The sequence below is a fragment of the Bufo bufo genome, chromosome 9, assembly GCF_905171765.1.
Source record: "Bufo bufo chromosome 9, aBufBuf1.1, whole genome shotgun sequence".
Lineage (NCBI taxonomy): Eukaryota > Metazoa > Chordata > Amphibia > Anura > Bufonidae > Bufo > Bufo bufo.
This window is the reverse complement of record NC_053397.1, coordinates 75,184,441-75,761,156: the sequence shown is the minus strand read 5'-3', so window position 1 is coordinate 75,761,156 and position 576,716 is coordinate 75,184,441. Positions and strand designations below refer to the sequence as shown.

At 43.2% G+C, this 576,716-nt stretch overlaps 2 protein-coding genes across 2 annotated transcripts; both read left to right on the top strand.

The window, feature by feature from the left end:
- Window positions 1-56,714: 56,714 nt before the first annotated feature.
- PRMT6 (protein arginine methyltransferase 6) lies at window positions 56,715-57,826 on the top strand. The gene has a single exon (XM_040407147.1). The coding sequence runs from the start codon at window positions 56,745-56,747 to the stop codon at window positions 57,765-57,767; it is 1,023 nt and encodes a 340-aa protein (XP_040263081.1). The 5' UTR covers window positions 56,715-56,744; the 3' UTR covers window positions 57,768-57,826.
- Window positions 57,827-180,327: 122,501 nt separating this feature from the next.
- Window positions 180,328-522,574, top strand: NTNG1 (netrin G1). The gene is made up of 9 exons (XM_040408751.1): window positions 180,328-180,558; window positions 312,349-312,989; window positions 385,423-385,595; window positions 403,525-403,545; window positions 405,734-405,772; window positions 406,686-406,751; window positions 432,705-432,764; window positions 453,784-453,951; window positions 522,354-522,574. The coding sequence occupies exons 1-9, from the start codon at window positions 180,328-180,330 to the stop codon at window positions 522,572-522,574; spliced, it is 1,620 nt and encodes a 539-aa protein (XP_040264685.1).
- The last annotated feature ends 54,142 nt before the right edge of the window (window positions 522,575-576,716 follow it).

Genomic DNA, 576,716 nt, shown 5'->3' with positions numbered 1-576,716 from the left:
GTATACTGTGGGGGGGCTGTATACTGTGGGGGGCTGTATACTGTGTGGGGGCCTGTATACTGTGGGGGGGCTGTATACTGTGTGGGGGTTGTATACTGTGTGGGGGATGTATACTGTATGGGGGATGTATACTGTGTGGGGGGGTGTATACTGTGTGGGGGGCTGTATACTGTGGGGGGGCCTGTATACTGTGGGGGGGCCTGTATAGTGTGGGGGGCTGTATACTGTGTGGGGGCCTGTATACTGTGTGGGGGCCTGTATACTGTGGGGGCCTGTATAGTGTGTGTGGGGGGGCCTGTATAGTGGGGGGGAGCTATACTGCTGTACTGTATACTGTGGGGGTCTGTATACTGTATACTGTGGGTGCGGTATAGTGTAGAGTGCTATACTGTATAGTGTGGGGGGCTGTATCGTGTATAGTTTGGGGTGCTGTATACAGTGAGGTGTTGTATACTGTGTGGTGCTGTATACTGTGGGCTGCTATACTGCTCTACTATATACTGTGGGGTACTGTATCGTGTGGGGTGCTATACTGCTCTACTATATACTGTGGGGTACTGTATAGTGTGGGGTGCTAAACTGCATACTGTGTGGTGCTGTATACTATAGGGTGCTATACTGCATACTGTGGGGTGCTGGGGTGCACTGTAACACTAGGGTGAGCCGAGCCCTGGTCTCCTTCCTGCAGAGCGGTGCCCACTTCCAGCCTGAGCCCAGCTGCCCAGAGCACTGATCCTGAGCCGCTGGAGTCTTCAGAACTGGAAGTATTTACAGTCATTCACTGGACTCTACCAGATGTGTGGATTTTTGTGTGTGTGTTGTGGTGGAGGGCGTGATTGCCTAAGGTGTGGGAAGGCAGGATCCAGGGGGCCCACGTAAATTTTTGCCCAGGGTCCAATCAATATTAAAGACGGCCCTGTGTGGGGGTTGTAAGGTCATGCTTGATTTATTTGGTTAGTTTTGACTGCCAAAATAAGTGAAGTGTAGTGTGCTGGGATTCTAAGTCAGACGCCTGTCATCTGCTAGTGTTGGGCGCGAATATTCGAATAGCGAATATTAATCGTGAATATCGGCACTTCAAGAATTCGCGAATATTTTAAATGTAGTGATATATATTCGTAATTTCGAATATTCTAGATTTTTTTTTCATCAGTAACCTCCCTTCTTGCTTGTGGGCCAATGAGAAGGCTGCAATGTCTTTGTCTGAGCTTAGCAACATCCCTAGCAACCAATAGGAAAGTTGCCTACCTCTTACTATATAAGAACCTCCCCAGCAGCCCTTGTATGCAGTATTTTGCAGATCTGAGAGAGACAGCAGTCTTATTGCTGTGCTCTCTGCTTTCCTGTGTCATTGCATTAGATAGTTAACTAGTTAGTTAGTTAGATAGTTAGTGGGATTTAGTCAGTGTAGGTTTGATAGTGATATAGTGTGGCTGATAGGTTCTGCTGTCCATGCATACACGCTACATACGTAAAAAAGGAAGAAGGGGTCCAGCTCGATTAAAATGTTACCTTTATTTTTCAGTGCGGGTAAAAGCCAGTTACACTCCAGTTACATGTTTCGGATCAGGAACAATAGCGATCCTTCCTCGTGACATGAGGAAGGATCGCTATTGTTCCTGATCCGAAACATGTAACTGGAGTGTAACTGGTTTTTACCCGCACTGAAAAATAAAGGTAACATTTAAATCGAGCTGGACCCCTTCTTCCTTTTTTGCTTTGCTAATGCCATGGTTCCTGGCTTGGTCCGTGCTCGGTGTGGCGGGGTTTGAGCACGCCTACATTTTTTCTTTCTGCCTACCTACGCTACATACGTAGTTATGTATGTATGTATGTTACATACATACATACATAGTGCTGTGATGTCACAAGTTTACAACAATACTTAGTGCACCAATCACTAATAAGTAGTCAGACCTGTTAAAATGGGAAGTTGCACGTATTGCGCCAAAATATTCGCATCATTAGTGCCGATTTCGCAATCGCGAATATATTGGAGCACTCTATCTGCATTTAAAGCTATTGTAATGTTCTGCCATGCAAACCATTTTCTCCAGTCTCAGGAATCTTCTAGCAGCTTGAAAAATGTAGCTATATTGACACATGCCTGTATGTCGCGCGCATTACGCGAATATTACATTGCCGATTTTTCACAATCAAGAAAATAATCTTGAATTCGCGAATATATGAAGACTATTATATCCTTGAGTAGTCATCGGGTTTTGTGGGGTGTCTTGTCTGGCTTTCACTCATCACTGCTGCAAGATCCCCCAAGGTACACACTTGCTGTGGAGTTCTAGAGTCAGTAGTTATGATAGAGGCAAAGATGGAGCGTGGCAGTGTTCGGCCACTTACTGCACATAAAGTGGTGTACAGCAGTAGAGCCTGGTCAGCATCTGATGTGGCTCCAACTATCCCCTGTGGTCTGCACTTGCTGTGGAGAAACTTTTAGGCCCAGTGCAGAAGCGGACTATGTGAGTTTGGGGAGGGGGATTTTGGGGAGACTAAAGAATGTGAGGCGACTAAAGGCCCTCTCCAGCCCTACATTTGCTGGTTAGATCAGGGGACAATTCTTCCTCATACATTCAGCACTAGTGTTGAGCGCGAATATTCGTATTACAAATTTTTATTGCGAATATCAGCACTTCGAGAATTTGCGAATATTTAGAATATAGTGCTATATATTCGTAATGACGAATATTATTATTTTTTTTATTTTTTTTTAACACAGTACACATCAGGTGATCATCCCTCCCTTCTTCTAGCTTGTGGGCCAATGAGAAGGCTTTGTCACTGCTTAGCAACATCCCTAGCAACCAATAGAAAAGTTGCCTACCCCTTTACTATATAAATTAAGACACTCCCCAGCAGCCATTTTGTGGAGTTTCATGTGAGAGAGAGAGGAGCTTGAATACTGTGCTGTGCTTTTTCAAATTACATTCCAAATCGCATATAAATATTTCAGATAGTTAGTGTTAGATAGTAATAGGGAATTGTGTAGCTGAATAGCTGATAGGGTCCAGTGCAGGGTGTAGTGTAGGTTATAGAGATATTAAAATCCATATAGTTAGTGTTAGATAGTAGTGTTGAATGCGAATATTCGAATCAGTACAGTGATCCCTCAAGATACAATGGCCTCAGGATACAATATTTTTAACATACAATGGTCTTTTCTGACCCATCGTAAGTTGAAACTAGACTCAACATACAATGTCTCAGACTCATATCCAACCAATCAAAGACACTTCTCTGGTAAGATAGATGTATCAGTTGCTAGTTAGCAGCTATTCCTGAGCTATCTAAGGACTTGTTTTATCTCTATTAGTTATCTGCTTGTTTTTCTTAAATCTTCATTTCCTCTTATCTTGGATGACATTTTGGGGCTTTGGAACCGATTACTCAAGTCACAATGGTGTCAACATACAATGGCATACAATGGTTGTCCTGGAACCAATTAATATTGTATCTTGAGGGACCACTGTATTATGTTGTCAGACCTGATTAAAGGTGAAGTTGTATGTATTGCGCTAAATTATTCTATTCAATAGTGGTGTTTTGCGCAATCTCGAATACTTTAAAAAAAACTCTATCTGCATATAAAGCTATTGTTATGATATGCATGGAATTTTAATCTAAAATAGTGCTGTAATGTACAATTACTTACCGTGATCAGGAGTTCTTCCTCCCTATCTCGAAAGTTGCTGCCAACCATTTTCATCACTTATGTAGCTAATAGTGCGTGAGGACATACGTGCTCTCGCACATAATAATGCAATCGAAAAGAATATCACGAATATCCCAAAATCATGAATATTTGGCGAATATTCGCCTAAATATTCGGGATATATCGCGAATTCGAATATTGCCCCTGCCGCTCATCACTATTCAGCACTCCAATACTTTTGTTCTCAATAAGATATCTGGCAGCAGCTTTCACTACCCACTGTAAGCACATACACATGTATGTCTATGGTGACGTTAGGAGAGATAGCTTTAAGGTGAAAGAGTGTTTCGGCAACAGCTATTGAAGGTGTATGAGGATTTCAAAGTGACAATCTTGCTGTGTGTACAGAAAACTGGTATGCTAATGTGGTATTATCCACACCATATAGAAATCATATTTACATTATTTAAGATCATACTGGATGTATTAAAATGTTTGGTCTTCATTACCTTTATTGCTCAATAAATTTCTAGATTGCTTACATTTTTTTGTTTTCTTTTCTTAACCACTTCCAGACCGGGCCATTTTCCCCCTTCCTGACCAGGCCTAATTTTGCAAATCTGACATGTGCCACTTTATGTGGTAATAGCTTTGGAACACTTTTATTTATCCAAGCCATTCTGAGAATGTTTTCTCGTGACACATTGTACTTCGTGATAGTCTTAAATTTGAGTCAATATATTTCACCTTTATTTATGAAAAAATCCCAAATTTACCAAACATTTTGAAAAATTTGCAATTTTCAAAATTTTAATTTCTCACCCTTTAATACAGAAAGTGATACTTCATAAAATATTCATTACTTAACATTCCCCATATGCCTACTGGCATCATTTTGTAAATGTAATTTAATTTTTTTAAGACGTTGGAAGGTTTAGAATTTTAGAAGCAATTCTTAAAATTTTTAGGAAAATTTCCAAAACCCACTTTTTAAGGACTAGTTCAGGTCTGAAGTCACTTTGTGGGGCTTACACAGTCGAAACCCCCCATAAATGACCCCATTGTAGAAACTACACACCTCAAGTTACTCAAAACTGATTTTACAAACTTTGTTAACCCTTTAGGTGTTCCACAAGAATTAAAGGAAATGGAGATGGAATTTCTAAATTTCACTTTTTTGGCAGATTTTCCATTTTAATCCATTTTTTTCTTTAACACATCGAGGGTTAACAGCCAAACAAAACATAATATTTATTACCCTGATTCTGCGGTTTAGGCTACTTTCATACTAGCGTTCGGGGCTCCGCTTGTGAGTTCCGTTTGAAGGGGCTCACAAGCGGCCCCGAACAGATTCGTCCAGCCCTAATGCATTCTGAATGGATGCGGATCCGCTCAGAATGCATCACTCTGGCTCCGTTTGTCCTCCGCTCCGCTCAGCAGGCGGACACCTGAACGCAGCTTGCAGTGTTCAGGTGTCCGCCTGGCTGTGCGGAGGCAAACGGATCCGTCCAGACTTACAATGTAAGTCAATGGGGACGGATCCGTTTGAAGTTGACACAGTATGGCTCAATTTTCAAACGGATCCGTCTACCATTGACTTTCAATGTAAAGTCAAAACGGATCCGTTTGCATTATCATGAACAAAAAAAAAAATATATATATATATATTTTTTTGTTTTTGTTCATGGTAATGCAAACGGATCCGTTCTGAACGGATCTAAGCGTTTGCATTATAGGTGCGGATCCGTCTGGGCACATACCAGACGGATCCGACCTAAACGCAGGTGTGAAAGTAGCCTTACATAAACACCCCACATGCAGGGCACAGAAGAAAAGGATGGTTTTTGGAATTAGTTTTATATGCCATGTCCCATTTAAAGCCCCCCTGATGCACCCTTACAGTAGAAACTCCCAAAAGTTGACCCCATTTTGGAAACTAGAGGATAAGGGGCCAGTTTTATTGGTACTATTTTGGGGTACATATAATTTAAAATTGCTCTATATTAAATTTTTTGTGAGGCAAGGTAAGCAAAAAATGGCTGTTTTGGCACTGTTTTTATTTTTTACAACATTTATCTGACAGGGTAGATCATGTTCTATTTTTATAGAGCAGGTTGTTACGGATGAAATGATATAAAATATGTCTACTTTCTTTTTTTGTTTCAGTTTTACATAATAAAGAATTATTTTTAAAAAAAATATGTTTTTGTGTCTCCATTTTCTGAACACCATATTTTTTTTATTTTTCTGCCAATCGTCTTGTGCAGGGGCTTATTTTTTGAAGTAAGAGTTGATTTTTTTATTGGTACCATTTTTGGGTACATATGATTTTTTGATCATTCATTATTACACTTTATGGGGCAAGGTGACAAAAAAATTGGTTGTTTTAGCACAGTTTTTACTTATTTGTTTTTACAGAGTTCACCTGAGGGTTTAAGTCATGTTATATTTTTATAGAGCAGGTTGTTACGGATGCGGCAATACATAATATGTATAACTTTTCTTATTTATTTCAGTTTTACACAATAATAGCATTTTTGAAACCAAAAACATTTATGTTTTAGTGTCTCCATAGTTTGAGAGCCATAGTTTTTTTACTTTTTGACCGATTGTCTTAGTTAGGGTCTAATTTTTTGTGGGATGAGATGATGGTTTGATTGGTACTATCTTGGGGGGCATACGCCTTTTTGATCACCTGGTGTTGCACTTTATGTAATGTTAGGTGACAAAAAATTGCTTTTTTGGCAATGTGTTTATTTTATTTTTATTACGGTGTTCACGTGAGTGGTTAGGTCATGTGATATTTTTATAGAGCTGGTTGTTACGGACGCGTCGATACCTAATATGTATACTTTTTAAAATTTATTTCAATAGCATTTTTTAAACAAAAAATTATGTTTTAATGTCTCCATGTTCTGAACTATATATTTTTTTTATTTTTTGAGCGATTTTCTTATGCAGGGGCTTATTTTTTTGTGGGATGAGGTGATGGTTTTATTAGTACGATTTTGTGGAACATACAACTTTTTGATCACTTGTTGCACTTTTTGTGATGTAAGGTGACAAAAATGGCTTTTTTTACACAGTTTTTTTTTTAATGGTTTTTATCAGACGCGAGGATCATGTGATATATTTATAGAGCCGACCGTCACGGACGCGGCATAACCAAATATGTCTATTTAATTTTTTCTAGTTTTAACATTTTTTTTTATTACTTAATTGGGGGAGAATTTTTTTTTTAACATGTGAAATTTTTATTTTATTTTTTTATTTTACACTTTGCATCCCCCATAAGGTCATACGAGACCTCTGGGGGACATTTAACGTAACATTTTTTTTCCTCACTATTGATTTCTCCTGTAACTGGGGCTGATATAGTTGCCCCAGTTACAGGGTAATTACACTCCCCAGAGAGGCTGTACAGCACTAAACAACGATGTACAGCCTCAGTGCAGGGCTGATCGAGGTCTGTGAAAGACCTGACAGCTCCTGCACTCTCCCAGTCCTGGCGGTCACATGACCACAGGCCGGAACAGGAAGCGCATAGCGCTTCCTGATCTGAATACACAGCGCTTGTTAAGCACTGTGTATGCAGCTATCTAGAAGGCAGGGACACCTGGGAACTGTCCCTGCCTTCTCTCTGGGTTGCCTTGCTGTCACTGACAGCAGGCCCCTTGCTCGGCAGCTGCACGATTAGGCATTTTTGGTATTGCAACTCGGCCCCATTCGCTTGAATGGAACTGAGATGGTCCTTGGCCATGTGACTGATTAACGTGATGTCACTGGCCTAGGAAAAGGCTGCAGTGCTTACAAGAGTGCTGCAGCCTCTTTAAACAGCTGATTGGTGGGGATCCCTTGTGTGGAACCCCCCAGTGATCTGATATTGATGACCTCTACTGAGGATAGGTCAGCAATATCAGAATCTTGGAAAACTATTTTAATATTAGTCATATGTAGGACATGTATCAATATAATGTATGATCTGCAGTGTTTGAACCTCATGTCTCTTTCTAATTTCCAGTTTAGGAAAGTGGAGGCCATTTTACTTTCCTCATTAGTTGAAAGATTAGAATATAATCTGATGCTACAAACACGATAGGAAAAAATATGTTTTTCCAAGGGCAATGTAAATGATATTACGTACAATCCAGTAACAAACATCTTAAAATTTACATGGAAAAATGAAGCAGAAATTCCCCCTGAACTCTAAAATACATAAGTAAATGTGAGGCTTCTAATATATTATATAAAGCAAAAAGAAAATATATATTTTATGACCTCTTGATAAATGCAAGTTTTACATTATATAGGGTAGAACATAGAAAAATAAGCTCATGGTAGGTAACATATTATTAAATATTAAGTTAAGATAGGATCCTAACCTCTTTAATCATCAGTACTGCAGTGTCACACTGAACAAAAACCAGTTTTCATTGCCGTACATTGTCACTGCCTAAGATCGGGTTAATAGGAATCGATTGATTGTCATCACGTGGTTCAGCACTCTCATCTAGAATCCATCAATTAATAAAGTACTATTTGTCACTGTCACAGCAGTGGCCCAGAGAAGGGTTTGTTCCACTACCTTCCTTGACTTATTTTGATGGAATGGAGAACAGAACAAATTGTAAATGCTTTGTTTTCTCATTACTTGCCTGTGTTTAATGAATCCTCTTGTTCAGAGATGAATCTCCTTTAAACTTTGCTTATATTCATTTCTATTCTCTCCGGGAACAGGAAAATGTCAAAAAGTCACAGTGTAGACCATATGACTATCAAAGGTTACAAATAAAAGGTTAATTGATGTGGAGAAATAAAGGTAACTTACATAAGTGAGGTCTGAAGTTGCTTTGCATAACTGGAAAATGGTGAGGCTGAATTAAGGGAATAATGCCAATTTACTAATTAAAGTCGATCTGTACTTGTTCTGTTTATCTTCCTTCATCTTCACTTACCCTCCAGCAGTTGGTTACAGTACAGCTTAGATTTTTCACAGAAAAAATTGAATTATTAGTTTTTGTTTTTTATTAATTTATATTTGCTATTTTTCCTTTTCCAATCCTCTTTAGTCTCCATATATTGTACTGTCTGTTGGCTAAGAAAAGCCTTTCATATGGTATGGTAAAGAATACCAGGTGTTTATGGTCGCATAGTACAACCATTGGGAATGCTAGAAGCGACACTATCAGTAGGTTGGAACGAATCGAGCTTCTGATCATAGCTCCATCGCATGCCATGGTACAGAGCTACTCTCTCCTTGCTTCTAGGGGAAAATACAGTGCCACAGAGGCACCATATTTTAGTACACAAAGTGTCTAGAGGTCCGTGCACACAGAATTATTAAAGGGGTTCTGAAGCTTTTTCTTACTGATGATCTATCTTCTGGATAGATAATCAGCATCTGATCGGCAGGGGTCCGACACCTGGGAATCCCCGACCAGCTGTTTGAGAAGGCAGGGGTGTTGGCAGTAGCGCTGCGGCTTTCTTGTTGTTTCCTGCAGGCCCAGTGATGTCACAACTAGTATCACTGGCCTGGGTGCGGCTAAGTGTTCACTTCAAGGGGGATTAGCCGCACCCAGTTATACTAGTAGTGACATCACTGAGCCTGTGGAAAACAACTAGAAGGCTGTATTGCTACTGCCAGCACAGCTACCTTCTCAAACAGCTTATCGGCGGGGGTTATATAGCCGATATAGCTTAGAAGGGTTGTCCATTATTAATTTTTTTTTTTATTCCAGCCCCTACCCACTAGACCTGTGAAGGGAAGCATACTTACCTGTTCCTGGTTCTGGCTGCTCATCTGTCTTCACTGCACTTGGTCCAACATGGTTGGACTATTTGCACTGATGCAGCCAAAACTGGCCTCAGCAGCGATGTACCCCCAAGCACCAGGTCTCTGCTGGGTCACATAGAAACATAGAAACATAGAATGTGTCGGCAGATAAGAACCATTTGGCCCATCTAGTCTGCCCAATATACTGAATACTATGGATAGCCCCCGGCCCTATCTTATATGAAGGATGGCCTTATGCCTATCCCATGCATGCTTAAACCCCTTCACTGTATTTGCAGCTACCACTTCTGCAGGAAGGCTATTCCATGCATCCACTACTCTCTCAGTAAAGTAATACTTCCTTATATTACTTTTAAACCTTTGCCCCTCTAATTTAAAACTGTGTCCTCTTGTGGTAGTTTTTCTTCTTTTAAATATGCTCTCTTCCTTTACCGAGTTGATTCCCTTTATGTATTTAAAAGTTTCTATCATATCCCCTCTGTCTCTTCTTTCTTCCAAGCTATACATATTAAGGTCCTTTAACCTTTCCTGGTAAGTTTTATCCTGCAATCCATGTACTAGTTTAGTAGCTCTTCTCTGAACTCTCTCTAGAGTATCTATATCCTTCTGGAGATATGGCCTCCAGTACTGCGCACAATACTCCAAGTGAGGTCTCACCAGTGTTCTGTACAGCGGCATAAGCACTTCACTCTTTCTACTGCTTATACCTCTCCCTATACATCCAAGCATTCTGCTGGCATTTCGTGCTGCTCTATTACATTGTCTTCCCACCTTTAAGTCTTCTGAAATAATTACTCCTAAATCCCTTTCCTCAGATACTGAGGTCAGGACTGTGTCAAATATTCTATATTCTGCCCTTGGGTTTTTACGCCCCAGGTGCATTATCTTGCACTTATCCACATTAAATTTCAGTTGCCAGAGTTCTGACCATTCTTCTAATTTTCCTAAATTCTTTTCCATTTGGCGTTTCCCTCCAGGAACATCAACCCTGTTACCTATCTTTGTGTCATCAGCAAAAAGACAAACCTTACCAGCGAGGCCTTTTGCAATATCACTTATGAAGATATTAAACAAAATCGGTCCCAGTACAGATCCCTGTGGAACCCCACTGGTAACATGACCTTGTTTTGAATGTTCTCCATTGACTACAACCCTCTGTTGTCTGTCACTCAGCCACTGCCTAATCCACTCAACAATATGGGAGTCCATGCTCAATGACTGCAGTTTATTGATAAGTCTTCTATGAGGGACAGTGTCAAAAGCCTTACTAAAATCTAGATATGCGATGTCTACTGCACCTCCACCGTCTATTATTTTCTTCACCCAGTCAAAAAAATCTATAAGATTTGTTTGACATGATCTCCCTGAAGTAAACCCATGTTGTTTTTCATCTTGCAATCCATGGGATTTTAGATGTTCCACAATCCTATCCTTTAATAGGGTTTCCATTAATTTGCCTACTATTGATGTCAGACTCACTGGTCTATAGTTGCTCGATTCCTCCCTACTACCTTTCTTGTGAATGGGCACGACATTAGCCAATTTCCAATCTTCCGGGACGACTCCTGTTACTAATGATTGGTTAAATAAATCTGTTAACGGTTTTGCCAGCTCACCACTAAGCTCTTTTAATAATTTTGGGTGTATCTCATCAGGCCCCTGTGACTTATTTGTCTTCACCTTAGACAGCAAACTTAGAACATCTTCCTCTGTAAAGATACATGCATCAAACGATTTATTAGTCATTCTTTCTTGTGGAGGTCCTTCTCCTTTTTCTTTTGTAAAAACTGAACAGAAGTATTCATTAAGGCAGTCGGCTAGCCCTTTATTCTCTTCTACATACCTTCCGTCCTTTGTTTTTAATTTAGTTATTCCTTGTTTTAATTTCCTTTTTTCATTTATATATCTGAAGAATGTCTTATCCCCTTTTTTCATAGACTGAGCTAGTTTTTCTTCTGCCTGCGCTTTAGAAATTCTTATAACTTGCTTGGCCTCTCTCTGCCTAATCTTGTAGATTTCCTTATCTTCATTGCTCTGGGTTTTTTTATAATTACAAAATGCTAGCTTTTTATTTTTAATGATTTGGGCCACTTCTGCTGAGTACCACAGTGGTCTCCTCCTTTTTTTGTTTTTACTGACAAGTCTAATGCAATTTTCAGTTGCCTTCAATAATGCACCTTTTAAGTAGTCCCATTTCTCCTGGACTCCATGTAATCTGTTCCAGTCTGATAAGGACTCATTTATGACTAATTTCATTTTTGAAAAGTCTGTTTTTCTAAAATCTAAAACTTTTGTTTTTGTGTGGTGGGACTCTTTCACAGTTCTTATATTAAACCACACTGACTGGTGATCACTAGATCCCAAGGTTTCGCCTACAATGACATCATATACCGAATCCCCGTTTGTGAATACCAAATCCAAAATGGCCTCCCTCCGGGTTGGCTCCTTAACCACTTGTTGTAGAGATAACCCCAGTAGGGAATTTAGAATATCTGTACTCCTGGTAGAACTTGCTATTTTGGTTTTCCAGTTTATATCTGGAAGATTGAAATCTCCCATAATGATAACTTCTCCTTTCATTGTCATTTTAGCTATTTCTTCAACTAGTAGATCATCTAGTTCTTTAACTTGACCAGGTGGTCTATATATCACACCTACACGAGTTACTGCATGGTTAGCAAACTGCAACGTAACCCAAACTGACTCTATGTTGGCCTCACCAACTTGTATTAGGTTAGATTTAATGCTATCTTTCACATACAGGGCCACTCCTCCTCCTTTCTTGCCTTCTCTGTCTCTTCTGTATAAAGAGTACCCTGGTATGGTTATGTCCCAGTCATTTCTTTCTTTAAACCATGTCTCCGTAACAGCCACTAAATCTACATTCTCAGATGCCATTATTGACCCAAGTTCATTGATTTTTTTACCTAAACTGCGAGCATTTGTAGACAGGACTCTGAGCTTATCATTTCTTAACCTCTGTGCTTCTGACCTGTTCTGGCATTGTTTCGGGGGGCAATTGGACTCTTTTATTTTCACTCTTTTGCCCCCCCTTCCTAGTTTAAATACTCTTCCGCAAATTCTTGGAGTTGTTCACTAAGTACATTTGTTCCTTTGAGAGAAAGATGCAAACCATCTTTTTTGTACAGTTCCTTTCTATTCCAAGTAGAGCTATCATGAGAAACAAAGCCAAATCCTTGCTCTTGACACCATTTACCAAGCCATATGTTGAACTCCTTTATGCGCCTCTGCCTATCATTCTGAACATTATGCACAGGCAGAACTTCAGAAAATGAAATGCTGGATGCAAAATCCTGTACGTCATTACCAAGTGTGATAAAAGTTTTTTTCACCTCTGACACTTCATTGCAAGCCAGGTCATTTGTCCCTAGATGGAAAAGAACATCCACATCCCCTTCCTGCTTTGCTTGCTTAACAATATTAATAATACGTCTTCTATCTCTTCTAGCAGTAGGCCCAGGGAGACATCTCACAAAACAATTTTCTTTAAGCTCCACACTTCTTTTGATTGAATCACCCAGCAACAGCTGCTTCCTTTGAGACTTCACTTTATCTTTTTTGTTGCATACATTAGACATAGGAGTCGATGGTTTCACACCCTCTGTGCTTGAGTCCATATCCATGTTGTCCTTACATTCTGAGAGTGCTGCAAATGAATTATGGAGAACCACCGACTGTGGGACATGTCTTCTATCCACCACTCTAAGACTTCCAGAACCTACAGTAACCCATCTGCCATTTCTGGGGGTCCTCTGTGGCAGCTGCATTGCAGCAGTCCTAGCTGGAGTTTGTTTAACAGATAATTTAAATATTTCAGCTTTCAAAAATGCAATTTCCTGCTGCAGTAAGGAGAACTGTCTACAGATCTGACAGCATCCGAATCTCCAAAGAGTGGAACATGAAATAAATGCACAACAATTCCTGCACTGAACCAAGTCTGCCATTTTAAAGTTACAAAAAAAAATTTGTAACTTTAAATCAAACAAATCTTACCTTTTTTTTTTGTATTGTTTCCACCTTCCAGCCTACCTCCTGACTATCTCCTGCAATATCTCTTTACTAGTACTTAATGTAGTACTTGCAGCTAATGAATTAGGCCAGCTAATGAGTCTGTCTCTATATATACACACACTGCTTCCAAAACTCCTCCCCCAGCAACAAATGTAACACCTTAGTGAGCTAGGCTCATTAGCAAACGCACAATAGCAAACAGCTGACCGAATTCCTTACCTCTTCTCAAGCAATGATCAGCAAAAACAACACAGATGAGCCAGTTGGAGACTCTAAGCCAATCTCTTGCAGTATCTCTTGAATCTCTTCAGCCTCCTGCAATATCTCTTTACTAGTACTTAATGTAGTACTTGAAGCTAGTACTTGCAGCTAATGAATTAGGCCAGCTAATGAGTCTGTCTCTATATATACACACACTGCTTCCAAAACTCCTCCCCCAGCAACAAATGTAACACCTTAGTGAGCTAGGCTCATTAGCAAACGCACAATAGCAAACAGCTGACCGAATTCCTTACCTCTTCTCAAGCAATGATCAGCAAAAACAACACAGATGAGCCAGTTGGAGACTAAGCCAATCTCTTTCAGTATCTCTTGAATCTCTTCAGCCTCCTGCAATATCTCTTTACTAGTACCTAATGTAGTACTTGAAGCTAGTACTTGCAGCTAATGAATTAGGCCAGCTAATGAGTCTGTCTCTATATATACACACACTGCTTCCAAAACTCCTCCCCCAGCAACAAATGTAACACCTTAGTGAGCTAGGCTCATTAGCAAACGCGCAATAGCAAACAGCTGACCGAATTCCTTACCTCTTCTCAAGCAATGATCAGCAAAAACAACACAGATGAGCCAGTTGGAGACTCTAAGCCAATCTCTTGCAGTATCTCTTGAATCTCTTCAGCCTCCTGCAATATCTCTTTACTAGTACTTAATGTAGTACTTGAAGCTAGTACTTGCAGCTAATCACGTGCCACTTTGGTCACTTCAGCACTGAAGCCATTAATTGGCTCTAATGGAATACATGACCCTTTCTGTGTCGGAAGCTTGTGGAGATCAAAGCGCAGTAAAGACCGTCTGGGGCCAACACAGCCAGAACTAAGTGGTGGGAAGCAGGTAAGTATGCTTTAATTCACAGCTTCAGTGGAAAGTGGGTGGCATTTATAGAAAAAAGTCAATCCTGGAAAACTCCTCTAATGTCAAAAGACCCTGAAATGAAGAAGACAACTTGAATATTCACTGGTGTATTTGCTCAATTATCAAATGGTTAAAGATGAGATTATCAAAGCGCATCATCTGCATCCTTTTGGGATGGCAGCGCTAAACAAAGAAATCCACTGTCTGCTGTTACAGCACAACGTGTAATTATTCCAAGGGAAGTAGGAAAGTGTTGTCATTAGGGATGTCTCTTCAGATGGTAATTATGGATGTATAAGCACAGTAATGAACTGTTGCACTTCATTGCCTTCCAGGTAATGTTTCTATTACCTGATGGTGTTCAAGATAGGAAAACAATTAGAACTTGTTAAGTTGACAAATGTTCAAAATATTCATCTGAGAGCTAGAGAGCTGTGCTTGAAGTGGAAAAGAAAGCAGCATGAACTTTAACACATAGCGGGACACAGAATAGCCTAAAAAGACAAAGGCAAATGAATAGTGACTAATAGAAGAATTATGTTTTATAGGGTACGGCCACTTCCAGTTGGATTGTAGAAAATAGTTTTATAGAGTTTAACATTAACAGGGCTTTCCACAAATAATACTTGTCATCTACCAACAAGATAATTGATTAATATATGATCATTGGGGGTACCACTGCTTTAAACCTCCCCAAATAATTAGAATGGGGGTTCCAAGCCCCCCATTCCGCCTTATGACATAACTGTACTGAAGAGGCATGAGCACTGCTGCTCCATTCACTGTCAATGGGACTGAAAGACGTTGCATGTTATAGACTCAGTAAGTACACGTAGAAGATAATGTTCCCAGGTGCCAGATGTTTGTCAAGAGTCGAAGGTAAGCTGCAGACACAATATGATGCCAGTTGCCTCGAGTTTTGAAGTATTTATTGAGGGTAAGTCAGTGAATCTGATGAAAAGAAATGCGCTTCTTCAAAAACACTATGACAACTACAGTAGTTTGTATTCTGTTGAACATTAGTGACCATGTTTTTGGCAGCCAAAAACATTTTGGTACAGATTTTGGTATACATATAAACAATTCTGGTGAATTAGCCAAAGATTTACTTTATCTGTGTGCTCTGCCGGTGTGAGGTGTTACAATCCAGCGCCTTTGGCATGAGATCAATGTGAGAGCCGCCCATCCATCTTCTATGTAGCCTGTGGCTGAGGTCCTAAATCCTAGTGACCTGCAGGAGAGACTGGAGAGCATGTGCAGCACGCCAGACCTGCAGAGTATTGCGATAGTGAGGTCACGGTTATGGGCAATCGAGGGTTACTCACATTTTGGAGGACCCTGGGCAGGCATGCGGCAGTCAAGGAGAGGTAGACACAAGTTCCTCTGGGGCACACTCTGTATGTAGGGACCAGGCCTGATGGTGGATGAGGTGCCCTGGATGTTACAGGTATTTTGAGTGCCTGGGGCAAGGTCCCTTTAAGGATCGTGACGCCAGTGCCTGTAACAGTGGCACACCGGTTTGTAGGAGCAATAAGTGAGGTACACAGATGAACCAAACATTGCTTTACTTTGAACAGTCCAACTTTATACACTGCTCAAAAAAATAAAGGGAACACTTAAACAACACAATGTAACTCCAAGTCAATCACACTTCTGTGAAATCAAACTGTCCACTTAGGAAGCAACACTGAGTGACAATCAATTTCACATGCTGTTGTGCAAATGGGATAGACAACAGGTGGAAATTATAGGCAATTAACAAGACACCCCCAATAAAGGAGTGGTTCTGCAGGTGGTGACCACAGAACACTTCTCAGTTCCTATGCTTCCTGGCTGATGTTTTGGTCACTTTTGAATGCTGGCGGTGCTTTCACTCTAGTGGTAGCATGAGACGGAGTCTACAACCCACACAAGTGGCTCAGGTAGTGCAGCTTATCCAGGATGGCACATCAATGCGACCTGTGGCAAGAAGGTTTGCTGTGTCTGTCAGCGTAGTGTCCAGAGCATGGAGGCGCTACCAGGAGACAGGCCAGTACATCAGAAGACGTGGAGGAGGCCGTAGGAGGGCAACAACCCAGCAGCAGGACCGCTACCTCCGCCTTTGTGCAAGGAGGAACAGGAGGAGCACTGCCAGAGCCCTGCAAAATGACCTCCAGCAGGCCACAAATGTGCATGTTCTGCTCAAACGGTCAGAAACAGACTCCATGAGGGTGATATGAGGGCCCGACGTCCACAGGTGGGGGTTGTGCTTACAGCCCAACACCGTGCAGGACGTTTGGCATTTGCCAGAGAACACCAAGATTGGCAAATTCGCCACTGGCGCCCTGTGCTCTTCACAGTTGAAAGCAGGTTCACACTGAGCACATGTGACAGACGTGACAGAGTCTGGAGACGCCGTGGAGAAGGTTCTGCTGCCTGCTACATCCTCCAGCATGACCGGTTTGGCATTGGGTCAGTAATGGTGTGTGGTGGCATTTCTTTGGAGGGCCGCACAGCCCTCCATGTGCTCGCCAGAGGTAGCCTGACTGCCATTAGGTACCGAGATGAGATCCTCAGACCCCTTGTGAGACCATATGCTGGTGCGGTTGGCCCTGGGTTCCTCCTAATGCAAGACAATGCTAGACCTCATGTGGCTGGAGTGTGTCAGCAGTTCCTGCAAGACGAAGGCATTGCTGCTATGGACTGGCCCGCCCGTTCCCCAGACCTGAATCCAATTGAGCACATCTGGGACATCATGTCTCGCTCTATCCACCAATATCACGTTGCACCACAGACTGTCCAGGAGTTGGCAGATGCTTTAGTCCAGGTCTGGGAGAAGATCCCTCAGGAGACCGTCCGCCACCTCATCAGGAGCATGCACAGGCGTTGTAGGGAGTTCATACAGGCACGTGGAGGCCACACACACTACTGAGCCTCATTTTGACTTGTTTTAAGGACCTTACATCAAAGTTGGATCAGCCTGTAGTGTGTTTTTCCACTTTAATTTTGAGTGTGACTCCAAATCCAGACCTCCATGGGTTGAAAAATTTGATTTCCATTTTTTAATTTTTGTGTGATTTTGTTGTCAGCACATTCAACTATGTAAAGAACAAAGTATTTCAGAAGAATATTTAATTAACTCAGATCTAGGATGTGTTATTTTTGTGTTCCCTTTATTTTTTTGAGCAGTGTACATACAGTAGATAATGATGCAGTCCCTTGTAACAATATTCCAAAAGCAGGTTTACTTCACAGTATGGCAGGTATAATCTTGCAAGATACTTGGAGGGTATAAAGTTAATGTTTAGCAGACCTATGCTGCACTATCCCCTTCAGCTATTCTAGCTGGCTGGATCCCAAGGCCCGGATGCCTAAATGCTGGCTTTAATCCTTGGTAAATAAATCCTTCCTCCAGTATTGACCCTTGCTTTTATCTTATAGTACCTCTGCCCATCAGGTTACTTATCTGAACTGGTTGTATTATTCCTGTTGTGACGGGAGCTGCAGGTTTCTCCCAGGAGGTACATCTCTTCTCTTGGGGTAATCTTCTGAGCTAACTGAGGCTCACTTTATCTACAGACAGGCTAGGGTCCTTTACTAGCCTCCTGGTAGCAACTAGCAGCCTGGACTATCCAGCTGCATGTCAGGAGGAGGCCCTCAGTATATCTCTGGCTGGTGCCATCTCACTTCTGTGTCCACAGACTCCTGACTACAGACTAACTCCTCCCTGTCTGGGCCTGAACATTTATACTAGGGGCTCCCTATCTCCCTCTAGTGTCTAGGATGCCTAACTACACCCTAATAGGCCTGCTATGCATGACACAGGGGAAACATTGCATGTAAAAGCACATAGAAAATACATTAAAGTACATAGTTAAATATAATATTACTGTCCCTTGTGAGCAGAAGTAACACGTGAACCAATTGACCCTTGTGTAGTGCCCACGCCTACCTAGTGGGACACTACACATGGACAGATTCAACCAGCAGACGAAAGTGCATCAGTCTTCCCTCATAGACCCAGCACCCCATAGAAATACAACCCACCCCACCCATGTATGCTTCAAGTTCTGAGGGACGATCCATTCCCTGCCTCTCATTGCCCTATTAGAAATACCCTATTTTAAAAATGGGCTGGATCCCCCCTGAGAACTTGAAGCATACTGCATCTCTCTCTCTCTCTCTTACATATATATATATATATATATATATATATAGAAAACACAGATGGTGCAGCAGCACAGTCAGATGCGATGTACCGGGTGCAAAGTCCCCACAGAGGTCGGCTCTTCCTCCACGAAATATATCAAACGAATAATGAGGCAGCACTTCCAGTATAGAGTGAACGGGTGAGGACCCCAAACTTAATTCAAGCGACGTTTCGGCCTGCTCAATGAGGCCTTTCTTAAGCAGATGCAGATTTGGGTGCAAACTGGCCACGACCAGCTTTATTGTCACTTTTACAGCAGACCAAACATAAATCCTCGGCCGTCTGGCCACTGACTGCACAGTATTTCTCTCTCTCTATCGGGATCTGGGTCTACCACCCAACTCCCCAAAACACAGCACGGTGCTTACCCCACATAGGGTCAGAGGGTCCTGGCTCCCACAGGCCTCGACGCAGCCTGCTCCTTCCCCAAACTGGGAGCCCTGATTGAGGCGCTCAGCCCACCTCTACCTGAGCTCCTCAGCTGGCTGCTAATTATCTTAATTACCAGCCTAGCTGCTGCAGACAGTGGGAAAAACCAAATTTCCCAGCCTTTCTTGTTCTCACCCAGCTTCCTCTGGGTGAGATACACCATTTTAATGGCCCTCTGGCAGCTCCACTGCCAATATATATATATATATATATATATTTATATATACCGTATTCTTAGACTCATAAGACGCATTTTTCCCCCCTAAAAGTGGACCCTACGAAGTACTTGAAAAAGTTGGTAAGGTGACCTACAAGGTACATCAGCCACGGCGGCGAAAGCCGGAGCAGGTGTACCATGTGAATTTACTTAAACCTTGGAAACGACAGCCTGTGGCCGAGTATTCTAGGGGAAGAGTTTCAAGCCCCACGATCTGATACAAGGGAAGCAGTTGCCACAGTGAAGATTGCTGACAGCCTTTCCTCTAAACAGACTCAGGAGGCCAGGGAGTTTGTCAGCAGGAACACGGATGTGTTCTCGGACCTCCCTGGACGCACTTCTACAATCCAACATGACATTGTCACTGAGCCTCAGGCCAGAGTCCGGTAGAAACCATACCGGGTACCCGAGTCTCGGCGACAAGCCATCTCGGAAGAAGTGCAGCTAATGCTACAACTAGACGTCATTGAGGAGTTGAAAGGTGAATGGGCCAGTCCAAAAGTCTTAATACCCAAGCTGGACGGGACGTTACGGTTCTGTAACGATTTCTGCAAACTAAATGAGATTTCTAAATTTGATGCGTATTCCATGACTCGGGTGGATGAGCTGATTGAGAGGTTAGGCCAAGCCTGGTATTTTTCTGTTTTGGACCTCACCAAAAGGTACTGGCAGGTACCAATATAAGGTGTTACCCTTTGGTTTGCATGGCACCCCTGCCACTTTTCAACGGCTAATGGACATTGTGCTGCGTCCACATCGTCTGTACGCTTCGGCTTACCTGGATGATATTGTCATTCACAGTACCGACTGGGAAAGTCACCTACCAAAAGTACAGGCTGTAGTGGACTCCCTTCGAATGGCTGGACTAACAGCTAAGCCCAAAAAATGTGCAATAGGGTTAGAGGAGAAGAAATACTTGGGGTATGTCATTGGGCACAGAGTCATCAAACCCCAAGTGAACAAAATAGAGGCGATACGTAATTGGCCCCCGACCTGTCACTACTAGGCAAGTAAAGTCGTTCCTGGGAATGGTGGGATATTATATGAGGTTTTTCCCCCACTTTGCTACAGTGGCCGCACCATTGACAGGCCTCTTGAAGGGACGCAAGTCAGTGATGGTCCACTGGGATGATCAGGCGGAAGAGCCTTTCTCCGCTTTGAAGTCAGCCCTGTGTTTTGGTGACGCTCGACTTCAAAAGGGAGTTTAGAGTACAGACAGATGCCTCAGAAGTAGGCCTCGGTGCTGTACTGTCTCAGGAAGTCAATGGGGAGGATCATCTCATTGTCTTCCTCAGCCGTAAGCTTACCCCAGCCGAGACCAGGTACAGTATAGTGGAGAGAGAGTGCTTGGCTATCAAGTGCTTGAGTCTCTCCGCTATTATTTGTTGGGGAGAAAATTCCATCTGGTGCCCGACCACTCCCCTCTCAAAAAGATGAGCCAGGCCAAGGACGTAAATGCTCGGGTCACCCGATGGTTTCTCTCTTTACAGAACTTTAACCACTTCACATCTGGGCCATTTACCCCCTTCCTGATCAGGCTTAATTTTGCAAATCTGACATGTGTCATTTTATGTGGTAATAACTTTGGAACGCAAATTTACCAAAAATTTTGAAAAATTCGCAATTTTCAAAATTTCTATTTCTCTACTTTTAAAACAGAAAGTGATACATCCTAAAATATTTATATCGCTTGTGCGCTGCGTGAAAATTGCAGCATGTTCTATATTCTGCATTTTTCACGCAACGCAGGCCCCATAGAAATGAATGCAAGCAAGTGCGGATGCGGTGCGATTTTCACGCATGGTTGCTAGGAGATGATGTAAGTAAATTGATAAAAGTAAATTTACTGTATTATTTTCACTTATAATATGGTTATAAGGGAAAATAATAGCATTCTTAATACAGAATGCTTACTAAAATGTGGCTTTAGGGGTTAAAAAATAAATTTAAAATTAACTCACCTCATCCTGTTGTTTGCACAGCCGGCATCTTCTTCTTTCTTCTTATTTCAGGACCTGCCAAAGGACCTTTGATGACGTAATCGCTCTCACCACGTGGTGAGCGTGGTGACGTCAGCGCAGGTCCTGCTGAATGAAGTTAGAAGATTTCTATAAAAACTGATCATCGGAACGGAATCGCAGTCAAAACTGACTCTCACGATTTTCCCCGATCACCGGACCTAATCCGGACATGCTCGTCTGCAAGCGGCCTTAAAGGAAAATGGAGATGACATTTCTAAATTTCACTTTTTTGGCAGATTTTCCATTTTCATCCATTTTTTTCTTTAACACATCAAGGGTTACATAAACACCCCACATGTGGTCGTAAACTGATGTAAGGGCACACGGCAGGGCGCAGAAGAAAAGGAGCGCCGTATGGTTTTTGGAAGGCAGATTTTGCTGAACTGGTTTTTAAATGCCATGTCTCATTTGAAGCCAGCCCCCCTTACAGTAGAAACTCCCAAAAAAGTGACCCCATTTTGAAAACTAGAGGATAAGGGGACAGTTTTATTCGTACTATTTTGGGGTACATATGATTTTTAATTGCTCTATATTACGTTTTTTGTGAGGCTAGGTGCACTGTTTTTATTTTTTACAACATTCATCTGACAGGGTAGATCATGTGCTATTTTTGTAGAGCAGGTTGTTACGGGCGCAATGATATCAAATATGTCTGCTTTCTTTGTTTGTTTGTTTCAGTGTTACATAATAAAGCTTTATGTTTTTGTGTCTCTATTTTCTGAACTCCATATTTATTTATTTTTTCTGCCAATCGTCTTGTGCAGTGGCTCGTTTTTTGCAGGAAGAGTTGATGGTTTTTTTTGTACCTTTTTTGGGTACATACGATTTTTTGATCATTCATTATTACACTTTATGGGGCAAGGTGACCAAAAATTTGTTGTTTTAGCAGTTTTTATTTATTTATTTTTATAGCGTTCACCGGAGGGGTTAGGTCATGTGACACTATTATAGAGCAGATCGTTGCAGACATGGAAATACCTAATATGTATACTTTTTCTTATTTATTTAAGGTTTACAGAATAATAGCATTTTCTAAACCAAAAAATGATGTTTTAGTGTCTCCATAGTCTGAGAGTTATAGCTTTTTTATTTTTTGAGCGATTGTCTTAGTTAAGGTCTCATTTTTTGTGGGATGAGGTGACGGTTTGAATGATACTACTTTGGGGGGCATATGCCTTTTTGATCGCTTGGTGTTGCACTTTGTGTGAAGTTAGGAGAAAAAAAACTTTTTTTTTTTTTTTTTTTACAGTGTTCTCCTGAGGGGTTAGGTCATGTGATGGTATTATAGAGCTGGTTGTTATGGATGCGGCGATACCTAATAAGTATACTTTTTTTTATTTATTTCACTTGAACACAATAATAGCAGTTTTGAAGCAAAAATAAAAACATATTTTAGTGTCTCCATTGTCTGAGAGTCATAGTTTTTTATTTTTTGACCTATTGTCTTAGGTATGCTCTAATTTTTGTGGGATGAGGTGACAGTTTGATTAGTACTATTTTGGGGGGCATACGCCTTTTTGATCGCTTGGTTTTGCAATTTTTGTGAAGTAAGGTGAAAAAAATTTTTTTTTTTGGCAGTTTTTATTTTGAATTTTTTTACGGCGTTCACCTGAGTAGAGTTGAGCGAACCCGAACTGTAAAGTTCGGGTTCGTATCGAACTTTAGGTTTTTCGGCACCCGGACCCGAACAATTACGTAAAAGTTAGGGTTCGGTGTTTGGCGCTTTCTTGGCGTTTTTTGAAAGGCTGCACAGCAGCCAATCAACAAACGTCATACTACTTGCCCCAAAAGGCCATCACAGCCATGCCTACTATTGGCATGGCTGTGATTGGCCAACTGCAGCAAGTGACCCAGCCTCTATTTAAGCTGGAGTCACGTAGCGCCGCCCGTCACTCTGCTCGGATTAGTGTAGGGATAGGCTGCAGCTGCTGTGAGGGAGAGATCAGGGAGAAATCTTATGAAGAACTGCTTCTTTACTCAGCGATCTACAGCAAATGTGTTTTGTGGGTGCAGTGCACAATTGTTTTAAGCCTGCCCTGAGCCAACTACTACTGAAAACGAACTTTTTTTCCTTCAGTTAGTCAATATCAATACATAATCGGCAGCCATTTTATGCAACGATAGTGCACCAGCACAGGATATCTGCATGTCTGCAAGTCCAGAAATACTGCTTTGAGACACTGGCGTTAAAAAAAAACTTTTTTTCATATAGTGCATATCTAGGATTAGACGTGCATAAGTGAGTGTCACATTTAGGCCACAAATACGGCTTTTTGGTTACTGGGGTTATAAAAACCCTCTGATATACTGCACATCTGGGATTAGACGCGCATAAGTGAGTGTCACATTTAGGCCACAAATACGGCTTTTTGCTTACTGGGGTTATAAAAACCCTCTGATATACTGCACATCTGGGATTAGACGTGCATAAGTGAATGTCACAATTAGGCCACAAATACGGCTTTTTGGTTACTGGAGTTATATAAACCCTCTGATATACTGCACATCTGGGATTAGACGTGCATAAGTGAGTGTCACATTTAGGCCAGAAATACAGCTTTTTGCTTACTGGGGTGAAAAAAAAACATCTGTTTCATATAGTGCACATCTAGGATTAGACGTGCATAAGTGAGTGTCACATTTAGGCCAGAAATGCAGCTTTTTGCTTACTGGGGTGAGAAAAAAAACCATCTGTTTCATATAGTGCACATCTAGGATTAGACGTGCATAAGTGAGTGTCACATTTAGGCCAGAAATGCAGCTTTTTGCTTATTGCGGTGAGAAAAAAAAACATCTGTTTCATATAGTGCACATCTAGGATTAGACGTGCATAAGTGAGTGTCACATTTAGGCCACAAATACGGCTTTCTCGTTACTGGGGTTATAAAAACCCTCTGATATACTGCACATCTGGGATTAGACGTGCATAAGTGAGTGTCACATTTAGGCCACAAATACAGCTTTTTGCTTACTGGGGTTATAAAAACCCTCTGATATACTGCACATCTGGGATTAGACGCGCATAAGTGAGTGTCTCATTTAGGCCACAAATACGGCTTTTTGCTTACTGGGGTTATAAAAACCCTCTGATATACTGCACATCTGGGATTAGACGTGCATAAGTGAATGTCACATTTAGGCCACAAATACGGCTTTTTGGTTACTGGAGTTATATAAACCCTCTGATATACTGCACATCTGGGATTAGACGTGCATAAGTGAGTGTCACATTTAGGCCAGAAATACAGCTTTTTGCTTACTGGGGTGAAAAAAAAACATCTGTTTCATATAGTGCACATCTAGGATTAGACGTGCATAAGTGAGTGTCACATTTAGGCCAGAAATGCAGCTTTTTGCTTACTGGGGTGAAAAAAAACCATCTGTTTCATATAGTGCACATCTAGGATTAGACGTGCATAAGTGAGTGTCACATTTAGGCCACAAATACGGCTTTTTCGTTACTGGGGTTATAAAAACCCTCTGATATACTGCACATCTGGGATTAGACGTGCATAAGTGAGTGTCACATTTAGGCCACAAATACGGCTTTTTGGTTACTGGGGTTATAAAAACCCTCTGATATACTGCACATCTGGGATTAGACGTGCATAAGTGAGTGTCACATTTAGGCCACAAATACGGCTTTTTGCTTACTGGGGTTATAAAAATCCTCTGATATACTGCACATCTGGGATTAGACGTGCATAAGTGAATGTCACATTTAGGCCACAAATACGGCTTTTTGGTTACTGGAGTTATATAAACCCTCTGATATACTGCACATCTGGGATTAGACGTGCATAAGTGAGTGTCACATTTGGGCCACAAATACAGCTTTTTGCTTACTGGGGTGAAAAAAAACCATCTGTTTCATATAGTGCACATCTAGGATTAGACGTGCATAAGTGAGTGTCACATTTAGGCCAGAAATGCAGCTTTTTGCTTACTGGGGTGAGAAAAAAAAACATCTGTTTCATATAGTGCACATCTAGGATTAGACGTGCATAAGTGAGTGTCACATTTAGGCCAGAAATCCAGCTTTTTGCTTACTGGGGTGAGAAAAAAAAACATCTGTTTCATATAGTGCACATCTAGGATTAGACGTGCATAAGTGAGTGTCACATTTAGGCCACAAATACGGCTTTTTCGTTACTGGGGTTATAAAAACCCTCTGATATACTGCACATCTGGGATTAGACGTGCATAAGTGAGTGTCACATTTAGGCCACAAATACGGCTTTTTCGTTACTGGGGTTATAAAAACCCTCTGATATACTGCACATCTGGGATTAGACGTGCATAAGTGAGTGTCACATTTAGGCCACAAATACGGCTTTTTGGTTACTGGGGTTATAAAAACCCTCTGATATACTGCACATCTGGGATTAGACGTGCATAAGTGAGTGTCACATTTAGGCCACAAATACGGCTTTTTGCTTACTGGGGTTATAAAAACCCTCTGATATACTGCACATCTGGGATTAGACGTGCATAAGTGAGTGTCACATTTAGGCCACAAATACAGCTTTTTGGTTACTGGGGTTAAAAAACCCTCTGATATACTGCACATCTGGGATTAGACGTGCATAAGTTACTGTGAAATTTAGGCCACAAATACTGCTGTCATATAGAGTTAAAAAAATAATAATTTAGTGCAATACCCTACATCAGGGTTTTTATTGGCGGTTAATTATTTTTAACAGACTTAACCACTTTTACTTTGCTGGGTGAATGCTAACTATGAGGCAAACATCTAATAAGGGACGCAGTCATGGTCGTGGTGGTGGTGTTGGTGGAGCCTCTGGTGCAGGGAGAGGACGTGGCCGTTCTGCCACAGCTACACGTCCTACTGAACCTACTACCTCAGGTCCCAGTAGCCGCCAGAATCTACAGCGATATTTGGTCGGGCCTAATGCCGTTCTAAGGATGGTAAGGCCTGAGCAAGTACAGGCGCTAGTCAATTGGGTGGCCAACAGTGGATCCAACACGTTCACATTATCTCCCACCCAGTCTTCTGCAGAAAGTGCACAGGTGGCGCCTGAAACCCATGCCCATCAGTCTGTCACATCACCCCTGTGCATATCGGGGAACCTGTCTGAGCCTCAAGTCATGCAGCAGTCTCTTATGCTGTTTGAAGACTCTGCTGGCAGGGTTTCCCAAGGGCATCCACCTAGCCCTTCCCCAGGGGTGGAAGACATAGAATGCACTGACGCACAACCACTTATGTTTCCTGAAGAGGACATGGGAATACCATTTCAGCACGTCTCTGATGATGACGAAACACAGGTGCCAACTGCTGCGTCTTTCTGCAGTGTGCAGACCAAAAAGGAGGTCAGGGAGGAAGACTGGGTGGAAGACGATGCAGGGGACGATGAGGTCCTAGACCCCACATGGAATGAAGGTCATGCCACTGACTTTCAGAGTTCGGAGGAAGAGGCAGTGGTAACCAAGCCAACAGCGTAGCAAAAGAGGGAGCAGGGTGCAAAAGCAGAGCAGCCGTCGCCAAAACTGTTCGCCTGCTACTGGTCACCGTCACCAGGGACTGAGCACACCAAAGACAGCTTCAAGGAGTTCCCTGGCATGGCACTTCTTCACACAATGTGCTGACAACAAGACCCGAGTGGTTTGCACGCTGTGCCATCAGACCCTGAAGCGAGGCATTAATGTTCTGAACCTTAGCACAACCTGCATGACCAGGCATCTACATGCGAGACACGGGCTGCAGTGGAGTATGCACCTTCAAAACCAAGAAAGGGCCCCTCCTGCTTCCTCTTCTGCTGCTGCCTCGGCCTCTTCCTCCGCCTCTGGAGGAACGTTGGCACCTGCCGCCCAGCAAACAGAGGATGTGCCACCAACAACACCACCTCCGTCACCAAGCATCTCCACCATGAAGCAACGGAAGCGTTCAGCTCTCCATCTCACAAACCTTTGAGAGAAAGCGTAAATTCCCACCTAGTCATCCTCGATCCCTGGACCTGAATGCCAGCATTTCTAAACTACTGGCCTTTGAAATGCTGTCATTCAGGCTGGTGGAGACGGACAGCTTCAAACAGCTCATGTCGCTTGCTGTCCCACAGTACGTCGTTCCCAGCCGCCACTACTTCTCCAGGAGATTCGTGCCCTCCCTGCACAACCAAGTATTGGTAAAATCAAGTGTGCACTGCGCAACGCCATCTGTGGCAAGGTCCACCTAACCACAGATACGTGGACCAGTAAGCACGGCCACGGACGCTATATCTCCCTAACTGCACACTGTGTAAATGTAGTGGCGGCTGGGCCCCGGGCGGAGAGCTGTTTGGCGCACGTTCTTCCGCCACCAAGGATCGCAGGGCATCATTCTTTGCCTCCTGTTGCCTCCTCTTCCTACTCGGCTTCCTCCTCCTCTTCTACCATCTCCTCATCCGGTCAGCGACAGACCTTCACCACCAACTTCAGCACAGCCAGGGGTAAACGTCAGCAGGCCGTTCTGAAACTGATGTTTTTGGGGGACAGGCCCCACACCGCACAGGAGTTGTGGCGGGGTATAGAACAACAGACCGACGAGTGGTTGCTGCCAGTGAGCCTCAAGCCCGGCCTGGTGGTGTGCGATAATGGGCGAAATCTCGTTGCAGCTCGGGGACTAGCCGGTTTGACGCACATCCCTTGCCTGGCGCATGTGCTGAATTTGGTGGTGCAGAAATTCATTCACAACTACCCCGACATGTCAGAGCTGCTGCATAAAGTGCGGGCCGTCTGTGCGCGCTTTCGGCGTTCTCATCCTTCCACCGCTCGGCTGTCTGCTCTAGAGCGTAACTTCAGCCTTCCCGCTCACCGCCTCATATGCGGCGTGCCCACCAGGTGGAACTCTACCTTGCACATGCTAGACAGACTGTGCGAGAAGCAGCAGGCCATAGTGGAGTTTCAGCTGCAGCATGCACGGGTGAGTTGCACTGCGAAACAGCACCACTTCACCACCAATGACTGGGCCTCCATGCGAGACCTGTGTGCCCTGTTGCGCTGTTTCGAGTACTCCACCAACATGGCCAGTGGCGATGATGCCGTTATCAGCGTTACAATACCACTTCTATGTCTCATTGAGAAAACACTTAGGGTGATGATGGAAGAGGATGTGGCCCAGGACGAGGAGGAGGAAGAGGGGTAATCTCTAACACTTTCAGGCCAGTCTTTTAGAAGTGGCTCAGGCGCACGCTGGTCTACGCGCTCCTGAGAGCATTCCAGACTGACGCCGGGGGACAAGTGAAAGCACAAGGCGAAGGCAGGGGAGGAGGAAGAGGTCGCCAACGCAGCTGTGTAAGCGCCAGCACCTCAGAAGGCAGGGTTAGCATGGCCGACATGTGGAAAAGCTTTGTCACCTCGCCGCAACAACCGGCCCCAACTGCTTATATGGAGCGTGTTAGCAGGAGGCAGCATTTGAACAACATGATGGAACAGTACCTGTGCACACGACTACACGTACTGACTGATGGTTCTGCCCCATTCAACTTCTGGGTCTCCAAATTGTCCACATGGCCAGAGCTTGCCCTGTATGCCTTGGAGGTGCTGGCCTGCCCTGCAGCCAGTGTACTCTTTGAATGTGTATTTAGCATGGCAGGAGGCGTCATTACAGACAGACGCAGCCGCCTCTCCACAGCCAACGTGGACAAGCTCACGTTCATTAAAATGAACCAGGCCTGGATCCCACAAGACTTGTCTGTACCTTGTGCAGAATAGACAGTTCTAACAGCCTCAACCATCCATCCTTGTACTCAAGTGCACTTATTCCTTTTTTTTTTTTTATATGTCCCATATTTTGGGGGATACCCCTATGTAAAAAAAAATGCTAAATATCACACATCTGTGTTGGCTACTTATTCCTCATTCACTGCCGCTTCCACCTAGACTGCCACGTGAGCCTACACGGCCACATCCACCCATTCACCGCCTCCTCAACCTTTTCCTCCTACATCATTCCTATTTTTTTTTTTTAAGGTCTTTTATGTTTTTTTAATTCATTTCCCTATCCACATTTATTTGTCATGCTCTTAAGCACATTTTGCTGCCTTTTGCAGCCCTCTAGCTCTTTCCAGGGCTATTTTAGAGCCATTTTAATGGCCAAAAGTTTGAGTCCCCATTGACTTCAATGGGGTTCGGGGTCAAGTTTGGGTCAAGTTCGGGTCCCGAACCCGAACTTTTTTTTCAAGTTCGGCTGAACCTGCCGAACCCGAACATCCAGGTGTCCGCTCAACTCTACACCTGAAGTGTTAGGTCATGTAATATTTTTATAGATCTGGTTGTTACGGTCGTGGAAATACCTAATATGTATACTTTTTTTATTTATTTCACTTTAAAACAATAATAGCATTTGATGTTTTAATGTCTCCATGTTCTGAGAGCAATAGTTATTTTTATTTTTTAAGCGATTTTCTTATGTAGGGGCTCATTTTTTGCGGGATGAGGTGATGGTTTTATTGGTACCATTTTGTGGGACATACGCCTTTTTATCAATTGGAGTTGCACTTTTCGTGATGTAAGGTGACAAAAATGGCTTTTTTTTACACAGTTTTTTTTTATGGTGTTTATCAGACGGGGTGGATAATGTGATATGTTTTTAGAGCCAGTCGTTATGGACGTGGTAATACTAACTATGTCTATTTTATTTATTTTCCTCTATTTTTTGAATTTTTCTTAATTACTTAATTGTGATTTTATTTTTTACATGTGAAACTTTTTATTTTTTTTTAAACACTTTATTTATTTTTTTATTTTACACTTTGCGTCCCCCATAAGTTCATACAAGACTTCTGGGAGACATTTAACTTCATTTTGTTTTTGGTTTTTTTCACTCTTGATTTCTCCTGTAACTGGGGCTGACATAGTAACCCCAGTGGAAATTCAGCCCCTAGAGAGGCTGTACAGCAGAACACAACGCTGTACAGCCTCAGTGCAGGGCTGATCGTGGTCTGTGAAAGACCTGACAGCTCCTGCACTCTCCCTGCCCTGACGGTCACATGACCACCTGGCCGGGACAGGAAGCGCTGTTTATGCAGCGATCTAGAAGGCAGGGACACCTGGGAACTGTCCCTGCCTTCTCTCTGGGGTGGCCTCCTGTCACTGACAGCGGGCCCCCCGCTCGGCAGCTGCACGATTAGCATGCAGCTCCCATCTCTGAATGGACGTTCCAAAACGTCCATTGAGAGATAAACATCCACCCATAGGATGTTTATATCGTATGGGCGGATGTGAAGTGGTTACGTTTTCGGTGGAACAAAGGGCAGGCCGGTTACAGGGAAACGCAGATGCCCTATCCCGGGTACACTGTTTGACATGTGTTCACCCCCTCAGGGTTGAAAAATGGGGGAGGTATGTAGGAAGGTACAAGGGGTCGTCATTGATGGTAGGTATGTGTCACTGAGGTTCCTGGCCTCGGTGAAGTAAGAGCCGGTATTTTCATGTGTCAGTGGCAGCTAATGCTGATTGACACTTTTCTATTTAGTATGGCTATAAATAGCTGATCCAAGACGGCTCTTTCTGGGAGTACTCAAAGTGCTGGGTGGGTGACTACTCCCCACATTCCAGGCCGGGTCTTGACAGGCTAATGAAAACAGCCAGCACTGTCAGGTGGTGTGGATTAGCTCCCTCTGACAGTGGAGCTCTGGAGATCTCTGTGCTGAGGTCTGAATGCCGTGTGTCAGGCAAGCAGGCCGCCTTAAAGCCTGCAAGTGGACTTTCTGAGGCCGAGCATTCAGCCGGGTGTGAACTGACACCCAGGATACCAAATGAACTTTATTTCGTTTTTCTGTGTGTGAACAAGCACCAAGCCTGAAAAGTGACTGTTGTGTTATAAGTGTGAATAAACACTGAAGAGTGATTTACAACCTGGTCCTTTGCCTCTATACTGCGTCCACTAACCTGCCTACCATAGCGAATCCCCACACTATGAACAGGGCAACTCTAGCAGATATGGAAAGGCTTGTGGTCTAGTAATGCAGTTATTCTTGGGTTCATTACTGTATCTTGTAAAACAACAATCTGCGATCATACCAGGCCTTTATCATTTCTATAAATGTATGTACAGCATTTCCACTCTGTTCATAGGTTAATTTACCTCTTTCTGCTGAAATAAAAACAGTCTACAACAAATAAATGCTCATCTGTATAATTAATGTGCATGATGATGATAAAACGAGGCCAGTGTTAATGTGGTAAGAAACAACTAAATCCATTATTCCTCGTATTAATCACTTACATTCACCTCTGTTTCCACCTCACCTCTTAATGAAAAGACTCTTCTGAATAGAACCTCATTTACAAATAAAAAAATAATATGTTTTTGTCCTATCATAAAATTACAGTCAGTAAATTATTATTAGTGAGATATCACAGTTCAGAGCTTAGCAACCTCGAAAGGTCATTGTATTGTTCAAAATGCCACTGGTTATTACAGGGCTTTTAATAAGAAGAAAAAAAAAACTGTTCCCTCTCTCTTTTTCTACATACTTCACAGCAGGGAGAGTTGTAAAAGCTTCTCAGTGGGTCGTACGGCCACCATTTAAATTTGGCTTAGACTTAAAAGGATTGGAGTAGGTTGCCAAGAGAATGGCCCTATATATCCAATTGCCTGTAACAATGGGATGTCTATTCTGCCCCCGTCACAGCCAGCATGTTTAATGCAGCTCTATGGATTTACTCAGTGGGCTTTCCAAAGGACGTAGACTCAAACAGGGCTGTGAAAAAACAAAAACCTATTTGTATGTTTCAATTTCAGGAACTTAGACCAGAGGATTGCGGGAAAGAATGTGTGTAAAATTCACCGAGCATCGATCCCTGTTATTATGATTCGAGAAAAAACTCAGCACTTTAAATGAAATCATGGAATGTGCCGTAATATGCAGAGAGCTTAATACAGACTAATCTGTAACTTTGTATGATGCCTAAACTGGAAAATGATGTGCATCTGTAATACCGATAGTAGATATTCTACAGGCTTACTAAAGCTGAATACGTCGTGTAACTTTTTTGAGTTTGTCATTTGTGGATCATGATTACAAGTTGTGCAAATTAAAGGGGTTATCCCATGACTAATGTACAAAATGAAAATCAGACATGATATACTACATGACAATCTCTTTCTAATAAAGCTAGAACCAGCCCTGTACAGTACATGGATCAAGAGATCTCCCCAATCATTGCTCTGCAATATCAAGCTGGCAGCTCAAGGAGAGCATCTTTTCTGCTGCAGCTCAGTGGCGTGTTTTTAACTCTCCCTATCACAACTCAGGAAGCAGTTGAAGGATAAAACTGAGCATGTGCGGCCATCTCAGTGAGCAGGTCAAAGAAAAAAAAAGAAAAACTGCAGGTGGCGCTATACAGATACATTTTATTGAATAACTCAGTGGCTATGATAACTTTTTAACCACCTCCCGTCCGTTCATAGACTAAAAATGTCCAGGAGGTGGTTCTCTATCTCTGAATGGACGTTCCTGAACGTATATTCAGAGACTGCAGCTGCACGCTAATCGTGCAACTGCAGATCGGGTTGCCCGCTGTCAGTGACAGCAGGGCAACCCTTAGAGAAGGCAGGGACAGTTCCCAGGTGTCCCTGCCTTCTAGATCGCTGTATACACAGCGCCGGGGCCGGAGAGTGCAGGAGCTGTCGGGTCTCTCACAGGCTATACAGCGCTATACAGCGCTGTATTGCGTGATACAGCCTCTCTGGGGGGTGTATTTTTCCTATGACTGGGGCTACTATGTCAGACCCAGTTACAGGAGAAATCAATAGTGAAAAAAAAAGAGTGAAGTTAAATGTCCCCCAGAGGTCTTGTATGACCTTATAGGGGACGAAAAGTGTAAAATAAAAAATTAAAAAATAAAGTGTTAAAATAAAAAAAAGGTTTCACTTGTAAAAAAAAAAAATTGCCCAAAAAATGTTAAAAAGATAAAGAATTAAATAAGATAGACATATTTGGTATTGCCGCATCCGTGACGGTCGGCTCTATAAATATATCACATTATCCACCCAGTCCGATAAACACCATAAAAAATAAAAATAAAAATGTGTCAAAAAAAGCCATTTTTGTCACCTTACATCACAAAAAGTGCAGCACCAAGTTATCAAAAAGGCATATGTCCCACAAAATGGTACCAATAAAACCGTCACCTCATTCCGCAAAAAATGAGCCCCTACATAAGAAAATCGCTCAAAAAATAAAAAAACTATAGCTCTCAGAACATGGACACATTAAAACTTCATTTGTTTGTTTCAAAAGTGCTATTATTGTGTAAAACTTAAATAAATAAGAAGAAGTAGACATATTAGGTATCGCCACGTCCATAACGATCTGCTCTATAAAAATGTCACATGACCTAACCCCTCAGGTGAACACTGTAAAAATAAATAAATAAAAACTGTGCTAAAACAACCAATTTTTTTGTCACCTTGCCCCATAAAGTGATATAATGAATGATCAAAAAATCATATGTACCAAAAAATAGTACCAATAAAACTGGCACCTTATCCCCTAGTTTCCAAAATGGGGTCATTTTTTAGGAGTTTCTACTGTAAGGGTGCATCAGGGGGGCTTCAAATGGACATGGCATCTAAAAACCAGTTCAGCAAAATCTGCCTTCCAAAATACATGTGGCGCTCTTTTTCTTCTGCGCCCTGCTGTGTGCCCATACAGCAGTTTATGACCACATGTGGGGTGTTTCTGTAAACCGCTGAATCAGGGTAATAAATATTGAGTTTTGTTTGGCTGTTAACCCTCGATGTGTTAAAGAAAAAAATGGATTAAAATGGAAAATCTGCCAAAAAAGTGACATTTTAAAATGTAATCTCCATTTTTCTTTAATTCTTTTGGAACGCCTAAAGGGTTAACAAAGTTTGTAAAATCTGTTTTAAGTAACTTGAGGGGTGTAGTTTCTACAATGGGGTCATTTATGGGGGTATCCACAATGCAAGCCCCACAAAGTGACTTCAGACCTGAACTGGTCCTTAAAAAGTGGGTTTTGGAAATTTTCTTAAGAATTGCTTCTAAAATTCATCTAACAAACATAGAATAGGATTCTTTACAGTAAGAACAGTGAGACTATGGAACTCTCCGAGGTGGTGAATTCACTAAAAGTGTTCAAGAGGGGCCTGGATGTATTTCTGGAGTGTAATAATATTACAGGCTATAGGTATTAGATTTCTGTAGAAGGGTTGTTGATCCAGGTTTTTTTTTCTGATTGCCTGATTGGAGTCTGGAAGAAAATGTTTTCCCCTAAAATAAGGAAAATTGGCTTCTACCTCACAGTTTTTTTTTTTTTGCCTTTCTCTGGATCAAGGATGCCAGGCTGAACTGGATGGATGGATATCAAAACATGTTACATCAGTACATATTACATCACCATGTTACATCAGTACATATTTCAGAAGCTATCTTTACTTTTGATGACTTTCTTCTCAAAACAGCATATTAATAAATTAGAATAATATTTGTGGGACCTGAAGCATGAAATAACCCTGGATACCTGAACTGTATGTGGTTGGCCAAGTTTCAGGAATCATCCTTCTATGTCTATTTAGTTCAGATTGTCTTGCTCTCAAGTTATCCCTCAGTTAAGATGGTGGATTGTGTCTCAGCTGGGTGCCATCTTACTTCCTGTTTCACATTTAAACCTCTCAAGCCTGTTACTAATTGCTTGAGTATTGTGTTTTAGCGTTGTGCAGTCCTCTTGCTTGGAACTAGCTCTCTGGTTTTCTCCTTCTCCTTGTGGTTTACCCTGCTGCTCTGTGACATTCTGCTACCTCCTGTTGTCGACCGGATTGCTTGACTACGTTCCTGTGCCACCTGCCCCGACCCATTGCTCGTCTGACTTCGGCTTTAATGCATCCTTCGGTCCTGCACCATTGCTACCGGTAACGGCTCCGCCTGCCTGGCTCTGCTGCATCCTTCGGTTCTGCACCATTGCTACCGGTAACGGCTCCGCCTGCTTGGCTCTGCTTCATCCTTCAGTCCTGCCACCTCCTATTCAAGACTCCGGTGCTTCCTGTGTACAGGCCATGTCCCTGCCATTGGATTCCAGCAGTATTTCACTAGTATTGTGACACCAAGGGTGCTGCTGAGTGAGATGAAAAGGTTGGATTCTGTAAAACATGAGTTCACTATAAAAGTTGGAGGGGTTGGATGGCCCTTGACCCTGATACAGTATTCCACTTAAGGATGACTCAGCACAGTTCAAAGTAACAGAACTTTCCTGCAGTTGGGCTAAGAAATCGAATGGTTACAAACAGTAGCATTAAACTTGGTGGTTACTGTCGAAATGGACACACAGTTGTGTATGCAATTATTGGTCCATAGTTTTGCAGTTACAGTCTCTAATGGGCACAGGGCTTAGCGGGTTCAGTAGAATGGCACACAGCTTAGGCTACTTTCACACTGGCGTTTTGGCTTTCCGTTTGTGAGATCCGTTCAGGGCTCTCACAAGCGGTCCAAAACGGATCAGTTTTGCCCTAATGATGATGTATAGTCTTGTGTACACACAGTCTTACCCTTCGGGCCTCGATGCGCATTACCCACTAATGCATTCTGAATGGAAAAGGATCAGCCCAGAATGCATCAGTTTGCCTCCGTTCCGTCTCCATTCCGCTTTGGAGGTGGACACCAAAACGCTGCTTGCAGCATTTTGGTGTCCGTCTGACGAAACTGAGCCAAACGGATCCGTTCTGACACATAATGCAAGTCAATGGGGACAGATGCGTTTTTTATGACACAATCTGGCACAATATAAAATGGATCCGTTCTGAATGGATGCAGACGTTTGTATTATCTGAACGGATCCGTCTGTGCAGATCCATTATGGATCTGCACCAAACGCGAGTGTGAAAGTAGCCTTAATGGTTAGAGTTCTCTGACAGGCACACAGCTTAGTTGTTGCAGTAATGTGGCAGGCACACAACTTAGAGTTTACAGTCCTCTGGATAGGTCATCAGCATGTGATCCGTGGAGGTCCAACACCCAGGATCTCGGAGATCAGCTGTTTGAGAAGGCACTGGCAATCCTGTGAGGTCCTCAGTATAAAACTCCTGGAAAACCCTTTTAACTTAAAGAGACTGTCTGAGTGATTGGCTGAGCAGGTATTTCTTGCCATTTCCGTCTGTTGAGATGGGACCAAGAAGTAGAGAGGACCTGGTAAATGGCAGAAAAGCAGCATTGGGAATCGGTGTGCAATGCTTCTTTTATTCTTATTAAAATTTAAAGAAAGAAAATAAATACAATAGTAATCTGTGATTTTTTGGTATAGATTTCCTTATTATTTGTTTCTGTTTACTAATACACATTGTGGGGATTCGCTCTGGTAGTTAGGACTAGTGGATGCAGTATAGAGGCAAAGTGCACAGTTCTTAAATCAAACAGCGGTGTTTATTCACACATTGGTGTATAACACAATGCAGATAAGGCTACTTTCACACCTGCGTTCAGGTGTCCGCTCGTGAGCTCCGTTTGAAGGGGCTCACGAGCGGTCCTGAACGCAGCCGTCCAGCCCTGATGCATTCTCAATGGAGGCGGATCCGCTGAGAATGCATCCGCCTGCCAGCGTTCAGCCTCCGCTCTGCTCAGTGAGCGGACACCTGAACGCTGCTTGCAGCGTTCGGGTGTCCGCCTGGCCGTGCGGAGGCGAGCGGATCCGTCCAGACTTACAATGTAAGTCAATGGGGACGGATCCGCTTGAAGATGACACCATATGGCTCAATCTTCAAGCGGATCCGTTCCCCATTGACTTTCAGTGTAAAGTCTGAACGGATCCGCTCAGGCTACTTTCAGACTTAGAAGATTTTTTAAGTTATAATGCAGACGGATCCGTTCTGAACGGATGCGAACGTCTGCATTATAGGAGCGGATCCGCTCCGAACGCTAGTGTGAAAGTAGCCTAAGCTGTATCACAAAACGCTGATGGTTTGGTGTTTGTTCACATACAAGGAAAGTCCATAAACAATAAAAGTCACCTTTTCTCCTGGGTGTTAATTCACACCCTGTTAGCAGTTCAGCCTCATGATGTCCATAGGCAGCCTGTTCGCCTTTAGAGGGGCCTGAGTCCTATAGCCAAACCTCAAATCCCAGCACAGCCCTCAGTTCACAGCACACAGAGCTCCACTGTCAGAGAGAGGTAAATCCACCACACCTGGCAGTGCTGGCTGGTTTTTATGCCTGGCAAAACCCGGCCTGGAACATGGGGAGTAGTCACCCACCCAGCACTTTGACTACTCCCAGTAAGAGCCGTCCCGGATCAGCTATGACAGCCATGCCAAATATCAAGGTGTCAATTAGCAATAGCTGCTGCTGACACATAAAATACTAGCTCTTACTTCACCAAGGCCAGGAACCTCAGTGACACACACCTTCCATCCATGATGATTCCAGGTACCTTCTTACATACCACCCCCTTTGTTCAACCCTAAAGGGGGTGAGCACCTGCCATACAGTATACCCGACACAGGGCATCCGCGTTTCCCTGCAACCAGCCTGCCCTGTGTTCCACAGAGAACTTAAAGTTCTGTAAGGACAGGAACCACCTGGTGACTCGGGCATTTCTCTCTTTGGCCTGGCTCATCCACTTGAGAGGGGAGTGGTCGGTCACCAGGTGGAACTTTCTCCCCAACAAATAGTAGCGGAGCGACTCGAGTGCCCACTTGATAGCCAGGCACTCTCTCTCTCCACTATACTATACCTGGTTTCGGCTGGGGTGAGCTTGCAGCTTAAAAAAACAAAGGGATGCTCCTCCCCGTTGACTTCCTGAGAGAGTACAGCAACGATGCCTACTTCGGAGGCATCTGTCTGTACAATGAACTCCCTGTTGTAGTCGAGCGTCACCAAAACCGGTGATCCGCACAGGGCTGACTTCAAAGTGGAAAAAGCCTCTTCCACCGGCTCATCCCAGCAAACCATCTCTGATTTTCGTCCCTTCAAGAGCTCTGTCAAGGGTGCGGCTATAGTGGCAAAGTGGGGAACAAATCTCATGTAATAGCCTATCATTCCTAGGAACAAAGTTTAGTGGTGACAGGTCGGGGCCAATTTCTTATCTCCTCTATTTTGTTTACTTGGGGTTTGATCACTCCACGCCCAATGACATACCCCAGATATTTTGTCTCCTTTAACCAGAACGCGCATTTTTGGGGGTTAGCGGTTAGTCCAGCTTTTCGAAGGAAGTCTACTACAGCCTTCACTTTGTAGGTGACTTTCCCCGGTACTGTGGATGACAATATCGTCCAGGTAAGCCGAACCGTACCGACGATGTGGTGGCAGCACAATGTTCATTAGCCTTTGGAAAGTGGCGGGGGCGCCATGCAGACCAAAGGGTAACACCTTATACTGGTACCACCCCTCCAGTGTGATGAAGGCCGTATTCTCTTTGGCAGCCACCATTAAGGGTACCTGCCAGTACCCATTGGTGAGGTCCCAAATAGAAAAATACTGGGCTTGTCCTAACCTCTCAATCAGCTCATCTACCCGGGACATGGAATATGCGTCGAACTTAGATACCTCGTTTAATTTTCGAAAATCGTTACTCAAACCGGACGGGACGTTACGGTTTTGTATCAGTATTATAGGGCTGGCCCACTCACTTCTAGACTCCTCAATAAAGTCTAGTTGCAGCATTAGTTGTATTTCCTCAGAGATGGCCTGTCGCAGAACCTCGGGTACACAGTATGTTTTCAACCGGATTTTGGCCAGAGGCTCAGTGACAATGTCATGCTGGATTATGGAAGTGCGTCCAGGGAGGTCTGAGAACACATCCGTTTTCCTGCTGACGAACTCCCTGGCCTCCTGAGTCTGTTTAGAGGAGAGGCTGTCAGCAATCTTTACTGTGGCAACCGCTTCCTTTACATCAGACTTAAGGTCCAGAACCTCTCCCCCTAGAAAACTCAGCCGCGGGCTATCGTCAGTACTGGTCTCCCTATCCTTCCACGGTTTAAGTAAATTCACATGGTACACCTGCTCCAGCTTCCACCGCCCTGGCTGGTGTACCTTGTAGTTTACTTCTTCAACCTTTTCGAGTACCTTGTAGGGTCCCTGCCACCTAGCCAGTAACTTATGCCTCGTTTCCACTGAGAGGATCGGTTCGGGTCGGCACAGTTTGGAAGATTTTTAATGGTCCGGTCTATTTAGGTGAGCGTTTCCACTGCAACTCGGGCCGCCGGGTCCATACGTGGTTTAGAAAAAAATGCGTAGCGTGACGTCACACTAGTGCGACAACAAACGCGACGCTACAAACAACAAAGATGGAGGTCATCCAGCAGCTCGTGTTTTATGTTGCGCTTACGTTTGACGTTATTCAGGCCGCCAATCAGGAGAATGTATTGTGTGACGCAAGTAGATCCGCCCTAACCGAACCGTTCCATTTTTCTATGGCCCTACATCTGTAGCAGGACCCTGAATGGTGCGGTACGGTTCGCTTGTATGGATCGCTTTCATAGTGGAAACACCCAAAATAGCGAACCGTACCGTACCGACCCGAACCGATCCGCTCAGTGGAAACGAGGCAAAACTGTCCACTGTCGGTACCAGAACCAAAACCCGATCTCCCAAGTTAAAGATCCAGACCTGAGCCTGCCGATTACACACCCGACTTTGAGCTCGCTGAGCTGCCTCCATATGTTCCTTTGCCAGCGGCAATACAGTTTCCATACGTTCCTGCATCTGGGTGACATATTCAACAACGCTTTTATATGGTGTGGGTTGTTGCTCCCATGCCTCTTTGGCTATGTCCAACAGACCACGTGGATGTCTGCCATATAGTAGTTCAAAGGTCGAGAACCCAGTAGAGGCCTGGGGCACTTCTCGCACTGCTAATGTAAGATAGGGCAGAAGGAGGTCCCAGTCCTTTCCATCCTTAGCCACTACTCATTTTAACATAGTTGGCCGTCAGTTTGCGGGTGATAGACGGATGTCCGTATCTGTTTGATATTCAGCAACTTACAGAGCTCCCGCATGACCTTGGACATAAAAGGAGTCCCCTGGTCAGTCAAAACCTCTTTGGGTATCCCCACTCGGGAAAACATCTCTATTAACTCTTTTCCTATGAGTTTGGCCGATGTATGTCACAGTATTGAGTGGCGTAGTCCAGGACGACCAAGATGTGTTGGTGCCCCCTAGCGGACTTACTGGGCCTACGGGATCCATAGCGATTCTCTCAAATGGTACCTCGATAATCGGAGGGGCACTAAGGGACTGCGGAACAGGTGCTGGTGGCTAGTGGTTTGGCAGCTCGGGCAAGACTTACAAAAGTCATCCACCTTTCTAAAGACACTGGGCCAGTAAAACCATTGTAGTATCCGGTCCTGTGTCTTCTGCAGTTCCAGATGACCCCCAAGAACATGTTGGTGGGCTAACTCTAACACGAGTTTTCGATAGGCCCCAGGCACCACCAACTGTTCAACAGATTCATCCCGCAGCTGGTTTACCCGATATAGCATATTCTGGTGGACCACAAAATAAGGAAACATCAAATCGGCCCCAGGTTGTTGGGGTACACCATCAAGTATTACCACATTCTCCCAGGCCCAAGATAGGGTTGGGTCTCAGCTTATTCCTGTCTCAGGGGTATCCTTAACTCTCACAACCGGCCATGGGGCAGGTAAACCTGGAAAGTCTCTCCCTATTATGAGTTCATAGTGCAGATTTGTGGCGACTGCCACTTTGTGGGTCCACCTGCCGGCCACCATGGTTAGAGACACTAGCGCAGTGGGGTAGTCTTTCAAGTCTCCATGAATGCACATCACCCCAACTTTCCGGCCAGTATACTCAGTGGACCGCACCAGGGTAGCCCTTACCAGGGTCACCAAACTCCCTGAGTCCAGCAGCGCCTCCGCTTGAGTGTCTCCCACTTCCACCTGGCACAAGTGGTCTAGAGCCTCCGGGGCACCTGTGGCACACAGTTTCCTAGCATATAGTGATTGTCGGTAACCACAATTAGTGTCCATGGGCTCATACCGATGAGGACATTCAGCCCTGGTGTGGCCGGGTTCCTGACACCGCAAGCAGATTAACTGGGGGAACCTCCCGGGGATATTTCATTGGCTCATACCGATTGGCTTGAGGTGGGGAGATCTGGAGTTTGCCTGCCCTCCTCCCAAAAGAACCCCCTTTGAGATTTTTGGTGGACTCAAAGCGATCCACCAGGTCCACCATTTCCAGGGCATTTCCAGGAGATACCTGGCTGATCCAGTGCTGGAGAGGGAGTGGCAGTGCCCTCCAGAATATGTCAGCCAATAGTCTATCCAGCATAGCCGTGGGACTCAGCACATCAGGCTGTAGCCACTTTTGCAAAAAGGTGGAGTAAGTCATAATACTGGGGTCTTGCAGGCTCAGCCTGCTTAAACCCCCACTGATGTACCCGCTGGGCCCAGACCAACACATTCACCCCCAGTCTTGCCAAAATCTCACCCTTTACCTTCAGGTAGTCGGCTGCTTGATTGTCCGGCAAGTCGAAATACACCGTCTGGGACTCTGATGCCAGGAAAGGAGCGACGACCTCAGCCCACTGGTCTCAAGGCAGCTTTTCCCTGGTGGCCACTTTCTCATACATCACCAGGTAGGTTTCGATGACGTCTGCGGGTGTCATCTTAGGGATCGCTGCATGGACTGCTTTCTGGGCATCATGGATGCTTGGGGTTGCTCCTGCTGTCTGCAAAGCCATCACGTGTTGTAGCATCAACTGGTTGGTCTCTTGCTACTGCTTATTAGCCTCCCGTTGGTGCAGGTTGGTCTCTCGCTGCTGCAAATTAGCCTACATGAGGGCCTATATAGAGGCAATATAGAGGCAAATTACACAGTTCTTGAATCAAACAGCTGTGTTTATTCACACATTGGTGTATAACAAAATACAGATAAGGTGTATCACAAAACGCAGGTGGCTTGGTGTCTGTTCACACACAAGGAAAGTCCATAAACAATAAAAGTCACCTTTTCTCCTGGGTGTTAATTCACACCCTGTTAGCAGTTCAGCCTCATTGTCTAGGCGGCCTGTTCCCCTTTAGAGAGGCCTGAGTCCTCCAGCCCGGCTCAAACCTCAAATCCCAGCACAGTCCTCAGTTCACAGCACACAGACTCCTGAGCTCCACTGTCAGAGAGAGGTAAATCCACCACACCTGGCAGTGCTGGCTGGTTTTTATGCCTGGCAAAACCCAGCCTGGAACATGGGCAGTAGTCATCCACCCAGAACTTTGACTACTCCTAGTAAGAGACGTCCCGGATCAGCTATAACAGCCATGCTAAATCTCAAGGTGTCAATTAGCAATAGCTGCTGCTGACACATAAAATACTGGCTCTTACTTCACCGAGGCCAGGAACCTCGGTGACACATACCTTCCATCCACGATGATTCCAGGTACCTTCTTACAACATACATAGTAACATAGCTTGTAAGACTGAAAAGAGATATATATCCTACAATTCAGACTATTATCCTGTAAGGTTGATCCAGAAGTAGGAAAAAAAAATTTAGGTTGAAATCAATTTTTTTTATCTTTCCAAAAAACTGAAAAAAATCCTTCCAAACTAGTGTGATAATCAGAATAACTTTCTGGATCAAAGACCCTTCTCCATAAATGTAGTAACTAGAGATGTCGAAAACATAAAATTTTCCGTTCGCGAACGGCGAACGCGAATTTCTGGAAATGTTCGTGAATGGGCGAACCGGGCGAACCGCCATAGACTTCAATAGGCAGGCGAATTTTAAAACCCACAGGGACTCTTTCTAGCCACAGTAGTGATGGAAAAGTTGTTTCAAGGGGACTAACACCTGGACTGTGGCATGCCGGAGGGGGGTCCATGGCAAAACTCCTATGGAAGATTACATAGTTGACGCAGAGTTGGATTTTAATCCATAAAGGGCATAAATCACCTAACAATCCAATTTTTTTTTGAACAACGTGGTTTAAAACATCCAGTGTGTGTATACGATCAGGTATGATGTTGTATCGATCAAGTAGTGTAAGGGTTACGCCCGCTTCACAGACATTGACAGACCAAACTCCCCTTTTAATGCACCGCAAACAACCGCAAACAGTCCATTTGCCCAACCGCAAACTTCCCATTTGCACAAGGTTGGATACCAAGCTAGCCATGTCCCGTTGATGTCATTAAAGGTTTCTTCCTCCACACAGCCACGTACAACACCAAGGGTCCTCGAAAGGTGAATTGAATTGATTTTTCGAACGGGGAGATGGTTAAAAAAATGCTGGCTCCCTCCCCTTTGTTTGAATCCACGCCACAGTCACTGCGTCTGCACCATGCAATTTACTGTCACACCCGTGAGTGGTATTTTCTGTAGTACTATTATCATCAGTTTAATCCCTGCATGGTCCCCAATCTGGGATCCATTTATTAAATTGATTTTTCGAACGGGGAGATGGTTAAAAAAATGCTGGCTCCCTCCCCTTTGTTTGAATCCACGCCACGGTCACTGCGTCTGCGCCGTGCAATTTACTGTCACACCCGTGAGTGGTATTTTCTGTAGTACTATTCTAATCAGTTTAATCCCTGTATGGTCCCCAATCTGGGATCCATTTATTAAATTGATTTTTCGAACGGGGAGATGGTTAAAAAAACACTGGCTCCCTCCCCTTTGTTTGAATCCACTCCACGGTCACTGCGTCTGCGCCGTGCAATTTACTGTCACACCCGTGAGTGGTATTTTCTGTAGTACTATTCTCATCAGTTTAATCCCTGTATGGTCCCCAATCTGGGATCCATTTATTAAATTGATTTTTCGAACGGGGAGATGGTTAAAAAAACGCTGACTCCCTCCCCTTTGTTTGAATCCACACCACGGTCACTGCGTCTGCGCCGTGCAATTTACTCTCACACCCGATATGAGTGGTATTTTCTGTAGTTCTCTCTTCTCATCAGTTTAATCCCTGTTATGTCCCCAATCTGGGGTCCATTTATTAAATAGATTTTTCGAACGGGGAGATAGTTAAAAAAACGCTGGCTCCCTCCCCTTTGTTTGAATCCATGCCACGGTCACTGCGTCTGCGCCGTGCAATTTACTGTCACACCCGATGTGAGTGGTATTTTCTGTAGTACTATTCTCATCAGTTTAATCCCTGTTACGTCCCATATCAGGGATTGCCTTTTGTGAAAAAAAATTTAGGCCGGGTACCTTCGACTGCCTTCACAGTGACAGGCCAAACTCTGATACACCAAACTGAATTGATTTTAGGAACCGGGAGATGGAAAAAGCAGCTTGGTCGGTCCTTTTACTCCCAAGTTGGGGCACTGCGCGTGCATGGAGCAATGTGCTGTGACACCCTATATGAGTGGTGTCTTAACTAGTACTATTCCTATCAGTTTAATCCCTGTCACGTCCCCTATCCGGGGACGTGTGTCGAATTGATTAACCATTGTCGAATTAACGAACCATTACGACATCCTGGAATAATTTAGTTCTGAGCTTTGTACTTGCTTTGTATTGGAATTGATCGGGATTTTTTTAATTGTTTGCATTATTTCTAATAAACTATTAAGAGACTTTATTATGATTTTTTTTATTTTATGTATTAAAAACCCACCCATACAACTTAAAAAATAAATGTATGTTTTTTCTATTGTGATACGCAAGCCCCTTCACCACAACAAGGTAACGATCACGAAGGGGAATTGACACTTGTATGTGCCTTTTTTTGTTTGTTTTGTTTTTGCAGCCACAGTGCAGCACCAGAGGCCAGAAAAATTAGGCATGTACACATGCCTGAAAAATAATGTTATTGTTGCAGCCGCTGTTGTAATTTATGTTTTCAAGGCAGAAAGGTGACTAAAACATTGCGGCTTGAACCCTAGTTGGTGGCGGAGAATTCACGAAAGTCATCCGGTATGCAGACATTAAATACAGCAGCGTGGGGACCATTTTGAGGCCAAGGCATGTCATCAGGCCTTTTGTTAGTCAAACGTATCCCCCACTGTCAGTCCCTTCGGGATCCATGCCTCATTCATCTTAATGAAGGTGAGGTAATCAACACTTTTTTGACCGAGGCGACTTCTTTTGTCAGTGACAATGCCTCCTGCTGCACTGAAGGTCCTTTCTGACAGGACACTTGAAGCGGGGCAGGCCAGAAGTTCTGGGATAGCTCAGGCCACAGGTCAGGCCTGCACACCCAGTAGTCAAGGGGTTCATCGCTCCTCAGAGTGTCGATATCTGCAGTTAAGGCGAGGTAGTCTGCTACCTGTCGGTCGAGTCGTTCTCTAAGGCTGGATCCCGAGGGGCTGTGGCGATGTGTGGGACTGAAAAAGCACTGCATGTCCTCCATCAACAACACATCTGTAAAGCGTCCTGTCCTTGCCGCCGTGGTCGTGGTAGGAGGATTACTTTCACCTCTTCCCCTGTTAGATTCCCGTTGTGCTGTGACATCCCCCTTATAAGCTGTGTAAAGCATATTTTTTAGTTTTGTTTTGAACTAAAATCCTTTCTGACTTTCGGTAATTTGGTAACATTTCCGCCACTGTCTGCTTATACCGGGGGTCTAGTAGCGTGGCCACCCAGTACAGGTCGTTCTCCTTCATCCTTTTTATACGAGGGTCCCTCAACAGACATGACAGCATGAAAGACCCCATTTGCACAAGGTTGGATGCCGAGCTACTAATTTCCCGTTCCTCGTCCTCACTGATGTCATTGACGGTCTGTTCTTCACCCCAGCCACGTACAACACCACGGGTCCCAGATAGGTGACAACAACGAGCACTCTGGGATGCCTGCTGTGGTTGGTCTTCCTCCTCCTCAAAGCCACATTTCTCCTCTGACTCCTCTTCCTCATACTCCTCTTGCAGCGTTGCCGCAGGTCCGGCAAGGGATGATGACAAGGCTGTTTCTGGTGGTGATGGTGACCACAACTCTTCCTCTTCCTCTTCACGCTCATCTACAGCCTGATCCAGCACTCTTCGCAGGGCACGCTCCAGGAAGAAAACAAATGGGATGAGGTCGCTGATGGTGCCTTCGGTGCGACTAACTAGGTTTGTCACCTCCTCAAAAGGACGCATGAGCCGACAGGCATTGCGCATGAGCGTCCAGTAACGTGGCAAAAAAATTCCCAGCTCCGCAGAGGCTGTCCTAGCACCCCGGTCATACAAATACTCGTTGACGGCTTTTTCTTGTTGGAGCAGGAGGTCGAATATTAGGAGTGTTGAATTCCAACGTGTCTGGCTGTCGCAAATCAAGCGCCTCACTGGCATGTTGTTTCAGCGCTGAATGTCTGAAAAGTGCGCCATGGCCATGTAGGAACGCCTGAAATGGCCACACACCTTCCTGGTCTGCTTGAGGACGTCCTGTAAGCCTGGGTACTTAGACACAAAGCATTGTACGATGAGATTCAACACATGTGCCATGCACGGCACATGTGACAACTTGCCCAAATTCAATGCTGCCAACAAATTGCTTCCATTGTCACACACCACTTTGCCGATCTCCAGTTGGTGCGGGGTCAGCCACTGATCCACCTGTGCATTCAGGGCGGACAGGAGTGCTAGTCCGGTGTGGCTCTCTGCTTTCAGGCAAGTCAACCCCAAGACAGCGTGACACTGTCGTATCCGGGATGTGGAATAGCCCCTGGGGAGCTGGGGGGATTCAGTTTATGTGCAGCCAGATGCTGCAGCAGAAGAGGACTCAGCCAAGGAGGTTATCGAAGAGGATGGAGTAGGAGGAGTAGAGGAGGTGGCAGTAGGCCTGCCTGCAAGTCGTGGCGGTGTCACCAACTCCGCTGCAGAGCCACGCATTCCATGCTTGGCAGCCGTCAGCAGGTTGACCCAATGCGCAGTGTAGGTGATATACCTGCCCTGACCGTGCTTTGCAGACCAGGTATCAGTGGTCAGATGGACCCTTGCCCCAACACTGTATGCCAGAGATGCCATGACTTCCTTTTCAATCACTGAGTAGAGGTTTGGGATTGTCTTTTTTGAAAAACAAATTTGTCCGGGTACCTTCCACTGTGGTGTCCCAATAGCAAAAATTTTTTTGAAGGCCTCAGACTCCACCAGCTTGTATGGTAAAAGCTGGCGGGCTAAGAGTTCCGTCAAGCCAGCTGTCAGACGCCGGGCAAGGGGGTGACTCTGTGACATTGGCTTCCTACGCTCAAACATTTCCTTTACAGACACCTGACTGTGGGCAGATGAGATGGAACTGCTGAAGGTGAGAGGCGAAGTGGCGGGTGGTTGAGAGGGGGCAAGGAGGACAGCAGTGGTTGACGTGGCTGAAGATGCTGGACCAGGAGGAGGATGGTGGCTTTGAGCTTGTGTGCTGCTTCTACTCGTCATCATGTGTTGATCCCATAGGCGTTTGTGATGTGCGATCATGTGCCTTCGCAAAGCAGTTGTACCTAGGTGGGTGTTGGATTTCCCACGACTAAGTTTCTTTTGGCACAGGTTGCAAATAGCATCGCTGTTGTCAGAGGCAGACACACAAAAAAAATGCCGCACTGCTGAGCTTTGCAATGACGGCATTCTAGTGGTGGCAACAACATGCGTTGATTGGCGTGCTGTCTGGCTGACCCCGGGTGCCGATACATGCTGTCTGACTGTGCCACTAGCTCCTTGCGATGACCTCCCCCTGCTTCCAACTCGTCTCCTCCTTCTCTCTGTCTCCCCTTCTGAACTTTCCCCCACCTCTTCTTCTTCTCTTCGAGCAGGCACCCACGTGGCATCCTCGGACACATCGTCATCATCAACCACTTCACTTGTATCTGACACCTCAGCAAAGGAAGCAGCAGCGGGTACAACATCATCATCATCATCCCACTGTACGTCCATGTGTGTAATGCTGCCTGACTGAGACATATCCCTGTTATCTCCATCCTCTGGCAATAATGGTTGCACATCACTAATTTCATCCAACTGATGTGTAAAAAACTCCTCTGAGGGATCAAGTGAAGCGGCTGTGGTGGCTGTGGTGGTAGTGGTGGTGGTGGCGGCGGGCGGGAGAGTGGTAACTTGAGAGCAGGTGACCAAAGTTGAGCTGGAGGAGGATGGTGCGTCAAGGTTCTTAGCGGAAGCTGTTGAAGATTGGGTCCTGTGTAGGCCAGTCAACTATTTTCTCCGAATTTTTTGGGTTCAGGGTACGTGGCCTCTGAACACTGGGCATTATTCCAGGGCCAGTGGAAATCACAGCACCACGACCACGACAGCCCCTGCTGGGTGGCCTGCCTCTGCCTGTCATTTTTTATTAGATAAGTGTTACTATGCGTGCAAGGTACTGTGCCACCCTATATAAATGGTGGACAGTGGGCACAGTACAGTCTGTGTGGGCCTGACACACACTGGCTTGCAACTGTGATTATATCACAGAAAGAGATTAAATATAATTTTTTTTTTATCTGCGAGGTATTTGTGAGTGACACCCTGTAACGGTATGAGTGGAGGCCTAGCCAGTAGCCAGTGGCCACAATACAATCTGTGTGGGCCTGACACACACGGGCTTGCAAATGTGATTATATCACAGAAAAAGATTAAATAGAATTTTTTTTTATCTGCGAGGTATTTGTGAGTGAGTGACACCCTGTAACGGTATGAGTGGAGGCCTAGCCCTAGCCACTAGCCAGTGGCCACAATACAGTCTGTGTGGGCCTGACAAACACGGGCTTGCAAATGTGATTATATCACAGAAAAATATTAAATATAATTTTTTCTATCTGAAAGGTATTTGAGTGAGTGACACCCTGTAACGGTAGGAGTGGAGGCCTAGCCACTAGCCAGTGGCCACAATACAGTCTGTGTGGGCCTGACACACACTGGCTTGCAACTGTGATTATATCACAGAAAAATATGAAATATAATTTTTTTTATCTGAAAGGTATTTGAGTGAGTGACACCCTGTAACGGTATGAGTGGAGGCCTAGCCAGTGGCCGCAATACAGTCTGTGTGGGCCTGACACACACTGGCTTGCAACTGTGATTATATCACAGAAAAAGATTAAATATAATTTTTTTTTTATCTGCAAGGTATTTTCTGTCACACCCTGTATGAATGGTGTGCACACAGTACTGTCTGTGACTGAGCCTGCAGCCTCTCACACACGGGCAGGAAACTGCAATATATATATATATATATATATATATATATATATATATTTTTTTTTTTTTTTTTTTTTAAAGCAGACTGATGTACCAGCCCTGAAAAGGGCTTTTTGGGGTGCTGTCAGGACGCTGTCCTTACAGCAGATGAGTCTGTGGACACAGAACACTGCCCTAGCTAACGCTTTCCCTATTGAATCAGCAGCAGCACTGTCCCTCCTCCCACTGAGAATGCAGCTTCCGAATGAATCTAAAATGGATGCTGTCCAGGAGGTGGGAGGGTCTGGGAGGGAGGGTCTGCTGCTGATTGGCTGGAATGTGTCTGCTGACTGTGAGGTACAGGGTCAAAGTTTACTAATTGATGATGTATAGGGGGCGTACCGAACATCGCATATGTTCGCCCGCCGCGGCGAACGCGAACAAGCTATGTTCGACGGGAACTATTCGCCGGCGAACTATTCGGGACATCTCTACTGTGCACACCCCCAAATTATGGAACCTGTCCTATTCTTGTCTGTTTTACAGTGGGTAAAACAAAAATTGTGGGATGCACACAGACCACATCCGTATTTTGTGGATCTGCGATTTTCAGACCTCAATACGGATACGGTCGTGTGCAGGAGGCCTAGGGATGATGTCACACACAGCTTTATTTGTCCGTTTTATTATTCACTGTTTTGAATCAAAGCCAAACATTGATCTAGCAGGAAGGAGAAGTATAAGTCTAGGCCACATGGCAAAATCCACAGCAGAAAAATCTGTGGCAAATCAAATGGCTGATCTGTCTCTGACAACTGAATGTTTTAGGTTGCAGAAAGTCTGACAAAGGCATGCAAGAAACTATTAGCTATTTTAGTCCTTTCAAAGTGACTTCAACAGGGAATGAATATACAACCCATTTCAAAGAAGTAACATACTCCCTTTATCAAGCGGATTTGAAATCAGCTACAAGTTTACTTTGAAGTTAATTAAGTGGTGTAACTAGAAATGACTGGAAATTTCTGAACAGAACCCCCTCCCTTAGCAACTTCTTCGCAACACCCTCTTCCCGTGAAACCACCACTCCTGTGGCTAGTCAAGATTGCTCTCTCCAACCAGGCCCAACAGCTCCCCATTGTACAGTATAAGGCCTCATGCACACGACCATTGTGTGCATCTGTGTTAGAATCTACTGTCGGATATGAGTTTCACGATCTAACTCATATCCGACAGTATATTCTAACATAGAGGCGTTCCCATGGTGATGGGGACGCTTCAAGTTAAAATATACCATCGGATTGGAGAAAACTCCGATCCGATGGTATAATAGGGACTCCTGACTTTACATTGAAAGTCAATGGGGGACGGATCCGTTTGAAATTGCACCATATTGTGTCAACGTCAAACGGATCCGTCCCCATTGACTTGCATTGTAATTCAGGAAGGATCCGTTTGGCTCCGCACGTCCAGGCGGACACCAAAACTACTTTTTTTTCATGTCCGTGGATCCTCCAAAAATCAAGGAAGACCCACGGACGAAAAAACGGTCACGGATCACGGACCAACGGAACCCCGTTTTGCGGACCGTGAAAAAATACGGTCGTGTGCATGAGGCCTAAGGCTGAGGTTTCCTCAGTTCTGTGTCAGCTCTCCTGGTGTGTGTTGTCTTGTCCTGCTCCTTGTTTGTACTCACTCTCCCATGCTGCTGACCCATGGGATCCATGTCTGTCTGTGCTCTGTGGGTTTCCTACTTGTTCATTCCCGTCCTCTTTCCTGTGTTTTGTTATCTGTTCTGTCAGTTATGTTTGAATCACTTTGTGTATATTCATATGTCTCTGTTCAGCAAGCCCTTGCTGCAGCGTGCCTTGCTGCAGAGTGCTATGGGCAAGGCCACGCAGTATACCACTGGTGGAGCTAGTCCTTCTCTGCTCATTGCCACTCCTGTTCCCTTGCGTGAACTCCTGCTTGTGTTTTAAGTTGCCTGCTTGTATTTGCCTGTCTGTTATGTTTGCCTATGTACCGTCGGTACCTTCTGGTACCTGTTGTTCGTTTGCTCCTTTTGTCACTGTCTAGTTCACGTTCCAGAGTGGACCCTGGCAACTCCCTGCGGCAAAGCCTAACCCTACCATCTGGGGCCCTAGTGAATACCAGGAGTTGCTTAGTCACGCCCCTCTGGAGTATTACTAGACAGTGGCGCAGTGGGGGTTTTCCTCCCACTGTGCGGACGGTACATAGAGCTCTCAATTTCCCTGTGTTTCCCTCCTTGGATTCTGTTTGTGCAATAAACTCTGTTGTGACTGTACCGTATTGCTGTATGTTTTGTTTGACGACGCAGAGGTCTCTCCTGGGACCTCCCAACTCGTGACACAAAATCCCTGTGACAGGTTCCCTTTAAATAAGTGCTCGCCCCTTAGTGCCCCTCTTACAGTAGTGAATAAAATAATAAAAATGTAATACTCATCCAGCTCAGTTCCCTTAATGAACAGAGCAGAACATGCTCTCCACAGCATGATCCACGTCCTGTGCGTTCTCCTACTCAGCCCAGCATCAGTGCATCATGTCTGCTGCAGGGAAAAAGAACCCCGGACTGTAACGGATGATGTACACAACAGCCAGACTCAGAAAGGAATTAAGGGTTTAACATGCAGCATTTTCTGGCAGTTTTTGTAGCCAAAGCCAGAAGTAGGTTGAAATGGAATGAGAAATATAAAGTAACTACTTATACTTCTCCTTCCTGCTAGATCCAATTCCTGGCTCTGGATGAAACACTGCCACAAAAACTGCCACATACAAGCTGCATTGGGCGCCACCCTAAGGCCTCTTTCACACGGGCGTCATGGGTGAGGGCCGGATGCGTTCAGGGTGCATTGCGGGAAATCAGTGCGAGTAGGCAAGCAATTGCAGTCAGTATGTGCCTAAGGCCCCTTTCACACGGGCGAGAATTCTGTGCAGGTGCAATGCGTGAGGTGAACCCATTGCACCCGCACTGAATCTGGACCCATTCACTTCAATGGGGATGTGCAGATGAGAAGTGATTTTCAAGCATCACTTGTGCGTTGCGTGAAAATCGCACCATGTTCTATATTCAGCATTTTTCATGCAATGCAGACCCCATAGAAATGAATGGGGCTGCGTGAAAATCAAAAGCATCCGCAAGCAAGTGCAGATGCGGTGCGATTTTCACACATGATTGCTAGGAGATGATAGGTATGAGCAACCCCGGACCCCATTAAAGTAAATGCACTGTATTATTTTCCCTTATAACATGGCTATAGGGGAAATAATAGCATTCTTAATACAGAATGCTTACTAAAATGTCAATTGAGAGTTAAAATTATAAAACCATAACTCACCTCATCCACTTGATCGCGCAGCCGGCATCGTCTTTTTTCTTCCTCTTTCAGGACCTGCAAAAGGACCTTTGATGATGTAATCGCGCTTACCACGTGGTGAGCATGGTGACGTCAGCGCAGGTCCTGCTGAATGAAGATAGAAGGATCTTTTATCTTCATTCAGAAGGACCTGCGCTGATGTCACAGCGCTCACTACGTGGTTACATCATTAAAGGTCCTTTTGCAGGTCCTGAAAGAAGACGATGCCGGCTGCGCGAACAAGTGGATGAGGTGAGTTATGTTTTTATTATTTTTTAACCCTCAATTGACATTATACTTAGCATTCTGTATTAAAGAATGCTATTGTTTTCCTTTATAACCATGTTCAGTGAAGAAGTCCCGGTTCGTGGCTGGGTACCACATTCAGTGTTTTCTCAAGTGCGTGCAAAACGCATTGCACTCGCGTAGAAAAAAACTGAACATCGGACCACAATCGCAGACAAAACTGACTGCAATTGTGTGCCTACTCGCGTGGGTTTCCCGCAATGCATCCTGAACGCATCCGGCCCTCACCCGCGACGCCCGTGTGAAAGAGGCCTAAAGGTAGTATCACACAGCTTTTTTGGGAAATAAAGACAGCTTTTGATGCACTGTTTGAGCCAAAGCCAGAAAGGAATCCAGCTGGAAGGAGAAGAATACCGTAAGTCTTCACTTTATATTTCTCATTCCTTTTTAATCAACTTCTGACCCAAAAAAAAAATACATAAAAAAACTGCCACAAAAACAGTTTTTCCCCAAAAAAGCTGTGTGAAATCACCCTTAAAGAGGACCTTTCACTAGAATAAAGCATCTAAACTAACTATACAGCCATGTAGAGCGGCGCCCAGGGATCCCCCTGCACTTACTGTTATCCCCGGGCGCCGCTCCGTTCTCCGGTTATAGCCTCCGGTATCTTCATAGTTAGGCTCCACCCAGGGGAACCTGCCGGGGTCTCCTTCTCCCATGTTGTAGCGCTGGCCAATCGCAGCGCTCAGCTCATAGCCTGAGAGAAAATAAAAGCCTCTTAGGCTATGAGCTGAGCGCTGCGATTGGCCAGCGCTACAGCATGGGAGAATGAGACGCTGGCAGGTTCCCCTGGGTGGAGCCTAACTATGAAGATACCGGAGGCTATAACGGGAGAACGGAGCGGCGCCCGGGGATAACAGTAAGTGCAGGGGGATCCCTGGGCGCCGCTCTCCATGTCTGTATAGTTAGTTTAGATGTTTTATTCTAGTGAAAGGTCCTCTTTAAGTTTCCTTCACACATCTGTGTCTGTAAAAAAAAACTGTCAGTATTTCATCCATGTAGATATGTGAACAATGTCTGGAACGACCCATTTTCCTCAGAATGTCAGAGTGAAATGCACTGTTACCAGCATGTACAACATTTGCTGCCTTCCTTCCTTAAAATAAGGGCAATAATTGCCACCTGTTTTTCAAAGAATGAATGACCTCACTCATTGAACTCCACACTGCTATTATTTTGAACATGCCCCTTTCAATAAGTGATTGAATTACAGAGAACCAGCAGCATGCATGTCATGACTGTTGGGTCTCTATTACTCTACTACACCTGCTAGTAAATTATTTGCCATGTAGAAATATTTCTACCAAAAACAGTGATTGATCAGGTTAGTGATGTCTGACTGCTATTATTTTGAACACAACTGTATCTTTTATGCTTAAAAGGGTTTTCCGACACCTGGGACCCCCACCGATCAGCTGATTAAGAAGGCACCGGTGTTTCTGTGAGCATCGCAGCCTTCTTTGTGCTCAACCAAGCACAGGGCCATACATTGTATAGCGGCTGTGCTTGGTATCACTGCTCAGTTCCATTGACTTTAATGGAGCTGAGCTGTGCCAGTGACTGATGAATATGACATCACTTGGCCTAGAGAAAGCTAAGAGAAGGTCAAAGTGCTACTGTGAACACTGATGCCTTCTCAAACAGGGGTGCACCTAGGCTTTCTGCTGCCAGAGGCGAAAACTGAAACGGCGCCCCTCCCTCCCCAATGTCCATTTATTAACCTAATCCCTTCCCTTCAGCCCATGGCCCTTCCGCTGCCCCTCTCTAGCTCCTACCTGGTGCTGCCTGAGGCAATCGCTTCACCTAGCCTCATTGGTGGTGCACCCCTGTTCTCAAACAGCTGATAAGTGGGGGTCCCGAGTGTCGGACCCCCACTAATCAGGTACTGATTACCTATCCAAAGGATAGATCATCAGTATATAAGTCTAGGAAAACCCGCAGGCCCAGGATCTCAACCGGACCGAAGGATGGCGCACAGGAATAGGAAGGCGGGCATAGGCAGATGCTGAGTAACAATGAAATGAGGCAGAGCAGCCTGGGCTCCTACACAGTCAACGCCGCCCCTGGCAGCATTAAACAACGTTTTTCCAGCTTCTGCAGGTGTAAAGTAAAAGACAAAGGTACCATTACATTCATGTATAGGTGTGCTATAGGAAATGTAAGCACTGTATATGGCCATATGGAGGTGACAGACTCCCTTTAAGGCCCCTTTCACACAGGCGAGTTTTCCGCGCGGGTGCAATGCGTGAGTTGAACGCATTGCACCCGCACTGAATCCGGACCCATTCATTTCTATGGGGCTGTGCACATCACTTGTGCGTTGCGTGAAAATCGCAGCAAGCTCTATTTTGTGCGTTTTTCACACAACGCAAAAGGGGTATTTTGGTTGTTTGAAGTTATCCCCTATCCACAGGATAGGGGATAACTATTAGATCAGTGGGGGTCCTACCACGAGAAGGGGGACCCGTAGCCCCTGCAGCCACCTTGAAATGAACAGAGCAGCCGGTTGGACATTCGTGCGGCCATTCCATTCATTCTATGGGAATTCTGGAGATAGCTGAGTAAAATGCTCCACTATCTCTGGAATTCCCATAGAAATGAATGGAGCAGCCACGCACATGTGCGATCGGCTGCTCCGTTCATTTTAGGGGTGCTGCAGGGGGTACAAGGTCCCCGTTCTCATGATTGGTGGAGGTCACAGCAGTATGACCCCTACCAATCTAATAGTTATTCCATATCCTTTAGATATTTCAGGGCTCTCACAAGCGGCCCAAAACGGATCAGTTCAGCCCCAATGCATTCTGAGTGGATAAGGATCCGTTCAGAAGGCATCCATTTGGCAGCGTTTGGTCTCCGCTGCGTTTTTTAGACGGTCACTGAAACGCAGCTTGCAGCGTTTTGGTGACCGTCTGACTATGCGAAGCCAAGCGGATCCGTCCTGATTTACAATGTAAGTCAATGGGGACGGATCCATTTTTCACTGACACAATATGGTGCAATTGAAAACGGATCCGTCAATGTAAGTCAAGACGGATCCGTTTTGCCAGACTTTTTTTTAAATGAATAATGCAAACGGATCCGTTGTTAACGGATACAAGCGTTTGGATTATTCCTGCGGATCCGTCAGTGCAGATAAAAGACGGATCCGCACAAAAATCCAGTGTGAAAGTAGCCTTAATGTTAAAGTTCAGTATTTTTTTTTTTTTTGCATTATACAAAGAACTGCATGTAAACAGCTCCAGAATGAAAAAGTATGACAAACTCAGCTCTGCTACATCAACATATATTTGCATTATCTACTACTCAGTCTTCTGCACAAATAGCACTAGAGCAGTGCAGGCAACTACAAGTGACGTCACTGCATATCGTCGGTGGAGGGGAACCGAATGACACTTGATTCTGAAGAAGAGGAGTGAGGAAAGAGTTAAAACAGGAGCTGGGAGAAGAGGAGAATCAAATGACAAAGGAAGGGGCTGCACCGAGAACCTGTGGAGAGCTTCAAAGTGAAAGTAAACCAGGAGGGGGGCGGGCACGGAGCGTCCAATGAGACCGGAAGTGACTGGCACACAGACTGCTCACACACCGGGCAGCAAGCATGGCACTGCCTAAGAAGAGAAGGCACGACAGGACTGAGCAGGACAGTGAGTACTTCCAGTGTTACTCAGACATCACTGTCCATGAGGAGATGCTCTCGGACACCGTGCGCACACATGCCTATAGGCTGGCGATTTCCCGCAATCATAATGCCTTACTTGGCAAAACTGTGCTGGATGTGGGTGCTGGTACTGGCATCCTGAGTATTTTCTGTGCCCAGGCTGGAGCCAGTAAAGTGTATGCAGTGGAAGCCAGCGCCGTGTCCCAGCTGGCATCCCAGGTGGTAAAGGAGAACAAGCTGGATGGGCAAGTGGAAGTGATCCAGAGTGCAGTGGAGGAGGCGGAGGTACCTGGGCAGGTGGATGCCATCGTCAGCGAATGGATGGGCTACGGTCTCATGTACGAGTCCATGCTGAGCTCCGTTCTGTATGCCCGGGATAGGTGGCTGAAGCCTGGGGGGCTCATTTTTCCTTCCTGCGCTAATATGTTCATAGCCCCGGTCAATGACGCCACCGTGGAGAGCCGCTTGGACTTCTGGAGCGAAGTGAAAGACATGTATGGCGTTGGCATGACTTGCGTACAGTCTTTTGCCAGGAAATGTATCATGGGTAAAGATATGGCTGTCTGCTCGGTGTACCCTGAGCATGTGCTCTCTCACCCTGTCAAGTTTGCCACCTTAGATCTCAGCAGTGCCACCTTGGAGGACATTGGAAACATTACTGGTTCCTTCCAGTTCTGCTGTTTCGGCTCCTCTTTAATGCATGGATTTGCCATCTGGTTTTCAGTCTTATTTCCAGGAGAAAATGGTATCGTTCTGTCTACGTCGCCATATGGCGAAGAAACGCATTGGAAGCAAACGATCCTATACCTTGACGAAGAGCTTCAAGTAGAACAGGACACAAATGTCAGGGGGGACATCAAGATGTCACCTTCACAGAGCAACTCCAGGCACCTAAGTGTTACCCTCAGCTACTCCATTGGAGACGGAATCTGCAGGACTAAGATTTTCCAGATGGGGAACTGATGCAGGAGATATTTACATTTCGTTTTATCATTCTTGTAAAGTAAAGCATATTAAATATGTTGTGTTTCATAATCCCTACTGTATATATGGCCTAAAAGTGGGTGTCCTTCAGTTTTTTCTATATTGATATCATCACTAGAGATGGCCTTGTGGTCGTTTCGCGGCGAACTTTGCTTGTGCAGGGTAAAGGCATTTTTTGGAGATCCGGTGACGTACCGGGGCTCTCCATGGGGCTGCCAGGAAGCCCGGTGACGTCACCGGCACTGATGGGAGGGATGTAGCACTGCCCTAGCCAGTAAAGTTTCCGCCCGGCAGGGTGTTATTGAAAAAAAGACCTTGCCCTGTGCGATTTAGCGCAGGGCAAGGGAGCTCATCAGAGCATGAGATGCTCCGATGCCAACGTTAGGGGGGCTGCCTGGGTGAAAATAAGGGTATGTCCGGATTCAGCTCGGAACCCGGACAACCCCTTTAAGGACTGGTATAGGTGTGCTATTGATAGGTGGGACATACTTATAATAAACTTTCTAACATAGAAAGTATATTATAGTGTATTTGTATTGTGCGGCAGTTGTGTGCGGATCTGCTGCGATACCGCAGGTATATAGAGCGACAAGCGTTATTGGAAAAACTATTTGCAATGAGTGTGATATACCTGTTGCCCCTAAAAAAAATAAAAATGATTTAGGCTACTTTCACACTGCCGTTTCTGGGTCCGCCTGTGAGATCCGTTTCAAGGCTCTCACTAGCGGCCCAAAACGGATCAGTTCAGCCCCAATGCATTCTGAATGGATAAGGGTCCGTTCAGAATGCATCAGTTTGGCTCCATTCCGCTCTGGAGGCGGACACCAAAACGCTGATTGCAGGGCGGAGCCAAACGGATCCGTCCTGACTTACAATGTAAGTTAATGGGGACGGATCTGTTTACATTGACACAATATGGTGCAATTGTAAATGGATCCGTCCCCCATTGACTTTCAATGTAAGTCAGGACGGATCCGTTTGACTTACACTTAGACTTTTTTTTTGACAGAATAATGCAGACGGATCCGCATCTAAACGCAGGTGTCAAAGTAGCCTTAGTGGTGCGATATACCTGCTTCCACAAAATACTGATTGAGGGGTGCGATATACCTGCTTCCACAAAATACTGATTGAGGGGTGCAATATACCTGCTTCCACAAAATACTGATTGAGGGGTGCGATATACTTGCTTCAAAAAAATACTGATTAAGGGGTTCTATATACCGGCTTCCACAAAATACTGATTGAGGCCTACGATATACCTGCTTCCACAAATACTGCTCTTCTCTAGGGACTTTGGCACAGGGTCATTTTGAAAATGACAGGCAGAGGAAGAGGCAGGCCATTCCGCAGGGGTGACAGGGGTCGGGCAGGTGCACCAGGCCAAAGCCTAAGTGGGAAGTTGGAGAAGGTGCGTGCGATTACTTCAAAGGACGCACCAGAGATGGTTGAGTGGCTCACTCAGCCTTCCGCTTCTGCACCCTCCTCATCCTCTTTATCTGCACCCTCCTCACTCTCTGATGTGTTCACCCCCAAAGACACCACCACCACCATAGCCCCTCCACTCGAGTAAGAGGAATTATTTTCACATCGATTCCCAAACCTCACTGATACGCAGCCATTTTTGCCATCGGAAGAGGAGGTAGCAATGGCTGTCACCCCGTGGTCTGACAACAGTACCCAGATCAGCCCAAGGAGGGTGGTCTCCGCTGTTGCTGCCTACTCTGAGATCTCTAAGTCAGTGCTGGTGAAGGTGACGATGATGACGTGTCGATGGACGTCACGTGGGTGCCCACAAGAGAGGAAGAGGAGGGGAGTTCAGAGGGAGAGAAGGAACAGCAGATAGGGAGGAGAAGCAGGCAGAGCTCGCAATGCACAGGAGGCAAAAAGCAGACTGCAAATGTATTTGGAGCAAGCCATCCACCATGCACAGTCACATCTGGTGCTCCCAGGACACCGGCACATGGCTACTGAGTGTTGGCTTTTTTTAACGTGTCAGCTGCTGACAATAGTGTTGCGATCTGCAGTCTGTGCTATCAACGCATAAGTCGCGGTAACCCCAACACTCACCTAGGGACGACCGCCTTAAGAAGGCACCTGGCCTCCCATCACCGAGCCCAGTGGGAGCAACACAGTCAGAACCCAGAAAGCCACACTCCCAGCGCTCCACGTCCTGCCTCTTCTCCTCTCTCCTCCCATTTGTCCTCCACTCCACCGTACCGTCATCGCGTTCATCTGGCCCAAATGTTCGAGCGTAAAAAGTTGATGACGCGGGATAACCCTCTTGCCCAATGGCTGACCGCTGGCTTGTCGGAACTGCTAGCCCGCCAACTACTGCCATATAAACTGGTGGACTCGGAGGCCTTTAAAAAATTTGTTCCCATTGGAACACCGCAATGGAAGGTCCCCGGAAGGAAATATTTCTCCCAGAAGGGCATCCCAGAGCTATATGGCCACGTTCAGCGGCAATTGAATATATCTCTGGCACACAGTGTCGGTGCCAAGATACATCTGACCACAGACACGTGGTCTAGCAAACACGGGAAGGTACATCACTTTTACAGCCCACTGGGTGAACCTTCTGACGGCTGTCAAGCATGTAATCCGTGGCACTCATGTTGATTTAGTGTTACTGCCACGTATTGCATGCAGGCCTGCCTCTTCTTCTCCTCCTCCTACTCCATCCTCGACTCCTCCTTTTCCACTGCTACCGTCTCTTCCGCTGCACGCCACAAGCTCCCCAGAACCTATTTGACGTGCCAGGTGAGACGTTGCCATGCTGTGCTGCGGCTGTTTTGCCTGGAAGCCAAGAGCCACTCCGTTCCTGCACTGCTTTCAGCTCTGCGGTCACAGGCCGATCAGTGGCTAACCCCGCTCAATTTGACAGTTGGTAAAGTGGTGTGCTACAACGGTGCCAATCTGCTGAGCGCGCTGAAACAGGGCAAAATGACACATGTGCTGTGCATGGCACACGTCCTGAACTTAGTCGTGCAGCGATTCGTTGCCAAATTCAGGACAGGACGTCTTGCGGCAGGCCAGGAAAATCTCTGGCCATTTTAGAAGATCTAACACGGCCATGGCTCGCCTTGCTAACCTTCAGCAGCGACACCACCTGCTCGTCAGACGTCTGATTTGTGACTGCCCGACGCGATGGAACTCCACCTTGTATATGCTTGATAGGCTGCTCCACTACCTGTACGAACTCTGCAGCAGGACAGGATGTGAGGAGTTTGGTTTCTTTTCACCGCGCCAGTGGCTGCTCATGCGCGACGCATGCAGACTAATGTGGCCATTTGATGAGATTACCAAACTGGTAAGTCACAGCCAGGGCACCATCAGTGACATCGTACTTTACGCCTTCTTTCTGGAGCATGCATTGTGTTGTGTCATTGATCAAGCCGTCGAGGAGCAGGAGCTGAAAGATGAGAAAGTCGCAATGCTGAATGAATTCCCACGGGGCGCTACTCCATGTGAGACAAGTCAGCAGGAGTCTGACGAGAAGTCAGAGTAGAATAGTGGCTGGAGGGAGGAGGAGAAGGAGCAAGAAGAGCAAACTTTGAGGGGGACTTTAAACTTTTCAGGGATCCCTGGTGTTGTCCGTGGCTGGGGGGAGGAGACCCCCTGTACAAACACATAATGGTGGACATGTTACCAGCATCACAGAGGGCTGTAAGAATGCAGCATTTCCAGGCCTTGCTGCGAGAGATGCTGCATTCTGCTGTTGCGGGCGCTGGCAGAGGAATTTCCACCCACATCGAAACAGGTGCGGGTACCAATCCTACCACGCATGCAAGAAGAGGGCGGTTTGAAGATATGTTGGTCACTTCGGATATGAGATTATTCTTGCAGCCAACCCATCGAGAGTTGACCTCCGGATCCAGCCTCAGGGAATGCCTAGACCGACAGGCGCACGATTACATCGGGCTACTGGCTGACGTGGACGCTCTGAGAAGCAAGGAACCCCTGGACTACTGGGTGTGCAGGCTTGATCTGTGGCCAGAGCTGACACAATTTGCCATGGAACTCTTGGCTTGCCCCTCATTGAGTGTCCTGTCCGAAAGGACGTTCAGCGCAGCAGGGGGGATCATGACCGATAAGCGCACTGGCCTAGCTCACGTTTCTAAAAATGAATGAGGCATGGATCTCTGAGGAATTCAACTTCTGTGATGACCACGTGTAATTGAATTTCCTCATACCAGCCCACACATATCCGGTACCACCCAGAACAAAGAATGGTCCTTGTCTTATGTATATTCAGTGGCATAAAGGGCCTTTTCTGTCAGGTGAATGCCTAGTATTTGAAGCCTCTACTCCAGTGGCCTACAGTAAAAATGTTATCCAGTGACTGCCTAATGTACCTCAAGACACATAATCACTTGTTCTTTTCTGTCAGGTGAATGCCTAATTTTTGGGGCCTGTACTGGCCTACAGTAAAACTGTTATCCACTGACCGCCTAATATACCTCCAGCCACATAATCAGTGATGGCTGGTTCGCAGTGTTCGCCAACGAACACATGCGGGCGGCCATCTTAACTCACAAGTTCGGCGATGCACAGGTAAGCCCTTACCTTTGCCTGTGTCGGGAGCCGGTCTGAAACAAATGCGGTCACCGGGAGCAGGCAGTTCCGAGAACAGCCCGATGAAGGCCCCCGGCTGCTGTTCTTGGAACTGCCTGCTCCCGGTGACCGCATTTGATTTCAGACCGGCTCCCGATACAGGCACAGGTAAGGGCTTACCTGTGCATCGCCGGACTTGTGAGTTAAGATGGCCGCCCGCATGTGTTCGTTGGCGAACACTGCAAACTGGCCATCACTGCACATAATCACTTGTTCTTTCTGTCAGGTGAATGCATTTTTTGTGGGAATTTTTGCCATTTATTCCACTCTGGTATGTCACTGTCCATTTTGTGTCACAGTGGGGAGTGGGGGGAAACTCCTCACCGTACAATGAGGAGGCAACAAGGCCAGGAGGAGGAATACAGCGTCCCAAATTCTGTCCCTGACTCCTAACCGTATGAACCAACCCAGATGGTAGGAGGGCTCATACTCCGGAAACTCTGGGCCCTACTAACCCTCAGGAAATCCCTGAACTAGGAGCAGGGTAAAGACAACCTGTTCCTCCAAAACACGGACAAACAGGAGTCTCCACTGGCCAAGCTACAAAGAAAGGAGACCATATACAGCATATGGAATTGGCAGGTAAGTGACGAATGCAACACACTTACCTGCCACAGCCACACCGTCTGGAACCCGTGCACCAGTGCTGATGTCCACACACATTAAGGACACAGCACATACAACAACCACACAAAGACCCCCTTCCGGAGGATACAACCAACGTAAGACAAAGGAATGTCTAGCAAACATGCTGGACACCAACCACCACCAGACATGTAACACCAAACTAGACATACAAACACCCTGAAAATAACCCACTCCAAACAAATAAGGAAGGGAAAGAGACACCGGGATGACATTGCTGACAACTAGGATGGCCCTCAGATGACAAAGAGCTAGGAGCAAGGTCCTAGTCCAACAAAGGCAGTAGAACTACAGCCCCCAGCCAGCAAGCCACAGGTTTATATCAAGCTTTCAGCCACACCCAGGAAATTCCTTAATCCTAACTAGCCAGAAGATTAACCCCTTGCTGACCAAACAGCAGAGAGGCACACCTTGAAGGGGAAGTGCACGTGCAAACCACAAACTACACGTTGCCCCTAGCAACCAATCTGCACGAGAACAGCGTCACGGTCAAACACCAATATGACCGTGATATTTTGTGGGACTATTTGTGCACTTATAGTAAGTATTTGATGGCTGCAAATATGACCTGAAGGTTTTTCAGGTTCGCCTGCCATTAAAGTGAATGGGGCCCGCCGCGAACGTGTGGTTCGCAAACATTTGATCGCGAATGCGCTTTCGCGAAACGTCCCGGCCGATGTTCGTCCATCACTAATCATCACCTTTTTTGACTAAGGGTACAGCCCCATCCAATGGTGGCATGATTTTGTGGCAAATCTGTGCAACTATTGGCTGGCCCTGTTGAGTGCGCTGCCTGGCCATATGTGGTCAGCCTCACTATAGGGTTATACCCTAGTAGGTTCTCGTCACACTACATTTATGATAGGGATTCTGTGTATTTTTCAGGAAATTGTCCTAACATGCATAACCTGAATATAAAGCTGAAATAAGCAGGTGTTTGGCTGGTTACGTCCGTGGCAAATAGACTATAGGGGTAATTTTTCAAAGACTGGCTTTTTACACCGGTCTTTGTTTTCTCCCTGTGCTGGTAGAGAAAGCGCCTAAATTATGATGAGACACAGGCCTTGTAATAAATTAGGCGCACCTCCAGCAGTTCATGCGCCTGGACAAAAACTACTCCAGCCCCTGACTGGAGTAGTTTTTAATCCTCTTTTACGCCTTATTTTCATTTAAAGGTGCCTACGAACACCCCCGAGTGCCCAGGCGCTCCCCCTACAGATCCCCAAAACGCCTCTCATCAGCTCATACACCACATACCTAGCAGCGCCGTTGACACCCCCATCCCCCGCTACATCACTAGCAGCCAATAACACCGCCTACCCTTTCCATTCAGCATTGCCAACAGCTCTTCCAGTTCAACTGACATCATCAGGCTCAACTGTTTCACTGGGCATGCGCCGAAAACATCTCTGGGCTCAGCACATGCTCGGTGAAACAGTTGAGGGCAGGTGCAGGAAATGTTAGGCACTGACCCTGTTGGTGATGCTGAAAGGAAAGGGTGGGCAGGGTTATCGGCTGCTAGTGAAGTAGTAGTGGTGCTGCTGGGGGCGTAGTGTATGAGCGGAGAAAAGGGCGTGCTTGTGCTCTGCAGGGGGCGTTCCTGGGCATTCGATAGGGATGTTCCTGGGCACCATTGAATGAAAATAACTCCCCTCTGGGCACCTTAATGCCTCATTAGCATATGGATAAAAGTGGGTTTTATGAAAATCTAATGCGAGCTCCAAGAAAAAAGAAAAACATATGGAAAGAAGGTATGAAGTGCTGTAAGGACATACTTATGGTTTAATATGGATTGTCTAGGTGACAGATTCTCTTTAAAGAGGTAGTGCCATGATTTCACTGTATTCCCTGTCCTCAGGATTGTGAATACGTTTCTGATTGGTGGATGTCTGATTACTAGAGACCTCACAATCGCAAGAATGGGTTCTGTGTGCTCCAAACGAATGGAAAGCCAGTTCAGCATGTGTGGCACTGTCCATTTGTTCTCTATGACACTACGGAGTACAGCTCATGGCTATCCTCATCAGTCCCATAGAGATGACTGGGGTGGCATTGTTGATTACCACTTCATTCATACAGGGGGCATAGAACTCACATTCACGTGGTTGGTGGATTTTCCCAGCAGTCGGACTCCCATCTATTAGACACTTATCTCATATCCCGTAGATAACTTAAACTTCAGCACAACCTTTTTAACTTTAGTTTGAACATTATCATGCAACTCTTAAAAAGGACTTATCAGTTAAAGTTAGTTTCACACTAGCATTGAAATCTGGCAGTCTGTACAGGCAAAGGAACAGCCTGCTAGAGTTCATCATAGCTCGATGGGGCTTTTCCCCACCAGGCATAGCCAGAAAGCACCGTCAGACCCCATTGACTATTTTATTTGGCATTAGTGTCGGGATTTGGACGGAAAATGCCTCTGCAAGCACCAATTTAATGTCATGATTTGTCCGTCCAAATCCCGACATTAAAGTCAAAAACAGGCTGGATCCTCACCAGGTCCCATTATAGTCAACGAGGTCTGGCGGCGCCCCGACCTTTTCTGGCTATGCTGGATACTAGTGTTGAGCGAGTGGACTTCAATCCGAATTCCAGGAAAAATTTGATTTGTCACGAAGCCGAATTTCCTCATGCTTCGTGGTAACAAATCAAATTTTCCTAAAATGGTGGCAAAAAAAAATAAAATACATCATTCACTTGCTCGGGGAGAGGCTGTCCGCTCCCGTCATGATTGAAGAAAACCCACTAAAGGACCTTCGGCGAGCATAACCTTCAATCAGGATATGAGTGGATGGCCTCTCTGCAAGCAAATGGATGAGGTGAGGATATATATACATATATATATATATTTATTTATTTTTTTAACCCCTGTAAGGCTGAATGTGAGTCACAGATGCTGCGATCAGTGCTGAACCCAGCATCTCAGGGGTTAAATGACGTGATGCAGTGTGATCGCCGTCCCCAATCATTGCGTGGTACCTTGCAACCGAACCCGAGTTCGGGAAATGTTTTTTTACAGTAAAAATTAATCTATGAAGTTATCTATGAAGTCACGCGAGACTTCGCAAAGTAATAACTTCGGGTCATCTGAGCCAATACATTCTAATACTGTACAAAGCTTTATGCGAATCAACTTCATCCGAATGTTTCATCCGAAGTCAATTCGCTTATCCCTACTTATCTCTACTGGATACGATGAACTCTGGCAGACTGTTCTTCTGCTGGAACACCCTGGCAAAAGATTTTAACACTTGTGTGAAACCAGCTTTAGAATAAAAAAATAAATAAAAAAAATTATTTCAAGTAAATATCATTAACAATGCAGTGGATTACCCCCAGGATTACAGGGACCCCTTTTTTTTTTTTTTAAAAATGGTGATTTTGACTGTAGTGTGAGTGTTTCTTCTTTAGGAGGGTGGGGGCGAGCTAATAGTAAATAGCATCTGGTAAAGCTTTGTACTTCGATCTGACCTGGATTTGGAAGAACAAATCAATTTAGCCTATTTTTCCATTTAGTCTAGCCTCTAGGTCCATAGAATACAATGGGTGAATCGATTTGCCTATTTTTCTCATAAACCTCAATGTCCTCACCTCCCATTATGAGTTTACGTCATTCTGAACATTGATACTGATGAGCTATGTAATAAGGTTACCTTGTGTATTCCTGCTAGAGGAGGAGGACAGTAATATGCTAGAGGAGGATGCTTCTTCTAAAGGGTTAATATGCCAGAAGAGGAGGACACAGCTGCTTGAATGGGGTAAATCGAATGCCTTATTCACACAGTCAGTGTTCGGTCAGTGATTTCCATCAGTGATTTTAAGCCAAAACCTAAACATAGAACAGGAGCAGATCTTTCCCTTATACATACCTATGTCTGTGTGGCCTCCGCTTCTGGCTTTGGCTCCCAGTCACTGAGGAAATCACTGACTGAACACTGACATATTAATGAGGCATAACTCTTTCACTACAGACAGAGCAAGCTGTGGTAGGGTTACCCTGAGTTTTTGTTTCTTCCAGCGTCCACAAGCTGCCCCATAATACACAGGAACCTACTGTATGTTCTATAATATAACATGTAGCATGAAGTAAGAAAGCAACAGAGATTTCTCTCAGCTCAGAAGCAAGTAGCAGGTCACAGAGAAGTCAAAATCTTATGAGACCTTGCCTGCTCACTGTTGCGGGTGTTGTCAGCTTCAGCTAAGGTCTACTCAGGTCTTAAAGGGTCAGAGCTTGTGTCACTAAATCTAAGAGGATTTTTTTTTTATATTAAGCTTTTATATACTGGTCTCTTACCGCATAAGGTTTCCCAAGAAGTGATAAGACCTCTTTAAATATGAAGAGTGTGACCTCCAAGGCCACCTTTTACATAACTGTAGTTTCCATTGTTCTGTACCATTAGAGGAGCAGAACAAGGAAAGCCACGTAAGTGTCGGATTTGGCAGATAACTGGACGAAACAGAGCTGAACAGACTATAACAGGTCTATTCAGTTTCCATTCTGGTGTCAGTTTTTTTTAGCAAACAAAATAAAATCATGCATGCATTTAAATCTCTGCCAATTTTAATTTTTTGGTTGCTGGGAAAGATGTTATCAGTGACTAGACCATCATATTTGTATGAGAAAGGTCTCATGTTTGATGTAAGCCAACTTTAGTGTGAAAAATCATAGAAACAGATTAAAAAGTGAAGGTCCTACCATGGATGTATTCATTGTAGGCCTTTGAAATAATGCCAAAATCCCTACTTCAGGCGGTTTGCTGTAAAGGAAGAGTTACCCGGGCTGCACGTGACGTCATGTTTGGAGATCGGACGCAGCGTTTATTGTTTAGGCCTCTTGCTGTAGCTGTTCCTTGCCATGTGTCTCCCCCCGCTACCACCATTTTTAGACTTCACGTATTTCACTGCTCCATGTACTTAAAAACCCTGCCGCACTTTTATGCTCTGCTGTTATCCTGAGCGGCATTTACACTTTTGCCTTTTATTTCATGTCTTTATGCTGCATCCGCACGTCTTTACTGTCCAGCACTTTCCTACTCTTGGTTCATATTCACTCAGATTGGTCTCACATTCAAGCTGCGGTCACCTGTTGGCTGTTACATCTCATTCCGTACCCAGCCGACAGCAGGATCCGTATTACACGCCTGTTATTACATGTTGTGTACTCGGCTTACAGCTGCTACTGTTACTCCATCCGCTGTCACAACATAGCTTTATTTGCTTTTCCAGCTGCCACCTACCCAAGTGGTTGTTAAATATACCAGTCAGCCAATTTAGGCAACTGAAGCGCAATTGTACGGACCAGAGGCAATTTGAAGAAGAAGCTACTACCCTTGGTCAACAGTTTCTGGATAGAGAATACCCAGACCAGACAGTTAAGAAAGCTTTAGACAAAGTCAGGAATATGAACAGGCAGGACTTCTTTGTCCCGAAATGTACATCTACAACAGATGAGATATTGAGAATGATTCTACCTTATCATTCACAGTATCGACAGGTGGAAAAAATCATCAGGAAACATTGGCATCTTCTCCTGGATGATAAGACTATAGGCTCATCTCTTACTAGAGATCCAAGAATTACATATACGAGAGCCACTACATTGGCAGCAAAGGTAGCACCCACACTGAAAAAGAGTAAGAAAGGTCCAAGTGAAGGCCATAATTGGCTTATAACTGGTGGCTTACATAGATGTGGGCGGTGTGGGAACTGTAAGGTGACAAACTTTGCGAGGAAAACTACAAGTGTCACCTCTACTCAGAATTCCTTCAGGTTTGACATTGATGAATTTCTAACCTGTGATTCGACGGATGTCATTTACCTGCTACAGTGTAGTTGTCGTAAACAATATATAGGAAGGACAAAGAGGACATTAAAGAAGAGAGTGGTAGAACATCTGGCCAATATTAAAAAGGGGTATTTATTACACTCCCTCTCTAAACATTTTAAAGACATACACAACTGCGATCCTTCGTCCCTGCAATTCTTTGCATTAGAGAGAGTCAAGAATCCATGGAGAGGTGGTAACGATGTGGCTGCTATGTCCAGGCAGGAATCCCGCCGTATTTTTGAATTTGAATCCCTGATCTCCAGGGGCTTGAATGCCGAATGGGAACTGTTTGGATTCCTCTGAGGAAAGGGTGGTGAGCCGGGTGGTGATGTTGATTCAGAGTTTGGCTGTTTTTCAGCACTCTGTTCCTTCCTCCCTGCCCTGCTCCCCTCCCCTTTCCGACACATATAGGTCTCTATAAGAATTTGATGGAATATATATTTGAATATATATTTTCTTCAGAGTTTTATTTGATGTAATTTACTATCTAGTATGCTTTTTTAACCTTACAAAAGGTAGATTTTACTGTTTCTATTGTTTTTGGAAAAAACGCATCAAAAACGCATCGAAAACGCACCTGACCGCATGTGCGTTTTTCATGCGTTTTTACTCTAATTGGTATTATGATTGCATCGGTATTGTCATTTTTATGTTTTATTAACTTTTAAGACATTTCATGTGTAATTAAATATTCTATGGTTATTAAATGTGGGGTATTATTCCATATAATTATTGGATCCCTAAACAGATGTTTGTGTATGTGATTGGACGCATGAAGGTGCATTTAAGACGCAGGGGCTGATATATGCGTCTCCTCATGCGGTTATATCACCCATATTGTTTTGTAATTGTATTTTAATACGTTTATTTTATTAATGTTGTGAATGCTGTAGGATCTGATGTTTTACATGGACTATAACTGATTCCCACATCGGGTTTTCCTGAGGTCCCAATTAGTGCAGTCTCACCTGTGGCTGGCTTTCTGGGAGGATATAAAAAGCTGTCCAGAGCTCACTGTCTCCACCACTGAGGAAGGGGTGTATACCCTGAAACGCGTTTGGGCAAGTCGGGACAGTGAGCCTTTTCCCCCAAGTACCACAAGTGACCGAGCAGTGACTACGTCGGTCGGGGTGATCTGCAGAGCCAGTCTCGCATTGAAGTGGTGTTTGTAAGCTTAACAAGATACGCTACCACAGCTCCAGCTGATGAGTCACGTGAGACGTCACGCTCTGACTCCATACCACGTGGGACGCCGCGTTAGCTGTGTTCGGCTGTTACTTCGAATCACCACAGCGAGCTTATTGAAGGCATATGGTAAGAAGCATCTGCTGCTATTATTTCGCTATTACATCTGAAAAGCGATTATTTCCAGGACTTGATACAATTATCTATCCTCCTGCTCTGGAGGTTTGAAGCTGGACATTGTGTGGCAATTATACCTTCATTTGATACAATCTAACCACACGCTCTTGGAATCGTATCCAGGTGCATGTAGACTTGCTGGGACTGATTCTCATTGTGGGCAGTGTCCCATGAACCCTTGAACTTTTATTTTCAACAGGTTTCTTCAGGACCCTACCTTTGTTTTTTTATTTTTATTGTTATTGATTTAATGTTTTTATATATGACAATTGGATGTGATGTGTGCTACTTACATTAAATTTTAACTTGGACAAATATTTTATCTTTACTACCGTTTCCTGTTCCCTTATAAGGAGTGCCCCTCATTTTTCTATTACCAATTTTTGTCTACCGTGCGGTCTGGGTGGACCGAGAGGTGAGCACCCATCTCCATTCGGTCTATAGGTTGAGCCGCTGGTTTCCATTACTCGCTGTCACAACATGTTCATACTAGGCTTGTTTCAGAGCTGCATTCACTTTCACTGTTACATCATGTTTATGCTCCACTCACATTTAGAGCTTCTGTTCTACCAATTTCATTCTCGGCCACACCCAGAGGTGCATTCACACTACGCTGTCAAATCATTTTTGCACTCCACCCTCGACCAGAGTTGCATTCATCCGTCTATCGATATATCAGGTTTACTCTACTCGTACCCAGAGCTGCGTTCACACATCCTATGCTACTACAGGTTCTTTCCATGTCTGCTGTCACATCAAGTTAATATTCCGTTCACATCCAAAGCTGCGTCCGCATGTCTGCTTTTACATCTTGTCCTATACTCCATTCCCATACTCAGAGCTGCGCCCATACCATGTTTTTTAGGTACCACTCACATCCAAAGCCCCATTTGTTGTTACATCATGTGTCGTACTCTGCTTCCACTCAAAGCTGCATTCTCCTGTTCATTGCTACGTCATGGTTTTGCTCAATAATCTTACGGGGCAGTCTGCACCCACCGCTCTGGTACCTCTCTCCCGACAAACATAACTGCGTTCTTTTCAGGCTTACGTTCCTTTCCTCGGCGGTCTGTTACATTCCATAGGCCTACTTTTCTGTTCACCTCAGGGAGAATAATTATTTTATTTATTTTTGGTCTTCTTTAATCCTGGTTCATATTCACTCAGACTGGTCTCCTTTAAAAAAAAAAACACACCTCGCTTTCACTACTGCAGTCCGAGTCGTCCGCCGCTTGTACACTGCCTGTACGCGTCTCCAGGATGGGTAAGCTCCTTCCCTCAGTCCATCCCCTCCACAGGGCTCCTCCGATCAGCGCTCATGTGTTTCCCTGCTTGTCCTGGTTAGTACTGTGTCATTGCTGCCCAAACCTACCGGTGCTCGCTCCTCCCGGTTCCTCTATGCTTCCTACAGCGGCAATTTGCAGATCAGGTTCACACACACTGACATCGCTCTTGATAGTGGCTTGCAGCTAAACCAGCTCCTCTATTCCTTGTTGTGGTTGCTAGGAGCTGGTCATACAGTGCAAAATCCTCACGTTGGAGCGCATGCTGGGCTGTGTTTTACATGAATACGACTCACCTCGGTTGGAAATACACAGCTTCAGCCTAGACACTATGCACAGTCACTGCACGCTGACCATTTGCCTGCCGTCATCTGTACTGATATGTAGTGGTAGCAGGGCCGTTCTGTATGTGTATGTTCATTTATTCATATGCTATGTTTTTTCCTGTTTCTCACTGGATCGCCCAGGCTCATGCCTACCTCTGTCTCCTGGATCGCCCAGGCTCATGCCTACCTCTGTCTCCTGGATCGCCCAGGCTCATGCCTACCTCTGTCTCCTGGATCGCCCAGGCTGTCATCTCCTCAGTTATTCCTCCTTCTGACTCGTTCGGTTTATTTTTTATGTATCATTACCCCGGGTCCGTCCAGGCCCTGTTCTTCCTTCTCTGCATGGTACGTTCTGGTCTGGTCTCCCTGCATGTCTACTATTCCGGGTTTTTTCCAGGGTCTCCTGCTGTCGGCGGATCCGTCCAGGCTTAGCCTCCTATCTAGAGTTGAGCAAACACCTGGATGTTCGGGTTCGAGAAGTTCGGCTGAACTTCCCGGAAATGTTCGGGTTCGGGATCCAAACCCGACCCGAACTTCGTCCCGAACCCGAACCCCATTGAAGTCAATGGAGACCCGAACTTTTCGGCACTAAAAAGGCTGTAAAACAGCCCAGGAAAGGGCTAGAGGGCTGCAAAAGGCAGCAAAATGTAGTTAAATCCCCTGCAAACAAATGTGGATAGGGAAATGAATAAAAAAAAAAAATAATTAACCAATATCAATTGGAGAGAGGTCCCATAGCAGAGAATCAGGCTTCATGTCATAACAGAGAATCATGCTTCATGTAACAGGCCACTGTCAGATATTTTTAGGCCCCGGCACCCAGACAGAGGAGAGGTTCATTCAACTTTGGGTTGCCCCGCAATATAATGGTAAAATGAAAATAAAAATAGGATTGAATGAGGAAGTGCCCTGGAGTACAATAATATATGGTTAAGGGGAGGTAGTAATCTGCACAAGGGATGGACAGGTCCTGTGGGATCCATGCCTGGTTCATTTTTATGAACGTCAGCTTGTCCACATTGGCTGTAGACAGGCGGCTGCGTTTGTCTGTAATGACGCCCCCTGCCGTGCTGAATACACGTTCAGACAAAACGCTGGCCGCCGGGCAGGCCAGCACCTCCAAGGCATAAAAGGCTAGCTCTGGCCACGTGGACAATTTGGAGACCCAGAAGTTGAATGGGGCCGAACCATTAGTCAGTACGTGGAGGGGTGTGCACAGGTACTGTTCCACCATGTTATTGAAATGTTGCCTCCTGCTAACACGTTCCGTATCAGGTGGTGGTGCAGTTAGCTGTGGCGTGGTGACAAAACTTTTCCACATCTCTGCCATGCTAACCCTGCCCTCAGAGGAGCTGGCCGTGACACAGCTGCGTTGGCGACCTCTTGCTCCTCCTCTCCCTTCGCCTTGGGCTTCCACTTGTTCCCCTGTGACATTTGGGAATGCTCTCAGTAGCGCGTCTACCAACGTGCGCATGTACTCGCGCATCTTCCTATCACGCTCCAGTGCAGGAAGTAAGGTGGGCACATTGTCTTTGCACCATGGATCCAGCAGGGTGGCAACCCAGTAGTCCGCACACGTTAAAATGTGGGCAACTCTGCTGTCGTTGCGCAGGCACTGCAGCATGTAGTCGCTCATGTGTGCCAGGCTGCCCAGAGGTAAGGACAAGCTGTCCTCTGTGGGAGGCGTATCGTCATTGTCCTGCGTTTCCCCCCCAGCCACGCACCAGTGATGGGCCCGAGCTGCGTTGGGAGCCACCCCGCTGTGAACATGCTTCATCCTCATCCTCCTCCACCTCCTCCTCATCCTCGTCCTCCAGTAATGGGCCCTGTCTGGCCACATTTGTACCTGGCCTCTGCTGTTGCAAAAAACCTCCCTCTGAGTCACTTCGAAGAGACTGGCCTGAAAGTGCTAAAAATGACCCCTCTTCCTCCTCCTGGGCCACCTCCTCTTAAATCATCGCCCTAGGTGTTTTCTCAAGGAGACATAGAAGTGGTATTGTAACGCTGATAACGGCGTCATCACCACTGGCCATGTTGGTGGAGTACTCAAAACAGTGCAACAGGGCACACAGGTTTCGCATGGAGGCCCAGTCATTGGTGGTGAAGTGGTGCTGTTCCGCAGTGCGACTGACCCGTGCGTGCTGCAGCTGAAACTCCACTATGGCCTGCTGCTGCTCGCACAGTCTGTCCAGCATGTGCAAGGTGGAGTTCCACCTGGTGGGCACGTCGCATATGAGGTGGTGAGCGGGAAGGCCGAAGTTACGCTGTAGCGCAGACAGGAGAGCAGCGGCAGGATGTGAACGCCGGAAGCGCGAACAGACGGCCCGCACTTTATGCAGCAGCTCTGACTTGTCGGGGTAGTTGCGAATGAACTTCTGCACCACCAAATTCAGCACATGCGCCAGGCAAGGGATGTGCGTCAAATCGGCTAGTCCCAGAGCTGCAACGAGATTTTGCCTATTATCGCACACCACCAGGCCGGGCTTGAGACTCACCGGCAGCAACCACTCGTCGGTCTGTTGTTCTATACCCCGCCACAACTCCTGTGCGGTGTGAGGCCTGTCCCCCAAACATATGAGTTTCAGAATGGCCTGCTGACATTTACCCCGGGCTGTGCTGAAGTTGGTGGTGAAGGTGTGTGGCTAACTGGATGAGCAGGTGGAAGAAGAGGAAGAGGAAGCTGAGTAGGAGGAGGAGGAGACAGGAGGCAAAGAATGTTGCCCTGCGATCCTTGGCGGCGGAAGGACGTGCGCCAAACAGCTCTCCGCCTGGGGCCCAGCCGCCACTACATTTACCCAGTGTGCAGTTAGGGAGATATAGCGTCCCTGGCCGTGCTTACTGGTCCACGTATCTGTGGTTAGGTGGACCTTGCCACAGATGGCGTTGCGCAGTGCACACTTGATTTTATCAAATACTTGGTTGTGCAGGGAAGGCACGGCTCTCTTGGAGAAGTAGTGCCGGCTGGGAACAACATACTGTAGGACAGCAAGCGACATGAGCTGTTTGAAGCTGTCTGTGTCCACCAGCCTAAATGACAGCATTTCATAGGCCGGTAGTTTAGAAATGCTGGCATTCAGGGCCAGGGATCGAGGGTGGCTAGGTGGGAATTTACGCTTTCTCTCAAATGTTTGTGAGATGGAGAGCTGAACGCTGCCGTGTGACATGTGGCACGACCTTCATTCCATGTGGGGTCTAGGACCTCATCGTCCCCTGTATCGTCTTCATCCCTGAGCTCCTGTTCAGTCTGCACACTGCAGAAAGACGCAGCAGTTGGAACCTGAGGTGGTATTCCCATGTCCTCATCATCAGGAAACATAAGTGGTTGTGCGTTAGTGCATTCTCTTTCTTCCACCGCTGGGGAAGGTCTAGGTGGATGCCCTTGGGAAACCCTGGCAGCAGAGTCTTCAAACAGCATAAGAGACTGCTGCATAACTTGAGGCTCAGACAGTTTCCCTGATATGCATGGGGGTGATGTGACAGACTGATGGGCTTGGTTTTCATGCGCCATCTGTGCGCTTTCTGCAGAAGACTGGGTGGGAGATAATGTGAACGTGCTGGATCCACTGTCGGCCACCCAATTGACTAATGCCTGTACCTGCTCAGGCCTTACCATCCTTAGAACGGCATTGGGCCCCACCAAATATGGCTGTAAATTCTGGCGGCTACTGGAACCAGAGGTAGTTGGTACACTAGGACGTGTGGCTGTGGCAGAACGGCCACGTCCTCTCCCAGCACCAGAGGGTCCACTAACACCACCACGACCATGTCCGCGTCCCTTACTAGATGTTTTCCTCATTGTTACCATTCACCACAATAAGAAAAATATTATTTGGCCCAATGTATTGAATTTAAATTCAGGCCTTTTTTTTACAGACACCTAACACTATCTGGCTATCTATTTAGGTACCGTATTACACTAATACAGGCACACCAGTAATGACAGATTTAGCTGAATATAAATTTGAGGCCTATAATTTAGGCGCTGGGTGACAGGTATACGTTTACGGACAGAATTAGACTTGGATCTGCACAGTAGCGAGTGTGTGAAGTTATTGAGAATTACCCTATCAGCACCTTGAATCTAATATACCCTTTTAGGGATAGAATTAAAGTAGGCCTGATACAGCAGAAACCACTAATTTAGAGAATTGCAAAATTGGGAATTGTATTTCAACCCAGAACAAAAACTGTGCTTTGACGGACACTAAATAACTTGACCAGCTAAAGCAATAATGACAGATTTGGATGAAAATAAATTTGAGGCCTATTTTTTAGGCGCTGGGTGACAGGTATACGTTTACACACAGAATTAGACTTGTAATTGCACAGTAGCGTGTGTGTAAAGTTATTGAGAATAACCCTATCTGCACCTTGAATCTTATATACCCTTTTGGGGATAGATTTAAAGTAGGCCTGATACAGCAGAAACCACTAATTTAGAGAATTGCAAAATTGGGAATTGTATTTCAACCCAGAACAAAAACTGTGCTTTGACGGACACTAATTAACTTGACCAGCTAAAGCAATAATGACAGATTTGGATGAAAATAAATTTGAGGCCTATTTTCTAGGCGCTAGGTGACAGGTATACGTTTACACACAGAATTAGACTTGGAATTGCACAGTAGCGTGTGTGTGAAGTTATTGAGAATAACTTTGTGACAGGCTCAGCTTGACCCTGATGTAGGATATAGCCAAAAAATAACCACACTATTGATGGTTTAATGCACTTTGTGACAGGCTCAGCTTGACCCTGATGTCGGATATAGACAAAAAATAACCACACTATTGATGGTTAAATGTACTTGGTGGCAGCTTGTGCTGGCGCACCACAAGACACAAAATGGCCGCCGATCAACCCAGAAAAAAGTAAATGAAAAACGCTCTGGGCAGCCTACATCAGGGGCAAGGGCTCAGCTTGCCCCTGATGTAGTATATGGCCAAAAAACAATCACACTATTGATGGTTAAATGCACTTGGTGACAGGCTCAGCTTGCCCCTGATGTAGTATATGGCCAAAAAATAACCACACTATTGATGGTTAAATGCACTTCGTGACAGGCTCAGCTTGACCCTGATGTAGGATATAGCCAAAAAATAACCACACTATTGATGGTTAAATGTACTTGGTGGCAGCTTGTGCTGGCGCACCACAAGACACAAAATGGCCGTCGATCAACCCAGAATGAAGAACGTGAAAGTGAATGAAAAACGCTCTGGGCAGCCTAAAAACAGTGAGCAATTGAATAGCAGCAGTTCAATGATCCACAGCTGTAGATCGATCACTGAATGAAGTCTTTTGGAGGAGTTAATCACTGCCTAATCTCGCCCTAACGTCGCAGCTGCAACCTCTCCCTACACTAAGCACAGCAGAGTGACGTGCAGCGCTACGTGACCCAAGCTTATATAGAGGCTGGGTCACATGCTGCACTGGCCAATCACAGCCATGCCAATAGTAGGCATGGCTGTGACGGCCTCTTGGGGCAAGTAGTATAACGCTTGTTGATTGGCTGCTTTGCAGCCTTTCAAAAAGCGCCAAGAAAGCGCCGAACACCGAACCCGGACTTTTACGAAAATGATAACTATACAGTTCAGGTTCGCTCATCCCTACTCCTATCCATTACGATACTTCCCCATGATCCACACAGGCCCACCTACTCTTTCACACTCGTCTCACCCATGCCTGTCCCTTCCTGGTTTACTTTTTCCTGGCACTGCCAGGTCGGTCCTTCACCGGGCTACGTAATGCGGTATTTCTGGGTCACCCCATTTTTTTTCCAGGTGATGCCAGAAGCAGATCCCGCGGGGTCCCCTCTCCCAGCCTTCAATTCCCGGGTGATGGATTAGAGTACCTCCTTTCTCACGCCAGGAACCTGGTACAACATTCCCTCTCATCCAACACGGCCAGAAATTATCAAGCCGGCTATAAAATATATAAAGAATTCTCGGCCCCTATGGCTTCGGGGGCCCGATGACGGCTTCGGCCCCATGGCTTCAGGGGCCCGATGACGGCTTCGGCCCCATGGCTTTGGGGGCCCGATGACTGTTTTCAGTCCTGCTGGGCTGATTGCCTAGTTGGTTGTCCATCTGGGCTGATTTGGCCCGTATGTATCACATACATACCTGCTTCCCTAATTTTCTAATAATCCATGTTGATCGCTCACTTTATGTTTTGACCGCAAACTGGTACGGTTCGCCCTACAGCATCATTGTCATGTCTTACGCAGATATTTCGTCTTGCTTTGATTGTTCATGCTTTCGTTCAGGTCCTGCCAGAGGAGGAACAAGTAGGGTAATTCCCTCTAGCATTTCAGTCTCTGATCGTAGTCGATCATATCTTGCCAACCAGGTCCCCGCACAAAGTCTTTGCCTTTTTACCACGACCAGGAATTCATTTTCGCCGGTAGCTTCATTGCAATTGCATTCCCTCACTCATGGGAGGGCATAGACAGAATCTTGTATATTATGGCTTCGTAGCTTCTTTCCGCACTAACCTCAAACTCCCTACAACCACGTTGAATCGGGTTTTGGACAAAGTTCAGCATTTCCTCATGGTAGAATATTCAGATAGTATGTCGGTCTTCTCGTCTCAAGCGTTAAAACAATTCTCAGGGGCACACAGTAGAACAACGCACGGACCACGGCTAGCAGATAGCGTTGTCTGGGGAACTATTCGAGGATTCTCTTCCTATCTACATAGTTCTTTTTGGCTCTCATTCCTGCATAGTCTAGGCAGTTAGGTTTCGGTCCCACGATCTCCTGAGACTAGGGCATTGCCAGTACTCTGTAGAACCAAAACTTTACAAGGTTCATTTGGTTTTCATGATCCATTTCACAACGTATTCCCGGTCCTCCATTCCGCTTTGGGGCAGTATCCGCAATATTGAGCATCATGTCTCTGGCCTTGTCATCCACAAGATGGGTTGTAGTTCTCCTTCTGGCCTTGCCTCATACACCCTGAATTTTTCGCTCTAGATCCCTGATGCCTTGCAGTTGGCTTGGGGATTAGTTTGCACATGCCATTCGAGTTCCTTTTCTACCCTACTTGGCTTGGTTTTTGCTCACTTATAGGCCTACCCACGATCACACAACAAGCCATTTAGTCAGGTTAGCTAAGACACGCCTAGCTGGGTTAGGTTGTTCCCGTTGTTTCTCTCCCTAGGGTTCTTCGGATATCTATTGGCCGTAGCCATGAGCACAAGTTGGTAAGGCTGATTAGTCAGCCTGCATTTGTGGGAGGGGTGGAGGCTCTTCATATACGAGCCACAGCCTCACTCACAGGCGTGGGTTCTCAGGTGCCCCACCCTCCCTCCCTTATCTTCTCATTTCCACAGGGTATGCCCACTTATAGGCCTACCCACGATCATGGCTTAGGGCACACAACAAGCCATTTAGTCAGGTTAGCTAAGACACGCCTAGCTGGGTTAGGTTGTTCCCGTTGTTTCTCTCCCTAGGGTTCTTCGGATATCTCTTGGCCGTAGCCATGACCACAAATAAGTTTTTTCCTAAAATGGCAGCTGCACATGTTGCAAGGTGAGAGTAAAAAGCCCAGGAACACGAGATCACTCATAATGCCATGCAGTCAGCCAATAACAGATAGCTATCCACTGTGATGTCACAGCCCTATAAAACCCTCACCCCTGTGGTGTCCGCCATTATCCAGTGAGCCGAGCATAGGGAGAGACGTGGCAAACGCTCATGTATTGTTAAAAATTATTAATAGAAGAATATTGGAGAGGGAGAATGCATGGAGACTTATGCTGCATCAGTTTTACTTATTTATTCCTACATCAGCCGTGAATATAATTCCATATCAATAAGATAGAATCCTTTATTATTCTGGTGCCAACCAACACTATCCAGTCTGCACCCCTTATTGGGGGTAGGTTTTAATTTTGACCATCCTCATCTTTTGCTGGCTTCATCTTCTTGGTTTCCATGTCCTAGAAAAGTCAGCAAGATGCAGAGAGAGGAGGAGCTGGACATATTCTCATCGATATTAGATGATGTGAAAAGGGAGGAAAAGCAGATGGCAGAAGAAGGGCTACTACGTGTAGGGCAGGAGAGCGCTGGAGTTGGAGAAGTGGGTATGCCAGAGCTGATTAATATTCTGTGTTTACTGTCTAATATTGTCCCCCCAACTAACCAGCCAAATCCCATACCAGCAACAGCCCCTGTTTAAAAGTGCCATGTGGCCATTAACAATGAAGGAGGACTATACAGTGCAGTCTTCATTATTAAATGAAAGGCAGCTGCGGGCTAATTGCTAATAGCTGTGTGACCGTACCCTAAAGCAGAGTGGCCTGGGTATACCTGATTTATAGCTTTTTTCAAATTAATTCATAACAAATCAAATTTCTTGGCTAACTTCGGCAAAGTTGCTGAATCAAATTTTTCAAAACATCGCTAATCTCTAACCAAAACACTTTTACGAAACACCATTAATATCCTACACAACCACTAATGTGACCAGCTGAAACCTCAATAGCATATGCAGTAACATAAGCACATCTAACTAAAAGTTCTCCCTTTGTCCTTCGTCAGGCTCTAGGGTTCTCAATTGATTACGTGGGTCCTTCTTTTTGCTATAGTCTGATGAAATAAAGGACATTTGACATATGCCTCATGCACACAACCGTTTTTCGGGTCCGCATCCGAGCCGCAGTTTTTACGGCTCGGGTGCGGACCCGTTCACTTCAATGGGGCCGCAAAAGATGCGGACAGCACTCTGTGTGCTGTCCGCATCCGTTGCTCCGTTCCAAAGCCCCGCCAAAAAAATATAGCATGTCCTATTCTTGTCCGTTTTGCGTACAAGAATAGGCATGTCTACAATGGGCCGCCCGTTCAGTTCCGCAAATTGCGGAAAGCACACGGGTGGCTTCCGTTTTTTGCGGATCCGCGGTTTGCGGACCGCAAAAAACAGCACGGTAGTGTGCATATAGCCTTAGGCCACATGCACACGACCGTAAATTGCGGATCCGCAAAAAAAACTGGGTGATGTTCCATATGGCATCCTTTTTTTTGCGGATCCATTGTAATAATGCCTATTCTTGTCCGCAAACTAGAAAAAAAAATAGGACATGCACTATTATTTTTGCGGGGCAACGGAACGGACATACTGATGCAGACAACACACAGTGTGCTGTCTGCGTTTTTTGCAGACCCATTAAAATGAATGGGTCCGCATCCTATCCGCAAAAAAAACGGATCGGACACGGAAACAAACAACGTTCGTGTGCATGTAGCCTAATAGTAATCTGAAATGTTCAGTATGAGAAACATTTCACTTCATATTCATTATCAGCAATAGAGATGGACGAATCCCTTAAAAAATTCTAATCAATTCTACCCAAACGGACAGTGCTCCAAATGGCCTGAACATTTCTGTATGACACTCTGACGTCTTCAAGGGCTTTTTTTTCCTCTCTCTCTTTAGCATTAATTATAACAAGTTTTATTTCTATAGTGTCAGTGCAGTAATATACACAGTCCTTTAATATGCAGGGATACAAAGTACACATAACTGGTAAACACCGCCAGCAATTTTTGTGCACAATCAATGGAGAGAGGGCCGGGAGATTGCAAACTACCAAGATTCTGCTATTTTGTTTCTATCAGGGGCGTAGCTATAGGGGGTGCAGAGGTAGCAGTCGCTACCGGGCCCAGGAGCCTGAGGTGGCCAAAGACCCTTGTGAAGACACTGGTATTATGGAAAGTGCATGCTGGTCAAGTTACAAGGGGTTAGGACAAGGATTTGGCATAAGGGAGGTTGGGGGGAAGGGGTTAGGTCAAGAATTTGGGGGGTGCCATTTCAATTTTTCAATGTTTCCCTTTCCTGGTCACAAAGCACTGAGGGAAGGGGGGCCCAAGCTGAAATCTTGCACCAGGGCCCATGAGCCTTTAGCTACGCCCCTGGTTTCTATCCATATGGACCTATACTGTACAGTGAATGCACTGCACTAGACCAAGCGTTCATGAAGCACAGTCAAATACTGGTTTAAAATGAGCCTTATTGTCGCCTTCCTCATCCATCCTCACCTGACAGGTAACACAACCCTGCTTAGAATGAGATTATTTCCTTGTCTGTTTTCTATCTCGGTTTCAATAAAATTGTGTTAGCAACGTGTCTGCTTTCTGTCTTGCCGAGCATGGATTTTGTGTTTAACTAATTTTCTGTGACAGGATCAATGCTTGTACAATGAATGGATAATTACATATTTGCATATAGAATAACTGCACAAATTGCCTATTTTTAATTTCTGGTTATACATAATTGGTCATCTCAGCTCAAGATATCAACCGATTTCACCAAGAATATTTAAACATTATAGGGCACAGGAAAAGAGTCGACAAGAAAGTCACGTGACATTTGATATAATGTATTTCAATAGTGTAAAAATGCAACATGGTACAAGTTGCGACGGCAATGCAAGAGTCGCAGAAAAATCTGACTTGGATGGATTTTTTGTGACTGTCGCCTCTCAGTCGCAGCACGTAGAGTGTCTCATTGCAACACCACTGAAATCCATTACATGAAATGTTGCAGGACTTTCTTACCGCGCAACACGTTGTTATGTAGCCAGAACCCTTAGGCCTCATGCACACGACCGTTGTGTGTTTTGCTGTCCGCAAATTGCGGATCTGCAAAACAAGGATGGCGTCCGTGTGCGTTCTGCAATTTGCGTAACGGCGCGGAGAGCCATTCATATAACTGCCTATTCTTGTCCTCAAAACGGGCAAGAATAGGACAGGTTATATTTTTTTTGCGGACCACGGGACGGAGCAACGGATGCGGACAGCACACGGAGTGCTTTCTGCATCTTTTGCGTCCCCATTGAAGTAAATGGGTCCGCATCCAAGCCGCAAATACTGCGGCTCGGATGCGGACCAGAACAACGGTCGTGTGCATGAGGCCTTAAACAAAGGGAAGTGATTTTGGAAGCAGGGACCTTGCATGATGAGACTACTAAAATGCAAGGATAGCTGAAAACATCCAGATTTCATTTATGTAATTATTATTTCTGAAGTCACTTTCACTCCCCCGCAGTAACCACACTGTCGGCACCAACACCATGGACCCCCACAGATGAACTGCTTGAGGAGGCCACGGTGTGACCATGAGCACTGTGGCCTCCTTGTAGCTTACTAAGCTCAGCGCAATCCATTGGATATCAGCTGTGCTTGGTATTGCAGCTCAGCCCCATTCATTCGAATGGGACTAAGCTGCATCTAGGTCATGTGACCGATGAATGTAACGTCACTGGCCTAGGAAGAGGCCGCAGCGCTTACTGGATGCTACAGTTTGGCCGAGGTGCCTAAAGTCGGATCCCTGCTCATCAGATATTGATTATCTATCCTGAGGATAAACCATCAATATCAAAATCTCAGACAACCCCTTTTATAAATTTGGCACATCTTACTCCAATGGGTTTTTGTTTAAGACTGGAATATGGAACCTCATAAATATCCACAACCTAAGGGGGGAATTGTTAGCATTGAAATCTTTTTTAAACTCCTTCACGTGGGTCCTCTTTAAGATATTGTGCCAGGAGAAGAGCTTGCTGAAGATTTCTTGCTACTTTAAAAGGCTACCTGGGGTATTTGGCAAGGGGCGTAACTAGAAAAGGCTGACTTAGTCATACAAAAAATAAAATGTTTCTTAGTGCTGGACGGGAGGAGGAGTTAACAGTTTACCTTACAGGATGCCACCCATGATTTGTATGTCCCCTTAGTGCCCCACACAGTAGTTATTCCCCCTTAGAGCCCCCTTCAAGGTGAGGTGCCCCCTTGGTGTCCTTTCACAGTAGTCATGCTCCCTTAGTGCCCCCACACAGTAGTTATGCCTCCTTACAGTAGTGCTGGCCCCTTAGAGCCCCTCTTACAGCAGTACTACACCTGTAGTGTTAGTAAAAAAAAAAAAAAATTACCTAGCCCCATTCCCCCGATGAACAATGCTCCGTATGCTCTCTCCAGAAGTAGGTGCAATGCAGTGACATCATCGCGCCTGCTGAGTTGAGCAGTAGAGAACACAGGCTGAAGGAAGATCCCTGTGAAACATTTTGCACCAACCTTTGCGACTTTCTGCTGCCAGTTTTCTCCGTACACGGGATGATAAATGTCCCCCTACATGGCTGAACAATGGGTTTTAACAGCACTCCAATAAGTATTGGGATTAATCATTTTGGGAGCTTTATGTTTTAGCCCAATGATATTATATATGTGTTACCCCAATGTTCCTAGGACTGTGCTGACACAGTTAATATACATTAGCATTCTGTGATGGATAATGCAGATGTCTTAAATGTCACTTAACCTTTGACACGGATAAGCTGGCCAGGAATCAATGCCATTATTTCTGTGCCTATACTGGAGGAAGAGAATGTTTTCCTGTCTTTGTACTATCGATTTGTCTGCTTATGTTAACTGTATTAACATACTGTATGCAGACGTCTCTCTCTCAGAGGACTCGGCCATTTCCCTGCTGTATCTCTTTATCATTTCTATTGTATACAGCTCTAGCGATCTGCAGAGATAATGATTTGCATCGTCTTCGATATAATATCCTGTTATGAAAAATCAGCTAGGGAGTGAGCTAGAACAGGGGTCATTGAAGCTGCTTGGGGATATGTTACCTTGGGGTTGATAGAGGAAGAGATTCCGGCTCAATTACAGACAAACCTATGGGATGTTTAGTAATATCATTTGGATTTGGAATAATTATGAGAATCACTTAAAATGTTGTTAATTAAATGGGTTGTCTGGGCTTTTACTGTTGATGACCTACTGTATCCTCAGGATGGGTCATCAATATCAGATCGGAGGGGGTTCGACAACCGGCACCCCGCTGATCAGCTGTATGGGAAAACGGCACATGCAGTGCGCACGTGCCATCTCCCTTCTCTCTTCCTGTCCGCTACTGTGGTCTATGGTCTTTGCTGTAGACAGCAGCAGTGAACAGGAAGAGAGATGGGATACGGCTTGTGCGCAATCTCCTCATACAGCTAGTTGGCGGGGGTGGCGGTTGTTGCCCCCCCTCCCCCGCCTATCTCATATTGATGACCTATCCTGAGGATAGGTCATCAATAGTAAAAGCCTGGACAACCCCTTTAAATACAATACATGTACAAGCAGAATTTCTAGAGATAAGTCTGTACAGTTTTCCATTTTATGGATTTGAGCCCAGTTTGGGAACAATTTGATTTGCCACAGAGCTGAATTTCCTCGTGCTTCGTGATAACGAATCATTTTCTTAAAATGGTGGCTAGAGTTGTCTTAGAAAGAACAGAATAAAATAATGAAGCAGCGATGTCATCACGGTCAGCGTAGGTCCTTGGGTAGGTCTTTTCAACTTGAAAGAGGAGTGGACTGCCTCTGCGAGAGAAGTGGATGAGGTCAGTGATTTTATTTAATTTTTTTAAACCCAAAAGGCCATATTGCACTAGCGTATTACCGTTTTTAACAGCCATTAGATGTGGGTACTTCTGTCTAAGCGGCCGTTAAAAACAGTCCCATTGATTCATAGGCTGAATAGGGTTTTAACATAGCGATTGATGACAAATTAATTAGTAACAAATCGAATTTCTTGTCATAATTCAGCGAAGCTGCTGAATCAAATTTTTACATCTCTACCAGTGAGCTGCCAGCAGGTAAGATCAAGGTTGAACCGGATAGGTCGCAGACCGGATAGGTTAAACAGGAAAAAAAAAAAATTCACATGTCAATAAAAAAATCTTGATGGTTACAATTAGGGATGAGCGAATCGACTTCGGATGAAACATCCAAAGTCGATTCGCATAACACTTCGTTCTAATACTGTACAGAGCAAGAGCAAGAGTATTAGAATGTATTGGCTTCGAAGAGCCGAAGTTATAATTTGTACTGTAAAAAAACATTTCCTGAACTCGGGTTTGGCTCCAACCCGAAGTCGATTCGCTCATCCCTAGTTACAATCTTGTACAAGGCACAGAAGCTTAGTGGTTGCAAAACACACTAGGTGGCACTATTACACTTAGTGGTTGCTATTCATTCCTGGTGATGCAGATTATTTTAATGTTCCAGAATACAACTTGAACAGTGCTAAAACCATTTCAGGAAATATTCGATTTGCACTAAATCCGAATTTCGTCACGTTTCGTGGTAGCGAATCAGATTTTTTCCTAAAATGGCTGCTGCACATGTTAGGACATGGAGCAAGGAACTTTGGGAATGAGGGATCACCCACAATGCCATGCATGCAGCCAATCAGCAGCTAGCCAGCCCTGTGATGTCACCACCCTATAAATAGCCTCAGCCATCTTGGATTCAGTCGTTTTCCAGTGTACTTAGTGCAGGGAGAGACGTCAGCAGGCACTAGGGACAGTGCTAGGAAAGACTTTAAACTTTTATTTTGCTGATAATAAGTTCAGGGAAAGGATAGGGAGGAATCATTCCACAGTATTGAAGCAGAACAGGATTCAGTAGGGGAGTTTACAGCCTGGGTAATAGGAACAATCCTATTACACCTTGCTGCACTGACTGGGGATCCAAATTGCCATTATACAGTTCTGTCATTCCAGCAAACCGTTCTTGTTATTGGGGTGCAAGTGCTGTTTGATAGAGCCATTAACAGGGTTTATTACAAGGAAATATTTCTATGTCTTATTTGCCCTTGTGCGGTGCAGTTATGTTCTAAAGCATTATTTGGCGTGTATTATTGGGGGGAAAAAGAGCTTATTAGCCGTTGTGTGGTGAAGTGAGAAAATTACAGCCCTTTTTGGCGTTTATTATTAGTGGCCAAAAAATATATATTTGCTGTTCAGCGGTGCAGTTATATGTTCTAAAGACCTTTTTGGCATGTATTAGTGGCAAGAATATATATTATTTGTTGTTCAGTGGTGCAGTTATATGTTCTAAAGCCTCTTGTTGCACTTATAAGTGGAAAAAAATAAGGACCTATTTAAAGTTCAGCGGTGCAGTTATATGTTCTAAAGCCCTTTTGGCGTGTATTAGTGCAAAAATATATATTATTTGGCGTTCAGTGGTGCAGTTATATGTTCTAAAGCCTTTTGTGGCACTTATAAGTGGAAAATAATAAGGGCCTATTTGCCGTTCAGCAGTGCAGTTATATGTTCCAAAGCCCTTTTTGGCATGTATTAGTGGCACAAAAAAAAGTATTTGCCATTGTGTGGTGAAGTGAGAAAATTACAGACCTTTTTGGCATGTATTAGTGGCAAAAAGATATATATTTGCCGTTGAGCAGTGCAGTTATATGTTCTAAAGCCCTTTTTGGTGTGTATTCATGGCACAAAAAAAAGTATTTGCTGTTGTGTGGTGAAGTGAGAAAATTACAGCCCTTTTTGGCGTGTATTAGTGGCAAAAAAAAAATCATATTATTTGCCGTCTAGCGGTGCAGTTATATGTTCTAAAGCCCTTTTTGGCATGTATTAGTGGCAAAAATATACATTATTTGGCGTTCAGTGGTGCAGTTATATGTTCTAAAGGCTTTTGTGGCACTTATAAGTGAAAAATAATAAGGGCCTATTTGCCGTTTAGCGGTGAAGTTATATGTTCTAAAGCCCTTTTTGGAGTGTATGAGTGGCACAAAAAAAAGTATTTGATATTGTGTGGTGAAGTGACAAAATTACAGCCCTTTTAGGCGTGTATTAGTGTCCAAAAAATATATATTTGCCGTTCAGCAGTGCAGTTATATGTTCTAAAGCCCTTTTTGGTGTGTATTAGTGGCAAAAAAATGTGTTATTTGCCGTTCAGCAGTGCAGTTATATGTTCTAAAGCCCTTTCTGGCGTGTATTAGTGGCACAAAAATATATATTATTTGCCGTTTAGCGGTGCAGTTATATGTTCTAAAGCCTTTTGTGGAGTGTGTAAGTGGAAAAAAGTAAAGGCCTATTTGCTGTTCAGCTGTGCAGTTATATGTTCTAAAGTCTTTTTTGGCATGTATTAGTGGCACAAAAAAAGTATTTGCTGTTGTGTGGTGAAGTGACAAAATTACAGCCTTTTAGGCGTGTATTAGTGTCCAAAAAATATATATTTGCCGTTCAGCAGTGCAGTTATATGTTCTAAAGCCCTTTTTGGCGTGTATTAGTGGCAAAAAAATATATATTTGACGTTCAGCGATTCAGTTATATGTTCTAAAGCCCTTTTTGGTGTGTATTAGTGGCAAAAAAATATATATTATTTGTCTTTCAGCGGTGCAGTTATATGTTCTAAAGCCTTTGTGGCGTGTATAAGTGGAAAAAAATAAGGGCTATCTGCCGTTCAGCGGTGCAGTTATATGTTCTAAAGCCCTTTTTGGCGTTTATTAGGTGGAAAAAAGTAAGGGCCTATTTGCCCATTCACCGTGCATTTATATGTTCTAAAGCTCTTTGGCGTGTATTAGTGGGGGGGGGGGGAGGGTCTTTATTAGCCGTTGTGTGGTGAAGTGAAAAATTGCGGATTTATTTGGGGTGTTTTAATTTCCTTTTTATTTATTTATTTGATCTAACAGTATGTCAGACAGAGAAGTGCCAAGCCCTGCACAGGGAGTGGCAGAGGCCGAAATGTTTCTGCGCAGGTACAGGTCCGCAGCAGAGTAAAGGGGCTTGGCAGCAGGAGTCGCAGCGTGAGCCTGAGCTCCAGGGGTGGCATCCTAGCTAGTCGTGTCTTGACCAGCAAACCTAGCAGTTCTTGAATGGTTGACTCAGTCCTCCACTTCGTCACAACTGACATCAGACACCCCCAGGCCAAGAGTCTGTGGGTTTTGTCAGAACACAACCCTTAGTTGGCATGGCCCGGGAGCAGCCCTGTGCACTCACCTGTCCTCATCTTGCCTCTGTCCTTTTCTGTTCCCTCAGCCAGGCAAGTATTATATGCTGTGGGCTCAGCTACACTATACAGCGAGGATTATCCACTAGAGGACAGTCAGCAGCTACTGGCCAGCCAATAGGTGGAGGAGACTTAGCTTCCTCCACTAGGCGGGTCAGTAGTGAAGAGGAGAGTGGCATGGGAGCTGGTGTTGCGAGCAGTCAGAGACCGTTGAGGAGGACATCAGTGACGTGCAGACAGTAGCGGATGATGATGATGATGTAGCTGATCATACTTGGGAGCCGGGTGAATTAGGGGCTTCATCATCATCAGGAGAAGAGGGTGGCAGCTTGCCCATGAGGCAGCAGCAGAGCCAACAAGTCGCTAGCGTGGCCAGGAGTCAGCAGGGTGGCAGCAGTGGGAGGTCAGGAGCCAAACGTGCCCGGGGTAGACCATCCGCTTCGCAGGAGCCTACCTGCCCGGAAAGTAGTGGTGCAGGGGTTCACTTAAGCAGCGGCGGTAGCAGTCAGTCAGTGCGGAGTGTTGGGGGTAAAATCACCTACTCGGTGAAGGAGCTGTCTATCCTTCCCATCATCTGCTGGTCCTGATGCTCCAGCTCCTCCCTCTACCCCTCGTCAGTCATTCTATCAGCAATCGACCACAGAAACAATTGCCAAGACACAACAGTATTTGTGCACTCATCCAACGGTGCAGAAGCTGAATGTGCTCCTGGCCAAGTTGCTGGTGCTGCAGTCCAAGTGGTGGACTCTGCAACTTTCAGAGAACATATGGCATGTGCCGAGCCGAGGTGAAGAGTCATAAGCCGTCATTTCTTTGCCAAAAAGGCAGTACCAGCCCTGTCGGTATCTGCCAAAGTGCAAGGCAGCGCCGACGTGTGGAGCTATAACTACGGTAAGGGACAATATATGTCCGTTAAGGCCCACTGGGTGAATGTGGTTCCTGCGCAGCCACACCAGCAACTTGGCCAGGTGACGCAGCTTCAGCCTCCATGTTGCCACGCCATTGGTCCATCCTCCACCGTGTCCTCAGACCTCCACTGCAGGGATAATCACAGTGCCCCTCCAGCATACCACATGTGCAGCGCACAGCGGTGTCACGCTGTTCTGCACCTCATTTGCCTGGGCAAACTGAGTCACACAGGGGAGGAACTGCTCCGTGTTCTTCATCACGAAATCGAATCCTGATTTTCTCAGCGACAACTCAAAATCGGAACCATGGTGACCGACAACAGGAAGAACATGATGTCGGCGCTGCATAAAGGAGGGCTGAGCCATACACCCTGCATCGTGCACATGTTCAATCTGGTTGTCAAGTGGTTCCTGAAGTCTTCCACCCATCTGCAAGACGTCATAAAAATGGCCAGGAAACTTTGCATGCACTTTAGCCACTCGTACACCGCACAGCACACCCTCCTTGAGCTTCAGCGGCAGAACGGCATCCCCCAACATAGGCTGATAAGTTTTCACCCGTTGGAATTCCACCCTCCATATGTTGGACCGACTATATGAACATAGAAAGACCATAAACAATTTCTTGATGATCCAAGCGGACATAAGTACTCCCCTGTGTAACTTCGAATTCAGCCAGTGGCAGCTAATGCATGACACCTGCCGTATGCTCAGGCCCCATGAGGAGGCCACGTTATTTGTCAGTCACCAGGGCTACGGGATGAACAACGTCATTCCACTGCTTCATGTCCTGAAACAGATGCTGGTAAATCTAGCTGGTCAGGGGACTGGAGACGTGGCGCCTAGATCTCACAACCACATGAGCCCTGTGGGGGCTGAACTGGAGGAGGAGGACGACATTGGAGCACAAGCAATGTGTAGCGAAATGGGTGGTTTTTCTACACAGGTGACAGGAGAGGGGGAGCAGTAACAGCCAGAGGAGCTACAGGGTGATGAGGAAGATGAGGCAGAACACCCAGACACACCGTGGCATTATGCTGTGGAGATGGAGGCAGGGAGTCCCTCCGAGTCACTTTCACAAATGGCCCAATGCATGCTCACTTGCTTGCGTAGTATCAGCCGAATTGTCACCACTCAGCAGAGGGATGACTTCTGGCTCTCCACCTTGTTGGACCCTCGCTACCGGTCCAAAATGGGGGCCTTTTTTTTTACACCCGCTGATAGGGAGGACAAACTTAACTACTATAGAGACATCCTATGTAATCAGTTAGCCGCTGCCTATCTGCGCCATCGTCTATCCTCTCTCAGGTCTGATGGGAGGGAGCGCTCACATTCCACTGCCATGGCTGCTGGTGGCAGGGGGGGGGGGGGTAGGAGCAGTTCCAGCTCCATTAGCAGCAACTTGAGTCTATAGTCGATGATGAGCAGCTTTCTTCATCCGCCTAGTGAAGAGACTACTCCCCAGCATCAGCAGCAGCTAGACCTGGAGCAGGTGGTGGCATACTTAGACAGCACCCTGCCAGCCGACCTTGAATATATGCTGGACTACTGGGCAGCCAAACTGGAGTTGTGGCCGCTACTGACAGTTTGCCCTGGAAAAGCTGTCCTGCCCGGCCTGTAGTGTGGCATCAGAGCTGGCGGGGGCCATAGTTACCCCAAGAAGAACTCGCTTGTCCACCTAAAATGTGGAGAGACTGACCTTTTCAAGATGAATCAGGCATGGATCAGCTAGGATTTCCACCCACCAATGCCTGATGCATCAGACTAGATCATCCATGGTGCCACACCAACATTTTGACAAAAGAGACTGGTTTCTTCTGGCTACCTGCCTCAGCTACTATTCTGATGCTGTCACCCGCCTGAACCCACACATCTGATGCCAAGTGCTCCTTCTTTCACCCACCATCTTCAGCTGGTACTGGTATTGCCACCCACCTCCCCACTCTGTCAACGGGTCACTCTGTGGTCTCCTGATGCTGCTGCCACCTCACCACTTAGGTCTCCTGATGCTGCTGCTGCCGCCACCTCCACACTCTGTCATTGTGCCACTGTGGTCTCCTGATGCTGCTGCCACCTCCACACTGTCATTGTGGCACTCTGTGGCCTCCTCCTGATGCTGCTGCCACCTCCAGACTCTGTAATTGGGCCACTCTGTGGTCTCCTCATGCTTCTTTAACCTCACCACTATGTCATAGGGTCACTCTGTGGACTGCTCATGCTGTTCCCACCCTCCCCACTTCATGACTGGGCCACTATTATGCCCTTCGGCCTGGCTGACATCATGATTTATTTGACCCTTCTTCTGATCTGTCAGAAGGAAGGAAAAAAAGACAACGGATCCTGGCTATGTAACAGCTGTAAGTACTGCATGACATAGTCCCTATTTTTCATCAGAATTGGCTTATGATTTGATAGCCAAAAGCAGGAGTGGGTCCAAAACACAGAAGACAAGCAAATATTCTATTCATGTGTCATCTCTGTTTTGTTTCCACTCATGTGTTTTTTGGCTTTAGCAATACTGATGGATTACTGACCAAATGCTGACCGAGTGAAGGTGGATGCTCCACAGACAGGATCAGTTTTTTGGGGGGGTTATTGTTCTGACGGATCAAAGTAAGGTCAAAATAATCTGTGACGTCAACACAAAGTTACTGCTGACACCCACTCCACTCTGTCAGGGGGACTCTACTTGTATAAGCGTTTAATAGAACAGGTTCTGTAGAAAACTATGTGGAATCAGTGAATTGGTGTAAAAGTAATGCGCTCTTTCACGCTATAGTAGGATCTTGGTCCTCTGCACGGTTCTTTATACCTGGTGCTAACATTGACCTATAAGGCTGAGTTCACACGAGTTATTTGGTCAGTTTTGGCCCCTTAACTGCCCAAATAAGTGAAGTGGGCAGTGATTCTAAAAGCGACGCCTGTTATCTTCATGTCATACTGACTCACAGTATTGTTTCACTACCACAGCAGACTTCTATGCGTGTTACTGCAAGTCAGTGTTCTACACCACTATAAAGGCTCTCTGCAGCCAGGAAATAGCTGTCTTTTAACGCGATTTGCCGCAAATAAGTTCAGATCGAACCAAATTTTTTCGGGAAATTCGGCAAACTGGCTGAATCTAATTTTTGGGAAATTCACTCATCTCTAGACACATCCATTCAGGCCATACAGAAGGCCTCAGGGCAGCATCATCAGAATCCACACTGGCTACCAGTCCTTCCCAAGCTTTCGTCCCATATAGCTCCTCCTACTCTCAGTTATAGCCTTCCACTAGGATTTTAACACCATCCAACCCATCTTGGCTCCTCACAGGGCTGACGTCTCTCACAGTCTCCACTGACTCCCCAGACGTGGGTCCACCCAAGGCTGACAATATGCTCAACCTACATCACTTTAGAGACAGCAAGCCAAACAAACTGGTTGTTTCTGCACATCTAGAACAAACTTTTCCCAGTGACTCCACCCAATGACCTAAACAGAACACTTTCCTGCCACTGATCTCACTTGATAGAGACCAGAATGTCATGGAGAAGTGCCGTGAACAACCTCTTGTTGACTACTCATACATATTCTTCCAGACAGAGTTTAATGTTGGAGCAAGGAATTAGTATACCTTGTAATAAGTAACAAAGTTATCTTCTTTTAATTGAAAGTATATAGTCTGATGTTTTGTTTTTTTTTGTTTGTTTTTTGGGGGGGATGCTCTGTTACTGACAGTCTGTGATAGTAAGCAGCACTTGCAAGGATTCACAAAAGAATGCAGACTTGTTAGATTGCTTTAGACCAACTGTGTTCCACATGAGCACAGTTGCACCGCGAGGGTCCTATTAAAGGTCATTCCACACCTCATTAAATACTTATGCAATTAACTGCCTGTTGATTAAAGTTCTGAAATTGCTTCTACACCCGCATCTGCAATGCTCAATGGCTTGTAAGCATTTTTTTGGGAAATTTGAGTTACCGGCTAAACTGAAAACAGAATTAAATAGAAACTTTCACCACTCCTGACATACCTGTTTTAATAGCTACATGCATTCTTCGTGTAATAACAATTCTGGAGCATCTACAGTCAAGTCCATAAATATTGGGACATCGACACAATTCTAACATTTTTGGCTCTATACACCACTGGATTTGAAATGAAACGAACAAGATGTGCTTTAACTGCAGACTGTCAGCCTTAATTTGATGGTATTTACATCCAAATCAGGTGAACGGTGTTTGCATATGTGCCTCCCACTTGTTAAGGGACCAAAAGTAATGGGACATTTGGCTTCTCAGCTGTTCTATGGCCAGGTGTGTGCTATTCCCTCATTATCCCAATTACAATAAGCAGATTAAAGGTCCAGAGTTCATTTCAAGTGTGCTATTTGCATTTGGAATCTGTTGCTGTCAACTCTCAAGATGAGATCCAAAGAGCTGTCACTATCAGTGAAGCAACCCATCATTAGGCTGAAAAAAATTAAAAAAACATCAGAAAGCAAAAACATTAGGCATGGCCAAAACAACTGCTTGGAACATTCTTAAAAAAAAGGCACGCACCGGTGAACTCAGCAACACCAAAAGACCCGGAAGACCACAGAAAACAACTGTGGTGGATGACCGAAGAATTATTTCCCTGGCCAGATCAAGAACACTCTCCAGGAGGTAGGTGTATGTGTGTCAAAGTCAACAATTAAGAGAAGACTTCACCAGAGTGAATACAGAGGGTTCACCACAGGATGTAAACCATTGGCACAAAAGTGCCTTCTTAAATCTTTGTTAACTTTAACATTAAATGAATAAAGAAAAGTGAAGCTTTATTACATATACATTGAGAACATATCTTTAATTACATGTATCACTAATCTTTTTTGTCAATACTAAATTGGTTTTATGCATTACAATCTTTATTATATTTATGCTTTCTCTTATGTTGTCTGACTTTTCGGTTGACCGCCTCCTTTCACACATCCGACTCCCTCCTTACTTAGGGAAGTACTTTAGCCATGCTTCCCATTTTTGTTGCATAATGGTATACCTGTCCATACATATTGCATACGATTTTTCATTGATACAGCTTTTTACATAGCAGAATGCTACAACTAGCTACATAAGAGATATTTTTCATATATTTTTTGTTGATGTTAATTTACAATTTAACAACATCATAGATTTTGTCTATGGCAAAGTCCTCCGCTTATTTGTTTCTGCTGTGTTATAGCATTTTGCATGAGATGGATTTGCTTGTGACTTTAGCCCCATTCAGTGTAGCAAATCTGCGTGCAAACCACATGGAAACCATGCCAAGAGAACTTAGGCTTTGTTCACATCAGCGTTCAACCTTTCCGTTCTCCTGCTCTGTTTAGGAGCAGGAGAACAGAAAGAACGGATTCTGCACATAACTGAGCCGAATGGAGCCTAAGGACCCCATAGACTATAATGGGGTCCGTTAGGTTTCCGCTCAGAAGATGATTTTAGAGCGGAGACAAAAGTTGTGCATGCAGGACTTTCGTCTCCGCTTCAAAAATCTTCCTCTGAGCGGAAACCTAACGGACCCCATTATAGTCTAATGGGCCCCCCTTGCCAGTGGTACTGTACTTTGCCCTTTATAAGATGTAGTGCATCTTATAAAGGGAATACTAGCGAGCGCTTCCATAAAGGAAGCACTCACTAGTCTGCATGAGGAGGGGGAGAGAAGCGCTGTGAGCGCTTTCCAGTACTTACCCCTCCTTCTGCTCGCTCTTCTCAGGGCCAGCGCTGCTGTGTCCTGGCTGCCTGCAGCACCAGGACCTACAGAGCGCACTCTGACCTGACGCTGCAGGAGGTCAGGTGACTGCAGTGCGGGCCCTGAGTAGAGAAGACAGCCAGGACAAGGAGAGTGGCAGCAGGAGAGGGAAGTTACTTTATTTTACAGTCTGATCTGAGGTCTAATATGGAGGTCTAATGGGGGGTCTGGAGAGGTCTCACTGGGGGTCTGGAGAGGTCTAATGGGGGTCTGGAGATGTTCTATCGGGAGTCTGGAGGTCTCACTGGCAGGTCTGGAGGTCTGAATGAAGGTCTGGAGTGGTCTAAAGGGGGTTTCTGGAGAGGTCTGACTAGGGGGTCTGGAGAGGTCTGACTGGTGGTTTGGAGAGGTCTGATTGGGGGTCTGGAGGTCTAATGGGGTGTGATTGGGGGTGTAGAGGTCTAATGGGGGTCTGATTGGGGTCTGGAGGTCTAATGGGGGTCTGATTGGGGTCTAGAAGTCTAATGGGGGTCTGATTGGGGGTCTGGAGGTCTGATTGAGGGTTTGGAGGTGTAATGGGGGTCAGAAATGGGGGTCTGGAGGTCTAATGGGGGTCAGATATGGGGGTCTGGAGGTCTTGTGGGAGTCTGGAGGTCTAATGGGGTTCTAAAGGTCTGATATGGGGGTCTGGATGTCTGATATGGGGGTCTTGAGGTCTAATGGGGGTCTTGAGGTCTAATAGGATTCTTATATGGGGGTCTGGAGGTCTAATAAGGGTCTTATCTGAGGTCTGATATTGGGTCGGTGTCTTAAATGGAGGTCTAATGGGGGCCTGATCTGAGGTCTAAAATTGGGGTCTTATATGGGGTTAGGGTTCTTTCGATACCAAAATTTTGATTCGGTTTCGATACCATAAAAATGTATTGCGATACTCGATACCATTTGATACCACGCAAAAAAAAATTATGCCAAAAAAGCCGCGTGCATTCTGCATTTTATGAAACGTCGGCCCATAATCGAACAGTCCTATCCTATTTTTTGGGAGGACAAGGTGACTAAAAAAAATGACGAATTGCGCGGTTTTTCTTTTTTCTTTTACGGCGTTCACCCCATAGGAGATTTTTAAAATATTTTAATAGTTTGGACTTTTCGGATGTGGCGATATATAATATATTTATTTATTTATTGTTTATATATTTTGTATGTAAAATTGGGAAAGGGGGTGAGTTGTACTTAATATTTTGTTGTGTTTTTTTTACTTTTTTTTTAAATAACTATTTCCCCCTTAGGGGCTAGAACCTGGGATCTTTTAATCCCTTGTCCTATTCACCCTAATAGAGATCTATCAGGGTGAATAGGACTTCACACTCTCCCTGCTGCCCTGTGCATAGTACACACAGCAGCAGGGAGCTGACTATGGCAGCCAGGGCTTCAGTAGTGTCCTGGCTGCCATGGTAACCAATTGGAGCCCCGGGATTACACAGCTGGGGCTCCGATCAGAAGCTGCTACTGCCACAAATGAGAGGAGGCGAGGGGACCCTGTGGCCACTGCCACCAATGATTTTAATACTGGGGGGTGGGGGGGAGGGGGTGCACTGCGCCACCAATGATTTTAATACTGGGGGGTGGAGGGGAGAGGGTGCACTGTGCCACCAATGATTTTAATACTGGGGAAGGGGGAGGGCACACTGCAACACCAATGTTTTTAATACTGGGGGGGGCGCACTGCGCCACCAATGATAATTAACGTTTAATACAAATACAGCCGGCGGCAGAAACACATTGCCGACACCCGACCTCTGATAGGGCGCTGCGATCAGCGGCAGTTAACCCCTCAGGTGTGGCACCTGAAGGGTTAATTGCCACGGATCGCAGCGCCCTGTCAGAGGCAGGGTGCCAGCAATGTGTTTCTGCCGCCGGCTGTATTTGTAAAGTATTAAACATTAGTTTATCATTGGTGGCGCAGTGCGCCCTCCCCTACTTTTCATTACCATTGGTGGCAGCGGCAGCAGCAGCAGAGCAGGGAGGGAGAGAGTGACTCCTTCTCCCCGTGCTGCTGAGGGAACATGGCCGTGCTGAGAGCAGCACGATGCATGTTCTCTGATACTGGGCTGAGCAGTAAAAGGCAAATCGATAAAAGGCAAATCCCGGTATTGTATCGATACCGGGACAAAAGTATTGATTGGGTATAGAAAATTCGATACCCGAAACAACCCTATATGGGGTCTGACATAGAGGTCTAAAGGGGGTTTGGTCTGAGATTGGGGGATCTCATTTAGGGTTTTATATGGGGGTCTGATCTGAAAGGAAGGATGGATTTTTTTGTACAATATTATCACGGTCGGCGTGACTATCACATACGTGACACAGAGGGAGGGAACAAGGAAGGCCCTGCCCAAGTGAGAGGGAAGGTGGTGACCCCTGACTCACCTAGCGGCTGGCACCTGGCTGCCCTGACGTCCCTAGACGGGTTCCATCACGCCGTACGCCGATCACGTGCCTAAAGCCCTGGCTTTCCCTAAGCTGAGCCCTAGATAGTGAACAAGGCGGTGGGAACACTAGTCCGCACCACTAGCTCTAAAGGAAAACACCAAGGGAAGGACAGACAATACAAACTCAACATATAATCCCAGGTGGGCGACAACAGGATACAACAAGAAGCCCCAACAGGGATCCGGAGGGTAGCACTCTGGAACGACAACCAGGATTCACAACTCCAGTGGGTCAGTATAGATGTCCAGGCAGGAAGCTCTATAACTGGCACTAGAGAAGTGTGAGGGAGAATATAAGGAGGTTGGGAGTGGCAGACAAGAAACAGCTGAGGGAGGAGAAGCTACGGATCCCTGATTGAGACAAAAAGATAGCAAGGCAAACACAGAAAACAATCACTAAGAACAACGTGATCTTTAGATATAGAGCGCGCAGCCACCCGCTGCGAGCCTCCAGACCCCCGGGTATAACGGAGTCAGACGTGGCTCTTGATACCTCGTGACAGTACCCCCCCTTTCACGAGGGGCCTCCGGACACTTCAGGACCAGGTCTCTCAGGATGAGAGGCATGGAAAGCCTGAATTAACCTGTTGGCGTTTACCTCTGACGCTGGAACCCACATTCTTCCTCGGGACCGTAACCCCTCCAATGCACCAGATACTGAAGAGAGCGTGCGGCGACCCGACGAGAATCAACAATTCTGGCTATTGAAACTCCAGATTACCAACCACAATAACAGGAGGAGTGGCAGCGGTGATGTTCTAGAGGGTGGAACATACTTCTTGAGTAACGATTTATGGAAGACGTTATGGATCTTAAAAGTCTGAGGTAGCTCAGGGCGAAAAGCCACAGGGTTAATGACGGCTACTATTTATAAGGGACCAATGAAACCTAGGTCCCAGATTCCAAGAGGGAACCTTCAACTTAATATTTCTAGTAGACAACCACACATAGTCATTCACCCCTAGGTCCGGACCTGGCGACCGTTTCTTATCGGCCATGCATTTATATTTACCACTCATCTTTTTCAAGTTAACTTGCACCTTCTGCCATACCGATGAAAGAGATGAAGAAAACCTTTCCTCTTCGGGAACCCCAGAAGACCCCCCCTCTTTGAAAGTACAAAATTGGGGATGAAAACCGTATGCACCAAGGAATGGTGACTTGCCAGTGGACTCCTGATAATGATTATTTATGGCAAACTCAGCTAACGGTAAATATGATGACCACAACTCTTGGTTTTCAGACACAAAACACCTTAAATATGTTTCTAGGTTTTGGTTGGTACGCTCAGTCTGTCCATTCGACTGAGGATGGAAAGCTGAGGAAAAGGACAAGTGTACCCCCAAACGGGAACAAAAAGCTTTCCAAAACTTAGAAATAAACTGGGTTCCCCGATCCGAAACCACATCGGAAGGGACCCCGTGAAGCTTCACGATTTCACTGATAAACACCTGAGCAAGAGTTTTAGCATTAGGAAGTGCGGGTAGCGCAATAAAGTGTACCATTTTGCTAAACCTGTCTACTACTACCAAAATAACTGTTTTACCCGCAGACAACGGTAAGTCAGTGATGAAATCCATTGACAGATGTGTCCATGGCCTATTGGGGATAAAAAGTGGCAATAAAGACCCTGCTGGACGTGTATGAGAGACTTTCGCGCGTGCACAAGTAGAGCAAGTAGACACGAAATCCATTACATCCTGACGCAACCTTGGCCACCAAAAACTACGAGATAATAGCTCCAAGGTTGCTTTACTACCCGGGTGCCCAGCAAGTGCCGAATTATGATGTTCTTTTAATAATTCAAGACGCAGGTTTAACGGTACAAATAATTTCTCTGAGGGGCAAGAGGCCGGGGCGTCCCCCTGGGCCTCTAACACCTTTCCCTCTAGAACAGAGTGTACAGCAGAGACAACCACTCCTCTTTGTAAAATAGGTACCGGATCACTAACATTACCCCCTCCAGGGAAACTACGAGATAATGCGTCTGCCTTGGTATTTTTTGCCCCAGGACGATAGGTGATTACAAAGTTAAATCTGGTAAAGAATAGCGACCACCTAGCTTGTCTAGGGGTGAGACGCTTAGCCGATTCTAGGTACAGAAGGTTTTTGTGATCCGTAATCACCGTGACGGGGTGGATTGCTCCCTCTAAGAAGTGACGCCACTCTCAAGCGCCAGTTTAATCGCCAACAGTTCCCTATTTCCAACATCATAGTTCTTCTCTGCAGAATATAATTTTTTGGAAAAGAAAGCGCAAGGGCGCCATTTGCCAGAGACGGACCCTGAGACAATACAGCCCCCACTCCCACCTCTGACTCATCTACCTCAACAATAAAAGGCTGGGTAGACATCAGGTGAATTAGAACAGGTGCCGAGGTAAACCTCTCTTTTAGAGGAGGAAAATGCATTTTTAGCGGCGTCTGACCATTTGGAAAAATCAGTCCCCTTCCAAGTCATGTCGGTAAGGGGTTTAAACGATCACTGAATAATTTTTAATGAACTTTCTATAGAAATTTGCGAAACCCAAAAACCGTTGTAGGGCTTTAAGGTTCTCAGAAGATCCCAATCTAAAATTGCCTGGACCTTCCCAGGATCCATACGGAAACCTGAAGCAGAAAATAGATATCCCAGGAACTGTATTCCTGAACGGCGAAGACACATTTTTCAATTTTCGCATATAATTTATTCGTCCGTAGGACCTGCAGTACTTTGCCTGACATGCACCTCATGTGTTTTCAGATCAGCCTAATAATTAAGATATCATCTAGGTATATAACTACAAACCTGCCGATGAGATGACTAAAAAATATCATTAACGAAATGTTGGAAGACAGCGGGGGCATTTGTCCAACCGAAAGGCATAACTAGATTTTCATAATGGCCCCTCAGGGTGTGTTAAAAGCTGTCTTCCACTCATCCCCTTCCCTGATACGAATCAGATTGTAGGCCCCCTAAGATCAAGTTTGGAGAACCACCTAGCACCCGCAATCTGATTAAAAGGTCAGGAATGAGAGGATGAGGGTATGGGTCTCGGATGGTTATCTGGTTTAGCTCACGGAAATCTAGGCAAGGGACGCAGGCCCCCCCATCTTTCTTTTTAACAAAGAAAAACCCTGCAGCCACGGGTGAAGAAGAGGGTCTGATGTTGTCCCTTAGTCCAGACTCTCGGAGATATAATCTTTCATGGCTTGTCTCTCGGGACCCGAAAGATAATACAACCTGACTTGGGTAATTTTGCACCGGGAATCAGGTTAACCGGGCAATCATAAGGACGATGAGGTGGTAGCTTCTGACAACCCTTTTCAGAAAAAACGTCCTCAAAGTCCGAAATAAATGTAGGTAGGGAAGCTATGGAGGCGATTAAGCAATTGTTATTTAAGCAATTCTCTCTGCATATGCACACTCCACTCCAAAATCTCCCTGCCTGCCAATCCACCACTGGATTGGTGCCGCTACCAACCAGGGGAAGGACACCAATACGCCACAGGTGAGGGAAGGCCTCCAGAACGTAACATGAAAAGACACTCATTATGGTGGTCCCCTACCGAAGGTGTAAATTAATGAACAATGTGGGGTGAGGTTTCTCTGAGACAGAGGAGCCGAATCTATAGCGAATACGGAATAGGTCTCTGCAGCGTACAGAGAGACAAAACCCATAGTGCGGGCACAAATGGGCATCTATCAAATTTACCCCTGCTCCCACTGTCTAGAAAAAAAGAAAATAGAATCCGCTTAACACCAAAAACAAATAACGCGCAGTGGTAACACAAATTGAGATGTTCGTATGGAGGAAACGTATACCCCCCGGCTGACATCCTCCGCACAGCCTGGGGTTAGTAGTTTTCCGACGGTCTTTTGTTTTGAGAAAGGAGGGACAGACATTAATGAAATGACCCTTCACCCCCACAGAAAAAACAAGCCCCCCCCCCATACGGCGAACCTCAGGAGGACGGACCTGACGAGAAGTTCCGCTAGCTGCATAGGCTCATCTAAGTCAGTACAGACTAATTGTTGCTTGGGAGAGGTAACCAATTGCTCAGGAATTTTCGATCTCTCCCTAAGACGCCTATCTATTCTGATAGAGAGGGACATAACAGCATCAAGGGAAAGGGGGGTCTCATACAGCGCCAGTGCATCCTTAACCCTTTCAGATAACCCAGAGCAGAACTGACTCCTGAGAGCCGGGTCGTTCCACTGAGTATCCGTAGCCCACCTACGGAACTCTGAGCAATATTCCTCTGCTGACCGATCTCCCTGTAGGAGTCTCCGTAACTTCGACTCAGCCAGGGCGACTCAGTCCGGGTCATCATATATGAGACCCAAAGCCCCAAAAAATCCCTCCACTGACCGGAGAGCCTGGGAACCAGGGGGTAACGAGAACGCCCAGGATTGTGGGTCCCCCTGAGCAGGGAAATGACAATCCCTACCCGCTGTTCTTCATTACCTGAGGAGTAAGGGCGCAACTTAAAGTATAATTTGCAGGCCTCACGGAACGTCGCAAATTTGTCCCTTCCCCCAGAAAATCTGTCAGGAAGAACAACCTTGGGTTCTGTAACAACCTGGTTACCCATAGCAACCGCTGGGGGTGCGGTCTGCTGCATTTGCTGCTGTTGTTGGAGGACAGACGACTTCAATCCTGCCACCTCCAAAGACAGGCCTTGAAGCTGTTTTGCCAAGGCAGCAATAGGATCCATATTGGATTCTAAGTAGAGAAAAAAAAAAACAACAAAAGAAAAAAATTTTATTTATTTTTTTTTCTCAAAAAGTAAAAGGCCAGTTATAATATCACGGTCGGCGTGACTATCACATACGTGGACACAGAGGGAGGGAACAAGGAAGGCCCTGCCCAAGTGAGAGGGAAGGTGGTGACCCCTGACTCACCTAGCGGCTGGCACCTGGCTGCCCTGACGTCCCTAGACGGGTTCCTCACCCGTACGCCGATCACGTGCCTAAAGCCCTGGCTTTCCCTAAGCTGAGCCCTAGATAGTGAACAGGGCGGTGGGAACACTAGTCCGCACCACTAGCTCTAAAGGAAAACACCAAGGGAAGGACAGACAATACAAACTCAACATATAATCCCAGGTGGGCGACAACAGGATACAACAAGAAGCCCCAACAGGGATCCGGAGGGTAGCACTCTGGAACGACAACCAGAATTCACAACTCCAGTCTCCAGTGGGTCAGTATAGATGTCCAGGCAGGAAGCTCTATAACTGGCAACTAGAGAAGTGTGAGGGGAGAATATAAGGAGGTTGGGAGTGGCAGACAAGAAACAGCTGAGGAGGAGAAGCTACGGATCCCTGATTGAGACAAAAAGGATAGCAAGGCAAACACAGAAAACAATCACTAAGAAACAACGTCATCTTTAGATATAGAGCGCGCAGCCACCCGCTGCGACCTCCTGACCCCGGGTATAACGGAGTCAGACGTGGCTCTTGATACCCTCGTGACAAATATAAAGGGGTGTTTTCTGTGTGGTACCAGTATTTTCAGGGGAACTGTTTCTGCAGGAAAGTATTGGGGAGCACAGTGGGCACAGTATTGGGGGTGGCAGGATGGGGTGTTGAGAAGGTGGGAGGATGATGGAAAAGTAAGAAAATAAGATGCCTGTTTGTTAAACTCTGCAGAGACGAGGCGCGGCTGAAAGAAGTCACCATGGCGGTCTGGTCTGACAGCAGAAGAAGAGGAAAGAGAATGTCTACATCAGAGAAGAGAAGTCACTGGATGTAAGAGGTACATATATGGGGTTGTATGACCCTGTATGTTCTGTAGCTCTGTATGTAATGTTTTCCATGTATGTCTTTAAAGGGATTGTCTGCTTTTTTTTTTGTGTATGAGCGCTGCCTTCTCTGCTCCGTTTACCTGCTCATAACTGCAAATGCTATGGCGAGCAGGTGAACAGAACAGAGAAAGCAGCTCTCATATGAGTGCTACCCTCTCTTCAAACAGCTGAACGTCGGGGGTGCCGGCTGATCTGATCTACCATCAGTAGTAAAAAGAGGACAACCCCTTTAACAGTAGGACTGGAGGGAAGGGGGGGAGGGCACTTCAATATTTGCCTTGGTCAGCTGAAAAGCTAGGTGCACCAGCGCTGAGTGAAGGAGGGGGGGGGGGCCCAAGCTGAACTCTTGCACCAGGGCCCATGAGCCTTTAGCTACGCCCCTGGTTAGGAGGATCTACAAGATTCATATTGGCCTGTTACGAGGATAGCATAGTGATATGAATAAACATGAGGTGAGAGGCCCATTTTACTTTTTATATGAAGTTCATTCTCTTCTGTGTCTCTGCCTGATGCCGGAGGTGGAACTATATGGGGATATTTTATCTCAGGATCATGAAAAGAGTGTCCTGAGTTAAAGGCGATCTGTCACCAGGAAAATGACTGTTAGACCAGTGAGAGGTGACTATTAGTGTTAGGTGAGTATGCGCGGCCAAACACCATTTTGACTCGAGCAGCGCGATGGCTACGCAGCCAATAAACGTGCGGGGAAGTACTCGCACTCACTGTAATGCCGTAGCCATGTTGGCTACTGGCATTACAGTGTTTGGCTGGCCGGAAACGCGTAATCGGGTGCTATATAGCACCCGATGACACGTGGTTTAGCTCAGTCTAAGTCAGGGAGAGCTGCAGCAGAAGGGACAGATAGTGTAAGGACAGGAATAGTATTTTTTTCAGGCAGGGATTAATGTTGAAAGGTGTTAGAAACCCAAAAGTCCTTTTAAGGGCTATTGCTTTATCTGGTTGCAATATATATTATTAGCGCAACCTAAGCTAAATTGCGTGCAATTGTTTGGCCGCTGCTGACAGTGACACAACCTCTGCTGTATCTGTGACATTCAGCGCAATTGTTTGGCCGCTGCTGACAGCGACATTACCTGCACTACATCTCCTGTATTACGCTTATGCATCCTAAATATCTGTGACATTCAGTGTAATTTTTTCTTAGCCGCTGGTGACAGCGACATTACCTGTGCTACATCTCCTGTATAACGTTTGCGCATCCTAAATATCTGTCACATTCAGTGTAATTTTTTTGCCGCTGGTGACAGCGAGATTACCTGCTCTACATCTCCTGTATAACATTTGCGCATCCTAAATATCTGTGACATCCAGTGTAATTTTTTTTTAGCCACTAGTGACAGCGACATTACCTGCGCTACATCTCCTGTATAACGTTAGCGCATCTTAAATACAGTCCTGATCAAAAGTTTAAGACCACTTGAAAAATGGCAAAAAATCATATTTAGCATGGCTGGATCTTCACAAGGTTCCAAGTAGAGCTTCAACGTGAAGAAATGGGAGTGAGACAAAACATTTTTTGAGCATTCAATTTAATGAAAACAACGAATAAACTGAAACAGGCTGTTTTTCAGCTGATCAAAAGTTTAGGACCACACCTCCCACCTCCAAAAAAAAAACACTAAACCCCCCCAAAACAGAAATCCAACTTCCAAACATGAATTCCGTAATGAGTACCCCCGCCGTTATTGTTTATCACTTCAAAAATTTGTTTCGGCATGCTTGATGCAAGCGTTTCCATGAGGTGAGTTCGAACATTTCTCCAAGTGGTGAAGACGGCCGCACGAAGGCCATCTACTGTCTGGAACTGTTGTCCATTTTTGTAAACTTCCCTTGCCATCCATCCCCAAAGGTTCTCAATTGGATTTAGATCAGGGGAACACGCAGGATGGGCCAAAAGAGTGATGTTATTCTCCTGGAAGAAGTCCCTTGTCCTGCGGGCATTGTGTACTGTAGAGTTGTCCTGTTGAAAAACCCAGTCGTTACCAAACAGACGAGGGCCCTCAGTCATGAGGAATGCTCTCTGCAACATCTGGACATAGCCAGCGGCCATTTGATGCCCCTGCACTTCCTGAAGCTCCATTGTTCCACTTAAGGAAAAAGCACCCCAGAGCATTATGGCGCCCCCTCCACTGTGGCGCATAGAAAACATCTCAGGTGGGATCTGCTTGTCATGCCAGTAACGCTGGAAACCATCAGGACCATCAAGGTTAAATTTTTTCTCATCAGAGAATAAAACTTTCTTCCACCTTTGAATGTCCCATGTTTGTGCTCTCTTGCAAAGTCCAAACGAGCAGTTCTGTGGTGTTCAAGGAGATGAGGTCTTTGAAGATGTTTTTTGTTTTTGAAGCCCTTCAGTCTCAGATGCCGTCTGATGGTTATGGGGCTGCAGTCAGCACCAGTAAGGGCCTTAATTTGGGTCGAGGATCGTCCAGTGTCTTGACGGACAGCGAATTGGATCCTCCGGCTCAGTACTGATGAATTTGTTTTGGGTCTTCCACTTGACTTTTTTGTTCCATAACCCTCAGGATCATTTAAAAAATTCCAAATGACTGTCTTACTGCGTCCCACCTCAGCAGCGATGGCGCGCTTGTGAGAGACCCTGCTTATGCAGTTCAACAACCCAACCATGTTCAAAAAGGGAGAGTTTTATTGCCTTTGCCATCACAACGTGTGACTACCTGACAGAAAATGACAATTAATCCACATCTTTGCACAGATTTGGCCTTTAAAAGGCATGTGGTCCTAAAATTTGGATCAGCTGAAAAACTACCCTGTTTCAGTTTAATATTCTCAAGGCGAGCAGTAAGGGATGGGGAAGTGGTCCTGCTGCTGATGGTGCAGGCAGAGGCCGTGGCCCTGGGCCCGGTGAAACTGTGCCTGCTGCCAGAGCACAAGAAACACACTCATCCACGATACCTAGATTCATGTCCCAGTTTGCAGGGCGGCACAGGACATCACTCTCGAAGTCACACCGGTGCGACCAGGTGGTCGGTTGGATTGCAGCAGATAATGCTTCCAGTCGTTAAGCACCGCCCTGTCTTCCTCAAAGTCCAGCCTCAGTAGCCAAGAGTCTGGTCAACAGAATCCTCACCCTGATCCTCCTTCCTCCCATCATGGAGAGTCTTGGCAAACAAGTGATCCCACACTCGGATATTCAGAGGAGCTCTTTTCAGCACCATTCCTTGATTTGGGCCTCTCGCCAAGCCCACTTGAAGAGGGACATGAGTAGATCTTGTGAACTGATTTCCAAACCCTTGAGCATCCACAGTCAAAATAAGATGATGGTGGGGAACGGCAATTTGTGTTTCACAAGGTGGATGATGATGATGAGACACAGTTGCCAATAAGTCAACGGCAATTAGTGTCTCAAGAGGTTGATGATAAGGATTAGACACAGTTGTCAATAAGGGAGGTTCTTGTTAGGTCAACAAGTCAGGAGGATGACCAGAGTGAGGAAGTGGAAGAGGAGGTGGTGGACGATGAAATCACTGACCCAACCTGGGAAGGTGGCAAGCCGAGCGAGGACAGCAGTACAGAGGGTTAGGGATCCACAGCACCGCAACAGGCTGGAAGAGGCAGTGGGGTGGCAAAAGGGAGAAGGCGGGCCACACTAAACAGGCCCGCAACTGTTCCCCAGAGTACCCCCTTGCGGCAATCTCCCTTGCCAAGGGGTAGGTGTTCCTCAGTCTGGCGCTTTTTTGAGGAAAGTGCGGAAGATAAAATAATTGTCATTTGCAACCTGTGCCATACCAAAATGAGCAGGGGCGTGAACACTAGCAACCTCACCACCACCATCATGATCCGCCACATGGAATAAAGCACCCTAATAGGTGGTCTAAATGCCTGGGTCCGCAATCAGTGTCTGTGGGTCACACCACTGCCTCCTCTTCCCCTGTGTTACGTGCTGGCCAATCCCCTGTACAAGACGCAGGCCCGTATGCCTCCCGCCCTGCACCTGGACCTTCGCAAGCACCATCAGCTAACACATCCACTTCTGTGTCCCAGTGCAGTGTACAGATGTCCATACCCCAGGCCTTTGAACAAAAGCGCAAAAACCCAGCCACCCACCCACACGCCATAGCACTAAATGCACACCTTTCCAAATTGCTGGCCCTGGAAATGTTGCCATTTAGGCTTGTGGACACTGAGGCTTTCTGCAGCCTGATGGCGGTGTCTGTCCCTCGTTACTCAGTACCCAGTCGCCACTATTTTTCCTGGTGTACCGTCCCCACCTTACACCAGCATGTGTCCCATAACATCACCCGTGCCCTGACCAATGCCGTTATTGCGAAGGTCCACTTAACGACTGACGCTACATTCTCCTGACGGCATCCTGGGTGAACGTTGTGGAGGCCGGGAGTGAGTCGTACCCTGGGATGGCACAGGTGCTACTGACGCCAAGGATTGCGGGCCCAACTTCCATCAGGATTTACGCCACCACCTACATTAGTGGCTGCAACCCCCCCCCCCCCCTTCTCCTCCTCCACCTCCTCCTCCACTTCCACCTCTGAATTCTCATCTTGCAGCACCAGCCATCCATCAGTCAGTAGCTGGAAGCAGTGCAGCACTGCAGTGGGGAAGCGGCAACAGGCCGTACTGAAACTAATTTGCTTAGGTGACAAACAGCACACCGCCGCAGAGCTGTGGCAGGGTATAAGGGACCAGACTGAGCTGTGGCTCTCACCACTCAACCTACAACCAGGCATGGTTGTGTCTGATAATGGCCATAACTTGGTGGCGGCTTTGGAGCTCGGCAAGCTCACACACATACCATGCCTAGCCCACGTGTTCAACTTAATTGTTCAGCGGTTTCTAAAAACCTACCCCAATTTGCCTGAGCTACTGGTGAAGGTGCGCCGTGTGTGTGCCCATTTCCGAAAGTCATCTACAGCCAGTGGAGTAGCATGGGGGGGCCGTGGGGGCCATTGCCCCGGGCGCAAAATTGCAGGGGGTGCGAGGCCCTCTGTATAATTATAATATATACCGTCCCCTCCGTTCTTCCTCATAGGCTTCAGGCTAGCGGCCTGAAGCCTATGAGGCAGTAGAGCGACCGTAGTGATAATACTAATAATAATAATACAGAGGGGGAAATAATAATAATAATAATACAGAGGGGCCAGTATATATTATAATTATACAGAGGGCATTATAGTTATGGGCACTACGGGGGGAGGGGAGGTCTGTTATCTGAGGATGATAGTAAAGTGAGAAATCTAAAAATAAATTCTGTGAAACTCTGCAGAGACGAGACACGGCTGAAAGAAGTTATTATGACGGTCCTGTCTCCGAATGAATACGCTGAGGAAAGTCTACATCACAGGAGATGTCACTGGATGTAACCGTTATGGTGCTGTATTCTCCTGTATATTTCATAGCAATGTATGTTATGTCCATCCAAATATCTGTTTTGGGGGGGGTGGATATAGAATTTAGGCCACACTGCCGAAGCCTGGCCCCAGACTTTAGGTCACACTGTTCGTGTTCTGCATTCTGGGTCCTCACCCCCATCTACTACATTATCTGTACTCAGAGAGTTACTGCAGGTGACATCTACTACATTATATGTACTCAGAGAGTTATCACTGTGTTATCTGTGGTGTTACGTAGGACTGCAGGTGACATCTACTGAATTATTTGTAAAAAAGGGCATGGTCACAGGTTGGGGGGGAGGGCGCAATACTTGGCTTGCCCCGGGTGCTGGTAACCAACGCTACGCCACTGTCTACAGCTACCGCCGGTATGGCAACACTGCAGCAGCGCTTGCAATTGCCAGCTCACCGACTGTTGTGCCAGGCTTTGTGAGCAGCAGAGGGCAGTAGTGGAATACCAGCTGCAACATGGTTGTTGCCTTTCCAGTCAGCTTCCGCTCTTCACAAGTGATAAGTAGGCATGGATGTCTGACCTATGTGAGGTTTTAAGCAACTTTGAGGAATCAACACAGATGGTGAGGGCGATGCCGCTATTATCAGCGTAACCATCCCACTTCTGTGACTACTGAAACGCTCGCTGCTCACAATGAAGGCGGCCGCTTTGCATGTGCATAGCCAGACTACCCTCAGTTCGTCTTCTCCGCGCTAATTGGATAATGATGAGGAGTAGGAGCAGGAGATGGTTGCCTCCGCTACAGAGGGTAGTACCCACAGCAGGTTTATTCCATCTGTTCAGTGTGAATGGGCCAAAGAGGAGGAAGAGGATTAGAGATTGAGAGTCATCCTCCTGATGAGGACAGCAAAGTCTTGTCTGTTGGGACTCTGTTATGCTGCCTTTCCCGTGACCTTCGCGTTAGATGCATTTTAGCCAACACGGATTACTGGTTGTTCACTTTTCTCGACCCCCGCTACAAAGAGAACTTCTCATCTCTCATTCCTATGGTGGAGAGGACTAGCAAAATGGTGCAATACCAGATGGTTCTTGTGGAAAAGTGTCTCAAAAAATTTCCATCTGACAACGCTGGCGGCAGAGTACGTATATCACACCTGTGACAGGTGTTAGAAGGTCTGAAAGACTGACTGCACATGAGTGATCTGACACACTTTGTCTGTGTGTTGCTGGTATGTCCACACCTCCTGTTCTGGTGTGGATCATGTGACATTTACCTCTCCCTATTTAGCCTGACTTTACCCATCACTCCTTGCTCTGGATAGCTTCATTTGGTTTTGGAAGAGCTGGAGTGTGGTTCTTGTTGAAGTCCTGTTCATCCATCATCCTCAGAAGTTAAGTGTTCCGCTTGTTGTGTTTTTTATTCCCCCCCCCCCCCGGTTGTTTACTAGGACTCAGTGAGATGCTGATTCCTTCACCAGGGAAGGAACGGGTTGTCTCTGCCCTGTCATTACCTTTAGGTGCCCATACAGATAGGAGTTAGGACCAGGAGCAGGGTTTTATAGGTGATGACCCTTTTCCTTCCCTAGCGGTTAGGCCTAGTGTCTTTCCTCTTCCTTCTTGTTGTCTTTTGGTGTTCTCCCCTACTACATCCGTGACAACATAGTTCCTTGGGGAGACGAGGGGAACACACAGCAGTTCCAACAGAGGCAGGGCAACACTCTCCAAGGCCTTGGACAGTTTCATGACACCCCACCAGCTCCCTCACCCTGATGCCCGGCCTAGTGTCACAAGAAGGGAAACGTTTTCGAAGATGGTGAAGGAGTATGCAGCACACCGTGTCAGCATCCTTAGTGATCCCTCTGTGCCTTACAACTAGTGGGTGTCCAAGCTGGACACGTGGCACGAACTGGCCTTGGAGGTGCTGGCCTGCCCTGCTGCCAGCGTTTTGTCAGAGCGGGTATTTAGTTCGGCTGGGGGCATAATAACTGATAAGCGCATCCGCCTGTCAACTGAAAATGCTGACAGGTTGACTCTAATCAAAATGAAGAAGGCCTGGATTGCCCCTGACTTCTCTACTCCACCAGAGGAAAGCAACTGAACATAAAGGCACTTTAAATGTGGCTTTTTATGGTGTATTGAATACACTGTATTCCCATGCACCCCTTCGACCACAAAAAAGGGTATATGGTTTAATCTTTCTTTTCTCTTCCTCCTCCTCTATCATATCAACATACTTATTAGGCTGCCCTCGCTCCTAATGTTTTAAAGGGTCAGCTCAGCAGCAGACCCTCACCCCTAATGTTTTAGAGGGTCACCAGCAGACCCTCGCCCATAATGTTTTAGATGGTCAGATCAGCAGCAGGCCCTCGCCCCTAATGTTTTAGAGGGTCAACTCAGCAGCAGACCCTCACCCCTAATGTTTTATATGGTCCGATCAGCAGCAGGCCCACGCCCCTAATGTTTTAGAGGGTCAGCTCAGCAGCAGACCCTCACCCCTAATGTTTTATATGGTCAGATCAGCAGCAGGCCCACGCCCCTAATGTTTTAGAGGGTCAGCTCACCAGCAGACCCTCACCCCTAATGTTTATATGGTCAGATCAGCAGCAGGCCCTCGCCCCTAATGTTTTAGAGGGTCAACTCAGCAGCAGACCCTCACCCCCTAATGTTTATATGGTTAGATCAGCAACAGGCCCTCGCCCCTAATGTTTTTGAGGGTCACCAGCAGGCCTTCAATCATAATTTTTCAAGGGTGTGTATGATGCCCTCCTTTATGTGTAATAAAGGGTGTATTGGAGTGCCGATTCTTTGTAATTTTTGGCAGCCCTTTCACTTAGTGCATAGGCTTTATGAGTGTAGGAATCCCACTACCTGAGCAATTGTACCACAATGTGAATGAGGCACTCCTTTATGTGATATACAGGATGTATTTAAGTGCCTCTTCCTTGTAATTTTTGGCAGCACTTGCACTTTATATACAAGTAAATATACAGGAAAGAATGTTTCCTAACAATTTTTCCGCTAAAATCGATTTTATCTTTGGTTTCGTGCGTATTAGTGTCAGTCTGTAAAAGTGGCGTACTACTCGGACAACATTGTTCCCAACAGCGACCTGGGAGTCCAAGATGCATCCAGAAATCCTCCCCAAGCTGTTCCCGAACCATTTCGGTGGTGTTTCCATAAATTTCTGACCTTTTCCTCTGAACCAGACACCCTCCCCTCTCCAGACCAGTGGGTGTCATCCCAAAGTGTTCTACTCGAACACCAGAGCACCCGAGCACTTTGGTGCTCGATCAACACTAGTGACTATGGATGAATCTGGCCCTGTCAATAAAGAAAGAGACAGGGCCAGGGTGATTTAGACTCAACAGCTCATTTCCATTTGGATTAATACTTTTCTCTGGAATGAAGCAACAGATGACTAAGTGAAAGGTGTCATTACAATCAGCTGCCTGGATTATCAGAGAATTTCATGGTGACAGACTTCCTTTAATATTTAATATTTTTATACTAGACCCCCACCATCACATTACAATTTTTGCTCTATCGTTCATTCTTTAAGTTATAGCAACTCAATCTATTGAATGGGTAAGGTTTAGCCTCTGGTTTCTCAGCTAATGATAATGGAAGTTATGAGGGAATTAAAATGTTGATGTGAACGTATCTTATGCCGTATAATCCATCCCTAAAATTTCCTTTCACTAATTATTTAATGCCTAGTATGTATGATACTTATATTCAGCAGATGATACCTTCATGTCGTTAAGCTCCATCTTAACACTTCTCCTTAATGTTGCTGGTAAATCTACTCTTCATTAAACACTCACACATAACATTCATTTTAATAGCAATGCTATCATTCTCCTACATATTCCACACTGATTTGTCTGTTCCCAGTTACACATGAAAATCCAATCAGGGATGGAACTCTGTTTCATTTTTAATGAGCATCCTGACCTGCTTGTCCCTGAACAACACAAAACACTCACAAATATATGTCGCCATATATATGTAAATGAAGGATTTTACTTTAAACTTTTTAGATTGAGCTGAGAGACTGAAACAATAGAATTTTTATGGGTTTCTTCATTTTTTAGATAGTAATGAAAATATCCCTTTCTGTATTGGATTCTGTTTTTTTTTTTGGTGTATTTCTTATTTTGGGATTATTAACTGCTTGACAACCAGGTCCATATATATATATATATATATATATATATATATATATATATATATATATAGCAGGTTTAAGGCTGCTAGGGTAAGTTTCTGCCAATTCAGTCTTCTTTGTTCTCACTTACATGACTTACATTGTGCTCAATGAGCACTGTGTATGGTACAGGGACAGCCTCACTGCCTCTATTGGTCCCGGTGGTTCTGTGATGGGCGGCATACTAAAAGCAGATGGCTGCTGACTCAGCACAGCCCTAACAGTGACAATAATTACTATAACAAGGCTGATTCCTCCAATGTTACCGTAAAAAAGTATCATGTTAAAACATTTCCCCAATGGTCTTTTTGAGGAACAAACCTAAAAAATAAAAAAACATAAATGACATAAAAATTATATGAAAAAAGGCCCACCCCAAAATACCTACAATCAGTCATTGTTATAATGCTTGCCCAAACCCAATTACCCTAAAATAGGTGTGTAATATATCAATATTAGTAGTATATGATGACTAACACAAATTAAAAGTCTTTTTTCTAACAACATAGGGGGTGCGTATTATGAGTGGAAGTCAGTTTTTGAGTGGCCGTTGGTGAATTTTTTAAATGGCACACATTGTTTAATATACAGTCAGGTCCATAAATATTGGGACATCAACACGATTCTAACATTTTTGGCTCTATACACCACCACTATGGTTATGAAATTAACCCCTTAAGGACACAGCCTTATTTCACCTTCACTTTAAGTGGTGATAACTTTAAAACGCTTTGACTTATCCAGGCCATTCTGAGATTGTTTTTTTGTCACATATTGTACTTCATGACACTGCAAAGAATAGACAAAAAAGGGGGTCAGTCAGCAAACACCAAACCGCAGAAGCACATTGCTATGGCAGGGAACAACATTAAAAGACAAAAACATGCAATGCGACAACTCACTGCAATATAGATTACAAAATTGCATAATAATTACAAGTGCTACACTATAAGTGAGAGATACTTGGCAAATCGTTTTGTACAAAGATATTTGAGCCCGTCTGCCGCACGTCAAGGCGATCTCTGTTAGACGGGTTCCTGCGCTAAATTCTACCTGTTAGGTGCCATAACGGCTACCATACACTTCAGGGAGTGTAGGTTCCACAGCAGGCCCACTCCACGACACCACCGGCGCCAAAAAACAACCAAGGACTGCAGTGAGAGTCCACAAACTATCTCACTCCTGGTGCCATGGCTTCAGTGAGTGAAGGGGAGCAGGCCTGACTATGTACTAACACTAATTAAAATCAGGCTATAGGGCAGACAGGGTGGTCAGGAGTGCATGACTGAGGAGGCAGCCACACCTCCAGTACAAACTGCTGGACACTGGTACAATGAAGTCAAAAAATTATTATTTTTTGCATAAAAAAATACCAAATTTACCCAAAATTTAGAAAAATTAGCAAATTTCAAAGTTTCAGTTTCTCTATATCTGTAATACATAGTAATACCCCCCAAAATTGTGATGACTTTACATTCCCCATATGTCTACTTCATGTTTGAATTATTTTGGGAATGATATTTTATTTTTTGGAGAAGTTACAAGGCTTAGAAGTTTAGAAGCAAATCCTGAAATTTTTCAGAAATTTTCCATTTTAACCCATTTTTTCCACTAACAAAGCAAGGGTTAACAGCCAAACAAGACTGTATCTTTATTGCCCCGACTCTTTACAGAAACACCCCATATGTGGTTGTAAACTGCTGTATGGGCAGACGGCATTGCGCAGAAGGAAAGGAATGCCATATGGTTTTTAGGGCCAGATGTCGCTGGACTGTTTTTTTGACCCCATGTCCCATTTGAAGCACCCCTAGAGTAGAAACTCCAAAAAAGCGACCCCATTTTAGAAACTACGGGATAAGGTGGCAGTTTTGTTGGTACTAGTTTAGGGTACATCTGATTTTTGGTTGCTCTATATTACACTTTTTGTGTGGCAAGGTAACAAGAAATACCTTTTTTGGCACAGTTTTTTTTTTTGTTATTTACAACATTCATCTGACAGGTTAGATCATGTGATATTTTTATAGACCCGGTCGATACGGACGCGGCGATACCTAATATGTATACCTTTTTTTTATTTATGTAAGTTTTACACAATGATTTCATTTTTGAAACCAAAAAAATCATGTTTTAGTGTTTCCATAGTCTAAGAGCCATAGTTTTATAGTTTTTGGGCGATTATCTTTGGTAGGGTATGATTTTTGCGGGATGAGATGACGGTTTGATTGTTACAATTTGGGCATACATGCGACTTTTTTGATCACTTTTGTTACCTTTTTTGGTAAGTAAGGTGGGCAAAATTTCAATTTCATCATAGTTTTTTATTTTTATGGAGTTCACCATTTGGGTAAAGTAACATGACTGTTTTATAGATCAGGACGTTACGGACGCGGCGATACCAAACATGTGTAGGGAATTTTATTTTTTTCATTTTTTATCAGTGATAAAAAAAAATTGGGGGATTTTTACTTTTTTTTCACTTTTTTTTTTGACCCAGACCCACTTGGTTCTTGAAGATCCAGTGGGTCTGATGTCTGTATAATACAGTACAGTACACCATATAGTGTTTTGTACTGTATTTTACTTACACTTTGTCTGAACAGATCTATGACTTTAGCACAGATCTGTTCAGCACCATGGACAGCAGGATGCCTGAGAAGGCGTCCTGTTGCCATGGGAACCTTCCCCATCTGCTCAGTAGTGGCCAGAACTGCGCAGACGGGGGAAGAGTAAGGAGGGGGGCTGTCTGCGGGCCGTCTGGGGGCTGTCTGGGGGCTCTCTCCATCGGGGGGATGAGGGAGGGAGCTCCCTGAGCTGTTAACCTTTTCCATACAGTGGCCCGTACGGACCGCAGTATGGAAAGGGTTAAATGGCTGTCATCGCATCACAGATGTCAGCCGTTTATATCAGGGTGTCAGCAATGTGCTGACATCCTGGTATACCCACTAGCCACCAACGATTATTCAAGGGGAGGCGGGCGGGTGATCACGATCCCGCCTGCCGCACTGCCCGCCTCCCGCACCGCCCGCAACTCCCCCCCCTGCACCTCCCACTGGGATAAAATCATTCAGGGGTGCAGGGGGGGTTAAACATTTATATTTTAGGAATATATTTTAGGAATACTAAAGTTTCTGATCCACGCGGTCAGGGACCGCGAGGATCAGAAACTGCAGAAAAGCACAGCAAACCGCAGGTCTGAATTGACCTGCGGTTTGTTGCGAACACCAACATGGGGGGGTCACAGGATCCCCCCGCGCATTAAGCTGAGGTGCCTGCTCAATGATTTGAGCAGGCACCTTGTTCCGATCACAGCCGGCCGGGCGGCAGTGATCGGAACAACACATGACGTACCGGTACGTCATGTGTCCTTAAGGACTCGGGAAACATGCCGTACCGATACGTCATGTATCCTTAAGGGGTTAAACAAACAAGATGTGCTTTAACTGCAGACTGTCAGCTTTAATTTGAGGGTATTTACATCCAAATCAGGTGAACGGTGTAGGAATTACAACAGTTTGCATATGTGCCTCCTATTGTTAAGGGACCAAAAGTAATGGGGCAGAATTATAATCATAAATCAAACTTTCACTTTTTAATACTTGGTTGCAAATCCTTTGCAGTCAAATACAGCCTGAAGTCTGGAACGCATAGACATCACCAGACGCTGGGTTGCATCAATGGTGATGCTCTGCCAGGCCTCTACTGCAACTGTCTTCAGTTCCTGCTTGTTCTTGGGGCATTTTCCCTTCAGTTTTGTCTTCAGCAAGTGAAATGCATGCTCAATCGGATTCAGGTCAGGTGATTGACTTGGCCATTGCATAACATTCCACTTCTTTCCCTTAAAAAATTTTTGGGTTGCTTTTGCAGTATGCTTTGGGTCATTGTCCATCTGCACTGTGAAGCGCCGTCCAATAAGTTCTGAAGCGTTTGGCTGAATATGAGCAGATAATATTGCCCGAAACACTTCAGAATTCATCCTACTGCTTTTGTCAGCAGTCACATCATCAATAAATACAAGAGAACCAGTTCCATTGACAGCCATACATGCCCACGCCATGACACTACCACCACGATGCTTCACTGATGAGGTGGTATGCTTAGGATCATGAGCAGTTCCTTTCCTTCTCCATACTCTTCTTATCCCATCACTCTGGTACAAGTTGATCTTGGTCTGATCTGTCCATAGGATGTTGTTCCAGAACTGTGAAGGCTTTTTTAGATGTCGTTTGGCAAACTCTAATCTGGCCTTCCTGTTTTTGAGGCTCACTAATGGTTTACATCTTGTGGTGAACCCTCTCTATTCACTCTGGTGAAGTCTTCTCTTGATTGTTGACTTTGACACACATACACCTACCTCCTGGAGAGTGTTCTTGATCTGGCCAACTGTTGTGAAGGGTGTTTTCTTCACCAGGGAAATAATTTTTCGGTCATCCACCACAGTTGTTTTCTGTGGTCTTCCGGGTCTTTTGGTGTTGCTGAGCTCATCGGTGCGTTCCTTCTTTTTAAGCATGTTCCAAACAGTTGTTTTGGCCACGCCTAATGTTATTGCTATCTCCCTGATGGGTTTGTTGTGTTTTTTCAGCCTAATGATGGCTTGCTTCACTGATAGTGACAGCTCTTTGGATCTCATCTTGAGAGTTGACAGCAACAGATTCCAAATGCAAATAGCACATTTGAAATGAACTCTGGACCTTTTATCTGCTCGTTGTAATTGTGATAATGAGGGAATAACACACACCTGGTCATGGAACAGCTGAGAAGCCAATTGTCCCATTACTTTCGGTCCCTTAACAAGTGGGAGGCAAATATGCAAACTGTTGTAATTTCTACACCGTTCACCTGATTTGGATGTAAATAACCTCAAATTAAAGATGACAGTCTGCAGTTAAAGCACATCTTGTTTGTTTCATTTCAAATCCATTGTGGTGGTGTATAGAGCCAAAAATGTTAAAATTGTGTCTATGTCCCAAAATTTATGGACCTGACTGTATTTGGCAAATCTTTAAGTGAACCTCAGTTTTCAAAAAAAGTTTGCATAATGGCAGTACTTCTTTTTACACTCATAACGTTGAAGGGATAGTTATGTTTGGGCTTCCTTAAAGTCTCTATCAGCCATATTGTTCCCTGTTTCAGCTACACAGCTAGATGCATTTCTCTCACAAGCAGTGGTGGTCTGCCTTCTCTTGAGTGTGCCAGGACTGTTTGCAGTGACTTCACTTCCCTTAGTTCCCTCAAATTTTTTTTTCTTCTAGGGAGCTTAGAAAGCTGATAAGAAGGCATAAATCACAGTTACAGAAAGACAGGAGGCTCCTTGTTTTTTTTTTTTTTTTTTAAACAGTGTAGTTATTTTATCAGGCTCAGGATCTCAGCTAGGTCTGACCTATCCCCATTTCCTGTGATCTGTCTTTTGAGTTTTGTCACTAGGGACGGCAGTGGACTGCAAGTAGAATCTTTAAAGCTAACACTTTTGTCTAGAACTGCTACTCCATTTTTTATACCACCTGCCTACTGGAGTGAGTTTCCTACTGGAGTAAGTTTATGACTTATTAAAAAGTTGCAGTGGTACTTGTGAATTGAAGCTTACTAACATAGCTAACCTTGCCCACTTTCTCATACAATTTTCAAAATTGGCAAGAGTGACATAAAATTACAAAAACCTGACATTTGTTTGTACAAAAATAATGTGCGCCAAAATTTTTGACACTTTTTTAGCCCAATATACTGGCACAGATGGAATTATCAATTACTACCATATGATTACCAGAAGAATTAACGTGAATATAGAAAGAGCATATTTTTTAAATATGATTTTCAAATTATAAACCCGAATGTTGTAAACCAGACTGAAAATGATGTTCATTAAATAAACAAAAAAAGAAGCTTGTATTGGTCACAAAAAAGGTTGCAAAAATCTAAGTGATACTCCAACAAATAAAAAGTTATAACCATTAAACTGTCTAACTGCATCTGGTTCTAAAGACCTAAACATCCTGCAATCTTAAAGTGCCATGATGGCATTAGGTGTATCGGAAGTATAGAAGTAAATGTTGCAGTCTGTACAACTGTATGGGCTCCTACTTTGAAACGTAATGCATACTAATTGATAGTTCAGTCCTTAAGAAATTTTTGGGGAAATTTCAGCTTCCAGGACTGTGAAGTTAGTTGACATATCCCTACGTAAGTTAAATGTAGTGATTTGTTGTCAAAGCATTTATTTCCTCATGTACTATGTACACCTAATGGTTGTGTATGGTCAACAAGAGGTTAATACTAGCAGTCTTAGCATAGTTTCCAGGGGGATGGGCTTGTCACGGCCCTAGTTAGAAGGGAGTATGAGCTGAGCAGAGCTGGAAGCAACACGTTCATGTGTGAAGTGTGAAGTAGGCTTGAAAAGAAGCCTGATGCAGGAAAACACCATTCCTGGGATTAAAAGCTGCGAGAAAGAAACTGAACTAAAGAACTACTCCTCAGAGTAAGAGAATCAACATTTATAGAGGGTTTAGAACCAGGATTTAGACAGTAAGGTACCACACATTTATGGTAATAAAACTTCTTGGCCATTTTGCGGATACGCATTTTGTCTCTGCTCCATGTCTCTGCTGTCCAGTGTGGGGCTTGGCTGTCATTCACGCTGCGGATGACACGCACAGCATCCGCTCGTGTGAAACAGCCCTTATAGGCAGCCAGGAAACTAGTATGTGTAATGAAACAACAAAGAATCAACATTATAGAGGTAATGTGGAATTCATCTTCTACATACTTTTAGGGTGAATTCACACGACCGTAAGTATTTTGCGGCTCACAAAATGCGTATCCGCAAAACGGCCAAGAATAAGACATGTTTTGTTTATTTTGCGGGGCTGCGGAATGGACACACATTTTTTTGTTGCTCCATTGAAATGAATGTGTCTACATCCGATCCGCAAAAAATGCAGATCAGATCCAGACCAAAAATACCTTTCTGTGAATGGGGCCTTATTGAAAGCTTATGCCTTTGGTTCTATGTTAGCAGAGACAAAGAGCAACCCCTACCCTGCTCATAGTCCATTCTATGTCAGTTCTATCGAAACAGGCAACATTGCTTACAACGAACCATCATATATACAACCATAGCATCTCCTCTACAGTACCTTGTTTAATCCTGGATGGAGTGTCCACAGAGTGACTAGATGTGCGGACTGTATGGAAAATCATGAAATACAATATTTCCACAACGGAATTCCCTGACTAACTGGACCTCAGCTGGTAAAGTGGTAGAAATCCTTGTTTATACAGCATCGGTTTTTCCCAGCTTTGCCCTGATGCACAGAAACACCTTTTTACTGAGCAGCTAATAAACGGCAGTCTCTATTTTTAGTTTTCTTTTCATCACCTTTACATGGGATTGAGAATTGATCTCCCGAGATAAAGAATGAATCAACTTATGTGAACATCAAAAAGTGCTGTGTAAATTATAGGTAGCTGAAAGCTAATACATTGTATTTCTCTTCTAATATTTGCCTAGTATTATTTAGTCTTCCTAAACAGCTGCACTAGAAATGATAGACTTTCCAAACCAGAATATTCCTGAATGTTGTAGGTTCACCTTTGACGAGCTGAAGTTAAAGCAACTTTTGAAATACAATGCTTCAATGAGCAGGACCAGTTTCTGAACCAGAGTAGGGCAGTAGATTGTAAGTATTCAACTTCAAGTAATAGCTAGAAGTTGCACACCCGATGGCTAAATATGAATGGGGTTGCATGTCCCCTGAGTGTCCACTGTCATGGATCACCATTAGGACAGATATATTCGGAATGAGGAACCACACTCAAAGCATAAAGATGCAATCAAAGTACAGCCGCATGCTCAGGTTTCATGATGCTGTTTTGGAAGCCAGAACTACGAGTGAAGTCAAAAAGCGGAGAAAACATATCTGTGCTTTATACTTTTTCTCCATTTATGATCCAATCTTGATTTTGGCTTCTAAAACTGCTGCAGGAAACCTGACCTTGTGGCCGTACCCTTAGGTTTATTCAGGATCCACTTATAGTTAGGGTCCATTCACACGTCCGTTTTGGTGTTCTGCATCCGTTCCGATTAAAAACGGAACCTATGCGGATCCATTCATTTTCAATGGAATCCGCAAATAATCGGAGAGCACTCATGGGTGCTCTCCGATTCCGTGATTCCGTTCCGTTCCGTGGGTTCCGTTATTCGGATCCTGGGAAAAAAAATATACCCTGTCCTACTATTTGTCCGATTTTGCGTTCCGTCATCCTATTCTAGTCAATGGATCCGTCAAAAAATTGGATGACATGCTAAAAGCATCCTCATGTCATCCCGATTTTCGGATCCGCAAAAAACAGGAACGTTTATCTGGAAAGGTAAAAATACTGACGTGTGAATGCACCCTTATACTGAATAAAAATAACTGTATTGTTCTGGTTATCGGCAGACGTCACAGGGACACCTCTTTTAAGAGTTTTTTGTTTCCAAAGCAGGACCAGACATACTGTACGTTCATGGCTCACAATTACTGGAGGATTGCAGAGAAGTGAAGAAAAAATCTGACCATTCTCGGTGGCGCTGGTGCAGTAAGGACTCGATGCTCAGAAGGTACCAATAAAGGTAATCTTTTTATTAAAGTATGTCTACGCGTTTCGGGGGCAAAACATCCCCCTTCCTCAGGACAATAAAACTTATTATATATAAGTTTTATTGTCCTGAGGAAGGGGGATGTTTTGCCCCCGAAACTCGTAGACCTACTTTAATAAAAAGATTACCTTTATTGGTACCTTCTGAGCATCGAGTCCTTACTGCACCAGCGCCACCGAGAATGGTCTGATTTTTTCTTCACTTCTCTGCATACAATTTATCCTGACAACTGCAACCACGGCAAGGGATACAGACCAGGGCAGCAGACGCAGTCTTCTCTTCTCCGCAAACTGGACGGATAAACATCCAGACAAGCGATTCGGAGGCGCTGTGACCTGTCACAACCCCTTCTGGTAAGCATAATCAGTAGCTTCTGTGCCTATATACTGTGCTGTAAGGTTCTACACATGAGGCGCTGCCTCCTCTCTTTCTTTTTTTCCTTCTAATTACTGGAGGATTGAGTCGGATGGTTATACTGTGATCAGTTAGAGCTGTTATAGGCATAGGGTAAGCCCACGCATCGCACACTTTTTCTGCTGTGGATTCTGTTGATTTTGGTGCAAATCGGCTACCCAATTTCCCCCAATCTGTTCCACAGGGGGAAATCCACTGTTAAAATCCACAGCAACAGAATTAACATGGTGCAAATCCCATTTATGTGTATAGGAGAATTTTTACTCAGCTTTGTGGAAATACAGCGGTGATCATACTTAACTGGTTCCTGCTGCAAGGGTCGGATGGGGAACTTAAAGTGGCCCTGCAAAAAAACTAAAAGTGGTCCTATGTTTTAGGCAGGTCCAAATTGACAGAAGTCAGGGCCAACACATGTAGGCAAGGACAACAGAAGTAGCTGGGGCCAGCAATACTGTAGTGCAAAACAAAATACTACACCAAATAGCTCAATGAAGCACAAAATACTGCTGACCCCCTGTAATATTCAACTGTATCACCGTCTTAAGAATGGCAATACAGTTGAATTTAGGAGAGCACCTATGGCTGCTGTGCAGGTGCATAAGTACCTGATACTCAAACATTAATTAATGCTGAGAGCATCAGATCTTTATGTACTAGGCTGGTGACCATGAGGAGGGCTTGGGTGGCCCCATGGGCGCTGGCCCACCAGGAAATTTCCCTGTAGGGTCTATGGACAGTCCACCCCTGCCTGCTTCTGGGTTCGGTCTCTGTCACTCCTGGCCCGGCTCTTCCTCTCCCTGCAGTTCCAAAATTAACATCCATTGATGTAGGGACACGTGACCGCTGCAGCCAAACACAGGATGCACCGGGAACCTGTGATTGACTACTGCAGTCATATGTCCCCCATCAATGGATGTTGATTTCAGCACTGCGCTCCCTGGAGCAACCAAGACCAAACCCAACAATGGTGACCAGGTGATCCCCACCGTGGACTGGCCACTCAGGGAGGTCTTTATTAGTCTTGGATAACCCCTTTAAAATATGATGTGTATTTTCAGTTTGACTGCATGAAGGTTGAATTGCTGTTCAATGGGGATAGTTTCTAATTTTTCACCTAAAATAAATCACATACATTTCTGTGACGGAAAAAAAATTCGGAAAGCCGAGTGAAAATTTTCCTATGCATGTGAATCGGTTTGCGTGATGTGTGAAATGTGCATTGCATGATAATTTTGGTGGGGAATATGCCACAATTTACTTGTGAGCGGATTCTACAGGGGCTGTATGTTTTCTGTTTCTACACTGGACAAGCTGGGCTCGGTGTCCAAAAATGTACAGCAAAACCTACGCATGGTTTAACACAAATTGCATAATTCTGCAATGTGGCTCCGGTCTGTGCAGATTTTATTAGGGAGACATTTATTCACCTATAAAAAAAAACACACAGTAATAACTATGCAAAACCACATCATCTTGCAGTAAAAAGTGTGCGCACAACCTATCTGTGGTGTGTTAAAACTACTGATCATGATTGCCTGCCTTAAAATCATGCAGCCATAGTCATTGGATGAATCAATGTTTGGCACAAAGTTATGTTACAGCGCATCATACGGTATATGATTTTACACTGCTACATTATATATTATTTTACCTGCTATCTTTTATTTTATTTTATGCAGTTTATATGGCGCTACTATATTATGCACTTTACAGACATTAGCATCAAGCTGTCCCCATTGGGGCTCACAGTCTAAGTTGCATCATATATGATTTTACACTGCTATGTCGGTACTGTTGGATATATTGATAGGTGTGTCTATATTCAAAATCCCAAACAGTGACATAAGCGTTGCTCATAAATGCTCATTTCATAGATTTCTTAGAAATCCGAATGAAAGGAAGCAATTAGTAATGTTTATGTTATTAAAAAGCAGATTCTAGGTCAGCACTGCCCTCCCTGGCTCCTTATGGTAAATAACAAGCTGTAAATTCTCACACGTCTAGAAAGCACATGCAGAAACCATCTCCGTGCACAGGAATTGGTAAAATGGGCAGCAGATGTTGCAAACACAGGGTGGCAATGGCATCTGTTCTGACTGATGACACCAGGCATCATAGGTGAGAAACACTAAAATGCACAATTATATAATATTTCCGTTACAGCTCTGAATATGAAGTAACGGATACAAATTTCAGAAATGATCCTTTATGAGCAGGAGTAAAAGGTTAATGCTACATGGCACATAGGGAACACATATTCTGAGCCACTTCGCTATAGAAGTCAGGGGTGGAATGGGCATAGACTCGGCAGGGAGAAATATCAGCGAGGCCCTCAGAATATGGAATCATGAGCCTGTCCACCTCCAAAAATGATTCAGTAGCTCTTCATTCTGGGCTTCCCTGTCACCGATTCGCTGTAATCCAGCCTAAAGTAAGCACAAGGTGTCACATACTCAGGGGCGGACTGGGAACTTAAAGTGGCCCTGGCAAAAAAAAAAAAAAAAAGTGGCTCCGTTTTGTAGTCAGGTCAAAACTGATGGAAGGCAGGTCCAGCATTACCATATTGCGGCACATGAAGGCAAATGACCCCTTTCAGACTTAATAACTGAACCATAGTAATTAGTAAAATAATGACATGACACCTTGTGTTGGAATAAAAATGGCCGCAATGCTTTATTAAGGGTAAATAAATTAATAAATAATTCAAACTTCAAATTCATTAAATAAATAACCATTAAAAACTCCAATAATTACCGAAATCCACTCAGCAGTAGCCGAGTGATACAGCCCCTCTAATAAAGCAAAGCGACATAAAGCATAAGAATAGGGCGGGAGGGCGGGGCGGCGATCCGGTCTTGATAAAACTGGCCCAGAAGCGCCGCCGAAACCCTCTTTTTAAAGGACCATACTTTCCCGCCGCTGGCATCCACACCAATCAGCTGTCCGGAAATCTCCCTCAGCAACCGGCTGCACCAATCAGAGAAGATCCCTGCTTGTCATCCAAGGCTCAGGTGAGACCGGATAAAACCAGCTGATTCTGACAGAACTTAACCCTTTCATGAAAACCTGAAATAAAAGAGGCGGAAAGCAAGAAAAAGGGGGAGGGGGAGGAGAGAAAAACGAGTAAAACCATACTAAAATACACATATTAATGGTGTCATTGCCCCCATGTGTCCCCCAAGCGAAACGCTCTGGGGGGCCTGAACATTATTCCACCCTAACAGATCCAAATACCACAGTCCATCACAAAATACTGCCGCCAGCAGCACAAAATACATCCCTTAAAAACTTCCACTGGCCAACTGTGAGGAGGGCCCAAGTGGGCCCCAGGACATCTGCCCTCCGGGAAATATCCCTGTAAGGGCTATGGCCAGTCCACCCCTGCATGTACTACTATATGGCTGTAAGTGTAAAAATAGTGCTCCACATCGCACTATAGGGCTCTATGTACAGCTATGGTGCTCTTTGTCTCAGTATAGGACTAAATATGTGATAACTAGGCCCCACATATCACTATTGGGATATTAGTACTATTATTACTATTAGGGCTGTATATAAAATTATAGTGCTCCAACTATATAGCTGGATATAAGGGGTCGTGGAGCTCTGTCCCATTGTTTTAGAGGGCTTAGAGGGGTATTCCTTAGTATTTTTGCATTGTCCCAAATGTGTCTGTGGCTGACTGTTTGCAGACCCCTCCTACTTGTGGTGGCCCTAGCTGCTGCCAATTTAGACCATGAGAAGAGGTCACTTTTACATTTATTTATTTCTTTTCACAGAGACTTAAATTAATTTCCCATTCCACCCCTGATACCAGTGCCATTTACAGCAGTCTTTATTTTCCAATTGCACCAAGTAGAGAGGCAGTTATAAGGTGCTCAAATGCCTCTCTGTTCACACTTTTCTAAGATAGTGCAGTGACCCAGTGGATCACTACTAAAAGGGTTAAAAACTGTGATTAATACTCAGCTTCACCACTTTAAAATGTTCACTGCTATGCTAACTATGATCTACGCATTCTGTAGTCCCAGAAGGTTATATATGGGAAGGAACTAGTTAAACTCGCTCTTAGTATAGCTGCCAGGAGAAAGGCTGGTCCGGCACCCATGACTAGAGTCAGTTGAGAGTGTGTTGCTGATCAAATAGAATAAGGACTTGCTTGGTGTGCTCCACCAAGTAGGCCCTGGAAGAGAAATCTTTCCAGGAAAAACACCTTTCCTGAGTGGAAAATTGCCAGAAAGCACCTTTACGAAGGATTATCATCTGTGAGAAGGAAGCACTGAATATTTACAGAAGGTTGAGAACTATTTTTAAGGTGGTACTGTAGTCAGTAAATGCATGTTTATCAGGGCTCCAGGTTCATGTGGGCCCTTGGGCAATAAATCCCAGTGGGCCCCTTGAGGCATTTTTTTATATTTATATGTCCCCCTGTGGCTCCCACACAGTATAATGACCCCCACTGGCCCCTATACAGTATAATGACCACTAGTGGCCCTTCACACAGTATAATGACCCCCACAATGCCCCCCCACACAGTATTATGACCCCCAGTGGCCCCACACACAGTATAATGACCCCACAGTGGCCCTCTTTTCAGAATAATGACCCCCCAGGGGTTATACTGTATAGAGGGGGCACTGGGGGTCATTATACTGTATGGTGATCACTGGGGGTCATTATATTAAATGGGGTCTCTGGGGGTCATTATACTGAATGGAGGGTCATTGGGGATCATTATACTAAATGGGGGGCATTGGGGGTCATTATACTGTGTAAGGGGCCCTCACAGTGTAATGACCCCCCTTCCCGTGGCCCCCTCACATACAGCATTGGGATGTGCTGAGCCCCTTTTTCTGTGCACTTTGTACTGGAGTTGTGGCTGACTCCATTTGGTCTTGCACCCCTGACCGGCCTGTCTACCCCATGGGCTGATTTTGATTAGTCTAAGTATAAGGCCTCATGCACACGACCGTATTTTTTCACGGTCCGCAAAACGGGGTTCTGTTGGTCCATGATCCGTGACCGTTTTTTCATCCGTGGGTCTTCCTTGATTTTTGGAGGATCCACGGACATGAAAAAAAAGTCATTTTGGTGTCCGCCTGGCTGTGCGGAGCCAAACGGATCCGTCCTGAATTACAATTCAAGTCAATGGGGACGGATCCGTTTGACGTTGACACAATATGGTGCAATTTCAAACGGATCCGTCCCCCATTGACTTTCAATGTAAAGTCAGGAGTTAATATATCATAGGATCGGAGTTTTCTCCAATCCGATGGTATATTTTAACTTGAAGCGTCCCCATCACCATGGGAACGCCTCTATGTTAGAATATACCATCGGATTTGAGTTACATCGTGAAACTCATATCCGACAGTATATTCTAACACAGAGGCGTTCCCATAGTGATGGGGACGCTTCTAGTTAGAATATACTACAAACTGTGTACATGACTGCCCCCTGCTGCCTGGCAGCACCCGATCTTTTACAGGGGGCTGTGATCAGCACAATTAACCCTTCAGTGCCGCGCCTGAAGGGGTTAATTGTGCGTATCATAGCCCCCTGTAAGAGATCAGGGGCTGCCAGGCAGCAGGGGGCAGACCCCCCTCCCTCCCCAGTTTGAATATCATTGGTGGCCAGTGTGCGGCCCCCCCACCCCCCTCTATTGTAATATCATTGGTGGTCAGTGTGCGGCCTCCGTCGGCCCCCCTCCCCCCTCTATTGTAATTTCATTGGTGGCCAGTGTGCGGCCCCCCCTCTATTGTATTAATATCATTGGTGGCCAGTGTGCGCCCCCCCCTCTATTGTATTAATATCATTGGTGGCCAGTGTGCGGCCTCCCCTCTCCCCCCCCCCCGATCATTGGTGGCAGCGGAGATTCCGATCGGAGTCCCAGTTTAATCGCTCTGGGGCTCTGATCAGTAACCATGGCAACCAGGACGCTACTGCAGGACTGGTTGCCATGATTACTTAGCAATATTACAATATTAGAAGCATCATACTTACCTGCTGCAATGTCTGTGACCGGCTGGGAGCTCCTCCTACTGGTAAGTGACAGATCATTAAGCAATGCGCCGCACACTGTCACTTACCAGTAGGAGGAGCTCCCAGCCGGTCACAGACATCGCAGCAGGTAAGTATGATGCTTCTAATATTGTAATATTGCTAAGTAACCATGGCAACCAAGCCTGCAGTAGCGTCCTGGTTGCCATGGTTACCGATCGGAGCCCCAGAGTGATTAAACTGGGACTCTGATCGGAATCTCCACTGCCACCAATGATCGGGGGGGAAGGGGGAGAGGGGAGGTCGCACACTGGCCACCAATGATATTAATACAATAGAGGGGGGGCCGGGGGGGGCGCACACTGGCCACCAATGATAATACAATAGAGGGAGGGAGGGGGGGGCCGGGGGAGGCTTCACACTGGCCACCAATGATATTACAATAGAGGGAGGGGGGGGCGGGGGGGCGCACTGGCCACCAATGAAATTAAAACTGGGAGGGGGGTCTGCCCCCTGCTGCCTGGCAGCCCCTGATCTCTTATAGGGGGCTATGATATGCACAATTAACCCTTTAGGTGCAGCACCTGAGGGGTTAATTGTGCGGATCACAGCCCCCTGTAAGAGATCGGGTGCTGCCAGGCAGCAGGGGGCAGTCATGTACACAGTTCGTAGTATATTCTAACTAGAAGCGTCCCCATCACTATGGGAACGCCTCTGTGTTAGAATATACTGTCGGTGAAAACTCAGCTCAGAAAAAGCTTTTATGCAGACGGATTTTCGGATCCGTCCGTATGAAAGTAACCTACGGCCACGGATCACTGACGCGGATGCCAATCTTGTGTGCATCCGTGTTCTTTCACGGACCCATTGACTTGAATGGGTCCGTGAACCGTTGTCCGTCCAAAAAATAGGACAGGTCATATTTTTTTGACGGACAGGAAACACGGATCACGGATGCGGCTGCAAAACGGTGCATTTTCCGATTTTTCCACGGACCCATTGAAAGTCAATGGGTCCGCGAAAAAAAAACGGAAAACGGCACAACGGCCACAGATGCACACAACGGTCGTGTGCATGAGGCCTAAAGCTGTAGGCTGCTCTCCCTGCACTCACTGGAAGCCTTTTGGCACCAGGAGAGGTATAAAGTGTACTCTCATTGCATTCATTGGAAGCCGTCCGGCACCAGAAGAGGTGTAGAGTGGGCTCGGCATGCATGTTGGTACCTGCATCCCCTAAATTTAATGGAGGACATTTTGGCACCAAAAATGACAAAAAGCAGAGTGGACCCAGCATGCATGTGGAACCTGCACTCCCTGAATTTTATGGTGGCCGTTATGGCACATAACAGGTAGCATTTAGTGTTGGGTTCCCGTCTTGCAGAGATCGCCTTGACGTGTGGCAGACGGGCACAAATGGTTTTGTACAAAATGTATTTGCCAGGGGGCTCGAGTTTGCAGGGTGGGCGTAGCATTGGCACCAGAACGTTTTCTGTTGCTGTGGCATTGTTGTGCTTTGTTTGGTTTGCAGAGTGCTGTTGCATTGTGTCTTTTTTTGTTTTGTTTTTTCCCCTCACATACCTATCATTGCTGGAGCGCAGGGGAACCGGCGGTCCTGTCATTCACTAACCGCAGCTCATCTCCCTGCTCTCCTTCTCTTTTAGCACGTCCCCTGCAGCAGTGAGACACACGTCATGACATCACTGCTGGGCCAGGCCTGGAGGAGAGAAGGAGCTGTGCAGTGATGTAGCTAGAACTGACTGGGCCCCACAGCAAATTTTAGCACGTCCCCTGCCTCGTCCCCCCCTTCCCCATGTGTTCACAACACGTTTTTCCTATCGGCTTGATATATACAAATGTGCATCACTCAAGGCTTTTGTATCCTATAGAGTCTAGTAAAAAATGCATACGTTAACGTATATGTTTTTTTACAATGGAACTCTATGGTGAATGGACGCCACTGTACGGCATCAGTCTGAGGCATCTGTTATTAATGTATACATTTTTGCTATACATTAAATGGATGGCAAAAATGAGATGTGAACCCAGCCTTAGTGTCAGAATAAGCAATAGTACACAGCGAAGCAGCGGGGCGGAGAGGGGAGGCCGCCATTTACTGACAGAGTGCTGCCTGGTCCTGCTGGTTAGGGGTGAGGACTGTGTCTCCCAAGGATCATTTATCTATTGGGAAATACAGGGCACAGTATAATACACTACAATCTATTTACTATAAAGATATTAGCCCTACCCCCGAATAATATTACAATTAGGGGGTCATTTATAATATAGAAATACGTCATTTATAATATAGAAATACGTCTATATTAGGCGTATTTCTGACACAGATTGTGGTGCAAAGGTCCTAAGCACCGCAATCTGCAACTTTTCCCCACTCATGCCAGGTCTTAAAAAGGTGGCGTGGGCAGGGAAAGGGATACAGTTATGGCCATACAGTTATTGGATAACACCGCCATACAATCACCAGATAACACCTCTGTGGGGGCACTAGGGGCACTGTACAGGGTGTGGTAAGAGGGCACAATGCAGGGTATAAGGGGGCACAGTACAGGGTGGGGGGCACAGTACGGGGTGTGGGGCACAGTCACATGACCCTGTGACATTAGAAGGTCCTTATGGTGAATGCGGTTCAGACGCCACCATAATTAGAGACAGAGGAGTGAGACAGAGACCCAGGGCCCTGGATGGACAGGAGGGGTAGACACAGCAAGTAGGCGGAAGGGGCTCTAAGGGGGATTCATACAAGAAGTAGGGGTAGGAGGTCTGTGCAGGAAAGCAATAGGAGATAGGAGGGTGGAACAGGAGCTCTGAATACATGAGGGAGGAAAGGAGACAGCAGGGGCTCCATGAGGACGAGATAGGACAGGATATGAAAGGGGGGGCAGGTGTCATGGAGGCAAACTGCTTAATGAGGCAGTAGAACAACCAAATAGAATGAAGCTGCTGGTATACAACATCCAGCAGCAACTCGATGAGTTCAGTGTGCCTACCCTCCTGTCCCACAGAGAAGAGACAGTCACAGTGCAGACTCACAGACTGTGTTCACACTTCTGCTCAAGCCCTGAGGTCTCTCTCCTCAGGCAGCACATCTTGTGTAGAGGGGGCGTGTCTGAAACTCTGCAGCAGCCGGCCTCATGTGACTATCAGAGGGCCCACCAGAGGGGTACTGCGTAAGTGAAATGACAGCAGTGTCATTGATGGAAGTACTCATAGTAGTTCAGTGGCCCCCTGCCAGGAGAAATGGGCCCCGGCACTTGCCTGGGTATGCCGGGTGCTGACGCAGGCCCTGATGTTTATGGCAATGGACTTCACTGCATGTGGAAAAGGCTAGTTGCTTCTGGCACCTGCCACACTTCTGTGAGGGACTGGCCATCTGATCTAGGACTGCACCCTGCAATTGGGAACTGCAGAAAGTATATTGAGAGGTTACATCTAGAGATGAGCGAATCGAATCCCACAAAGTGAAATTCGATCCGAATTTTGGGATAAATTTGATTCGCCTAGAAGCCGAATTTCCTTGTGCTTCGTGTCAGCGAATCGATTTAACCTGAAATACACTGCCCGTCCAAAAAAAAGGTCTCCAGCAAAAATATTTCGTTGGACCGCCTTTAGCTTTGACTACGGCACGCATTCGCTGTGTCATTGTTTCGATAAGCTTCTGCAATGTCACAAGATTTATTTCCATCCAGTGTTGCATTAATTTTTCACCAAGATCTTGATTGATGATGGTAGAGTCTGACTGCTGTGCAAAGCCTTCTCCAGCACATCCCAAAGATTCTCAATAGGGTTAGGGTCTGGACACTGTGGTGGCCAATCCATGTGTGAAAATGATGTCTCATGCTCCCTGAACCACTCTTTCACAATTTGAGCCCGATGAATCCTGGCATTGTCATCTTGGAATATGCCCGTGCCATCAGGGAAGAAAAAATCCATTGATATGTTCAGGTAGTCAGCTGACCTCATTCTTTGAGCACATACTGTTGCTGAACCTAGACCTGACCAACTGCAGCAACCCCAGATCATAGCACTGCCCCACAGGCTTGTACAGTAGGCACTAGGCATGATGGATGCATCACTTCATCTGCCTCTCTTCTTACCCTGATGTGCCCATCACTCTGGAAGAGGGTAAATCTGGACTCATCAGACCACATGACCTTCTTCCATTGCTCCAGAGTCCAATGTTTATGCTCCCTAGCAAATTGAAGCCTTTTTTTCTGGTTTGCCTCACTGATTAGTGGTTTTCTTACGGCTACACAGCTGTTCAGTCCCAATCCCTTGAGTTTCTTTCGCATTGTGCATGTGGAAATGCTCTTACTTTCACTATTAAACATAGCCTTGAGTTCTACTGTTGTTTTTCTTTGATTTAATTTCACCAAACGTTTAAGTGATCGCCGATCATGATCATTCAGGATTTTTTTCCTGCCACATTCTTCCTCGAATACGATGGGTCCCCACTATCCTTCCATTTTTTTATAATGTGTTGGACAGTTCTTAACCCAATTTTAGTAGTTTCTGCAATCTCCTTATATGTTTTCTCTGCTTGATGCATGCCAATGATTTGACCCTTCTCAAACAGACTAACATCTTTTCCACGACCACGAGATGTGTCTTTCGACATGGTTGTTTAAGAAATGATAAGCAACTCATTACACCAGTTGGGGTTAAATAACTTGTTGCAAGCTGAAAGATAATCGCCCATGCAGTAATTATCCAATAGGAGGCTCATAACTATTTGCTTAGTTAAATCCAGGTGGAGACATTTTTTGAGGACAGGCAGAGTAGTATAAAAAACAAAAAAATTCTAACTTACCTTCTCCATTTGTTTGCAACGGGCCGCCAGCCTCCATCTTGCTTGAAGATCTTGGCCGAAATCCCGTGCTCCGCGAGAATGGAGGCAGTAAGTTTCATAAAAAAAAAAAATATTCTTAATTTTATACTCAGATCATGGATGAACGCGGCATCTGAGGGGTACAATGACGGGAGCGGTGCTTTCGCAGCTCCCTGTCATTGCACCTGCTACTTACAAAAAAAAATAGCTTTTTGTAAAATTCGGCGAATCCAGCCGAATCAAATTTTCAATAAATTCGCTCATCTCTAATTACATCTATGGTTATTTATAATGTTAAGTGAATCGAAGCATACAAAGCGAAATTCGATCAGAAGTTTAAAAATTGTATTTGCCGCAAAGCCAAATTTCCTAATGCTTCGTGGTTACGAATCAATTTTTCCTAAAATGGCTGAAAGTAAAAAAATTCACCTCATCCACTTGATCACTGAGTGGCTGTCTGCTCCATCTTGATTGAAGAAAACCGTCCGAAGGACCTGCGGTGAGCATGATGAGATCACCGCGCTTGGCCAGTGTGATCACGTGGTGACGTGATCACACTAGCCGCAGGTCCTTTGGCGGATTTTCTTCAATCAAGATGGAGCAGAGCAAGTGGATGAGGTGAGTACATAATATATATTTTTTTACCCTGGATTAACCCCCTGAGCACCTGAATGTGAGTCTCAGATGTTGAATGCGGCATCTGAAGGGTTTAATGACGGGGAAGACGTGATCGCCCTTCCACGTTATTACGCTCGCTCCATACAATGAAAAGAATAATTCATAACAAATCAAATATCTTGATGAAGTTTGTTGAAGCTGCCGAATCTAATCTTTCAAAACTTCGCTAATCACTGGTTATTTGGGAAGATTGCATAGTGTATTCAGAGCGAGACTCAGGGAGGATTACTACCATCATTGTCACCTCCTATATACAGCCTTTGGGAAAAGCCTACTGTGCGAAATACCATATAATTGTGCCTTCCACTTTTGTTTGTACTACAACCATCATCATCCATTCAGTCATGCGTTATAACCAAAACAGGGCTGCCCAATGCTCTCCTGTCTTGCACCCCGCTGCCTATCCACTTTACATCAGGGGCATCCCAGCCACCACCAGGTAGGAGCCCCCAAAAGTCAGGTGTGCCCTGAAAGGAAGAAGAGTTGGGCTCCTCCAATCACTGCAAGGCTCAAGCAGCACGAGGGTGAGGACTAACACCGTGAGAGCTACCTCCCCATCATTGCCAATACCATCACCACTCAGATTCCTCTCTTGCTCTCTCCTCCTGGGCTCGCTGCAATAGCCCGTTAAGGTATACCTCGCCTGTATAGTTCCAGACAAGGAAGCACTACTGAAGCTGATTTCATCAAAAATGTTTTGCACTGTTATGGGGACCGATGCAGCGCCAGAAGGGCAGGAGTAAGAGATCGATGCTTTGAGTACTGATTATTTTTTATTTTTAACCCACCCTTTCTTAAAATAAAATATTCCCATCAAAAAAGGATTTTATTACTTATCCTCAACATCATAAAATCAAAATTAGTTTAGTGACTGCCACCCAACCCCCACATGGAATACACTGTGACAGATTCCTTCCCATAAGTAAAGTGTAACATATGATGAAAGAACACTTCCATATTAATAATCTTTGTTATTAAGATGATTATAGTAGCACAGCCCTGTCTGTAATGTGGATAATAATAGGAAATGTTCTATTTTTTTGCGAAATGGAAATACGGACATACGGAATGCACACTGAGTACCAATGAAAGGAATGGTTCCACATATGGTCTGCAAAATATACGGAACTGACACAGAAAGAAAATACGTTCATGTGCATGAGCACGGGAGCCCAACAGAATAAGGCCTCTTGCACACAAACGTTTTTTTTTTTTCGTTTATGTTTATGACCGTATATGGAACCATTCATTTCCATGGATCCGCCAATAAAAACGGAAGGTACTCCGTATGACTTCCGTTTCAGTATTTCCGTTTTTCCGTTCCGTTCAAAGATAGAACATGTCCTATTATTGTCCACATAACGGACAAGATAGTACTGTTCTATCAGGGGCCAGCTGTTCCGTTCCGCAAAAAACTGAATGCACACGGACGTCATCTGTTTTTTTTTTGCGGATCCGTTTTTTTTTTGCGGACCGTAAAATACTGAAAAAGCCATACGGTTGTGTGCAAGAGGCCTAACAGATATCAAGAAAATGGTCCTTAAACAGTGGTATTCCGAGTTGACTCGGTCTCAGAACCATAAATCATTCCATAACCAGGAATTAGCACACATGGCTTCTGAACTTAAGCACTGAAAGGATCCTCAGATGAGTAACTTACAGTCTAACTTCTGGACCATAAAGTGCAGTTGTTACACAAGATGCCCTCTTTGTTCTGGTCTTTCTTTTTACAGTTTGTTTAGGCCACTGGACCGTTAGTTTCTACTCTTAGGCTGAGTTCACACGGGCGTTGTGGGAAAAGGTGCGGGTGCGTTTCGGGGAAATGCGCGATTTTTCAGCGCGAGTGCAAAACATTGTAATGCGTTTTGCACTCGCGTGAGAAAAATCGCGCATGTTTGGTACCCAAACCCGAACTTCTTCACAGAAGTTCGGGCTTGGGATCGGTGTTCTGTAGATTGTATTATTTTCCCTTATAACATGGTTATAAGGGAAAATAATAGCATTCTGAATACAGAATGCATAGTACAATAGGGGGGGAGGGGTTAAAAAAATAAATAACATTATTTAACTCACCTTTATCCACTTGTTCGCGCAGCCCGGCATCTCCGTCTGTCTTCATCTGTGAGCAATAGGACCTTTGATGACGTCACTGCGTTCATCACATGGTCCATCACATGATCCATTACCATGGTGATGGATCATGTGATGAGCGTAGTGACGTCATCAAAGGTCCTATTGCTCACAGCACAGATGAAGACAGAAGAGAAGCTGGGCTGCGCGAACAAGTGGATTAAGGTGAGTTAAATAAAAAAAAATTAACCCTCTAGCCCTATTGTACTATGCATTCTGTATTCAGAATTCAGGGAAAATAATAAAGATCGGGTCTCCATCCCGATCGTCTCCTAGCAACCGTGCGTGAAAATCGCACCGCATCCGCACTTGCTTGTGGATGCTTGCGATTTTCACGCATCGCCATTCACTTCTATGGGGCCTGCGTTGCGTGGAAAACACAGAATATAGAGCATTCTGTGATTTTCACACAACGCACAAGTGATGCGTGAAAATCACAGCTCATGTGCACAGCCCCATAGAAATGAATGGGTCCGGATTCAGTGCGGGTGCAATGCGTTCACCTCCCGCATCGCACCCGCGCGGAATACTCGCCCGTGTGAACTCAGCCTTATAGCACAATAACTTCTGTCTTCCATTTAAATGGCCCACAGGCCCCATAAAACTTCAGCTACAAATAAACTGCAAGTTGCCACTGCCTTCCCGCTGGTCACACCTGGTTACCATCTTTCTCTACTGTCCTCCTGCAGATATGCCCTGCTCTCTCTTACCTCTAAATCATAGACCACCTTCAGCCTCATCATACCTACTAGTGATGAGCATTTTGACTCTTTTTAGTGATCCTGATCATTTGGTTCAACTCGCCAAAAAGAACTGGCTCTTTTGGCTCTCAAATGACTCTTCTTTTAGTAGAACTTGCGGCTTTTATTATTCTGAGAAATTTAGCAGTATTTTTTATTGGTATGCTGTATATGGTGCCATACAACAAATATAAAGGAAATAACAATGTGGAAACAGAACCATTAAACCATTTCAACCGTGAAACATGTATTTAGGGCATATTGACATTAAGAAACACTAAGGGGGTCATTTATCAAATGTAAAGAATAAATGACTTAGTTGCCCTTAGCAACCAATCAGATTCCACCTTCCATTCTCCAAAGGAGCTGTCCAAAATAAAATGTGGAATCTGATTGGTTGCTATGGACAGGTCTACTTTACACCACTTTGATAAATGACCCCCTAAGTGGCTCAGTTTAGAGGAGCTGATCCGATTTCCTCTGTCTGTTATTATTTGCCCTGTTTTTCTGAAGATTCTATCTGAAGGGCCAAGGAGGAAGAGAAGGGCTCAATAATGACATCATAGTCCACACCTCCAGCACTCTCCCCAACAGTCCCTGATCTGGCCAAGACAGCTGATTGTAATGGTGAAGTGCAACGTGCCGCGGCCCGTATGTCTCTTTATGTGTCACGGTGTCACGGTGCTCCTACCTGGATACAGCGAGACCCCAGGCTTTGGCTCCGTAGCATTAAAAAGTGGAATAATTGAGGGATGAATTAAAAATATCTTGAGTCCAGACCTTGTTGTGAAGTTCAACGGAAGCTTTATTTGAATAAACTTTAATCCAAATGATTTGCAGACTTTGTCTTGGTTCCAGCAGGCTTTGGCATAAACTGGCAGGCAAACTTAATAACTCTGCTCTCTCTCTTTCTCTGCTGTACTGACAGGCTTGCTCAAATACTCTGTTTGTTTCTCTGTGCTGCACTTAACTCTGCTTAAGTCTGATTTTTGTACTTTAGGTCTGTTCTGGTTCCGTTGGATGGGGTGCCTTTGGCTGTTATTCCCCTCCTGACACTGAGCATATAACTTATTTTCAGCTAAAGAACAATTTCCTTTTACTGCTACTTTTTCAGGTCTTCTCGGCTCCAACATGGAGTCTAAACTGGAATACACTAGAACTACAATCCCTCTTTCTGGTGGGAAGCAGGACTGGCCCACTTTTGCCCAAAGGGGGGCAGAATGGAATGGTGGGTTCCATTCTGTCTAAGGATAGATCTGCCATTTACGCTGCCACCTGATGGTGAACCAGGCACATTACATGTAATAAACAGTTGCATAACAAGATTAGGAATGCACAGTGTAGAGGACCTGGACATAAATACATAAGATGGCATTTAGGTTAGACCATTAAAAATATTAACAGGGTGTAGGAGTGGTAACACCACTCTGGGGTGTTACAGAAGCAGAGAGCTATCCACTCCCCACTTCACCATTCAGCTGTCGGCACTCCAAAGCAGCATCAGCAGCACGATGTACTGTCACACATCGCACTGCTGGAGTGTATGTAGTCAGAGCCGGGAATCAGCCTCTACTCCCCCTACACAAAAGCATGATTACAGTATCCTGCTGCTGCTGGGAAGCACAGGGTGAACTGGGATGATCATTGGAGGAACCAGGTGAGTATTTACAGTTTTTTCTTTTTTAACTTCCTCTGAAGGTGGCACCTATCTGGCTATAACTACTGTGAGATGGCACACTTCTGGCATAATTACTGTTGTGGGGGCACATATCTAGTGATAACTACTTTGAGGGGAAACATATCTGGCAGAATTACTATGAGAGGACACATATCTAGACATAACTACTGTGAGGGGACACATATCTGGCTATAACAACTGTGAAGGGAACAATGTGGGCATAACTACTGTGAGGAGGCACAGTGTGGGCATTACTACTGTGAAATGAGTACAATGTGAGCCTTACTGCTGTGAAGGAGGCACAGTGAGGGCATTACTTCTATGTGCTTGCACAAAGTTGGAATAATTACTATGTGGGGGCATTATGGGGACTGGGTGTGTATAGTTATGGTTTGGGTGGAGTTAGAGGCGTGGCCTAGTATTAAAAAAATTGCAGTGGCGCGCCGCACATATTGTCCCTCTTTCTGTTTTTCAAAAGTTGGGAGGTGTGATGCAGTTCTTGTATAATGTAATCTAATGCTTGTTGCTTAATCATCATGAGACTAGTATGGCTGGGCCCCTGATGCCTCCCCAAAGCCCAGCCTTTCCCGCTCATTTATTCTTCTGTAGACTACCACTGTGGCTGCCCTCTGCCCTGTCTGTGTTTTGGGCTCTCTATCTCTTGGGAGCCGACTCCCATGATTCAGGTGAAGGAGCTGCTCTTTGTACCGAATCAGTCGCAAACGACCCATCACTAATACATAGCTCCTTTTTTTTTATTCCACTCCTCAGGGTTGCCAACCATCCTGAAATTCCTGGAAAGCCCAAAAAAATAGGGGTCCATGAATAAAAATTATTGTGTCCATGATTTTTTGAGGCTTGTGGTAATTAAACAGATCACTGTGTTTATAATTATCATCATTTAACAGTTCAGAGCTAAATCTGGTAATGAGTTCATATCAGTATTTTGACCTATAGACATCTACAGTATTATTGCTCATCTTTATAGTTCATTATGATTTTCTAATGTGTCTGTATAAAATGTTGGTTGCCTGTGATTTTTGGGTAAGGCTTCTTTCACATATGCGGTACAGCCTTTGGCGGGCTGTTTCGGCATATAATGCTGGAAATTGGCCAGAGAAAAACCGATGCGTGCAGTGTTTCACTGTTTCACAGACCATTGGTATGAGATGCTCTGAAAATTAATGTTCAGATGAGCAGTGTCCATGGAATATGGATGACACAAGGAAGTCAAGAAATGGACACACAGGGGAGAATTTATCATGAGGGTAATATTCAAAGTCAGTTTTGCTTGAGTCTGTGTTGGTCTGTGTTATCAAATGTCAAATGTTTGATAAATTTGTCTTTTCCTTAAACCTAGGGCTTTTGTCTAGAAAAGCTACTCGTTTTTCTACTCCACTATCCTTCTGGAGTGAGATTTCCACTGGAAGGAAACTCATTAACTTAGCTAACCACAGAAACTTTTCCACCCAGATTACAAAACTGGAGTGAGTGGTGCAAAAATGCAAAACGTTGCAACATTTTTGCGCAAGCAAGTGCAAGATGTCACAAAAGCCCTATCCATCTATCTATATCTCTATCTATCTATCTATCTATCTATCTATCTATCTATCTATCTATCTATCTATCTATCTATCTATCCAGTGGCATACACAGAGAAGTAAGGGCCCTATAGCAAGGATCAAACCAGGTCCCCCACACAGGACCAAAGGGTTTCTGCCTAAACCCTTTTCAATGACCCTTGGGCCATTTTTCCACTGCTTCATTTGCTAAAAGTTGTTCCTTTAGTGGGTAGAGTTTTCACCTCCAGTAGAAGAGGAGATAATCCCAGCTAAGCCCTGGGCCCTATAGCAGTTGCATTGACTGCCGCTATGGTAGGTACACCCCTGTATCTATCTATCTACAATATATTTTATCTATCCAGGGGTGGACACAGACAGCAGAGAGCCCACCCAACTCCAAACTCACAACCTATCCTATTCCCTCCTAACATTACATACAGCGATATAAAACATACAGAGCAAGGCTACTTTCACACCAGCAGCACTACGATCCGGCTGCGAATCCAAGGAATCAGCCAGACACAAACCGCAGCAATGCAGCAGTTTGTGTCTCGACGATTCTCTGCATTTTTGCCAGGTTGTGGCCGGATCTCTGCTAGACCCCATTATAATTAATGGGGCAGGCGGGCATTCCGTCTGCTTCCAGTAATTCCGGATACGGTGAATTCCAGCAGGCTGTTCTCTGCCGGAATCACTAACGCAGATGTAAAAGTAGCCTAATACAGCGCCACATACCTCTTACATCCAGTGACGTCTCCTTTGATGTAGACTTTGTCTTTCCTCATCTGTAGTATTATACTGTCTTCTTCCATGTCAATTACTTTACACAGTTTAGTGTCATCTGCAAAAATTTATATTTTACTGTGCAAGCCTTCTACAAGATCATTAATAAATATATTGAAAAGAATAGGGACCCATACTGACCCCGTAGGTACTCCACTAGTGACAGTGACCCAATCTGAGTGTGTACGGTTAATAACCACCCTCTGTTTTCTATCACTGCGCCAGTTACTTACTCACATACAGACATTTTCTCCGAGTCCAAGCATTCTCATTTTATATACTAACCTTTTATGCTGTACAATGTCAAATGCTTTGGAGAAGTCCAGATATACGACATCCATTGATTCGCCGCTGTCAAGTCTAGAACTTACCTCCTCATAGAAACTGATTAAATTAGTTTGACATGACCGATCCCTCATAAAACCATGCTGATATGGCGTTTTTTGCTTATTTTCCTTGAGGTACCCCAAGATAGCATCTCTTAGAAAACCTTCAAACAGTTTACCCACGACAGATGTTAAACTTACCGGCCTATAGTTTCCGGGCACTGTTTTTGGATCCTTTTTGAATATTGGCACTACATTTGCTATGCGACAATCCTGTGGAACACTCCCTGTCAGTATAGAGTCCTTAAATGTCAGAAATAAGGGTCTGGCTATGACATTACTTAATTCTCTTAGGATACAGGAGTGTACGCCATCTGGTCCTGGCAATTTGTCTATTTTAATCTTTTTAAGACGCCGCTGTACTTCTTCCTGGGTCAGACAGGGCACTTTTAATGGGGAATTAACTTTTACATTCTGCATTTCCTCTGATAGCTTATTTTCTTCAGTGAATACAGTGCAGAAAAAAATATTTAATAGCTTTACTTTCTTCTCATCGCTCTCTGCAACTCCCCCCTCATTACTCTGTAGAGGGCCGACACCTTCAGATTTATACTTTTTACCATTTATATAATTAAAGAAGATTTTAGGGTGAGGGTACTTTCACACTAGCGTTTTTCTTTTCCGGCATATAGTTCCGTCACAGGGGCTCTATACCAGAAAAGAACTGATCAGGCATATCCCCATGCATTCTGAATAAAGAGTAATCCGTTCAGGATGCATCAGGATGTTTTCAGTTAGTCATTTTGACTGATTTTGACTGATCAGGCAAAAGATAAAACCGTAGCATGCTACGGTTTTATCTCAGGCGAAAAAAACGGAAGACTTGCCTGAATGCCGGATCCGGCATTTTTTCCCATAGGAATGTATTAGTGCCGGATCAAAATACTGAAACGCACGTGCAGACCTGTACAAATGTGAAAAAAGATGCAAGACGGATCCGTTCTTGCAATGCGGAGAGACGGATCCGCAATCCATTTGTGAGACGGATCCGCATCCGGTTCCGTTTCACAAATGCTTTCAGTCACATCCAGATCGGCGGATCCGGCAGGCAGTACCGACGACAGAACTGCTTGCCAGATCACACTGCCGCAAGTGTGAAAGTAGCCTTAGTTTTGATCTCTTTGGCAATTAATCTCTCGGTTTCTAGTTTGGCTGCTTTTATTTGTTTTTTACATGTTCTATTTTTTCCTTATAGTTTTTAGTGCTTCCTCGCTACCCTCCTGTTTTAGTGATTGCAATGCCTTTTTTTTGTCATTTATTGCTTTCTTTACAGTTCTATTTATCCACATCGTTTTTTTTTCTTGTTCCTTAACCTTTTATTCCCATAAGGTATGTACTTCTCACAATTAGATTTTAAGATGCTTTTAAAAATATCCCATTTTGTTGCTGTATTTTTATTTTTGAGGACTTTGTCCAGTTGGTCCTCTCTTAGTTGGCTAAATTTAGCTTTTTGACGTTTGGTATTTTTGTTCCTCCCTGAAGAAACACTCTTTTGAATGATAATTGGAAGGTTATTACTTTATGGTCACTATTTCCCAGGTGTCCCCCAACCTGCACGTCTGTTGTTCTGTCAGGTTTATTGGTTAATACTAAGTCCAGTATGGCTGTCCCTCTAGTCGGGTCCTGAACCAGTTGGGAAAGGTAATTGTCTTTGGTTATTGCCAAGAACCTGTTTCCTTTATAAGATATACAAGTTTCAGTTTCCCAGTCTATATCTGGGTAGTTGAAGTCCCCCATAATAACCACCTCATTATGATTTGCCGCCTCGTCCATCTCGTTTATTAGCAGATTTTCTGTGGACTCTGGTATAATAGGTGGTTTATAGTAAACTCCTATTAGTATTTTACTATTGTTTTTGCCTCCATGTATTTCTACCCACAGTGACTCCACATGTTCATGTCCCTCACTTATATCTTCACAGAGTGTGGGCTTTATACAGGACATTACATAAAGGCAAACCCCTCCCCCTCTCTGTTTTTTTTTATCCTTTCTAAACAGACTGTAACGCTGTACATTAACTGCCCAGTCATAGCTATCATCCAGCCATATCTCAGTTATTCCCACTATGTCATAGTCCTCCTCACACATCACTGATGCCAGTTCCCCAGTTTTATTAGACAGGCTATTGGTCTTTAGTATACATACATTTAAGAGGTTTTTGTACATTTTGTACCCTACACTTTTTCTTCTGAGCTGTTCTAGTCCTTCCTTCCATTTCTCCCCCAGTCTTATTACCTTGCACCCGGTCTCTATCTGCACTATCTTCCCATCCTATAACGTAATTACCCTCCCCCCCAGTCCTTAGGTTAAACACTCCTCCAATCTTCTAGCCATCTTCTCCCCAACACATCTGCCCCTTACCCATTGAGGTGCAGCCCATCCCTACGATAGAGCCTGTAGCCGACAGAGAAGTCGGCCCAGTTATCCAGGAACCCAAACCCCTCCTTCCTACACCAGTTATTGAGCCACTTGTTAATCTCCCACTGCCTTTCTTGTGTGGCTCGTGGTACCGGTAGTATTTTTGAAAATACTACTTTCGAGGTCCTTGCCCTAAGCTATTGACCTAAATCCCTAAAATCATTTTTAAGGACGCTCCACCTACCTCTAACTTTGTCATTGGTTCCAATACGGACCATGACTGCTGGACTGCCCATCCCAGTTATCTGTCAACCTGATCCGCAATGTGTCAAACTCAAGCGCCAGGAAGACAACACATCATTCGATGATCCCAGTCTTTGTGACAGATTGCCTTATCTGTACACCTAATAATGGTGTCTCCCACTACCAGCACCTGTCTGGCCTGCCCTGCTCTCCTGGTTCCCTGCTTACTGCAGCGGACATTCCCCTGACTGGCAGAGGAAGTGTCCGGCTGGAGCAGTGCTGTCCCTGAACCGACATCCCCCTCATCTGCCAACCATGCAAACTTGTTGGGGTGTGTCAGATCAGGGCTAGCCTCCCTGGTAGTCTTCCCTCTACCCAGCTTTATAACTGTTACCCAGCTAGCTAGCTCACTTTCCTGAGCCTCCTCGCTACCACCCTCCCCCACATCTACCCCATAGAGTGCTTGCTCAGTGAGCAGCAAACTCTTTTCCAAATTGTTAACGCTTCTCAGTGTTGAAATTCGCCCATTTATATACTCGATGTGTGATTCCAAACTGGCAATTTGCTCACATTTTGAACAAAGATATGCACCCTCCAACGGCTGTTCCAGGACTGCATACATTAGACAAGATGTGCACTGGACTGCGTTGTCAATAATGGAACACATACTAAATGGGGATTACGCAAGAAAAGAGAAAAATACAATATAGTGCAGTGATAAGAATCTAACGTAGAAATGTTCCTGGGTGTTGTAGTGCAATTGTGACACTAACCTGAGACAGCTGACTCTCTGCAAGGGCAGGTGATGAGAAGTAATGTTCGTGACGCCAGTGCCAATTAAACGGTGGCACGCCGTTTGCTGATAGCAGGAATAACTGAGGAACCACGTGATGTTAAAACAGAACTCAAACTTTAGTAGTCATCATACATGGACATAGATGGAAGCGCAGTTCCTTTGCAGACAGTTGGTTGCAGTACATTTGATGCAGGCAATATATATAGCAAGGTGACTTCAGAGTGTTAAACACAGGACTTGCAGTACAGGCGGCTTGCACTCTATTCCTGACTGATCCTGGAACATATAAACTCTTCTCCAAGGCCCGATGCCCTAGCTCTGGCGTATATCCTTGGTTTTATAATTATCAAGTACCTCCTCTGTTGTCTTTAGTCCCTCTTGCTTTTCTGGACTTGCCTCTGTCTCTCCCAGCACTGACTCTAGAAACTTCTGAACTCCCCTTCCTAGGCTAGGCCCTGCCTATTTATACTGAACTGGGAGCTCCCTCTGCTGACTGGAACAGGAATTGCCTGCAACAGGCCTAACTGGCTTAAAGGGAAATACACATACAACCTAGCAGTGTCGGGTAACCTACCCGTATGCTGCACACCCCCAGACTTTAACGTGAGTAAGGCCTCGTACTCACACACACCTTCCTGAACCGGCATAACATGGTACATAACTTAAGCATTACATCATGAATATAATAGATAATTATTTCACACAGAAAAACATAACATTAATAACTTCATGACCAAATGACGCAAGGGAAAGGGGCGTCTTCTTACTTCTTAGACACGGCCGCTGACCTGGCACAGCGGACTTAGGGTGAACCAGGTTAGTCCATCCTTCTTTGGTGGCAGTATAATAACGGAACTACCCAGGAGTATCCTGTGGGTGTATCACAGGCAAGGGCTCACGTGGAGGAGTCCATTCTTGCGCACAAATGTCAAGTAAAGTATTACCAGTAGCAACTGCTCGAGAGGAGACACCACCAGCATAGTCAAAGTCTCCTAAACGGACTGGCGGACGTCCCCTGGTCATCCGGGTGGACCTTCTCAATACAGGGGTCTCCTCTTCCCTTAGCAACGAGGTAGAAGAGAGAGGAGCAACAGGAGGGTCTCCATCAGTGAGACCTTGGACAGGAACAACAGGAACAACTAGATCCACTAGAGGGGAAACTGGATCCGGGGCATCTTGAACCGGCTCTTCTGGAGGTGAAGATACAGTAGGTGCCGGAGCAGGCACCAGCAAGTTCAACCATGGTGTCAGAAGCCAATGCATGGGATCAGCGTCATACCTCAGATTACTGACAGCCTGCATAGGATCCTCGGGCGGTATTGATGACTCTGACACAGGGGATTCGGATCCAGAACTCTCGGCACTAGGTTCTGGTGTCAGGCAGAGCTTTAACCGGTTTCGGTGTACAATTTGGGATCCCTTGCCTTCCCGGGTGATCTCATAAGTGTGAGTTCCAACATTTGGGATTGCAGTGACAACATAGGGACTTCGCTCCCATTTACTGTCCAGTTTACTGGTACGGTGGTTATTTTTTAACCATACCACAGCCCCTATTGTCAAGGGTTCTGCATGGGCTGCTTGATCATAGTCTCTCTGCTGTCGGTCCTTAGCATAGTCCATGCGTTCCTGAACAATGGCTTTGGCTGTATTCAATCGCCTTTGATGTTCAGCAACCCAGTCGGTGTTAGGTAATGGGTTAATGCAATGAGGTACGTGTATATCCAATGAATGATCAGCAGGCAATGTCCCTTGGCGCCCAAACATCAAATAAAAGGGGGTATACCCGGTGGAACAATGTATGGTATGATTGTATGTGAACATGAGCTGTGGCAACAGATTAGGCCAATCTCCTCTGGTTTCAGGAGGCACGGCCCTCAGCATCTCTATCAAGGTCTGATTCATTTTTTCACATAATCCATTACCTTGAGGATGGTAGGCCGTTGTCCGGATCTTCTTACAGTTGTGTAAGCGGCACAGTTCATGGAACAGATGGGACTCAAAAGCAGGTCCTTGATCGGTGAGGATCTTTTCTGGACATCCGTAGGGCAGGAGGAAGTGCTTCCAGAACAGTTCGGCTGTAGTCTTGGCTGTCTGGTCTCTCACAGGCACCGCTACAACAAACTTAGTGAAATGGTCAATAATAGTCATGGCATAAGCATACCCTGAGCGACTAGGCTCCAGTTTCACATGGTCGATGGCGACAAGTTCAAGAGGACGAGTACTTACAATGGGTCTCAGTGGTGCCCTCTGATCATGGTGCTCACTTCGTTTTAAGGCACAGGCTACACACTCCCGACACCACTTCTCCATGTCTTCTCTCATGCCCACCCAGTAAAACCGCTGGCGGATAGTAGCCTCAGTCTTTTGGACCCCAAAGTGACCGGATTGATTGTGGTACATCTCCAACACCATACCTGCATCTCGTCGGGGTATGAGAATCTGGTGCACTCTCTCGTTGGACACTGGGTCTAGGCTTCTCCGTAGCAATAGGCCCTTTTGTATGAAGAGTTGATGGCTCTGTCTCCACAGTTTGATGAGCTCAGGATCTGCACTCTTACGCCGAATCCTCTCAGGGGCTCTGCCACTAGTAATGAAGTCCAACAACTCACCCAGCACTCTACTTTCAGACTGTAGTTTCACCCACCTTTCTTCTTTAGGATCAGGCCTACTGGAGGGTGAAGGAACTGCAGCTCTGTCATTGGTAGCTCGAGCCTGATCCTGTTGAGCAAATTTGTTATAGAAAGCCGGCATCTCTACATCTTCCCAAGCATCTCGCACATCATCAGGAGCTGTCTCTGTGGGAAGCCTGGATAAAGCATCAGCATTATCATTAGTACGTCCAGCACGATATTTTACAGAGAAATCATAGTTGGCGAGGCGAGAGGCCCATCTCTGCTCCAAGGCCCCTAATTTAGCTGTATTTAGATGTGCCAGAGGGTTATTGTCAGTGAATGCAATGAACGGGGTGGCGGCTAGATAATCTTTGAATTTTTCCGTCACTGCCCACACTAAGGCCAGGAACTCTAGTTTGAAGGAACTATAATTCTGGTCATTTTTCTCAGCTCCTTTCAGGGAGCGGCTTGCATAAGCTATCACTCTTTCTTTTCCCTCTTGGATCTGGGCTAACACAGCTCCCAGGCCTCGCTTGCTAGCATCAGTATACAGATGGAAGGGCTTGCTGTAGTCTGGATAACCTAACACAGGAGGCTCGGTCAGTTTCTTTTTTAACAATTGGAACGCTATCTCTCTTTCCTCATTCCACTCAATGGGCACAGGAGTTCTAGGACTTTTCTTGGGTTGCCCCCTCAAGAGCTCCTGGATAGGATCAGCTATTTGAGCAAAATGGGGGATAAAACGTCTATAGTAGCCGGCAAAACCAAGGAAACCCCTCACCTCTTTGACGGTAGTGGGGACCGGCCAATTACGGACAGCCGCTAACTTATCAGGGTCAGGTTGCACGCCCTCTCCGCTTACCACATGCCCCAGGTATTTTACTGCAGGTTTGAGCAAGTGACACTTGGATGGCTTCACCTTCAGGCCATATTTGATAAGGATTTCAAATACTTCTGCTAAATGTTTCAGATGGTCTTCATATGATTTTGAGTACACAATGACGTCATCTAGATACAGCAGCACTGTTTCGAAGTTTTTGTGACCCAAACACCGCTCCATTAGTCTCTGGAAAGTTCCTGGGGCATTACATAGCCCGAACGGCATACAATTGAATTCGAACAGGCCCATGGGAGTAGTGAAAGCAGTCTTTTCCCTATCTGCAGGGGCCATGGGTACTTGCCAGTAGCCACTAGTCAAGTCCAATGTGGAGAAATAGGCAGAGGAGCCCAGAGCAGTTAGTGACTCCTCAATGCGGGGCAGTGGGTATGCATCTTTGTGGGTTATTTGATTAATTTTCCTATAATCCACACAGAAACGGATACCACCATCCTTTTTCTTTACAAGGACCAGGGGTGCAGCCCACGGACTACGGCTGTCCCGGGTTACATTAGAGTCTTTCATCTCTTGGATCATTTCTTTTACAGTCTGATATGAAGTAGGCGGTAAGGGTCTGTATCTCTCCTTGATAGGAGGATGAGAGCCAGTAGGTATGGTGTGTTGTATGGCACTCACCTCTCCATAATCAGTAGCATGCTTACTGAAGGCCTGGTGGTACTCTTTGACCAGCTGTAGGATCCCTTCGTGTTGATGTTGGGGGGTAGTCTCGTCCCCTACATGGAGCTCTTCCCACCAGGGCACTTGTGGCTGGGTCACTGACGGGCGTCCACTGCCTGCAGCTGGCGGCTTTTCTGTCACTGGAAGACGAATGATGTCTTGGAAGGACACCTGAGAAAGCTGGGCAACACGGCAATGCTTAGTAAGCGCCACAGGATGATTACTCAGGTTAATCAGATGGACAGGTACTTTACCTTGGGAGACGTTCACCAGGCACTTGGCAGCTCTCACATAAGGGTAATCCTCCATCTGGATTGGTTCCACCAGGGCTGGATAATCTCGGCCTTGGACTCCCAGGACAGCACGACACCATAAAAGAGTTTGAGAATTAGGAGGCAAAGTCACAGGCTTAATATCACTAATCCTGGCAGTACAAATTTCTCCTTTCCCATTAGCAAACCTCTGCTGGGCACTTAACACAGTAATAGTCTTTTGAATCACCCTCTTGGATGCAGAGGAAGCAGTGGGCAAAGTCTGGTGTAATACGGCAAGTATTTCTGAATAACAGTTTTTGAAGACATTGGTGCCTAGAATGACAGGATGTCCTCCTCTGTCGCCGGCCTGTACTACTATCACCCCCTGTTGCGGTAAGGTTACTTCTCCCACCTGCAGGGTGGGTTCCCAGTATCCATGAATCTTTACTGGTTTGCCATTGCTGGCGATAATCTCCACCCAGGATTCAGGCGGCTGGGTCAATTGGTTGGTGTCCCAGAATCTTTCAAAGGCGGGCAGCTGAATAGTAGTGACCTGAGACCCAGTGTCTAATAGGGCTTCAAAGGAGATCCCGTTGATCTCTATGTTGATTTTAGGATGGGATCCTACATACCGTGGCATCCAATTTGGATCCTTTGGACCTAGTGTTCTACCTCCCGAGGGGTGGTCCTCAGCCTCAGGGGTTGCCCGTTTAACTGCCAGCACGTGGATTCTGTGTGTCCCAGCTTTTTGCAGTATGTACACACGGGCCTCTTGCAACCTCTATTACGCCTCCCAGGATCCCTGGGGTGAGTCTCTTGGTATGGAGGTGGGAACGGCCTAGGAGGTGACAGGAACTCTTCTTCTGACATTATGGGTTTTTCCCATTCCTCTATTTTTCTGCACACTTTTAGTGAGGTGATTTACTTGCTCTGTCAGCATGGCGATAGTATCGGTAGCTGAAGCATGAACAGCTTGACCGGCCTGAGCTTGGTTAGTGATAAGCGGTTTTGGCCTGCAGGCTGGTGATTCAGGTAGGGTGCTCAACTCCTGAGATACTGCTGACCCCAGAATTTTTATAGCCAGTTCTTTAAAGTCCAGAAAGGTACTGTTAGGGTGCTGGGCGGACAGCATCTTTAGTTGGGTCCTTATTTGCTCACTAGACACCCCGTTGATAAATTGTTCCCTCAAGGTCTGGTCCTGATTATCAGCCTCTTTGGGATCTATCTGAATTACAGCCCCTAAAGCCTCCTGAAGTGATAGGGCATAGTCACGGAGGGACTCACCGGACTTCTGTTTCTTGCCAAAGAAGTGCATCTTTATCTCTGAGGCAGTCCTGGTTTCAAAAGTGGCCCTGAGGCGGGTGAATATCTGCTCTAGAGTACTCCGCTCAGCAGCAGGCCAGGATAATACTTCTCTACGGGCAGCTCCCTCCAGTTGTGCTAGCAGGATTTCCATTTGCTGGTCGGCATTTATGGGGTACAGTTTGAATAATGCCAGCAGCTTTTCTTTAAAGTCTCTTAGGGTATGGGTCTCTCCTTTATAGCGGGGAAACCATGGGGCCCCAAAATAGTAAGGCATGGTAAAGGGCATCATGCTGGGGGCTATAGGATGATTAGGAGCCGCAAGCTCTCCCGGGGCCGGCTGCTCGGGAACTCCCGGTTCTGACATGTTAGCTTATTGCGATGTGGCCGCTGGTGACTAAAGGGGCCGGAACAATCCCCTTCCCTCCGGTTACAAGTTCTTACCGGTATCGCCGGGCTTGCGCAGGCCAAGTCTCGAGAGATTCCGGACGTCCTGAGTACGCGATGACGTAGAAGAAACCGGGCCGCGGCGGTGCGATGATGATGAGGGGCGGGATTTTCTGTGTCTTTGAAGGGATCCGCCCACGAAGGTCCTCAGCAGCGCGGGAAAATTTACTCCAGGCGGCCGGTGGCCATCTTTTAGCAAGAAACGCTGTCTATTCACTGACAGCAAGCAGGATGGTAAAAAGTCCATAAAACCACACTCCGATGTGGCGATTTCTTTCCTCTTGATAGCGCAACACTGCACAGCGCTTTTTGGAGGTTTTAGGGACACTTTTAGTATGGTTTTCAGTCCACAAAGTCCACTTTAATAAAACAGGCAATTTGTCACTTTGGTCACAGGGCAACTGTATAAGGCACAAAGTTCACGCTTCTTGCACTAGAAAGCGTGCGTATCCTGTTCGTGACGCCAAAAGAGAGGTGCAACGTACTCAAGTTAGGTGTAGAAATGTTCCTGGGTGTTGTAGTGCAATTGTGACACTAACCTGAGACAGCTGACTCTCTGCAAGGGCAGGTGATGAGAAGTAATGTTCGTGACGCCAGTGCCAATTAAACGGTGGCACGCCGTTTGCTGATAGCAGGAATAACTGAGGAACCACGTGATGTTAAAACAGAACTCAAACTTTAGTAGTCATCATACATGGACATAGATGGAAGCGCAGTTCCTTTGCAGACAGTTGGTTGCAGTACATTTGATGCAGGCAATATATAGCAAGGTGACTTCAGAGTGTTAAACACAGGACTTGCAGTACAGGCGGCTTGCACTCTATTCCTGACTGATCCTGGAACATATAAACTCTTCTCCAAGGCCCGATGCCCTAGCTCTGGCGTATATCCTTGGTTTTATAATTATCAAGTACCTCCTCTGTTGTCTTTAGTCCCTCTTGCTTTTCTGGACTTGCCTCTGTCTCTCCCAGCACTGACTCTAGAAACTTCTGAACTCCCCTTCCTAGGCTAGGCCCTGCCTATTTATACTGAACTGGGAGCTCCCTCTGCTGACTGGAACAGGAATTGCCTGCAACAGGCCTAACTGGCTTAAAGGGAAATACACATACAACCTAGCAGTGTCGGGTAACCTACCCGTATGCTGCATAGTCCCCTCCTAAAGTCCCTGAATCTCAAGTCACGTCATCTAAAGTCACACACTTAATACAAAGACATACTTAAACTCAAACACGCGAATGTTCACAAACTTGCGTTATTTGCCTGAAGTGCAGCCCTCAAACCAGCCCGCTTTTTAACCCCTGGATTCTTATTATGTGTGCCAGTGCAAAAAAAAATAAAAAATGGCCTGTTGTGTGGCAGTAAAAAAAAACCTCCTCTTAGTGCTCCCAGTAGAGCCAGTGTCACCATGGTGGATCCATAATGTGTGCCAATGCCCCTTACTGTGTACCAGTACAAAAAACCCTTTCATAGTGCCCTCCGTTCAGCTAAGGTCCCCATAGGGCCCCCATAATTTATGTCAGTGTAAAATAATCCTATATAGTTCCCCCAGTAGATGCCCTCATAGTGCTCCTCCCCCTGTACCCATAGTACCCCCCCATAATGTGCCATTATAAAGTGCCCCTATAGAATGCCCCCAGTAGATGCCCCCATAATGCCCCTCTTCCCAACTTCTCCATAGTGCCCCCTGGAATGTGTGTCGGTATATAATATCAACATATACGGCCCCCAGCAGATGCCCTTATAGTGCTATTCTCCCCCTTCCCTATACTGGGCAACAGCATAGTCATAATGAAAAAAATGAACACTTATACTTTCCTCCATGCTGCTTTCAGCGATGCAGTGCAGGCCTCTTCTAGTCTATGTCCAGCGGCGCGATGACGTCATTGTGCCACCTGTATTGGCCTCTGATAACCTACAGACACTAGGCCAAAAGCCTATTAGAGGAACAGGGAAGGAAGACGCCTCTCCACTGCCCCCCACACACACACCATTCCTTACCTTGGCCCTGCCGCCACTGCTTAGAATGGGCCCCCCTCCCACACTGGGCCCCTGCACAGGTATGTCCGCCCCTGTATCTACCTATCTATCATCAATCTATCTATCGCTATCTATCTATTCCTATCATTCTGATGTTCTTTCTGGTAATGGCGTGTCCTGCGTGCACACGAAGCAGTTCTGTGTAAGCATAAGCCACCCTGATTGAGCACTCTGCGTGTCTTCTATTACCTGCCTCAGAACATCTGCTTACATGCCTTTCTGCTTATTGACATCCACCTTCCCCAGGGGAAAGTCTCATCAATGTTGTTTTATCCCAGAGCTGTTGACTGGGGACAGACTCTCACTCTGGCTCGGAGCTTTCTGGTCATTTTACACATGTAAATTATTGCATCACATACAGAAGCACAATACATGAGCCCACCCTGAGTGGGCGAATACCACCTTTAAAATAATAGAATCGAAAAGGTACGAGACAGATCATTGAATCCAATGCATCTTTAATTTGTTACCTATTTGAGAGGACATTCTGCTGACTGAGATATTCCAGCCATACCATTGCCTCCTTGTAGAATTGAATGTCTTCTCTAATGCACAATTCTAAAATATCAATACTCTAAACTGGATTTCAGCGAAATGTCTCTCTCCTCTTGAAGTTTGCTGGTTCTGCAACTGAATAAAACTCAGGACAGAAAAGCGAGCAAGTGATTCCTCTGTAAATCCAAATCTTACTATGATAGTAAAAGAATGATCACCAACCTGTACCTGATTATTATATGGAAGCTGAGAACATGCATAAAGATCAGTCGGATGATAAAATACTAAATCAAGGCTTTAAAAGTATGTAAATGAACATGGCCACAATGATCTTTGAGCTGTGAGGATGGCCTAAAACTTTTCAAGTTCTAATAAAAAATATTCATTGAGTAACATGTCCCCGCTCCACCATTTAGCCTGCAGGCACAGATCGCGCTGCCAGCCTGTGTTGGCTGAGCCTGCAGCCCGTAATCTGCATAAGCTCCGCCCACACGGTGCTGCAGAGCGATCTGTGCCTGCAGGGAAGAGAGGACTGTGAGCTTCAGGAACAGGACAAGGTGAGTAGTTACTGTGTTTTTTTTTGTTTTTTTTTTAATACAGAGGGGGCACAGAGGGCTTTATTACTATGGAGGGCATAGAGGACTTTATTACTATGGAAGGGGCACAGAGCGAGGACTTTATTACTATGGAGGGCATTACTACTATGAAGGGGGCACAGAGGGCATTACTAATGTGAAGGGGGCACAATGGGCATTTCTACTATGGAGGGGGCACAGAGCTAGATGGCATTACTACAATGAAAGGGGCACAGAGGGCATTATTACTGTGATGGGGCACAATGGGAATTTCTACTATGGAGGGGGTACAGAGGGCATTACTGCTATTAAGGGGGACAATGGGCATTATTACTGTGAAGGGGGCACAATCTGCATTATTACAATGAAGGGGGCACAGTGGGCATTATTACTATAAAGGGGGCACAATGGGGGTTATTACTATGAAGGGGACACAATGGGAATTATTACTATGAAGGGGGTACAATGGGGATTATTACTGTGAGGGTGGCACAAAGAGGGAATTAGAACTGTGAAAGAGGCACAGAGAGGGCATAACTACTCTGAAGGGGGCACAAAGTAGGCATAACTACTGTGAGAGGCTACAATGTGGGCATAACTACTGTGAGGGGGCACACATCTGTACAAAACTACTGTGAAGGTTGTACAATAAGGGCAATACTGCTGTGAGGGGGTACAATTTTTTTTAAGTATTGGGGGGGTTCCAGAGAAAGGACCTGCCCCAGGTGCCAAACACCCTAGGCACGCCACTGTTAGGGACTCTAGCAAATTCTCTCTTGGGACCATCATCCAGAAAGATAGGACACTGATTTCAGTAAGCATCAGTGTGCCAAGACAGCGGAGTGATCAGTGAAATTACAGCTTTACAGACAATGCTGCAGGTGAGGGACTATGGCTCAGACACCCATTACCCAGAATTATCAGCAGGCCAGATGAACATCAAGTCTATATCACAGTGGACACCTATATCCACAAGTGTCTTCTAGTGCCATTTAATTGCCACACAACCAACCACCATACCTCCTCATCAGGTGCCCGAAACAGCACTTTGTGCTTTATATTACTGGAAGTAAAGAGAGACTGTTATACTTTTAATTCTGCCTGATTCTTCAAACAATCATTCCACTGCACCAATCCCCAAGGAGCAACGGCCTGAGGGAGTACACCGTGACACAACACCTCATCAGGGTTGTTGGATTTAAACACAGAGACCAGGATCATTTACAGCGGCACCCCCTTTGGGCTGCATTATTGAGCTGTAAACCATCCACCTGATATTGTATGGTGCCTTTGTACTGTATTATCCACTAAAAAGAATGCTTCTAGGGGTAATTACCCCTACAATGCTGAATGCAATTTGACGTATGAATTCAGACATACATGGAGAATGTGCAGATTATAAAAGCTATGTTATAGATCTGCCCAATTGATGCTTGAAAATGCAAATGCTCTGTGCATGAGCCCTTAGGTTCCAAAAGACCAGTAAAGGGAGCCAGGGAGTTGAAACTGAGTGGCTGGGGCAGCGGAGTATGATTGTTTAACAGGTACAGAAAGCTGAGGTGCAAATTTCCAAAATAAAGCTGGACAACCACAGAAATAATGCATTTTTAGCAAGTGCCCACACAGCCTGCCTCTCTAAACAGAAGATTCATAATTACCTGCTCCGCACCCCTACAAGCTGCCTCCGCTGTATACATGTTCCTTTCCCCACAGTGTTAATATAAGTAGGAATATTCGGTTTAGAGAGGCAGAATGTGGGCACTTGCTAAAAACGTATTATTCCTGTGGTTGTCCAGCTTTATTTTGGAAATTTGTACCTCAGCTTGCTGTACCTATTGAACAATCATACCCAGCTGCCCCAGCCATTCAGTTTCAACTCCCTGGCTCCATTTACTGGTCCTTTGGACCCTGTCTGTAAACTTCCAGATGGATGGGGTCATGTGTGCTGCTGCAGCCAATGACTGGCCTCAGTGATGTGTCCCTAAGTGGCATGTGACGTCCTCCTTGGAGACACATCACCACATAGGTCAGTCATTGGCTGCAGTGGTGCATGTGACTCTGTCCATCTGGAAGTGTTCAGATAGGGAATGAAAGACCAGTGAAGGGAGCTGGGGAGCTAGAACATTGCAGCTAGGAGCAGGTGAGATGTTTTTTCCACACGTTCGGCAGGCTAGGGTTGAAATTTAAGACAAAAAAAAAGCCAAACCAATCCTGTAAGAGACTTAACACTTACAAAAAACTAAGGAGATAATATTTTCTGCTGCCATTTTGCTTTTGCAATAATTTTTGATGTAGCCAGATGTGGTGACCTCCATCAAAAAACCTTTGAAAGCCATAACCCACTTTCTAGACCATTGGTCTTTAAAGGGAACCTGTCACCAGGATTTTGTGCATAGAGCTGGGGACATGGGCTGCTAGATGACCACTAGCTCATCTGCAATACCCAGTCCCCACAGCTCTCTGCGCTTTTATTGTGTTAAAAAACAGTTTTGATCCATATGCAAATGACCTGATATGAGTCCTGTATCCGGAGATGAGTCAAGCGGAAAGGAGCCCAGCACCGCCCCGCGTCCTCCGAATCTCCTCCTTGCTGGCTGACGTCACAGAGCTGGAGCGCCGAAATCTCGCGAGCTAGCGCATGCGCAGTGTCGGCATCATGTTCATTCCCTGTGCTGTCATCAGGAACAAACTACGCATGCGCTAGCTCGCGCATCGCGAGATTTCAGCACTCCAGCTCTGTGACGTCAGCCAGCAAGGAGGAGATTCGGAGGACGCGGGGCGGTGCTGGGCTCCTTTCCGCTGGACTCATCTCCGGACACAGGACACATATCAGGTTCATTTGCATATGGATCAAAACAGGTTTTTAACACAATAAAAGCACACAGAGCTATGGGGACTGGGTATTGCAGATGTGCTAGCAGCCATCTAGCAGCCCATGTCCCCAGCTCTATGCACAAAATACAGGTGACAGGTTCCCTTTAACATGTCTCCAGTTGTTGCAGACCTACAACTCTCTGAATGCTGACAGCTAGAGCTAGATAGCCAAAAGCTGAAGGCCACTGATGTACTCAGAAAGTATTCAGGTTCACATTAGTCATTTCATTATACTGTAGGTCGATGGTTCCTTGGAACCTGGTTATGGTTTCCCCAGAACACAGCAGGAGCAAGGAGAGCAAGCAGATTTCAACCTGCTCAGCAAACCAGTGACCATATCTAAGCCAAGAATATAGCATTAGGCAAGAGATATAGAATGTCTTACACAAGCCTAGCCTAAGCCTATTTAGGTAAGAGGAGGAGTTGTGATTCTTTAAGAGGAGAACAATATTTGGGGTTTCTCTATGATGTTTGGAAGAACAGTTCTAGGCAGATATAGTAGCGGTAAATTTCAATACAGATTTCAGTTTACAAAAGCGACAAGATTGGTATGGGAACAATATGGAGGAAAACAATTAAATGCTTGCATTTTAATGTACTGTAAACTATGACTTTTATTCTTACATGCCGTAAGAATAAAAGTCATAGTTTACAGTACATTAAAATGCAAGCATTTAATTGTTTTCCTCGATATTGTTCCCGTACTAATCTTGTCACTTTTGTAAACTGAAATCTGTATTGAAATGTACCGGGTTGTATTACATATATCTATATGTTATCTCACCGTTTACCCTACAGAGTTCTCTCACAAAATAATCCAGCTGTGGATTCCCTCGCTTTCCCTGCAGCATCCACTTTAAAATTCAGTAATTCTTCTAGAGAAACTGACTTGACCTCCATTCCTGGTTCTCTTGCTCGTTCTGCCTGTGTAGCCATGCACCTATACATTTATACAAATGATATGCAAACTCTCCTTGTGTTGCTCTGCTTCAGGGCATCCATGTGCTAGTCACAGGTTAAACGATAAAGGTTTGTCCTCCTCCAGGATGAACAGTCCCCCACATAATCTCTGAATAATCCATCTGCTTGTTGGTACCGGTAAAGAAGGAAGGCCGGGTCTATTTGATGTATTATAAGACGGCTCACTCCAGCCTAATTAATTTCTTATCTGTCTCTCCAGAATTGACTTCAGTCTTCAGTTTGCTGTGGAAAGTGACTGGCAGCAGACAGGCATCCTGCACTGGATGATACTGTGCGCAATTAATAGATCAGCATAATAAAAATGCTCAAAATCTGCACTAGACAGTGGCATGCTCCCCGATGTCTGTGTTAGTGTGACACAAGAAATGTTCTTCATATCATTGCACAATCATAGGTCTGAACGGTCATCTAGCTCTCTGAAGGTAAACATGCCCATACCATGGGCATTTCTGAAGAATCTTGGCTATATCTAACACAAAGCTGTACTACAAAAATGCAGTAAAAACCATCACAAGTTGATACGTATGAATTTGCAGTAGTAATAAGCATATATTTAGAAAATACATTTTGCAGAACTGCTTCTATGGAAAACCATATTCTTGGTAACACAAGTGTGGTTTTATGCCTTTTTTATGATAAATTATACTCACCATTGGAAGGAATGGTCAAAATCCCCAAACAGAATGTACCCCTTAGGCTCTGTTCACACTAGCATCATGGCTTCTGTTCATTACAGAGCCATGCCAGCTGTAATGGATCACTTCATTTGCATTAAGGGGTTGTATGAAGTGGGCTTACACGATGAGCTCCATACATGGCAGGTGCTAGGTGTATAATACAGCTAACACCCACCAGCAGTGACCAGGAATCCAGATGACTCCAATCCCGGTCAATTAAATCCTCAAATGCCTCTATCAATAACAACCGCAGCATCTGTGGTTTTAGTAGGAAGGAGGCTCCCTCTGTCAATCAATTAGAACCCCCATGCTGAAATCATAGGGCTCCAACTGGTTGTGATGACAGCCTTGGGCCTTGCAAAGGCTCCCTGGCCTGTCATGTTTAGCTGGCTATGAAGCTGAACCTGAGGCACAGCCTGACAGACAGCCTGTCTAATTCCCATATACTGCAATAGTATTTTGTTGCAGTCTATGGGACAAGTAATCAGAAGATTACATGTTCAAGTCCTCTAAGGGGACTAAAAATTACAGTAAAACAATGGGGGGATTTATTAAACTGGTGTAAAGCAGAACCAAATTAGTTGGATTAGTATAAAAAATAATAAATTCTAATCACCCCCTTCACAGTTACAAAAATAAAACTAAATACACATTAAAAAAGAAATATAAAAGGCACAAACTATTAAAATATCAAAATAGTTATCATGTGAGGTAAACACTGGGGAAAAATAAAAATAGCCAATTTCAGTTTTTTTTTTATTATGTTACCCCATATCCCCCATCCCAAAAAAAAAAAGGAAAAGTGATAGAAAATCATATGATAATTTAAAATCTAAATGATACCAATGAAAATTACAACACGCCTCTCACAGAACTCTGTAGATGGAAAAGGTTTTATTTTTTTAAGTAGTAAAATAGAATAGAAATTATGCAATTGTGGTGTTGTCATAATCATACTGACCCACAGAATAAGGCTTTTCTATCATTTCCAAGGCACAGTAAACACCTTAAACACTAAACAAAACAAAAACCGGCGGGATTTTTTCCTATTTTCCAATGCAAGCTGTGGTTAGTCAAATGATCCCGTTAACTTATCCTGAAAAAAACCCTCATAGGACTTATTGAACGGAAAATTTAAAAAGTTATGGCTCTTGGAAGGTGAGGAGGAAAAAAATATGTAAAAATTAAAATTGGTCTGGTTCTGTTTAAATAGGTGCTCCCCAAATCCTATTGACTTATAAACAAGAATAGTGCAGCAGACTACGCTCCGCTTGTTTTAAAAAATCAACAGGATCCCAATGGAGAGAAGAAAATTACAATGTGAACAAAGCCCTTGTGCTGCATTTATTTCTCCATAAAAGCTTCTATTATGAGCAGTTGTTGTGGAACTGGACTTCGTCAAAGGGCCGCTCCAGGACACTAGCCACAGGAATAGTTCCAGTGTGGCTGTGGGTTAGGCAATACTCAGAGTCAGGAACAGGCAGAGGTCAGGGTAGGCAGAGTTTGTGTGAATCCGTGAAACTAGTCTGAGGTCAGGGCAGGCTGTTAAGGGTCAATACAGTAAACAGGTTAAGATCAGGCAGCGGAGGGCCAGAATCGGTAAACAGGCAGAGGTTGGTACATGGGCTGACAAACAGAACAGCACACCTTCACTAGGAACTAGCAAGCTAGATAACCTAAAGCTCAGGCACCTTCCTCTAGGGGGAGGTGCCTTAAGTACACAGTAGTGCCTAGCCATTGGCTGGGGCAAACTAAGATGCATGCGCTGGACCTTCAAGCATGCTCGCCCTAGAGACAGACCCATGGGACCTGGAAGAGAAGCACAAGCAGGTGCGTGTGGAAAGCCAGTGGCCTGCTGCAGAGAGCCAGAGGAGGAAAATCATGTCCGGGCTGCGGGAAGCCTCTACGTGTGAACATGTCTCATTCTTAGCTTGTCCATAATGCTTGTTCTACGTGCATTTCTTCCATGTCTACCCAATAATCAACAAAACCTGCATACAAAATACCTTGACACTTATCACCTCTGTAGTCACTACGCAGGTGCAGACATATCTCAGGGACACCCGCACCTTTATTGCAATTAACTATTATGAATTTTCAATGAAAAGACAGAAGATATTTCTTAAGAACTCTTTCTACTCGTCTACTATTGGGGTAGATCTAGAAATAGGCCATAGAGCTGCCAGAAGTTGTTCCTCCCATACATTAAGTGATGTTACAGCCTTCAGAAGAAGAAACAACTGAATTTCAGTACACACATCAATAAGCCTTCTAGATGTTAAATGCCCTGGAGATAAACACGTGAAAGAGGTTTTACCGGCTGTGAGATAACAGGTTGGATAATATTTCCGCCGACCATGCCCTAGTGATGTGCTATGATGTAATAATATAGCGTAATACCCGCGTTCTTCTGCTCTATCGCTAAATACGCTGCATGAATTCCATTATACGTCGCTGTACACACATACTGTAAGGACATTTAACCCTTCTTATGTACTCCAGCACTGTACCCAGCAAGATGGTGCTTTGATAGCCGGTGAACCACCTAGTTGAGTCCAATTAGGGTCCAATTTTGTAAATCATACTGATTTGGGTAGATAACGGTAATTTCTCATCACTTATTAACCATTTCTCTATTAATTCCGATCAGTGGTTAATCCAGATGACTATTCCTTTAATCCCGCCTGGACTCAAAGAACATTTATTAACTTTATCCCTAAAATAGGTTTCTGTAGAAGAAGGATTGGGAGCCGCTCAGCACCACTGGCTGGATGACTAGAGCGTAACCACTATCCGTGTACCATTCATGAGGCGGAGCAGGTGAATACAGTAGGTGGAAACATCTTTATTTTATAGCTTTTTGCCTATTAATATAACGTATAACGTACAGAATTTACCCTTTTGAAATTGAACACTGTGTTTGCATTTTCTATCCCGTTATACGAGTTATATTATCTTTCAGGTAACCTAAAGCCAAGGACGTGATGACAAAAATCAGCTCTGCTACATTTGATAAACGCACCCTCTTAATAATGATTACTTAATTCAATGAACCCTGATACAAATGAATGAATCATTCCTACCAACTCACTGCCCAGGATGCCCCCTGTCCTGCCAGTTTCACTTATTTTACCCCAATACCATTTCCGTGCAGAAAAACATATGAATTGAAACAGACGAGTAATAATATTGGATGTATTTTTATGTTACAAACATGTAATATATGATATTGCTGTATCCTAGCATCTTCAGGTATATAACATATCTGTCTAGTAGGTGAGAGCTCTTCAGCCTGAACCAATGAGTCTGCACACTCGCTCCACTCGCACGTATATATGTGACGGTTTGCAGGTTTATGTCGGGTTAAATGAAGATTGCGGTTATATCTAATTGTAAGCGTCCAGTACGATTTAGCATTTCTATAAAATATCCCATTTATAATTGAAACGACATAAATGTTTAGCCTAATAATGCATCCTTGGTATGAATATTGTATTAAGTTATTAATATATTCATCCGGGGAACAGTACGCATCGTATATAGGGATTGTGGGTGCGGAAGCTAAGCATGCAGGGGGTTAACGTGACTTTGGTTTGGGTGAGCCTCACCTGTATATCTGAGCTTTGCAACAGATTCTGTCGTAATGAACTGAGAGCGATTAAAGCAGAATGCCCAACGGAACATCTGGGGATTCTGCCCAAGGGAGAACCACAGAGCTTGCAATCAATAATGCAGAGCTTGTCAAGGATAATCAGCTGAGGTCTTTAGGACCGCTCAGGAATCCTGGAGTGGAGCTAGTATAAGGTTTGCAATCTCTTGTTTGCTGGCATTTGGAAATCTTCTCTCCAAACAGCAAGACAACTCTCTCCTCCTCCTTCTGCGTGTGCCAGCAGCACCCCCAACTCTGCCCTGCTGCCCGCCTGCTGCTGCTGCGTACGCTTAGGGTAAGCCTCTCCCACCCCACCCTGAGAAGAGAGGTCCCTGGCTCATCTGATTGAAACATGTGTCCCCTTTCCTACACCTCACAGCTATGTGTTTTGCAGTAAGTTGGAGGGACAGACTGGTCACCACAAGGACAGCAAGGTCCCCACCCATCTTGCCAATGCTAATTGGGAGTGATTGATGCTGCCTCTCAACAAATCTCTATTCTAAATACAATGAGAGCAGTGGCTGCTGTGCATTTCAGCACCGCGGACCAGCAACGTCGCCACACACTGCACATCTGGAGGACGGCAGTGGAGGAACCTCAAGGAACATCTGGGAAGCACCTCCAGGAAAGCAACTCTTGATTTTAGCTCTGGTCTTTTTGTTTTGTTCCTTTTTTTTTTTACAGGATCTAAGAGGATAACATGCACTTTATTTCTCAGAAAGTCCTTCCTGACAGCAAGAGCCCAGGGGGTCCCAGCTCCTTCTGAAGAGATACTGGTCTTGTCATGGATGATAGGAGGTGATGATCTCCTGAACTCTTTGGATACCCATTCCAGATCGGAAAGGGGGCTCATTCTCCTTAAAGAGAATCTGGATAAAATACTCCTGTTCACTAATGAGCACCAATAAAAGGATTATAACTCCTCACACAGGGACTTCTCTCTAATTAGGACACCGAGAGCCTTCCTTCAGTAAGTACATACTTTCCCGAATGTCTTTTTCCCCTCATTTGCATTTCTTTTATTGCGGAAATCTTCTGCAAGCTGAGATTCAGGTGAACCCCTCGGGGGTTGCGGAGAGATGTGGTAGAGGGTTCTCTCTTAATTGTTCCTTATTTTTTGTCAAGATGAGCTTTGAGGATGTCACTCTTTGAACCTGTTCCTGTATCTTTGCTCTGTGTCTTGCTGTTATGTGCAAGATACAGCCTTTGAAAGCACTTCTTTCTGATGTCTGCTGTCAGCATGTGTGGAGGCGACTGGTGAGCACCCACCGTTCCATAGACCAGCACACATAGGTTAATAGGCTTCCAACTCAATGGACTCTTGTGCGTCTGAGATAGGGAAATTTAGATTGTGAGCCCCAATGTGCAACACTATGAGATGTCTGTAGGAAAGCCACTATCTATAGCTATTACAGGGCAATGCATAGACCCTATTACCATATATCAAAAGCCCCCTGCTAATAGATATACATGCTGACAGCTAGAAGAACAAGCGGTCTGCATGACTTACTGCACTTGGCTTATCAGTACTTACTGCTTCAATCAATGACTCCTTTACTGACCTCCTTCAGAGTCAATTGATGATTCCTCCTGGGTTAAAACAAAAAAAAAAAGCACAGAAGAACAGAAGGAATCCAGGACAAGGATGCGGCTTTAATTCCAAATTTCAGTGTGTTGCTGTCCTTTTACCCGTCTCACAATGCTGATGCTCCAGTTTTGCGAGTGGCTGTGAGCGGAGCGACTGTCTGTAAAGAGCACTCCATCCATTAACATCTCAGCATAGGGAACATTAGCAGTCAAATTGGTCCCTGAAGGAAAGCGGAGGAGTCACGGAGCTCCCCCTAGTGGAAACAGATGGCATAGCATCTACTGGAACAACTGGTTGCTTAAGGAAAGGTTATAGGGTGGCAAGGAAAGGGTCTGTGTGACTTTACTGACAGTGCAATGCAAATCCCAACGTCCCTGGTCTTTAAAACAGGTATAGGATCTCCGATGCTTGAAGCGTTCTTCACTTCTAACTTCTGTGGGACAGACATAATTATAGAGCGTATTTGACCCATGGGATTGATCTGAGAGCAATTTCGCTTATGAAAGATTTTTCTAACCCCCCCCCCATGAGCAGAAATTGTCCATCTCTGCCCGTAGGGTTTTTGAAAAAAATTCAAACAGTAATTCAGCTGTATCTGAGAGGTTGAACATGATGGACAGGTGTCAATATCATAGGTAAGCACCAGCTGCGCGCTCCTCCGCAGTCAGTAATACTGGATCCAGTTCATTCTAGACAGAAATAGGAATCCGTTTACTCAAACAAAGTCTATACCGAAATAGAAGCTTCAAATATTCTTCAATTCAAATTGAGTGGTACTAAAACAGTATGTTCAACTGCTTGTATACCATTGGTATGAGAATGGAGCCGGGTTCTTAAAGGGGACTTCTACCACAACGCTCCAGCGGTCTGGAATCACTGTATACTATGGGAAACACCATAATAAGGTTCCACTAGTGACACTGCACACCAAACCCATGGTAAATGCAGTCAATGTCGCTCTGCATTCACATCTCGCTTTTTAACGGAGAACACGGAAATTAAAGTGAAGCTGTAAACTTATGGGCGACACTTCCTGTGAATATTTAGCAGTAGTGATCTCATTCCCGCACCACGAAAAACATCCCAATTATCAGAATGTGCATCAGGATCAAGCTCCCATCGACAGCAGATAAACCCACTCGAGTGTGAGGACATTTTTACTGATACGACAATAGCTACTCAACTCCAGCTCGCGTCCAGCATCTGCGTCGTGTGTCACTCCTTTCGGTCCTTAGGAAGCCTAACGCTGGGATGACATGGGGATTGTGGTTAACCATTCAGCCGTGTTTTCTTAAGCAAAGAGACCTAGTTGCAGGAGTCAAAACTGAATGCTTGATAGAAATCTACCGATAACGTGTGTATAATGTATTCTTGCAAATGTAGCAGAGCTGGGTTTGTCACAAGCTGAATTTTTCATTTGGCATAACTCATTTTTTGGTATCACAGTGTGTTTTCTGTGCTTTCCATGGGGCTGCAGGTAAAGCCACGATGTTATGTGAGCTGAGTGAGCTACCAGGGGAAAAGGCACTTTCTATATCTTACAGGGATAAGCCTAGGAGAGGCAATAGACACAAAATTATTGGAAGAAATTTTGTTAAACTATTTTACATATACTTTAAAGGAAAATCATCAAGCTATATTAGTTATTAAGTCCCTACATGTACAAATGCTAGGTAGATAGGTAGATAGATAGACAGAAAGATAGAAAGAAAAATTGCTTGATAGACAGATTACAAATATATTGATGATATCTTTCCAGGCATATCATCCATGTATGATAACCATAACTTCAGAGATAGTTCTTAGGTGTGCAGCCATGTAAGGAATATATATTGATATATGCAGTTTTCGCCCTTGTGGTGCTTGTCTATGGGATGTCAAAGAGAATCCAGAAGACCGTGGTCAGGAACCATTGAGAGGTCCTTTCCTGGGATGTAGAATAGTCGGCAGGCTGCTTCTACTGTCCTTATTACTCATCAGTGAGGAAAGAAGATGGAAAGATCTAAACAAAAGCAGGAATCGTTGGGTAGAGATGACATCTATAACCAGTCTCAAAAATCTTTATGGTGGATCCTTTCTGAAGTGAACATGAATGGCAGGAATACATCTAACATCACCTATTATAGAACCTGAGAAATGTCAAGGGTCTCCTTATTTCCTTGCCGGAAAGAAAATGAGGTCAAGAATCTCTTAATTCTGTGTTACTTGTCTTATGACTCATTTCAGCTTTTTTTTTTTTTTTTTGCTGTAAAGAAGAGAAAATTGGCCAAGAAATCCCACTCATGCCTCCAATCTCTTCATTACCCTGGAAATTGGTGTAATATGTATCTTCTCTAATTGTAGGCTAAAAATGCCGTCCTCGTAATTCTACAACGTATATCGCGGGCAGCCAGCTGTTCCGGTTATGATAGCGCCATCGTTTTATGGGAGATTTTATGGCCAGCGACCTTAAATTCCCCAATCAGAGGAATCTTTAAAAAAAAGACTAATAAGTCTCTTTCACGAAATAGCTATTTGTGAGGAATGTACAGGATCATATTAGGTACAGATATCTGGTCTTTTATTGCTGTGTCTAAAAGGAAAGGAACTACATGGCGTATCACTGATTTCATTACTTGAGATATGGATTCCTATTAATAACCATTAAAGCTAATAACCTATTGTAATGTATGAGGGCCTATCTATCTATCTGTCTATCTATCTATCTATCTATCTATCTATCTATCTATCTATGTATTATCTATCCATCCATATCTATCTATCTATCTATCCATCCATATCGAATTATCTATCTATCTATCTATCTATCTATCTATCTATCTGTCTATATATCTATCTGTCTAATTCTATCTATTGTCTATCTATCTATCCATATCTAATTCTATCTACGTATTGTCTATCTAACCCATTGTAATGTATGAGGGCCCATCTATGTATCTATCTATCTATCTATCTATCTATCTATCTATCTATCTATCTATCTACAGTATTACCAATTCTATCTATAATTTATTTATCTGCTATCTATCTATCTATCTATCTATCTATCTATCTATCTATCTATCTATCTATCCATATATAATTATCTATCTAATCATCTATACCTTATATATGTCATGAAAATGTTGCTATAATTCTTACAACATGCTAGATGTCCATTTAAAGTCGCAGTATTTTTAGGATTATCTGTAGTCATCAGTACTGTAAAGACCTGTATGTATAATCAGACATAAGACTATCATATCAATTTTCTTTCAGTAAAGTAATGCGCTCATGAAATGGTAAAATAAATAGGCTTACAATTATACTGCTCAATCCAATACTCATTTATTTTAGATTGTGTTATTGAGCATTGATGCAAATTTACAGTTATACCGCAAGTACGTGCAGCTGTAGAAGGGGTGAGCTTAAGCCCCTGGGGCTGCTTTGTTTGTGAGCTCAGATACCTAACTACATATCTTTGCAGTCCCATGTAAAATGAATGAATGTTGATAATTGTGAACATCTCTAGTGTATAATTTTTTTGCCATTTTAACAATGTGATACAAATTGAATTCGGTGGTGATGACCAGGCCGGAGGGGACACCTATACTACACTCCCACTACTTTGCAAAACTGAGGGAGGTTAGATGCAAACAAGATTGTATGTATCATGTGAATATAGTAAAATAAGTAACTGGTATATAAAATAGCTAGTTCTGAAGTTATAGTGTCTGTAGGTTAACAGGTAGAGGATACAGGAATTCTATTCAGGCTGTAGTAGCAGAGGTAGTGATGCCTAGGTTGGACTGAAGCCTGTAAGTGAATCTGACAACTTGCTTATCTGTGAAATTCACTTCCAGTCTTGATATCGGGTACAATACAGAAGACATGATAACAGTACATATCATCTCGGGTACAATAGAGAAGACATGATAACAGTACATATCATATCGGGTATAATACATAAGACATGATAACAGTACATATCATATCGGGTATAATACATAAGACATGATAACAGTACATATCATATCAGGTTTTATACATAAGACATGATAACAGTACATATCATATCAGGTACAATACATTAGACATAACAATACATGATATCAGGTATAATACATAGGACATAATAACAGTACATATCATATCGGGTACAATACATTACACATAATAACAGTACATGATATCGGGTACAATACAGAAGACATGTAACACTACATATCATGTTGGGTACAATACATAGCACATGATAACAGTACTTATCATATCATGAACAATACTTTAAGTTACAGAAAAAAAATAAAGACAATGACTTGATCTTTGAGACATTAAATAAGCAGAACGACAACTTTGTAAGGGTAATAATATAACCACATAACAGAAAAGAATCCGTACATCAATCCAATGTACAGTACAGTATGTTCCTGTGCTGTGAATATCTGTATGAAGGGATGTGAGCCCTTCCCTGAGCAAAACCCTTTGATTTCTTCTAGGGTAGGTAGAGGGAGCCCCTAGTGGTGAATGATGAGCGTTCATTAGACTGTGTCTATACCGGAGTCACCACGCTCGGTATTATGTCACAGTCATTGATCATATCATACCTGAATGCTTTAATACGTGCAGATATAGCAGAGCTGAACTGGTCATTTAACTCTTTGGGGCTGCTTTGTTTGTGCCTAAAACCTATGATAATGCAGTAAATTTACAATAAATGTGATCTCAAGGCGAGTTATGCCGTATAAGGAACATAGTATTCACTTTATTGGAAGGAATTTCATTCTTGAATTTGGAATGTATTTATTTTGCCTTGAATTTTCTTTTTTCTTTTCTTTTCACAAGGACATGTTAATAAGATGGTCGTCTAAATGAGCCCTGATGTAACATTGACACTGAAGGACCCCCAGAATAAAGCTGCTTTACACCAACCTTTCTGTAGGAGATGAATGTCTAATAACGGGCACAAAACACGTCATATTCACATGTTCACAGCCATGTAAGGACACGTGTACACTGCAGTAAGGACACACGCCTGTACAATGGACAATCCGCTGCATTATTACATTGAGGAATTCAGCTCTGCTACATACTGAAATAACAGAGTTTAGTTTGTTTCCTGTGCAGATATCTTATCAGGGAATCAACCAGTAGCCCCTACAGACAAACCCCATCCTTTTCTCTAGGCCAGTATATTAAAACATTGTTTTCCCTGGGCTTCATAGCCGTGGATGTACATATGTGACACATCTGTCTATAATGTCTGACGTGGGGCAGATTCAAGAAACTGTCTAAAAGAAGAAAACTGCAAACCAATCACGGCACAGCTTTCATTTTTCTGGAGCGCTATTGAAAATGACAGCTGCGCTGTGATTGGTTGCTATAGGCAGCAAATACAGTTTCTGTTTTCTTTTTGTTTCATAAACCTCTTTGAATGATTTTTCCCAACATATACAGGGTCCGGCTTTGTCATAGACCACAGAGGTCATTGTACAGACCCCCCGGCTTGTATGGCTTTAGCATCTTTGGCTGCCTATGTCGTACTACCACCGTCTAGTTTCCCCTCTGAAATTTCCACAGAATCCATAATATTCCTCAATGCAGAGTTCATAAATGTACATGTGGATTCACCCGGCTCCTGTCCGTCCTCTGATTTCACAGTATCGCTGTTTGTCGTAGACAATCGCCTCCGTGTAGTCATTATCTAATGGCGTGTTATATACTGGGGTCAGACCAGTTTCTGAAATCAAATACATCCAGCGGCGAATGAATTTTATATATTTTCTCCTTATACATGACTTTTAATGTGGATGGCGCTTCCTCGCAATCATCTATAATGTTTCCCATGCATGTCTATGGGATAGCAGCTGAGTGTATGGAAATAAGATGCATCGGAAATGAGGAGATTTCATCTTGTGCGCTCGCTGTTATTAACTCTTTAGGGGTTAGGCCATTTCTGCAGTCATCAATCAGTCCTTCAAGCGTTCCCATGCTCGTGCTGCATGAACCCCTCCCTTTTATAGCTCTCCACTTACATGCCTGACATTATTACAGATAATGGATTCCGGGGGCTCTACGGCTTTCACCGCGATGTCTGTCTAGCCTCCATTGTCATAGACTATAGGACAAGACATTACACGTGTACCTTCCACCAATCAGAAAATCCATTATCATTATCATTAACGCTTTGCTAAGACCATGGCGTTCTGTGTTATTGTCACGGAAGGTGTTGCAGAAAGCTGGAACTTATAAAAAAACATCGGACTGGCTTGATCCCAAACTAAGGAGCATATGGGTGAGCCCGATAAAACCCCTAGAGCTCTACCTGACTGCTATGCCCATGCAAAGGTCTTTATGGTAGACGATTGCATGTCCACGTACCTTATACTATCTGACACCTGAAAAGCCTATAATAGTGAGGGGACACGACCACCGGCTCCCTGCACTTAATACGGACGGAGTCAGGGTCACCTACAATCAAGCCAGCAAGTAAACACAAATAAAGGAAACAGAACTCATCCAGGAAGAAGTATAAACCGCAAAGTGAGGCAGTATGGGAGGGAATATAAAGGGAGACAATCCGTGCAAATAGGTGACAGCTGGGAGAAGGAAAGGAGATGACAAAGTGAAACCAAAACAAAGAACTTCATGCAAGAGGTAGCAAATAACGTCTAACAGACCTTCTCACAGAGCTGGCGGTGACAGTTATACTGTCCCGGGACATTTTTGTTTGTTTTAAAGAATTTAACTGATCGTAACATCAGAGTGTAATTCCAGGAGGCCTGCGCAGGTTGAAGCTATACATTCAGCATATATGGGGTCATTTATCAAACTGGTGTAAAGTAGAACTGGCTTAGTTGCCCATAGCGACCAATCAGATTCCTCCTTTCATTTTCCAAAGGAGCTGTGAAAAATGAAGGTGGAATCTGATTGGTTGCTATGGGCAACTAAGTTAGTTCTACTTTACATCAGTTTGATAAATGCGGTTTTATCTAGACCTATGAACTCCCATAATAGAAGTAGACTGCCAGGACTGCAGTGAAGAATGACAAACGTAGAGCGAAAGCGGGGGAAAATCTGACGCTGCTTACCCGGACAGGATTACATGCTTAATTTTATTAAAAACTTTCAACAATTGAAGGTGTTCATAGCCATTAAGCCAGTGTTGGGGGGAGGTCTTCATCAAGAATCCCAGCTTTTCATTGCCTGGTGTCATGTGAATGAATTACAGTAATAATGAGAGATAGGGATGCAATGCTACTATTACATCAGTTTCAAAGGGGTCATCCAGGAATTGATAATGATGACCTATCCTCAGGATAAGTTATCATTATCACATCGGCGAGGGTCCAGATTCTAGCACCCCTACCGATCAGCTGTTTCAGGGAGCCACTGAGCTCACCAGAAGTCTGATGAGAGCTGTAGGGCAGCTTTCCAAGAACAGCGCCATACGTTGTATAGTGATTGTGCTTAGTATTGCAGCTCAGCCCCATTGACTAGAATCCGAGCCTTAACTAGGCCATGTGACCAATGTACGGTGACATCCAATTTCCTAAAAGAGGCCAAAATGCTTACAGAGTGCTAGCCTCTTCAAACAGCTGATTGGTGGGGGTCCCGGGTGTTGGTCCCCCACCGATCTGATATTGGTGACCTATCCAGATGATCAGTCATCAATATAAATTCCAAATTAACCCCTTTAAGGAAAAAGGATGCACTGCTGCCCTTAGTGAGGCAACCACAACATTACACTGACACCTAGGCACAGAGACTTTGCTTGCATGGGATATTGGGCTGCATGAAAAAATGAAATATAAAATCTAATTCTCAAATGACCCATGATAGTCCTGTCAGAAGCGTAGGGGGAACTGTAATAAGCCCTTTATTTTAGTGGGGATCCTAGCAGTTGGACCGCCATTGATCCTACTCTTATGGCATACTGTGTCAAGAGATAAAGCAATGTAAGTGTTGGGATAAACCCTTTTATTTTTGGAAAACAATCTTTTAAAAAAAAAAAATTGGTGTTCCAGTTGATATTTATAATTTTTACTTAAATAAAGGACCCAGGTTCCATCCTCTCGCTGTTTCCTAATGCTTTCGAATAATTCTACGAGTAATATCAGTAACTTGCTGTGTGTGGGCACGGTGAAGTGTTGACATTGGCTCTAACAGCTCCAGATATAACAGATTGATGTACTTTGCTTGTAAAAATGACTAAAAACAGTTATTCTAAGCAAATTTTCTAGTGATTTTGCTAGGGACAATCAGTGCAAATTGCCAATTTCCTTTGGACCGACGCCTGATTGAATTAATTTCTCTGTCTCGCAGAAAATGAGCCTTTTAGCTAATTTAAGTTTCATTATTCTGCACAGAGAATCTGTTTAGACTCTGAAGTGGGTGCTGTGAATGAGACCAATTTTCGTTTATTAATTGCAAGGCAGCTCAGATCTAATTTAGCATTTAATACTTTTCACTGCACATCTTGAATGACTCACAATGGTGGCCATATTTAATTATTGCATAAGAAGGACTCCTCATTAAGTGTTTCCCCAGTAAGTAAGCATTTGGGCCACAAGCATTTTGTATAATGAGAACACCTTAAAGGGGCTCTCCAGGAGGAAAATATTGATGACCTATTTTATTGATGACAGATTACCACCGATCAGATTATGATGACCTATTCTAAGGATAGGCCATCAATATTAAACTCCTGGAAAACCCTTTTAAAAGGTTTTTCTGGGAATATTACCTATCAAGGGAAGGTCCCTAGCCTGCATCACCTACTATTATTCCCTTCCTTACTCAAATCCATACATTGCTATCTGGAGAGATTTGCCCTATGAATTGCTTGAACTGTGTTTTTATACTGTTGGATGTACTACAACACCTAATCTGCACTTTAGTCAAGAGAGCTGTTTGTTTTCTACAGCTGGCCTGGTTACTAACTCCTGCACCATACGCCATCCACCCTATACCTCCTGCTTTGCATCCACACCAAATCTCCTACATCAAAGGCACCCCAACTACCATCAGACAGGAGCCCCAACATCAGGGTGTACCCTGAGGGAAGAAAGGGCGCACCCTCCTTTCAGTGCCCTAGTCCTAGGGAGCATGGGTGTGAGTATTGCCGCAGTGATTGCTGCAACCAGAGTCACTAACACTCCCATCCACCGCTCCGCTCCTCCCTGACTGCGGCACCTCCACCGCATCGGTGCTCCAGAACAGTATTTGTATTCTGTTCAGCAGAAATGACATGTAGAACTACCCACAGGGATGTTGTAGGGTACCTCAATGTACTTCAGCACTTCAGCAAAGTATCCTGCTTTAGATACATGCCCCCAAAGAGTGCTCTAGATAATTGACATCCAGTAATCTGACAGAGTACTGAAAAGGTCTTGACCCATAAATGTCTTATCTATAGTCTACTCCTGGTCAACACTAGTCTGTCAACCACACATCATTAACCATTGACCAGATCCACACCATTCTGACTTTCTAAAATTTCTAAAACATTAATGATATCAGTTGGAGGCTAAAGGCAGATGTATGCATGGTTTTGTTTCGACATACTGCAAAAGCCTATTTCTCATTCTATGCAGTCACAGGCCTTTGTGTGATGTAGATATCTGTATGTAGCTTTCTATTTAGGAAGATGCCAATGCCCTAATAGTATTTGCTCACTTAGATGTGTAAACCAAGAAAAATTGACCTAAGAAATTTGTGAAGAACTTTTGAAAGGTAGACTTTTTATGTTCAAATTTGAAAAAAATTACTAGCCGCCTTGTTTCCCAATATATATTGAGTAGTCTCAGGCTACATGGTGTAGAATAGATTCTACAGAAGAAATCTGGAATAACAAGAACTTCAGAAAGCACATTTACAAACCTGAGTCTTAAAATGGAGATGCCGTGAAAGTTCACACTGACCTCTATAAAAACAGACAAGAATTAGACTAGAAGAAGTGAATACGAGGGTAGGATATATATCAATATATTCATATAAAACATATTTTGAGGGGTTTATTTTTCAGTTAGGCAGTACTATACATTTGAAAATGAAATACTAAATATTATCCTTAAGTAGCAAATTATAAAACCTCCTATATAGATGGATACTCCACTGTTATTTTACTGTTGCTGTGAGAGGAAGGTGTTATCTCAAAGGTAATCATCATGATAATTATATGTGTAGAATTATGATATAGATAGGGCTGCTCTATTGTTTACTTGATGGGCCAAAATAAAGATGCCCACAGAAGAACATTGCTTTTGATTAGTGTAATGTGTGATGCTCTAATTGAGTCACTCATCCACCTTCCTTCTCTGGTAACAGTGAATGGTCTGACTGAGAAAGTCAAGCTAGGTTGTTTACTGTGCTAAAAGTCCAAACAAAGGAGAAAGTTAAAGAGCCAATACAGGAAAATGCATGGAGTGACTTTAAAAAAATATATCCAGAAAACCATCTGTCTGTTTTTAGTAAAAAATAAATTAAAAAAAGTATATCCACATATAGGCTGTTAATATGTGATAATAAAAGTGCTGTTGAAGGCGTCCCTTTAAGTTACACTATGAATTTGTTCCAAGACTAGAAAATATTGCAACTTAAAACCATAACTACATAATAATATTAGTCATTCTATATAGATGATGATAGCTTCTTCAAGGTCAAATAAGCAATCATGTACAGTAGAAAAGTGTGCAACAATATTAACCTGATGTCCCCCTCAGCTGGTGCTCAATGGAGGAGCTTATCCTGGCATGGGTAGAAACTACATGTGGCCCATATAGAGTGTACTATACATGTGGCACAGAGAGCAGAACAGCACCGTTGAGAGCAGTGCAGTACATGTAGCAAAGGTAGAGGGCACCATATAAGGGGTACCCAGATCAGGACTTTTAGCGAGCTATTACATCCCCTTTCAGTATACTGTATCTTTGAAATTTAACTGCCCATAAAGTAACTGGGGATTACCATTATGTTAAAGACATTATCCAGAATTTTTATATTGATGTCCAATCCTCAGCATAGGATATCAATATGAGTTCAGTGTGAGTCCACCTCCCGGGACAACCATCAGCTATTTGAGAAAGCCGTGGCGTGCAATGGAGGTTCGGTGAGCACTGCAACCTCCTCACAGCTCACCATTGTATAGCAGCTGTGCTTGGTTACATTCATTTGAAGGTCACATGACCGATCTACAGTGACATCACTGGCCAAGGAAGAGACCTAATTGTCCAACCCCTGCAGATCTGAGGATAGGTCATCAATATGAAATTCCCGGATATTCCCTTTAAGTTAATCCTTGCCCTGTCTGCATGAGTCACTGTCTTTTCCATGAATTGGGTATTGTAGAATGGTAATAAGCCACATCCATACGTTTTCTGACTCTCTTACAAGTAACTGTACTACAGATACGCAGCAGTATACTACATGTACCACCGGTAGGGGTCAAAACAACAGATGTTGTCCAAGTCAAGGGCAATACAGTACATGCAATAGAGATAGTAGTACAGTACATGTAGCATAATTAGACAGTCATACATTACATGTAGCACATGTAAAGAGCAGTGCAATACAAGCAGCACACGTATGTGGCCCAGGTAGAGAATAGTTCAGTACATGTACAGGTAGACAGAAGTGTACTGCATACTATATACTGCTATTAGAGATCAATACACTACATGTGATACAGGTATAGGGCAGTACGGTACATGTAATACCGGGATAGGACAGGGCAGTACATGTAGTACAGGTAGAGAGCAGAATTTATACTATATGTAGGACAGGTAGAAAGCAGTACAGTTTAAAAAGCAGTACGTGACACACTTACACAGCGGTACAGTACATGTGGAACAGTTAGAGAGCATGCACTCTACCGCAGACATGCACTCTACCGCAGACGTGCACTCTACCGCAGACGTGCACTCTACCGCAGACGTGCACTCTACCGCAGACGTGCACTCTACCGCAGACGTGCACTCTACCGCAGACGTGCACTCTACCGCAGACGTGCACTCTACCGCAGACGTGCACTCTACCGCAGACGTGCACTCTACCGCAGACATGCACTCTACCGCAGACATGCACTCTACCGCAGACATTCACTACTAGTCAGCCGATTGGCTCTAATTGTCGCCAATGTGAAGAGGTGTTTTACCAATAATTGACTGGATCTTTCAGCCCATCACAAGCTTCACATATGGATTTCTGCCATGGATTATCTGAAAAAAATCTACAACAGATTTGCTTATGTCAAATATACCCACATGGCCTAAGGGCATGAATCATTCCAGTCAGAGGAAGGAGTTGGCTTATTTTGTTAAAAGCTGAGTGAATCTCCAGGAGAATTCTCTTAGGCTACTTTCACACTTGCGGCAGAGGACTCCAGCAGGCAGTTCTGTCGCCGGAACTGACTGCCGGATCCGTCAAAACATATGCCAACTGATGGGCGTTTGTCCGACGGATCAGGATTCTGATCCGTATGACAAATGCATTGAAATGCCGGATCCGTCTCTCCGGTGTCATCAGAAAAGACGGATCCGGCATTTATTTTTTTCAGACCGCAATGCCGGATCTGTTTTTGGGGCCAGATTCGGCATTAATGCATGTCAATGGCATTCCGGAATGGCAAGTGTTCCGGAATTTTGGACGGAGATAATACCGCAGCATGCTGCGGTATTATCTCCATCCTCAAAAGTCAGAAAGACTGAACTGAAGACTTGCAGAATGCATTAGGATAAAACTGATCAGTTCTTTTCCGGTATTAAGCCCCTAGGGCGGAACTCAATGCCGGAAAAGAATAACACTAGTGTGAAAGTAGCCTTTATCTGTACAGCAGTGGGATATTTGGGGAATTTACTAATCGCTCAGTAATTGTTTTAGCTTCTGTCTTCATGGTGCACCTAGCTCAGCCTTGTAATAAATCTAGATAAACTGTAACCTTTCTACTTACAGTAACTTACAGAAAATCTTGATACAGATGTTTAATGTTATAGTAGGTCCTAAGACTTATTGAGTCTGGAAAAATGCACTTTGTTCAGAATATTAAGCTTTCATAGAGCAGAAGATTGATTAATATCCCATTAAATCACTGCATGCCTACAGCTACGTTCCTGCCCCCTCCAATTCCCTGCACTGTGCAGGGTCTTTTTGACTGAATCAATGCCTGAAGAGTGAAAACATGATCTTTATGTTCTAAAGTATACTAACACATATAATGATAAAGTATAGTATTTATAGTATTAGTATACATTACCAGTAAAGATAAGCTAATTTCTTGAATTTGTTTTTTGATTCTTGCAAATTGATCATCAAATAAATTTGACCAGAATTGAAAGTTCTCCCATAGCCCTGAAAAGTTGTGTATAACACTCTAGTACTATATCCAACCCCTTTCAATCTCTTTAATGCCAAGACACAGGGCTGGGACAAGGCCATTTGGTGCCCAGGGCGAAGATGGCAAACTGCGCCCCCCCCCCCCGTTTTTAAGAAAGAATCAATGTTGTTTCAAAACAAGAATATACTTAAAGCAATAGAACAAAGGACTGTGGGACTTTGAAAGTCACAGACACTATAAAGTTCCCCCCCATCATCATGTGCCAGTATAAAGTCCCCCCCATCATCATGTGCCGGTTTTGGAATAAGCCCCCCCAATGTGCCAGTAACACTATTGTAAAAAAAAACAAAAAAAAAACACTTATACTTACCTAAGTGTCAGCGATGCGATGCAGCCTCTTCCTGTGTCCCACGCTGTAATGTAAGGCTCAGGCGGCACGATGACGTCATTGCGCCGGCCTCTGATAGGCTGCCGGCCTAGTGCCTGCAGCCAGGGGCGTACATAAAAATCACTGGGCCCCATAGCAGGAATCTAAATTGGGCCCCCATTCCCCTTTTATAGCCCCTCCCTTTGTTCCATGAACTATTCTAGCTGCTGCGTTTTATAATTTATGCCATCAGGGCCGGAATGGGATTACAAAACAGCCCTGGCACACAAAAGAGGTATAATAGATGCAGATGTATATTATATACAGCAGTGTACAGTTATGTGAGGTACGCGGTATAATAGATGCAGTGTGTACAGGTATATAGTATATTCCCTAGTGTTCTGATATGTGAGGTACAGGGTATAATAGATGCAGTGTGTACAGGTATATAGTATATACAGCAGTGTACTGATATGTGAGGTACGGGGTATAATATATGCAGTGTATACAGTATATACAGTAGTGTAATATGTGAGGTACGAGGTATAATAGATGCAGTGTGTACAGGTATATAGTAAATACAGCAGTGTATTGACACCTCGTACCTCACATATCAGTACACTGCTGTATATACTATATATCTGTACACACTGCATCTATTATACCTCGTACCTCACATATATAGTATATACAGAAGTGTACTGATATCTGTACACACAGCATCTATTATACCTCATACCTCACATATCAGTGCACTGCGGTATATACTATATATCTGTACATATTGCATGTATAATACTGTGTAATATATGCAGTGTGTGTGCATGTATGTGTGTGTATATATATATATATATATATATATACAGAGCAGTGTATTGATGTGACACATAGAAGGTATAATACTGTAGATGCAGTGTTTATAGAAATATGTGGTCAGTTATGCATTATAGTCACTGTGAGGTACATGAGGTAGTGGTAACTGTCTGAAGTAGTATACATGAGTGAGCAATGAGTAAAAACAGGGCATGGAGGGGGGGGGGGGGTAAATGATGAAAAGTGGAGGACCTCCTCTTACCTCTCCATTCCAGTCTGTATGGATCAATACAGAGCTGCTTGTGAACTTTTAATACTTGCTGTTAGGGGTTGAAGGACCTGTGATGATGTCATCACAGGTCCTGGCAGATGTACCTTTGAAACCTAGGAACTACACCATTTTTGGTGCAGTTCCTTTGCTAGATTCTGCAGGACCTGTGATGTTGAAGATGATGTCATCACAGGTCCTGGCAGATGCACTGTTCTAACCTGGGAACTACACTTTACACTGTGCAGTTCCCTTACAGGACCTGTGATGACATCATCAAAGGTCCTTTAGCTTTAGAAAGGTAAACAGGAGTAATTAGGGGGCGGGGCCTCTCCTCCACTTCGGTGCCTGCCTGCAGCCTATCAGAGGAAAGGGAAGGGACACGCCTCTCCCTCCCCTGCACCTCCGCTGGCACAGACAGTTTACAATGGAGATGAGCGCAATGGAAGCGCTCATCTCCCTGTGCCCGGCGGCGGCTGCTCACTTGGGGGGGGGGGGGGTCATTTTAGTTGGGGGGGCACAGCATGATGTAGGGGGGGCCGTGGCCCCCTCTGGCCCCCCCCTGGCGACGCCACTGCTGCTGGCACTTCACCTGCGCCCCCCTCCTGTCCGCAAATGGTAGCGCCCAGGGCACCCGCTCCTTCGGCCCCTGCCTTGTACCGGCCCTGCCAAGACAGTATTAGTAATGTCAAAATGGCAGCAACATATATGGCTATGGGTAGTAACCAGCCATTGGTGGTGCCATCTTCTCTGTCCTTTGGCCTCCATTTTTAGCAATTAATCCGAATTGATAGAATGTGAATTTTTGAAGAAACGAGTTACAAATTTGATTAATTTAGAATCTTTTTGCTCATCTCTAATCATCGGTAAAGCAGGAAGTCCTGTACGCTGTTTCTCCAACTTTTGAGTTAATCAATATCAATATAAACAGAAGACATTTTACACTCTGAGGAAAATACCGTGAAAGTTTTTTTTTTTTAAATCTCTGGAAATTTATATACATTTAGTATTGGTTTAGAATTTGTATCATATTTTTTGAGTGTCAGGCCATCTAGCTAGTGCCCCATACTAATCTACAATCACCTATAGTCATGAGTTACAAGGTGCTTGTCCCATTTCCTAATTCATTTTGCACATGTTTTATCCTGACAAGTTATCCTATGTAATACATTTTTGGAGAAGAATTGATTCCATCAGACTTTAGATCTCAGTACTGAAGAAAATAAAGAGACAACAGTATTAGCTTGAGATGTTCTAGTGTCATATTGAGACCTTCGAGACCAGCTGTGTGCCAATAAAAAAAAAAAAAAAACTCTCCACAAAACTATCCTGACAATGCAAACATTTTTATCCTATCACATCGTAAAAAGGACTAGGAGTTCTTGGTCATGAAAATTGTAAAGCAGTTGGATTATTTTGATATTGACCTACAGTATTTGTATTTCCCTAAAACTTCCATTACTGACATGAGATTTCGAACAGGACCAGGTATTTGAGATCATCATACTTTTTAATCCACAAAATATTTCTAAAACGTAGTAAAAACCACAAGAATCTCTCATTGAATCTGGAACCCTTTTTGATAAGATTCATCAAATGCCAAGCTATGTGCTTTTACAGAAAATTATTGATTTTTCAGACAATAAACTCAAACCTCATATTTTTGTTTCCCTCTTCTAGGTTGGAAAAGCCAAAAGGTAGAAGATTGATTCATATCAAGCACTAAGATTATCTTGTCTCAACACAGTCCTAACCTCAGATAAAGGATGCACTTTGCTTTATCTTCTCTGCAGCATAAAACGTCCCTGTTTTGTCAGTTTTATTTTGTTTGAGAACTGATTTCCAGACATCAAAAACTAGAAGGACATTTGTTATGAAAAATTATACCAGAGGAACCTACTGTAAATCTTCATGATCATTAGCCTAAATTTTTGTGTTTCATAAATGTTTAATCTCCCTCAACCACGGTGAAGACCTTTGAAGCATCTTCCATTTTTATAAGCTGGTCTGATCAAATAAGGCCAAGGAAATATATTCAATAGAAATTGCTTGTTGAGCAAAGGATGTTGGATTTCTATCCATACCCTGGACTTTATTTCACACCTATAATCATCAGTTTTGAACTGTAACAACTAAATATCTTGGAGTTGCTACAATTGTCAAGCTTAGACAAAAATTATCCGGTATGTACCTGTTCCTGGTGCTCAATCTCAACACCCTATGGGTGGCGTTCTCCATAGCAATGCAGCATGGACACTACGATATGTGCAAGACGCAGACAAAATCGGACGAAGGCATAGTGTGGGAATATATGGCTTGTCAACCAGAACCTAAGGACATGACACAATATCTGAAAGTTAGACTTGATCCTCCAAACAGTACCTGTGGAGACCCTCCAGAGCCCTTCTGTGCAACGGTAAGAGACATAAAGTATACAATGCATTTATCAGCACCTGTATGGTGGTCTGAGGGTCCATTAAAGATGATCTATGTGTATAAGGGTCAGCAGAGACAATGGGTATTTGACATTATATTTCATCACTTGGATAAAGGAGACTTTGTTATAGAAAATGAATATATATAGAGAAGTTTAAAGGGAAAACTGTATTCAATTGCTGAGGGAAAATGTGTCCTTGGAATATTTAACAAGCAACATATAAAATATGCACCAATGGATTAGGAAGTATTATGTCTAGAAACTGATACATTAGACTATGAATAAATTATAGAGAGAGTTTACTTTATATGGGTTAATCATCATGAGCAGCAGTCAGAGAAACCATTATATAAGCAAAATCTCAAGCTGTAGGAGATACTGTGTCTTTATGAAGAGGCATACAATTTTAATTAAGTGAGCAGTTATGGGGAAGTGAACTAAATATTATCAGGCGACTGTAATGCTGTACATCCTGATATAACTTGTGCCGTAACTTCTAACCTACTTTTCTTCTATAGGAAACCACACTGTTATTATAGTGGAATAACAAATTATCTGGATCCATATAGGATGCCCTATATTTAGTGAAGACTGTTACTATTCCTAGCAACTAATGTACATAGAATATTTGCTGCTCTCAGCAATATATTGTTTCTATAGAAGAGATAGAGAAAGTGTGGTTTATTATCAGGATTCCTTGACTATTGCCCGGTCGGGTCACCCCTGAGTGCTCTTTTGCCGTTTGGTTTATATGGACCATCTGGCCAACAACCCTATTTAAAGTGAATCAATCACCATGAAACTGCAGGCGGCATGTTATAGAGCAAGAAATGCTGAGAAGATCGATATATAGTGTTATCGGAGAGGATTTAGTATTACCTGTCACCTATTGGTTTAAATATATGCTCTGTCAGTACTAACCACTTGACTCCTGAGCCCAGAATCAATCAATCTGCTCAGCTCCTTCTGCTCTATAGGATGATGCCTGCAGATTTGGACTTCATGATAAGGGGTATATTTTAAAGGTCATCTGTCAGCAGATTTTGTACCTATGACACTGGCTGACCTGTTGCATGTGCACATGGCAGCTGAAGACATCTGTGTTGGTCCCATGTTCATATCTGTCTGCATTGCCTACAATCTTGTTTTAATATATGCAAATGAGCCTCTAGGAGCAACGAGGACGTTGCCGTTACACCTAGAGGCTCCGCTCTCTCCGTGACTGCAGTGTCCTCTCCACTTTGATTGACAGGTACAGGTGTAATGATGTTTTCACTGTTTAGCCCTGTAAATCAAAGTGGAGAGGGAGCGGCAGTTGCAGAGAGAGCAGAGCCTCTAGGTGTAATGGCAACGCCCCCATTGCTCCTGGAGGCTCTGTTGCATATATTAAAACATTATTTTTCTCAGTAATGCGGGCACATATGAACATGGGACCAACACAGATGTCTTCACCTGCCAAGTGCACATGAAACAGGTCAGCCAGTGTCACAGGTACAAAACTGCTGACAGATGCCCTTTATGGATCCATTGCAACCATTCTCTTTTAAAATACTAAACTGTTCACCTTATAATTGGATTAGTGCTGTCTTGGCAGAAGACCATTTTTAGCATTTCCCTTTTAAGACTGTATTTTTCGGAAAACAAAGAAGAAGAAGAATGAAACACCAAATGAGTGTGTTACAAAATGTATACAATAAGTATGTTGTGCCATTCCTTTAGTATTTCAACTAGAAGTTATGAATGAATTGTCATCAGTCTGCAGTAAGGGTACAGAGGGGAGGTAACCAGTTGGGGCGTGTCCCTGCACAGTCTTAGAATAGGAGCACTGTTTGGATAGAGTGAGTCTATACAGGTACACCCCCCTTCCCCCCCCCCCACCTGTTACCTCCCCTCTGTACCCTTACTACAGACTGCTAGCAATTCATTCATAACTTCTAGTAGAAATAATAAAGGAATGGCACAACATAGAGACATACGACTAGATGTTCCATAATTGTTGTTACATGGGGGATGCAGGTAGCTATTAAAACAGACGTGTCTGGAGGGGTGACAGGTCCTCGTAATCACAAATGCTGGAAATTAGTGTATGAAGAGCTGATAATAAAGTTCATATTATTAACCTTTCAGTGAGAAAAAGAAAATGATCAGGTCGTTGCCGCACATATACTTGTAGCAATCTTTATTATTACCTAACACGTTTATGGCATGGCAAAGGGAGAGCTTAAGGCCCCTGGATTTGAAGAGAGTGTTTCCATTCACTGACAGCAAACAGCTGTTGTACTATAGAAGTCTAATTTATATAAAAGTGGAAACCTTCTTTAATGCATTCATTTTGATAATTGCCATGCTAGAGCCGTACTTTTGTACATGGGCCACCGAACAGAGGGAACTACTCCATATACTGAAATCTAAAGTATCTCGGATCTGCATGACTAATCAGCATGTTCAATGTAGCTCTCAGCATGAATATATATCAGCAGCATGTTTAGTATGGATCTATAAAGCAGATAATAATCACTAGTCATGTAATGATTCATTGTTATGTGATAGAAAAAGATCCTCCATCAGATTGGGACAACGAGTATGAAGACGGAGTCTACGCCTTATCAGTTCCCTGACACCTTCATCAGGATCGTGTGTCTTCAGGGCCGATTCTACCGAACAGATAAAGGGTGCGCGTTGTCCTCTGCTAATCCATACTTTATGACCCTTTAGCAGAGAACAGGACAGCTGTGTTCTATAAAACCTGATAAATTCTGGGGGCACCACATGGAGCCCCCCACACTATCCAAAGAGTCCCTACAGTATTTGCATGGTAGTCACATTAGATGATTAAAAACCAATACCACAGCAGAGCAGAAAGCAATTATATTTCAAGATTCTTATCAAATCAGTGGAACTAAATGTGTTTGGAAAAAAACGGACAAAGTGATTCTACAGCCAGATCAACATAGGTCCTATTATTAAACAACACTAAACAAATTCAAGAAAAAGACCCTAAAATTTCGATATTTATTATAATCCTCTAAAAAGACCTATAGATCAGGACATATACATAGAAATACAAATCCCAGTCAGTGACGAAGAACATAGATACGATAAACACCATAGGGGAAGGTAGTTAGGCAGAGTTGGGAGAGTATTCAACGGGTGGGGGTATCTTTCCTTAGATACACCCTAGCCCGGAGGAATCTCCTAATGGTGGAAAACCCTCCGTCCTCGTGCCTACCCTAAATACCCTGAACTCTGAACTAAATGTGTTTGTACAAAAGCTGAAACCAGTTCTCGCTTTCCTGAGCTGAGGGTTTATCACATTTTATATATCCAGCCAATAATCTGTACACTAAAAACACAATGGCAGCTCCAGTCTCTCCTGTCCCAGACTCCAGGCTGATAGCTTTAACCTAGACTGATACATTGTAACAAACAGTCAGCTAAATAATTAGGATGGGTTTTCAGCCTCTAAATAAGAGCAATACTTTAATATTTCCACTCAACGACTGCAAGCATAGGTGTTAAAATGGTAAGAAAGGTGAAAATCAAATATCTAGGAAGGTCGCACAGAGTTTCCAAACATAGGAAAATTTGACCCCAACCACTAAACTCCCCAAATCCCCCCCCCCCCCCCCCCGATGAGGTCTGTATGGCGTTTCATTTTCAGTGAGTTTCCTCTCCTTGTGCCACCAACAGAGAATATGTCTCTGTATATTGGGCCTCGAGAAAACCAGTGGAAAAAAGAAGAACTGGAGATGCTGCTCATGATGACCATTCTGACTGGCAGCCAGTTTTCATTTGCAGACCTTTACTGACTTTAGGCTAAAAATCTTTTTTTTTTTTTCAATTGGTCTTTATTAACAATGTTCTGCAGTTTTTGTGATACATGTGCAGTAAGCCGGATTGGGACAGATGCACACTGGCGCAATATTAATAGTTTTTATTTCGTGACGCCAATTGCAGCTTGCGCAGGTACTGTAACAGGGCCCTTTAAGATGTTATAGCTCACGTACCAGGTGAGGAATGCCAGAGGGGGATAATGTCTCTGTGTAATAGGTATTGTGTCAACGGTGTCTCCTACCTTGGTACGGCTGGACTCCTGGATCCTGGCTCACATGCAATAAATTGAGTGTGGTCAGTAGGAGTAATTGAGGAATGAATTCAATCCAGACAGGAAATATAATCCAACTCGTCTTTACTTAATGCAGCTTTGAATCCATACAAGATACAGCAATAGTCTTGGGTCCCAGCAGGTATTGGCAATATGTGGCAGGAATCTATATGTATTCTGCTTCTTATCATATGCCTAGTAGAACTGGCAGGTATCTGTCTTCTGCTCTGTCTGTGGTCTGCTTGATATGGGCCTGACTAGCTGAAGGAGGAATTTGGCTTCTCCTGGTCTTTGATAAAGTACTCACAGGACTGCTCGCAGGGTATGATGGCTTCTTCCTGGAGATCTTTAGTCCTGGAGATGGCTGCTTGCTTGTCAACCAGCTGAGGAAGATGACTCAGGCTGGGAAGGGTGATCCTGGGCCTCAACCGAGGCTTGGATCCTAGGTTGGGATCCCTGTTTCTGGGAGCTCCTGCTAACACAGCCTTCCCCAAGGAGGGGGCTGGTACACACTAACTAGAACTTTCCTTCCTCCCATGAGGCAGGATGTGGGAACATTCCACACCTCCTCAAAGAGGGGGGAGCTAGATTGGAATGAACTATTCCAATCTAGCAATACTAAACTGGCTAAGATCCTGTTACATACTGCTGCCACCTGCTGGTGTACATCGAAATCACAGCATGATATATCAAACAGGCCTGGAAAATACATATAATAATGAATGCATTGTTAAATTACACAAGATGACAATACATATACACCTAACATGTTGCAGCGGGGAGACAGAGTTTAGTAACATAACTCTGGGATGTTACACATGCAGTTAAAAATCAGTATACTGCTGACTATCCTTCCTGAGTTCCATCAGCTGATGGCTCCTGTATAGCACTTATCTCTGATCTTCTGACCTTAAAAACACTCATTGTAGCTAAACTCTTTATCAAACTGAATATAAGATAGCTTAAATGTGCATTTATAAGGTCAGGAGATCATAGATAAGAGCTACACAGGAACCATCAGCTGATGGAACTCAGGACAGATAGTCTGCAAACAGACAGATTTTTAACTGCATGTATCATACATTTTTTTAAATAAAGTCCAATTGAAAAAAATATTTGTAGCACAAAATGAGTAAAAATCAATCATAAAGATTGACCCGAAGGTGCTCATAGCCTTTAAAGAAAAAAAGGCAGAATTTTGATGAGTTGCTATGCGCCACACCTTCTGTTGTTTTACATGAGGCCCTGTGTATGGCAGGTTTAACACGCATCCCTTAGTCCACACTGGGTGTTAGGCCTCATGCACAGGGCCTTTGCTCGGCCGTTCCATGCATTGGGGACCGGATTGCGGAACCATTGAAGTGAATAGGCCAGCATCCGTGATGCGGGGAGCACACGGCCGGTGCCCGCATATTGCGGACCACAATACGGCCACGGCCGGGCAACGGCTGTGTGAATGAGGCCTTAGAGAAAAGTAAATGTATGTTCACACATGGTGGATACACTACATATTGTCCGCCAAAGAATTGCTTGTGGAAAATCCCTGGCGTATTACAGCACCAGCGAAGTGAATGAAATTATCGTCCCCATTATTCCATGGAAATCCCAAAGAGAAATCCCTTTGGCTAATTTCACATGAGCGAATTTTCACCCAGATATGACGCATATAGTGAGCACATACATAATAGCATCTGGACTGAATCCTGACCCATTTGTTTCAATAGGTCTGTGCACATGAGCAGCGTTTTTCACACATCATCTTTATGTTCAGGAAAAATCGCAGCGTGTCCTTTTATTGTGCGTTTTTCACGTAGCCCTGGCTCCATAAAAGTAAATGGAGCTTGTGTAAAAAACGGAAGGCAAAGCATTTTTACTGATGGTTGCTAGGGGATGGAGGTTGCTATTCTTCAGTTTTTCTTCATGCTCGTGAAAAATGCCTGCAATCCGGATGGAAAAAATGGAAATACTGAAGGAAATCACATACAAAACTGATTGAACTTGTGAGCAAAACCATTACTTTTTCCCTGAACAGATCCTGACACGATCCATATGGCTCGAGTGAAAGAGGCCTAAGGGTACGACCACATGGTCAGATTTCCTGATACGGTTTTGGAAGCCAAAATCAGGAGTGGATCATAAAGGGAGAGAACTCCTAAGGACCGCAATTCTGTTCCGCATTTTGCGGAACGGAATTGCGGACCCATTCATTTCTATGGGGCCGCACGATGTTCTGCCCGGATCTGGAAATGCGGACCCGCACTTGCAGACAAGATTAGGCATTTTCTATTAAGTGCCGGTGTCCTTGTTTTGCGGATCCGTGGATCCGCAAAACACACACGGACGTGTGAATGGACCCTAAAGGACAGATACAGTATGGCTTCTCCTCTTTTTTGAATTCACTCTTGGTTTTTGCTTCTAAAACCGAACCAGAAAATCGGACCTGGTGGCCGTACCGTTAGGGTAGGTCCATAAACTGCTGTTTTTTTTCTGATGCAAATCTGCAGCAAAATCTGCATGTGAATTTTGCCATGGATTGACTTTATTGAAAATCTTCAATAAAATTCTCATCCTGCTCATTTTAAAACTGATTTGTAAAATCTTGCCCACTCTCCTGCTACTGTATTCTGCGTGGAAGCCTGCAGGTAAAATCTGCAGCAGTTCTGTTCCGTGTGGACGCTAATGCCGGCAAAGCGGCCGGCAACTGTCCATCACCCACAACAAGTTCTGCCACCATGAACAAAGAGTTAACCTCAACTGTAGCCAAGCCTGCATTCATTTACACATCCCAATGTGCAGCTAAGATGCAGGTGCCAATTTTCTCTCCTGACATAGTGTGGATACGCTTGGTTGGCGAGCGCTCCTGTATTACAGCTGCTAACTCGGCACAATTCATCACTCTAACATCTGTACATTGTGTGCAGAGGAGTAACGAGGCGTCCACACTGAGATAACTGGAAGCTAAAGTGCCACTTCCCGGGTACTTTGTCTTGTGTTCAGTAGCTGTTAGTACTTAGGTGCCTACAGGCTTCCATTACATGTTTATGGACATCCTAGAAAGCTGGAGATCTTCTGTTCAGGAATTCTTTTTTTATTGCCAATATGTGCCACACAACACATGGTCTTTGTGATTCCATTTTCTCCGGGAGCTGACGATTTAAGAGCAGGTGTAAGTTTAATGAAGTCTAAGAAGAACATAAGGAAGGCTCCATAGGATTATTGCATATAGCATTCTTTTTAAATTCCAGCACGCAATACTGAGAATTACAGTCTGCTGTTACTAAGATACTGAGCTAAAACGCAACCAGTATGAAGAATTTAGAATAGTCCTCGTTTTCTTCACAGGGTTGTAGTTTGTCATTTATTGTAAGAACTAGTGATGAGCAAAGTATTGAAAAATTCAATTCAGCTGCTTTGCCCAATTTTACAAAAAAAATTGCTTCGTGACGAAACGCATTTCTTTGTAAGTAGTGGGTGCAATGACAAGGAGCGGCCATTGCGCCGCCCCCTGTCATTCTACCCCTCAGATGCTGTGTTCATAGCTGATTGCGATATCTGACAGCAATAATACAGTGTAAAAGAAAAAAAAAATATTAAAGAACGGGTGTCGCCATCTTGATTGAGGATCTAGCATGAAATCTCTTTGATGACATCATCACCTCTCCCTTCATACGTCACCATGCACGGGATTTCTTGCAAGATCTTCAATCAAGATGTAGGCGGCCGGCTCTTTGCGCTCAAACGGATGAAGTAAGTATGATGAGGAAATTCATAGCTTCATAGAAAATCGCTCAACACTAGTAAGAACCCTACACTTAACAATTTAAGGGTCATCCTTTGTTGAATGCCTTCATTGATGGAATTGCTATTTATGTATTTTGCTTATATTTGAATGTGCATTCACCAAAAGATGAACTTGCACTTTGAAGTAGTTCCACCTCACTATTGAAGGAGTTTTCCGCTTTTCCCATGTTGATGACATATCTGTAGGAAAGGTCATCAAAGTTACATTGGTGGGGGTCCAAAATTCCTGATTAGCCATTTGAAGAAAACGCTGCGCTTGTGCAAGCACTGCCTTTTCCTCACTGTTTACCAGCTGACATTGCAGTGGCAAGCAGATGTAATTACAGCTCCTCCATCCCATTCGCTTCAGTGAAACAGAGTGTAACTTCAACTGCTCCTTCCCATTCATGTTAATAGGATGATGGAGTTGTATTATTGGAAAAATTGGGTGATCTGTTTAAAATTAGTGTTTTCATTAAAAAAAATGTAACTGCACTTTTTAGTCCCCTCGGGGGACTTGAATGAGCAATCTTCTGATCGCTTGTCCCATAAACTTCAATAGAATACCATTGCAGCCTATAGCATTCTCACTGGCTGCCTGTCAGGCCATGCCTCGGGCACGGCTTTTCAGGCAGCATACTATGGCATCACTGGGAGACTTCACAAGGCTGTCGTAGAAACTGATTGGAGCCCCAGAAATTTTGTTGTGAGGGCTGAGATCAGAGAACAGAGGGAGCCACCTCCTTCTGTCTAAGCCCATAGATGCAGCGGTCGCTATTGACAGCAACATCTGAGGGGTTAAATGGCAAGAATCTGAGTCATCCAGCACCAAGCTCAGCACATGAGCAGGCTCCATAAAATCCCCTAACGCCAATCATCTATATGTACCTGATTATACATTAATGGGTTAAAGGGAATCTGTCACCATGAAATGCATTCCAATCTGCAGGCAGCATGTTATAGAGCTGAGCAGAGTGATATATAATTTTGTGGGAAAAGATTCAATAAAACTTGTAATTTTATACATTAGCCCAAATGGCATAAAAATAAATATATGAGCCCACTTTAATCATGACTGAGTTACCCGCCTTCCCCTGGCCCTCTCAGCAATGATGGATGGGCTGCATGTGTACAGGCAGATCTATGACAGCCATCAATCACTGGTGAGACAAGTGAGGGAGACAGGGGGAGCCGATGGTGCTCCTCTCATGAATACAGAGGACTGTATTCTTTATTAAATCTCATACATAAGACATTTCGAGGTGGAAACCTCTTCATCCAATGGATAATATGTATGAGATTAAAAAACATCATTTATTTGATGTGAACTCTCAGATCTAAGAAGGTTGTGGCTGGTCCAGTTTTTCCCGTTTACTGCTACTGCACCGTTGATGACACTGATGATCCAGATGATCAGTGAAGACCTTGAGAAGGCAGAACCTTTCCTTGACACTACAAGTTTTTATGAGTAGCTGCTTCTTTTCAGATTCCCTTTTATTTTATCTTGCATTACCTGGTAGAATATTCTGCCCTATAAACCTCTATGCCCTTGTTTTTTATATATCGCTCGTTGGCTGTTAGCCAAATGGTACCATATTTTTTGTGCTGCTCGGGATAATTGGAATGTGGATATGTCCCCAAACCGCGCTGTTCTTAAAGAGCTTGTGCAGTGGCATAATATTGATGACCTATCCTCAGGAAAGGTCTTCAATATCGGATTGGAGGGGGTCCAACTCCCAGCCCCTCCCCCCCAATCAGTTACTTGATCGTCCTTTTCAGTGTATAACGGCAGGCTGTCTCCTATGTAGCAACAATGCAGTTAAAGGGGTTGTGCACTGGTACAATATTGTCAAACTATCCTCAATATTAGTGTTGATCACGAGTATTCGAATTGCGAATTTTAATCGCGAATATCGGCACTTCGAGAATTCGCGAATATTTAGAATGTCCCAAAATATATTCGTAATCGCAAATATTTGTTGTTTTTTTTAAATACCAGTTCATGCAAATTTTTATGCGAAAATGTTTATGCGAATCAAGAAAATAATGCCTGGAGATCAGGAATTCGCGAATTCTCGAATATATGGCAAATATTCGCCCAAATATTCGCGAAATATCGCGAATTCGAATATTGCCCCTGCCGCTCATCACTACTCAATATCAGATCGATGAGGGTTTGACTCTGGCACCCCCGCCAATTAGCTGTTTGAAGAGGTAGCGGCACTAATCCCTCTTCAAAATTATCTGTGCGCATCTTTGCAGTGGTGATACAAAGTAATCGCAACTGCCCCGTCCCATTCACTTGAAGGGGACGTACAGTTGTAATTCCACTTCGCCGCCTCTATAGAGGAGATGACGTGCAGGTCACTTTGAGGAGGAAGAAGCACTCACATGAGCAACACTACCTCTTCAAAAATCTAATGGGCAGGGGTGCCAGGAGTCAGACCCCCGCCTGTCTGATATTTATGAACCATCCTGAAGATAGATCAGCAATATCGTAGCACTGCACAACCCCTTTTTATATTATGCCACCACACAACCCCTTTAAAAAGGGAATAGTACACTTTAATCCCTTCCCGACCAGCGCTATACATGTACATGTTTCATTTTTGAGGGACAGCGCGTTCCCTATCCAGAAGGTTACACCTCTTCAATCTCGGAACATCACAAGCAAATTATCAGGTCCCACTGTCACCAAACCAGGGCTCAAGTGCAGCTTGGTATATAGGCACATCATGTAAACGCCACGGCTTTCTTCCTTTTCATCCTCCTTTATCACCACTCCGGAGCAGTTCGGGGGGTGCTCTGTGCAGGAGGCTGTAGAATAGTGATCGGCGGTCACTGAGCCGAAGAGAACCGGATACTGAACTGCGACCTGTACCCACTTCACATTTGGGAATCGCTGCGACATACCATTGCCATACGTATTGGAACTATTTTTGTTCTTATATTTACATGTTTCATACACCTGAGCCTAATATCTGCTACCGGCAGTAATGCTGGTCGCTGACATGTAACCCTTCAGATGCCATGGTCAAATGTGAATTCCTTTTCCATAAAAATATAAAAAATAAAAAAATACACATCATGGGCATCACCGTGTGCAAAACACCCTTACTATTAAAATATAAAAATATTTATTCCATACGGAAAATGGATAAAACAGGACATAAAAACACACATATGTGGTATCACTATAATCATACAGACCTGGAGAATGAAAGTAACTTGTCAGTTTTACTGTAAAGGGAACGCCGTAAAAACAAAACCCATAAAACTATTGTGGAGTTGCTTTTTTCCAATTTCACCCCATTTAGAATTTTATTTTTTCTAGCTCCCCACTATATGGTCAGCAATATTAAACGGAGGAATTAGAAAGTGCAAAAAACAAGCCCACATATGGCTATGTGAACGGAAAAATAAAAATGTTATGGCCCCCAGAACGGCAGGGAGTGAAAAACGCAAACCCAAACCTCTGGGGCCGAAAGGGTTAACTGACGCTGCACCTGCCTGGAAATGTTGCTTATTTTTACCTAACTCTGTTGTCGCGCGGTTAATATTTAGGATATGTAGATATGCTGTAAAACCCATCAGTTTCTAAACGTGGAAACCGTTTGCTGATTGTATCGTTAAATAGCGAGGGATTTGCAACCTGTAGATTTCCTGAAATTCGGTAATATTCTAGCAGAGGTGCCATGCTGTTTGTTTAGTATTTTTGCAAACTGAGAAGCCCCTAATGCGTTTGTCCGACCCCTGGAGAATGGTTGTAATGTAACTAATCTGCAATATATCTCGCTCAGATATAAACTAATCTGAGGCTGACAGCCGAGACAGCTGGATATTCAATTACCCGTAATGACACTGTTCGGTGAGAGCCGGAGATACATTCTCTCCCTGTTCTGACACGTTGTCACGTTGCATTATATTAGCCATCCTGATATTGGTTGAAAAATGAAATCCAACTGCGTTATATATAATATATATGGATTTGGGATGGGGAGGATGATATGTACTTTTCGTTCTCATTACAGGAAGCAATTCCTGTAAACATTTTCGGTACTTCAATGAACGAATACCTAATGGTATCATTACCACTTCTGCTTGCCTATACCCTCCCACAATGCTCATTAGACACGTCAACTAGTTTTAGCGTTTTTGTTCTGTGCAGCAATACAGTAAATTGTACTTAAAGGGATAGGCTTTGCCAACCAAGACCTGTCCAGTGAAGACCAATAGCCGCACACAGGCCATGCCCATACCAACTTGTGGTCATATCATCGTCAGTTGCTTATTTAGTCCAAAGTGTTCTGTATGAGCCTGCATGATACATCCCTATAATAACTTCTATCATTTCTGAAAGTTCTTATTAAAGTGGGATCTTAATGTAAAATATTATTAATGGAATCCTAAAGTCAATGAAGGAATCAGACTTCGTGAAGGAATGGGATGGGAACAAGCAGATTACAAATGTGTTTAAAGGAGGCGTTATACAACATTAACAATAATAATCAGAATAATCTATATGTCTATAACGCCAACATATTCCGCAGCGCTTTACAATCAGAGGGTTAATGTACAACAAAATCCTAAATTACATAGTAACAAACAAATCAACAATTAAAAAAAGAGGGATAAGGGCCCTGCTTGCAAGAGTCTATGAGGACATAGAGGTGACACAAAAGGTAAAAAAAATGCTTATATTGTACAATGGTCCGGCCATCTTAACAAAATAGGGAGTAGATATAAATCTGCATGAGCCAGTCACCAGCCGATATCTTAGGGTATGGTGGATAGTGTTTGATAATGGATCAGGTTTAGTAGATGATGAAGGAGGTGAATAGAGATGAGTTAGATCAGGGGATGTGTTAGGCCACTCTAAAAAGATGTGTTTTTTAGGGAGCATCTAAAACTGTGGATGTTGGGAGTTAACCTAATTTCTTGGGGTAGGGTATTCCAGAGAACTGGTGCAGCTCCTGAGATGGTTTGGGGATGGGAGTGAAGAGGTTCAGATTATAGAGAATCTCAGTCGTAAACCATTGGCAGAGCATAGAGCACGGGTAGGGTGGTGGATGGAGAGGAGGGAGGAGATGTAGGGAGTGCAGCACTGTGGAGAACTTTGTGGATGGGAGTGGGAAGTTTAAATGGAATCTTGTGCTGTATGGGCAACCAGTGCAACAACTGGCACATGGTGGAGGCATAAGAGTAGTGGATAGGCAGATGGATTAGCCTGGCTGCTGCATGCAGGATGGATTGGAGAGGGGCAAACAAATTAATAATGGGTTACAGCAGGGGTGTGGCTGCTTTGGAGCCCGAACTCAGAAGGGGCCCATCCAGGATGAGGACTAAAAGATTTTATTGTCAGTGCCCCCTCAACAGTATATACAGTGACACTGTAGGAAACAGACGGAGCGTCTGCCAGGCCTAGTCTGAGAGAGCGATCTTGACTAGCCTCAGGAGTATGGTTGCATGGTAGGAGGGTCTTGCAATGAAGTTTCTGGGGTGGCATTTAAAAATCTGCTGTGGGGCCCAGTCATTTCTAGTTACACCACTGGGTTACAGTAATTAAGACAGGACTGGGTCAGGGCAACAATGACAGTTTTTGTTTCCACAGTAAGACTATAAAAGTTTGTGCCTGTATTGTACCACTGCACACCCCCAACTTAAAAAAAGCCAAACATTGCTTTTTCTGACGTGTTCCATATGGCATGTTCCATCACACTTCAGAAATAATTATTTTGGGTCAGAATATCTTCATACCGCACCCAGCGAATCTTGTACATTCAGCTCTGTCCTGAGAAGCCATACAATCTCTAGAAATTGCTAGGCATGCTGATTGCGTACAGCTCTGCCATATGCATGAGCCCTAATGCTGGTTTTGACATGGATTGGTACAGTTTGGCTCTGTAGACCTGTCTTCACTTCCCTGTGAGCTGCTCAGTCAAACCATTTAATTGAAGCTAATAAATTCCTGTTGCTTCTTCCAATAAGTAATAGATAAAAAAAAATGAGATAATAGCGGGCAGTATTTTCAGCACATCCTCCATATCCTTGCAAATTGAGCAGAGGCATAATTTTCTAGGTGCAAAATATTAATGCTGTGGGAAATATCTCAAGAAATGTCATATTGGAAAATAATAGGCATGGTGTAGCATACCATTACTCGCCTTCGAGGAAGGAAAGGTACAGTAGTGAAGCTATTTTAAGTACATGTGGTGGTGACCAGAATCTAATATTTAACAAACAGCTACATCATTCAAATTGCTGATGAAGGAAACCTAATGATTCTGTTAATGGGCGGCTAACGCATTTCACAATTTGAGGAGTATTTCCTAGTTAATTACCCCCTGTGGCATTGATAGATGGTACCAGGATGTTGACTTGTTCGGTTTTCCTTTCTATTGCAGAGATGGAGGACATCAATATTCAGTGCATTCACTAGTTGTCCCAGAAGAAGTTTAATGTAATTGTTGCAGAGTGAAGTTATAGGAATATGACAGTGGCACACAATGCTGTGTATCAGCAGCAGCGTCTATTGCCTTTCCACTATTTTATTTTATAAATGAATTCTGCAATTTTCCAGAAAACTCTGGTGTCATTGGTGTATTTGTATCAATGGGGGTCATATACAACAGACTACAAAAATGCACCTAAATATTTCTTACTTTAATATGGTTATGTCACTTATTTAAAAAAAAATTATTCCCAGACAGAAATTTTTATAAAATAATAAAAAAATGTAGACAGTACTTACCCACGTTGTCTTCTTGACTGCAGTGATGACATGCTCACATACCCCAGACTACTCTGCACCCAGTCACTGGCCACGCAGTATATGGCAATTGCTGCTGAGGCCAGTGATTGGCTGCAGTTGTCACACATAATATATAGGCAAGTCATCAATGCTTCCAAATATATATTAAAAAAAGCCCCTTGAGGAAGATTGGAGGGGCAACACTGAAAGCAGCAGGAGATAAAATCACTAAATATGCAATTTTTTATTATTTTATTACAATTACTGGCTGCGGGGAATAAAAAAAAAAAAAAGGTTGAACAACACCTTTAAGAGGAATGTTTTATTGAAAATGGCATTCTGTTTAAATAAAGTTTCATATTAACTATTAATTTTAAGCATTTTTGGACTGGATCATTTTTTAAATGTTAAATCTTCACTATCTATATTTTAAATATTCCTTAAATCTTGTATTTTTCTGACTAGTACTGCACCTCATTATAGGCTGATAATTTCTGTTCTGTAGAGATCAATTTTCAGCAGTCACCTCATTAACATCACAGGCAGGATTACCATGAAAGTTAACACACATATAGATAACACAAGATCATCTATTCACAATTGGTGAGGGCTGTAGCTTAACTGTTCCCCCTTCCTGCACACTGACCTCTGCATAGGTCGCATAGCATTGCCACACCTCCTCCAAATGAGTTGTCTTCACTCTACAGAGATCTATAGTCCATGTGGCTGCTGTAAATGCCATCTCAAAATTTTTCTTTTATGCCATTTTTTAAAATATTATTCTGTTGCTACGAGGACGTATGGCATATGGTATCCTAAACAGAGATGCACTCAAGAGAATGTGACACATCAATGCATTACATGGCATGCCATTCATTTGAATGGCTACCACTTTAAGGGTTATGCCACCATTTAATTTTATTTTAGAATAATTCAGTATGCAAAACTACTGTAGTTACCTTTATAATTTACTTTCTGTTACAAAATGCTCCAGTTGTGAGATATTCTCTTTACTTCATTATAATGGTGCCCTCGGGTGTTTAATCTGTGTAGTAATGTGCACATCCACCTACTGAGAGGTCGCACATGCTCAATTCCATCCTTAAACTGCCTCCAACCCTATCTACTGTTAGAAGCTGTGACAGCTGAATGGCGCAGAAGCAGAAAGGAGCTGCCAGCCTGAGGGAAAGCAATTGGAACAATTAATGGGAAGAGCTCTGGATCCATGTGAGGTACAGGGCTGGTTCTTGCTTTGTTAGACAGGTATTGTCATGTACTGTATGACGTCTGATTTTCATTTTTTACATCAGTCCTGGGATAAACCCTTTAATGCTATATTTCCCCCTGCAGTAGCCACTTTTTAAAAGGAAGGAATGAGAGTATCATGATATCTATTCTAGAAATTGGTGGGGGTCTCAGCAGGGGCGTATTGGTCATAGACCTTACAGAAAAATTTCCTGGTGACATTTATCACCTATCCTGTGGAGCATTGTGGGAAACCCATTTTAAGGGAATCTATCACCATGTTAACGTTGCCCTATCTGATAGCAGCATAAAGTAGTGACTAGTGTTGATCGAGCACCATAGTGCTCGGGAGCTCGGGCCGAAGACACCAGGATGCTCAGGTGCTTTACCGAGCAACCGAACACAATGGAGGTCAATTGGAGAACCCGAGCATTAAACCTGGCACCCCCTGCTCTGAAGAGGGGAGGATGTCTGGTTCATAGGAAAAGGTCAGAAATTGATGATAACACCACCGAAATGGTTCGGGAACAGCTTGGGGAGGATGTCTGGACTCCCAGGTCGCTGTTGGGAACGATGTTGTCCGAGTAGTACACCACTTTAACAGACTGACACTAATACGCACGAAACCAAAGATAAAATCGATTTTAGCGGAAAATTTGTTTGGAAACATTCTTTCCTATATATTTACTTGTATATAAAGTGCAAGTGCTGCCAAAAATTACAAGGTAGAGGCACTCCGATACAACCTGTATATCACATAAAGCAGGGCCTCATTCACATTGTGGTACAATTGTTCAGGTAGTGGGACTCCTACACTCATAAAGCCTATGCACTAAGTGAAAGGGCTGCCAAAAATTACAAGGAACCGGCACTCCAATATACCCTTTGTTACACATAAAGGAGGGCATCATACACCCTTGAAAAATGATGATTGATGACCTCTGGTGACCCTCAAAAACATTTGGAGCAAGGGCCTGCTGATCTGACCATCTAAAACATTATGGGCGAGGGCCTGCTGCCACTTTGGTGACTCTAGATAACCTGGGCCCAATCGCAAGTCCCTGTGACGGCGACGATCCATTCGGATGTCTGCCCTATTAGCTTTCGATGTTATTTTCAGAGCCAACCACGTTGACCATGGGTAACGGGGAATCCGGGTTTGATTCCGGAGAGGGAGCCTGAGAAACAGCTACGGCTACCACACCCAAGCAAGGCAGCATGTGCGCAAATTACCTATTAGGTATAATTAGGTGAGGGCCTGCAGGTGATCTGACCCTCTAAAAGATTGTAGGTGAGGGCCTGCAGGTGAGCTGACCCTCTAAAACATTATATGCGAGGGCCTGCAGGTGATCTGACCCTCTAAAAAATTATATGCAAGGGCATGCTGCTGAGCTGACCATCTAAAACATTATGGTAGAGTGCCTGCTGCTTAGCTGACCATTTAAAAAATGTACAGTGTTCAAAGCAGGCCGGGCTGCCTTAATACTTCAGCTAGGAATAATCAAATAGGACTCCGGTTCTATTTTGTTGGTTTTCGGAACTGGGGTCATGATTAAGAGGGACGACCGGGGGCATCCGTATTGCGCTGCTAGAGGTGAAATTCTTGGACCGGCGCAAGATGAACCAAAGCAAAAGCATTTGCCAAGAATGTTTTCATTAATCAAAAACGAAAGTCGGAGATTCGAAGACGATCAGATACCGTCGTAGTTCTGACCATAAACGATGACAACCCGCATTCTGGCGGCGTTCTTCCCATGGCCTGCCGAGCAGCTTCCGGGAAACCAAAGTCTTTGGGTTCCGGGGGATGTATGGTTACAAAGCTGAATGAAACTTAAAGGAATTGACAGAAAGGCACCACCAGGAGTGGAACCTGTGGCTTAATTTGACTCAACACAGGAAACCTCACCTGGCCCGTACACGGAAAGGATTGACAGATTGATAGCTCTTTCTCGATTCTGTGGGTGGTGCTGCATGGACGTTCTTAGTTGGTGGAGCAATTTGTCTGGTTAATTCCAATAACGTACGAGACTCCTCTGTGATAACTAGTTACGCGACCCCGGCGGTGAGGATTGTGTTGACCAGACTCTTGGATAGTGAGACTGAACTTATAGGTGAGGGCCTGCTAGTGAGCTGACCCTCTAAAAAATTATATGCGAGGGCCTGCAGGTGAGCTGAAACTGTAAAAGATTGTAGGTGAGGGCCTGCTGGTGAGCTGACCCTGTAAAAGATTTTAGGTGCGGGCCTGCTGGTGAGCTGACCCTATAAAACATTATATACGAGGGCCTGCTGGTGAGCTGACCCTGTAAAATATTTTAAGTGCGGGCCTGCTGGTGAGCTGACCCTGTAAAACATTATATTTTGGATGTGCACACTTTGCACTGGAGATGTGGTGCAGCTAATGTCACTATCCTCAGCAGACACTGTCTATTGAAAAAGTACACTGGATGTCACAGATATTTTTTGGATGCACACACTTTACATAGGAGATGTGGCATGGATAATTTAACTGTCCGCAAAAAAAAAAGTGCACTGGTTGTCACTAATATTTTAGGGATGCGCACACTTCACACCAGAGATGTGGCGCGGATAATTTAACTGTACGCAGCGGACACCGTCTAAGTAAAAAGTACACTGGATGTCACTGATATTTTAGGGATGTGCACACTTTACACAGGAGATGTGGCGCGGATAATTTAACTGTCCGCCGCGGCCTATTAGACGCTATTTAGCCCAGGATGCGCTAAAAATATATATTGCTGCTGTCACACACAATAGTCCTTAAAAGGACTTTTGGGTCTCTGAAAAGTTTTTCTAATAAAAATCTTCCAATAACACTCCCTACACTCTGTCCCTTCCTATGCACAGCTCTCCCTAAGACTGAGCAATTTAGCGCAGGTTGCGCTACAAACATATATTGCTGATGTCACACACAATAGTCCTTAAAAGGACTTTTGGGTCTCTGAAAATTTTTTGTAATACAAATCTTCCAATAACACTCCCTACACTGTCTTTCCCTTCCTATGCTCAGCTCACCCTGACTAAGACTGAGCCAAACACGTCATCGGGTGCTTTATAGGAGGAGGCTCGATTATTGCGCTCGAGCACATGCGGTACTTGGCCGAGTACCGCCATGTGCCGAGCATCGAGATGCTCGAGCCGAACAGGTATTTGACTGAGCATGCTCGATCATCACTAGTAGTGACATGATCATCTCACCTGGCCCTGTCAATCATGAAGTATAATAGTCAGAACATCATTATCAGTTCTATTTCCCAATTCTTGTTGGGGGAGCCACGTGTATTTGTATGTCCAAAAATAATTTTCTTCTAGAAAAAAAGAAAATTGAGCTGTTGGTGCCAGGGAGACAATGAGTCGTCTCTACAAAGCCTCACATCAGTACAACTTTCTCATTCCAGCCAGGAGAAGAAGGTCTCTGTAACTTTGCCTAGTGGCATTGCCAGATCAACTGCGAATAAACTGCTCTGCTGATCTGCAGCTTTCAGTAGAGTGACTCTGACAGAGGCTGGATGAGCGGAAGGCAGCATGCGGTTATAGGGCTAGGGATGCTGAGCAAGGAGAAATTGAAAACCTTGAGTGCAGCTATATTTTTCTCAGCCAATCTAAATTAAATTAAGAAATCTTTTGTCTGGCACGTCCATCGGCAGAGACAGGGTTACATCAGAACTGTGCATTAATTACAGTTAATCTATTCTTTGGATGGTCTTTGCATATTGTACTGCACTGCGGATATTGTTGGCACATTATAAATAAATGCTAATTACCCACGCAGCAGACTGGTGATATCTGGCATTAGGAAGAGATAGGAAGTGGAAGTTTATGAGCAATGATGCAGTGATGAGAGGGTTGCTTTCTCTGTGGAATCTGCCTGGTTATGTTGTTTTAAAACCTCTAAGGCAGTAAGGAAAATACATTTACAAACAACTGACATGCCACATTCATTACAGTTATAAAATACCCGTCATATCGTGTACAAATGCAGCATAGGATTCTCGTTAACTGCTTTGTTTACTAATTTCATTTTTTACCTCATTTTTTTTACAGTCTTCTTTTACCCCTCTATAAGAGAAAGTTAAGGGTTCTGCATCTGTTCCTCCATGGTGATCCTCACTGCAGTTAACCCATAGTAAATAGTTTCCTCATGCACCTTGTTACACTCTCTGTCCTCCAACCCACCGACTCTCCCACAATGGATGATATTATTCGGACCTCCAGCCAACTATAGGCATGCCAAGGCCTAATAGCTACATAGTTACATATGCCAAAGGCAGGTTCCCAGGGGCACCTTATGTAGTCACACCAGACTCTCCACAATGGTATCAAAACACTGGGAGAGATTTATCAAGATTGGCGTCTCTAGTTCCAGTCTTGATCTCCAGTGTGGTGCACCCAAGTTATTAATGGGTGAATGTGCGGCATTTCGCCCCCCCAGGGCCAATCGAGTCCCAGTGTTTAGGAATGCCGAGTGGTATGTTGTGGCCCTAATAGTTTGTGTCACAGTGCTCTTGCTTGGATAATGTCCCTCCTCGGAGTTAGGCTTCGCAGCAACATGGGAGTTGTAGTTAGTGGAGTAAGTAGAGTCCAGACTTGGTAAAGTTCAACAGTTTTACGTGAATAAACTTGTGTCATCCAAGCAATGCTTTTGGGTCCAGCAGGCTAAGGGTTGTACACCTGCCATCAACTACTATGGGCAATATTGTTGCGCGAATCAAAGTGAAACAAACTAACGATCCGAATTTCAGGAAAAATTTGATTCACCGCGAATCCGAATTTCCTTGCACTTCATGGTAACAAATTGTTTTTTCCCTAAAGGAGAGGCTATATGTATTACAAAGCAAAAGTATGAAACCTGGGAATGGGATATGACCCATAATGATGTGCAAGCCAGCCAATCAGCAAATAGCCATCCCCTGTGATGTAGCATCCCTATAAAAGCCGCACCCCGTGCGGTCACCGCCATTTCACTGTGAACTGAGCATAGGGAGAGAGGTTGTAGGTGCTAGAGACAGTGTTTTAGAAAGCTTTAAATTGTAGAATTTTGGATAGGGAGAGTGCAGGGACAGTTCAGGGACAGTGCAAGGAGATCGTAGAGAGAGTTTTTAGACACTGTAGGGAGAGCATAGGGAGACTACAGGGACCCTGCAGGAACAGTGCAGGCTCAATATAATTGTCCTGTGCATCTTGTTCAACTGCTGCTCCATTCTTTCTTAATCTGTTCTGTTATACAAAGACTTACTATGCATCACACTCATTGTCAACAGGTGGTCTAATATATGGGTGCCTGTATCTAGTTCACCTTCTGCACCATTAATACTTAATCAGTTTTGCTATACATATACTTACTGTGCATCAGACTAATTGTCAACAAGTGGTCTAATATATAGGCGCTTTTATATAATTGCTCATTCTAAAGCACAGTAACAGTTTTGCTGCCAGAAATGACTAGCTAGGTCTAATATATAGGACTAGATAGGTCTAATATATAGGTACGTTGAAATAGTTCATCTGCTGCGCCATTTATACTTAATCTGTTCTGTTATACATAGACTGACTGTGCATCAGAGTTAGTCTCAACAGCCGGTCTAATACATAGGCCTGTGTACCTAGTTCATCTGCTGTTCCATTAATAATTAATCTGTTCTGTTATACATAGTTACTGCGTGTCAGACACATTGTCAACAGGCGGTCTAAGATATAGGTGTGTTTATCTACTTAACTTGCTGCATCATTAATACTTAATCTGTTCTGTTATACATAGACTTACTGTGCATCAGACTCAGGGTCAACAGGCGGTCTAATATATAGGCACGTTTATATAATTGCTCATTCTGATGCACAGTAACTGTTTTGCTACCAGAAAGGACTAGCTATACGTGTTGCTGCAATGCACAGTGATGTACACCAAGATTCATTCACCCTAAAGTTTAACTTGCATTTACACCGTAGTTTAATAAATAACAGCAATTCATTGTGAATGAACATATTTCAAAAGTGATAAACTCACATTTCAGGAATAGTCTGTTCGTAAATAAGACCTTCATCAAACTTCTAAGTCCACCCATGTATCATAGACATGGCTGTGGAGGCACATGCGCTCTTAGTCTTAGGCAGTGCAGGAACTCTTAGCACTAGCTATATTCTCTGTAGTTGTCCATATCCTGTTGTAGTTTACAACAGACAAACCCAAAAGGAAGTGAAATGTCCACTTTTAGTTGCCGTCACCTATGAATTTCCTAGCAATATACAAAGAAGCCATGTCATATTACAAAAACACATCTAATCAGCAGAGCAAAGAGCTAAAAAGAGTGAGTTCTATGTTCAGTGTCTGGGGTGCTTAAAGCCCACAAGTGGAATTCATTCTGGGGGCCCAATGTACAGCTACAGTACATGCAAATACTACCTGCTCACACAATGGCAATGGTAGCAAGACACTTAAGATGATTGATTATGGGGGTCCTTCGAGAAGGCAGATCCCTGGATAGTGGCTGGCATGCTTCTTTATCTAAAGGTCTTCTCTGCCACTCATTGACTCTATAATAATTAATTGGCTAGTCTCTTAAGTAATCTACCCAGTTTTTATATGCACACATAGGTGGATTCATATTCTGTAAACTGTCTATTCATATGTAGTTCCTTGTGCAACTTGTGTGGGGACTGGGTGCCCATCCTTGCTCAGCTATCTCTTCCAGCTCCCAAATGTATATATGTTTGGTTTGGCTCAGCGTGCATGTATTGTCAATGGAGAGAGAGGAGAAGCGACTTCCACACACATCTAATTGCAACCTATCTCCGACCTAGGAGAACATTCAGAGTGTCAAACTCCCTACACATAGTAGCTTGTGCCATTCTCATCAGGTTTGGCCATCAATACACTAATCTGTATGAGGGCCTTTACTCTGAAAGACCAAGCATGTCTATACTTTTTACTACCAGCCAGTTGGATCAATGTAAAGGAGCATTCACACAACATTTTAAAACGGCTCTGTGATTAACTTTTTTTTTTTCAATGGCCATCACATCAGCCACCAAAAAATAGAATGTGTCGGACCCTATTGAAATTAATGGGCCTGTTTTTAACGGATGTTTAGACAGAAGTGCCCTCATCTAATGGCCATTAAAAACAGGTACGATATGTAAAAAAAAAAAATATGCTCATCTCACCACAAGCACTCGGAACACTCAATCTGCACTGGAGAAAGCAGGACTTGATGCTCCCAGTACCGTGATATCACATCACCATGCTGGGAGAATGAGGTCCTGCTGCTTCCAGTGAGGAGTAAGTGTTCTTGAATGCTTGTGGTGAGGTGAGCATTTTTTTTTTTTTTTTCGGCATTACATGTATGAGGGCATAAAGTAGGCCAATATATACTGGGGGCATTACAGAGGGGCATTAAAACAAATGGCCAAAGGCCAAAGCTTCTCTGTTAACCATATTAGTCTACCAACGACAAGATAAATGGCTCAGCTACTTTAAGAGCAACATTTAAAGAGTACCTGTAATGTCCTCATAGTTGTCAGGAGGGTGGTCCCTAGTGCTCAGTGTCATTAGCTGAGTTGATACTCTATTAAAACTGAATGCAGGGGTTTGCCCACCTGACAATTTACCGCTATTGGGTGCCAAAACTAACAGCACCAGAGTCCAAGTGGAGAAAGCTACAAGAAAAACAACTCTACTGCCAGAACCACAGTGTTATAGCGGTGCCCCATGTCCTCCACATCTCTACTATCCAGGTTGGGTATGGGTGCCGCATTACTTGCCTTGCTGCTGTTGTTTTCCCAGTGGCCAGTACTCAGTGACTCCCCACAGCTTCTTTACGTTGGGCCCAGCCACCAGGGTTTGTTGGCTTGTTTTCCTGGACTAGTCATGGTCTATCCTTTCCAGCTAGGCCTCTCTACTCAGCCTTTAGGATGCGTGCTCCCTCTGGCTCTTAATGGGAAAGCACGCACGTTCCAATATGCAGAAGCTAATGGCTTTCAATTATGGGGTATTTCAGGCACTTTCCTCAGTGGGAGGGTGCCTGAGCATTAGGTTTCTCTAGCTTGCTTGTCCTGATAAGGTAGGCTGTTCTGTCTGTCTGCCCGTGTACCAACCTCTGCCTGTTTCCTGATTCTGACCTGACCTGTGCCTGGCCACCATATATCCTTTGCTGCCTGCCCCGACCTCGAACTGTTTAACTGATTGCTTGTACTCTGCCTGCCCTGACCTCTGCCTGTCCATGACAAAGGTTTTGCCACACGCAGAGCTCTCCAGGGGGTAGTGGCCTGGTGGCTCCTATTCAGTGAAGTCCAGATCCCTGTATAAGGGTTAAATGGTGAAAGCCAGGGGACTGCTAGCATAAGGGCCTTAGGATTAGCCCAAAGTCAAACCCGTTGGTTGACACAGCAGTTCTACACCCACTGCCATCATACACAGAAGGTGTGGCTGCAAAATGATGTAGTCCACTTTAAGAACTTTGTTCTTCCAAAGATTTCAATCTTTGTATGTTACTTATGAGCTGACATTCTCATTTAATTCATGATGTGATAGGTCTAAAAGCTAGTGACACATTAACACAATTTCAATATTAATACTATATGAGAAATCTGATATCAGTGTGTTTTTCAAAATTCACCTACATCAACTGTCATGTTGTTGTATTAACTTATCTTAGATCCTAGACCAGAAAGACATAAGCTTCTAACATAATCATTTATGAAAGCACCCAAATCCACTGCTAATTATGATGGCAACATCCTATTGCATATACCATCTAGTGAGCCAAACAATCTGGATTCCAGGCACTGATTCCAGGAATGGATGACTGATGCATAGTAGCAACTAGCACAGGAGATTGTACAATTTCCAATTGTAGTTATTGGTCTGTAAATAAAAATATTTGTATTCATTGAAATCAATCAGTTATCTTTTCATTACACCATAATTAAATTCAGTTGACATAAGACTGTGAATCTCATTTCACATATTATGCTCCAAAGAACAGTGGTACTGGGACTTAATTAGTCTTTAAGGCTACAATATCAGACATAGTCAATATGGGATATTACTGATGGGATATTACTGGGTAATCCAATGCATGAACTACATACTGCTCATCTGATTATTTGAGTCGTCTGTGCATTTTGATCAATGATGTTAATACTTAAAGGGACACTACCTTTTTTTTCTAACATATCAACAGCCTATATGTCAATATTCAGTGTAACTGTTTTCAAAAAAATGGGTGGACGATTTCCTGGATATAGTTTATAGTCATTCCATGTATTCTACCTTCTGTCCTGGCTCTCTAACTTCCTCTTTTGCTTGGATATTTAGCATGGCAGACAGTCTTGCTTAAAGAGGACCTTTCATGGGTCCAGACATTATGAAATAAGTAGCAGGTTATGTAGGGCAGACAGCAAGGATCTAAGAGTGCTTACTATTTTTTCTGGGCGTCGCTCCGTTCGCCGCTGTTGAATTCTCCCGGCTGGTATGTTTAATAATGAATAGCATCGGTACAGGGAGGAGACTGCCCTGTTCCTCAATGGGCGTAACCTTCTCCCTGGCTATAGCGCAGACCAATCACAAAGTAGGGCGTCACAGCCAGGGAGAAAAAAACCTCACCTTCTCCCTGGCTGTGACGCTTTCCTTTGTGTTTGCACCACGCTACAGCCAGGGAGAAGAAGACGCCCATTGAGGAACAGGGCAGTCTCCTCCTCCCTGTACCGATGCTATTCATTAGCATACCAACCAGGCGAATTCAACAGTTGCCACAGCAGGCGAACGGAGCAGCGCCCAGAAAAAAATTGTAAGTGCTATTAGATCCCTGCTCTATGCCCTACATAACCTGCTACTTATTTCATAATGTCTGGACCCATGAAAGGTCCTCTTTAACTTTGTTAGGCTATTGACTCCAACCTGAGAGGGAGATGAGTGACTCGATTTGTGCATCACATATTACACCAGGGGTGGACTGGCCGTAGACACTAAAAGGAAATTTCCCAGTAGGCCGATACCCGGGAGCCTGCCCGAGCCCTTCTCATGGCCATGGACCTGGTACATAATGATCTGATGTTCTCAGGAGCTTCAAGTACTTACACACCTGGTCGTTGGCTACAGGAGCCCTCCTGTATTTAACTGTGTAGTTGTCCTCAGGACAGTGATGTAGTTAAATACTGCAGCATGAATGGCAGTATTTTGTGCTGCACTGTGGTATTTTGTGATGCTCTATTTTTGTTGGCCCTGCCTACTTGTGTTGGCCCTGCCTACTTGTGATGGCCCTGCCTACTTTATTATATGCAAATGAGCCTCTAGGAGCAACAAGGGCGTTGCCATTACCCCTAAAGGCTCTGCTTTGTCTGCAACTGCTATGCCCTCTGCACTTTGATTGCCAGTGCCAGCCAGTGAAAACGTCATCACACCTGGCCTTGTCAACCAAAGTGGAGAGGGCAGGGCAGTTGCAGAGAGACCAGAGCATGTAGGAGTAACAGCAACACCCCCGTTGCTCCTAAAGGCTAATTTGCATATATTAAAACAAGATTTTTCTCAGCAACACGGGCACATATGAACATGGGACCAACACAGATGCCTTCAGCTGCCAAGTGCACATGTAGCAGGTCTGCCAGTGTCATAGGTGCAAATCTACTGACAGAAGCCCTTTAAAGGGGTTTGCAAGATTACATAAAACATGGCTGCTTTCTTCCAAAAACATTGCCATACCTGTCCATGAGTGGGATCTGCTATTGTAGCTTCACTACGTTGAAGTAATTGGGACTGGGCTGTAATACCAAAAATGACCTGTGGACAGATGCAGGGCTTTTTTTGGAAGAAAGCTGCCATGTTTTTCTAATCAGGAGAAGTCCTTAAGGTATCACATTTAGTGACTAGCTACAGATTTGATGACAGCAGCTATCCTACATGATTGTGTGTATTAGTCATTTGCAGCTTTTTGGATCATTCCTTCACCCAGGCTCGGAACGAGCGACATGAATTCATAATTGCTCCAGTGCATGTTTGTATTGCTCAGCTTGTTACTTCCATACACAGCTCATCAGATTACGTTAAGGGCTATATCGGGATGTCTCATGATGATTTGTTAGTATGAGACCTGGGGGGATCGGAGTGAGGATATGGGCTTATAACAACCACCAAAGACTAACATTACAGCGGTAAGGACTCGTCCCTGTCCACTCTATAGTAATGAGATATTTTCAGAGATTTAACCATACTGCAGGGCCCTATTTGATCTTCATGTACGTGCATGCTCTGTTGCTTTGTAGTACGGTGTGTGTTTTGCGTTCTAGCCTCAGGATGTTGTTAAATATTCTATTTCCTCGTTAGGTAACAGTCCCTGCTTTATCACCAATACTCTGCCTCTCATTAGTGCAAAGTGATTAACCTATTGATTATCAATAGTGCCTTATTAAGCCGAAATTACAGCTCTCTGGATGCAGCGTCTCTTCTCTCGTTAAACATTTATACCTGCTATTTTTAGGCCACATGCAGAGACTTGGTGCAGTATATATTAACCATTTCATGTTCATCTCAAATCATTTCAAAGAAATAACTATTGGAGAAACATTGATTTACAAACCGGCAGTATGATAATGCATAGTGACAATATTTCCAGGGCGACCATTGTATGTTGAAACCATTGTGACTTGAGTAATCAGTTCCAAAGCCCCAAAATGTCATCCAAGATAAGAGGAAATGAAGATGAATGAAAAATAAACAAATAACTAAGACAGAAACTTGCAACTTAAGGTGGGTTCCGTTATGATTCCCATAGACTTCTATTAAGACGGATCAAAACAGAATTCCCTCTTAAAGGCTTTCGTTTTGATTTCCGTCTTGTGGATTACATTATTTTCCGTTATAACCATGATTTTTTTTAACGCATGGTTGCTAGGAGATGATCGGGATGGGGACCCGATCGTTATTATTTTTCCTTATAACATGGTTACAAGGGAAAATAATAGGATTCTTAATACAGAATGCTTAGTAAAATAGGGATGAAGGGGTTAAAATAAATAAATAAAATTAAACTCACCTTAATCCACTTGTTCGCGCAGCCCGGCTTCTCTTCTTTCTTCTTCTTTGATGACCTGGAAGGGAAAAGGACCTTTGGTGACGTCACTGCGCTGATCACATGGTCCATCACATGATCCATCACCATGGTGATGGACCATGTGATGGATTATGTGATGAGCACAGGACGGATCAAATGTCCTTTTGCCAGGTCCTGAAGAAAGAAGAAAGAAGAGGAGATCCGCTACCCGACCAAGTGTATGGAGTGAGTTAAATTTGTTTACTATTTTTAACCCCTCAATGGACATTTTATGCTATTATTTTACTTTATAACCATGTTATAAGAGAAAATAACAAAATCTACAGAACACCTAACCAAAAGCCGAACTTCTGTGAAGAAGTCCGGGTTCGGGTCTGGGTACCAAACATGCCGATTTTTCTCACGCGCATGCAAAACATATTAAAACGCTTTGCACTTGCGGGGAAAAATCGCGCATTTTCCTGCAACGCACCCGCATCTTTTCCCGCATGTCACCCGCAACGCCCGTGTGAATCCAGCCTTACTGGCTTACGTCACCGCCACAGGCAGTAATTGACTGCAGCAATATCAAACCAGATGTTTACAGTGGGGGAGCCCAGCGGGGCATCGCATGCCAGGAGGATCGAGGAGCGGGGAGCTTGTACCGGGAATCAGGTGAGTAAGCTTTCCTTTACAGGTCCCCCCCCTCATTCTTGCACTACCCCTTTAAGACCTTATTTACACTGGCTGATGTTCAGGCCGATGGATGAACACAGCACATCCTCATCACATCCCTGATTACACAGGGAGACGTGCTACCGATAATCGGGCATCTTTCATCCTGATGAAAGATATCCATCAGCTGATGAAGTGTTTGCTCGTTCATCGCCTGATCAATTATAAAAGCCAATTATCGGGAACAAATGTTCCTTTGCACCCGTCATTGTCCTGGAATCGTGCAGTGTTATGGGGCCTATGAGACAAATGAGGTGCAGAAAAAATGTTGGTTTCCTTTCCTGCATGGTTCTTTAGTCTAATCTCTAGCTCTGCGATTGTAAGCTTAGCGTTTTAATTTGCAGCTTAAGTGCTGAAATCATATAGCAGAATGAGTATTCTATTTGCTGTGTCTCCAAACACTTTATAAGGCAAGGTGATGAGACAATAAATTCACGGCTGAATGAGTAAAAAGTATTGAATTCTCATTATGACTGTAGTCCACATCACTATATAGAGTCATTGTCTATAACAGTATTACACCCTGGGACCCTTCATGTTTTATTATGGATATTGAATCACACTTGATTGATTTTAATGATCAAGTGAAAACAATTTTCTACTGATTTGTGATTATTGTCAAATAGAAAACATTCCCCCTTCAAGTCATTATGTACTATTATTACTTGACAGCAACTCCCTCATCTCTCTGGATAGGTCTCATAGTGGACAGTACAGTTTTCTCCTCATTCTTCCTGGAATGGGACTGAGAGATGTTAACCTGACAGTAGATGGCGCTGTGTTAAGCATCACTGTTTATTCAAGCACAGGTTTTCCAGTGTATGTACTGTCTGGTGATGATGTAGATGTTATCTCTGGTAGTCTCCATCCTGATGATGATGTTGCTGTTTTGTCCCAAGTAGGGCTACTTTCACATTAGCGTCAGGCTTCTCCCGCAGGCTGTTCTGGCACGTGAACTACCTGCCGGATCCGTGCTGCCGCATTCACTATATCGACATGTCGTAGTTTTATTCCGGTCGCCTCTCGTCATGTTTGCCGTGCTGCAGCCGGACCTCCGTCCCGCCCCCATTATAGTGAATAGGGCCAGAGCAGACTTCCGGCAGAACACGTGCACTAGCGCCAGCACGGATCCAGCAGGCTGTTCACCCGCCGGAACAACCTGCCGGAGAAGGCTGTGTCACGGCTGTCATGGTCTGGTGGTAGCGGACCATGACACTTTTGCCGTGCATACTTATTGCTGGTGGCAACGTGTTGTTAGCATGATTTTACACTTCCCCTTTAAGGCTGGTGTTCCTTCCCATTTTGGTTGTTTAGGGTTAAAGGAGTGTTCAAGGTGGAGCTGGGTGTGGCCTCATGTGGCTCTTCTTATACTGGAGTTGTGAGCTTGAGGTTAGTTGTATGTCTGCGTTTGTATGAGTAGGAGCTTTGCTCTTCTCTGGATGTGTCACCTGTCCGTGAGGGCCTCCTTGTGGAACAACAAGGTCTTTGGCAATGTCATTCCGATGACCACGACAGCCGTGACAGGCTGCTGCTTATGTGAAAGTAAACCTGCAAGGGCTACTGCAAATGGGTTAATTTGCTACTTGATGGGTTAAAATCGACTGTTAATGTTAACCACCTCCCGACCGCCTAACGCACGGATGCGTCCGGAAGGTGGTTGATTCATTCCTCCTGGACGCATCCGTGCGTCATCTCGCGAGACGCGAGATTTCGGTCAGAGCCGGCCCGCGCATGTGCATCGCGGGCCGGCAAAAGTTAAAGAACAATTTCGTCACCAGCCTGCCAGCAACGATCATTGGCTGGCAGGCTGGCGATTTTCAAAAAATCCAATCACAAGTCATATAACAGATCATATTAGTAAATATGATCTGTTATATGGCTTTTCTGCTCCTCTGCTGGTCCTTTTCGTCGGTTGGATCCAGCAGAGGAGCAGACTAAACTGTGAGTAGCACCAACACTACACCTTAGCCCCAGATCAGATCTATAATAGTATTAGTGTCACCTTAGCTCGCCCTCCACCCAAAACGCAGTGTTTGCCCGATCAGGCCTGATCGGTCGCCCACACGTGCGTTCACCCACGCCCGCCCCGCCGCAGTGACAAAAAATATATATTTTTTGATCACTGCACATTCACTTTACACGCGCTGCGGCGATAAAAAAATCTGTTTTGATATTTTTTATCAACCGCAGCGGCCTCCGGTACTTCGCTAGCCTCCCCTTTGTAAGACAGGCTTGCTTTTTTTCTTGGGTAGTCTCAGGGAATACCCCTAAATTTAGTAGTCCAAAATGTCAAACAGGGGGTATTCTTCTGAAGAGGCCTACAGGATTCTGACCCAGTCGGATGAGGAATGGGAACCCTCATCTGACGAATCTAGCGGGTCAGAATATGAACCTGTAGAAAGCAGTGGCTCTCTGATCCAAAGTTCGGACGAGGAGGTGGAGGTCCCTGATAGCACCAGGCGTACCAGGCCCCGTGTCGCTAGACCACAGGTTGTGCAGGATCCGCTTCAAGAGCAGCAGAGTGGGGCTGTCGCTGCCGGATCACGTGGTGAGGCATACACCAGCAGCGCAGCCCTTCCTGGACCTAGTACCAGCACTGCCGTACAACATGGTGAAGTAGCGAGCACCAGAAGGGCAGTTGAAGCTGGTACAGTGGCACGTGCAGTAGTTACCCCGTCGCAGCCACCGCACAGACAGGCCCGTAGAGCCCCTAGAATCCCTGAAGTGCTGGCAAACCCTGATTGGCAGTCACCAACTTCAGCCGCACCATTAGTTCCCCCTTTCACCGCCCAGTCTGGAGTTCGGGTTGAGACGGCTCATATCGGTTCGGCCCTGGGATTTTTTTAGCTGTTCTTGACTGCGGAGCTCTTAGACTTAGTTGTGGCAGAAACAAACCGGTATGCCACACAATTTATAACCGCAAACCCGGTAAGCTTTTATGCCCAGCCTTTCCGGTGGAAACCAGTCCAAGTTTCCGAAATTAAAATTTTTCTGGGTCTTCTCCTCAACATGGGTCTAACTAAAAAGCATGAATTGCGGTCATATTGGTCCACGAACCCAATTCATCACATGCCCATGTTCTCTGCTGCTATGTCCAGGACACGATTTGAGACCATCCTGCGTTTCCTGCATTTTAGCGACAACACCACCTCCCGTCCCAGAGGCCACCCAGCTTTTGACCGGCTCCACAAAATTCGGCCCCTCATAGACCATTTCAACCTGAAATTTGCAGATTTGTATACCCCCGAGCAAAACATCTGCATAGACGAGTCCCTTATACATTTTACCGGGCGCCTTGGCTTCAAACAATACATCCCAAGCAAGCGTGCCCGGTATGGGGTCAAATTGTATAAGCTCTGTGAAAGGGCCACAGGCTATACCCACAAATTTCGGATCTATGAGGGAAAAGATCAGACCCTGGAGCCGGTCGGTTGCCCTGACTACCTGGGGAGCAGTGGGAAGACAGTCTGGGACTTGGTGTCACCCTTATTCGGCAAGGGGTACCATCTTTATGTGGACAATTTCGACACAAGTGTGGCCCTCTTTAGGCATTTGTTTCTAGAACGGATTTGCGCCTGTGGCACCGTGCGACCTAGTCGCCGGGGCTTTCCCCCAACGGCTTGTAACCACCCGTCTTGCAAGGGGGGAGAGGGCTGCCTTGTGTAACGAAGAACTGCTCGCGGTGAAATGGAGAGACAAGCGTGATGTTTACATGCTCTCCTTTATTCACGCAGACACGACAATCCAAATTGAGCGAGCAACCCGTGTCATTGAAAAGCCCCTCTCAGTCCACGACTATAATTTGCTCATGGGAGGGGTGGACTTCAATGACCAGATGTTTTCTCCGTATTTAGTTTCCCGCAGAACCAGACGCTGGTATAAGAAGGTGTCTGTATATTTAATTCAATTGGCGCTGTATAATAGTTTTGTTCTCTACAGTAAGGCTGGGAGAACACTATCCTTCCTCAAATTCCAGGAAGAGATCATCGAGAACCTCCTTTATCCAGAAGGTTCCGTGGCCCCATCCACCAGTGTAGTTAGCCGTCTACACGAGCGACATTTCCCCAATGTCGTTGCTGGTACCTCAACCCAACCATCACCCCGAAAAAGATGTTGTGTCTGTAGCAGGAGTGGAATAAGGCGTGACACCCGCTATTTCTGTCCTGACTGTCCTGACCACCCTGCCCTATGCTTAGGAGAGTGTTTCCGGAAGTACCACACACAGGTACACCTAGCATAGGGATCACATCTCACCAGGACAGGCACACAGGGCTATTAGGGCCCATTCACTTACAGCTGCTGCAAACGTCTCCTTTCACATGGGACAAAGTGCATAACGTACTTCGCCACATCTTTGGGCGATTTGCGCTTTGCACATTGACCCATGGGGAAGGAGAGGTTTGTTCTATAAAGGTAAAAAAAAAACAAAAAAAAACACCAGTAAGCAAAAAGGTTAATGTTCAGTTCAAAAAGTTAAAGTTTATATGTTCTCTTCCAAAGTTAATAAAATTATTGTGTTGCGGCCTGGTTTTTTCTTTTTCTTTTTTTTTTACCTTCCAGGTGGACCAACCGATCGACTAGCTGCAGCACTTGTGGCAATTTTTTTTTTTTTCTATGAACTCGCCATGCCCCTCATTGAATACCTTGGGGTGTCTTCTTTCCAAAATGGGGTCACATGTGGAGTATTTATACTGCCCTGGCATTTTAGGGGCCCCAAAGCGTGAGAAGAAGTCTGGTATCCAAATGTCTAAAAATGCCCTCCTAAAAGGAATTTGGGCCCCTTTGCCCACCTAGGCTACAAAAAAGTGTCACACATGTGGTATCTCCGTATTCAGGAGAAGTTGGGGAATGTGTTTTGGGGTGTCATTTTACATATACCCATGCTGGGTGAGATAAATATCTTGGTCAAATGCCAACTTTGTATAAAAAAAATGGGAAAAGTTGTCTTTTGCCAAGATATTTCTCTCACCCAGCATGGGTATATGTAAAATGACACCCCAAAACACATTCCCCAACTTCTCCTGAATACGGAGATACCACATGTGTGACACTTTTTTGCAGCCTAGGTGGGCAAAGGGGCCCACATTCCAAAGAGCACCTTTCGGATTTCACAGGCCATTTTTTACAGAATTTGATTTCAAACTCCTTACCACACATTTGGGCCCCTAGAATGCCAGGGCAGTATAACTACCCCACAAGTGACCCCATTTTGGAAAGAAGACACCCCAAGGTATTCGCTGATGGGCATAGCGAGTTCATGGAATTTTTTATTTTTTGTCACAAGTTAGTGGAAAATGATGATTTTTATTTTTTTTTTCTTACAAAGTCTCATATTCCACTAACTTGTGACAAAAAATAAAAACTTCCATGAACTCACTATGCCCATCAGCGAATACCTTGGGGTGTCTTCTTTCCAAAATGGGGTCACTTGTGGGGTAGTTATACTGCCCTGGCATTCTAGGGGCCCAAATGTGTGGTAAGGAGTTTGAAATCAAATTCTGTAAAAAATGGCCTGTGAAATCCGAAAGGTGCTCTTTGGAATGTGGGCCCCTTTGCCCACCTAGGCTGCAAAAAAGTGTCACACATGTGGTATCTCCGTATTCAGGAGAAGTTGGGGAATGTGTTTTGCGGTGACAATTTACATATACCCATGCTCGGTGAGATAAATATCTTGGTCAAATGCCAACTTTGTATAAAAAAATGGGAAAAGTTGTCTTTTGCCAAGATATATCTCTCACCCAGCATGGGTATATGTAAAATGACACCCCAAAACACATTCCCCAATTTCTCCTGAATACGGAGATACCACATGTGTGACACTTTTTTGCAGCCTAGGTGGGCAAAGGGGCCCACATTCCAAAGAGCACCTTTCGGATTTCACTGGCCATTTTTTACAGAATTTGATTTCAAACTCCTTACCACACATTTGGGCTCCTAGAATGCCAGGGCAGTATAACTACCCCGCAAGTGACCTCATTTTGGAAAGAAGACACCCCAAGGTATTTCGTGAGGGGCATGGCGAGTTCCTAGAATTTTTATTTTTTGTCACAAGTTAGTGGAAAATGATGATTTTTTTTTTCTTACAAAGTCTCATATTCCACTAACTTGTGACAAAAAATAAAAACTTCCATGAACTCACTATGCCCATCAGCGAATACCTTGGGGTCTCTTCTTTCCAAAATGGGGTCACTTGTGGGGTAGTTATACTGCCCTGGCATTCTAGGGGCCCAAATGTGTGGTAAGGAGTTTGAAATCAAATTCTGTAAAAAATGACTGGTGAAATCCGAAAGGTGCTCTTTGGAATATGGGCCCCTTTGCCCACCTAGGCTGCAAAAAAGTGTCACACATGTGGTATCTCCGTATTCAGGAGAAGTTGGGGAATGTGTTTTGGGGTGTCATTTTACATATACCCATGCTGGGTGAGATAAATATCTTGGCAAAAGACAACTTTTCCCATTTTTTTATACAAAGTTGGCATTTGACCAAGATATTTATCTCACCCAGCATGGGTATATGTAAAATGACACCCCAAAACACATTCCCCAACTTCTCCTGAATACGGAGATACCACATGTGTGACACTTTTTTGCAGCCTAGGTGGGCAAAGGGGCCCACATTCCAAAGAGCACCTTTCGGATTTCACCAGCCAGTTTTTACACATTTTGATTTCAAACTCCTTACCACACATTTGGGCCCCTAGAATGCCAGGGCAGTATAACTACCCCACAAGTGACCCCATTTTGGAAAGAAGACACCCCAAGGTATTCGCTGATGGGCATAGTGAGTTCATGGAAGTTTTTATTTTTTGTCACAAGTTAGTGGAATATGAGACTTTGTAAAAAAAAAAAAAAAAAAAAAATCAGCATTTTCCACTAACTTGTGACAAAAAATAAAAAGTTCTATGAACTCACTATGCCCATCAGTGAATACCTTAGGGTGTCTACTTTCCGAAATGGGGTTATTTGTGGTGTGTTTGTACTGTCTGAGCATTGTAGAACCTCAGGAAACATGACAGGTGCTCAGAAAGTCAGAGCTGCTTCAAAAAGCGGAAATTCCCATTTTTGTACCATAGTTTGTAAACGCTATAACTTTTACCCAAACCATTTTTTTTTTACCCAAACATTTTTTTTTTATCAAAGACATGTAGAACAATAAATTTAGAGCAAAATTTATATATGGATCTCTTTTTTTTTGCCAAATTTTACAACTGAAAGTGAAAAATGTCATTTTTTTGCAAAAAAAATCATTAAATTTCGATTAATAACAAAAAAAGTAAAAATGTCAGCAGCAATGAAATACCACCAAATGAAAGCTCTATTAGTGAGAAGAAAAGGAGGTAAAATTCATTTGGGTGGTAAGTTGCATGACCGAGCAATAAACGGTGAAATTAGTGTAGGTCAGAAGTGTAAAAAGTGGCCTGGTCTTTCAGGGTGTTTAAGCCATAGGGGCTGAGGTGGTTAATGAACTTTTTCATCATGTGATGTTTGTAATTCAAGAGCTAAAATGGGAACACTGTCTAGTTATTTTTCCCCTACGGCGGACCTTTCTCCTCTCATTCAGGAGTTTGGTAGTATCAAGCATTCTAAGGCCCCATTCACACGTCCGCAATTTTGTTCCGTATTTAGCGGAACGGAATTGCGGAGCCATTCATTTCTATGTGGCCGCATGATGTGTGGCCCGGCTCCAGAAATGCGGACCCGGAAATTCCGTTCCCGAAAAAAATAGAACAAGTCCTATTCTTGTCCGCAATTGCGGACAAGAATAGGCGTATTCTATTAGTGCCGGCGATGTGAGGTCCACAAAATGCGGAACGCAAATTGCCGGTGTCCGTGTTTTGCGGATCCGCCGTTTCACAAAACACTTTACGGACGTGTGAATGGGGCCTTAGAGAGAAGAGGTATCTCTATGTGCCTGTGCAAAAAAAAGAGACCTGCTGCAAGAAGACAGTAAGAGCAATCAGTCTTGTATAGCTACAGGTCTTACTGCCAGTGGAAAAGGGTATATTGCTTCAGCACCCACTACGCTTTTGCAATGAATTAGCTACCCGTTGGAGGATCTACATCTTGCTGAGGGAAATGTAGTACCATACATATAGAGAGGCATTGTCCACCCCCTTGGCTGAGTTGGAAAGTAGTTTGGATCTGATAGAGAGAGACTCATAGCCAGCCAGCTTACTGTCGTTATCCCATGTTCAGCCTTGTAAAGATTGTGTATATGCTCTGGAGAGACTGAATGCTACCAGTGTCTTTCTTTATGAACTGTCTAAACGTGTCAGTAAAGAAGACTGGATTTGTTACCCCTACATTGGCTTGATTATTGCCCCATTGTACAGCTGCCATTGTCCGGCCCTGCACCTGCCACCCTGCCAACCATTCACCATCAAGGACACCAGGTGAGATTCCCTAAGAGGCCTAGTGTGTTCCTCAGGGGAAGAAAGTTTGCATCCTGCATTCTCTTCTGCACATTATTATAACCACCAGCTAATATTGAGAGTAACCGCCGTGTGCAGCATGGACAGCAGCGAGACGGCCTGGGAGTGAGTCAATAAACTCTTGGTAGGTTTTCACAGGTACCTGGAGCCATGCAGACTGCAGTGCATCCCACAGCTGCTGGAGGGTACGTGGGGCAGAGGGATCCATAGAGCGAACACAACAATTAAGGTGGTCCCACAGAAGCTCAATTGGGTTCAAGTCTGGGGAATTGGGGAGCCAGGGTAGTACTTGGAAGTCCGAGTCACATTCTTACAACCAATTGCGGACATTTCTAGCCATGTGACATGTCACATTGTCTTGCTGGAAGATCCCATCTGCCTCAGTAAAGACATCAGCATGTATGGGTATATGGGATCTGCAAGGATGGACTCATACCAAAATCAGCTGAGAGTGCCTTCCACATGGATAAGTGGGCCCAGAGAAGGCCACAAAGACATTCTCCAGACCAAAACGCTGCCACCACCAGCTTGTGTTCTTCCAGCAATGGTGGCAGGGTGTTTGTTCTTCGTTGTTTCTCTTCTGACACACCAACATCCATCTGTTCAATGAAGGAGAAAACGTGACTCATTGGAGTAGGAAATCCTTTGCCAGTCACTGGAGGTCTAATTCCAATACTGCCGCGAAGATTGAAGCTTTTTTGCTGACGTAAGTTTATCAGCAGAGGCTCTGCTTCGGAGCCACATAGACAGTAGGGTTCGGTGAACTGTTGTTTTACACATGTCTGGTAGCCTCCTGGTTCATTTTGGTCATGAGTTGCTTCACTGTAGCATGTCAGTCTGCCCTCACACAGCTTTGCACATGGTGCTCCGCAGTTTCTATGTCACATATTTGCAGTGGTGCCATTTGTCCACTCATGATACACTTTCACCACAGCAGCACATGAACAGTTCAGAAACTGCGCAGTTTAAAAAATACTGCCAGCCTTGGCCTGAAAGCCAATAATCAGCCCTTTTTGCTACTCTGATCTCCCCTTTTACACATAACAGTAACAAGGGATATGTATGCAGACAGCCTATCACACACCTTATATACCCACCAAGCCATCTCATCACACATGACATCATGAGCTACGTGCTGCCAACATTGAAAGTAGTAAGTGGTCATAATAATGTGACTCAACTGTACAAACATGTCAGACTTTTCCCATTTTTGCATGACACACTTTAGTGTATGATGAGATTATGAGAGATATTTTGTCACTTCTCTTTCTCTCCTGCCATAACTGGCTCATATCAGTAATCGTGTCGCCAGGAAACTGATTCATTAGAAGTTGTGATCTCAGAAGTTGATGGTCTGAATGTATCCTAGAGACTGGAATGGATAGGCAGTTATTGTGTTTTAAAATACTAGTGAATGTAAATGTAATGAACAAACTTAAAAAGTTATTCTGGCTTGTTAGTCATCATTACCACAGCGCTTACCAAAGCAGCAGCCAAGAATTTTTGTCATAAACAATTTTCATAAAAAGATTTGAGTTCAATTTTCAGCTGTTTCAGTTTTTTTAAAAGGGTTGTCCCACGAAAAATATTCTATAGTTTTCAAACTAGCACCTGGGTTTAAATACTTTTGTTATTGCATGTAATTAAAATTTAACATAGACACTGATTTATTCAATAAAATGTATCTGTATAGCGCCACCTGCATTTTTTTTTTCTTATTTCTTTGACCTGCTCACTGAGATGGTCGCACATGCTCAGTTTCATCCTTCAACTGCCTCCTGAGTTGTAATAGGGAAAGTATGGACATGCCCCCTGAGCTATGATAGGGAGAGTTGAGACACGCCCTCTAAGCTGCAGCAGAAAAGACACTCCCCTTGAGCTGTCAGCTTGATATAAATCTAGCAGAGCAATGAATGGGGAGATCTCTGGGTCCATGTGAGGTACAGGGCTGGTTCTAGCTTTGTTAGAAAGAGGTTGTCTTGTACTGTATGTCTGATTTTCATTTTTTACATAACCCCTTTAAGTGATTAAAACCATTTCCAACATTGAGTTCTTCCCCTTTTTTGATACCAGTGAAAAACTTTGACATTTAGGGGGTCATTTATTAAGACCGGCTTTTTAGATGTCAGTCCTAATAAAGCCCCAGCGCTGACAAAGTTATGAAGAGGTGCCGTCCTCACCATAATCCAGCGCTGCTCCTAAATGTAAGACAGCTTCCTAGCTGGCTTACGTTAAGATAATTTTCCACACCTAAAACAGGCATAAAAAATGATGAATGAGACGGGCTGGGACTGTTTTAGACCTGGCATGAGCAGCCAAAAGTCGCAGATTGTGCCTGAAATACGCCTAATATAGGCGTATTTTAGGTTGATAAATGACCCCCTTACTCCCTAGTGTTCTAGATAGAGTCTCATTGGAATCAATTATATCATGCTGAAAATCACTGAATAGCTCTAAAGTGGTTTGGAAGTTTTACCTAGTGCCTTGCAGAGAATACTAAGCATAGCAGAGCTAGCAGGACGTTCCCATTTTATCTACATGTAGCAGTGCCTATGGGTCTATACTATAAAAGCAGGGAGAAAAATACTGTATGTGGAAACCTAATATGCTAAAAAAGGGTTGAGATTCCTCAGTTTTTGTACCTTTTAATGGCTAACTGAAAAGATGATGACAAAATTGCAAGTTTTCGAGGCTATTTGGGTCTCTTTGTCATGCATCTCTTAAGACAGTATCTGCAGATTCGCATATTTTAAATACTGTATGTAAATCTTCAGATACTGTCTCAAGAGATGCCAGACGAAGAAGCCCAACTTGCCTTGAAAGTTTGGAATTTTGTCATCTTTTCAGTTAGCCATTAAAAGATATAAAAAACTGAGGAATTCCAATCTTTTTTTCATCTTATATTTACGTTTAACATGGTACAAATATATATTTTGTGGAAACTTAATAAATCTACTTAAAGGGGTATCCAGTAGGTTAGGCTATAGATAAGTGATAGATGTGGGTCTCAGCCAAACAGGAGATATCACTGTTAGAAATTGAGTCGGGAATAATCACAGGTAAAACCTGCTTTTACTTTCACTTTCAGCAGTATTCACTGCATCCCAATTTCTAACAGTGATATCTTCCCATTTACTGAACATATTGCTGTCAAGCTTGAAATGTCAGCTTTCAAATAATACAAAGCTCATATCTCGAGCTGGTACCAAACCAGAAATATGGGCAGTTAAAGCACCCTGCCCCCCTCCCCTTCAGTCTGGAAGAGAATGAGAGAGCAGTTACAAAGCTGACAGGCTGCAGGAGGAAAGGAAAAATAGTAAAAATATATAGAAATAGTGTCCCCAAGATTTGCTGCAGACACACATTAAAAATATACAATAAAAAAGTGACATTTTTGGGAGGGTTTTTCCAATTTTACTTATTATTATTATTATTATTATTATTATTTTTAATAGCAAGATAGATATGTATAACTCACCAGTATGCTTGTAGGACTTTTATTAGTTTACAACCTCAACCACAGGAGATTTTGAAAGTTTCTTGGAAGCTACTTAATGAACAGTCTGACTATATCATGTTTCCAGCTCCAAGAGGAAGCTCTATCCCATCAGAGGCCCCTACATACAGTACTGCAATAACTTTGTCATAAAGTACTATCAAAGATGAGAAAGAGAAATGGCATTTTAATTTTAACGACATGTCAGCTCCTGAGCATCCAGCTCCTTGAATATTAACTGTACCTAAGTAAAGAGTGGATGCTGCCGACCTCCTTCACCACGTGACGGGAGAGTCTAGTTTTAATGACAAATGCTAGAGAAATCCAGAGAACAACCAGGTGAAGCAGAGGATTCCTGCAGTCCCCTCGCTGCTTCTTATTTGCATTATTCATTGGTCCCGGAACCTCATCTGCATGCACCCCTGGCCGTGGAGACGAGCAGAATATTCTGCTTTGCTAAATATTTATGGAAGGAGGATAGAAGTTGAAATAGGCCAACCCTGATGCTTATCGCCTTTGGTTTAAAAGTTATCGCTATGCACTTGAAATAAATAAAATATTCTAAATACTATGTAATCATATCATTTTAATGAATGTTTAAGTCTGAAAATCTCAATAAACGCAAATTATAGACTCAATATAAAGATATCTGTAAATGTTGGAGACGACGAAATTATACTCATCGTTCTTGGTTGGTTCATTCTAATAGAATTCAAATTCCGATAAAACATTTATTTCCGTTTAAATGAATGTAATTCGACTAATAAGAGAACATTGCATTAGCATTATAATATAATGAGCTCATATAAGCAAACTAAACTGTGTGCTTTTCTGGATGCTCTCTGTATCATGGATTGAAAAATGTTACACTGAGCCACTTGATCTAGGGAAGACGGGGGCATATCTTGCTATGCTCTATACAACCTCTGGGACCCAGCAGAACAAAAGGGCCACAGTGCACTATCAAGCTCTGTGCTTCTTCAGTGTTTCTATAGACATAGCAGGACATGTGTACGTGTGACTGTGCCTAGAACTGCAGATTAACCTCATTGTTCTGCTGATCAGTGTGGTCCTGGTGGTGGGACCCATTGCCAATGAAATATTGATATCCTCCTAGAAACCCCCTTTAAAAGACTGTCTACCTATGGGAAGAAAAACAGATATGCATAGTGCCCTGGATCGAGGGTACTTTGGACTATGGACATTTGTCCCTATTGCTACTATCCAAAGCAATCAACTCACTATTTATTGCACTTTAAAGGGTTAACTTGCATTATGATTTATGCCATTGTTTACACTTATACCGTTTTATATTGTTGAACTGCATTTTATATGTTTATTGTAATATATGCTGTTCATGTGCACTGTTAGTGCACTATATCAGAACTGCACTGAGGAGGTTAGTGCACAGTCAGCTAATATTGGGAGACTTTGGGACTTTCTATCTATGAGGAGACACACTGAGTTTTTGACTGCCTGTTGTTTAGTTCCTAAGGCTTGTTTATGTCTGGAAAACCTACTTGGTCATTCCCATAGACTTGTATACAAGTTTATGACAGACTGAAATTGAAACATTGTTACTGTTCTTTTCCACTCCACCCCTCCCACTAGAAACTTCTAGTTAAAGGGGTTGTCCGGGTTCAGAGCTGAAACCGGACATACCCTTATTTTCACCCAGGCAGCCCCCCTGAGGCTAGCATCGGAGCATCTCATGCTTCGATGTGCTCCCTTTGCCCTGCGCTAAATCGCAGCCGTTTTACTGGCTAGGGCAGAGCCAAATCCCGGCCATCAGTGCCGGTGACGTCACCGGGCTTCCTGGCAGCCCCATGGAGAGCCCGGTACGTCACCGGATCTCCAAAAAATGCCTTTGCCCTGCGCAATCTAGCGCAGGGCAAAGGAGAGCATCGGAGCATGAACTCATGTCAGGGGGCTGCCGGGGTGAAAATGGAGGGATGTCCGGATTCAGCTCTGAACCCGGACAACCCCTTTAAGTTAGAAACTGTATATAAGGGGAGTAATTAGAGCCCCTAGGTGTCTAGATAGGAACCAGTGTTTAGTAGAAGAGACTCTGCTAGATTGCACAAGTGACCAGAACCAGAAACTGAGATGGTGATTCTCTGCCACAGACCCTGGATCACCAGCCCTTTGAACAGAGGGCCAGCTGGACTATTGGAGGAAGGACAGCTAGGTTAGACCTTTTCTAAGCACAGAGACTAGAGAAGCAAACTCAGTACACCGCCTGTATTGTTTTGCACATTCTTCCAGTAAAGAGGTACACTGGTTTACTCCAAACCCCAACTCTCGGATTTCTCATTGGGTTGCACCACACCTTACCATCCTCTCCAGAGAGCAGCAACATATGGTGACATCTTGAAGATATCCAGGGGACCCAGTGTAGCGTTGGGACCACCCCAAACCCGGACACTGCATATCTATTACTATTCAGCATAGAGGCAATAGAGAAATAGACATATTGACCCACATACCGTATACTGATATGTCTGTGCCAAAAGCCTGTCTAAAAAGTGGTGCATATTAGCCCAGTCTGCACTCCTTTTCCAACATGTTCAGGAAGGGGGTGGGGCTTCGTGGAAAGGACTGGAGATAAGTGGGGAAGTGTGGCCTAATATGTACCATTTTGCACCCAAATTGCGCTACAATTCTTGCTTGTCTTAAAGTCAACTAATAGTTGGTATAGAGTCAGTGAAAAGTGTCTATCCCTGCATCACATTTAACATTCCGTTCCGTTTATGCGGATCCACAAAAAAAATATACCTTGTCCTACTATTTGACCGCATATCCGTTCGGTGGTCCCATTGTAGTCAATGAATCCGCGAAAAATGTGGAAGACACGCGGAAAGCAGCAATGTGTTCCACATGTCATCCGCATTTGCAAATCCGTTTACTGGAAATTGAAAAGAAATAAGGCCTGCCCCTTGTGACATGTGCCAAGGAAAGCTGTGTCCTGTGTGCTGTGTAGTCTGCAAATAGACAAACAAAATGTCCTATGAAGTGGAGAATCTGATCATCTTGATCCAGGAGCGCCCTTCCTTGTGGGATACTAGATAGGACGACTACCACGACCAAGTGCTGAAGGACCGTAATTGGGAAGAAATTGCGCAAGAATTGCTGCCATCTTCCTGGGAATCAGCAAACATTGCCAAAAGGGACAAAATTTGTGAGTATATAAATTTTAATATGTAATGTGTCATTTTTGAGTATAGATTCAGAACAGCATAGATAGTGTACATTTGGATGACAGTGAATTTTGGGTGCTCATTTGAACATTTTCTATGCTGCTTCAGGACATGGACACTCACTGCGATTTCTAGATCAGGGATGCTCAACCTGCGGACCTCCAGTTGTTGTAAAACTACTACTGCCACCATGCCCTTCTGTAGACTGATAGCTGTAGGCTGTCCGGGAATGATGGGAGTTGTAGTTTTGCAACAGCTGGAGGAACGCAGGTTGAGCATGCCTGATTTAGATTTTTTTTGTGCAAGGCCTAGTCTTTATTGCTTTGCATACATTGATTATTCCTTTTCTGCAATGCATTAATCAACATGGAAAGTCCAGCAAGGGTACCCTGTTATAACATAAGATGGCTAAATTTAATAAGAAATATAGAAGTATGCATAAACACAATAAATCTAAATAATAAATCCGAGGTAAGAGGCCAGTGTACAGCGGGATGCACTGGGTAAGTGGTGGGGAAGGAAATCCCTAGCACTGATACCCTAAACTGGTCCTCTGCCCAGGGACGTCTCCTGATGGTGGGGACGCCCTGTCCACGTGCCTATTCTCAACCTCCTGGCTGTCCCTAGTAAGGTGAAAAGTGGAGGGAGATAGGTAAAGAGTGGTATCCTACCGGATAACTCGGATCTAGCACACAATAGGAGATTTAGATAGGTGTCCACTGTATTCAGCCCTCGTGACAGTCTGCCAGGAGGTACAGGGTCCACCAAGAGGATAAAAAATATACATACAGACACACGCACAAGTAAACACAAATGTAATGACAATAGATGACCTTACAACCCCCCTTTTTTTTTTTTTTTTTTTTTTCATTAATCAACATGTTGCATAGCAACCGTGGTCAAATTTTTATTTTTTATTTTCAAAACTATATTAACTCCATCATATAGCATACATTTACATTTTTAGTATAAAAATTTTGTTTTATATAGGCCTCTTTCAGAATTTCTGGTTAGACAGAAGGATGTGTGTGATAGTTTTGGTCAGGGCTGGCCAACATGCGGCTCTCCAGCTGTTGTAAAACTACTACTCCCACCATGCCCTGCTGTAGGCTGATAGCTGTAGGCAGACTGGGCATGCTGGAGAGCTGCAGGTTGGACATATGTGGTTTAGGTGCTGATAGGGTCATAGGCATATTCTGACGGCTCATGGATGCATTCTAGCAGAATGGTTTTGGATTAATTGTGGCAGCTGCATGGATTCTGCCCAACTCATAAATTTTTACATTTTATTTGAAAATATTTTATTTTAACAATTTTATTCTCTCTTTTTTTACAGTAAAAGATTTAAAAAAAAAGATGGTACTCATGTAGAGATCAATTCCGGCAGGAAATTAATCTGAAACAAGAGTGCCAATGGTTCTTTGAAGAAAAAAACATATTTATATACTAGACAACTAGAATTTTTGAAACCCATAATGGAACTAAGGAGGTAAAATGTTATAATTTAAAAAAAATTATATATCCAATGTAAATAAAGCGCTGTGTGAGTGCGCTGTGTCCGTGTGTGTGTACCCAGTTTTGAACAAGGCATGCGCGGCGGGGCGACCAATGCGGACACAGCACTCCACACAAGTTCCACAGCAGGGTGTCAGCAGCCTGACTGACAGTAGATACCACCAAGCCCCTATAGAAAGGCCACAGCTGCCCGCTCCTCTCTTGGCTCCTGTTCTGTGCAGTACAGGACAGGTATCAGGATGGTGATGATGGCACCGTGTCGTAGATGATAGGAGGAGGGCAGGAGACGGCAGCAATGTGTTTTCTATCACTGACAGCAAGAAGATAGGATGAAAATTGTGAAGAATTGAGGTTCACAGTTATTTACATAATTCTCGGCAATTCCTTATTATAATTAGGATCTGTTCCTTCACCACCAACCAAGGTAATAATTAGAGTTTAGCATCATTTTTTTCTGGTTTTGTGTGTTTGTGCCGATTATTGTATTGCGCATGCACGGCGCACTGGCCAATCAAGAATTTTTTTTCCTATAGCACTGTGGACAATCTATCTTCGGATTCCACTCCAAATGCAGAATCTGCAGGGAATATTTCCCAAGAGGCCTCTCAAGCTCCGCTGGAAGAAAGAAGAGAGGAAATTCCAGATAGTATGGAACCCATGACTCAGCTGTCTCCATAAAATGAGGCCAACGTGGAGACTATTCCGGTTCCTGAAGAACGTGTTTGGCAGACAACGGCGCAGGCCCGGGGCTGATTCTGATTTAGATGTTAGGAGCCTGATAGATTCTCGGGTTCTCCAATTTCTAAATCAGAATCGGTCACATAGTAAAGAAGAAAAGACTATAAGAAGTCTTGCATCGTGTCTTTACTCGTGTGCCTGATGAACGGCAAACACGTTATGTCTCTGCGCTGCCCTTGTTTATTGATCTGTTCGCCAGCAATCAGGAACCAATCGAAATCGTCCATAGAATGGAAAATCTGGGCGATCAAAATCTTAATATTGAGATACCTACATATCAATTGCATAGACAAGAACACGCTATAATCCAGACCCCAGGCCCTTTTACAAGGGAATTATATGATTTTCTAATTATAATAATTATTTTTTATTTAAAAAATTTCATATTACAAGAGATTAATATTATCTTTTAATTTTTATAATTTGTTTGATGTAAAATAAAAATTCTGATTATATATAATGTTTTTTTTTGTATACTTTCACAATAGCGGCAGCAGGGTCCGTCTTCCTGCGGGGGATCAGACTTCTGGATCCATTCTAAAGCTAGCCCACCATGACGTTTGATTTCTGCACTAGCCCCATTCACTCCAGACCGTTTCCATTATAGTGAATGGGGCTGGAGCAGAAATCTAGCAGCGCAGTAGTATAGCTTCAGCACGGATTCGGCTGGTTGTTTCACCCCCGGAACATGCTGCCGACAGTATGAAATTAACATCACTGTTAGACAATGTCTCCCACCCCATGCAAGAAGCTGTTGTGGAGCTGGAGAGCTCCTTCAGTGACAGTCTGCTGCATCCTAGGTGCACAAAAGAATTATATCGGAAGTCCTTCCTCCCAGCAGCGGTTAGGATTTATAACCACCACTGTTCCCAGAAACCCAGTAGTGAATTTTTTAAATAAATTCTGTGTTATGTTTTTCTTGTATTTTACTCTTTAATTTCTAATTACTCTTATTTTTGCTCCTGTTGTGAATGTGATTGCTGCAGTTATGCCAAAATTTCCCCACTGAGGGACAATAAAGGGATTTTCTTCTTATTCTTCAAATTAGCTTTAAAAAAATGTGGGACTTCATTTTATATTCATAAACTACTAGCTGTGTAGGTCACCAATATAAAATAATCATACAAAAAAAAAATATATATATATATATATATATATATATTATATATAGTCAAAAAATCTGCTTATAATGATACGGAACATGATGGCTTGTATTGTTTCAATCACGACAAAGCATGAACAGCCTTTAGCTGTATACAAACAATAAAAATCATCATGTGCTGTCCCCTTAAAATGCTGATGTTCTATACTTACCTTGTCTGCATAGAAGTTTATTCTTTGTGGATTGCGTGTCTGATTACGTCATGTGTTTTTCGAGTTCAAAGATGAACCCCGACATATATTCCCTTAAAAATTATTAGATAAATGGGACATGTTCGCGTTCAGCTCTGAACCTGGACAACAAGTTATTTTACATTAAAAATAAAAATATTTTTTTACTTTTTAAGACGTAATTAGAAATGAGGTATTAGAAGGTATTTACACCAAAAATGTTGATTTTACAAAATATCTCAGCCTGCAAGCCCACGTCAAGGGTCCTTATTCTCTTGTCGAGTCCCTAATCTAAATGAACAACAGGGGATCTAAACTAAACTAACAAAAATGTATTTTTAGTAAAATTTAAAACCAGATTCCAGCTGAAATCAATGTCTTCCACGGATGGCATCCAACTGCCACGACAATGCCCCCCCAGGGTTGCAGAAGTAGTCAGCATAGAGTTCCCGAACAGCTAGTCCAGCAGTTCCAGGGTGTCCAGGCTGGCTAAGGTCTAAAATGACAGAAAATGTCATATTTAGGCCCAATTCTGCATCTGTGGAGGAATCGTGTATCCTGGTGAAGTTGTGTAGGAGTACACAAGCCTGTATCACCAGGGTGGCATTGTCCGGATTCATCTGTATGGATGACATGAATACTCTCCACTTTGTGGACAGTATTCCGAAAGCACACTCCACATACCGATGGGCGCGAGTCAATCGATAGTTGAAGATGTGCTTCCGGTCATCCAGATTGCGTCTAGGGAAGGGCCGCATCAGGTGGGGTGACAATACGAATCCTTCATCTGCCACGATCACAAATGGAGCCGGCGGACCTGCAGATCGGGGAAGTCTACTGGGCTCTGGCAGGGCAAGCTGATTTGTCTGAAGCTGTTCACCCATTCTGGAAGCACTAAAGATGCTTCCATAGGCCCCGATATCCACAATTACAAACCTGTAATTACTGTCCGCCAAGGCCATCAGCACTACAGAAAAACATTGTTTGTAATTAAAGTACCGGGACCCTGAGTGAGGCAGCTTCTTTACACGGATGTGCTTACCGTCCAGTGCTCCAATGCAGTAAGGAAACTGCGCAGATTGGTAAAATCCCTCTGCGATATGAAGCCAATCTTCCGTCTTGGGGATGGACATCATGCTTCTCTGAGTCGCTGCCAGATCACTTTGCAGGTATGACCTGGTGTCCATGAAACTAAGGTCAGGATGAAGACAGACCAGCAGGTGATCAAAGTCTTCCATGGACATCCAGCAATAACTTTTGAACTTATTGGGGTCCTGTCACAGATCATTAAACAAAGTATGGAACTTTCCTTTCTGAAGGCGCTGAGCGACAATCGAATGGACCCACTGCCGTCTCCTTTCCCTCCCCGGTTCTTCATCCAGCATCGCTGACTGCTGTCCAAATCGCTGAGAAAGAAGCCAGTGAAGTAGTATGTTATCCCTTAGCTCTTCTGCCATGATGATCGTTGAGAAATCAGAAGAAATCAATGCCAGCCAAGCAGATAAAAAGCACAATAAAATGTTGCCTGTTCTATCACATGTCCTCTGTTTTATTATACATCTTTCAAAAAAAAAATTGGTACCCTATCAACATCTATTTCTCCTTTTTTTTGCGGAAAAACTGAAACACGGAACGGGTGCACTTTTGTAAAAAAAACTGAAGGTTTTTGCGGAAAAACAGATCCGCAAAAAAACTTAAATTTAAATCTGGAAGAGAAAAATACTGACGTATGAATTGACCCTAAGTGTGTCACAGCAGATCCCCCATAACATTTTCAGCAGCAGTTCCCCCCATAATATTATGTCAGCAGCAGATCCCCCCATAACATTGTCTCAGCAGCAGATCCCCCAAAAATTTTAAAACACCTTTTTTCTTATTTTCCTCCTCTAAAACATAGGTGCGTCTTATGGGCAGGTGCGTCTTATAGGGTGAAAAATACTGTACATGAAATGTAAGCATTCCATATAAGATAGTTTAGCAACTTTCCAGTAATCTTGATTTTTTTAACTTCTCACCAAAATCTCTGCATGCTGTCAGTAAATGGAAACATCCTGTTTTACATACTGTACAAACCTCCTACATTTTAAAGCTTTGTGTTTGATACATTTTATTGAGTATAGGCATTACTCCAAAACTAAACATTTGAAGAGCATTATCTGCCTCCTATCCTTATAGCTTGCAACATTGTATCAGTCTATGTAAGATCGGGCTGTTTATATAACAGAGAATTTCATAGAATGGGTACAATTGCATTAACCCTCTGCTGTGAGACTTATTAGGTCTGCACAGGTTCTCAGCCTCTTGAGAGAAGCGGGAAAGGTACAAATATGGGTAGTAGAGTGAGTATAAGCAAATTTGTGAACTAACATTACTTAAACAGTATTTATAGGAAGTTAACATTTCAATGAAAATGTTCAGAGAAACCTTGAATATCCTTTTACTATAATGCTTATGTCATTGAAAAATCTGTGTGAATGTTATAAGCCATCCTGCAGGTTTTATGTAGACAAGTGGCATAATTGCCTATGGAAAGCCCATTTGTTTCCTATAATTTGGTGTAACCAAAACACGAGTACTTTCAAGAGGAGAACGTAGCAATTAAATGAATTAAGAGCTTGATTTCTAAATAAATATGTAGCTCGGGAATTCATTAGGAAGCAATTAGCAACACTTACTTAACACACTGAACAGAAAGGAAACTTGCTAGACGTAAAATAACTGAGGGTAACTGACCCAGAAATTGAGAAGAAGCAGTGCACACACTGTGAGCTATGTGTGCTATGGGATAGGAAAGATATCAGCACAGAGGGTAGACAGCTCCTGGGACCCTATAAAAAATCTCTATCAGACCAAAATTCCCCCACATTCACATGCTGTCTCTTGTTGTCCTCACAACCGTAGAGGGAAGATTTTGAGCTTCCTACCAGAACACAACTGGTAGTAATACTGGGAGAGCTACTTATAGAGAAGGATTTGGGTGTCCTTGTAGATGGTATAGATGGTAGATTTAATAACAGCATACAATGTCAATCAGGCTACCAGGATATTCTCGTGCATTAAACGAAGCATGGACTTGCGGGATAGGGATGTAATGCTACAAAGCATTGTTGTGGCCTCATCTGGAATATGCAGTTCAGTTCTGGGCACCAGTCCATAGAAAGGATGCTTAGCAACTGGGAAAAGTACAAAGAAGAGCAACTAAACTGATAAGGAGCATGGAGGGTCTTGAAAAGAGACGTCTAAGGGGAGACATGATTAACCTACCGTATTTTTTCGCCCTATAAGACGCACCTAGGTTTTTGAGGAGGAAAATAAGAAAAAAATTATTTTTAACCAAAAGGTGTACTTTTGGTGGGTTTTGAACTAATGGTGGTCTGTGCATGACACTATTATGGGGGATCTGTGGATGGCACTGTCATGTGGGGGATCTGTGAATTGCACTGTTATGGGGGATCTGTGGATGGCACTGTTATGGGGATCTGTGGATAGCACTGTTTATGGGGGATCTGTGGATGAAACTGTTATGGGGAGGGGCATCTATGGATGGCACTGTTATGGGGAGGGGCATCTGTGGATGGCACTGCTATGGGGTGGGGGATCTGTGGATGGCACTGTTATGGGGGGGATCTGTGGATGACACTGCTATATATGTGTCATCCACAGATCCCCCTCATAACAGTGTCCTCCAATACACCGGCCCTCTGCTCACCGCAGTATTTATAAATATTAATGCTTAACCTGTTAATAAGTTTAACTAAAGCTGCGCTCTCCCCTGTATCAGTACTGCAATTACTAACAATCTTCCATAGCAGGCAGAGCGGACGGCAGCAGTAACATCACTCACTGATGTTGCGCGCCTGCTCCTCCCACTTTGCAGGCGGAGCAGGCGCGCGACGTCAATGAGTGACGTTACTGCTGCCATCCGCTCTGCCTGCTATGGAAGCTTGCTAGTAATTGCAGTACTGATACAGGGGAGAGCGCAGCTTTAGTTAAACTAATTAACAGGTTAAGGATTAATGTCTATAAATACTGTGGTGAGCGGCGGGGCCCGGTGTAAGAGTACAGTGACTGGGCCCCGCCCCAAGTTCCGGACTCCAACCCCTCCTCTCTCCCCGCTCATACATCGTAGGCTGCCGATCACAGCAGCAGATAGAGTGGATGGTTTTAAAAAGGGTTTAGATGAATTTTTTTAAGTAAATGACATTAATGCTTATGAAAATGTGTAGAAATCTGAGTCTCACTTCCTTCTGGGATTCACATCCCCACCTATCCCTTGGTTGAACTTAATGGACTTTAATGTCTTTTTTCAACTGTATTAACTATGTAACTGCATCAGCTACACCCCTATAGCCATGACACTGCTTAAGCATTGCTTCTGACACTGAAATGTCTAGCCCATAGCATAGTATTATGGAAGCCATGCAAAAAATGTACCCACCACACACCTCCCAATGTTTTCAACAGGAATTCACAGGCAGATACTGATTTTTTTGACACAAATTTAAAATCCGAATGACAAAAAAAGAAAAGTTACAGTTCTTTACAAAGTTTTCTGCAATCTGCATAGATTCCACATGGATACTGCAGCAGATAGCCACACACAAAATCTGCGAGCGAATCCAAGCCACAGGAAACTGCAAATCCACATTGGATTTCTACAAGGTATTTTCTCGCAAATCAGCATCAAAATTTTCAGCTTGAAAAGTTTATTTTCTGAACAATTCATATAAATCTGTAGATTGGTAGAGTATGGCCCATATAGTTCTATTGGTGAAATTGACTCCAAGCAAGATGGATCCATAATACAGTCATGTGTATGAAAATCTGAACCTGTTCTGATCATTGTTGGAATTATCTTTTATTTGGCTTCTTTTTCTTAGTTGAGTGACAAGATCCAAGTAGCTATGATCTGTTGAGTCTACACCTACCAGAGCCAGAGAGTAAGCCAATCAATAGCAATGCTATCAACGCTTGAGATCAAATGCAGTGTTCCCTGGCTCTCGGTTCTTAATGACATTTGCTTCTTTGATGAATTGATAATGTTGTTCTACAGAAGGTATCTCCTGGTGAACATGGCTGCTCTACTATTTAGAAACATGGATTTTGATGGCTATAATAATTCATGCGCAGTCTCTCACTCTACCTGCTAAAAAAGCCAATTTGGTATTGAGGATCCTTTGATGTTAAAGGGAAAATAATATTTCTTCAAAATATAATTGCCAACTCATATCAATATTTCTGTAGCCTGATGCACTTGAAGAAGGACCACCAAACGTTCAACAGTTCTTCAAAATGGTACATACAACATTATGGATTTTTGTAACAATTGTTTAGAAGACTAACACACATCAGGCTACAGCATGGAAGAGTGGCTCACATTCCTATATACTGTATCTGATGCAGCCGTCCTCTCCCATGCCAGAAAGAAAATAGTGTATCCAGTTGGAGAAATATAGCAACTTGTTTTACTCCAATGAACCTGAAAAACCATAAAAAGTGCTGCACATTCACCAAAATAGCTGTTATGTATCGTACTGAAATACGGGCTAAAGAGACACAATGTGATTGTGTAACAGTGCGTCCCTGCAGCACTAAATAGAAGACAGCAAGCCGTGAGAGCTGATTATTTTCAGGGGAAGTGCCTTGTGTATTATGCACTAATTCCCTACAGTCCCCCATGCTGGTAGACACTGTCCTCTATTGTATTTTAATCCCTGCCTGCTATCGCGTTTGGCTCAACACGTTTCTATGTCACCACGACAGGGTGACATGTCATCAGGAGCATAAGATAATTCTCATAGGTGGGGAATGCCATATACAGTTGCAAGAAAAAGTATGTGAACCCTTTGGAATGATATGGATTTCTGCACAAATTGGTCATAAAATGTGATCTGATCTTCATCTAAGTCACAACAATAGACAATCACAGTCTGCTTAAACTAATAACACACAAAGAATTAAATGTTACCATGTTTTTATTGAACACACCATGTAAACATTCACAGTGCAGGTGGAAAAAGTATGTGAACCCCTAGACTAATGACATCTCCAAGAGCTAATTGGAGTGAGGTGTCAGCCAACTGGAGTCCAATCAATGAGATGAGATTGGAAGTGTTGGTTACAGCTGCCCTATAAAAAACACACACCAGTTCTGGGTTTGCTTTTCACAAGAAGCATTGCCTGATGTGAATGATGCCTCGCACAAAAGAGCTCTCAGAAGACCTACAATTAAGAATTGCTGACTTGCATAAAGCTGGAAAGGGTTATAAAAGTATCTCCAAAAACCTTGCTGTTCATCAGTCCATGGAAAGACAAATTGTCTATAAATGGAGAAAGTTCAGCACTGCTGCTACTCTCCCTAGGAGTGGCCGTCCTGTAAAGATGACTGCAAGAGCACAGCGCAGACTGCTGAACAGGGTGAAGAAGAATCCTAGAGTGTCAGCTAAAGACTTACAAAAGTCTCTGGCATATGCTAACATCCCTGTTAGCAAATCTACGATATGTAAAACACTAAACAAGAATGGATTTCATGGGAGGATACCACAGAGGAAGCCACTGCTATCCAAAAAACATTGCTGCACATTTACAGTTTGCACAAGAGCACCTGAATGTTCCACAGCAGTACTGGCAAAATATTCTGTGGACAGATGAAACCAAAGTTGAGTTGTTTGGAAGAAACACACAACACTATGTGTGGAGAAAAAGAGGCACAGCACACCAACATCAAAACCTCATCCCAACTGTGAAATATGGTGGTGGGGGGATCATGGTTCTTGGCTGCTTTGCTGTCTCAGTGCCTGGACGGATTGCTATCATCGAAGGAAAAATGAATTCCCAAGTTTATCAAGACATTTTGCAGGAGAACTTAAGGCCATCTGTCCACCAGCTGAAGCTCAACAGAAGATGGGTGTTGCAACAGGACAACGACCCAAAGCATAGAAGTAAATCAACAACAGAATGGCTTAAACAGAAGAAAATATGCCTTCTGGAGTTGACCCAGTCAGAGTCCTGACATCAACCCGATTGAGATGCTGTGGCATGACCTCAAGAAAGCGATTCACACCAGACATCTCAAGAATATTGCTGAACTGAAACAGTTCTGTAAATAGGAATGGTCAAGAATTACTCCTGACCGTTGTGCACGTCTGATCTGCAACTACAGGAAACGGGTTGAAGTTATTGATGCCAAAGGAGGTTCAACCAGTTATTAAATCCAAGGGTTCACATACTTTTTCCACCTGCACTGTGAATGTTTACATGGTGTGTTCAATAAAAACATGGTAACATTTAATTCTTTGTGTGTTATTAGCTTAAGCAGACTGTGATTGTCTATTGTTGTGACATAGATGAAGATCAGATCACATTTTAGGACCAATTTGTGCAGAAATCCATATCACTCCAAAGTTTTCACATACTTTTTCTTGCAACTGTACACTCGGCTCATATACTGTTTTTCCACAGGGCCCTCTACTTTCTGTGTCCACACCACATACCATCCTGGTGTATACCAGACAGATATTCTTTTACTTAAGTTAATGGTGTGCCACAGTTACGATAGGATCCTTATTGGTACATAGGCAGAGCATAGTTCTAAAACTAAGTGTGAACACAGTCTAAGCACTTTCCATTTTTTTGAATGGAAGATCCCAAAAGAATGAGCTCAGAAAAACAGTTCTAAACCCTACCTTGGAGATTTTAAGCTTGGAGAACTCCTAACATATTTTTATTAATTATGTGCATTCTGCATGCAATAAAAATTTTGGAAAATCTTTTCATATTCCTCTATGCTATGATGATCCAATATTATTCCTACTAGAAGATTATGAATGAAATGTGTGTTACCTGTTGGGGGTGTGTACCAGCACAGTCTGCCACTGGCATCACTGATGGGACAGTGTGAATGAAAGAACCCCTGTTAACACCAACTTTGCAATTCATTCATAAATGTCTAGTAGCAATAAATGAGGAAGGTAGCAATTAGAGATAAGCGAAGTTTAGAAAAATTCAATTCGGCAACTTCGCCAAAGTTAGCCAAGAAATTAGATTTGTCCTGAATTAATTTGTCACAAATCGCTATAAATCAGGTATACCCAGGCCTTAGGGTATGGCCACACGGAGTAACTCTGCTACAGGAAGGTTGTGGCCATGTTGCAATGAAGAACCACGCAGCTGCCTTTAATTAAATAATGAAGACTGCACTGTGTAGTCCTTTTTCATTGTTCATGGCCACACGTCACCTTCTGTTGCTGGTATGAGGTTTGGCTGGTTAGGTTGGGGGGACAATATGCATATTATCGCTGCTCTAGCCTGTAATGCAGGTTATTTGACAGTAAATACAGAATATTAATCAGCTCTGGCATACCCACTTCTCCATCCCCAGCGCTCTCCTACCCTACAGGTAGGAACCCTTCTTCTGTCATCCACTTTTCCTCCTTTTCCACATCATCTAATATCGATGAGAATATGTCATCAGGAACATCCAGCTCCTCCTCTCTCTGCATCATGTGGACTTTTCTAAGACACTGAGACTTTGAAGGATGATTTGGAAGAAGTAAAGCCAGCAAAAGAGGAGGATGGTCATCATTAACACCTGGCCCCCCCAAGGCGTGCAGACTGGATGGTATTAGTTTAACTTTTATAATGGATGCAAAGTGGCCGTTAAAAATAACCAGATTGTCAGAAAATGTCTGCAAAAATGCTTGAAAATGGCCATGAATAGCTGACATTGTATACGTTTTTCATGGCCATTTTTTTCCACCATTGTGTAAATGTAGCCTAAAAGTCATGTATTTCTTTTTGTATTGGTATTACTGCATGGTGCAAAAATCCTCATGGCCCAAAGTGTATAGGAAATCTTGCTTTATTAATCCAGTTTGAAAGAAGCAATCAGGTACAACGCGTTTCAGTGATATAACTTCCCCTTCATCAGGTAGAGAATTGCTTATATCATTATTCCAGTAATACAGAGTCTTTTATACCTAAAATGGTGCCAGAAAGGGCACACACACACCTACTAGGGGCTGTTTCCTGTTTCAAGAGAACGCCCCCCAAATTTGCATACATTAATAGCATAACATAAACATTTGTTTCCAGTGAAGTATTTTAGTATCTAAACAACTTATACAGTATATCGCTCATCTAACATAAAAAAACATACAGCTGTAGCTGAATTTCATAAATTGTGTCAGCTTGGGTTAATCTAATGAAAAATATATATCAGCAAGTTTTCAGTTGATTCCACTCGAGAGCCGTCTGTTTCCTTGGAAACAAACAACAAAACTTCCTCAGCCACTGATCGTGCTGGAGCAGATCACATGACTGCAGTTGCGGTCACGTGACTGCTAGAAGACACTAGAGGCCTTGCTAAAGCATATCACATGACTGCAGTTGTGGTCACGTGACTACTAGAACACATTAGAGGCATCAGTCCTGCTGATCTTGTTGAAGCAGATCACATGACCACATTTGCGGTCACGTGACTGCTAAAAAACATTAGAAAAATTGGTCCTACAGCGAGGAGCATTGTCGGTGTAGAAGTCACGTGATCGGACCTAAATCACATGGCTTGAGCTGAAAACATCAGGAAACAGAGGTGTGTACCATGGGAGGGGAACCACATAAAAGTAACCCCAATAAAGCAATGGAAAGAACCGCACACATAGACGACATGTTTAGATTCAATTGATAGTAATTACTACAGGGACAATACCCTATACCCTGGTACTGACCAACCGTTTCATAAATAATTAATTAATAAGAAATTTAAATGACTTTAAAATGTTTGCATTTAAAAATAAATATATTAAAAAATAAAATATTCTGTGAGATCTGTGTCTACATACATTACGCAAAATAACTGATTGTGTGTGAATATATATAACCACGAGATTTTGCCTACATATCCCATATCAAAATGAATATGAGTATAAAGAAGAAAAAAAGGAAGCTGCCCATACCAACGGCAGAATACCTGAGAAGAGTCATGGTTATTCATGAATTCCTGCTTTCCTGCCCACCTGCTGATGGCTGACAGTCTCCCTTTCTCTCTAGGAGAGAACTGCCAATCATCAGCAGGTGGGCGGGAGAGCAGGAGATTTGGAATAACCAGGACTCTTCTCAGGTAGCTTTGACTCTTTTCAAGGCCTGGGCTGCAATGATTATGATGCTGGTTATCGACAACCACTGACTTTTAGCTCATGAGTGACACATCGCTGACATCAGCATTTCTGTCACTATTTTATGCTGCCCTCAGTGAGGTCAGCATAAAGTTGATGACAGGTTCCCTTTAAGTATTAATGAAATTCAAATTGAATGTAATGGGTTCTTTTTTTGATCTCAAGCTGTTTTGGATTGAGACATTCTACCTGTGTCAATTTTGATGCACTTTCACATGCTGAACTGAACCACACTGCGAGGATCCCTTGCTCAAGAGTCTTGTGCTTAGGACCTCGCTTTATTCACGGAAGTCGCTATCTCGAGTGCAATTTCTTCTTAATCTTTTGAATTGGCTATAGGGAATGTTAACCTTCCATTTCTTGAAGTGTGCACTCCCAAAATCTAGATAGCTGTTGCTATCCACCTTCTTAAAAAAAAAGTGCGGGTTATAATAGAAGGGCCCTCATTGGACAATTCTAAATCTAAATATTCTATTCTGGATTGGTTGTGAGTACTGGTAAAGGAGAGTCCCCAAATGTTGTCATTCAGATACCCAGTGAATTGTTTCACCGTTCCTATATCTCCATCCCAAATAAAAATTAGATCATCTATATACCGTCAGTAAAACACTATATTGTCTTTCCAATACTTAGATTTGTAAATGTATTGGTCCTCAAATTTCCCCATGAACAGATTTGCAAAGCTGGGCGCGAATCTTGAACCCATAATGGTCCCCCGGGATAGTTGATAGATTTGTGTATTTCTTTTTGACTAGGCAAGCAATAGTGGACAAGCTCGCTGATCTAGTAGACGACTGATCAGTGTTAGATTAAAGGGTTTCTATCACTTCGTTTCACCTATTTAGCTTTCAGACACTAGCGATCCGCTAGTGTCTGCTTTATCTAACCATCCTAATATAAGAGCTTATTGTCCTGCCGTTTAGCTAAAAAAATAACTTATATAGATATGCAAATGAGCCTCTAGGTGCTATGGGGGCGTGATTAGCACCTAGAGGCTCCGTCTACCTTAACAAACTGCCGCCGCCCAGCGCGTCCCTCCAGCCCGCCCATCTCCTCCGGAATGCGATGCTCCTCGTATTCGGCGCATGCGCAGTGAATGTCTGATCGCTTCCCTGCTCAGACATCTCCACTGCGCCTGCGCCGATGACGTCATAGTGCTCCGAGGAACAGGCGCAGTGGAGATGTCTGAGCAGGGAAGCGATCAGACATTCACTGCGCATGCGCAGAACAGAGACGCGCACGGAGAGGATCGCTTCAGCTGGAGATGGGCGGGCTGGAGGGACGCGCTGGGCGGCGGCAGTTTGTTAAGGTAGACGGAGCCTCTAGGTGCTAATGACGCCCCCATAGCACCTAGAGGCTCATTTGCATATCTATATAAGTTATTTTTTTAGCTAAACGGCAGGACAATAAGCTCTTATATTAGGATGGTTAGATAAAGCAGACACTAGCGGATCGCTAGTGTCTGAAAGCTAAATAGGTGAAACAAAGTGATAGAAACCCTTTAAGGATTCCTGCACACAACCGTATCAATTTTTACGGTCCGCAAATTGCATCCGTAAATCACGGACACCAGCCGATAGTCTGCCGCATTTTTTATTTTCTCCTGCAGAAATATGCTACCCTTGTCTGCAAACGCTCAAGAATAGGACATGTTCTATGTTTTGTTGTGGGGCTGCAGAACGGACTTACAGATGTGAACATGCTGTAGCTGTCCACATCTTTTACAGTCCCATTGAGATGAATGGTTCTGCATCTGATCCGCAAAAAATGAGGATCGTATGCGGTCCAAAACTATGGCCGTGTGCATAAGCATTACCAGAAAGACATTTTTATGTTTGTTATAATATTGTTTGCCTTTCTCTGAATCAAGCAGAAGACCATTACTCCAAAAATGTGCTGTGGGCATTATCTTAGAAGCAGCAATGTTACATGTTACAACTATTAGGTGACCTTTAATTTTGCTCAGCTCAACCCCTCTATGGATAGAATAGTAATGGTACTACTATAGCACTCCTAGAAAGCGAGGTCTGTGAGGAAAAGTGAGATGGCTTCAGAGAAAATAGTGTTGTGTAGATTTTTTATTTTAAAAAATTAATGTTTAATGCTTCCATGGTTTCATTTAGTCAATTAAATGACACTCGTTAACTTCGGTATAAAATTTCTCTAGATCAGTAAATGTGTTGATTATGTAGCTGAAATGATTCTCAGTTTCTTATCACAATAAAACCTCACAATAAGGGTACATTCACACAACCGTATGTGTTTTGCGGTCCGCAAATTGCGGATCCGCAAAACACGGATACCGGCCGCGTGAATGTAGCTTGCCCCATGATAGAAATGCCTATTCTTGTCCGCGATTGAGGACAAGAATAGGACATGCTCTATCAAGGTGAGACAGTGAGAGTCCTGATGACCCCACCCACGCAGGATAATTGACAGCTCTCTCTATATCAGTGAATGTACACAGAAGGCTGTCAATCACTGTGTGTGGGTGGGGCTATCAGGACTCTCACTGTTCCTTCTAGGAGTCCTGTCAGAATTTACTCTGCTTTTTACTGAGAAATCCTGGTCCAAACCTTATAACCCGCTATATCACAGAGCAGAAATCCTGCTCCAAATGATATAAATGCTGTTATGTCACAGAGCACAGCTTGTCTCCCTCTATCATGTCCTGGTCTCAGAAATCAGTGAAAGTTTCCCTTCAAGGCAAACCTTATTTCATTAACTCTTGCTGTACCTTCTAGTACACATTCTAGTTTAACTCGTAGAAACTCTGCAGAGGGGTTCGTCTATGCGCCTATTGACACTTAGTATAAGTTAAGGGGTAGCGCCATCCCTGACCACACTTATTTAGAATTGTTGTCACATGTCTTTTGCTACAGACTGGGCACAGTTACTTTAGCAATGGTTTGGGTCTAGTTATATTATATACAGGCCGTTTATTCAGTGGATGCGGTCCAGCCATTATATGTTTTTTTGTATTGCTGTATTATCCTAATTATAATGTGTGGTTCATGAATGGCGTTTATTCTGTCACCTATCCTTGTCATTTTAAGCATTATTTTTAATCATGTATTACAATTAAGATTCATTATACTTTATGGGTACGTCGTGGGCTCATTCTTCTATGTAGGTTATTTATGTTTTTTTTTAGCTTGTACCGTGGTCATTAAAGTATATTAGGGCAGTGTTTTTCAACCACTGTGCCGCGGCACACTAGTGTGCCGTGAGATATTGTCTGGTGTGCCGTGGGGAAAAATTCCAATTTGGTCTATTTGTGAGCTGAAGCCGCATGTTACGGATTATATAGCTCCGGTGTCACTGTCCTGTTACAGTCTGACAGGAGGAGACATCGCAGTAGATCACCGATGCGCAGAAGAGCGCCGATGGATCTGATTATCGCGTCGCAGCGCAGAGGAGCGCTGAGTGATGGATCTGGAGGAGACATGAGCAGAAGAGCGCTGATTGATGGATCTGATGTGCAGAAGAGCGCCGATGGATCTGATTATCGCAGCGCAGAGGAGCGCTGAGTGATGGATCTGGAGGAGACATGAGCAGAAGAGCGCTGATTGATGGATCTGGATGGAGAAGAGCGCCTTAGGTGTGACGGATAGCGGCTATCTGGAGGAGACAAGCACAGTAAGTACTGAGTGACAGTGAGACAGGAGCAGATACAGTGATGGACAAGTTTTTGAAAAGGAAAGAACTGGACCCTGAACAAAATTCGGAGCCAGATGAGAGCCCAAGTATGAGTGGGGATCAAAAGAAAGCAAAGATGGTTAGCTCAAGCAAATTCTCTGGCACAAGGCAATATAGCGAAAGCTATATTTCATTTGGATTTACTTTCACCGGAGATGCAAAGAAACCAACTCCACTGTGCTTGGTGTGTGGTGAAAAGCTATCTAACAGTGCTATGGTCCCAAGTAAACTTAAACGCCATCTCCAAACGAAACACCCTTCTCTTCAAAACAAGAATGCGGACTATTTTGTTCGCCTGCGTGAAAACACGAAGAAACAGGCAACTTTCATGAGAAAAACCACAAAGGTAAATGAAAGAGCTCTTAAAGCTAGCTATCACGTTGCTGAACTTATAGCTAAGTCAAAAAAGTGGTGGTGTGCCTCGTGATTTTTTTCATGAAAAAAGTGTGCCTTTGCACAAAAAAGGTTGGGAAACACTGTATTAGGGTATAGTTAAGCAGAACAACAGTGTACTATACGCTGCTGAATAAGTTGGTTTGCCTGTTTGTTTGGCACTTAGTACAGTTCCTTATCTTATCTTGTTTTGTTTCAGTGTCAGATTCCAACTGTGGCTTCCACTAGAAACTGGACACTTCATCAGTTTCTGGTTCAGCACTTGTTTTTCACTGGTACCCTGGCTGCCTTTCTGCTGCTACAGATGCACAGCAACAATAGGTTGCCAAGGCAATCATCAAAAAACATGAGGCCTGGTGGTCAGTTCAAAGGGACAGTGTCCTGCTATTCTTTGCATGTTATGGTTCATCATGTTCTGTCTCCTTTTCCTGTACTTCTGAATTTCACCTTGATTCTAACATCATCCTTGTTCCTGATTATGCTCCTACCTTGTCCCTAAGATTGTCTGTCTAGTTCCTGCTGCTCCACCTCTGGCTCTGATGCTTGGCTTGAATCCTGACTATGTTCCTCTCGCTTTCTCTGCTTGCCACAATCTGACTGATCTCCCAGTGATGACCCTTGACTTGGTTTTTGACAACTCGACCACTGTATCTTTGCTCTTGCAACTAACCCATCTACATTCTGGGGACCACGACCTGAGGATCTTTCCTTATTGTGGAGGTCAACGGTGAACAGCAGTGGACCCCTTAGACTCCATACTGTACCTAAATCTAGTTAGTGCCAAATGAGTTACAGTTTAGAGAATCTACAACTTGGGTACGTGACCGTAATATACAGTGGATAATGATTATTTTTACTATAATTTTTATGAATAGTTTAAACATAATTATGTTTAAAAAAAAAATCATCAGACTATGTTTCTAATTAATAAAGTAAGATTGCACAGGGCAGTTTCTCCAAATCAATATCTCAGAAGCTTTCCAATCTTACATTCTACCCAAGGAAAGTCTTGTCTTGGCAGCAGCAATGATATCATGACTCTGGGAAAATCGACCAGCAGCCAATTTTACAATCTTCTCAATACTATTACACCAAAATGTTGTAGGAGGTATCATGTAGCATCTTCTGCGTCCTGCTCTTCCATAGGTACCATCCTTTCCTCCATGTTTTTTGTGCCTATTTACATACACATAATTTACTGAACATATAATGGAATAATATTATGATGTGTTTTCAGATGTCAAGTTTCCATCTACTGGGAGCCCTGCTTTCAAAGCTTTATGCTTATTTCTCAGGGTAGCTACAAAGAATTTCTAGGGTTAGCTACCTGTTAATATGTGCTAGAATGTATGCTTGATCTTGGCCAACTACACCTGCCTGTTCCATATCTTTTAGATAAAATTAAGGTGTATTAATACATGACTATGATAAAGCTGTGAGGTGTCACCCCCAACATTGGCTTCAGATCTTCCATTGGTCTCAATAGAAATATGGTTGCCTGCCTTCTTTTACTATGAGATTAATTACTTCAACCTTTATTAAGTCCCATGTGTCCATATTTACTGACATTATACATCATTTTCCAGAGGCACACAGTTAATGAACATACTTTGTCTACTAGAATAATGCCTTCTTCTAAATTTGATTAGAACTTACTTTATTACAATGTTTGAACCCTGGTGTTGTTAAATGAAAAAAGCAAAAAACTAATAAAGTACACAAATGTTGTAATAATAGTAAATTTTCTAATGTTAATGCTACGCTTATTTAATTAATTTTAGATTCTCAGCAAATATATTTTGTACAAAATTATTTGGGCCCGTCAGCCAAACGTCAAGGCGATCTCTATAAGACCGGAACCTAACACTAAACGTTACCTGTTATGAGCACTGACGGCCACTATAAAATTCAAGGAGTGTAGGTTCCACATGCATGCTGGGTCCACTCTGCTTCAGGGAATGCAGGTACCAACATGCATGCTAAGCTCATTCTGTACCTTTCCTGGTGCCAGACGGCTTCAAATAAACGCAATGAGAGTCCACTCTATACCTCTCCTGGTGCCAAAAGATTCCAGTGAGTGCAAGGAGAGCAGGCTACAGCTTTATACTTACATTAATTAAAAACAGCCTATGTGGCAGACAGGCTGGTCAGGGGTGCAAGACTGAGTGGAGTCAGCCACAACTCCTATATACACTACAAGGAAATGGGGATCAGTCAGCACATCCCAATGCACAGGTGCACTAAGCATTAACATTAGAATATTTACTATTATTACGACATTTGTGTACTTTATTTGGTTTGCAGAATGCTGTTTCCTTTATGTATTTAGCCATGGCAGTGTGCACCTGCGCATTGGGATGTGCTGACTGACCCCCTTTTCCTTGTAGTATATATATATATATATATATATATATATATATATAATTCTGAGATTCACCTCCATGACGTCTCCCTAAAAACACATATTTCAGACTTTTGTTAGCCTGTGAAGTGCTTTCTCCTGCACTCATTTTCTTCATTGGCTGAGTAATGCACTTTGTATTACCTGCCAAGAAGAGGTTAGAAGTGAATTGCTCTGAGCCTATTCCTGGCTCTGCACAGTGGTTGTCACTTTTCAAGACTGTTTATTCAACTACTGACACTGTGCGCTGAATGTCTCTACTACACCTGCATTAACTGTTACTTTACCTTATGGGAAAGAACATGGGTGTGAACAGGCATGGGATTCTATTATCTGTGCCCAGAGTTACACTTAAAAAAAAGGTAAAATTAAAGGGTTGTCCCATGAAAAATGTTCTAAATTTTTCAACTTAGTGCCTGAATCTGAATACTTTTGTAATTGCATGCAATTAAAAGCCACCTTAATGGGCAGTGGGTGGGGACTAACTGATTTGACTTCAGGTTAGTCCTAAAGGCATTGTCCTGTCGATACCTTGGTATTCACCCTATAATCCCTATACAGGGATCTGGACTTCACAACAGTGAATTTACAATTCCTCTACCTTAGAATAATCCTGATGTAGTTGGTAGCTGACTCGCGGAGGTCAGATACACCAGTGTGAAGCACAAAGGGGTCAGGCAATACACATAGTAGGTAAACAGAGAGAGGTCAGGCAAGCAGAGTTTGTGCAATTCCTTGAAGCTAATCTGAGGTCAGGGAAGGCAGCAAAGTGTCAGTATGGTAGACAGCCTAAGGTCAGCACAGGCAGTGGATGATCAAATTTGTTAACAGGCAAAAGTTCAGTACATGGCTAGACAATGAGGATAGCAGACCTTCACTAGCAAACTAGGAACCTAAGCACAGGCAAGCAGTGAGAGAGTATTCCAGCAGTATAGCTCCCTTGCAGTGTCCCACTAGCTTATGTGGGAACTGCAAAAGCTTTTTGTCGTCTTCTGTAATATCATGCTGCATTGTATTACCATGTGAAATCTCTTTTTACCAGCCTGTCAGGTGCACTACATACATCCACCACTAGATGGGGTAGCACCACAGTGTATATAGAGCAGTTCAGGCCTAGTTAGGGGGTGGAGAGTTGGGAGTTGTGAAGGAGAAGGAGATGGAGTGAGGAGCTAAGGGGGAAGGAGAGGTCCCCTCTTCTCTCAGCTCTCTCTGGGGCTCAATGGCCCTGAGAAGCCATTGCACGCCTCAGTATCAAAGTCAGGAAGACAGGCAGAGGAAAGTCTACATTCTACTATTCACTCTTCAGGAGTAACAAGTGAATTTGTAGTCAAGTTTATTATTGGGTTAAGACAAAGGAAGGACAAAGCCATCATTCTAGGCTCTAGGTATCTAGGTGAAGGACTTATTAGCTTCTAGCAGCCTCACCGTTTTTCTAAGGACAGATAAGGGTTCTGTTGTATCACTTGTGTAGAAGATCAAGACTGAAACTACCTCAACTTGTACATGCACCGTCGGACTCAAGCGCGATCCTGTAACTGAATCGCGCATGCGCCGTCCCCAATGCCTGCCTGTCTTCTCTTCCTCACGCGTGATTCAGTTACAGGATCGCGCTTGAGTCCGACGGCGCATGCGCCGCCTGTACATGCGCGGTCACGGCGTCTGAGCCGGGTGTCAATTACACTGCATAGAGGCGGGGTTAGGGCAGGGGAGTTACAGCCTGGAGTGAGGGAAGGGCTACCCCCTTGACTTCTACCGTGACTTGTGGAGCTGGAGAAGAGTACTTTATAAAGCAATTTTTCCATGCATATACATGATAGAAAAGCGGGACAAGACTGTATGCTAACACAATGAGGATGATCTATAAGGTACTTTTGATAGTTTATTAAGTGAAATCCAGGTGAAAGGTTTGCTTTAAATGACAAGGATTGGTTAAAAATAAGATTACTCATCTGATCCTCCATAACTGCATTCCAACTCTGATCTGGTCCCTGTTGCTCGGCACCGCCTGGTCCTGGTCGAACACACAACAAAATCGCTGAAAATATCCTCTCAACCAATCACTGGTAACCTATATTAGCCACTGATTGGCTGAGCAAGCATTTCAGACATTTTCTCTGTATCAAAACGGGACAAGAAGTGGAGAGCAGTGGGAACTGTAGTTAAAATGGCAGTGGCAGGGAAATTGTAGGCTGAGTAATGTTTTTTTTGTTTTTTTTTAACCCATCCTGGCTTCAGGCAACTCCTTTAAATGTAACCTAGTTTGGAAATAGACACATTGGGGTGGGGGGGGGGGGCAGCCACCTTTTTGCTAAAAACTATATTTTTTGTTATCTCTAGACATTAAGCATTGCTCAGATCAGTTATGTGTTTGGCAATAGACAAGTCTTCATTTGCAGGATAAGAAGGGTTGATTTAAGGGGCTTGTGTTAATTAGAGTGCACTCTAATTATCCAAAACAAGACACTTCGCAATGTCCACTATTCCACCGTCTCTTATTTGTTTTTCATGATGGCATTTAACCAGTAAACCCTTTTCTCATCTCACACACAATGACACCGTTCATCATTTTTCATCTGGGTCAAAACGACAAGTTGTATTGCTCAAATGCCCATTAGATCCAACGTAATTCATCTTGGTGCTTGGAATAATTATTGTGTTTTTGCTGGAGGTTTCTTAAGTGGTTGCCTGATTGCTCTTGTAAAGATTCATTACTTGTACCACTTACCTTGTGGTTCAGGGAGAAGTGAAAAGAACAGAAATTCTTTCAGATCCATTATTCCCGCAGGTTCTAGAGATTTATTGTGTCTTGGACAATTAAAAGAGGAAATTAAAGCCCACTGGGGAGCTATTTAATATTATCACTGTAATGTGAGTTTCTAAAGAAGGTAAAACTGATGGTTGGGGTTGTCCCGTCTGGCAAGTAGTCATGTCTACCATGCAACTCTTCCTTTATAAGGGATGTGGAAGAACTACTGTACACAACTGAGAAATTATCAGAATTCATGTATTTTTAACAGAATTTTCACATTAGTTATTCACCTATTCTGATGATTTTTAAGGTCCCAACTCTCAGAACCTCAGCTACCATACATTTATTATCTATGTAAAATTCCTAAGATAAGCAAAAAGACTTGGTCAGCACCACTTCTATTGAACTACAATAGTTCAGCGATGCAGTAGGCCAGTATCACACAGGCGGTGCTCAGTAGCGAAAATAAGAGCACATAAGTATCCAGATTTAGAGATGAAGCATGGCATTCACCCTTATGTGAAAGTCCATTTATTGAAGATTAGTGCACAATGCATGAGACATGGAGATTCGCACCACAAGCGAAAAATGTGTTTAAATATATATTTAATAAAAAATTTATATAACCGAAAAATCAATAAAAACATGCAATTCACCATAAAATACAGAGAGGAGGGGAGAGAAGGATAAGACTGCAGTATATATATATGCTGTGAGAGGGGAAGACTGGTAAAGTTGAGGAGACATCACTTTTTTTACCTTTTAGAGGAAACCTGCTCTATGGGGGCCTCCAGAGTCCACACTTCCTCCAACGCGTTTCGGAATACTCGGATTCCTTCATCAGTATCCTGCACGTATCCCTGATGAAGGAATCAGAGTATTCCGAAACTCATTGGAGGAAGTGTGGACTCAGGAGGCACCCGTAGAGAGTGTGACGTCACACTGAATACCTGTCTTCTTGGTTACAGAGCGCAGGTTCACGTTTTTGAACTATTTATATAGGTATGTATATTATAGGAGGTACTGACAGTCTACCCAGTTATTTGTGTACCCAGCAGCGACAAAATTTAATATTGTGGTTCCCGAGGACGGCAGCGCTGGGATCATCGAACTCTTTGTAGTTTGAATACGTATTATTATTATTATTGCTTTTCTCCTGTTCTTGTGTTCCTGTAAATATTTTATCTCCCCCTCCTACTCCACCTTCGGAGCTTACATTAAGAAAACTATTGATTTGGAAAAGAAGTGATGTTTAGACTGCTTTGTTTTCAGGTGACAGGTAGTAGAGAAACCCACTACTGCACTAACCCCAATAACACCAAACATAATTAAGCCCTACTATCTTAGAAAAGCCCCACCGAAGCTATAAAAAGATACCTGCCTCTTTGTCAGAATTGCTCATGGCCTTTCCAGAAGCTTGCAGGAGCCCCTGCAGTCTGACATATAGGTAAGCGCTTTCTTTATGTTTTACTTTATTTTCCTTCCTGTTAATTGTTCCTTTTAAAGACTTTTCTATACGGTGTGAAATACAGTGTCATTCAGAGTCAATCTTTCTGTATAGGCACTTTTCCACCCATTCAAGCATGGCCTAGTTCTATAAACCAGCCCTGAAATAAACCTTTGTAATAAAACTATATTTGAATATAATAGCCCCAACCACTGAGATCACAGGATCCAGTATATACATCCTTACACATGGAGAGGTCAAGGAGAGGGACTGTCCAACTGGCCCACCAGAAAGAACATCAGGCATATCCCCCTCTGAGTGGACATCTGCTTACACCGTACCTTCTCACCTTTTTATTCTATATAAGTGTAGTAGAACATATTATTTTTAATTGTCATATACCAGTGCTATGATGAATTATCTCTGTTGACCAAAACCATCGAAGCTAAATTCATAATCTATTTCCCTCACAATTATAACCCCATGCTTGACCATGAAGAACGAATAAGGCAAACACAGTTGCCTACACCATCACAATCCTTTTTATGCATCCCTGTGCAATTTACAATCTGACATCCAACAGATAACCTGTAATTTTTGTTTCTTAACCAACATTTCTGAACCAGTGGAAATAAAGACTGATTAGACTCCACTGTGTGGCTTCTACCTGGCTATCTGTGAATTTGTCCCGATTGCCTCTCGGCTGGAGAATCAGATGTAGAAACGAGGTGTGTATTTTGGGAGTCTCAGCTTGATAGGTTCCAGGAATAGCAGCAGATACGTCTGTATCGTATAATTTGCAGTCATTGCCTCAAGGACTTTGGTTCTGCCACTAAAATTACTCTGCTTAGACCCTGTTGAGAAGTATAGATACAGCAAGCTTTTAATATATTTCTATTTTGACCATAGAATTCATTTTTTCTGTTTCACCTTGTAAAGGGCAAATATATTTTGATAGAGGGGCTACGAAATGGTGAACATTTTGCTGTAGTCACTGGAATAATCCAATGCACCAAAACCATGTGCATTTTTGTCCCATGTAAGAAGCCACAAACTATGCGAATGTGACATATTAGCACAAAGGAAAAGCATTGCAGGCTTCCAGTCTCCGCACTGGAAAAACATCTTGGTGAAACCAAATGCACAAAGTATTTAATATAAAAGCTATTTGCTTAGTATATCTCATATTCCCATAGCAGATTATGAGACGCTCACAGTGTCACTACCAGAGCTTTGAGACGTTCTCACAGCTCTGTTTCTCCACCCCTGTGATGATGTCCCTACTAGAGTTTGGAGGAGTTCTCACTGCTCTGTTTCTCCGCCCCTGTGATGAAGTCCTTACTTTCTGTTTCCTTCCTACCAGCTGTTCCTCCTGCGGTTGATTTCCCTGCCTTTAAATAACCCCCTCCTCCTTTTGTAGGGCGTGGATTATATTTCTCATTTCAGTTGTAGCTCTTGCTTGAGTATCTTCACTTGTAGCTATCAGTTCACTGGACCTGTGTTCTGCTGCAGCAAGCACTCCGGATATTGCCAGCTGTCCTTGGATCCGTCTTCTCTGTGGCTGCAGCACCTTCAGCTAAGTGTGCAGACATTGTTGTGTACCTGGTTATTTTCTGACTGGATCTGAGGTGGCCACGGTTCCCTCCCTATACTGAGCTGGGCACCGGTGGCCGTGCCCCTTCCACTATTGTAGGGGTTACAGTGGTCATTAGTCTTAGGTACGTGGGCATGCCTCGTTCCGCCATTTTGATCCGGGCATGTGCTTTAGCAGCATAGGGAGAGCTTTGAGGGTCTGACAGGGGTCACCCTTTATCCTCCCTAGTTTGGGTCCGGTCAGTAACTCTTTTTAATGTGTATACTCTTGTTGCTCACATACAGCCGTGACACACAGTCCCATTCCCAGAGATATGCCAAAACTGGCTCCTTCTTCCATCTATAAGTGGTCTTCTATAGCAAATTGACCAGTACTTCAGCTTATTTTTCAAGCGGTCAATGTCAAGATTTCACAACTTCACAATAGCTTGCACCCGAACCAACACTGATCTGTTGGATCTCCTGAAATTGGCCAAACAAGAGATGGCAAACCACAAGGACAAATTTGGGTTTGCTGTCATCAACATTAGAGAAAAACAAATGGTTCGCCGAATTTCACAAAGAAATTTGCTTTGTGATGAATTACTTCGTCATGAAAAGCATATCTTTGTAAGGGCGCAATGACGGAGAAAGGTAATTGCACCGCCCCCCGTCTTTGAACCCCTCAGATGCTGAATTCATCACAAAGCAAATTTCTTTGTGAAATTCGGTGAACCATTTGTTTTTCTCTAATGTTGATGATAGCAAACCCAAACTTGTCCTTGTCATTTGCCATCTCTTGTTTGGCCAATTTCAGGAGATCCAACAGATCAGTATTGGTTCGGGTGCAAGCTATTGTGAGTATGTTTTTTTTTAACGCCATTTCAGGAAAAATTGATTTGTTACCATGAAGCATGAGAAAATTCGGCTTTGCAGCAAATTTTGATTTTTCCTGAAATTTGAATCGCAGTCCGCTTCGGATACTTTGATTCACTTAACCTTAAGCTCAATACACTAAGACTATAAATGGTAAGACAGAAAAACTTAACACAGGACAACGGCTAGCAAGAGTTGAGATCAATCACCTACTTTAATGAAAAAAATCTCATAATAGCCGCCAACTTTTTTCTACATTTACCTGCTGGTTCCCATGATGATTAGTGTGTGCTAAAATTAAGAGCAATAGGAGATGCAGTGATTAAAGTCAAATCTGGTCCATACATTGGGTCCAAGGGCCACTTTTCTGTAAGAAAGCAGACAGTGCAGGGCTACACTGATAATCATAATGAAACAATTATGTCAATATGCTAGAAGGAGCTCTTACTATACAAATGTCATTATTATAGTACATACTGTATACATGTGTGTACATAGAAATCACTGGGCCCCATTGCAAGAATCTAAATTGGGCCCCTGTGCCCCATTCACTACCAATTCCTGGCCAGAATATACAGCAGTGTACTGATATGTGAGGTAAAAGGTATAATAGATGTAGTGGATATATATATATATATATATATATATATATACATACAAACCGGATTCCAAAAAAGTTGGGACACTATACAAATCGTGAATAAAAACTGAATGCAATGATGTGGAGGTGCCAACTTCTAATATTTTATTCAGAATAGAACATAAATCACAGAACAAAAGTTTAAACTCAGAAAATGTACCATTTTAAGGGAAAAATATGTTGAATCAGAATTTCATGGTGTCAACAAATCCCCAAAAAGTTGGGACAAGGCCATTTTCACCACTGTGTGGCATCTCCCCTTCTTCTTACAACACTGGGGACCGAGGAGACCAGTTTCTCAAGTTTAGAAATAGGAATGCTCTCCCATTCTTGTCTAATACAGGCCTCTAACTGTTCAATCGTCTTGGGTCTTCTTTGTTGCACCTTCCTCTTTATGATGCGCCAAATGTTCTCTATAGGTGAAAGATCTGGACTGCACACTGGCCATTTCAGTACCCGGATCCTTCTCCTACGCAGCCATGATGTTGTGATTGATGCAGAATGTGGTCTGGCATTATCTTGTTGAAAAATGCAGGGTCTTCCCTGAAAGAGATGACGTCTGGATGGGAGCATATGTTGTTCTAGAACCTGAATATATTTTTCTGCATTGATGGTGCCTTTCCAGACATGCAAGCTGCCCATGCCACACGCACTCATGCAACCCCATACCATCAGAGATGCAGGCTTCTGAACTGAGCGTTGATAACAACTTGGGTTGTCCTTGTCCTCTTTGGTCCGGATTACATGGCGTCCCAGATTTCCAAAAAGAACTTCGAATCGTGACTCGCCTGACCACAGAACAGTCTTCCATTTTGCCACACTCCATTTTAAATGATCCCTGGCCCAGTGAAAACGCCTGAGCTTGTGGATCTTGCTTAGAAATGGCTTCTTCTTTGCACTGTAGAGTTTCAGCTGGCAACGGCGGATGGCACGGTGGATTGTGTTCACTGACAATGGTTTCTGGAAGTATTCCTGAGCCCATTCTGTGATTTCCTTTACAGTAGAATTCCTGTTTGTGGTGCAGTGTCGTTTAAGGGCCCGGAGATCTCGGGCATCCAGTATGGTTTTACGGCCTTGACCCTTACGCACACAGAGATTGTTCCAGATTCTCTGAATCTTCGGATGATGTTATGCACAGTTGATGATGATAGATGCAAAGTCTTTGCAATTTTTCGCTGGGTAACACCTTTCTGATATTGCTCCACTATCTTTCTGCGCAACATTGTGGGAATTGGTGATCCTCTACCCATCTTGGCTTCTGAGAGACACTGCCACTCTGAGAAGCTCTTTTTATACCCAATCATGTTGCCAATTGACCTAATTAGTGTTAATTGGTCTTCCAGCTCTTCGTTATGCTCAAATTTACTTTTTCCAGCCTCTTATTGCTACTTATCCCAACTTTTTTGGGATTTGTTGACACCGTGAAAATTGGAATCAACGTATTTTTCCTTTAAAATTATACATTTACTCGGATTAAACGTTTGATCTGTCATCTACGTTCTATTACAAATAAAATATTGACATTTGCCATCTCCACATCATTGCATTCAGTTTTTATTCACAATTTGTTTAGTGTCCCAACTTTTTTGGAATCCATTTTGTATATATAGTATTTACAGCAGTGTACTGATATACGAGGTATAACTTATAGCTCATACCTCACATATCAGTACACTGCTGTATATACTATATATATATATATATATATATATATATATATATATATATATATTATATATACAGGGAGTGCAGAATTATTAGGCAAGTTGTATTTTTGAGGATTAATTTTATTATTGAACAACAACCATGTTCTCAATGAACCCAAAAAACTCATTAATATCAAAGCTGAATATTTTTGGAAGTAGTTTTCAGTTTGTTTTTAGTTTTAGCTATTTTAGGGGGATATCTGTGTGTGCAGGTGACTATTACTGTGCATAATTATTAGGCAACTTAACAAAAAACAAATATATACCCATTTCAATTATTTATTTTTACCAGTGAAACCAATATAACATCTCAACATTCACAAATATACATTTCTGACATTCAAAAACAAAACAAAAACAAATCAGTGACCAATATAGCCACCTTTCTTTGCAAGGACACTCAAAAGCCTGCCATCCATGGATTCTGTCAGTGTTTTGATCTGTTCACCATCAACATTGCGTGCAGCAGCAACCACAGCCTCCCAGACACTGTTCAGAGAGGTGTACTGTTTTCCCTCCTTGTAAATCTCACATTTGATGATGGACCACAGGTTCTCAATGGGGTTCAGATCAGGTGAACAAGGAGGCCATGTCATTAGATTTTTTTCTTTTATACCCTTTCTTGCCAGCCACGCTGTGGAGTACTTGGACGCGTGTGATGGAGCATTGTCCTGCATGAAAATCATGTTTTTCTTGAAGGATGCAGACTTCTTCCTGTACCACTGCTTGAAGAAGGTGTCTTCCAGAAACTGGCAGTAGGACTGGGAGTTGAGCTTGACTCCATCCTCAACCTGAAAAGGCCCCACAAGCTCATCTTTGATGATACCAGCCCAAACCAGTACGCCACCTCCACCTTGCTGGCGTCTGAGTCGGACTGGAGCTCTCTGCCCTTTACCAATCCAGCCACGGGCCCATCCATCTGGCCCATCAAGACTCACTCTCATTTCATCAGTCCATAAAACCTTAGAAAAATCAGTCTTGAGATATTTCTTGGCCCAGTCTTGACGTTTCAGCTTGTGTGTCTTGTTCAGTGGTGGTCGTCTTTCAGCCTTTCTTACCTTGGCCATGTCTCTGAGTATTGCACACCTTGTGCTTTTGGGCACTCCAGTGATGTTGCAGCTCTGAAATATGGCCAAACTGGTGGCAAGTGGCATCTTGGCAGCTGCACGCTTGACTTTTCTCAGTTCATGGGCAGTTATTTTGCGCTTTGGTTTTTCCACACGCTTCTTGCGACCCTGTTGACTATTTTGAATGAAACGCTTGATTGTTCGATGATCACGCTTCAGAAGCTTTGCAATTTTAAGAGTGCTGCATCCCTCTGCAAGATATCTCACTATTTTTGACTTTTCTGAGCCTGTCAAGTCCTTCTTTTGACCCATTTTGCCAAAGGAAAGGAAGTTGCCTAACAATTATGCACACCTAATATAGGGTGTTGATGTCATTAGACCACACCCCTTCTCTTTACAGAGATGCACATCACCTAATATGCTTAATTGGTAGTAGGCTTTCGAGCCTATACAGCTTGGAGTAAGACAACATGCATAAAGAGGATGATGTGGTCAAAATACTCATTTGCCTAATAATTCTGCACGCAGTGTATATATATATACACTTCATCTATTATGTCTCGTACCTCACAAATCAGTGCACTGCTGTATATAATATATATCTGTACCCACTGCATTTATTATACCTCATACCTCACATATCAGTACACTACTGTATATACTATATATCTTAACATACTGCATCTACTATACCTCGTAAGATAGATAGATACAGTATATATATATATATATATATATATATACAGTACAGACCAAAAGTTTGGACACACCTTCTCATTCAAAGAGTTTTCTTTATTTTCATGACTATGAAAATTGTAGATTCACACTGAAGGCATCAAAACTATGAATTAACACATGTGGAATTATATACATAACAAACAAGTGTGAAACAACTGAAAATATGTCATATTCTAGGTTCTTCAAAGTAGCCACCTTTTGCTTTGATTACTGCTTTGCACACTCTTGGCATTCTCTCGATGAGCTTCAAGAGGTAGTCCCCTGAAATGGTTTTCCCTTCACAGGTGTGCCCTGTCAGGTTTAATAAGTGGGATTTCTTGCCTTATAAATGGGGTTGGGACCATCAGTTGCGTTGAGGAGAAGTCAGGTGGATACACAGCTGATAGTCCTACTGAATAGACTGTTAGAATTTGTATTATGGCAAGAAAAAGCAGCTAACAGTCTATTCAGTAGGACTATCAGCTGTGTATCCACCTGACTTCTCCTCAACGCAACTGATGATCCCAACCCCATTTATAAGGCAAGATATCCAACTTATTAAACCTGACAGGGCACACCTGTGAAGTGAAAACCATTTCAGGGGACTACCTCTTGATACTTCCTGATATACCCTACAAAGCTGCGTGTTATATACCGAGATCAAGTCAGCTTTTTTGGCTCTCCAGAGGAAACAGCGGAGTGGCTGGATGCCAAGGGAATAGGATCATGATTTATGTGGTTATGCACGATAAGGGGAGGTGAGGGGGGAGGGAAAGAGCGGAGTGTAAGAGGTGGGGGAAATGTCTGACTTTCGCCGACCAGTTGGGGGATGTGGGAGGGGGAGGGGAATGGGGGGGACGGTTGTCTTGGAGGGTCTAGCAGGGATGAAAAGTATGAAATTGCAGGTGGGACGCACACATGAGTAGGATTATGACATGGAATGTACGTGGACTGGGAGACAAGGTTAAGAGGGTTATGGTTTTTGATACTGTCACTAGACATCTCCCGGCCATAGTGGGATTATTGGAGACACATAACACAAAGGACAAGACAAACTTACTTATGCAGAAATGGGCTAAGCACCAGTATCATTCATGTTTTTCTACCTACTCATGTGGTGTCAATGTATATATACATCATAAAGTAGATTACCTCCCACTAGATCAGAAGATTGATGACAGGGGCAGATATGTATTCCTTCATTATCAGTGGAATGGTATAGTCTGCATTTTAGCTTTTGTGTATATACCCCCGCCATTCTCTCTAAATGTTATACATCGTTTGGTGGAGTTTGCAGACGCCCGAGGTAAATGCCCCATACTAATAATGGGAGATCTCAACAGCGTTATGAATAGTAAGCTAGATAGATACTCAGCGATATCAAATGATAAATATGATACAAGTCAACCAACACTCCTCAAAAGAATATCTCAGGAATTGTTATTAATAGATGTATGGAGGTATCTTTATGAAGATAAGCGAGTGTACTCATGCTTTAGCTGTGGAAACAAAATAATGTCAAGAATAGATATGGCACTAGTTAGCCCAGAACTGATAGATCGGATATTAAGAATGAGGTACGAGGTAAATAGTATATCAGATCACTCTCCGATTAGCTTAACACTTAAAACAAGCTCTAGGTTAAAAAGTAGAGAGTTTCGCTTGAATCCGCACTGGCTGAACTTGATAAATAAGGATGAAGAAATTATTGCAGATATAGAGGAGTATTGGCAAAATAATCTAGGATCCACACAAATAGGGTACGTTTGGGATGCATTTAAAGCATACCTACGGGGTATTATGGCCGGCAGAATCAAGGGTCTAAAAAATAAATTCGCTAAAAAAGAGAGAGAGTTGGTGGAAAAAATAAAGAAAATAGAGGAGGATCTCCCGGTAAATAATTCTCCTGAAACGGTGGCTCAGTTAGAAGAGGCCAAAACCCTATTGAAAAATTACCTGGCTGATAAGGCACAACAAAAAGTGTTTTTTGAGGGGGCCCGATATTTCAGGGAATCTGGGAAGCCAGGGAGACTGTTGTCCACACTCATACAGAATCAAAAGGGGGGCAGTGGAATTAAGTGTGTTGAGAGGAGAGATGGGGGGATGACATCCAGCCAGGGCGAAATTGAGCAGGAATTTGTCAAATACTATAGGGACCTGTACTCCTCGGAGGGAGTGGGGGGGTATGGGGACTTGAGACTCTTCCTGGAGGATGTACCGCTCCCCAGACTCTCCGAGGAAGATAGGGAATTGTTGAATGGCCCTATCAAACTGGAAGAACTACGGGATACTTTGAAATCTATTAAGGGCAACTTTAGGCCCGGGTTGGATGGTCTCCCCTTTGAGATATATAGAAGATATGGAGAGATTATTCTACCAGTCTTCTTGCAGGTCATCAATGAATCTATGGATAGGGGCGAACTCCCTGCCTCTCTCTCCGAGGCGGTAATAACTCTAATAGTCAAAAAGGGGAAGGAGGAGAGTAAGGTGGACTCGTATCGCCCCATCTCTCTTCTCAACACCGATTTTAAAATATGTGCCAAACTATTAGCAAACCGTCTAAAAAGAGTTATAGAAAAAATAATACATCCAGACCAATCAGGGTTTGTGCCAAAACGTCAGGTTCAAATGAATATTCGACGGGCCCTGCTGAATATTCAGATGAGCGGGGGGGGGGGGGGGCCCACTCCATCCTGTCATTGGACGCGGAAAAAGCGTTTGACAGGGTGGAGTGGGCATACCTTTGGAAAATAATGAATGAGATAACCCTGGGGGAAAAATTCATTAGATGGGTACAATTGCTTTATCATCACTCGAAAGTGAGGATAAAGATTAATGGGGAGATATCTGAGTCGGTAACATTGCAAAGGGGAACCAGGCAGGGGTGCCCACTCTCCCCATTACTGTTTGCGATATTCGTTGAACCGTTGGCGTATAAGGTGCGAACAGATGATAAAATTAGGGGGTTCGGGGAAGGGGTGCATCAGACAAAATATGTTTATATGCGGATGACATCCTGTTCTTCTTAGAGGGTGGGTGTCAACGGTGCCATACCTGATGGGGATAGTAAACCAGTTTGGTCAAATCTCCGGTCTCAGGGTGAATTGGACAAAATCGGTGTTGCTCCCAGTTGGATATGAAATCACGCGAACGGATTTAAATTTCAAAATACTGAAACCCACGGAATCATTTGAATATCTCGGAATAAAAATTAGCTCAAGGATCCAGGAATATATAGAACTTAATATTTCCCCTCTGCTTATAAGGGTTAAAAATAAAATAAGTACCTGGCAAAAATTACTGATTCGGCAGGCTGATCGAATTGCCATTATTAAGATGGTCCTGTTACCGCAGATTCTTTATGTCATCTCCTCCTGCCCCGTATGGATAGGGGATCACTTTTTTAATGTATTGGAAGGATTGACAAATGATCTTATATGGGGAGAAAAAGGGTTAGGTTGAAACAAAAATACTTATGGTTAGATGAAGAAGATGGTGGTTTGTCCGTTCCCTGTTTTCGAGGCTACTACTATGCCTCCCAGCTTCAGTGGCTAATGACAGAGGACGACAGACTGCGTCGATTTCTGGTGGGCGAGTTTGAAGGTCTCCAATATAACATTGTTAGTGTCCTAGAAGCTGGGATCATAAAAATAAAAGGCAGGAAGTGCCCAATTAGTAATATGATGCACTTGGTTTGGGTTAATGTCAAAAAATTATTGGGCATAAATTATTTACTAAAGATTACCCCTATTTGGTGAAACATAAATTTAGGTGAGTTTCAGAGACTAGATGATTATGTATTTTGGGAAAAAAAATGGTATTAAGTATATCTCACAGATTGAGGCGAAAGGAAAGCTTAGGACATTAGAGGAAATGGGGCTTAGTATAGACTTAGACACTCTTACACGGTTTAGATACTTCCGATTAAAACATGCATTTGAGTCAACTAAGAATAAAGAATATTTAGTCACTAAACACTCAGAATTTGCAGAATTCTGTTATCACAGCAACGGGACTAAAATATCAATTTCACAGATATACAAAAAAATTGAGTAGGATGTATAAAACAAAGGACTCTAGATGTTGGAAGTGCAGAATGAACAATGCGGATTTTATCCATTTGATCTGGTATTGTCCCCCAATGCAGGTCTATTGGACCCAGGTATTTCAGGAACTTACCAGAATAACTGGGTATACCGCGCCACTGGAGATCTCTATAGCGGTGCTTGGATATATTAGGAAAATTGGCCTTGATAGAAAAAGCAAAATGAAATGGGAAAAAGGACTAATGCTGGCACTGGTTGCAGTGGCTAGAAGGTGGGGGGCGGACGGACCACCAAATATTAAAGAATGGAAGAACCTATGCGACAGGGTGCAGAGATATGAATATGCCTGCAGGATAAAATGAATAGGGAATGCAAATGGCTAGGTAGAAAGAGGAGGGAAAAGGAGCTAGGAAGGAAAAGTATTAAATGTAGAATTAATAAACAAACAAATGAAGGACGCCTGAAATCCCCGATATGAGATCATGAAATCAATTTCTTCTACAGAAACTCCCAAGACAACTCCCAAGAATTTCTCTTTATATATTTTCGTTATTAGATATGAAACAAGATAAGGATAGAATTTTGATGTTATTTAATGATAATTATGTAACACATGTTTGAGTATATTTCTGTATTTTTATTGTCTATCCTTTTTCTTGTTATGCATTTTTTATATGCTGAAAGTGAAAATAAAAATATGGATTATAAAAAAAAAAAGAAATAGATGCTAAATTACATTTAATTACACTGACTTGAGCATCGCTCTCGAGCATAGCGATGCTGGAGCTGAACTTCTGTTCGGCAGAACACTAGAAATTAGATTTTCCTTTTTAATAAATTTGCAAAAATGTCTAAAATTCTGTTTTCTGTTTCACTTTCTCATTATGGGGTATTGAGTGCAGATTGAGGGGGAGGGGAACGTGATTTTTTTAAATTTTATTTTAGCACAAGGCTGTGAAAATGTGAAAAAGTGAAAGGTTCTAAAGACTTTCCCCCCCAAAAAATGTGTGTGTATGTATATATATATATATATATATATATATATATATATATATATACACATATTCCAAAACAGAAACGTAAGATCCAGCTCAATCTTGTAGCAAAGAAGCGATAAAAACTTCCAATAAAGGACACTCCTGTCACGAGACGAGACTGTCCTGTATTGGAAGTTTTTATAGCTTCAATAAAGTATTCCTCTTTGCTACAAGATTGAGCTGGATCTTACTTTCTGTTTTGGAGTTTACAAAGTCATCCGTGTCCAAGAGCTGATTCCGTGCTCACGTCAAAGAGGAGCAGGTGAGAGCTGCCTTTTCCTTTCTATGTAATATATATATATATATATATATATATATATACACTGCTCAAAAAAATAAAGGGAACACAAAAATAACACATCCTAGATCTGAGTTAATTAAATATTCTTCTGAAATACTTTGTTCTTTACATAGTTGAATGTGCTGACAACAAAATCACACAAAAATAAAAAAGATAGAGCGAGACATGATGTCCCAGATGTGCTCAATTGGATTCAGGTCTGGGGAATGGGCGGACCAGTCCATAGCATCAATGCCTTCGTCTTGCAGGAACTGCTGACACACTCCAGCCACATGAGGTCTAGCATTGTCTTGCATTAGGAGGACACCAGGGCCAACCACACCAGCATATGGTCTCACAAGGGGTCTGAGGATCTCTTCTCGGTACCTAATGGCAGCCAGGCTACCTCTGGCGAGCACATGGAGGGCTGTGTGGCCCTCCAAAGAAATGCCACCCATACCATTACTGACCCAATGCCAAACCGGTCATGCTGGAGGATGTTGCAGGCAGCAGAACGTTCTCCACGGCGTCTCCAGAATCTGTCACGTCTGTCACATGTGCTCAGTGTGAACCTGCTTTCATCTGTGAAAAGCACAGGGCACCAGTGGCGAATTTGCCAATCTTGGTGTTCTCTGTCAAATGCCAAACGTCCTGCACGGTGTTGGGCTGTAAGCACAACCCCCACCTGTGGACGTCAGGCCCTCATATCACCCTCATGGAGTCTGTTTCTGACCGTTTGAGCAGACACATGCACATTTGTGGCCTGCTGGAGGTCATTTTGCAGGGCTCTGGCAGTGCTCCTCCTGTTCCTCCTTGCACAAAGGCGGAGGTAGCGGTCCTGCTGCTGGGTTGTTGCCCTCCTACGGCCTCCTCCACGTCTCCTGATGTACTGGCCTGTCTCCTGGTAGCGCCTCCATGCTCTGGACACTACACTGACAGACACAGCAAACCTTCTTGCCACAGCTCGCATTGATGTGCCATCCTGGATAAGCTGCACTACCTGAGCCACTTGTGTGGGTTGTAGACTCCGTCTCATGCTACCACTAGAGTGAAAGCACCGCCAGCATTCAAAAGTGACCAAAACATCAGCCAGGAAGCATAGGAACTGAGAATTGGTCTGTGGTCACCACCTGCAGAACCACTCCTTTATTGGGGATGTCTTGCTAATTGCCTATAATTTCCACCTATTGTCTATCCCATTTCCATAACAGCATGTGAAATTGATTGTCACTCAGTGTTGCTTCCTAAGTGAACAGTTTGATTTCACAGAAGTGTGATTGATTTGGAGTTACATTGTGTTGTTTAAGTGTTCCCTTTATTTTTTTGAGCAGTGTATATACACTCACCTAAAGAATTATTAGGAACACCATACTAATACGGTGTTGGACCCCCTTTTGCCTTCAGAACTGCCTTAATTCTATGTGGCATTGATTCAACAAGGTGCTGATAGCATTCTTTAGAAATGTTGGCCCACATTGATAGGATAGCATCTTTCAGTTGATGGAGATTTGAGGGATGCACATCCAGGGCACGATGCTCCCGTTCCACCACATCCCAAAGCTGCTCTATTGGGTTGAGATCTGGTGACTGGGGGGGCCATTTTAGTACAATGAACTCATTGTCATGTTCAAGAAACCAATTTGAAATGATTCGAGCTTTGTGACATGGTGCATTATCCTGCTGGAAGTAGCCATCAGAGGATGGGTACATGGTGGTCATGAAGGAATGGACATGGTCAGAAACAATGCTCAGGTAGCCCATGGCATTTAAACGATGCCCAATTGGCACTAAGGGGGTAACCAGCCTGCACAGTGGTAACAAGGCATGATGGATACATGTTCTCATTCTGTTTACGCCAAATTCAGACTCTACCATTTGAATGTCTCAACAGAAATTGAGACTCATCAGACCAGGCAACATTTTTCCAGTCTTCAACAGTCCAATTTTGGTGAGCTCGTGCAAATTGTAGCCTCTTTTTCCTATTTGTTGTGGAGATGAGTAGTACCCGGTGGGGTCTTCTGCTGTTGTAGCCCATCCGCCTCAAGGTTATGCGTGTTGTGGCTTCACAAATGCTTTGCTGCATACCTCGGTTGTATCGAGTGGTTATTTCAGTCAACGTTGCTCTTCTATCAGCTTGAATCAGTCGGCCCATTCTCCTCTGACCTCTAGCATCCACAAGGCATTTTTGCCCACAGGACTGCCGCATACTGGATGTTTTTCCCTTTTCACACCATTCTTTGTAAACCCTCGAAATGGTTGTGCGTGAAAATCCCAGTAACTGAGCAGAATGTGAAATACTCAGATCGGCCCGTCTGGCACCAACAATCATGCCACGCTCAAAATTGCTTAAATCACCTTTCTTTTCCATTCTGACATTCAGTTTGGAGTTCAGGAGATTGTCTTGACCAGGACAACACCCCTAAATGCATTGAAGCAACTGCCATGTGATTGGTTGACTAGATAATTGCATTATTGAGAAATAGAACAGGTGTTCCTAATAATTCTTTAGGTGAGTGTATATATAATGAAAAATATTCACGGCACTTCCTTCAGTAAAAAAGTGTAGATTTATTCACCAGTAGCCACGTTTCGGTTCACATTACTGGAACCTTTCTCAAGCAGTGATACCTGGACTCCCCTGCATAATGGAAACGGGACGGATCCGTTTTGCAGCCCATAGACTTCTATTATGATGGAATGTATAACGGAATACCTCTAAAGGCATTCCGTTATGCATTCCGTCATAGAATTGCGTTATGGTCCGTGGTAAAGGAATCCATAACGCAATTCGCCTTTTACCACCAAATGAAGTGTGAACGAATTTCAAAATATGAAATTCGCTCATCTCTAGTTGCCATGGTTAATAACATTTCAACATTCATTGGTTTACATATCATGTGTTAATAAAACTCAAGCAAAATTTGACAAGAAAAAAAATCCAGTTAACAAAAAAAGTGCAGTTCGGGCCAAAAAAAAAAAACACTCTAAGGCACTCATGACTTTACTACTATGCTGATCCACTCTAAACATTTTCTGCATTTACACTCATATTGTACCCGCCTTGCTGTCTCATGCTTAATTTTATAGATTTTCTGTCATCTGAGGGGTTAAATAATGGATATTGATTTTGATATAGTCCATTTTCACTCTCTTTATGCTGAATTTCTCCCAGCTAAAGTCCATACTCATAAAATATTTTTCGGGCTGTCAGCTCAGAGCTGATTTTACCATTTGATTTTCTCACCTTATGAATATTTAACGTCACCTGCGCAGAGTGGTCACATTTAAAACAAAAACTACAGCTCAGGAGCGACAGGGCAAACGCATGTTATCTTCAATAAACCAGAACATGCATCCGATCTGCCTGCGGCAAAACATAATTAAAATAAGAAAAAGATAATTGTAATATTTGTTGTGACAGCAAACCCATAATGAATTGTCTTATTAATGGGAAAATATTAGGTGGATACAAGCAATTACCAGTACAGCACAAAGATTTACTCTGATACTTTCTCCTCTGTGATAGAGAAGAATAATAAAGAGATGTCAAACACGGTACTTGGCTGAGATGCAACTAAGCGGAGGATTTCTGTTTGATTTCTATACTCAACCAATTATGTATTATTTTACAGGGACCCAATATCTAAATTTAATACAATACATGTTCTTCTCAATGTTCCCCAAAAATAAAAATAATTTTTTTTTTAAATCACTAAAGAATGTAGATCCATCATTACTAACTTGTTGCCTAGTACTCCAGAGTAGCAAATATGCCTAGAAATGCAGTAATTAAAGAGTTTTTTCCAAGACTTTTCTACTGATGACCTATCGTCTGGAGAGTTCATCAGTAACTGATTGGTGGGGGTCCGACACCCAGGACCCCCTTCTATCTGCTGTTTGAGAAGGCGCTGATGCTCGGCCTTCTCTCAGCTCAACCAGCGCAGTGCTGTCCTTTTGATAGTAGCTGTGCTTGGTATCGCAGCTCAGCCCTATTTACTTCAATGGGGCTGGGCTGCATCTAGGACATGGGGCCAATAAAAGTGATGTCACATGGCCTAGGCTAAGCTGCGAAAAGGCCGCAACGCTACTGCGTGTGCTGGAGCCTTCTCGAACAAGTAATCCGCGCTGGTTCTGCGTGTCAGATCCCCAGCGGTCAGATACTGACGACCTATCTAGAGCATAGGACATCAGTAGAAAAGTCTCAGAAAACCCGTTCAATCCTTGCGTCCCTGCACACGAACCCCACCACATATGATATTGTGTAAAATTAATGGTGGCAATACACGATGTCGCAAATTTTGCATTAGTTGATCATGCCTCTAGGTAAACCATCAATACAAGAAAGTAAATTAAAATGGATCACAGAAATACCTAGTCACATGGTCAGGGCCATATATTCCCACCTTACAGTACTGCATGATAAAGCTGAAAATATCTCTCCAGCAGCATCATGCAGTGCCACCATGCAGTACAACATATCTCCTCAGGAGTGCCAAATAAATACCCTTCATCATTGTCCCCTAACCACCCCCCTCCCACTGGCAACAGTATTGTCCCTGACTACCCCTCCCCCACTGCCAGTAGCGTTGTCCTCTGGCCTCTTAATGCCAGCTCCCTTGCTGGCGCAGTTTAAAGTATAACTGTCGTATTTTATTTTTTTGGAGTATTGGATTGTGGGGATTAATATCACCTTGGTGGCCCTCTTTCAACTTTTCACTGTGTATTCAATTACCCCTTAATTCCACAGTTTTGTCCCCTGTACTGCCTACTTTTACCTGTGCTTAAAATAGAGTTGCTAGGCATGGTCCGTCCTCTGTTGAAGGACGGAGGACGCAGAAGCAGGCTGCGTGCAAGGTCAGATTACTGACAGCCAGGGACTGTAAGTAAATGATTAAAGCCAGGTCCTCCCCAGCAGCTGATAACAGTGCCTGGGCTGTGTGCACTCCTCCCTGTCCCTGCGCTTGGCAGACGCTCCCTCACTCAGCAGAGCTGGAGAATGCAGTGTTGAAGCAGCGCAGAGCAGGGAAGGGAGATCTGCCGTCTGCTCAGTGTATAAATGAAAGCAACATGTGGTAAGAGGACCCCTTTGTGCTGCAGGAGATTAACCCTTTAGGGGGGGAGGGCTCTGGTTACTGACACTTTTGGGGGGCTATTGTTACTGGCTAGTGAGGGCAGGCGAGATTAGCCTCAGGGTGAGGGCAGTGGTGGCCATCTTAACTGAATAGTGAAATTGCAGTTTTATGCAGACTAGTTTCTAAGGGCTGAATCCAGTGGCGTAGGGATCGCCATAGCAACTATAGCAGTGGCTATGGGGCCCTACGCCACTGGGGGGGCCCGTCCGACCGCATTCATTTTTATTTTTTTATTAACACACACAGACACTACACACAGGCAGCCAGGAGGTGGCGTAACTACCGGGGAAGCAGCTGCTTCGGGGCCCGACAGTTTATTTTCAAGTTAGTTAATTTAAATATCGATGTCTTAATGTTCAGGGCCCCTTCACAGCAGTGGTCTTAATGTTCAGGCCCCCTCGCTAATGTGATCTAATCTTACTGTATTCTAAAGTCTCCTGATGTGTCTGGGATTCGAACCCACAACCTCCAATGTATCAGTGGCAAAGCATTTACCCTCATAACCATAAAGGAGGCATTGCAACTGATTGAAAAAATTTGACACTTCTACTGTTATAGCTGGCTAAGTGTACATCTATACATATGACAGCTGCCCCAACACACCCAGCACTGCTATATCTCTATGTGACAGCTATCCCAGCACACTCAGCACTGCTATATCTCAATATATGAGCAGCTGTCATGTGTATAGATGTACACTTAGCCAGCTATAACAGTAGAAGTCTCATAATTTTTCAGACAGCAGCAAGGCTTCTCTTATGGTCTTGTGGTTAGGTCCCCTGCCTCTGATACAGAAAGGTCGTAGGTTCAAATCTCAGCAGAAACCTTTTCTGAAATACAAGCAGTGACTCCATATATGGACATACAGGGCGGGACACAGGAAGAGGCTGCATCGCATCGCTGACATGTAAGTAGAAGTGTTTATTTTTTAATACCCGACTGTTACTGCCATGGGGGGAGCGGGGGGCACTTGATACTGGCACATGGGGGGGGGTTGGCACCTGATACTGACTGGCACATGGGGCTGAGGCACCTGATACTGTGGATGACACTGTTTAGGGGAGGGGGATCTGTGTATGGCACTATTTAGGGGAGGGGGGGATCTGTTGATGGCACTATTTAGGGGAGGGGGATCTGTGGATGGCACTGTTTAGGGGAGAGGGATCTGTGGATGGCACTATTTAGGGGAGGGGGATCTGTGGATGGCACTATTTAGGGGAGGGGGGATCTGTTGATGGCACTATTTAGGGGAGGGGGATCTGTGGATGGCACTATTTAGGGGAGAGGGATCTGTTGATGGCACTATTTAGGGAAGGGGGATCTGTGGATGGCACTATTTAGGGGAGGGGGATCTGTGGATGGCACTATTTAGGGGAGGGGGATCTGTTGATGGCACTATTTAGGGGAGGGGGATCTGTGGTTGGCACTATTTAGGGGAGGGGGATCTGTGGATGGCACAGGGGGGGGCATAAAATTTTTTTGCTATGGGGCCCATGCATTTCTAGCTACGCCCCTGGCTGAATCTTATTAAATATGGGGTAAGTCAGTCTAATAGTAACTGATTCTGGAATATCATGTTATTAGTAACTACATATATGAAAATTGAAATTAGGGTCTAAGTGTGACAGTTATCCTTTAAGGCCATTTTCCATGCCATGAACTAAAGTGGAAAATGATAAATGAGACGGGCTAGCCCACCTGCCCTCTTCCCAGTCCACGCCACATTTCCTTTTTACGGCACTTCACTAAGGTGGCATAAGCGGGGTAAAGGCACAGATTTTGTCACAAACCATCTTTGAGGCAAAATCTGCAACCTAAATACACCGAAAAATGACTACCAAAGTGCAGTACATGAGTGTATGTCATTCTGCTAAGTTCGAAATATCAAAGTCACAAGTTTCAGCCTTTCTAGGAGTTGATTTAGGACCAAATTGCCGCTACGTTGTCCATGTACACTAGAAAAGTATTAAAAGGCCTTTGCTTCATATACTGGACTGATATAAGTCTCACGGATAGAAGCAAGACATTACTTTTATATTTAATTTCAGAACCTTTCTGATTCTTATCTAAGTGGTAACATAACAAGAGCCTTAAGACAACTTAAAAGTCAGTCAGGGGATCAGCACTGGAGCATAGCAATATTGGTTGAGGTCTCAGAAGATACAGACATAATTCCATAAGGTTCTTTTTGCGTAGACGGATTTCTATCAAGTGTATTAAAATATCTGATGGGGGAATTTCAGAAGACAGAAACAATAAAAATAGCCCCATCTTAATTTTCAGCAGTTTCTGAGCACCAAGTTAGAGTTCCCGTTAGGAGCGCTCATACCTTAGTGGATTCCATTTGGGCACTTGGAATTATCATATGATTTCACATTACATATTTATACTGTAGCCTTGTGAACTGAGCATATTGTAACAAACCTTCCAAACAAAACTAAGCCGATATGTTCATAAAAGCTCTGATATAAGAACTTCTAATTGACTAAAATGTGCTAAATCATTCAAATTAAAATTTCAGTTTTGTTCCCCCCCCCCCCAAAAAAGAAAACCAGTCACATATAACCATATTGCAGATGGCTTCCATTGAGTTGTGTGATAGGGCATAAATATCTGCTTGGTGAAGTCCGACTCCCAACACCCCCACATTGTATTGCTGTGCTTGCTATTCCAGCCTAGTCCTAGTCACTTGAATGGGACTGATCTGCACATAAGCCACGCAACCAATCAATGTGATGTCACTGACCTAGGAATAGGCAGCAGAGCTCATGAAGTACCCACCTACTCAAGCTGATTGGCGGAGATGCCAGGAGTTGGACTTCCACCCTTCAAATATTGATGACCTATCGGTTAACTGTATTTCACTCTCGGAAAAACCTCCTTAAAGGTCTTATCCCACAAAAAAATATTTTTGATTTATGTATCAATTAGTGATGATCGAGCATGCTCAGCCGAACACCTGTTCGGCTCGGGCATCTCAATGCTCGGCACATGGCTGTACTTGGCTGAGTACCGCATGTGCTCGAGCGCCATGCTCAAGTCTCCTCCACGCACGTTTCTTGGCTGCTACGCAGCCAATAAACGTACTGGTAAGTTCTGCCCTTACTGTAATGCCAGTAGCCATGTTGGCTACTGGCATTACAGTGATTGGCTGGCCAGAACGTGTCATAGGGTGCTATATAGCACCCGATGACGCATGTTCGGCTCATTCGTAGTCAGGGAGAGCTGAGCATAGGGAAATACAGAGAGTGTAGGGAGTGTAATTGAATATTTTTTTTGTACAAAAACATTTCAGAGACCCAAAAGTACTTGTAAGGACTATGGTGGACAGCAGCAATCTATGTTTGTAGCACAACCTGCGCTAAATTGCTCAGTGTTAGGCAGAGCGGTGCATAGGAAGGGACAGACAGTGTAGGGAGTGTTATTGGAAGATTTTTATTAGAAAAACTTTTCAGAGACCCAAAAGTCCTTTTAAGGACTATTGTGTGTGACAGCAGCAATATATTTTTTAGTGCATCCTGCGCTAAATACCGTGTAATAGGACGCTGCGGACAGTTAAATTATTTGCGCCACATCTGTTCAAAGTGTGCGCATCCCTAAATTATCAGTGATATCCAGTGCACTTTTTCCGTAGACGGTGTCTGCTGCGGACAGTTAAATTATCCGCGCCACATGTCATGTTTAAAGAGTGAACATCCCTAAATTATCAGTGACATCCAGTGCACTTTTTCCGTAGACGGTGTCCGCTGCGGACAGTTAAATTATCTGCGCCACATCTCATGTTTAAAGTGTGCGCATCCCTAAAATATCAGTGACATCCAGTGCACTTTTTCCGTAGACTGTGTCCGCTGCGGACAGTTAAATTATCTGGACCACATCTCATGTTTAAAGGGTGCGCATCTCTAAATTATCAGTGACATCCAGTGCACTCTTTCTGTAGACGGTGTCCGCTGCGGACAGTTAAATTATCCGTGCCACATCTCATGTTTAAAGTGTGCGCATCCCTAAGATATCAGTGACATCCAGTACACCTTTTTCCGTAGACACTGCAAACAGTGACATTACCTGTGGTATCTGTACTGCATAACATTTCCTAATCACTACATTATGTAATGTGACTCAGCTTTCCTGATGTCCTGCATGGCACAAGTGCAGAGGCATGAGAAGATATGAGGGTAGGTGGGAGTTGTGTTACTCAGCTTTCTCAGATTATTCTCATGCCTCTCCACATGTGCCATGCAGGACAGCAGAAAAGCTGAGTGCTATTACAGAATGTAATGTCACTCAGAATTCCTGCTATCCTGCAAGGCCTAAATGCAGATAATAAGAACATGGAAAGGCAGGGGTGGAGGGGTTCACTCAGATTTCCCAGAGACTCATGTCTCTGCACATGTGTCATGCAGGATAGCAAGTAATGTCAGTGTCTCGCAGCTGTCCTGCATGACGCAGAGGATGGGGCGAAGGGGGGCACTCACTTCCTCAAACTTTTCTTATGTCTCTGCGCATGTGCCATGCTGGACAGCAGGAAAGTTGGGTGATATTACATCATGAAATGCCCCAGATTCTTGTCAAAATATGCTGAACACTGCCAGAACCTACCAGATCCCACTCACTATAATGGGTCTGCTGGGGGTTCTGGCATGAGTACTGCCATTTTGTCAAACAAAATACTGCTGCATGAGGTTGGGCAGGGGAGAAGTTAGGGAGGGTAGTGAGAGGAGCCAGGGCGCATAGTGGGAGGGGCTAGGAATGGGCATGGGGGCCCAATTTAAATTCTTGCTATGGGCTCCAATGATTTCTATGTATGCCCCTGCTCTTCCTTGTAATTTTTGGCAGCACTTGCACTTTATATACAAGTAAATATACAGGAAAGAATGTTTCCTAACAATTTTTCCTCTAAAATAGATTTCATTTTCGGTTTTGTGCGTATTATTGTCAGTCTGTGAAACTGGCGTACTAATCTGACAACATCGTTCCCAGAAGCGACCTGGGAGTCCAAGATGCATCCAGACATCCTCCCCATGCTGTTCCCGAACCATTTCGGTGGTGTTTTCATCAATTTCTGACCTTTTCCTATGAACCAGGCACCCTCCCCTCTTCAGAGCAGGGGGTGCCTGGTTTAATGGTCGGGTTCTCCCATTGACTTCCATAATACTCAGGTGTTCGTTAGAGCACCCCAGCATCCCGATGTGTTCGGCCTGAGCACTATGGTGCTTGATCAACACTAGTATCAATGTAAAAGCAAATGCATTAAAGTGTAATTATTCATATTTTACAGAACATACATAAAACATTGTGCATTTCTTGGTTTAAGTGCTTGGGGCTCTCAGTTATCAGTGTTATATAGGACAGAACTGTGCAGTATTATGATGTCTATAAATCTGCGTTATAGATGAGCGAATTTCTCAAAAATTCTATTCAGCCGTTTTGAAAAATCAAGTTAAAATCGGCTATTTCCTGGCGGCAGAGAGCCTTTATAGTGGTGTAGAACACTGTGGCTTGCAGTAACACGCATAGGGAGTCTACTGTGGTAGTGAAACAATACTGTGAGTCAGTATGACATGCAGATGACAAGCGTCGCTCTTAGAATCACTGCACATTTCACTTATTTGGGCAGTCACGGGGCCAAAACTGACCAAATAACTCACGTGTGAATTCAGCTTTACAGGTCGATGTTAGCATCAAGAAGAAGCGCACTCCTTTTACACCATCGGCAGCTGATTCCACATAGATGTCTACAGAACCTGTTCTATTAAATGTTTATACAAGTAGAGACCCCCCCCCCCAACAGAGTGGAGTGGAGAGTGTGTCAGCAGTAAGTTTGTGTTGACGTCACTGATTATTTTTCCCTTCTTCTGATCTGTCAGAACAATAACCCCTAAAAAATTGATCCTGTCTGTGGAGCATCGGCCATCGGTCAGCATTTGGTTAGTAATCCATCAGTATTGCTAAAGCAAAAAAAAACAGGAGTGGATCCAAAACAGAGATGTCGCGTGAATGGAATATTTGCATGTCTTCTGTGTTCTATACCCACTCCTGCTTTTGCCTCTTTTGGCTACCAAATCATAAGCCAATTCTGATGCGAAATAAGGACCATGACATGCAGGCCTTACAGCTGTTACATAGAAAGGATCCGTTGTGCGCCTCATTTTTCCTTCCTTCTGACAGATCAGAAGAAGGGTCAAATAAATGATTATGTCAGCCAGGCCCAAGGCAAAATAGTGGCCCAGTCATGAAGTGGGGAGGGTGGGAACAGCATGAGAAGTCCACAGAGTGGCCCTTTGACATAGTGGTGAGGTGAAAGCAGCATGAGGAGACCACAGAGTGACCCAACGACAGAGTCTGGAGGTGGCAGCAACATCAGGAGGAGGCCTCAGAGTGGCACAATGACAGTGTTGAGGTGGCAGCAGCATCAGGAGGCCACAGAGTGGCACAATGACAGAGTGTGGAGAAGGCAGCAGCGGCACCATCAAGAGGAGGAGGCTACAGGGTGGCACAATGACAGTGTGGAGGTGGCGGAAGCATCAGGAGGCCACAGAGTGCAACAATGACAGAGCGTGGAGGTGGCGGTAGCAGCAGCATCAGGAGGAGGCCTCAGGGTATCACAATGACAGTGTGGAGGTGGCAGCAGCATCAGGAGGCCACAGAGTGGCACAATGACAATGTGGAGCTGGCGGCAGCAGCAGCATCAGGAGGAGGCCACAGGGTGGCACAATGACAGTGTGGAGGTGGCAGCAGCAGCAACAGGAAGAGACCACAGAGTGGCACAATGACAGAGCATGGAGGTGGCAGCAGCATCATCAGAAGGCTACAGAGTGGCACAATGACACTGTGGAGGTGGCAGCAGCAGCATCAGGAGGAGGCCACAGGGTGGCACAATGACACTGTGGAGGTGGCAGCAGCAGCATCAGGAGGCCACAAGTGGCAAGGTGACATAGTGTTGAGGTAGCAGCAGCATCAGGAGACCATAGAGTGGCAAGGTGACATAGTGTGGAGGTGGCAACAGCATCAGAAGACCACGGAGTGGCAAGGTGACATAGTGTGGAGGTGGCAGCAGCATCAGGAGGCCACAGATCACAAGAATAGCATTGTTAGGTGCAGCTGATATTGCTAATGTCAGCCAGTTTAATAGTGAAAATTCTGATTACAGAAACCCTTTAAGTAGCTTTTTCACCAGTATTTGAATTACACCTACAAAAACCTACAAAGTACATTTCTATGCACAAGACCATGGATGCGTCAGACCCTATGCATAATTTTCTTATGCCATGCTACAAATATGTAAACCCACAACAAAGCCCCAACCATCTGGGTTTTGAGGGATTCATATAATATTTTTACTCTATTGACTTCCAAGGAGGAAATATGCAAAAAAGTGCATAAAACGGTGACGTACCAGGCCCATAATTCTATGAATTGTTCCTACAACCACTTGCTCCGTATATGATCTATACTGTAAGACTAGTTTCACCATGTGGCACAGTAATCCAGCCTGCTGGAGTTCTCTTAGCCGGATGGTCCCACATGCCCACCGGACCCCATTAATATAAACGTCGGGAGTCTGCACGCAACGAGGTTATTGTCCGGCCGAATTTCAGCATTTATCCCGGGAAGAGGACGTTTTCTGCCAGTTCCCATTATAGTCAATGGGGTCAGATGAGAAAGCATTACTATTCTCTGCCGGGACAGCCTGCTGCATTGCTGTGTGAAAGTAGACTTACATAGTATCCATAGGGATCTGCAGAGGCCTACTACACCTCTGTATGCCTCTGATTTCATATTGATGGACACTGAGGCTTTTCCTGTTGGATTCATACAGCAGAATCATGCTATGCTCCAACAGATGCAATGTCATACAGAATTGCCCTAAGGGAAAGTATCAGTTAGGCAGTAGTGACCACAACTCAAAAATACAAAGCTTTAGGGACTTCATGGACCGCCATATGGCATGAAGCCTCCTTCTCCTAGCCATATATCCATGAAAACACTAGCATATCTATCCGTTATGCCAAAAATTAAGGTTCTAGTGCTACGTACTTAATATTAATTTGCGCAACGTTGACTGTGACACTCCTAGATGTGCACTTAGCTCATAATGAATGCACATACAGTGGTACACATTTGCTGTCTACATTTTTTTCCTATAGAAGAAAACACCACGCCACGGGCGACAATGTGTGACCATGGTCTGGATGTTACAATGTTTCTCCGTAGCACGGATGGGTTAAATTTGCTCCTAATGACATGAAACAGGCTGAGTTCTCAGAAAGAATATTATATCTCTCAGAAGTATCTTGAGATTCTGCATCAATCGCAGTCCACATCTGAAGTTTCTCTTCATTGGGGCAGATCTGGGAAATTAAACCCCAAATCAGACGGATGGGATTCATTTCACAGTCTGGATCCTTATTAATGTCCCAGAGGGCAGCAAGAAAGAGAATTATTATTGTATCCTTTATTACGGTGTATGCTCCCTGCACATTCCACCCCACACTGTCTTAACTATTTCATTGCCACGCAGCTATGGTGAATTATAGCTGGAAAATAATTTATTTCCTATTATGAACTCAGGATAGGCCATTGATATCAGATAGGCGGGGGTCCATCACCTGAAATCCTTGCCATTCACTTGTTTCGGGGTAGCTCTTGCAGTGGACGTCCAACTACACAGTTTGGTCCATTATGTAGTGGACAGAGCTGATAACTACAGAGCTGCTTCCATTGAAGGTATCACACCCATCAACTACACAATGGATGGAGCTGTGTAATTCCAGCACTGACTTCCACTGCCAAAGTTGAAGCTGATCGGTGGCTGTGTGGCATATGAGAACAGGACATTTATATCAAAATCATGGAATACCCCTTTAAGTATAAGACATAACCATGGACAAGGAAGACTGTATCTTTTATGGGAACCCATGTGAATACGGAGCCCATTAGAATTATAGCACTTTTAGCTCTAATAGCCTCCGGGACTGGATTACTGTGCCACCCACTTTACGATTTAATTGGCATTTAGGCAAGGATTTCTGGTTGGATGTGTCTGTGCAGAATTTTGCTAATGTCTAGATGTAGACTTTGCTACTGTGTTATGTGTTATGGAGTTTGTATGTTCTCCCCGTGTTTGCGTGGGTTTCCTCCGGGTACTCCGGTTTCCTCCCACACTCCAAAGACATACTGACAGGGACCTTAGATTGTGAGCCCCATTGGGGCAGTTGGATGCTAATGCTGTAAAGTGATGCGGAATGTAGTAGCGCTATATAAGTGCGTAAAATAAAAAAATAAAGGTTTTTACCTCCAGAGGACAAATTTCTGTAAGTGGTAATTATCAATAGTGTTGAGCAAATCAAAGTTACCAAAGTGAAATTCGATCCAAAGTTCAAGAAAAATTTGATTTGCCACAAATCTGTATTTCTTGGCGCTTGGTAGTAATTAATCCATTTTTCCTGAAATGGTAGTAAAAAAAACAAAAACAAAAAAAAAAACATGCCCACCTCATCCAATCCATTTGATTGCAGAGGCCGAAGCAGCCATCTTAATTGAAGAAAACACGCTAAATCTTGCACGCAGTGGTGATGTCATCACGTCAGCGCGCAAGATTTGGCGCGTTTTCTTCAATCAAGATGACCATGATGCTCTTTCGCAATCAAATAAATGAGATATGTTTTTTTTAACCCCTGATTTACCCCCAAAAGACCTCAATGTGACTGTCAGATGCCTTGATCAGTGTTGAACGCAGCCTCTGAGGGGTTCAATGATGGGGGGGGAGCGGCATGATCGCCATTCCCTTTTATTGTGCCCGCTACATACAATGAAATGCAAAATGAAATATTTCGTAACTAATCCAAATTTCTAGTCGAAATTTGTCGAAGCAACCAAATCAAATTTTTTAAATCTTTGCTCATCATCACTAATTATCACCTTTTCTATAAAATATTGGTACAACAGTAGATAATACTCCTGTGGTCTAAGTAATACTATCCTATAGCCAGCACCAATTCATTCAGGTACATGAGGTCTTACTGTATCCCTACATGCTACTTATTTCATATGGAGACATAGAGGGGTTTCTCTGTTGGTTTCCATACAAATCTGTCCGTATTGGGAAGCACTCGGGACGCCCGGCGACCAATCAAGAATCAGCTCCCGGTCACGTGAGACGCCACGTGGGACGCTGCAAGGTCACGTGGGACCTTGTATTGGCGCACAGTTTGTATCCAGCCGCCGGGAGGCAGAGACTGCTGCAACCTAGCGAAACTTCAAGGAGTGGTAACGTACTACAACTATATACAAGTGTTGCTATATGTGTTCCGAACTGCCACAATTAAGAACACCCCATTTTTGTACTCCGCCATACTTAGGGCATTGGAGTAACTCTGTACTTAGAGCAGCAACCATAATTTTTGTATTCAGTCATACCGAGTTCACTGCAGTGACTCCATACTCAGCTGTACCAAACTTGCTATATAAACTTTGTACTGATTTTTATATTATCTTTGTACTCAGCTATACGGAATTGGCCACAACGATCTTATATTCAGCTAAACTGAATCTGCTACATCTTGTATCCAGCCACATTGTGCCCACCATATTCAACTGTGTATTCAGCTATACTGAATCTGCTACATGGTGTATTCAACCACATCTTGCCCACCATAATCAACTGTGTAATCAACTATACTGGGCCTGTTGAAAAAGACTATTAGTCTATTACAGCTTTGCCGTTGGACCATATGATTAACTATTTGCAAAAAGGATTACAGTGCTGCTGCTGATAGGTTCAAAAGGCTGGTCTTATGAGCATCAACTTATATGTTTATATTTGTATTGTTTTTTTAAATAAATTTTAGTGTTAGTATTTTTTTCTGATGTGGATTTGGGGGCCAACAGGCAGTAACCTTTTTTTGGCATATTAGCAGGGCTGTCTTTAACGCAGGGCAAAAGGGGCAGCTGCCCTGGGCCCAGTTGCTCCTGGGGGGCCCAAGGCAGCTGCCTCTTGAGCCCCGCTGGCCACTGCAATGTGTCTCCATACATTCTATATTAGCACTCTACTCTCTCTTAGCGCTATACCATCCCCCTACACCAGCACTACACTGTCCAGCGCTGGTGGGTTCCATCACACATAGCCCCGCTCAGAGGCTTGACACGCACCCTCCTGCGCATGTGCACAGAGGGAAGCACGCTCTTTAAATGCACGCCACTCAGTACAGCAGTAGTGCGGACTCACGCTTTCAATTTAGGAGCACTTTGTCGCCCACAACCTACCATCTTACCTGCAACAAGCGGCACCAGGTATCTCCCTACACCACACCACCGGATTTCTGCATATTCTTTTCTTTTTCTTCCTTCCTGCCTCATTATGTTGTCACATGTACGCGGAACTTGGCATCCAATTGAATCAATAGACACTTATGATACGTATGATTTTTATAATGTCACCTCACTACTACCAACAGTTCATAATATATATATTTTTATATATATATATAAAAATATATATTGTTTGTATACCCTGTTTCCCCGAAAATAAGACATCCCCTGAAAATAAGACCTACCTCTAGTTTTGCCTATCGCTGTAATATAAGGCATCCCCCCGAAAATAAGGCCTCCCCGATAATAAAGCATCCCCCGAAAATAAGGCCTCCCCGATTATAAAGCATCGGCCGAACATACCGTAATGCCTCCCCGATTATAAAGCATCCGCCGAACATAATGACTCCCCGATTATAAAGCATCGGCCGGACATAATGCCTCCCCGATTATAAAGCAAGCCACCCCAGAATGTAAGGAGCTCACTGATTGGCCGCAGCCGCCGCCAGGACAAGCTGCCGCCTTCTTCCGCCCGCTGCTCGCTCTGCCCTGATGAAGTCTCACAACTTGGCTGGCACGGACACACAGGGGACGGGGTGACAGGTAGGGGGGGAATATCTGATGGAAGGTGGGGGATGTCTGGTGAAGATGGGGGGGGGGAGACTAAAAACGGTAATTAAAATGACACAGGGTGATCAGAGGGGGGGATCAAAATGACACAGGGGTATCAGGGTGGGGAGGGGGATCATTTAAAATGACACAGGGGGATCAGAAGGGGGAATCAAAATGACACAGGAGGATTATAAGGGGGTACTAAAATGCTATAGTAATCCCCCCCCCCTCTGATTCTCCTGTACCATTTTGATTCCCCCTTCTGATCCCCCTGTGTCATTTTAAGTGATCCCCCTCCCCACCCTGATACCCCTGTGTCATTTTGATTCCCTTCTCTGATCACCCTGTGCCATTTTAAGTGATCCCCCTCCCCACCCTGATTTCCTTTTTTTTTGTTCAACAATAAATGTGTACCGTATTTTTCTTCATGGAAAAATAAGACATCCCCTGAAAATAAGACCTAGCGCATCTTTTGGAGCAAAAATTAATATAAGACACTGTGTTATTTTCGGGGAAACAGGGTATATTGTTTGTATAATGTCACCTGCCTACCACTTACGGTTCAGTTCACACATACCAGGTATTCCCCTATACTATACCCAGTCATCTAACCACTATTACCCTTCTTCCCTACTTTTCCTGGAGTCTTCAGAACTGTAAGGCCCCTTTCACACGGGTGAGTATTCCGCACGGATGCAATGCGTGACGTGAACGCATTGCACCAGTTCTGAAACAGGACACATTGACTTCAATAGGTCTCCGTACATGAGCGATGTTTTTCACGCATCACTTGTGCGTTGTGTGAAAATCGCAGCATGTTCTAGATTCCGCGTTTTTCACGCAGGCCCTGTAGAAGTGAATGGGGTGTGGGAAGGCGGGATCCAGGGGGCCTAAGTAAATTCTTGCCCAGGGTCCAATCAATATTAAAGACGGCCCTGCATATTAGCCAACATTAGTGAACATATAGGAAGCTGGTTGGTTGCTCTCGAATTCAGGATACTGCAATGATATAATGTACTGTATATACAGTACAGACCAAAAGTTTGGACACACCTTCTCATTCAAAGAGTTTTCTTTATTTTCATGACTATGAAAATTGTAGATTCACACTGAAGGCATCAAAACTATGAATTAACACATGTGGAATTATATACATAACAAACAAGTATGAAACAACTGAAAATATGTCATATTCTAGGTTCTTCAAAGTAGCCACCTTTTGCTTTGATTACTGCTTTGCACACTCTTGGCATTCTCTTGATGAGCTTCAAGAGGTAGTCCCCTGAAATGGTTTTCACTTCACAGGTGTGCCCTGTCAGGTTTAATAAGTTGGATTTCTTGCCTTATAAATGGGGTTGGGACCATCAGTTGCGTTGAGGAGAAGTCAGGTGGATACACAGCTGATAGTCCTACTGAATAGACTGTTAGAATTTGTATTATGGCAAGAAAAAAGCAGCTAAGTAAAGAAAAGCGAGTGGCCATCATTACTTTAAGAAATGAAGGTCAGTCAGTCAGCCGAAAAATTGGGAAAACTTTGAAAGTAAGGCCTATTTGACCATGAAGGAGAGTGATGGGGTGCTGCGCCAGATGACCTGGCCTCCACAGTCACCGGACCTGAACCCAATCGAGATGGTTTGGGGTGAGCTGGACCGCAGAGTGAAGGCAAAAGGGCCAACAAGTGCTAAGCATCTCTGGGAACTCCTTCAAGACTGTTGGAACACCATTTCAGGGGACTACCTCTTGAAGCTCATCAAGAGAATGCCAAGAGTGTGCAAAGCAGTAATCCAAGCAAAAGGTAGCTACTTTGAAGAACCTAGAGTATGCGATATTTTCAGTTCTTTCACACTTGTTTGTTATGTATATAATTCCACATGTGTTAATTCATAGTTTTGATTCCTTCATAGTCATGAAAATAAAGAAAACTCTTTGAATGAGAAGGTGTGTCCAAACTTTTGGTCTGTACTGTATATTAGGAAGGAAATCCAGAACTGCGTTAGTGAAGAATCTACAACCGTGTATCGCTGTGTTTTGAGATGAATCAATTTAGCAATTTGGAATAAAAACCGTCATTTTAGACTAAATTTATTTTTGCTAAATAATAAATATATTTTAATAGGAATATAATGTACTATATCTCCTTATAAACTCTAGAGATCTGAGTGCCCTCCAACCTTTCATTTAGAATTTTGTAGCATCTCTTTAAAGGGGTTGCCCAAGATATTCTAAATATATGGCACTTGAACACTAAGGCCAGTGATTGGCTGCAGTGGTCATGTAAAAAGGAATGAGAGGTCATCACTTCCAGACCAGACCAGTGGTGCTGGAGCGGTGGGTCATTTAAGCAACGAGTATTGCTTATTTTATCAGTTTGTACTATTTCCTGCTCATAGACAAGTCCTTTAATGACGCTACTAGACACATCACAGAAACAAATTGTCTATGGATTTATTTATATCATAAAATGAATCCGCTTTGAGATGACCACTCAAATTTATATAAAAAATGGTCTTTGAGAGGGTCAATCCTATAAAAGAGATGTCTAATATGCCTGATCTATGATGGAACAGAAAATCTGTCAGAGGATATCTATAAACTGGTGGTCTTCTCAAAGAGGTGTTTTGGAGAGGTTTTTGCTATATTTACATTTCATCACAACCTGAACAGGCTTTCTGCTATGGTTTTCTGCTGTGGAGTGCTGTATTTTACGCCCACTAGTAATGCAGGGGTTAAGACAAAATCCAGGGACAGAAACTGCCAGTTCAAGATGTATGTGCTCATCTTCCAGCCTCAGCAGGAAGCCTCTAATAGTGCCTACCCGGCCTCTAAGTGCAGCTGTGGATTAATAATGAATGGCCATACTACAGTAACACAGCGAGACTCCTCTAGCATTGAAAATCAGAGTATTCCAGGGCAAGACACATTGCCTTGCTATGGAAGTGTGTGAGATCAGATAGTTAGTTCCACACATTACATAGAAATTAGCGTTGTCTAGCTCCACCTATTACTGTCATATACTGCCAGACCCTCTGATATGACCCCTTTTAATCAATGGTGAAATACTCTGCTCCTGAAAGTCATCCTCCATTCATTATCTCTGTTAGCTGTGCTCAAGTAATTAACAACATACTGTTAAACTTCAGAGAAATTATTTATAACCCGTGTTGGTTCATTCTCAGAGAATGAAGAGGATAGAGAGGTTTGCACTTGGCAAAGAAGGTCACATATTTTTTTTTTTTTTAAGGTTTCGTTCTTATAATGATGTAAGGGAATGAGGTAGACTATATTTAGCCGATAATACAAGAAATTCATCTAAATAAACGTCTCTTTGACATTATTACACAATATGCTATAGGTTCTTCATGTGCAGAAGCTTAAAGGGCATCTGTCAGCAGATTTGTACCCATGATTAATGTTGAGGGTGAATATTCGAAAAGCAAATTTTTTTCGCGAATATCGACACTTCGAGAGTTCGCGAATATTTAGAATATAGTGCTATATATTCGTAATGATAAATATTCGTTATTTTATATATATTTTTTAAACACAGTACATTTCAGGTGATCATTAGAGTTGAGCGGACACCTAGATGTTAGGGGAGTTCGGCTGAACTTTAAAAAAAAGTTCGGGTTCGGGACCCGAACTTGATCCGAACTTGGACCCGAACCCCATTAAAGTCAATGGACACCCAAACTTCACTTTATTATTTTCCGTTATAACATGGTTATCGATCGTAAAAAATCAGATCCGACAGTATATTCTAACACAGAGGCGTTCCCATGGTGATGGGGACGCTTCAAGTTAGAATATACTAAGAACTGTGTACATAGCTGCCCCCTGCTGCCTGGCAACACCCGATCTCTTACAGGGGGCTGTGATCCGCATAATTAACCCTTCAGGTGCCGCACCTGAGGGGTTAATTGTGCGGATCTCAGCGCCCTGTAAGAGATCAGGTGCTTCCAGGCAGCAGGGGCCAGACCCCCCTCCCTCCCCAGTATTAAAATCATTGGTGGCCAGTGTGACCCCCCTCCCTCCCCCCCAGTATTAAAATCATTGGTGGCCAGTGCGGCCCTCCCCTCCCTCCCTCCCCAGTATTAAAATCATTGGTGGCCAGTGCGGCCCCCCCACCCCCTACCCCCGATTAAAATCATTGGTGGTTAGTGCAGCCCCCCCCTATTAAAATCATTGGTGTCCAGTGTGGCAACTACCAGGCCCTTTCCACTTTGATTGACAGGGCCAGGCAGTGTAAACGTGATCACACAGGTCCCTGTCAATCAAAGTGGAGAGGGCATTGCCTCTAGGTGTAACAGCAGTGTCCCCATTGGCATTGAGCAATGCATTGTGGGAACTCAGGAGTTTTCTCTTAAAGGAACTCAGGACAGCTCATCAATATCTGATCGTGAAGGTCCGACACCACCATTGATCAGCTGTTTGAAGAGGCTACAGAACTCCAGTCTTCACAGCATACCAAGCATAGTGCCTTTCATTGTATTGAAACTGTAATTGGTATTAAAGCCCAGGCTCATTCACTTAAATGGTACTAGGTCATGTGCAGCATGCCGCTAGCCCATCCCCAGAGGCTCTACTAGTTTCAGTGTTAGGATGCCAAGTGATAGTATGGCTATGAGGGGTGTCACGGTGGTCCTACATGGATCTGGCTCTCCAAGGTCAGGCCGCATAGTGGCGACTCAGAAAGTTCATAATTGGTAGGAGCTGAAATGAGTAAGGTCAAGACTCTGATGCAAGTTGAGTTGATTTACTCAATATTGGCATAAATGGATAGCAGCTCATACAGAATCACAGTAGCTCTTGGCTCCAGCAGGTTTTAGGGGGCACTGGCAGATGAACTGGGTTCTTTCCTCTATTACTGCTGTGCTGAACTCTCCCTCTTGTCTGGTATCTTCTAAATTGCCTCTTTCACCTGGGTTACATGACACTGATAGCAGGCTCAATGCCCGGTGGGCTTCTGACCACACTTTGATAGACTGTCTTACAACTCTTGGGTTAGGGCTGACTTGACTCTGGTTGCAGATTGCTTGCTGTGGTGTCAGTCAGGCTTCTAGGCCAGGGCTGCACGACACTACTTCTTTAGCCTTTGGCTAGGACCAGAACTCAGACTCAACTCACTCTGAACAGGCAAGACACGCCTCTGCTTGCGAGCCCACTCAAAGGGTAGAGAATGGAATGGTTAGTTCCTTTTTACCTATATGTCACTTTCAGACACATCACCACCTGCTGGTAAACCAGACACAGGGCATGAAATACAATAAATAACAGTTACATAGCACCTTCTGAACAGACCTGGAAACAAAATGCATAGTGGTGTCACACATTGGTTAGGTATTAGTAGCAGTATGTAGGAATAGTGCCTGCTCTGGAGTACTACACATGTGATAGAGGAACATGATGTTACTGCCCTAGGAAGAGGCTTCAGTGCTCACCAGAGTGCCAGTTAATTGGCAGGGGTTCCAGAAGTTGGACCCTCACGTATCAAATGTTGATGACCTATGCCTCTAAACCCCGTTAAATACAAAATATTGTCCTTCCGTAGCAGTCAGCGCAGAGAACTAAAGCTACTATATACGGTACATAGGGGACCCTTTGTTATGTTACTGACGCTGTAAGGAGAAAATGTGTCCGTTAGGATGTTGCTTATCAGGAAAGGGGCAGGGTCTATTATGATACTTTATAAAATGAATCCATCAGATTAGTAAATCTGCCCCTGTCTATTGACAAATTGTTCCTAATAACAACGTCAGTTCTACTATGTATCTATAGCAGCACACCGTGTGCTTTCCACATCCATACTTCCACTCCGTGGCCCCACAAAAATCATAGGGCACATCCTATTCTGGTCTGAAACTGCAGACATAAATAGGCATTTCTATCATAGGGTTTGCAATTCCATTCTGCATTTTCATGGCCGGTATCTAGTTTTGCATCTATCTGCAATTTGCGGACCACAAAACACATACGGTTGTCTGAATGAGCCCTAAGGGGTATATTTCTCTCACTGTGAGTGACTGCCAGGAAGAAGGAGGAAGGTCAGGGAGAGAAAGAGGGAAGCCGCACCCTCTGTGTGATAGGGTGACAGAAAAGCTAACCTGTGAAAGCTAATACTGCTGACAGTCTTAGGCTACTTTCACACCAGCGTTTTCCCTTTCCGCTATTGAGATCCGTCATAGGGTCTCAATAGCTGAGAAAAATGCTTCTTTTGTCCCCATTCATTGTTAATGGGGACAAAACTGAACTGAAGAGAAACGGAATGCTCCAAAATGCATTGCGTTCCGTTTCATTGCGTTCCATGCAAGCAGCGTTTTTTTAATACATCCTGGGATGCGGAGCAAGACAGATCTTATGACTCACAATGTAAGTCAATGGAGATGGATCCGTTTTCTTTGACACAAATGTTGTTTCATAAGGAATTCAAGTGATTACTAAAACAGACATGTCAGGAGAGGTGGCAGCTCCTCTTCAATGCACTTCTGTGCACCCCTTCTTTTAAAAACATCTGCATGTGGGGGGAACAGACAACACGAGAGCCTCTTGATTCTTCTGACTAGCCCAGTATGCTGAAATTTCACTTTCTCATCTGCACTTGGGATGGTTGGTCATTGCTTTAAAAGGATTCACATGGTGTTAACCTTTACTGCAAATTCAGAGTGTCATACAATGCCCCATTTTTTATGTTGAGTTGCATTAAACAGAATTACAGTAGGAGAGACATTTCTAGAAGCATGAGCTAGCCAGTTAAGCTTTTTAACTTGAGGAAAAATCCTATTGATTGGTGTCCCTATTAAAGCAGTAAGGAAATCTCCAGCTGGCTAAGCGGGATGTCTTTGCAAAGTCAGAATTAGGAAATTAAGAATGATGCACACATTGCATAATGAAGCCCTGGGAGGATTAGAACCCACTCCACAGCCTTCTTGGATCCAGTAAATACACGGTAAACCTGGTATGAATTAGGAGGTGCAGGTGCAATCCTTCTCCATAGTTCAGTCTCTGAATTTGCGCCAAATTAGTTCATTTTCCCCACAGGCTGTGCATCAAAACATGGTTGTGACATGCTATGCTTTATAAAATAGTAAGTTCTGAATTACATCATTCAAACTGCAAATACTAGACATACATTCAGAGCTGAGTATGTCAGATTTAGAAAATCAGAGTTTGTCAGATACAGAAGAGCCGACTTTTAGCCAATCTAATTTCTGAACACATATATATATATATATATATATATATATACATATATATATATATATATATATATACACAGTTGCAAGAAAAAGTATGTGAACCCTTTGGAATGATATGGATTTCTGCACAAATTGGTCATAAAATGTGATCTGATCTTCATCTAAGTCACAACAATAGACAATCACAGTCTGCTTAAACTAATAACACACAAAGAATTAAATGTTACCATGTTTTTATTGAACACACCATGTAAACATTCACAGTGCAGCTGGAAAAAGTATGTGAACCCCTAGACTAATGACATCTCCAAGAGCTAATTGGAGTGAGGTGTCAGCCAACTGGAGGTCAATCAATGAGATGAGATTGGAGGTGCTGCCCTGCCCTATAAAAAACACACACCAGTTCTGGGTTTGCTTTTCACAAGAAGCATTGCCTGATGTGAATGATGCATCGCACAAAAGAGCTCTCAGAAGACCTATGATTAAGAATTGTTGACTTGCATAAAGCTGGAAAGGGTTATAAAAGGATCTCCAAAAGCCTTGCTGTTTATCAGGTAAGACAAATTTTCATTTGTTCAGCACTGCTGCTACTTTCCCTAGGAGTGGCCGTCCTGTAAAGATGACTGCAAGAGCACAGCGCAGACTGCTCAATGAGGTGAAGAAGAATCCTAGAGTGTCAGCTAAAGACTTACAAAAGTCTCTGGCATATGCTAACATCCCTTTTAGCGAATCTACGATACGTAAAACACTAAACAAGAATGGATTTCATGGGAGGATACCACAGAGGAAGCCACTGTTGTCCAAAAAAAACATTGCTGCACGTTTATAGTTTGCACAAGAGCACCTGGATGTTCCACAGCAGTATTGGCAAAATATTCTGTGGACAGATGAAACCAAAGTTGAGTTGTTTGGAAGAAACACACAACACTATGTGTGGAGAAAAAGAGGCACAGCACACCAACATCAAAACCTCATCCCAACTGTGAAGTATGGTGGTGGTGGTGTCATGGTTTAGGGCTGCTTTGCTGCGTCAGGGCCTGGACGGATTGCTATCAAAGGAAAAATGAATTCCTAAGTTTATCAAGACATTTTGCGGGAGAACTTAGGGCCATCTGTCCATCAGCTGAAGCTCAACAGAGGACAACGACCCAAAGCATAGAAGTAAATCAACAACAGAATGGCTTAAACAGAAGAAAATACGCCTTGTGGAGTGGCCCAGTCAGAGTCCTGACCTCAACCCGATTGAGATGCTGTGGCATGACCTCAAGAAAGCGATTCACACCAGACATCCCAAGAATATTGCTGAACTGAAACAGTTCTGTAAAGAGGAATGGTCAATAATTACTCCTGACCGTTGTGCATGTCTGATCTGCAACTACAGGAAACGTTTGGTTGAAGTTATTGCTGCCAAAAGAGGTTCAACCAGTTAACAAATCCAAGGGTTCACATACTTTTTCCACCTGCACTGTGAATGTATAAATAATGTGTTCAATAAAAACATGGCAACATTTAACATTTTGTGTGTTATTAGTTTAAGCAGACTGTGATTGTCTATTGTTGTGACTTAGATGAAGATCAGATCACATTTTATGACCAATTTGTGCAGAAATCCATATCATTCCAAAGGGTTCACATACTTTTTCTTGCAACTGTATATATATATAAATAAAAAATAACAGCAGCACTCTTTAGGTATGCCAAGTGCAAATCCCACAATGGTTCCTGGAAATGGAATGATGAATTAAAGCGAAAAAATGAAGGCAGCACTCCGGTCTTCAAGTGAAAAGGTGGATTTTTTGTTGCACCCAACAGCAATGCAGCATTTCAGCTCTCTCAATGGAGCCTTTGTCAAGCTTGACAAAGGCTCCATTGAGAGAGCTGAAATGCTGCTTTGCTGTTGGGTGTAATAAAAAATCCACCTTTTCACTTGAAGACTGGAGTGCTGCCTTCATTTTTTTCGCTTTATATATATATAAATATATATATATGTATACTAGCTGATGACCCGGCGTTGCTCGGGTATTTATTTATTATAATTTTAAATTAAATAACTTGCACAATAACACTGACCGCCCCTTTACCGTGACTTTCACGGTGGCCGCGCCTTTAACGGTGACCGCCCCTTGAACAGTGACTTTCATAGTGGCCGCCCTTTTAACATTGACCGCCCCTTTAACAGTGACTTTCGCAGTGTAGTTGTGGCGTCATACGACTGAATATTTGCGAACTGCTAAAACCTGTGATCAGTTGTTATGGCAACCTAGAGTAGGACCTGCAAGCTTCCATTGGCTGATAAGGGACATGTGACCGTGTGTATGGCAGTTAGGATTTAAGTGAAAGGCTTACAGGCTTGTATTGGATAATGCAGGTCATTTTTTGAGAATATCTCAGGAACGGTACGTCCTAGAGAGCTTAGACCCCCACAAGATTTCTTTCCAGGTAGCAAGGGATGTGTATACCAAGTTTCATTGAAATGGATGGTTGCGTTTTTGAGTTTTCGCGGAACATACATACATACGTTCTTTTATATATATTTTTTTTTTTGCATGAACACTTTGATTATTCATAGTGAGAGTGAAAAATACTAATTTCACACTGTACCTCTGTATATCCTGCAAACATATTAATGTTAAGAAATTTAGAAGAGCTAGGAGTGAATTTACGTTATCACTGTGAATACAAGACACAATGGACTAAGAATAACGCAGAAAACTTTACATGCCCTACTACGCTCTACTTTCTGTGTTGCACTATGCATGTGTTCAGTTTGCCTGTGTGATGGCCAATGGTAGGGAAGCAAATCAATAGTTTTTTATATAACAGATGAGGCTCTACATACATTAAAAGTACATAGGATATATATGATGGTAAATAATGGTAAAGGGGGGGGGGGGGTAGTCACTGAAAATAAGGAAAAGGCAGAGTTACTAAATGTTTTTTTTAGCTCTATATATACAAAAGAAGAGAAAAGAGCTGATATCCCGGGTGCCGGGGCTGTTAGTACATCCAGTGATATACTCAATTGGCTAACTGTAGATATGGTCCAAGACAAGCTAAATAGAGTAAATGTGAACAAAACTCCGGGTCCAGATGGATTACACCCAAGAGTGCTTAAAGAGCTCAGTTCAGTCATTGCTGTGCCCCTGTTTATTCTCTAGGTACTGGTACAGTGCCAAGTGATTGGCGCAAGGAAAACTTGGTGCCCATATTCATAAAAGGATCTAGGTCCTCCACAGGTAATTATAAACCAGTTAGTTTAACTTCTGTTGTGGGAAAAATGTTTGAAGGACTCTTAAGGGACTATACTAAATGATATTGAGGAGGGGATTAATATCACCATTTCTATTTTTGCAGATGCCACTAAGCTGTGTAGAACTGTACAGTCTATGGAAGATGTCCACAAACTACAAGCTGACTTGAACACTCTGAGTGATTGGGCATCAACTTGGCACATGAGGTTCAATGTGGACAAATATAAAGTTATGCATCTTGGTAGTAATAATCTCTGTGCTTCACATGTCCTAGGTCAGGGATGGGCAAACTGCGGCTCTCCAGCTGTCGTAAAACTACAAATGCCATCATGCCCTGCTGTAAGCTGATAGCTGTAGGCAGACTGCGCATGATGGGATTTGTAGTTTTACAACAACTGGAGAGCTGCAGTTTTCCCATTCCTGTCCTAGGTGATGTAACACTGGGAGAGTCACTTATAGAGAAAGATTTGGGTGCCCTTGTGGATGGTAGATTAAATTACAGCACACAATGTCAGCTGCTTTTAAGGCCACCAGGATATTGTCATGCATTAAATGAGGCATGGACTCATGGGGCAGGGATGTGATATTACCACTTTACAAAGCGCTGGTGCGGCCTCATCTGGAATATGCAGTTCAGTTCTGGGCACCAGTCCATAGAAAGGATGCACTACAGCTGGAAAAAGTACAGAGGAGAGCGACTAAAATGATAGGGGGCATGGAGGGTCTTGGTTATGAAGAAATATTAAAATAATAGAATTTATTTAGTCTTGAGAAGAGACGTCTAAGGGGGACATGATTAACCTATGCAAATATATAAATGGGCCACACAAAAAATACAGTGAAAAACTGTTCCATGTAAAATCTGCTCAAAAGGGGGCACTGCCTCCGACTGGAGAGGAAAAAGTTCAGTCTTCGGAAGCGTCAAAGTTTCTTTACTGTAAGAACTGTGAATCTGTGGAATAGACTTCCACAGGACGTGGTCACAGCAGGAACAGTGGACGGTTTTAAAAAGGGTTTAGATGAATTCTTAAAAGTAAACAACATTAATGCTTATGAAAACGTGTAGAAATTTGAGTCTCAATTCCTTCTGGGATTCGCATCCCCACTTATCCCTTGGTTGAACTTGATGGACTTATGTCTTTTTTCAACCGTATTAACTATGTAACTATATGATAAATACACAGATCAGCCACAATGTTGCCTGGAATGTCTGCCTAATATTTTGTAGGTTCCTCTCATCAGGGGCGTAACTACGATAGCGGCAGACCATGCGACTGCTATGGGACCCAGGGCAAGAGGGGGCCCAGTCTTAGTTGGGATTATCTCCTCTTCTACTGGAGGTGAAAACTTGGTCAGGACTCTACTCTCTAGAGGAACAACTTTTAGCAAATGAGTCAGTGGAAAAATGGCCCAAGCGTCATTGAAAAGGGCTTAGGCAGAAACCCTTCTGTCCTGTGGGGGAGGGGGGGCTGGTTTTGATCCTTGCTATGGGGCTCTTACTTCTCTATGTACGCCACTGCCTCTCATGCCATCAAAACAGCTCTGATCCATTAAGCCATGGACCAAATGAGACCTTTAAAGGTGTCCTGTGATATTTGCAGCGGATCCCTTGAATATAAAAAGTTATGAGTTGGAGCCTCCATGGACCAGTACATCCTGGAGGCCATGTAATCACCTTGAACTGTTTGTCATGTTCCTCAAACCATTTCTGAATTATTTAAGTGTGGCTGAAAGAGGTGGCTGTGATTAGGAAATACCTCTGCCATGAAGGGGTGCACCTTTTCTGCATTAATGTTTAGGTAGGTGCAAGGTAACATCAATACGAATACCAGGACAAAAGTTTTTACAGCAAAACATTGCCCAGAGTATTGAACTGGCTCTGCCAGATTACATTCTTCTCACAGTGTCATCTCTTCCCAAGTTGGAGCGTGAGTTAGTAACATACACTCATTTGGCCTTTGACATGATGTAAAACAAAACATGATTCATCAGGTCACCATTTTTCACTCTGCATGGTTCAGTTTGGATTCTTACATGCTCTCTGTAGGGATTTTGGTAGCAGACAAGTGTCAGCATGGGCACTCTGACCGGTCTGTGGCTAGGCAGCCCCATACGGTGCAAGTTCTTCTGATACCTTTCTGTCATAGCCAGCATTTCTTTACAAGCAATTTGTTCTTTTAATAAGTTTTTTGTGGGATCAGTCCAGATGGTCTAGACTCCCCAAACGTTTCACAGAGGCTTAGCTACCCATTACTCCTGGTTCACCGGCTATCCTTTTTTAGACCAGTTTTGGTAGGTAATAACCACTGCATATCTGGAACACCGCACAAGAATTACTTTTCTCTAGCCCAGATGTCTTGTTGCTCAAATCCTTATTATTGTCCAGTTTTCTTGCTTCCAACACGTCATCATCAAGAGAAGACTTTGTGCTTCCTAATATGTCCCATCACTTGACAGGATCCATATTAACAAGATCATTACTGTTATTCACTTCATTTGAATAATAGGTTGATTAGTGTATATAGTAAGTAGACATTTTTGAGATCCTTTGTTAGTATTTATAACCTGACTTGAGTAGAATCTAACTAGTTAAATGCATTTGAATGGAATTGCTGAGTCCTTTCTGAATCCCTTTAGCTGGAGAAAGCCGCATTAGGCAGTGACAGATGAGTGCACTTTGGGGAAAACAAGAATGTGATTAATTTTTTATTTTTAATTTCTTTTAAACCACTGGGACTTTGCCCTACAGAACAGACATAATCTTCTAGATGGAATAGAACATCTGGGAAACACGGTATGGACACAAGGGGCAAAGTGGCATAATCATCTTTAAGAAAACCTTTGTGTGACTTTGAGTGTATTACATTTCTATGGTCTTAAAAGGGTTCTCAGGATAGGTCATCAGTATCTGATCAATGGAGGTCCGGCACCCGGGACCCCCACTGATCAGCTGCTTGAGAAGGCGCCTATGAGCTCCATGGCCTTCTCTGTGCTCACCAAGCACAGTGCCGTAAATAGTATAGCGGCTGTGATCGATATCGCAGCTCAGTCCCAATCACTTCTGTGCAGCTGAGCTGTGCCTAGGCCATATGACCAATGAATGTGTCGTCACTGGCCTAGAGAAATCTGGAAGAAGGCCACGGCGCTACAGCTGATCAACAGGGGTTCCAGGTGTCATACCCCCATGGATCATATACTGATGACCTATCCAGAGGATAGGTCATCATTATTTAAGTCTCAGAAAACCCCTTTCAGTCTTTATTGACAAACCAAATGTTTCTGTACTTTATGGACCTTTATCAACAATAAATCTGTTAGATATGATGTGTTTAGCACCTGTCTGGATTGCCTGTCTGTAATGACCTAGACAGGCACCACACACTCATCACATGTAACAGATTTACTGGTGATAAAGGTCCATAAAAGACCGAAACATACAGTTATTTTGTGCAGTTATTGTTGCCTTATATTGCACAAGCCAACCTGGATCAGCTTGGGAAGTTACAAGGTTTGTGAGTAAAGACTGATTCCTTAAGAGCATACAAGTGTGAAGTGCTGTTGATCACATTTTGTGATGACTTCAAAGTCCTCAACAGGCACCACACTCCTTGGAGTGCAGACTACATTTGTTTTTTAACCTCACGGACCCCCACTGATGAAAACCTCTGAGGTCCCAGTGAGATGTCAATAGTTTTATAAAACTGGATGTTACAATTGAACAAAATCTAATTGAAGTTTTCAAGTACAGTGGTTCCTCAAGATACAATGGCCTCAGGATACAATATTTTCAACATACAATGGTCTTTCCTGACCCATCGTAAGTTAAAACTAGACTCAACATACAATGTCTCAGACTCACATCCAACCAATCAAGGCCTCTTCTTTGGTTAAATAGCTGTATTAGTTACTAGCAGCTATTCCGGACTGTTATATGTAAGGACTTGTTTTGTTATCTGCTTATTTTTCTTAGATCTTCATTTCCCCTCGTCTTGGATGACATTTTGGGTCTTTGGAACCGATTACTTACAATGGTTTCAACATACAAAGGTCGTCCTGGAACTAATTACTATTGTAACTTGAGGGACTGCTGTATTTAGGGTAGTGGTGGCAAACCTATGGCACGGGTGCCAGAGGCGGCACTCTGAACCCTTTCTGTGTGCACCCTGGAAAAAGTCTATGGTGTAGACTTGCCTTAGACTTTTCCTGCCATTCATCAGCGAGGGTGCACTATGAACAGCATGAGCAGCACATTGAATGCAGGCAGGCTATTATAGCTAAATGATAAAGTACATAGAATATATACTATATTAAACTGTAGTATTCAGGTTAACTTGTCGTGTTGGCAGTTTGCGATAAATAATTGGGTTTTGGCTTGTAGTTTTGGCACTTAGACTCTAAAAGGTTCGCCATCATTGAATTAGGGGATCATTTATGATGCTGAAATACGCCAATATTAGGCGCATTTCAGGCGACTTCTCCCTATTCACACCAAGTCTAAAATTCTGGGAGTGGTGTGGGTGGGGAAGTGGTAGGGCCGTCTCATTTACCGCTTTCTACGCCAGCTTCAGGCGTAGAAAAAGGTCTAAATGTAAGATAGCTCGGAAGCTGTCTTACATTTAGAACTGGTGGAGGATCCTCCGAAGTTATGAAGAGGCTGGTGCTTCTACATAACCGCCAGCTTAGGGGTTTATTAAGACCGGCGTCTAAAACGCCGGTCTTAAGAAATGTGCCTCTTAGATTTTACTAAATGATGTTAGCTGAGTGGATGATGCACCAAAGAATTTCAAAACCCCTTTCTTCTTCTAGGAACTGGTCCCATTTTTTATTTAAAAAAAAAATATGTATATGGAAAGTATCCTAGTAATTGAAAAGTCCTTTGTGTGAAGTTTTTAGGGTGTACAAGACAGTTCTAAAAAGCTAATTTTACGTATCAGGCCATGGCAATGAAAAGAATGATCATCATGTTTTTCTCCAATGAGCCATGGCATTATCAGTGTGCAATATGAAGACTTCCATGACTACAGAAATATGTTTATACATTTTATTGCACATTTAACTGAAATATAGTAATACAGATTTGCTCATAATCGGAGAAACAATTTTCTTCAAGTAAAAAAGAAAACTATTATGGATGAGAGAATATGCCATTCCTTTCTTTAATGAAAATACATATTCCTGTTTAAATGATCCTTATTACCTTTTAAATGCACTTAAAGTTCTAATTTCCCCTTAATGGGTGGTAAATTCCAGAACTGTAAAAAGAACACAACACCAATATCAATTTACCACTAATTGAAAGAAAAGTATTTTGGACCAGTGTCTGTTTAATTATTCAACAGCATTTCATTTGGGTTAATGCGGTTTTAGATATAATAATATGCGCTTAATTGTGGAGGAAAACAATGTATCAAGTCTTGTTGCACATGAGCTGAGGTTTAGAGTAAAAGCTTGCTGTTAACCCTTTAAGTTGCCTCAAGGGCACAACAATAATGCCTTAACAAACGTTGATAATGAATGCAGCAAACATACCGTACAGATACATTTTCCCATTTAAGACAATGAAAAAATGTATATTACTTCTGTAATATAAAGGAAATAAAATCCTACAGTGGCCAACAACACCCTTCATAGTCAATAAACGTAAAAGAAAATTCTTGTACCACAATGTATTATCCTACATTGTGGATCCAGAGGAAGGCAAAGCAACTCCTATGAGATAACTGATAAATGTCATTAAGTTAGGACCATGCTGAAGAGTTTTCAAAATGGGGGCAAGGACTTTATTGTAGATGTGCTGATCCGCGATATGTCACAGCAGCATTCACTCTCCATGAAATATGTTCATCTTGTGAACCCACAGAGTCTCCTTGTAGGAATTCTAAGGACTTAGCCTCAAGCACACGATCGTTGTTCTGGTCCGCATCCGAGCCGCAGTTTTTGCGGCTCGGGTGTGGACCCATTCACTTCAATGGGGTCGCAAAAGATGCGGACAGCACTCCGTGTTCTGTCTGCATCCATTGCTCCGTTATGTAGCCCCGCAAAAAAAATATAACATGTCCTATTCTTGTCCGTTTTGTGGACAAGAATAAGCATTTCTGCAATGGGCCGCCTGTTCCATTTAGCAAATTGCGGAAGGCACACCGGCAGCTTCCGTGTTTTGCGGATTTGCAATTTGCGGACCGCAAAAAACGGAACGGTCGTGTGCATGAGGCCTTAATAATGAATGTTCCACAGAGTCTTCCTTTCTTACCTTTCCACTAGCCTCAACATATCCCAAAATGTGTGGTGGAAGATTACCAGCTCTTTTAAAAAATGTGATTTTGCAATACTGTTTCACTAGATATCTATCTCTCATAAGTCCATGTGTGGTCACCTAGTGGTTGTGTTGTGAGTTGCAGTTTTTCAAGGGTTTTGCAAGCATGTTGTGATATTGTATTAAATTTATTTTGAGAGAAATTGGAGTTTTGAATCAAATTCAATAAAAAGTAAGGGTGGACAGTACACATCTTTATGAAGAACAAGCAATATATGACATACAATTCGGGATAGTATACCACGTGGGACTTTAGTGTGTACAGTATCGTTGGGTTGGTGTACAGTTTATACCACATGGTTACCATTTTGAGCATAATTGCTAGTTGGATTACTGTGATCAAGATTATATAGAGGAACGCTGAATACATGGTGTGTGGGGCACAGCACTGAAAGGTACATATTAGATATTAACATTTTTACTGTGTTACATACCATTTAATTTGATTGTAGCTATTTAAAATGACACTCTCTAGATGAGAACCAAGAGGCATTGACTTCACTATAATTTCCTCAGCTCTAAATTCCCAAATTGTGAGGTAACCGTATCATATAGAATGATGAGATCTGAGTCCTCTGGGGTCAATATCCTGATGTCATGCTGCGCTAAGTCTCTGTCTTCCATAGAAATTTGTAGACAATTGTGAGTAGTCAAGAGTCAAAATTAAAATTCAATCATCCCCTCTATAATGAATCATAATGTCGCACTATACGCTTTGCTAGCCTAACAGGAAGTCTACATGACCACAAAGCAACCTGATAGGACTGCATTTTCATCTACTCCTCACATTGAAGATGATAGTTAGCGGTAATTTGTTCCCTGGAACAGCAATAGCTCAAGCCTTGCCCAATAACCAAGGACTTTTACAAGATATCTAACAGCATTTTTGATTTTAGAGAAAAATAATCCTAAGAAAACAGGCAACTATTAGATATCACTTTAGTCTTGTATGTATTTTCGAAGATTAGAAGCCCAATCTTCATAAATCGCCTTACAGTAGATCTCTTTACACGGCCTACAAGGGAATGTCTTAAATACTTTATTAAGATTTACGTGGTGGTTCCATATTGAGAGCAATATGACTGAGAAATGCTGGAAAGCACATTTTTACAATCACCGCAAAGGATTTCTGAAAAAATACTTCCCCTGGTAATGTTACTTCAATGAAAACCTTGCCTCCACAGCCCTTTACAGGGTTAACCCAAACTGTTGATGAAGGTTGATGAAAAAACCCTGGAAATGAAAGAAAGAGGAAAAGTTCACAAGGGTGGCATTAAGGCTGAATTCTTTCATTTTATCTGTTTGCTTTAAAATTCAGCGACATAAAATATGTGTATGAAATATTTAACAGGGAGAGCAGACTTCATTAAAATCTCTAGCCAGGAATTTGTGTGTATGCGAAAAGAGGGATTTTATGTGTGTATTAATATATAACCCTTTCACCCCAGCAGCAGGGGAGAGTTAAACAGACTTTAATTAGACAGATAAGGATGAAGAAAACAGGGATCATTTTTGTAGGAATAAAGTGTATAAGCAGCAATGACCTGTCCGAGGGGTTAGTACCTTCCAAGCAGCCGGACTGGGAACTGAAAGTAGCCCTGAAAAAAAAACTTAAAGTGGCCCCATGTTGTAGGTGAGTCCAACTTAACAGAAGGCGGGGCAGCATAAGTAGGAGGGGCCAATAATACCATCCCAGAGAACCAAATAATAAGTGCAGCACAATATACTGTCCCAAAAGCTGTCCCTCTGCTGCAAAGTTTTGAAAAATAAATTTGATTTGTTACGAATTAATTCATCATGAATTGTAATCTTAAAACCACATTTAACCTATCATTCAATGGGACCATTTTTAACAGCCGCTTAGTCAGAAGAGCTCCCATCTAACAGCCGTTAAAAACAGTAATACGCTAGTCTAATATGGCTTTTTGGGTTTAAAAAATAATAATTCACTCCCCTCATCTACTTGCTCGCACAGAGGCAGTCCTCTGCTCTCCTGAGTGGAAAAGACCTGTGGAAGGACCTGCACTGAGTGTGATGACATCACCGCGTGCCCCCAATGGTCTTTTCCACTCAAGAGTGTAGAGGACTGACTCTGAGCGAGCAAGTGGATAAGGTGAGTATTTTTTTCTGTTGTTTTTAACCCATAGGCTACCGGAGGTTTTTTCGTTTTTGCGTTTTCATTTTTCTTCCGTATATTCCTTGAGCCATAACTTTTTTATATTTCCGGTCACATAGCTGTATGAGGGCTTATTTTTTGCAGGACAGGTTGTACTTTCTAATACCACCATTAATTATGGCATAAAATGTAGTGGGAAACAGTAAAAAAAAATCCAAATGGGGTGGAATTGGAAAAAAATGCAATTCCTCCACCGTTATACGGGTTTTGTTCCCGCAGCGTTTCGTTTATGGCAAAACTGACCCATGAGCTTCATTCTCTGGGTCAGTATGATTACAACAATATCACATATGTGTAGGTTTTTTTTTATGTCTAAATAGTGTAAAAATTAATTTAAACTGATAGAAAATAATTTTTTTACATCACCATATTCTGACCCCCAAAACTTTTTTATACTTATGTCTACTGAGCTGTTTAGGGTCTCATTTGTGAAACAATCTGTAGTTTTTATTGATACCATTTTGGAGTGTGTGTGACTTTTTGATCATGTGACAATGGCAGTTGGCAGCCGCCAGCATGCAGCGCATCCTGCTATGTACCTCAGTCGAACTGCACACAAGGCTCCTCCAAACTTCTGCAGGCTCCGGACCCGCTTTCCTGCACTGTCGCAGGTGGCGACAGCTTCAGTTGCACCTTGTAGCAGTCCTGTTTCTTTAAGGGTTCGTGCACGCCCCTGATTCCGCCTTCTCTCCAATCCCGGCCAGGCACCACCTTTATAAGGGTGCTTCCCCCTTCCTGTGATGCCTGAGCAATATTGTAGTTTTCTACAGCGAAGGTTCCAGCTCGTTGTTCCTGTGTTGCTATCCTGCTTCCGACCTTAGCCTGTATCCTGACCTCATTTCTGCCTGATCCTACTGTACCTCGCTCTAAAGTGTATGATTCAGATTGTCGACCACGCCTCTGTCTGCTGTTCAGCTTGTTACTCATCTGACTCTGCTGCTGCCCTTTTTCCATCCAGTGACAGCTCGCTCCACCTGCCTGTATCCCCAGTGCTTGCACTGGGGCGTTCTGGCCTGCTTGGCCAGCTGCCACTTAAGGCTACTTTCACACGAGCGTTCGGGTGTCCGCTCGTGCGCTCCGTTTGAAGGGGCTCACGAGCGGCCCCGAACGCATCCGTCTGGCCCCAATGCATTCTCAGTGGAGGCGGATCCACTGAGAATGCATCCGCCTGCCAGCGCTCAGCCTCCGCTCCGCTCAGTGAGCGGACACCTGAACGCTGCTTGCAGCGTTCGGGTGTCCGCCTGGCCGTGCGGAGGCGAGCGGATCCGTCCAGACTTACAATGTAAGTCAATGGGGACGGATCCGCTTGAAGATGACACCATATGGCTCAATCTTCAAGCGGATCCGTTCCCCATTGACTTACAATGTAAAGTCTGGACGGATCCGCTCAGGCTACTTTCATACTTAGAAAATTTTCTAAGTTTTAATGCAGACGGATCCGTTCTGAACGGATGCGAACGTCTGCATTATCGGAGCGGATCCGTCTGATGAAACATCAGACGGATCCGCTCCAAACGCTAGTGTGAAAGTAGCCTAACCGGGACCACTCTTGCGGCAGCGACCAGGTGTCTCCCCTGCAGCTAAGACCAGTTTCCGCATCTTGGAGCGGGATAAAGGGTGAAGACCAGGGGAACACTTAGATTCCACTCCCAAGTTTGGCCCAAAGCCAAACTGGTAAGTGGCACAGCGCGTCCACACCCGTTGGAGCTTTACAGATCACATTTTATTACATTTTTGGTGGTAAGAGGAGCAATGAAAAAAATGGCAAATTGGGCATTTTGACCCTTTTTTCCGTAGCGCCATTCGCCGTATTGGATTTTTTAAAAAATATTTTAATAGTATGGGCGTTTTCAGTCGCGAGCATACCCATGATGTTTAGATTTATTGTTATTTAGGTATATATTTTTAAATTATACGGAAAGGGGGGCAGTTTAAACTTAAATATTTTTTTTTTATATTTTTTTTTAACATTTTCTTTGTGATGATTTTGAAGCTCATATATGAGCCTATAAATAATGTTGTTTTTTATTTTTTATTTTGTTCTATTAGGGATTTTTTTAATGACATTTAAACTAGAAGTTGATCATTTCTTATCCTGGTCTGCCATCTGGTGGCCGCACGGGGCATCGGTAGGAAGCCCAGAAGCACGAGCTTCTGGGTTTTTGTGCATTTAGATGCCATGATCTTGCTTGATCATGGCATCTAAAGCCTTTAATTATCACGATCGGCATTATTGCCAATCACGGTAATTTGCCGCAGGCACAAGTGGTAGATAGAAGCAGCGCTATACGGTCTCTCAATGATGTACGTGTTCAATGCAACAGCCTCACCGTAGGCCCTTGATCCATTAGGCCATGTAATAAGTATAAAAAAGAAGAGATGGCTCCGGCAGCATTTCGTAACATCCAATTTTCTTTTATTTCGACCTCAAGACACAATACAGCAACGTTTCGACTGAGAATCAGTCTTTGTCAAGCCTAATGACATCAATAACCATAGGCATGTATATACCCCCACACATAAAATACACGCCCCTTTGAATCATCAAGATAAATCAACATATAATAGAATGCCTGTGTCCACAGATTACCTTGCACCTGGTTAACAGCCCGCCAAAGCCGCGTTGTACATGTCGGCGTTGTCACATGTGGAATGCGCAGTCCCACTTCAATACATTTGCATAACCGGATGTGTCGATCGTCTCCATGGTGACTGACGGCGGTCGTACCTTAGACCAATCAGCCATCTCCGACTGATGCTGACGTCAATAGTTGTGTGTCCATTCAGCAAACGTCATCCGAATGCGCACATATGTGCGTCGGTCAAGCGTATCACGTGATTATCCACGTCAAGTGTCAATACAGCGCAAACGTCAGTGGCATGGTAACGAAGATACATCCCTGGGAAAAGCTTCCTCTAGTAATAAGTAATCAGATTTATATCCAGATAAACAAAATGTACATTAGACAATTTCAATCCAACATGATCCAATATGTACATATCCAGTATAGTCATGTGATCTGCAAAAAAATTAATATATATGCGGCAGTACATAACACTCATGGTAATGGTGGGAAAGGTGCATATTACATCATATCTGGGAAGCATCGATCACCAGCATCATAGATGCAGATAATGAAACACATATACATTACATATTACCATATTGATAAATATAATATATGATTTCCCTGCACATAGGGAGTAGATCCCAAAGGGGTGTTTTACATATATCTTAAAAACATAATGTCCCTATACATAGAGGACATACTTGCTCCTCATGTTAGTCAATGGACGTGACATTGAATTCTATATTTAGGCCAAACGGTTGTAGGGACCTAAGGGTATGGATCCATTTAAGCTCCTTCCTCCTCAGGATTCCCTTTCTGTCACCCCCCCCCCCCCCCGTCTCAAATATCCTACGCTATCAATAGCACGGAATCTCAATTGATTAATGGAGTGCTTGCATTCAATAAAATGTTTTGCAACGGGTTTATCAAGTGCACCCTTTCTTATTGTACTTTTATGCTTGTTGATTCTTTCCCTCAATTCCATCGTGGTCTCGCCCACGTATATCAAGCTGCACGGGCACTGTATCATGTATACCACATCAGTGGATCTACATGTATAGTGTCCTTTAATTTTGAACCGTTTTCCACTGTAAGGGTGTGTAAAACCATCGCCTTTCATGATGCAACTGCAGTTGCAGCAGGAAAGGCAAGGGAAATTACCACTCCTCAGTGGTGCCAACCTCTTCTGTCTTTCACTATCCTTGCCCCCGATGTCGGCTTTCACCATTCTATCACGCAAATTAGGACTTCGTTTATATGCCATCATTGGGGGAACCATGAATTCAGTGACTGTGGGCAATCCTTTCTGCAGGATCTGCCATTCCTGTCTAAGGATGGTCACGATACTTCCACTGTCACTCCCAAAGACGGACACAAAAGGAATCCGAGGGGTATCCTGTTTCTGTGGCTTTCTTGTGAAGGTGGAACTGCGTTCAATGGATACAATTTTTTGTTTGGTACGGTTGATCAATTTTTTGGGGTATCCCCTCTTGCTGAACTTATTGCACATTTCATCAACTCTATAACCAAATTGGGTATCATCCGATACAATGCGCCGTACCCTGAGTAATTGACTCCATGGAAGGGAGTTTACCATATTCTGAGGATGACTGCTGTCATACATCAACAAAGTATTCCTATCTGTAGGTTTTTGGAAGAGGTCAGTAAAGATCTCCCCATCTTGCACAAGAATTTGGACGTCCAGGAACTGCAGCTCACGGACAGAGTGTGTCACAGTGAACCGCAGGTCCTGGACCCCCGAATTCAGGTGCACGTGAAATTCAATTAATTCTGATGTAGTACCCGTCCAGACCAAGAAAATGTCGTCGATGTAGCGCCACCAGCACAGAACCCTCTCAGAAAATTTGGAGCGATACACCAGCCGATCCTCGACCTCTGCCATGAAGATATTTGCTCAGGTGGGGGCCACATTGGACCCCATCGCCACACCACGCTTCTGTTGGTAGAAGGCGCCCCCGAAGAGGAAATAATTCCTCCTCAGGACCACCTCCAAGAGGGCGAGGATCAGCCGGCGCGCCCCAAGAGAGAGGTCTGTGCCGGCCAGGGCCACATCGACGACATTAGGACCATATGAGTGATCGATGGATGTATAGAGGGATACAACATCAAAACTCACCAATAGGAAATCCGCCTGTAGATCAAGTAATCCCAGCTTGGTCAGGAAATGGCCAGTGTCCCTGATATAGGAGGGGGCCGTGGTCGCATGGATCCGCAAAACTTTATCTAAAAAGATGGACACAGTATTAAAGATGGAACCCCTGCCCGACACAATAGGTCGGCCAGGGGGATCCACCAAACTCTTGTGGATCTTTGGTAATACGTATATCACAGGGGTGATAGGATGGCTCACACGCAAATAGCTATTTAGCTCATCATCAATGATTCCTTGGCTGAGAGCCTCATCCAATATCACCCCTATGACATCCGCTATGTCCCATTTGGGATCCTTAGCTAGCTGTTAACCAGGTGCAAGGTAATCTGTGGACACAGGCATTCTATTATATGTTGATTTATCTTGATGATTCAAAGGGGCGTGTATTTTATGTGTGGGGGGTATATATATGCCTATGGTTATTGATGTCATTAGGCTTGACAAAGACTGATTCTCAGTCGAAACGTTGCTGTATTGTGTCTTGAGGTCGAAATAAAAGAAAATTGGATGTTACGAAAGGCTGCCGGAGCCATCTCTTCTTTTTTATGGTAATTTGCCACAGGTCTCTGCTGTATGAAACAGCAGAGACCTGCCAGCCATTGCGCCCACTGCACGTGCGAGCGGGCGCCATGCTTACACATCGCTCCAGGGCCATACATGTACGGCGCTGGTAGCGAAGAGGTTAAAACAACTCTAGCCACTATTTTTTGAAAAATAATTCATAACCATAAAGCACAAGGAAATTTGACTTTGCGGTAAATCAAATTTTTCTAAAACTTCAGATAGAGTTCCACGTTGGATTCTTTGATTCACTCAACACTAGTGATAGTATAACAATTTAGAAAGTTAAAAAAATTGTTGGTACAAGGCCAACAATCTCAGGATGCCCATGACTAGCTTGAGTAGCAGCAATCCGGAATTTTCTCCATTTGTAGATAACTTGTCTAACAGTAGATTGATAGATGTCCATATATTTAGCAATGTGTTTGCAACCTTTCACAGTTTCATGTGTTTTTATACCGTATCTTCTGATAGTTATTTATATCAAGACATGGTTCCTAATATCCAATCTATCTTGAGAAAAACAGATTTGTTAGTAACCAGGCTTTCTGTGCCTTTATTCAATTGGCAAAGCACCTGTGAAGCCTATATTTCCTATCTCATCTGATTTTTTATGCAGTTTTTGAAGCCAAAGTGTGTATCATAAAGGTGTGTATCATAAAAGGAGAGAAAGTATTAAGGAAACCTGAATGTATAGTATGGTCATACCCTTAACTGAAGCTAAGAGGTTCACTTACTTTTCCTCACTTCTGCATAGATATTTAGTTAAATCGGTTGTGTCACTTCACTTGTCTGTTTTTTGGTCCGCAAATTGCGGATCCACAAAATACAGATACCAGCCGTGTGTGTTGCACATTTTGCAGAAGAGGACGTCCAGGCCATAACAGAATAGGCCTATCCTTGTCCGTAACATGGACAACAATAGGACAAGTTCTATATTTTTGGGGATGCCACAGAATGGATATGCAAATGCAGACAGGAGATCGTGTTTGGTCCGCATCTTTTGCGGCCCAATTGAAGAGAATGGGTCCACATCCGTACTGCAAAAAATGCGGACCAAAAATACATTTGTGTGCATGAGCCTTTCATTTCATTCAGATGTATGGAACAAATTTTCTACCACAGAGATTTCTCTAACAAAAATCTGTCCCTTGTGAATATATCCTGACAATAACAACCTCAATAATATATTACAATTTGTAAAAGAGCGGTATTTTTCAGTAGATATGACTTCAGCAAGAATACTGCAGAACAGATATAATTAAGTAGATATATAAATGAATGTAGAATAGAATGAAACAATGGATAGCTTAACAACTTGCTGTTAGTGAATTTTATATATTGGCTTATTACTTTAAACGGAATTCATCCTATGTCATAGCCTACTATCTAGTACAACAAAGCCTTCTCCATCTGTATTCAGTCCTTCTACCGATGGATGTGCATAAATAATATTGAACACAACGGTTCTAATAGTTGTAATGCAATGATTCAAACAGTGTGCTGTGTGACCTACCACGCCTATGGTGCGCATTTATTTGATTCGGTCTTTAATGTCTGTCAGAACATCAATCCACCCACAGTCCTCGCCCTCCTCACTATAACACCTACTTCTCATTGATTTTCTTCACATTTGCTCCGAGATTCTAATTTGCTTGGTATTGATTTCAATAAAAGCATTTTGCTGATGAAATTAGGAGCAAGAGGCCTTCTTTTTTTTTTTCTTTGTTCCTGAAGGACGATCTCGTCTTTCTTGTCACCTCTCTGGTGTCTTCATGCTGACAGTTTTTTAATCTCTTTCCAAGACATGTCAAAACTCATCTCTAGCTTCTTGTAAGAAAACCTCACAGAACCACTGTATCTGTTACTGAGCTTCCCTGATGTCCTGTGATGGATAGGGCGACATTTGGTTGAAATCAACACTAGGAAATAGGTTTTCACAAATGCAGTTTTATCATATCCACAAACTGTTCGCACACCTGAGAACTTTTAGTCAAGAAAAGTTGCCAAAAAACTGTTGAAGGATGTAATGCTGGCCAAGCATGTTAGATAGGTGTCAGCCAAACCTTCAATCAGATGATGGCTATCCCTCCTAACCTCCAAATACATCTGTCCTCAGCCACTAAGCCACTGCCAGACACCTTTGGCAGCAGTTTTCCCTGAGAACAAAAGGATCAGGCATGCTGAAATCCAACTACTCCCTTATTGCGGTGGAGGAGAGTTGGGAAGCCCCAATACACGTTAGATGGTCCTGCTAAAATTGGCAGGTTCAGCCAATCTATGTTTCAGCAGTTGCAACTTTATCCATGAAGGAAACAAAATGGTCATAGTTTATCAAAAGTATCTAATTGAAAAGCAGATTTTCCCATAGCAGCCTATTAAAACAACTTCTGTTACTTACTGTACACTGCTCTGCAAAAATAAAATCTGCATTTTGATTGGTTTGAAGAAGAACGAGGTTAGTAGTTCTGTTAGTTTTGACCAAAAAGTGCCAGTCTGTCTATGCTGTAACATAAAAAGTGTTGTCTGATTTAAAAACGTAATTCAAAAATAATTAAGGAATTTTGAGTCTTAGGTGGATCATTCAGGATCTTCATCTATGTACAGTAGAGCAATAAGCAGCTACAGAGATCATCTTACTGTCTATAGTACATTATGTTTCACAAGACTGCAGTGGTTGTTTTGGAACAAAAAAAGCACCAAAATGCTACCTTAAAGTTTTAAAACCTTGTGTTTGGAACTGGCCTATATGAGGTTCTCAAACATTTGAGACATTTGAGTTCCAAATGAATTCCAGAGGCTCTTAATTTGATCAGTATGGGCAAATTGGACTTTTATCTCATCTTTAAAGCCTGAAATGCATGTATTGTTGCTTAAAAACATTCTTGTAAGCAGGTTTTAATAAAGATTTTCTCTAAATACATCCCAAAGCAAGCCCTCCCTAGACCTCTAACCTGGTTCGAAAGCTTGATAGTTAGGCCTACTCCACTAACAAAACCAATCTCGAACCTTTATAAGGTACTTAACACCCCCATCTCTGCACCAAAACTGGCGTTTGTGGATCTAAGGGAACGGGATTTGGGTTGCTCTTTTACGCCTGAAGAATGTTCTAGATTACTAGTGACACCCCACGTTACCTCAAGATGTGTTAGAATTCAGGAAAATGGGTACAAGATCCTCACTAGGTGGTAAAAAAAAAACTGACATCACTAGCAGATCCGACCAAGCAAATACAGATATTTGCTGGCGCTGCAGGGGAGAAAGAGGCTCATTTTATCATGTGTGGTGGCTGTGCCCACTGATTCAAAAATGGTGGAGTGAGATTTTTAACAAAAGTAACGAGGTGTGCAAAACGAAAATCTCTTTGTCTCCCCAATTGGCCTTGTTGGGCTTTTATGCCCAATGTCCTGGGAAGGTGGTACCTCCTCTTTTTAAAATACTTCTATCTAGCGCCCATCTTCTAATACCCAGATTCTGGCTCAAGCCGGAGATCCCTTCCCTGGAGCAATGGATAGGGAAAGTTGACAATATCTATAGGTTTGAAGAAATAGAAGCTTGGGAAAATCACAATTACTCTAAATTCAGAGTTACCTGGGAAAATTGGGAACATTTTAGGAATTTTAAGTGTTTGAAACACTGACCCATTATGATCATATCCTTTCACACTGCTGTAACCATATCTCAATATAATGTGAGACATTCACTACATACATTTGTTAACTTTTATGTTGATTATAAATGCTGTTATTAAAAATAATAATAATAATAATAATTTGATGTATGATACAAAGCTTTCTAATAAAGCAATTTTGAAAAAAATTTAAAAATTTAAAAAATAAAGATTTTCAACCATTTGATTTCTGCAGCTTCAGTGTTTCACAGTACATAGCAAAGTGCAAAATCCCATTCACAGTCAAACCTTCACTCATTGTCTGATGGCACTATCTCCAGCCACTTCTATGTTCCCCTGAAAGATCATGTAAGCTCAATTAAGTTCAAAGTTGATCAGCTTTATTCAATCACAATTGAGCTTGACTGATTGCTCAGAAGGAGATAGGAACGGCTGGAGATTAAACCAACAGACAAGCTCTCTGATTTGACTGTTTTGTAAGCATTCTGCAGCAAAAAATCAAATGATTGATTTTTTTTTTTATAAAACCCAATTACAAAAATGATTTGTAGCAGAAAAGGCATACGATTCAGTAAAAAAAAAAAAAAAAAAAAACACCTCTAAAGGTGCCCAATGCGTTTAGTGAGGTCAAGTGCAATTCCCACAGGGCAGATTGCACTTTGTGGTAGTATGTAATTTCAGGTTGTTGTGGAGATAAAGTAGATGAATACCTGAGACCCTTTCTGATTACAGGTAGGGCCTCAGAAGTGAACTGCTGATAAAACAGAAATCTGCAGTAATTTGGATTTTCAACCATTTCTGACAAACTGTGTGAGGCTCCTCTGATTTTTGTAAAAACTGTATAAACAGGAAACAATAGGTGACTTCTTGTAACATCATATGATCAGAAGGAGAAAGATGATGTATTCCTTTTGAGGGCATTATGCATTATTTATCTGTGCCCTGCTCACAATATTACTTAAGTGGATGAACACACAGCTGGATGTCACCACAACTACAATGGAACATCCTCACCTTTCGTGAAGGAAGGAACCTAGACATACAGTGTAACCCTTTCATCAGCGATTTGCCTTCAGCACACCACAGAAAAAGAACATTTTTCAGGATGTTGTATGGTAACATTCAGCTCTGCATTTTATTATGAAAAGTACAGTATGTACTTTCACTAGGTTGACCAACATGCTTGGAAGTCTAGATAGAGCTGGATTAGCAGCAAGTAAGTAAACTCAAGTCAACTCAAAACTTCCAGTTACAAAAAGTATCACTGTAAAGAAAATCTAAACATTATGATATATTTCCATATATTAGGAAAGATCTTGGAGTAGATTACTCTGAAGGTGGGCCGATCTACGGGATAATATACAGGGCAATGATTGGGAATGAACACACCAAGAAGGACTTGTTAGAATTGAATGAAACTTTATATCTGTAAACATAATGATGGTATATGTACTGTAAGTGATTACAATATTAGAACCAAAGAATAAGTTTATTCGGGAAAACATGACAATTGAAAGGAGGTTGAGAGGCAGTTGGGAGGTATATAGGTTCTGTATGGTATCCTGTGGCACGTCAAGAGATGCTGTAGCTGGGCCTGTAGATCCCACACACTCATAGGTTGCCGAAGCTGGCATCCCAGCCATGCCCATAAATGCTCAATTGGAGATAAATCTTGCAGGCCAAGAAAGTGCTGCAATTTAGCGGAGACATTCCTGGAAACCCTTCCTGTGTATTTGGGTGACAATTATCATGCTGAAAATGCTAGTTGGAAGCCCTGCCATGTGCAGAATGTCCTGCACATATTGCTTAGCAGTTTGTTTTCCTTGTATCACTACCAGAGGAGATGGCTCCACAGATCATCCCAGCAGCAGTTGGGGCAGTGTGTCGCTCCACAGTAAAGGCAGGATTAAAAAAGCCTCCATACTCAAAACTGACCATTGTCGCTTCCCAAATAGAACCTGGATTACTCACTAGAGATTATACAGTATGTTTCCAATACATATCACTTAAGGTTTCTCATTTACAAGACCACTGCAAATGAAGGCGATAGTGGCTGGCTGTCAATGGCAGGACACATATTGAGTGCCATGAGACCGTGTCTGAATGGTGAGCCATGAAACTCTAGGAGTTGCTCATGCTTGTTGGTAAATCAAATGATCCTCTCTACTGGTGGCATGTATGGGCTGTCCAAAGCCTTTTCCCCATGTGTGTTTGCTCTCTCGTAACCATTGCTCCTAAAAAATCCTAACAGCTAGTTCAGAATGGCCTAGATGGCAGGCAATTCGTTGAAATGACCATCCTTCTTCTCTCAGTCCAATGATGCACCCTTCTCAAAGTTTGTTTACTAGGCAACAATTCTTTCAGTGCATTGTAGAGGCTTGTCTATCAGTCAACAAGTTCTCACCAAAAGGTAGACTCCCGAAAAGTAGCCTCTGAGAGCCTTTTTATAGGGCAGAGGGGGTAGCACTTTTATGCCCTCTTGTGGTATAAGACCCAGTGTCTAATCAGACCACACACTACACCTGTAATCATTTAAATTCATGCTGAGTTTTGCAGCAATCCAGCATTTCTATCTGGGTGCGTCTTTGTTTGTCAATGAGTGTACATGCAGCAATCATCCCCTCTGTATGAGGATGAATGATCTCTGCTATGAGCATTCATCCCCATATGGATTCATTGTTTGCTGGCAGCACATCTCTGCTTACACAGGGCAATGAGCTGCCGATAAATTATTATTTTATGTGTCACATAAACGATTGGGTCACCAGACAAACGAGAGCTTTATTGTATTTTCAGATGATCAGCGGCACATTTACATGGGCTAATTATCCGGAATGAGTGTTTGCAGGAAAATGTGTTCGCTTTAATTGGCCCGATCCTCGGCCGTTGTAAAAAAGCCTTTAGTTCTGAAATAATTGGTGAGAGAATGAGAACTAATAGCCGCTGAATATAGAGGCTGAAAAGCTACATCATGACCGATAAATCAATCCAACCACAAAGTAGTTGAGATAATTTAGTACGTATGACCATTTGCCATACTACAGTTTCTAAGAAGTTTTTATTTGGCACTTAGATGCATAAAGGATCAAGAAGTCATTAATGCTAAAAAAAAGGTGGAAGCTTCGAATTCAAAGCATGAAAAGGCAATCGTGTAGGCCTTCAAGACAAGAAATCATAAGAGCTTTACTTTCAGTGAAATGTGTCTGGCATAGGTAGACCATTGATATTGCTTTTTTGCTATGATTTGTATTGCAACACTAGTCAAGTAATGCAATACCCCCTCCTGTTGTTGTGTGTATATACGGGAAAAGTAAAATGTCATAGTTTAATAAAAATATAATGGAGGATGCACGTCAGGATCAATATGCTGTCTCTGTTCTTTTTTAACACAATTTATTTATAAAGGCGTCTTGTAAATAAAGCATCAGGATCAGAATCTGCTTGTTCGGCCTCCTCTGGAGAGAGCTAATTGCCACTGATCTTTTTAAAGGCAGCTTTGCATTGCTGAAACTTCAGTTTGGTTTAAGAAGTAGAAGGCTTTGGCTGATGTTCCTAATACTGATGATACACCGAGGAAAGAAAAGTGTCTCCTAGTGTCCTCTATGTCAAGAAGAAATGATGTGGTGCTTATTGCTTGTAAGAAACTGGTCTAATTAAATTGGTTTTCCAGGATCAAACTTTTATCTCCCCAAAGTGCCCCCATATCGAGCTATTCCCTGTGGTCAAATAACTAATCCTGCAGCGCTCATCTCCCCCTGTGATGCAGTTCTGCGTACTGGTGGCATGTCCTAGAGGCTAATAATCGCTGCTCAATACATGAGATGTCACGAATGACATGCTGTTTTGGGGGTGGTATAAGGCTACTTTTACATCTGCGTTTTTGCTGGATGTGTCATGGTTCAGGAAAAGCGATTCTATCCTGATAATACAACCGGCTGCATCCGTTATGAACAGATCCGGTTGCATTATCTCTAAAAGGGCCACGACGGATCCGTCACTAAAACCATTGTAAGTCAATGGGGGACGGATTTGTTTTCTTTTTTGTCTCAGAAAATGCATCCGTCATCATTGACTTACATTGCGAGTCACGACGGATCCACCTTGCGCCGCATTCCACGCTGGACAGAAAAACACTGCTCGCAGCGTTTTTCTGTCTGCGATGGGTACGCAACAAAATGCAACAGGAATGTATTCTGGTGCACTCCATTCTGTTCAGTCAGTTTTGTTCTCATTGACAATGAATGGGGACAGAACGGAAGCGTTTTCCTCCAGTATTGATACCCTATGACGGATCTCAGTAGCAGAAAGGGAAAGCGCAGATGTGAAAGTAGCCTTATGCAGTGCAGAGAACATGCATGCGTAGACCCAGTACACAGTAACTGGTTGCAGACGTATGCAGCTGAAACAAAAGCGACAATAGAGAGAATGAGGAGTAGAAATAAAGCTTTGTTTTACCATCTGTTAGTTTATTTATTTTATGCACCTATATAGCGCTACTATATTCCGCAGCGCTTTACAGACATTAGTATTGGGCTATCCCCAATGGGGCTCACAATCTAAGTTCTCTATCAGTATGTCTTAGGAGTGTGGGAGGAAACCGGAGAACCCGGAGGAAACACACACAAACATGGGGAGAACATACAAACTCTATGAGCCGCCGTGCTTAGTCAGACTGCACAGAGACAAATGGGAGTGAGAGACTGAAATAATAAAAATATAAGAGAGTGGACCGGGCTACTCAACATATGCAGACAGCAAAGCATGATAGGAAATGTAGTTTTAATGTGAAAGTTAAAGGACCTGTTCTCCCCCAAGGCCTTTTGGAAAGACACCCCCTACCCCAGTGTAGCCAGACCTGAGGAAGGAATCATACTTACCTGAGCCCTGCCACTGGATCCTGGCATGTTCGCTCCCCCACCAACATCTGCCGCCAATGACTGTCCATCGTGATGATGCGGCCATGTGATACGTCAAACAGATGCAGGGAGACTGTAGATCTGTGGGGATGTGAAGGAGACGCAGCACCAGGGATCAGGTAAGTATAATTCCCTCCGCAGTTCCGGCCCTGCTGGGGGGACTGCCCAAAAGGCCCCTGGGGTAAACTACCCTTTAAAGAGGATCTGTAGCCTTTCCTAATCTGTGTATTAGTAACTACTTGCATTCTCCATGAAATAACAATTCTGGAGCATCTATCGTTATGACGCTGTGCGATCCTTTATTATTCCTGCTAGAAGCTATAAATTAAGAAATGCATTAAAGAATATCAATGGTAGTGTTGAGCGAATCAAAGTTCAGAAAGTGGACTTCAATCCGAATTTTTGGAAAAATTCCATTCGCTGTGAAGCCGAATTTCCCCTTGATTCGTGTTAACGAATCGATTTTCCCTGAAATGGCAGTAAAAAAAATTTAAATCATAATTACCTCATCCATTTGAGGCCATCTTGCTTGAAGATCCCACGGAAAATCTCATGCACAGTGACGTATGACATCACTACTCCGGCAGATGTGATGGCGTCATCACGTGCTGCCTGAGATTTCACGCTGGATCTTCAAGCAAGATGGCAAGATAGGGTGTTTCAGCTTCGTCCAGTCACTTCAAAAAGCTGATCAACAGACAGGGGCATAGCTATAGGGGTGCAGAGGTAGCAGTCGCTATCAGGCCCAAGAGCCTGAGGGGGCCCAAAGAGCCTTGGGCCACATAAGAAGTCACAGGTATTTACAGAAAGTGCATGCAGGTCAAATCATATCTCTGGCTAAAGGGAAGGGGTTAGGTCAAGAATTTGGCATGAGGGGGGGGTTCGTTTCAATTTTTGCCTCAGGCAGCATGAAGGCTATGTGTACCCCTGCCCCTGGCTACAAAGCACCGAGCGATGGGGGCCCAAGCGGAACTCTTGCACCATGAGCCTTTAGCTACGCTCATGTCAGCCAAGATGACCTAGCTGATCAGCAGAGTTGATCAGAGATGAGAACCCAAAACAATTTGATATGGATGGCCTATCCTGAGGATGGACCACCCGTTTTCTGAAACTGGAAAGCGATTTAGGCAGAAGTCAGGAGGCAGTGGCTGCTTCCTGTGTAGTTATATTAAAGAAAAAATGGACACTGTCAACTACCAGCAGTAATAATTCAGAGCAACTTTATGTGTATTTTTGTTTTCCTTGAAGACGTTTCGCTAGGCGTCTGATAGGCTTTCTCAATCAGAAAGCCATGCTAATGATATACCATGACCTGGATGGATGAGAACCTCCTCAGGCGACTCTGTCAACTCTCTCACCGCAAATACTGATTTATCTCTTTAGTGCATGCTAGTAATGATTTAGAGTGTCTCCAAATGTAGTCAGAGTGAGAATTATATTATGATTGGATTGGGATCAGATTATAAAACCTCTGATACAGTACCTGTGTTCTTGCCTCAAAATGCGCCATTTTGATGCATTTAATACAAGTCCTGCTATTTACTGAAAGGATAATCTGCTATATGTGGTGATAATTATCCATTTTATCTTCTAAAGCTAATCCTAATACATTCAGAACTAGATTAGTTTGAAAAATGAAGCCTCCTGGTCATTTCCTGTTGGATATAATTTGTCAATCTGTTTTCATATTGTGGCTTATTCCCCATGATCACCAATGATTACTGTTTCTGTGGGATTTAATCAAGTTTCTGTCATTTCAGGGCAATCCTTACATGTGCAACAATGAATGTGATGTCAGCACAAAAGAGCTCGCCCATCCTACTGAACTCATGTTTGATGCTGAAGGCAGAAATCCCAGCACTTTTTGGCAGTCTGTGACATGGAAGAACTATCCCACCCCCCTACAGATCAATATAACATTGTCTTGGAACAAGACCATTGAGCTCACCCAAAACATAGCAATTATCTTTGAGTCTGGAAGACCTGAGAAGATGATCTTAGAAAAATCTCTGGATTATGGTGTAACATGGCAACCCTACCAGTTTTATGCTGCTGATTGCCTGGATGCTTTTAGAATGGAACCTAAATCAGTGAAAGACTTGACTGCAAATACCGTCTTAGACATTATATGCACAGAAGAATATTCCACAAGTTATGCAGCACATGCTAAAGCAATGTATTTTGAAATAAAAGATCGGTTTGCAATATTTGCTGGACCACGCCTTCATAATATGGCTTCACTCTACAGTCAACTGGACACCACCAAAAACTTGCGGGATTTCTTCACGGTGACTGATTTAAGGATAAGACTTCTTAAGCCGGCTACAGGAGCCACTTTTGTTGATGAAAGAAATTTAGGAAGATACTTCTATGCTATATCAGATATCAAGATATATGGCAGGTAAGAATATAGTATGTGACATTCAATGGGGGCGGCATGCAGGTTTGTTCTGCACATTAAGCAGTGTTACCATGAAAAAAAAAAGATATGCATTGGTCCCATTGGGTGATTGACCCTGCACCTTTCTATAAGAGCTCTGAGAACAGCCGAGCAAGTGTGCAGGCACCGAGTCGTAATTTCACCACAGATGGAGCCACGGAGGTTGCTGATCCTGTCAAGGAACATCTTCCTTGGCTATTCCAAGTCACCTTTATATTATGTCATACACACACTTTACATTACATTAAGGCTACATTCACACGACCGTATGTGTTTTGCGGTCCGCAAATTGCGAATCTGCAAAAAAAAGGATGACGTCCATACATTATTTTGGCGGATCCATTGTAACAATGCCTATGTTTGTCCTCAAAACGGACAAGAATAGGACATGTTCTATTTTTTTTGCGGGGCTGCGGAACGGACATACGGATGCGGATAGCACACAGTGTGCTGTCCGCATTTTTTGCGGACTCATTAAAATGGATGGGTCTGCATCCTATCCGCAAAAAAAACTGAATGGGCACAGAAACAAAATACGTTCTTGTAAATGTAGCCTAAGAGTGGGTTCACATGAGGAATAAAAACTTAAGTCTCCAATTGCTATTCCTACTATGAGCGCAGCTGGTCTCCGGCGTAGTGAGTCCAATTCACACCAAGGTCCAATTAATAGTCATAAAGACCGCACAGCTCCGGATAGATACAGATCCCACCAAATTGTAGTAGATAGACAATTGTAGTAGATAGACAGAATGGCCAAGAATAGTGAAGTACTGCTAGCACTTTATGTCAAACCAGTATTTATTATACTGTACTTACAAGATACCATAAAACATAGACATATAAAATTTAAAATCGGTCTCCTGTCACTCGCCCGACTCGGGTTTCGCCTCCACTTCGTCAGGGGCATATGCAATTCTGTCCTTTCCAATATAGGAGGTGCAGACAAGAGTTATTTTGAAGTCCACGCTTGACATAACAGTGATTGACTATACCGAGACAGTTGTCTATCTTCTACAATTTGGTCGCATCTGTATCTATCTGGAGCTGCGCGGTCTTTATGACTATTAATTGGGTTCACATCAGGTTTTATGCCTCCATTTGACATATACGTTAGAAAAAAAACTGTACCAAAAAGCAGCACACCACGTTCATGTATCCTGCAGTGTCTGTTAAAAAAAATATAGCTTTATAGTGAACGGATGCCATTATTTGGAATCAGTCTGAGGCATCTGATTAACATATACATTTTTTCTATGTGTTAAACGGATGGGAAAAACATGATGTGAACCCAGCCTAAGGGCTCATGTACACGACCATATGTATTTTGCGGTCAGCAAAACACAGATCCGTAAAAAAAAAACAGATGACATCCGTGTGACGTCCGTGTTACATTGTTTTTCGTTTTTTTTTGCGGATCCATTGTAACAATGCCTGTCCTTGTCCGCAAAACGGACAAGAATAGGACATGTTCTATATTTTTTTCAGAACGGACATGTGGACATACGGGCTTGGAATGCACACTGAGTCATTTCTGGTTGTTTCCAAGCCCCATTGAAGTGAATGGTTAAGCATACGGACCTGTAAAAAAAAAAAAAGAATAGAAATGGGGAAAAAATGTGTTTGTGTGCATGAGCCCTAACTGTAGTAATTCAAAGTTTGCATATTAGACATTTGTAACACGGTCCCCCAAAGTAATCCGGCAGGAAAGTATTTATGTGGCATGAAATGATTCCGTTTTATTATAGCCATCATGAGTTCCTTCCCCTTCGGTAGCTCTTTACCCTTCCTATGGCTCTTCACGCCATTACAAGAATTTCGGCTAATCTGAAAACTGGCTATGATTTTGGATGAAGAAATCCAATGTACAACATGCTGCTACAGTATGTGTATCTGAGATAGTGTTATTCATTGCTTAAGCCTAAAACACTCTGCTTGGTGGATATAACTTCTCTCTGTTCAGTATCCCGGACAGGTAAGAGAATAAACACAAGCAATGTATCCTCATGTCTCCTGAGTGCATGATCCTGCCATGCAAGGATTAACAGCTTATCTAGGTATGCTCTGTGGATGGATTCAGGACCTGAACAAAATGTTTCATGCCGAACACTAAAAATGCTGTCTTTCCCATCAGGGTGGGATTAAATTCTGGAGAGCCTTTTTTTTTTTGCATTGGGGGACTGGACAGATAACAAGGATTAGCTGCTATGATACCAGAGGCTGGAAACAGCCCATTAAATATATGAGCTATCAAAATTAGCCCTTTCGCTGCCAGATGAGCAACACATTGCAGAATTATGAAATCGTACTTTAGTCAGCAAACGGCTTAGGTAGGATAATGAAATTAGCGAGTTAATTGCATGGAAAATGAAAATAATGTTCAGTTAAACGGGAATTGAGTTAAATGTGTGAAATTTCTAAAATGAATATATCAGTATAAATGATGGAAGAGTGCCCCAATAGGCACAATAAATACCAATTATTGAAATATGATAGCATCAAGAGCCAGACATGATAAATAATACAGAAAAGGCTGCTGAAAATCATTTCTGGAGAGGAAGCAAAAATGAAGAAGTACATACTGTAATGTCCTTTCTGCCCCCTTCCCTAAAAGGAGATTAGGGTGTTATAAGCTTTGTGTTGGTGGTAGTTAAACGGGTTGTCTGGGTTCAGAGCTGAACCCAGACATATCCCCATTTTCTCCATAGAGTAAGCTTCTGCCTATAATTGTTGCCAGTGACATCACCGGCACTGATGGGTGGGCTTTAGCGCTGCCCTAGACGTCACCGGGCTCACTGCTAGGCGGAAGCCTTCGCCTAGCTTACCCTATGGAGAGCCCGAAACGTCATCAGATCTTCATAAAAACTCAGAGCTGGGCAAAGAAGAGCATCGCCTGGGTGAAAATGGGGATATGTCTAGGTTCAGCTATAAACCCGGACGACCCCTTTAAAATTAACAATATATATATTGTGAACTGTTACACCTTCCTGCGGGGTTGTTTTGGGCAGAAACAGGAACAATCGACACCTTTGTAGCTTGTGCGTCACACTGTTGCTAATTTATTTAGCAAGTTGCTCAAAATAACAAACATAAACCAAAACAACCATAGCCGTCTGGCTCCTGCCTATCTCACTCGGCAGCCCTAGCTAAACTCATAACACAAAACACAAAGAGCGTTTTCAAGGGGAAAACAGAGCAACTTATAGTTGTCACGGAACCATGAACCAGACGTACCACAAGAGATAAGAGAAAATAAGAAGGCTTTATTGAAAATAAAGCTGTAAAGCAAAAGTCCAAACGGATGGTGAAACCGAGCAGAGTCTTTGCGAAGCCAGAGGTCAGGAACCAGAGGGGTAGTCAGACGAAGCCAGGATCAGGAACCAGCAGGGTAGTCAGACGAAGCCAGGATCAGGAACCAGCAGGGTAGTCAGACGAAGCCAGGATCAGGAACCAGAAGGGTAGTCAGACGAAGCCAGGATCAGGAACCAGAAGCAGCAGCAGTCTTAGAAGCATGTGAACACAAGCGGACCAAGCAAGGAACTGAAGCCACAGACCTCCTATATATATGAGCTAGGCATCCAGATCCTCCCAGTGGGAAGGAGGAGCCGCAGGGTGGAAGGCTACAAGAAACCCAGAAACCAAGATGGCCGCCAGCACATGTCAAACGAAGGAGAACAGCAAGAAGGTAAGACCATGACAGTACCTCCCCCTCAAGGGCCCCTCCTCCGCGGAGCACAAAACGGTTTCTGAGGGAAGCGTGCGTGGAAGGCTCGGAGCAAGGCAGGAGCATGGACATCTGCGGAGGGAACCCAGGAACGCTCCTCTGGACCATAACCACGCCAATGGACCAAAAACTGCAACCGACCGCGGACCAGGCGTGAGTCCAGGATATTGCTCACCTCATATTCCTCACGATTGCCCACTTGGACCGGACGAGGCCGAGGAACCGAGGAAGTGAAACGCTTACACACCAGTGGCTTCAACAGGGAGACATGAAACACGTTGGAGATCCGCATGCCAGGAGGAAGCGCAAGGGCATAGGCTACCGGGTTTACCCTGCGAAGCACTCGGAAGGGACCAACAAATCGAGGCGCCAGCTTGGGAGTGGGCACTCGAAGGTTGAGGTTGCGGGTGGACAACCATACACGGTCTCCGACCTGGTAGGAAGGAGCAGGCGCTCGTCTGCGATCAGCCTGGAGTCTCTGGCGCTGCGCAGAGACCTCAAGGGACTTCTGGATCTGTACCCAAGAAGCACGTAGGACGGAAAGGTGATCCTCCACAGCCGGAATATCCTGGGGAGAGAATACCTCCGGTAACACGGCAGGTTGGAACCCATAATTGGCCATGAAGGGAGACGTCCCAGAGGAAGAGTTCACCGCCGTGTTCCTGGCAAACTCAGCCCAAGGCAGGAGGTCAACCCAATTGTCTTGGTGATCGGAGACATAGCAACGAAGGAATTGCTCCAAGGCCTGATTGGATCGTTCTGCGGCCCCATTGGACTGAGGGTGGTAGGCCGAGGAGAAGGAGAGATGAATCCCCAACTGGGAGCAAAAGGCGCGCCAGAACCTGGACACAAACTGACTCCCCCGATCCGACACAATTTCCTTGGGCAAACCGTGCAACCGGAAGACCTCCCTGGCAAAAATCGTGGCCAACTCTTGTGCAGAGGGTAACTTCTTGAGAGGAACACAGTGGCACATTTTGGAAAACCGATCCACAATCATGAGAATGACCGTATGGCCTCGGGATGCAGGGAGGTCCACAATGAAATCCATCCCCAGGTGTGACCATGGGCGCTCCCCGGTGGCTATGGGTTGCAGAAGGCCCAACGGAAGGTGAAACCGAGCAGAGTCTTTGCGAAGCCAGAGGTCAGGAACCAGAGGGGTAGTCAGACGAAGCCAGGATCAGGAACCAGCAGGGTAGTCAGACGAAGCCAGGATCAGGAACCAGCAGGGTAGTCAGACGAAGCCAGGATCAGGAACCAGAAGGGTAGTCAGACGAAGCCAGGATCAGGAACCAGAAGCAGCAGCAGTCTTAGAAGCATGTGAACACAAGCGGACCAAGCAAGGAACTGAAGCCACAGACCTCCTATATATATGAGCTAGGCATCCAGCTCCTCCCAGTGGGAAGGAGGAGCCGCAGGGTGGAAGGCTACAAGAAACCCAGAAACCAAGATGGCCGCCAGCACATGTCAAACGAAGGAGAACAGCAAGAAGGTAAGACCATGACAATAGTTCAGTAGTTAGGTGGAGAAGCCAACCGCTCTCAGAGCTCCTAGTCTTGCAGCTTCTCAAACAGACTGCCCAGACTCCCAGAGAGAGAGAGCTCCTGGGTCAGGGCTGCTGACTTAATCAGTACATCTGTGTGAGCAGTCCCCCAGGCAGGTAAAACCCGGACTGGCTCCGGGTGGTAAGGGAACCCACCCAACTCTTCCCTGACCAGCTCCAGGACCCTAAACTGGCTTTCTTTTTCCCAGGAAGCTTCTGGATACAAAGAAAACCAAACCTTCCTGGAGCCTTTTAACACATGAAGTGCCGGAAGCTTGGTGCAATGTACACACCATCCAGCACTTTCTCTGCAAAACATTGTGACACCCTGTCACAATATATATAAAGAAGGATGTTTCAAGATCACTCAAAAACGCCACCATCGATTTCAAAGAAACTTGGTATACACATCCCTTGCTACATGGAAATAAATCCTGTGGGGTTCACCGCTGTCTAGGACGTACCGTTCCTTAGATATTCCCAAAAAATGACCTGCATTAGCAAGTCTTTCTCTTCATATCCCAACTGCCATACACACGGTCACATGTCCCTAATCAGCCAATAGAAGCTTGCATGCTCTTAATCTCCACATACACACAGTTTTGCTCCAGGTTTCCATAACAACCCAGCCATTTTTCTTCACTGCTGTAGGTCAGCTTTATTCTAGGGCTACACGACGACATGTGTCGTGTGGTAATAAGTCGCACAACACATAGGGCACAACTACACTGCTACATACAGTACAGACCAAAAGTTTGGACACACCTTCTCATTCAAAGAGTTTTCTTTATTTTCATGACTATGAAAATTGTAGATTCACACTGAAGGCATCAAAACTATGAATTAACACATGTGGAATTATGTACATAACAAACAAGTGTGAAACAACTGAAAATATGTCATATTCTAGGTTCTTCAAAGTAGCCACCTTTTGCTTTGATTACTGCTTTGCACACTCTTGGCATTCTCTTGATGAGCTTCAAGAGGTAGTCCCCTGAAATGGTTTTCACTTCACAGGTGTGCCCTGTCAGGTTTAATAAGTGGTATTTCTTGCCTTATAAATGGGGTTGGGACCATCAGTTGCGTTGAGGCGAAGTCAGGTGGATACACAGCTGATAGTCCTACTGAATAGACTGTTAGAATTTGTATTATGGCAAGAAAAAAGCAGCTAAGTAAAGAAAAACGAGTGGCTATCATTACTTTAAGAAATGAAGGTCAGTCAGTCAGCCGAAAAATTGGGAAAACTTTGAAAGTAAGGGCTATTTGACCATGAAGGAGAGTGATGGGGTGCTGCGCCAGATGACCTGGCCTCCACAGTCACCGGACCGGATGTCACATGTTGCAGTGCGACAACATAGCCTATCATTATAAAAATTGTTAAGACAAAATGTTGCGCTACACATGTAGTCATGTGGCCCTAGCAATAAAGGGGCAGGGCACTGTGGAGGTTACTGTTAAAGGGGCAGGCACTGTGGAGGTCACTGTTTAAGAGGCGTTCGCTGTGGATGTTACTGTTAAGGGGGCAGACCACTGTGAAAATCACTGTTAAAGGGGCGGACACTGTGGATGTCACTGTTAAGGGGGCAGGGGCCACTATTAAAGGGGCAACTGCTTTGGAGGTCACTGTTAAGGCAGCTGGGTACTGTGAAACTCACTGTTAAAGGGGCAGGCTGCTGTGAAGGTCAAAGTTAAGGGGATCGGCTGCTGTGGAGGTCCCATTTTAAAGTAACAGGGCACTGTGGGGGGTCAGTGTTAAGGGGTGGGGGACTGTGGGGTTCACTGTTAAAGGGGCGCAGTGCTGTAGAGGTCACTGTTATGGGGGATACTGTCGATATCTTTTAACGACACATACAAACATTAAATGAAATAGATGAAATATACTCATGCAAAGCCGGGTCCTTCTGCTAGTATATATACAGTCAGGTCCATAAATATTGGGACATCGACAGAATTCTAACATTTTTGGCTCTATACACAACCACAATGGATTTGAAATGAAACGAGCATGATGTGCTTTAACTGCAGACTGTCAGCTTTAATTTGAGGGTATTTACATCCAAATCAGGTGAACTGTGTAGGAATTACAATAGTTTGCATATGTGCCTCCCACTTGTTAAGGAACCAAAAGTAATGGGACAGAATAATGATCATAAATCAAACTTTACCTTTTTAATACTTGGTTGCAAATCCTTTGCAGTCAATTATAGCTGGAAATGTGGTGCGCTAATACATCACCAGACGCTGGGTTTAATCCCTGGTGATGCTCTGCCAGGCCTCTACTGCAACTGTCTTCAGTTCCTGCTTGTTCTTGGAACATTTTCCCTTCAGTTTTGTCTTCAGCAAGTGAAATGCATGCTCAATCGGATTCAGGTCAGGTGATTGACTTGGCCATTGCTCAAAATTCCACTTCTTTGCCTTAAAAAACTCTTTGGTTGCTTTTGCAGTATGCTTTGGGTCATTGTCCATCTGCACTGTGAAGTGCCGTCCAATGCATTTGGCTGAATATGAGCAGATTATATTGCCCGAAACACTTCAGAATTCATCCTGCTGCTTTTGTCAGCAGTCACATCATCAATAAATACAAGAGAACCAGTTCCATTGGCAGCCATACATGCCCACGCCATGACACTACCACCACCATGCTTCACTGATGAGGTGGTATGCTTAGGATCATGAGCAGTTCCTTTCCTTCTCCATACTCTTCTCTTCCCATCACTCTGGTACAAGTTGATCTTGGTCTTATTTGTCCATGGGATGTTGTTCTAGAACTGTGAAGGCTTTTTTAGATGTCGTTTGGCAAACTCTAATATGGCCTTCCTGTTTTTGAGGCTCACCAATGGTTTACATCTTGTGGTGAACCCTCTGTATTCACTTTGGTGAAGTCTTTTCTTGATTATTGACTTTGACACACATACACCTACTTCCTGGAGAATGTTCTTGATCTGGCCAACTGTTGTGAAGGGTGTTTTCTTCACCAGGGAAAGAATTCTTCGGTCATCCACCACAGTTGTTTTCCGTGGTCTTCCGGGTCTTTTGGTGTTGCTGAGCTCACCGGTGCGTTCCTTCTTTTTAAGAATGTTCCAAACAGTTGTTTTGGCCACGCCTAATGCTTTTGCTATCTCTCTGATGGGTTTGTTTTGTTTTTTCAGCCTAATGATGGCTTGCTTCACTGATAGTGACAGCTCTTTGTATCTCATCTTGAGAGTTGACAGCAACAAATTTCAAATGCAAATAGCACACTTGAAAATGAACTCTGGACCTTTTATCTGCTCATTGTAATTGGTATAATGAGGGAATAACACACACCTGACCATGGAACAGCTGAGAAGCCAATTGTCCCATTACTTTTGGTTCCTTAACAAGTGGGAGGCACATATGCGAACAGTTGTAATTCCTACACCGTTCACCTGATTTGGATGTAAATACCCTCAAATTAAAGCTGACAGTCTGCAGTTAAAGCACATCTTGTTCGTTTCATTTCAAATCCATTGTGGTGGTATATAGAGCCAATGTTAGAATTGTATCGATGTCCCAATATTTATGGACCTGACTGTATAAAGGTGAGTATATGTATGTGTGTGTGTGTGTGTGTGTATGTACAGCATGTATGTCCGCTAAAGGAATCCGCACCATCGCATTTACAATCACAATTTTTGGCACACGGGTACATCAGGTGTCCGGAAAGGTTTTAGACCAGGTCTCAGCTCTCTAGCACGTACCATTCCTGAGATATTCCCAAAAAAAATGCATTAGCCAATAGAAGCCTGGTCACATGACTCTTATCAGCCAATAGAAGCTCGCAGGTCCTTAGTCTCCACATACACACAGTTTTACACCAGGTTTCCATAACCCAGCCTTTTTTCTTCACTGCTGTAGGTCAGCTTTAAAGGGGCAGGGCACTGTGGATGACACTGTTAAGGGAATGGAGTGCTGTGGAGGTCACAGTTCAGGGGGCAGGACTTAAAAACCCCACCCTCAGGTCCCACTAAGCCATGCTCCCCGACCCAGTTAGGCCACGCCCCTCCCACTTCTGTCAGCTGCAGGGGTGGGATTAAATGAAATAGATTAAATAGATGAAATATACCTGTGCAAAGCCGGATCCTTCTGCTAATATATATATATATATATATATATATATATATATATATATTTGCTTATTAACATTATTAGATCAAAATTCCAAGGAGTCCAATATCTAAGTATAAGTAAGCCCAATATTAACTGTTAAACAGACTGAAATGTGTGGATTAGAATCTGGTAAGCCTTCTCCTTTCCCTTGGTAATAATATATCAGGTCGTTTCCTGTCTGGTTTAAGAGCTACCAGTTAATAAAAGCACAGTGAAGTGTTACTAGACACATTACGTTATGGCACTTGGTGTAATTAAATGCTGAGACAAGATGGCTCTCACTTGTGTGGAAGGTCAACAAGCACTTTATTTAGAAAGAGCTTACAATAGAAGGAAATGTGTTACATGATTTCAGCTCAGTGTCATATGTGTTTCCATTTTACAAAAAAAAAAATTGGGATAAATGTACAAAGACTGGTACATACAAATGGTGACATTAATTGGTCTTTCCCTTGATTTTATAGGTGTCATTTTTACCTGAGACTAGCACAATTTAAACAATGCTTTGAGTAGCTATTCACCTCTAGTAAAGTTACTAAGATAAGACAAATTACAAAATTAAAATTAAAGGGGTTTTCAGAGATTTTTATACTGATGACCTATCTACTAGATAGGTCATCACTATCTGATCGTGGAGGTGTGACACCCGTGACCCCCGCCGATCAGCTGTTCCGCGGTCTTCTCTCTGCTTTTTTTTTTTCGATAACGTAGCCTAGGTGCAGCTGTAATACCAAGCACATCCACTATACAATTTATGGCGCTGTGCTTGGTAAGCTGCAAGAAGGCAGCGGTGCTCACAGGAGTGCCGCTGCCTTCTCAAAACAGCTAATTCAGTTGTGGTCCATGTGGATAGGTCATAAGTAAAAAAAATCTGAGAAAACACTTTTAAATAAAATTCAGAAATCAAATATTACATGACTATCTATTTTTAACAAAGCTAGAACCAGCACTTTACCTCACATGGATCCAGAGCATTCCCTATTAATTGCTTCTCTTGCTCTGCTAGATTTATTTTAAGCAGGCTGTGTGTCCATTCTCAGGAAGCATGTCCTTTCTGCTGCAGCTCTCTCCCTGTAACCGGCACAGCTTCTGATAGTGGATTCGGCTGGTGGCAGTTGAAGGACGTGCTTTGACCCTATAAAAGTATTTTATTTTTCATAGGACAACGCCTTTAAAAGAAATGCATCTCCTAGTTTTAAAACCAGATATTGAAACATATTCAATTCTTCTCGTCTGTTTTCATATTCTTATTTTAGGTTTCTTTATTTTCTATACATTGGCAGCTGTTATCTTGCCTAAGCTGCTGTAAACAGGATTTTACAGATATGTGTTACAGGGGCCACATGGACCATAGGCACAATGGACCAGAGATTACTTTTACGAGGTCAACGTGCAGAAAGGACACTGCACAGGGAGGAAGACTACAGTAGATAAACTGTGAATTCACCTAAAGTGAATGGTGGAATCTGTGTTATCTGTACAGATGTGTTATCTTTCATTGTAATCCTGCCTGACATGATTGCCCATTCCAATCCAAAGAATCAAAGTAGCATTTTAGGAACAAAAAGGAATTATTTGGTGTGCGTTTTTGTGGACAAGACAATTTTAAACAATGTTGGTGAAAAACTGGAACTTGAGGACAATTGTCATCAATTTTTAAAGACAAAACAATTTGAAACAATGTAAATCTAAAAGAATAAAAATAATTGCATATTTTGGGGGTACTTGACCAGAGTCCAATACAATGTACATTAGGCATCAGGCACAGAACCCTGATACATGGATTTTTTGGGAAGATAATTTGCATTACATTACTTTTGTGAAAAAAAAATAATTATTGGCACTTGGACATAGTCCAATCAAATGTACATTAGATCAGATACCTAACACTGATAAACAGATATTTTGGAAGACAATTTTCATTATTATTTTTTTATTTTTTATTTACTTGGATGCAGTCCAGTACAATAACGGCCAGCACTCTGGAGACAAATGACAGTGTAGGATCACATGACCACTCACACCACCTTAGCTTGCCCTAGGTCTGACACAGCTTTTCAACCTGCTCCAACAGTGTTCACAATTAGGCCTCATGCACATGACTGTTCCTTTTTTGCGGTCCCCAAAAAAACCGGAAGCCGTCCGTGTGCCTTATGCAATTTGCAGAACGGAACGGGCGGCCCATTGTAGAAATGCCTATTCTTGTCCGCAAAACGGACAAGAAAAGGAAATGTTATATATTTTTTTGCGGTGCTACGGAATGAAGCAACGGATGCGGACAGCACACTGAGTGCTGTCCGCATCTTTTGCGGCCCCATTGAAGTGAATGGGTCCGCATCTGAGCCCCAAAAACTGCGGCTCGGATGCGGACCAAAACAATGGCTGTGTGCGTGAGGCCTTACAGTATACAGCGTGTCAGGTTACGTACACTAGCCTATGCTAAATAGAAATTTTGTAAGAAAATTTTCTAAAGTTGTTTCTAAAAAAATAGGCAATTGCACACAGTCTTTAGCCAAAAAATATGCTGCTGTTGATGCTGGCAAAAATGCTTATTTGTACACTTATAAACTAAAGAAGTTTTTCAATAAAATGCCCCCTGGGTGCAACCAAAATATACAGTACACTTCTGTTGACACAATAAAAATGCTTATTGCATGCATATAAACAGTAGAAAAATTGCAACAGGTTTTTTTGGGGTAAAAACAGGCACAATAGGACAACCTCTGCGTACAACCACAATATGCATTGCCATTGACACACTAAAATGCACTTATTTAAGTTCTTTCTACACTTATACACTGTATAAAAATTGCAACTAGTTTTAAATAACAGATTGGACATCCCCTGTGTGAGACAAAAATATACTCTATTATGCTGCTGTTGACAAATTAAAATACGCCTATTTGCTCACTTATGAACTGTAGAAAAATTGCAGGGTTTTGGGAAAAACAGCTGGCTTCTGCACGTAAAAATAAATACTGTACTGTTTCTGTAAGGATCTCTAGAAAGCAGTGCAGAACCCTTTACTGTATACATGTGAACATCTTCCAGCCCTGTAACAGACACACAAGACTAACTAACCCTATCCTATCCCTAATGACAAAACCCGACTTTCTACCGAGTAATTCAATTTACCTAACTAAATATACCTTCTCCAAAATCCGCACTCAGTCCCTGAAGATCCCCAATATAGCTTGCTTGTGTGTCTAACTGGTGTCTGTCAGAGACCTTGCAGACACATTCTATCACATCAGTTACTGAGCTCAGAATGGCATCTGTGCTTCAGGCTGATTGCAAAACGTTTTGGGCAAGCCCACTGGCGAGGGCCCTGCCAGGGGTCATGTAATCCTCAGTCTTCAGCTTCTCTGCCATGTTTCCCTCATTAGTGTACTGAATTTTAAATATAAAATGCTGGACACGATTTTGCACAATTCATCCAAAACGAATCGCCAAAACTTCTGATTCCTTTTGACAAACCGTTGTTGTGCAATCTGTGATAAATCCAATTAGTTTAGAATAAATTTGCTTATCTATGATGTGGACTTAATTGAGAGGTGTGAGAGAGGTGTGTACTCATCCATTAACTGAAGTGGAAAGCAACAGATCAACAGTGGTGGACTGAGCCCATCCTTGTGTTAGGGTACCACCACACGGTGCGGTCAAGTCAAGGTTGCAACGCCGCCACTCTTTGGTCAGGTACCACAGCCATTTAGGCTACACTGCACCCTAATTATTTAAGCTAATGAGGACTGCACTGTTTAGACAGTCTGCATCATTAATGGCTCAATGGCAACTGAGTCACAGCCATGTATCCTAATTTGAATCGAGATTTAGTTATATCAATGGCTGTCACACAATATTGTACCTCCCTGCAGTTGCTAGCAATAATATCTGATTGCCAGGGGTTTTAGATGCCAAACCCCTAGCAATCCAGAGTTCACCAGAACAGCTTCTTTACAAAAGCTTTCTTCATGAGGAACATAGGAACACAGCTAGTAGCTACTGCAATAAGCAATCTTCTAGGTCAACTTTATAATTTGTCCTTTTACAAATATTCATACAACTAGCTTCATTTAGAGCACAGGAAAGCTTCATACTGCTCTGTAATCCAGATCTACAGTATATAATAAGGGTACATTTTCTCCAGACTAGTCAGTGTCTACTCATTCACAGCCATGGTGTGTATGTCAAACTTGAGATATTACAGAGCTCCATCTTGATGTCATGGTTTACTTCCAAGGCCTACAGAACATGCCTACATTTGTATGTTCCCTAGGTTCTCCACACATCTAACTACTACCTTCATGCTCCTCTCAGTCTGTAAGTGCATCCACATTGTCAAGCACTTTCTGCTACCTGTTGGGTGCATTAACCCATGTATTGATGAACAGACATGCACCCCAAACATTGAACAGGAGTGACCATATGCTGCACAAAGAAATTGGAGAAAATGTGATGTCACTTTCATGTGTGGATTATTGTTTGGAGAATTAAAGGATAAAATTTAATTGAACCAGGTTGTGAGCAAATTAATCCCAGCATCACTATTATATCAGTGAATTGATAGTTGACATTTAGCCTACTTTAGCCTTTATTTTGTGCGTATTACCAGCATATTCTGTACTACTTTTCCTTTAGTATGCAGTGCCTATCAAAAACAAAGTAAAGCACTAGCACATTTTGAGTAAAATGTCACTTGGATCATGATACACGGCACAACCCAATGCTGTTGACCGTAATAAAAGTTAAAGGTGGTAGATTAGGCATTGCCTCATTCCAGACTTGTGTACAGCACAACATATGGCGTTTGGATCATCATTTCGGATTTACAGCATTATGAACGGATTACTCTTCAAAGCTGCTTGTTTTCCCTGATGAGATTTAAGTACCACTATTTGTGGCTATTGTTCCTCATAATTCCTAAAATAAAATGATCAAGATCATTAAAAAAGGGCTTATCTTCTTAAGAGATTCGCACTTCATCTCATTCCCCTAGAGCCTATTAAACAGAGTACCATCATCCTATTGCTTTTGCATTTGGCTGATCTCTTCTGCAAGTAGAGAGTTATTAAAATATAGTTATTTCTCGTGTGCAAGGAGCATTGTATCCTGTGAATGTTGGTGTGCAGACATTTATAACAAGCATAAAATGATATAAAAGCTATACTAAAAATATAAAATCTGCCTACAAGAGATTAAATCCTTTAAGCATCTGGTTTACTAGATGTATTTTTCCACATTATAACTTATTTGCTGGCACTTGCTTGTAGTAAGTATTCCTATACAGCAGAAGTCTCATATTTTTTATCTCAGTAACTGGTCATGAAGCTCTATAGTGTAGTGGTTAACATTCTTGGCTGTATTGTAGAAGGTTGTGCATTCAAATCCCGTCAGAAATAGAGGCTAAAATAAATGTATATATTTTATATATTTTTTAGTAATTGTAAACAATGTGTATTTACTAATATATATATATATATATATATATATATATATAAAATCATACTTCTGATATATATGAATGTATAATTTGTGGGAAACTACTACTGATGTTTTAGCCATAATATATTTACATTTATTATAATACACTGCTCCAAAAAATAAAGGGAACACTTAAACAACACAATGTAACTCCAAGTCAATCACACTTCTGTGAAATCAAACTGTCCACTTAGGAAGCAACACTGAGTGACAATCAATTTCACATGCTGTTGTGGAAATGGGATAGACAACAGGTGGAAATTATAGGCAATTAGCAAGACACCCCAAATAAAGGAGTGGTTGTGCAGGTGGTGACCACAAACCACTTCTCAGTTCCTATGCTTCCTGGCTGATGTTTTGGTCACTTTTGAATGCTGGCGGTGCTTTCACTCTAGTGGTAGCATGAGACGGAGTCTACAACCCACACAAGTGGCTCAGGTAGTGCAGCTTATCCAGGATGGCACATCAATGCGAGCTGTGGCAAGAAGGCTTGCTGTGTCTGTCAGCGTAGTGTCCAGAGCATGGAGGCGCTACCAGGAGACAGGTCAGTACATCAGGAGACGTGGAGGAGGCCATAGGAGGGCAACAACTCAGCAGCAGGACCGCTACCTCTGCCTTTGTGCAAGGAGGAACAGAAGGAGAACTGCCAGAGCCCTGCAAAATGGCCTCCAGCAGGCCACAAATGTGCATGTGTCTGCTCAAACGGTCAGAAACAGACTCTATGAGGGTGATATGAGGGCCTGACGTCCACAGGTGGGGGTTGTGCTTACAGCCCAACACCGTGCATGACGTTTGGCATTTGCCAGAGAACACCAAGATTGGCAAATTCGCCACTGGCGCCCTGTGCTCTTCACAGATGAAAGCAGGTTCACACTGAGCACATGTGACAGACGTGACAGAGTCTTGAGACTCCGTGGAGAACGTTCTGCTGCCTGCAACATCCTCCAGCATGACCGGTTTGGCATTGGGTCAGTAATGGTGTGGGGTGGCATTTCTTTGGAGGGCCGCACAGCCCTCCATGTGCTCGCCAGAGGTGGCCTGACTGCCATTAGGTACTGAGATGAGATCCTCAGACCCCTTGTGAGACCATAAGCTGGTGCGGTTGGCCCTGGGTTCCTCCTAATGCAAGACAATGCTAGACCTCATGTGGCTGGAGTGTGTCAGCAGTTCCTGCAAGACGAAGGCATTGATGCTATGGACTGGCCCGCCCGTTCCCCAGACCTGAATCCAATTGAGCACATCTGGGACATCATGTCTCGCTCTATCCACCAACGTCACGTTGCACCACAGACTGTCCAGGAGTTGGCAGATGCTTGAGTCCAGGTCTGGGAGGAGATCCCTCAGGAGACCGTCCGCCACCTCATCAGGAGCATGCACAGGCATTGTAGGGAGGTCATAGAGGCACGTGGAGGCCACACACACTACTGAGCCTCATTTTGACTTGTTTTAAGGACATTACATCAAAGTTGGATCAGCCTGTAGTGTGTTTTTCCACTTTAATTTTGAGTGTGACTCCAAATCCAGACCTCCACGGGTTGAAAAATTTGATTTCCATTTTTTTTTTTTTGTGTGATTTTGTTGTCAGCACATTCAACTATGTAAAGAACAAAGTATTTCAGAAGAATATTTAATTAATTCAGATCTACGATGTGTTATTTTTGTGTTCCCTTTATTTTTTTGAGCAGTGTATATTATATTTTTTAAATATATAATGATATATGTAAATATATTATGGCTAAAAACTTATATATACAGTACAGACCAAAAATTTGGACACACCTTCTCATTCAAAGAGTTTTCTTTATTTTCATGACTATGACAATTGTAGATTCACACTGAAGGCATCAAAACTATGAATTAACACATGTGGAATTATATAAATAACAAACAAGTGTGAAACAACTGAAAATATGTCATATTCTAGGTTCTTCAAAGTAGCCACCTTTTGCTTTGATTACTGCTTTGCACACTCTTGGCATTCTCTTGATGAACTTCAAGAGGTAGTCCCCTGAAATGGTTTTCACTTCACAGGTGTGCCCTGTCAAGTTTAATAAGTGGGATTTCTTGCCTTATAAATGGGGCTGGGACCATCAGTTGCATTGAGGAGAAGTCAGGTGGATACACAGCTGATAGTCCTACTGAATAGACTGTTAGAATTTGTATTATGGCAAGAAAAAAGCAGCTAAGTAAAGAAAAACGAGTGGCCATCATTACTTTAAGAAATGAAGGTCAATCAGTCAGGCGAAAAATTGGGAAAACGTTGAAAGTAAGGGCTATTTGACCATGAAGGAGAGTGATGGGGTCCGTGCACCAGATGACCTGGCCTCCACAGTGACCGGACCTGAACCCAATCGAGATGGTTTGGGCCTAGCTGGACCGCAGAGTGAAGGCAAAAGGGCCAACAAGTGCTAAGCATCTCTGGGAACTCCTTCAAGACTGTTGGAAGACCATTTCAGAGGACTACCTCTTGAAGCTCATCAAGAGAATGCCAAGAGTGTGCAAAGCAGTAATCAAAGCAAAACGTGGCTACTTTGAAGAACCTAGAATATGACATATTTTCAGTTGCTTCACACTTGTTTGTTATGTATATAATTCCACATGTGTTAATTCATAGTTTTGATGCCTTCATAGTCATGAAAATAAAGAAAACTCTTTGAATGAGAAGGTGTGTCCAAGCTTTTGGTCTGTACTGTATGTATATATATATATATATATATATATATATATATAGACAATGAAAGTCCGCAGCACTCCTTGAAAAATAAAATGTGATATTTATTCACACATATCAAGTGACAACGTTTCGGTTCTCTCACAGAACCTTTTTCAAGTCAGGTGAAACATAAAGTGCAATAGTGCTGATATATATACATAGTATGGTCATTACCAATTAGTTAATCAACCTATAAAAAACGTGCACTCCCCTTTATAGGAATGTTACAATTCATTCATTTACACCATATCTCGATGTGAACAGGGACGACAAAACGTCCTACATATATTCCATAACATCATGACAGTGATATTGATTGCAAACTTTCCATGATAATAGTGCATGTAATAAAGTGCAGAGTGTATTAAAATCATATACATAAAAGTATACCTTGCTGGGAGATTGGACTTTAATTGGTGGCAAACAAGGAGGATGGCTTCTTAGCTCGCGGAGATGCACGCTAGTTCAGCGCGTCTGCCCCTGTCCAATGCGCATGTGTCAACCCTTACCCCTCCTATTGGGTGGTACATAACTGCTGCACGTCACCAGAGGCGGAGACCAAACGCCGCAACGTCAGGTATCAATGCAGTGTCGGCACGCTCAGCGCGCCTCACGTGCCCGAAACGTTGTCACTTGATATGTGTGAATAAATAGCACATTTTATTTTTCAAAGAGTGCTGCGGACTTTCATTGTCTGTTTTCCGTCCTGAATCGAGGGATTACCGCGGGCACCCTACACCGCAAAACTTCAAGGGAGTGCTGCCAGACCTTTTCTATGGATCTATATTCACTCACCTAAAGAATTATTAGGAACACCATACTAATACGGTGTTGGACCCCCTTTTGCCTTCAGAACTGCCTTAATTCTACGTGGCATTGATTCAACAAGGTGCTGATAGCATTCTTTAGAAATGTTGGCCCATATTGATAGGATAGCATCTTGCAGTTGATGGAGATTTGAGGGATGCACATCCAGGGCACGAAGCTCCCGTTCCACCACATCCCAAAGATGCTCTATTGGGTTGAGATCTGGTGACTGTGGGGGCCATTTTAGTACAGTGAACTCATTGTCATGTTCAAGAAACCAATTTGAAATGATTCGAGCTTTGTGACATGGTGCATTATCCTGCTGGAAGTAGCCATCAGAGGATGGATACATGTTCTCATTCTGTTTACGCCAAATTGGGACTCTACCATTTAAATGTCTCAACAGAAATCGAGACTCATCAGACCAGGCAACATTTTTCCAGTCTTCAACAGTCCAATTTTGGTGAGCTCGTGCAAATTGTAGCCTCTTTTTCCTATTTGTAGTGGAGATGAGTGGTACCCGGTGGGGTCTTCTGCTGTTGTAGCCCATCCACCTCAAGATTGTGCGTGTTGTGGCTTCACAAATGCTTTGCTGCATACCTCGGTTGTAACGAGTGGTTATTTCAGTCAACGTTGCTCTTCTATCAGCTTGAATCAGTCGGCCCATTCTCCTCTGACCTCTAGCATCCACAAGGCATTTTTGCCCACAGAACTGCCACATACTGGATGTTTTTCCGTTCTTCACCATTCTTTGTAAACCCTAGAAATGGTTGTGCGTGAAAATCCCAGTAACTGAGCAGATTGTGAAATACTCAGACCGGCCCGTCTGGCACCAACAACCATGACACGCTCAAAATTGCTTAAATCACCTTTCTTTCCCATTCTGACATTCAGTTTGGAGTTCAGGAGATTGTCTTGACCAGGACCACACCCCTAAATGCATTGAAGCAACTGCCATGTGATTGGTTGACTAGATAATTGCATTAATGAGAAAAAGAACAGGTGTTCCTAATAATTCTTTAGGTGAGTGTATATATATATATATATATATATAAATGAAAATATGGCAGCACCGGCAAAATAAACCAAAAGGAAAGAAAAAAATGGGTGTACAGCCCAAACGGGATACAGCTTACCCAATATGAAAAATCCAAAAAACAGGCAGCACTCCAAGGTAAAGGCAAAGAATATGCAAGACTTTATTCACCCATGTGACAAGGCAATGTTTCAGCTCAGTATGAGGCTTTCTCAAAATTAGTAATGTCAGCTGACAGTGTATATATGGCTATGGGTAAACGGTCCAAAAAGAATCCCTTTTTGGGGGAAGATGTCTTCTTCTCTTTCTTCTGAACTGTAAAATAGCAGCCACCATTTTGAGTGATTCTTGCGCTATGAATCCCAAATTTAGATTCGTTGGAAAGAGAAGTTTTTGAGAAATTCGTAACCAATTTGATTTCTTTAAAATCTATTCGCTCATCTTTAATCCTTTAACCTCTTTACAGGGACACTGCTTGATTCCCTAACGTGTCTGTCCTTAAAGTTGTTAATATGGATTTCATTAAAGTCTAGGACAGCAGCTGCCTGCATCAAGTCTGAAGGGTAATTTATGTGCGTCTTTCAAGACTCCAGAGTAAGAAATGCAACAGAACATATTTATCCTGGATGTAACCTTGGTCCGGCAGTTTACAATACGTACTGTAGCAGTGTTCTCTTTTCTTCCTCTAAAAGTCTTAAACGCAAGAAAGAGAAAAACATTCATTTACCAGGCTAGAATATATTGACCTACAAATGAAAGCCATATGTAGGAAGAAAATATTTTACTGCAGGTAAATTTACCCACAATCTGTGGTGACCAAAAATCCAGTACAGAAATAGCTGAAAAATAATATGTGAGAATAACATAGTGTCTAGCTATGGATTTCATATCCCGGTGGAAAGGTAGCATGGAGATCTAACAGCAGTTTGTTAGAATAGCTATCCTCTGCTTCAAACGAGGACAGAACAATGTGAAGTTAGGATCTGAAGCTTTGAACAGAATAAAGCAGAACCGGGAATTCAGCTGCAACAGAAAAGCCAAAAGCTTTAAAAAAAATCTCGGCAAAAATACGTGACAAGGTTATCAAGTCACGTGTTCTCTTTAGCGCTGTGTTAACTATTTCCTATCTTATCTTGGCAACCTACTATTGCTTTGTTTTCTTCTTTGGCAGGTTTTAAAATTAATCAATGTTTTAAAATGTTCAGTAAATTAAAGACTATTTGTGAGGGGCCACAACTATTTACTATTGAACTAAAAAGAGACTTGGAAGTTCCTGCTTCTGCCATGTATACAGAATGCGCTTTGATTACTTGAAGGGGTACTCCAGTTTTTATTTTATATTTTATTTATATAATAGCAATTCATACCAATTTCAAATATGCATATATTTAAAATTCTGCGTATATATTTTTCTTATATCATGCAGTTGACCCTATCTGCAGCAGATTGGTATAGCCCATGTATCAGTCCTGTGTAATGTATCCATGGCCTTATTGAAACATGACATCAGTCATGTAACACTCGTATCATATAATTCCTGCCATCCAGCATGCAACAGTGTTACATGCCATACAAGCACTGGGTCAGCACACAGGACACCTTCATGTTATAAGTAAATTGGACTTGTTTTACTGTGAATTCTGAGATCCGGAATAACATACGCTTACACAGGCTAGTGAATTAAAACATTTAATAAGTGTCATTAAATACATAAAAATAAAATGGACAAACAACAACACTCTTGTTGACTATCCAAGCAGTGCACAGGCCACCCACAGGCCACAGTTGCCATTCAGTTGTGGTTGGATACAAGAGATGAAGTCTTCTGACATTCTTCCTTACAGATGTTCCATAGGAGCTTAACCTGTTGGGGACACAGGGCGTACCTGTACGCCCTGTGTATTCCCGATCACCGCTGCACGGCGAGCGGTGATCGGAACAGAGTGCCTGCTGAAATCATTCAGCAGGCACTTTGTGACAATGCCGAGGGGGGTCCTCAATTCAGACCTGTGGTTTGCTGTGTTTCCGGGTTATTCTGGTCTCTGGTGACCCGATAACCCGGAATAGGATGGTGATCGGTGGTGTGATAATACACCACCAATCACCATCCTTAGATCCTGAGAGGTGATGGTGACATCACCTCTCAGGATCGCTTCCGATTGGCTGCACGGACTGGCAGGGCGGTTGACTTCCCCCAGCTCTGCCTCCTCCTCTACACTGCGTCCTGGAGCGTGGAGAGAGAAGCCCCGTGGAGCCCAGCACCCCTAGCACCCCTCCTCTGTGCCCATCGCCCCCCATCTGAGCCCCCGCAGGTACCTAGGGACAAGTTTAGAGACAGCTTAGATTAGGTAGGGAGATTAGGGAGATTTTAGGGGGGGGTAAAGTTTTTTTTCCCGCATCACCCTGATCGTGTGTCTGGGGTCCACAGCACACTCAGCTGTGTGACCCTAGACCCCCTCCAGGGGTGCTGCAGCTTGCCCCCCCACACACATTTTTTGGGGTGCAAGCACTTTTTTTTTTTTTGTGCAAGCGCTGACTGTGGCTGGCACTCTTAGCTTCGGACCGCTGATCAGAGAGTTAGAATCTTTTTTTTTGTTGGGCTTTTTTTATTTAATTAAAAAAAATTTCTGTTAGGTTTAGGGTAAGTACGCGAACACCCGTGCCCTCACACACATGCACACTAAATAACGTTTTCCACACACGCAAACACACACGCACACACACACTCCCCTATTGGCCCACCAGAAGTTCTTCCTCCTTATCATCTAGTGATGATGATGAGCCCTCAAGGCGGCGGAGACGCTGCTAGGCGAAGAAAGGGGACCCCCATGCCAGGGACCCTGTGGCCCACACTAGTACGAGCAGCTCTGGGGCTTGTACTAGTTTTCCGGCCCACCAGATAAGTCCACCTGAGCCCCTTACGGTGAACTTGCATGGTGTACCCCAGAGGATGGTTTTATTGGCACTATTTTGGGGTGCATATCACTTTTTGATTGCTTGCTATTACACTTTTTGTGATGTAAGGTGACAAAAAAATTGCTTTTTTTTGTCACCTTACATCACAAAAAATGTAATAGCAAGCAATCAAAAAGTCATATGCACCCCGAAATAGTGCCAATAAAACCGTCCTCTCATCCCACAAAAAATGAGCCCCTACTTAAGACAATAGGCTAACAACAACAAAAAACGGACTCTCAGACTATGGAGATACTAAAAATGTTTTTTTTTTTTTTTGTTGTTTAAAAAAGGATATTATAGTGTAAAACCGAAATAAATTAAAAAAAGTAGACATATTAGGTATTGCCGAGTCCGTACGAATCTGCTCTATAAAAATAACACATGACCTAACCCCTCAAATGAACACAGTCAAAAAAAAAAACAGTGCCAAAACAGCAATTTTTGGCCAAATTATCAATTTTAATCCATTTTTTCCATTAACAAAACAAGGGTTAACAGTCAAACAAATCTCTATATTTATTGCCCTGATTCTGTAGTTTTCAGAAACACCCCATATTTGGTCGTAAAATGCTGTATGGTCAAACGGCAGGGCACAGAAGGAAAGGAGCGCCATATGGTTTTTGGAACGCAGATTTTGCTGGACTGTCTTTTTTTACACCATGTCCCATTTGAAGCCCCCCTGATGCACCCCTAGATTAGAAACTCCATAAAAGTGACCCATCTAAGAAACTACACCCCTCAAGGTATTCAAAACTGATTTTACAAACTTTTTTAACCACTTGCCATCTGGGCCATTTGCCCCCTTCCTGACCAGGCCTAATTTTGCAAAACTGACATATCTCACTTTATGTGGTAATAACTTTGGAACGCCTTTACTTATCTAAGTCATTCAGAGATTGTTTTCTCGTGACACATTGTACTTCATGACAGTCATAAATTTGAGTCAAAATATTTCACCTTTATTTATAAAAAAATCCCAAATTTACCAAAAATTTAGAAAAATTAGCAATTTTCTAAATTTCGATTTCTCTGCTTTTAAACAGAAAGTGATACCTCATAAAATATTTATTACTTAACATTCCCCATATGTCTACTTTATGTTGGCATCATTTTGGAAATGTCATTTTATTTTTTTAGGACGTTAGAAGGCTTAGAAGTTTAGAAGCAATTCTTCAAATTTTTAAGAAAATTGCCAAAACCCACTTTTTAAGGACCAGTTCAGGTCTGAAGTCACTTTGTGGGGCCTACATAGTGAATACCCCCATAAATGACCCCATTGTAGAAACTACACCCCTCAAGGTATTCAAAACCGATTTTACAAACTTTGTTAACCCTTTAGGCGTTCCACAAGAATTAAAGGAAAATGGAGATCAAATTTTTACATTTCACTTTTTTGGCAGATTTTCCATTTTAATAAAAAAAAATCTTTAACACATCGATGGTTAACAGCCAAACAAAACTCAATATTTATTACCCAGATTCTGCGGTTTACAGAAACACCCCACATGTAGTCATAAACTGCTGTATGGGCACACGGCAGGGCACAGAAGAAAAGGAACTCCACATGGTTTTTAGATGCCATGTCCCATTTGAAGCCCCCTGATGCACCCTTACAGTAGAAACTCCCAAGAAGTGATCCCATTTTGGAAACTAGGGGATAAGGTGCCAGTTTAATTGCTACTATTTTTGGGTACATGTGATTTTTTGATCATTCATTATAACACTTTATGGGGCAAGGTGACCAAAAAATTGGTTGTTTTAGCACAGTTTCTATTTATTTATTTTTACAGCGTGCACCTGAGGGGTTCAGTCAAGTGACATTTTTATAGAGCAGATTGTTACGGACGTGGTGATACCTAATATGTATACTTTTTCTTATTTATTCAATTATACCAATTGGTACCATTTTGTGGGACATGCGCATTTTTGATCACTTGGTGTTGCACCTTTTGTGATATAAGGTGACAAAAATTGCTTGTTTTGACACAGTTTTTTTTTTTTTACGGTGTTCACCTGAGGGGTTAGATCATGTGATATTTTTTATAGAGCTGGTTTTTACGGACGTGGCAATACCTAATATGTATACTTTCTCTTATTTATTAAAGTTTTACACAATAATAGCATTTTTGAAACCAAAAAATTATGTTTTAATGTGTCCATGTTCTGAGAGCTATAGTTTTTTTATTTTTTGAGAGATTTTCTTATGTAGGGGCCAATTTTTTGCGGGATGAGGTGACGGTTTTATTGGTACCATTTTGTGGGACATACGCGTTTTTGATCACTTGGCGTTGCACCTTTTGTGATGTAAGGTGACAAAAATTGCTTGTTTTGACACAGTTTTTAAAAAAAATTGTTTACGGTGTTCACCTGAGGGGTTAGCTCATGTGATATTTTTATAGATCTGGTTTTTACGGACGCGGCAATCCCTAATATATATACTTTTTTTAATTTGTTTCACTATAATACAATAATAGCATTTTTTAAACCAAAAAAATTATGTTTTAGTGTCTCCATGTTCTAAGAGCTATAGTTTTTTTATTTTTTGAGAGATTTTCTTATGTAGGGGCTCATTTTTTTGCGGGATGAGGTAACGGTTTTATTGGTACCATTTTGTGGGACATATGCGTTTTTGATCATTTGGTGTTGCACCTTTTGTGATGTAAGGTGACAAAAATTGCTTGTGAACGGTGTTCACCCGAGGGGTTAGGTCATGTGATATTTTTATAGAGCTGGTTTTTACGGACGCGGAAATACTAAATATGTCTATTTTATTAAATTTTTTCTATTTTTAACATTTTTTTTTTATTTCTTACTTGGGGAATTTTTTTTTTTACATGTGAAACCTTTTTTCTATTTTATTTTTTCAACCCTTTATTTTTTATTTTTTATTTTACACTTTTCGTCCCCCATAAGGTCATACAAGACCTCTGGGGGACATTTGCTTCTGTTTTTCTTTTTTTTTTCACTGTTGATTTCTCCTGTAACTGGGGCTGACATAGTAGCCCCAGTTACAGAAGAAATGCATCCCCCAGAGAGGCTGTACAGCATAATTCTGCGCTGTACAGCCTCAGATCAGGGCTGATCGAGGTCTGTGAAAGACCTCACACAGCTCCTGCACTCTCCGGTCACGGCGGTCACATGACCGCCGGGCCGGAACAGGAAGCGCATAGCTGTCCCTGCCTTCTCTCTGGGTTGCCCTGCTGTCACTGACAGCGGGCAACCCGATCAGCAGCTGCACGATTAGCGTGCAGCTGCACTTTCTGAACGGACATTCTGGAACGTCCGTTCACAAATAGAGAACCACCTCCCGGACGTTTATAGTCTATGGGCGGACGGGAGGTGGTTAAGCCTTTTGGTGTTCCACAAAAGTTACTGGCAAGTGGAGATAAAATTTCAGAATTTAAATTTTTTGTAACCTTGCCTCACAAAAATGTAATATAGAGCAACCAAAAATCATATGTACCCTAAAAATAGTCCCAACTAAACTGCCACCTTATCCCGTAGGTTCCAAAATGGGGTCACTTTTTGGAGTTTCTACTCTAGGGGTGCATCAGGGGGGCTTCAAATGGGACATGGTGTAAATAAACCAGTCCAGCAAAATCTGCCTTCCAGAAACCATAGGGTGTTCCTTTCCTTCTGCATCCTGCCGTGTGCCGGTACAGTAGTTTACGACCACATATGGGGTGTTTCTATAAACTACAGAATCACAGCAATAAATATTGAGTTTTGTTTGGCTGTTAACCCTTGCTTTGTTACTGGAAAAAATGGATTAAAATGGAACATTTGCCCAAAAATTTTAATTCTGAAAATTCATCTCCATTTGCCAATAACTCTTGTGGACCACCTAAAGGGTTAACAAAGTTTTTAAAATCAGTTTTGAATACCTTGAGGGGTGTAGTTTCTTAGATGGGTCACTTTTATGGAGTTTCTACTCTAGGGGTGCATCATTCAGTTTTTGAATACCTTCAGGGGTGTAGTTTCCAAAATGGGGTCATTTTTGGGTAGTTTCTATTATGTAAGCACACGTCAGTATTTTTTCACGGTCCGCAAAACGGGGTTCCGTTGTTCCGTGATCCGTTTCCGTTTTTGTTTCCGTGTGTCCTCCTTGATTTTTGGAGGATCAGCAGACATGAAAAGTGAAAAAAAAATCTAAGTCAAGTTTGCCTTGAAAATGATAAGGAAAAAAACGGACATGGATCACGGACTCGGATGACAATCTTGTGTGCCTCCGTGTTTTTTCATGGACCCATTGACTTGAATGGGTCCGCGAACCGTTGTCCGTGAAAAAAATAGGACAGGTCATATTTTTTTGACGGACTAGAAACACGGATCACGGACGCGGATGACAAACGGTGCATTTTCCGAGTTTTCAACGGACCCTTTGAAAGTCAATGGGTCCGCAGAAAATCACGGAAAACGGACACGGAACCCAACAACGGTCGTGTGCATGAGGCTTTACAAAGAGATTTCAGACTGGTCCTTAAAAAGTTAGTTTTGGAAAATTTCAAAAAAATTCCAAGATTTGCTTCTAAACTAACCCTTGTAACATCCCCAAAAAATAAAATGGCATTCTGAAAATGATCCAAACATGAAGTAGACATATGGGGAATGTAAAATAATAACTATTTTTTGAGGTATTACTATGTATTATAGAAGTAGAAAAATTGAAACTTGGAAATTTGCAAATCTTTCCAATTTTTGGGTAAATTTGCAATTTTTTTATAAATAAAAAAGATTTTTTTTTTACTCCATTTTACCAGTGTCATGAAGTACAACATGTGACTAAAAAACTCTCTCAGAATGGCCTGGATAAGTAAAAGTGTTTTAATGTTATTCACACATAAAGTGACACTGGTCAGATTTGCAAAAAATGGCCTGGTCCTTAAGGTGAAAATGAGCCGGTCCTTAAGGGGTTAAAGATCTTGGCTAAATGCGCAAAAGTGTATACCTTCGGACTGTCCTGAGTGTATCTATGTATCGCCCTATCAACTATAGGCATATTTATTAACCTGGATCCCACCACTGCCACCATGTGTTTTACCATGAATTCTGATAACTGAGACTAAGATACGCTTACACAGGCTAGGTGAATTTAAAAATTCACCAACTGTGATAAAATACATAAAAGATAAAACAGACAAACAACTTACAGTACATTCATAGTAAAAAAACAATCACTCTGACCTGTGTTCACTGGGTAGCCTCCTGTATACACAAAAATGTATACCTTTTAACCCTCTAAGATGCTTCCCAGTGTGCAGTACGCATGTCCCTGAGTTAATCACTCACAAATGCAGCCTTCACAGGGCAATTGAGCTATTGTATATGCTGACTAGCTAAACTAAGTAACTACATTCCAAATATATCACCACATTAAAGGACAAAGTTACGTTAACAAATAATAATAAATGATTAAACCATTGAACAAACCTTGCAACTCAGGCTAATAGTGTTACAATATGATTTTTATTGTGGTTATTTCAATACCTACATTACTGTGTGTATTAACATGGTTGCCTGTCTCTAGGTGATTTGTAAAAATGGCTGCCTGTCTCTAGGTGATGTTGTCATGTTGTTAATAAAGTTTAGTGTTATAAAACAAGATAGATGTACAGTACATTCAAAAAATGTTCAACACCTGAATACCTCTTTAAGTGTCTAGTTCAGTAATATTAAGAGGACAAGTCAAACCAAATTGCATATTTGGTGGAACCCTCCTTTCTCAAAACTTAAATTTGGGCATACTGGAAGTACAACAATGTTCTCCAATATTGTAATTCTCTAGGGAATCTGAGTTCAATATGCAGACATTGGAGTAGGTGGTTACTGCTAGTCAGGTCAGTTAAAAAAAACTGTCAAAGAAAAAAACAAAATGAGATAAGACTACTGTACCCTGACTCAGCAGTGGAAAAAGAACAGCCAATCCCATCAGACCAGAGACAACTGCTGTGACCCAGTGGATCACTGCTAAGGAGTTAGTATTGTGGATTTATTGCCAAAGTACTGAAACTGTTACAGTATTATTTTTCTTGTAAACTGAGAATCCCAAGTGGTTGTGTTTAGGCAGAAAAAAATGTCAGATCTTTAGCTATTTCCTAGGCAGATGGGTTGGCCCCACCTCCTTGGTCTTTGCTGGGAAGGCCTATATATAGTAAGTATGAGCATGTGTAGGCTGCTGTTAACTAGGGCTAGTCCAGGGAACCTTCATCCCTGAGACTGAAAGCTGCCAGTGAAGCAACTGAACTGAGAGACTAACCCTAAGGGAAAGAGAACAAAGAGAACAAATCATTTTTGGATCGAGACATTAAGGTAAATGCAGATTTATGGCAAATGCCTTACTACGGCACATTATATACCCACCACATTTCTGAGATGAACTGGCCATTGGTTTTAAGGACTACAACCCATAGATTTAGCATTTTAGAAGGTGTTAGTGAGAAAAGATTGCAAATCTGTGACTCTAGAGTTAGTTTGGGACAATTGCAAAGTATATCTAGAAAGATACTCAGGGAGGATTACTACCATCATTGACACTCCTATATACAACTTCTGGGAGAATCTTGCTGTGGTAAATACCTTAGAACGGTGGCTACTGCTTGTGTATGTGCTACAACCCCAATCATCTACTCTGGTTGTAATAAAGTCACTCTTTACAATCAGGCCTGGTCATTGCCACTATCCATTTGACCACCACCAGGCAGGAGCCCCTTAAAGTCCAGGGTATGCCCTAAGGAAAGAAAGGGTGCATCCTCCTACATGCAAGAGGGATTAGCCACTGTGAGGATTGCAACCACTCATGTTGCCACCGACACCACTCCCATCTTCTCCAGCTCTTGTGGCCACTGCACCTCCCCTGCAGCCAAGCATGCTGGACAACAAACACAGTACAACTTAAAAAAGATCAATCATATAGATGTACAATAGTAAAAACACAGTACAGAGGGTACACTAACTATCAGTTACAGTCAATCTGTATCGCAATAAAGTAGGCAGTAAGCAAATAAAAGCAGAATAAGTACAATTGTGTAATCCACCTTAACTGGCACCAGAAAAAGACCAACATTAGTTTCAAGTAAGGTGACCTTTTAGTATGGAGGCTAAATGTGCAGCGTATGTGCTTCCTATCATTCTGGTCAGACCGGACACAGAGATTAGAACACCTGAGACCCACAGATATCATTGGAGTGTGACATGTTCTTAACAACTCCATAGATTTTTTTTTCTAATTATTTTATTACATTTTATAACAAATATATATATATATATATATATATACACTGCTCAAAAAAATAAAGGGAACACAAAAATAACATATCCTAGATCTGAATTAATTAAATATTCTTCTGAAATACTTTGTTCTTTACATAGTTGAATGTGCTGACAACAAAATCACACAAAAATAAAAAAATGGAAATCAAATTTTTCAACCCATGGAGGTCTGGATTTGGAGTCACACTCAAAATTAAAGTGGAAAAACACACTACAGGCTGATCCAACTTTGATGTAATGTCCTTAAAACAAGTCAAAATGAGGCTCAGTAGTCTGTGTGGCCTCCACGTGCCTGTATGACCTCCCTACAACGCCTGTGCATGCTCCTGATGAGGTGGCGGACAGTCTCCTGAGGGATCTCCTCCCAGACCTGGACTAAAGAATCTGCCAACTCCTGGACAGTCTGTGGTGCAACGTGACGTTGGTGGATAGAGCGAGACATGATGTCCCAGATGTGCTCAATTGGATTCAGGTCTGGGGAAGGGGCGGGCCAGTCCATAGCATCAATGCCTTCGTCTTGCAGGAACTGCTGACACACTCCAGCCACATGAGGTCTAGCATTGTCTTGCATTAGGAGGAACCCAGGGCCAACCACACCAGCATATGGTCTCACAAGGGGTCTGAGGATCTCATCTCGGTACCTAATGGCAGTCAGGCTACCTCTGGCGAGCACATGGAGGGCTGTGTGGCCCTCCAAAGAAATGCCACCCCACACCATTACTGACCCAATGCCAAACCGGTCATGCTGGAGGATGTTGCAGGCAGCAGAACGTTCTCCACGGCGTCTCAAGACTCTGTGCTCAGTGTGAACCTGCTTTCATCTGTGAAGAGCACAGGGCGCCAGTGGCGAATTTGCCAATCTTGGTGTTCTCTGGCAAATGCCAAACGTCCTGCACGGTGTTGGGCTGTAAGCACAACCCCCACCTGTGGACGTCGGGCCCTCATATCACCCTCATGGAGTCTGTTTCTGACCGTTTGAGAAGACACATGCACATTTGTGGCCTGCTGGAGGTCATTTTGCAGGGCTCTGGCAGTGCTCCTCCTGTTCCTCCTTGCACAAAGGCGGAGGTAGCGGTCCTGCTGCTGGGTTGTTGCCCTCTTACGGCCTCCTCCACGTCTCCTGATGTACTGGCCTGTCTCCTGGTAGCGCCTCCATGCTCTGGACACTACGCTGACAGACACAGCAAACCTTCTTGCCACAGCTCGCATTGATGTGCCATTCTGGATAAGCTGCACTACCTGAGCCACTTGTGTGGGTTGTAGACTCCATCTCATGCTACCACTAGAGTGAAAGCACTGCCAGCATTCAAAAGTGACCGAAACATCAGCCAGGAAGCATAGGAACTGAGAAGTGGTCTGTGGTCACCACCTGCAGAACCACTCCTTTATTTGGGGTGTCTTGCTAATTGCCTATAATTTCCACCTGTTGTCTATCCCATTTGCACAACAGCATGTGAAATTGATTGTCACTCAGTGTTGCTTCCTAAGTGGACAGTTTGATTTCACAGAAGTGTGATTGACTTGGAGTTATATTGTGTTGTTTAAGTGTTCCCTTTATTTTTTTGAGCAGTGTATATATATCTATATATCTATATCTATATATATATATATATATATATATATACACACACTCACCTAAAGAATTATTAGGAACACCTGTTCTATTTCTCATTAATGCAATTATCTAGTCAACCAATCACATGGCAGTTGCTTCAATGCATTTAGGGGTGTGCTCCTGGTCAAGACAATCTCCTGAACTCCAAACTGAATGTCAGAATGGGAAAGAAGGGTGATTTAAGCAATTTTGAGCGTGGCATGGTTGTTGGTGCCAGACGGGCCGGTCTGAGTATTTCACAATCTGCTCAGTTACTGGGATTTTCACGCACAACCATTTCTAGGGTTTACAAAGAATGGTGTGAAAAGGGAAAAACATCCAGTATGCGGCAGTCCTGTGGCCAAAAATGCCTTGTGGATGCTAGAGGTCAGAGGAGAATGGGCCGACTGATTCAAGCTGATAGAAGAGCAACGTTGACTGAAATAACCACTAGTTACAACCGAGGTATGCAGCAAAGCATTTGTGAAGTCACAACACGCACAACCTTGAGGCGGATGGGCTACAACAGCAGAAGACCCCACCGGGTACCACTCATCTCCACTACAAATAGGAAAAAGAGGCTACAATTTGCACGAGCTCACCAAAATTGGACTGTTGAAGACAGGAAAAATGTTGCCTGGTCTGATGAGTCTCGATTTCTGTTGAGACATTCAAATGGTAGAGTTCGAATTTGGCGTAAACAAAATGAGAACATGTATCCATTCTCTGATGGCTACTTCCAGCAGGATAATGCACCATGTCACAAAGCTCAAATCATTTCAAATTGGTTTCTTGAACATGACAATGAGTTCACTGTACTAAAATGGCCCCCACAGTCACCAGATCTCAACCCAATAGAGCATCTTTGGGATGCGGTGGAACGGGAGCTTCGTGCCCTGGATGTGCATCCCTCAAATCTCCATCAACTGCAAAATGCTATTTTATCAATATGGGCCAACATTTCTAAAGAATGCTATCAGCACCTTGTTGAATCAATGCCACGTAGAATTAAGGCAGTTCTGAAGGCAAAAGGGGGTCCAACACCGTATTAGTATGGTGTTCCTAATAATTCTTTAGGTGAGTGTGTGTGTATGTATGTATATATATATATATATATATATATATTATAAAAAGAGAAAAAAATATAGGAAAAAAAAACATACATCTTCCAGCCCCAACTCTCCCAAAGCTAAGGAAGGTAATAGAAGAAAAAAATGTCCATTTATTGAGATCTACAACCTTTTCTTGTGGTGCACATAAATTACCATCTATAAAATTTTTGGCCTTTCTCTTTACTAAGCTGGAACATTTGCATAATCTTAGAAAATTAAATGGATCTAGTTTTATGAACCATAAATAGGAGTGACCTAGCATTCAGAGAAATACTTTAGTATTACATAAAAATGTAACCCTGTCACAAATCTTTTATGTATCATCCCTTTTAGTAAGTAGACAAGGAAAGACATTTTGATTTTCTCCACTGTTGCCTTTATATAGATTCTGCTTCTAAAAAACAAAGGACAACATTGCCATTTTTAGTAAAAATAAAATGCAGCCAAGCATGCCACAAGGAGAGTAACTAACTTAAGGAAAGCCAACCAGAAAACTTTTTATGGGGCTCCAATCGTTACTTAAAACGAGTTTTCAAAAAATGCTGCATAGCTGTACTTCTTTCTATAATTATAATTGTGAAGAATAGGTCTTTTTGGGCTTCCCTAATGTTTTTTTTTTTTCAGTCTAATTATTCCCCTCTTCAGCTGAATAGCTAGATGCATTTCTCTCAGAAGCAGGGAACAGGCTTAAATAATGACTGAAATCTACAGCAGCTCCGAGCTGCTATACATTTCATTCCCTTGCAGGGACTGCTGGAGTTGCCATGTAATTTATGACAAGGCCTGCACCTCATCATAAATTACATGGTTCCTCAGGCAGCACAGGCCCTATCAAGCCCAGCATCAAATGGCGACCACGGCCACTGCAGATACACGTCCACAGGCAGTGTGACCCAGCAGCCCAACAACACCCCTATTGTCAGACTAAGCCTCCATTGGCATTGGGCGATACCAAACCACAGACACAGCCCTACTGCAACCACAACTGCCTTGCAGCACTGCACCATGTGAACAGATCTCAAAAACTCACCAAGTACAAGTTTATTAGCCAGCCTTCTTGCTAATTAAAAATACCTGGTTCAAATGGAATGAGTGCTCATAAAGAAAAAATGAGGAGACAGACTACAAAAATATATTAAGTGTCTCGTTTACACTTAGTTAATTATGCTCAGAAGCAAAAGATGAATGCAAAGCTTGTGGATGTGTGATCCATGTTTTTTCTTTGGTTTAAAATATGTTTTAATTCGTTTTTCTTTCAGCACTCTTCCCATTTGTCCCAAGTATTTTTAATTAGTACAAGACTGCATATGGGTTAATAAGCTCCTAGTTTAGTTTCTGAGACCACACGAAGGTGAGCTTTTGAGATCTATTGCCATTGTGAGGTGCTACATGGTGACAGTAATATAGTAACTGGAGGGCACTCAAATACCAGAGAACATCAAGGCAAGATATCAGTAATCCCAATTTATTACCTACGATAGTGACATATAATACTAAAATCGTACTCACATTTATCTAAAAACATACAACTAAAAACATACACATATGACAAAATATCATACTGTATAAAAGACCACACAATGAAACCGATTACCGCTAAGGAAGGGGCTTGATCCCCGAAACGTGTCCGGTTTGGTTCATGACAGCAAAGGACTTTACATTGGAACTCTGAGGTGCCATTACTAAAAGACACCGCACCCCTCGGACCCCCAGTGAGCGATCTCCAGTGCGGATACAACCATACGGTCTGGACCTTAGGACCCAACGCACTCACTAGTTTTGCGACAGCTACGTGCATCATGTGGGACGTAGCCAGGTCACGTAGGACGCCGCGTCATAGACATGAGACCATACGGGACGCCGTGTGAGTCCAAGTGGCTGGAGCAAGATTACGGGGACGCAGGAGGGGTAATGTATTTTGCCCTATGGGGCTTATGTGAAAGTTTCTGACAAGACTATATTGGTTGAACATACGCGGTCATATTCTTGACCTATAAGGCGTGCTGATATTGCACACAAATTGAATCTTCACATATGCGGTCATATACCTGACCTGAGTTGCATACGGACACTGCAGCCCTATACGGATTTTGTCCTATTATTCATCGTGTGGACATTTCATTGTGTGGTCTTTTATACAGTATGATATGTGTATGTTTTTAGTTGTATGTTTTTAGATATATGTGAGTACGATTTTAGTATTATATGTCACTATTGTAGGTAATAAATTGGGATTACTGATATCTTGCCTTGATGTTCTCTGGTATTTGAGTGCCCTCCAAATACTATATTACTTTGCACCTTTTGAACCGGATTGGGGTGAATCCGTGGAGTGAGCACCGGGTCCTTGTGAAGAGGCAGGGTGAGCCGCTGAACACGATTATATGCTACATGGTGACAGTTGCTACTGTTATACTGTGCCTGTGGGCTGGTGGGGCCCAGTGCCATGTGGGCTTAGACTGATAGTATGGGTGTTGTTGGGCTGCTGGCTTTCACCACCTGCAGGTGCTGTGTTGCAGCGGCGGTGGTCACTGGCAACTCACAAATTTAAATAGGGACCCACTCAAAAGAGTCCATCTTCACGTGTTGAGTAAGCCTATGTATTTTGATCAAAATGTATACTATTATATATTATACTATAATATATAGTGCTATATATTCGTTTTAAGAATATTTGTCATATTCTAAAACAAGAATATATAGCAATATAGCGAATATTCGAAAAAATACAAAACAGAGCAATTTAGCTAAGCTAATATAGTGCTATAATATATTTTTTAATAGTGTACATTTTTTCCAAATCTGAAGTTCAGAAGAGAAAAAAAAAGATTATAGCACTATATTAGCTAAATTGCTCTATATTTGTATTTAGCGAATATTCGCTATACTGCTATATATTCTTGTTTTAGAATATGACGAATATTCTGAAAAACGAATATATAGCAATATAGCGAATATATTCATTTTTTAGAATATTCGCCTTTTTTTCCCCAACCTGTACAGTTGTTTGGCATACTCCTCCCCGACAAGGGTCCCCGTCACCATGGGAACGCCTGTGGGTTCGAATATACCATTGGATCAGAGTTTTTTCACGATCGCAGGGAAAACTCAGATCCGATAGTATATTCTAACCCACAGGCATTCCCATGGTGACGGGGACGCTTGTCTGGGAGGAGAATGCGAACAACTGTACAGATTTGGGAAAAAAAGACGAATATTCTAAATAACGAATATATTCGCTATATTGCTATATATTTGTTTTTTAGAATATTCGTAATATTTTTTTCCATATGAAGACATAATTCCTTCCTGATTAAGTTGCTTGTGGGCCAATAACTCATTGGACCACAAGCAAGAAGCAGTGAGGAATCATGTTTTCAGATGTAAAAAAATTACGAATATTCGATAAAGCAAATATATAGCACTATGTTCCAAATATTTGCGAAGTCTCGAAGTTGCGATATTCGAGATAAAAATTTGTTATTCGAATATTCGCGCTCAACACTAATGATTATGATAAAAAAAGACTTGGATGAGAAGATGAGACGCAGTTCACAGTAGTGAGCCTGCTCTACATGTAGGAGAATACAACATCACATACCTGTTATATCCAGTGACATCTCCTGTCATGTAGACCTTCTCTTTCCTCTTCTCCGTTTGACCCAGAACGCCATGACAAATTCTTTCAGCCGCATTTCTCGTCTCTACAGAGTTTATTACACAGACACGTTAGAGTTCTCATAATTGGGGTCATATATCAAACTGGTGTAAAGTAGAACTAGCTTAGATGCCCATAGCAATCAATCAGATTCCACCTTTCATTTTCCAAAGAAGCTGTCAAAAATGAATGGTGGAATCTGTTGCTATTGGTAACTACCCCAGTTCTACTTTACACCAGTTTGATAAATTACCCCAAAGGTCCCTATAGTGTCTACAGCAATTATAATGTCCCCCATAGTGCCCCCAGTAATAATATTGTGCTCCAGGTAATAATGGCTGTATAGTGTCCACAAAAATAATGTTCTCTAATAGCAACGCCCCCACACTACCCCCATATAGTAATTTCCCCCACACTGCCCCATATAGTAATTTCCCCCACACTGCCCCATATAGTAATTTCCCCCACACTGTTCCCCATGTAGTAGTTTGCCCCCACAAAGTAATTTTCCCCCCCACACTGCCCCATCAAGTAAAAAAAAATAAAATTGCCCCCCATTAAGTAATTTGCCCCGACACTGCCATCCATTAAGTAATTTGCCCCGACACTGCCATCCATTAAGTAATTTGCCCCCACACTGCCCTTCATTAAGTAATTTATCCCCATACTGCCCCCAATTAAGTAATTTGCATCCGCACTGCCCTTCATTAAGTAATTTTCCCCCACACTCCCCTTCATTAATTAATGAAGTAATTTGCCCCAATGGAAACATTTGCCCCCACTGTCCCTGTAGTAACATATCCTACTCTGCTCGGGGATGTTGCTAAGCTCCAACAAAGACATTGCAGCCTTCTCATTGGTCCACAAGCAAGAAGGGAGGTTACTGATGAGAACAAAATCTAGAATATTCAAAATTATGAATATATATCACTATATTCTAAATATTCGCAAATTCTCAGAGTGCCGATATTCGCGATTAATATTCGCGCCCAACACTATTGACTGCATGTGCAATGTGTTTGATATGGATATGTCTGGTCAAATGACTATCCATCAGTGGCCATTTTATGAACAGGAAATCTGCATGGACACAACAGAAGATTTGTCTATCAAAGGGACATGGCTTGAAACATGAAATATAGAAAACACAGAATATCAACAAAAGCTATGTTAGTAAAGTCCATATAGTCTTCTTACATACACATTGGTCAACAGTGACCAGAAAGTGGCCATCCCTTTTAGCATGAAATCTAAGCTAACATTGCTGAAATTCCTAGTTAAAGGAGTTATCTCATGACAAATGTGAAAAATGAAAATCAGACATCATGTAGTTCATGTCTATTTCTAACAAAGCTAAAACCAGCCCCGTACCTCACATGGATCCAGAGATCTCTCCATTCATTGCTCTGATAGATTTATATCAAGCTGACAGCTCAAGAGGTGTGTCTTTTCTTCTACATCTAAGGGGGCATGCCCATGCTCTCCCTATTACAGCTCAGAAGGCAGGTGAAGGATGAAACTGAGCATGTGCGGTCATCTCAGTGAGCAGTACAAATAAATAAAAAATAAAAAATCAGCAGGTGGCGCTATACGTTTACATTTTATTGAATACCTCAGTGGCTATGCAAAATGTTTAATTACATGCAATTACAAAATTATTCAGATCCAGGTGCTGGTTTAAAAACTGTAGAATATTTTTCATGGGACAAACCATTTAATATAATTACAGATTTATAAAAACAAGGTAGATTCTCTGTCATATCTGTATGTATTTTTAAAACGGAGCCCCCCAACCTTTTGTATGTTGTGAGCCACATTCAATTTTCACTGATGGTCGGGAGAAACAGTCAATTCAAAAAGGAGAGACATTTTAAATGTGGAGGAACAAAAAACATGAAATTTGCTGATTAATATTTTAGTGTGACATTTAACACTAATATTATCTATCAAAATTTTCACTGTTTGGTGGTAAATCTAGGATAGGTCTGCAACAATGGACAAATGCAATGCAAATGGACTGATCCCCTGAGTGGGACCAAAGAGAATAAAACTTAACATTTAATCAAAGATGCTTTAGAATAAGTGGCACAAAAAGGACAATTACAAAACACATAAATAGACAAGCCCGGGTGGGCCAAAGACAAAGGCACGGGAAAGATAACCAGTGTAGAAGAGGAACGCTCTCACCCAGAATGAACTTGATGGATGGATGGATAGGTCTTTTCAGACGGTGCCAAAGCAAGAAGACATCCTGGGAATCCTCCAATTCTTTCAGGTGGTAGTCACTGGAAACTATGCATAAGGATGATCGTACAATGGGTTGCTGAATAGTAGGCAAGGTCAGGAACAGAATTCCTAATACAACCCTAGGGTAAGGGAAGGGGCTAGTAGACCCTGCCTATACGGAGTACTTGCCCCGCAAGGAGCGACCCCGTCCGGATACCTATCCCTGGTGGGGGCCGGTATCCCTAGTGTACCCTAAAGAAGTCCCGACGTGTCACGTTTCATTTGACAAAAAATCATCAGGGGAAGTGGAAATTACAGGGTAACAGGCAAAAGGACGCCTGTAGTTAGCAACAATGGTAGCCAGGTGGGCTAAAAATTGTTACATTTAGAGCCAAACAGGCTACAGGCTAAGAGCTAGGCCGTTACGGCCAAAATGGCTCAAAAACGACAAAAAATGACCAGTGGGACTAAATGAGCTCAGGGTACGGTGGCCAGGCCAGCCGACAGCCCCATACTCTATACCCAACGTTTTGGGCCCCACAGTGACTATACTGTGCTTCTGTACAGCGCCCTATTGTGCTACGGCAGCCTACTGGCACGCCAGCACCTAAAGGTCTTTCTGTGATGACAAGTGTGTTGCCGGGTTCCACTGGCCTGGCCACCGTACCCTGAGCTCATTTGGTCCCACTGGTCCATTTTTTGTCGTTTTTGAGCCATTTTGGCCGTAACGGCCTAGCTCTTAGCCTGTAGCCTGTTTGGCTCTAAATGTAACAATTTTTAGCCCACCTGGCTACCATTGTTGCTAACTACAGGCGTCCTTTTGCCTGTTACCCTGTAATTTCCACTTCCCCTGATGATTTTTTGTTAAATGAAATGTGACACGTCGGGACTTCTTTAGAGTACATTAGGGATACCGGCCCCCACCAGGGATAGGTATACGGACGGGGTCGCTCCTTGCGGGGCAAGTACTCCGTATAGGCAGGCAGGGTCTACTGGCCCCTTCCCTTACCCTAGGTTTGTATTAGGGATTCTGTTCCTGACCTTGCCTACTATCCAGCAACCCATTGTACGATCATCCTTATGCATGGTTTCCAGTGACTACCACCTGAAAGAATTGGAGGATTCCCAGGATGTCTTCTTGCTTTGGCACCGTCTGAAAAGACCTATCCATCCATCCATCAAGTTCATTCTGGGTGAGAGCATTCCTCTTCTACACTGGTTATCTTTCCCATGCTTTTGTCTTTGGCCCACCCGGGCTTGTCTATTTATGTGTTTTCTAATTGTCCTTTTTGTGCCACTTATTCTAAAGCATCTTTGATTAAATGTTAAGTTTTCTTCCCTTTGGTCCCACTCAGGGGATCAGTCCATTTGCAATTTCAATTTTGGGAGTTTATCGGTTGAGGCTCTAAGCTAGATCTTGTGCACAACTTTTTCTTAACAATGTGAATTGCCTTAACATATGGTCATAACTCAGGACTCCTCTGGTGAGCCACTCAGCAGGGGGTCGCAAGCCACATGTGGCTCCCCAGCCACTGGTTGAGGACCACTGTGTTAAAAGGAATTGTCAACTATGTCCAAGATATACCATAAGGTTAGAAGAACAACCATAAGGTGGAAAAGCTTCATGTCTACACGGGTCTTTGGTTTACAGACAATAAGCTCCTTGTGTACCCCATTCTTAGCTTGACAGTTTTAGAGCATGTTTGCCCAATTATGCATAGGCCACCAAAGCTTGTTGGACACTAGCATCTGCCCAGGTTTGCCTGGTGCCGATGCCAGACCTTTTGTCCATAGATGTGCCCATCAGTTAATGCATATATATGAAACCCATCTAATGGATCTATACTTTTCTGTAAGCTAAGTGGTATGCCTTTAGGAAAGCAGATGTTGGGTCACTAAAACATCTCAACATATGGTATCTCTACAAGTGGTAAAGTACAGTATATGCTATCACATGAAGGAGCTAGCCATTTAGAAGGCTTGTTGAAATCTTACCCTAATGATGCTGACATATTTGTCAGTATTGTCTCCTTTTTCCAATATTTTTCAGAAATCAAACATCACTTGGCTTAATTTCTTAAGGATGCCGAAAGAAGTTATTATAATTTACTTACAGTCAGCAATCAATGTCTCACAGCCACTAATCACTGTGAAGATGAACTGACGACCTTGAGAAACTCTGCAGGCTTCTATAACCCACCTAAAGACTCCAGAGATGTCTTGTTATGCCTCTCGCTTAAAGGGATGATCACTCTAATCTTTACAAAAACAAATTCGCTTTTAAGATAAACCTGTTACTGCTTTTGTGGACCTCGCTGGTAGCACAGGTCTCAAGAAAATGTATCTATTTTCATTGGGTTAATAGAGTTGATTTTCAACCAAGCTACAGTCAGGAACTATATAATTTATATCTAAAGTGTTCTTCTTTTAACCATTTCTCAGGAGTATTATACTTAAAGGGGTTCTCCACTTTTGACAATCCTTTCTTGACAAAAGGGTATTGTACCTTGACAATAAGCAGATCACAAAGTGTCCCTTTGCTAGGACTCCAATGATTAGCTGTGATTTGTGAGGAAATCTATCACTAAGTGTTCTTTTTCCCTGCAGTATCACCACAGTGGGAATTAAAGAGTAATGGCACTTAAAAAAAATAAAGAGTAACTGCACTTAATAAAAATAAATAAACATTTTGATTAGTGGGGATCCGGGCAGTGAGACCCCCGCCTGTCTTCAGCAACAAGGATAGACAGTACTCATCTGAGTGCTTCTACCTGCTTGTTTGAGCGATTGATGGCACTCAAACTTCCAAACCATTTCTATCTTATATTTGGAAATATCAATTTTCCAAATATGAAAAATCTTGAGGGGAACCAAAAGCATTGTGACTAGTGATGAGTGAATTTCTTTAAATTAAATTTGGATTTGATATGGCCAAATTGGTTGGGGAATTTGCTCTCGGTCCAAATAACTAGAACACAAATTTAAAGTGCTCCAGTTGCGCTGAAAAGTTGTGAATTCTGGGGTCTTTAATGCCAAGCCAGCATCACTAATCTTTAAGTGTCGGTAAATATATATCTATGGTTCAGTGCATGGCTGCTGGTGATGACAAACTGCCTCTTTAAAAACGAACTTTGCTGTTTTATTACCGAACTTTTTTTAAATGGTCCAAAAACGTTGACTGGCAGCAAATGCCTGCCGATATGTATACACACACACACCACATGAAATCATGTGATCATCCGTCTTCATCTTCTTCTAATCTGAAAAATGGCTAATGCTATTTTGAGAAATTCACTCAAATCATATAGCCAAAGATTCATATTTGGATTTGACCAGAATTTTAGGTAAATTTGTGTCAAATTCAAATAGTCTAGCTTCAGTTTGCTCATCTTTAGTTCTGACCATATGATGAGAACTAGGAGCCTTTTTATTAGGCAAATAGAAGGTGGCACATCATTGAGATATAGATGTAGCCATTGTAGTATTGTAATGTGATTTTGTTGTGGTATCGCATTAAGCTATTCAAGATAATTTTGTCTACATCTGTAGCTGATATGTAACATGTACTGGTACACTCTTTCACTTCTCTATTCCTAAAAATCGTTCTTTTGCCAACATCCTTCATTTACCTCATTTCTCAGCACTTTTCCTTAGGAGAATCTTCTTTTTGACACTCTGCCATAAAGCCCAGATTGGAGGAGCGCTGTAGTGATGATTGACCTTCTGGAAGTATCTCTCATTTGCACAGAGGATCTTTGGAGCTCAGCCAGAGTCACTATTGGGTTTTTGGTTACTAGTATTGAGCAAATCGAAGTTCACAAAGTGGATTTCGATCCGAATTTCAGGGAATATTGGATTCAAAAAGCCGAATTTCCTTGCACTTTGTGTTCGAATAAATTTTCCATAAAATGGTGGTAAAAAAAAATTGTACTTACCTCATCCATTTGAGCATGAAGAGTCTGCCGCAACCATCTTGACTAAAGATCCAGCGCAAAATCTCATGCCTGGTGACATATAACATCACCACACCAGCCAGCGTGATGTCATCATGCACTGTGTGAGATTTCGTGCTGGATCAGCAATCAAGACGGCCGCAGCTGACTCTTCACGAGCAAAGGTGAGTTTTTTTTATACTTTTTTAACAGATTAACCCCTGACAGCCCTCAATGGTCATGTCAGATGCCGCGATCAATGACGGGGGCAGCACCATCGCTGTTCCCCATCAATGCGCCCACCACTCACAAAGAAATGCGCTTCATGACAAAGTAATTCGGCAAAGCAGCCGAATCGAAGTTTTGAGAACTTCGCTCATCCCTTTTGATTAATTCTCTTACCAAGTCCCTTCTCCCTCAATTATTAAGTTTGAAGGTGCGGCCACCTCTAGGACGAGTCCTGGTAGTTCTAGACTTCTTCCATTTAAGAATTATAGAGGCCATTGTGCTCTTGGAAATTTTCAGTGCAGCATAAAATGTTTTGTACCCTTCTCCAGATTTGTGTGTTCACACAGTCCTATCTTTGAGCTCTACAGGCAGTTCATTCCTTTTCATGGCTTAGTTTTTGCTTTGATATGCATTGCCAGCTGTGAGACCTTATATAGTCAGGTGTGGGTCTTTCCAAATCATGTCCAATCAACTGACTTTATCACGGGTGGACTCCACTCAAGGTGTAGAAAGATCTCAAAGATGAACAAAATAAATGGGAGGCCCCCAGAGCTAAATGTCAAGTATCATAGCAAAGGGTCTGAAATGGGTTGTGCTCTATGTGTCGCGCGACTTATTGTCAAATGTCATCATGTTGACGTAGCCTTATGGCCATGTGAGATTTTAGATTTTCCTTTTTAATAAATTAGCAAAAAGTTTTCACTTTCTCATTAATGGGTGTTGAGAACAGATTAATAAGGAAAAACTTATATATTTTTTTATCTTAGCACAAGGCTTCAACATAACAAAATGTGAAAAAAAAGAAAAGGGTCAGAAGACTTTCTGAATGCTCTGTAATTTTGACAGGCAGTAACACCACTAATCTTCCTAGCTATGGAGTCAATCCAATACAAATAGAAATCTGTTCCATATGTCTGATAATTTGTAAATGAAAGGGATTTTCCAGCACTAACGTCTTCATAAACGTATTAGGGTTTTTATTTCTTTACAGGTTAGAACTTGGTGAAAACAGAATGAACAGCTTACACTTCAGACTTTTTAGTCTTTAAGAATATGCCTGATAATTTATTTAAATATATTCTTGGATGCTAGTCTTAAACACTACAATTTAACAAATTCAACCAAGAGGTTTCTCTGTCATTCTCTACAAAAATGTAGTCATGTTCCATAGAAAATCCTTCTGATCAAAGGAAATTCTGTTTACTTGTACAGTATTATCACAAAAGCATAGCCATGTTAACAGAGTCAATATGGTAGCATACAAGGTACATACACAGTTATATATTCCAGCACTTGGCTCTATGTAACTGTGTAATCCAGCATGTATTTGAGCATAACCCTTATTTGTCCACTATATCAATACATGAAATAAGACTATATAAGGGCATTTTGATGTACAGTTCCAATGTACATTACAAATATGTGAATGGACAGTACAGAGATCTGTACTGATAAAAAGGGGACATCCTTCACATCTAGAGGAAAGTAAGTTTCACCATCCTAATAGATAGGATTCTTTACTGTAAGAGCAGTGAGACTGTGGAACTCCCTGCCAACAGATGTTGTGCTGGCTGATTCATTGTATAATTTAAAGGCCTGGATGCCTTTCTTGAAAAATATAATCCTACAAGTTTTGGTCAGTAGATCTTTTAAGGTGGGATATTGATCTGTGGATATGTTCTGATTTATTTAGAGTTAGAGAATTGTTTACCGCAATATGGGGCAGTTGACTCCTGCTTCACTTTGGGTAGTGTTGAGTGAATCTAAGTATCTGAAGTGGACTTTGATCCGAATTTCAGGGAAAATTTGATTCACCGCAAAGCTGAATTTCCTCGTGCTTCATGGTAACGAATCCATTTTCCCTGAAATGGGAAAAAAATACATACTCACCTCATCCATTTTAGCACAAAGAGGCCGCCGTGGCCATCTTGATCCTGCCCCAAATCTTGTGCATAGGGACATATGACGTCACCACTTCAGCCAGTGTGATGAATTCATTACGCACAGAGCGAGATTTCACTTAGGATCTTCAATCAAGATGGCTGCGGTGGCCTCTTCGCGCTCAATCGGATGAGGTTTTTTTTTTCAACCCCTGAAAGGCCTCCATTTTTACATCAGATGCTACGACCAGTGACGAACGCTACGACCAGTGACGAACACTACGATCAGTGACGAATCACTACTTACAAAGAAATGCACTTCATGACAATTTTTTTTTCTTTGTTAAATTTGGTGAAGAAACTGAATCAAAGTTTTTACAACTTTGCTCTTCTCTAATGTTGGTCTTTCAACATGGGAGGATTATAGGTTGGGCTTCATGAATTTGTGTCTTTTTTCAGCTTGATCAACTATGTAACTAAAATTTTAAAAAAATCTCATGTACATGAGACCTACCGTAACTGTCCCCATCTAACCCAAGATCCTGGCAAAACTGTCAGGGGTGGGTCTTTGGGCAGTGTTTAATGCAGGGTTAGGCAGAATGTCTTACTTCTCTCAGTTGCTCTGTAGATTCCAGTCGAAAGTGGAGGCAAAATGGGGAACTGTAAATTCCCTGCACTGGAGACAATAGAGGGAGCCATATATGTAGGTTCACCAAAGCAGTTGCAAATACACACTCTAAAGGGATCTGAGAAACTGTGCAGTGAACTTGCCCAAATATTATAGCTTTGTATTTCAAATTAGTATTGTTAATATTACACCTCATAGTAACACCATTACATAAACATCTCACTCGTTATTTTATGGCATTCTGCAATCAGATCTATATTTTAATGGTTTCAAAGAAAAAACTGAATTTAATGCATGTTCCCTAATGATAACGACTATAAAACATAGAACTAAAGATCAATACCGTAGATGAATGTACCTGGAATGCCGTCTATAGCAATAGGCTGAATGAGAGGCATAGAGAAACAATGAAGGTGAGAAAAATGGAGCAATATTTCACCAATGAAAAGGGGAATACAAAGGACTGACATGGATAGCAAAATCCAAGCTCAGAAAATAAATGCAGCATGAAGACTGGCAGGGAAACAGAGAATGATGGTGAGAAAAAGAAGGGAAACATGATGAAGGCACAAAAAATGAACTGAGCAAGAGGCGATTGAAGGCAGCGAGAATTTTTTTGTGATTTGGGAGGTGAGCAGATGAAAGCTAAAATGCACAGAAAGAGGGAACAAGGTAATTAGCTCTCTGCGGATTTCTGGGCTTTCATCAGGGCCCAATCAATCCTAAGGTTCATAGGTTAAATGACAGAAGCCAAGTACAATGGGCAATCAGTGTGTGGAGCAGCTGGCCTAATATCTGGAATAGCTCCACCTTTGCCACCTCTGGAGACAACCTGTCAGACACGTGCGCACACAAACACACTCAGCATGTCCTCATCAAAAGATGTTTCCAGGTTAAGTGCGGATTGTTAATTGTCCAACTCGCTAGATACCACTTAAAATATTACTGCACATCACAGACAGCTAAATTATTAGTATAGAGTATTTCTCCCTTTTTTGACACCTTTCCATTTCTGTTGCTCTGTAGCATGGGCTTTTCTGAATTGAACTCCTGTAGGCAGTATGGAAAATTGCTGAAAATAGATTTCCTGAGAAACTTTCAAATCCAATTGGAAGAGCTTGGTGCTGGCAAATTCTTCATAAGGTGTTTATTTTTGTATTTATATTCTTGATTTCCTGCATTCTGTGACCTACTTCTTGTCAGCGCTGAAGAGCAGTGATGTAGATGATAGGAACCTGGCACTGGGCGATGAAAATATTATGCTGAGTTCTGTTGCATGATAATAGTCAATGTTTAATCTATTTTATTCTGAGGCAGAGCTGTAATTTACAACCCATCCAAGTCTGCATCTTATGGGGAAAAAAAACGCAACACATGTATTTATACTTTATAAAATATACTCACGTAGTCCTATTTTTTATAATTTCTATAATTATTATTCCCAGGGTCAAGAAAGTGTGAAAATTCATTCCAAAATACAAGTGCACATTAAAGTGACTCTCCGCTCCCAAAGAGGCAATGGAGACACTACCAAAGATATTGTGCTTCTGTTGCCAAGATTCCACTGTCCTTGGCAGTGGATGGGAGCAGGGGCATGACTTAGGCTTGCTGAGAGCAGATCTAGTCCAAGACTCCAGCAGCCATTTTATAAAGACTGAATAAGGGGAGCAGAGTTTGTCAAATTTTAACTCAGGACTGGAGGGTCACTTTAAGGCAAACTACTGGTTCCTTGAGGCACCATGTTCTTTCAAAAAAGTAGGATTACTACCTTTTCCACCAAAAATTTAAGCAAGATTTGAAATGTTTTTACATTTTACACATGCAAATGTTATTGCCTTATGTTACTTCAATTTTGTGCAAACCATGACAAAAAATATCATAAATACATCCTGTGTTAACACAGCACAAGTAAAAAGTGGGTGTGACTTTGTGGGTGTGAGTTTACACCTTAGGTCTGGGAGTGGTAGATAGACCTTCACTCCCTGTAGCTCAGTTTACTCTAAGCTCTTCTCTTCAACCTATGGATTGTTCAGACAGACTGCCTTGCCCCCCATCGCCAGTTTCATTCATGACCTAGTCCTGATGATTCTGATGTTCCTATGACTAGATGCCTGGCAAGGGAGTTGTAACCAATCCAATTCTGACTGAACACCAGTCACCCAATGTTAATACATGCTTGGACTGAGGCTTATCAGCCTGATAGAAACCTATAAGATCACAATTAAGAGTTCCTTTTTAGCCAACTAGATTGGCTAAACAGAAAACCTTGCTCACTTGATGGTTACAATTCTCATTCCAGGCAGAAAAGCATAGTGGTTGCAATATGCTGTAGGTGTGGCTCTTACGCTTGATGTTTGCTATTCACTCCTGTGGATGCAGAATACTTGAATGCTCTGGAACACAACTTGAACAGTGCTTTAAGCAATAAGTTCTAAATTTGAACAGGTCAGTGTTAACTAGGAACATGTATTTCCTTCACAATGATATCTGGAGCTTGCCATAGCCAACTCACAACGCATCTTTTTTGTGCTTTCAAAATAAGAAAGTTGATTCCTACATCTGGCTCAGCTTCTGTGAGCCTTTCCTCAACCAACCCCTCCTACAACTCTTGTTCTACTACAGCAGAGGACTGAGCCATCCAGGCCTTTCTAATCTCCTTCTACACTGTCTCTCCCAGGCTGTCATCTGACACAGCCTTCCCTAACCCCTGGCATTCTCCAGGGTTAAGTCTATAATCAAAGACCCATCTTTGCTCTCCACAGGACTGATGTTTATCACAGCCCCTCACAGTGTTCCTAGAATTGATGCCTCCCAAGGGGTTCTCCAGAAATTAAGAAAATGAAAATACTTAAATATTACTTTATTATAAATATATTCCCAAATACCTTTCATTATAATGGCTAGTTTTTTTCTAGGGAGCAATCAATAGAGATGGCCCTGCGGTTCGCCTGGCGGTCGTTTTGCAGCGAATTTTGCACGTTCGCGATTCACCGAACATGCGAACATATGGCGATGTTCGCATGCGCCATATTCTTTTGCATTGAGCCAAACTTTGACCCATCCATCAGGTGGGGCAGGACAGCCAATTGAGATGTTTCAGCACATGGACACACCCCCACCCTATAACAGAACCCGATCTGGCAGCCATTTTACATTCAGTGTTTTGCCAGTGTAAAGAGAGGTTCCTTTGCGGAGCAGGGACAGACTGTTCGGGACACCAAACGCTAGCTAATAGGGCCACAAAAGTCCTTTTAAGGACTGGTATAGGTGTGCTATCGATAGGTGTGATACACAGAGGGGTGCCATATACTTATAATATACTTTCTAACATAGAAAGTATATTATAGTACATTTGTATTGTGCAGCAGTTGTGTGCAGTTCTGCTGCAATACCGCAGCTATATAGAGGTACAAACGCTATTGGAATAACTAATTGCAACTGGTGTGATATACCTGTTGCCCCCCAAAAAACTGATTGAGAGGTCTGATATACCTATAAAATACTTTCTAACATAGAAAGTATATAGTGCATTTGTATTGTGCAGCAGTTGTGTGCGGTTCTGCTGCGATACCGCAGGTATATAGAGGGACAAGCGCTATTGGAACAACTATTTGCAACAGGTGTGATATACAGTACCTGTTGCTTAAAAAAAAACTGATTGAGGGGTGCAATATACCTGCTTCCACAAAATACTGATTAAGGGGTTTAATATACCTGCTTCCACAAAATACTGATTGAGGCCTACAATATACATGCTTCCACAAAATACTGATTGAGGGGTGGGATATACCTGCTTTCACCATATATTAATTAGGGGGTTCTATATATCTGCTTCCACAAAATACAGATTGAGGGGTGCGATATACCTGCTTCCACAAAATACTGATTACGGGGTTTGATATACATGCTTCCACAAAATACTGATTGTGGGGTGCGATATACCTGCTCCCACCAAATATTGATTAAGGGGTTCTATATACCTGCTTCCACAAAATACTGATTAAGGGGTTTGATATACTTGCTTCAACCAAATATTGATTGAGGCCTGCGATACACCTGCTTTCACAAAATACTGATTAAGGGGATTGATATACCTGCCTCCACCAAATATTAATTGAGGCCTGCGATACACCTGCTTCCACAAAATACTGATTTAAGGGGTTTGATATACCATATTCCACCAAATACTGATTAAGGCCTGCGATACACCTGCTTTCAAAAAATACTGATTAAGGGGATTGATATACCTGCTTTCACCAAATTTTGATTGAGGCCTACAATACACCAGCTTCCACAAAATACTGATTAAGAGAATTGATATAACTACTTCCACCAAATAGTGATTGAGGGTTGCGATATACCTTCTTCCACCAAATATTGATTAAGGGGTTCTATATACCTGCTTCCACAAAATGCTGTTTGAGGCTTGCGATACACCTGCTTCCACAAAATATTGATTGAGGGGATTGATATACCTATTTCCACCAAATACTGATTGAGGGTTGCAATATACCTGCTTCCACCAAATATTAATTAAGGGGTTCTATATATCTGCTTCCACAAAATACTGATTGAGGGGTGCGATATACCTGCTTTCACCAAATATTGATTGAGGCCTGCGATACACCTGCTTCCACAAAATACTGATTAAGGGGATTGATATACCTTCTTCCACCAAATTTTGATTGAGGCCTGCGATACACCAGCTTCCACAAAATACTGATTAAAGGGATTGAAATACCTGCTTCCACTAAATATTGATTAAGTCCTGCGATACACCTGATTCCACAAAATACTGATTAAGGGGTTTGATATACCAGCTTCCACCAAATGCTGTTTGAGGCCTGCGATACACCTGCTTCCACAAAATACTGATTGAGTGGTGCGATGTACCGGCTTCCACCAAATATTGATTGAGGCCTGCGATACCCCTGCTTCAACAAAATATTGATTATGGGGATTGATATACCTACTTCCACCAAATACTGATTGAGGGTTGCGATATACCTGCTTCTACCAAATATTGATTAAGGGGTTCTATATACCTGCTTCCACAAAATACTGATTGAGGGGTGCGATATACCTGCTTCCACCAAATATTCATGGAGGCCTGCGATACACCTGCTTCCATAAAATACCAATTAAGGGGTTTGATATACCTGCTTCCACAAAATACTGATTGAGGGTTGCGATATACCTGCTTCCACCAAATACTGATTGAGGCCTGCGATACACCTGCTTCCAAAAAATACTGATTGAGGGGTGCGATATACCTGCTTCCACAAAATACTGATTGAGGGGTGCGATATAACTGCTTCCACCAAATATTGATTGAGGCCTGCGATACACCTGCTGCCACAAAATACTGATTAAGGGGTTTGATATACCAGCTTCCACCAAATACTGATTGAGGACTGCGATATAACTGCTTCAACAAATACTGCTCTTCTCTCGGGACTTTGGCACAGGATAATTTTGAAAATGACAGGCAGAGGAAGAGGCAGGCCTTTCCACAGGGGTGGTATGGGTCGGACAGGTGCACCAGGCCAGAGCCTAAGTGGGAAGTTGGAGAAGGCGCTTACGTCAAAGGACGCACCAGAGTTGGTTGAGTGGCTCACTCAGCCTTCCGCTTCTGCACCCTCCTCATCCTCTGTATCTGCACCCTCCTCACTCTCTGAGGCCATTTTAGAACATCTTACAAGGTCATGGCTCGCCTTGCTGACGTTCAGCGGCTACACCACCTGCCCGTCAGACATCTGATTTGTGACAGCCCGACGCGATGGAACTCCACCTTGTATATGCTTGACAGGCTGCTCCAGCAGCAAAGTGCCGTTAACGACTACCTGTATGAACTCTGCAGCAGGACAGGTTTTGGGGAGCTTAGTTTATTTTCACCGTGCCAGTGGGTGCTCATGCACGACGCATGCAGACTTCTGCAGCCATTTGATGAGATCACCAAACCGGTCAGTCGCAGCCATTGCACCATCAGTGACATTGTACCTTACATCTTCTTTATGGAGCGTGTATTGTGTCGTGTCATTGATCAAGCCATCAAGGAGCAGGAGCTGGAAGTTGAGGAAGTCACAATGCTGAATGAAGTCCCAGGGGGGCTACTCCATCTGACACAAGTCAGCAGGAGTCTGAAGAGGAGTCAGAGCAGGATGGTGGCTGGGGGGAGGAGGAGAAAGAAGAGAAGGCTTTGAGGGGGACTTTAAACTTGGTGTTGTCCGTGGCTGGGGGTAGGAGACCGAGGATGACATTCTCCTGGGTGATGAGCAGGAGCCAGGGCGCTCCACTGCTTCCAATTTAGTGCAAATGGGGGCCTTCATGCTCCAGTGTTTGAAGTGGGACCCCCGTATATAAAGCATAAAGGGCAAGGAGAAATACTGGGTGGCAACGTACTTAGACCCCTGGTACAAACACAAAATGGCGGACAGGTTACCAGCTTCACAGAGGGCTGTCAGAATGCAGCATTTCCAGGCCTTGCTGTGAGAGATGCTGAATTCTGCTGTTGTGGGCTCTGGCAGAGGAATTTCCACCCACAGCAAAACAGGTGCGGGTACCAATCCTACTGCGACTGCAAGAAGAGGACGGTTTGAAGATGTGTTAGTCACTTCGGATATGAGATCATTCTTGCAGCCAACCCATCGACAGCTGTCCTCCGGATCCAGCCTCAGGGAATGCCTAGACCGACAGGTGTCCGACTACATCGGGTTAACGGCTGATGTGGACGCTCTGAGAATCGACGAATCCCTTGACTACTGGGTGTACAGGATTGACCTGTGGCCAGAGCTGGCACAATTTGCCTTAGAACTCTTGGCTTGCTCCTCGTCGAGTGTCCTGTCTGAAAGGATGTTCAGCGCAGCAGGGGGGATCGTGACTGATAAGTGCACTTGCCTAGCTAACGACAGTGTGGACTACCTCACATTTCTAAAATGAATGAGGCATGGATCTCGGAGGAATTCAACACCTGTGACAAGCACGTGTAATTGAATTTCCTCATGCCAGCCCACACATATCTGCAACCACCCAGAACAAAGAATTGTCCTTGTCTTATGTGTATACAGTGGTATAAAAGGCATTTTCTGTCAGGTGAATGCCTAATTTTTGGAGCCTATACTCCACTGGCCTACAGTAAAATTGTTATCCACTGACCATCTAATATACCTCCAGCCACATAATCATTTGTTCTTTTCTGTCAGATGAATGCCTAATTTTTGGGGCCTGTACTCCACTGGCCTACAGTAAAATTGTTATTCAGTGACTGCCTAATGTACCTCCAGCCACATAATCACTTGTTCTTTTCTGTCAGGTGAATGCCTAATTTTTGGTGCCTGTACTGGCCTACAGTAAAATAGTTATCCAGTGACTGTCTAATATACCTTCAGCCACATAATCACTTGTTCTTTTCTGTCAGGTGAATGCCTACTTTTTGGGGCCTGTACTGGTCTACAGTAAAATTGTTATCCAGTGACCGCCTAATGTACCTCCAGCCACATAATGACTTGTTCTTTTCTGTCAGGTGAATGCCTAATTTTTGGGGCCTATACTCCATTGGCCTACAGTAAAATTGTTAGTCAGTAACCATCTCATATACCTCCAGCCACATAATGACTTGTTATTTTCTGTCAGGTGAATGCCAAATTTTTGGAGCCTGTACCCCGTGGCCTAAAATAAAATTGTTCTAGGCTCCAGCAGGGCACATTTTTGAGAGTTTCCCTTTATAACGCATAAAAATGGCCCCTGATTAAAATAAATTTTTTCCATTGATCCCCCTCTGGTATGTCACTGTCCATGTTGTGGGACTATTTGCGCACTTCTAGTAAGTATTTGGTGGCTGCAAATATGACCTGAAGGTTTTTCAGGTTCGCCTGCCATTAAAGTCAATAGGGTCCGCCACGAATGTACGGTTCACGAATATTTGATCGCAAACACGCGTTCGCGAATCATCCCGGCCAATGTTCGTCCATCACTAGCAATCAACAGAGGAAATAAAATGAACGCCGTCCTATTACTACACACAAAACCTGTCCTATTCACACAGCAGGACAAGTCACTTCAGACCACTGAGCTATAGTCCGTCCTTTCTGTACTTTATGTCTCCTCATGAACTCCATTCCTATAGAGATTCAGCTGAAGATTTATCTGCTGTATTAAAGTTCATAAAATAATCCTTGACAAGTAGGAATTAGCTGTCTCAGCCTCCTCTATCTCAATGTTGTGAAGTAACTTGTCCTGCTGTGTGATTAGGACAGGTTTTGTGTGTACTAATAGGACGGTGGCCATTTTGTTTCTGCTAATAATTGCTCCCTAAACTAAATGAGCAATTAAAACTAATTAAAGGTAATTGGGAATATATTTATAATAAAGTAATATTTAAGTATTTTCATTTTTCTAAATTCCTGGAAAACCCCTTTAACTCACAGCCCACAAAGAAACCCACAAGCTATCTCAAACTACTATTCTAAAGCAGCGATGATTTCCACAGTCAGCTCACATCTGCTCCTTGGTGACATTTTCCAGACCATTTTCTTGTGCTGAATTTCTTTGTGCTTTGTGGTAATGAATCAGTAAAAAAAAAAATACATATTTACCTCATCCATTTGCATGCGAAGAGGCCGTCCCAGCCATCTTCATTGCAGTAAATGCACGAAATGTTGCGCAGGGTGACTTATCACGTCATGACGCCATTGTGCGAGATTTTACACGGTGTCTTAAATCAAGATGGCTACGATGGCCTCTACGCAATCATATGGATAAAGTTAGTTTTTTTTTCTTATTTTTACCATGATTAACCCCTGAAATGCTTAAAATTTTGCCTCTGATTCCGCAATCAGTAATTAACGTGGCATCTGAGGGTTCAATGATGGAGGGGCACTTTATGAAGCAGTAATTCATCAGAAATCAAACTTCTTTGAAAAATTCAGCAAAGCAGCAGAATTTTTTATAACTTCGCTCATCTCAGCTAAAGGTGTTAAACATGGATTTTAAGTAATATCTGTTTCTGTGTGATAAAATGGCTACCATATCACTAGTACCAGATCTGCCAGATGTACTGATGAGATGCTGCTTTGTCGCTTGGTTTTCCCGTCAGAGCAGGGTTTTGGTAGACAATGGGTCATTGGTTGTTGAACTCTAGCAGGGATACATAGGCTGAAAAAAACAGAAACGCTATTGAAAGGATACGGCACTATTATTTGGTTATGATTAGAGTTGAGCGAACCCGAACTGTAAAGTTCGGGTTCGTACCGAACTTTAGGTTTTTCGGCACCCGGACCAGAACCCGAACATTTACATCAAAGTTCGGGTTTGGGTTCGGTGTTCGGCGATTTTTATGGCGCTTTTTGAAAGGCTGCAAAGCAAATCAACAAGCGTCATACTACTTGCCCCAAAAGGCCATCACAGCCATGCCTACTATTGGCATGGCTGTGATTACCCAGCCTCTATTTAAGCTGGAGTCACGTAGCGCCGCCCTTCACTCTGCTCGGATTAGTGTAGGGATAGGCTGCAGTTGCTGTGAGGGAGAGATCAGGGAGAAATCTTATCAAGAACGGCTTCTTTACTCAGCGATCTACAGAAAATGTGTATTGTGGGTGCAGTGCACAATTGTTTTAAGCCTGCCCTGAGCCAACTACTACTGAAAACAAACTTTTTTTACTTCAGTTAGTCAATATCTATACATAATCGGCAGCCATTTTATGCAACGATAGTGCACGAGCACAGGATATCTGCATGTCTGCAAGTCCAGAAATACTGCTTTGAGACACTGGGGTTAAAAAAATAACTTTTTTTCATATAGTGCACATCTAGGATTATCGCTGCATAAGTGACTGTGAAATTTAGGCCAGAAATACGGCTTTCTCATACTGGGGCATACTGGGGCGAAAAAAAACCCATCTGTTTCATATAGTGCACATCTAGGATTAGACGTGCATAAGTGACTCTGAAATTTAGGCCACAAATACGGCTTTTTGCTTACTGGGGTTAAAAAAAAACTCTGATATACTGCACATCTGGGATTAGACGTGCATAAGTGAGTGTCACATTTAGGCCACAAATACGGCTTTTTGCTTACTGGGGTTAAAAAACCCTCTGATATACTGCACATCTGGGATTAGACGTGCATAAATTACTGTGAAATTTAGGCCACAAATACCGCTGTCATATAGAGTTTTAATAATTTTTTTTGTGCAATACCCTAAATCAGGGGTTTTATTGGCGGTTAATTATTTTTAACAGACTTAACCACTTTTTACTTTGCTTGGTGAACGCTAACTATGAGGCAAAAATCTAATTATGGACGCAGTCATGGTCGTGGTGGTGGTGTTGGTGGAGCCTCTGGTGCAGGGAGAGGACGTGGCCGTTCTGCCACAGCTACACGTCCTACTGAACCTACTACCTCAGGTCCCAGTAGCCGCCAGAATCTACAGCGATATTTGGTCGGGCATAATGCGGTTCTAAGGATGGTAAGGCCTGAGCAACTACAGGCTTTGGTCAATTGGGTGGCCAACAGTGGATCCAGCACGTTCACATTATCTCCCACCCAGTCTTCTGCAGAAAGCGCACAGGTGGCGCCTGAAACCTATGCCCATCAGTCTGTCACATCACCCCCGTGCATATCGGGGAACCTGTCTGAGCCTCAAGTCATGCAGCAGTCTCTTATGCTGTTTGAAGACACTGCTGGCAGGGTTTCCCAAGGGCATCCACCTAGCCCTTCCCTAGGGGTGGAAGACATAGAATGCACTGACGCACAAGCACTTATGTTTCCTGATGAGGACATGGGAATACCACCTCAGCACGTCTCTGATGATGACGAAACACAGGTGCCAACTGCTGCGTCTTTCTGCAGTGTGCAAACCGAAAAGGAGGTCAGGGAGGAAGACTGGGTGGAAGACGATGCAGGGGACGATGAGGTCCTAGACCCCACATGGAATCAAGGTCGTGCCACTGACTTTCAGAGTTCGGAGGAAGAGACAGTGGTGAGACCGAGCCAACAGCGTAGCAAAAGAGAGAGCAGGGTGCAAAAGCGGAGCAGCTGTCGCCAAAACAGTTCGCCTGCTACTGGCCACCGTCACCAAAGACCGAGCACACCAAAGGCAGCTTCAAGGAGTTCCCTGGCATGGCACTTCTTTACACAATGTGCTGATGACAAGACCCGAGTGGTTTGCACGCTGTGCCATCAAAGCCTGGAGCGAGGCATTAACATTCTGAACCTTAGCACAACCTGCATGACCAGGCATCTACATGCGAGACACGGGCTGCAGTGGAGTAAGCACCTTCAAAACCAAGAAAGGGCTTAGGCCCCTCCTGCTCCCTCATCTGCTGCTGCCTCAGCCTCTTCCTCCGCTTCTGGAGGAATGTTGGCACCTGCCGCCCAGCAAACAGAGGATGTGCCACCAACAACACCACCTCCGTCACCAAGCATCTCCACCATGTCACACGGAAGCGTTCAGTTCTCCATCTCACAAACCTTTGAGAGAAAGCGTAAATTCCCACCTAGCCACCCTCGATCCCTGGCCCTGAATGCCAGCATTTCTAAACTGCTGGCCTTTGAAATGCGGTCATTCAGGCTGGTGGAGACGGACAGCTTCAAACTGCTCATGTCGCTTGCTGTCCCACAGTACGTCGTTCCCAGCCGCCACTACTTCTCCAGGAGAGCCGTGCCCTCCCTGCACAACCAAGTATCGGATAAAATCAAGTGTGCACTTCGCAACGCCATCTGTGGCAAGGTCCACTTAACCACAGATATGTGGACCAGTAAGCACGGCCAGGGACGCTATATCTCCCTAACTGCACACTGGGTAAATGTAGTGACGACTGGGCCCCAGGCGGAGAGCTGCTTGGCGCACGTCCTTCCGCCGCCAAGGATCGCAGGTCATCATTCTTTGCCCCCTGTTGCCTCCTCTTCCTACTCGGCTTCCTCCTCCTCTTCTACCACCTCCTCATCCGGTCAGCGACAGACCTTCACCACCAACTTCAGCATAGCCAGGGGTAAACATCAGCAGGCCGTTCTAAAACTGATGTGTTTGGGTATAGAACAATAGATCGACGAGTGGTTGCTGCCAGTAAGCCTCAAGCTCGGCCTGGTGGTGTGCGATAATGGGCGAAATCTCGTTGCAGCTCTGGGACTAGCCGGTTTGACGCACATCCCTTGCCTGGCGCATGTGCTGAATTTCGTGGTGCAGAAATTCATTCACAACTACCCCGACATGTCAGAGCTTCTGCATAAAGTGTGGGCCGTCTGTGCGCGCTTCCAGCGTTCTCATACTGCCGTCGCTCGGCAGTCTGCTCTACAGCGTAACTTCGGCCTTCCCGCTCCCCGCCTCATATGTGACGTGCCCACCAGGTGGAACTCCACCTTACACATGCTGGAGAGACTGTGCGAGCAGCAGCAGGCCATAGTGGAGTTTCAGCTGCAGCACGCATGGGTGAGTTGCACTGCGGAACAGCACCACTTCACCACCAATGACTGGGCCTCCATGCGAGACCTGTGTGCCCTGTTGTGCTGTTTCGAGTACTCCACCAACATGGCCAGTGGCGATGACGCCGTTATCAGTGTTACAATACCACTTCTATGTCTCCTTGAGAAAACACTTAGAGCGATGATGGAAGAGGAGGTGGCCCAGGACGAGGAGGAGGAAGAGGGGTCATCTCTAACACTTTCAGGCCAGTCTTTTAGAAGTGGCTCAGAGGGAGTTTTTTTGCAACAGCAGAGGCCAGGTACAAATTTGGCCAGCCAGGGCCCACTACTGGAGGACGAGGAGGATGAGGAGGAGGAGGAGGAGGATGGGGATGAAGCATGTTCACAGCGGGGTGGCACCGAACGCAGCTCCGGCCCATCACTGGTGCGTGGCTGGGGGGATACGGAGGATGCAGACGATACGCCTCCCACAGCGGACAGCTTGTCTTTACCTCTGGGCAGCCTGGCACACATGAGCGACTACATGCTGCAGTGCCTGCGCAACGACAGCAGAGTTGCCCACATTTTAACATGTGCTGACTACTGGGTGGCCACCCTGCTGGATCTTCGTTACAAAGACAATGTGCCGTCCTTAATTCCCTCACTGGAGCGTTATCGGAAGATGGGCGAGTACAGGCGCACGCTGGTAGACGCGCTCCTGAGAGCATTCCCGACTGACGCCGGGGGACAATTGGAAACACAAGGCGAAGGCAGGGGAGGAGGAAGAGGTCGCCAACGCAGCTGTGTCAGCGCCAGCACCTCAGAAGGCAGGGTTAGCATGGCCGACATGTGGAAAAGCTTTGTCACCTCGCCGCAACAACCGGCCCCAACTGCTGATATGGAGCGTGTTAGCAGGAGGCAGCATTTGAACAACATGGTGGAACAGTACCTGTGCACACGCCTACACGTACTGACTGATGGTTCTGCCCCATTCAACTTCTGGGTCTCCAAATTGTCCACATGGCCAGAGCTTGCCCTGTATGCCTTCGAGGTGCTGGCCTGCCCTGCAGCCAGTGTACTCTCTGAACGTGTATTTAGCACAGCAGGAAGCGTCATTACAGACAGACGCATCCGCCTGTCCACAGCCAACGTGGACAAGCTCACGTTCATTAAAATGAACCAGGCCTGGATCCCACAAGACTTGTCTGTACCTTGTGCAGAATAGACAGTTCTAACAGCCTCAACCATCCATCCTTGAACTCAAGTGCATTTATTGCTTTTTTTTTATATGTCCCATATGGCCGAACCTGCCGAACCCGAACATCCAGGTGTCCGCTCAACTCTAGTTATGATAACTCTCAAGGCACAATTATTGGCAGTTACAGTGGACAGGAAAAAAAATGTATTGCTTACTCAATTGAGGCAAATACACTTGCCGGGTGCAGAAGTGTGGCACCACACCATGACAGTACCTGGCAGTTATTTTTGATTGTGTTGCAGGGAATGGCTTATTTAACCCCCAGCAGGCCAGTCGCTTGCTGAGGTAGCAACTTTCTACTCAACAATTTAAAGGTCTCCATAGTACTAACTCTCATTGCCTATCCCATACCTGTGCTACCCAGTCAGCACCTCCTTCAATGCTCCTGCAACAGCACAGAAGTCACGCACTAGGCCCTCTCAATGGCAGCTTGTGCTCTGCCCAGCTCTCACAGCAGCTTCCACTCTTTTAGTTTCTCAAATCCCTTGTCTCTTCCTCTGACTCAGTTCTGCAATCCTTCTAGCTTGGCTCTACACAGGACGGACTCTCAGTTTGACTGTCATGTACCAACTGCTTTCTAACGCACATCTCTGACAGCCCAATATAAATAAGCACCCCCCTACTCCACAACAGCCTAAAGCATCCGCATGATCAAAACGTTGACCTCCGACCCTCGTAGCTGCTATCACAGTGGCCCAAACAGTATTGCAGAAATAATTAAGCATAACAAAACAGTCATCATCGTCTTTGCAGCCTATGTACATGCACAGCAATTTAAAGGCACAGGAACAATATAACATACATTAAAGCATGTAGCGCAGAAGATGAAATTTTGAAAATTAGAAAGGTACATGATGTAAACTGCAGTGAAGGTAACCTCCAAACAGTGGCCGTATTTGTGATTTATAACCTCCCTTCTGATCCTTAGCTGTGTCATGTGACCAACTCTCTGATCTCCAACTGATACAGGACAGGAAGTTACTGGCTTACTGTCCACACCTAAGATGCTGTGTTATTTGGAGAGTCAGAGTGTTGGTCACGTGACATAGCTGAGGATCAGAAGTGAGTTTATAACTCACAAATACAGTCATTGGAAAGAAGATTAGCATCACTCCAGTTTACATCATGTACCTTTCTATTTTGTGGGAGTGCTTATTTAATTAACATATGCCCTGGGCACACCATACACTCCCTCAAGCTAAACAGAATATATAAAATGTTTATATTTCTTATTTTAGAGAAATATATATTATTTATTATGATTATATTCTGTTTAATGCTCAATATTCAGTTTAAGGGCTTCTAATGTATTTTCTTATTTTAGTATCCTAATTTATAGTCATTAATAAAGCAGATTTTTATTAAATTGACATTGATCACATTTTCTTGTTGGGAGCTTTCTCCGCTCTCAATTATGCCCTTGTTTCCAGTATTGCCTCCTTACAGCAATACATCATATCTCAAACTTGCTGCCTTCGTAGTCATTGGGATTGTTGAGTCTGCACAGCATGGTGCCTAGCCTAGCATCCTCAATCCACACTGTATTTATGAGGCCTGTGTTGGCATAACAAGTATCCAGGAAACACTACCTCTTACATAGCAATGTGTTTTCTTTTTTCTTTTTACTTTATGGTATTATCATGGGTTATCGTTTAGGCACATTTTGTTATAAAATAGCTGATTAGAGTTTGTGACCAGAAGGACAAATCAAGGTTATTCACATAGTGACAAGTTTTTGTTTATTTTAAGGTGAATTGCTCTTCAAGCTTGAGATACCAGGTCCCAGCACTCATACCTAGGCTGATTGGAAAGAATATAGTCTCCAAAAGAACCATTAGTGTGCCAAAATGTATTACGTTTGACAGAAAACAAATTGAGAAATGGAGTGTGGTTTGTAAGAGGCACTCATGTGTTGTGAATGGCAAAAGAGCATATTGCACATGAACCTGCTCTTGACTGGGAACAAGAACAAACTTAGAAAATATGGTCGGAATTAAAAATTAAGGTTTTATGTCAGGTAGACTGAAAAGCAGTTCACCAAACGTTCCATCACAAATTTCTTAAAGTTCTCCAACATTTTAACATTTGTGATCTAATATTTGTGTGCAATACCACAAAGGACATGTTTCAGGTGTCTTGATTTGTGGACAACATCATGAAGTCAGTATCTGATAGAACCAAATTACATTACTATAAAATGTCAATTATTTAATAATCATTTTTTCTTTTGCCATTGTTTTAATGAAAATGGCAGATAAATACCTAGGATAAATGCCATTGCGAGGCTTCAAGCAGGATGTTCTCAGACGGAAGTGCCTACTGAGCTTAGAGTGTCACATAGTGTCATCAGCAGGTTTCAACAGAGATACAGAAAGAATGGAAGAGTCACAGAAAGGCCTAGAAGAACAATGTGAACAATGCACTGTGTAACCGTGGAATGCCACACAACTCTAGGCACATTTAAGGGAGGTGAGAGGCACCCAAGTATCATGTCAGACCATCCGAAACTGTTTACATCATCGTGGTCTGCCTGCTAGATGACCTGCAAAGGTACCTACCCACACAACCAGACACAGGCGTCATTGTCTTGCATGGACCAGGGAGCAGCTACGCTGGACGATGGACCAGTGGGCCTTAGTGTTGCTCACTGATGAACATCGATTCATGCTGAGCAGAAATGATGTTGGAAATGTCAAGGAGAGCGTTATGCATCAGCCACTGTTGTCACCAGACGAGCCTTTGGTGGTGGTGGTGGTGTTACAGTGTGGGCAGGTGTGTCTAGCCAATACAGAACTGCCCTACACTTTGTGAATAGTACTGTGAAAAGCCCATACTACTTGAATAACATAATTAATCCAGTCATTTTGCCTCTGCATGAACTACACAGGCCTAATTTCATCTTCATTAATGAAAATGTGCCAGCTCATCGAGGACGCATCATTAGGGAACAGCTGCTTGACTTTCTCCAGACCTGAATCCCATTGAAACTTGTGGGATCAGCTGAGTCACCATGTAGAGGCACTGTTGTTGGCTTTTGTTTTAATAAATTGTTTGAGACGAAGAAATCACCATTGCATGCTTCTACTTAAATGTCCTACTTTCATGATATAATGTCACTGTAGTGGGAACTTTTTACATTTTCCATAAATTTTACTACAAAGCCAAATATCGCTAACTTTTTGTGAGCAGTGTATATGACCCACTGTAGTACAGAAATGATGCCTAGAGATGAACAAATCAACTATGTGACTAGCCAAAGATAGTGAAGATGGCATGATTATCCTTGTTCATTTTTAGAGTGACAATTTATTAAAAAATTAATTATTATTTTTCCATTATAACATGGTTATAATGGAAAATAATAGCATTCTTTAATATAGAATACTAAGTAAAATGACCATTGAGGGTTAAAAAATAATTAAAAAAAACTACTCACCTCATCCACTTGATCGCGCAGTCGTTATTGTCTTCTTTCTTCTTCTTGCAGGACCTGCAAAAGGACCTGTGCTGACATCATCGCGCTCAACATGTGGTGAGCACAGTGACGTCAGCGCAGGTTCTTCTGAATGAAGATAGAAGGTTCTTCTAACTTCATTATTATTTTTTAACCCTCAATGGTCATTTTACTTAGCATTCTGTATTAAAGAATGCCATTATTTTCCATTATAACCATGTTATAATGGAAAATAATAAAGTAAATGGACTTTAATGGCGTCCCGGGGCTCATCCCTATTTATTCACATCATCTCCTTAGCACCCATCCGTGAAAATCGCATTGCATCCGCACTTGCTTGCGGATGCAATGCGATTTTCACGCAGCCCCATTCACTTCTATGGGGTCTGAGTCGCGTGAAAAACGCAGAATATAGAACATGCTGCGATTTTCACACAACGCACAAGTGATGCGTGAAAAACATCACTCATGTACACAGCCCCATTGAAATGAATAGGTCAGGATTCCGTGCGGGTGCAATGCGTTCACGTCGCGCATTGCACCCGTGCGGAAAACTCGCCCGTGTGAAAGGGGCCTAAGCGAATATGGAGAAAAAAAAAATATGAGTCCTAGGATATCACCTATCCTTTTGTTTCGGGAAGAATGGATTCAGACCCAAAACAAATCAGTCAACTGATTAAGTCAAATCAAACACAAATTGAATTTTGAGCAAGTTGCCGATCCCTACTGATGATAAAAGTAGTATTCCAGTCCAAAAATTTACAGATATTCTTTGTGTACACATACAATACAAGACAGCTTATTCTGAAGAGTCACCTGAAACAACAGGTACACTTTAACTCTAAAGACTACTTTAGACTGCCTGATGTTTGGGCAGATTATTGCTAATGAGCATTCGTACAAATGTGAAACGCTCATTCATCGGATAATAGAATCGTTGGTGCGGACATCTAAATCATCATTTGTAGGCAGCAGATTGCGATGTCTAAACAGCATTCTGCTGCCGGCTAACAACTATTCTGTATGTGGTCGAGCGATGGCATTAGTGATTGCTTACCCTTATACTGTAGAGATCTACATGCAGCGGTTTCCTTCACTGACAAGCAGGCGATTGTCGGGAAGGAATACTTCCTTTCCGACAATCGCCTGCTCTGTTTAGGAGTGTAAAGGAGCCAGGCTTTATTAACCTTACAGATTGTCTGAGCAGAAATCCAGGTCAAATCCACAAATAAAGCCGCATCATATTCTTGTGGATTTGACTTCAGGTTTCACATTTTGATATATGTAACATGACCAAAATCAAACCAACTATCTAGAGTTAAAGTAGATTTTTATTTGGGAATCTTCATAAAGTGTTTTAATACATTTTGGAAGTCAGTCCCGAAGAGCAGATCTTGAGGACAGTAAGAGTTTAATTACATCCAATGGAACTGTAGTCAAATGTATACATATACTGCATGCTGTAGACTCCATGACCAGCCTAATAAAAATCGTTCCATCGATTTTAAATAAATATCCATTTATGTATTTTGCGATTGAACAGATTCTATTTACCAGAAAGCTATATAGTGTACTGCATTTTCAAATCCAAAGGTGATGCATACGGTCAGGAAGTGCAACCAGAACCAAATCCCACTTCCCGGTGCTGCATAGCCAAAGATAAGTCTGCTCATCCTTTCTCTGTAAGGAAGAGAATATCTGCATTGCATCAAGTATGATTTGTAGTATGAAATCTGAAGAATCCAGAAACCTGCATAAGTACATGTTGCAGGACTGTTTATGTAACATTTTGAAGCCGTGTAGTCTGTTCTTAGGGTAGCAATATAAAATTGTCGAATAGTAGTTGCTGATGTGCCAGGATTGCCTCTGTTAGATTTCCCAGTAGTTCTGAGACCAGCCACGTGACGCTCACCCCTGTCCTTTTAATCTTGAGCTCTGAAACTTTAACACAGAATAACAAGGAGGTGAAAATGTGTTTAAACTCAGAACATATGGCAAGTCATTAAAAATGTATCTGCGACTCTCCAGTGACTGCTTACCCCTTCACTTTGCATAGCATTAGTCAAATAGGTTAACCATTGTCTTTTTATAATAACCGACACAGCGTAAACTTGTGATATATGACATAGTGAAAGGGTTTTTCTTTTACTCACACATTAATCTATTAATTTATTGTGCTGGTAATGTTTTTTACTGGTATTACACACTGTTTGTAGTAACTCATAGAAGCCATTCACATATTTCATTTCAGTAACAGACGGAATGATTAATGCTGCATTGAAGATGTGTCCTCTAAAAGTATTAGATCTCTGTTCTATCAAGGGTTTATGTCCATATGTTCTATTTGGGCATATTTATTTATTTTAGTCGGTTTATGTAACGCTTACATATTCCACAGCACCGTCGTCACTGACTGTCTCTCCCCTGGGACTCCCGATCTAAATTCCAAATTACCTCTCTGTATGTTCTTCTAGAGTAGGAGGAAACTCACGCATAAACTCCATGCAGATGTTGCCCTTGGTCAGATCTGAACTCAGGACCCGAGTGCAGAGCAAACAGCATTTGTTCTGCACTGAGTCACCATGCTGCTTATAGACTTTACAGACATTATCATCACTCACCGTCCCCAGTTGGGGTCTTTGGGGTGTGGGAGGAAACCCATGCAAACATGGGGAGAACATACAAGCTCCATGCAGATGCTTTTTGATTAAAATGTATACTAATGCCTCACGTATAGCATGCAACATAGGGGCCTGTATACTATTTATGATGCTGAGAAGTGATGTTAATTATGCTGAGAAGCAGTTATTAGATCGAAGCATAGCATGAGGATGTGTGATCCAGGTTCATTCTTTATTTTGGAAACTCCATGCAGATGTTGTCCTTGGTTGGATTTGAATTTAGGACTCTAATCCTGCAAGGCATCAGCTCTAACCTCTGAGTTACCATGCCGGTTAATGGCCAGTCATTTAAATGGCTGCCATGTAATACTACATTTCTATTTCAGCAAAATCAGATGTGTGCCAGGGATGCTCAAACAGGTTGTCTCTATACAAGACTGTTTATTACAAACTATGATAGAAACTGTCTTAGGCTGAATCTTTTAACTTTATACTTTTGTGACCATCAATCTCCTTCAGTAAGACTAGATTCACACCACTTTTTTATTTTGTTGAAGTATCTTGTTTTATTATCATTAGAGGTGAGCGAGTTGATTCTAAACAAATTGGATTCAACGAATTTTGTAAAAATTTGAGGTGAATTTAAATCAGAATTTTTGGTGATTCAGTTCAGAGAGAGAAATGAATAAAACATTTTTTTTTAAAGTGAAAAACCAGAGTCCTGGGAGATTTCGCTTCAGGTAGAATCAATTTGGCAGCAAATACACTGAGGGGTCCAGTGGAATTGATAAAATATCAGCTTTATTGAAGTATTCACATTAAAAATCGCAGTCTTGATGAGTTACAATCGCACAACGGTCTACGATTAGGACTAGTGTTGAGCAAATTGAACCTGACGAAGTGGAATTCGATCCAAATTTCAGAATAAATCTGATTCGCTGCGAAGCCGAATTTCCTTGTGCTTCGTGGTAGCAAATCGATTTTACCTGAAATAGTGTAAAAAAAAAAATCACACTTACCTCCTCCATTTGCTCGTAATGGGCCGGCTGCCACCGTCTTGTTTAAAGGTCTCGCAGTAAAATCCTGTGCACTGTGATGTATCACATCACCACACCGGCCGGTGTAATGACGTCATCTCGAGCCGCACAGGATTTCATGCCAGATCTTCAATCAAGATGGCGGCGGCCTGCCAGTCGTGAGCAAATGGAGGAGGTAAGTATGATTTCATTTATTCTTCTGTTCATTTTACACTGTGTTTTTTACTTGCGATTAGCTTTGAATTGGGAACACCGCGATTAGCTTTGAATTGGGAATACAACCCTGTTATAAATGGCTGTTGCTATTCTGCTCATGTCTAATTATGACGGTTGTATAGTTGTAACATGTCAAGACTGCTTCAATGATGTGAATACTGCAATAAAGCTGATGCTTTATCAAGTCCACTGGATCCGTGCCTGTAATTGCTGCTGCTGTTTTAGGCTTGGACTCGCCATGGGACTTACTGATTTCCTACACGTTTGGGTGCTGAACTTTTCCTGTTTTCACTTAAAATAATCAATTCAGACCAAATTGATCGATTGATTCTGCCGGATTGAACCCAAATCAAATTTTTTATCAATTTGCTCATCTGTAATTATCATGTAAAATAAATGAGCTCAAACAAAATAGTGCAAGGGAAGGCATCCAGATGCCATAGAGTTTCATTATGCAAAAATAAAATGGATCCATCAGGTTCCTGTTGTTCAACAGTAGGAAAAAATTAGACAGTCTCCAATCTGTCTTTTCCTGCTAAAAAAGGCCTTTTCAGAAACTTGTCAAATAGAGACAAACACTTAACCATTACAGAAGCACCATTGAAAACCTAAGGACTGGTTAACAGATCCAATTAAACAAAAAAAATATCTAATTGACATTGGACAGGGATAGTCAAATGTGATCAGGCCCTAACGCCACTATTCTTGTCTTGGGAATAAAACCCTGTTATAAATTCCTGTTGTTATTCTGCATATGTAGATTACCAGATCCTCTGACACGACCCTTCCTACCCAGTGTCAATGAATAATGGATGGTATTAGTGGCATCTGTTCCTATTCTCCATATGTTGTTTAACAAGCACTTTTATATGACCTCTTGTATTTTTTGCAAAATGCTTGACGTTTGATTTTTTTTTACATTTTTATTTTATAGGGAAATGCACTATTTCAAACGGCTTATGGTGAATTCTTTGAGCCGTCAATGAGCAGTTACTAATTTGTTTTTGCTGGTTTACAGCAACATGGATAACAGCTTTTTGTGCTTAAAGTGGGGTCATTGATTGTCATCACTAATGGCCGTATCTATCCACCTGTGCTGTTAATTGTCAATTTTTCCAGCATTTTAGTTGACTGGCAACACCCAAAGCTATTTGCTTGTAAAGTAGCCTGTGTGGTAATGTAAGCAGGCCGGCTTCTATCTAATACACCGTGTGATCAAAATCTGACCTAATGCTTTTTAACTGCTTGCCTTTAGAAGCCATTTTTCCTGATTCAGGGCTGACAATTTAAAGCAATATTCCATACTAAAAGGTATCCCCTATCCACTGAACAGGATAGGGAAATAGGGAGATCCCGACATCGGGGGTCCAGTACGATTCCCTGTGGGATTGCTGTAGATAGCCAAGTATAGTGTTTGACTATTTCTGCAGGTCCCTAAAAGAATGAATGGAGCATCAGGGCAAATGCTTGGGGTCCCAGCAGTTGGACTAGTAATAAGAATACCCCTTATTCTCATATTAGTACTAACAACCAGCATTTCATTTATTGAATTTTATTGAGTGATTATAAATCTTATGTTTTATGTACTAGAACTTTAGCCCTGCTCTTAAAGGCTATTGACACCATTGAAAGTAAAATTTTATTACTGCATTCTACGTATTTTGGTCTAAAAATATTTTTTCAACTTTTTTCATTAAACATTTTCAACAGTTTTTACTTTACAGGAAAAGTCTGCATCTGCAGACTGTTCCTTCTACATAAATACATCAGAGAGCTGCTTTGAAGGCCAGAACTGTAGCCGTTAGATTTAGTTCCCTGATAATTTATAAATCAGTTTGATCTTAATTTAGCTTAACTCCTTCCAGACCCTGCCATTATTCACATTCTTAACCCTACTTAATTTTGAAAATCTGACTTGTCACTTTATGTGGTGAAGACTTTGGAATGCTTTTACTTATCCAAAAGATTTTGAGATTGTTTTTGGATACGATGCTTTTCATATTAGTGGTAAATTTAAGTCGATATGTTTTATCTTTCCAATCCAAAATGTACAGAAAATGCAAAAAATTTTGACATTTTTTATATTTGAATTTATCTGCTTTTAAGATGAATACTAATACCTCATAAAATAGTTATTAATTAACATTCACAACATGTCTAATTTATGTTGGCATCATTTTGTAGAAAGTTTCCAAAACAGACTTTTTAAATGACCAATTCAGTTATCAAGTCACTTTGAAGGGTTTACATATCAGAAGCCACCCATAAATGACCCCATGTTAAAAACTGCACCCCTCAAATTATTCAAAACTGATTTTTAAATTTTAATAAATTTTTTCCTGTAACACAGCAAGTGTTAACAGCAAAACAAACCTCAATGTTTATTACCCTGATTCTGAAGTTTACAGAAGCACACCAAATGTGGTTGTAAACTACTGTATGGGCACACTACAGGGTTCAGAAGTGAATGAGCATCGTATGGATTTTGGAGGGCAGATTTTACTGGAATGGTTTTTTGGCACCATGCTACATTTGAAGAGACGCTGATGTACCCCTACAGAGGAAACCCCCCAAAAAGTGACCCCATTTTGAAAACTAAACCCTTCATGGAATTTATTGAGAGGTGTAGTGAGTGCTTTGACCCCGGAGCCATTTCATAGAATTTAGAAACACTTGGCTATGAAAATAAAAAAAATCTTTTTATTTCTAATAAAATATTGCTATAGCACCAAAGAGGTAACAGGAGAAAAAGAACCACAATTTATTACACATTACATAAACTGCTGTTTGGGCACACTGCAGGGTTCAGAAGATAAAGAACACCATCTGCATTTGAGGCCTAAGGGCTCATGCACATGATCATTGGCTGTTTTGCGATCTGCAAATTGCAGATTCGCAAAACATGGATACCAGCTGTTTGCATTCTACATTTTGTGCAATGGAACCACCGGCCCTTAATAGAACAGTCCTTTCATTGTCCTTATAATGCGGACAAGAATAGGATATGTTCTATAATTTTGTGGACAGAGAAGAATAGATGTGCTAATGTGGACAACACACGGAGTGCTGTCCGCATGGTTTGTGGCCTCCTGAAGTAAATGGACATGCAAAAAAATGCAGATCGGACCCAAACAACAGTTGTGTGGATGAGCCCTAATCTGGTGATTTACACAACACTGGCTGAAAACTGCAGAGACTTTAAGGTTAAATAAAAAAGAAACCCACAGAAAGTGACCCCATTTTAGAAACCAAGCCCATCACAAAAATTTACCATGGTTGTAGTGAGCATTTACATATTACCAAATGATCCCCTAACCCAGGAAGTTAATTCATTTGTTCCAATAGCCTGCTGACTATAATTCCCGTTTCTGGTCCTATTATTAAAATATAACTTTTATTTGCCTTTTAATAAACTATATTCAATACAGAAAAAACACACACTTTTAAAAGATATATGGAGGACCTGGACCTGTGGGCTCCGTATCTATATCCTTAAGAGGATTAATATATTTGTGTTATTCAGGAGGACTTGCTCTTTCCCACATATATATATCACACACAGGCTACTTGTATGTAGCCCGTGTAATTACACTTGGGTATCTATAGGTGTTGCCTCTTACAGGTCTATGACCCGTCACGCCGCAATGTTGCTGATTGTTTCGTTTTAGGCTCAGCCTAATTGATGTGTCCTACACTGCCTATTTCCAGACTACTTGTCCTACTTGTATTAACTCTGGCCCTCAGGGGGATACGGCGTCTGCAGATCGCCTTTCCCTAACCATTCTCAGCCCTACCATTTATTAAAATGTTAAAGACACAGCTCCCCCAACATGTTTCACCGCATCAGCGGCGTCTTCAGGGGAATGGAGCTACTATCAACGTGAGCATTTAGGCTCCAAAGATGTTTTGCAAAAATCAATTCACAGTAGATTGTGCAGAGTGAAAATTGCAATTTTTCCACAGATATGCAATTTCAGTGCCCAATATGTTGTGCCCAGCGTGTGCCAGTGTGAAAAGCAAGCCCTTTTACTATTATTCTCTGCTTGCCAGTTTTAGAAACACCCTACATGGAGCCCCATTCTTTTGCATCAGGGCATTGGAGTAAAAGAGCACCATGCACGTTTTACGCCCAATGTGGTGATTTTTTGTGTTGATCACGAATATTCTAATCGTGAATTTTTATCGTGAATATCTGCACTTCGAGAATTCGCTAAGATGTAGAATATAGTGCTATATATTCGTAATTGCGAATATATTAGATATTTTTTTCATCAGTAACCTCCCTTCTTGCTTGTGGGCCAATGAGAAGGCTGCAATATCTTTGTCAGAGCTTAGCAACATCCATAGCAACCAATAGTAAAGTTGCCTACCCATTGCTATATAACAAACTCCCAAGCAGCCATTTTCTGCAGTTTTTTTGCAGTTCTGAGAGAGAGAGCAGTGTCATTGCTGTGCTCTGTGCTTTCATCTGGATCCTATTCCTTATCTAATTACATTAGATAGTAAGGCTAGTTTCACACTAGCGGCAGGTGAACAGCCTGTTGGATTTGTCCTGCCGCTAGTTCACGTGTGCCCCCAGACTGCCACTCCGTCCCCATTGACTATAATGGGGGCGGAGTTCCGTCTGTGGCACGGCAGCGCACGGCGAGAGTCAGCCGGACTAAAAGTACTGCATGCAGTATATATATAATACAGGTAGTTAGTGGGAGATAGTCAGTGTAGGTTAGATAGTGATATAGTGTAGCTGATAGGTTCCAGTGCAGGGTGTTAGGTAATGTGATAGGAATTACTGTTTCTCTGCTGTTCATACATACATGCTACAGACATAGTGCTGTGATGTCACAATACTTGTGCACCAATCAGTAATATCTACTCAGACCTGATAAAATGTGAAGTTGCATGTATTGTGCAAAAAATATGCGCATCATTAGTGTCGATTTGCACAATCGTGAAAATAATGACTGGAGATCACGAATTCTAGAATTCGAGAATTTATTGCAAATATTTTGCGAAAAATTCGCGAAATATCACGAAAACAAATATTGCCTATGCCACTCATCACTAGTGACTTATGCATCTAGGGCTGACAACTGTAAAGGTAAAATAATAAATGGACCCTCCCCCATTTTGGAAACTTCACCCCTCAAAGTATCAAAGGGTGGCATTAGCCACAGGTATTTTTCAGAAATTAAGGCAAAATTTTGAAAATTGTTGTGCCCAGCTGGTGCCATCTCACACCACACTACTTGAATTGATAGGCAAGTTCTACTGGGTGCTGAAATTAATGAGAAGGTGATGGTGCAAAAGAAAAATTGCAGGTTTTCCACAGATATTATATTTCAATGCTGAATATGTTGTGTCCAGCTGGTGACATATTTTCTCTTTTTTTTCCGCTTGCGATGGTCTTGTGTGCAAGCTCCTTTTTGTGAGATGAGGGGACATTATCAATTTGGTACAATTTTGGGGTACATATGGCTTTTTGATCACTTAATATTATGATTTCTGGATGGCGAGGTGACCAAAAAATGGCTGTTCTGAGACCATTTTTCTGACATGGTAGATCGTATCATATTTTTATAGAGCCGGTTGTTACAGAAGCAAAAATGCCAAATATGTAAATTTTTTTGGGTTCACCACACAATAAAAGCATTTTTAAAAAGAAAAAATCTTTGTTTTTGTGTTCCTATTTTCTGAAAATCCTATTTCTTTTTTTTTTTTGTGCAATGGTGTTGTCTGAGGGTTTGTTTTTGCAGGATGAAATAAAATTTTCATTGGTACCATTTTGGGGTAAATGCAACTTTTGATCACTTGATATGCTTTTTGTAAGGCAAAGTGACCAATGGCTGTTCTGGCAGCATTTTTTTTTATTTATGTGATATTTTTATAGAGCTGGTTGTTGCAGAAACCTGGTACCTGATATGTCTATTGTTCATCTTTTTTTCTATTGTATTTTTTCCTTTTTGTCAACTACTTAGATGTAGTGGTTAGAATTTACTGTTGTATCAAAGGTCTTAACGAGCCAGAGTTTTCAGCGATGTCAGTGGTTGGCCCGTGCCAGTGTTAAGGCAAGCACAGTTCCTATGCTTACCCAATCAGCATGCAATATGTTTGGACGGAAAGTCACTGGCGGCTGCATCGTACCTGTATAGCAAGGGTCGGGAAGGGGTTAAATGAGTGCTTATGAGCTGTTAGGAAAATAAATATACGGGCTACAGATCAAGCCATCAGAGCAGTTCTCTGAAGGATTAACTGAAAAGGAAAAGCAACAGTCTATGTATGCAGTGAAACAGAAAGTTGACAAACAGGTGAAATTTATTTTAATAAACACCATTTAAAAATTGAGTTTTAGGCCAAAGTAAGTGGAATTAAATAATTTAAAATGCACCCAAAGGTGTCCATAACCTTTAAGTTTTCAGTATCAGCTGTACCAAAAAATGTTTTGTCAGTGGCTCAGATGTTCTCAAATTTTTAAGAGATACCGTTTTGTCTTTTAGGTGTAAATGTAATCTACATGCCAACAGCTGTACCTTCACAAACCACCGTCTAGCCTGTGATTGTGAACACAACACCACTGGACAGGACTGTGAACGGTGTAAGAAGAACTATCAAGGACAAGCATGGAGCCCCGGCTCCTACCTTACAATTCCCAAGGGTACTGCCAATATTTGTGAGTATATATTCCATTACTTACTGTAGATATACAGTTAGGTTCATATATATTTCACTGAACCAATTTTTGTTTTTATTACCTGTTCACTAAAACATATTCAAGTTATAGTTATATAATGGACATGGACATAAGGTCCAGACCTTTAGCTTTCATTTGAGGGTATCCACATTAAAATTTGATGAAGGGTTTAGGAGTTTCAGCTCCTTTACATGTGGCACCCTGTTTTTAAAGGGACCAAAAGTAATTGGACAATTGACTCAAAGGCTGTTTCATGGGCAGGTGTGGGCAATTCCTTCAATATTTCATTCTCAATGAAGCACATCAAATCCCTGGATTTGATTTGAGGTGTGGTGCTTGCATTTTGAAGATTTTGCTGAGAAGTAAACATGTGGTCAAAGAAGCTCTCCATGAAGGTGAAACAAGCCATCCTTCATCTGCGAAAACAGGAAGAACCCATCCGAGAAATTGCTACACTATTAGAAGTGGCAAAATATACAGTTTGGTACATCCTGAGAAAAAAAGAAAGCACTGGTGACCTCAACAATGCAAAAAGACCTGAACGCTCACGGTAGACAAAAGTGGTGGATGATCGCAGAATAATTACCATGGTGAAGAGAAACTCCTTCATAACAGCCAACCAAGTGAACAACACTCTCCAAGATACAGGCGTATCAATATCCAAATCTAATACTGCATGAAAGTAAATACAAAGGGTACACTGCACAGTGCAAGCCAGTCATAAGCCTCAAAAATAAGAAGGCTAGATTGGATTTTGCAAAAAAAAATCTTGAAACCAGCACAGTTCAGGAAGAACATTGTTTGGACAGATGAAACCAAGATCAACCTCTACCAGAATGATGGAAAGAAAAAAGTATGGCAAAGGCATGGTACAGCTCATGATCCAAATTAGAGATGAGCGAATTTCTGAAAAATTTGATTCGGCCAGTTTGCATAGAGAGTCTGCTGTGGTAATGAAATAATACTGTGAGTCAGATGACATGCGTCGCTCCTAGAATCACTGCACACTTCACTTATTTGGGCAGTCACGGGGCCAAACTGACCAAATAACTCAAGTATGAACTCAGCCTTACAGGTCGATGTTAGCGCCAAGAAGAAGCGCACTCCTTTTACACCATCATAAGCTGATTCCACATAGATGTCAACAGAACCTGTTCTATTAAACGCTTATACAAGTAGAGCCCCCCGACAAAGTGGAGAGGGTGTCAGCAGTAAGTTTGTGTTGATGTCACTGGTTATTTTGCCCTTCCTCTGATCCGTCAGAACAATAACCTCCAAAAAACAGGTCCTGTCTGTTGAGCATCCGCCTTCACTCGGTCAGCATTTGGTCAGTAAACCATCAGTATTACTAATGACAAAAAAAAACAGGAGTGTATCCAAAACAGAGATGACACGTGAATGGTATATTTGCAAGTCATTTGTGTTTTGTACCCACTCCTGCTTTTGGCTACCAAATCACAAGCCAATTCTGATGGGACCATTCAGGCCTGATAGCTGCTACACAGACAGGATCCATTGTGTGTCTCATTTTTCCTTCCTTCTGACAGATCAGAAGAAGGGTCAAAAAAATGATGTCAGCCAGGCCGAAAAACAAAATAGTGGCCCAGTCATGAAGTGGGGAGGGTGGGAACAGCATGAGAAGTCCACAGAGTGGCCCTATGACATAGTGGTGAGGTGGAAGCAGCATGAGGAGACCACAGAGTGGCACAATGACAGTGTGGAGGTGGCGGCAGCATCAGTAGGCCATAGAGTGGCATAATGACAGAGTGTAAAGGTGACGGCAGCATCAGGAGGCCACAGAGTAGCACAATGGCAGTGTGGAGGTGGCAGCAGCATCAGGAGGAGGTCACAGGGTGGCACAATGACAGTGTGGAGGTGGCAGTAGCAGCATTAAAAGGCCACATATTGGCAAAATGACAGTGTGTAGGTGGAAGCAGCAGCACCAGGAGACCACAGAGTGGCAAGGTGACATAGTGTGGAGGTGACAGCAGCATCAGGAGACCACAGAGTGACCCGGTGACAGAAAGGGGAGGTGGGTGGCATTACGAGTACCAGCTGAAGATGGTGGGTGAAAGAAGGAGCACTTGGCATCAGATGTGTGGCATCAGGCGGGTGGCAGGGTCAGAATAGTAGCTGAGGCAGGTTGCCAGAAGAAACCGGTCTCTTTTGTCAAAGTGCTGGTGTGGCACCATGGATGATCTAGTCTGATGCATCAGGCATTGTTGGGTGGTAATCCTGGCTGATCCATGCCTGATTCATCTTTGCAAAGGTCAGTCTCTCCACAGGCAAGTTCTTCTTGGGGTAACTATGGCCCCCGCTGCACTAAACACCCACTCTGATGCCATGCTATTGGCCGGGCAGGACAGCTTTTCCAGGGCAAACTCTGCTAGTTGCGGCCACAAATCTAGTTTGGCTGCCCAGTAGTCCAGCGGATCTTCAATGTGGGGTGGCAGGGTGCTGTCCAAATATGCCACCACCTGCTGGTTCAAGTCCTGCTCCAGTTCTAGCTGCTGTTGCTGGTGAGTAGTTTCTTCACTAGGCGGGTGAAGAAAGCATCTCATCAGTGACTATAGACTCAAGTTGCTGCTGATGGAGCAGATAGGCAGCGGCCAACTGACTACATAGAATGTGTCTATAATAGTTCAGTTTGTCCTCCCTCTCAGCAGGTGTAAAAAAGGCCCCCATTTTGGACCGGTAGCAAGGGTCCAACAAGGTGGAGAGCCAGAAGTCATCCCTCTGCCGAATGGTGACAATTCGACTGTCACTATGCAAGCAAGTGAGCATGCATCGGGTTATTTGTGCAAGTGACTCATCTCCACTGCATACTGCCACGGTGTGTCTGGGTCCTCTGCCTCGTCTTCCTCATCACCCTGTAGCTCCTCTGGCTGCTCCGGATTCTCCTCTCCTGTCACCTGTGTGTAAAAACCACCCATTTCGCTACACATTGCTTGTGCTCCAATGTCCTCCTCCTCCTCCAGTTCAACCCCCACAGGGCTCATGTGGCCGAGAGATCTAGGCACCACGTCTCCAGTCCCCTGACCAGCCAGATTTACCAGCATCTGTTCCGGAAAATTAAATAGTGGAATGACATTGTTCATCCCGTAGTCCTGGCAACTGACAAATAATGTGGCCTCCTGCAAGGGCCTGAGCAAATAGCAGGTGTCACACATGAGCTGCCACTGGCTGAGGCTATCATCGAAGTTACACAGGGGAGTACTCCTGTCCGCTTGGATCATCAAGAAATCGTTTATGGCCTTTCTCTGTTCATATAGTCGGTCCAACATATGGAGGGTGGAATTCCAACGGGTGGAAATGTCGCATATTAGCCTATGTTGGGGGATGCCAGCTCTGCCGCTGCAGCTTAAGGAGGGTGTGCTTTGCGGTGTACGTGTAGTTGAAGTGCATGCAAAGTTTTTGGGCCATTTTTAGGATGTCTTGCTGATGGGTGGAAGACTTCCGGAACCGCTTGACAACCAGATTGAACATGTGTGCCATGCAGGGCGCATGGCTCAGCCCTCCTTGATGCAACGCCGACACCATGTTCTTTCCGTTGTCGGTCACCATTGTTTCGATTTTGAGTTGTCATGGAGAAAGCCAGGATTCGATTTCTTGATGAAGGACACGGAGCTGTTTCTCCCCTGTGTGACTCAGTTCACCAAGGCTAACGAGGTGTAGAACAGCGTGACACTGCCGTGCCCTGCACATGTGGTATGCTGGAGGAGCACTGTGAATTGTCCCTGCAGTGGAGGCTAAGGACACGGTGGAGGATGAGGAGGTAGAGACGGACATTGATGCAAGATCAACGGCGTGAGAACGTGGAGGCGTAAGCAGCGTCACCTGCTGGTGTGGCTGGTGTGGCTGTGCAGGAACCACATTTACCCAGTGGGCCGTAAAGGACATATATTGTCCTTGGCATATTTACAGCTACCGACCAATTTTTCTAAAAAGGCTGTACCACAAACAAATTTCACCACTGAATGGCTAATCGATGTAATTCGGTTCATACAGAAGAAAGTCTACAATCACCCATCAATTTTCCCCATAAAGGCCGTTTCACAAAAAAATTTCACCAATGAATGGCTAATTGACATCATTTGGTTCATACAGAAGAAAGTCTACAATCCCCCATCAATTTTCCCGTATTCTTTTTCCTATTAATACACCCAAAAAATAATATATATAGCAATCACAATTCACTGCAGAACAGCTAATAGGACATACGTGTCTATCCTATTAATACACCCTGTAAATGGCTGTAGTACAATGGAACTTCACCGCTGAACGTCCAATTTATTACACACCAAAAAAGGCTTTGGAACATATCCGCAGAACGGCAAATATAAATATTTTATTGCCACTATTACACGCCAAAAAGGGCTTTAGAACATATAACTGCACTGCTGAACAGCAAATATATTTTTCTTTTGCCACTAATACACGACAAAAAGGGCTTTAGAACATATAACTGCACTGCAGAATGGCAAATAGGCCCTTATTTTTTTCCACTTATACACTCCACAAAAGGCTTTAGAACATATAACTGCACTGCTGAACGGCAAATATATTTTTCTTTTGCACTAATACACGACAAAAAGGGCTTTAGAACAGATAACTGCACCACTGAACTGCAAATATATTTTTCTTTTGCCACTAATACACAACAAAAAGGGCTATAATTTTCACACTTCACCACACAACGGCTAATAAGCCCTTTTTTCCCACTAATACAAGCCAAAAAATGCTTTAGAACATATAACTGCATCGCACAAGGGCAAATAAGATGTAGAAATATTTCCTTGTAATAAACCCTGTTACTGGCTGTATTAAACAGCATTTGCACCCCAATAAATTACAGAGCTGTATAATGGCAATTTGCATCACCAGTCAGTGCAGCAAGGTGTAATAGGATTGTTCCTATTACCCTGCTGTAACCTCCCCCACTGAACCCTGTTCTGCATAAATGCTGTTGAATGATTCATCCCTATCCTTTCCCTACACCTTGAATAATCTTTCCCTGAACTTGTAAATCGTTTTTTTAGCACAATGAAGTCTTTCCTAGCAATGTCCCTAGCGCCTGCTGATGTCTTTACCTGCACTAAACACACTGGAAAATGGCAGAATCCAAGAAGGCTGAGGCTATTTATAGGCCTGTGACATCACAGGGCTGGCTGGCTGCTGATTGGCTGCATGCATGGCATTATGGGTGATCCCGTGTTCCCAGAGTTCCTTGCTCCATGTCCTCACACGTGCAGCAGCCGTTTTAGGAAAAAATTTAATTCGTTACAACGAAGCGTGAGGAAATTTGGATTCGGTGCGAATTGAATTTTTCCTGAAATTCGGATTGAATTCCACTCCATCAACTTCGATTTGCTCATCTCTAATCCAAAGCATACCACATCATCTGTAAAACACGGCGGGCGCAGTGTAATGGGTTGGGCATGCATGGCTGCCAGTGGCACTGGGTCCCTAGTGTTTTATTGATGATGTGAAACAGGACAGAAGCAGCCGGATGAATTCTGGGGTTTTCAGAGCCATACTGTGTGCTCAAATCCAGCCAAATGCAGCAAGTCAGCGTTTCATAATACAGATGGACAATGACCCAAAACATAAAGCCAAAGCAACCCAGGAGTTTATTAAAGCAAAGAAGTGGAATATTCTTGAATGGCCAAGTCAGTCACCTGATCTAAACCCAATAGAGCATGCATTTCACTTGTTAAAGACTAAACTTCAGACAGAAAGGCCCACAAACAACAGCAGCTGAAAACCTCTGCAGTAAAGGCCTGGCAGAGGATTAAATAGGAGGAAACAGAGCGTCTGGTGATGTCCATGAGTTCAAGACTTCAGGCAGTCTTTGCCAACAAAGGGTTTTCAACCAAGTATTAGAAATTAACATTTTATTTACAATTATTTAATTTGTCCAATTTCTGAAATGAAGGGATTGAGTTTAAAAAATGCTTTAGTTCCTCACATTTTATGCAATCATTTTGTTCAACTCACTGAATTAAGCTGAAAGTCTGAACTTGAACTGCATCTGAATTGTTTTGTTCAAAATCCACTGTAGTAATGTACAGAACAAAAATTAGAGAATGTTGTCTCTGTCCAAATATATATGGGCCTAACTGTAGATAAATTAACCATCTTTCTAATATTTACTGAATTTGTGGACAATGTGAACAGATTACCAACAAAGAGAACGGATGACAAAGGGAAGTGACAGCCAACATGCTGTGTCATGTAACTGAGGGTTGTAGCGGTTTTATAGAGACAGTTGGCATAAAGTCATCGTACAGTGGTTTAATATTGATGATCTATCCTCAAGATTCAAGTGAATGAGACAAGCAGTTGTAATTACACTGTGCTGACCCTACATGTGAAACCATGCGCTGGTAATCTTGAAGGGAAAGCAGAGCTTGCACAAGCTCTACAAACGCTTCAAGCAGCTGGTCCTGAGGATAGATCATCAATATTAAATCATGGCACAACCCCTTTAAGATACAGTATATTACTGTGTGTTTCAAATTAAGCTAAGTGCACATCTGCGGCCAAATTCAGGTATTCTGTTTTGGCATAGGGACAGAAAACCAGAATTCCTAGATCCAACAGATTCCATTCATTCACTGTATGCTGAAATCTCCACGGAGACATCAACCTAGACTATAATGGTTCATCAGAGTAGGAGAAGAAAAGCCAGCGCTGCTTGAGTATTGTGGAACCTGATTTATTGACAATAATAAGGCTATTTGTTTCAATGTGGCCAGATTGAAGATGTGATGCCCACATTGGAATGCATAGGCTTATTATTAGAGATGAGCGAAGTTCTCAAAACCTTGATTTGGCTGCTTTGCCGAATTTCACAAAGAAATTCACTTTATGGCGCATTACTTTGTCACAAAGTGCATTTGTTTGTGAGTAGCACAACGACGGGAAATGGCAATGGTGCCGTCCACCGTCATAGAACCCCTCAGATGCCATGCTCATCACTGATCGTGGCATCTGAGATAACTGTTGAGGGCTGTCAGGGCCTAATCTGTTAAAAAAATTTAAATACTCAGCATATCCATTTGCTTTCGGAGAGTCTGCCGCGGCCATCTTGATTGAAGATCTACCACAAAATCTTGGGCAGTGCGTGATGATGTCATCACGCTGGCCGGTGAGGTGAGTATGATTTTTTTTTTTGTAAAGTCATTTTAAGGAAAATTGATTCCTTACCACAAGGCACAAGGAAATCAAATTTTCCCTGAAATTTGGGTCAAAGTCCACTTTGTCAATTTCAATTCGCTCAACACTACTTTTTATTAGTGTTGATCACGAATATTCGAATTGAGAATTTTAATCGCGAATATCAGCACTTTGAGAATTCGCGAATATTTAGAATATCGCAAAATATATTCGTAATCGCAAATATTTGATTTTTTTAAAATACCAGTTCATGCAAATTTTTATGTGAATATTTTATGCGAATTTTATGCAAATTTTTCGCAATCAAGAAAATAATGCCTGGAGATCATGAATTTGCGAATTCTCGAATATATGGCGAATTTACGCCCAAACATTCGCGAAATATCGCGAATTCGAATATTGCCCCTGCCGCTACTTATAGTCAATAAATCAGTTTCCCAAATACTCAAGCAGCACCAGCTTTTCTTCTACTCTGATGCACTCATTGGGACAGTGGATCCTACCTGGTACCCCGCTTTAAGTTCGGCTGCAGCCTGAGACTACATGCTGACCATGTCTGGTCAGCGTTGTGCCTGAATGGTACAACGTCTTAAGGTGAGCGGTTTTTGGCTCGCCCACCCCCTCTGTGTGGTCACAGTTTATATGCTGTGGTGGCACCATTCTGAGTGTTTTTCATTAGACTACTTTGATGGTACGTGTAAGAAAATGTACTTTTTTCTAACCTTTAAAATCTTGTAAATGCATGCTTTCTACATGTCTATGTTCCCTTTGTATGTTCCTGAATTAAAAGAGAACACCATAGAGGAAGTCCAAAAAAATCATTAACAATAAATAAATAAATACATTATAAAATAAATATAAAAATCAGCAACATCCCGTTAGTCCTGATGTTTTCCATTGTTGGGGACAGAGACATGCTGGGATGCTTAGAGTTATTCCATCTGACTTATCCTCATGGGCTTTTTCAATTTTTAAATACTGTATGTGTCCAGGAGACCTCATAGGGACAAATTTGTTGAAGAGGGCATTTCCAAATATTCTGACTATATGAACTGAAGCATGCGCAGAGACATAGCAAGAGCATTCTAAATTCACAGGCTCAGTATTTATGGATGATCTTGATGCCATGTATGGCAGTGATATCCAATTCTGCATTGCTAATTGCAATAACAAGGACCTGTCATACTGTCCTGACTTTGGATCAAGGTGTAATGGAAAAAAGATAAGTTTTAAGTGCCAGTAATATGTCACTTCTGAACATGATTTCATGTTAGGTGTTAGGATGACCTTGTGACACCAAGAGCCACTCACAATGTCCATTATTAGTGTACACTCACTTTAGGGGACAACCACACGGTGCGGTCATAGGGATATTTGGGATGACGCCGTGCTGCAGCCAAGTACCATGTGGCCGCAGTTCTCTCTTATTTAACTAATGGACACCACACTGTATTTCCCTTTCACACCTTCATTACAGCGCGGCCATTAACAATTCAGATCGGCTACAGTATACAGCGTGGTCTTCAATAGTTAAATAAGAGGCAGTGTAGTCTAATTGGCTGAGCGGTACGCGACCACAGCACGGCCGTGTCCCGAATGCCCCATGATTGCCCAGTGTGGCTGTAGCCTAAGTGTCATATAATGCTATTCCAACCCTTTACAGCAACATGCTGTAATATATGTTCCCCTCTTTCTTTTATGTGGCAGTTTAGGCTAAGACCAAAACTATGATCTCTCCTTTAAAGGGACACTACCGTCATATTTTTTTCATCATTTGTTAACTTTATTATATGCAAATTTTCTATGTAAATTTTTTTCTCTCATTTTTTTCACAAATGTATTCTACTTCCTGTCCTGGCTCTTTAACTTCCTCCTTTGGATTTTTAGCGCAGCAAACAGCCTCACATGACTTTCTCATTCAGACAATTTACTCTGGCCAGAGATTAAAGGGGATGACTGACTTTAGAGCCCTTTACACGGGTCGAGAATTGAACAGATCATTGCTCACAAGAGTTCATAGTAATGGTCATTAGCGATGATCGGGCGGTGTAAATGCACCAACGATTACCCGATGTACTCCAAAAATCCTTGTTTCCCGACTGCAGATTGTGCTGTGTAAAATCAATCTGCTGCCAGGAAACAACGAGTCAGTATGGAGAGGAGCGATGCCATTGGAGGAGACCGCTGCATATAAATGCAGCAGTCTACTCCGCTAGCGATCAGCAGATTGTAGGGAAGGAATGCTGCTTCCTGACAATCTGCTTGAACATCATCCCATGTGGGCAATTTTATCTAATTTTATCTTATGAAGTGAACAATAAAGCTGTCATCCTAAATTCTACATCTACTGTTATACTAGCAGATAATATCTTTCCCTAACTACAGTATTTAGATTTTATCTCTCTGTGTTGACTGCAAGCCCCTTCATGACCAGCTATTTTTTTTTCCGTTTTTCCCTGTGTTTAAGCAGCTAAAATATGTTTTTTTTTTCATTGACATAGCTGTATAAGGCCTAGTCTTATGCTGTTGGAGAATACATATAAATTACTTTGTAATTTAGGTAAATTTTTTTGCATTAGAAATATAGAAAAAACTATTTTCACATTGCACTTTTATTGTTTACATTGTACATATTTCACACTGAATAACATGTTCAATGAGTTGTTCAGGTTATTGTGGATATTGTAAGGGATCAGCTCTATTTCGGGGGTCATTCTCACAATTAGCTTCGCCACAGCAACAGCAGCAATAAAACAGTACAAAATAAAAACCTGCCCGTCTGGGCTCTACCTAAACATAGCATAACCCTACCTCACTTATAGCACCATTCACACACGGTACCAACATACGGCTTTCTTAGCCAATACTCCAGCACTTCCAGGCTGTAACAAAGTCCAGTACCTTTGGGGGATTGTGGCCCAGAAGTCCGCCTGACTCTGGCCTAGCGACCATCCATTGCCAGACCTCGCGGAGTCTGCCAAAGATCAGGCTAACACCTAGCCCCGTGGCCCCCTCAGCCAGCCCGGCTGAGACCACCCTTCCAGAGCCTCCAGCAGGCCTCTGTTGCACCAAGATTCTCTCTCTTTGACTGACAGTCTGGGCTGGGCTGTCTCAGACCTGATGACTGACAGGGAAGACACAGAAACTCCTGCCATGAATCTTCTGTCACTGTCTCACATACCCCCCATCCCCCTTTGTTCAAGCCCGTAGGGGTGAACACTAGCATCAAATCCAGATGCTTTTGAACATGCATTGACCTGGCCTACAGTCTTCCCCTTATTCTGCCAGACCCAGGACAACAGCGCTTGGTTTGTCACCCTTATGAGTTTATTACAGAGCTGATAAGACCTATGGGATTTTCTTGACCATCTCATAAGCAGGTACTCTCTTTCACGAGCGAGGGTGATGTGCTTTCGCACCCGTGGTCTCTCTCTTTTCTTTTTTCTGTTCCTCTCCACATTTGCCATTCGGTTTCTGGAACTTCTCTCAGAAGATATTTTTATACAACCGGCAGGCTCTCTTTTTAGATTTTCTGGCTTCTGCACACGCTCCTCATGTCCTTTCTTAGACTGCTGCAGCTCTTGACCGAACTGTTCCCAGTCATGGTCGTGTCCCGACCCTTTCTCCTTTGCCTTAAGGGGCTCCTTCAGCAGAGCAGGCTTATCCCTGCTCGCTTCTTTTACGTGCCTCCGGCTCACTTCTTCCTTCTTTCCAGCAGTGGTTTCTCCCACTTTGGCAGCAGTTTCAGAGACCTCGGCTTCTTTAGTGGGTTCTTCCGCTTTGGTAGACACTCCTTCGGTCACTGCTGCACCTAAGGACTTCATGGCCTTAACTTCTTCAGCCTTGGTTTTCTTGGACCCAGCATCATATACTTGCCCTCTTAAATCCTTTTCCTCTTTCTCATCGATGTAGGAGGTACCAGGGACAACAGGGACTTCACCGGACTCGTAGACTTCTGGCATTTTCTCCAGAGGCTCACTTCGGACACGGTTCTCCATTCGGGAAGAATTCAGGAGAGCCAACCCACAGTAGTAGACAGGATCCGCATACTGGTCGTCCAACTCCTCGTATTCCTTCCCCAGCAGGCTGCTGGCTACTTGGACGGCTTTGCAGGCAGAGGAGAAGTCTTTCGGGACCAGGTCCTGGCTACCCACTGCCGTGAGTCTCTTGGACTCTGCATCTACATCATCCCCATCCACGGGTTCAGCAGAAAGATCTTCTGTCTTCTCTGCCTCGGTCAGCACTGCAGCGCCACCATCTCCAGATCCCTTCTTAACAGGCTCTGGCTTAGACTTCAACTCATAGACATTCTTCACGACATCATCCTTTGAGCTCATAAGATCCTCCATCTCTGCTCTGAGTTGCTTGTTCAGCATTTCAAACTCATCTTGCTCCTCTTGCGCTTCTTCAAGGGCTCTAGCCAAGGAGAGGGCCTTGGTCTCTTTTTCCCGAGCAACCGCCTTCGCTTTGTTATGTTCTTCGGCATATCGGGCCAAGATGTATTTCTCTTCAGCCCGAGTCCGGTCAAACTTTTTCTGTTTTTTTTCTTCATTTTTCGCACCAGTTTGTTGGAAGCGCCCCGCTCTTGGGCCTCCTGGCGCAACTGCTCCTCGCTGGGTTCTGCGGCAGCAGATATAGGAGTATTACCATTCTTTTTTTGAGACCCTGTGGGGGCTCCACCCAGAGTCCCTTCAAGCACTTTATCGGTGTCTACCGCAGTTTTCTGTTTTTCTTTGGTGCCTTTGCTCTTCAACTGGATATCAGGCCGTAGACCCTTCAGCTCACTCATTTCTTTCGGGGTCTCCTCCCTTGACCCCTCTGCAGCCTTCCTCGGTGAGTCTGCGAAGACAGCTAGTCTTTTCTTTATCAGATATAGGGACTATATGGAGAACAAGGAATCATCTTCCTGCTTGCAGCTGTACCGACATGTCAGGTCATTTACCACGGCCTGGGTATGGGTCTCAGACATTAGACTCAAGTCTCCCCACTTAACTCTCGTAATGTCATATACAACTGTCATCTGGTCGCTACTAGTAACCACCTCAACTTCGCAAAACTTCGACCTGGTAGCTTCCCTCTCGGAGTTGCTAATGGTCACAGCGCATACGTCACCTATGCTGCTCGTGTCATTATTAACGCTGACCTCTAGGGGCACTGACAAGTTAATCCCTACCTGGGACATTGCTATATTGATCATAGAACACTGTGGAGATTGCATATCCACCTCTGGCACGTGTGGTACACCCTCTAGGACTGCCACCCTTTCCTGCACATTCACCAGAGTAGGATTGCTCCACTCTGTGCTCAATATTTATCAACCCTTCTGCCTTTTTCATATTTTTTCCTCCAGAAGGCACTATTTCCCCGACCACGTCCTGCAACGGAAAATGCATTTTATCATCATTACCTATTTCACAAGACGTCACATTTTCATTTTGCATTTTATCAGCACCATTGTTTTTAATGGTCAGTTTATTTAAAGGGCTAGAAACCACCTCTGCAGGAGTTTCACCATCAGCTGCAGAAGTGCTTCCCCACTTCACCTCATGTACAATCACCTTAAAATCAAGTTCACATCTTTTGCAAAAATCCACATTGTCATTATGCCGTTCAAGTAACTTGACACTTTCACTTTGCATCTTATCTGCACCCTTGCTCTCAATGAGCAGCTCATTTACATTATCATTTAAAGGAACAGGTACAGGTTCTGCAGGAGTTTTGTCACTCTCTGCAGAAGTGTCTCCCTTACCCAACAGCAACAAAACAATATCACGGCCCAATAACACATCATGTATACGTGAAACTGCATCACGAAGTTCACTAGTCCCAGTTCTCACTGGAGACTCCCCCTCAGTGAGAACCACCTGATAGTCCGTATTATCCACATAATTGTCCAGAACATTTAACATTTTATCAGTCTCTCAGGCGGCTATCAAGCTACCTCTTATCCGGGCTAGCATGGGATCTCTGACTTTCACCACAGGCTCTTTGGGCGACCCAGAGACCTTCTCCACTGCAGGTTCCTGCGAGAGAGTAAACGCAACAGGTTCACCACCTGTTCAGACACTGTGTTTTTCCCAATTTTTTTGTAACTGACCCAGCCGGTTTCCACTGCTGCCGGCTCACGGTCACTGTAACTGCCACAAAACTATTAACAGGAACAGTCTTACCGCCTGACGTCATGGATTCGGGAGATGACGATATTCCCAGGACATCTCTACCAAGATCAACAGCCTTCTCTTGGTTCCTGGTATCCCAAACACTGGCAGACTCCTTACTGCAACCGTTGCCACCGGAAACAGCATGGCCTGGAGTCCCGACTTTTGCTGGAAGGTCACTCAGCCGCACCCTTTTGGACTCTGTGCACAGTCACAGGTAATTTAGGAACTGCACTGTTCTCCAACTTGTCTTCCCGATGATTGCCCTTGGCAATGGCATACATCTTTGCCTCTGGAACTCCAACCTCAGAACTTTAAGCATTCTCTCCGCTCCATAGCTGCCAAAATAACGGAAAAGAGTTTGCCCAGTATGAATTCCTCCCTCAGGGTCTCACATATCAAGAGCTCCCATTGTACAGAACCATAGTCCATTACAAAAGCCAGGGCCACCTTGGTATCTGTCTTTGGCCCCCTCTCCAGAAATTCCAATACTTCGGGCCTGACCCGAGACACTTGACTCACTATGCACTTGAGCATTCAATATAATTATTTGAAACTTAAGGGCTACAATTCTAAAGGTGTGAACTGTCCTACATAGCATCACTCATCTTCATTGTCCAGACAGAATATAAAAGCAGGTGGTTTATATCTTCAGGGGTTCTCCCATTTTAGGGTAGATGTACATTTGCCTTTGTAGTTCCATTTTTCTTATCTGTTATAGGAAGAGAAAAAAGGGAAATAACAACAGTTCCAGATCCTTCATACAAAGTGCCTGAAGGACCCTATTGACTATGGTGGAGTCCAGTGGGTTTCCATTATGGTGTCCGTCATTCCATAGTGAAGCATGAAGCCCCCGCACAGATATGTACCTAACCTTATATGTGCTAAAGCAGCCTGTAGATGAACCATGAAAGCACCCGTTGACAAGGCTATAAAAGGTCCCCGAAAAACAGTGGTTAAGTCATCAGTGCCCCAAATTGTTCTAGAAGGGGAGAGGTTAATGCAGACTGTTTTTAATAGAGGAATCAATTAGGTGTTAGATCAATGAGTGGTTTAATGCTTTCTGCTATCATTCTGCTCAATTAATTTTTTTTAATATAGAGCTTAATCCGAGGCCAGCTGACAGATGAAACAAGAGGAAAACTGATGGTGATACGAATTTAATCTAATAAAAGCAGGAAGTGTGTGTAGCAGACGACCTAGCCTGCCCGTAATCCATTAACCAAGTGATTTATATCTAGATAAAATGGCTTTGAAAGTACAGAAGTTACAATTCTAGACCTGGGTAAACCTTTTAAATAAAAATGTGGTCTGGATAGAGTGTTAGGGCGTTATTTTTTCTGTCTTAAGTACATTTAGATGATCTTCTTCATCATGCACCTCAGCCACCATTTAGCCACCATTTATGCACACATTTGCTCATATTGAGTGTTGTATCTAGCTATTAAGTGAACCATTTTAGGGCACATACTGTGTATGATGTAATCCGCAGTGATGGCCAGTTTGCAGTGTTTGCCAGCAAACACATATGGGCTGCCATCTTGACTCACACATCTGGCGATGCACAGGTAAGCCCTTACCTGTGGCGGGAGCCGGTCTGAAATCAAATGCGGTCATCATCGAGATGTTCTCGGAACTGCCTGCCCCCGGTGACCGCATGTGATTTCAGACCGGCTCCCGGCACAGGTAACGTCTTACCTGTGCATCACCGGATGGGTGAGTCAAGATGGCAGCCCGCATGTGTTCACTGGCGAACACTGCGAACTGGCCAGCACTGGTAATCAGGACCATTTTCTTAGTAGGAGTAGGTCTATGAGCTGTGCCTCCACTTGTTGCTTTCTACAATGCTATACTTTTATACCATCTCATATAACAGTTAAAGGGGTTGTCCCACAAAAAATATTCTACAGTTTTTAAACCAGCACCTGAATCTGAATACTTTTTTAATTGCATGTAATTAAAAATTTTGCAGAGCCACTGAATTATTTTATAAAATGTATCTGTATAGCGCCACCTGCTGTTTGTTTTTTCTTATTTCTTTGACCTGCTCACTCAGATAGCCACACATGCTCAGTTTCATCCTCCTGAGCTGTGATAGGGAGAGCTGAGACTTGCTCCTTAGCTGCAGCAGAAAAGACACTCCCTTGAGCTGTCAGCTTGGTATAAATCTAGCAGAGCAATGAATGGGGAGATCTCTGGATCCATGTGAGGTACAGGGCTGGTTCGAGCTTTTTTAGAAAGAAGTTGTCATGTACTATGATGTCTGATTTTCATTTTCACATTAGTCATGGGATAACCCCTTTGAAGTCACATTAATGAATGACACATCTTACAACAAAAAAAACAGTTACCTATCATTAAAGCATTCTAGTTATTATTCTCACCTTAAAGTGTATGCCTGCAGTATGATCCTACCTTACTAGCTTCCAAGTGAGAAAGAGATTCACACCTGTGGGGAAGCAGTCCAAGCATTAAAGGGGTTATCCCATGATTGATATAAAAAATTAAAATTAGATATTATATAATACATGACAACCTCTTTCTAACAAAGCTAGAACCAGCCCTATTCCTCACATGGATCCAGAGATCTCCCCATTCATTGCTCTGCTAGATTTATATCAGGCTGGCTGCTCAGGGGAGTGTCCTTACTCAGGGGGCATGTCATTTCTGCTTGCAGTTGTTTCCCTGTAACTGCCACAGTAGATGTGGCTGGTGACAGTTGAAGATTTAAACTGATCGTGTTTGACCACCTTAGTGAGGTGGACAAAAAAAACAAGAAAAGGACAAGCAGCAGGTGGCGCTATACAGATCTATTTTGCTGAATAGCTGAGTAGCTATACAAACATTTTAATTGCATGCAATTCACATGCGAATTTATGAACATCTTCCTACAATTAACATATGAAAAGTCTTCTTGTCACTAGGGTTTCTCCCTACACAATCTGACCCTAACATCGATTATTGGACAGTGTTGGAGTGTTTGGGGACACATTGGCCATGGATGTGGTAGCGTAGTTCAATGCATTATTGGCAACCCAGTATCACTTCTTCAAATTATGGCCCAGATTTAATAATGCCTCTGTGCTAAAACACTGTCTTAAAAGTTGGCACTATTTCGGGTATCTAGGGTTTCTACACTTTTTCAAACATGTCCAAGTATTAAAAAGTGAAAGTTTGATTTATGATTATTATTCTGTCCCATTACTTTTGGTTCCTTAACAAGTGGGAGGCACATATGAAAACTGTTGTAATTCCTACACCGTTCACCTGATTTAGATGTAAATACCCTCAAATTAAGGCTGACAGTCTGCAGTTAAAGCACATCTTGTTTGTTTCATTTCAAATCCATTGTGGTGGTGATTGTGTCGATGTCCCAATATTTATGAACCTGGCTGTAAGTACACCCAGGCTCCAGTGCAAGGAAAGTCTCAAACTCCTCTAGAGAGAACCATGACATTGCAAGGTACATGTCAACAGTGTGGAGTGGCAACATTAATAAATACTCCAGAGTGTGTGAAGTGCATTATGGAACCAGCCCTTGAGCCTATTAAAGCCTGACATTTCATCAGCCTATCGAGGAATCCTCCCAATAGATAGTACATCCAGTGATGGAACAGTTTTTTATGGGTTCCCTGTAGAACAAGAAGGGGCGAGAAGAATATTCCCAGTTGTAGTGCAAGAAACTATAGGGCCAGGAGGAGAGGTTTCCCAAACCAGATGGTATAGAACTTGGTCCCCATCTGATCAGATTTCAGATGGCACAGACCTTAGTCCCCATCTGATCCGATTACCATTGCAGGAAATCTTCCAGATCCCACGAAAGATCCTTCTGGTTTTTAGATGAATTTTCACATTGTTTGACACTTACTATGCAGCATGGGCTGATCTTGCAGGACTTAGACAAGCAGCACGAGGAGCACCATTTCTTAAACAGATAGAACAGCATAGAATGGTGGGGGAGGGTGCAAAGACAGATAGCTTCAAGTCAGAAGCTGATTTTCTGAATGTTTTGTCAAGATGGGTGAGCAAAAGGATAGAATCAGGAGCACGTAATGTACAAACAGTCCTAAAATCAACTCCTGGCTTGAAGCTATCTGCCTTTGCACCCTCCCCCACCGTCCTATGCTGTTCCATCTGTTTAAGAAATGGTGCTCCTCGTGCTGCTTGTCTAAGTCCTGCAAGATCAGCCCATGTTGCTTTGTAAGTGTCAAACAATGTGAAGAGACTTATCCTATTTTATGGAGGCAAATGGAGCGCCAGTGGGTCCATAATATAGACCATTAGGGTCTCCTGGCTTGTGCCTTGTGTCTATAATACGTGTATCACTCATACACAGGGTCCATACAGGGAATACATTTTCGGTGTCTTTGAATCCCTTTGTCAGACATCATACCCTTAGGCCATGCTCTGGTTATAACAAGAGTTTTTCCAGCATGATTCTTTTAACCATGATAGAAAATATAACAGATGTGTGTCATTGGTATACCTAATAACATGTATTTGTATATTGCAATGATATTCTCTGACTGTATAATGGTACATAAAATGCCTTTTCTTGTTCTTTCTCACAGGTGTATCCAACTTGCCCAGCAGTGAGTACAATCTGAGTGTTTGACGTACAATGATTCTCGTCCTCTCCAAACATCCATCAGAGCCACACAGGGCGGCAGTGAGAGAACAAGTTTTCAGGAAAGACAGGATAATATTTGCTGCATTTACATGTAAAATTGAACCAGAGAGAAGAGTGGATTCGTCTTATGACAGGTCTGACAGGAACCAGCTCGGCCTGTCTGTACTAGGTTTTATTTGCCTGATGTATTTCTCACAGGCACGGAGCAGAGAGTGAGGCAGACACACACAGACGCTGAGACAGACAGATTATTAAATCAATTGGGATAGATAGAAGGGAGCGTGCACAAATAACTGATTCCAAAAAGGGATATGACTTATAATATATATCAGCTTCATCCCCCAAGACAAGTTCAGGCAATCTGTTTTCCTGACAGTGCTCCTAAATATATGTGCTATAGACAATACTGTGTGTTTCTACATACATTTAGAACTAGGGGAGGCCCCATTAAAACTCCAGGAGATGTGTCTTGGTGGATGTTTGGTACTGTGCTGCATACTTTGCATGATGTGGTTGCTCTTCATTCCCTCCATACCATCTGATCCCAGCTCCTTACATGTTCATTCATATCGATAACAAAGAATAGGTGGCCCAGAGGTACAAAATGTGAGAAGTCTGCAAGAACCTCAATCCACTAGATCCTCAGCACCTAAAACATCTCACTATACTTCTACTTCATGTATTTTGTTAGAATTATCATCCTATCTTTCCATTAAAATAGCTGTACACATATAAGTAAGAGATTAATCAACAAAACACAAAAGGGATGTCAAATCTTTAATACTTATACGCACCATGTTACAAATCCATCAGGTTTGGTTGTTAGGGGCCACCACAATAGGGTAGAGCTGCCCATCGTCTGTACATGCAGCTATGTGGGTGGGACATGTTAACGTTCCAAAGAGCCATGAGAATGAATCTCACATGTTTTAACCATATCAAGGACCTATAAAGAGAAGCACCATGTAATAATAATGTCTATGAGATCAACATGTGGGATCACCTTTAAACAAACTACTTATGCAACGACACTACAGAACTACAGTGGGTCAAGTTCCTTGAACTCTTTTTAATATAAAAGTATAGAACCCCTTCATTTCTTAGGTCCATGTTCTACCTACTAATACTGAATAACTAGCTATACTCACCCTGTCCCACATTCGGTGGACCTGGCAAGTGCCTTAAAGGTTTTGCCTAAACAACAATTGCATTAAGGTGAAGACCCTTCTCCATGATGACGGCACCAATGATCATTCATACGATTGTTCATTACTGATCATCACCAGCGATCAAACGGCAAGTGATAAAATTCTTATTTGTCATGGATCGACTCTTTTCAGTAGGGATAAAAATGATTGTCGGCGGCACATCCCCTCCTGTACCACAGGACATGTATGGCTGACAATGACGTTAACTGAATAAGAGGAGGGGGAAATGAATGATCACATGGACTATCGTATGTACGATCACTTCTAGATAAATAGGGCCTAAGAACGAAAGCAAACAAGTGCCCATCGACATTCTATAGTAGGGATCGGTAACCACCAGCACTTCAAATGTTCTGAAACTGCAACTCCCAGACTCCTCCTTTCACTTCTATGGGAGTTACAAGAACTGCCGAGTAAGTGTGCATGCTGGGAGTTGTAGTTTCATAGCAGCTGGAGTGCCGAAGGTTGTTGATCCCTGTGCTATAGCATTGATCAATGCTCATTATGGACATTTAAGGGGTCTTTCCATTAAATTCATGACATGATCAGATATGTAAAGACACCAAGGAAACCAGGTACCAGGACTCCTTTGTAGGATAAAGAGTCCAGCTGCTGTCTATGGCTCACTCCCACACACAGTATGAGACCCCTAACTACACTGAATAACCGAGCGTATGTCAAGTAGGAATCTCAACACATGACACTTTATTACCCACATCTTGTCCCATTCTGCAAGTTTAACCCTTTCCTGTCTTTTGTCCACCTAAGTGAGAAAAAATGGCATGTCTGATCCCAGGTAGTCGTTTGGGGAATTCATAGCATCACTTATATTATAATGGCAATGTAACATGCTCTATAATATAAGGAATGATATTAGCTACATTTATGCTTCTACTCATTAAACCATGAACTAAACAAGACAAACCTGTCTTTTTATGGCAGCCGTTCAGGACAAAAAACGGAAGCAGCCCATCACTTCAGGTAACCGTTTTATTAAATACATCTTTTTATATAAACCCTCTGTCTCCATGATTGTTCTGAAGTCTTGTGAGTGTATTTGCTAGCTTTGATCTCCATGTTGTGTTGCTGTACATTAGTATAGTACTCCATGGAACATTGGTGGAGTTCCTTTGCTTTTTTCCTTCCTTGTATAGTCTTAGAGTAGACTATCATCCTGTATTATTTCGCCCTGTGATTTACTATTGGTCGAGAGTTGTGTGGATGCACTTGAACACAGAAATCATTTTGTGTCTTTAAAATTCCAGTTTTAGTATGATTTTTTTATTTTATTAGGCTGGAATCAATAAGTGTGTATGTGATAAGTTATTGCCTCTAAAAAAATCCTATTCAAATCATAAGATGCCGATACAACATGTTCAATATTTTAAAAGATTCTACGGGTTTTTACCTAAATTGTCTGCTTCAAGTAACCTGTGAACGGAGGAGAGTTTCAGCTGTACTTACCTTTCCGTCACGCCGCCAATTCTATGATCTCAACTGTGATCATGTAACAGCCCAACTGGCTGCGGGCTCCTCCACTGAGGTCCTGACCCACTGCACTCCTGTTTCTTCCTGTTCAGCTGGATGTTTATTAGGCAGCTGAACAACAAGACACAGGACCACATGCTAGCAGAAAAGCCCGCAGCTAGTGATGTGACCACAGACGAGATTGCGGAATCTGCAGCATGGCGGAAGGGTAAGATCTGCTGAAACTCCCTTCCACAGGTTAGCTGAAACAGGAAGAACCCTTTTAGACAAATTTGTCTCCATGGCTTTTTTTCCCAATTACCAATCCTCCTTGCCACTCCACTTCCCCTCGCTCTGCTCCTTAATACCACCTCTCGGTGTGTACAATTCCAAATAATGATTCACAATTTCTTCCTGGCAAACACAGCGCCTGCAAACTTTGATAGGATAAAGACGAATGCTTCTTTCCTAGATGTTGCAAACCGAAAGCAAGGTAGGATGTCCCAAGTTAAATACCTATTCCTTAGACCTTACTACAGTCCAGGTGATTGTTTAAACATGCAGCAAGAAAATTTAGACTAGCACATCCATAGTCACAGGTGCACATCCATTAAGTTAGAATGCAGACTGCAAACAAAAACGCATGGCAGAACAACATTACACATACAAACAATAGAACTAAGGATTAGGGATTATTCTGGAATAAAGTGGTACAATACCTACTATACATTAAAAAAATAGAAGCTCTTTGCGCACATTTTTGATCAAACGTGTGTCAGGCCCATCTAGGTAGCTTCCACAGAAGGGTACCTAACACTAACAGAACTGCCTCTCCTGGGCTTGACCTAAGCCTACAATGTTCAGGGCGGTGTAGGAACCAGAAGCCCTGGGCAGATTGGCGGGGAGTGCTGAATCTAAGAGGCAGCTACACTCTAAACATACTACAAGAAAATTTAGACTAGCACATTCATAGTCGCAGGTGCACATCCATAAAGCTAGCATGCAGAAAGCAAACAAAGACGTATGGCAGCACACCATTACACATGTTTAAACATGCAGAGAGGTAATGAAATTGTGAATGTACTAACCACTAAACCACTCGACTCGAGATATAGTAGATATAGTTAATGCCGCCCACTACCTAGCTAAATAGGCTTCCCAAAATTGTAGGTCAGCTAACCGTTTTCTCATGCTTAAAGGGTTTCTGTCACCCCACAAAACTCATTTTTTTTTTTTTGGATAGTTAGATTCCTTATAGCGCGATATAGGAGAATATAATAGTCTTACTTACTTTCATGCGGCCGATTCTTTATAAAACGAAGTTTTATAATATGTAAATGAGGGCCCTACCAGCAAGTAGGGCGTCTACTTGCTGGTAGCCGCAGCAGAAAACCGCCCCCTCGCCGTGTTGATTGACAGGGCCAGCCGTGATCTTCTCCTCCGGCCGGCCCTGTCAGTAATTCAAAAATCGCGTGCCTCTGGTCATTAGGCGCAGGCGCTCTGAGATGAGGAGGCTCGTCTCCTCAGCACTCCCTCAGTGCGCCTGCGCCGATGACATCATCGAAAGAGAAGACGTCATCGGCGCAGGCGCACTGAGGGAGTGCTGAGGAGACGAGCCTCCTCATCTCAGAGCGCCTGCGCCGAATGACCAGAGGCGCGCGATTTTTGAATTACTGACAGGGCCGGCCGGAGGAGGAGATCACGGCTGGCCCTGTCAATCAACACGGCGAGGGGGCGGTTTTCTGCTGCGGCTACCAGCAAGTAGACGCCCTACTTGCTGGTAGAGCCCTCATTTACATATTATAAAACTTCGTTTTATAAAGAATCGGCCGCATGAAAGTAAGTAAGACTATTATATTCTCCTATATCGCGCTATGAGGAATCTAACTATCCAAAAAAAAAAATAATGAGTTTTGTGGGGTGACAGAAACCCTTTAAGCCTCATGCATTTGCCTTATGTATTTTCAGTCCACATCTGATCTGCATTTTTTGTGGATTGGATGCAGACCCGTTCATTTCAATGGTGCCGCAAAAGACGTAGACAACACACCATGTACTGTCTACATCCGTATGTCCGTTCAACTATAGAACATGTCCATGTTCTTGTCCATACTGCAGACGCAATTTCCATAATGCAGATTCTACAGGACTTGGAAAAAAAGGCAGCATGCACTTGGCCAATATCCATGTTTTGTGGAATCGCGATTTGCAGACCACAAAACGCATTTGTGTGTGAGGCCTAACTCTTGTACCAAATGTTGTAAACTGACACACTACTACATTAAATGTCCTGTACAGTGAACCTATTGTGTGCGATCTGAGGGCAGCAGGTTATAGAGCAGTAACAGCCGAGTAGAATGAAGTGTAGGTGTAGGAAGTGTAGGAATGAAGTGCACATTTATTATGACTGGCATTTTGGACACTGGTCTTAATAAACCCTTAAGATGGCAGTGGTCTGCCGAAGCTATGAAGAGGCAGGTCTCTTCATAACTTCAGCGGATCCTCCACCAGCTCTAAATGTAAGACAGCTTCTGAGCTGTCTCTTATTTACACCTTTTTCTATGCTGGCCCATCACCTTCCCTGCCCACGCTGCGCCCACTTTTTTAGACCTGGCATGAGCGGGGTGAGCCTAATATAGGCGTTTTTTAGGTTAATAAATAGTGTAAATAGCATTTTATTCATTTACATTCCTACTAACATTGGTTGTGTGAGTCCAGTGGGCAGAGGCCCTCAGTGACTGAAGACTTTCCCTGTATGGGTGTGTACACAGAGTTAGGTGTCACTTCCTGATAAGGCCACCTACTTGACTCCTAAGAATAGAAAAGAACAGAGATTCAGATAAATGAATAATAAACTGTAAATCAATCTGCTCTATACAATGCCCACAGGTTGAAAGGATTTTAAAAAACTTTACTGCGGTATTGTGTCCACCAACATTCTTTATATTCAGTGTGAATGAAAGGTTACTTAGTGAAGTGCCTTGGTTACTAAGATGCTTCGGAAGACATTTCATAAAATATGTCATTTTCAGCATTTAAAGAATGATTCAAAGACAGAGAAGGGCAAATGCAGGAAATTCTCATTTTGACCATCCTCCTTGCCTATTGGTTTGTGACTTTTTGTCATTTATGTAGACTGAGGAACTCAAGTCTGATAAAGAGCTTTCAGCAAATGATCACTTTACTTTTGTAAACTGGGGATTTCCACCTAATGTACACAATAGCCATGTCGGCAAACTTAATTGGTGGGATTCCTAGACCCCTTCAAATTGAAGGAAAGACCATGTCCTTCATGTACTCCAAACACTCAAAGTAATGTGAAGCATAATAATAGCTGATATATATACATATATGATATTCCAAAATCATGGTTTCAAAGAGTCCACTGTCTAGCCACGGTCTGTTCTTTTAGTTCTGATCATGGATAAAATTATGGAAGATTGATCCACGCATAAGCAAATCAGTTGAAGAGCCAGTTAAGAGTTGCTACTATGTATGACTATGCAGATATCATTAATGACTGTGGAAAGGTGTGTGACAAACATTTAGGTATAATTATCCTTGGAAGCCTTTATTTCTTTCTTTCAATCTCTTTTTTTCCAAATTTTTAAAAATATTAGGAAAAATACAGAATGTAATATGCAACTGTATTGTTCCAACAATACAGATATTATCCAAGTTGTATAGCTTTTTGCATTAGTATAATGTAGCATCAATGCAGGAAAACATTGACAGTAAATGTTAAGCAATAACTATATCTCCTTATTAAGAGTGCCTAATCGGCATGAGGAGTCTTATAGGCCTGGCAATGCCCCTCTGAAATTCTTGGAAGAAGGGATGCAAATCAGCTCTTAGGAAACTCTGCCTCTAATTCATCAGTTGTATGGAAGCTATCCTATAAGTCGGTGTTCGACCTTTTATAACTAGAAACTTACATTCTTATGTAAAAAAAAACAAGATAAAGACTGACTGTTGGCATATGCACAAATGCAACTATTGAAGGCTCCAAACTGCAGCCACATAGGGCTTTACAAAACCTGTACATGTGACAATGTTGCAACGGCTATAATTTCTGATCTTGTAATCCAGACCGAAGTACTGATATGTTAATTACAATGTCATTCTGCTCTTCTAAATGGTTCACTTTGTATCCAGTTCGAAAATAGGATTTCCGCTTTGTATGCTTGCCTCCATATTATAGGCATATTACACACACGTACTGTAAATCACAGTAAAACTGCACATGATATTGAAAAGTCTGAAAATTGAAAATAGCTGCAAACCCCAAACAAAAAAGTGGTGGAATCATGGGTCAGAAATTTTTGACGCTGTTCTTTATGCATAGAGCTCAGTGCACTAGATAATTTTTTTATGCATTTTATTGGTCCCAACTCCCAAACTTTCTGAGAGTAAGCCATAGAAGTTCTTATAAGATATGGTATGTCAACCTTAGATGCCACCTTGGTTCTCATACTGTATGTCCCCTCAGCATCACATGCCCCAATAAAAGCCTCTTTTATCTCATGAGCACTTACAACAGATGCCTCCACAGTGCCTATTATACAGTCAGGTCCATAAATATTGGGACATTGACACAATTCTAAGATTTTTGGCTCTATACACCACCACAATGGATTTGAAATGAAACAAATTAGATGTGCTTTAACTGCAGACTGTCAGCTTTAATTTGAGGGTATTTACATCCAAATCAGGTCAACGGTGTAGGAATTACAACAGTTGGCATATGTGCCTCCCACTTTTTAAGGAACCAAAAGTAATGGGACAATTGGCTTCTCAGCTGTTCCATGGCCAGGTATGTGTTATTACCCCATTATCCCAATTACAATGAACAGATAAAAGGTCCAGAGTTCATTTCAAGTGTGCTATTTGCATTTGGAATCTGTTACTGTCAACTCTCAAGAAGAGATCCAAAGAGCTGTCACTATCAGTGAAGCAAGCCATCATTAGGCTGAAAAAAACAAAACAAACCCATCAGAGATAGCAAAAACATTAGGCATAGCCAAAACAAATCTTTGGAACATTCTTAAAAAGAAGGAACGCACTGGTGAGCTCAGCAACACCGGAAGACCACGGAAAACAACTGTGGTGGATGACCGAAGAATTCTTTCCCTGGTGAAGAAAACACCCTTCACAACAGTTGGCCAGATCAAGAACACTCTCCAGGAGGTAGGTGTATGTATGTCAAAGTCAACAATCAAGAGAAGACTTCACCAAAGTGAATACAGAGGATTCACCACAAGATGTAAACCATTGGTGAGCCTCAAAAACAGGAAGGCCAGATTAGAGTTTGCCAAACAACATCTAAAAAAGCCTTCACAGTGCTAGAACAACATCCTATGAACAGATGAGAGCAAGATCAACTTGTACCAGAGTGATGGGAAGAGAAGAGTATGGAGAAGGAAAGGAACTGCTCATGATCCTAAGCATACCACCTCATCAGTGAAGCATGGTGGTGGTAGTGTCATGGCGTGGGCATGTATGGCTGCCAATGGAGCTGGTTCTCTTGTATTTATTGATGATGTGACTTCTGACAAAAGCAGCAGGATGAATTCTGAAGTGTTTCGGGCAATATTATCTGCTCATATTCAGCCAAATGCTTCAGAACTCATTGGACGGCGCTTCACAGTGCAGATGGACAATGACCCAAAGCATGCTCTGCAAAAGCAACCAAAGAGTTTTTTAAGAAAAAGAAATGGAATGTTATGCAATGACCAAGTCAATCACCTGACCTGATTCCGATTGAGTATGCATTTCACTTGCTGAAGGCAAAACTGAAGGTAAAATGCCCAAAGAACAAGCAGGAACTGAAGACAGTTGCAGTAGAGGCCTGGCAGAGCATCACCAGGGATGAAACCCAGCATCTGGTGATGTCTATGTGTTCCAGACTTCAGGCTGTAATTGACTGCAAAGGATTTTCAACCAAGTATTAAAAAGTGGAAGTTTGATTTATGATTATTATTCTGTCCCATTACTTTTGGTCCGTTAACAAGTGGGAGGCACATATGCAAACTGTTGTAATTCCTACACCGTTCACCTGATTTACATGTAAATACCCTCAAATTAAAGCTGACCGTCTGCAGTTGAAGCACATCTTGTTCGTTTGATTTCAAATCCATTGTGGTGGTGTATAGAGCCAAAAATTGTAGAATTGTGTCGATGTCCCAATATTTATGGACCTGACTGTAGATCTGTTACAGGCAGTGGATGTGGATCTACTATGCCAAACAATTAGTATGACTTTTGGCTAGTCCTTAGGTCATTATCCTGGTGGTCCCCTTGGTTTTCACCTTTTACAGAAATCTGGCCATCACTGCAGAAGAGACCAGACCGCTACCTCTTGGAATTGTCTGGTGTGGTTGGCTGCTGACCCACGGAGATCAGAGACACCAGTGCACGGCACCGAATGAATAGGCAAACTTGTAATCAATAACAGGCCAAGGTCAGGTCAGTGTTCGTGCAAATCTGTGAAACAATCCAAAGGTCAGGGCAAGTGGCAAATAGCAAGATCTTTAGAGACCAAACTGCACAGGCAAGGAAGTGAGCTCAGAAGCAAAGCTATATAGGAGGAGTGATTAGCTCATTAGTCAAGAATCTGAGTCAGGATCAGAAAGGGCATTAACTCCTGAAGTGTCTCTTTAATACACAATCAGGAGGAGGACTTGCAGCCAGGCTGTGGCCTACATCACGGGACACAGGAGTCTTGAGCATGGGTAGAAGAAGCTAGGTGAGTTATGCAGTTCCCGTGCCCACCACAAAGAGTGGAATAGTGGTGGGCATGAAGTGTTGCCATGACATGATTCTTCCATAAAACCCAAGCTTATGTTCACCTTGCACTGGGTTGAGACCTGTCCTTTCACTGCATCTGATGTGCAGATGTAGTAGCATAGATTGTGTCATCATCAATGTAAGCTAATACATTCTCTAATTGTCTATACAATGCAGAAGCAGACATTCTTGTTATTTAACTAGCTTTCATGAGATCCTCAAAATGTCTGTCTTAGCTTTCTGTAGGCAACAGGTACACTATACGTTGCAGTATATTACTAGTCTCTATGACAGAGGAAGGAAGGAGTGATCATTTGCCATTTTTAAACACTAACTGGAATTTTACCTGATAAGTGATGGTATGAAAGCATATAAGAAGCTGCCAGTTGTGAGCAGTGCAGATATTCCCAGGATAGGGAGCAGAGAATTGTTAAACCCTGAAGCTCTTTCATGAATTTCAAGCCGCTAAGTGTCGAGGGATTCCATTATCTACATGAAATTCCTGTCCTCTCTTCATTTTCAGCTTTGTTTGGTTAAGTGAGCTAAGAGTTTTCTGGTGCTGTATGGGGTCACGAAACTCCATTTCTAGGAAGGAAACTTTGTTGAATGCAAATGAATTTTCCATTGACATTGTGTATTTTAATCAAATTGGTAAAATTCATAGATTCTTCTCTTCTCCATTAATACATGATATGTTTCTTGGTCTAAGATACTATAGAGATATAGATAGATAATGCCACCAAGTCTGTACTTAAAGAGGACCTGTCATCTCTCCTGACATGTCTGTTTTAATAAATAATTGTATTCCACATGAAAATACAATTCTGGAACATTTATTCTTATGACTCTGTGTTTTGCCATTCTTCTTCTGCTCTTGCTAGACGTTTATGGAGAAAGGTACAGATAGGTGTTACCAGTTGGGAGTGTGCCCTGCACAGTCTAGCAATGACCAAATAAGTGCTGCCAGTGGCAGACTTTGCAGGGACACACCCCAACTTTCAACACTTATCTGTTCCTTTATCCATAAACTTCTAGCAGGAATAATAAAAGAATCACACAACATAGAGTCATAAGAAACGATTCTCCAGAATTGTTATTGAATAGGGAATGGAGGTGGAGGATAAGTCGAGTCCAGATTTGGTGAAAGTTCAACAGCTTTACTTGAATAAACTTGCATCCAGACAATATTCAGTATTTCTCTTGATTCCAGGAGGTTTTTGGAAAAACTGGCAGGCAAACTTGAATATTCTACTTTCTCTCTCTGCTGTGCTAAACTCGGCTTCAGTCAGGTAGCTGGACTGGTACCTTTGTAATGGGGTGCCTTGGACTGTTGACCCCTCACAATAGTATGTCTCTTAATCTGTAAGGATTCATGATGCTTTATGAGCTGTTTCCCTGGAGAGACCCCTGCTGCAGGAGGGGGCCCTTCCCCTTATGCTCCATCTTGACTTGTCTGCTCCCAATGCTAGACTTGGCTAGACTAGAAAAATTAATGGGATGAGGTGGCTCTACCTATAAGTAGGATGGAGTGGTGCTCAATATCTTAAAGTGTTAGCTCCAAACACCAGAGGATAATAAATGAATAACAGTTGGTGATATGGCACTCATATATCTGGAGAATTTGCTTAAACACTTATATTTTATTTAATCAATTCAATTAATTCAATATTTCATAAATCACAATAATGGTTAAAAAGTCATATACAACATGTAAAATGCACAGTAAACATAAAATAATGGATTAGAACATCACTAAAATGACGTGTTGTGATTAATAACACTATAATGCGTAAGAAAGGATCACTAAATGATCACATAGGCTTAGCAGCATCAAAAATATCCACCACAATCAAAGGACCGGATTTTTCGATTATGATAGTTGTATGCTATTGTTATTGCATACTGTTTTATCTGTATCCTGTATCATATATGTCTCAGTTCGGATAGTTAGTGTGAATAGTAAGTGTTGAGTATACCCGCACCATACGTTTTAGTACTTCATATTGTCACTGTATCATTATCGTATCTATGTACAGTGGTGAGGAAGAAGTCAGTTACTTATGGGACTTCGAAACGCATCTGGGAGGAATCTGGACTTTGCAACACCACTGGACTTTGCAACACCGCTGGAGAACATCAACATTTTTACCTCTTTATCACCTGCCGATTGGGAAACCGATCCGTCCCACTCATGAACAAGTGCTCCATAGAACTGCCTGGAGTTTGATCGATCCACCTCCACTCGACTGGAACGAGCCAGGAATGGAGCACGAGGGACGCTGAAGCAGCGGAGATCAGAGGAAAAAGCCGCACACCCATTTGGAGGTAAGGGAATATTATAGCTCTAAATAGGTGGGACGCCACCTAGCGCTGAATTCCCACGCAACTAAATATTGCAATTAACTTGTGGACTACACTGTACATAGATACGATAATGATACAGTGACAATATGAAGTACTAAAACGTATGGTGCGGGTATACTCAACACTTACTATTCACACTAACTATACGAACTGAGACATATATGAAGCTGACCTTTGGATACAGATAAAACAGTATGCAATAACAATAGCATACAACTATCATAATCGAAAAATCCGTTCCTTTGATTGTGGTGGATATTTTTGATGCTGCTAAGCCTATGACAACACGTCATTTTAGTGATGTTCTAATCCATTATTTTATGTTTACTGTGTATTTTACATGTTGTATATGACTTTTTAACCATTATTGTGATTTATGAATTATTGAATTAATTGAATTGATTAAATAAAATATAAGTGTTTAAGCAAATTCTCCAGATATATGACTGCCATATCACCAACTGTTATTCATTGGCTAGACTAGAACTTCCTGCAACCCATCCCTTGGTAGGAAGCAGTACTAGCCCACTTCTGCCCAAAAGAGGGAGAATGGAAGTTCCATTTTATCTAAAGATCTGTCTCTGCCAGATATACTGCCACCTGGTGGTGAACCAGGCACATTACATGAACATAACAGTTTCATAGCAATATTATGAATGCACAGTGTAGGAGGACCTGGAATAAATACAAAAGATCTATCCTATTACAAAGATGAAAATAATATTAGCCTATTAGAGACAGTAGCAGGGTATTGGAATGGTAGTGCCACTCTGGGGTACTACAAGGAAGCTGAAATTGATAAACATGAGAACCTTCAGATATATCATCACTTTGTCTTTCATTTGCTTAACTTTATTTGCTATCTCGCCAGCAGTCATAGCAACTTCTCCATCCATGACAGTGCTATCAAGAATGTTTATTCCTGTTTGCAATGATAGTTATGAGAAAAGCAACAGTCAGATGCTGCACATTATTAGTTCATAATTTTGCTATTAATTTTGATCAGTTTTTAAATCATTTTTCTCAAAACTCTTGGCTGCATTCTGTCAGGAAGATAGGGAGGAGAGCATCTGCAGACAGTTCTGCATCCCTACATCACACTGACAGCTGCTTAGGGCAATCTGTAATACTAATCGATACAGATGGAAATGACTAGGAATCTATAGAGAGGGCAAAAATCTAAATGACACACTGATACAATTGCTTTCCACAGCTGCATATATATGCTATAGTGTTACATCGGAGGTCTTTGTCTGTCACTATTAAAAACATTATTCATTGAGCTACTAATACTCCCATTTCTGCTAGCACCGCTCATTTCCTCTCCCTGCTGTGTGCAGTTGCACTGCTGCTTCTAATTGCAATCAGCTTCTGCTATAAATGCTCGACTACCCTCTCACTCCTTGCCAGTGCTTAGGCTCCTGTTTACCGATTCTAATGCTCTGCTGCCTGCCCTGACCTCAAATTAGTTTCTTGGATACGCACAAACTCTTCCTGTCCTGACCTAGGCCTGTTTCCTGACTTTGGATGTCACCCAATCCTTGGTGCTTTGCACTGCAGTCAATCGCCATAGGGGTCAACTACCCCAGGACTGCTTTTGGAGGCAACAGTCTGGTTGGTTCCTTGTACAGGGGTTAAAGGGTGACTACCGGGGGATGATCAGGAACAATGCCCTTTGGGCTTTGTCCATGCCCACTGTCCATAACATATAGGTAAACTTTTTATTCTTTTTAAGTTAGATTTTCAATGATGACAGGGTCTCACTGCATGGTCATGTTTATTGTATAGAAAAATGACAGTGCAGATAAATAAAACATTAAAAATATTGCTTCCTTAGATGGGGTTTCTCTCCCTGTACATGTCATGATGGTTGTGTTTCTTTGTATATTATATTTTATATATAAATTAAGAAATGCATATCACTCCAATCTAGTTTCAAGGTGCAAAAAATTAGGGTTTATTAGCCAATGTCTGTGCAATGTTTCAGTCTTATCCCAGGACCTTTTCAAGACTTTTTAGATATTCTCTCAATATTCTCATGCCACACACAGCGGTCAGGGGCGGGCTGGGCCGGGGGGCAGGGAGGCAATTGCCCCCCAGGCCGCCCGAAATAAACGGCCACTGGGCCGACCGTCTTAAAAAAAAATAATTTTTTTTTTTTTTTTTTTTTTATTCTTCAGGGCCGCACCGCCGATCATCACCACAGGCGGCGCGGCCCTGGATGTCATTGCGGCCGTGCTGTGTGCTGTGGGGCAGGGGAGGGAGAGGCGTGTCCCTCCCCTGTTCTTCTGATAGGCCGCAGGCACTAATGCCTGCAGCCTATCAGAGGCCGGCTCAGGCAGAGCAATGACGTCATTATCATTGCGACGCCTGAGCCAGCACACAGCAGGGACACAGGCCAGAAGAGGCTGCATCGCTGCTGATGGAGGTAAGTATTAGTGTTGTTTTTTTTTTCTTCTTTGCAGGGGGCTGGCACTATTGGGGGGGATCTGGCACTATAAGGGGGGCTGGCACTATGGGGGGGATCTGGCACTATGGGGGGGGGATCTGGCACTTTGGGGGAGCTAGCACTATGGGGGGGCACTATAGGGGGAGCTGGCACTATAGGGGGGGCTGGAACTATGGGGGAGCTGGCACTATGGGGGAGCTGGCACTATGGGGGGGCTGGCACTATGGGGGGGCTGGCACTATAGGGGGAGCTGGCACTATGGGGGGCTGACACTATGGGGGGCTGTCACTATAAGGGGGCTGGCACTATGGGGGAGGAGCTGGCACTATGGGGGGGCTGGCACTATAGGGGGGCTGGCACTATGGGGGGGGGGGTCTGGCACTATGGGGGGGATTTGGCACTATGGGGGGATTTGGCACTAAGGTGGGGAATCTGGCACTTTGGGGGAGCTAGCACTATGGGGGGGCACTATAGGGCTGGAACTATGGGGCAGCTGGCACTATGGGGCGGCTGGCACTATGGGGGGGGCTGACACTATGGGGGGGGCTGACACTATGGGGGGGGCTGACACTATGGGGGACTGGCACTATAAGGGGGCTGGCACTATGGGGGGGGCTGGCACTATGGGGTAGGAGCTGGCACTATGGGGGGGCTTGCACTATGGGGGGGGCTGGCACCACGGGGGGGGCTGGCACCACGGGGGGGGCTGGCACTATGGGGGAGCTGGCACTATGGGTGAAGTGGCACTATGGGGGGGCTGACACTATAAAGGGGCTGGCACTATGGGGGGGGCTGGCACTATGGGGTAGGAGCTGGCACTATGGGGGGGCTGGCACTACGGGGGGGGCTGGCACTATGGGGGAGCTGGCACTATAAGGGGGCTGGCACTATGGGTGAAGTGGCACTATGGGGGGGCTGACACTATAAAGGGGCTGGCACTATGGGGGGGGCTGGCACTATGGGGGGGGCTGGCACTATGGGGGGGGTGGCACTATGGGGTAGGAGCTGGCACTATGGGGGGGCTGGCACTACGGGGGGGGGGGCTGGCACTATGGGGGAGCTGGCACTATAAGGGGGCTGGCACTATGGGGGGGCTGCCACTATGGGGGGCTTGTACTATGGGGGGGGAGCTGGCACTATGGGGGAATTTCTTGCTGGCACATTATGGGGGGGCACCATGGGGGAGAGGAGCACTATGGGGGTATCTGGGGGCTCTAAAGGGGCTTTTTTTTAATTATTGGCACATTCTGGGGGGCACTATAGGGGAGAGCAGCACTATGGGGCATCTGGGGTTACTATAGGGGCATTATTTGGGGGCACTATGGGGAAGTGGGGGCTCTAAAGGGGCCTTTTGTATTGGAACATTATGGGGGGCACTATGGCATTTGGTAGCACTAAGGGGGCATTTTTTACTGGCACATTATGGCAGGCACTATAGGGGAGAGCGGCACTATGGGGCATTATTTGGGGGCACTATGGGGGAGTGGAGCACTATTGGGGCATATGGTGGCACTAAGAAGGGAAATTTTTTTACTGGCACATTGTGGGGGAGAGGAGCACTATAGGGGCATCTGCTGGGGGTACTAAGGGGCATTTTTTTACTGGCATATTATGGGGGACACTATGGGGAAGGGGGAGAGGAGCAGTATGAGTGCATTTACTGGGGCACTATATAGGGGTATTTTATACTGGCATACATTATGGGGACATTAGCTCAACTGCGGGCACTAAGCGGGGGTATTTCATGTACTGTCATATTATAGGGAAAATTAGTACTACTAGGGGGTATTATGGGGAGCTTTACTACTACTGGGGGGCTATGAGGAACATGATTACTAGGGCACTATTGGGGCATTATTACTACTAAGTGTGCTCTGGCAGATAATTATTTCTATTGGTGGGATTTTGGGGGGCACTGTTACTTTGGGGGCACCCTAGCACAGTATCAGCTTAGCACAATTATTTTTGGGGGACATTATCTTTATACTATTAGTGTCTGGGCGCAGTTATTTTTTAGAGCACTGTGTGCCAATAATTGTTTAAGGGGGCACTATCTGTGTGGTAGTAGTATTCCCAGGGGGACTGTTTCTGCAGTATAGTATTGGGGGTGGCAGGAAACTAATGTCTGTTTCTCAATCTCTGCAGAGACGGGAGATGGCTGAAAAATCATCATGGCGGTCTGGTCTGAATGGAGAAGATGAGGAAAAAGAACGTCTACAACAAAGGTGACATTGGATGTAAGAGGTATGTGGTGCTATGTAGGAGAGGAGATGCTCCGGCTCCTCCTCCTGCCATTTGCAGAAGGAGGATTCAGAGCTGGGTGAGGATGACGAAAGGGGGCAGCAGGCCACGGGCGGGTGGCAGATGGTGGGGGGGAACCACAAGCCTTAAGCAGGATCTGGGGAGGGAGGAGAGCAGAGGAGCTTCCTGGCTGTAGCTTGTTGTATAAGCAGGCAGTGCAGCCAGGACAGGTCCTCCCCTCTTCGTATGATGTGTAGACAGGCCTCAACTATAGAATGTCAGCTGTACAGTGTGTGTTGGGAGTGGCCTATTAAATGTAGGAGGGGCTTTTAATAATGGGCGGGGCTAAAAATGGGCCACTTGACTGGATTTGCCCCCCAGGACTAAGGCTGCCAGCCCTCCCCTGACAGCGGTATATGATATCACTGAGCTGTGCAAAACAAAATGAATGTGGTGATGATGTTGGAAGCAACCTGGGGTTATAAAAATTTTGGTGATGTCTGGAAGCCACATTTAGTAATTCAAGCAAAATAAATGGATAGTATTTAAGCAGCTTTATATTTAAGTTAATAAACCAATTTTCAAATAGGGAATGGTGGGAGACCCCCTGCAGGTAGTAGAAGCCCATGGTCAAGTTCACTATTTTCCCTCCATAGTACCTGGCCCTGTTGTCATCCTGTTCTCCATCTGTCCTAGATAGCAAATCATTTACTTATGTAGCTGTTCATCCCCAGTTCCAGTGTTACTGATTAATTAGGCAGACATAGGGTGAGAATTAATAAGATAAATGTGTCACAATTCTGGGTCAATTTACACCAAGAAACTGGTGTACATGCCTTGCGCCAGATGTATTATGTGTATTAAACACTTTTTGTGGAATCTGATTGGTTGCTATGGGCAACTTCGACCATTTTCTTTTACATAAGTTTTGATAGATCTTTTCCAGTGGGTCAATTCAAAAGTTTTTTTTCCAATGACCATTGGTCCATCCATGATGATAAAATCACAGCTTGCACCATCCAGATCCAATTTTCCCACAAGACTCTTTCACTCAAGTGGCAAATTCTGCAAGGAAAACCTACCGTATACGGACACCATCCATGTTTAGTTCATTTACAAGCGCCACTATGTTTACCAGCATGGAAGAGTTTAATTTGCTGGTCTAAAAGAGCTCTTACACCTATTTAGAGATATGTAAAGAGGTATCTCCCAATAAAGAATAGGTGGTGCTGGCGAGATGGTTCTCTTTCTTGGGAGATACCTCTTTGCCTATTTGTTTCCTATGGACCATTGCCAATAAGTCTCTATACCATGAAGTACTTCAAGTAAGTCTCCATACAGGACTGGTCTCTTTAAGGAGATTCAGCACGCTACCTAAGCCGTGTCCAAGGCATCACACTCAGCCAGCCAGAATCCTACTATGTACTGATGAGGAGAAAGCACCTCCAAACACCTGCCTACGGATGGATAACTGGCTTGGCTATATTACCTTGTGAAATCCAAAAGCTTGTTGGAAACTCAGATCTTGACTCATAGGGAGTCACTTACCGTAGCTGGTGCTGGTGAGCTGGGTCTTTGCATGTTTGTTTGCATGTTTGCTAAAAAAAAGCCTCCATATCATGGAATACTTCCGGTAAGTCTCAATACAGGACTGGTCTCTTAAAGGATATTCAGCACCCTGCGTAAAACGTTTTCGAGATGATGAAAATGTCACGTATGTAATTTAGTTTACTAATGCAGGCTTAATAAAAGCAAAAAAATTCAACATGGTGCCTTCAGGTATTGGCAGCATCCTACCTTAATAGGACACAAGTGAATCTGGTGAGGAGAGCAGATTAGTAATCTCACAAAATACATTAGCAATCTCTGTAAGATTTATAGCCAGAGAACTGAAACTCTATCCAGTGGGAGCAGCAAAAATAAATCAGATCCTGACCTAGATTTATGGGTAGCAAATAAATGCAATTATCTCATTCATCTGCTCCAAATTATTGTGTCTCGGTCTCAGCACTATAACCGTAACAGAACAAAACGCGGCTGAATCACTGGCCTTAATTGCATGGATTAGCCGTGGCTGTGCGCAGAATGAAAGCCGAGGACTTCGCAGTCTTCCCAAGCAGTAATGATTCAAACGTTCTCACATACTAGCTGGTGGGAGAAATAGGTGGGGGAGGAGGGGGCAGAGGATCACTTTCCCCGTCTTTTATGATCCCTGCCGGAGCTGTCATTCATTAGCTGAGTGTTAATAGTGCTCCTTTATTGTGACACACATCATTAATTTTATGACATCATCTTTCTGCTACAGGTTAGCTAAAATATATCATCCTCACAGATTCATTGAAGAAATCTCTATCATAGCCGGTCTTGCCTTTAGCAGCGATCCCATCTTTGCAAATAGAGATGAGCGAATTTTTCAAAAATTCAATTCGGCCGTTTCCCTGTATTTTTTAAACATTTGCTTCGATCCAAATTTATTTGTGGCGAATTGCGTTAAAAAACGGCTATTCCCTGGCTGCAGAGAGCTTTTATAGCGGTGTAGAACATGGTGCCTTGCAGTAACACGCATACGGAGTCTGCTGTGGTAGTGAAATAATACTGTAAGTCAGTAGTGATGTCGCGAACATAAAATTTTCAGTTCGCGAACAGCGAACGAGAACTTCCGCAAATGTTCGCGAACTGGCGAACCGGGCGAACCGCCATAGACTTCAATAGACAGGCGAATTTTAAAACCCACAGGGACTCTTTCTGGCCACAATAGTGATGAGAAAGTTGTTTCAAGGGGTCTAACACCTGGACTGTGGCATGCCGGAGGGGGATCTATGGCAAAACTCCCATGGAAAATTACGTAGTGGACGCAGAGTCGGGTTTTAATCCATAAAGGGCATAAATCAACTAACATTCCTAAATTGTTTGGAATAACGTGCTTTAAAACATCCAGTGTGTGTATACGATCAGGTATGATGTTGTATCGATCAGGTAGTGTAAGGGTTACGCCCGCATCACAGACATTGACAGACCAAACTCCCCTTTTAATGCACCGCAAACAGTTCATTTGCACAACCGCAAACTCCCCATTTGCACAAGGTTGGATACCAAGCTAGCCACGTCCCGGTGATGTCATTGAAGGTTTCTTCCTCCACCCAGCCACGTACAACACCAAGGGTCCCCGAAAGGTCAATTGAATTGATTTTTCGAACGGGGAGATGGTTAAAAAAACGCTGGCTCCCTCCCCTTTGTTTTTATCCACGGTGACTGCGTCTGCGCCGTGCAATTTACTGTCACACCCGATATGAGTGGTATTTTCTGTAGTACTATTCTCATCAGTTTAATCCCTCTAACGTCCCCAATCTGGGTGCCATTTATTGAATAGATTTTTCGAACGGGGAGATGGTATCAGTGGTTGGCACTGGCAGTGGGCACACTACAGTCAGTAGAAGCGGGCCTGACACACACTGGCAGCAGGCAAGCAACTGAAATTACACTAAAGTGTAAAAATTAAATGCCTTATTTATCGGCAAGCTACTGTGCCACCCGGTATGAGTGGTTGGCACTGGCAGTGGGCACACTACAGTCAGTGGAAGAGGGCCTGACACACACTGGCAGCAGGCAAGCAACTGAATTTAGACTACTGTCTAAAAATTAAATGCCTTATTTATCGGCAAGCTACTGTGCCACCCGGTATCAGTGGTTGGCACTGGCAGTGGGCACACTACAGTCAGTGGAAGCGGGCCTGACACACACTGGCAGCAGGCAAGCAACTGAATTTAGACTACTGTCTAAAAATTAAATGCCTTATTTATCGGCAAGCTACTGTGCCACCCGGTATCAGTGGTTGGCACTGGCAGTGGGCACACTACAGTCAGTTGAAGTCGGCCTGACACACACTAGCAGCAGGCAAGCAGCTGAAATTACACTAAAGTGTAAAAATTAAATGCCTTTTTTATGCAAAGTCCTGTGCCAGCCGGTATGAGTGGTGGGCACTGGCAGTGGGCACACTACAGTCAGTGGAAGTCAGCCTGACACACACTGGCAGGCAACTAACCTTAGATTAAAGTGTAAAAATTAAGTGCCTATTTTTTAAGCAAAGTCCTGTGCCACTCGGGATGACAGGGGTGGGCACTGGCAGTGGGCACACTACAGTCAGTTGAAGTCGGCCTGACACACACTGGCAGGCAACTAACCTTAGATTAAAGTGTAAAAATGAAGTGCCTTTTTTTTAAGCAAAGTCCTGTGCCACACGGGATGACAGGGGTGGGCACTGGCAGTGGGCACACTACAGTCAGTTGAAGTCGGCCTGACACACACTAGCAGCAGGCAAGCAGCTGAAATTACACTAAAGTGTAAAAATTAAATGCCTTTTTTATGCAAAGTCCTGTGCCAGCCGGTATGAGTGGTGGGCACTGGCAGTGGGCACACTACAGTCAGTGGAAGTCAGCCTGACACACACTGGCAGGCAACTAACCTTAGATTAAAGTGTAAAAATTAAGTGCCTTTTTTTTAAGCAAAGTCCTGTGCCACACGGGATGACAGGGGTGGGCACTGGCAGTGGGCACACTACAGTCAGTTGAAGTCGGCCTGACACACACTAGCAGCAGGCAAGCAGCTGAAATTACACTAAAGTGTAAAAATTAAATGCCTTTTTTATGCAAAGTCCTGTGCCAGCCGGTATGAGTGGTGGGCACTGGCAGTGGGCACACTACAGTCAGTGGAAGTCAGCCTGACACACACTGGCAGGCAACTAACCTTAGATTAAAGTGTAAAAATTAAGTGCCTTTTTTTAAGCAAAGTCCTGTGCCACACGGAATGACAGGGGTGAGCACTGGCAGTGGGCACACTACAGTCTGTGGGCCTGCAGCTCCTCACACACAGGCAGGCCAGGCAACTGCAATATGTATATAAAGGAAAAAAAAAAAAGCAGACTAATGTTGCAGCCCTAAAAAGGGCTTTTTGGGGTGCTGTCAGGACGCTGTCCTTACAGCAGAGATCAGATGAGTCTTTCAGGACTGGAGTGGACACTGAATTCACTAGCCTAGCTATCGATTTCCCAATTAAATCAGCAGCAGTTACAGTCTCCCTCCTCTCACTAAGACTGCAGCTTCAGAATGAATCTAAAATGGATGCTGTGCAGGAGGTGGGAGGGTCTGGGAGGGAGGGTATGCTGCTGATTGGCTGGAATGTGTCTGCTGACTGTGAGGTACAGGGTCAAAGTTTGCTCAATGATGATGTATAGGGGGCGGACCGAACATCGCATGTGTTCGCCCGGCAGAGGCGAACGCGAACAAGCTATGTTCGCCGGGAACTGTTCGCCGTCGGATAGTTCGGGCCATCTCTATAAGTCAGTATGACATGTAGATGACAGGCTTCACTCTTAGAATCACTGCACACTTCTTTTATTTGGGCAGTCACGAGGCCAAAACTGACCAAATGACTCAAGTATGAAAGCCAAATATATTTTTCTTTTGCCACTAATACACGACAAAAAGGCTTTAGAACATATAACGGCACCGCAAACGGCAAATATATTTTTCTTTTGCCACTAATACATGACAAAAAGGGCTTTAGAACATATAACTGCACCACTGAATGGCAAATAGGCCCTCATTTTTTTCCACTTATACACGCCACAGAAGGCTTTAGAACATATAACTGCACCGCTGAACGGCAAATATATTTTTTCTTTTGCCACTAATACACGAAAAAAAGGGCTGTCATTTTCTCACTTCACCACACAACAGCTAATAAGCCCATTTTTTTCCCACTGATACAAGCCAAAAATACTTTAGAACATATAACTGCACCGCACAAGGGCAAATAAAACATAGAAATATTGCCTTGTAATAAACCCTGTTAATGGCTGTATTAAACAGCACTTGCACCCCAATAACAAGAATGGTTTGCTGGAATTACAGAACTGTATAATGGCAATCTGGATCAACATTCAGTGCAGCAAGGTGTAATAGGATTGTTCCTATTACCCAGGCTGTAGACTCCCCTACTGAACCCTGTTCAACATAAATTCTGTGGAATGATTCCTCCCTATCCTTTCCCTACACCTTGAATAATCTTTCCTTGGACTTGTAAATAATTTTTTTAGCACAATTAAGTTTTTTCTAGCACTGTCCCTAGCACCTGCTGACGTCTCTCCCTGCACTAAGCACACTGGAAAATGGCAGAATCCAAGATGGCTGAGGCTATTTATATGGCGGTGACATCACAGGGCTGGCTGGCTGCTGATTGGCTGCATGCATGGCATTATGGGTGATCCCGCCTTCCCAGAGTTCTTTGCTCCATGTCCTCACACGTGCAGCCTCCATTTTAGGAAAAAATGCAAATCGTTACCACGAAGCGCGAGGAAATTCAGATTCGGTGCGAATCTAATTTTTACTGAAATTCGGACTGAATTCCACTTCATCAACTTCGATTCGCTCATCTCTATTTGCAATGCAAAATTAGGATTGCAAAAATTTTAATTCATCACATGGGTGAAGCAGGGCTTGGTCTGTTGATAACGCAGGGTTGTCTTTGCCAATTTGAGAAATCTCTTGAAGGAGTGAACCTATTTAATCTATGTTGTATCACACTGTGTTATCTATGGTTTTCCATAGCACTACTACAGGTAAATATGTAAAACTATCTAAAATGGTGTACAAAAGAAACAGACAAAAGACACACTCGTCTGTAGATACTTTTTAAAGAGTGGATAAAATGAACAAAATACAGCGGCTCACCCCTGTCTCGTATGGATAGGTGCTCACCCTCCGGTCCTACCCTCAGGACCTAGGAATAGTAAATGGAGTGTATACAGAGATGAGGGGGCACACTCAAAAGGGAACCACTAGATGGATGATTAAATGATATTTTATTATTCTAAAAACACACCCTTAAAATTTATATAAAACATACATAAAAAATATACATATAAATATGTAGCATGCAGCAATCCTACACAGTAATGTATAGCTGTAGGTAAGTATAGCAGCAAAAATAGTGCAAGCAATGTCCCAATCCGACTCTTGTAATGGTGGCACTATAGCCAATTGTCCCGATCAACAGTCCTAATTTATGCGATACTGATGTGGCACTATGGCCAATTATATTGGGGCAATGATGCAGTAACAGCACTATGGCCAAATCTCGATGGAGCAGTAGTGGTAGTTATATACCAATGTCCGGTAATATGAGCGTACAGAGATATGTACAGGTTGTTCACACTGAGACTAGCCTCAGGTTACTTCCCGGACTTACCCCTCCTGGCTGCCTGACCGCAGCGCTGGCTTCCCAGGTGGCCGTACACTTGCAGCGTCCCACGTGGTGTACTCGGCCAAGCGTGGCGTCCCACGTGACCTGGTTGTCTGGGGTTCCGGATAGACGCTTAACTGACATCACTGCTGTGCGCCTGTAACTCCGGTTCTGTGATAGAGGTAAATCTCATGCGCTTATATCTTCTGGTGTATGGTGTCCTTATTCTTTTTATGAATCCACGCTCACTCTGTAATGCCAGACAGGGTCTTACGCCCCTTCCTCAGTGGCCACCGAGTGAGTGGATTCTCACTCCTTATAAATGGTATTGTCTAACCCACAATTCCACTTTTTTGTGCTTATCCTAATATGTGGAATGGATTCGATTGCTAGTTTCTTTGTATTACAATTCATGGTTAAAATATACTTAAATGAAGATTATAACTATAAATATGACATCCCATGTACTTAATTCACTTTAAAAATGGTTCATAGAGAATACTGCAAGGTCAAAGAATCATTCTGAAGGAAACCGCATCAAAAACGCATCAATGTGAACTACGTTTTATGTGCGGTTTTTGTGTCTTTGTAATCTGCAGGGTCAGGTGGTCCTTCTAAAGGGAACCGCACCAAGAGCGCATCAATGTATGTTGTGTTTTGTGTGATATTTGATGGTTTATTGGTCATGTTCATCAGAACTCATTGTTCCCAAGATTGTTGTATCTAGGAGGAGCCGTCCAGTAGCGAGGGGAGATCACAGTGTCGATAGTCGGCCAAACTGCGATGTCCCATCCCCACCGGACAACCCCCCAGTAGTCACAAAAACCCAAACATCTCCATCTCGGCGTTAAGGCCCCTGGGAACAATGGTGTCATACTCAAAGATTCTGCGGGATTCCTGTCTTGACATGTGTGCAATATGGTTACCCCCTCTCCACACCTTTTTGACCCTTTCTATGGCCGTAAATTTAAGGCTAGTTGGGTCACAATTGTGTTGGATTTTAAAGTGTTTCGATAGGGAGTGTGTTTCTAAACCTTTCTTAATATTTGCCACATGTTCCGCTACCCTCTTCTTGAGTGTTCTTTTTGTCCTACCTATGTATTGCTTCCTACATCCACATTCTGACAGATATATAACATCAGTAGAGTCGCAGGTCAGACATTCTTGTATTTCTAAACTGAAGGAGTTTACTGTGGATGCTACTGTAGTGTTTTTTTTGGGGAAACTTGTAATTCTACAATTTGCGCATCTGCCACACTTGAAAAACCCATTTATTGTCAACCAATTGCTTTTTTGTTGTTGTTGGTTATCTTTCCTAACTTTCACAGTTGGGGCTATTTTGCCTGCTAAATTATTAGCTCTCGTGTACGTTATTTTTGGTACATCACTCAAAAGAGGGCCAATTATTTTGTCATTCAGCAGGTGTCCCCAATGCTTTCGAATGCTCCTTTCCATCACTCTATATTGGGAACTGAATGGAAGGATAATCCTCAATGTTTCATCTCGTAATTGTGGCGACCTGTCACAAAGAATCCGTCTCAATGCGGTCTTTCTCGAGAAACGCACCTAGGTTTTAGAGGAGGATAATAAGAAAAAAATATTTTCCATTACACCTCAGGTCAGACCAGCAATCAGACCCCCAATGTTAATCAGATCTCAGATCAGACCCCCAATGCCTCAGATCAGCCCCCCATGTCAGCCATAAGCCCCCATCCATCAGCCCCCCATGTCAGCCATCATGCCCCCCATGTCAGTCATCAGACCCCCATGTCAGCCATTATGCCCCCATGTTAGCCATTATGCCCCCCATGTCAGCCATCATGCCCCCATGACACATTTCTCCCCCTCCATGTCACATTTCACCTCCTCAATGTCAGATTTCTCACCCCTCCATGTCACATTTCTCCTCCGCCATGTCACATTTCTCCCCCTCAAAACCATGTCACATCACCCCTCCTTTTTAGTTTACATCACCCCCTTCATGTCACATCATGATCACATCATTACCCCCTATTGTGTCATATTTCATCCCCTTCCCCCCATGGCACATCATCCCCCCCCGCCTGGACAGCCCTGGCCCCATCCATGATCACATCCTTACCCCCTATTGTGTCACATTTCTCCCCCCCCCCCCCCCATGGCACATCATTCCCTACCCCCGCCCGGACGGCCCAGGCCTCCATGATCACATAATTACCCCCTATTGTGTGACATTTCTTCCCCTCCCCCCCATGGCACATCATCCCCCCCCGCCCAGGCGGCACCGGCCCCATCCATGATCACATCATTACCCCCTATTGACAGGGGGTAATGATGTGATCATGGATGGGGCCAGGGCTTTCCGGGCGGGGGGGAATGATGTGCCATGGGGGGGGAGAAATGTGACACATTAGGGGGTAATGATGTGATCATGGATGGGGCCAGGGCCGTCCGGGCAGGGGGGAATGATGTGCCATGGGGGGGAAGAAATGTGACACAATAGGGGGTAATGATGTGATCATCAGTGGGGCCAGGGCCGTCCGGGCGGGGGGGGAATGATGTGACATGGGGGGAAAGAAATGTGACACAATAGGGGGTAATGATGTGATCATGGATGGGGCCAGGGCCGACCGGGCGGGGGGGGGAATGATGTGCCATGGGGGGGGGGAGAAATGTGACACAATAGGCTATTGTGTCACATTTCTCCCCCCCCCATGGCACATCATCCCCCCCCCCGCCCGGACGGCCCTGGCCCCATCCATGATCACATCATTACCCCCTATTGTGTCACATTTCTTCCCCCCCCATGGCACATGGCACATCATCTTCACCGGCCGACCCTTCCTGACAGCGTGGCCCTATTCCCATGTCACATACTCAGAGTACTGTACAACTGTATAGACATTTACATTGTCCCCCCTCCCTCCATCATGTCACGGTCAGGCTGAACGCCTCTGCTCTGGCGCTAGTCAGTGCGCTAGCCTAGCGCTCATCTCATCATTTTGAAATTATTTTTCACCATATATACCATTCAATTCGATTTACCAATCACCTACCCTAACAAGTCCTGACCTGTCCTGACTCCTGCTGCTGGCTGCAAGTGAGTCTTCAATCTTGCTGTCAGACACAACACAATCAGTCAGCTCGCCTATAGTCCCTGCTACCTGCCGCCGCGGCGCCGCTCACTCATTACTCTCGCCCCCGTGGCAGGCTGAGCCCATGTAACCGTGTTGCAGTGACTCGGAGCTGCCGACACACGCAAGCTGGGGGCGGGCGGGTGGACGGCAGCGGCGCTGCAGCACAAATTCAAGTAAGTCATAAAAAAAAAAAAAAAAGGTCATTCATTTTCCCGCCCTAAGGCAGCCGCTTGGTCTGCCTTATGGTAGCACCGGCCCTGTCTCCGGACACCTTACTGGCTCATTTGCATACCAAATAAACTGGATTTTCAGAGGATAAAAACATCTATTGCTGGAACATAGGCACATCTTGAAATAAGGTACTAAGTGCTATTAGGCCATGGCTTTCCTTCAATAGCAATTTTCCTGGTGACAGATTTCCTTTAAAGGTCTCCTACAGCAGTGAAGATAAATGGCTGGGTTGTTATGGAAACCTGGAGTAAAACTGTGTATGTGGAGGCTGGAGGACCTGCGAGCTTCTTTTGGCTGATAATGCAAATAAAATATATATGAAATATATAAAATAGCCTTAGGTACGTTGCCTTTCTTTCGGTGCGTCGCGAATTCCAGTAGTGAAGTGGGCAATGTTCACATCTATAGACACGTTTTCTTAAAAGGACCGCTCTGCACCCGGACAGAGCTGAAAAATCCTCCTTTCCAGATCTCATAGGAATTTCTTGAATATGGGTAAGCGATCAGCTCACTTAAGTACACCTCTCCTCCAGGTAACCTTATGAGAAATCAAGGTGCCACCAATAGTGAAGTACATTCACACGAGGTTCCAACTGCAAGGTTTTTATTATACTTACAAGATGGATAAAATCACATGCGGTGTATACAAATCAATTCACCCGACCCGGGTTTCGCTTTGTGAAGCTTCGTCAGGGGTATCCCTGACGAAGCTTCACAAAGCGAAACCTGGGTCAGGTGAATTGATTTGTATACAGGAGAGGTGTACTTAAGTGAGCTGATCGCTTACCCATATTCAAGAAATTCCTGTGAGATCTGGAAAGGAGGATTTTTCAGCTCTGTCCGGGTGCAGCGCGGTCCTTTTAAGAAAACAAAAATATTGGCTGATAATGGTCATGTGACCAAGCTTCTATTGGCTAATGCATTTTTTGGCAATATCTCGGGAACGGTGCGTCCTAGAGAGCTGATACCTGGTCTAAAACCTTCCCGGACACCTGATGTACCTGTGTGCCAAATTTTGTGGTTGTAAATGCGACGGTGCGGATTGCTTTAGCAGACATACATACATACACTCATCTTTATATATTAGATATATATTTATGGAGATGGGGAAGCACTCCTTCACTGTTGCAGTCCGGGTGCCCGTGTTCAACGCATGATTATGGGTGTAGGTATGCACTAAAGAAATCCATGGCACTCCTTTCTAAAAGGTGAAAAAATATGTGTATTTATTCACACGTCAAGACAGCGACGTTTCGGTCCTCTCTCAGGACCTTTCTCAAGCCAAGTGAATTACAAAGTGCAGAGTGCAAAAATGTATACATCACACAATTAATTGAAAACCAATCAATACACATTTAAAAGTGCACACCCATTAACCTAACGTATATCTCTCTCAAAGTGTTTTTTGTATAGGATACAGCGTAGACAGTCCCAATCCAACATTAAAGGCCGTATCCACCGCAATCTCATTGTGCCATTATTGAATAATGTCATAGTTTCCATTATTTCATATTGTATAAAATTCATGTGCATACATAAAGTGCAATGTGCTTATTAAAAACAGCACTTGGCCACAACATACATACACAAAACATCTTGGGCTTACCAGAGGCTGAGTAGAGCGCATACTGCTGCGCATTGGACAGTATATATATATATATATATATATATATATATATATACTTCCTGTAGTGGAGGGTTTATAGACACCATCTGTATTATGTCGGTATAATTATCACACATTTTATTTGACTGTATTAGGAGTATTATACTAAAAATTGCCTTCGGGTCAAAAATACTATAATATAACTCTGACAATCCCCTATACAGCGTCACAACGTTGTACAGTATTTATTTTTGTTATCGTCAAGTATAATAAAATGCGTGTTTCATCTGTGATATTGTATCTCAATATCCTTATAACTGCATTTGTTTCCTGTTTTATTTTCTGGTTTCTTTACATTTTTCAAGTTTTTTTTTCTTTTCTAATTTGATTTTTTTTCCTTCCTTGTCTGTCCAGTTTTTTCCAAAGTAGCCCACTCTACTGTGCCACCAGCTCGAGTATCGAGTCACAAGAGAGGTAGGAAACCCTCCATTCATACAGTGGCTCTGCTTTGTGTTGCATACAGATTAAACAGATTTTATTCCACCTAAGAACAAGGTCAATTTTGAGGAGTTTTTTTTATTTATTTTGTTTGATTTGACTTTAGAATTTAAGTACATTTACATAAATTTAAAGGCTGAGATGACCTTTACAAACCAGAAAAATTTCTGCAACAAAATGAAATATGGTTGACTAGAAAAAGATCTCATATTTTGTGAATCCACCGGTCCATTTATAGGACTAGTTCTTACCACACATAGTCCACCCTACAGGAGCTGATGGTTAAGCCATAGAATAACTGTTAAGGCGGCTTTCACATCTGCATTGGAAGCTCCATTCTTGGCTTCTGTCACAGAGTTCATGAAATTAGCGAAGAGAAAAGTCCTTTTTTTGCTAAAAACAGAACAATCCAGCACTTCCATTATTTTCGTTCTTCTGCTTCCCAAAGGAAATAATAGTGCTAATGTGAAAGTAGCTTAAGGGCTCATGCACACGGCCGTTGATTGGCTGTTCCGTGCATTGGGGACGCAATTTGCAGTCCCCGGTGCACGGGCAAGATCCGTGCAGATTCCGCAGACGGAGCCAGACCCATTTAACTTTAATTGGTCTGTGGTCACTCCGCACCGCAAAAAAGTAGTACATGCACTACTTTTTTGCAGTGTGGAGGTATGGACAGAAACCCCATGGAAGCACTGCCGTGCCTCCGTTCTGCACTGGACCGTCCGGATTGCAGAACAGGCAACTGCCGTGTGCATGATCTCGAACTGTGATATATAAAATACTTTAAGAGCCTTTTAAACATTTGACCGATCACCACTGGTTCCACTGAAACTTTTCAGAAAATGAATGCTCAACAAAAAAAATACAGTAGATGGAGGTCATTATTAAAATGTCTAATATGAATCAATTCATGACATTCGGAGGAATTATAATCTACAAAAAAACAGGTCAGCTGAAAAAATATTTTTGTAGATATCATGTTAGATGTGTCCTGAATAGGGCCTTATGATAATACTAAACGTTCTGTCTATTATGGATATTAGGTATGGGTACACTGCTGTCATTTATAGAGTTAGATTTTTCCAGTTCTTTTCAGGTGCTTAAACACATAATCTATCATAGTCATTTGCTTCTTGGAGAAAGTGAAATTAATCTTCAACTTTGCACCTTGTGCCCGAGATAACCAGATATTTGGCACCTATCACAGGGTTTACAGTTCAATTCTTAATTCCAGGAACTAAAACATCTTGTCTGCATTTTCAGTGACTTATTATGTTAATAAAATAAAAGATGTACAGTTTTAAAAAACATACATTTTAAATATTAAAATAATAGATTAAGGTAATCATAATGATAATATGATAATAATGATAAATATTAACACATTAGGATGAGTTCAGGCAGGTGAAAAAAATCAATATTCAAATCAATGAATCCACTGAACAATCTGCATGTGTTACATGCAGATTTTGACATAGGTTTGATGAAGATTTCACCCATTGCATCATAACACAATGTTGTAAGTTGGAGAACACACAGAATGCCCTCAAGGAAGGTGTAGAAAAATCTACTACATCTGAATGGGGTGTTTGAATATTCTTATTTACATGTTTTGCATTGTATTTTGTTCTCGATTTATGGTGCAGAATCCACTAAATCTGCAACAAATTCACTATGTCTGAACATGGTGAATTTCAGAATTAACCTTCATCTATTTAGAATTAATTTTCAATGACTACTCTCCGAAATACATCATTTTTTTGTAGTATTTTTGAAGATAATGCAAGTATCAATATTTATAGGCAGTGATGAGCAAAGCGAGCTTCGGATGCTACATCCAAAGTTGCTTCGTCCACAACTTCGGAATAATACTGTACGGAGATCCGTCTCTGTACAGTATTAGAATGTATGGGCTCCGATGAGCTGAAGTTAGTTATTTGCAAAGTTGATTTTTAAAGTTATATCAGTCAGAACTGAAGCCGAGTTCAGTTGCAAGTTTTAAAGTGATTTTACGCTTTCAAAAACAACTACTAATTTATTCAAAGAAGTCATGCGTGACTTCACAATTAACTATCTTCAGCTCATCAAAGCCCATACATGCTAATATTGTACGGAGACAGATCTCTGTACAGTATTAATCCGAAGATTTGAACAAATTGACTTCGGATGTAGCATCCAAAGTGCTCTTCGCTCATCACTACTTATAGACTATCATTTCTGGAGAAAGAACAATTAGAAACACAATAAGGGTGCATTCATATGATCATATTTTCAGGCCGCATCCGTCATTAATTTCTATGGGGCTGTAAAATATGTGGACAGCACATGGATGACATCCGTGTGCTATCCGCATCCATGTGGTCAAGCCACGAATTATAGAATATGTCCTTTTCTTGTCTGTTTTGTGGATAAGAATAGTCAGTTTTTCAATGGGCCCACAAAAAGTGCAGGATATACATGTGCCACATCTGTATTTTGGAAATCTGTGATTTTTTTACCTGCAAAACGGATAAGGTTGTGTGCATGTACCCATAACCAAGAGTTTGATGCTAAACGGTCGTAGATGTTTCCAACATGTACTGTACTGTAGTTCTGCTATAGCTGATTCCATGTGGCTTTTTTTAGAGGTTACAAACATAACATATGTATTGGCAGCCATCAACCTACTAAAGCCCATAAATATTAGATGTATCCTCATTGACTAATATTATAATCAGAATATTTACAGATATTACTTTTTGCTGATGGGTGGGTTTTTCCTACCCCATCTATATCTCAGTCAACAGCTACCCCATGTTTATGTAAATAATTCACAACTAGGAAGAGATAGAAAAGTACTCATGGGGGCAGACACAGACTTGCTGTCAGTAGCATCATTAAGGAGCACTGCAGTTAGCCTCTACCCAGCTGGTCGAAGGAATTTTTCAAGGCTTAGATTTTGATGGCCTATCCTCAGGATACAGCAGGTCGTCAATATCAGATAGGGGTCCAAAACCCAGCATCTCTACTGATCTGATGTTTTGGGCAGCCTCTGGCACTGGAAGCTGTACAGTGGATGGAAGTATTCATCCAATGTGTCAGTGCTGGAGTACTGCAGCTCAGCTCCATTTCACTGAACTGTTATTGATGACCAATCCTGAGGATATTGAGGACATAAAATCAGGTGGGCAGAGAAAGCAGGAATTCATGAATAACCATGACTCTTCTCAGGTGGCTGTGACTCTTTTCCAGGTCTAGTCTGCAATGATTGTGATGTCGGTTCTCAGCAGCCACTTACTTTTAACTTTTAAATGACAGAATGCTGAAATCAACTCACCTGTCTCTATGCTGCCTTTAGTATGGGCAGCATAAAGTTGATGACAGGTTCCCTTTAAGGGGTTTCCTGTCACATTAAATGATCATATTGTAGGATATACCATAGCTCTCTAACCAGTAAAGGTCCAAAATAGATCATACAACAAAAGGGCCATGGTTTCTGGCCAGGTTCTGTATAGAGAACTGTAACTCTGCTCCGTTCAATGGTTCAGTTTAGAGACATCTCTAAAATGCTCCAGGAAAATAGTGACTATTTGCCAAACTGTACCTTTATTCATAAAATGTTAAAAATAATTACAGATGTGCTCTCCGTCAATGTGAGAATCTAAGTGAAACATCTGGTGTAATTGCCATTCATCTAGTATTTTTATACATGTCCCTTTAGAGTAGATCTTCTCAAACCGGAAGGTGGGCTTCACTGGCAAATCATCTCCCACTTGCTTCATACTGTACGTAAAAATCTTGAGGACACGGTATGTGGACCTCACCAGCTACTCAATGCAACCATGGCAGCCAGTTTAAAAACTGAATGAGATTTTTTCATCAAATTGTAGAATTGTAGTGGTATCACTATTTACTACAGTAGATACCCTGCCTAATATGATGATGACAACACTACTGATAAGGTCAATCAATTTCAATGAGTGGAGCAAGACAGATTTTATACATACGCATTCACCAACCAATTTGGACATACTGGTTGGTAAAGTAGTTGTAGTGGCTTTAATCAAATTCATTCAAAGTGCTTTATTCATTACAACTTGCAACCATTCATAAAAACTAGCATTTAATTACTTGGTTAATTTAGTCATTTAGGTCTGGAGAATTTAGTTTGTCAGCTTCTTTCTGTTGGATATTAATTCAATAGATGAAAATATATAATTAAGTAGAATTAAGAATGAAATCATATATCTCAATGCTATTTAATGTAGTAGTATGAAAAAAATCCCACATCTAATTGCACTCCACATGAATCTTACCAGCTCTTTGCAGATTTCCATATAAATTGTACATTTTATATTACATATTTTGTCTCCATATCTGGTGAATTAAAATCTGAGATATCTGTAACGCTGTATGAATTTGTTCTATGTAAGTTGTCTTTTCATTATACATCACTGAACTAATTTTCCATATTTTGTTTGGTCCAAGAGGGATAGTGAGGGACGAGTCTACAAGTGTTGTAAGCGTTAGCACTCCACCTAGTTTTTTGTATGCCATATGGAAAGAATAATAATCAAGTAATAATTTTCATTATAATAATTAAAGATTTCTGGGATGTTTAAAAATTGCTGAGATAGAGAGGGATGTGCAAAAATAGTAAAATATAAATATGACTCAGCTGGTGCTTCCATCAGTCTCTGTTGGTGTTGTGCAAAAATGACACTGAAATTACCCACACTTGACTGCTGCAGGCAGAAGTGATTGCCTGCAGTGGAGATGTAGATAGTTTCAATGGACATCAACAGAGGCTAGTGGGAGAACCGGATTGGCTTTGCTTGAGCTGTGGTGGTTTTTCCACATGTGTAATATTTATTTTATAATTTTAGCACAACCTCTTCTTTGTCAGGTATTTTAAATGTCCTAGGCAGTCCCTTTGAAATAATAATTTACCAGCAGTATTCCAGAAAGCTATTCTTTAGCATCCATGTTTAAAAGAACAAGAAAAATGAAGGCTTTCTTAACTGTGCTGTTTGATGACAAAGTCCAGTGGATCTGTGATTGTTGCTTAAAGGGACACTGACAGGCCCTATAAACATATTTAGTTATTCCTATGCAGTCATAGGTCTATTAAAGTGTATTCCAATGATATGAGTACCCCCTGTCCGCATTTTAAACCATGTAAAAACAACTTTATATTTATCTGTCAATCACCTTCCTTTGTGCCCAAGGGGCGGTTTTTCTTCTACCTTTGTGCCCAGCCGCTCATTATTATTCACTGCGCTGGGCGGCTTTTACTTATCTCTCCGCCGTCACTGAGTTTCTTGTCCGGCGCAGGCGCATTAACAAACAGTATTTCTGCTGACATTAGCGCTCTGAAGTGCTGGATAGGAGTGACTGGGAGGAGAGATCCAGCGCAGGCGCAGCAGGAGACACAGAGAGCAGACGCATAGAAGAATAAGGGACGCAGGCGCATAAAATTTCCGGCTTGTGAGGGTGCCGGATACAGGTATCCGGCGCATGCGCAGAAGGTCCGATTGAGGCCGATGCCCAAAAAAATATGATTTGGTAATACTCTGTCACGAGTTGTGTATGCTTTATATGTCTCTATGTTTCCACCCAGTGGTTGTGATGTGCATTACAGCCTCTCCAGGGTTTTGCTAATTTATTGCATTCATATTATGAGAAATTGGAGTAATTACAAAAATTTGTGGAAAGGTAAAGGTGGACGCATCTATATATCTATAAACTAAAGATGACTTAAAACTCCTACAGCTGAATTCTAGATAATGTCTCTTCAGTGGACACTATGAATTTGCCCATAATCAAAGGAAACATTCCTCTTTTGGAGATTGAAATTAACTATTCAGTTTTTGTGGTGGTTTGTGATGCAGTTTTTTTTTTTTGTCAAATCCAGAAGTGAATAAAAAATAATGTGAAATATAAAGGGGAACCATATAATTCTCACTCTTGCTGAAAACACTTCTGGCTTTGGCAGAACGCCTAGAAGCTACAACAGTGGTGAAAAAGAAATGTCCAAAATTTCTGGGTTTGGGTTGGAATCCATCTAAAGAAGCACGGAAGTCTAATTTCTGCCAGATGGAAGGAAAAAGCCTAAAGCCACCTTGCTCCCTATGGCCCCATTAGTGTTTTCTGATCTCACCTTCTCCATAAGTGTCCATCGCTTGTGCTGGTGACCACAGTAATGATACACATGCTTATTTTTTTCTTAGTGTTGCTCTGGGATTTTTCATGATAGGACTACTCAGTCATGAGATTGTCATTGTGTGATGCAGTTGACAGTCTTATAGAACTTCGTAAGCTTACTGCCAAATGGTTTTTGAAAGCACTACTAATATGGTCCTAGCCAGCTAAGGCTTCAGTTCTGACTTGGTGGAAGGCATCTACAGTTGTGTTCAAAATTATTCAACCCCCACTGAAATTGAGTGTTTTGGCCAGTTTGACATTGATTTTGATCATTTCAGTCATCTTGTTTACAATTAAATCAAAGAGGCACTTGTAAGTCAGACAAATATAACATAACATTTATAATGAAATTACCACAAATGTCTTTTCTGTGCTCACATCATTATCAGTTTTATTCAACCCCCAAGTGACATTCAATCTTAGTACTTAGTACAACATCCTTTTCCAGTTATAACAGCTTTTAAACGTGAAGCATAGCTTGACACAAGTGTCTTGCAGCGATCTACGGGTATCTTCGCCCATTCTTCATGGGCAAAAGCCTCCAGTTCAGTCACATTCTTAGGCTTGCTCGCTGCAACTGCTTTCTTTAAGTCCCACCAGAGGTTCTCAATCGGATTTAAGTCTGGTGACTGCGATGGCCATTTCAAAATGTTCCAGCCTTTAATCTGCAACCATGCTCTAGTGGACTTGGAGGTATGCTTGGGATCATTGTCCTGTTGAAAGGTCCAACGTCTCCCAAGCCTCAGGTTTGTGACGGACTGCATCACATTTTCATCCAATATCTCCTGGTACTGAAGAGAATTCATGGTACCTTGCACACGCTGAAGCTTCCCTGTACCTGTAGAATCAAAACAGCCCCAAAGCATGATTGACCCCCCACCATGCTTCACAGTAGGCAAGGTGTTCTTTTCTTCATAGGCCTTGTTCTTCCTCCTCCAAACATAGCGTTGATCCATGGGCCCAAACTGTTCTAATTTTGTTTCATCAGTCCACAGAACACTTTTGTGGTTTGTCCACATGACTTTTGGCATACTGCAGTAGACTCTTCTTATTCTTTGGAGACAGCAAGGGGGTGCGCCTGGGAGTTCTGGCATGGAGGCCTTCATTACGCAGTGTGTGCCTTATTGTCTGAGCTGAAACTTCAGTACCCACATCTGACAAATCTTTTTTCAGTTCCTCAGCAGTCACACGGGGACTTTTCTCCACTTTGCGCTTCAGGTAGCGCACAGCAGTCGAAGTCAGCATCTTCTTTCTGCCACGACCAGGTAGCGTTTCAACAGTGCCCTTTGCCTTGAATTTGCGAATGATGCTTCCTATGGTGTCTCTTGGTATGTTTAGCATCTTTGCAATCTTCTTATAGCCATTGCCCTTCCTGTGAAGAGAAATCACCTCTTCTCTTGTCTTCCTGGACCATTCTCTTGACTTCACCATGTTTGTAAACACACCAGTAAATGTCTAGAAGGAGCTGAGTATCACAGTCCTTTTAAATCTGCCTAATTGGTGCTTATTATGCTTGATTGCTGCTCCTTGACATCCACAGGTGTTTTCAATATCTGATCGAAAACACTTGAATGAACCTCTGTTCTTAAGAGTGGTAGTCTTTAAGGGGTTGAATAATTGTGTCAATGAAGAAATCACAAAAAAAAAACATTTAATACTGTATTACAAAAACAATTGATGTCATTTTAGTTGCATTTGGTTCTTTAAAAAGTCCTTGTAAGATTTCATTCTGAACACAATTACAAATGTACACTAAATTCCCTAAAACCCTTTACAGCATTGGGGGTTGAATAATTTTGAACACAACTGTAAATAATGACCCTTCAATGGTTAAAGTGGCTGCAATATCATGAGGGATCAATACTTTAGAACAGGCATGCTCAACCTGCGGCCCTCCAGCTTTTGCAAAACTACAACTCCCATCATTCCCTGACAGCCTACAGCTATCATCCTACAGAAGGGCATCGTGGGACAACAGCTGGAGGGCCGCAGGTTGAGCATCCCTGCTTTACAAGATAGAGATTAAAGGGTTTGTGCAGGCAGTACATATTGATGACCTGTCCTTAGGATAGATCATCAATATGTGATCGATGAGGGTCTGACTCCTGGTTTGAAGAGGAGGTAGCGCTCGTACCAGCACTACTTTCTCTTCGATATTCACTGCTCATAGTCTTTCTTGCAGCGGCAGTGCAGTGTAATTACAAGTTCTTGTTCTGTTTAAGTGAATGGAATAAGCACCTGTTATTATACTGTGTTGCCAAGACTTCCTAGATGACGCACAGTGTAATCTTGAAGAGGAAGCAGCACTCATATGAGTGCCACCATCTCTACAAGTAGCTAATCGGCGGTGGTGTCGGGAGTCAAGCCCCACTAATCAGATATTGATGACCTATCCCGAGGAAAGGTCACAACCTCTTTCATGCAGTGACAAACAAAATAAAATGTGACAGAAAACCTGCTGCACTATACAAGAGAATTGCAACTTGGAAGCTTTAAAGGGGTTGTCCAAGATAGCCTAAAATAAAAATATTGTCTTATGCTCACCCTTTTCTCCCGTGCTGGTCCAGTCCTCCTGCCTCTGCTTGTTTACAAACCGCAGCGGAGATGTGCCTGCATATGGCAAATGACTGCTGCAGCCAATCTCTGTCCTCAGTGATCTACAGGTGTACATCACATGACTATTGTGAATGGTAAACAGAGAACAGCATTAGAGAAAGGGGTGAATATAACATGATTTTTATTTCATTTTTTATAATAGACCAGAACTCAGTTTGACAGTCACCAAAAATCCCTATGAATCCCTTCTCAACCAGCACCGTTGGTGCTGGTCAGGTCTTGTTGAATGATGACCCATGCTCTGAAGTGGAGCAGGCACCATATATACTAAAGTGGAGCAGACACATGTAGCTAATGTCTGTTACCCAAGCATCTGAGTCAGCTTTCCCTGCCCCTGCAGGGCAATCATGGTAGAGGTTCTAATAAACATAGTGGAACTCCCATAGGCTGCAATATTAATTCTTTGCGGTCTATGGGACAAGCAATCTAACAATTACTTTTTCACTAAGTTCCTTAACTAGACTTAAAATATGTGTAAAAAATAAGTTAAAAAAACTTTAAAAAATTTCTAAAATAAAAAATACAAACCTAACAATTCCAATTTCTCCCCTTTCCCCACAATAGCAATAAAAAAACAATAAAAAAAATTAAGATCATTTGCATCACTGCATCCCAAAATGCCAGACCTATTAAAATAAAAGTGTATTTATCGAACGCCCTAATGGAAAAAAATCTAAAGTGATCTAAGAATCATACACACTTGCAAAATGATGTCGATAAAAATTATAGATCAATCCACAAAAAATGAACCCTCACACCGCTCCATAGACATAATTATAAAAAAGTTATCAGGGTTAGAATATGATGATGCAAATAAAAATAATGTTTTTTTTTTCAGTATTAAAAAACAAGAAAAGTGATATAAAAGTGGTATCATTGTAATCTTACTGACCCAGAGAATTAAGTAAATACAGTAGATCAGTTTTATCACATAGGCAAAGCCATAAAAACAAAAGCCATAAAACTGTGCCAGAATTGTGTTTTCTCCCAATTCCACCCCATTTGGATTATTTTTTTCCAACTTCCCACTACATCATATACAATATTAAATGGTGCCATTAGAATGTACCACTTGTCTCGCAAAAAAAAAGCCCTCATATGCCCCCCAAAAATATTGAATATAATGCTTTGTAACTAATTACTTCGTCACAAAGTGCATTTCTTTCTAGTGAGTGCAATTACAATGTACCCCTCAGATGCCCCATTCATACATGATTTCGGCATTTGATATTAAGAACAGAATATAAAATAAAAATAAATACTTACCTGGTCCATTTGCTTGCGATGGGCCGGCCACCGGCATCTTGCTCGAAGGTCTGGCGCGAAATTTTGCATGGCCCTAGATGACGTCATCATACGTCACACGGAAAGGGATTTCGGCCAAGATCTTCAAGCAAGATGGAGGTGGACAGCCCGGCACGAGCCAATGGATCAGGTAAGTATTAATGTTTTTGTTTTTTACACTATTTAAGAATATATTGATGAGGGGAATTTGGCTTTGCAGAAAATCGAATTTATCTTGAAATTGGGATCATCAATTCGCTCATCACTAATGGCAACAATAAAAACACCCTGCAAAACACAGGACCTCATAAAGCTCTGTAGACTAAAATAATAAAAAGCTACTGGTGTCAGAATATGGAGATGCCAGGTTTTTATTTAAAAAAAAATATAAAATAAAATAGAATATAATAAAAGCTACCGGTATATAAATTTGGTATAGCTGTACTCACGCTGTCCCACAAAATATGATCATCATGTCAATTTTAGCACACAGTGAACATCATGAAAACACGTGGTGGGTTCTGCAAAATATGCTCTCATAAATCTATGTGAATTCAAAAGTAAAAATGTAATCCTTCTTGGGAGAAGGGGAAAGGAAAAAAGAAAATAAAAATTTGCTTGGTACAGTGAAAAAACAGAACGTGACCTCCAATATTTGGTCAGCTTCAGCCTAATTTTATTGTCACCCAAAGCTATATCTATAGTCATAATAAGGTTATAAAGATAGAAAGCAAGAGATGTCATCAAGAAAACCTTCATTGATGCACAAGACATGTATAGAGATAGATTTCAAATACTATAAAAAGTCATTAAATAGACAGGTGATGGGGAGATGACAGGAGATCATCAAGAATATCCCTCTGAACTGATCACAGATGATCATTACTTTTGTCTATTTTATGCATTATAAATCTGTTGTGACCTGATGAAAAGAGCTAAGCACTTTGATTTTTAACTTCAAAATCTATTTTTAAAGAGGGACTCCAAATTTATTATTGGCCCTCCCCTTTTAACATTGCTAATGGTTAGGGTAGTCCAAAGAAAGCCATTAACTGCCTTTTTATTCTGTATAAAATAACTCAGTTTTCGATACTGCAGGATCACGTGACCTGCAGTCAGACCTCTGGCTGCTGTGTCAGCAGGAAGTAAGATTCTCTGTGCAAGTCTATGGGACTCACATCAGTGTTCTCATAGACCTGGATAAATAATCTTATTTCTGACTGACAGCAGACGCTGAATTATTCTGGTGGGCAGACTGTAGGGTACATGATCCTTCAGGATCAGGAATGGAGTCAATTTGTGCACAATAAAGAGGGAGGTAATGGCTTTTCACTACCATAACCCCAAAAAAATAAAAAAATAAAATATATATATATACAGTTGCAAGAAAAAGTATGTGAAACCTTTGAAATGATATGGATTTCTGCACAAATTGGTCATAAAATGTGATCTGATCTTCATCTAAGTCACAACAATAGACAATCACAGTCTGCTTAAACTAATAACACACAAATAATTAAATGTTACCATGTTTTTATTGAACACACCATGTAAATATTCACAGTGCAGGTGGAAAAAGTATGTGAAACCCTAGACTAATGACATCTCCAAAAGCTAATTTGAGTGAAGTGTCAGCCAACTGGAGTCCAATCAATGAGATGAGTTTGGGTTTGCTTTTCACAAGAAGCATTGCCTGATGTGAATGATGCCTTGCACAAAAGAGCTCTCAGAAGACCTACAATTAAGAATTGTTGACTTGCATAAAGCTGGAAAGGGTTATAAAAGTATCTCCAAAAGCCTTGCTGTTCATCAGTCCACGGTAAGACAAATTGTCTATAAATGGAGAAAGTTCAGCACTGCTGCTACTCTCCCTAGGAGTGGCCGTCTGCACTGTAAAGTGTAAAGATGACTGCAAGATCACAGCGCAGACTGCTCAATGAGGTGAAGAAGAATCCTAGAGTGTCAGCTAAAGGCTTACAAAAGTCTCTGGCATATGCTAAAATCCCTGTTAGCGAATCTACGATATGTAAAACACTAAACAAGAATGGATTTCATGGGAGGATAACAGAAGAAGCCACTGCTGTCCAAAAAAACCCATTGCTGCACGTTTATAGTTTGCACAAGAGCACCTGGATGTTCCACAGCAGTACTGGCAAAATATTCTGTAGACAGATGAAACCAAAGTTGAGTTGTTGGGAAGAAACACACAACACTATGTGTGGAGAAAAAGAGGCACAGCACACCAACATCAAAACCTCATCCCAACTGTGAAGTATGGTCGTGGGGGCATCATGGTTTGGGGCTGCTTTGCTGCGTCAGGGCCTGGACGGATTGCTATCATCAAAGGAAAAATGAATTCCCAAGTTTATCAAGACATTTTGCAGGAGAACTTAAGGCCATCTGTCCACCAGCTGAAGCTCAAGAGAAGATGGGTGTTGCAACAGGACAACGACCCAAAGCATAGAAGTAAATCAACAACAGAATGGCTTAAACAGAAGAAAATACGCCTTCTGGAGTGGCCCAGTCAGAGTCCTGACCTCAACCCAATTGAGATGCTGTGGCATGACCTCAAGAAAGCGATTCACACCAGACATCCCAAGAATATTGCTGAACTGAAACAGTTCTGTAAAGAGGAATGGTCAAAAATTACTCCTGACCGTTGTGCATGTCTGATCTGCAACTACAGAAAATGTTTGGTTGAAGTTATTGCGGCCAAAGGAGGTTCAACCAGTTATTATATCCAAGGGTTCACATACTTTTTCCACCTGCACTGTGAATGTTTACATGGTGTGTTCAATAAAAACATGGTAACATTTAAATTATTTGTGTGTTATTAGTTTAAGCAGACTGTGATTGTCTATTGTTGTGACTTAGATGAAGATCAGATCACATTTTATGACCAATTTATGCAGGAATCCATATCATTCCAAAGGGTTCACATACTTTTTCTTACAACTGTATATCTTGAGTGCTTCTTTAGCAAGTTGTCAGCAAGTACTATAATAAAAATGTGATTCCACATCAGAATATTAAAACCTCATCTATGTTTAAAGGGGTTGTCCCACGAAAAACATTCTACAGTTTTCAAACTAGCACCTGGATCTGAATACTATTGTAATTGCATGTAACAATTTTTTGCATAGCCACTGAATTATACAATAAAAATGTATCTGCTCACTGAGATGGCCGCACATGCTCAGTTGCATCCTTTAACTGCCTCCTGAGCTGTGATAGGGAGAGCTGAGACACGCCCCCTGAGCTGCAGCAGAAAATACACTTCCTTTAAGCTTTCAGCTTGATATAAATCTAGTAGAGCAATGAATGGAGGGATCTCTCTGGGACCATGTGAGGTACAGGTCTGGTTCTAGCTTTGTTAGAAAAAAGGTGCCATGTACTATGATGTCTGGTTTTCATTTTTTACATTAGTCATGAGATAACCCCTTTACGAGAACCTGCCTTAATAAATATGGGAATTATCAAATTGGACTTCTTTTCTATAGTGATTGGGAAGGGATATGGCAAAAATATAAATATATACTTGCATTATTGTTCTCTGAGGAACAATAAAATGTTTTTTTTTTTAACTTTGTACATTCTAATTTGTTGTTGTAGCCTCTCTTGTTAAGCTGTAATTGGGAATGGCAGGTCATAGAGGGTAGAGACTGCCATATAGTATTTGTCACTCCTGAGTAGTCTGGCGGTGTGCAGAAACAATATAACATTTTGACCTCAGCTTATGGACATAAGCTGGCATTCATCTGCTTTCCATCCGAGATAATGTCTTTCTGTAATAGGATTATTACACTGCATTACTTTTATAACAGTGGAGTAATATGAGAGGTGTTTGCAATTATTTTATATACTACATCCCCAAATAAAAACAAGCTGCAAAAAATGCTACATTTACACTAATGGTAATTATACGTTAACATAAAGCCACAAACCTTATAAAAAATAAAAAATTTGAAATGAAATATCAAATAATAACAGAAACATAACTGATGAGCCTTCAGTTACATATATAAAAAAGGACAATAAGAGCAGCTGTACACGGTCTTATTAGTATTATGTTGAGATTACAATGTGATGTACCACTTTTAAAGAGTGGTTTATTTTGCTTTTTCCTTATCTTTTTTGTTACTCACTCATTATCATGGCTATCATATGCTACATATATTCAGATTTTATTGTCCGGATATCAATATGTTACTCATGACTGTCTGTCGGACTGGTTCCGGCTTAATCATTTTATTATATGTGATTTAACAAATTACAACTTTTGTCATATTCTTGAAACTTATAAATAAAGAATTACAAAAAAAAAAAAAGGACAATATTTACAGTATTGTAGTTTAAAGCGGTTGTAAGCACAAAAAGAACTTCCCTGAAAAAATTTAAGAACAAAAACAGTTTCACAATACTGTGTGGTTTCTGAAACAGGCGCATGCCCCGGGATAAGTGTATTCCGCGAAAAGACGCAGCTCCTTCTCCTTCTCTCTCAGCAGGAAGTCACAGCACAAACCCAAGCACTAACAATTTTCAGAATGACATCCTACCAATTAGCAGAATGTGCCCAAACCCTTTTCTTTTCATGTCTCTGAAGCTGAAGAAGCTGTCTTAGTACTAATCTTCATCCCCACGTTAAAAAGGTTTTAGTTATAGTATTCAGTCAGCAAACACTTTTGTGATGGATTTTGGCTTTGATTGATATTGGTCAACGATTCCATTAATCTAAGTAAAAATGCTTTTGCTGTATCCATAAACTGAAAATGTAGCAGTTTAATGCTTACAGCCCTTTTAAACTCCACTGTTACCATCACTATGGATATACATTTGAATTCACAGGAACTTAAGAGCTATCCTCATCCTATCTCTTTAAAGTATAAAAGCTCTATTGATTGTGCGTTCCACACTATGAAAGAAGAAGGAAAACTTGTAACTAACTAAATTAAGTGGCGCTTGCTAGTTTTTACAACAGCCCCTTTGGCAATTGAATCTTTATAAAAGTCCTAAAAAGACAGCTGCATAGAGAATGAAATCCAAATCAATAAACCTAATTCTTAACATAACAAGACAGAGGTAATGACTAAGAACAGGTAGGTTTGTAAATTTGTTCTCTGCAATTAATTAGTGCCTTTGCTCTTACATTGGGTGGATGACTTGAAGCGAGCGTATATTGGTTTCTCTAGAAGAATGCATTAGTAGATGCTACTTGAAAGCTTATTTACATACAGTATATAAAGCTACTACTTTGCTTCTTCCTCTAGGCTTTAATTCTTTAAGTAATGGAGAAATATGGTGCTGAACATATTTTGATTAATGTATTACATATCCTTATTTTTTACCAAAAAAATACTATAGCGTCTAAACTAGAATGTTTCTTGAATACAGGACTTCCAAACAAAAATGCTTTACTATGGATATTATACTTTGATGTATATGGGAAACATACATTGTACAGTATACCGAACAATATAGATAAGCATCAGTCTGATATAAGAATGGAAAAATTAGGTAGTAGGAGAAGTTTAAAAAAAATTAGATTTTTGGCTTCTGCCGAACTTTGACAAGAAATTTGATTTGTTACTAATAACTTTGTAACGAATCACATTCCATTGTATGAAGCAGGTGCAATGACGAGGAACAGCAATCGCATCGGCTCCCCCCCCCCCTATCACTTAACCCCTCAGATGCTGCGTTTAATGCTAATCAAGGTATCTGAGAGTCACATTCAGTCTATCAGGGGGTTAATGAGGGGTTACGTCATGGGGGTTAATCAGGGGTTACATCACCATGTCATCACGCAGGGCAGACGAGGTGATGTCATTGAGCCCACCCAGTGTGATGACATGGTAACGTCACACGTCAGCATATGCGAGAAATGGTGCATTTTCTTCAATCAAGATGGCCGCAAGGGCCTCTCCTCTATCAAATGGTTGAACTGAGTATGTTTTTTGGAATTTTTTACCGCCATTTCAGGAAAAATGTATTCATTACCACAAATCGCAAAGAAATTCAGATTTGTGGGAAATCTAATTTTTCCTGGAATTCGTAACTTCGACTTGCTCAACACTAAAATTAGGTATAAGGAGAGGAGAGGAAAATGAGGAGCACAATTAAACAGTACATACTGCTTTTACATACTTATTGTATTAATCAAAGTGCCAGTGAGTCCATATAGATATAGTATGTAGGATAATTTGCATTGTTTGGCAAAAGAGATAGTTATCGGTTCAGAAAGTTAAAAGCAGCTTATGGCTTATAGGTTAATTTAATAAAAAGTGTTTTGACAAGACCACTAGCCCCTTTACACAGGCTGTCTCAAAGGGCAATCACTGGGAAAGAACTGTTTGATCCTGATCATTGCCCATTTGTTTATCTGCTTTCAAATGCAGCAATAATCTCCCCTGTATGGGTTTCTTATGACCGTTCGTCCTCATACAGAGTCTTTGCTTGTAGGCAGCACATCCCTGTTCACACAGGACAGTGACCTGCGAGTAGAGATGAGTAATTCGCTTAAAATTCCATTTGGGTTCGATTCATTTTAGGTCCAAATCGATTCTACCTTAAACGCTGGGTTCACACCTGAGCGTACCGAAGGAGCGCTCTGTATGACCGATTTTATCGGGCGTTTACAGACGCGGCTCCGGCAACAAGCAACGCCCATTGTCGCGCGTTCCCGGAAGTCTATGTACGGGACCATATGCCCCAAAGAAGTTCCTGTACTTCTTGGGCGTAGGGCGTTTTGCAGCGCGTTCGTACGCGCTGTAAAACGCTCAGGTGAGAACCATGCCCATAGGGGATTATTGGTTGTTGCCTGTTGAGCGTTTTACAGCGCGTAGGAACGTGCTGTAAAACGCTCAGGTGTGAACCCAGCGTTATCGAAGTGTTCCAATTATCCTGAAATATGTGTACTATATGACACTCTAAGGTCTCTTAGCACTCATATTTTTTAACTCTTGTTTCTCTGTATTTTTTTACATTTTCTATTTTTGTCTCTCCTTCTTTATCCAAAATTTTTAATAAATTCCGAACAAATCAATTTTTTTTGCAATGGATTCTCTTACGTAGTTGCCAACAAATGACAATTGTAGGTGCTGTGTGTAAGATATGATCACCTGACGAATGAGCATTTGCTTGATTGTCGACCCTTTTACATGGGTCAATTATCAGGGCTGAGCATTCATACAAATGTTCATCTTTGATCATTTTCCTGATCTCAGCCCATGTAAAAGAGCCCTTAGTATAATTGTAGAGTAAGGGAAAAGTAATAAGAGATGATGGTAGGATGCATGATTTATGGTAAAGTTGTTTGCAGACGGCATCGTATTAGATTGGTGAGAAGATATAGGAAATATGACTCTCTAAATACTAGCTTATATAATGCATGCATTTCCTAATTTCCTTTCTTACTGTACAAAGACAGGAAGGATATCACTGAAAGCTTCCAGTCAACCAAATTTGATAATGACAAAGTCTGGTCAGCTACTGTATAGTGCATCTTATATATTAAGAAATTCATACATCAGGTTGAAAAAAAACTCTATGAGGCGACACACATAATTTACTGCTACATATTGTACAGAATATAATTAAGACTTCGCCTTCTCAATTCCCTTACTGTTGCATCCATCCCAATACAGCAAATTACGTCGGTACAGTTATAGGTAGACATTGACAATATTGTTTTTTAATGGGATCTTGATGGAAACTGTTGCAGAGCCCTATTACTCAATACTACCACCAGCTTATTTCAATAAAGTATAAGAGAACTCTGCCATAGAATGGTTAGTCTATTAGCTACAGTGATTGAGTCAATATGGACATAAGCAACACATTATACACATTGTATAAAATACTTTGTAAAATGTATTCACTGTAGGAATGTAAAGGGGTGGAACTGGATTCTGTATGGGACCAAAAATGCTTTTTTATAAAGTACATTAGATGCTTCTTATTTAAGAGTATGGCGTAGGACACAATTGACATTGACCTTACAAGGACCCTATGCAGCAGCAAAATCCTTTTGTAAGTCACTTTTGTTTTCATATCCAACACATTTGGAGCACACACAGGCATCTCTTCACAGAAATCACACATCAGGAGCCACTTATTCTAGACATTGCTGAAATACTCTTGTAGTACATACACAGTTTGTATAAAAGAGCAAACAGTCATTGACAAGTGATGTAAACCAGTGAAGACTAGATTGACTAATGCTTTTATCTGCAGTTATGTTTCCAGAGACAATAGCATTATTCCTGGATGCAAAAAGACAATTGTTATTTTTTATTCCCCAAACTCCTCCTGATTGTGCCTGCTGCTTCTGCCTCATTCATTCGATGTCTCCTTTGTATTTTCTCATCTATCACACTGCTCATCTGCTTTGTGTTTAAGTCATGTGGCCCTTTCCATTGCTTACATTTTGAAAGCCTGCAAACAATGAACTCATTTGTATCTAACTATATACTGTAGAAAAGAGAATCACACTCATTTCCCTGTGATGAGTGTTGGCTAACGATCCTTATTATGTTTGCTTGTCGTGATGATGTCATTTGATGCAGCTAGTGAAATGGGAGAAGGTCCATGAGCCATTTTGTTTCAACCAATGCATGACATCTTCTAATTCAACTTGACTTCATGCTTACATCAACCATTTGATGTAAGGACTGATGATGAAAAGTCCTGTATCACAAATTGTCTGCTGCTTTGGGGAATATTATTACCAAAGTACAGTACATTGTTCCACCCAAAAGCGACAATGAAGATCCATATTTGCCAACTTATTCCCTTAAAGTTTAACTCATACCAGTCTTCACACGCAAGGCCTCCGGTGAAGGCTAATAATTCCATATGGTCTACTAGCAATAAGTATTAATTCTACACATAAGTATTTAAAGTAAATATGCCCCTTAAAGAAAATCTTTTGGCGGAACCAATGGCTTATAAAAATACATACAAAGTTCAGATGTCTTCCTATTACTGTATCTCCAGTGCAGGCCAAAAAATGTATCAAATTTGTTGCATTTTAGGGGAAGAACTACTGAGACAGTATCCAAAGAGGCTGCTAAATAGCCCACAGGCTCCCATTCCACCCTTCCAGACAATATGACTATCTTGCCCAGCCCAGCTTAGATAAAAATATTTCCCATTTTTGTCATATTTGCAGCACCTGGTAAGTAGGTAAGTTTCAGAAAGGTACGCACTCACCATGCATATTGTATATATACATGTACATTGTAAAGTATCTTCTGAAGCAACTGTGATCAGCAGCACATTTTCATGGACAGATTATCAGGAACAAGCATTTGGAGTATAATTGTGCTGTGTAAATCCGCCATTAGACTGGTAAAGCAAATCCGCCATTAGTCTGGTAGAGCAGATCTTGAGGATCATCAGTAATGAGATGTTTTTTTCAACATGCAGTGTATTCATTGACTAGCACTAAATAGAAGAATATTGCCACTGCCCAGGAGCCGTGGTCTGCAAGAACTGCTGTCAGGGACTGAATTGCTTCAGTAGATATATTTTAAATTGTAAACAGACTCTACACTATCACAGCAGAAAAACACATAATTATTACCTTCTGTAAGCCAAACCCTTAGAGTAGGCTTCTATCCATGCTGATGACTGCCATCCTAAACTACTGCTTCATATAAAGTTATATAGACAATCTTTTATGTCCATGTAACTGTCTAAAATTGGCTAACTTTTTGGGGATTTAGCGATAACTAGGATTTACTTCAATTAGAGATTACTTTATACCAGTTTTAACTGTGAAATAGGTATGAAGGCTCATTTTGAGGTTTTCTATGGGTCCCTAAGACTTCCAAATAAGCCAGGTACATGGAAATTACATAGAAAAACTGGCTGCACAAACATTTTTTATTCATCAGGATGACAGTAAAAACATTATCTGTCACTTAGAATTTTCTCAAGGACTTTAGATACATAGTTATTAATGTTAAATGGAAGCTAAAAGCAAACCCCTATGAGACAATTACCAATTGCCCTAATATTAGGAGAACTATATTTCTTCCATCAGAATAAATCCTTGGATCAATAACCCTTCAAAAATATATCCTGCACAGGTTAGTATGCTTAGCATGCAGAGCTCAGCGATTAACCTCCTGGCTGATGTGAGGAGATGGCTGCTGACAGGTCTAAATTGGGCTAAAAAGTTTTTCATCTTTTAATAACTATACCAATGACTATACACGTTTTTGTATGTGCCTCTAGGAAAATGAGCCCCAAAAAGTAGATTCATTTTAAAGGAATGAGTTGGCAACAATGTGTAACAATAGGTGTCCTTGACACATGGCTGGTGAGAGTTGTCTTGTGATGCCCCCCTTCTTAGTAAAAATTAACCCTATTGTCATGGCTTCTTTACTAGCTGCAGGACACAAATTGTTCTTTGAGACTCAATTTTCTAAATGATTTAGATATATTGCTCCCCCTTTCAACTACTGCAGACTAAGTATTGTAAGGCCATATTTTAAAAAAGATTATTATTAATGGGGCATCTGTTTTGTAATTAGATGTAATATTAGTGGGGGAAAACAATATAGAAATCTCTGTGGGGTTTGGGCTACAGCTGAAACATTCTCTATACCTCAGTCCAACCATATCATAAAGACTGAGTTCCTATCAAAGTTCTATTACTACCAGGGGAACTAGTTATTGAACTCCATTAGTACCACCCTTGGTGATACCTAAGGCAACTCTGTTTTACTTCAGCATGATGTTCTGTCTGAAAATGCTTTGGTCAGCACAAGTTAATTATAATGAATCCCCTCGAAGTTTCGATATCACAACATCATGCTGACATCTAGCACCATACCCCTCACATGGTCCTTACCAAGCATGCCTTCTCTTTCTCTCTCTCTTTCTCCCCCACCTCCTTCCTCACAAGATTGCTATTGCTACGGGCACTCCAACCGCTGCACTTACATCGAGATTGTAAACACGGCGGTCTGCGTGGGCTGCAGACACAACACTCGTGGTCAGCATTGTGAGAAGTGCAAGAAAGGCTTCCACAGAAATGGGTCTGCCAAACTGGATGATGTAAATGTATGCCTAGGTTAGTTTGCTAATGCTCCTCATGCTCCAGAAATCACACTTGCATGGTTGGGGGGGAAAATTGTCCACATTCTCATGACTGTTTTTGATTTTTTTTTTCTCATATTTATCACATAGAAGGGTTTTGATTGGAGAAAGAGATTATTGTTTGATATTACTTCTTAGGTCTTTTACAAAAGTACATAGCTTATCATAAAACATTACAGGTATGTATGATCTGCAGTCAGTCAGCATTCTCTATGAGGGCACGGTGTATAATTATGTAAACTAGGACAAGACAACAAATGTTCTTTAAACTTTTAGACAACAATGTTTTGGCCAAGATGCAATAGGAAATAGCAATAACTAAAACTGTCATAACAAGTAGTTGAAGAGGACTGTCAGCTGAATCCCTATATACTATCTAAGGCTTTGTTCACATCTGCATTGGAGGCTCCATTAGCGCCCTTTGTCACAGATTCTGTAAAAAAAACAAATACTGAACAAAATAGCACAGCTTGCTGCACTATTTTGTTTGATAAAATGCTTGGTTTTCCAACCCAACACATTAGATTATAGCCACAGGGGTCCATTATAGCCACAGGTGCAGTTTATTTCTGTCATTTGATGGAAAAGCAACTTTCATTGTTTTCATTTTTATGCACCTATAAGAGGACCAGAACAGCAGAAACAAAGTGCTGATGTGAACCCAGCCCAACTTCTGTAGGCAGATCGTATGTATTATACTGTATGTATAATGTAACATAATCTGCTACTGTAATCTTTTCATCTGGGGCATGGTGAACCAAGGTACTGCAATTGCTGTTTTCTTCTTAAGTTTAGAAACCCCATATTTTGTACACCAAAATTACAACTTCTCATCACAGCATTGTTTGTTGATTGCACACTAAAGCTTGTTTACTTGGAGAGTTGATACGAGGATTTGGGTGCATGTGATTTAGTTGATATGTATTTGACATGGTGCTGGGATTTCCAGCTAAGAGAGGGGAAGAGTGAGCTGATTCATTTAAAATCTGAACTGCTGCTTACATAACTGCTGCAGGTAGGTGGGCTCTAAACAATAACAAAATGCTATTTCTAGAGTTGCAAACAGCACATAGCAACATAGTATCTGTAACATAAAATGTAAATACTGTAGAATACCTACCGCAATCCACTTGAGCTGGTCTGTGGGTGTAGGAGTTGTAGTGTGCACAGCAGATTATGACTCATTATATTTACATATCTTCTTGTATTTTTTCTATTCATCTGTATTATTTCTATTCATTGAGTCAATTTAAAAATAGATGTAGTCCTTCTAATGATTTTAGAGGTGTTTTACACATATTAAATGCTGCATTATAGGTTATGAGTTCTGGATTCTATTGTGCATATTTTGTTCTTCTTGAAGACATTTCTCTTGGGGTTCTCACCTCCACCAAACATGACAGACATTTTACAGTTACTAATTCCTCTCCATAGACTTAATTAATGCATCTCATTCTAATGATCATTACCAGACTGCCCACCTTTGCTGTAACTTGACTCAAAGACGTGAGCGTCTGTCCAATCAAACTAAAAGCAAAAGCGAGAGGAAGATGAATACAAACCCTTATCACACCTTTGAGAAAAGTAAAGCAACTAGAAATGGGGCGAGACTCTTCATCTTAATTAGGATGAACAGTTTACGTTGGAAGAGAAGAATAGGTGCTTGATTCACAGAATGACTGTAGGCTAAAAGTAAAAACTGCATAATACAAAGTTAACTATTTGAGATTTTGTTTTACTACAAATGGATTTATCAATTGACAGATGCCCAGTAATTAAAATAATTAAATGATAATATCAATTAATACACTAAAGTGGCATTCAATTTTTTTTTCTTATTTTTATTATTTATTTTAAAGTTCTATTAAAAGGTTTTTAAAAACCTCTGGGTAGGTCATCAGTATCTGATTGGTGGGGGTCCAAAACCCAAGACCACAGCTGATCAGCTGTTTGAGAAGGCCACAGCACTCCTGTGAGCACTATGGCCTTCTCACAGCTCACCAAGCACAGTGTTATTCATTTTATAGTGGCTGTGCATGGTATCACAGGTCAGCCCCATTCACTTGAAATGGACTATGATGCGCCTAGGCCAGTGGTGGCTAGCCTAAGGCACGGGTGCCAGAGGCGGCACTCAGAGCCCTCTCTGTGGGCACCTACACCCTGAAAAAAGTCTGAGGCATGCCAGTATGCCTAAAACTTTTTCTGCCATTCATCAGCGCAGGCGCGCTATGAACAGCACAGGCAGTACACAGAATGTAGGCAGGCTATCATAGATAAATGATAAAGTACATAAAATATATATTATATTGGACTGTGGTATTCAGGGTAAATTGCCGTGTTGGCACTTTGCGATAAATAAGTGGGTTTTTGGTTGCAGTTTGGGCACTCTGTCTGTAAAAGGTTCGCCATCACTGGCCTAGGCCATGTGATTGATGAATATGGACTAACTTCATGACAGACTGGTACAGAAGGGGAGATGACTCTGCCAACAAGGGCTTACAATCTATATATACAGTACAGACCAAAAGTTTGGACACACCTTCTCATTCAAAGAGTTTTCTTTATTTTCATGACTATGAAGGCATCAAAACTATGAATTAACACATGTGGAAATATATACATAACAAACAAGTGTGAAACAACTGAAAATATGTCATATTCTAGGTTCTTCAAAGTAGCCACCTTTTGCTTTGATTACTGCTTTGCACACTCTTGGCATTCTCTTGATGAGCTTCAAGAGGTAGTCCCCTGAAATGGTCTTCCAACAGTCTTGAAGGAGTTCCCAGAGATGCTTAGCACTTGTTGGCCCTTTTGCCTTCACTCTGCGGTCTAGCTCACCCCAAACCATCTCAATTTGGTTCAGGTCCGGTGACTGTGGAGGCCAGGTCATCTGGCGCAGCACCCCATCACTCTCCTTCATGGTCAAATAGCCCTTACTTTAAAAGTTTTCCCAATTTTTCGGCTGACTGACCTTCATTTCTTAAAGTAATGATGGCCACTAGTTTTTCTTTACTTAGCTGATTTTTTCTTGCCATAATACAAATTCTAACAGTCTATTCAGTAGGACTATCAGCTGTGTATCCACCTGACTTCTCCTCAACGCAACTGATGGTCCCAACCCCATTTATAAGGCAAGAAATCCCACTTATTTAACCTGACAGGGCACACCTGTGAAGTGAAAACCATTTCAGGGGACTACCTCTTGAAGCTCATCAAGAGAATGCCAAGAGTGTGCAAAGCAGTAATCAAAGCAAAAGCTGGCTACTTTGAAGAACCTAGAACATGACATATTTTCAGTTGTTTCACACTTGTTTGTTATGTATATAATTCCACATGTGTTAATTCATAGTTTTGATGCCTTCATAGTCATGAAAATAAAGAAAACTCTTTGAATGAGAAGGTGTGTCCAAACTTTTGGTCTTTGTATATTAAGAAAAAATATGAAATTTAGGTATGAGGATACTGTCAAAGTTGACGCCAAGAGTAGTACAGTATGCAACATTTTTCCTCTAGTCAAAAAAAAAGGAGCGGCAGCACTGGATCAGAGGGCTTTTGAACTAGTGAGTATAGCTTCCTTTCTTATTTTAATACCTTTCACCTTAGACCCCCCCTAGACCTTCCACTAGTTTTGTATCCTGTTGTTTTTGTGTTTTGATTGGCTGTGGGTAAGGTCTCCGGAACTGAACACTGTATTCCAGATGTGGTCTCATTAGAGCTGTATACAGTGGGGTCGTAGCCTCCCTCTACTTGATATACCTCTAGCTATGAAGCCAAGCAATTCACCTAACCACCTTAATCCAACACTTGTGTGACATACAGTAGTCTAAGAATCAATAAGATTTTTGGACCCCAAACCCGAACATTTCAGTAAAAGTTCTGGTTCGGTGTTCGGCTATTTTATGGAGCTTTTTGAAAGTCTGCAGAGCAGCCAATCAACAAGCGTTTTAACTCTGTGCCCTAGAAGCCATCACAGCCATGCCTACTACTGCCATGGCTGTGATTGGCCAGTGCAGAATGTGACCCAGCCTCTATATAAGCTGGAGTCACGTAGCACTGCACGTCACTCTGCTATTACTAGTGTAGGGGGAGGATGCTGCTGCTGTGAGGGGGAGAATAGGAAAAAATCTTTAATCAGAAGTGCTTGTTAACTCAGCGATCTACCTAGATTAAATTTTACCCTGCCCTGAGCCGTGACACAGAAAAATAACATTTATCCATCTGTTAGTTAGGTGGGCGGCGGCAGCCATTTTATGCAAGCTCAGTGCACCAGCACAGCATGTGTGCTTTTGTGACATTCAAATCCTTAAGTACTGCAATAATAATCTGGGTTTAAAAAAACACAAATTTTTGGCAATATCCTACATCTGGTGCATTTGTCAGTGTGCAATTTAAGCTAGAAATACAGCAATAATTTTCTGGGTTTTCAAAAACACCCTTTTTGGGCAAAATACTTAATTTTACAGCCCTTGCTACATCTTTCAGTGTGAAATTCAAGCACTTTATACTGCTGTCATATTCTGCTATAAAAAAAAAACACCCATTTTGGGCAAAGTACTTAATATTGCAGCCTTTGCTGCATCTGTGATTATTAAAAACAAGCTTGAAATTTTCTGGGTTTTAAAAAACACCCATTTTTGGCAATACCCTCCATCAGGGGCCTCTGCCGCATTAGTCAGTGTGCAATTTAAGCTAGAAATACAGCTATAATTTTCAGGGTTTTAAAAAACAACCTTTTTGGGCAAAATACTTAATTTTACATCCCTTGCTGCATCTGTACATGTGAAATGCAAGCGTTATATACTGCTGTCATATTCTGTTATTCAAAAAACACCCATTTTGGCAAAATACTTAATTTGCGGCCTTGTCTGCATCTGTCAATGTGAGATACATGCTTTAGATACTGCTGTGCTATTCTGGTATTTAAAAAACACCTACTTTGGGGAAAATACTTTATTTGCGGCCTTGTCTGCATCTGTACATGTGACATTCAAGCGTTATATACTGTTATTAAAAAAACACCCATTTTGGCAAAATACTTAATTTGCGGCCTTGTCTGCATCTGTCAATGTGAGATACACGCTTTAGATACTGCTGTGCTATTCTGGTATTAAAAAAACACCCTTTTTGGGCAAAATACTTAATTTGCGGCCTTGTCTGCATCTGTACGTGTGAAATTCAAGCGTTATATACTGCTATCATATTCTGTTATTCAAAAAACACCCTTTTTGGGCAAAGTACTTAATATTGCAGCCTTTGCTGCGTCTGTCATTGTGAGATACACCCTTTCGATACTGTTGTTCTATTCTGCTATTAAAAAAAACACCTATTTAGGGCAAAAATCATAATTTTCCAGCCTTTGCTGCATCTGTCATTGTGAGATACACCCTTTAGATACTGTTGTTCTATTCTGCGAGTAGGCTACAGAACCTTCAGCGGTATTTGGTCGGGCCTAATGCGGCTCTACGAATGGTGAGGCCAGAACAAGTACAGGCGATAATAGATTGGGTTGCTGACAGTGCCTCCAGTTCCTTTACATTGTCTCCCACCCAGTCTCCTGCTGAAAGATCAGAGTTGGCACCTGCATCCGATGTCCATAAGTCTTTCATCTCACCCCCTTGCAAATCAGCCAAGCAGTCTGAGCCCCAAGTCATGCAGCAGTCTCTTCTGCTTTTTGATGACGCTGCTAGCAGGGTTTCCCAGGGCCATCCACATAGCCCTGCCCCAGAAGTGGAAGAGATTGAGTGCACCGATGCCCAACCACTTATGTTTCAAGATGAGTACATGGGAGGACCACCGCAGCATGTCTCAGATGATGATGAAACACAGGTGCCAACTGCTGTGGCTTTCGAAAGTATGCAGACCAACAAGGAGGGCAGGGGTGAAGACTGGGTGGAAGATGATATGGAGGACGATGAGGTCCTCGACCCCACATGGAATCAAGGTCATGCGAGTTACCTGTGTAGTTCAGAGGAAGAGGCGGTGGTCGCACAGAGCCACCAGCACAGCAGAAGAGGGAGCAGGGTGCAAAAGCGGAGCGGCCGTCCCCTAGACAGTACGCCTGCTACTGCCCACCGCAGCAAGGGACCGAGCACACCAAAGCCAGCTCCAAGGAGTTCCCTGGCGTGGCAGTTTTTCAGACAATGTGCTGACGACAAGACACGAGGCTTGCCTGAAGCAAGGCATAAACGTTCTCAACCTGAACACAACCTGCATGACCAGGCATCTAAGAGCAAAGCACAAGCTGCAGTGGAGTAGACACCTCAAAAACCAAGAAAGGACTCTAACTCCTACTGCTTACTCTTCGGCTGCAGTCTCGGCCTCTTCATCCACCTCTGGAGTGACAGTGGCACCTGCCACCCCGCAAACAGAGGATCTGCCAGCAACACCACCACCTGGGTCACCAAGCATCTCCACAATGTCCCACGGAAGTGTTCAGCTCTCCATCTCTTAAACACTGGAGCGCAAGAGAAAGTACCCCCCTACCCACCCGTGAACCCTGGCCCTGAATGCCAGCATTTCAATATTACTGGAGACAGAGTTTTGAAAGCCTTATGGCATTGGCTGTCCCACAGTACATCGTGCCCATCTGCCACTACTTTTCCAGGCGTGCCATCCCTTCCCTGCACAACCAAGTGAGGGTCGAAATCAGGTGTGCACTGCGCAACGCCATCTGTGGCAAGGTCCACCTAACTACAGATACATGGACCAGTAAGCACAGTCAGGGACGTTATATCTCCATAATAACACACTGGGTAAATGCAGTGGCGGCTGGGCCTGAGGCAGATAGCAGTTTGGCGCATGTCCTTCCACCACCGAGGATTGCAGGGCGCTTCAGTTTGCCTCCTGTTGCTTATTCCTCCTCCTACTCTGCTTCCTCATCCTCTACCGGCTCCTCATCCAGTCAGCGTAACACCTTTACCACTAACTTCAGCACAGCCAGGGGTAAACGACAGCAGGCAGTTTTAAAACGTATCTGTTTGGGGGACAAACCCCACACCGCGCAGGAGCTGGGGACGGGCCTTGAACAACAGACCGATGAGTGGTTGGTGCCAGTGAGCCTCAAGCCCAGCCTGGTGGTGTGCGATGATGGGCGAAATCACGTAGCAGCTCTGGGACTAGCCGGTTTGCCGCACATCCCTTGCCTGGCGCATGTGCTGAATTTGGTGGTGCAGAGCTGCTGCATAAAGTGCAGGCCATCTGTGCGCGCTTTTGGCGTTCTCACCCTGCTGCTTGCCTGTCAGCGCTGCAGCGTAACTTCGGCCTTCCCGCTCACCGCCTCATATGCGACTTGCCCACAAGGTGGAACTCCACCTTGCACATGCTGGCCAGACTGTGCGAGCAGCAGCAGGCCATAGTGGAGTTTTAGGTGCAGCACGAACGGGTGAGTCGCTCTGCGGAACAGCACCACTTCCCCACCAATGACTGGGCCTCCATGCGAGACCTGTGTTCCTTGTTGCGCTGTTTCGAGTACTCCACCAACATGGCCAGTGCCGATAACGCCGTTCTCAGCGTTACTATCCCACTTCTATGCCTCCTTGAAAAAACGTTGCTAGCGATGATGGAAGAGGATGTGGCACAGGAGGAGGAGGAGGAAAAGGGATCATTTCATAGGGTTTCCGGCCAGTCATTCACAAGTGGCTCCGAGGGTGGGTTCCTGCACCCACAAACACCAGGTACACAATTGTCCAGCCAGGGCACAGTTCTGGAGGATGACGAGGTGAAGGATAAGGAGATGGAGGAGGAGTAACCGTGTTCACAGCAGGGTGGCACCCAAACCAGCTCATAACCATCACTGGTGCGTGGCTGGGGGGATACAGAGGACACAGACGATACACCTCCCACAGAGGACAGCTTTTCATTGCCTCTGGGCAGCCTGGCACACATGAGCGCTTACAGCTGCAGTGTCCTCCGCAACGACCACCCGAGTTGCCCACATTCTAACTTGTGCTGATTACTTGGGTGGCCACTCTGCTGGATCCCCATTACAAAGGACAATGTACCGTCCTTAAATTCTGTCTCTGGAGCGTGAACGTAAGATGTGCGAGTTAGGAGCGCACGCTGGTAGACGCGCTTGCGGGTATCGGGGTCCAAGTTTCGGGTCCCGAACTCAAACTTTTTTGTGAAGTTCGGCTGAACCCGTCGAACCGAACAATCAGGTGTCCGCTCAACACAATGGTCGCCTCTTCTTGGCTGAATAAGATCACTAAATGTCCCTAGGCGCTAAGGTGTTGGACGCCCCATGTCACATGCCCCATCTGCCTTCCCTATAATCTGGGCCTGTATAAAATTGATACTTAATTATTTCTTTCCTTATCACTCTTACTAAAAAACATATTAGCTTAATTAGATTGTGTTGTGCACTTTATCAAACTGGAAAATGTGATGTTTTTCAGACATGTCAAAGGCACAATTATTGGGTCTAATTTGTCATTACTAACGCTACCCCCTCCAAATAAAATCTGGTCTTTTTGCTTATAGCAACCAGAGCTAGGCTTCGATCTCTCAAATTGTTTTGGAAAAATTTTGTGGTCTAATCATTTTGAGAATTTGAAGGGGGTGTGTGCTCAGTGGCCCCCTCCAATGTCATCTTCTCACATTTCTGTATCATATGTTTAAATACAATTTAAGTAATACAAATAAAATTCAGCTAGGTACTGTATATAATAATGTCCCTAATTTGTCTACATACTCTATCTGTTGAATGATTAGTTTGTAGGGGCAAGGGATAATAATGCTGATAAAGAATAGGTTACTGAGTCTTCCTTTTTGTTTTTTGTACACTGCAGCTTTTGACAAATAAACCAACTCTCATGGGAAGCATTCATAAAATATGCATGGAGCGTTCTGCATGTCCCCTGTTTTGTGGTATGTGACATGGTACAGAATGATCTGCTGCATTCCAAGCCAAAGAGTTTTGTAAATCTGTAAATCTCAGGCAGAAATAAGTCTGTGCCTCAGGTAATTTGTTCTCAGACACGAAAATATTTAGGTAGAGCTTTAGTCACAATACTCAATCGTAGAAACAGATCCTCACCTATAATATCTGGCTACAGCGCAGCGGCATGTTACAATAGTATAACATGGAAAATTTACTTGTTAACTTTTTTTTATTCCATTCCTGTGGCATGATGATATTTTGTACCTCTATTCAGAGAATGTTCTCGTAGGCTAGGGTTCCAGAGTCTGCAGGTTGCAACATTACCATAACTTCAAAGATTCCTAATGGAAAAGGAAATTACAAACTACCATTTCAAAAATGAAATGGTCTCGTGATACTTTTTTTTGCACTGGAAATTTTTTTATTCAGGCCAACTTTTTTGAACCATGTGTCAGGGTGAATTTCACACATAACGTATTTGCTGCAAAACATTTTAGAAACTGTGCCATTCCTCTGAATGGAAACCATATGCTTGCTACAGAAATATCCTCATCAACATGAATGAAACCGAATTAGTGCAACAAATCTGTCTGTGAATAGAGCTTAGAGATGATATTTTGTTTGTTGTAGCTGGCAGACCATTGGATTGTACAGGTTGGAGTCTAAACCTGCCTGTAATATTGTTCCTCATATTTACAAATTTGACACCTTATCGTGCCCTCACTATAGCAGTAATAGACTGACATTCATTCAACCCATGTCTCTGGTTGTCATAAAGTGGTTGTCCCATCTCGCCATTTGCATGGCAAGATGGCACTAAGCACCAATCCCAGGTGGCCAGGCTTATGGAAACAGGCGAGATAGCCAGTTCCCTACTGTTTACATTGTAGTGAAGGGGAGCTACACAAACAGCGTAGCAGAGCTAGCTGCACCGCTTTTAAAACTTGCTGGCTGCTTGGCTGTTTCCGCAAGCCCATCCACCTGAGGCCACACTTAGTCACATCTCGCAGAGAAAACAGCGAGTTGAGACAACAACCCCTTTAAGATAGGGAGCTTCTGTAAACAGTTTGGATATGTGGCCTGGACTATTCCCATTCTGTAAGATTACAGAGAAAACCACTGTGGCACTTGTTTATTTAATAAAAATTCACCCAAAAAGCTAATTAATTTGGTGCCAACTTTGTTATATAGAGTCTGATGGCCATAGTGATACTTGTGCTAGTAATACAGTACATTTCAAAATGTGTTGCTAGGTTCCTAGTAAGAATGCCAAGTACTTAGCAAGACTGCATGTTGTTATAAGACTGGAAAGGGGGATATATCTCAAGCTAAACCGCCTCTCGAAATTTTAGCCTATTTTGAGTCCCTGGATTGATAGATCTGGAATCTGTAGTCTGTGGTTGGCACTTACTAGGGGACTCATGCATCTATAATTGAGGGGGAGTATACTAGTGAACCTGGACTTATGACATTGTGGTGTGTACCTAAGTCAAACTAAGGATATACACTCACCTAAAGAATTATTAGGAACACCATACTAATACGGTGTTAGACCCCCTTTTGCCTTCAGAACTGCCTTAATTCTACGTGGCATTGATTCAACAAGGTGCTGATAGCATTCTTTAGAAATGTTGGCCCATATTGATAGGATAGCATCTTGCAGTTGATGGAGATTTGAGTGATGCACATCCAGGGCACGAAGCTCCCGTTCCACCACATCCCAAAGATGCTCTATTGGGTTGAGATCTTGTGACTGTGGGGGACATTTTAGTACAGTGAACTCATTGTCATGTTCAAGAAACCAATTTGAAAGGATTCGAGCTTTGTGACATGGTGCATTATCCTGCTGGAAGTAGCCATCAGAGGACGGATACATGTTCTCATTCTGTTTACGCCAAATTCGGACTCTACCATTTGAATGTCTCAACAGAAATCGAGACTCATCAGACCAGGCAACATTTTTCCAGTCTTCAACAGTCCAATTTTGGTGAGCTCGTGCAAATTGTAGCCTCTATTTCCTATTTGTAGTGGAGATGAGTGGTACCCGGTGGGGTCTTCTGCAGTTGTAGCCCATCCGCCTCAAGGTTGTGCGTGTTGTGGCTTCACAAATCCTTTGCTGCATACCTCGGTTGTAACGAGTGGTTATTTCAGTCAACGTTGCTCTTCTATCAGCTTGAATCAGTCGGCCCATTCTCCTCTGACCTCTAGCATCCACAAAGGCATTTTTTGCCCACAGGACAGCCTCATACTGCAGTGTTTTTTTCCCTTTTCACACATTCTTTGTAAACCCTAGAAATGGTTGTGCGTGAAAAACCCAGTAACTGAGCAGATTGTGAAATACTCAGACCGGCCTGTCTGGCACCAACAACCATGCCACGCTCAAAATTGCTTAAATCACCTTTCTTTCCCATTCTGACATTCAGCTTGGAGTTCAGGAGATTGTCTTGACCAGGACCACCCCCCTAAATGCATTGAAGCAACTGCCATGTGATTGGTTGACTAGATAATTGCATTAATGAGAAATGGAACAGGTGTTTCTAATAATTCTTTAGGTGAGTGTATACTGATGATTGGGCCTTGCTGCTACTCTCCTTCTCTTCAGGGAGTCAACCCTGAATCTTTACTTCTCCTCTTCTTCCTTGATCTTTGACAGCCAACTGTTACTGTGATTGTCTCAGGAGGGGTGGGGGAGGGGGGAGTTAGTTGTGGGCTTGCACTTGATTAATACCTATGTGTCAATTATGATTGTCGTGCCAATACTATATCCTAATATGTCTGAACTGTTTTAGACACTGTAAATATGATGTGCATTTTGTTTGTTATGGAAAAAAATTAATAAAAAGATATCTGATTTAAAAAAATAAAGAATGCCAAATACCAAAGACATTGTACTGCACAAGTTCAGTTTGATGGTGCTATCAAATGGTACTGAATCTCAGGAACACAGTCCTAATGCTGAATTCTGGGGAGTTATAAATTAGAGGGAACCTTTCAGGCTTCTGGACTGCTTATACTGTAGTATCTTAACAGGTGGCTTATGTTATCCCGGAAGGTGTTCTTATATGGTTCTTCTGTCTTCCAAATGCAACAAAAATCATCTTTATTCACAGCTCCTGCTGTATGATAATCAGCGGTTTGAAGTCAAGGAGGCTGGCACCTTCTTACCTGAAGTCAAGGTTGCCTAAATCCAACCACTTCTCCATTGATTGGGTTTGGATTTGGGCACAGCAACCTTGACTTCAGGCAAGAAGGTACCAGCTTCTTGACACTAATATTGTGCTGACAGGTACTGGTTCCCTTTAAGAGAAATATTATGTTATTAACCATGGTTCTTAGACCTGTTTGCTGGCTTCATATTGAGACACTTGGATTAGATTGTGTGAGTTAAAGGCTTTGAACACCTTTTTATGATTGCATGTTACTCATTTTAGGATAAGAAACATCCTTTTTCAATTGGTTTTTATTACATTTGTTCAACAGTTTTTGTCCTACAGGGTTAAGCTTCAGCCTATCTGCAAAGTAGCTTACTTACAGTTCCACACTGAGCAACCAGGTTCCTGGTCTGACCGCTGGATGTATAGCCCTTGCCTCTGAATACCTGACAGATCATAAATATTGATTATAGCTGAATTCCTATCACCAAATAAGAATATGTTGTAAATGAGTGCATTTATTAAATTTTTTTAATCAAGTACAATTGAAAAATAATTTTTAGCCTAAAATGAGTTAAATGTAATCATAAAATAAAATCTCCCTTCGAAGGTCTTCATAGTCTTTAAGGCCTTACTGTGCAGCCCTGAACTGGAACAAAATAACCTAAGTGTAGCTAATTGTAAAGAAAGTATCCTATGGCTTCTTCATGCTTTAAATGGCAGCTGGTAGCATTTATTTAGCATGGTAACAAATCTAGATAAATCTAAAGAATCATAGAATATTCTATGTGGTTTATGTAAGCCTCGGTGTGTGGGTTATCATTACCGCACCACATTTACCGAACTTTGTTTGGATTTAACTATTGCTGTGGGTCCTTTTGACTAGCAGGTTTTTTCAGAGTCAATCTGTGCACATCCATGGTGTTTCATATGCATTAGCCCGTTTGAAGTTGTATTGACTTTATTCCTCGTTTTCAGGACGTTTTATTCTCTTAGGAAATACGCTCCCAAGCACAAGCACTTTATATAGAGTATATTTCCAACCAAGACCCCCTTAACTGGAGTCTCATTATCTGAGTTTTATTTTTGTTTCCAGTTTTTATATTGTATTGTATTTTGATGTTTATTAAATGTTTTTATTTATATAATGATATTTGTTCCTTATGCCCGTAAGTGAGTGCTCGGATTATACTACATTTTGATATATTTTTTTCCTTGTTGACTAGGCGGGTCAATTTAGTTCTTGTAGCACCACTGCACGATTTAGGCTGGGTGAGCCTCAATACAGTTGCAAGAAAAAGTATGTGAACCCTTTGAAATTATATGGATTTCTGCACAAATTGGTCATCTAAGTCACAACAATAGACAATCACAGTCTGCTTAAACTAATAACACACAAATAATTAAATGTTACCATGTTTTTATTGAACACACCATGTAAACATTCACAGTGCAGGTGGAAAAAGTATGTGAACCCTTGGATTAAATAACTGGTTGAACCTCCTTTGGCAGCAATAACTTCAACCAAACGTTTCCTGTAGTTGCAGATCAGACGTGCACAACGGTCAGGAGTAATTCTTGACCATTCCTCTTTACAGAACTGTTTCAGTTCAGCAATATTCTTGGGATATCTGGTGTGAATCGCTTTCTTGAGGTCATGCCACAGCATCTCAATCGGGTTGAGGTCAGGACTCTGACTGGGCAACTCCAGAAGGCGTATTTTCTTCTGTTTAAGCCATTCTGTTGTTGATTTACCTCTATGCTTTGGGTCGTTGTCCTGTTGCAACACCCATCTTCTGTTGCGCTTCAGCTGGTGGACAGATGGCCTTAAGTTATCCTGCAAAATGTCTTGATAAACTTGAGAATTCATTTTTCCTTCGATGATAGCAATCCATCTAGGCCCTGATGCAGCAAAGCAGCCCCAAACCATGATGCCCCCACCACCATACTTCACAGTTGGGATGAGGTTTTGATGTTGGTGTGCTGTGCCTCTTTTTCTCCACACATAGTGTTGTGTGTTTCTTCCAAACAACTCAACTTTGGTTTTATCTGTCCACAGAATATTTTGCCAGTACTGCTGTGGAACATCCAGGTGCCCTTGTGCAAACTCTAAACGTGCAGCAATGTTTTTTTTGGACAGCAGTGGCTTCCTCTGTGGTATCCTCCCATGAAATCCATTCTTGTTTAGTGTTTTACGTATCGTAGATTCGCTAACAGGGATGTTAGCATATGCCAGAGACTTTTATAAGTCTTTAGCTGACACTCTAGGATTCTTCTTCACCTCATTGAGAAGTCTGCGCTGTGATCTTGCAGTCATCTTTACAGGACGGCCACTCCTAGGGAGAGTAGCAGCAGTGTTGAACTTTCTCCATTTATAGACAATTTGTCTTACCGTGGACTGATGAACAGCAAGGCTTTTGGAGATACTTTTATAACACTTTCCAGCTTTATGCAAGTCAACAATTCTTAATCGTAGGTCTTCTGAGAGCTCTTTTGTGCGAGGCATCATTCACATCAGGCAATGCTTCTTGTGAAAAGCAAACCCAGAACTGGTGTGTGTTTTTTATAGGGCAGGATAGCTGTAACCAACACCTCCAATCTCATCTCATTGATTGGACTCCAGTTGGCTGACACCTCACTCCAATTAGCTCTTGGAGATGTCATTAGTCTAGGGTTTCACATACTTTTTCCACCTGCACTGTGAATGTTTACATGGTGTGTTCAATAAAAAAAATGGTAACATTTAATTCTTTGTGTGTTATTAGTTTGAGCAGACTGTGATTGTCTATTGTTGTGACTTAGATGAAGATCAGATCACATTTTATAACCAATTTGTGCAGAAATCCATATCATTCCAAAGGGTTCACATACTTTTTCTTGCAACTGTATATATATACTTTCTATATATAAAATATATCCATGTATTTTGAGCGGAGTCTGAGCTGCAGCTGCACAGACGTAAATTCACAGCTCACATTCTGCTCCTTGTTTATTTTCTTCACTTGCCTGCTGGCAAATTCATTAATTAAATTCTCTAATAGAACTGAATTATCATTTAATGCCACCTCAGCTAACAGTAGAGAAGCAATTTCCACTCTCCATCATCCCCTTCTTTTTTCCACAAGGATTATCGCAAGCGACTATAAACAGACTGTGTACTTTATGTGACTGAATGCACGCGAATGGGTTTCGCTTCTCGCTTTTTATTATTTAACAATAAAGCTGTGTTCACATAGGACATTTGTGTGCTGCTTAGTGATCAGTGTTATAGTACCTACACAATGATCACAATGTGGTGCTATGGATGAGCAACCAATGTGATCATCTAGTGCAGAAGCCTAAAATATGATGCCGAGCTGCCTCAAAGTTATAAGCTTGGGTTTGGGAGGAGAAATATGGAACCAGAGAGAACAGTAGAAGGACAGCAGGCTGAAAAGACAAGATGAGATTGTTGGGAATTATAAAATGTGTACCGTACTCTGCACAGCACGCACATTAGGTTTCCTTGAGGCCTGACACTGGACACAGTGATCATACAGCTTCTACTAATATTTATTACTAAAGGTCAGGGCTCCATTCTCCTGCATGCAAGGTGAGAGCTGATGTCTAAGGCCATAGGGAATGTGAAGTATGTAGTGGTTGATTGTCTCATCTTCTGGGGGGCAAATGTTAAAACACAGCAGACTGAACCTTATTTCTATTAAAGCCATGACCAAAGCCCCTTAGATATATCACTTATTAGTGCAAGACAATAAAACAGCTCTATGTTGGTTGAAGGGGGGCAGGACCACTCACCACCTCTGTCCCTTATAGCTGCATGAAAACTTTAGTCAAATGGAAATTATTAAAATAAGTTACAAAATGCAATAAATAAGTTTGTATAATACATAGTCATATATCAAAGGTTTTGATCGGTGGAGGTCCAAGTGCTGAGACCTCCTCTGATCCCTAAAATGAGGAGATAGAAGTGTTTAGCTGAGCGCTGTCTCTCCTCGCTGCTGAAAAGACAGGAGTAAAGACCAACTCATAGGCTTTCCATTTGAGGCTGTCACTCAGGGGCGTAGCTATAGGGGGTGCAGAGGTAGCAGTTGTTACCGGGTCCAGGAGCCTGAGGGGGACCAAAGACCCTTGTGCCGCATAAGAAGACACCAGTATTATAGACAGTGCATGCTGGTCAAGTTACACCTCTGGCTGGAAGGAAGGGGTTAGGTCAAAAATTTGGCCTGGGGGGGGGGCATTAAAATTTTTGCCTCGGGCAACATGAAGGCTATGTGCTCCCCTGCCCCTGGCCACAAAGCACTGAGGAAAGGGGGGCCACAGGTGAACTCTTGCACCAGGGCCCAAGAGCCTTTAGCTATGCCCCTTCTGTCTCTATTTTCATTTTCAGCAGCCAGGAGATAAAGCACTAAATAAGTGCTTCTATCACCATTTTAGAGATTGGCGGAAGGGGGGTCTCAGTGCTCAGACGCCACTGATCAAAATCTTTCATATGGCATATCAAAAGTTTTTGTAAAGTGCACTTATTGCTTAATACAGACAGCAAAACTGCTCTTTAAGCTGCCTCATATAATGGCAAGCCCCTATAGCTTAGAACAGTAGCTGGTGCTTGCAGCCTCACCCAAACCCAAACTCCCACCCCACTCCAAATGAATTGATGCCTATATTTGCAGAAAGGCAGTAGAGACTGTCCGTTGCTGTTCTGTGCAAGAGTGCCTTCATCGATGCATGGCACCACCAGACACCATCACTATGATGACGCTGATCACCCTCACTTCACCAAGTGATGTTGCCACCATTGGTCTGTCACTAAGTATTTCATAGAAATCAATTCAAGGCACTCGAAAATTGCAAAATGAAATTTGAATATTTATTTATAGCCAACAATGGTTTTCAGTTTTGTTGGGCCAACGTTTTGGTCCTCCCGGACCTTGTTCACGGCCTGTTAATTACAATTGTCGTCTTTGTGTTACTGGATGTTGCTGCACTGTAGTCGCTTATCATTGCGTAAAAATGGTGTCTAAGGGCTCTTTCACACTTGCGTTCTTGTCTTCCGGCATAGAGTTCCGTCGTCGGGGCTCTATGCCGGAAGAATCCTGATCAGGATTATCCTAATGCATTCTGAATGGAGAGAAATCCGTTCAGGATGCATCAGGATGTCTTCAGTTCCGGAACGGAACGTTTTTTGGCCGGAGAAAATACCGCAGCATGCTGCGCTTTTTGCTCCGGCCAAAAATCCGGAACACTTGCCGCAAGGCCGGATCCGGAATTAATGCCCATTGAAAGGCATTGATCCGGATCCGGCCTTAAGCTAAACGTCGTTTCGGCGCATTGCCGGACCCGACATTTAGCTTTTTCTGAATGGTTACCATGGCTGCCGGGACGCTAAAGTCCTGGCAGCCATGGTGAAGTGTTGCGGGGAGCGGGGGAGCAGTATACTTACCGTCCGTGCGGCTCCCCGGGCGCTCCAGAGTGACGTCAGGGCGCCCCAAGCGCATGGATCATGTGATCGCATGGATCACGTCATCCATGCGCATGGGGCGCTCTGACGTCACTCTGGAGCGCCCCGGGAGCCGCACGGACGGTAAGTATACTGCTCCCCGCTCCTACTATGGCAACCAGGACTTTAATAGCGTCCTGGGTGCCATAGTAACACTGAACGCATTTGGAAGACGGTTCCGTCTTCAAATGCTTTCAGTACACTTGCGTTTTTCCGGATCCGGAGTGTAATTCCGGCAAGTGGAGTACACGCCGGATCCGGACAACGCAAGTGTGAAAGAGGCCTAACTGCATTACTTATTCCATCATATATAGAGCTGAGCACGGTCTATAGACCTGCTGTGATGTATGTTGTAGATATGCTACACTGTGAATATCTCTCAGTGTGACTGACAACAGTGTATGTTTACACAGATACACAGAGAGTGCTATCAATCACTGATAACACCTCCCCATGTACTGAGAGCAGTTCATAGGGGTGGCCTTAAGTTAGAAAAAACAGAGATATAAATGTATAAATTATACGTTTTACTGAATCTTTTCCCACAAAACTATATATCAATCTGCTCAGCTCCTCCTGCTCTCTAACATGCTTCAGCTCCCAGAGGTTGGGAGATATGCCACTAAGGTATGAGATGGGCAAAACCCTTTAAGTCCTCTAAGGGGACTAATAACTACAGTTAAAAAATGCTTTAAAAAAATAAATAAAAATGTCACTCCCTTTATCAATTTTATATCTAAAAATAAATAGACAATAAAAAAAAACATAATTGGTATTTCCACATCTGAAAACAAGTCAGAACCATAAAAATTTTAAATATTTAGCATGCGCAGTGAACACCTTAATGGGAAAAAAAAAACATAAATGCCCGATTTGCTGTTTTTGGATACCTGCTCCCTTCCCAAAAATATTTAAAAAAGTGATTAAAAAAAGTCCACCAAACATGTACATTAAAATGGTACCAATAAAACGTACAACTCACCTCACAAAAAACAAGCCCCCACGCAGCTGTATATCGACATATATGGGTGTCAGAATATGGTGATGCAAATAATCTTTCTAAGTTTAATATTTTTTTAAAGGAGTAAAACGTAATAAAATCTATATAAAGTTGGTATTGCCATAATTGTACTGAACTTTTTTTTTATTTCACCCCCACAAAGATTTTTTTTTTAAGTATATGGTACACTATATGGTGCCATTAAAACTTGTCCCACAAAAAATAAGCCCTCATATGGGCTACGGCTCATATAAACTAAGGCTGCTTTCACACAAGCGAGTTGTACACTCCCGACTCGTGAGTATCAGACAGCTCCCGTCATGACCATCCAGCATGATATTGATTTATGATGCTATATAACCCTTAGAGGTCTCGAATGTATTGGATAACACTGACAGCATTATTTATGCCAGTGTCATCTAATACAATCCAGAACTGTAAGGCCCCCTGCACACGAACGTGTGCTTCCCGTTGCCATATTACGGACCGCATTTGCGGATCCGCAATACACAGGTGCCGTTCCGTGGGCATGTGCGCCCCGTGGTCGTGCTGTGGCCCACAAAATGCGGGCTGCAATGCACGAACACAGTCCGTGGGACAGTCACAGCGGATCGCTGACCCATTCACTTGATTAAATTGTCCCGGTATTTAAATGGATAAAGATAATTTCTAATGTGAATTTCTGAAATAAGCGGAACTAAAATTGAAATACCACTAGCGTTTAAAGGTACAGTAGTACAAATGAAATTAGACAGACACCGACTAGTTAGTAATTAAATACCAGGCAAGCATAATGGCACAAAATTCAGTAGGATGCCATACACTAGCCTATGAGGCATCAGGACGCTCCACAATTGCTATGTTACCTCTGTCTTTGCCATGTAAGCTGAGCAACTATTTGTGAAAGAATGAAGTACTGTACTTTGTAAAAATGTGTTCTATATGAATGAAGCATGGGATGTGTAGATATTGCCACCTAGTGGTACAAGTGAAAAATGCAGGTACAGAATGAAATACACATAGCAATGAATGAGATGCTTGGATGAGGATAGATAGATTTGATAGATGATAGATAGATAGATAGATAGATAGATAGATAGATAGATAGATAGATAGATAGATAGATAGATAGATAGATAGATAGATAAAAGAGCAGCAAAGTGGTTATCACTCGTGCCTTGCTATATATATGTTGCTGCTATATAAGTGGTCAAAATATATAGTACACAAGTACTGTAAACCTGAGCGATGCTCTACTTATCAGCCCACAACATACATGCACAATAAATTCCACCCATCTCAATACTTTCCACAGCTATCTACTTCTTGGAATGTATATCTTTTAAGCTTTTTGGGTGCTATCATTAAAGGGACTGTGTTATCACAAAAAGTCCAGTTGTTTAAATCAAGTTTTGTGTTAAAACAATTTTTTAAACATATTTCCTTGTCGCTATCTCTATTAAAGTGTGTCTTTAAATCGAGCATTTTTCACACTGACTGTGTCATAATAAGGGTCCATTGACACGTTCGCAAAATGGGTCCGCATCCGTTCCGCAATTTTGCGGAACGGGTGCGGACCCATTCATTTTCAATGGGGCCACAAAAGATGCGGACAGCACACAGAGTGCTGTCTGCATCCCCACTTCCTTTCTGTGGCCCCGCAAAAAAGCCACGGACAAGAAAAGGCATTTCTATTATAGATGCGGAACGCACATGGTCGGTGTCTGTGTTTTGCGGATCCACAATTTGCGGACGTGTGAATGTACCATAATATTCCTCTTCTCAGCTGTCATCTTATTATTATCATAGTCAGGATTGCAAAAAAAAGGTAACACCAAGATATAGCTAACACAGGATCACAACATTCACAAGAGGTGATGGTCACAGCTCACATCCTCCCCCTCCCTGCACAGTGACTTCTGCAAAGGTCACAGAGCATGCCCAAAACAACATCATAGAAGTGAATGAGTCATCTTCAGTCTACAGGTTCCTATGGACTAAATGCCCTATTACACCTGAAGATAATCGTGCAAATTATCGTTAACAAGCATTCCTATGAATGTTCGCTAGTGATGATCTGGCAGTGTAATACTGCCGCCAATTACCAAATGAACAAGCAAACACTTGTTCATCGGGTAATTGGAATCTTTTAGCAGGTTTAAAGATCCTCGTTTGTCGGCACGATCTGCTGGTGTCAAACGGTGATTCAATATGGGGATGAATGATGGCATTAGCGATCGCTCCTACCTATACTGAGGAGGAGATCACTGCATGTAATAGCAGAGGTCTCCTCCGCTAGCGAGCAGATGATTGTCGGGAAGGAATGCAGGTGTAATAGGACAAAGCTGCAGCATCACATTCATCATATTCTCATATTCTGGTATGTTCATATATCCCCTGGTTTCCATATAGATATTACGTTATATATAGAATATATATACTATTTATATATAATGTGTATATATATATATATATATCACTATAATATGCTTATCATTTCTTTCGGAGCATATGGCTCTTAGGGCATGCATATGTCAACCATATGTGACAAACTCAGTCATTAATGAAATTGTTAATTTCTCCTGCACTAAGAAGATTATAATAGGATTTGTGAGAAAATATAATCCTGTCTTGACATATGAGCCAAAAAAATTAAATGTCAAAACTAGCATATGCCCAAACTATAAGATCAGATGCTGTATTTACTGGATACATATCAGACACAAATAGTACAGCACTTATGGTTAATTCCAGAAGCATGCTCGTATGGGGAGATTCATCAAACCTGGTGCAGTGGAAAACTGGCTTAGCTGCCCATAGCAACCAATTAGACTGAGCCTTTCATTTTCCAAATGAGCTCTGTAAAATGAAAGGTGGAATCTGATTGGTTGCTATGGGCAACTAAGGTAGTTTTCCTTTCCACACAAGGAGTTCTCTGGGAATTAATAAAAATAAAATTACTAAAAATACTTTAATATTACTTTATTACAAATATACCGTATTTTTCGCCCTATAAGACGCACCGGCCCATAAGACGCACCTAGGTTTTTGAGGAGGAAAATAGGAAAAAATATATTTTTAGCCAAAAGGTGTGCTTTTGGTGGGTTTGAACGAATGGAGGTCTGTGCATGACAATATTATGGGGGATCTGTAGATGATGCACTGTTATGGGGTGGGGGATTTGTGGATGGCACTGTTATGGGGGGGAGCTGTGGATGGCATTATGATGGGGGGGTCTGTGGATGGCATTATGATGGTGGGGGGGATCTGTGGATGGCATTATGATGGTGGGGGGATCTGTGGATGGCATTATGATGGTGGGGGGGATCTGTGGATGGCATTATGATGGGGGGATCTGTGGATGGCACTGTTATGGGGTGGTGGATCTGTGGATGACACTGCTATGTGTCATCCACAGACCCCCCCCATAACAGTCCCATCCACAGATCCCCCCATCATAATGCCATCCACAGAACCCCCACCATCATAATGCCATCCACAGATCCCTCCCACTGTACTCTGGCCCCGCCGCTCAGTATGTGCTGTATTATGCGTAGTGTCAATCATCATATCTAAACTGAGTAATGATGCGGTCCCCCTGCTCCCCATGTGTACCGTACTTACCAGTACACATGTCACGCTCCTGTAGTAAGCACTAGCAGCTAGCAGGCAGGCTGGGTGGCCGTAACTCACGGAGGTCACGTGCCTGCTCCGCCTGCTTCATTCATAAAGTAGGCGGAGCAGGCACGTGACCTCCGTGAATTACGGCCGCCCGGCCTGCCTGCTAGCTGCTAGTGCTTACTACAGGAGCGTGACATGTGTACTGGTAAGTACGGTACACATGGGGAGCAGGGGGAGCGCATCATTACTCAGTTTAGATATGATGATTAACACTACGTATAAAACAGTACATACTGAGCGGCGGGGCCAGAGTACAGTGCCTGCACTGCCCCGCCGCTCTCCCCGCCTACTACAGCCCCTCCTCACTAATACATCGCAGTCTGCGATGCTGCAGCATCGCAGACTGCAATGTAAATTGCCAGTATTTGCCCCATAAGACGCAGGGGCACTTTTCCCCCACTTTTGGGGGGGGGGGAAAGTGCATCTTATGGGGCAAAAAATACGGTATTCCCAAATACCTTTTATTAGTTATAATGGCTCGTTTTTTCTAGGGAGCAATCATCAGGGGAAATAAAAAGGCCGCCTTCCTATTAGCACACATAAAACCTGTCCTAATCAGTCACACAGCAGGACAAGTTATTTCACAACACTGAGCTAAAGTGCTACCTCATCCTCCAGCTGATATAATCTTTAGCTGAATCTCTGCAGGAATAAAGTTCATGAGGAGACATGAAGTACAGAGAGGCGTCACTGATGACATCACCACAACTAGCCATCTTTGGTAATGTGGTGACATCATGAGCAAATGGATGAGGTCAGTCTGTATTGTTTTTTTTACTGCCATTTCAGGAAGAATAGATTAGTTACCACAAAGCTAGAGGAAATTCAGCTTTGTGGCAAATCAAACTTTTCCTGAAATCCAGATCAAGTTCCATTCATTTGACTTCGATTTGCTCATCTCTAACTGCAACAACCAGAAGACACCTACATGAAGACAAACTATTTACAAGAAACCCTTGTAAAGTACCAGTGTCGGAACATTCTATGGACAGATGAGATTGTTCTTATTTGGTCTAAAGGCTGCAGACAGTTTGTGAGACGAACCCATAAACACTGAATTCAAGCCAGAGTACACTAGACGGTAAAACATGGAGGTGCAAGCAAAAGGGTTTGGGGATGTTTCTCATACTCTGGATTCAGGCCCATTTATCACATACTAGGAACCACGGACCAGTTTGACTATATCAAAATACTGGAAGAAGTCATGCTGCCTTATGCTGAAGAAGAAATGCCCTCGAAATGGGTATTTCAGCAAGAGCACGACCCTAAACACACCAGCAAGCAGGCAGCATCTTGGTTCCAGACCAACAAGATTGAGGTTATGAAGTGGCCAGCCTAATTCCCAGACCTCAATCCTTTTCCTTCATTTTCAGTTTAAAAATTGATATTTTATTCATGTTTTCATTTGGGATTGAATGTGCAGTGCTCCCAGTGCCTTTGTGTACATAGAAATAAATGCTAACATGAGGAATTAGCTTTTTTTTTTTTGGTTTTAAACACACTGCTATTATTTGGCACGTAACTATAAGAATTTTCCAGGGAATCCCTTTAACCCCTTCCCGACACATGACGTACTATTACGTACTGCATTCCCGCAATTTGAAGTAATAGTACGACATGGTGATCGGGCAGGCACCGGAGCGGTGTGCGCCAGATCACTGCAGGGGTCCGACAGTCCCTGGTAGCCGAGCCCCTGCTGTATCCGCCGGCATCACTGTAAAAGCTGATGCCGGTGGATCAACCCCTTCTATGCCGCGGTCCACGCTGACCGCGGCATAGAAGGGTTTTGTGTCGGGTGAGGGAGCGCATTGAGTTCCTGCGCTGCTGTGGCGGGGACTCAATGTGTCAGAAGGCAGCCCGATGCCGTGCAGAGGCTTCCCAATGCCTTGCACGGCATCTGGACCTGCCTTCTACAGGTGCACAGGAGATCCAGCCTCAGGCTGGGTCTCCTAGGCAATCTGTTAGTGTACTACTCACTGTAGTACACGAACAGGCAATGCATTACAATATTACAGATGTATTGTAGTGCATTGCAGAGGGGATCAAACCCCTAAAAGTGAACGTCAGAAATAAAGTAAAGAAAAAAAAGTAAAAAAAAAAAGTGTTTTTAATAAAATTAATAAAGTTTTTAAGTAAAAAAAAGAAAAAAATCCCCTTTCCCCTTTTTTGTAATAAAAAACTGGAAAAAAAATATTAGGTATCGCCGGGTCCGTAATGACAGGCTCTATAAATATATCACATGATCCACCCTGTCCGATAAACACCATAAAAAATAAAAATGGTGTAAAAAAATTTTTGTCACCTTACATCACAAAAAGTGCAACACCAAGTGATCAAAAAGGCGTATGTCCCACAAAAGGGTATCAATAAAACCATCACCTCATCCCGCAAAAAATGAGCCCCTACCTAAGACAATCGCCCAAAAAATAAAAAAAACTATACCTCTCAGAACATGGAGACACTTAAACATCAATTTTTTGTTTCAAAACTGCTATTATTGTGCTAAAGTGAAATACATAAAAAATATATATACATATTAGGTATCTCCAAATCCGTAACAACCAGCTCTATAAAAAATCACATGACCTAACCCCTCAGGTTAAAAAATAAAAATAAAAACGGTGTAAAAAAATGCCATTTTTGTCACCTTACATCACAAAAATTGCAACAGCAAGCAATCAAAAAGGCATATGCCCTGGAGTATTTAAGACGTAACTTTTACTTCTAAAACATTAAAAGATATATCCCTCAATATTCATGAAAGATCGAACGTGTATGTGAATACAGTTTTCCACAATCGCGCACACAGGGGATTTGTTGGAAACAGAAACAACCGTGTCCACACTTATACATTCAGTGTGACACACTGTAAGGTAACAAGAGTCGGTATGCACTAGCACCTTAGGTACACAATTGTAAGGTAACAATGGCCGGTATGCACTAACACCTTAGGTACACAATATAACAATGATGTTAGAGACGACATATGACAGTATATACATAATGCACGGCGGCATCAAAGAAGCAACAAAGGTTTGGTGCCAAAAATCACCATGCAAGTTAGTGCACAGCAGCACCTGTATCAAAAAGGTGCACGGCGGCACCAATGAAACCCAGTGTCCTACCCTACAGATGATAGAATCTTCAGACACCTTTGTTTCGTGGTTTCTTGGCAGGGTGGTCCGGTTCAATAGTTGGAGGTCCTAGAAATAAGAGGGAGTCACAGGAAGGTGATATATGCCCCTGGATGACCCTATGGGGCCCTACAATAACCCTGTTTGTCTACCACGGTGTATCCCACTAGTTGGGCCCTCGTCCGGAACCTAACCCTGGAATTGCGTTCCCTATTTTGCCCTGGGATCTGCTCAGGGCAACATATACATTTTTTTTCAAAAATGCTTTATTATGTAAAATTGAAACAAACATAGAAAGTAGACATATTTGATATCATTGCATCCGTAACAACCTGCTCTACAAAAATAGCACATGATTTACCCTGTCAAATTAATGATGTAAAAAATAAAAAATAAAAACGGTGCCAAAACATCCATATTTTGGTTACCTTGCATCACAAAAAACGTAATATAGAGCAATTAAAAATCATATGTACCCCAAAAATAGTACCAATAAAACAGGCACCTTATCCCATAGTCTCCAAAATGTGGGTCACTTTTTTGAGTTTCTACTGTAGGGGTGCATCAGAGGGCTTCAAATGGGACATGGCCATCTAAAAACCAGTTCAGATAAATCCTGCCTCCCAAAAACCATATGGCGTTCCTTCCTTCTGCACCCTGCCGTGTGGCCATACTGCAGTTTACGACCAAATGTGGGGTGTTTCTGTAAACTGGAGAATCAGGGTAATAAATATTGAGTTTTGTTTGGCTGTTAACCCTTGCTTTGTTACTGGAAAAAATGGATTAAAATGTAAAATCTGCCCAAAAAGTGAAATTCTGAAATTTCATCTCCATTTTCCATTAATTCTTGTGGAACACCTAAACGGTTAACAAAGTTTGTAAAATCAGTTTTGAATACCTTAAGGGGTGTAGTTTCTAAAATAGGGTAATTTGTAGGTGGTTTCTATTATGTAAGCCCCACAAAGTGACTTTAGACCTGAACTGGTCCTTAAAAAGTGGGTTTTGGAAATTTTCTGAAAAATTTCAAGATTTGCTTCTAAACTTCTAAGCTATTACCACATAAAGTGACACATGTCAGATTAGCAAAAAATGGCCTGGGCAGAAGAGCAAAAACTGGCCCGGGGTAGAAGGGGTTAATGACTCTTCCTTAGTGTTTTGTGACAGAGGTGTATCAGCTCAAGATGCTCATATACATTAAAGGAGATTCCAATGTAAATGACAATTCAGAGTGAACCGCTTAATGTTTAGAAGCCGTTCTGGACGGGCGAGTTTTCTGCGCGGGTGCAATGCGTGAGGTGAACGCATTGCATCCGCACTGAATCCGAACCCATTCATTTCTATGGGGCTGTGCACATGAGCAGTGATTTTCATGCATCACTTGTGCGTTGCGTGAAAATCGCAGCCTGTTCTATATTGTGCGTTTTTCACGCAACGCAGTGCCCATAGAAGTAAATGGGGCTGCGTGAAAATTGCAAGCATCAGCAAGCAAGTGCGGATGCAATGCGATTTTCACTCATGGTTGCTAGTAGACAATCGGGATGGGGACCCGATCATTATTATTTTCACTTATAACATGGTTATAAGAGAAAATAATAGCATTCTTAATACAGAATGCTTAGTGCAATAGGGTTGGAGGGGTTAAAAAGAAATAATAATAATTTAACTCACCTTAATCCACTTGTTCGCGCAGCCCGGCTTCTCTTCTGTCTTTATCTGTGAGGAAAAGGACCTATGATGACGTCACTGCGCCCATCACATGGTCCATCACATGATCCATCCCCTATTGTACTATGCATTCTGTATTAAGAATTCTATTATTTTCCCTAATAACCATGTTATAAGGGAAAATAATACAATCTACACAGCACCTAACCCAAACCCGAACTTCTGTGAAGAAGTTCGGGTTTGGGTACCAAACATGCCGATTTTTCTCACGCATGTGCATAAACGCATTAAAATGTTTTGCACTCGCACGGAAAAATCCCACATTTTCCTGCGACGCACCCGCATCTTATCCGGGCCAAAAAAAAGACTTCCGTGTGAAAGAGGCCTTAATGAAATGCACTACAAGCTAGAGAGCCCTTGCCCGTGGCAACCAATTGGAGCTCAGGTTACATAACGTAACAAAAAAAAAGCAGCACTATGACATACAGTCAGGTCCATAAATATTGGGACATCAACACAATTCTAACATTTTTGGCTCTATACACCACCACAATGGATTTGAAATGAAACAAACAAGATGTGCTTTAACTGCAGACTGCCAGCTTTAATTTGAGGGTATTTACATCCAAATCAGGTGAACGGTGTAGGAATTACAACAGTTTGCATATGTGCCTCCCATTTGTTAAGGGACCAAAAGTAATGGGACAATTGGCTTCTCAGCTGTTCCATGGCCAGGTGTGTGTTATTCCCTCATTATTCCAATTACAATGAGCAGATAAAAGGTCCAGAGTTCATTTCAAGTGTGCTATTTGCATTTGGAATCTGTTGCTGTCAACTCTCAAAATGAGATCCAAAGAGCTGTCACTATCAGTGAAGCAAGCCAGCATTAGGCTGAAAAAACAAAACAAACCCATCAGAGAGATAGCAAAAACATTTGGCGTGGCCCAAAAAAATTTTGGAACATTCTTAAAAAGAAGGAACATATCGGTGAGCTCAGCAACACCAAAAGACCCGGAAGACCACGGAAAACAACTGTGATGTATGACCGAAGAATTCTTTCCCTGGTGAAGAAAACACCCTTCACCACAGTTGGCCAGATCAAGAACACTCTCCAGGAGGTAGGTGTATGTGTGTAAAAGTCAACAATCAAGAGAAGACTTCACCAGAGTGAATACACAGGGTTCACCACAAGATTTAAACCATTGGTGAGCCTCAAAAACAGGAAGGCCAGATTAGAGTTTGCCAAACAACATCTAAAAAAGCCTACACAGTTCTGGAACAACATCCTTTGGACAGAAGATCAACTTGTACCAGAGTGATGGGAAGAGAAGAGAATGGAGAAGGAAAGGAACTGTTTATGATTCGAAGCATAACCCCTCATCAGTGAAGCATGGTGGTGGTAGTGTCATAGCGTGGGAATGTATGACTGCCAATGGAACTCGTTCTCTTGTATTTATTGATGATGTGACTGCTGACAAAAGCATCAGGATGAATTCTGAAGTGTTTCGGGCAATATTATCTGCTCATATTCAGCCAAATGCTTGAGAAATCATGGGACGGCGCTTCACAGTGCAGATGGACAATGACCCAAAGCCTACTGCAAAAGTAACCAAAGAGTTTTTTAACGGAAAGAATTTGAATGTTATGCAATGGCCAAGTCAATCACCTGACCTGAATCCAATTGAACATGCATTTCACTTGCTGAAGACAAAACTGAAGGGAAAATGCCCCAAGAACAAGCAGGAACCTAAGACAGTTGCAGTAGAGGCCTGGCAGAGCATCACCAGGGATGAAACCTAGCGTCTGGTGATGTCTATACGTTCCAGACTTCAGGCTGTAATTGACTACAAAGGATTTGCAACCAAGTATTAAAAAGTGAAAGTTTGATTTATGATTATTATTCTGTCTCATTACTTTTGGTCACTTAACAAGTGGGAGGCACATATGCAAACTGTTGTAATTCCTACACCGTTCACCTGATTTGGATGTAAATACCCTCAAATTAAAGCTGACAGGCTGCAGTTAAAGCACATCTTGTTTGTTTTATTTTAAATCCATTGTGGTGGTGTATAGAGCCAGAAATGTTAGAATTATGTTGATGTCCCAATATTTATGGACCTGACAGTATGTAGCTCCAGATATTTGCACCACAAATTTCTATTCTTCTGCTTTATCCCACTGAATTCAAAAGCTATCACCATTGGTTTCATTATATTGATTTAGCTGATATAGTAAATTATGTAAATTGCTTCGGTCCCAAAGTGACAGTGTAACAACATTTACATCCAGATGTCGAACTCGCGTGTAGATATCCTTAATTTTGAACAGTTTCAAATTTGCCTACATTAGAATCTTTTGGGAAACTCATAATATATTTGATTAAATTCTGTTACTAAAACAGATATATTTTGACATAAAGCAGATATTTTCTCATCTTAAAATCAATCTGTTACATATAAACAGGGTTGTTTATGCAGGGCACAGTCACAAAAGTATCCACATCAAATCTGCCAATTGTGAGTGTACCCTTATGGGGAGCAGCCCCCAAAACATCTCACCGGTCATCATATTTTGTCTCATTGCATTTACAACTTGAAAATATAAATAGTCTCCTTCTTTTCACAATTCAGACTGGCTGTAAGACAGCTGGTTGTAGTAGGAGCATCCCCCCTCCTACTTTGGCTACAATAGGAGACAAGTAGATTTGAGTCTAACCCGTGACAAAGGAAAATCGAAGAAATCAGGGGGTAATTAGCACTCCACAAGTTTTGTACATGACTGTTTCAGGAACATATAGAAAAGTTACAGACTGACAGAGTTGACAAGGTTAGCTCCTAGTAAGGCTACTTTCACACTAGCGTTTTTACTGGATCCAGCAGGGTTAAGCAAAAATGCTTCCGTTACTGATAATAGAACCATCTGCATCTGTTACGAATGGATCCGGTTGTATTATCTTTAACATTGCCAAGACGGATTCGTCATAAACTCCATTGAAAGTCAATGGGGGACGGATCTGTTTTCTATTGTGGCAGAGAAAACGGATCCGTCCCCATTGCCTTTCATTGGGGGTCATGCCGGATCCATCTTGCTCTGCATCCCAGGACGAAAAGAAAACTACAACATGTTGCGGCTTTCTCTCCGTTATGGGAACGTAACTAAAAAGAACGGAATGCATTTTGGAGCATTCCGTTCTGTTCAGTTTTGTCCCCATTGACAATGAATGGGGACAAAACTGAAGCATTTTTTTCCGGTATTGAGCCCCTATGACAGATCTCAATACCGGAAAACTAAAACGCTAGTGTGAAAGTAGCCTTACATAGTTTATAAGGCTGAAAAAAGACATCTGTCCATCCAGTTCAGCCTGTTATCCTGCAAGTTGATCCAGAGGAAGCAAAAAAATACAAAAACCCTGTGAGGTAGAAGCCAATTTTCCTCACTTTAGGAGAAAAGAACCTTCCCGACTTCTTCCTGTTCACTTTTATTTATTTATTGGTGTTATGTTCCTTTTAATATATAACTCCCTGAGTATTTGTATCTCAGAAAAGCATTACTTGTAATATCGTTCACTGTTTATGTCACTAGATTATTGTCCTAACAGTGTATTATGAAAGTACATGATATCTGTGTTTTACACAATAACTATATATATATATTTGTGTTAGGTGCTTACGGTAGTACAGAGAAGAGCCCTGGGAAGCAGGGAAAGAAATGCAGTCGGTTGTGGTGTGCCGAAACCGAGGACGAGGTAGGCCTAAGAAAGAAGAGGGCCCACCCAAGGAAAAGACATAAAAGAAATGAGTTGTAAATGAGTGGAGTGGTGGGAGGGACAAAGCTCAGACCTCAGACGGTGCAGGAGCCAGGTAAGGGGGGTGCCCTAAATAGGCTGGAGGCGGACCTCAGCCCCTCCCACAAATCCAGGCAAATGCCTTAATACTTGTGTTAGGTGCTTACGGTAGTACAGAGAAGAGCCCTGGGAAGCAGGGAAAGAAATGCAGTCGGTTGTGGTGTGCCGAAACCGAGGACGAGGTAGGCCTAAGAAAGAAGAGGGCAAAAATGGAAATAAACCAGTTTATTTGTAACCAATAAAACATGTAAACAGCTCAACCCGACATGCTTTGGAAAGCCACCCTTAACTCTTGCGCTGGATTGGGAATGTATCGTGCGTAAGCGGACGACTTCCAGCGTCCCAATTTCTTGATAACATGGGCAGGGATGTTGGCACTGGAGGCCGTGGATGCAGCTCCGATGCGAAAGGAGTGCCCCGAGTAGTTGGCCGCGTCAAGGCCCAGTTGGGTGAGAAATGATCTGACATGGATCATGAAGGTGGTCGTGGTGAGCACCGATCCATGAAGTTGAAGTAGCGGTTGAGAGGGTAGGAACCTGTGAAGCTGACTGTATGTGTCCAGCACCCTCACCGGACACCATTTGTTGTGCGTGGGGTAATATGAGATGTTGACAGGTGAACGCTGACTACTCTTGGAGTGAGGTAAGGTCAGGACGTAGTGATCCAGGTGTTTAGATAAGTGGGAGACAAGGAGACAAGATGAGGTTTGGGATGTGGAGGTGGTAGTGAATTCCCCGGGCCTCAGGAACCCGTAGAAGGCCAAGTAAATAGCAGCTTTGATGACCGCGTTGGTATTTGTATCAAAAGGCGTGGCGTCCAGCAGGTCGGATAATGCCTTGAAAACATGACTGTTGATGGGCAGCCTTTGGGCTGGACGTGCGGGTTCCGTCTTCTGAATGCCTCTGAGTATTGTTTTGATTTGGTGGGAGGCCATGAAGCTGGTGTAGTTAGGGTGCAAGATTAGCATATGATGTTGAATGCCAGTAAGATACAGTTTGATGGTGTTGTATGACATTTTTAGTTTGAGGTGGCAAAAAGAAGCAAATCCCAAAACAGACGTCATGATGAAAGGGTGCGTGATGTTGTGTTCTACCAGGAATCTGTTGAATAGCGTGAATGCTCTGTTGTATGCTCTATGTGTATTGACTGATAGTGAAAAGTGGGACAAAGACTGGCTATGCCGCATGATGGCCTCTAGTCCAGAATGAGTTGCTGAAATGACGGGGTGCTGGAGGCAGTGGGTGATGCTGATGGGAGATCCTGATGAAAAGCCTGAAATTTGAAGCGAGATAAATTGTCAGCAGCCGAATTGCACACCCCTGGGACATGGAAACAATGCAGGAAAGAATTGTTGCAGGCGGCCAGCCAAGTAAGTCTTCGCATGAACCTCATGATTGTGAGGGATTTAGAACGACCTTTATTTATAATCTGGCAGGTTGCTTGGTTGTCCGAGTAGCAGCGGACCGCCAGATTTGCCCATAAATGACCCCACGCCACGGCAGCCGCTACGATGGGATAGATCTCAAAAAGCGCTGAGGTAGTGGAGAATCCTTCCAGACCCTGGACCTCAGGAGGCCAGCTGCCCCACAGCCAATCGTCCCCAAATATGGCCGCAAAGCCTGTGGTAGATGCCGCATCTGACCAGATAGAGGGGGAAGAGTCCGACAGCTGAGGGAGAAACAAGCTCCTACCATTCCAGGTGGACAGAAATCTCCTCCACATTCCCAGATCCGCCGCAGCGTGGGCATCCAGGGACAATCTGTGCGAGTCGTGTAGGAACAAGGGGAAGAGGTGCAGAAGCCGTGAATAACGAGCGACCCTGGGGTATGATGCGCATGGCAAAGTTCAGGGAGCCCAGCAGGGACTGTAGTTCTCTGCGGTTGCAGGTGCCGAGTTGAAGATAGCCGTCTATGTGGGTGAGGATGTCCTGGATCTTCCCGGACGGCAAACTGGCTTGCATTGAAGCTGAATCCAACTGGATACCCAGGAAGGTGATGATCGTGTCCGGCCCCTCTGTCTTCTTGGTGGAGAGGGGGACCCCAGTTCCTTGAACAGCTTGATGGTGGCTCTGAGGCTGGAAGGAGGGGAAGTGTTTTCTTCCACCAATAGGAAGTCATCAAGGTAATGTAAAACCAGCGGGCACCTTGCTATATTCAATAGCAACCAGCATAATGCTTCCGCAAACACGTCGAAGATGGCCGGGCTGCTTTTGGACCCGAAGGTCAATCGGGAGAAAAAATAATAATCCCCAGACCACTTGATGCCATGCAGGTGCCACAGTGTAGGGTGAATCGGAAGTAATTTGAAGGCGTTGGCGATGTCGGTTTTGCTGAGCCATGCCCCCACCCCTGCTTGACTGATGGCCGTGATGGCGTGATCTATCGTGGTATACTGCAGAGAGAATTCCTCCGAGGGAATGAGGGAGTTGAGACTGGGGTTGCCCGTCCCGTGAGGTGCCGATAGGTCGATGATGAGCCTCTGTTTCTGGGAAGATTTCCCAGTGACGACGCCAATGGGGTTGGTGCGCCATGTGGCGAATGGGGGAGTCTTGAAAGGACCTAGCACAAAACCCTCTGTTACCTCTTGGGCTATGAGGGCGTCAATGGCGGTGGGGTTGTGTAGAGCGGATAAAATATTGGGACATTCCAGGGTGCCTGTTGGCATATACAGGATGCCCGTGTGAAATCCTTCTGTCAATCCTGAAACGAGGAAATCTGATAGATGGCTGGAGGGGTGTTGCGACATGAGCGCGGTAAAAACTGGCATGTTGATAGTTGTTAGATACGGTTGTGTAAACATTTTATTTGGACACATGGACTTGGCATGTGCCCGGAAACATTTGGTGCATATGTGTAACAATTTACATCCGTTATAATTACAGGACCCCTCATTGAAATTATTGCAAATCATCGATTTGCCTAGAAATTTGATCGGCCGACCCAGTTTGTCCCGGGCCAGTCTCTCCGGGACCCCGGAGGGACCAGCTGCCTGGGAGGGGCCCTGTCTGACCGACGTGTTCGGGCAAAAATTGGTGGTGTGGGCCGTGAAGGAGCAGTGCGCACAGGCTGGGGTCCTAAGGCCTGCGAAGTGGCGACAAAAAATGACCGTGTCGATCCTCGCCCAGTTGGAGCGGACTCCGTACTGGGAGAAAGCCCCTGCCACCTTTGCCGAAAAAGACCTGTGATAGTCATAAAACGCTGACCCTCCGTATTTGTTGCCCAAATCCACCAGTTTGTGTAAGTAGAGGTCGAATTCCTCCCTTCTGTTGGGGTAGACCGCACAGATGACCTCTCTGTAGATTCCGAAGGCCAACACGAATTCGGGAATGGTCAATTTCCTATTGAGCCGGGCATCCCTGGACTTGACCACAACTGACACCTCGTCATAGGCGTACGTCGTGTTTTCGACCACGTCCTGGGAGGCAATCAGAAGGGAGGCCAGGTTTATATCCTTACCTTCCAGGATATCCCGTTTCAAGTGCTCAGGAATCATATGCGCCGGGTTGACTTCCCGGTCCTCCACGCTAGTGGATGGTGTGACCACCGGCAAACCGACCGGTGCCGGTGATGCCGCCGGTGGCGGACCCGCCAAGGAGAGGGTCGTGGTGACCGTTTCCAGCCTCTCCAGCCTGGCGTTGATTGTTGACATGGATGTCATCAGAGAGGCCAGCATGGCATGGATGTCCCCGGTGCCGGACTGGCTGGGTCCTTGCCCCGCATCGCTAGTATCGGTTGAAGCGCGTAACAGCCGGAACAGCTCCGCTTTCCTAGCCGTGGCGGGGAAGGGAACATGCCGTTTCCTCAACTCCGCCGTGATGCGAGGAATTGTCCAGGACTGGATGGACGCTGGACTGGCTAGATCGTCTCCCGAAGTGGCAGTGACAGATCTAGCAGGGGTGCCAGGTAGGGAGAAGTTTTCCAACCCATCCAGCGACATACTACAATAAAAAAGTTGATTAATTTGAGGCCATGCAGGATCGTGCTGGCTAGCTAGGCCAAATGGCGAAAAATTACACTTGCATGGTGACAGATGAGGCCCTGCTAATTGCCAAGCGGCTTTGAGAGGCTCTATCTATGATTTGGCGCGAGGGGGTAATGAGGCCACTCGTGGTAGCGGCAGGAGCGTTGGCCTCTCGGTGACTGTAAGACAGGACTAGGGGAAGGGAGTGACAGGTGAGGCCCTCTCTATGCAACATGCGAGGCGGCTTACTAACGAGGTGGCGCGTTGGGCAGGTGCCTCCGTACGTTTGAGGCGGGGGTGTCGGCCTCGCGGGACCACTAACTGTCGGCGAAGCCAAGAAAAGGGGGGGGGGTTACCTAGTGGGATGATCGTGCCCCTAAAGCCAGCACGCTGACCCTAACGGGACCATCCGAAATGTAAGGAAGATTTTGGTAAATGAGCAGAATGAACGTACCTGGTACCAAGAAAAATTCTCCGGATACACGGTAGTGTAAAACAGTATAGGTTGACCGCCTAAAAAATAAGGGGGAGGGTAAACATGACATAGCGTGATGAAAAGCGTAAATGCATGTGGTACATATGTATGACCGGGAGGATCATGGCGGTTACACATGAAATGATAGCTTGCGCCTGATGTGAACGAGACCAGTGCGTGCCGTGGCCATGGGCTGGCGGAAAGTGTGCGCCTGCAAAATATTTTCCTTTTTTTTTTTTTTTTTTTTTTTTTTTTGGAACATTCTGGACCGTGCCCCCGCAATTCCCACATGTTTATTGAATATGAAGCAAAAATATAAATATTATATATTATTTTTTTTTTTTTTTGAACATGGTTGTGAAAAGGTGACGACCCCTTTAGAGACAGTCACTTGTAGCTGAATGCGGATGGGAAGTCTATGCCCCTCCGGCGATCAGCATGGTGAGATCATGTACGATTTTGGCCAAGAGGGGCCTGCTCATGATTCCCTGTTTATTTCATGGGTGTGATGTGTTTCACTGTCTTTATTGGGGCTCCTGGGGAATGTGTAACAAGAGGGGCATGTTGTGGCCTCCCCTGCCGCCCGACGGCGGCCCCCCGGACACAGATGCCGCGCGCACGGCCGCCGGGACACCGCGCATGCGCCGACGAGCCGTCGCGCATGCGCAGAACCCCGGCCGCGCACGCGCAGATCAGGCCCCAGGACGCGGCCGGCCGCGCGGCAGGGGGAGCGGCAACCAGGCAGCAGGTGGTGAGGGGATGTTACGGCCGCGGTGAGCCCAGTGCAGGTAATGAATGGAAAAGGGGGGGGGGGAGATTGTGCGGTTGCACTGCTGCTGGCCCCCACGACTGCGCACATGAATGACCGGGGGGGGTTTGTGACTGAGGAGTGACATGTGGGGGCTGGGAAGAATCAGTGTGTTGAACACCAACGTCCGGAGGCGTCGGGACACTGCGCATGCGCCATCGAAAATGCCGCGCATGCGCAGAACCCCCCGGCCGCGCATGCGCAGACCAGGCCCCAGGACGCGGTCGGGCGCCATCGGCCGCGCGGCAGGAGGAGCGGCAACAGGCAGGAGGCGACAGGGAAGGGACGAACGGCAGCCCAGTGAAAAGTGAAAATGAATGGGGGGGTGCACGGCAGCAGCCCACTGTGCTGTGCATGATGAATGTTTGTTTGGGGTGAACCAAACCGGGGAATGTGCTGGGATCAGCAGGTTGCTGGCCGGCATGACGGCCCTGTGGAGACGCCAGAGGGCCTAAAAAAGGAGCTGCTGGTGACATGGGTGCAGCGTGTGGACAACAACAGAAAAGGGGGGGTGTTTGAACCAGGAACCATGCCGCATGCTGCCAGTGTGTATGACCAACTGGTGGTGCGGATCGTAATGAGAACGCATGAACAGGTGTGACAGAAATGAATGATGGTGACTTGCATGAAACCGTGACATTGGTGTGCCTTGATGAAATGAGATGAACCGGTGCTGGGGCAACCGTGAGGCCCTGCAGACCCGTACGAAATAACTCACAGTTTGACGGGCAAACGCGACCCACAGTGAACCGAGAGAAACTGGGAAAAGAACAGCAATGCTCCACAACCAGAACCAGACGGCGACGAAAAAAGCTCTCAGAAAATCAGCGGCTCGCAGGTAAATTCCTCAGAACTCCAACAAGCGACTTCCTCTCACAAAGCTCAGACCTCAGACGGTGCAGGAGCCAGGTAAGGGGGGTGCCCTAAATAGGCTGGAGGCGGACCTCAGCCCCTCCCACAAATCCAGGCAAATGCCTTAATACATATACACTGCTCAAAAAAATAAAGGGAACACAAAAATAACACATCCTAGATCTGAATTAATTAAATATTCTTCTGAAATACTCTTCTTTACATAGTTGAATGTGCTGACAACAAAATCACACAAAAATAAAAAAATGGAAATCATATTTTCAACCCATGGAGGTCTGGATTTGGAGTCACCCTCAAAAGTAAAGTGGAAAAACACACTACAGGCTGATCCAACTTTGATGTAATGTCCTTAAAACAAGTCAAAATGAGGCTCAGTAGTGTGTGTGGCCTCCACGTGCCTGTATGACCTCCCTACAACGCCTGTGCATGCTCCTGATGAGGTGGCAGATGGTCTCCTGAGGGATCTCCTCCCAGACCTGGACTAAAGCATCTGCCAACTCCTGGACAGTCTGTGGTGCAACGTGACGTTGGTGGATAGAGTGAGACATGATGTCCCAGATGTGCTCAATTGGATTCAGGTCTGGGGAACGGGCGGGCCAGTCCATAGCATCAATGCCTTCGTCTTGCAGGAACTGCTGACACACTCCAGCCACATGAGGTCTAGCATTGTCTTGCATTAGGAGGAACCCAGGGCCAACAGCACCAGCATATGGTCTCACAAGGGGTCTGAGGATCTCATCTCGATACCTAATGGCAGTCAGGCTACCTCTGGCGAGCACATGGAGGGCTGTGCGGCCCTCCAAAGAAATGGCACCCCACACCATTACTGACTCAATGCCAAACCGGTCATGCTGGAGGATGTTGCAGGCAGCAGAACGTTCTCCACGGCGTCTCAAGACTCTGTCACGTCTGTCACATGTGCTCAGTGTGAACCTGCTTTCATCTGTGAAGAGCACAGGGCTCCGGTGGCGAATTTGCCAATCTTGGTGTTCTCTGGCAAATGCCAAACGTCCTGCATGGTGTTGGGCTGTAAGCACAACCCCCACCTGTGGACGTTGGGCCCTCATATCACCCTCATGGAGTCTGTTTCTGACCGTTTGAGCAGACACATGCACATTTGTGGCCTGCTGGAGGTTATTTTGCAGGGCTCTGGCAGTGCTCCTCCTGTTCCTCCTTGCACAAAGGCGGAGGCAGCGGTCCTGCTGCTGGGTTGTTGCCCTCCTACGGCCTCCTCCACGTCTCCCGATGTACTGGTCTGTCTCCTGGTAGCGCCTCCATGCTCTGGACACTACGCTGACAGACACAGCAAACCTTCTTGCCACAGCTCGCATTGATGTGCCATCCTGGATAAGCTGTACTACCTGAGCCACTTGTGTGGGTTGTAGACTCCGTCTCATGCTACCACTAGAGTGAAAGCACTGCCAGCATTCAAAAGTGACCAAAACATCAGCCAGGAAGCATAGGAACTGAGAAGTGGTCTGTGATCACCACCTGCTAATTGCCTATAATTTCCACCTGTTGTCTATCCCATTTGACAACAGCATGTGAAATTGATTGTCACTCAGTGTTGCTTCCTGAGTGGACAGTTTGATTTCACAGAAGTGTGATTGACTTGGAGTTACATTGTGTTGTTTAAGTGTTCCCTTTATTTTTTTGAGTAGTGTATATAGGTACAGAGCTCCTCTGAAATGCTGTTAGATGTGTGTTTGGAAGACAATTTTTTTTCTGCAACTTGATTATAGTTGTAAATATTGGGTGACATTTCTCCCTTAATGGGGTATACAGGGTGTAAGCTATTCACACCTAACATTTGCATTAATTCAAGCCCCTGAGTAAAAAGCTGATAGTTAAAATGTACTAAAACTGTATTTCAGAAGCAGGTGCTAATTTGCATATTCTAATTAAGCATAGAAGTACTAATTACTGAGTTATATCTATATAGTCATCTAACCCACAAGTTTTTTTACGGATGCAGTGATACCTAATTTGTCTACTTTTCTTTTTTTCCCTATTTGTTACAATTTTTTTTTTACTTTATTTGGGGAAAAGTACACTTTTTTTAACTTGAAATTTTAATTTTTTTTCTGTAAAACTTTCTTTTTTTAACTTTTTTTTTTACACTTTCTTTTTTGTCCCACTCTGGGACTTCAACTTTTGGAGGTCTGATCCTCTTTACAATGCTTTACAATACTTCTTGTCATATATCTTCTATATGAAAAAGAATCTTCATATAAAAGAGAGGATAAAAAAATATAAAAATTATATTATCCTTCAGGCGGACATGAACACGCCTCTAAGTTCTTTATCGAGTATCTTAATTTGATTTGTGCAAGCAGTAAAACAAAGGGACAATTGTATATGCAAAAAATATAATCGTTTATTATAAAAACAAAGAATATAAAAACAATACAACTGGAAAACAAATGATGAAGTTACAAAGTAACACCCAAAATGTACCACACGGTGGTGTTAACACACCCCTATCTGATCAGCACAGTATAATTTAGTGATTTATGACAACCAGTGTCATACTTTTAACCGCCTCACGTCCGCCCATAGGATATAAACGTCCTATGGGTGGACGTCTATTTCTGACAGCACGTTTTAAAACGTCCTGTCAGAAATAGCAGCTGCACGCTAATCGTGCAGCTGCTGATCGGGTTGCCCGCTGTCAGTGACAGCAGGGCAACCCTAAGACAAGGCAGGGACAGTGCCCAGGTGTCCCTGCCTTCACGATCGCTGCAGACACAGCGCTCACCGAGCGCTGTGTCTGCAGAGCAGGAAGCGCTGTGCGCTTCCTGTTCCGGCCCGGCGGTCATGTGACCGGAGTGTGCAGGAGCTGTGTGAGGTCTCTCAGAGACCTCGATCAGCCCTGCTGTGAGGCTGTACAGCGCTGGATTGCTGCTGTACAGCCTCTCTAGGGGTGCATTTGTCCTGTAACTGGGGCTACTATGTCAGCCCCAGTTACAGGAGAAATCAACTGTGAAAAAAAAAGAAAAAGTGAAGTAAATGTCCCCCAGAGGTCTTGTATGACCTTATGGGGGACGAAAAGTGTAAAAAAAAATAAAAAAAATAAAGGGTTGAAAAAATAAAATAAAATAAAGTTTCACATGTAAAAAAAAAAAAAGTTCCCAAGTTAGGAATAAAAAAAAAAAAATTAAAATAGAAAAATAAAGTAAAATAGACATATTTAGTATTGCCGCGTCCGTAAAAACCAGCTCTATAAAAATATCACATGACCTAACCCCTCGGATGAACACCGTAAAAAAAAAAAAAAAAAAAACTGTGTCAAAACAAGCAATTTTTGTCACCTTACATCACAAAAGGTGCAACACCAAGTGATCAAAAACGCGTATGTCCCACAAAATGGTACCAATAAAACCGTCACCTCATCCCGCAAAAAATGAGCCACTACATAAGAAAATCTCTCAAAAAATAAAAAAACTATAGCTCTTAGAACATGGAGACACTAAAACATAATTTTTTTGGTTTCAAAAATGCTATTATTGTGTTAAAGTGAAACAAATAAAAAAAGTATACATATTAGGTATTGCCGCGTCCGTAAAAACCAGCTCTATAAAAATATCACATGACCTAACCCCTCGGGTGAACACCGTAAAAAAAAAAAAAAAAAAAACTGTCAAAACAAGCAATTTTTGTCACCTTGCATCACAAAAGGTGCAACACCAAGTGATCAAAAACGCGTATGTCCCACAAAATGGTACCAATAAAACCGTCACCTCATCCCGCAAAAAATGAGCCCCTACATAAGAAAATCTCTCAAAAAATAAAAAAACTATAGCTCTCAGAACATGGACACATTAAAACATAATTTTTTGGTTTCAAAAATGCTATTATTGTGTAAAACTTTAATAAATGAGAAAAAGTATACATATTAGGTATCGCCACGTCCGTAACAATCTGCTCTATAAAAATGTCACTTGACTGAACCCCTAAGGTGAACGCTGTAAAGATAAATAAATAGAAACTGTGCTAAAACAACCAATTTTTTGGTCACCTTGCCCCATAAAGTGTTATATTGAATGATCAAAAAATCATCTGTACCCAAAAATAGTACTAATAAAACTGGCACCTTATCCCCTAGTTTCCAAAATGGGGTCACTTCTTGGGAGTTTCTACTGTAAGGGTGCATCAGGGGGCTTCAAATGGGACATGGCATCTAAAAACCATGTGGAGTTCCTTTCCTTCTGCGCCCTGCCGTGTGCCCATACAGCAGTTTACGACCACATGTGGGGTGTTTCTGTAAACCGCAGAATCTGGGTAATAAATATTGAGTTTTGTTTGGCTGTTAACCATCGATGTGTTAGAGAAAAAAATTGATTAAAATGGAAAATCTGCCAAAAAAGTGAAATTTAAAAATTTGATCTCCATTTTCCTTTAATTCTTGTGGAACGCCTAAAGGGTTAACAAAGTTTGTAAAATCGGTTTTGAATACCTTGAGGGGTGTAGTTTCTACAATGGGGTCATTTATGGGGGTATCCACTATGTAGGCCCCACAAAGTGACTTCAGACCTGAACTGGTCCTTATAAAGTGGGTTTTGGCAATTTTCTTAAAAATTTGAAGAATTGCTTCTAAACTTCTAAGCCTTCTAACGTCCTAAAAAAATAAAATGACATTTCCAAAATGATGCCAACATAAAGTAGACATATGGGGAATGTTAAATAATAAATATTTTATGAGGTATCACTTTCTGTTTTAAAAGCAGAGAAATTGAAATTTAGAAAATTGCGATTTTTTTACATTTTTGGGTAAATTTGGGATTTTTTCATAAATAAAGGTGAAATATTTTGACTCAAATTTATGACTATCATGAAGTACAATGTGTCACGAGAAAACAATCTCTGAATGACTTGGATAAATAAAGGCGTTCCAAAGTTATTACCACATAAAGTGAGATATGTCCGTTTTGCAAAATTTGGCCTGGTCAGGAAGGGGGCAAAGGGCCCAGATGGGAAGTGGTTAACAAACAGACTCATATACCAAGAGAAACTTTGGTTCTTCTGTTATCAAACAGGCTATAACAATAAAACACGGATATACAGGAAATTAACTGTTATCCCTTGACTCTGTTTTCCTATGACCAATCAAAAATATATGATATTAATATGATAAAATATTCAGCTCGGCAATCAGACTAAGGAAAAAAACTTTCCAAGGGTTTAGTCCTCTTTTCAAATAATGTCAGATCTTTCATTAACAATATGCATCTTTGCTAAGAGAATAAACAGCATTATGGAGGCACTTAAGACTATATATTCCCACAGTATGGGAACTCTTGGCTATATACCGAGAGAAATATCTTATTAATATCATGAGTAGTAAACAAAATATACGTTAACAGGTCAAAGGTAGACAGAGTTCAGATGGGACCAGTTCTGAAGAACTTTCCTAGTAATCCAAAAAGAATAATCCAAGTTTCTTCTGGTAAAGTTTTTCTTTTTGATTGAATGAATGGATGGATGGATCTATATGGATTTTCTGGATCTTTGGATCTTTTGATATCTAGATATCCCTTGCTACTCCGCACACGAGTAATTATCCCCCCCCCCCCCTTATCTAAGAATCATCCCCTTTAGATTAGGGATTCCCAATCAGGTAAGGTGGTTGTATTTGCATGCTAATAACACCATGATGTCATATCAACTCCTAATATGGTATAGAACAAATAATGAAATAATATAATATTGTCCATCTGCCTCCAGATGGCACTGCGGTACTGCAGATGAACATCACAACTTTTAAGCATTAAAATTAAATATCTAATAATACGTTCTCAGGACCTCGTTGAACTTTTTAATATAAATCATTGAGGAAGGTCTTTTCCTGACACTTTTAATTACCTATATCCTGGACTTGTTGGAGTTGACTGTCTTCTCCTATCTTTTTGAAATATAGATTGACTTGATGAAAATTTTATATAGCGGCTTTGATGCTTGGCATCGGAACTTGTACATTTCACTTATCTACATCCATGAAAAACTATTGTTTTGAAATAACATCTACTCTTCTCAGAAATCAAATTAACATAAACTTACTTGTTTCTGTACCTTCTACAATACCTTCTAAATGGTAAATACATGGTATCACATATATATAAATCGATACATTGTTACACATAGATAACACATTATATGAATTATTGATTAACATATGTTGTAAACTAAATATACCATACAGAGATATATATAATATAATTATGAATATATAAACTGAACCTCATACAGCAGGTGTGTCTCAAGGATATGAGTCCTTATCAAGTCATTGCTTATCCACCAAATAACCTTGTTCCCACCAGACAGACATGTCTCAGGAAGTTGGCATACTCCTTACAGATGGTCCCATATCTTTAGCAATAACTTTTAAATACAATGTCCGTTTATGTTCACAATTATTTTTTTATAAACTGAACTTGCCATGAACTCATCTTGGCTTCCTCAGCCACATAATAGAACTTTGGTTCAGGCTGATTTTATTCTTAAAGGCAATGAGATGAGCATACATTTTGATCATAATGTCATTAGATAATATTGTATACGTATGAAAATGCACAACATTCTGTATTGTGATGCATTGGCTGTAAGTGTATTACTGAATGTAATACACTTCAGCCTGCTTGCCTGTGAGATTCAGGGGGCTGGATCTCACAGGCTGTTACAGAAGGCAGCCACGATGCCTAAGGAAGGCATCAGGCTGCCTTCCCTGCCATCGGGTCCCCATCACAGCAGTGCGCGGGGATCCCGAAGAGCCACCAGGCACACGTCTGAAGTCTGCATGTGCCGCGGTCAGCACTGACTGTGGCCGTGCAGGGGTTAATGTGTCGGCATCTGTGATTTCACTGATGCCGGCGCATACAGCAGGGGTCCGGCTATCAGTGACTTCTGAACCCCTGCCGTGGATCGGGCGGGTGCAGCTCCTGTATGGCGCTGGGCGTTAAGGGGTTAAAGAACTTATGCTGTTTTGAAGGCAAAGAGCGGTCACACCAAATATTTATTTGATTTAGATTTCTCACTTGTTCATTCACTTTTCATTTTGTTAATTGATAAAAAATTATTAACACTTCTATTTGTTAAAACATTTTTCCACACCTAAAACTTTTGAACAGTAATGTATATATACTGTGCAGATAAATAGATAGATATACAAATATATATATAGACTTTTGATAAGGCTTCTCAAATAAAATATTAAAACACCTTTTTATCTATATTTTGTTTATGAAATAAAAAATGCCATAGTTTCTGTTGAGTAAATTAGATTTTAATTAAAGTATAGTTGCCCACTAGACAAGAAAACAGAGGTCAATATGAGAATGTAAGATTTATCTCTGAAAGAATAAAAAAAAAGCAAAAAAAATATTGAGAACGATGAGTAATAATTAATAAACCAATATGGGTCTAGGCTTAGATCCCCAGTGAAACCTGTTAAAATTTAGCCCGAGGCTACTGGAGCTTGATGGTTTACATTATCCTTAGTGTAGGGTAAACCCATATCACTATACATCACTATATTGTAATGTTATGAGCATATAAATAATAAAGGAAGTTTAAGGGGTTTTATTGTATATCTAAGTATAGACCTGTTCTGGTCTGTAAGTTTGTAATAGACAACCTTATTGCTTGGAGACTAAAAGCTAGAACCTGAGCAAAATGCAAAAAAAAAAAATGTGAGAAAAATATAACTAAAGTCATATAGTTACTGTATAATATGTTTACTGTGGTTGAAATAGATAATATTATAAATATTTTATTGGTGGGCCTTTCTCCATTGCCCTTAGGCCTTATGTTCACCACCATATGATTTTGCATTCAAGAAAATATGGATGATCCACGTGTTTTCCATATCTGTATGTCAGTTCCGCATGAGATAGAACATGTCCTATTCTTGGCTGCAAAATGTGGTCCATGGACCCATTAAAGTCAATGGGTCCGCAAAAAAACTGACGCAACACAGACATGACACGGATATCATTCATATTCTGTTCATCCACATTTTGTGGACCACAAAATACATACGGTTGTGTGCATAAGGCCTAGAAGAGATACAGTGAGAAGATCTAGGTCTGTACAGGTTTTTAGCTGCTGGATGTAAAGCTACTTTCACACTAGCTTTTTTGCTGGATCCGGCAGGGTTCAGAAAAAAACGCTTCCGTTACTGATAATACAACCGTCTCCATCCGTTATGAACGGATCCGGTTGTATTATCTTTAACATAGCCAAGACGGATCAGTCATGAACTCCATTGATAGTCAATGAGGGGTGGATGCGTTTTCTATTGTGACAGATTGTGTCAGAGAAAACAGATCCGTCCCCATTGACTTGCATTGTGGGTCATGACGGATCCGTTTTGTTCCGCATCCCAGGACGTAAAGCAAACTGCAGAATGCTGCGGTTTGCTCTCCGGTATGAGAATGGAACGGAATGCATTTTGGAGCATTCCGTTCTGTTCAGTTACATTTTGTCCCCATTGACAATGAATGGGGACAAAACTGAAGCACTTTTTTCTGGTATTGAGACCCTATGACAGATCTCAATACCGGAAAATAGAAACGCTAGTGTAAAAGTAGCCTAAGCAAGAATGTTTTTATTCACTGAAAGCAAACTTATCAAATAGTGTGACGAGCTACAATGTAAAATAGGTCATAAAGTTGCAGAACTTGGCACTATGCTGTGAAAAAGAATTAGTATTAGTAGTAGTATTAATATTATTATTAATACAAAATCCCTCTCATTACTAATCAGAGCATTACTAATAGTGTCCTACAAGGCCTTATACTTGTATATAGTGATACTTAGTCTACATATTCAGTGCCAATGGATATTATAGTAGCCTTTCCAGCATTACACGCCTTCTACATATGTGACTCGCAGGGCACTTTGTGTGCCGCCATATGGTGCTCCTGTAGGGCACTATGTTCTCTTTCAGAGGCAATGTTCGACAACATAAGCACACAATTGGCAAGCAAAAGGGACATGGCCGGCGGGCTGGAACGTCTGGCTCATTTATCATTTTCCACGTCAGTTTTTGGTGGGAAAAATGGCTTGAATCTACTTTTGAAAGGCTGGAGTAGAGTTAAAGGGGTTGTCTCACTTCAGTAAATGGTATTTATTATGTAGATAAAGTTAATACAAGGCACTTACTAATGTATTGTGATTGTCCATATTGCCTCCATTGCTGGCTGGTTTCATGTTCCCCTCACATTATTCACTGCTTGCTTCCATGCTTACGACCACCCTGCAATCCATCAGTGGTGGTCGTGCTTGAACACTATAGGAAAAAGTATCGGCCTCTAGGGAGCAGGGTTGCCAATCAGAATTTTTCTTTTTTCTGGACAACTTATCCCCAAATCACAGCATTTACTGTGAGCTGTAAAATGATAATAAAAAATTCATGAACACGTCTATTTTTTTTTTCACGGACACAGGAAAAAAGTCTCCTATTTTTATGGACGTCCAGAAATTTATGGACGGTTGGCAACCCTGCTAGGGAGAGCACATAGGCTAGTGCTTTTTCCTATAGTGTGCAAGCATGACCACTACTGATAAATTGCAGGATGGCCATAACCATGGAAACGAGCAGTGTATAATGTGATGGAAAAATGAATCCAGCCAGTAAAGTAGGCAATATGGACAATCACAATACATTAGTAAGTGGCTTGTATTAATTACCTCTACATAATAAATGCCTCTTGCTAAAGTGAGACAACCCCTTTAAAGGGAACCTGTCATGTGGATATTTGATTATAATCTAACTAATTATATACAATCATTAACTACTAAAAAAGTACCTTAGATGAATTCACTTACTGGTGTGACAGATGGTTATCTCATAATATAAACACAAAGATGCCACATGCCGCATGCTAATGAGCTGATTTGAGTCCAGCGTGATGTCAGTGAGTCCAGGATTTATTTAATTCAGAGCTATAGCCACTCCCCTGCCCACCTGCTGCTGATTCATATGGAAAATAACTGTCAATCAGCAGCAGGTAGGCAGGGAAAGTCAGGAGCTCATAAATATTCATGACTCATTATCAGCTGGAGCTTTTCAATACAAGATGTTGGCAGATTGACTGGGTCAATTAAAGAAAGTGACCCAGCATTTTGCTAAGAGAATCAGTCACTAATTTATGTTGCCCTTAGTTAGGACACCATAAAACTGGTGACAGGTTCCCTTTAAGTCTGTTGCAAGGCCTGCTGGATGAAGCTCAAAACGTATGTAGAGGTCTGCGCCTCTACATAATTTTGGCACTTCCTCCGGCAGCGCAGAGGGACTTGAGACCAGCTTGGAAACACAAGTCCTAATAAATGACCCCCATAGTATAAAAGGAACTACTGTAGTTACCCTAAAATTAGCATCCAACAAATCTCAGCGATTAGAGATACAAGTTTAAAGGAAGCAACATTTTGTGCATCTTAGATACTTGTCTCAGGTTGGAGGGTATGCCCTTGAAAAACAAGTGTTAAGCACCACTAATACACCGGCAGCTCGCAGCTGCTGTTTGATATCCCTGTCCGTATTGGAAATCTATCGGCAGCGCTTGCATCGCCCTCATTAAAGAGAAACTAAAATGAAAATAATAAATAAATAACACAAAATGCCACGGGAGAATATTCAGCGGGGAGCTGCGCTAATGAGGAGTTACAGAGAAGCCAGATTCAAATGCATAATTATTTTTAATTGAATGCTTTGTGGGGTTTCCATGTGTGAAAAGAAGACGAAACGTGTTTGAACTGGGATGCCAACGCTAAACCTTGTCTCACAAGGAGCTGGAAAGGGAGACGAGATATATCCACAACCTTCTTCTCTGTCACACGCAAAAAGGAAGGTCCTGTGGGTGTTCATTTGGTCTAAAAGGTAGTGCAAGGAGGTCAACTATTTTTGTATTCCTGAAAACGATTACATTAGATATTAAGATTCAGTGCAGGTTTTTTCTGGTACACAGGAGAGCGCAGCGGTGTGTAATGGGTATAGCGTTAGGATGTTTTGTTCTTTTCTTTCTTTTATGCCTGTGTGTGTCTACTGTTGTTTGGTGGAGCTGCAAGACACCATTGTTTGTTATCATCTCCGCCATGAATATTTTTAAAAATACAATTAACATTATAATAAGTAAGATTCTTCTTCTAGATACAGAAATTTTCCTTCGGCCGTTGTTGAATTTCACACTACCGCCAGTAAATTCATATTAGTTTTGTATTTTTTATTATTTTTACTTAAAACTGAAAAGTAGACATGGACAAAGTTGCGTATTTGTTGTTTTATAGAAATGAGCGTAACTATTAATAATAAAGTAAAATCAAATATTTTACATATAGCGATCAAGCAAAAAAAATGATACATATATACAAACCGGATTCCAAAAAAGTTGGGACACTAAACAAATTGTGAATAAAAACTGAATGCAATGATGTGGAGATGACAAATGTCAATATTTTATTTGTAATAGAATGTAGATGACAGATCAAACGTTTAATCCGAGTAAATGTATCATTTTAAAGGAAAAATACGTTGATTCCAATTTTCACGGTGTCAACAAATCCCAAAAAAGTTGGGACAAGTAGCAATAAGAGGCTGGAAAAAGTAAATTTGAGCATAACGAAGAGCTGGAAGACCAATTAACACTAATTAGGTCAATTGGCAACATGATTGGGTATAAAAAGAGCTTCTCAAAGTGGCAGTGTCTCTCAGAAGCCAAGATGGGTAGAGGATCACCAATTCCCACAATGTTGCGCAGAAAGATAGTGGAGCAATATCAGAAAGGTGTTACCCAGCGAAAAATTGCAAAGACTTTGCATCTATCATCATCAACTGTGCATAACATCATCCGAAGATTCAGAGAATCTGGAACAATCTCTGTGCGTAAGGGTCAAGGCTGTAAAACCATACTGGATGCCCGTGATCTCCGGGCCCTTAAACGACACTGCACCACAAACAGGAATGCTACTGTAAAGGAAATCACAGAATGGGCTCAGGAATACTTCCAGAAACCATTGTCAGTGAACACAATCCACCGTGCCATCCGCCGTTGCCAGCTGAAACTCTAAAGTGCAAAGAAGAAGCCATTTCTAAGCAAGATCCACAAGCTCAGGCGTTTTCACTGGGCCAGGGATCATTTAAAATGGAGTGTGGCAAAATGGAAGACTGTTCTGTGGTCAGACGAGTCACGATTCGAAGTTCTTTTTGGAAATCTGGGACGCCATGTCATCCGGACCAAAGAGGACAAGGACAACCCAAGTTGTTATCAACGCTCAGTTCAGAAGCCTGCATCTCTGATGGTATGGGGTTGCATGAGTGCGTGTGGCATGGGCAGCTTGCATGTCTGGAAAGGCACCATCAATGCAGAAAAATATATTCAGGTTCTAGATCAACATATGCTCCCATCCAGACGTCATCTCTTTCAGGGAAGACCCTGCATTTTTCAACAAGATAATGCCAGACCACATTCTGCATCAATCATAACATCATGGCTGCGTAGGAGAAGGAACCGGGTACTGAAATGGCCAGTGTGCAGTCCAGATCTTTCACCTATAGAGAACATTTGGCGCATCATAAAGAGGAAGGTGCAACAAAGAAGGCCCAAGACGATTGAACAGTTAGAGGCCTGTATTAGACAAGAATGGGAGAGCATTCCTATTTCTAAACTTGAGAAACTGGTCTCCTCGGTCCCCAGACGTCTGTTGTGTGTTGTAAGAAGAAGGGGAGATGCCACACAGTGGTGAAAATGGCCTTGTCCCAACTTTTTGGGGATTTGTTGACACCATGAAATTCTGATTCAACATATTTTTCCCTTAAAATGGTAAATTTTCTCAGTTTAAACTTTTGTTCCGTGATTTATGTTCTATTCTGAATAAAATATTAGAAGTTGGCACCTCCACATCATTGCATTCAGTTTTTATTCACGATTTGTATAGTGTCCCAACTTTTTTGGAATCCGGTTTGTATATATATATATATATATATATATATATACAGTACGGATCAAAAGTTTGGACACACCTTCTCATTCAAAGAGTTTTCTTTATTTTCATGACTATGAAGGCATCAAAACTATGAATTAACACATGTGGAAATATATACATAACAAACAAGTGTGAAACAACTGAAAATATGTCATATTCTAGGTTCCTCAAAGTAGCCACCTTTTGCTTTGATTACTGCTTTGCACACTCTTGGCATTCTCTTGATGAGCTTCAAGAGGTAGTCCCCTGAAATGATCTTCCAACAGTCTTGAAGGAGTTCCCAGAGATGCTTAGCACTTGTTGGCCCTTTTGCCTTCACTCTGCGGTCCAGCTCACCCCAAACCATCTCGATTGGGTTCAGGTCCGGTGACTGTGGAGGCCAGGTCATCTGGCGCAGCACCCCATCACTCTCCTTCATGGTCAAATAGCCCTTACTTTCAAAGTTTTCCCAATTTTTCGGCTGACTGACTGACCTTCATTTCTTAACGTAATGATGGCCACTCGTTTTTCTTTACTTAGCTGTTTTTTTCTTGCCATAATACAAATTCTAACAGTCTATTCAGTAGAACTATCAGCTGTGTATCCACCTGACTTCCCCTCAACGCAACTGATGGTCACAACCCCATTTATAAGGCAAGAAATCTCACTTATTAAACCTGACAGGGCACACCTGTGAAGTGAAAACCATTTCAGGGGACTACCTCTTGAAGCTCATCAAGAGAATGCCAAGAGTGTGCAAAGCAGTAATCAAAGCAAAAGGTGGCTACTTTGAAGAACCTAGAATATGACATATTTTCAGTTGTTTCACACTTGTTTGTTATATGTATAATTCCACATGTGTTAATTCAAAGTTTTGATGCCTTCAGTGTGAATCTACAATTTTCATAGTCATGAAAATAAAGAAAACTCTTTGAATGAGAAGGTGTGTCAAAACTTTTGGTCTGTACTGTATATAGTATATATTGGCAGAAAAGGGTCACAGATCCGCAAAAAGGAGTATAGAGGATTCATCAATGCAACCAGTATGGATGGTCACTGTTGGATATGGTCATCCATCCATAAGATCCCTGAGTAGGTGGTGAGATGGTGCTATAAAGGAATCACAGTTAGTGACTTCTGACCCTACCACCTCCATACCCTTCCCTTAGTGGAGTAACTGTCCAAAAAAGATGACACTACAAAACCGTTCCTATTAAGCCCTAAATAATCCTGATCATGCAAAAGTGCTTGTACAATCATCCAACATCATAAGAACTGTTGCACGCTTAGGATAATTTAGGGTTCCTTATAAGCAATTTTTGTGGGGTGGCCCTTTTCCTAGCAGTGAGGACCAGGATCCTAGTCATTCCTGGGTATGACACTGTCTCCACAAAGCTGTCAGGAAGCTCATCAGTAACGTCTAGAATAGTAAATGGTACCAAACCAATAGTATAGGTGGGCAACTATTCTGCTAATGCCAGAGAGGACTGTATAGTGTGCTATGCAGTTACAGACAAAAATAAAATTCTAAATTACTTTTTTGGGGGGAAAGTTTCTCATCTGAAGTTCAAGAAGAGCCTGTATGAGTGCCTTTCTTGAAAAATATAATGTTTCAAGTAATGTTCTAGAGATGTCGTTGATCCAAAGATTTATTCCAATTGCCATATTTGGGGTCAAGAATTTTTCTCCATTAATATGGGGTACCTTGCTTTCCCCTCAGCTGTATCAGACTAGGGTCCCCTGGGGCCCAACAGAGGAAATTATTTCCTCCACATCATCAATAAAGTCTAATAGGTTTTGAATAAAAGAAATAGACCCTGGTGGCAAGTGACTATCTCCAATTTTTTTTTTTTCTCCTGGACCTTAAGGGCCCATAATGGCTTCAGAGCCTAGCCCCACTGGAGGATCCTCTGGTACTCTGGTGAGCCAGTCCAACCCCGTGCCTCATGAGGTTTTTTTTTTGTTTGTTTTTAGTTTGTTTGTTTTTTGCCTCCCTCTGGATCAACACGGGGGATTATATGTTGGACTCTTTATAACCCTATCAACTATATAACTATTTGTTCAATGTATTTTCCTATTTACGCCATGACTGCCTAACTTCTCAGAAATATTAGTCTATCTTAAACTTCAATACCTTGCTTCTAACTTAATTTTCAATGCTATGTCATCCATTACACCATTAAAGGGAGATCAATACGGAACACAGTTTATATAAGAAGGAGCTTTTGTTCACTGATGAGTTAAGAACCTGCCCCATAAAATAAACAAAGGAAGATTTCCTTACTGACAACTTCAAGGCTAATTGGATTTAAGGAGGCTTAGAGTAATCATACTTAACTAAAAAGCTCAGAGTGCAAATTTTGTGTGAATTAGTATGGCACAGAATACATATAACTACAAGGTTCACGTTAAATGATTTGAAATGTTGCTTTGCTATTATCCAATATTAATTTCTATGTCTTTTCCAATACTCATGAAATTGCAATTTTCCCAGCCAACATCAAACACCACGATCGGAGGCCTCCAATGTTGATTTATTTTCTACTGTATGATTTTTCTCATCGCTTCTTGCAGTTATATCTGAGTAGAAATTAGCCTGCATTCTGTCACTACAGGATCCAGGGAACCCAGAAAGACAAACAGTGACCATGGTCACTTTCAGATACCCTTAAATGTTCTAGGTATCTCTGACTTTCTGTATCAGTGTACAAACACAGTCTTAACAGGGTTTTCAGAGATTTTAATATTAACCCCTTCAGTACCCTGCCATTTTTCACCTTAAGGACCAGGCCATTTTTTGCAAATCTGACATGTGTCACTTTGTGGTGATAACTTTAAAACGCTTTTACTTATCCAAGCCATTCTGAGATTATTTTCTCGTCACATATTGTACTTCATGACAGTGGTAAATTTGAGTCAAAATATTTCATGTTAATTTATTAAAAAAATACCAAATTTACCCAAAAATTTAAATTTCTCTGCTTTTAAAACGGATAGTGACTAAGAAGACAGGTTGGCATTAGCAGGAGGTGCTCAAACCCACATGCAGTTGTGCATATATACAGGGGAGCAAATCCTGCACTTGTGGCCCGTTGCTAATGGCAATCCCCAGCAAAATGCATACGGTGGAGGATGCCCGCGGCGAACCACAAGTACCACAATAGACATCCTACACAAGGTAACAAGTGCGGATGTCATAATTAATATAACAATATAACAAAATAATAACAAACACAGGTGCACTCTGTAGTCTCACTAAACCCTCAAACTGATTTTAAAATTGAGAGATTAGTCAACATGTTCTACGGTGTAGAACATGTCTAAGCCCGGGCACCACGCCAAGGTTTCTCAAGTAGCCCGGGACCTAACACTCTCCTACCTGAGCCGTATGGGCGATACCAGGAGCCAGTGGGCAAATTACAGGAGCATAAGGCCGACTCACAAACAGCTCACCAGTTACCTCCAGCATGTAGCCATGCTTGCAATGGGAGGAGGGAGGAGTCTGCGAGTCCCACTCAAAACTGGCTGATATGTCCCAGGCCTCACAGGTGCACCTAAATGTGGCCTGTAGATGGAAAACAGGCACATTTAAATTGGAGTTTATACACCTCCAGGAATCTATATATACAAACTAAGAAGACAGGTTGGCATTAGCAGGAGGTGCTCAAACCCACATGCAGTTGTGCATATATACAGGGGAGCAAATCCTGAACTTGTGGCCCGTTGCTAATGGCAATCCCCAGCAAAATGCATACGGTGGAGGATGCCTGCGGCGAACCACAAGTACCACAATAGACATCCTACACAAGGTAACAAGTGCGGATGTCATAATTAATATAACAATATAACAAAACAATAACAAACACAGGTGCACTCTGTAGTCTCACTAAACCCTCAAACTGATTTTAAAATTGAGAGATTAGTCAACATGTTCTACGGTGTAGAACATGTCTGAGCGCGGGCACCACGCCAAGGTTTCTCAAGTAGCCCGGGACCTAACACTCTCCTACCTGAGCCGTATGGGCGATACCAGGAGCCAGTGGGCAAATTACAGGAGCATAAGGCCGACTGACAAACAGCTCACCAGTTACCTCCAGCATGTAGCCATGCTTGCAATGGGAGGAGGGAGGAGTCTGCGAGTCCCACTCAAGACTGGCTGATATGTCCCAGGCCTCACAGGTGCACCTAAATGTGGCCTGTAGATGGAAAACAGGCACATTTAAATTGGAGCTTATACACCTCCAGGAATCTATATATACAAACTAAGAAGACAGGTTGGCATTAGCAGGAGGTGCTCGAACCCACATGCAGTTGTGCATATATACAGGGGAGCAAATCCTGCACTTGTGGCCCGTTGCTAATGGCAATCTTCAGCAAAATGCATACGGTGGAGGATGCCCGCGGCGAACCACAAGTACCACGGATAGTGATACCTTCTAAAATAGTTATTACTTTACATATACCATATGTCTACTTCATGTTTGGATCATTTTGTAAATTACATTTTCTTTTTTTGGGACGTTAGAATGCTTAGAAGTTTAGAAGCAAATCTTGAAATTTTTCCGAAAATTTCCAAAGCCCACATTTTAAGGATAAGTTAAGGTCTGAAGTCACTTTGTAGGCTTACATAATAGAAACCACCCCATTTTAGAAACTATACTCCTCAAGGTATTCAAAACTGGTTTTACAAACTTTCTTAACCCTTTAGATGTTCCACAAGAATTTTAATCTAGATTTTCCATTTTCCATTTTAATCTATTGTTTCCAATAACAAAGCAAGGGCTAACAGCCAAACAAAGCTTAATATTTATTGCCCTGATTCTGTAGTTTACAGAAACACCCCATATATGGTCATAAACTGTTGTACGAGTACACGGCAGGGTGCAGAAGGAAAGGAACACCATATGGTTTTTGGAAGGCAGATTTCACTGGGATAATTTTAAGTTGCCATGTCACATTTGAAGACCCTGATGCCCCCCTAGAGTAGAAACTCCCAAAAAGTGACCCCATTTTGGAAGCTACAACCCTCAAGGTATTCAAAACTGATTTTACAAACTTTGTTAGCCCTTTAGGTGTTCCATAAGAATTAAAGAAAAATGTAGATGAAATTTCAGAATTTCACTTTTTTGGCAGATTTTCCATTTTAATCTAATTTTTTCCGCTAACAAAGCAAGGGTTAACAGCCAAACAAAACTCAATATTTATTACCCTGATTCTGTAGTTTACTGCTGTACGGGCACATGGCAGGGCGCCAAAGGAAAGGAACGCCATATGGTTTTTGGAAGGCAGAATTCACTGGGATAATTTTAAGCTGCCATGTCACATTTGAAGAACCCCTGATGCACTAAAGTAGAAACTCCAAAAAAAGACCCCATTTTGGAAACTACGGGATAAGGTGTCAGTTTTGTTGGTACTATTTTAGGGTACATATGATTTTTGGTTGCACTATATTACACTTTTTGTAAGGCAAGGTAACAAAAAATAGCTGTTTTGGCACCGTTTTATAGAGCAGGTTGTTACGGACGCGACAATACCAAATATGACTACTTTTTTGGTTGTTTGTTTCAGTTTTACATAATAAAGCATTTTTAAAGAAAATCTTTTTTTGTGTCTCCATATTCTGAAAGTCATAGTATTTTTTATTTTTTAGGCGACTTTCTTATGTAGGGGCTAATTTTTTTCGGTATGAGATGGCAGTTTGATGGGTACTAATTTAGGGTGCATATGACTTTTTGATCGCTTGGTATTACACTTTTTGTGATGTAAGGTGACAAAACATTTCTTTTTTTAAACACTTTATTTTTATTTTTTTACGATGTTCACCTGGGGGTTCAGGTCATGTGATATTTTTATACAGCAGGTTCTTACGGACGTGAAAATACCTAATATGTATGCTTTTTTAATTTATTGAAGTTTTACACAATAACAGCATTTTTGAAACAATTTTTTTTTTATTTTAGTGTCTCCATATTCTGAGAGCCATAGTTTTTTTTATTTTTTGGGCAATTGTCCTAGGTAGGGTCTCATTTTTTGTGGGATGAGATGATGGTTTTATTGGTACAATTGTGGGGTGTGTATGACTTTTTGATTGCTTGGTATTACACTTTTTGTGGTGTAAGGTGACAAAAAAAAGGCTTTTTTAGACAGTTTTTTTTTTTTAAGGGTGTTCACCTGAGGAGTTAGGTCATGTGATATTTTTATAGAGCATGTCGTCACGGACGTGGCAATACCTAATATGTATACTTTTTTATTTATTTAAGTTTTACACAATAATATCATTTTTGAAACAAAAATAAAAATCATGTTTTAGTGTCTCCATAGCCATCGTTTTTGTATTTTGCTCATTTCTTGCGGGATGAGGTGACAGTTAGATTGGTACTATTTTGGGGTTCATATGCCTTTTTGATCCCTTGGTGTTGCACTTTTAATGATGTAAGGTGACAAAAAAATAGTTTTTTAGCACAGTTTTTTTTCACGGTGTTCACCTGAGGGGTTAGGTCATCTAATATTTTTATAGAGCCGGTCGATACGGACCTAATATGTCTACTTTTCTTTTTTTCCCTATTTTTTTTCTATTTTTTTTTTAACTTTATTTTGGGAAAAGGACAATTTTTTTATTTTACTTAAAACTTTATTTTTTTGTAAAACTTTATTTTTTTAAATTCTTTTTTCATTTTATTTTGTGTCCCACTCTGGGACTTCAGATTTTGGGGGTCTTATCCCCTTTACAATGCATCACAATACTGTATTGTGATGCATTGGCTGTAAGTGTATTACACACTGTAATACACTTACAGCCTGCTTCGTGTGAGATCCAGGGGGCTGGATCTAACAGGCTGTCATGGAAGGCAGCCACGAGGCCTAAGGAAGGCATTGGCCTGCCTTCCCCGCCATTTTCTCCCCGTCACAGCAGTACGGGGACTCGATGGCCACCCCGCACCCGGCAGGCAAACAATGAAGGGAAGGCAGCTCTAAAATGGAGAACGGCCGTCTCTTCAAACAGCTGATCGGTGGGGGTTTCAGGTATCGGACCCTCACTGATCTTATATTGATGACCTATCCTGAGGATAGGTTATCAATATTAAAATCCCAGAAAACCCATTTAAGGCCACATTATTCAGGTCTACAGAGCAGGCAACTGTCTGAAACAAACTGTTCATTGCCAATAACTGCCTGCTCATTAGAGGAAATGAAAGCAGCATTTACAGAAGCAATAGCCACCGCTGTATGGGGAAGAGTGATTGCTGCTGTGATCGCTTATACCCATATGCCCATTGTTTCTGGGCAGTAGATCACTGCTTACACAGCACAATCTACTGGGAGGATTTTGGTGTCCGCATCAATGATGCTTTAACGGTTAAAGTTAAAGTTTAACCCGATGAACATTTGTTTGTTCATTCCTCGGGTTATTCACTTCACCTTTACACATGGAATTATTGGAAATAAGTGTTTCTGTATTCGTACCCAATAATTTCCCCAATTGTCTGCCTGTGTAAAGGGGCCTGTAGGCTTCATGCACATCATCAGAATACAGATCCTTGTTGCACAATCTGTACAACAATTTCATACAGAAGTATACAAAAGTTCTGTAGAAATCATGATCCTGGTATATCCTATCACATGCCATAATTTTCAGTTAGTTATTATGGGAAATCTTCAAGTAAATAGTAAAAAGCAGCGCCACTCACCGCTTCCTGATTGTGGTACTTTATTAAAGATAAAAGCAGACAAATGGTCAGAATGTGGGTAACATACCAGACAACAGCTGTTTTGCACTCTCTGCGCTTTGTTCAGCCTTCCACCTGGTATGATAGCGCCAATAAAGGTATTCTGAACATGATATTTCTATTTACATCTATTATTCCTTTTTTAGTTTATGCGTGATTGTTATTTTGTTTTATTGTATCTTTTTTTGTGAATTTTTACTCTCATATATTGTGGAATTACCAGTAAATTCTGGACATGTTTGCAAAGCATAGCATATTTAACCCTCAAGATCAAAGAGATCATCCTGTATTAAATAGCCCTAACACTTATATGTACATGGGTTACCTATCTTCTTTGTCCATCTATCTTATGAAGTTGTAAAGTCCTTCCTCACAGTGCACCAGCAGCTTATCTTGAATAATTGAGCAAGAGAGAAATCAATTCTCAATTAAATGGTCCTTAATGGACGAGCTGTTGTTTTTTCTCTATTTATTTCGCAACTGTCCAGAAAGCAGACAGAAAACTTAGCATTTTGCATGTCCTCAATAAAAGTAGTAAACTTCGGTTCAGTATCTCCTGATGTCTTACTTTGTTTAGTAACAACAGTGCTCTGAGAATCAGTGTTCTGCTTTTATCGGAAGTATTTTTATTATATAATTTGTTGAGGGGCTCGACCACTGGATCACTAACAACAAGTGGCTGTTACTCTTGCAAATATGATGTCAAATAAAAAAAAAGAGAGAGATTTACATGGGGCACTACTATAGAAATAAATGGGGAATTTTATTAAAACATAAAAACATGGTCTTTTTTGGGATCTGCTGTGAGATCCCGAGCAGGAAAGAGCGGCTGCTGCAGATCCTGAGCACTAAACTAATGAGCGCTCATCAGAGTTGCACATGATTTTCTTTGGTAAGCAGTTCTCACCCAGATTTTATTACTGTCTCTTAGTAATACGTTATAGAGCGCCCATTTTTGCATTATATCTACCTACACTCTTGCAGACATGGCCAAACCACAAATTTCATGCATGGCCATTCATTTGAATGCCTGGTGTGCACCTAAACCTGCTGAAAAACATGATCACAGGGGTTTAATAAGCTGGACATCCATCAATATGAATAGCATGAAATACTATCAATTAAGCATAAGCTTCTAAGTAATAATAGCAATCTTCATGTAACGCCAACATATTCCGCAGCACTTTATCAGAGGGTTCATGTCCAAACAAAATGATACTTCACATAGCAACAAACAAGAGGAATGAGGGCCCTGCTCACAAGAGTCATGGCGCGCCAAAGGCGCACTAGGTCTCCCATCAGCCGCAGACCTGCTGCTTAGCTTCGGGAGCGAGGATCTGTGTTTGGCCTTGTTCCCAGGGCGGCTTTGCTAGCTGGGAGGCTCACTGCTCCTAGGTCTGCCTTGAGCGCTCGGTGCTCGACTTGTCTGTCTGTCGGTCATGTGACGCTGGCCACGTCACATGACCCTCAGACCCTAATATAAATACAGGCAGCCTGCTGGCCATAGGTTGCCTGTTAATTCTAGGTTCCTGGCTATTTGTTGGACTACTGATTACTCACCTGATCCTGTTCCCTGACGATCCTTTGCCTGCTCCTCCTGTACTGCGCATCCCTCCTAGTATTGTGACCTCGGCTCCCACCTGACTACTCTTTGCGGACTCCTCTGGTACTTTTCTACTCTCTTGGTATTTGACCCCGGCTTCTTCTGACCATTCTTTACTTAACCCTTTGTACTGCGTAGCTCTCTTGGTTCTGACCCGGTCTGTTAACATTCCGTTATTTGTCTTGTCTGTCTTCCCAGCACGTATCCTAAGTTAGGGACTGCCATCTAGTTGTCCCCTGTCATTAGGACTTGCGAGGCAAGTAGGCAGGGCCAGGGGTGAGGGTGGAGCGCAGTGGTCACTATCCTCCCGCCTGTGTGTAGTGTATGTGACGGTCACAGCAAGAGCTTACCATCTGCCATGGTCCAGCCATTATAACAAAAATATGGGAGTAGATATAAAGCTGCTGTGCTTTTGAGTGAGATGCTTTTGTGAGAACACAGAAACGTTTCCAGCATAAAGGGAATGTTTTTATGTTTCTAATTTATTAAATTCATATAATTTTCTAATATGCATTTTCTTTACAATTCTGGGAAGAAGGGATGCAAATGAGCTCTTAACAAGCTCTACCTTTAATGCCACCAAATATAAGGCAGCTATCCTATAACTCACTGTTTGACCCTTTAAATAGGCCTTGAAACATGACTTGGATAAATAAGCCAGCAACGCATTAGGCCTCTCACCCAGTTAAGCCAGTACTCTCTGCTCTGCACTGATGAGGTGCAATTACTCCGAAACAGCTGTCTGCAGATGAGATGCTGGCTCATTTAATATCCAAGTCAGGTCTCAAGGCCTATTTAAAGGGTCGAACATTGACTTATAGGATAGCTGCCTTACATCTGGTGGCATCAGAGGCAGAGCTTGTTAGGAGCTCATTTGCATCACTTTCTTCCCAGAATTCCAGAGGAGCGTGTATGGCCTAGAAGTCTCCTCGCGCAGACTAAATCGCTCTCTCCAAGGAGAGATAGTACCCCCCAAATCTTTAAAATTCTGCTAACATTCCTTTCTTATATCCATGCAGTTGACTCCTGTGTGCACAGCAGAATGATATGGCCCATAGACCACTGCTAGGTAAGGCATACATGAGCTAACTGAATGGTGGTGATGGTCATGTGACACCCTGCATGTCATGTAACCCCCTGCTGTGGACTATGCTATTCTTGCCATCATTAATACATGATAGGCCAAAGGATTCCCAGACAATGGTTTTAAAGGGATTCTGTCACCTCTTTTTACCCTATAGAGATGCGGACATGCACGGCTAGATCGCCGCTAGCATGTCCGCAATATACCTGTCCCATATCTCTGAGTGGTTTTATTGAGTGTAAAAAATGATTTTATATATATGTAAATCAGCCTGGTGAGGAGCCCAAGGGGCTGCACTAACCGTTCTGGAGCCCAGCCACGCCCCCCTGTGAAGGAGCCCAGCACCCCCTGTATCCAGGAATCTCCTCCTTGCTCACAAAGTCAGATCGCCGTAATCTCGTGTTGCGCGAGCTCGCGCATGTGCAGTTCCTTTCCTAAGGCTGATGCCAGCACAGGGAAGGAACACTATGCCAGCACTGCGCATGCGTGAGCTCGCGCATCGCGAGATTACGGCCACCTGACTTCGTGAGCAAAGAGGAGATTCCTGGATACAGGGGGTGCTGGGCTCCTTCACAGGGGGGCGTGGCTGGGCTCCAGAACGGTTAGTGCAGCCCCTTGGGCTCCTCACCAGGCTAATTTACATATATATAAAATATTTTTTTACACTCAAAAAAAACACGAGATATGGGACAAGTATATTGCGGACATGCTAGCGGCGATCTAGCCGTACATGTCCGCATCTATATAGGGTAAAAAGAGGTGACAGAATCTCTTTAAAGGCACACATGACCAGAGCCTAGTAAGACTAAGGACTGTATTACACCAACAGATTATCTGACCAATTTCTGTCCAATCAGACCAATAGTTGGTGTGCATAGCAAAAGATCTGTGTGTGTAATGATTGGTGTGATACAGCCCTAAGTCGTTGAGTTGTCCTTTTTCACTAAGTAGTACAAAATTATTTTAGTAATGTATATTTCTGTTTTTTTATATTTTTTATGAACATTATTTTCATACGAGCTACTGTTCTGCTGTTTGGGTATTTCTGGACGTATTGATGTTAGAATGTTGAGTACATTTTTATTCTACTAAGCTCTAAACATTAATATTTTTCATGTTTTAATAAAAATGTCAAGGAAATTTTTTTTCTTGCCTGGAATCAGATATAAGTAAAGGTCAAATGGATTTCTAACACTCCATTTTAAACACTCACTACACTTTGTGCTGCACGGGGGTTGTGCAAATCTGTCGTTTCTGTCACTGCCATTTTTCCCAATGGCATGGACTTGACAAATCGCTTGTCAGAGAAAGGTCTGAACCTCTGAGAAAGCAGCATATTAGGAACTATTCATCATATGGACTCTGCCATAGTATTAACCATTTTTATGCTACCCCAAACAGAAGAAAAAGTTACACCAGTATTTAGTGACTCGTCAGACAGCTAGAGTATTGCATGATTCTTATATATTTCATACTCTTAATAGCATTGTCATCAAATATTGGGCAAAACGCGAGATTCTCAAGAAAATGTCATTTTAATTATATTACATATTGCATGAAAGAGAGATATACTAGATAATAAAAACAGCAAGGCTACTGCTATCGGTGATGGCAAACCTCAAACAATGACTTTGGCTCTAGTTTAGGATACTCTCAGCAATGCAAATCTTGGAATTGTAATGGGGTGTTGGGGCACTTTTTTTGGTTTAACCAAACCAGGATGCATCACGGACAATTGAGGTCCTAGGGATGGGTTGAGGAGATACAGGAGGAGGAAGAAGTGGGGGCATAGCCGAACCATATCTCACATAAGGTTTCCTAAGCTCTATGAAGAATAATAGGCTGGTAACATTATTTCTGATGTGAGGTCCCATTAGAGGACGCATGGTGCACATGACCTGACTGAATGAAGAGGAATATGTTACTAATCTATAAATACCGGTGAGGAGTATATGGGATCAGGGGCGTAACTATAACTCATAGGAAAATCCAAGAAAGGCAATTGTCGAGGCTCGCCTGGTCCCAAGTTGCAATGGAAGCACGGATATTCGCCAGGAACTAAGCGATGGTAGAAATATAAATGAAGGAGATCCAGCTTCCAGACAACATATAGATGCTTTAATGAAAAGGTGCTAAAATCCAGACATGTACATCAGGTCTACGCGTTTCAGATCGATAAATTCAGATCCTTACTCATGACAACAAGATAGTTTGAGACACTGGCCTTAAATAAGGGGCAGGTCAAACATATCAGGTGGACACAATCAGCAGATAGCTCCACCTCTGAGACATAAAAGCATATACTAAAAAAGAAGAAAACTTCAAAGGAAACAATAAAGTACCAGGGTCAATAATGCAGTATGAGATCATGCCTGCGATTGAGACCCATTGGTACACAGGTATCCATGGTGAAGATCCAATAAGGTTCTCTGTTTAACCACCTCAGCCCCCAGTGCTTAAACACCCTGAAAGACCAGGCCACTTTTTACACTTCTGACCTACACTACTTTCACCGTTTATTGCTCGGTCATGCAACTTACCACCCAAATGAATTTTACCTCCTTTTCTTCTCACTAATAGAGCTTTCATTTGGTGGTATTTCATTGCTGCTGACATTTTTACTTTTTTTGTTATTAATCGAAATTTAACGATTTTTTTGCAAAAAAATGAAATTTTTCACTTTCAGTTGTAAAATTTTGCAAAAAAAACGAGATCCATATAGAAATTTTGCTCTAAATTTATAGTTCTACATGTCTTTGATAAAAAAAAAATGTTTGGGTAAAAAAAAAATGGTTTGGGTAAAAGTTATAGCGTTTACAAACTATGGTACAAAAATGTGAATTTCCGCTTTTTGAAGCAGCTCTGACTTTCTGAGCACCTGTCATGTTTCCTGAGGTTCTACAATGGCCAGACAGTACAAACACCCCACAAATGACCCCATTTCGGAAAGTACACACCCTAAGGTATTCGCTGATGGGCATAGTGAGTTCATAGAACTTTTTATTTTTTGTCACAAGTTAGCGGAAAATGATGATTTTTTTTATTTTTATTTTTTTTCTTACAAAGTCTCATATTCCACTAACTTGTGACAAAAAATAAAAACTTCTATGAACTCACTATGCCCATCATGAAATACCTTGGGGTCTCTTCTTTCCAAAATGGGGTCACTTGTGGGGTGGTTATACTGCCCTGGCATTTTAGGGGCCCAAATGTGTGGTAAGGAGTTTGAAATCAAATTCTGTAAAAAATGACCTGTGAAATCCGAAAGGTGCTCTTTGGAATATGGGCCCCTTTGCCCACCTAGGCTGCAAAAAAGTGTCACACATCTGGTATCTCCGTACTCAGGAGAAGGTGGGGAATGTGTTTTGGGGTGTCTTTTTACATATACCCATGCTGGGTGAGATAAATATCTTGGTCAAATGCCAACTTTGTATAAAAAAATGGGAAAAGTTGTCTTTTGCCAAGATATTTCTCTCACCCAGCATGGGTATATGTAAAATGACACCCCAAAACACATTCCCCACCTTCTCCTGAGTACGGCAATACCAGATGTGTGACACTTTTTTGCAGCCTAGGTGGGCAAAGGGGCCCATATTCCAAAGAGCACCTTTCGGATTTCACAGGTCATTTTTTACAGAATTTGATTTCAAACTCCTTACCACACATTTGGGCCCCTAGAATGCCAGGGCAGTATAACTACCCCACAAGTGACCCCATTTTGGAAAGAAGACACCCCAAGGTATTCCGTGAGGGGCATGGCAAGTTCCTAGAATTTTTTATTTTTTGTCACAAGTTAGTGGAAAATGAGACTTTGTATGAAAAAAAAAAAAAAAAAATCAGCATTTTCCACTAACTTGTGACAAAAAATAAAAAATTCTAGGAACTCGCCATGCCCCTCACGAAATACCTTGGGGTGTCTTCTTTCCAAAATGGGGTCACTTGTGGGGTAGTTATACTGCCCTGGCATTTTCCAGGGGCCCTAATGTGTGGTAAGTAGGTAAATGACCTGTGAAATCCTAAAGGTGCTCTTTGGAATGTGGGCCCCTTTGCCCACCTAGGCTGCAAAAAAGTGTCACACATGTGGTATCGCCGTATTCAGGAGAAGTTGGGGAATGTGTTTTGGGGTGTATACCCTTGCTGGGTGAGAGAAATATCTTGGCAAAAGACAACTTTTCCCATTTTTTTATACAAAGTTGGCATTTGACCAAGATATTTCTCTCACCCAGCATGGGTATATGTAAAATGACACCCCAAAACACATTCCCCACCTTCTCCTGTGTACGGCGATACCAGATGTGTGACACTTTTTTGCAGCCTAGATGCGCAAAGGGGCCCAAATTCCTTTTAGGAGGGCATTTTTAGACATTTGGATACCAGACTTCTTCTCACGCTTTGGGGCCCCTAGAATGCCAGGGCAGTATAAATACCCCACATGTGACCCCATTTTGGAAATAAGACACCCCAAGGTATTCAATGAGGGGCATGGCGAGTTCATAGAAATTTTTTTTTTTTGGCACAAGTTAGCGGAAATTGATATTTTTAATTTTTTTCTCACAAAGTCTCCCGTTCCGCTAACTTGGGACAAAAATTTCAATCTTTCATGGACTCAATATGCCCCTCACGGAATACCTGGGGGTGTCTTCTTTCCGAAATGGGGTCACATGTGGGGTATTTATACTGCCCTGGCATTCTAGGGGCCCTAAAGCGTGAGAAGAAGTCTGGAATATAAATGTCAAAAAATTTTTACGCATTTGGTTTCCGTGAGGGGTATGGTGAGTTCATGTGAGATTTTATTTTTTGACACAAGTTAGTGGAATATGAGACTTTGTAAGAAAAAAATAAAAAAATTCCGCTAACTTGGGCCAAAAAAATGTCTGAATGGAGCCTTACAGAGGGTGATCAATGACAGGGGGGGTGATCAATGACAGGGGGGGTGATCAATGACAGGGGGTTGATCAATGTCAGGGGGGTGATCAATGACAGGGGGGTGATCAGGGAGTCTATATGGGGTGATAACCACAGTCATTGATCACGCCCCTGTAAGGCTTCATTCAGACGTCCGTATGCGTTTTGCGGATCCGATCCATCTATCAGTGGATCCGTAAAAATCATGCGGACGTCTGAATGGAGCTTTACAGGGGGGTAATCAATGACAGGGGGGTAATCAATGACAGGGGGGTGATCAGGGAGTCTATATGGGGTGATCACCACAGTCATTGATCACGCCCCTGTAAGGCTTCATTCAGACGTCCGTATGCGTTTTGCGGATCCGATCCATCTATCAGTGCATCCGTAAAAATCATGCGGACATCTGAATAGAGCTTTACAGGGGGGTAATCAATGACAGGGGGGTGATCAGGCAGTCTATATGGGGTGTGATCACCACAGTCATTGATCACGCCCCTGTAAGGCTTCATTCAGACGTCCGGATGCGTTTTGCGGATCCGATCCATCTATCAGTGCATCCGTAAAAATCATGCGGACATCTGAATGGAGCTTTACAGGGGGGTGATCAGGGAGTCTATATGGGGTGATCACCACAGTCATTGATCATGCCCCTGTAAGGCTTCATTCAGACGTCCGGATGCGTTTTGCGGATCCGATCCATCTATCAGTGGATCCGTAAAAATCATGCGGACGTCTGAATGGAGCTTTACAGGGGGGTAATCAATGACAGGGGGGTAATCAATGACAGGGGGTGATCAGGGAGTCTATATGGGGTGATCACCACAGTCATTGATCATGCCCCTGTAAGGCTTCATTCAGACGTCCGGATGCGTTTTGCGGATCCGATCCATCTATCAGTGGATCCGTAAAAATCATGTGGACATCTGAATGGAGCTTTACAGGGGGGTGATCAATGACAGGGGGGTAATCAATGACAGGGGGGTGATCAGGGAGTCTATATGGGGTGATCAGGGGTGATCAGGGGCTAATAAGGGGTTAATAAGTGACGGGGGGGGGGGTGTAGTGTGGTGTAGTGGTGCTTGGTGCTACTTTACTGAGCTACCTGTGTCCTATGGTGGTCGATCCAAACAAAGGGGACCACCAGAGGACCAGGTAGCAGGTATATTAGACGCTGTTATCAAAACAGCGTCTAATATACCTGTTAGGGGTTAAAAAAAACACATCTCCAGCCTGCCAGCGAACGATCGCCGCTGGCAGGCTGGAGATCAACTCTCTTACCTTCCGTTCCTGTGAGCGCGCGCGCCTGTGTGCGCGCGTTCACAGGAAATCTCGGCCATCGCGAGATGACGCGTATATGCGTGACTGTGCGCAGCGCTGCTACCTCCGGAACGCGATCCTGCGTTAGGCGGTCCGGAGGTGGTTAAAAGAGCTCTCCTATGATCACCTCCACGTTTAGGGAATTTGACTCGTTCCACCCCCTGCACAACAAGGCCACTAGTATCACCTGCATGACAAGCCTCATAATGTGAACTAACCGCAGAGACATTCCTGGTCAGCGCATGCGGAATGTCAGAAATATGCCTGCGAATCCTAGTTTTAAGGCTGTTAGAGGTACAGCCTATATACTGTAGGCGGCATATCATGCAGGTGATACAGTATACCAGTGGGCCAGTCCGAGCCTGCATGTATACCGTAGGTTTCTTTTCTTTTCAAAATTATTTTTATTATAATTTTGAATATAAAGCAACAACGTAGGCAATACAGGTTACAAATATAGAGGTAGTAGTGGAAAGTACAATGGTATATATGCTAATGACAGTCAGTATTAACAGAACTGGTAAACCATTGTGTTATTACAATGCATGCTCAGTTAAACAAGGTCGCCAAGTAGGCAAAATCTAAAGACAAATCAAAAGTGAACAATAACAGCAGGTACAATTTGGCTATTAGTCTTATTATTGTAACCTAACTTGAATTCTTTTCTAGCATCATGAAGATGATTTCTGACTACAAGAGCTTCCTTCATTGCTTTGATGTTAGTATATCTGTAAAATAAAGGGGTCTGCCTTAGTGGTAGGTTCCTTTCTACTAGGAATTGAAAGGTGGTGGTTAAAAGGAAAATGTAATCTGAGAAATCTTTCATTCAATAGATGCTCATTCAGAATGCATTAGGATAAAACTGATGCGTTTTTTTCTGGTATTGAGCCCCTAGGATGGAACTCAATACCGAAAAACTTGAATGCAAGTGTGAAAGTACCCTTATCTTATGGCCTGAAGAAGTCACCAATAAGGGGATGAAATGTGTTCCCAAATAAAGCTATTCTGATTAATCAATTCCAGCCCTGGACCCTATATCACCCTCTCTAGCTCCAATTTTTTTCTCTAGATTGTGCTAAACTCCATTCATGACAGCAGGCTGGTTGAACAGCAGTGCCAGCCTTGTAGACCCACTAGTGAAAATTAAGTACAGTGCCAGCCCTCTTTCTATGCAGAACATGTGTAAACCTTTTAGTATACATGGGACATAGGTCATTGGTAATCAGCTCAAAAGAAATAGACCATGATGACTATTTAAGTGTTTGTCTCCAAAGTCAACTCCAGATGAGGTTGGTCTGCTGAACTTGTAGCGCCCTTGTGGGCTAGTCTGAACCCTCTGAAAAAGCTGCCACAGTGCAAACAACAAGGTGCCACTGACCAGTAGACATGCCCACCTCTGGAGCGGAAACCTTCACCTGTGGATGTTAAAGGAGAGGGCAGCGCCTGCTGCTGTAGAATTAGAAGTCTGCAGAGGACAGCACTTATCTTTCATTTATGTGTGACTGGAGAACCTATTGAAATTGGTTTTATTTTTTAACATTATATGTTTAACTTGCTGGTAATGATCCAATATGTATTATTTTATACTACTTTACCTTGGATAATGGCGAGTTTTAATGTTTAGTAATTATACTTCTCTCTTTTATGAATTCTAAAAAGATTTTTGTCCCATGTTAACATAAAATGTATTTAATAAAACTGTAATTTTTAGTTTAGAATGCTAGGTTTTGTTATGGCGATATTTTATGACTAACGCTTGACTTAAGTACAGTATGTGCTCATTGCTAAATAACCTTTATTTCTATCTCCACAGCAAATGTCTGCGACAATGAGTTGACTCGTTGTCAAAACGGTGGAGTTTGCCACAATAATATGAAGTGCCAATGTCTTCCTGGCTACACGGGCATATGGTGTGAGAATCAGAAGTGTGAGGACACCGGAGGATGTTCTTCTTCTAAATCTGGACAAGAATCTATAACCCATAACTTGTATCTGACCACTATGATCATTGTAGCTTGGCTCTGCACTTTGTAAAAACGTGAATAATGTACCTGCAATTTCCCATGGAGAATAATGACTAAAAGAGACAAAGACAAATAAATATAGAGGAATATCTAAATTATATTCAGACTGAGAGGGCATGACTGTACTAAGCCATATGTACCAATTTGTGAATGAGTGATCCATGACTGTTATGATTCTAGCTTGTAAGATGGCTGCCTCAAGGAGGACTCCCATGGCATCAGTAAATAGAGGGCCTTAGCGAAGTGGTCACCTCAAGCAGAGCTGATGCCATGGTAATTGCAGGTTAAAAGTTCCTTCCGTCCATTCAAAAGTCCCAAGCAAGCCGGCTGTCTCGAGCAAGACTGCTACCATGGCAGGATAAATCAAGTTATTTAATTGCCCTTAAATTACTCCAAAAGGACAACAAGAGCTTGTTTGCCACGCGGTTACTGTACCTCTCTGCCCAGTGTGTGGACCAACCAAATAGCGTCATTCTTTTCTGCCAGTGCATTGTGGGTAAAGGAAAGCGGCCATATTGGTCCCCTAATACCCTAACACCTGTGCTTTTGTAAACGTCGCTCCGTATACCCTTGTTGGTCGAAAGATTTTATTTGTCCGATGTTAGTGGCGCACATATCTCCCTTCCTTGGCCCTGTATCCTTTAAGAGAGTTATTCAAGGCTTGTATATCATAGATACGCCACACTAAATAAAAAAGTATATATGGCGTGTGATATCCAATATGAGAAAAGGCTAGAGATTAAGCAAAAATAAAATGTATTTATCCTTTTGTATTCAAATGAAGTTATTTTTCTTGAAATAATGTAAAATGTAGATTTTTTGTATTATTGCAAATCGGTGTTTAACAGACAATCTATTAAGTGATTTATCATCAAAATATCAGTAAATATTTTTTCCTTTTTATTATTTTTTTTCTTTACTTTTGAAATTCTTTCATTTCTTTTATTTTGCTCATTTTATCCCTTTCACGGCTATAGGGGCTAAATGTTCCCTTGCTCCCCTTGAGCCGTAAATGGGTGACATGCTCAGAAAATCTTCTATAGGGAGCATGTGCTGGTGTTATGGAAAGCCACAAGTTTACATTCAAAAAATGTGTAATAATGTTCCACCAAAGGAAATTCTAAATGTTTTCTTGTTGTTTTAAAACACTGGAAGATTTAAAAGGAATAAACATAACTGAAAACAATTTAACAAAAAAATGTAATGCAATTCTTTTTGTTTCAGAAGGTGAAAGTGACGGGAATCGCAGTTCTAAAAAATAACAATAATTTCAAGAAAAGCCAGCCTCCTTTCAGTTAAAGGAATAATCCGGGTTCAGGGCTGAACCCGGACATATCCCCATTTTCACCCCTCCAGCTCCTCTAACATGAGCATCAGAGCATTTCATGCTGGATCTCACATGGCAAGGACTTGTTTGTTTATATTTTCACATTGCTAGCTGAAGGCTTCCCCCTAGCAGTGTATACGGTGATGTAACCGGCACTGATGGGCAGGCTTTAGTGCTGCCCTAGCCGTTTTACAGCCACAATGCAAAATCTGTAACAAAGCCCCTCAGTTACCACATGCAATTTATAACATTAGTGTCTTGATATGTAGCTGAAGAGCCTTTGGACCTTTTACATGTCAGGCCCAAGTCCAGCTGCTAAATCTACATTCCCTATAGCTGTGATTCGAAGGTAGAAATGACAAAAGACAAAAAAGAGGACATCATTATAAGTAGGATTGTTTGAACACGGTAAAGGCAATTGCACTCAGCTATTCCAGTGTTGCATATAGGAACATAGTTAATTGTTACATACAGTAGTTAATACGGTTGAAAAAAGACATAAGTCCATCAAGTTCAACCAAGGGATAGGTGGTAACGGGAATCCCAGAAGGAAGTGAGACTCAGATTTCTATACATTTTCATAATCATTAATGTCATTTACTTTCAAGAATTCATCTAAACCCTTTTTAAAACCATCCACTGTTCCTGCTGTGACCACGTCCTGAGGAAGTCTATTCCACAGATTCACACTTCTTACAGTAAAGAAACTTTGACTAGTGTTGATCGAGCACCAAAGTACTCGGGTGCTCGAGTAGAACACCTCGGGATGCTTGGGTGCTCTATTGAGCACCTGATCACAATGGAAGTCAATGGGAGAGCCCGAGCATTAAACCAGGCACCCCCTGCTCTGAAGAGGGGAGGGTGTCTGGTTCACAGGAAAAGGTCAGAAATTGATGGAAACACCACTGAAATGGTTCGGGAACAGCATGGGGAGGATGTCTGGATGCATCTTGGACTCCCAGGTCGCTGCTGGGAACGATGTTGTCCAAGTAGTATGCCACTTTTACAGACTGACAATAATACGCACAAAACTAAAGATAAAATCGATTTTAGAGGAAAAATTATTTCCTGTATATTTATTTGTATATAAAGTGCAAGTGCTGCCGAAAATTACAAGGTAGAGGCACTCCGATACAACCTGTATATCACATAAAGGAGGGCCTTATTTACATTGTGGTACAATTGTTCAGGTAGTGGGACTCCGACACTCATAAAGCCTATGCACTAAGTGAAAGGGCTGCCAAAAATTACAAGGAACCGGCACTCCAATACACAGTTTATTACACATAAAGGAGGGCATCATACACACCCTTGAAAAATGATGATTGATGGACTGCTGGTGACCCTCTAAAACAATAGGAGCAAGGGCCTGCTGGTGACCCTCTAAAACATTAGGGGTGAGGGCCTGCTGCTGAGCTGTTCATCTAAAAAATTAGGGGTTAGGGTCTGCTGCTGATCTGACCTTCTAAAACATTAGGGGTGAGGGTCTGCTGCTGATCTGACCATCTAAAACATTAGGGGTAAGGGTCTGCTGCTGATCTGACCATCTAAAACATTAGGGGTAAGGGTCTGCTGCTGATCTGACCATCTAAAACATTAGGGGTGAGGGCCTGCTGCTGATCTGACCATGGAAAAAATTATGGGCGAGGGCCTGCTGCTGAGCTGACAATCTAAAACATTAGGGGTGAGGCTCTGCTGGCAAACTGACTCTCTAAAACATTAGGGGCGAGTGTCTGCTGCTTATCTGACCATGAAAAAAATTATGGGTGAGGGCCTTCTGCTGAGCTGACCCTCTAAAACATTAGGGGTGAGGGTCTGCTGCTGAGCTGACCCTCTAAAACATTAGGGGTGAGGGTCTGCTGCTGAGGTGACCATCTAAAAATTAAGGGTGAGGGTCTGCTGCTGATCTGACCTTCTAAAACATTAGGGGTGAAGGTCTGCTGCTGATCTGACCATCTAAAACATTAGAAGTGAGGGTCTGCTGCTTATCTGACCATGGAAAAAATTATGGGTGAGGGCCTGCTGCTGAGCTGACAATCTAAAACATTACAGGTGAGGCTCTACTGCCGAGCTGACTCTCTAAAACATTAGGGGTGAGTGCCTGCTGCTGGGCCGATTCTCTAAAACATTCGGGGCGAGTGCCTGCTGCTGATCTGACCATGGAAAAAATTATGGGTGAGGGGCTGCTGCTGAGCTGACCATCTAAAACATTAGGGGTGAGGGTCTGCTGCTGGAGCTGACTCTCTAAAACATTAGTGGCGAGTGCCTGCTGATGAGCTGACTATCGTAAATATTAGGGTTGAGGGTCTGCTACTAAGCTGACTCTCTAAAACATTATGCGGTACGCCAGACCTGCAGGGTAATGCGATTGTGAGGTCACGGTCAATGGCAAGCGAGGGTCACTCACAGTTATATAAGGAAACCCTGGGCAGGCATACAGCAGTGAAGGAGAGGCTGGCACAAGAGTCCTCTGGGGCACACTCTGGATTCGGGGACCAGGCCTGGTGATGGATGAGGTGCCCTGGGTGTTGCAGGTGTTTTATGTGCCTGGGGCAAGGTCCCTTTAAGATACGTGACGCCAGTGCCGGTAACGGTGGCACACCGGTGGAAGGTCTTAATAAGCAAGGAACACAGATGGCAGGGTGAACCAAACTTTGCTTTACTGTAATCAATTCCACTTTATACAGTTAGACGGCAACTCAGTTCCATATGTCAAGTACACTTCACAAGCAGGGTTTCACAGGTATGGCAGGTATACGGTACTTTGGCAAGATACACAGAGGGTAAACATCCACATGCACAGAATCAGGCTGTACAGACTCCTCGGAGATAGTGTACACTGTTCCCTAGAACTCCTGTCTGGCTTTAATCCCAAGGCCCAGATACCTTATTGTAGGCTTTTATCCTTGGTAAATAATCCTCCTCAGGTACTCATTCTTGCTTTACACTTCTACTCTCTCTGCCCTTCAGCTTACTTGTATTAGCTGGACATGTTGACTCTGCTCGACTTGGTAGGAACTACAGGGTTGCTTCCAGGAGGTAACCTCTTCCCCTGGGGTAGATCTTCTGAGCTAACCATGGCTCTCTTGATCAGCAGGTAGACTAGGATCCCTCTACTAGTCTCCTAGTGGCAACTAGAAGCCTGGACTGTCTAGTTGCATGTCAGGAGAAAGCTCTGGCTTGAGCCTTCTAGCTTGTCTCTGTAGACTCCTGACCTTCAACCACCCTTCCCTGTCTGGGGCCTGAATACTTATACCAGGGGTACTCTAGCTCCCTCTAGCGTCTGGGATGACTAACTACAGAGACTAGGCCTGATAATGCATATTACAGGGAAAAACATTGCACAATACAAAAACAATACTTTACAAATTACCTAAAATGCACAATTAAAGATACCATCCCTGTCCCTAGTGAGGAGAAGTAGCGCACGCACCAATTGACCCTTGTGTAGTGCCCACGCTTATCTAGTGGGGCCACTACAATTAGAGGTAAGTGCCTGCTGCTTATCTGACCATGGAAAAAATTATGGGCGAGGGCAGCCTAATAAGCATTAGGGGTGATGGTCTGCTGCTGAGCTGACCATTTAAAAAATTAGGGGTGAGTGTCTGCTGCTTATCTGACCTTCTAATACATTAGGGGTGAGGATCTGTTGCTGATCTGACCATATAAAACATTAGGGGTAAGGGCCTGCTGCTGATCTGACCATGGAAAAAAATATGGGCGAGGGCCTGCTGCTGAGCTTACCATCTAAAACATTAGGGGTGAGGCTCTGCTGCCAAGCTGACTCTCTAAAACATTAGGAGCTAGGGCAGCCTAATAAGCATTAGGGGTGAAGGTCTGCTGCTTAGCTGATCATCTAAAAACTTTTTCCTCTCCAGTCGGAGGCAGTGCCCCCGTGTCTTTTGAGGGAATTTTACATGGAACAGTTTTTCACCATATTTTTTGTATGGCCCATTTATACATTTATGATGGTTGATCATGTTCCCCCTTAGAAGTCTCTTCTCAAGGTTAAATAAATTCAATTCTTTTAATCTTTCTTCATAACTAAGATCCTCCATGCCCCTCATAATTTTAGTCGCTCTCCTCTGTACTGTTTCCAGCTGCAGTGCGTCCTTTCTACTGATTGGTGCCCAGAACTGAACTGCATATTCCAGATCAGGCCGCACCAACGCTTTGTAAAGTGGTAGTATTACATCCCTGCCCCGCGAGTGCTTGCCTCGCTTAATGCATGACAATATCCTGGTAGGTAGCATTAGAAGCAGCTGATTGACATTGTATGCTGTAATTTAATCTACCATCTACATGGACACCCAAATCTATCTATATAAGGGACTCTCCCAGTGTTACATCCCCTAGGACATATGAAGCACAGAGATTATTACTACCAAGATGCATAGCTTTACATTTATCCACATTGAATTTCATTTGCCAAGTGGATGCCCAATCACTCAAAGTGTTCAAGTTAGCTTGTATTTTATGGACATCTTCCATAGACTGCACAGTACTACACAGCTTAGTGTCATCTGCAAAAATAGAAATTGTGCTGTTAATCCTGTCCTCGATATCAATAATAAATAAATTAAATAACAGAGGACCCAGCACTGAACTTTGGGGTACACCACTTATAACCAGGGACCTGAATAGGAATCATTGACCACAATTCTCTGGACACGGTCCTTCAGCCAGTCTTCAATCTAATAATAAACTGTACTTTCCAAGCCTATAGACCTTACTTTACCTATTAAACATCTATGAGGGACAGTATCAAAAGCCTTAGCAAAATCCAGGAACACTACATCCACAGCCTCTGTCCAGGCTACTACTCACCTCCTCATTAAAAAAAAAATCTGGTTAGTCCTTGGTAAATCAACTTCTATCCTTGGTAAACCCATGCTGGTTATCACTGATATTAGTTACAGTCACATACTCCTGTATATAGTCCCTTAAGAGTCCTTCAAACATTTTTTCCACAACAGAAGTTAAACTAACTGGTCTGTGGAGGACCTAGATTCTTTTTTTAATACGGGCACCACATTTTCCTTGCGCCAATCACTTGGCACTGTACCCGTACCTAGAGAATCTTTAATAATGATACCCTAACGGCATGTATTGATATAATTCCTTGTGATTGCAACTGCAAGAATAATATTTATGGAATTTTTCAGATTAAAAGATTTGCTGATCATGTAAGGCATTTCGGGACGCACTGGTCAACCTAAAACCCATATTTAACAATATTATATTGGAAAGCTTGAGGAAGGGACTGGTATTGTGGTGTCAAATCAGCAAGAATTAACCTTCAGGCCTTTTAGTACAGCATGGATAGTCATCTCCAGCAAAACAGACCTCAATGTCGTATGAATGATGAGTGTCCATACAGAGCTTTCCATCAATAACTGTTCAAAATTCCTAAAGATGCTCACTAACTGTTCCATAGAACAAAATTGTTTTTACTAACACGTGTCCCTTTTAAGGCCATATACTGGGTGAGAATGATGTCATGGAGTGAATTGACAATGGTAATTTCTCAATGTCAGAGAGAAACAAGCTGGAAGGTCTCTTGTAGGATACCAGTGCATACCATAATGTCGATGAAGTTATAACTTTTTAACGGCAATGTAAGTGAAGGCCCAGAATGGGTGTAGTATGGTGTACAGTCACCCAATAATGGTTACTAACCCTATAAGTTGAACAGTAGAACTGACAATTTTCATGCAACCAGGAGCATGGGTGGCCCACAGGGGCAGATTAAGTGCATCATAGGCCTAGGGCTGTCTACCCTACCTTCTGTGTGCTGCCCAATAGTGTTTTTTTCTGCATGAAGGAACACTGCAGCCTCTTCCTAGGCTATGTGACATCACATTCATAGGTCATGTGGCCTAGGAGCAGCTCAGTCCCATTTAAGTGAATGTTGTAATACCAAGCCCATCCTCTATCAAATGGACAGTGCTGAGCTTGGTATGCAGTGAGGAGGCCACGGTCTCTTCCGACAGCTGATTGACAGGGATGCCAGACCCCCACCAGTCTCATATTGATGACCTAAGGATAGGCCATCAATATGTAAATCCTGGAGAACTCCTTTACATTATGTTATCTGTGGTGTTACATAGGACTGCAGGTACCATCTACTACATTATCTGTACTCAGAGAGTTATCACTGTGTTATCTGGGGTGTTACATAGGACTGCAGTTGACATCTACTATATTATTTGTACTCAGAGTCTGTGAGTACATATAATATAATCTGCAGTCCTATGTACAACCACAGATAGCACAGTGATAACTCTCTGAGTACAGATAATGTAGTAGATGTTGCCTGCAGTCCTATGTAACACCACAGATAGCACAGTGATAACTCTCTGAGTACAGATAATGTAGTAGATGTTGCCTGCAGTCCTATGTAACACACCCCCATAACAAAGTTGTGAGTCAGATGGTACCTGCAGTCTGAGCTGCTCCTCCTTATTGCCACACTGTTCTGTTGACCCCCTCCTCTTTTGGCAAGGTAAAAGGGAGGAGGCGGGCACTTCAGTGGACCGCAGACTTGCAGACCGGCCCAAAGCTGATTGTCAAACAATCAGGAATAGAAGCTGTGCGGCTGCGCAGCTTTGGTGGACACTGCAGTACTTAGCTCTGCAGAATGTATTCAATGTGGGCATTTGAGTCGGTGTTGGGCTTCACAGAAATGTCAGATTCGGGGCTGCTGACCCACATGCCCCTATTATAATCTGCCATTGGTGGCCTATACTAGAGTATTGGTACATCCCCATTTAAGCTCACTGGTGGGTAGCAACTCTGGAGGCATGACATCAAAGGACCCAACAGAATGCCAAACAAGTCAATGATGTTGTTTTCTGTGGGGCCTGTAAGACACCATGTGATCACAAGGGTGAAGATGCAATATGGTGGTGATGCCATTATGAGTAATGTCAGTTGGATTGCATGAGATATCCCATTTAAGGCAACTGATGGTTGAGGGTTCAAAATCACTGCTACTCACATCATCAGAAGTGGGGCTAGAGTTGTAAAGGACATTGCCTGGTGGTCCTCTGTACTGTTTTACTACATATGACAAATGCTCCAGAAAAGAGTGATGAGATTTTTGGGGGTTATACATGTCAGTGACATTTTCATGTCGTTTTAAAGGGAGTCTGTAGGAGGATTCCATTATGTGCAAGCTGCTTAAGTCCTGTCAGTGTATTAAAGTGGAGCTTTGTGGTGGCACAAAGGAAGTTGGGGAGTATACACATATAAAGTAGCAATCCGACCTTAGTGTCAGCAGTACCACTCATGGAGTGCTAAGATTCCCTTTAAAGTATAACTGTCATTTTTTTATTCTTCTAATGTGTAGGGGCAAGGATACTGAACATTTTATAATATACTTTAATTGCTGAAATCAAACATTTCTATTAGAAAATAGCTCTAAAGTGGCCCATTTTGAGCCTTAGCCAAGCTCCTCTGTCTTCTATTTACATAACACAGTCAGTGCTGAGCAAGTCTCTACTGTTATGTAAACCGAAGACAAAGGAGCATTGCTAGGGCTCAAAATGGGCCACTTTAGAGCTATTTTCTCATAGAAATGTGTGATTTCAGCAATGAAAGTATATTACAAAATGTTCAGTATCACTGCCCCTTGCACATTACAAAAAAAAAAAAAAAGAATTCTCCACAATGGTTGGTGACGAGTCTGACAACACAGAGGTTTTGTGAGTTTGTCTAATCAGTTCAGAAGAGCACATTTTGCTAAAGCAATCAGCCTGAAGCCCTATGTTCTGGTCCAGATATGTGCAATAAGCTATTTCATTTGGACTTCCCTGACTCCATGTAAGAGATATAGATAGATAGATAGATAGATAGATAGATAGATAGATAGATAGATAGATAGATAGATAGATAGATAGATAGATAGATTCCCTAAAATTTTCCAAGAAAGACATCACTAGTTTGTCCAAGAATCTCCATCTTTTTTTTCTAAGAGAAGGCGTCTCTTAAAATGCATGCACTCAGTTGGCTTTCATCTGTTCACAGTTGATATGCCACAAAAGAAACTGGTGATCACTGATCCATATGACAGTCTCTCTTCTGTCTGTGAAATATTCTCAACACATTTAACTTTAATGAGCGTTAAAAGGTTGATCCACACAAACTCTATATTAAACATTCCTGTTCGCAGTGGATAATAAGATGATTTGCAATTTATCATAATTATATTTGCTTCTTGCTCCTTGACTACTTTTCATATAGTGAACAGAGAAAAGAAAGTGAGTCCTCATATCCCCTGAAAGAAGCAAGTTCTCTTACCATACCTTGCAAGAATAGTAGATTCAGGGGAAGAGCTTTGGATACCCAACAATGTCCCGCTGTCCTGGATAAAAGTCAATGTTCAATGTTGTGGGAGAGAAGTCAGAGATACCTTCAGCAAATCCTACTTAAAAGGAACTGATCTTGGCGTCTGATCTGCAGGCAGGAGAAGCTGAGCAGATTGATACATAATTCTGTGGGAAAAGATTCAGGATAACTTAGAATTTATTAATTTCTTTCTATTATTAGGATTAGAGATGGGTGAATCGATTCTAAACAAATCAAATTTGTTAACAATTTCACAGCCAAACTAATGCAAAGTTTTTGCAATTTGCCTTGGAGGAAAATTGGAAACCGACAGTTAGGAAAAAGATGAGGGATCATATGACCCTGGGAGGGAGAGGGGAGCTTGTCCTGATTAGCTCAGAAGCTGACTGACAGCCTGATCAGCCAATCGGGCAGAATTTTGGCAGGTCGCCATTTTATCGTTAGACCTGAGAGCATGCTTTCAGAGCACAGCCAAGGCTCCTTCTTCAGGCACGAACCTTTGTGCTCTGAAAGCTTGCAATAGCTTTTTTTTCTGATTAGGCAATAAAGGTTTTACTCCCATAATACTTTTCTATTTATTAACACAAAAGTATTCAACATCACATAGTTGTTGTTTTTTTGGCTAACACGGCACTAGGCAATTCTAGCTGCACTTTAGAAAAAAAATAATTGCAATTTTGCTAGTACATTTTAATAATTTATGTACCAAACATGTGACTTAGGTCAGTTATAGGTCTCATAATAAAATGTCTGGCAAATGGAGGAGTGGAAATGAAAGACCAGGCCTCGTCATCTGACATTCATCAACATTTGGACTGCCATGAGAAGGAGGTTGAGAGAGAGGTGGGGGACCCCATGCATAGCTGTGTTTATGGTGGTAGTGGTAGTAGTGGCATTTGTAACCATGGTGGTGGCAGTAGGCGCAGTGATGGCGACAGTGGCACTTGGGGCAAATACAGAGTAGGAAATCAGGAAGGGGCCAGGCAACCCACAAGAACATACTGTATCAGTCTGGGAAAAGTGTTGGGGTAGGTGATAAATCTAACAATGATTGTGTGTTGCACAGAACATGAAGATATCAGAGGAGGAGGGTGGTGGCCATGGCAGTGGCAATAAAGAGCAGAGGCAACATACGGTCAAAATCTCCTAAAACTGACAGGGCAAAATTTGCTTGTATATGGTCAGCTTGGATACTGGTGATACTTCTGAGGCACAGCCCTAAATGTACCAGACCTAAGCCAATCTCTGCTGCTGTTAGCTCTGTACAAGTATCTGCCATATGTCAGTTTTCCCCCACAGTGCCAAAGGCAAAAGCATTGTTGTGTGAAAGAGTAGAAGGATTAAATTAAGCTGTGGGCATTCAAACCAAAATGTAGACACCACAGTTCTGTTGCAGCACATGAAGTGTCATCATCAGATCCTGTATGAAAATATAAGTGGCCAAAAGTTAGCACAACAAGAGTGTGCTCCTTCCCCCGATCTCCTTTGTGGCAGCCAGGCTGCATACACATGTAGTACAGTATCTTTGTCATCTTCATCACCAGTTACTGCTTCTCTCACTCAGACCACTTCTCATTCTTCTACTACTACTCTGCTCTATGGTCAGCCATTGAAAAACAAATGTGTGGACAGGAAACAATTTTGCTCGCCTGGCAATCCGATGATGTGCAAACCCAACTCTGATCTGGACAAGTTGCTGGTGGTGTAGTCACTGCCGTATGACTTAGTGGATTTTGCTGCCTTTAAGGAACTGATGGCATGTGCTTATCCTTACAGGAAGATACCTAGCAATCTGTGCTTTGCATTGCACACCACCTTGGACACCTGGAGCAGCTAATATGGGCAGGGACAGTAAATGTTGTTAACAGCGCACAAGGTCAATGTTTTTTGCAGTAGTGGCAATGCAGCACCATAACAACAAAGCCAGGCCTTGTTGACAACTCCACGTCTGTATTGGTCTGGTTAGCACTCCAGGCACTAATCCAGTTCTGCCACATCCTCCTTCATGGACATACCCCTGTATGCCTCCACTCCTCCCTCCTATCATATGTTTAAAGTGAAGCACTACCATACTGTGTTAGATCTGATCAGCCTGGGTGAGAGTAGCAAATCAGTTGCTAGTGCTTCAAGCAGAAAACATTCAAGCAGTGGCAGCTCATCAGAGATGCGTGTTGCATACTTAGGCCCTTTGAAGAGGCCACCAGATTTGTCAGTAGGGACAACTATGCCATAAACGCTAAAAAATATAAACAAGAAATGTTTTCCTGTTGTCAAAATGGAGACCAAATTGCTTTATTACCAGGATACTGTGTACACAGCTTGCCACAGCCTTCAGCAGGCAGACGCCTGTCACCCACAGGTCTGAGCAGGAGGTCTTCCCAACAAGTCACCCACCTCTCCCCATCTCTGCCACCAAAGCAGCCAAAGCTGCAGCAGCCAGTTCAGTATCATCAACATGATGGAGTAGTTTTTTCATGTGCCATGCCAGGCTGACGTAAATCAGACAAGAGAGATGCACCAAACTGAGCAAACAGGTTCCTACCTGGACTGTGGCTTTTCTCCAGTGCATAACATGTTCCTTGATCCCATGCAGGCAGATTGAAACAGTTAGTTGCCAGAACTGGCTCAATTTGTTTTCTCTGTACTGCCTTATCTAGCCACCAGTGTCATCTCAGAGAGGGGTTTCAGCATGACAGGTGGCGATTTTCAGACGCCTCCTGCTAAGGCAGATAAAAAAATCTGCCATTGTTGACTGTGGCTAATTATCACCAGCCCCGTTATGCCATTGCCACTGTCTGTCTGCTTACCATCATTCTTCCCCTGTTAAAGCATAATTTTTGGATGCTTGTGCAGAACAATCCACTGTTTCTCATGACTTTATGTGTGTATAAACAGGGGCAGGTATCTGCCCTGTAAACATAGAACTTTGACAACAGAAAAGGACCACACAGTCCATATAGTCTTCCCTTATATTATTTCTTATTTATCTTAGGAAAGACGTGTTTATTCCAGGTATGTTTAAAAGGGTTTTCTGCAATTTAAACACTGATTAGGTCACCGGTATATGATCGGTGGGGGTCCGACATCTGGGATCCTCTCCAATCAGATCTTTGAGAAGACACTCGCGCACAGCCTTCTCTATGCTAACCAAACCCAGTGCAGTACATTGTATAGTGGCTGTGCTTGATATAGCTACTCAGCCCCATTCACTTTTATCAAGCTGAGCTGTGCCTAGGCCATGTTACCATTGAGCGTGTCTTTAATCAGCCTATGGAAAGCAGCGAGAAGGCTGCGGCACTACTGCTGCCTTCTCAAACAGCTGATAGGCAGGTGTCCCAGGTGTTGGACCCCCACTGATCAGATACTGGTGACCTTTCCAGAGGTCATCAGTATTTAAGTTTCAGTAAAAAAAAAAACTGAAAATCCCTTTAAATGTACTTACTTTCAAATTCCCAACCACATCTGCTGGTAGTTTTTTTTCCAAGCCTGTACTATTCTTTTGGTGTAAAAGTATTTCCTGATATTGGTTCTATCTGTCTCCTAACTAGTTCTAGAGTTTGCACCCTGGCAAACTTATTTTTACTTGTAACATATTTAAAGGCATATTTTTTGGACACTTGGTCCCAAGAAGCCACTGTTTTTCCCAATAACACCACTGGAAGGTTTCTAATATTAAAAAGCATAACAAGTGCGATAGCACAATGTATTGTTAAACACACTGTTAACACTGTGAACCATGCATTTACCCATAAGTTAACTATGTCTTTCAGTGTCACTCTGACATTATTTGCTATTTCTGTCATTGCATTCAAGAGCTTAAAAGGGGGGAGGAGAGAAAGAGCTAAAATTTTTAAAAATAAATAAGGCTCTATTCACACGTCCGTGGTGTGTTGCGGACCAGCAAATTGAGGATCCGCAACACACCCGCCCGGCACCCCTATAGAAATGCAAGCTGCGGACAAGAATAGGACATGTTCTATATTTTGCGGAGCTGCGGACCTGAAAATCGGGGCCGCGCTCCGCAAATGCGGATGCTGACAGCACACTGTGTGCTGTCCACATCCATTCTGTCCTCATAGAAAATGAATGGGTCCGTACCCGTTCCGCAAAATTGCGGAACGAATGCAGACCCATTTGCAGACGTGTGAATAGAGCCTTAGGCTACTTTCACACTGGCGTTTTCCCACTAAAATGACTAAACGGAGATGAACGGAAGCCATTCAGACGGATCCGTACAAACGGATCCGTCTGTAATGCAGATCCGTTTGTCACGTTCGGTTCCGTTTTTGCATCTGTTTAGCGGATCCGTCTTGTATTGAGTAGCATCTAAAAGTGTCCCCCCACTTTTTGTATTCAGATCCCCAGGGTTGTCATTAGCTTTAAATCATTGAAATGCCCCATTGCTAATCTCTTGGGGGCCGTATGGTTGAAATTCTAAGTCGGTCCGGTTTCAGCTCTGATCACGGACCACACCTTTTGGACTCTTGTACACAACTATATGCACTAAAAGATGTATAGTGTTCGTTAGCGGGCCATATGTCCCGGTGCGCCATTGATCGTGCGTACGGGAGTACATAGCATCATGATGCTGTCCATGTTCTGCCGCACACTGGGCTATTGTTCCGCACTCATATGATCTAATGAGTGCTAGACAATAGTCCCGCGGGCAGCCCGACGTGCACAGCATCATTGTAAACTATGATGCTGTGTACTCCTGTGCGCACGACCAATGCCACTACGGGACTATATGGCCCGCTCATGGACCGTATGTCTCGGAGGGCATACGGTCGTGTGCAAGAGGCCTTAACAGCAGTATGTCCCTTGTCCCTCAGAGCCTCATCGGGAAATCATTAATGAAACTGTAAAATTACAATTTGTTAATAAATTCATGATGATGCTGATGGACCGTGACTCCCACAAGGGCTCATATGAAAGGGCACAAGATTGAACAATGAACAAGCATTTGCTTGTTCATGTGCCAATCAGAGGGTATTTTCCCATGACCCGTTCTCTAGCATGATCTTAAACTCATGCAACTGCTCGGGCGTCATTGAGTCCATCAAATTGATTATGCTTAGCCCATAATAGTAGTTAGGGCTGCGTTGAATCGCCGACTCCGCCCCCTCCCAGCGGCAAATTAAGTCAGCACTTTTTGATGTTCGGCAAAACCTTCTAGAGCGTCAGAAAGGACCTCTACAAGGTCCACATAATCAATTCGACTTGGCCTACCAGATCTCTGACTGCTCACCAGGGCTCTCAAATGTGGCCGGAAACCTAAGAGCCTCTGTTGAGCGGAGGAATTCGGTAGGGAACCCGGATTGTCCTGAGCCGATGCATGAGGGACAGGAGGGCTGGCGGTGGCGATCCATTCCGGTTCCGCCTCAGGAGGTTGTTCAGGCTCCCGAGTGCTGCTGGTAGTTCTGTAGGAAAAAATAAAGGAAAGTAAAGAATTGTCCTTTAAATACAGCATCCATGTACTATGCTATGGCTACCTTATACCATAGGGGGCTGGCCAAAACTCTGTCTCAGACAGCCCCTTACACTCAGACAGAGAGAACAGTTGTCCCTCTGACTGTAGGGGGCTGGCCAAAACAGGGGGGCCAAACACTCCGCTGTCTCAGACAGCCCCTTAAAAAAAATGCTTTTTACAGTCCTTAAAAATAATTACCTTCTTGGTGCCATGGTACGTCGCAGGAACACCAGGGCCACCGTATACATGTATGTAGGCCCTGAGGTTGCTCCGGAGCCACTCGAGGCCTGAACCTCCTTGTTATAGTACCTCCTAAAACGGTCCGGCACAGATCGCCACCGCGTGGTAACCTGTTTGACTGCTGAAAAAAACATAAAAATAATAATTTGCATGATGTAAGGTTAACAACAATATGAATGTAGTAAAATACATATTGCTGTACTTACCACATTTCTTCTGAGCCGCCGCATTTAGATCCCCCCAGGTTTAAAAAAGATCTGAACATATGTCCCTCCAGAGCCGCTGGGTGCGATGATGATCAGCGTGGTGGCGGTCGGAGTGGTCCCATAAAGCTGGACGTGCCTCCACCAGTTGGATGAGGAGCTCGTTATCAACGTGAGGAATAACGAACTCCTCATCTTCCCTGGTGGAGCCTCTGGAACCCTTAAAGAAAAAGAAATAAATAATTAACTGAAAATCCGAAAACAAAATGCTAATTACAACTACTTAATCAGGACTTACACGTCAACGAAGGCCATGCACACTTCCACGAAACCTGGAGGTTACTGCGGGATCCTGGCTGGCGGCTCTAGGTGCAGGTTGCTAAAACGAAAAACAAAAAATGGCTTAACCATAATGTATCCGGGCTTGGTCCACCTCCACTGGATGACGGCGAGGCCACCACCGGTGAGCCGGCCCCAGCAGGTGAGCCGTCCACAGCAGGTGAGCCGGCAGAAGATGATGAAGCAGCCTAGAATAAAAGCACATACTGATTAATGCAACTAATCAAATAGTACAAACTCCAAGCGTTGATTTTATACTTACCGGCCTCTGCATACGACGGCGCCTTCTGGGTGGGTGTCTCCAATCGATTTCTTGAGGTGAAGACATCTGTACGCGACATAATACCAGAGAAAATGCAGATAACGTTTTAAGAACGTTTTAAGAGCACCGTTTACAGAGATATCACCCACAAATGTTTTTAAGAACTTACTTTAAAGTCGATATATTGGTGCTTGCCCACCACAGAACTTTCTCTTTCAGTTTTAATTTAAGTTTTGGATGAAGCTAATAAAAAAAAAAAATTATGAATCCCCAAGTGTCATCAGCCCCCCAAGTGCCATCAGCCCCCCAAGTGCCATCAGGACCCCAAGTGCCAGCAGCCCTTCAAGTGACAGCAGCCCCCCAAGTGCCATCAGGTCCCCAAGTGCCATCAGGTCCCCAAGTGCCATCAGCCCCCCCAGTGCCTCCAGCCACCCCCAGTGCCAGCAGCCCCCCCAGTGCCAGCAGCCCCCCCCAGTGCAAGCAGACCCCCCAGTGTCAGACACCCCCCCAGTGCCAGCAGCCACCCCCAGAGCCAGCAGCCACCCCCAGTGCCAGCAGTTCCCCCCCCCCCGGGTGCCATCAGGTCCCTAAGTGCCATCAGGTCCCTAAGTGCCAGCAGCCCCCCCAAGTACCATCAGGTACCCAAGTTCCATCAGGTCCCCAAGTGCCAGCAGACCCTCAGTGCCAGCAGACCCCCCCAGTGCCCCCAGTGCAAGCAGACCCCCCAGTGTCAGCCACCCCCCCAGTGCCAGCAGCCACCCCCAGAGCCAGCAGCCACCCCCAGAGCCAGCAGCACCCCAGTGCAAACAGACCCCCCAGTGCCAGCTGCTTCCAGATAGATAGATAGATAGAACAGATAGATAGAAAAAGATAAAGACAGAAAACATACAAACTTCCAATACTTACCAGTGTACACCAAGTCACTCCTCCAAGATGGCCGACGATGCTAGGGGGGAAGGAATATTACTGGGCATGCGCAGAGACCAGAACATTTTGAAACGGATACGTCTCAAAGCGGAGCCAGTACAAACGGATCCGTCCCCATTGACTTAAATTGTGTTTCAGAACACCAAAACGCTGCAAAGCGGAACGGAGACTGAACGCAGGCAAACTGATGCATTCTGAGCAGATCCTTTTCCATTCAGAATGCATTAGGGCAAAACTGATCCGTTTTGGACCACTTGTGAGAGGCCTGAAACGGCTCTCACAAACGGAAACCAAAACGCCAGTGTGAAAGTAGCCTAAGTAAAAGAAGAAGGAGCAACAAGATATAAAAAAAAATCCTAGGAGACCTTGGCTTGTCATATAACAATTTTCAGGCGAATTAGAGCACTTTTGATTTATGTATAATCGATTTAGCTACTAATCATTATTTTTTTTATTTGATGAATCGAACATGAAACAAATTTCAAGAAATTCACTCATCTCTAATTAGTAGTCTAGTGGGCAGTTTTACTCAATTATGGACAGCTTTCCCTCTATGACATATGTGCATACAGAGGTAGCTGCCCATCACTAATAGCACCGCCTCATTGACGCTAAAGCCCAGAATTAACAGGAATTTGAATGCATGAAACCCAGGTTATAGTAAATATTTTCCCATAATATTATACAGTATATCAATTTGCTCAGCCCCTCCTGCTCTATAACATGCTGCCCACAGGTACAACATGACAGGTTCTCGCTAGGCTATTATGACTAGCAGAGTTTACTAAATCTTTACTTCTGCAGCAAAAAATTGCCATTCTGGATGTTAGCTAATTGTGCATAAGTAACTATATGAAAAAGTGCAAAAAAAATATACATCAGGTATCTGATGAATATAGTTGAGCGGACACCTGGATGTTCGGATTCGGCAGATTCGGCCGAACTTTAAAAAAAAGTTCGGGTTCGGGACCCGAACTTGACCCGAACTTGACCCCGAACCCCATTGAAGTCAATGGGGACCCGAGATTTTGGCCACTAAAATGGCTCTAAAATAGCCCTGGAAAGAGCTAGAGGGCTGCAAAAGGCAGCAAAATGTGCTTAAGAGCATGGCAAATGCTCTGCAAACAAATGTGGATAAGGAAATGAATTAAAATAACATAAAAGACCTTAAAAAAAATAAAAATCAGGAATGATCTATGAGGAAGAGGTTGAGGAGGCGGTGAATGGGTGGATGTGGCGGTGTAGGCTCAGGTGGCGGTCTTGGTGGAAGCGGCGGCGAAGGAGGATTAGGTAGCCAACACAGATGTGTTTTATTTTTCATTTTTACATAGGGGTATCCCCAAAATATTGGGACATTTAAAAAAAAAAAAAGGAATAAGTGCACTTGAGTACAAGGATGGATGGTTGAGGCTGTTAGAACTGTTTATTCTGCACAAGGTACAGACAAGTCTTGTGGGATTCAGGCCTGGTTCATTTTAATGAACGTGAGCTTGTCCACGTTGGCTGTGGACAGGCGGCTGCGTCTGTCTGTAATGACGCCTCCTGCCGTGCTAAATACACGTTCAGACAATACACTGACTGCAGGGCAGGCCAGAACCTCCAAGGCATACACATCAGTTTCAGAACGGTCTGCTGACGTTTACCCCTGGCTGTGCTGAAGTTGGTGGTGAAGGTCTGTCACTGACCGGATGAGGAGGTGGTAGAAGAGGAGGAGGAAGCCGAGTAGGAGGAGGAGGCAAAGAATGATGCCCTGCGATCCTTGGCGGCAGAAGGACGTGCGCCAAACAGCTCTCCGCCTGGGGCCCAGCCACCACTACATTTACCCAGTGTGCAGTTAGGGAGATATAGCGTCCCTGGCCGTGCTTACTGGTCCACGTATCTGTGGTTAGGTGGACCTTGCCACAGATGGCGTTGCACAGTGCACACTTGATTTTATTCGATACTTGGTCGTGCAGGGAAAGCACGGCTCTCCTGGAGAAGTAGTGGCGGCTGGGAACGACGTACTGTGGGACAGCAAGTGACATGAGCTGTTTGAAGCTGACCATCTCCACCAGCCTGAATGACCGCATTTCAAAGGCCAGTAGTTTAGAAATGCTGGCATTCAGGGCCAGAGATCGAGGGTGGCTAGGTGGGAATTTACGCTTTCTCTCCAAGGTTTGGGAGATGGAGAGCTGAACACTTCCGTGTGACATGGTGGAGATGCTTAGTGACGGAGGTGGTGGTGTTGGTGGCACATCCTCTGTTTGCTGGGTGGCAGGTGCCAACGTTCCTCCAGAGGCGGAGGAAGAGGCCGAGGCAGCAGCAGAAGAGGGAGCAGGAGGGGCCTGAGCCCTTTCTTGGTTTTGAAGGTGCTTACTCCACTGCAGCCCGTGTCTCGCATGAAGATGCCTGGTCATGCAGGTTGTGCTAAGGTTAGAACGTTAATGTCTCGCTTCAGGCTCTGATGGCACAGCGTGCAAACCACTCGGGTCTTGTCGTAAGCACATTGTGTGAAGAAGTGCCATGCCAGGGAACTCCTTGAAGCTGCCTTTGGTGTGCTTGGTCCCTGGTGGCGGTGGCCAGTAGCAAGCGAACTGTCTTTGCCACAGCTGCTCTGCTTTTGCACCCTGCTCCCTCTTCTGCTGCGCTGTTGGCTCGGTCTCACCACTGCCTCTTCCTCCGAACTCTGAAAGTCAGTGCCACGACCTTCATTCCATGTGAGGTCTAGGACCTCATCATCCCCTGCATCGTCATCCACCCAGTCTTCCTCCCTGACCTCCATTTCGGTCTGCACACTGCATAAATACGCAGCAGTTGGCACCTTTTTTTTTTCATCATCAGAGACGTGCTGAGGTGGTATTCCCATGTCCTCATCAGGAAACATAAGTGGGTGTGCGTCAGTGCATTCTATGTCTTCCACCCCTGGGGAAGGGCTAGGTGGATGCCCTTGGGAAACCCTGCCAGCAGAGTCTTCAAACAGCATAAGAGACTGCTGCATGACTTGAGGCTCAGACAGGTTCCCTGTTATGCACGGGGGTGATGTGACAGACTGAAGGGCATGGGTTTCAGGCACCACCGCACAGCTTTCTGCAGAAGACTGGGTGGGAGATAATGTGATTGTGCTGGATCCACTGTCGGACACCCAATCGACTATCGCCTGTACTTGCTCAGGCCTTACCATCCTTAGAACGGCATTAGGCCCGACCAAATATCTCTGGAGATTCTGGCGCCTACTGGGACCCGAAGTAGTTGGTTCACTAGGACGTGTAGCTGGGCCCGAACGTCCACGTCCTCTCCCTGCAGCGGTGGCTCCACCAACACCACCACCAGGACCAGGACCGCGTCCCTTATTCGAATTTTTACTCATGGTTAGCGTTCCGCCAAGCAAGAAATAAAGAATAAAGGGAACGGTATATATGGGCTGGTTAATATGACAGATTCCCAGCAAAATAGATTTATTTCAGCTACTTCTAAATGGGTTCGGTCACACACAGATAGTGTCACAGCGGTGTATATGGGCTGGTTAATATGACAGATTCTCAGCAAAATAGCTTTAGTTCAGCTACTTCTAGATGGGTACGATCACACACGGATAGTGTCACAGCAGTGTATATGGGCTGGTTAATATGACAGATTCTCAGCAAAATAGCTTTAGTTTAGCTACATCTAAATTGGTTCGGTCACACACAGATAGTGTCACAGCGGTGTATATGGGCTGGTTAATATGACAGATTCTCAGCAAAATAGCTTTAGTTCAGCTACTTCTAAATGGGTTCGGTCACACACAGATAGTGTCACAGCGGTGTATATGGGCTGGTTAATATGACAGATTCTCAGCAAAATAGCTTTGATTTAGCTACTTCTAAATGGGTTCGATCACACACAGATAGTGTCACAGCGGTGTATATGGGCTGGTTAATATGACAGATTCTCAGCAAAATAGCTTTAGTTCAGCTACTTCTAAATGGGTTCGGCCACACACAGATAGTGTCACAGTGGTGTATATGGGCTGGTTAATATGACAGATTCCCAGCAAAATAGATTTATTTCAGCTACTTCTAAATGGGTTCAGTCACACACAGATAGTGTCACAGCGGTGTATATGGGCTGGTTAATATGACAGATTCTCAGCAAAATAGCTTTAGTTCAGCTACTTCTAAATAGGTTCGGTCACACACAGATAGTGTTACAGCGGTGTATATGGGCTGGTTAATATGACAGATTCTCAGCAAAATAGCTTTGGTTCAGCTACTTCTAAATGGGTACGGTCAAACACAGATAGTGTCACAGCGGTGTATATGGGCTGGTTAATATGACAGATTCGCAGCAAAATAGCTTTAGTTCAGCTACTTCTAAATGGGTTCGGTCACACACAGATAGTGTCACAGTGGTGTATATGGGCTGGTTAATATGACAGATTCCCAGCAAAATAGCTTTAATTCAGCTACTTCAAAATTGGTTCTGTTACACACAGGTTGGGTCAGAGCGGTATGGCCTGAAGACAAGCGTCAGATCATGCAATGCTGTGCTGGTGTACTGCAATTGCGGTAAAATGGCCGCCGATGACCACTGAAAAAAAGGGCAGGCACAGGACAGGCACAAAACCTGTGTGCTCTGCACCCACAAAAGATCGATGATTCTGATCTGTAGATGTGCAAAATTTCAGGACTTCGTTGTATTTCTCCCTGCCTAATCTCTCCCTCACAGCAGTAGCAACCTATCCCTACACTAGTGAAGAGCAGAGTGACGTGCAGCGCTACGTGACTCCAGCTTTTAAGGAGGCTGGGTCACATGGTGCACTTGGCCAATCACAGCCATGCCAATAGTAGGCATGGCTGTTATGGCCTCTTGGGGCAAGTAGTACAACGCTTGTTGATTGGCTGCTTTGCAGCCTTTAAAAAAGCAACATAGAAATCGCCGAACACCTAACCTGAACCCAAACTTTTACGTACATGTCCGGGTGGAAAAAATCGTAAAGTTCGGTACGAACCCGAACTTTACAGTTCTGGTTTGCTCAACTCTACTGATGAACAGTCAGCAGAGAAATGGATGTCTACTGGAGGTTTGCTTGTAATTTTCTGTTTGCTGTTGGAGAATATAGCAGCAATGTGGTGGAGGTAAGTCTACTGTGTTTGACTTGGGGGCACTGTAGATGACACTACCACTTTGGCTGAGTTGGGGGTACTGGGCCTATTAGTGGGGTACTGTAGCTAGAAGTGGATTCATAACTGGATTTGAGCATAATGCAGTAAACTGTGCACTAAGCAGAAGTATATTTTCAGAGACCAAATTATTAATGATGAACGAAGTTATGAAAAATTTCATTTGGCAGCCTCGTCAAATATCACAAAGAAATTCAATTTGTGATGAATTACTATGTCACGAAGCACATTTCTTTGTAAGTAGCAGGCGCAATAACGGGAATGGCATCACACCGCCCCCCTTTCATCGCTGATCGCGGCATCTGAGATGAAAATTAAGGGTTTCAGGGGTTAATGCGATTTTTAAAAATATAAATATTCACCTTATCCATTAGCTCACTGAGAGGCCGTTGCAGCCATCTTGATTAAAGACACCATGCAAAATCTTGTGCAGTGACATGATGACTTCATCACACTGTCGAGCGCGGTGAGACTTTGCACCAGTATCTTCAATCAAGATGGCCACAACGGCCTCTTTGTGATTAAATAGATAAGGTGAGTATGGTTTTTTTTGCTGCCATTTCAAGAAAAATAGATTCGTTACCACGAAGCGTGAGGAAATTTGGCTTCGCGGCAAATCTAATTTTTCCTGAAATTTGGATCGAAGTCTATTAGTTTGGCTTGGATTCACTCAATACTACTGATTATACATCGGTTCAGTAACTTGCATCTCTATGTTTGCTACAGAAGAACACAGCACAAACCACTCATTCTATAAGCACTTTTGCTGACCCTGAGATGATGATGACTGACTGTGGACATTGTGACTGTTACTGGGGATACTAATACTGACACTGGGGATACTGGCAGACACTGGACTCACTGTGGCTGACTGTGGGCACTGAGGCTAATACTGGGACACTATGGTGGTCGTTGTTATGTTGTAATGGGGTAATTTGGCTGACACTGGGACTACAAGGTTCCTCTGGCAACACAGTCTCCATCAAGACCAGCACAGCAGACACCATTCTTGATTGATCAGGGTCTAAGTCTTTTTCTGTTTGCATCATTGTTGTAGGGTCTTTGTAATTATAATATGAGCATAATGTCAAATTATTGTTAGTATCTGGTAATCACCAAGCTTGGAATGGTGCACACCAAAACTCTTTTTAAATTTGTTTTAACCTTGTCATTATGTGGGATTGAGTGAAGATTGATTGGGGGAAACTTGAATTTTATTTTAGCACAAGCCAGCAACATTACAATGCTTTGTATGTGAAAATATTTTTGGTCAAATTTTTGCCGAAAGATTGAAAATCCAGAAGGGTTCACAAACTTTCAAGCACCATTGTTCACTACACGGACAAAAGTATTGGGACACCTACACATTGCACCTACAGGAGCTATTATGACATCTCATTCTAAACCATCAAGCATTAATATGGAATGTCCTCTCTTTGTAGATAAAACAGCTTCCACTCTTCTGGGAAGGCTTTCTACAAAATTCTGGTGCGCGACTGTGGGAACTGTCACCCATTCATCCAGAAGAGCATTTGTGAGCTCAGATACTGATGCTGAATGAGAAGGCTAGGCTCGCCTCTCAGTTTTACTACAACCCAAAGGTGTTCAATGGGGTTGAGGTCATGGCTCTGTGTGGGCCAGTCAAGTTCTTCCAAACCAAACTCACACAACCATGCCTCTATGGAGGCTGGCTTTGTACAATGGGGGACAGTCATGCTGGAACAGAAAAAGGCCTTCCCTAAGCTGGGTTTTCCCATAATGTTGAAAACATACAATTGTTCAAAGTCTTTTGGTATACTGAAGCATTAACATTTCCCTTCACTGGAACTAAGGGGCCTAGGCTGACTCTTGAAAAACAACTCCATAGCATTATCCTTTCTCCACCAAACTTTACAGTTGTCACAATGCAAGTAATGTTCTCCGGTCATTCGCCAAACCCAGACTGTCATAGACAGAAGCATGATTTGGCACCCCACATAACACATTTCGACTTTTCCAGTCCATTGAAGGCGTGCTCTAAACCAGTTCATCCTACACTTGGCACTGTGCTTGGTCATATAAGGTTAGCATCCAGCTGCTTGGCCACAGAAACCCATGCCATGAAGTTCCCTGAGTGCAGTTCTTTTGCTGATGGGACAGTTGGAACTCTGCAGATATTGAGTGGGCAGATCACAGGTGATTCTCCTGGTGAACTTATTGACCGTAGTAGAATCAGATTAAAAGGATTAATACATCTGTTTGTAGTCTGTAACCATGGGAAAATAGTGCATAGGTCTGGACAGAGGCTGTATCCTCAAAATTGGAGATTTAAAAAAAAAAATCAAGACTAATTGCACAGTTGTTTCAAGTTTTTTTAGAATAATTTAAACATTAAAAACTAAATTTGGTTGCAAAAATATACATTTACATATGTGTATACTTTTGCAACCATTTTTTTACTGTCACAATAAATCGAAAATGAAAAATGAAGCAATTTTACAATAGATATTAATGACAAATTTCTTATCATTTAGTTTCTATAAATTCTATGTAGATTATGTGTCTCCATGGCAACAGCAATTCAATGTAGTTTTTCAGTCTCATATTTTCTTTCATATATCTATTACTTTGCGTTAATATTTATTTGGCAGGTTAGCCACAGATAGGATAGAAGGAAATACAGTATAATGGCAGGATTAGACTACAAAGAGTTTATTTGTTGTCTGTTACTATGGAGATCCTTAGTTTTCTCGGAATCTGTAGAAACCAAACAGTAGGAAATTTGAGCAAGCAGGGGGCCATATCCCTTCTGTTGAATCTGCCAACACTGTACTGCTGTGATGTCCATTCCCTTACTTCCACTATGACCGTTTTCAGCTCTGGAGCTCACAGATCAGGTACGGAGGGGGAGATCACACTTACAGAAAGGCGAGAGGCTCCTGTGATCTTCAGAAGCAGTGTAGAAGCAGCACTTTTATCAGGCTCGGGGTCTCAGCTAGCTCTGATATGCCCCCACTTCTTCTCTGCCGTCTTCTGTTTCTCTGTCACTGGGGACAGATCTTCCCTTACAACAGGCAGTGGACTGCAAATTAGGTGGAAGTGAGACCTATAGTGTCCAATACTGAGCTTTTTTCAGGTGGATGAAATATATATTTTAAATTATACATTAGATGAAATGAAATTGTGGAAAAGTACAGTAATTCATTAGGCACTTACTAATGTATTGTGACTATCAATATTACTACCTTTGCTGGCTATTTTAATTTTTCCTTCACATTATACACTGCTCAATTCCATGGTTACGCCCTTGCAATCCTGCAGTTCTGACTTGAACGCTATAGAAAAAAGTGCACTTTTTCCTACATTGTGCAAGCACGTCCACCACTGCTGGATTACAGGGTGTCATAACCATGGAAACGAGCACTGTATAATGTGATGGAAAAAGGAATCAAGCCAGCAAACAAAGCCATATGGATAATCACAATCCATTAGTACGTGCCTTGTATTAACTTTGTCTACATGATAAATGCCATGGAACTGAAGCCCCAAACATTAAAAAAACAAAACCTTAAAACTAAATATTAATATTAATAAACAACACAACAAATTATTCGTAGTAAAAATAGGGCACAGTGTTTTATTTAGGAAATCTATACACACAGTTTGCCAATAAAAATAAGCTATAATAATTATCACTTTCCAAATTAACCATCAGTCCAATGAAGTCCATAAATCTGCGAAACTGAAAGACCTAGTCCCCCCAGCAAAAACGATGTGACAAAACCCCACCAGCCATGAAGCCTCCTACATGGCCCCCCAAACACCGAAGCCATAATTCCACCATCATCTGCAAACCTACATGAAAAATATTCAGTCCCATATCGGACAAATGCACTGCTTCCTGTCGATATAAACCTGGTAAAAAAAAACTTCCAGATCAATATGTCTGAAGGATGCTCCACCTAAACTAGGCAAAAATGTTCACCCACTTTCTAATGCGATCACAAAACAGATTCACATCTGCAGATCATGACAACCGAGCACAATCTCGGAAAAAATAATAAAATATTCCTGAAAAAGACATTTGATGAGTGAGAAATCTTTGTTCATTTCCCAAATCAAAACTAAAGTTGTTATTTTACTGTACCTCCCTCCACTTGTAACCAAACCCGAGTTCGGGAAATGTTTTTTTACAGTACAGATGTCACGGAACCATGAACCAGACGTACAACAAGAGATAAATGAAAATAAGAAGGCTTTATTGAAAACGGATGGTGAAACCGAGCAGAGTCTTTGCGAAGCCAGAGGTCAGGAACCAGAAGGGTAGTCAGACGAAGCCAGGATCAGGAACCAGCAGGGTAGTCAGACGAAGCCAGGATCAGGAACCAGCAGGGTAGTCAGACGAAGCCAGGATCAGGAACCAGAAGCAGCAGCAGTCTTAGAAGCATGTGAACACAAGAGGACCAAGCAAGGAACTGAAGCCACAGACCTCCTATATATATGAGCTAGGCATCCAGCTCCTCCCAGGGGAAGGAGGAGCCGCAGGGTGGAAGGCTACAAGAAACCCAGACCCCAAGATGGCCGCCAGCACATGTCAAACGAAGGAGAGCAGCAAGCAGGTAAGACCATGACAGTACCTCCCCCTCAAGGGCCCCTCCTCCGCGGAGCACAAAACGGTTTCTGAGGGAAGCGTGCGTGGAAGGCTCGGAGCAAGGCAGGAGCATGGACATCTGCGGAGGGAACCCAGGAACGCTCCTCTGGACCATAACCACGCCAATGGACCAAAAACTGCAACCGACCGCGGACCAGGCGTGAGTCCAGGATATTGCTCACCTCATATTCCTCACGATTGCCCACTTGGACCGGACGAGGCCGAGGAACCGAGGAAGTGAAACGATTACACACCAGTGGCTTCAACAGGGAGACATGAAACACGTTGGAGATCCGCATGCCAGGAGGAAGCGCAAGGGCATAGGCTACCGGGTTTACCCTGCGAAGCACTCGGAAGGGACCAACAAAGCGAGGCGCCAGCTTGGGAGTGGGCACTCGAAGGTTGAGGTTGCGGGTGGACAACCATACACGGTCTCCGACCTGGTAGGAAGGAGCAGGCGCTCGTCTGCGATCAGCCTGGAGTCTCTGGCGCTGCGCAGAGACCTCAAGGGACTTCTGGATCTGTACCCAAGAAGCACGTAGGACGGAAAGGTGATCCTCCACAGCCGGAATATCCTGGGGAGAGAATACCTCCGGTAACACGGCAGGTTGGAACCCATAATTGGCCATGAAGGGAGACGTCCCAGAGGAAGAGTTCACCGCCGTGTTCCTGGCAAACTCAGCCCAAGGCAGGAGGTCAACCCAATTGTCTTGGTGATCGGAGACATAGCAACGAAGGAATTGCTCCAAGGCCTGATTGGATCGTTCTGCGGCCCCATTGGACTGAGGGTGGTAGGCCGAGGAGAAGGAGAGATGAATCCCCAACTGGGAGCAAAAGGCGCGCCAGAACCTGGACACAAACTGACTCCCTCGATCCGACACAATCTCCTTAGGCAAACCGTGCAACCGGAAGACCTCCCTGGCAAAAATCGTGGCCAACTCTTGTGCAGAGGGTAACTTCTTGAGAGGAACACAGTGGCACATTTTGGAAAACCGATCCACAATCATGAGAATGACCGTATGGCCTCGGGATGCAGGGAGGTCCACAATGAAATCCATCCCCAGGTGTGACCATGGGCGCTCCCCGGTGGCTATGGGTTGCAGAAGGCCCAACGGAAGGTGCCGAGGGGACTTACTCTGGGCACAAACGGAGCATGCCGCTACATATGCGGCGATGTCGGAACGTAGGGAAGGCCACCAGAACAGACGTGAAACAGCCCAGGACAGCTGATTCTTTCCAGGATGCCCCGCGGTCTTGGAGTTATGGTAGGTTCGCAACAACCGAGTGCGCAACTCCTCAGGCACAAAACATCTGCCGTTGGGTCTCCCAGAGGGAGCACCAGATTGAGCCGCCAAAATCTGCTCACCCAGGGGAGAGGTCAGGCTGGTGCGAATGGCGGCCAGGATCTGATTCGGAGGTATGACCGAAGTCGGATTCGACTCCTCCCTGGACAGCTCGGAGTACTGCCGTGATAAGGCATCCGCCCTGATGTTCTTGGAACCGGGTAGGTAGGAGACCACGTAATTAAAACGTGACAAGAACAGAGCCCATCTGGCCTGACGTGGTGTCAATCTCTTGGCCTCAGAAAGGTAGGTCAGATTCTTGTGGTCCGTCAGGATGAGAACCGGAACCACCGAACCCTCGAGCAAGTGCCTCCATTCTTTGAGGGCCTGCACGATGGCCAATAACTCCCTGTCACCAATCTGATAGTTGCACTCCGCGGAAGACAGTTTCCGGGAGTAAAACCCACAAGGAAGCAGAGGACCCTCTGGTGTTCTACGCTGAGACAGAAGGGCGCCTACTCCCGTCTCAGACGCGTCCACCTCGAGGACAAAGGGCAACCCAGGGTTGGGATGCGACAGAATCGGAGCCGACACAAAGGCGGACTTTAGGGCCTCAAAAGCTCGGATGGCCTCGAGCGGCCAGACCTGGGAATTACTGCCCTTCCTGGTCAGATCCGTGAGAGGCTTGGCCAGCATGGAAAAGTCCCTGATGAACTTCCGATAATAATTGGCGAAGCCCAAAAAGCGCTGCAGGGAACGAAGACCACTGGGCTGGGGCCACTGTAAGACAGCCGAAACCTTCTCAGGATCCATGGAGAACCCCTCAGCGGAAATGATGTAACCTAAGAAGGTTACCTGGGATCGGTGAAATTCGCATTTCTCAAGCTTACCGAACAGCTTGTTCTCTCGTAACCGTTGCAACACTCGTCTGACATCCAGAATGTGGGCCTCCATGGATTCAGAATATACCAAGATGTCATCCAAATAGACTACCACACACTGCTGCAACAGGTCACGGAAAACATCGTTGATGAATTCCTGAAAGACTGCGGGCGCATTGCACAACCCAAAGGGCATAACCAAGGATTCGTAATGACCGGTCCTGGTGTTAAACGCGGTCTTCCACTCATCGCCCGCCTTGATCCTTACCAGGTTATACGCCGCCCTCAGGTCGAGTTTGGTAAAGACCGTGGCCCCTTTAAGGCGATCGAACAGCTCGGAAATCAAGGGTATCGGGTAAGCGTTCTTGATCGTGATGCGATTGAGACCCCTGTAATCGATGCAAGGCCTCAACTCACCGCCCTTCTTTTTCACAAAGAAAAATCCAGCCCCTGCCGGGGACGAAGATTTGCGAATGTGTCCGCGTGAAAGCGCCTCCCTCACGTACTCCTCCATGGCCTCATTCTCCGCTACCGACAGTGGATAGACTTTGCCACGAGGAGGAACGGCACCAGATTGTAACTCTATGGCACAATCGTATGGGCGGTGCGGAGGTAGGGCAACCGCGCGCACCTTATCGAATACATCCCGGTACTCCTCGTATTCAGGAGGCAACAGAGAGTCCGAGGAAGTACACAGCAACTTGACAGACCCATGGATGCAACTAGCCCCACACTGCGGTGACCACGAGAGGATCTCGACCGATCTCCAATCGAAAGTCGGATTATGCTTCTGGAGCCAGGGGTACCCCAAGACCACCGAGTAGTGTGGAGACGAAATAACCTGGAGGCAGACCGACTCTCTGTGAACGGCACCAATGGCTATCCCCACTGGAAGGGTCTCATGAGTCACGTGTGGCGGCAGAAGGGGTCTGCCGTCTATCGCCTCAAGAGCCAGTGGGGAACCTCGAGCCTGCAGAGGAATGGAATTGGCGGCAGCGAACACACTATCAATGAACAAACCACCAGCACCAGAGTCCACCAACGCCTGGGTCGTCACCGAGCCCCCGACCCAGGAGAGGACAACAGTGATCAGTGGTTTGTCAACACGGGAAACCGGGGACGAGGAGACTCCACCCAAGATCTGCCCCTGACAGGATCTCAGGGTACGATTGTTTCCCGGACGGTTCGGACATGCCAACCGAAAATGCCCACCGAGACCACAGTACATGCATCGGCCCTCGCGTCTCCGGAGTGCCCTCTCCCCCTCGGACAGGCGAGCAAACCCCAGCTGCATGGGTTCACCCCCAGACAAGTCATCCCCAGGAGGCGTGGGAGGAGAGGGAGGCACGGGTGGGACAGCAAACGTAGGCACCAATCTGTTAGAAGACCTCCGCAGGTTCTCCTTAAAGGAAGGTCTCTCCCTGAGTCTGGTGTCAATCAAAATCAGGAAAGAAATAAGAGACTCGAGCTCAACTGGTAGGTCCTTAGCTGCAACCTCATCCTTCAAGGCATCCGAGAGACCATGAGAGAAAGCAGCGACCAGAGCCTCATTATTCCAGCCCACCTCTGCTGCCAGGGTACGAAACTCAATGGCGTATTCAGCTACGGATCGTGAACCCTGTCTGATGGACATAAGGAGCTTCGCAGCAGAGGCAGCACGAGCCGGCACATCGAATACCTTCCGAAGAGAAGCAACAAAACCGGAAAACTCGGCAACCACCGGATTGTTGTTCTCCCATAAAGGGCTGGCCCAGGCCAAGGCCTTGTCCGAGAGCAGCGAGATCAAGAAGCCCACCTTTGATCTCTCAGTAGGAAAGGCATGTGGCAGCAACTCGAAATAAATGCCCACCTGGTTAAGGAAACCTCGGCACTGAGTTGGCTCTCCCCCAAAGCGCTGTGGAAGAGGGGCAGAACCGGTCATACCCCGACACACCGCAGGCGCAACAACAGGTGTCGGGGTAGACTCTGGCGCAACAACCGGAGCGGCAGTAGGAGCGAGCCCAGGAGCGACAACCGACCCATCGGCAACGGGAGCGAAATGAGCCGTGCGTTCAAGCAGGGTTTGCAACGCCACAGCGAACCGACCCAACAGGTGATCCTGCTGATCAAGTCTGGCAACCAGCGTGGGTAGCGAGGATGGCCCTGTACCGTCAGAATTCATGGCTTGGTCCTAATGTCACGGAACCATGAACCAGACGTACAACAAGAGATAAATGAAAATAAGAAGGCTTTATTGAAAACGGATGGTGAAACCGAGCAGAGTCTTTGCGAAGCCAGAGGTCAGGAACCAGAAGGGTAGTCAGACGAAGCCAGGATCAGGAACCAGCAGGGTAGTCAGACGAAGCCAGGATCAGGAACCAGCAGGGTAGTCAGACGAAGCCAGGATCAGGAACCAGAAGCAGCAGCAGTCTTAGAAGCATGTGAACACAAGAGGACCAAGCAAGGAACTGAAGCCACAGACCTCCTATATATATGAGCTAGGCATCCAGCTCCTCCCAGGGGAAGGAGGAGCCGCAGGGTGGAAGGCTACAAGAAACCCAGACCCCAAGATGGCCGCCAGCACATGTCAAACGAAGGAGAGCAGCAAGCAGGTAAGACCATGACAACAGATCAATTTCTGAAGTTATAACTTCGGTTCATCGGAGCCAATACATTCTAATACTGTACGGAGCGCTCTCTCCGTAGAGTATTGAAACTAAGCTTTATGCGAATCGACTTCGGATGTTTCATCCGAAGGCGATTCGCTCATCCCTACACTTAAAGTAAACACTAACAGAACAAAAAGTGATTGAATTTCTTGCAATATCACCTTTCTTTTATCTAATAATTTACATAACATGGATTTAATCTTGAGTATTTTGTCATATGGTAAGCGGAACTCCATTCTTTCAGTAAAAACTCTAACAAATTACATAGATAAACTGCCTTCTCTTCTACTATCGGAATTCCAAAATGTTCCACAACTTCCTTAAATCTATTTAACAATTTAAAACAACAATCAGAATTCAGGTCACCTATAAAGAAGAAATCGTCTAAGGGTACTTTCACATTAGCGGCAGGGGAGTCCGGCAGGCTGTTCCAGCAGGTGAACAGCCTGTCAGATCTGTCCTGCCGCTAGTTCACGTGTGCCCCCAGACTGCCGCTCCATCCCCATTGACTATAATGGGGGCGGGGGCGGAGTTCCGGCGGCAGCACGGCAGCGTACGGCGAGAGGCAGCCGGACTAAAAGTACGACATGCAGTACTTTTAGTCCGGCTGCCTCTCGCCGCCAGAACTCCGCCCCGCCCCTATTATAGTCAATGTGGACAGAGCGGCAGTCTGGGGGCACACGTGAACTAGCGGACGGACAGATCCGACAGGCTGTTCACCCACCAGAACAGCCTGCGGGACTCCCCTGCCGCTAGTGTCTAACTAGCCTTAATAATATATAATATCCACCCCCCTTCCCGGGAACCTCTAACTGAGCAACTCACTGAATGAACACAGAAAATGTCTCAAATTAAAAACAGGATAACGTAAAACCCATGGGATAAACATCTAGCGAAAAAATAATGACCATCAAATGGGAAGCCCAGAGAATTAAATCCCTGGGGGTTAACCGGCAATAAGCGAAATGCTGATTATACATCAGATTTAGCTAATAGAGCACCAACTCCAAATTTACACAGTAAAATTAAAAAGAAGAATAACATACTGAAGCATTGGTTTTATCCGCCAATGCTTTATTCAAAGAAGTTTTGTCAGGGAACAATAAATTATGAATTAACCTAAAAGAGTTAGGCTATTTTTAGGAACTAATCCAAGAGGAGATAACCTGAACCTTATCAAAAGGGGGTTCAGAAAATGGACAACAAACCCTATCAGCAGCTACTTCTTTAAAAATCTTATCCCTAACAATATTTTTATTTAACTGATTTTAAATTCTCCATCCATAAACAACCCGGACCAAGAAATTCTGGAACAGAAAACTGGCCCCAAAACTCTTACACAAAAAATCAGCTTTCAGTTGGCCATGGTACATTTCTAACCAAGGAGACATTTTTGCCAGGCTCACAGGCGTCCAAGCTTTTAACCAATTAGAGGGCCACTTCACTGGGCTTCATTAAGCGCAAAGCAAACCCCCTTACAAAAGGAACCTTGCGTATTAGTCTTCTATCTGTACTATTCCTTTGTGGCCATATCATATTTAGCCATAGGCCAACATCTTTACTGCCCCAATGCATAGAAGGATGAACTGCCAATTTTAGTCTAAACAATCTCATCGTACTGGTACCACACCATTCTACCAAAATTGTGATAAGCTTCCAGAATAATTTCCAAATGCTGAAATAAACCACAGTATTAAGTTTTTGAATACATGCTAAACGTTTCCTATCATCCACACTCTTAGGGTCCATTCACACATCTGTGTGTGTTTTGCGGATCCACAAAACACGCACACATGGGCAATGTGCGTTCCGCATTTTGCGGACCGCACATCGCCGGCACTATAAAAGAATATGCCTAATCTTGTCCGCAATTGCAGACAAGAATAGGACATGTTCTATTTTTTTCGGGAACGTAAATGCGGACCCGGAAGTGCGGATCCGCATTTCCAGATCCGGGCAGCACATCGTGTGGCCCCATAGAAATTAATGGACCCGCAATTCCGTTTCGCAAAATGCGGAACACAATTGCGGACGTGTGAATGGACCCTTACTCTCACCAGATTTCATCTCAGATTTAACATGCTCATTAGTGGAGGGCAATAAAGTCAATAATTCAATAAATTCATTACGTCATATTTTCTCCTTAACCGATGCCGCAAGGTAATAACCCAATGGAGATATATCACACTTCATTGCCTCTCTAACACACAGCTCTGAGACACCACACCTTTATTAACCTGGGGTCTCACCACCAACATTACCAGGTGTACTATGCGTAGCTGTTACCTCAGACAAACCAGCCAAAGGATCAACAGAATTAGCCACAGTGGCACCTTTAGCCCAAAAACTAAACATATGTTCCATAAACTCACTGAACAAATCAATATTAACATTAGTATTGCCAGCCATAGACGCTGTTAACTCGCCCACAGCAGCTTTGTCAATAGATGCTGGCTGCTGCGGCTCTCCTCTAGTCTTCACAGTTCTCGGCCTATCAGTCTGACCCTGACAGGAGCCTCCTCTGTAGGCTGACGTTCGCCTTAGGTGGACCGGAGGTGAGGGTATAGGCATTCTTTGTCTTTCTCCTTCTCTTCTTAGGCAGCTCTTCATAATGGTCCTCTTCGATGACGACTTCCGCCCATACCGCATCACCTCCGCCATTAATACTCGGCTGGCAACAAGTCCTGGTTGCTCTTCCACTAAACCAGGAGCTTGAAGACAGCTCCTCAACCACTGCTCGCCGCCATCACTATCAGCTGCTTGAGGAGATCCTCCATACTGGCGCAGAGGGCTTGACTCGTCGGGTTCAGTCAGCAGCTGAGGGGATCACCGACAGGTCGTAGCTTTTAAAACCTCTCTGCTTTCCCACTCAATTGACAGTCGACCAATCACCGCGATACAAACACCTAGAGACAGGTACCTAAAAATAGAACATAAGCAAACTGTATCCAGGCAGAACAAGTAGCAACCACTGTAAATAGAAATGGGGGAGGGGGGATAGAGCATTAAAGCAATAAGGGGCTACAGTCCTGTGTGTCCCCACTCCAATTCAGGATGTGGCCTATGCCATTTGCTGAAGCTAGACAACTCTTTAAGCCTTCATTGTATGCATAACATACTCTGGGGTAGACAGACATTTTTGTGGCCAATAACTGCCTCCCTTGATGTAAGTTCTCACAGGGGCCTAATATGTAACAGGACCGTCCGACCTACCGTGCAATGTTTATACTGGTAGTTTGTTGCTGAAGTGTTTTTAGCTACTTGAGAGTGCATGTACAGTACAGACCAAAAGTTTGGACACACCTTCTCATTCAAAGAGTTTTCTTTATTTTCATGACTATGAAAATTGTAGATTCACACTAGAGGGAACCAAAACTATGAATTTACACATGTGGAATTATATACATAACAAACAAGTGTGAAACAACTGAAAATATGTCATATTCTAGGTTCTTCAAAGTAGCCACCTTTTGCTTTGATTACTGCTTTGCACACTCTTGGCATTCTCTTGATGAGCTTCAAGAGGTAGTCCCCTGAAATGGTTTTCACTTCACAGGTGTGCCCTGTCAGGTTTAATAAGTGGGATTTCTTGCCTTATAAATGGGGTTGGGACCATCAGTTGCGTTGAGGAGAAGTCAGGTGGATACACAGCTGATAGTCCTACTGAATAGACTGTTAGAATTTGTATTATGGCAAGAAAAAAGCAGCTAAGTAAAGAAAAACGAGTGGCCATCATTACTTTAAGAAATGAAGGTCAGTCAGTCAGCCGAAAAATTGGGAAAACTTTGAAAGTAAGGGCTATTTGACCATGAAGGAGAGTGATGGGGTGTTGCGCCAGATGACCTGGCCTCCACAGTCACCGGACCTGAACCCAATCGAGATGGTTTGGGGTGAGCTGGACCGCAGAGTGAAGGCAAAAGGGCCAACAAGTGCTAAGCATCTCTGGGAACTCCTTCAAGACTGTTGGAAGACCATTTCAGGGGACTACCTCTTGAAGCTCATCAAGAGAATGCCAAGAGTGTGCAAAGCAGTAATCAAAGCAAAAGGTGGCTACTTTGAAGAACCTAGAATATGACATATTTTCAGTTGTTTCACACTTGTTTGTTATGTATATAATTCCACATGTGTTAATTCATAGTTTTGATGCCTTCATAGTCATGAAAATAAAGAAAACTCTTTGAATGAGAAGGTGTGTCCAAACTTTTGGTCTGTACTGTATAACTACTTCCTCTGCACCAACTATAGCTACACCCCCAGTATATGTTAGCCTCTACCATTTGGAGCTCAGAGACCACAATCCACTCAGTTCCTGGACACCTTGACTTTTTATGACAGCTCTAATTGGATAGCCATACAGTAAGTCTTTGCTGAGAACACACTGAGGGAGATTTATCAAACTGGTGTAAAGTAGAACTGGCTTAGTGGCCCATAGCAACCAATCAGATTCCGTCTTTCATTTTTCAGAGCTCCTTTGGTAAATGAAAGGTGGAATCTGATTGGTTGCTATCGGCAAATAAGCCAGTTCATTTTTACACCAGTTTGATAAATCTCCCCCAGTATTTTCAGTGTTGCATGAGTTGTGTGAATGGAGCTGATAGCAATGGAACATCGTCCGTGGGCCCAGGGTCTGATACCATGGTGGGCCTTAAAGGTCCAGAGGAAAATAAAATCGGAGGTCTATTTCTTTGAATCAAAACCTATTAGACTTTATTGATGATACGAGGGTTAATTTTCTCTGGTGGGCCAAGGAACCCCAGTCCGATCCTGAACACTGTGTATAATGAGATGCTTGGCATTATATCAGAGCTTCATACATTTGTATTCCATACCATAGAGTAACACAGATGTGGGCTTTCTGCTCTGGATTCAAATGATTTTTAACGAAATGTATATTTATGTAGAAATACGTTCAGTGATAAAACACTAATAAATTTATCTTGCGGATAGAGATGAGAAATGTAGACACTGAGTGAGAGATTATTTATAATTAAAGGTGATTCCTTTTATTTAAATCAGAATTAGCATAGCCCTAAATTTTATAGGCTGTGTAATTATTCTATTGAATGAAATGCTCATCTTAGAGCGTGCAGTGTGTTCTGCACAGGTACAGAGATCCCTTGGGCGATATATATGGATTGCTGTACTGATATTTCATAATGTAAGAAGGATTATATCTGATATTTCAGTCTTATATGGAAATTACATTCAGATGATTAAAATGCACCTCATAGTCATATAGCTGACTGCTGTGCTTGGCTCCTTCCCCCAGTGCCATAGACTTTAAATGGAGAAAAAAGGCGAATCATCAACCACTGCTCCACCTAAACTCCTCCTATCCATCATCATGTGGCTGAGGGGAACAGGGCACCAGGGTGATCAGTGAGAGTCTTAGCAGTCATACCCCCACCGATCTATCCAGTGGATAGGTGATAAATGCCTCTGCGTCTTATGTATGCCTCTACATTTCTTCGATTGGAGCTGCTTTGGGACAACAGATCCTAAGCAGCAAGTGTGGTTGAAATCACCCACACCAGACCTAGACAAGTCCCATGCAGAGAGAGACATGAATAGATTTTAGGAAAAAGGTGCTTTTTGGTCATGGTGCCAAGAAATTTAAACAACAATGATAGTTATAACTAAATACTGTCTCCTCCTCTGTTGCACTTGGCTCGCTGCCTCTCACTCTGCTTGACCTTTCTACTGACCACTCCCATAAACTAAATGGAATTGGGTGGTCACCCTCGAAATAAAGATACAGTCACCACAACCAGCACATCAGATAAGCAACGGTGTGATCACTCAGCGTAATAAAACATATTAGATCACAACTAGTGACTACACCTTACACCAGGATTCTTCAGGGTTATACAATATTTAAAATATCCCCCCCCCCCCCCCCTAATGCCCGGGCCCAATACCGGGGGGATATTTTTTAGATTCCGGATTACCCCTTTCATTTATTTTTGTTGCTAAAGTTGTAGGTCCACTCTTGCCCTTATTCACACAGGGTTATAAAAGAAATTTTAACCACAATTGCTGCTTAGGGCTCACGTTAGGCGAAACCTGTCAGGTGGTGTAACGGTCGCGTACACACACACACAGGGGGGGAGGGAAGTGACCACTGCGCTCCACCCTTACCCCTGGCCCTGCCTACTTGCCTCGCGAGTCCTAATGACAGGGGACAACTGGACGGCAATCCCTAACTTGGAGTAAGTGCAGGGATGACAGACAGACAAACAACAGGACGTGAACGGACCGAGTCAATACCAGGAAAGCTACAAGGTACAAAGGATTAAGCAAAGAATGGTCAGGAGAAGCCGGGGTCAAATACCAGGAGAGCAGAGAAGTACAAGAGGAGTCCTAAGAGAGTAGTCAGGTGGGAGCCGAGGTCACAATACCAGGACGGATGCGCAGTACAGGAGGATCAGGCAAAAGGATAGTTAAGGAACAGGATCAGGTAAGTATTCAGCAGTCCAACAAATAGCCAGGAACCTAGAAATTAACAGGCAACCTGTAGCCAGCAGGCTGCCTGTATTTATAGTGGGGAGTGAGGGTCATGTGACGTGGCTAGCGTCACATGACCGACAGACCAACCAGTCGAGCACCGAGTGATCAGCTCGGCGCTCAAGGCAGACTTAGGAGCAGGGAGCCACCCAGCTAGTAAAACCATCCTGGGAATGAGGTCAAACACAGATCCTCATTCCCAAAGCTAAGCAACAGGTCTGCGGGCGATGGGGGACCGAGTGTACCTTCGGAACCCCGTGACAGTACCCCCCCTTTTACGAGGGGCCCCCGGACCCAAGACTTCAGGCGATGGCTTTTCAGGGTGTTCTAAATGAAATTTACGAACAAGTCTAGGAGCATGAACCTCCCTGGCAGGTACCCAAGATCTCTCTTCAGGTCCATACCCCTTCCAGTGAATCAGGTACTGCAAGGAATTACGCACCTTCCGGACATCCACTATTTTAGACACCACATACTCGACAGCATCATTAACAAGAACCGGCGGAGGCGAGGCTTTTGATGGTACTACCGGTTCAAAATATTTTTTAAGCAGAGATTTATGGAACACATTATGAATGTGGAATGACTCGGGCAGCTCCAACCTAAAAGATACCGGGTTAATCACTTCCGTGATCTTACAGTATATGGTCCAATAAAACGAGGAGCAAATTTTTTAGAAGTTACCTTGAGAGATAGATTCTTGGAGGACAACCATACTTTATCCCCAACCTGAAAGTTTACCCCCCTTGAACGTCTCCTATCGGCCTTGAGTTTCTGAGAACATTGAGCCTTTTCTAGGTTCGATTGAACCCGGGCCCAAACTGTGCACAGTTCGGAGGAGAGTTTATCCGCTTCAGGGTTAGAGGAGTAGACGGACGACCCAGAATGAAAACGGGGATGAAAACCATGGTTACAAAAGAAAGGGGAGACCCCAGCGGAAGAATTGACACGGTTATTCAAAGCAAATTCAGCCAATGGAAGAAATTTCACCCATAATTGCTGGTCATCAGCAACATACGACCTCAAGAATTGTTCGACAGACTGATTAAGGCGTTCAGTCTGCCCATTACTCTCAGGGTGGTAGGCAGAGGAAAAAGACAATGAAATTTTACATTTTTGACAGAAGGCCCTCCAGAATTTGGACACAAACTGCACACCCCTGTCAGAAACAATATTTTCCGGGATACCATGCAATCGAACAATTTCTTTCACAAAAATAGACGCCAGGGTTTTGGCATTCGGGAGTTTAGACAGGGGAATGAAATGGACCATCTTGCTAAACCTATCCACCACTACCCACACTACAGTCTTACCCTCCGCCGGCGGTAGGTCAGTTATAAAGTCCATCTAGATATGGGACCAGGGTCTACTGGGAATGGGTAGGGGTCGTAGGTTACCAGCAGGGCGAGTCCTAGAACTTGGACCTGGCACAAACCTCACAGGCTGACACATAGGACTTGACATCCCTAGTTAGAGTGGGCCACCAATAAGATCTAGAAACCAGATCCTTAGTGCCCTCAACACCCGGATGTCCACAAAAGGCAGAATCGTGACACTCACCCAACAGCTGGAGACGAAATTGTACGGGAACAAACAACTTATCTGTTGGGGTGGATACCGGTGCCAGATGTTGTTCCGACCTAATGCGAGCCGAGATATCCTGGGTAAGAGCTGCTAAGAAGATTTTTGCTGGTAGGATGGATTCAGGTGGTACCTCAGTAGGTTGAAAAGCCTGGAAGCTCCGAGATAATGCGTCTGCCTTCACATTTTTACTTCCCGGCCTGAACGTGATGGAAAAATCAAAACGAGTAAAAAACAGAGCCCATCTGGCTTGACGGGGATTCAACCTCTTAGCAGATTCGAGAAACATAAGGTTTTTATGGTCAGTGACAACAGTTACACAATGCCTTGCCCCCTCCAGAAAATGCCTCCACTCCTCAAATGCCCATTTAATGGCCAGCAGCTCCCTATTCCCTATGTCGTAGTTTCTCTCCGTGGGAGAGAATTTCCTGGAGAAGAAGGCACATTGTCTCAGATTAGTGAGGCTAGCAGGACCTTGTGAAAGGACTGCTCCTGCGCCGTCCTCGGACGCATCCACCTCCACAATAAAAGGTTTCTCCTGATCAGGCTGGATCAGAATGGGAGCGCTACTGAATGCCTTTTTTAATTTTTCAAATGAAGAAATGGCCTCAGTAGACCAATTCTCCAAATCCGCCCCTTTCTTAGTAAGGTCGGTCAACGGTTTAGCAATTACGGAAAAATTCATAATAAATTTACGATAGTAATTGGCGAAACCTAAGAACCGTTGTAAGGCCTTTAAGGATGAAGGTCTTACCCATTCCTTAATTGCTAGTACCTTACCAGGATCCATCTTGAAGGCGTGAGGAGTCAGAACATGCCCTAGAAACAGAATCTCCTGCACACCAAAGACACATTTCTCTTGTTTAGCAGATAACTGATTCTCCCTCAACACCTCTAATACTTGTCTAACATGAGACACATGGGATTCGAAGTCAGGAGAGAATATCAAAATGTCGTCAAGATAGACAATAACAAATTTACCTAAGAACTCCCTAAGAATGTCATTCATGAAGTTTTGGAACACAGCTGGGGCATTGCTTAGTCCAAAAGGCATCACCTGATATTCAAAGTGTCCTACCGGAGTATTGAACGCCGTCTTCCATTCGTCTCCCTCCTTGATTCGGATTAGATTGTATGCCCCTTTCAGGTCAATTTTGGAAAACCAGGTTGCCCCCAGGACCTGGTTAAATAAATCCGGAATCAATGGGAGGTAGTATCTATTCTGGACAGTGATTTTATTTAATCTCCGGTAATCGATACATGGCCTAAGACCACCATCTTTTTTCTTAACAAAGAAAAACCCCGCCCCCATAGGAGAGACAGAAGGTCTAATATGCCCTTTACCAAGGCTCTCCTTAATATAATCTTCCATGGCCTTGCGTTCGGGCATAGAAAGATTATAAATTCGTCCTTTAGGAAACTTGCCCCCTCTACTAGCTCTATGGTACAATCATAAGGTCTATGGGGGGGGTAGAACCTCCGGGGTTGGTGATGAGAATACATCAGAATATTCTCTAACAACAGAGGGTAAAGTATCAGACTTTACTGAGACCCCAGCCTGTACCACGGACAGGCACGAGTCACACTTAGGCCCCCATCTCACCAACTCCCCATTGGACCAATCTATAGTGGGGTTATGTAGTCGGAGCCAAGGCAACCCTAGTACCACCTCAGCAGGTAGGTTCTCCAGGACTAGAAGCGAACATCTCTCTGAGTGGCACACACCCACGGTTAGAGAAATCTCCGAGGTACATAAGCTCACCGTCCCACCAATAAGAGGAGTAGCATCAATAGCCATGACATGGATAGGAGTTGGTAAGGCAAACATAGGAATACCCAATCTTACAGCATACTCAGAGTCAATAAAGCTAGCCGCTGAGCCAGAATCAATAAAGGCCTTACCCGGCCATTTATCTACTCCCAGAGAAATCGTAATGGGTACCGAAAGCTTACATTTAGAAAATTCAGGGTGTACCTGGTCTTTAGGTTGCCTTGCCTTAGGAGACTTGACAGAGAGGACCTTCTTAGGACACTGGTTGATCCAATGGTCAGAATCTCCACAGTAAAAGCATTCTCCACGTCTGCGGCGAAGATTCCCTTGGGTCATGCCAACCTGCATGGGTTCCTCGGTGGAGACCTCAGCATTGTCTCTGGGATAGGCCTCTGGCTGGACCACCATCTGGGAAGAGAACTGTTGTTCCTGTCGTCTCTCTCTAACCCGTCGGTCAAGTCGGACAACAAGGGTCATCATCTCCTCTAAGGTCTCTGGAAGTTGATAACTGACCAGAAGATCCTTTAATTTATCAGACAGACCTGACCTGAACTGACTCTTCAGGGCTGGTTCGTTCCATCCTGAGGGGACACACCACCTTCTGAATTGGGTGCAATAATCCTCCGCTGGTAAATTGCCCTGAACCAGTGCCTTTAGAGCAGTCTCGGCTACTAGAGCCTTGTCTGGTTCATCATAGAGGGTACCTAGGGCCTGAAAGAACCCCTCCACAGAATATAAACAACTGGCGCCAGCAGGTAAAGAGAACGCCCAGTCCTGGGGATCACCCTGTAATCGGGAAATTATAATGCCCACGCGTTGACTCTCGGGCCCAGAGGACACGGGGCGCAAACGGAAGTAAAGTTTGCAACTCTCCTTAAAAGAGAGAAACTTCTTCCGGTCTCCAGAAAAGGTTTCTGGGAGCTTAATCTGGGGCTCAAAATGCGGACTGGAGGCCTGAGGAGTGGAAGAGCCTTGCCCTAACTCAAAAGAGCTGAGTTTTTCCCCTAACTCCTGCACCATCTGCATCAGATTAGAGACATAGTCAGTCAGGGTCACCAGAGGATTCATAATACAGTGGTTATTGGGCCTGTTAATCTGTAACGGTCGCGTACACACACACACACACAGGGGGGGAGGGAAGTGACCACTGCGCTCCACCCTTACCCCTGGCCCTGCCTACTTGCCTCGCGAGTCCTAATGACAGGGGACAACTGGACGGCAATCCCTAACTTGGAATAAGTGCAGGGATGACAGACAGACAAACAACAGGACGTGAACGGACCGAGTCAATACCAGGAAAGCTACAAAGTACAAAGGATTAAGCAAAGAATGGTCAGGAGAAGCCGGGGTCAAATACCAGGAGAGCAGAGAAGTACAAGAGGAGTCCTAAGAGAGTAGTCAGGTGGGAGCCGAGGTCACAATACCAGGACGGATGCGCAGTACAGGAGGATCAGGCAAAAGGATAGTCAAGGAACAGGATCAGGTAAGTATTCAGCAGTCCAACAAATAGCCAGGAACCTAGAAATTAACAGGCAACCTGTAGCCAGCAGGCTGCCTGTATTTATAGTGGGGAGTGAGGGTCATGTGACGTGGCCAGCGTCACATGACCGACAGACCAACCAGTCGAGCACCGAGTGATCAGCTCGGCGCTCAAGGCAGACTTAGGAGCAGGGAGCCACCCAGCTAGTAAAACCACCCTGGGAATGAGGTCAAACACAGATCCTCATTCCCAAAGCTAAGCAACAGGTCTGCGGGCGATGGGGGACTGAGAGTACCTTCGGAACCCCGTGACAGGTGGGAGTTTGTAAAATTTTTATATGAGAGGCCTGTTTTAACTTCTGATTTTGTAAGTATATATAATAAAGGATGGATGCTCTTATCATCAGGACTTTACACGAGGTGTCTGTGTCCTTTGTTTCCCAAGTGTCAACCCAGGTGAAGCCTTTTGTGTAAATGGAGGATTCCAGGGTAAAAAGGAAGACTTAATCTTTTGGAGTGTGAAGGAGATACTTTACTTTAGAAGAGCACAATATGCATGGTGGTTACAGTTCACTCCAAAAGGTGTAGTTGCTTATAAATCATTGCCTTCAATATTATTTTCACTGTGGAGGGTAAGGAGGTTTGAATGTTCTGGAGCTTTACACATACAAACTTTCATAACACACAAATAACTTTGTCACAGAGAAAAGGCTACATAAAAACAACTTTTAATATAACTTTGTATACAAGATAGAAGAAGAGTCAATACTACTCCTGGCCCTGATCTCTGTGGCTCCTCAGCTACTGTCGTTTCGCGAACATTGGCCTAATGGGGTATCGTTGGCAAAAATTCCCACAAAAAATATGTATTTTAATCCGGAGCCTTTTTTTGCGTCTTAAAGGGAAACTTTCAAAACTGTGCCCTGCTGGAGCCTAGAAAAGTTTTCAGGCCCCAAAAAATAAGGCATTCACCTGACAGAAAAAAACTTGTGATGATGTGGCTGGAAGTACATTAGGTGGTCACTGGCTAAATATTTTACTGTTGGCAAGTACAGGCCCCAAAAATTAGGCATTCACCTGACAGAAAAGAACTTGTTATAATGTGGCTGGAGGTACATTAGGCGGTCACTGGATAAAAATTTTACTGTAGGTCACTGGAGTTCAGGCTCCAAAAATTAGGCATTCACCGGACGGATAAGAACTAGTGAATATGTGGCTGGAGGTACATTAGGCGGTTACTGGCTAAAAAAATTTCTGTAGGCCAGTACAGGCCCCAAAAATTAGGCATTCACTTGACAGAAAAGAACTTGTGATGATGTGGCTGGAGGTACATTAGGCGGTCACTAGATACAAATTTTACTGTAGGCTACTGGAGTACAGGCCCCAAAAATTAGGCATTCACCTGACAGAAAAGGTGCTGCTGTATATACATAAGACAAGGACCATTCTTTGTTCTGGGTTGTGGCAGATATGTGTGGGCTGGCATGTGGAAATTCAATTACATGTAGTCGTCACAGGTGTTGGATTCCTCCGAGATCCATGCCTTATCCTTTTTTAGAAATGTATGGTAGACCACACTGTCGTGAGCTAGGCGAGTACACTTATTGGTCACGATCCCCCCCTGCTGCGCTGAACGTCCTTTCGGACAGGACACTCGGCAAGGGGAAAACCAACAGTTCCATGGCAAATTGTGCCAGCTCTGGCCACAGGTCAAGTCTGCACACCCAGTAGTCCAGGGGTTCCTTGCTTCTCAGAGCGTCCACATCAGCCGTTAACCTGATGTACTCGGACACCTGTCGGTCTAGGCGTTCCCTGAGGCTGGATCCAGAGGGCGGCTGTCGATGAATATCCAAAGTGACCAACACATCTTCAAACAGCCCTCTTCTTGCAGGCGCGGTAGGATTGGTACCCGCACCTGTTTCGCTGTGGGTGGAAATTCCTCTGCCAGCGCCTGCAACAGCAGAATGCAGCATCTCTCGCAGCAAGGCCTGGAAATGCTGCATTCTGCCAGCCCTCTGTGATGCTGGTAACATGTCTGCCGTTTTCTGTTTGTACCGGGGGTCTAAGTACGTTGCCACCCGGTACTGGTCCTTGCCCTTTATGCTTTTTATACGGGTGTCCCTCTTCAAACACTGGAGCATTAAGGCCCCCATTTGCACTAAATTTGAAGCGGTGGAGCGCCCTGGCTCCTGCTCATCGCCCAAGAGAATGTCATCCTCGGTCACCTCCCCCCAGCCACGGACAACACCAGGGATCCCCGAAAAAGTTTAAAATCCCCCTCAAACCCTGCTCTTCTTGCTCCTCCTCCTCCCCCCAGCCACCATCCTTCTATGACTCCTCGTCAGACTCCTGTTGACTTGCATCAGATGAAGAAGCCCCCCCTGGGAATTCATTCAGCATCGCAAATTCCTCATCTCCCAGCTCCTGCTCCTTGACAGTTTGATCAATGACACGACGCAATGCACGCTCCAGAAAGAAAACTTAAGGTATGATGTCACGGATGGCGCCCTGGCTGCGACAGACTAGTTTGGTGATCTCATCAAATGGCCACAGAAGTCTGCAAGCGTCGTGCATGAGCAGCCACTGGCGCGGTGAAAAGAAACCAAGCTCCCCAGAACATGTCCTGCTGCAGAGTTCGTACAGGTAGTCGTTAACGGCACGTTGCTACTGGAGCAGCCTATCAAGCATATACAAGTAGGAGTTCCAGCGCGTCGGGCTGTCACAAATCAGACGTCTGACGGGCAAGTGGTGTCGCCACTGAACATCAGCAAGGCGAGCCATGGCCGTGTAAGATCTTCTAAAATGGCCAGAGATTTTCTAGACCTGCCGCAAGACATCCTGTACCCTGGGGTATTTGGCAACGAATCGTCGCACACCACTTTACCAACTGTCAAATTGAGCAGGGTTAGCCACTGATCGCCCTGTGACCGCAGAGCTGAAAGCAGTGCAGGACCGGTGTGGTTCTTGGCTTCCAGTCACAACAGCCGCAGCACAACATGGCAGCGTCTCACCTGGGACGTCGAATAGGTCCTGGGAGCTTTGGGGGCGCAGCAGAAGAGGCGGTAGCAGTGGAAAAGGAGGAATAAGCCGAGGAGGAGACAGAGGATGGAGTAGGAGGAGAAGAAAAAGAGGCAGGCCTGCATGCAATCCTTCCATTGTGGTGTGCCAATGACCACAAATTTACTAAAGGCCTCCGAGTCCACCAGTTTATATGGCAGTAGTTGGCGGGCTAGCAGTTCCGACAAGCCAGCGGTCAGCCGTTGGACAAGAGGGTTATCCGGGATTATCAACTTTTTACGCTCATACATTTGGGCCACGGAAGCCTGCCTTCTGCCAGATGAACGCGATGACGGCACAGTGGAAGGTGGAGTGGAGGACAAATGGGGGCAGAGGGGAGAAGGAGAAGAGGCAGGACGTGGAGCGCCGGGAGTGTGGCTTTGTGGGTTCTGACGGTGTTGCTCCCACTGGGCTCGGTGATGGGAGGCCAGGTGCCTTCTTAAGGCGGTCGTCCCTAGGTGAGTGTTGGGCTTACCGCGACTTGTGCGTTGACAGCACAGGCTGCAGATGGCAACACTATTATCAGCAGCTGACATGTTAAAAAAAGCCCACACTGCAGAGCCATGTGCCGGCGTCCTGGGAGCGCAAGATGTGACCGTGGATGGCTTTCTCCAGAAACATTTGCAGTCTGCTTTTTGCCTCCTGTGCATTGCAAGTTCTGCTTGCTTCTCCTCCTTCTCCTCCCTATTTGCTGCTCTGTCTCTCCCTCTGAACTCCCCTCCTCTTCCTCTCTTGTGGGCACCCACGTGACGTCCATCGACACGTCATCATTGTCACCTTCACCACCACTGACATTTGAGATCTCAGAGTAGGCAGCAACAGCAGGGACTCCTTGGGCTGATCTGGGTACTGTCGTCATACCGCTGGGTGGCGGCCGTTGCTACCTCCTCTTCCTCATCAATTTCAAGAATGGCTGTGCATCGGTATGGTCTGGGAATAGATGGGAAAATAATTCTTCTGACTCGAGTGGCGGGGCTATGGTGGTGGTGTATTCGGGGGTGCACACAGCAGAGAGTGAGGAGGGCACCTTCTCCAACTTCCCACTTAGGCTCCGTCCTGGTGCACCTGCCCAACCCCTACCACCCCTGCGGAACGGCCTGACTCTTCCTATGCCTGTCATATTTTGGTGCTCGCTCATCACTAGTGTGTATGCATTTTTTTAAACTTTTTATAAAAAATTTGGGGGGGGGAGGTGAAGCAACAAAAAATGGCAAATTGGCCATTTTGATTTTCTTTTCTGTTACTGCATTCACCATATGGGATAACTACATTTATATTTAAATGTTATTTTGGGATGCAGCAGAGCTAATGATATTTTACCATTGCAGCCTAAGGTACATTCAGTACATTCCTATGGAACCCTGCCACAAGAACTATAGGAACTATTGCTGTAGCGGCCTTCAGAGTGACCAAGGCTACCACAGGGAACAAATGGCTCTCCTGTGCTGTTCAGGACCTGGAAGAGCAGCGCTCTCTGGGAACAAGTCAGAGATCTGCGAGATCATCTACTGCAGACATTAGTCCTGGGTGTCTGTTGTGTGAAACCGCAGAAACCTCGTGGCTATAATGCCAGCTCCAATCCAGAATATATTCTGATGGGGTTAACATGTGATCTTCTGATCACTTCTCCTATAGACTGCAATGATTTACCATTGCAGTCTATGAAAAAATCACTACGGGCAGTTCTTGATAGGGACTTCTCTATGGCAGGTCTCAGAACCTTCAGAAGTAGAGATGGCCTTGCTGTTTCCCCGGCGGTCGTTTCATTGCGAACTTTGCTTGTTCGCGATTCGCCGAACAGCGAACATATGGTGATGTCCACCGGCGCCATATTCTTTTGCATTGCGCTGAAGTTTGACCCATGACACATCCATCAGGTGGGACAGGACAGCCAATTGAGAAGTTTCCGCACATGGACACACCCCCACCCTATAAAAGAACCCAATCTGGCAACCATTTTATATTCTGTGTTTTGCAAGTGTAGGGAGAGGTTGCTAAGTGGAGCAGGGACAGGCTGTTAGCGACACCAAACGCTATCTAATACAGTCACAAAAGTCCTTTTATGGACTGGTATAGGTGTGCTATCGATAGGTGTGATATACTGAGGGGTGTGATATACTTATAATATACTTTCCAACATAGATAGTATATTATAGTGCATTTGTATTGTGCAGCAGTTGTGTGCGGTTATGCTGGGTGCCGCAGCTATACAGAGGGACAAACGCTATTGAAAAAACTGATTGAGGGGTGTGATATGCCTTCTTCCATAAAATACTGATTGAGGGCTGCGATATACCTGCTTTCACAAAATACTGATTAAGGGGTTCGATATACCTATTTCCACCAAATATTGATTGAGGCCTGCGATATACCTGCTTCCACAAAATACTGACAAGAATATTTGTCTTGTCATAAGACTGTGAAACCAATAGAGGGAGCTGTTCAAAACTCAATAGCGCCATCTATTGGTTTTCATAGTCTTATGACAGCTGAAAAACAAGGCAGATTCTGCTCATTTGCATGTCTTTCCCATATGCCCATGTTTATGCAAATGAGTTTTTACATGACAAAACTGTATAGAAAGGTTATTGAATATTATGTTAGGACAATTGGAAAACTTTTTGTCGCCCTAATGATATTGATCTAGGTGTGCAGGTCCACCCAAGCCATCCATCAGATGCAAAATAACTTTGAGGTTTACTAGTTCTCAGTCAGATGAGAGCTGGTTTGGAATATCTCATAGTGCATAAGGCTGCTATTGTAAGGTATGCTGGCTGTTATCTGTCTCATAGATAGATAGATGGCTTGTACATACCTGGCTTTTGGCATATAGCCTTTGTGTGGTTGTCTATTGTATGTTGTAAGTAATAGTAATCTAAGACGCAACCAGCTATTCTCTTAATGCTGTTGCCAAACCTTTTGGATGGGGTTTCCATCAATTTCTAACTGTTTTTTTTTATGAACCAGACACCCTCTTCTATTCCGAACAGGGGGTGCCTGGGGTTCTCCCATTGACTTCCATTGTATTAAATTGTATTCGAGCACCTGAATTATTCAGACGAGCACTCAGGATCTGCCGAGCATAGCATTGCTCGAGCCAAACAGCAGCTCATCACTAATACACACTCAAAAAAAGGCATACACAAAAAATATGGTAGCATTGAAAACTACAGATCATCACAAAAAAATTAGCCCTCACACAGCTCTGTAGAAATAAATATAAAGTTGTGGGAGTCATAATATGGCGATGCAAATAAAAAAAAAATTATTTTAAATTTTTTGGGGGGAATGCCTATTTCCAGAACTCCCATAGAGGTGAATGGAGAAGTGGTCACTTCTATCAGAGTTCTGCTCGGCTCTTTTCGGAACTCCTACAGAAGTAAATGGAGCATGTGCCAAAGTGCAGGATGGGGCAAACCCTTTAACGCTAGCTACAAAAGAAAGGTGTCAGAACACACAGTACATTGAAACTTGCTGCATATGGGACTTTGTAAATGCAGACTGGTCAGCATGTTTATGTTGACCTCCATCCACAATGGAAGTTCCAACAATGTGCATGTGCAACGGGTGCCTCCCCCTAGGGCCCTCTATATATAGAAGGCGAGTCCCAGGTGTAGGAATGCTGAGTGGTATAGTGTGGCATAAAATGTCTCTTTATGTGTGTCATAGTGCTCCTACCTGGATACGGCTGGACCCCAGGCTTTGGCTCTGATGCAATAAAATAGGGGGAATAGTTGAGGGATAAAAGAATAACTTGAGTCCAGACCTTAAGATTCAGTTGAAAGGCAGCTTTACTTTGGTAAACTTTCATCGGAAACAATCTTCAAGCTTTATCTTGGTCCCAGCAGGCTTTGGCATTAAACTGGCAGGCAAACTCATCACTGCTACATCTGTTGCTCTCTGGCTTTGCTGTACTGACAGGCTGACTGTATGACTCTGCTTCTTCTTTATGCTGCAACGTCTCTCTTTGCAGTCTGTCTCTTATTTATGCCAGGGAACTTTCCTCCTGGCTCCTGAGGCTTTAAGCTTTGGCCTCCATGACCAGCAGAGCTGAGGGTGCTCTGGCTGGCTTGGCTTGGGCACATCCAGCAGGGGCTAAACTGGAACTCACTAACTCTGGTCCCCAACCTTCCTGCAGGAGAGGGTGGTTAGAATGAAATGGAAGGTTCCATTCTACCTAATTGTAGCTCTGCCGTGTTTGCTGCCACCTGCTGGTGAACCAGGCAAATTGCATATTAACATAACAGTTGCATAACAAAATACGAATGCACATTGTTGAGGACCTGGAATAAATACACAAGATTACAATTTGCTAGACCAATAAAGACAGTAGCGGGGTGAAGAAGAGGTAATGCCACTCTGGGGCGTTACACATGTGAACTGAACTGGCATGGTCTGATTACCCACATTTTCTTTTACCACATGCAGGCATTTGTGAGTTATGCTGGAAAAACAAGTCCAATGCTTCGAGGTCCCATCTCACAACCATGTCCATCTCTTATAATATAAAAATGAGTTTCTGTCTGTCTGGACGGCAGCTCTCTAGGACCTACCGTTCCTGAGATATTCCCAAAAAATGACCTGCATTAGCCAATACAAGCCTGCAAGTCTTTCTCTTCAAATCCCAACTGCCATACACACAGTTTTACTGCAGGTTTCCATAACAACCCAGCCATTTTTCTTCACTGCTGTAGGTCAGCTTTAGGCTAGGGCTAAAGGACGACAATAAGTCGCCCTATACAACTACGCTGCTACATGCATCCATCTTGGATGGATTTTTTGTGACTGTCGTGTCGCAGTCGCAGCAGTTGAGACAAAATGTCACGTGACACATGTCGTCGTGTAGCCCTAGCATTAAAGGGTCAGGTCGCTGTGGAGGTCACTGTTAAATGGGTGGGCCCTGAGAAGGTCACTGGTAAAGAGGAGGGCACTTTGGAGGTCAATATTAAAGGGGTGGGCACTGTTGAGTTTACTGTTAAAGAGGCAGATGCTGTGGAGGTCACTGTTAAAGGGGCAGGGTGCTGTGGAAATCACTGTTAAAGGGGCGGGCACTGTGGAGGTCATTGTTAAAGGGGCAGGCACTATGGAGGTCACTGTTAAAGAGGCGGGCACTGTGGAGGTCACTGTTAAAGGGGCGGGCACTGTGGAAGTCACTGTTAAAGGGGCGGGCACGGTAGAGGTCACTGTTAAAGGGGCAGGTGCTGTGGAGGTCCCTGTGGTGGTCCCTGTTAAAGAGGCGGGCACTATGTATGTACGGCTAAAGGGGCAGGGCACTGTGGAGATCACTATTAAGGCGGCAGGGGTCACTATTAAAGGGGCACCTGCTGTGGAGGTCACTGTTAAGGTAGCAGGGTACTGTGAGGTCACTGTTAAGGCAGCGGGGTACTATCTTTTAACGACACACACAAACATTAAATGAAATAGATAAAATATACCCATGCAAAGCCGGGTCCTTCTGCTAGTGCCTTATAAAATAAAGCTGCTTGTGCGATAACCACAGTAGTGCACATTAATCTAATCATATGACTTACAACATATTTATCCTGCTTGCCCCATCCTGGTTCTTGGTCGTAGTTTTGTCAAAGCATCTGGTCAATGTCCTTCTAAATAATCTGAATTTCATGACAAGATATGATTATTGAGGTGCTTAATTATTGCACCAATATATTATCAGATATGCATAAACTGTGGCAGGTGATAACTTTCATCCACTGTTCAAATTTTTAGATGCTCCTTTATTAATTTAAAATTGAAACTTATTAATAAGTCTTTCTCAGATTTTAGCAATTGCAAAAGCAATTACTTTTCTGATTTGTGATTAATCCGGGGGAGGATTACACAGAATTGCTCTGAGAATTCTGTTTGCGTTTATTCAAAATCAATTAGCCAGAATCCTTGTCTTCTAAAATATTCTGCTGAGTCTTGTTGTCTACTGTGAATGTATTAAACTAAATATAAGAGCACATATAAATCCCAAGAGGTCAGCAAAGAAAATGGGATACATCTATAGTATTAAATATAAAAAACAATCTTTGCAGTTTAGTATGCCATTTGCTTATATATTATAATCTACAGCCTTAGATTTATTCCATCTAAGTAGTTAATGTTCAACACGATGTATGATGCGGTAGCGCACACACTCGACCACCACTCTACTCACAATGGATGTGCTGATAAAGCAGAACAAAAATATTAGACCCGGTCAGTTATTTATTGAGGAAAATTATCTGAATATCCCATTTCTTTGAGTGGCAAAAGTATGTGAACTTTTTCTTTCAGTAACTAGTATGACCCCCTTGTGCAGCAATAATAGCAACTAAACGTTTCCAGTAATGGCTGATTAGTCCTGCACCAGAGCTCGGAGGAATTTGAGACCATTTCTCCATATAAAGCAGCTTTAACTAAATGCTAGGGGGGGGGGCTTTAATTTTTTTTATCAGTGAGATTTTCGAAAAGATATGTTCTGGATACATGGTATACAATTGTAACAGCCTGATGTAAAACACAACCTGTACTAGTGTATCTCAATAAATTAGTATTTAATAAAATAAAATAATTAAATTATTATTAGAATATCATCAAAAAGTTATTTTTTTTCAGGAATTGAATTCAAAAACTGAAACTCATATATTACAAAGATTCATTACACACAGAGTGATCTATTTTAAGCTTTTTCTTTTTAATGTTGATAATTATCGCTTACAGCTAATGAAAAACAAAAAATCTGTATTTCAAAAAATTTGATTATATGAGACCAATAAAAAAAATGATTTTTAATCATGAAATGGCCTACTGAAAAGTATGTACAGTATTTGCACTCAATACTTGGTGAGGGCAAGTTTTGCATAAATTACTACATCAATGCAGCATGGCATGGAGGCGATCAGCCTGTGGCACTGCTGAGGTGTTATCGAAGCCAAAGTTGCTTTGATAGCAGCCGTCAGCTTGTCTTGATTCCCAAATGAAATGCAAAATTTACTTTAATTTGAAAACAGGACTTTGGACCACAGAGCAACAATCCAGTCCTTTTTCTCCTAAGCCAAGGTACGACCAGGCATGGGATTCAGCCTATTCCCTCCGGTTTTCCAGATCCGGTTGTTAAAATTACAGTCGGATCGGAGAACCGTGTTGCTGGCTGAATCCCGAACCGGAGCTCGGCAGCAGTGGCAGCAGCAGAGCAAGGGAGAGGCGCCTCACTTTCCTGCTCCTCTGATAGGCTGCAGACACTAGGCTTGCCTATCAGAGGCTGGCGCAGGCAGAGCGATGACATCATCGCGTCCGCCTGAGCCGAGATTTGTACTGCGCGGGACACAGGACGAAAGAGGGCTGCATCTCTGCCAGCATGGAGGTAAGTATTAGTGTTTTTTTTATTTTTTATGTGGCGCGCTATGGGGGCATCAACTGGGGGAATTACTGGCACATGATGGGGGACACTAAGGGGGCATTACTGGCACATGATGGGGAACACTATGGGTTTATCTGTTTCTGCTGGTCTGCTGGTTAGTATTGGGGAGCACAGCGGGCACAGTACTGGGGGCACAATCTGTGTGGTACTGGCATTTTCAGGTGTACAGTTTCTGTAGTATAGTATTGGGGAGCACAGTATTAAATGTGGCCGGATGAGTTGTTCAGAAGGTAGGAGGATGGAGAAGTAGTAACCTAAGATGTCTTTTGTCGAACTGCAGAGACAAAAGATGGGTGAATAATTATCATGCCGGTCTGGTCAGAAAGGAGAAGATGAGGAAAGAGAACATCTACATCAGAGAAGTCACTGGATGTAAGAGGTATGTGGTGCTGTATTCTGGATAGCACTGAATATAATGTGAATGCAAATATGTCTTTAGTGCTAGGTACAAATGTGTATCAAATGTATATGGAGTAGGTAAATCTACTGTAAGTGCAACCTATATGGGTGTATATTGTATATGTGATTATGTGAGTGTAGTGTCTATATAGTCTGTTTAGATATGCATACCTCCCAACCATCCCAGATCTGGCATAACTACTGTGTGGGGGGCACAATGGAGACTAGGCAGATAGACATTATGTGGAGTTAGAGG

Coding starts and splice junctions, on each gene's coding strand:
- PRMT6 (XM_040407147.1), top strand. CDS start 56,745: ATGGCACTGCCTAAGAAGAGAAGGCACGACAGGACTGAGCAGGACAGT.
- NTNG1 (XM_040408751.1), top strand. CDS start 180,328: ATGTACCTGTTCCTGGTGCTCAATCTCAACACCCTATGGGTGGCGTTC. Junction 180,559..312,348: donor CAGAGCCCTTCTGTGCAACG/GTAAGAGACATA, acceptor CTGTCATTTCAG/GGCAATCCTTACATGTGCAA. Junction 405,773..406,685: donor GAAGCAGCCCATCACTTCAG/GTAACCGTTTTA, acceptor TGGCAAACACAG/CGCCTGCAAACTTTGATAGG.